Source organism: Hemicordylus capensis, chromosome 10 (assembly GCF_027244095.1).
Source record: "Hemicordylus capensis ecotype Gifberg chromosome 10, rHemCap1.1.pri, whole genome shotgun sequence".
Lineage (NCBI taxonomy): Eukaryota > Metazoa > Chordata > Lepidosauria > Squamata > Cordylidae > Hemicordylus > Hemicordylus capensis.
In genome coordinates this window covers 28,647,050-29,194,022 of record NC_069666.1, presented here as the reverse complement: position 1 = coordinate 29,194,022, position 546,973 = coordinate 28,647,050, and the positions used below count along the sequence as shown (strand labels likewise).

Sequence of the window (546,973 nt, the reverse complement as noted above, 5' to 3'; positions counted from 1 at the left end):
GCTGAAAAATGTTATCACTTTAGAATTACGCCCCACAAGAGGAGTTTTCTGCTGTTACGGAATAAAATGGGCTTTTATGGTTGATGCAAGCCCTTGAAGCTTAATCAGGAAAACTGGCGGAAATGGAGGAGCTTAGCACTCTGCTTGTACGCTTCTCTCCTTGGAAGCAGGTCCCACCAATGGTTGGATATCGGTGGGATTTATTTCCATGTAAACATGTTGAAGGATTGAGGCCTGATTGGCTTCAGCCAGCATTTCCAAAACTTCCGAGAGCTGAGGCGCACTTCCCCCCCTGAAGATGGAAAGACAGACATTCAACATGGACTGTGCTGCGCACTATGTGTAAGAGGAGGAAAGTGTGGGCTTTGGGAGTGCAAGTGCTTTGCATCTCCAGGCCCCGTCCTGTGGTGGCTGGAACCTCTGTCAACAAGCATCTCCTGCTTCTCCAGATGTTGCGGCTGGATCATCAGGCCAAGCTGCATCTTCACCCCGGTTCAGTTGTACCAAATCTGTCCAAGTGCAGCAGCAGCAGCAGCAGCCACCGCCAGGTCCCCAAACCTCCAGCCGTTTCTGGAAAAGTGGCAGCGGCAGCAGCAACCTATCTGTGGTTCTTCCCCAACAACAGTCACAGTAAGCAGAGAGAGGTTCCGTGCAATGGGTTGCAGATGTTCTTGGCCTTTGGCCTTTGTGTTGGGGTTGTAGGCCAGCAACATCTGGGGACCCACGTTTGAGAATCCTTGGGCTAGCCATTCGCGGAGTTGCTTAGTCACCTTTTTTAATAATTCCTCTGCGTGAGTGCCAACTCTGAGCCTCTGGGGACTAGGTAGGTTAAAGATGCAAACCAATCCATCAATCCCTGGGGGACAGTTGCTGAAGTTGTGGCCTTCCCGATTGTCACCCCTGAACACCAGGCTGATGAATGAGGTGCTTCTGAGAGAAGGTGCCATGATTCACACAGGCTCCTCTCAGGGCCTCGCTCCATGGTTAGCTGCATGATGTGACCCGCCTCTGAGGCCTCCTGCTTGACGCCTCCTGTTTCCACCGTCACTCTTCTGCCTTAGCTGCTTCTTAGAACGGGGGTGTTTTGGAAGTAAGGAAGCACTCCTGGAAGTGTTTTCTGTCGAAATCAAAGCAGGCGACGCCTGGTGTTGCCTGCAGTCCCTCTTCAGTTATGACAGATGCGTAATGTCAGCAGATGCACATTATTTTAGGAAACAATATAGCACATGAACAAATCGCAAACAAGTGAAGAGGAGAGGTAATGGGAGGATGGGAGGGGAGAACTCAGTTCCTCCAAAAGGGAAGGGGCCACATCAGAAAGAAATCAGAAGGAAGGAAAGGTCCAGATGAGAGCAAACAGAGGGGGAGACAGATGTGGCCTTCTGAAGAGCAGTCACTGTAGCTTCCTCACCCATGGTGTGAGTCCAGCTTTGCAACCAATGTCACCTGCATGCACAGCCACAACAACAACAACTATGCATATACTGCTTTTCAACAAAAGTTTCCAAAGCGGTTTACATAGAGAAATAATAAATAAATAAGATGGATCCCTGTCTCCAAAGGGCTCACAATCCCAAAAGAAACATAAGACAGACACCAGCAACAGCCACTGGAGGGATGCTGTGCTGGTGGGGTGTGTGTGTGGAGAGGGCCAGTTGCTCTCCCCCTGCTAAATATAAGAGCATCACCACGTTAAAAAGGTGCCTCTTTGCCCAGTTAGCAGGGGTTAAGTCAGTTATCAAGTCAAATGCTGGACTGACGAGTTAGTTCACATATCAAAGTGGTCAATCTGTTGAAAGTTGTTTTTTTTAAAAGAGGCACATATACATTTGTGTGTTCACCTGAAAGTATATTTCACAGATGTTTTAAGAACTGCTCCAGGGACTGGGGGAAGGACGTTTGTTGGTGATGTTCTAAGTGCTAGCCAATAGGCCCCCATTTCAACTGGTTCTACCAGAACCACACTGGAGAGAAGGTCTCCTCCACCCACCCCAGAGCTTGTGCAGGAGATAAAGAGCAAAGAAATCAGGACTAACTGCCAAGAGTGATAGCATTTGCTGAGAAGGCATAGTTCAGTGGATCTTTGCAGGCAGAAGGTCCAAAGTTCAGTTCCTCAATGTCTACAGGTTCCAAGAATAAGGATTAGCAAAGGCCCCTGAAGAGCTCCTGCCCGTCAGAGAAGTCAATCCTGGGTGGCCACACTGACCAGAAGTCTGACACAGCAGAAGGCAACTTCATATGTTCCGCCAGAAGTGCTGGGAGAACAATCCAGAGAAACTGCCAAGAGATTTCCCACTCCTTCCTGCAAGAGTGCTGTCAGGGTCTGGGTTGAAGTCTGCAGGCTTTTGGACGGTGGGGTGGGGTGGCAGGTGGGATTAGCTGGACTTGGTGCTGCTCAGCAAAGCAAATCCTCGGCTCTTAACCAGGAGATTTTCCTTGGAGGTCTTCAGCACAGCCCACATCTACACAGCGAAGCCTCATGGAACTCGATGGTCAGGTGCCTCCTGTATCAACAGTTCTTGTGACGGCTCCCTCCTCTTGCCTGTTTTGCACATCACCAGGGGACAACATTGTTAGAAATACAGGTAGGGCAAAGCCTCCCACCCCCCCACCCCCGTCTGGCAATCTTGACGTGTGAATAGAGACCATTTCTTCCCTAGCTCTCCGAAGTCTTCATAGGAGCTTTTATAGTCACTCACTGGTGGGTTTTTTGTGTTGGTTTTTTGTGTGGTTTTTTAAAAAAGATTTCCAACCTGGCTAAAGATGTTTTTCTAAAGTGCCCTGGTGGGACCACAGTATGCTGACATTCTAGTCTGGGCCAGGTTTTTGAAGGGCTTTCTAGGAAGCGGGATTAATTCAAATTAGCAGGCCTTGTTTCCAGTAAAATGTGTTTAGGATCAAGGGAGTTTTTTTGTGGGTTCAAACTCAGTCCCTGAAGTGCACTTTGAATTCCTATCAAGGGCCTAAGTTAGGAAGCGCAAGTCTAATCCGTCACGAGCAAGTGAATGCCCTCTCCGGTGTGAATTAATTTGGGACTCTTTCATCCCCTATGGCTTGGTGGTTGACTGCAGATGTCTAGCACATCCCTTTCTTTGGTTCAAGCTGATCTTGAACTGATTATCGCAATCCACCGGCACTCTTGTGCCTTAATGCAAGAGGATACGTCTTCTGTTTTCTTTTTCCTGTTTCCCTTCTCCTCTCCCTAGTTCATAGCTAAAATGATGAGCATGTCTCTGACTTTTTCTTGCCTAGTAGAAACTCCTGTTTTTGTTTGTTTTAACAGTAAGACTAAAAGGTTAGCTTGTTTGGCAAAAGGTTTGTAAAACAAAGAAAGTTCTAAGCCAGATTCTTTAAACAAGATATTGGACTCTTTGACACAAACATCTTCTTTCTAAGGTTTGCAGCTTCAACAAGCTGGCACCGAAGATGAAGATGTCAAGGGTGGGGGGGGGCCTGTGTTCGCCCCTTTCCCTGGTGGCCCCTTGGAATGAGGGAGATCATGAAGAAGATAGGGAACTGGAGGCCCTCAGGAGCTTGGAGCCTGGGTTCTTTGAACCCATCTGCTCCATTATAGCTAGACCTCTGTGTACCAACAGGAGCGTAGCTACATTCTAGCACAACAGCCAATCTTTCCCCTGCCCTGGAAACATTCCAAAAAAGGGGAGGTGAGATTGACATGCAGACAGATGGCCCAGCAAGGACATTTTGGTCTAGGCTCCAGGGTGACATCAGAATTCTGGAAGATCAGGACAGGACAAAGGTGGCTCTAGCTGGCAGCCAGGTGGGCTAAGGACCAAGCAAAACCTGACCTGCTGGTGATGCAGCTGCCAGCAGGGATGGAACTGGGGTAGGACCTTCTGCAGGCGCTCTCTGCCCTTTTTCCCTAATAGAGGTGGGCTTGCGTGATAGTGCCTTGCTCAACGCCCCCCCCCCCCATCACTCAGAGGGGCAGCAGCTCCCTCCGAAAAGCCAAGAAACAGCAACCAGCAGACCGAGCACAAGAGTCTGGCTGGCCATCAGGAGACCAGCCCTGAGCTCTGGAACAAGAGGCAGACCCTCTGCATGAGGCGTGCATGTTGGCAACGCCACCCTGGGCCCAAAAGAGGCACAGGCAAAACCTACACACAGAGGAAGTTCTCCATCAGTTTCTTGGCCTTCAGAACCGCAGCCTGTGGCCTCAGTGTGCCATCTGCAAGCTGAGAAAAAAATAAGAAGATGAGAAGTGCCCTGATGGACCTCTGTTCTGTTGGAGATGACCTTCCAGTGCATCAACCTTTTGCACCAACTGTCCTAATGACCACGAGGGGCATCACTGGGAGTAGAGACAGTGAGTCCGGGTCTCCCTCTCGGACCCTGCTCTATGACCCCTGAACGGACTCTGCAGCACTTCCCGGGCTGAGTCACAATCCTTCCTTTCCTCCTAGAGAGCAGATGGAAACCTCTCTCTCTCTCCTTACCTATCCACTATGTAGTCCTTTAGATTAGAGATAGGTCTTTCCTGTCTAAGTGTATTGAACCAATAAATATTTAGTATTTAGTTCTACAAGGATCTCCATGTGTTTTCTCTAAACAGCTGCAATATCCAAACCATCCTCTGCTACCTACTCTGTAACTGGAGTGTGTGCTCATTCCTTAGTGCTCTGCTCTTTTACCTATTGTGGGTAAAAATCAACAACCTCTAACATGTTCTTTCACAGAGAGGAAATGATAAATTTGCAAAGCTGACTGAGATGAAAACAAAATCCCGTTCTTCTTGTCTGGAACCTTTGGAAACCAGGCCAGGTATGACCAAGGGTGATACAGGGATCAGACCCCCCCCCATCTAATTATTGGCCCCCTCCCCAGTGGCACAGCACCAGCTCCTGCATGCCTTGGGCGCTCCAGTCAGAGTCTCCCCGCCAGCCACTTCTTGGCTCTCATCTTTCATTTCTTGCCCTGATTATGTTTTTTGTCGCTACCCGAGCAAGTTCCAAACTCAAATGGATCCAAAGCGCAAGGATGGAGAGGGAGTCCGGAAGAGCTCTTTCGCCTCGCTACTGATGGGCCGGTGATCACGTTGACACCAGCTGATGAGAGGCCTCTCCGCACTGCTCGCTCCTATGATGAAACATAAAAGGAAGGAGGCGCCCTCCCCGTGCCTTTGGCCCCAACCCTAACAGGCAGGCCCTTGGCAGCCCCGGGGTGGACGGAGGCCTCCTTCCCAGGGCCTGAGCGCTTCATGGAGCCGCCAGTCTCCAAAGGCAGGAAGCCGGTTTGGGGAGATGCAATGGCAGAGCGGGCGGGAGGCTGACTATAAATCACGGAAGGCAGGTATGTTGAACGGGGTGGGGGGGACGGAGGAGGCCGACTCCCCAGCTGCTCTCGCGCTCATCCCTCTTGTTATTTAACTCTGTCTCTCCCCCAAGGAATATTTGCAGTGGTGCCGTCAGCAGGCTCCAAACAAAGCAGTGGGCCAGCGCGCAAATGAGGAACCCAGCTGCTGCGATGGTTCGCCTCCCAATGAAGATTTCCTCATCCCGACACCTGCAAGCCATTTCGCCAGGATTTACAATTGAACAAGAAGGATGAGGGGTCCAGAGGGCCCATGTTCTCCGTGTTTTGATTGTAAATGATGGAAGAAGAAAAACTTTGTTATCGGATGTTGTAGTTATTTGAAGTTGGGTGCCCTCTAACCCAGGAGGGACGAGGAATCATTTATCATTTCACAGCAAAAGCTGTGGTGGGGGGGGCAAGGGGGGGTTAGCGATATCCTTGGGCAATCTCCTGTCGCTTTTCCTGTGTCCAGAATAAACAAGCTCTGGATGAACAGGCGAGGAGAAAGGACCCTGGCCGGCAGGGCCAAGAAGGCCCAGCGCGAGAAAGTCTGCGTTCCAGTCCGGCTTCATCCTGACCTCTGGCAATACCAGCACCATAGGAAAGGGGCTGATCTGCAAGACAGGCAGGGTGTGAGGGTGTGTGTGTGTGTGTGAGAGAGAGAGAGAGAGAGAGAGAGATGATCCTACAGGAAGCCAGACTCAGCCTTCAGAGGACGAAAGTGAAGCATACCTCACGCTGAGTGCCTGCAGTTTGGTGGTAGAGACACTGCTTGGCACGCAGAAGGTCTCCCAGGTTTGCTTCCTGGCAGCGTCTTCAGCTGCGGCTGGGCAAGAGCCTGTACTGCCTGAAACCTTGGAGGGATGCTGCCAGTCTGAGTTGGAGGGACCAACGGAAGGCAGATTTCCAAGGGAGCCTTTCTTCACACAATACACCATCCATGAAGAGGCTTTGGCAAATTCACAGAGGATCAGCCTCACAAATGGCTACTGCTCTTGGTGGCTACAGGCAACTTCCTGGTTCTTTTTTTTTAAAAACCACTCAATAAAACATAAAGCCCCACCCCCACCACTGCCGCCCGCCACAAGAAATTGCCTATCATGTCAAGATTGTGTCAATACCCAAATCCTCCCTGTGTGCTGTTCTGAATATATCATTCACAAGACCTAAAAATGAATTTGTAAAATGTCTTAACCCCATAATCCCATTTCAGTTGCATTACCCTCCGTGGTCAAGGGGCTGCCATGAAGCCAGTGCCAATATTGTTTTACATCTTTTGTAAACTGCCTTGAGATTGTTTTAATGAAAGGCAGTATAAAAACCCAACAATCAATCAATCAATCAATCAATCAATCAATCAATCAAATGCCTCCATGGGAACATCTTATGCAATGCGACTCACCCTCTCTGGATCTCATCCCAAGCAATGCATGTGCCAAGCTCATTTCACGCTACGCGGACCCTTCGTTTCCACCAGCGATGCTGCTTTGGGGAGCAAAACTGTTTCCTGGGGCCTTTTCTGTTGCTAATTTAGGGGTGCAAAGCCCCTCACTGTGCGAGACACCCCTGCAGGGCTTTAGCTCCAGAACCGCGGCTGCTCACTGTGCTGCCGAGTTCAACCATGGACCTCGTGTGAGGAGAGAGGCAGGGCCACTGGGATGGTCCAGTGATGGTTTTTAGGGCTGCAAGGTTAAGGCGACCCATCAGTTACAGGACTTCTGCTCAGTTAGAAAAGCTTCCTCAACTAAATGGGCAGCAGGTTTTGAAAAGAGTGCTGGTGATTTTTAACACAAATTCTTGCAGAAAACATGGGCGGTGAGTGGTGCCACAGTGGGAGAGGCCTCTCCTTCCACTCCCCTTCCTACAAGAGGATGGCACCTCTCTTCCGTGTGGAAAATCTACAGACAGAGGAAGGGCGCTTTATCTGCCAGTCCAGAACACTTGTTTTCTTAATCTGTACATGAATGCAGATTTAATCAATCAATTTAAAAAGTCATACTATTATGCAAGCCTGGGTGACAGCCCCATTGATTTTCGATGGGAGACATTTAAATATGTGCTTAAATTAGTGGGAGTTAATCAGTGGGGCTTCAGAGTTCTTAACTTTGGTTGGATTTTTATGCGATATTAAGAGTTGTTTGTGTTTCTTGTCTATCAATTGCCTAATGGTTTGCGCTCAGTGCTGTACAGATTAAAAGGAAAACCAAAACATGGTCTTGACAGTCAGCGCCTCTGTGCTTTCAGCAGAAATACAGCCAATGAGCTGATCTTTAAGGCTGGAGCTAATCCCTCTGATAGGGCTCCAACAGGCATAGGCCAGGTCTCAACCCCAGACCCGGACCACTAAGAACCCTTCCAGACTTCAGGGGGCTGCCAGACAAGAAAACCTCCCCCCCAAATCCCACCTTTGTCCATAACAAAGCCCCAGTGGTGGCATAATGAAGGATGGATTTCTGGTGTCTCTTTTGGCACAGATGGACTAAGATGGTGGGTTTCTTTTGAACTCTGCCTTCGCTTTTGTGGGTAGGCAAGTACATAAGGCTGTGATTCCCCCCCCTCCCTGCAAGACGACCCCCTTCCCCACATTTGCACCTAGTTAAAGAGGGCAAATGGCCTTGACTGTAATCTGCCAGGCCAGCCGCTCTCAGATGATTATGGAGCAAGGTGTGAAGCATCCATCTCAGCAGTGTGAAAGGAAGACATGGCCTCCTTGGGCTCTCTTGAGAATCCCGTTTTGACACAGGAACGCGGAGGAGCGCCTGCCAAACCTGGGTGGGAAAGAAGTGGCAGCCACCGCTGGTGTCCCCGCCAAATTGGGGACCAACAGCTTTTGACAGGCTGGGAGGGCCAGCAAGAAGGTTGCAAGGTGAAGGCAGTGTGGGGCTGCAGAAGATCAAGTCTTGGAGGGTTCCTGGGTTTTTGCATTTCATGTTTCTGTCCCGCTCTTCCTCCAAGGAGCCCAGAGCAGACCATTCAATCTGGTCAATCAGTGTCCCTCATTTGTTCCTGTCTGTGCTCTTTGTGTTCATTTAAAACAAACAAAACCGTAATACAAATCATGCATTGTATAAACTTAGAGCACACAAACAAAATGCATCTCTCTTGAAACAGGAGACGTGGCAGGGATCTGGACTGGGACCACCGTGTGGGGGAAGAGGGGCTCTCCTGGCTTTCCCCTGCCACAGACTCCCAGTCTGGATTCAGGGTGGCTCTTTGGCCTGATAGGAAATCCCACATGGGCACCAACAGGGGCTTCCATTCTGGGGCAATCAGCAGCCACATTTGGGGGTCTGTGGCAAGCAAAGAGATACGGTATCACCCCTGCAGTCCTGATCCGGATCAGAGGCCCCCACAGCTTTTGTTTAAGCAAGAAAACACAAACACACCAGGTCTGACTATCTAGTCAATGTGCCGACCAGTTTGACCAGGGCCCTTTCCAGACTAGCTGCTCAACAGCAGCAAAATGCCTCCATTCAGGCAAGTTGTATTGGAAACGTAAACAGAGGGGGAGCAGCAGTCTCGCGGACACGAGCAACCCGGAAAAACAATAACCTTTTAACGCCGGATATACGACGTCCTAGCTCTGTATTGCAGCAATTAAATTCGAAACAAGGCATTGACAATGTGAACGGCACCCTGCTGTCTGTGTAGGGACTGTGGTGTCACAACACAGGAAGTGTGGAAGCACACTTCTGAGACACAATGTGACCCTGTTGCAGGGCCTAATCTGGAAAGTGCCCTGTGGTGCGAATGGCTAGAACCGTCCCCCTTCAGAATTCAGCTCCCTCCCCAGGATCTCCCCAAGTTACATCTCTGAGTGGAGGATGGAGGCATGCACCTGCCGCTCTCTCTAGTGCACATGCAGATACACCCATGCGCCTGCACGCTAAGGCACCAATAGAGTGCATAGGCTGCCATAACGTGCACTGCAGTTGCTGAATGCTATTTTTTGCTGTTGGAGGACAAGTCTGTGTTTATAACATATATTAAAAAAGTAAAAGAACAAACATAATCTTGGCTTTTAATTCCGTGGAGAATTGCAGGATCAGTGCCAACTGCAGGCAACACAGAATAATGGTGTGGAAGTGGTGAAGCCGAGAGCTCTGTCTGGCAGCTGGCGTGAGTATCTGGGTACTCGATGTGTGACCCCATTTCCACTTGTGAAACGTGGCTGGATATATGCCCCACACCCGGCTGCTCATTTTCTGCATGGAGGTCATTCTCTCTTTGGAGTAATCAGCATCTTGGCCATATCATGCCATGAACATGGATGGCCCTTAGAGAGTAACATAAGCACAGACGGGAACTGCAGGGCAAAGGGGTCTCCCCCCATTTCAGCCCATCACCTGAACTGGCTCGTTGCCTTTGTGAAAGCAGGAGGGGGAGTTCATACGAGGGGACCCTTCGCAGCGACCTCAGGACAGTGACAGGAGGCGCCGTTCATGCGGCCAACAGCATTACTCCGCTTTGCTCCTGAGGATTCTCGGTTCCTGCGCATCACAGGAGTCCTGGAAAAGTAGCACTTGGGCGCAGTGCTCAAAATGGCGGAACTTGAGGCACTTCCTACTGCAGTCAAGCTGCCCGTCTGGGGAAGCTCCACCACAAATGCCCGTTCGAAACTGCATGGGAGGGGGGAAAGAGCTTTTGCCTTCCCAGTGAAAAGAGAAGACGTCAGCTGGCCTTGTGGCCCACTCATCCCCACACAGTTCTGGCAACCGCAGCCGGGTGTCCTAGCCAGGGAACCAAGGAGTGGCCACATCCCTGCGTGCCTCTTGCTCTTTGCCCCTCATGGCAGCAGCGGCAGCAGCAGTGCAGGGTCAGGGTCCGGAGCATCTCCCTTGCCAGGAATGTCTTTCTCGCTTTTGCTGCTGAGAGGTTTTCAAGGGGCAAGGAGGGCTCTGGCTTCCTTTGGCCGTCTCCGTTGCCAGCCAGTCAGCCTTTGGCTCCGGGAAAGAAACCTTTGCGCTCTCTGCATCGAAAGCCACTCGGGAGCCTTTGCTCTGGCTTCAGACCGTGGCCAGCAGCAGCCTCGGGGCCCGCTCAGAAGCAGGCAAGGGACCCAAGGGCTCGGAGGAGGAGGGGTTCTCAAGCTTGGGGAGGCCCGGATGTGGCTGGACTACAACTCCCATCATCCCACCACCACCACTGTGGCCCAAGGCCGGGAGGATGGAAGTTGTAGTGCAAAAACATCTGGTGACCCAAGCTGGAGGCAGGGGCATGGCGAGGAGAGAGGGGGCCCATGTTTGCCCCTCTTCCCGGCGGCCCCTCAGAGTGAGGGAGAGAATGAAGAAGACAGGGAGGGGTGGAGCTGGGCGGCCCGCAGGAGCTGGAGGCCCGGGTTCTTTGAACCCTCCGCTCCGTTATAGCTACCCCCGGGTTGGAGGTCTCCATGAGGAACCTGGGCAAAGGATGCCATTCCGCTCCTCTCCTGAAATGTTCCAGTCCATTAAGAAACCAAAACAAAGCACACAAGGGCCAGATAGGCCTCAGGTAACAGGCAGTTTGGCCCCTCAACTGGCTCCCTTCAGCAGCGGCTCACCCTAATGAGCACATAACGAGGTGAGCTGCCTCTGGTTCTCGGCACCTGTTTCTCCCATCCCACCCTGCCCCCGCGTTCACGAGAGCCATGCTGCCTGCAGGCAGTCCATTCACCAGGTAGGCCCACACAGCTCTACCTGATGAATGGACAGCCTGCAGGCAGCACAGCTCTTGCTAACGGGGGCTCCCTCCATGCTGCCGGCTCCCTTTAGGCCTCTTATCACATTTGCACCTCCTGAAAGGATCTTCTTTTAGTCATGTTATGCAAAAGTCGTTGCACGTTAAGTTGTGTGGTGTGGTGTGGTGTCATGTTTTGTTACAAGCGGGTGTTTATGATTTGGTTGGTTGCTTCCAAGAGACATCGGATTAAGTTTCATCCACATACTGCTTCTGAGCATGGAGGTTCCATTAGCTGCCACGATGGGCCGTGGTCAATAGTTGTTGATACTGCACAAAGGGTGAGTCAGCAAGCCACTTACATACCGCCCACCGGCCACGCATGGTTTGGCCAGGGCCAGCCCGTCATCCCAGTCCTCTGAGTGGTGCCTTCCGTTTGATCTGGAGCCCTCTCCTCTCCGTGAGGCTCTTTTCCTCACGGTGTCAAGCCCCCCCCCACTCAGTCCAAGTCCAACCGAGAGGGAAGGAGGAACAGCTAATCTCAGGCAGCTGGGGAGTTTGCCCCCTGACAGTCTTCCTAAAATATGATGGCTCTCCTTCACTCCCCTCACATCTGCACAGCATCTCGGCTCCCTCCGCCAGCCTCCCCCGCGCACGGCCGACAGCTGCTGCTGCTGCTGCTGCTAACAGGGAATTACTGGGGGCCTGAACCAGCCTTGCTCTGAGGAACTGCACAGCACCCACCACGAAGGCGCCCCGCCCTCTCACCCTGGGCAGGGAAGCCCCTCGGCACAAGCCCCTCCGCACTGCACAGAAGGGCGCACTCACCCGCCTCCTACTCATTCTCAGCAGCTGCCCCAGGAGAACAAACCTCGACCCCCTGCAGGCAGAGATGGTACCCGAGACTGGACAGAGCCCTCGGGAGGGGAGGGGCCCAGCTCTGAGCTCCACACCGGTGGAAGCGGCTGGTTCTTCTCCATCAACAGAGGTAGCCCACGAGGAGGCCAAGAGGGGCTAGTTTGGGGTGCCATGAAGGGTGGCAAAGGGAGGGAGCAGACCGGGCGGGGGGGGGGTTCCCTCCACACACACACTGAAATGAACGGGATGTTGCAGAAGAGGGGACCCGCCTTTCTTTATCTCTCAGAAGCAGCCCCAGTTATTTGCTACCCCACACAGGCCATGGATAAGCCCCACAATGCCCTGCACTGTCCGACAAATGCTGGGGTGAGCTGTGTCTCCTGCAGTCAAATCAGCCCCCGCTTGCCTACCTAGGAAGCTGACTTTCAGCTCTGATGGTGCTGGACTATAGCTCCCATCAACCCCCTGCCTTTGGCCACTGTGGCTGGGGATGATGGGAATTGTAGTCCAACACCACCTGGGAGTTATTTGCACCTGGCTTCGTGCTGCGGGGTAAATGTTGAGCGAAGCCACTTCGAACTGCACTCGTGGCATTGCGGGAAGCAGCCCCTCCCCTCTGGTCTCGGGTTTGCTTTTGGTGCAAGTGCAGATGTTTTCCTTCCTGTTTTCCTTCTGGCCAATGGTGGCGGGGAGAGAGAGTACTGAAGAGCTACATCTGCATTTCTGAAGAGAGCATCCCTCTTATCATGCCAGTGATTCTTCGCCAGTGCTTCTCTCTACTTGTGCTGGCGTTTTCAGAAAAAGTTGCTTAAAACCAGCATTTTAAAAACACAGAAATACACCGAGATAAGCTAGAATTCTGGAGACAAAGCTCGACTTGTGTGTGGAGGGGGTCCAAGGATCTCGAAGGGACTTCGGGGTAAGTCTGGCTGCTGTGTGAACACACACAGGACTCTCTCCTGAAGGAGATTCGGGGTAGAAGCGCTGTCAGTCAAGCCTCCAGGGGATGCCAGATTGGGAGCTTTTCTTCCACCAAGCCAGACTCTCCCTCCCTCTAGCTCAGTGTTGTCCACACAGAACAGCAGCTTCTGGGCAGAGAAGGGCCGTTCCCTGCTTTGACCAAACCAGGGACCTTCTGCATTACCACTACCGATATTTATATACACTGCTTTTCAGCAAAGGTTTGCAAAGCAGTTCAGATAGATAGATAGATAGATAGATAGATAGATAGATAGATAGATAGATAATGAGATAGTCCTCCCCTGTCCCCAAAGGGCTCACAATCTAAAAAGAAACAGAAGGCAGATACCAGCAAGAGCCACGGGAGGGATGCTGTGCTGGGGCTGGAGAGGGCCAGTTGCTCTCCTCCTGCTAAATATAAGAGGACCACCACTTTGAAAGCTGCCTCTTTGCTCAGTTCTCAGGCCTCCTCCCACCGTGATGGATGTGCCTGGCGCTCCTAACCCTTCTGCTTACTACTTCCCCCTGGCACAGGTCTCGCCCCTCAACTGCTGCCCAAGACCCTTCAACCAGAGACACACGGAGCCCGGGGTCTTCGGAGCAGGGGCTGTGCCCAAGGGATGCTCCTCCCCAGCGGACCGTCCAGCTTCTCCTCTCCACGCTGTCTGCTCGCTGCCTGAAGCGCCACGGAGTGCGGGCCCACCACCTTGGCCTCCCTTTTAAACGCTGCTTTCTGGAGTCCCCACCTGATCTCGCCCCACATGCTTACCGCCAGCGCAGGGCTTTCATCACCTGCGTTTCTGTTACAGAGACACATCTGGAAGCCATCAGGAGTGTAAGAGGTGCAGGTTTTATCCCCCACCCAGGCCTGGAATCCAATTTCACAACCGTCTGATGAGAGCGACATGCAAGGAAACAGACCCTGTCCCGTTCACAATCAAGGGCACACTTGACATCAGTAAAACATAACAGGCCGGTACGTCGACCGACGCGTCCTCCTTGGACGGTTCTCCAAGGCAGCTCACCCAGCCAGGCCCGGCGGCGGCATCCTGACGTCCAGATGTCATTCCTCTTGTCTAGGCAAGAAAAAACAGAAAAGAGTCCCTGGTCTCCTTCGCAGTGAGGTGCACACAGGTGCTTCTGTGGCTGCCAACCTGGCCTCCCCCTCCCCTCTTCCTCCTCCCTTTTATACAACTGGGCACTTCAAGGGGTCAGCAGGTGCTTCTCTCATGGCCACCAACAGCTCCAATGTTGCACAGGAGAAAACAGGTCTACTCTTGTGTACTTGACATGCTGCTGCTGCTGCTTCTGAGGATGCAGCCCTGAAGCCTCCCTTTTCTGCCCCACAGGATTTCTCATCAACGCCCGCAATAGCTTAGCCCTCTTCACATATTTTCAGCACAGGTACGTAGGAACCTAATGGCACCGCGGGGAAATGACTTGACTAGCAAGCCAGAGGTTGCCGGTTCGAATCCCTGCTGGTCTCTTCCCCAGACTACGGGAAACACTTATAGTGAGCAGCAGTGATAGAGGAAGGTGCTGGAAGGCCTCATCTCAGACTGCGCGGGAGAAGGCGATGGGAAGCCCCTCCTGGATTCTACCAAAGAAAAACCACAGGGCTCTGTGGAGTGGACGCCAGGAGTCGAGACCGACTTGAAGGCTTGACCTTTACATAGGAACCTAGGAAGCTGCTGGGGCCGCGGCTTGGAGGCATCCATGAAGATGCGGCAGGATTTATGGGCGGAGGGGCAGAAGCAAGCCAGCTTCCTGAGTGGAGCATGGGAGGAAGGGCCTGCAAGGAGCCCCCCGCTCGGCATGTGCTTCCTGTCTCTTCGTGGGGGCACTTTGGAAACGTGAGCTGCTGCTGCTGCTGCTGCTGCTGCTGCGCCTCGGCCAAAGCTAGCAAGGGAGCCCGAGCCGGCCGGCAAGGTGGCCGCCCGCAGGCCCTGGAGCCGGCGTGCAGCGATGTTCACACCATTTTATCAGCCAAGCATGGCGGAGGGAGCAGGTGGCGCCATTTCCTCCTCTCGGCAAGCTGCCGCTCTGCTTTCCCATTCAGGGACCGCCTCGGCTCCCTTTATGCCTTTCCTCCATTATTGGGCTGGGGGCGGGGGGCGGGGGGGGCGCTGACAACAGGAAGCCCTTTGTCACCCAGCAGATCACAAGTTGGCTCACGAGAAGAGGCGCAACTGCAGCCCTTGCCTTGGCTGAGGAGGGGGCAGAGCCCGGGAAGGCAGGCAGGCAGGCAGGCCTGTCCGTGCTTCATGCTGCAGGGGGAGGCAGCCTTGCCCACGCCCCCACCCCCGCTGTTGCTGATCATCCCCAGCCCCAGTGACCAGGGCTGATGTCTTGCAGCAGCAGCAGCAGCAGGAGCTGGGAGTTCTTCGCACTTGGCTTCAGCCTTTGGGGTCAACGTTGAGCGAAGCCACTTCGAAGTACAATCATGGTATTGAGGGAAGCAGCCCCTCCCCTCTGCTCTTGGGTTTTCTTTTGAAACAAGTCCACATGGCACGCTCCGTGTTTTCCTTCTAGCCAATGGGGGGCAGAGAGCGCCTGCAGAGATAGGTCTGCATTTCTCAAGAGAGCATGCCTCTTATCATGCTAATGAGTCCAAGTCAGTGCCTCCTCAGTGCCTCTCCCATTTGCTTCCGCATTTTCAAAAAAATCAGCTTAAAACGAGCATTTAAAAAACCCGGACAAACATCGAGATAAGCTAGAATTCACATCACAAAGTTTTGTTTGTGTGTGGAGTGTGTCCAAGGATCTCAAAGAGACTTCGGGGTAAGTTTGGCTGGTGTGTGAATGCACACACTCTCTCCTGAAGGAGATTCGGGGAGGTAACAGCCCTGTCTGCCAAGCCTCATGCTGGAGCTTACAGGTCGGTCGGTAGGAGGCACAAGACAGCCAGGAGGAGTTCCTGCTGCCTGCAGTGCAGCAGAATGAATGTCTAGAAAATAACTCCCTGCCACAAGACCTGGTACTGGCCCCTGGGGTAGATGGCCAGGCTAGATGACAGTCTTGCCAACTCTGGTTGAAGCTAGTCCTTTCCCACCCCCTTTATTTTATGTTATTTACTTAACATATTTGTATACCACCTAAAATGCAAGTCTCTGGGCAGTTACAACAAAACAACAAAAACAACAAATAAAAAGGTTAAAACTTTACAACATTTAAAATTTAAAACAATGTCAAAATGATTAAAAGTCATGAAACGATTAAAACAATTTAAACAGTATCTAATTAAAAGCCTGGGTGAACAAATGCGTCTTGACTTCCCTTTTAAAAGTTGTAAGGGACGGGGAGGCTCTTATTTCAGCAGGAAGTGTGTTCCAAAGCCTCGGGGCAGCAGTGGAGAAGGCCCGTCCCCGAGTAGCCACCAGACGAGCCGGTGGCAACTGCAGAAGGACCTCTCCAGACGATCTCAATGGGCAGTGCAGTTCATGATGAAGAAGACGTTCTCTTAAATACCCAGGGCCCAAGCTGTTTAGGGCTTTATAGGTTATAACCAAGACCTTGTATTTTGCCCAGAAACCTATCGGCAGCCTGTGTAGATCTTTTAAGATAGGAGTGATATGGTCTATCTGAGATGACCCATAGACCAATCTGGCTGACACATTCTGGACTAACTGCAGTTTCCGGACTACGTACAAAGGCAGCACCACATAGAGCGCATTGCAGTAGTCCAGTTTGGAGGTGAACAACAGATGTACTATTGTTCTGAGGTCATTTATCTCAAGAAATGGATGCAGCTGGCATATCAGCCAAAGCTGATAAAAGGCACCTCTGGCCATTGCCTCAACCTGGGACACCAGGGAGAGGTTTGTGTCCAGAAGCACCCCCAGACTGGGGAAGTGTGACCCCATCCAGAACTGGCAGATCAAAGTCATCTCCCACGTTCTGACCTTGCACAATAAGTACCTCCAACTTATCTGGATTCAATCTCAGTTTATTATCCCTTATCCAGCCCGTCACCACCTCCGGGCAGGCATTTAGGGAGGTTATGCCTTCTCCTGATGATGTTGACATGGAGAAAAAGATTTGGGTGTCATCCACATCCTGATAAAACCCTGCAACAAATCTCCTGATGATCTTTCCTAGCAGTTTCATGTAGATGTTAAACAGCATCAGAGGCAATATGGAGCCCTGAGGGACACCATCTCGAAGTTCAGATTTTGAAGAACAACAGTCTCCAAGGGACACCATCTGGAATCTGCCCAAGAGGTAAGAGTGGAACAACTGCAAAGCAATGCCTCCTGCTCCCACCTCCAGCCACCAGAAGGATATTATAGTCAATAGTATTGAAAGCCGACAAGAGGTCCAAAAGGACCAACAGTGTCACACTTCCTCTGTCAATTCCCATCGACAGGTTTTCTCACAGTTTCAAGCCATTTGACTCTATGTTGAATTGCAATCCATAGATAGTACTTTAATTTTAAGTGGAGGCAGGGTGTGAGGCCAGAAGGTCATGTGCTCTGAGGAAGACAGATCAGACAGGCCTCCCTCTTCTCAGCTAGAGCTGCAAGGGTACTCAAGACTGGTCCTGGCTACCAAACCAGCCAGCACTTGGGCCAAGGTGGCCCTTCTCATGGGGTGAAGCCGGAGAGGAACCTGCCACAGCCTCTGCTGAGCAAATGTCCCACTTCCATCAGGCGTTTGATTTAGTGCAAAACCAACCCCCCCTTCCAAATTCATTCCATTGCAGTGGGCTCATGCTACAGAGCAGGGAGAGGTCTCAACTTTGGGTCCCTGGATGTTATTGGACTACAGCTCCCATCATCCCCATCTACATAGGCCAATGGGAATTGTAGACCAACATCTGGGGACCCATGGTGGAGAACCCCTGCTAGAAAGCAACCTAGACGTTTGGGCTTGGTGTCAATTAGTCGGTATGTGTAAGTGTGGGTTTTTAAAAAACAAAACCCTGTCCCTCCCGCAGATTTTCCAGTGTGGACACCCCCAGCCAAGCGTGTCCTCCCCAAATCATCTCCACCTCTATTGGCAAGAGGGTGATGAAGTGGCGTTTGAATCATTCCCTTTTGGGGAATTGTGTTTAATTTAAAGCTTGGGAGGATGTTTGGAGATGGTGTCGCTGTCCAAGATGGCGTGTTGCCTGTATCTGTGTGAGGTTTTTCAGCAAGGTCTTAACACTTCCGAACAGATGCCTTTCGGCGGGGGAAAACCCTGACTTTTTATTATTATCATTATTATTAAGGCTGTAGAGAGACCCTTGGTTCAGTTTTTATTGCAAATGTCAAACATGTCACCATAGGGGAGACCATCTTGGAACCCACCACTCCCAAGCCAGCCTCTTAGTTGGGAGGCTTGTCAACCCCTTTCTCTCAGGGTTGCCTCCTCGGATGACAAAGCAAAGGCCCCCAAACGGACAAGCCAGGAAAAATGCCAGTGAAATGCACCCGTGGTTGTGATAATGGATTTAATTTTGTTTTAAGCTGTAATTATTTCACCAGCCTCCACTGCTCTGCCCTGTGAAGGGTCTCTTCCCCTTGCCCCTCTGGTGATTGTCCTGAAAGCAAAGGAAAAGATCAAACAGCCAGACCAGTGGCTGTTCCTTTCCTTTCCTTTTTTTGCAGGAGGAGGGGAAGAACTGGTTGCTGAGCACTGAGGCTGGAGATGCCAGGTCGTGCCAGCCCAGGAGGAGAACCCCCACAGACCACCCACCCGCATTGGCACCCTGCCAGAGCTCCGCCCTCGGGAATCCTATGCCAACCAGTCAATTGGGAAACTGCCGGGAGGGAGGACCTTTTCTCTCCCTACGTAGACAATAAGCTGCTGGGTGCACACGCGCAATGTTCTCCGGTCAGGCCCCTAGAGGGCTGCATCATGACACGCAGGCCCAATGGCTCCGGGCACCACACCTGGCACTCCTGGACTCTCCTGCTGCGCAGCCTCAAGGCCAAAACGTGGGATCTGTCTGCGGCTTTTCAAGAGGGAAATCACTGCTAGGTAGTTTGGCTTCTTAATTTGCCAGTGAATGAGACACAAGGTCCTTTCCATCTGCACACTTGCCAGTGGATTTTCGCTCTTTCTGAGGATGAGAGTCAGCTTGGATAGTCCCTATTTTCTGGCATGTGTGTGCCCCCTTGGTAAATCCCCATCCCACTCTTCCACCCCCCCTTATTTTTTGCCTTCTGGGAATGGCTTATAACAATGTCTAGTGTGAGTTCCTGGACTTGTCATCTTCCAAGGTCTAGGCCTCTTCCGAGGATCGCTAAATGTTCAGTCTTGCAGTGGAGGGTGGATTGGCCAGTGTCAATGCCTCACAGAAACACGAAGGCAGCATCTGGTGAACTGCCTCCCAGTTCACACACTGCAATTGTCAAGATCTGTTTTGCACAGTGTATAACTTATGGGGGACAATTACCCATATTTACCCGAATAGACGATGACCCTGAACTTAAGACAACCCCCTTTAAAAATATGGGTTAAATATAGGTTATACTATTTATCCAAAAGGAAGAGGACTGGATTTAAAATGTATCCTCCCCACCATTTCTAAAATCAAATAACTTGGAAAAGCACCTAGTTTTGGATTCAGGTAAATACAGCGAGGCTACTCTCATGCACACCCTCACCCAGGCTAGGGAAGCCCAGCCTGGGTTAGGCTGCATGTGAGAAGAACCACGGAGATCGGGCCTGATCCTGGAGAGGCAGCACTGCCTAGCCCCACTTTGAAGCCCAGCTCTTAGCTAGGGTGAAGGGCTTGAGCGAGCCCTTCACCTGGGCTCTGGGGTCGTGTGTTCGCTGGGGCTATGTTTAGTCCCAGCAGACACAGAGATGGGTGCCTAGAGAACCCGTCTCCTGGGGGAATTCCCCAATGCATTACGTGTGTTGTGCAGTGCATTGTGGGATCTCCAGTAGCTGGGACACGTCATCCTGGCCACTGGAACTCCGTGCTGCAGCACGCAGTATGCATGGTCTGGGAGATGGTCTGTGCTTCTAGTAGCAAAACAGGAGTTGTCTGGGGGGGACGGTGAGTTTAGCCAGCCTTCTCCCACAACACACACACACACTGCCCGCTTGGTCATGTGAACAACCTCATTATGTTTTTCTTGAACTGACCAATCAACTGATCAAACACCTTCCTGCCTTTTAAAGTAGGGAAGATGGACAATGGTTGAGTGACCGAATGTTGCTGGTGGAGTACGGAGTGGAGTCTTTGCCAGGGTGGGTGGGGTGTGGGCTTGGGCAGTGAGTCTTTGGCACGAGCCCAGGTGTGTTCCAAGGCCATCCCTCTTTTTGTCCTGCAAATGTGGGGGGGGGGGAGAAATGGAATGTTTATCCCAAGTCAACATCGATGGAGTTGCCCACATTGCTGCTGCTGCTGTGTGTTTGCGTGGTGTTCATGCACACTTCTGACCTCATGATCCCCGTTGTTCCCCCTCTTTCTTCCAGCCTTCCAGCTGTGGCTTTGCTAGGATTAATCTGCCTCGGTGGGGTTTCAACACTATCCTCCCATGTGGGTTCCAAGAGCCTGCAGTGTCATGTAATTGTGGCCCATATTATTTTTGTCTAAATCTCTGGCAGTGATGTAAGAGGAAAAAGGAAACTAGGGCCATTTGACCAAAGGTTAGATTCATCTTGGCCTGCTCCCAGCTGGACCTGAGGCTTTTCAGTCACACGTTTGCTTTCTTTTCTTCGTTTCCACCCCTCTTTTAAGGTTTGTGCTGTTGAAAGCTGATTTACCAATATAAATTAAATGGTGAGCTTTAATGAGGAATACATGGCTGGAAAATGGATGCTTATTTCCTATCGGTTCTGTCTAATTGTTCTTAATCTGGAGAGCAAACACATTAGATGGCGAAATGGCTCTTTCTTCTGTTGCACAATTTAATTTCCTTTTCAACATCTACATCCTGCCAAGTGGCAAGGGGAATTCTACCACACTCCCACACCTGATCCTCAAAGTTTATTGCTGATACGAAGCTCCAAGGTGGAGATTACACCACCGACTACAGAATGCTTAGTTAGTTGTCTACAAACTTTCGCCAGAGTTCATTGTCAACAAACTACCGGCTTTTCAGAATGAAAATTGTGCTTGTGACAATTCCTGGATCTGCGGCCATCATGTCGCTAGAACAATTCTCTCTCATCACAGCTCCTGCCCTTGATCGGGAGTGGGGGGGGGACCTGCAATAGGCAAGGGGTGTTTCTCCAACAGAGAGAGTCCAAATATGTTTAAAATAAAGAGCATGTATTGTTTCACAATATCTGGTACCTGGTACCTCTTGGCCTGCTTAACTCCCTAAACCCCTGAACATATAAACACAGCAATGATTTTTACCTAGTCAGTGCTTCAGGGCTGGGAAGACGTTTCTTCATACGCCCGAAAGGTAAAGGGCTGAAAAGAATGAAAGCTGGTAAATGGTAAAGGCAACCACAACCCACACAATAACTATGACAATCATTACATGATGTGCTCAAAGTCCTTCACATACATTATCTCAACAATCCTTACAACAGCCATATAAAGTATAATTGTCTCCATATTATAGATGGGAAGACTGAGGATGACAGAGAGTTACTTACAGCCAGCTAGTGAGTCCATGGTAGAGGCAAGATTTGGACGCGCAACCAAACGTTGCAGCCTCTCCCCGATGTGCATGTTACCCGGCTGGGGGCTGAGAATGGTGGAAAAACATAAGCTAGCAATAAAAAGAGGAGTTCCTGTAACTTGGCTTCATGTAAATTTTATTTTCTTTTATCTCTCCCCCCCCCCCGGATATTAGTGGGGGGAGCAGGGAGGGCACTGCAGTTCCAGTCCGTGTTGTGACTGTCTCGAAAGAATATTCTTTAAGTTGATAAACGTCCTGCTCTTTTTTGTCAAGCCCTCCTTGCCACTGAGTTCCATTAGCTCCTCCCACCTGGTTGTCTGTTAAGTGCCCTCTAAATCCATAAACATTCTGCTCCACAAAGTTACACTGGGGCAATTTGGGCTCTCACGTATCCCCCCCCCAGGGCGCTTTCCAGACTAGCTGCTCAACAGTAGCAAAATGCCTCTGTTCAGACAAATCACATTTGAAACGTAAACAGTAGGGGGAGCAGTCTCACAGCAACTAACAACCCCTCAAAACAACAACTTTTCCACGCCGGATATATGACGCCCTTGCTCTATATACAGTGATTAAATTCGAAACAAGTCACTGGAAATGTGAATGTCACCCTGCTGTCCGTGTAGGGACTGCGGTGTCACAACACAGGAAGCATGGAAGCACACTTCCGAGATACGGTGTGACCCCGTTGCAGGGTCTCATCTGGAAAGCGCCCAGATTTCCGTGACACCAGTGGATCTGCAGCAGTTACTCCGAGTCTGCCCGTAGCTCCCTCTCACCTGCTTAGCAGGTGCTCAGTGATATGTCCCTAAGGATCATGACATTGCTGACCTTTTGGGAAGTAGAGATCAGATGGTCTCAGGCTCAGTCTTTGGCCTCTTGCTTCATCAGGCTCAGGCTTGGTGTGCTCAGCCAAGCTAGGGAGCAACTCTGCAGGCCCAGCAGCCTTTAAAGAGGCAGGTTTGCTGAGCCATTAGGAGGAGCTACAGTGGGAGGCTGTGACGAAAGCGGGGTGACTCTGTGCTTTCCGGGGATCTACCCTCAGTAGAGAGATTGCTCTGACCCCAAATCTAGGAGCACGCTGCTCCTTCGAGGTAGGCTGCCACCAGTTGCAGACTGAACAGGTTCCGACACGGCTTCAATCAACCTAGGACTCTCTGGCTTGGGACTTAACTGGCACTGTACAGCCAGAGTCCACACAACCCAGCTCTAGACAAGGATCTTTTATTCTGAAAACAACTCTTGAAGCCTGGTCAGCGGCTTTAGATGGGCTTCAACTGGTGGCAGTCTACCCCGAAGGAACAGCATGCTCCTAGATTTGGGATCAGAGCAATCACTCTACTGAGGGTAGATTCCAGGAAAGAATAGAGTAACCTCCATTTCTTCACAGAGGCAGACCGATCTAAGCAATGGACACCCTCTAACGGGAAGTGGTCCTGCACAAGCCCCATTGAAATGAATGGGACACAGACATTTCTCATTCATGTCAACAGGTAAAGGTAAAGTTGTGCCGTTGAGTCGGTGTAGACTCCTGGCGACCACAGAGCCCTGTGATTTGGTAGAATACAGGCGGGGTTGACCATTGCCATCTCCCGCGTAGTCTGAGATGATGCCTTTCAGCATCTTCCTAGATCGCTGCTGCCTGATATAGGTACTTCTCATAGTCTGGGAAACCCACCAGCAGGGATTCGAACCAGCAGCCTCTGGCTCCCTAGGCAAGTTACTTCCCCACTGCGTCATTAGGAATTTGCATGTCAACAGACACAAACCCTTTTGCTCTGAAACACACCTGCACAGGGGTTCTCTGGCCATTGTGGCTGGGGCTGATGGGAGTTGTAGTCCAAGAACATCTGGGGAGCCAGGAATGAGAACCCTGCCCCAGCACAGGAGGAGAGAAGGGGAGGGCGGTTCGCATCCCGTGCAAATGTTATTCATGCCGGCCCCAGCTGGAATCCCCCTCCCCAAGATACTCTTTTAACTTCTTCTTCTCCCATGCCAAGCTAGTCAAGAAGATTTATTACACTGTCTTCCTTGAGCAATATTTTATGCCTTTAAAAAAAGACAAGACAAGACATCCCCCGGAAAGAAGAACATCCCTCTTCTGGCCCTAACTGGCCATCTCTGTAGCGGCTCTTCATCCGTAAAGAGTGTCCAGTGATCGGAAGATGCTGCCCACTGAACCAGACCAACAGTTCCATGCAGAATGCCGCATAACTGAGCCAGCAGAGGAGCTGCTGGGACTGCCCCCTTTAGCAGGAGAACCCCTCAGGATGAGGCCAAAGGCCCCCTTCTTCCCGCACCTCCAGCCTCGGAGGCAGGATGCCTCTCAAGCCCAGCTGCAGGGGAGCAACAGCCCGAGAGAGGAGGGCCTGCCCCTCTCACCTCTTGCTTGGGGGCTCCCCAGAGGCATCTGGTGGGCCACTGGGCTAGTCAGGCTGTTGGGTTAGATGGGCCTCCTCGGGCCTGATCCGGCAGGGCTGTTCTTATGCGCTTCCTTCCCACTGGGGTCCAGGAGAGGCCTCTGGATGGGAAGCTCACAAGCCAGATCGGAAGAGGCTCCTCCCACAGTCCCCCCCCACCATCAACTGGTATTCAGGGCAGGGGCGTAGCTAGGGGAGAGCCCCCCCCCGTGTTCATCCCTCTCTCTGGCGCCCCCCCCAGAGTGAGGGAGATCATGAAGAAAACAGGGAGGGCTGGAGCTGGAGGGCCCTCAGGAGCTGGAGGGAGCCCCCCCCCGTGCTCTTTGAACCCTTTCGCTCAATTGTAGCTACGCCCCTGATTCAGGGGTAGGCGGCCTCTGAATATGGGAGCTCTGTTGAGGGAAACTACAAGCTCTCATCCCATGGTGCCGAGGCAGGACTCTCTGCTGGAGCTTCTCTAGTGCACAGCTATTCTGCATTGATTCATTCCCTGATCAATTCGCAGGCAAATGATTACTCAGCTAATGTCCTTGAATCAGCCTTAATAGACGGGGGGGGGGAGGGGAGAGTCCCTCCCTCCCTCCCTCTGCCATAAGAGCTGAGCAGCATTTGGGAGAACCTCAGAGCCAGCCAGCCAGCCTGTGGATTGGCCCTCGCTAATGGGCAGGTCCCGATGCTGCTGCCTTGTTGGGAAGCCAGCCTGGGCGGCTGCAGCCACACACCCTTTCGGAGGAGGGGAGCTGCATCAGTCCAGGGCGCCTCGGCCAAGCACTGCGGCCAGCACAGCCCCCAGCGGAGCCAGGCACAGCGTGTGTGTGTGTGTGTGTGTGTTGCAGCCCAGCCCTGCCTGCGCTGCCAAGTCAGATCACACACCAGCGATTAGCACATCAAATGCAACAGGGCTGGTGGGAGAGCCTGGGAAAGGCGGCCCTGAGCGGCATGGGGCCAGCTCCCGAAGCCAGGAGGCTCTTTTTACAGCCTGCGCTTGGCCACAGGACAAAGGGAAAGGCGCGCTCCCCCAGTTGGGCAGGGGCCCTTTGAAGTGGATAATGTCGGGATAGTGTTCCCTTTGGACATTTGTCTACGTAGCAGTGCAGGGACCCAGCACCTTTGTGGAAGGGCCGGAACCTGGAGAAGGCCTTGTGGCGGCAGGGCTCGGGGGAGACCTTGGGAGCAGCACCCACCGACGTGCCTCTGACCCGGGGCCCACTCCCGTGCACCGCACGCGAGCGGGAGTGGAGGCTGCTGCCTGGCTCCTCTGCCTGATGGGTTACGCCTGATGAGATCCACTCCGGATTGCTGCAGGCTTTGGGATTGTGAGCCTTTCGGGGGCAGGGAACCCTCTTACGTCTCCATCACTTTTCTGGGTAAACTACTTGGGGAAATTTTGTTGAAAATCGGTATCGAAATATTCACCCTGGCAGTACGTGGACCAACGCCCACCCCCCACCCCCACAGTCGGGTAGCCACGGCAGCTTGAAAAGCACCAGGAAGCGCTCTTGGGTGTGGATTAGAGCCCCGCCCTGCTGCCCATTCTGCAGTCCATGCGCAGGCGGAGGTGGGCCTGCAGCAGCATGCAGCAAGACTCCACAAGGGAGCATGAAGATGCCATACCTGACTGCTGACTTCTGGCCCCACCTGCCACCGCATTGAGAACTGGATGGGAAGGGCCGGAAGGGCCAGCGACCAGCAGGCCAACACAGTAGCCACTGGGCAAAGGCAGGGCCAGGGAGACCAATGGGCATGTTGGGCCTTGACACTACCTGCATGAGCCCAGCATTCCCGGGGGCCTCTCTCCACCCACCCCCACTCTGGATTGTCTTCTTCAGCTGCCTTGGGCTACCCTGCTTGCTGCACCAAAAGAGCAACACAGCTTAGCAGGTGTGTTAACACCTTAGGAGGAGAGCTGGTCTGGTGGCAGCAAGCATGACTTGTCCCCTTAGCTAAGCAGGGTCTGTCCTGGTTTGTACTTGAATGGGAGACGATGTGTGAGCCCTGCAAGAGATTCCCCTCAGGGGATGAAGCCGCTCTGGGAAGAGCAGAAGGTTCCCAGTTCCCTCCCTGGCAGCATCTCCAAAGAGAGAGGGCTGGGAGAGAGACTCCTGCCTGCAACCTTGGAGAAGCCGCTGCCAGTCTGTGAAGGCAATGCTGAGCCAGATAGACCAATGGTCTGACTCAGTATATGGCAACTTCCCATGGCTGTATGACAGGGGCGGCCACAAGGAAAGTCTTAGTTCTCGGACTTGCATGGCCTCCCCTGTTCACATGCAACGCTGCACTCCGTACTCAGCCCAGGCATGGTTCTCAAACTCATGTCCCCAGATGCTTCTGGACTACAATTCTCATCCCTGAATAATGGCTAGGGATGATGGGAGTTGTAGTCCAGCAACATTTGGGGAGCCCAAGGTTGAAAACACCTGGCTTTGTCTCTAAAGGGTTGTGAGGTCCTCTCTGGTCAGGAGCCAGGCAAGGCAAGGGAGCCGTCCTGGCCATCGTGGAGGAGAACACGCTCTCTGCCACCTGGTTGGGGACCACCAGGGACGTCAGCAGCCCAATGGCACCTGTTCCTCCCATCCTGCCCCTGTTAATGAGAGCCATGCGCCCTGCAAGCTTGCCAAGCCTGCACAGCTCTACCTGATGAATGGACAGCCTGCAGGCAGTGCGACTCTCGGTAATGCAGGGTGCGTGGGCGCAGGGTGGGATAAACAGGCGCGGTTAGGCTACCAGGAACCAGGGGCAGCTGTGCCTCGTTTGCTGCCCCCTGGCCTGCTAGGACAAGCCAGGGCTGCTCCTGGGTCCTCATTCTGACCTCCTTGCTGCTGCTGCTGCTGCTGCTGGGTCTAACTCTGGCTTCCTCCAAGGGCCGGGCAGGGCCGGCAGCGGCAGCAGCTGCTCTTTTGAAGCTGGCTGACTGGTGACTAGCTATGAAAAAATGTGGGTGGGTTTGGTTTGAAAAACACAGGGAACATCTCGAATCGTTTCTCATGGTTTTTTTGGCCCTTTCAGTTGTGCTTCGAGGTGGGCGCAACACACGGCCCAGAGCTTTGTTTTCGAAATGTCCGCTTTGGGAAGACTAATCCCCCCTCCAGGTCCACAGCCTCCACTTCCAAGTGCTCGGGGCCCTCCCTAGACCACCAGCATCTCCGAAGCAGCCCTCGGCTTCCATTTCGCCCTGCTCCCAGGAAAATATAAACGGAAGCAGGCAGCACTGGCTCTCTCACACCGTGTGGCTTCTTGGGCCTCGGAGGCGTGCAGTAGTGAATCCGGCAGCAGCGGGCACTTCAGAAGGACCATGCCCCATAGAAAACTTGGTCAGCCAAACAATGCAACAGGTGTCTAACCGCCCTAGTGGCACACAAGCCCTTTGGATGCTGAGCTCCACCACCTGGCAGAGAGATGCCGCTTAGCTCCGTTGTCCTCCGCTCCTAGGGAAAGAAAGCCCAAGTGCATCTAGCGGCAGGTCGTGTGCCTCATTTCCCTGGCATTGCCTTCTCTCTGCAGCCTTCTTCCCATCCCCCCAGCCCCCCCTCCATTTAGACTGTATGTTCCTTGAGGGCAAAAAAGGCTCTTTGAATTATTTTACTACGTACACTGATGGGGCAAGTGAAAGAAAGAAAAGGGAAGGGAAAGAGGGCAGGAAGAAATCATCCCACTGCAGGTGTTCACACACAGGACGGACATGTTTTGCTGTGTTTTAATGTTATGTGGCCTCAGTTGTGTACAGTCCACAATCTAAGAAAGAATAAAGCTTTGGAATCAATGGGTTTCAGCACACTTCATTCTGTATTGCGTTGTGGCCTCAGGAATATATGCTTTTTGGCTTTGGCTAGGCTGCTGCAACCACTTTTCAACCACTCTCCACCAAACTAGTCAATAGGCAGGTAAAACAGAAGAACATAGGAACATCGGATCTGGCCCAAGGCCATCCAGCATCCTGTTTCACACAGTGGCCCACCAGTTGCCCCTGAGAAGCCCACAGGCAAGAGGGGAGAGCATCTCGCCTCTGAGGCTGGAGGTGGCCTATAGCCACCAGGCTAGTAGCCATTGAGAGACTTGTCCTCCATCAATGTGTCTAAGCCCCGTTTAAAGCCATTCAAGCTAGTAGCCATCAGAACATGGTGTGGCAGAGAATTCCATAGATTAATTATGTACTGTGTGAAAAAGTACCTCCTTTTTTCGGTCCTAAATTTCCCAACCTTCAGCTTCATGGGATGACCCCTGGTTCTTGTGTTGTGAGAGAGGGGGAAAAATTCTCTCTATCCACTCTCTGTACTCCATGTATAATCTTATACACTTCTATCATGCCTCCCTGTAGTCACTTCTTTTCCAAAGTAAAGCGCCCCAGATGCTGTAGCCTTGCCTCATGAGGAAGGTGCTCCAGGCCCCTGATCATCTTGGGTACCCTCTTCTGCACCTTTTCCAGTTCTACAATGTCCTCCTTAAGATATGGTGACCAGAACTGTGCACAGTACTCCAGATGTGGATGCACCATAGCTTTGCATGAGGGCATTAGAATATTAGCATTTTTATTTTAAATCCCCTTCCTAATAATTATTTTCAAGGTATTATTTTAACCTTATTTTCAATGTGTCTTTAATAAGAATTATAATAGCTCATTTCTGGTTTTTTTGTTTGATTTTTCTTTTCTCTTCTATACATACTTTGTGTTGTGGGGAGTGTCTAACATGCATGTTTATTGCAAGAAATAAACGCCTGCCACTTCACAGTGAACTGGAAAGGTCAGTCAGAGGAGCACTTCACTTCACATACAGCACAGGGCAAGAGCACGGTTTGTGTGTGGGCAGCACAGGTCAGGCTGTGTGTGCAAGACCAACTGCAGCAACCAGCAACAACACAGGCAAAGTGAAGTCCTGGTATGTTGGTTTAGCAGAGCCCCGAGTCTGAGAGTGAATGCTGCAAGGAAGCCACTCTTCAAACATCCAACTGCTCACAGGCAGTAGTGCAGGCGTCTGCTCTCCACGACAGCCCCCATAGCCACACCCACTTGACAGCTGTGTCCCATGGCCACGCCCATCCCAGTGGCCACGCCCCTTACTTCGAGAGATGCAACAGTCTGGGGGGAGAGGTGGGAGTTCTGTTACCAGAAGTCAAGGATGGTTTCCTAACCCTGCAGAGCCTCACCTGGTTATCCACCCAGAAACAAGGCAGTCTGGATTGTCAACTCCAAAGCTGGGGAGGATCCTTCTTGTAACAGAAGACAGCAAGAGCGATAAGAAAAGCAACCGTAGCCTGACAGTTCTGTCAACAAGCTGTTGGAATAGCAGGAGGGGCCCTATTATTTCCATTTAGGAAGGACCATTTAGCAGGGACGCCAAGCATGATGGGCTTTGTGGCCCTGCTGAGAGACCTTGGAGGGGGAAATACTGGAGCATGAGCATCCCTGCCAGCACCGCTGCACCACTATTCTCACACGGAGTGGATGGAGGAGGACAAACGTGGCTGCGGGCAGTGGGAAAGGGGGGCTGCAACACGGCTCCCTTTTTAAGCGGGGGGGGGGGGGTATCGTGATTGACAGGCACTCCTTCACTGGAGTCTCCAAAGAATTGTCTGTACAAGGCAGCGGAAAGGAGTAAGCAGGTTTAGGTCAGGTACTTCTGCTTTCAGTGGAAGGCCCAAGGAAGAGCTTCAGCCTGTGTTGAAGAATCAGTGCCCCACTTGCTGGGAGTGGGCATCCTGCCCCCCATTTCCAAAGTGCTCAGCAATGAAGAAGATCTATTTACACAGCCCCATCAATATGTGATGCACTGGAGAAGAGCTTCCGTCCTCGAGTGGGATGCCTGGAGAGGGTGCAGCCCCGAAGGCATTGAAATGAACAAAGTTGCAAAATGGTACAAGCATGGGGGTGGCCCCCACAGAATTCACACTACAGGCCATATTCAGTCTGCGCTGGTGGTGACCTTGGCATAACACCACTTGGCACAGCAACCACAAAGAATTGCATCCCCCCAGGAACAAAGGCGTGCCAGGAAAATGCAATGGCCACACAAGTGAAGGTGTGGGGGTGGTGTGCACCAGATGGGAAACAGCCATCCAGTGATGGCCCTGGGAGCAGATCAGCTTGAAAAGGGACCCAGGAAGTCACGCCTCCACCCTGATTCTAGAGCTGCTTCTAGAGACTCCCTGATTCTAGAGACGCCAATGACCCTCTCCGTGGCGTAAAAGGGCCTTGGGTATCTCTTCTGCAAGTGATCTGGGTGTTAACTTCATCAGATCTGTGACTCATCTGGAGAGGAAATAAAAATCATCACTTCTTCAAACTTTATCCAAGACTCCCGCAGAGAAGCAAGAGTTTGCCGGGCACCCTGCTGAGGCTGATGATTTCAGACTTTCGTTGATAGCTAAACTTTATGGCCACAGTGGGTGAGGAGGGTGAACTCTGCCTTTGACCTGGATTCACAATTCAGAGTTTTCTTTTTAAAAAAGAGAGGAGGAAAGAAAATACAGCTGCAATAATATTCAAAAACCCAAAACCCAGCCTGCTTCCCTCTATTCGTTTTGCAAATGAAAATACAGCTACTGAGCAGTCCTGCCTCTGTTCAGAGATGTGCTCTTGGGTCCCACCAATAACAGAGAACAGTCAGGTTTGGTCTCGGAAGCCTTTTAATGGAAAACTTCATACAAAATACGTCCTATCCTTTTTGTCCGCTCCTTATTCTCATAACTATATACACGGTTTAAAATGGCAACAAGAAACACAGTCTGTGGCATGCACTGGCACCTTCAACAACACAACCCCAAAGGATGCATTTCACCAACTCATGCGTGTCAAAGGCGGGCGGGGACAGCAATATTTCATCATCACCTCAAAATTTATTTGGAATAACACACCCACATAGACAACACGCACATAATACAGAGGAGTACAACACACGATAAATGCTTATTGCTAGCACAGGATTCTTTAAAGTACTTAAGAGAAAAAGAAATAAATGTCTCCTTTCGCAATGGATACTGGAGATAATAAGGAAACTAATTTCTTAATGCATTTTTTTTTTAAAGAAACCTCTGACTTAATGCTACAGTCGGAGTACATGACATCCACGCTGCACAGTTCAGGAATCGTTGGGCTTGCAAATGCATCACCACTTGCTGCTAAGAACGACTTGTACGCAGATCAGAGAACAAATATCAGAAAGAAGCAGGGGTGACATAAGTACAAAACTCGGGTCGAGGCAGGAAGCAATAGGGGCTAAACCATGAGGCAAAACATCAGGACAGGTTGCAAGAAGCAACCCTGAAGGCGGATGAGCAGGAGACCTAGGGGAGATCTGGCCCATGGTGGGTGGGGGGACCCAGCTGGGAAGTTCTCTTGTGCAGCCCCACTGAAGTGAACTTCATTTCTGTAGGCTTGCGCAAGATAATTTCCCCATGGATTGTTCTCCATATGAAGTAGCAGGGAAAGGGAGGAAGGTACCATCTGGATTTCTGGCCTCCTCAAGTACCACAATGTCTTGGGCTGATCATGGCGCAATGTGGATCATGTCCATTGCTGATCCTCAAGCCCTCTCCCCTCCTCATCACTGATTCTGCAACCCCACCTCACCCCGGTTCACCCCAACTCGCAGCCTTTCAGCCTAGCAGCAGAATGAGCAGGACTAGCAGCCTAGTCCCATTGTCTGAGCTTCTGACACAAAGAAATTCGCTTGGGAAGATGCATTTTTAAAAAGCCTCAAAGCACACTGACAGCTGAGTACACACAGCTGTCCTTCAAAACTCCAAACAAGCCCCACAACCAGCCACTCAAAAATGAAACCTCTGCATTCAGATTCTAGACCTCTCTGGACCCAACCCTTGGGAGGGGGGGGGATGTTCTGTGCTTTGGCACAGCTTCTGGTGAATTGTGTCCAAGCATCGCTGAGAGAAGACAGCTCTCTGTTGTAACGGGCTGTTCCGCTTCCCACAGGAGGCTCCCAGGGAAGTCCAGGCAAGATTCTGCCAGGCCGGCGGGGGGCGGGGGTTGGAGGGAGGTGGCACGAGCTGTGGGACTCTTGGTTGGTACCATTTTGAGCTGCATGAAGCCCTTCAAACTTTGCTCGAAGAGTGCAAACAGGAGCCATGTGCCTGAAGCAACTGAGGACTGTTTCAGCTGTGACACATTTTGTACATGGAAAATACTGTTTCTGGATAAGTTACCTGCCACCAGGTGCAATTATTCAACACATGTCTGTCTCACCATGTTTACTGTATTTGCCTGAATCCAAGATTAGTTTTTTCCACGTTCTTTGATGCTGGAAATCAGGGGGTCATCTTAAATCCAGAGTCCTCTTCCTTTGGGGTAAATAAGGGTATAACTTGGATACCTTCCATTTCTTAAGGGGCTCGTCTTACATTCAGAGTCGTCTTGCATTCGGGTAAATACAGGACATGCAACAAGACAGTGTCTATCATCAGGGACAAACTGCGTGTGGGATCTGCAGCCTTTCCTACATGGCAGTGATTCTTCTGGGCCAAAATTCCATCTTGTGTGAACCAGCTCCAAGAACTCACTCGCCTCTGTGCCTAATCCAGCTGCTCATCTCAAGGTCCCAGGATCCCCCCTTGCTCCTAGGGACTACTCTCTTCCATGGGGCACATGGACCTCAGGCTCCTCCTTCTCCCAAGGTGGACAGCAGCAACGAGAGACCGCGTCCAGACCAGCGGGCAGAAGTTGCAGAGAGAGAGAGAGAGAGAGAGAGAGAGAGAGAGAGAGAGAGAGAGAGAGAGAGAGAGAGCGCCTGCTTGTGGCGTCCTGGAATGACCAGCTGGACTGTGCAGGAAGTGGGAGGCTCTGCCCAAGCCTGGGTTGCTTTGGACCCCAGGGAGGGGCGTGGGGGTTCAGAAAGCCCTTTGCCCATGTAAGTGGGCACGAGTCAGGGGGCAGCACAGCCCTTGCCCAGTTTAGTAAAGCAGTCCTGGGTAAAATGCAGTGGGTGGCCAGGGCTGTAAGGGAGAAGGAGGCACATTGTGGGCCTGCCCCTGTGGGTCCAAACGTTGCCAGAGCAGCAGGGGAAGAAAAAACCACTCAGCGGCAGGCCACACACCACTCTGGGGGCCCGTCTAGCAGTTGGCTTGCCAAGGAGTCACCTGGAAGCGCCCCAGAATTCCGGAGGTGGGTGGCGGCTGGTGGTTCTTTCCACTCCTCACAGACACAGGCAAGGGACCCCACTGGGAATGAAACGGGCACATTTTATGTTGGAGATGACCTTCCAGTGCATCGACCTTTTGCACCAACTGTCCCAATGACCACGAGGGGCATCACTGGGAGTAGAGACAGTGAGTCAGGGTGTCCCTCTCGGTCCCTGCTCTATGACCCCTGAACTGACTCTGCAACACTTCCATCCTGGGCTGAGTCACAATCCTTCCTTTCCTCCTAGAGAGCAGATGGAAACATCTCTCTCTCTCCTTACCTATCCACTATGTAGTCCTTTAGATTAGAGATAGGTCTTTCCTGTCTAAGTGTATTGAACCAATAAATGTTTAGTATTTAGTCCTACAAGGATCTCCATGCGTTTTCTCTGAACAGCTGCAATATCCAAACCATCCTCTGCTACCTACTCTGTCACTGGAGTGTGTGCTCATTCCTTAGTGCTCTGCTCTTTTACCTATTGTGGGTAAAAATCAACAACCTCTAACATTTTAATTTAAAGAGCAACTAGCAGATTCCACAGTGAAGACTGTAGCTGGGAGGAGAAACCACACCTCAGCCAGCTTGTTGGAGCCCAGGAGGACTTTGCTGGAACCAGCTCGGAGAGGAAGCCTCAGAGCCACATTCCCTGCACTCTCTGCACTCTCTCCATCGGCACCCTCAATTCAGATGGACGGGGAAAGGCCCAGGGCAGAAATGGCCAGCGGTGCCAGCTCCTGCTCTCAGCCTGCCTGGCATCAGCTTGTGCCAGGATGGTCTCCTAACTCTGACTGAAGCCACGCTGCAGTTCTCAGGCCACCTGGCCATGCTGCTGCTGCTGCGGAGAAGGAGCTTTTAGAGGGCAGGTAGGTGACCTATTTTTGAAGTCCACGATAATAAGGAAGGCGGCAGACTCAGCTAGCCTGGGGGTTCCCAGCCTTTCCAAACAAGCGTACCACCTCTGTCGTAAACCTTGAGCTCAGGTACCGCACAGAGATGGTGTGTTCACACACACACGGCAGGCTACTCCAGTCATGGGCTTACATCCAGACCATCGCTCATGAGGACTCCCACTGAAATAAGCTTTTTTGAAGTCACTCCAGCTGAAGAAAACGTGCCCCCTTAATTCCAATAAGACTGCTCATGAGCAGCGCGGCTCAGTGTGGGGAGGCAGGGCAGGGGGGCTCTGAGTGCTCCCTCGGAGACTTTCAAGTCCCCCTAGGGGTACTGGGACCCCCTGCTGGGAACCCCAGTGCTCAGCCCCGCAGGCCCCCTTGCCAACCGGCTTCCGCGCTGCTGCATGAAACCGGGACGTGCCCGTCCAAAGACGACCCAACAGACGCTGCAGGCCGCAGAGCCAGGATTGCCGGGCTGGGCCCCCAAGCGGCAGCTGTGAGGTGGAAGAGGGGGCTGCTTCCACTCGCGGCCTTCTCGCAGCTGCTGTAACGCGGCCTCTCCTTGCCTCTGCCACTGGGAGCCAGTGAGGTGGGGCAGGGCTGGGGCAGGGCTGGCCATGCAGAGCGGCATCCCGTCCAGTGTCACATGCCGCTGGGCATGGCGAGGAAGGGGGGGAGGGGGCCGGCCTGGCAGCAGGAACTCCAGCAGGCCGCTCCGGTAGAAGCCCCACCATGCCTCGCTCCTCCTGGCAGTCACTGGCGGCGGAGCTGCTCCCTGGTCCCCCCCCCAGGCCATTGGCTTCCTCGTGAACGGCACCTGCTGCTGCCGCCGCCGCCGCCACAGAACGCAGCCCGAGCCACACCGCAGGACGTCCACCCAGGCTCCCCTGCAAGGAGGTCTGCTTGCTCTGCCACCGGCACATCCGAGCACTGCGGAGGAGGAGGAGCATGAAGGGGGAGGCTGGCCCAGCAGTGCCCAGAGCCTCTCTTCACGCTTACTCACCCGGAAGTCCCATTCAGCAAAGATGGCCTGGGAGTTCTTCACACGGGGCTTCATGCTGCGGGGTACATGTTGAGCGAAGCCACTTCGAATTCCACTCGCGGCACTGGAGGGAAGCAACCCCTCCCCTCTGCTCTTGGGTTTTCTGCATGCTTCTGTGTTTTCCTTCTAGCCAATGGGGAGGGAGGGAGAGAGCTCCTTGGACAGGAACACAATGCTGCTATGTCAGGGCCGCTCCCTATTTGCTCCAGCGTTTTCAGAAAAAACTCTCTTCAAACCATCATTTTAAAAACCCAGAAAAACATTGAGATAAGCTAGAATTTGGAAGACAAGGCCCAATTTGTGTGTGGAGTGTTTCCAAGGAGCTCAAATGGACTTTGGGGTAAGTGGCTGGTGTGTGAACACACACACACACACACACACACTCTCTTCCAGAGTAGATTCGGGGTGACAGCCCAGTCTGTAAAAGCTCCTGCGATATGAGTTCAGATGTTCCTTCTTGCAGTGACAGCTGGTTCATCTGTGGAGTGTGGATGGGGGAACAGAGATGAATTGCTCCTTTATTTAGTCCATTTTCATTTTCCCAGGAGGAGGGGAGTTTCAATTATTGGTTTCCTTGCAGTATCCCCCTCCCTCCTTTCTTCTTTCTTTTTATGAGGAAATAGCATTGCCTTCAGTGGACAGGTTGTTGCTGGCATTGTGTTTTATTGCAAAGAAATAATAAAAAATAATTCTTTAAAAAATTGCCACCCATCAGATCTGGAAAAACACAGGATTTAACATTTAGGACTGAAGACTTAACACAGAAAGCACTAGGATGCAAAGGTTGGGCAACAACACTGTCTGGATTCTCTGTCCAAAAAATGCATGAACCAAGGATGGCGATTCCTGGAAAAGGGGCTAGTATGGCAGCAACCCGGGAGGACCAGAAACAGACTTCAGAAGAAAAGCAAGCAGAAAGAGTTTCAGGATCCTACGATGTCTCTAAGATTCCTGCTACAACCCCCAGGAAGGTTGCCTATCTTGGGTTAGTGGCCACCCCAGCCCCAGGCTTATATTTCAGTCTTCAGGAGAGCAGCAGCAGCAGCAACAACTGTGTTGTGGCCTCTGGCAGAGATGCTGGACCTCCCATGGATCCACAGGCTAAACCCACATACAAGAAGAAGTGAACCCAAGTAGCCCTGGTGGAGAAGGTCATTTAGAAACTGCTTTCAGGAAAAGGATATTGTCTCGGGGGGGGGGGGGGAGGTGTGCGCTGATGGGTGCAAACACATGGGACATTTCTGGGAACGTTTCCAACTGCAATATAGAAAAAAGCTACTTGTGGCCAGCAGTGGGAGTGAGTGGGTGTTGGCGGGGTGGGGTGGGGTGGGGGGTGGATTATGAGCCTGGTTATGATGCTGTTTTTTTAAAAAAAAAATTATTGGTATGATTTGTGTGTGTGTTCAAAATTCCTGAGCGCTAGTCCCCATGAAGGAATACAGAGGGCGTTTGATCCGCTGCTGCAAGGCACAGCGGACATCTCCTCCTCCTCCGCCACCTCCTCCTCTCCTTACGAGTTCTTCTGAGGAATCTTTATGGTCACGGTCTTCACTTCAGAATACTCTCGCAGCCCACACTCTCCCCTGGAAAAGAAACGGAAGAGGGAAGGCCAGGAGCTTAGCACTCGTTCCTTGACTCACCAGCACCAGGGATTTGCAGAACTTGGTCCCCAAGCGTTGCTGGCCAAAGGCCATGGCAGCTGGGAATGATGGGGTTGTAGGCCAACAACGTCGGAAGACCCAAGCCTGGGACCCTCGATTGACAAAACACAGAAGCACAAGAGCTTTCAGATGACACGGCCCCTCGAGCTGGGTGGCCAAGAAGGGAGGTCAGGTGGTGGAATCTGGCTGCCATGATTTGTGGGAGAGATCAGCAGGAGATTGGGCCCTCAGTCCAGGACTGTGCTATCCATATGCTGGGGACACCCAGACCTATTTCTCCAAATCCACTTTGTCAGGAGATGGCTTAACCCCTCTAAGTGCTTGCCTGGAATTGGTAACAGGCTGGACGAGGGAGAACAAACAGAAGTGGAATCCAAACAAGATGGGGAGACTCATTGTGGGAGGCCACAAATTAGGAAGTGGTTTAGAGCTGCCTTTTAAACTCCCCCTGAAAGGTCAAGTACGTAGTTTGGGAGTTCTTCCGGACCCGAACCTCTGCCTGATAGCTCAAGGTGAGGCAGCAGCCAGGAGTGCTTTTTATCAGCTTTGGCTGACATGGCAGCTGCATCCTTTCTTGAGATAAACAAGCTCAGAACAGTAGTAGATATGCTAGTAACATCTAGGCTTGGCTATTGCAGTGCGCTCTGTGCCTTTGTATGTAATTTGGAAACTGCAGTTGGTGGAGAATGCAGCAGCCAGGTTGGTCTCCAGGGCCACCCATAGAGACCACATTACTCCTGTTTTAAAAGAACTACACTGGCTGCTAATTACTTTCTGGGAAAAACACAAAGTGCTGGTTATTACCCACAAAGCCCTGAACGGCTTGGGCCCAGGGTATTTAAGACAGTGCCTTCTTCTTCATGAACCCCACCACCTATTAAGATCATCGGGGGAGGTCCGGTTGAGGGTGCCACCGGCTAGCTTGGCGGTGCCCAAAACTAAGCCTTCTTTAGAGCTGCCCTGAGGCTCTGGAAGACACTCCCAAATGAATCCAGAATCTGCCCATCTCTGGATGTTTTTAAACAATTTTTGAAAACACACTGGTTTGATCAGGCTTTGGGTTTATGATGTTTTGAAGTTCGAAAAGTTTTATTTATGGTAATTTCATTTTTCGGTTTTAGGTGCTATTTGTTCAAATTGTAAACCATCCTGAGCTTTTATATAGGGCAGTATAGAAATCTGTGGAAGGAAGGAAGGAGCCAGACTGGTCTAGGGGGACAGTTCTCCAGCTGAATGACTGCTTCCCACTTCTTCCACCCCAGGCCCTCCAATGTCAGGGGTCAGTCCTAGATGCAGGCAAATGAGCGAGGGCCTCTTCCCCCCAGCTGCCTGGCTGCTGCCCGTCTGGCGGGGAGGCCACAAGAGCTGCTGGAGGAGGCGCTTTGCGGCACCTCCTCCAAAAGTCAAACTCCAGCCAGGGTGCCACCCAACACCCCCGGGCCAGCCCTCCTTTGGAGTGCTCTTTTCGATCTTTGCAAGACCCTCCGAAGGCCCCTGCACTGGCACCCACGCTTAGGATGCCCGGCCAAAGCCATCCTCTCGGTCCAGGATTTGCACCCCATTGACACTCTTGCTGCTTTTATTGCTCAGCGTCTTTGAGCGGCAGCTGGATTGCCCTTCTCTGCTGCTCTCAGTCTTGTTGCCTCTGCTGTGGTTGCGTTATTGTTTTAATTATGTATTCTTTGCTTTTATTGTTGAGAAGCCACCTTGATTTTTTTTTTTAATGAGATGGATGTAGGAAAATAAAGAAATACGAATACACACATAAAGGGGTAGAGACACATGCAGAAATGGTGCCCTGCTTACATTTCTCTCCCGTTGCCGGACATTTTGAATCCCCCAAAAGGACTCTGGGCATTTAAGGCGTTGTAACAATTGATCCTGTCCAAGAAAGGAAGAGAAAGCATCCATTACCAAAGCTGCCATGTCACTCCACCCAAAAGCAGACGGATGCTCATCTGCTCTAGTGGGTCCCGTCTGTGCTCGGATCTAGCCTCACCAAACTGTCCCAGCTTGCATTGCTGCAGAGACGGTCAGGGCCTTGTTGATGTCGCTGGTGAAGACGGCAGCTACCAGCCCAAAGTCTGAATTATTGGCTCTTTCAATGACTTCATCCATGGTTTTAAAGCGCAGGATTCCTTGTACAGGCCCGAAGATCTGCAACAAAAATGACAACAAATGGCAATCTGGCAACGCAGGACTGCCAAAGATGTTGGATGCCCCCTTTTTAATGCTTGGCTGTTCAGTGCTCCAGCAGCATTCAGAGCTCATGCAGAGTGGAACCGAGGCCTCCGAAATCCGAGCCCCGAATCTGCTCATCAGTGCTTTGGCTCAACCCTGGAAAATGTGGAACAGAAGAACATGTAATGCTCCACTGTCTGGCAAGAGATGGATGCAAATCAATGCTGATTTCTTGTGCATCTGGTGGAATTGGGCATCTGGAAGGATTGAGGGGGCAGGGCAAGATTACACATACAGTAGGCAGAGGCACCATAAGGCCCAGACCTCGGGGCGCAAGTCCGAGGCTGCGGCCTCCCCGCTACACTAGAAGGCCCAGCAGCGTGCCTGCCAGCACTGGGAATCTTCCCTGTGTGTCACTGTGGGGGCCAGCCATAAGGTGTGTGGGTGGGATTATATGGGACTTGAATGGGGTTATTTTCCCCACCAGGTATTTCTGAGATGGCTTGGCCTAGGGCTTTGATATTCAGCACAGATGTGGGGCAGGATGGGAGGGTTCTGCATATTTAATTTGAAGCAGATTGGCCAATCCATTTATTTTTAATGACATTTTGAAAAAGAATTAAACTTTTTAAAAAAGTCCTATAAGTGGCTTGTTTCATGTCAGAAAATTACAAAAACTTCTGGAACTGAAGTCCCCCACCCTTGGACCAGCATTCCACCCCCATGTGGAGGAATCTGCCTATGGTGTTCATAAAAAAGAATCACTCTACTTTTATGCCCAACACTTTAGCTCTACTGGAATGGCTTGTCCTAGGATAACAGAAGTGGGGCAGAATGGGAGGGCTCTGTATATTTAATCTGAAGCAGATTGGTCTATCCATTGATTTTAATTAATCTTTGGGATGTTTTAAAAATGTTTAAATGGGAATTGTGCACTCAAGAATGCTGTGTGAAACCATGGTGTTTGTGTGTGGGGGGGAGGAGGACAGGAAACTTATTTTGCAAGCCCCCCCAGCCCCCGTTAGCCCGTTTGGCTGATCTGCATCTCTGACAGTAGGACTCTTGACAGATTATCCTCTCATTTTGTGTCCAGTGTGGACATTACATGGTATAGTTTCCTTAAAGGCAAATAACATCTTTGGGGTGATGCTTTTCATCATGTGACTTAGAACACCACCACCACCCCTCCCCGGCTATTTGCTATCTTCCGAAGTGGCAGGAGATCCATTGTGCTGATCTCTGTGGTCTCCTCTAGTTGGGCTCGAAACTGTTGCCTCTGGTAAGACATAAATGCATCACCTGGAAATTTTTTCAAAACTATGGCTTTAATTCTATGCAATTTGATGCAAATTTAATTTTTTTAAATTAAGTGTGTACAATGAATTGACTGAGAGAGTGTGCCCAACCTGAGTCTCTCTAGCTGTTTGGACCACAAATTCCATCATCCTCAGCTGCAGCTGCGGTTGGGGATGATAGGAGTTGTAGCCCAACAGCTGCTGGAGATCTTCAGGGTGGCCACCCCTGGACAATGGTCTCTTTCATTAGGTGGTAGCCCCCAAACCCTTCATTGGAAAAACCCTAGGGGGGCGAGTGAGTTTCTCAAAGAGTCAAAGCCATTGCTCTGCTCCCAGATGGGGGTGAGGGTGGGGGGAGCTGGCTTTTCCCCTTTAGGCAATTCTCTTACTTAATCATCCAACCTTTAGAACTCAAGGGGAATGGAAAGGTGGTTGTTGGGGCTTGGGATTCTTGGATGCTCCCAAATGGAAGTTTGTTGGTGGGGGTGGGGACACCCAGCAGTACACATGTGGGCAGGCTTTTGGCAGTCAACAACTGGCCGTCACTCCAGAGAGCAAAACCAGGAGGCCGGGTACCTCTTCCTTGGCAATGCGCATGTCGTCGGTGACGCTGGAGAAGACGGTCGGCTCAATGAAGAAGCCCTTCCTGCCCAACCCTTTGCCCCCACACTCCAGCCGGGCCCCTTCGGAGATGCCGCTCTGAATAAGCTCCAAGATCTTGTTATATTGCTTCTTATCAATCTAGAGAGAGCAGGGAGGAAAGAGGCTCCGTCAGATTTCCGGGCAGCCCCGGCATCCGTGACTGTGGGCCTCCCTGGAGCTGCGGTCATGCCATGCCTGGATCAGCTGTTTGTCTCTGGCCACGGATCCCCTTCTTCTTGGCTCTCCCCTCTGGCTGCCCAAGCAACACTAGAAAATCCATGCATATTAGAAAACAGTCCCTGACTGACACATTTTGCAATGGCGTTCTTCTCACTCAGATCAGAATGAAATCCTATCCACCTGCTGCCAGAATTGTAGCCTCAGCCTCATGCTCCGGGATCTTGGCAGATCCCGGATGGAAGACCCTCAGCCTGTGCAAGCCCCTCTGGAATCCTGGGAGGGACTCTGGCTTCTTGGCAGGAACTGAGCTGCCTGCAGGGGTCTCACCACTCAAACTCCCCTGGGAAAGCATGCACGGAGCTGCTTGTTGGAAGAATGACCACCGACAGAGACAGTTCATACGGTTGGAAACTGGCAGGACACGTGCCCTTCCCCTCTCCTGGAGCTCCCCATCTTGATGGTGTGTGAGAAGAGGACTAGTTAATAGGCGGAGGGGGAGTGGTCGTGTGACAGAGAGGAGCTGGGCAGGACGGCTTCTCCTCCTACCTTGTTCAAGTGCTGGGTGCAAAGGCTGGGGAGGACGGTGCTATCCCTCCCAGCTCCTCGCACGCACACGATCATCACTCCCCCCTCCTCCTACCGAGCGGTTTGCTGACACATGATCAAAAATCAGGAGTGTGCTGAGCTTCCAACGCCGGGCCCGATGCATGTCCTACCCAGTTCCCAGTCGTGTGAGCTGCCTTTGGGATGGGGACCGAGGCCAGGAGCTGACCCAAGAGTTAAGAGGCAGCACCACCAGCCAGTGGAGGGAGGGCCCAGTGCAAGCAGCGGGTCAGTGATGGGGCCCCATCCACCCCAGTCCACGGAGCAGTGCATGAGCTTGGGGTGCAGCAGGGCTCAGGAATGGGGCGCATATCGGTAGGTGGGGGGCACAGCCAGCCCACCGTTCCTTTACCTGTGGTCCTTGCTCTGTGGTCGGGTCGAAAGGGCTCCCCACCACCCGCCTCTTGGCACGCTCGACGCTTCTCCGGACAAACTCCTCGTAGACGGGCTCCTCCACATAGATCCGCGAACCGGCTGTGCAGCACTGGCCCTGGTTGAAGAAGACCCCCTGGTGGGCCTGCTCCACCGCGTAGTCCACTGCGAAACCAAGGGGGCCACATGCTGAGAGGCCATTTCCCCCACATCTGCTGCTGGGGCGCCAGCGTCACACACACACACACACACACACGACTCCGAGCTGCAATTGATGCGGCAGGACTTCAAAGCAAAACGTGTGGCGGGGGGGTGGGGGGGGAGGCGCAACACATCAAAACGCCCAAACACATGTTACTCAGGGACGTTGCTGCTCTTGGAGATGATTCATTTGTTTTTATGTAGGGATGCTTGTAAGAACAGGGCAGAGATCAAAAAGGCTTGAAAGGCCTGGGGAGAGGGTCTACGTAAGCCCAAAGGCCCACTGGGGGAGATTATTAAGATTAGTTGCGACAACAATGGATTAATTGCTATTGTGCCTGCATAATACAGACTGCGTGGAAGAAGAAAGCCGCAGGCACGGCGGCTGCTCAGGGCTCTGCCTACTGGACGAGGCCCGGCCTGCAGCTGGGAGCGAGCCGGGCTTGTCCAGAGGCCAGAGAGCAAGAAGGACCGACGGGAAGTGCCCGTGCTGAGCCCCCAGAAGCCGCCCAGGGCCCCCTCCGGCCCTGAGCAAAGCTGGGGATTTTGAAAATGCACCCTGGTTTCACAGGACGCCTTGTCAGTCTGCTCCTCACCTGCCTCCTGGGAGCACCTGCATGCCCGACAGGTGAACCCAGGAGCCCTGTGGTTCTTAGGTGGGCACCGTAACGTGTCTGAAGCAGTTGCGGCCCATCCTAAGGTGCCAGGGCGACGCCCAAGGAGGCACAGCTCTCTCTGGCGCCTGGCAGCAGCTGGGGTGGCTCCTTCCTCTCTCCCTGCCCTGCCCGAGAGCCACGCTGCCTGCAGGTTGGCCATTCATCAGGTAGAGTGGAACCAGCTCCTTGGAAGGTGTCCATTGTGAGTACAACCACAGTGGTCAATAGCCAGGGAGTATGGAAATTGTAAGCCAACATCTACAACACCCTTGCCCAAAACCTTAGGATGGGGTGGTCTACAAATGTAATAGATAGATAGATAGATAGATAGATAGATAGATAGATAGATAGATAGATAGATGATAATAACATCATCTGCAGGAGGGCCAAAGTTGAGCCGCCCTGGCTCAAACGGACCGTGTTCACAAGGATGACTTGGCTTCTTTAAAACACACACACACACACACACAACAGGGTATGAAACAAAACCTGACTTACAATCTGCATCTGCGAAAATAATGTTGGGGCTCTTCCCGCCAAGTTCCAGAGTCACTCTCTTCAAGTTGCTCCTTCCAGCTGCTTCTTGGACCAGCTTCCCCACCTGCAGGGACGGAGGAGAAAGGGCTGGAACTCTCAGCTAGGAGCAGCCGCAGCCGCAGCCAACTCCCTGCCCCGGCCGAGGGCTGCTAACTGCCCCACAGACGGGAGCGGCTCTGAGAGGCTTTATCCTGGCTGGCTGCTGAAGCTGCAAGGACAAAGAGGCGTCTTGTAGCCCGGGGAGGGGTGGGTGGGGGGGTGTGGCCCTCCCCTTGGAAGCCCAGGCTCCCAGCCCAGGTGTGCCTCAGGACTGGCCTTGAGCCCGGGTGCCCAGGTGACAGAGAGAGGACGGCACCCCCTCCTGGGATGAGCTGCATCTGCCACAGCAGCACCAGGCACTGGGGGGGGGGGTGCTTCATGCCTCCCCAAATCCATCTCCTGATGCTTAAAAGCAACCTGCCTGTGATGTCCTAAAAGCAACAGAATAAATGAGCAATCCAAGAAAAGGTCAAAAAAGAAAACAACCCCCCCCCTCCAAAGACAGCATAAAAGCGGATGCCTAACAAAATGGCAGACGAAAACCTTTCTGCCTCAAGCCAACTGGTCACAGTTCAATTAAAAGCATTCACTGAAACATTTGGGCCAAGAAGACAGACAAAAACTGCCAGGCGGGTCTCCCCGGGGAGGGCAACCCACGCAGGATTGTCACAAGTAACAGCCAGGATTTGAAAAATCAAAGCGGGGGGGGGGGGCAGGGCGCCAGAGCTCCTCGGCCTGAGCTGTGGGTCCTCCCGTCCCTTGTCTGGCTCACCCCTTTATAGGGAAACTGAAGATAGGAGAGCCCCGGTCAGGCAGTCAGGAGACAGGGCTGGGGCCCTATTCCCCAGTGAGCCCGGAGACCTTCCCTCTGCTTTGGCTTCCTCTCCTCCTCCTCCTCCTCCTCCTCCTCCCATCTCCTGGCTTGCAGCTTGTTTTTCCAGATAAGAGAAGTTGTCTAGAGGAAGGAGGGCCACAGACAAGCCGCCAGCTGCCTCACTTGCTCTCTCGGTGGTGAAAGATCAGCCAGCACTTCATCTTGCCTCTCCACAAGGGGCTCCACACCGTCACACACCGGCACCAGTCTCTCCGACATATGCTAACCACTTGCTCATCATCTGCGGCAAGCAACCTGGGTATCAGACATGGCAAGGGTCTTGCCTTCAAGGGACTGCGGTGATCACACCACACATGTGTGATTACTGCATGACGGTCACAATGGAGGAACTCACCCCAAGAGACCTGTGTAACTGAACAGGTGAGCGCCATTAGAAAATGCACCTTGGTTGAGGTAGACTAGAACCACAAAATGAATTAACTGGCTTCAGTCAGAAGGAGCAATTTCCTGCTGAAGTCCATTTCTCGTGCCTGGGGGTGATGGGGAGGCAGTCCGACAGCAGCTCCAGAGCTTTAGGTTGGTTACAAAGCAGTCAGACGTTCCATGGGTACAGCTTCTCCTAACCACTACGGCTTCATCTAGAGCTGATGCATTTCTGCATTGGAGGAAAGGTGGCCAGTCTCCGTTCAACCTTTGGAATTCACTGCCATAAGATCTTGCAGCAGGCCACTCACACAACCGGCCTTGATACCCCTCTCTAGTCTGCTGATCATAGGTTATAGCCAGTGTTGCCTGCAACAAATGTAGGGACCCCCCCAATGTTCTTGACCACAACTACATAGTCTGGGGTGTGCAGTCTGGGGGTGCTTCTGGATCCAAAACTCTCCCTGGTCTCCCAGGTTCAGGCAGTAGCCAGAAGTGCCTTCTATCAACTTTGGCTGACACACCAGCTGCGCCCGTTTCTCAAGATCAGTGACCTCAAAACAGTGGTACATCCGCTGGTAGCCTCCAGACTGGATTACTGCAATGTGCTCTATGTGGGGCTGCCCTTGTATGTAGTCCGGAAACTACAATTGGTCCAGAATGCGGCAGCCAGGTTGGTCTCTGGGTTGTCTCGGAGAGACCATATAACTCCTGTATTGAAGGAGCTACACTGGCTGCCGATATGTTTCTGGACAAAATACAAAGTGCTAGTTATAACCTATAAAGCCCTAAATGGCTTGAGCCCTGGGTATTTAGGAGAACGTCTTCTTCGTCATGAACCCCACCACCCATTGAGATCATCAGGAGAGGTCTGTCTGCAATTGCCACCAGCTCATCTGGTGGCCAACGGGCCTTCTCTGTTGCTGCCCCGAGGCTTTGGAACACGCTCCCTGCTGAAATAAGAGCCTCCCCATCTCTGACAGCCTTTAAAAAGTCTTTAAAGATGCATCTGTTCACCCAGACTTTTAATTAAATATTGTTTTAACAGTTTTAACATTGTTTTAAAATATTGTTTTAAAATTTTAAATTGCTGTAATGTTTTAACTTTTTCTGTCATTTACTTTAGGAACATAGGAAGCTGCCATCTACTGAGTCAGACCATTGGTCTATCTATTATTATCTATATATTGGAGCCAGCATGGTGTAGTGGTTAGAGTGCTGGACTAGGACTGGGGAGACCCGAGTTCAAATCCCCATTCAGCCATGAAACTAGCTGGGTGACTCTGGGCCAGTCACTTCTCTCTCAGCCCAACCTCTCACAGGGTTGTTGTGAAAGAGAAACTTAAGTATGTAGTACACCGCTCTGGGCTCCTTGGAGGAAGAGCGGGATATAAATGTAATAATAATAATAATAATAATAATGGTCTTTTGGAACTGTAATTGGTGCCCTGGATGCAGTCCCAAAAGACCTTGAAGAGCACCTCAACACCATAGGGGCCACAGAAATCACCATCAGCCAATTACAAAAAGCAGCTTTACTGGGAACAGCCTATATTTTGCGACGATATCTATAATAACCAACAGTATTGATGATAAAATTCAGCCATCCCAGGTCCTTGGGAAGGACTCAATGTCTGGATAAAACAAACCAGTCAATAACACCTGTCTGACTCTGTAAACAAGAAATAATCATAATAATATCTAGCTCAGTATTGTCTCCACAGACTGGCAGAGGCTTCTCCAAGGTTGCAGGCTGGAATCTCTCTCCGCCCTGTCTTGGAGATGCTGCCAGGGAGGGAGCTGGGAACCTTCTGCTCCTCCCAGAGCGGCTCTATCCCCTGAGGGGAATCTCTTCCAGTGCTCACACATCAAGTCTCCCCTTCAGCATCAGCCATTCCATATAGAGGGTCTTGACCAGAAATGTGATGCTGGTTGGCTTCCACCTGACTCTTCACACTGGAGAAAGAGAGGCCTTTCCAGAGCATCTCTTCACATGCTCTCCTTTAGAGTGGGAGGCTCAGAGAGTGGGAAATCCAGACGGCGCCCCCTTCCACACCCACCACTTGCAAAAACAGACCTGCAGAGTGGGGGTGGGGGGTGGGTACTGCCGCCCCTACACCTGCCCACCGTCTTTAGCTTGTATTTATCAAATCACTCCCCGTTGCCTTCCCAGCTGCAAAGTGCTCAAGGTGACAGAAAATGAAGCAGAAAGCCATCACCACTTCGGACCATAGCTAAAAACTCAGCAAAATGGAAGCCCGTCACCAACGCCATCAAAACGCAGCAGCAGGCCCCAGCGAGCGGCTTGATAAACTGGAAGAGTTCCACCTCTCTAATGGGGAAGCCAATTGGATCTCCTCGAGGAAGGAGCTCCTCCAAAGCGGAGGTGCCAGGGACCTGATTCTGCACCCTCCCAGGCACAGCAAAGGGAGGGAGGCAGATCCAGGCACCCCAGCTGGTCTTAATGAGCCAGGAGGGACATCCCGGAGAAGGCACCTTTGGGTTAGGGTTGGCCCTGAATTACCATCCATGAACTAAGATGTCTTCTCAGGCCTATCCAGTGCACCTAGGGAGCAGCTCTGCAGAGACGAGAAAAGGCAGCGGAAATTATTTATGGCCACAAGCCACTGACAAAGGGGAGCGGGCGATCAGGGGCGTATCTAGGGTGGCGCAGGCAGGGCACATGCCCCAGGCGCCACTTGAAGGGGGGGCGCCATTTTCTAAAATTAAAAATTTTTTAGAAATGGCCACCGAAAACAAAATGGCCACTGCACATGCTCAAATGGCCTCTGTGAGGCCCTAGGCCAGGCCAGGCCTCGCAGAGGCCATTTGAGCATGCGCGGCAGCCATTTTGTTTTTAGCGGCCATTTTAAAAATATATTTTTTTTGAAAAATGGCCAGGATGCATGCTCAAATGGTCCCTGTGAGGCCCTAGAGGCCAGCACGGAGAGGGGGAACATTTGTAGACCCCCCACAGCCTTTAGGAAGCCCTCCGAAGGGGCTACAAGTAAAAAAATAAAAATAATAATATAATATAAGTCACTGTACACATATTTAGTTTGGAACTATGTACAGAGAATCAGGGCTTGTGAATACTGAGCTTTAGCTTATGAGCTAGGATTGTCTTCATTTGCTTCTTGTGATAAGTGATGGAGATTTAATGGAGAGTTTGTCTTTGAATCTGTGTGAAATCCTTAGTATTAAGGCCATTGGGAGTTTCTTGCTCTCTTTCTCTCATTTTAACTGTCTTTCTGAAATACTAGAATATATTCCAAGCAGTGACACAGTTTACTCTTCATATCCTTTAATTATTTTCAGAGTATCTGGGAAAAGCCAAATTCTCCATTTATTTTTAAAACTTACGTAATAGTGATGCTACAATGCATAGTAGAGAATTAGATAGGCACTTCTGTTTAGTTTTCCAAGAACAACTCCACATAGTGTTTGGGTATTTCATGAGCCCCAGCATACTGAAATTTGTAGTTTTCCAGCATTTTTTGGTCTGGCTACGTCCACTGCTAAATAGTTTTTGAAATATTAAAAGATTAACGAGCTTGACTTGTATTTTTCAGCTGATATTATGGTAACGTTATCTGAAAGATGGGTGTCAGATGTTTGGACAGGGGGCGCCATTTCAGTGCTTGCCCTAGGCGCTATTTTCCCTAGAGACGCCTCTGCGGGCGATGCCTTCTCTCTCTCTCTCTGCGCTCCCACCTCCTCGCCCCTCCTCGCTGAGCCTCTTGACTCCCCACAGACAGGCAGCAGCACAGCCTGGCTAGGGGAGGCCGGAGAAGAGGCCTCTCGCCCCGAGAGAGGGAGGGGAGCTGCTTGGCCTTGGCAGCAGCAGGAATGCTGGCACCCGCCACGGCCTCCTCCTCCGTCTGGACAGGCTGGGAGTCTCCCTGTCTAACTGGTGAGGGACCCGAACCCTGCGAGCCTCAGGGTGGGAGGGCCAATCAAGGCACTTCGGCCCATCCTGACGAAAACCATTTGTTATCCACAGTCACGAGAAGAAAGAAGCTGTGCAAAGCGGCCCTGTTTGGGGCAGCTCTTGAAAAGGCTGGATTGACGCTTGCTCTGTACTCATCAGATGAGCTGGGGTCATGCTGCACACCCACGCCTTGCCTGCCTATGACGATGTTGCACATGATTTGTGTAGCATATGGCAGGGTGGAGAAAGGACACCTGGTGTGTGTCTCGGGGTGTGTGTGTGTGTGTGTGCGCGCGTGTATGCGTATGTGGACCAGAGCTTGTTCAGATGACATGGACACACATGTAGCTACACTCCGCCAAATGTGTTTTCTTAACCATCAGAAGGGAAAGTGCCTTGCCACACCAAGGGCCTGGGTCTCCTTATGAGGAGCCTTCCATGCAGGAAGAGACATGTGTTGCCTTCAGCAAAAATCTGTACCATGTCGTGTATGAATGAGGCCCAGATCTGCACTCTACCATCATCAGAACCTAGAGAGAGAAGCAGCACGGACGGGTCACAATTCTCTCCTGCTGGAGCATCTCACCAGACACTACCAGCTTGCTGACATAAGAACAGCTCTGCTGGATCAGGCCCAAGGAGCTCATCTAGTCCAGCACCCTGTTTCCCACAGTGGCCCACCAGATGCCTCTGGGGAGCCCACAGGCAAGAGGGGAGGGCAGGCCCTCTCTCCTGCTGTTGTTTCCCTGCAACTGGTATTGAGAGGCATCTTGCCTCTGAGGTTGGAGGTGGCCTATAGCCACCAGACTAGTAGTCATTGGTAGACTTGTCCTCCATGAATATATCTAAAACCTTCTTAAAGCCATCCAGGCTGGTGGTTGTAACCAAATCTTGTGGCAGAGAATTCCATAGGTTAATTATGAATTCTGTGAGAAAGTACGTCCTTTTGTAGGTCCTAAATTTCTTAGCAATAAGTTTCACTGGATGACCCCTGATTCTAGTGTTATGCGAGGGGGAGAGACATTTCTCTCTAGCTGTGGATGCCTTTATCCACATGCCTGCTGGCACTTTCAAAGAACTTCAAAAGGTTGATGAGGCAAAATTTACCTCTGCAAAAACCGTGCTGGTGCTCCTTCAGCTTGGCCTATTCTTCTAAACGCTTAACAATTTTGTCTTTGAGACTGTTTCCCATCAATTTGCCTGGCACAGTCATTTCCCAGATCTCCCCGAATCCCTTTTTGAAAACTGGTGCTATATTAGCTACTTTCTAGTCTAGCTTCTTATCCCCTACGATCAAAGCCTGATCGTAAGGATAAGTTACATATTTTTGCAAGGAGGTCAGCAATTTCATGTTTGAGTTCTTTAAGGACTCTGGATGTCATCTGGCCCTGGAGATTTGTTAATTTATAATTTTTCCAGACAGTTTAGGATGTCGTCTCTCATCACCTCTATCTGACTCAGTTCTTTAGCCTCTGTCCCCGAGAAGCTCGGTTCAGGCACAGGTATACGCTCGGTACCCTCTGACGTGAAGACAGATGCAAAGAACTCATTTTGCTTCTCTACAGTCTCCATATTCTCCTTAATCCCTTTTACTCCCTCATTGTCTAATGGGCCAACCACCTCCCTGACAAGTTTCCTGCTTCTGATGGATTTAAAGAAGTTTTTGTTATTCCCCTTGATGCTTTTAGCTAAACAAACTCTCTTTTCACATCCCTTATATTGTCTCTTTGAGCCACCTAATGGTGCAGCGGGGAAATAACTTGACTAGCAAGCCGGAGGTTGCCAGTTCGAATCCTTGCTGGTATGTTTCCCAGACTGTGGGAAACACCTATATTGGGCAGCAGTGATATAGGAAGATGTTGAAATCCATAATATCATACTGCGTGGGAGGAGGCAATGATAAACTCCTCCTGGATTCTACCAAAGACAACCACAGAGCTCTGTGGGCTCCAGGAGTCAACACCGACCTGATGGCACACTTGACCATTTTACCTATTGTCTCCTTGCATTTCTGACCTTTCTGGCCTTTCCCCAGTTCCATAAATTGGCTGAATCATTGTGGTGGGTGGAGGATGGGAATCTTGCTTGCTTCTTTGTCTTCTCAACCCTAGTATATTTGGAGCGGGGCCATAAAGTTCTGACTTGTTCTCTACAATTATTATTATTCATTTAATCTGGCTTATTTTTAGTTTGCTCTCTTGTGCGATTTTTAAAAACTCTTTTAAAATGGGTGAGCTGCTTGCAACACTGACACTTACACTGACTTCAGAGCCGCTGCCAGTCTGTGAAGACAATACTGAGCTAGATAGACCAATAGTCTGACTCAGTATATGGCAGCTTCCTATGTTCCTATGTTCCTATGACTTGATGGCACTCAATCAATCAATCAATCAATCAATCAATTTTCCCCAAAAGTTTTATATCTCACCTCTCAATTCCCCACAAAACACTCAAGGCAGCTAACAAGAACAACAACAAAAATTAACTTAGGAAAACAGAAACAGTAGCAGCAACTGAGCTCAGTTTCTAGCCAGGCATTATAAATTCAAATAGAGGCCAAAATGCTCTCAGGAAGAGGGCCAGCTAGATGACTCTCTTGGAGCAGGGAGTTCCACAGCCTGGGGGCAGCCACTGAAAAGGCCCTTCTGTGCACTGCTGCCAACTGCACCTCAGACTGAGGCAGAACATGCAAAGGGGATTCTCTGCCCTGAGGGGATGGAAAGACTCCTGTTGGAGGAGACAGTCCTTGAAGGGTCCCAGGTCCTTTAGAGTTTAGGTCAGTCCTGATCAACCTGAGATTCTCAGCCACAATTGCAGCCAGGGATGATGGGAGTTGTAGTGCAGCAACAGCTGGATAGCCTCAGGTGGCCACCCCTGATCTAGGGAACCAGAACTTTGGACTGAGCTCAGAAATGGACCCGCAGCCAGCGAAGCTGATGCCAGAGGGGAGTCCCATTGGCAGCGCTCCAAGAAACCAACTCCAGCTGGAACCGGAGTTGCTGGGCTTTGCACCACAGTGTGTCTACCGCCTCTCAAAGGTGGCCCCCGGTCAAGTGTGCGGCAGGCATCAAACCTTGGCGTTGCTAAGACATCCTGTGTGCCCATTAATATGGGGCACCGCCCACTAGGAAGTGCTCTGGCACCAACCCCACTCTTGCAGAGCTCCCGTTCATTTGTGCAGGAGAACCTCTTGCTGTGGGTCTCCCACCCGGGTGCCTTTCATGGCCCCCACTGGCCCTCCAGTGGAGCGGCCACCTCTGCTTCCCCCGGCCTGCTCTCTGTGCGGGGTGCCGCTGAAATGCCACCTCCAGAGGAGAGGGGGCCCCTTGGGGGGATTTCAAGTCCAAAGGGGGTCGGGAAGAGGAGCCCACTGTCTCGGGAGGTGAGCCTGCTGCTTGGCCCTGGAGGACAGAAGAAGGGGGAGGATGCTAGCCTCGCTGCTGCCCGGATCGGACCAGAGGGCATCCATCTCACTTAAGAGGGGCCTGCTGAGAAGGCCGGATCAGGGGTAATGCAGCTGCTGGCTCCAAACATGTGCTTGGTGTGAATCAATCTCAGACTCTCCCATCGCTCGCTTTGATGCTCACACCCGGGGTCTTGTTGACTGATGGTGAGCTCATGCTTTGTTCATCTCACAGCATCAAGAAAACACCCTCGCCAGCAAAGCACACAGAGAGGAGTTGCTGAAGGCCCTGGCAGAGGGCCTTCTCCTCACAGCATCCCCGGCCGTCTCAAAAGGAGGCCCTTATCTGGGCTGCTTAGGTGTGTCTCTGCATCCGGATGGAACCATTCCTCTCCCTCTCTCTTTCCCTTTCCCTATCTTGGTCTCTCATCTCACTCCTCCAGCCTGCCTTTTAAGGGAGTGTAAGCTTGGCTCAAACTTCAAATGTTTCTGGAGGACATGGAGAAACCAGAGGGAGCTGCAAATCACCTTGTTAAGATGGAAAACAACCGGGTGGTTGTGGAACAGAAATGGTCACCACATACTGAATGCTTGCATGGCTGTTTAGAACAAACCCAAATGCAATTTGGGATGAAACAGCTGCTCCACTTTATGCTTCTTTGTGTTCCCGCTTCCCAAAACATCACTCAGCGGCACACACCTTTCCATTTCCCACAATGGCCAGCCACATGCCATTGGGACACCTGCAAGCAGGACTCAAGAGGTAAGGCAAGAGGTAGACTGCCTCTGAATGTGGAAAGCCCACAACTACATCAAGCCTCAGTGCCATGTACAGATCTCTCTTCCCCCAGCATTCTGCTTCCAGCAATGACCAAGGAAACTTGTCCGGGGAAGCTCATAGCAAGGCGTGCAAAGGCAGGTCCTTCTACATGCATGGGAGTTCTGACCTTTTTATTTATCTATTTTTCAATTGTATTTACAAACATTGCAACACAGCAAATATTTATCTGGAGCATACAGATTATTCTGCACATGCACACATACACATTCTTTAAAATAAGCTGAGTTAGCTTCAATTACATGAAAATCTGTATAGCCTAGGGGTTCTCAAACTTGGGTCCCCAGATTTTGTTGGACTACAACTCCCATCATCCCCAGTCACAATGGCTGAAGGCCACGGGGAAGATGGGAGTTGTAGCCTATCAATATCTGGGAACTCAAGTTTGAGAATCCCTGGCATAGTCTGTCATCATGTTTATATTTGTTAGCCATCCTGCAAAAGGTGAGATATAAATTCCTAAAATAAATTAACCAAGCACATCATTATTCAGGTCAAAGTTAGTATATTCCCTCTTATTTTCTATTCTGTATTACCCCAATTTTTAGTATTATGGGAGAGGAACAATCCTATCCGCTTCCTAGGATGATCATGCAAGAGTCCCCCAGGCTTTGAGCTCTCTGCTGACATTTGTAGGCCGGTTACAAGATCTCTCTCAATTTGCTAACAATTCACTTGCTGATCCCAGTACTTGGAGGTGGTGGAATATTCTAGCTAGAGTAAAAGTCAGTGACAGCAGGAAATCTGGTCACCAGAATGTAGAAGGGATGTGCAATTGATACAAGCAGAAGAAGACAAATAATTTCCACATTTGTTTTATTACAGTCTGCAAGCTTATCTCTGAGACGCCCAACACTCTATGGCACAGCTGAGCTCACAGTCCTGTTCTGAAAGTGTGACTACACAGACTTGCTCTTACCAGAATTCCACAGCACCGGAAATCAAAAACAATATGGAACAGTTTACACTCCTGTTGAATTAAAATGTCCCAGCTGTTCCCACTTTAGGATCTTAGAGAACTGCATTTTTTCATCTTTGCAATGCTTTTCACTTCCTATTAGGAAGGCTTTTAAAGGCAGGTATTGAGTCAGGACAAAATCCACAGCGTTTGAGTTAAACGCCTATTAAAACTAAAGCCCTCTGGAATGATGCTAAAAATTTATTTTGGCTACAAGAGACAACTCTGAAACGAAATCCATCTGTATTTTTCCTGCCACAACCAGGACAGTATTCTGTGCGCGAGTGTGTTTATCCAGGAAACAGACCACGTGCGTTAAAACCTATTTAAGTAGGGGAATCGGCTCCTTCTGGCTTCTCGGAAATTCTGCAATGCTGCTCAAAGAGGTGAAAGTCAGAGGTGGCAGTGGAAGGAAGCACAATCAAGGGGCATTCTTGAGTGGTTTGTTTTGGGTCCCAGAGTGGAAGATGGACAGAGCTGGCCCTGGGGCTGGGGCAGAAGTCCCTGAGAAGTTCTTGTGCACAAGTCCCACTGAAATAAAGGAGAGGTGTGCAGCAACATCCTCACCGAACTCCATAGGGCTTGTGCACAAGAACCTCCCAGATTTTGCCTCCTCTGGACGAGTGAAGTGTCTTTTGGGGTTTCCATGTCAGGCACCAAAATGCCTTGGGCCAAGCCTTAGCTGCTGAGAAAAGGCTATCCAAAGTTCTCTGCTCCCTCTTGTGGACCAACGTTCCCGCCCCTCTGGAATCCACTTACCTTGGTGGATCCGGTGAACGCAATCTTATCTACGCCCCGGTGAGATGTGATGGCTGCACCTGCAGCTGATCCAAAGCCTGGCAGGATATTGACCACTCCCGGGGGGAACCCTGCCTGCCGCAGCAAAGAGAGAAGCCCTCTTCAGTGTTGTGATGTGCAACAGCATTCACACAAGGAGTGATCAGCTGCAGTTTTCCACCCGACTACACCCACCCGAAGTACTGCCGCGCCCCCCCACCCCCGGTCATGCCTACAAAAACAAGTCCTACGACATCATGTAAATGATTGGGCTGGGAGGATGGAGTGCTGCCCCCCAGGAAGGACCCAAGGAGCCCCCCCAACGCCACCACCCCCCTTACCTCCTTGATGAGGGCTCCCATGTGGAGGGCAGTGAGTGGGGTCTGCTCAGCCGGCTTGATGACAACGGTGTTGCCACAGCAAAGAGCGGGCGCGATCTTCCACGCAAACATCAGCAGGGGGAAGTTCCACTGCAGGACAAATGATTCATTTGGGGGGGTTCGCTTCTGAACAGGAACTCAGAACAGCGAACAGCATTAAAAAGACACCCCAGGTAATAAAGAAATGATCAAAACCACAGACTGAAAACACAGCAATAATACAAGCAGTGGTCAAAAAGCAAGCATCAGGAACTCATAGGAACCTAGGAAGCTGCCTTACATTGAGAGTCAGACCCTTGGTCCATCTAGCTCAGTATTGTCTTCACAGACTGGCAGCGGCTTCTCCAAGGTTGCAGGCAGGAGCCTCTCCCAGCCCCCTAACTTGGGAGAGGCCAGGGAGGGGACGCGGAACACGGAGGCTCCATTTGGGCAATCACAGCTAACAGTCATGGTTAGGCCAGCCATGGATTTGATCCATCCCACCAGTGGCCATCACCATAGCTTGTGGCAGTGAGTTCCACAAGTTCACTGTATGTTGTGGGAAGAAGGACTTTCCTGCCTCTCTCCCAGGCTGCTGGAGACACACGGCGTACGATCCCATCTGCCAGGGCGCACTCCATGGGCAGTTTTTACTGACTGCTTACATTGTAGAACACTTTCAAAGACCCTTACAGAGCAGGGGGCAGCCCGGGGCCCCTACTGTTGGTCTGAGCGGTGCAAACACAGTCACAGACGAGAAGGCTTAGCCGGGCTGACTTTAATCGGAGCTGGCACCAGGCTTCAGATCTCTCGGCTGACCTTGGCAGTTCCCGAGCTGCCTTGTAACATTCGTTCTAGAGGCTGGCTGGAGTGCGGGTTTTTTAGTAGCGGAGGAAATGCTTTTTAATTGCCGCTCTTTAATTGCCAGCAGCTCTCTGGCTTTAGCCGTGAATGACGCCTCCACATAAATGGCCAGGGTTCCAAAGGGCCCCCGGGAGAGGGCTGTGCTGGTTAGAGGAGGCACGCTGGTGAAGGGGGCTGGCCCAGAGGGGCCACTCTGGCACGGAGCCCGTGGGCTGGAGGGACACCACCATCCCCCAGCCCACCCGCTGAAGTCAGAGCACTGAGGCTTGCTTGGGAGGGCCCTGAGGCTCGGTGGCTCAGACCAAAGTCCGGGCCAAAGTCCAGGGCCTCCACAGCCCCAGGGTCCCCCCCCCCCAAAAAAATCTTCTTTATGCTGTCCTGGATTGTGTGGCCGCCCGTCTGAGCACGATGATGCTTGATTTGCAGGGGAAGGGGGCCTCCACAGGCCTCGAGGTCCAGGCGCCAAAATTGCCTAGGTGCACCTCTGGGCTTAGAGCATGTCTGTGTATGTGGGTGGGTGGGGGGCGGTGCATGATGGGACACTCCCAGGAACATAGGAAGCCGTCTCGTGCGGAGTCAGACCATTGGCCCGTTGAGCTCACTATTGTCTCAGTGACAGCCCAGCCTGGAGATGCTGCCAAGGAGGCAACCTGGGGTTAGGGTTAGGGTTGGGGCCTTCTGCAGGCAAAACAGAGGCTCTGCCATGGAGGTGCAGCCTCGTCCTAAAGGACAGGACAGGCCTCCTGAAACGCACTGGCTCTTTCCCAATGGCCAGAGGGATGCCTGGGACGGTCACGGTCCATTCGGAAATTAAATGCCTTCCGTGGCCTTGTGGTCCTCCGCGCTCAGTATTGTCTGCACCGACTGGCAGCAGCTCTCCAAAGAGTCTCTCCCAGCCCCACCTGGAGATGGGACCGTCAGCAGGCAAAGCCTATGAGCTACAGACCCCTGCACGTATCCACATGAATGTACGCACACATACCCCAGTGAAACAATCCTGAAGTGTATCTAGTGTCCTTCTTCCAGGAGAGCTGGTCTTGTGGTAGCGAGCATGACTTGTCCCCTTAGCTAAGCAGGGTCTGCCCTGGTTGCATATGAAAGGGAGACTAGAAGTGTGAGCACTGGAAGAGATTCCCCTTCTTAGGGGATGGAGCCGCTCTGGGAAGAGCTGAAGGTTCCCAGTTCCCTCCCTGGCAGCATCTCCAACGAGAGGGCTGAGAGAGACTCATGCCTGGAACCTTGGAGAAGCCGCTGCCAGTCTGTGAAGACAATGCTGAGCTAGGTGGATCTATGGTCTGACTCGGTATATATGGCAGCTTCCTATGTTCCAGATGGCCAAAGCATATCACAGATCTCCTCTCAGGCATCCTTAGAATAATTCTATAAGCCAGACTTATGCAGAGCCCATTGGTTTAGAGTTGGTATCTATGCTTCATGCTCAGGTGGTCCTCCAAGGGTTAGTTCCCAGCATGCAGGAGAGGAGCCTTAGCAACAGAGAGCTGCCTGGGATGGGGAGAGAAGACAGGGCAGGCACAAGTGGGGCCACCCCAAAGAGGACCCTGCTGAGCAAATTCAATGGGCCCTGTATGCCTAATGGAAGGACCAGCTCCTCTGGAGTTTTTAGCTCTAGCCTTGGCTGTGTTCTCACGACCACAGTGAGCCTGACCAAAGCACTAACTGTGATCTCCGAGCTCTGTGCGCTCCTGTGACATGAGAACCTGGGATTCCCTGTTACCCCCAGTGGCTAAACCTAGCCATCTACCCTGGCTAAATGAGGTTTTTACTCCAGAAGTCTGTCTGGGATTGCCTAGAAGTTCTTTGGGACATCACATCACATCCACAGGCAGACTTGGTGCTTGGTGGTCACTCTTAAGCTGTGTCCACTGTGGTTGTGAGAATGCAGCCCTCGTTAAGCAAAGGGCAGAGAGGAGGTTTCAGTCCCACAACCATCTCCCTGGACCTCAGAACGTTCCTTTTGCAGGTCGGGACACGAGAAATAAATGCTGCCCCCAAGAAAAGCCTCAGTTTTCTATTCATTGTGCAAACATCCCGATTCACTGACCTCCTACAAAGGCCCCCATGGCAGGCATAGGAATTCTATGGCTCAGAGCTCGCCTCCTAATAATGCCGCTAAAATTCTATTAGGATGTGCGAATAAACTTGTAGAGGGAGGCTGTTAAAGATATGTCAACAATATGGGCTCCTTTCGGCTATCAACCCCCCCCACCTTCTCCCATAATGAAAAGCACACATCCCCCACCCCCGCCCGCCCCAGGGTTTGGTGCACCTTTCAAGGGAGCTGCTTCCAATGAAAATAAATATGAGGTGTGAGCGAAGATACTCACAGGGATGATCTGTCCACACACACCGATGGGCTCATGCCTTGTAAAGGTGAAATAATCTCCATCTGAAAGAGAGGAGCCTGGTTACTCTCAAAGGCACTTGGCTTGGGGGGGAAATCCCCTCCCCCCAAAAAAACTGAGCAGGAAGGAGGTGGGGAAAATTTGGAAGGATGAAAAAGAGAAAGGAAAAGCCACCAAAACACTGTTGCAGAGTATCAAATCTGGGGAATCAGAAAGCCAGATCAGACCAACTTCTTGCTGGGCATTCAGCCAATGGTTTGAAAACTTAGGAAAATAGGAAGCTGCCATACACTGAGTGAGACCATTGGTCCATCTAGCTCAGGATTGTCTTCACAGACTGGCAGCGGCTTCTCCAAGGTTGCAGGCAGGAGTCTCTCTCAGCCCTCTCTTGGAGATGCTGCCAGGGAGGGAACTTGGAACCTAGATGCTCTTCCCAGAACGGCTCTATCCCCTGAGGGCAATTATCTTGCAGTGCTCACACTTCTAGTCTCCCATTCATATGCAACCAGGGCAGAGCCTGCTTAGCTAAGGGGACAAGTTGTGCTTCCTATGTAGGGACCCTTTCCACATCCACTTCCCAACCAAGGAAGCCTCGGGATTCCCCCCAATATCCCTGAGCATTGCAGAAGAGTTTGGAGCATGTTCTGGAGTGTGCAATCAGTTCCCACGAACCGAGAGCAGGTCCATGAACAGACCCAACACTTCCCTGTGGATGTGGGTTTCAGGCAGGCTCTAGAGTGGGCAGCAAGCTCTCTCTGAGCTGTTAACAAGGACAACAGATTCTGCATGGGACTGCCTGTGCACCCAGGGAAAGTTGTGCACCAGCACCCACTTGGAGACCTACAAACAGACCATGGTTTGATTTGTTCCTCAAGTGCCATCACTGTACATGGAGATTAAACAGACAGTGCAAAGGGCAACCCGTCCAGGCCCCTGCCCCAAAGTGGGAGAGTGGGGACAAAGTGGACAGGTGCCAGTGTCCTTAGGCATGCCTCCACAAAGCCCCAACCCCTGCTGACTCCACTCGCTTTTCGCCAGATCATTGCCCCAGGAGCCTTCTCAATCAGTAGCCAGCTAAGGGGGTTGGAGAGGTCCACTTTGGCAGCCCAGCAGCAATCTGACTACTGCTAGCTGTTCTCACAGTGCCTTGTGAGAGTCCTGACAAGAGAGACTTGCCCGAGTCCAGACACAAGGCTGGCAAGGATCACAGGCAGCAGGGTTGTCTTTGGGGAGGCATTCCGGCCTGCGCGCATGCGCACACACGCACACACACACCCCGTGGCTGTTCTGCAGGGAGCAATCCAGAACACATCCTGGTTTCTGAGCAGAGTTTTCAACTTGACTTTGGCTAGAAACAAGCCCTCCTCTGCCTTGCCGGCCACTGCTGGGCCATGCTGGAGGCGAAGGGGAGAGAGAGAGGAGAGCCAGACTGACCAGACGGACGGATTGGCTTTTGCCTTTGCCCTGGCGCTTTCAAGACCCCAGAAGGAGACTAATAAAGATAACCGGCAGTTATCAGAGGAGGAGGGAAGCCAAGGCCAGGATAAGAAGCAGCAGTTACCTGAAAAGAGCTGGGGGCTTAATTAGGGGAAGGCAAGACAAAAAGAAAACAGGACGCGTATGCCGAGATGAAGGGGCTCGCCTTTTTGTCGTACCATAAAAACCCAAGCCTCTCCAACGAGGAAGTCCCAGTTTTGCAAAAACCAGGAGGATTAACACGTCTGATTAATTGCACAAAGTGATCAGAATTAGAATGGCGGGCACACTGAGCCTCTTCTGGGATAATGTCCTCTGGGGAATTGGTAAACCCAAGTCTGTTGCCAGAACACAAAAAGGACTTTGAAATCACAAGATCCCGGGATTATTTTAGCTTCTTTCTCTATTTCTAGGGCGACAGGACAGATGATCAAAACGTTGGCTTGACTTTCCATTTTGCAACTGTGAGAGCTGAGAGCGTCCTCCCACCCCACAAAAATAAATAATGGAAGCTGAGTATTTAAGAAGCCAGCAGGCAGGCATGGCCCTCTGAAAAGACAACCCTCCCCCCCGCCCGCAAAAAACGGTGCAAGAGCTCCTGCTGAAATCTGACTTTCAAAAATACAGGCACAACCCAGCAGAACAAGTCTTTGACACAACCCCCCCCTGAAATGACCGGCCAAGACTCAGACCCTTGGCTGGCCCAGAATGGCCTCCTCTGAGTGACAGACAGGGAAGGCTCTTCCCCAACCCTTGGGCCAGAGATCATTTTCACGAGAAAAGCCAGAGCCTGAACCTGGGACACGCAGGGCGCCAAGCAAGTGCTCCTGGGTGCGCCAAAGTCGGACGCCATCGCCCAGAAGAGGAGACGACAAAAGGGCAGGACACTCTACAGAGGCTCTCCTTGCTCCACTGCCCTTTCCGCTTTCCCTCTTCCGCTCCCTTCTCTTCACGACTGGCCTGGCATGAGGGAGGGAGGAGGGTGCGTGTGCCAGGGAAGGAAGGAGGAGGGCCATCTCAGCGCAGAGCAGGGGCTGATCCACTCCTCAGCAGAGGCAGGTACGGTGGCCAGATCTTGCCACCCCACTGGCATCCCCCCACAACCGCCACTGAGGCTGGCCACCTCTCCGCGCCTTTTGGACAGCCCTCTCGACCACTGAGCAACGGTCCCTCCTGCCGGTTGCGGTGCACAGATCTCCTTCATCTCTACGAAGGCTGCATCAGAAAAGTCCTCGGCGGACTGTGCCAAGAACTCAGCACCACCCACCTTCCCATGCTTCAAAACAGGCTCAGGGGCTTGGGCTGAAGACCAAGGCTGAGTCCATTGCAGCCCTTTCTCTGGAACGGCCATCCTTAAGAACATAAGAACAGCCCTGCTGGATCAGGCCCAAGTTTCACACAGTGGCCCACCAGCTGCCACTGGAAGCCACAGGCCCAAGTTGAAAGGGGCATGCCCTCTCTCCTGCTGTTACTCCCCTGCAACTGGAATTGAGAGGCATCCTGCCTTTGAGACTGGAGGTGGCCTGTAGCCCTCTAATTAGTAGCCGCTGACAGACCTCTCCTCCGTGAAGTTATCCAAACCCCTCTTAAAGCCATCCAGTTTGTTGGCTGTCACCACATCTTGTGGCAGAGAATTCCACAAGTTCATTATACAGTACGTTGTGTGAAAAAGTACTTGCGTTTGTGGGTCCTAGATTTCCTGGCAATCAATTTCATGGGATGACTCCTGGTTCTAGTGGTTCTATCACTATCATGCACTCACGTGGCACAGAGCACCCAGCTGACACCATGGCTAGTATGTGGCATTTTAGGCTGTTTTTGGTTGTCCTCCAAGATCCACCCCTGTGATTTAACCGGGGGGGGGGGGGCAGTTGCAATGAAGTGCAATGGCAGCACCAGCCCTTCTACTGTGGACCAGCAAAGCACTTCCTCAGCTTTTCAGAGCTCCTGGGCTTTCAGTTAAATCTCAGAGGATCTCAAACTTGGGTGCCCAGATGTTGCTGGACTACAATTCCCATCAGCCCCAGCCGCATGGCCCGATGTCACTGGACTACAACTTCCATGATCATCCCCAGTCGCAAGGGCCTTCTTCAGCCATTGTGACGGGGGTTGATGGAAGCTGTAGTCCCACTCCCTCTGGGGACCCATTACAGTTTTAATGACTTCATTATTACGATCTTTGATCAGATTCAAGCGATCCAAGTCTGAGAACCCCCAAGCGAATATGTTTCCTGTTTGCAGGCCCGGCTCATTTTATGGTTTCCTGTTGATTGTGGCTGGGGGATTAGTGAGGCATAGCTGGTTAATTGTGCCATGTGCCGTGCTGTGTGGAGCTGGCCTTTTAATTCCACTCCTCGTAATTTATGGGAAAGCCGCCTCAGCACAGCAGCGCTCCAAGGCTGCAGCGTGGAAGTTGCAACACACTTCCAGCCCGACAGATCCCGGGAAGGAAGGAAGGAAGGAAGGGCGGGCTCCTGTGCTGGGCAGAGAGAGAGACCCCCTGGGGAAGATGCTGGCTGGGGGCGATGGGGCCAGCAGAGCCATCTCTGCATTCGCAGGAGGGCGCTCCTGTGTTTCCTGGGGCTTTTCTCACCACATGACAACCTCCAGGAAGCGCTGGCTACTGGGCATATATTTCTGCACAGAGATGGCGCACGTCTCCACCCTGGGCACGTGGCTGGCTCCCCACAAGGTGGGCTGGGGTCACACAACAACAACAACAACAACAAAATATTTATATCCCGCTTTTCAACAAATGTTTCCAGAGTAGTTCACACAGAGAAACAACAAACAAACAAACAAATAAGATAGCTCCCTGACCCCAAAGGACTCACAATCGAAAAAGAAACACAAGCTAGACACCAGCAACAGCCACTGGAGGGATGCTGTGCTGGGGGTGGAGAGGGCCAGTTACTCTCCCCCTGCTCAAGAAAGAGGTCAAAGGTGCCTCTTGGCCCAGTGAGCAGGGGTTCTTCTCATCATGACACACAGCTTCTCATCATTACTGCTCGGCTTCAGGCTGGGGCGGGGGGGCAGACTGTGAGGCCAAACACACTTCCTGGGTCAAGGGCAAACCCATGCATGGGCTGCAGCACAGCCAGCAGGCTTCCCTCCCGGCCCACTTCCGCACCCAGACCTCCGAGCCAAGGCTGCTGCCGGACTCCTCAAGAGCTGCCCTTCTTGACACCTTCTCCCAGCGTTCAGCAATTGCAATTCAGCTGGAATTTTATAGGCACATTTATGAGGGCTCCCCTTTGGCAAAGGTTTTACACAGAGGATGGAGATTGAAGTCGGAATGCTGAGAGTCCCATCCATGCTTTGCCAGCCTGCTCAACACTGGCTAGAAACCAGCGTTTGTGACCCCAGAATAACTGAGCTGGACCAAAAAAAGGGGCCACTTTGCCTAAACATGGATCCTTCCGGAGCTGGGAGTCTCCCTGTGCTCAGAAACTGAGCAGAAACAATAATGAAAGTTCTACTGTTTCGATATAAACCTCAGAAACCCCCAACACTGAAAATGATCCTACTTTAACACAGTGCACAAAGACTTCTTCAAGTTCTCCTTGGCATTTTCAGAGAGTACTCAGGACAGAAAAGACTGTTATAGTCGGGATGGATTAACTGCGATGTTAAGTCAGTCACAGAGAAGGTAGTGCAATCCAAACCAGATTGTGGATCTTTCTACAGGGTAAGCAAGCAACAAAATGGCAAATGCAGTTCAATATTAGCAAGTGTAAAGTGATGCAAACTGGGGCATCAAAACAAAAACACCCCAACATCACATATACACTGATGGGGTCTGAGCTGTCGGTGACGGACCAGGAGAGGGATCTTGGGGTCGTGCTGGACAGCTCGTTGAAAGTGTCACTTCAGTGTGCGGCAGCTGTGAAAAAGGCCAATTCCATGCTAGGGATCATTAGGAAGGGGGCTGAAAATAAAACTGCTAATATTATAATGCCCTTATACAAATCTATAGTGCAGCCACATTTGGAGTTCCATTCTGGTCACTGTATCTTCAGAGGGACATTGTAGAACTGGAAAAGGTGCAGAAGAGGGTAAACAAGATGGTCAGGGGCCTGGAGCACCTTCCTTTTGAGGCAAGGCTACAGCATCTGGGGCGCTTTACTTTGGAAAAGACTATAGGGAGGCATGATAGAAGAGTATAAAATTATGCATGGAGCAGAGGGAGTAGACAGAGAGAAATCTTTCTCCCTCTCTCACAACTCTAGAACCAGGGGTCATCCCATAAAACTGAAGATCAGGAAATGTAGGACCACCAAAAGGAAGCACTTTTTCACACAATGCATAATTAATCTATGGAATTCTCTGCCACAGGATGTGGTGATGGCCACTATCTTGGACAGTTTAGAAGGGGCATAGACAAATTCATGGAGGACAGGTCAATCCATGGCTATGAGTCTTGATGGCTACAGGCCACCTCCAGCCTCAGAGGCAAGATGCCTCTCAATGCTAGTTGCAGGGGAGCAACAGCAGCAGGAGGGAGGGCGTGCGCTCAGCTCTTGGCTGTGGGCTCCCCGGAGGCATCTGGTGGGCCACGGTGGGAAACAGGGTGTTGGACTACATGGACTTGCTGGGGAGGCCTGATCCAGCAGGGCTGCTCTCCCGTTCTCCTACACTCGCATCAGGAGGGACAGAGTTGCCGCTGCCTCTGTGGCTGCTCCTTCCCTCTGGGACCCTCTACGAACACCCCCCAGCAAATGAAGCCTCGGCCCCCTGGGAAGTCCTGCACCTGCCTGTTGTCCAACATAAGAAAGCCACATAAGGTAGGAGGAAAGTGATGCATTCCCGGGCATGCTATGGGGCATGCCAAGGGGGCTGGTGTGTGTTTACTTCCGTGGCAAAGCACTCGTTTGGCTTGCAGCAGCTGCGACCTTGGCAAGACCACTTCCAGGATCCTGAGTTGGGAGGTCGTCTGGGTAGAGTGAAGAGCACAGCGCTATCTGGATCAGCGCTTCCCAACTGTCGGCCTCTAGATGTTATGGACTACAGCTCCCATCATCCCCAGCCACAATGAACTGCCTTCCCGGGCCAACTGCTCTTCCCCAGCATAGGTATTCAGGGGTCTACTGTCTCTGAAGGTGGAGATTCCAAAGCACCATCCTGCTCAGCAGACACAAATGTGCCCTTCGCCTAATGCCACGGGAGACCCATGTGCCTATGGGCCGGAGCTGCCGCTTGCAAAGGTTCGACTTACCCACAGGGATGGTCATCCCGTGAATCTTGTCCGCCCAGCCTGCATAATAGCGCAACGTCTTAATGACGCCCTGCAGGTCGACATAGAACGCCTGCAAGAAGGGCTTCCCGCTGTTCAGTGATTCCATGGTCTGTAGGACAAAGCAGAGGGAGGAAATGAGCAGCGAATCTGTCATGGATCAATGCAATCTGGCCTTCCTGCTTCGCCAGAGAGGAGCCATTTTTTGTGCCAGAGCTGCTTGGAAGTTGGAAAGAATCCCCTTTGGGCATCCCTGCCTGTCACGCAGGAGACCATCTCAAGACGAGACCTGGACGCAGAAGAGTCTTGTCTTGAGCAATCCATGGTCATATTGGCTTCCTCTTGAAAGTGGGAAGAGGCTGGCAGTGGCTAGGAAGATTGGCAAAGAGGCAAGCAACTCCTCTCAGCCTGTGACCCAAGGGGATATGGATATGGAAATGGATTGTAATTGTTAACTGGTTTGAATTGTTTTTATTTTGCAGTAAACTGCCCTGAGCCATTTTTGGAAGGGTGGTATAGAAATCGAATGAATGAAAGAATGAACATAATAATAAATATGGGATGTGTGACTGACAAAACTTTGAACAAGGTGTGCAGCTGATTGCCTCTTGCACCTCCAGTCTGTCACAACCACTGAAAGACTGTACCACGTGCCTAGTCCACATGCAAGGGAAAGGCACAGAGCCCCTCTGGATGGCTGCGCCCCACAACTTTGTCTGCCCCCCCCCCCCGGAGACTCATCAAAGCCTCCGCCTGAGCCATGGCTGGCTGGGCTGCACTGAGCTTTCTTGGGGGTGCTGTTGAAGTAGCTCATGACTTGAGTGGTCCGGCCCCAACCTCTTTCTGCAGCTCCCTGGCATCTGCTTGGGGGGTCCTGGCGATTTGACTGGGTGCTAGAAGACCTGCACAGGGCATGACAAGGTCTGTGCGTCTCCTGCGAAGGATGTGCATTGTGCAGAGAGCAGTTTCCAACGTTCAAGATCAGGTGGGGGGCAGGGCGCCCCCCCCGCAAAAGAACCCTTTTCCATGGATGCTCCTAGGCTCAGTGCAGGAAGCTGGACATGCAAAGTGTGTGTTGCCCTCTCAGGGGCACACACTAAGCACCATCCGGAGGGAAGTTCTCTTGCACACGTTTCATCGAACCGATTGCCCTGGTTGTTTCAACGCAGCTCGGACAGGAGATTGCCCAGCCCCATGGCTCAAGCCCAGAGGTTGAGCTCCTACAGCTCCTGTGGCCTTTGGCCATTGTGGCAGGGGATGGTGAGAGCTGTTTTTACTAGGTTGCCAGAACCTAAGGGGTATACTCGTGGGGCAAATGGGCCGTAACCCAAAGTTTGGCTTTTAAAAAGCCAAAGGTGGGAGCCCCCGGCTCAAGCCACAGGTTCCCTTTTCTTCCGTCTCTCTTGTGGTTAATGGTACAAACACCCATAACTGCCTCTCAGTCTCCTTGGAGAAGACCACCCCGGCCTCTCCCTGCAGTCCATCCCGATACACCAGAGGTTTCTCTGCTCAGCGGCCAAGATGGAAACCGAACTCCTCCTGACTGCGGCCCTGCTACATTGATGACTGCCACGCCCACGGCCTAATCGCCAGCATCCACCGCGCAAGAACTCGTCTCCCTCGAAGGAGCTGGAGCTCAGCGGAGATTCCAGGAGCCTCACCGTGGCTGCCAAGACCCCTGCTGAGGGCTGCCATATCTCCAGCATCCAGCCCGCTCCCTTTTCTTCCCTGCCACCGCCAACCTAACACCCTCTTCTTCCGAGAGGCTGCCAGCCCCAACAAAGCAAGCCATGTGCCTCTCTTTAAGGGGATATTCCCACCCACCCAACCCCCTGCCAGAATCTTAAAGATCCTCTTAAGGAGCTCCATAAAATTTCCAGCAATTCCTTAAATCACTTTTAAGAGGCCCCATTATCTACCCACGAGGGTTGGGAGCAGGAGGAAAATGCATCCCGGCAAGCAGGCACAACACGCGCGTGGATGGGAGCCATAAATCCCATTGATATACCGCGGGGGTGGCGGGGGCGGGAGCCATCTCTCCCCACTGCCTCCCCTCCCGCCATTGAAGTCAGCGGCATTGTCTGCGGCCGGCCGGCTGGGTGCAAATGAGGCGTTTGGCTCCCAAATGGCAAATCCCACGACAGGCCAGGAGCCGCCTTGATTTGCGGAGTCCTTCCCTTCTCCCCGGGGCGATTTTACAGCATACGCTGGTGGTAAGATGATTTACGTGTTGACAAAGCTGGAATTAAGATGTTTGCCGGCTTAGTTCAAAGCACTTGACATGTGGAAAATAACATTCGCTGTGCCACCATGTCGCTGCCGAGCACATGTGCTCCAGCCGCACCTCGCCCCAAACGCTGCAGCCCGGAGCTCGGTTTGGGGTGGGAGCTGCTCAGCCCCAGCCCAGGGCTGGCCAATGCCAGGGTGTTGCCAGGCCTCCCGGCCGGCCCTGGGGCTTTGGGGGCCCTAGGTTAAGTCTGAGACGTGCCGAAGTGATGCAGCGCTTGAGCCACGGAAGGCTTGAGCCACACAAGCTGTTCATGGGCGGGGTCACATTACAGGCCTACCCTGGTTTGAGGATCCAGTGGGAGAGAGTTCCCAGGCCAAAACTCTAACATTTCAGGGGTGAGAAGATGCTGCTGTTAATCTGGAAATCCAAGCGGAGATCATTTCTTTTTTGAAATAAGTCCTGAGGCAGGCAATTTATCCTCAAGAGGGCAAACTCATGAGATTTGCTGTTTATTGGGGGCTGAGGTCCAATTAGCAAAGAAGACTATGTGTTTTGGTGTGCAGATTGTGCAGGCCCTTTGGGGAGTGGTGGGCAGGAGGACATCTTGCGTTCTTACACCACTGTGCAGTCGTGCAGAGGAGCCATGCAAGGGGGAGAGAAAGGAGAAGAACGGGCAGCAGTGCTCTCTTCCGGCACTGTTCAGGCTCCCCCATCCCATCCCCAAGAACTGGTGCCGATGGCGACTGCCTAGACCTGCCTAGTGGACAGGCCGGGGCTGCTAGGGACTGAAAAGGTCTGAGCCTTGAGCTCACAACCCCACTTTTCATAATTAAACTCAACCCCACCCCCAAGAGCAATTACGTCTGTTTTTTTAAAGTCCTCAATGTTATAATACAGCAGTTATGACGCTGGCAGCAGCGGTGTGCCAGGTGAGGCCAGGAGCTCCCTCCCTTGCTCCGTGCAGATGCCTCCATGCCGAATTTCCTTTCTGGAAGAGGTCACAGACGAGGGAGGGACATGGCTGATGAGATTCGGGGCTCCAAGCAATTCACTAGGGGACCGAGACCCACGGGCTGCCCTATAGTGACACCCTTCCAGCTTCCAACCTGCACAATGCCCGCCACTCCTTTTGAACTGAAGGTGAACCCCAGAAGCGCCCCCGCCAATGCACCTGTGCGCTGAGGGGGGGGGAAGAGTGGGCCAGGGGTGAGCCCTTGTTCAGGGACACTCCCCTGCTGGCCAGGACAAGCCCTCCCTCTCCTGAAACACCACCTGAAGACCAATGAGGAACCTTCCCAGAGACATGGACATTCCAGAAATTTTTTTAAATTGGAATTTTTTTTGGAGGGGGGGGGAGAATCTGGAAATATTTCAGGAAATCGCCCCTCCCCATGTGTTGTCCTCTTATTTGCATAAAATCTGCATAAAATATTCTATCAATTTTATTATGGGGATTTTCCTGACGTGTTAGGACGTGATAGATTATGACGTGTTCTGGCATGTTATTTGACTCATATATTTAGTAAAAACAACGGTTTACTAATCAATAAAAGATATATGTACTTCCTCGCAGTCTTAAAGGCATCATCATCTCCGACTGCGCAGGAGGAGGCCATGGGAAACCCCTCCTGGATTCTACCCAAGCCAGCCACAGGGAGGCTCTGTGGGTGCCAGGAGTCGACACGGCACCCTTGACCTTTCCCACCACAAGACCAGCTCTCCTCCAAAGGTGAGCCTCCTGAAAAACCTGAACCACAACTTGGAAATGGTCAGGCTTGCTTAATATTCCATTGGCATCCATTCCCTGTTACTAATGTATTTTATGAAACCATGAATGTTGAGAAATAGAAACCTTTCCATGGAAACATAAAGTATGGGGGAAACTTCCAGAAAAAGCTCCACCCCACTGGTCTGCACATCCCCTCATTTGGGTCACCTAACAGCAAAGTGTGGTGGGATTTCTCAGGTTGGAAATCCTCCCCAGAAGAACAGACTCCCCCCCCGCCGCCCTCCCCGTGGCCGCCTCATGCGACTTACCGCCAGGAGGGCCCTGTCCCTCTCCACCAGGTCCGCCAGCTTGTCCAAGAGGCGCCCCCTTTCTGAGGCGTCCATCCGTCTCCACACCGAGCCCAGCGAGAAGGCCAGGCGAGCAGCTCTCACGGCTTTGTCTGTGTCCAGCTGTCAAGCAGGGAAGAACCCAAGAACAATGCAGAGGAGCCCAGGTAGGCAGCAACACACAGCAGCAGAAACGCTCTTTGGTGGGGGAAACAGGCCAATAAGGGAGAAAGGTGAAAGAAAAAGTCGAGGGGACAGAGGGAGCTGCTTTATCCCGAGTCTGACCTTTGGTCCATCTAGCTCTGTCCTGTCTACCCAGACGGGCAGACAGTGGCTGCTTCTCCAGGGCTGCAGGCAGGAGTCTCTCCCAGCCCAATCTTGGAGATGCTGCCGGGGAGGGAACCGGGAACCCTCTGCATGCAAGCAGGCAGGTGTCCTTCCCAGAGCGGCCCCATTACCCCCCGAGGGGAATATCTGACGGTGCTCACACACGGAGTCTCCCGTCTAAATGCAATCCAAGGCAGCCCCTGCTAAGCAAACGGGACCATGCGTCTTTGCTATGACAAGAGCCGCAGAGTGGTCCAATGTCTTGAGGTGGAAGTGAAGCCAGGTGGGGCAGGTGTTCCAAGGGCAGAGGGGAGAGCCAAGGCTCAGACCTAGGCAGCACAACCCCTGGGCATTCCTCCTCCTCCTCCGCTCTCTTGTATGCTCTTGCGCAGCGCCCGTCCCCATCAATGAGGACTGAGCAGGAGAAATCCCCATCAGGTTATGCCTAAAGCTGGAAAGCTGGACATCTGTCAGAGCCAAGTGCAGAAGCCGTGCGGGAGACGTTCCTCTAGCTACATGGGCCGCTCGGGGGTGCCCCATCCAGGTCCAGATGCTGCTAGGAGGAGTCTGTATGGCACACCCAGCTGTCCTCACGGGGCCGCAAGTCTGCCTTACCCAACCTGCTGATCGGGCTGTGGCTGCTACTTCTGAAGGGGCAGATGGCTTGTATGAGGCCACACCACACGGAGGTGAAAGCAGGCTGGGGGCAAAGGCAGAAGCCGCTCCTCCTCACGAGCAGGAGCGGGGGCACCAGAGGAGGCACAGCTGCCTCTCCTTCCCGTTCTCCCCATTGCTGCTTTCTCTCCTGTCCCCTGCTGCCTGCAGGCTGGCCATTCCACCAAAGGGCCAAAGGAAGCGCAGCCCCCGTTAATGTGGAGGTGGGGCAGGGAGAAAGAGGGGGGGCCAACAGAGCTCCGGGAGGGAGAGGCAGCTGGGCCTCCTCCTTGGGCTGATCCCCCCAGCGCCTTCGGATGAGCTGCCCCTGGTCCCAAGGACAAAGCAGGCCACGGACCCCTCGAACCTGGTGTTACCTTGTCTGCCTCTTGCACTTCACAGATCTGCTCTCCTGTTGCAGGGTTGTACACCGGGAATATTTTCCCACTCTCAGAATTTTGCCACTCATTGTTGATGAAAATCTGGAAAAGGAGAGAACAAAGATGTTTGCTTTTAAAGCAGACACACACACACACACACACACGACCTTGTGCATCCTCATTCCATTGGATCAGAGGGAGAGGTCTGGCTCTGTTGTATCCCCTCACCTGGCGTGATCTCCCAGCGTGTGTGGAGGAGACCCTTGGCTGGGGTGGTGCCCACCCTGGAGGTCTGCTGGCCAACCTGGCCGATTCCTTTCCAGGCCCAACTGCAGATGCTGCTGGGATCCCAGGACAGGGTTTCTGCCTGCCTGCTTAATTTGCAGCTGCCAAGATCGTGGTGGGCCCTCTTGGGGTCTAGGCTGTCTTGGCAAATGGAGAGCAACCCTTCCCTGCCTCCTTTCTGCTTGTTGCTTTTTTAATGTTCACAATTTTATATTCTATTTAAATTGCCACCTTCGGTGCTTCATTGCTAAAGCGGAAAGGTGGCTATCCAAATCTAATAAACAAAACCCAACAAGTATCACTTAACAATGTTAATGTACAAAAACACTGACAAAATATTTATTACACGTATACATTGTTTTGGGTGCTATTGCTGCAGGGAATGTGACTAGAAAGCTTAGGAATATATTTTCTAATATATTCTTAGGAATATATAGGGCTTCTCCGAGTTGGGTCCCCAGATATTGATGGACTATGGCCATTGTGGCCAAGGATGATGAGAGTTGTAGTCCAACCACACCCAGGGACCCAACTTGGAGGAACCCAGCTTTGAAGAGAATGTTAAGTATCTGCATATGTTTATAGAGAAAGGTTAAGAATCAGGGATCGATCTGTGGATTTCAGTGGCAGAGGCCAACAGAAGGAGGCCATGGTGTGCCACGGTGGGGTCCACTCCAGGGTGAGGCTCTGCCACAGCAGGATGGATCCCACCCGTGCCAGGCCCAGCACAGCCCTCCCAAAGCAACATGAAAGTCTCCTCTCTGCATCTGCCACCTCCACATCAACAGCCCCTTTGCAACCGAAATAGGGTTTAAACCTTTAAGTGGATTGCCTGAAATTGAAATTGGGATTCTTGCCGCACAAAGAGAAATGGCAAAACCCAAATTGTTAAAATCGCACAACTATCCGGAACGGAGGGAAAGCCATGGAGCTCAGGCAGCCAAATACCCACCGCACGATATAAACCGCTCCGTCATGGGAATCACCCAGATAATGTGAAATAATCTCCCATTTTGCTCTTCTTCAAGGAGAGAGGCAGTTGATTAAGATGGAAATGCCTCGTGTGGAATTCAGTGTGGCATTGATCCGAAAGGCAGGGCTGGCGCGCAATGTTTCGGTGCCTGAAGCGGAAAATCCAAGTGGCACATGCATGCACACACCCACCCCTCTCGCACACACTAATTAACATGGGACACAATCTAGCAGGACGTTTTCTGGCGCAGGCACATGGGAAGGAGGCGGGCGTGGAGCAATCCTGCAAAGAATGCTCTCCTGCTGCTCCCAGGGGTTTCCATGAGCTATGCGCAAGAGAGGTGTCCCAGGATGGGGCCCAGGACGGCTCCACTCTGCCTGGCTCCCAGTTGGCTGCTCTTAGCAGCCCCTGCCCCTCCCCGCAAACCCTCCACCTGAGCTGGGGCCCCTCCATTCAAAGGGAACACCTCACCATCTTCCGTGTCTACAAGACGCCTTTCCCAGGATCCCAGCAACGAAAAGGTCTTTGTGGCAGAAAGGCCCTGCACAAAGAAGCCAGGGCTGGAGCTTCTGAATGTTCAGTCCAGCCCTTCAGTCAAACACAACACTGTCCACGTTCTCACAGGAACTAGAGAGCAGAGACCCAACAGGGACAGAGGGCAGCAACTCGGGTGTCCACAAAGGCAGGCCTGACATTTTTTTTGTTATTTATTTCATTTTAGATTCTATCTATCTATCTATCTATCTATCTATCTATCTATCTATCTATCTATCTATCTATCTATCTATCCATCTATCTATCTATCTATCTATTGTTACATTTATAAACTGCCTTTCATTAAAAACAATCCCAAGGCGGTTTACAAAAGTTAAAACACATATAAAAATGACAATTAAAAGTATTAAGCTAAAAATATAAACACAAACCTGATTTAAAATATATAATACACAAAGACAAAAAAACTATACATGAATAAAAACACACAGAAGCAGCAATAAAACAATCGTGTAAAGGTCTGGATAAAAAGCCAAGATTTAGACAGCTTTCTTATATCTTTTGAATGTCCGTGCTATTTTTGATATCATGTGTGTTTTATAGGAAATATGGAATTTATTTGAACCTTTTAGTGGATGAAGAGATTGTTCATGAAGGCATTCCACAGTTAGGGTCCACTACAAGCCTGAAGGAGATTAACTGGCCGTCTCCATCCCCAGCACAGCCTCCCTCCAGAGGCTGTGACCGCTATCTTGTTTCTTTTTTAGATTGTGAGCCCTTTGGGGACAGGGGGCCATTTTATTTATTTATTTACTTATTTATATCTATGTAAACTGCTTTGGGAACTTTTGTTGAAAAGCGGTATATAAATATTCATCATATTCGTTTTCATAATACATTGCTCATAAAGGAAAAAATCATTTTTGAGACCAGTGGACGTATGATTAGAAACATATCATCCATTTGAGAAAGAAACGTCAGAACACTGGACCTCCTCTCTGGTGGTTTTTATGGACTCTATTCAATGGTTGAGGTTTATGATTCCATGTTAAACAGCTACACATTTGGTGGTTTTAGTGATTTAAATTACTTGTTAAAATTAAATTGTTTTAGTGATTTAAATTACATTGTGACCTATACATATTATATACCATTGTGTCCATCTTCATGAGATTATTTCTATTGTTGGATGTTGGATCCAACAATAGAAATCATCTATTTTCTATTATTTCTAACAATAGAAATAATCTATTTTTAGTGGTGAATTGGGATGCTGTAAAGAGACACGATCTTGCAGGAATGACTCCTGCACAAGCTGCATAGAAATGACGAGGAACTGCTCCCCGCTTCTGGCTGTCCCATGCAGTAGCCAGCTACCAAGGGCTTTAGCCCTGGGTCAGAGCTTGAGCCGAGGCCTGAACTGGTGGCATGAATGAGGCCTGTGTTCACCCCTCTCCCCAGTGGCCACTCAGAGTAAGGGAGATAATGACAAAAACAGGGAGGGGTGGAGCTGGGGGGCCCCTCAGGAGCTGGGGGCCCCCCCGGGGTTCTTTGGACCCATCTGCTCAGTTATCACTACACCATGTCAAGGCAGGGATTCAGCCTGCGCACTCCCGCCCAGCCCTGGCCATCACAGCACCCTGTGTCCATGAGTCCCAACGATGCCACTTGAGGAGTGCTGTTTAAAGTGCCTCCACTCACGGCAGTGCTTGTCAGGCCCCCTGCTGTTGCTGTCTGGGGTCCCTCCCAGCCTGGTTCCTGGCACGCCAAGCATTCACAGCCGTTTTATTCCCCGGCGTGAAACCAGTTATGGTGACCGCATTCCAAAACAGCTGCCCCGCAGCCTGGCACAGAACGGAGGGAGAAGGCGAAAGGAACGGCTACTGTTCATGGTCTGCCTCCATCTTTTCCTGTTCCACTTGCGATAAACAAAGCACAACCCAAGCCGGCTCCTTAGTGTACTCCGAGGGCCTCCCAACTCCCAGCAAAAGTGGCGCATTTACACTCCTGCCCTATCAGGCACCACGTCCAAATCTTGGAAGGGTTTCAAGTCTTGAAATCCAGCAGCTGGAGCTTTACAACCTGGTGTTTGAATAACTCCCTTTTTGAACGTTTTAGGCATTTGGTGTCAGGTAGTACCCTTCCACAGACATTCATCTGACCTGCACTCAAATTTGTGGGCAATAAATTTGCGTTTGCCGGAGCTTTTTAAGAACTTGTCCCATTCCAGCGGTTGTTGATTAAATGTTTAGAGCCCGAACATTTGATCTGACTTTCATTACGGCCAGTTCGTAAAAACGCCAGGACTCCAACAAGCGAGGACACATGCGCGGACAAGGAATCCCTGTGAAGGCTCACGTTGGGTTTTCGTTCTGCTCCTTTCTTCCTCTCTTATTTATAGCGACCGTTGTAGTGGGTGACTTTAAATCAAGGGAAATATTTGACAGCAAATGTTGCTATCAGCGGATTATATATAACTCATCCCAAAGACCAGATGAAAAAAGGGATAACCCCTAGAAAAGGAGGACTCTGCTTCCATGTAAATCAAGCTACAAATTGGACAACACCCAGAGAGGGCTTTGTTCACCCTCCATTGTGAGGCCTATTCAACATTTACTATCCCCCTGGAATCAATGTTAATTAAGGCTGACTGCGGCCATAAATCAGTCATTGGTTTTTACAACTTAATTCGGCTTTAAGCGTGTGTGTGTGTGTGTGTGTGTGTGTGTGTGTGTGTGTGTGTGTTTAAGGGTAACTGATTAACCACTCCAGTTTCCCAAGAGCTGCTGAGGTCATTTGTTTTGGTATGAACCCCGGAGTTACATTTTGTGGTTTGCAAAAGGGAAAAAGAAATGAGGGGAGGCTGTGTTACACCCCACGTCATGTCTTAGCTATGTGGCATTGTGAACAGTTAAGTCATTTAGCTCAGGGGGGCACAGTCAATGAAACAGAGCCAGATTTGGGAGGGGGGTGGCTTGACACCGGATAGATTTTGGAAGGCACACGGAAAGCACTGCTCTTCCTTCCCAGCCTAGAGGTGAACTCTGGCCTCTCTCCTGGCATCTGGATTCCGGGATCCAAACCGGGTCTCAGAGGGGGTGAGGTGCTATGGGGTCTCCCTGTGAATACTGTTTTCACTGCTACTATTGCATAGACCTGCAGTTAAAAAGTTGAAATGCTGCAACCCACTTGAATTTTCATTAAACGTTATGATAAATATAGCATAATGATAACTTATGATAAATAAGTTGCTGGAACGATTCCAAGAGGCACATCACGGGAAACTTGTCATTGCTGTAGACAACGCTACCAGGCAATGTTTGGATCATAAGCAACCACAGACACTGGACATCTCCCACTCTGTCCCGTTCATGGCCCCCAGATCTCCTCTGGCCTCATGGTCCAGAAGGTGAATTAACCTGGAACCATAATCTTGTGGAAGCCCACCAAGCTGGTCTTCACAGAAAAAAATGGAAATGGGCTTACAATCCATTTCTTAGTTACAAGTGAACTAAAGTCCACCCAGGCTTAAGAAGGAATGAGTTGTTCAGCACGCTCGGTGGTCATTTCAGATACAAGGTATTCTCCAAACTGTTTTTCTTCTCTGTTTAGTATTTATGATGGTGAAAACGTTGCAACGCCAAAGCTAACATTTCATGTAACTTCTTAACAGAAAGCAATTGCTTTGAAAGAGCTGGGTATAGATTCCTTTTGAGCTGCATCATGGGAGGAGAGCTGGTCTTGTGGTAGTGAGCATGACTTGTCCTCTTTGCTAAGCAGGGTCTGCCTTGGTTTGCATTTGGATGGGAGATTACATGTGAGTACAGTGAGATATTCCCCTTTGGCCCAGCTCAGTGGAAAAGCACCCATCTGACTGCATGCAGAAGGTCCCAGCTTCAAACTCCAGCCAGTCTGTTGCCAGTCAGTAGACAAGACTAAGTTAAACAGACGAATGGTCTGACCAATGCTCATTCCTATCCCATTCTTATGTGCCTATGTTTCTGTGTAGTTCACTAGCCAGCCGTCATTTGTGGTCCCCACCAATCCCCTCTTTCCCCTGAGATCCTTTCCTGGCACACATGAGAGAAGCAGGTCTTCCGTCATTTGCACTGGGATACGGAGATGATCAGAAACAGTGGGAGCCCTGATCTCTGGCTGCTTGGAAAGGATCCCCACTGTTCCTGACCTTCTCAAAAATGACCATGGAAAGAAGAGCTCTGGGGAGGAGATCTGGGCAGTGCTGGGTATCCGGCTTGCCAGAGGGCTGGGGGGCACTTGCCACTGGCAAATTGGCAAGTGGATTTATAGATGCCTGAGCAGCGGTGAGTTTTTAAAAAGCCACCTCAGATTGCAGCGCAGTCCTGGAGCCTCTAGGTTCTGCTCTAAACTCAAGGCATGTAACTTCAGAGGAATGAGAAGGCACGGCCACTGAAATGCATGGTTTCCTTCCGAATAGCCATTGGAATGTACTGAATCTCCAAATGATGCATTTCAGTGGCCCGTCCCTCTCATTCCTTTGCAGTGGCCTTGTCTGCTTGAGCTCTGCAATTTAAACAACCATGCTTGACATTGGCAGACTAATCCACATGGCTGGCAAACCATGTAATGCTTCATTTCCTTTCTGAAAATATGGCCCAGAATGGCGTGCGAGTGAGTGGTTTTCATTCCAGAGTGACTTGGTGATGACGCGGTCAGGCGTCTTCTGCAACCTCCCAGCAAGAACCAGCCAGTGGAGAGAAACAAGGGCTGAGTCCAGAGGTCCTCCGAGAAGCAATTCTTTTCCCATGGATTTAATAAACGATATTCTCGGGCTCTTGCAGTTCCAGGGCTTTTTCTGTTTCCCAGTACAGGAAGAGGATTTTAACATCCACTTCATAACAGGTTCCCACAGGAGAGAGGCATGTTTTTGGATGAATTGGAATTTCCTAGCTCTACTGATTTAGTAGCTGATTATAGTTCCAATTCCCTCAAAGTGATCCCTTTTTCGTATGAGGGCTGTTCCTCAGAGAGTCTTTAAGGCCAGAGTTGGGGTGGGGGGCATCAGATGCCAAAGACGCGCATGGAGGAGGAATCCCAGCTGTTTGGCCCTCAGCTTCTGTATCCTGGCTGGAGCAGGAACCCAGCACGGGACGGCACTTTTCCAGGACAATTGCGGAGGCATGCAAAAAATCCAGCAGCCCATTTCCCTTGGTAAATATTTCATAACACTGCAGATACTGGGCACCTGAGCCTCAGGAAATCTCATATCCTTCATTTCCTCTCCTTTGGAAACATGTCAAGAGCTCCAGTGCTAAGGACACAGAGGGGCAGGGCTGCTGCTTTTCTCAGGCCTCCTTTGCCTTCAGCCCCAGGGCGGGTGGTCTGGATCCAACATGAATCCAGAGACCTTCCCACCAGGGAATGTGCTGCATTTCTGGGATTGGCTTGGAATCCGCAGCAGGCTGCAGCATCCTTCCCAATGGATACTTTGCATCCCAGAGTTGCACTCGCGGCGCTGGAAAGCTCCTCTTTTGGGAGACCTTTTTGGGCTCTGCCTCTCCCACCGACGTCCATCCCCCCCAAAACCTAAATTTCCAAACCTGTTCGCTCTTGATTGAGGCAGCTCACAACTGAACTAGCAATATATAAAACTGCAAAGGAAAGGCACAAATCCAACAGCAAAACAAAATGCAAGAACCACAGCAGTGGACGAGGGACAGTTTTAAAGCATCAGCAGAAAATTAAAGAGAAACCCCAAACTCCATTCAGAGCCTCAGCAAAGTGTGTGTGTGGGGGGTAGGGGGAAGAGTCCTAAGTGAAAGGATGGGAGAGGAATTCCTCAAGCAAGGTGCCACCGTTGAGAAGGCCCTGCCCCTTATCACCCTTGAGCAGGACTTCTGAAGAAGCCTGAGCAGCTCAACCTGATGAACAGCCAGCCTGCAGGCAGCACAGCTCTAGCGCACGCTGGGGCAGGGTGAGAGTGAGGGGAGCAGCCATTGGCCGCTACACCTCATTTGGCAGCGCCTCCTGGCTCATTAGGACAAGCCGCCATTGGGAGGATTTTTTTAAAAAAACCCAGAACCAAAAGCCACCAATCAGTTAAACTGCCATTGCACTTCCAGATCAGCACATCAGCTGAGCACCAGAACCGCTCTTCACAATAGTGCTTCTGCACAGCAGCCCTTCACTTGTGTAAGGAAACTTCCTGGCGGATCGTGCCCATTTTCAGTTACACTGAGCTGAATTACAAGTCTCTCCGTGACTGTCGGTGAAGACAGTGGCCACCAACCTCCTGCCTAGATTACTGGATGGAAATCCCACTGAAATTAACCGATTGATTTCAAGAAGGCTTCGATCTAATTCAGTCAGATGTCAGCCAGTGAATCTAATCTTCCTGCGAACAATTGGCTTTTTGAAACGTCTGTATTTTACGAAGGCAGACTTGTGTTCGTGGGACGAGCTGTCGGTCGATATTTACTCCTTCAAAAAACAAAATGAAACAAAATGCCAAAGGCCGTGGGGAAAAGGGGGGGGGACCATTTCGTTTTAACCTGGGGGTCCTCTTCAGAGGGCTTATGAGAAATGGCTGGAATGTCCGCTGGGTCCACAGTGGCCCCCTTTGGCCTGATCCGTCTCCCTGGCATGATAAATCACTGGCCAAATCCGTTACCTTTGCCTGTTTGATCTCAGCTCAGCAAGACTTGGTTTTGATGTGAAGCACTCCAGATCTGTTAGGTCAGAGACAAATAGCAGAGCCGCCCTGACCCGCCGAGAGGAGGCGGCCTCGAGATTAGGCCCAAGTGAACCGTCAGGAAGGTTCTGGAAGGTTCACGCCAGCGAGCGCCCCGCTCGCCTCCTCCGTGGTCTCTGATCCTTCTGTTTGAACCTTTCAAACTCAGTGCTATGGAGAGGCAGTGGTGTATCCCGGCCTCTTTACAAGGCGGCACACACACCACAGGCAGATCTCAGGAAAGACGAACGCGCTTAAATGACTTCTGGCATTTCAGCGCCAATGAGCGGAACGCCTATCAACACTTATGGTGCTATAATGGAGCATTTCGAATGTTAAGTTTGCACATGTGGTTTCCATTAGGTCCCCCTTTACGCGCGCGCGCACACACACACACACACACACACACACACTTTCCATTGCCAAAAGCATCTTCCTGGAGCTTTCCAATTCATCTGTTAAGAAGGAGGTGGGCGATTACCGCCTATAATTAGAGATGAGTCAAAGGGGCCAAAGCGATCTGAAGGGGATCTGAATGGGGGCAGTGGGGGGGGGCCCTCCCTCACCGCTAGGCCTCCCTTGTAAAATAGCTGAAATGAAATGGGAGAGCATTCATGGGGGTTCAGAAAGAGGACAGCTTTGGATCCATCAGGATTGGATTACATCGTACTGAGTATCGATTGCAGACTGGCTTTTGCCACCTATGACATCTTTGGTGAAAGGCATTAAGCAAACTCTGGGTGGTGACGGTGGAGGAGGAAGGCGCAAAAATGTGCTTCCCAAGAGGAGCTCTCCTCCTGAGCTGCTCTCTAGGAAGGGAGAGGGCTCTTCATCCTGAAGTCTCAGGTGACCTGCAGCAGGCCGGCCATTCATCAGGGAGAGCTGCATGGTTAACCTGATGGATGCCAGCCTGCAGGCAGCGCAGCTGTCATGAACGCCAGGGCAAGTGGGATGGGATGGGGGAGAGAGGAACAACTGGAGCTCCGGGAATCAAAGGCAGCTGTGCCTCTGGTGCCCCCTGGCTCATTAGGACAAGCCACACCTGCAGAGCGGCACACCAATAAAGAACCCCTTCAATGCTCTCTTGCCCTGGATCAACCCAGCACCCTTGTGCTCTACAGCCATCTGCAATACCTCCAGGCAACCCTCAAGCCAGGCAGGAAATCAACAGCCTTCCGCAGCAGCTTGCTTCTCAACAACTGGCACTTAAAGGCAGACTGCAGCTGCACAGGGAGGCTCCCTTTGGCAAGGCGAATGGCCATTCTGTCACTGTGTCTAATCTCGTTGTGAAGTCTTCTAAGCTACTGCCCACCAGCTCAAGGATGAGCACCACTTTACACTCCACAGCACTGAACCCCACTTCCCACTTGGTTTTCCAGTCATCCAGTTTGGAGAAAGCCTTTCTGATTCCAGACCACTTATGAAGAATTTAGCAAACTGAACCCCAGTCCAGATCTTGGGGGGACCCTGCTTCCCTCTCTTGTGAGCACTGTCCATGTGTGAACAATGTATGAACAGACATTGCTCCTCTGCTTCCTGTTTGTTACCCAGTTCTTGACCCACCAAAGGGCCCATCCTCTTCTCCTGGGACCCCTACGTTTACTCAGGGGCTTTGGGTGAGGGACTTTCAGAAGCTGCCGGGTCTGAGAGCCATCCACTGGTTCTCTGGTGGCTGACCTGTAAAACCTGCAGCAGCCTAACCTGAGCTCAGAGTAGACTGGTCCTGCTGCCACTGGATCCTCCCCGAACTGGAAGGATATCAAGGCTTCCTGTCAGGCAAAGGCTTTGCTGCTCAGTTCCAAGGTCACACATCGCATAACCCACTTGTGGAATTCTCTGCCACGAGATGTGGTGACAGCCAACAACCAGGATGGCGTGAAGAGGGGTTTGGATCACTTCATGGAGGAGAGGTCTGTCAACGGCTACTAGTCGGAGGGCTACGGGCCACCTCCAGCCTCCAAAGCAGGATGCCTCTGAGTACCAGTTGCAGGGGAGCAACAGCAGGAGAGAGGGCCTGCCCCTTTCAACTCCCGCCTGTGGCTTCCAGTGGTAGTTGGTGGGCCACTCTGTGAAACAGGATGCTGGACTAGATGGGCCTCCTTGGGTCTGATCCAGCAGGGCTGCTCTGATGTCTCCTAGGTGTCCGCCATTCCTGGTGGGTCTGCTTGGCTTGGACCCCTGGCACTGGCTGTGCCTCTGTTTCCCGATCCTGGTTAGTCTGCTGGGTGGTCCTGGTCCCACCTCCCGACTCTGATCTACCAGCAGTGACTGCCTGCAGCCGAGCTCTGCAGAGCAGACGGTGTCAAATGCTCTTTGGGTGTCCAAGAATACAAGGAGGCTGTTCTCACGCACAGCCTAACCCAGGCTCGGGACGCCCAGCCTGGGTTAGGCTGAATGTGAGAACCGCTCAGATGGGGCCCAATTTTGTAGCCCAGCTCTTAGCCAGGGTGAAGCGCTTGAGCAAACCCGGGCTCTGGGATCGTGTGTTTCTGGGGCTAAGTATGTTAAGCCCCAGTGGACACAGAGACAGGTGCCTAGAGGGGAAACCCCCCAATGCACTGGGCATGTTGCGTGCGTGGTGCATTGTGGGCTCTCAGAGGCCGGGTTGCGTCATCCTGGCCTCCGGAGCTCCAGATTGTCTGGGAGCGCGGTCTGTGCTGCCAGCAACATTGCAGGTGAGCTTGACCAGCCCCCCCCCCGCCCCGTCCCACCCACTTGCCCAGTTGTGTGAACTACCTCAGTATCTGCCGGGTCACACCTGTCCACAAGCTTGTTGACATTCTCATAGAACTCTAGAAGCTCTGCTGATTTTAATTCAGCAAAGCTTATTTTCCATATGCTTGATCATTTTATCTTCAATAATCAACCAATCAATATTTCATTACAGTCACAGACCAGTACAAGAATAATACTTGCATACAGAAGCCCAGCAAAATAAACAAGGTTGTAATACAATAGTTAAACATCAACACAGACCATCTAGCCTGGATTCTTGATGAGCTCCTGGAGAATTTTATTGGCTATTAAACAGTATTTAGCCACATTATAAGATATAAAGTCATTCTTATCGGTTAAAGGATAATTGAGCTAAAAAGAATCTGTACAACCTGGATGACAACTAATAAGAGGAGTTATATATTTATGCCTTATATCGCGATAGCATTGACGAGAAATCATTTCAATTTCTCCCGAGTTGCGGTGACAAGTATGTTCTTTATAGGGGGATTTTAAATATATCTTTAATAATGTTTTCCATCAATTTACCTGGAACAGATGTTAAGCTAATTGGTCTGTAATTCTTTGGATCCCTTCTAAAAAGTTAAATACTTTTGTTAGATTACCGATTTCACATCTTTCAGAACTGTCAGGTGGATGCCAATCAGATCCAGTGATCTGTTACTTTTTAATCTGTTATTAAGCCCATCTCTTGCCACCTGTAGTTGACTTTATTCTTCAGACTCCCTCCTTGAAAAAGTGAGTTCAGGGCAGGCGGAGATATATATCCTACATCTTCTGCACTGAAGACAGATGCAAAAAGTTCTTTCTGATTCTCTGCAGTCTCCCAATTTAAAAACAAGGCCAAATGGCCTAATATACTCTGTGTGTGTGTGTGTGTGTGTGTGTGTGCGCGCGCGCGCGCGCGCGCATGCGGGGTGTGTGTGTATGTGTGGTTAAAAAATAGTTACAAGCTTTCCCTAATAAAGGCCTTCATGCAAAACAAATTCCTATTTACCACTAAATTCAAAGAAAGCAACAGTACTCAAGGTGTAAATTGCCAGGCCTGCAGTATTAATAGGGAACCCACCTCCCCCAATAATTTCTGCTAGAATAAATACCCATAATGAGTTTGTAAATTCTATCCACGAAATACCTTCCATTTGCAAACGCAAGCATCTCAGCAGAGGAGTTTTGCTTTCCCTTACCAGGAGTGGCTTCCCATCCCCTTCTGCCCAACCACAGGCAGCCATACCATGAGGCCAAGGGAGTCTGTTGCCTCAGGTGGCAGATGCGCCATGAAGGGGGACAGAGCAGAAGACCAGCAGGCAAGTCTGAGAGAGAAGGCACCAGGGCTGCACAGGGATGCTCTCCACCCAAATGACTGGGAGCTGGGCAAGAGCAGGGCACCATTTGTGTAAGGGAGGCTTGCTCAGGATAACTTCCTAGTAAACTGTCTTTGTATTTTAATTAGTGAGACCGCAGCATGACATTTCTAAGGCAGCTCCAAGAGAAGCCATGGGACCCACGGGTGAGTGAATGTCACCGTCATATACAACCAGAGGTCTTGACACTCTCAGAAGACATACATAGTAGTCAGATGGCACCCACCTGCATCTCCCCAAAGCACAGATTGTGTGCCAAATTCCCGTTCCTAAAATGATGAAATTCCACAGCAAATAGCAGCATTTCTAATCACCACGTCCTGTCCTCACTCGCAGCGGGGGACCTAAGTTGGTATGTTGCAGCAAAATAGCCTGTGGGTCCTGGGGCTGAGAGAGCCAGGAATGCCCCCGTTCCCAGGCGGAGGCAAAATGCAAACCAGGCCCAGTCCAAAGAGCAAAAGACCCAGCCAGCATGGATGTGGAAACCTGGCCCAGTCTGGCAAGCCCAGAGAGACCTGGACAAGGGGCAGGCCCCACAGCTGGGGAATGGACCCCCTCACAGCCAGCAGCAGGCCAGCCTGTGACAGCGTTGAAACAGCTCTCGGGCAAGAGCGTCGCAAGCCTCCAGCGTCCGTGCAGAGCAAAGCACCCAACCTGGAAAGCTCTTCAGCTGGAGGGCCGACTGTGCTTCCTCAGAGCGGAGGGAAAAGCACTCTGCACATGCTCAGAGCTGCTTCAGTGCTCCCAGCTGAGCCGGAAGCCCCCGTCCCGAGTGAGCCTCGCACCTGGACCCCTGTGTGTTCCCTGAGGGCAGGGAGAGGAGGGCCTCCGTGGCGCTGCAGCAAGCCCTCTCTGAGAAAGAATGCGACGCACGTCCAGCTGGGGTCAGGAATCCGAGGGGGGCTCCAAGGCGGACGCTCCTCGCGGCTTCCGGTCCCACCACCTTGCAGCTGCCTGCCCTAGTTTTCCTTGTGAACCTTTGGAGCTGGCCGCTCTGCCTCTCAAGGCTCTGCCGGAGCGTCCCCAGGGGGGCTCACAGCTGCACAGCAGGAGCAGAGCCGAGACGCAGCAGCGGCCTCTCCTCGGCGGCTTCCTCCTCAGGCCAGACCGCCTTTGCTCTTCTCCAGACGGAGGGGGCAGCCACGGGGCGGGGGGGCAGATTGTCACACATGGGGGGGCACCTCGCTCCCCGGGGGAAGGCCAGCCACTCCACTGTGGGCTGCAGCAAAGAGTGTGGAGCCGGGACGCCCTGCAAGCAGCAGGAGAGGACGCAGGACCCATAGCTGGTGGGTCCGGCCCTGGGCCATCGAGCTCAGCGCTGACTGCATGGGGCAGCTGGCGAGGGTCCCCAAGAGGGGCCTTGCCGGGAGATGCTGCCAGGGATGGGCCCTGGGAGGTCCTGCAGGCAAAGAGACCCCAATGAATCCGCTGCGCAATGGATCCCGGGTATCTTTTCCGTGGCACACTTGATCGATCTAGCCAGTTAACGGATTAAATGCGGCATCCCTAATTAAGAGCCTTGACTTGCAGATCTGGTTGGTAGCTGGCAGGCGATTCTGTGGGGGGCTCAGGGAAAGGTGAGGTGCCAGAGACCCTCGGCAGGTTGAGCTCCTTGAGGCAAAACTCCAAGCCCCGCCCCCCCACCCCCCAGAAAGCACAGTGCTGGGACTGGAATCCAGTCTAGAGTGGCAGCGGCTTCTCCAAGGTTGCAGGCAAGAGTCTCTCCCAGCCCCCTAACTTGGAGAGGCTGCCAGGGAGGGGCCGTGGAACCTTCTGCAGGCAGGCAGGCAGGCAGGGGCTCCTCTCAGAGCGGCCCCATCCCCTAAGGGGAGGATCTTGCAGTGCTGACGTGTAGTCTCCCGTTCTAATGCAAACCAGAGGGGGGCCTGCTTAGCACATTCATGCCGGCTACCACCCGGCCAGCTCTCCTCCCCTAGCCCCGTGAGCCTGGTGGGGGCCGTCTCCCTTTCCAAATGGGCCCTGGCAAGCTTGGTGTGGGAGGCAGGGAAGTGGCCAGCAGCCTCCTGCGCTCTCCCTGCGAGCTTTGCAAGGCGGGCAAGAACAAGAGGGGCTCCGTGCAATTCTTCCAGGGGTCAGATCGGTCCCGAAGAGCTGCTTCACTGTGGGGGGCCTCTCTCTGCCCCGCCTGAGCCCCCCAAACCCGACACCCGACTCGACCGCACAACCTTTCCTTTCCTTCTCAGCCTTGGGTCCCCAGACGTCGCTGGACTACAGCTCTCATCCCTTCGGCCACTGTGGCTGCGGATTATGGGAGTTGTAGTCCAACAACATCTGGGACCCCGACTGAGCCTTTCCTTGGAGGGAAGGGGCTGCACCCTCTGCTCCGTTGGGTAGCTCTTTTCTGCACATTTCCCTACCTCTACAAATCTTTCCATGGGCACCTGAACCACACACAGTTTTCTGAATGCAGCCTGGAATTGTAGAAGGGCATCCTGGTGCTGGCAGTGCTGCTCTCCGTCCCCTCCTGACTTGTGCGGCAATCTTTCATTGTTAGGATTTCAGCCTTAATTACAAGAAGGAATGGAAGAAGTGCAAGTGCCCATAAACCAACAAGGGAAGCATAAAACCGAGAGGTCTGGATTCTCTCAGAGCAAGAAAAAAAGAGAGACGGGGGATGGAGAAGATTCGGTGGAGCTCCTCTGTGCCTGCCAGCTATAAACCATGGAGGGAGGACAGCAGGAAAGGCTGGGGGGGGGGAGGCATTTCCCTGGGGCTCCCCTTCTGCACACTGCCTGCCTCCGGAGCCCTCGGCAAAGCAGACCCGTCTCCGATCGTAAAACATGAAGGCCCCCCCCCCAGCATGCTGCTTCTGGGCCCCACCTCAGCAATCCAGGGGTGGCATTTGGGCGGTGGAGAGAGGCAGCGAGGCGAGAGAGCCGACTGGGACAGGCTGCCCTGTGAGGAAGGGCCGCCATGAAGGAGGGAAGGGAGCTGCTGGCCTTGAAGGCGCTCTTGCTTTGGGAGCATTTGAGGATGCAAGGAGATGTGTCAGAGGATGTGCCAGGGGTGGGGTGAGCCTCTCCTTCCCACCATGTTTCCAGTTCAGTCCCCCTCCCCACAGTTGCTATTCACCCCACAAAACACGCAGGCACCCCAGGCGACCCAGAAAGACTTGAGAAAGCGAGATCAGGAGAGTCCTGACAAAAACGGTCACCCAGTCCAGCCTCCAACTGGCTGCTTGATCAGCAGCAAAATGCCTCCATTCGGGCAAGTCTCATTCGAAACGTAAACAGCAGGGGGAGCCGTCTCGCAGCCGCTTACAGCCTGGAAAAACAGCAACTTTTCCACGCCGGGGATACGACGTCCTCGCTCTATACTGCAGCGATTCAATTCGAGACAAGGCACTGGCAATGTGAACGGCCCCCGGCTGTCCACGTAGGGACTGCGGTGTCACGACGCAGGGAGTGCAAAAGCACACTTCCGAGATACGACGTGACCCCGTTGCAGGGGGTAATCTGCAAAGCGCCCAGAAGGGACAGCTGGAACATGTTTCCCTAATGGAGAGAGGGAAAGGTTTACACTTAGGACAGGAAGGCCATAAGCATGAAGGCAACAGCCTCTCCTTGCGATTGCTCCCCAGGTAAACTGCCTCTGGATGTGGATCATGGCTCAGAGAGAGGAAGGAAGGAAGGAAGGAAGCAGAGGAGAAAACCAGAGAAAGAGCGACTAAATGCAGAAGACAGAACTCTCATGCCTTCAGGAGCAGTGCAGAAGGGAGAATTTCCACGGATGCACCTTTTCTCACTTGGGCTTGCTCTCTGCTACAGAACCGTTAGGGGCCCAGAAAGCTTTATGGTCCCCGGGAGGGACGAAGGCAGGACTGAGGTCTGAATGTTGCACAGGCCAAATGTTCCAGGGATTAGAGCTTCCGATCCTCTCGGTCCGGCTGCCTCGGTTTAAGGGGGAGAGGCGGTAGTGGGAGGGGACGCCTTGGTGCTCGTCCCCTGCCCTTTCACATGGCCGGAGAGGACGATTGCACAACCCCCTGGCAGCCCAAGCAAAAGGCACAGCTGGCTTCCTGCACAGCAGACAGAGGCGAGGAGGAGGGTCTCGAGGGGCAGAGAGGGGAAGGAAGTTGGAGCTGGCATTCGCCTGCCTACACAGCCTCACTCCCAGACCCACGCCCAGCATCTGGGCAGGCAAGCACTGCGTACAAAACAAAAGACAAGAAGACACTTTATCTGCAAACTCTAGAGGTGCAGGGATGTCATTTATAGACCAAGATTGTGTCCCTGATATTTACAGGAAATGCTGCTTTCCTGCTTTATTTGCAAGCTGTAAAGGAGATGATACTGCCTCGAGACCAGACGCGGAACAGCTTTGTCAAAGGCGGAGGATTCAGGCCTTCCCTCCCTGAGTATGTCGGCGTTAACCACCCACATGTTAACATTTCAACATTGTTGCAGCAGGGTTGAGAATCTGCCTGACTTACGCTCAGCCAGCTGTTGTGCGGCAGGAGGGTGCATTTAATTTTAAAAGGAAGTATGTTTGAAATTCCCTGCGTGAAGTTAGGAAATTGGAGTCCATCGAAGCAGCATGAAAGCTGAAGGAAAAGCAGGAGACTCCCCCCCACAACCCCAAATATGGGAAACTTGGAAAGGAAGCCGTGGAGCTACTATCCAGAGAATACAAGCCCGTGACTGGCCCTTGGCACAAAAGAGGAATATCCTCCCCTCCACACCCCCACACAGGACGGAACAAACAAAGCTTAGCAAGGGCTCTTCAAACTGGGTCCCCAGATGTTGTTGGACCACAACTCCCATCATGGGGGTGGGAGCAACAGCAGCAGCAGCAGCAGCAACAACAACAACATCATATTCTGGGGACCCAAGCTGGAGAACCCTTGGCTGAGAAGACTAGGCCCGGCTTGAAACTGGGGTACTTAAAGAACTTCAGTATATGCTTCAGACTGAATTGGGCGGCGGGGGGGGGGGAGCTTGCAAAGCTGGGTTGCAAAGCAGAGATTCTGGCCAGGCTAAAGGAAGGATTCCTTCTTCCCAAGAGCCCTTCTCTCTCGACAGAACTGGCCGCTCGGCCACGACAAGACGTGGAGATTGCCGTGAGTCGAGTTGGCTTGAAAAGGGCGTTCTGTGGGCAGCGCCAGGCTCCAATGACTGCTTCTCCCTGAAATGTGCTTGCCAGTCCTGCATCCTGCAACATGCACCTGGCCGTCTCACACCCCTCTTGCCTGTGGGCTGCTCCCCCGCAGGGGCATCTGGTGGGCCACTGTGTGAAACAGGAGGCTGGACGAGAGGGGCTTTCTTGAGGGGCCTGATCCCGCAGCAGGGCTGCTCTGATGTTCCTAGGACTCTTTCTTTCTGCTCAGCCATTATACGATAGATACAAATACGACGAATATTTATATACTGCTTTCCAACAAAAGCTCCCAATGGGGTTTACGTGGATATCATTCAATAAATGAGATGGTCCCCTGTCCCCAAGGGGCTCGCGATCTTAAAAAGAAGCATAAGCTAGACACCAGCCACCGCCACTGGAGGGATGCAGTGCTGGGGATGGAGAGGGCCAGTTGCTTTCCTCCCTCTGCTAAATCAAGAGAATCACTGCCACTTTTAAAAGGTGCCTCTTTGCTCTGTTGTAGCAGAGGAGGCGTCCGGCAGGTGGGCTTCCCAGAGGCACCTGGTCGGCCATGCGGGAGGCAGGAGGCTGGAGCAGATGCCCTCTTCTCTGATCCTGCAGGGCTGCCCTGAGGTGCCTGGATGTTCTGGAAGAGTCTCTCAGCAGCTACCAGCCAGGATTGCTAAAGGAAACCTCCAGTTTCAGCAGCAGTCTATCTCAGAGCACCAGCGGCTGGGGACACAGAGCTGCTCTTGTCTTAAGCCCGGCTTATGAGCTTCTGGGAAGCTCTGCCAGAAGCAGCCATTGGCTGGTCCAGGTGCCACTCTGGGTGAACTTCACAGCTTTCTTCTTGTGCTCTTAAACCTTTCAATGAGGCTGGGCTCTGAAGGAAATCCAGGGATGGTTTGTGTCAGAAGTCACCACGGCTTAGCCCAGTACTTCAGGGGTAGCCAGCCAGAGGCTTTCCAGCTGTTGATGCACTACAACTCCCATCACCCCTTCTGCATTGTCGCGGGGGATTGTGGGAGTTGAAGTCAGCTGCTGGAGAGCTTGAGGTTGGCCAGCCTGCACGACTTGTTTTCAACAGCAGGAATCAGCCCCTGTGAGAGAAGTGCCTCTGCTTAGGTGCAGAGTGAATCTGACACACCCTGACTAACCAAAGAGGGTCCTTGGACATCAGGGGTTAGGGGGACGCCCTCCACAGCAGAGGGTGGCCACCCAGGAGCTGATTCGGCTTTCGTTTTCACCATTCCACATGGCGGGCGTCAGTGTTTTCCTTCCTAGCCAATGGCGGGGGGGGGAGTTCCCTGCAGAGATAGATCTGCATTTCTGAAGAGACCATGCCTCTTACCATGCTAATGATTCTAAGACAGTGCCTCTCTCTATTTGCTCCGGCGTTTTCAGAAAAAGTAGCTTAAAACCAGCATTTTAAAAATCCAGAAATACCTTGAGATAAGCTAGGATTTGCAAGACAAAGCCTGACGTGTGTGTGGAGTGGGTCCAAGGATCTCGTCGGAAGTTCGGGGTAAGTTTGGTTGGTGTGTGAATGCACACACTCTCTCCCGAAGGAGATTCGGGGCAGAAGCCCCCGTGTGTCAAGCCTCCAGGCATATTTGAGTGCTGGAATTCCTTTTTTAGACATTAAACACAGGGAACCATCCAGTACCATATACCATGCCTTTTTAAATGCTTTCCCCCAGAGTTGGGGAGAGACTCAAGATCATCTAGGGCACCCCCTAGGTATCCTTCTTCCCTACTAGCCCCTGCCCAGATCATCACCAACACGCTCCAGATCAGAACATGGCACGCAAGCAGAAGGCAGAGGCTGGGGTCTGTCCTCAAAGCAAACCTGGGAGGGGGCAGGGTCAGCCCTGGCCCGCATTCCGCGTCTGCCTCAAACCAAATTCGAACCCACCACCTCAGGGCTGAAGGAAGCTGGGACCAAATTACAAGGGCTATCTTCTCCTCTCCCTGATCAGATCAAACACTTCTCTCAGTTATCAAGTAGATAACTGAAAAACAAACTTTGAGATTACTACTGGTATTTTTATTGGCATCTGGTATTTTGTTGTTCACCGCCTAGAGTCTTTTGAGGAGGCGGTATATCAGGAAATTTTAATAAATAAATATTAAGCCATCCAGCCAAAATCACAACACAAAGACAATGGTACATTCAAACAATGGATAAAGGAAAACAGTGATGGAGGATGTGCATCGTTTGTCACTCAACTTATCATTCCAAAAAATACAAAAAGTGACCACTTCTTAATGAAATTAGAGCCACATTTCTGGGGGTCTCAACCTCCAGTTAAGTTCTCTCCAGATAAGTTTCATCATCACAGCTATAGCCCATGTCCTAAAAAACCTATCAGACAAAGGAGGATTTATATTCTTTTTCTAATATGCTGTTATAGAGATCTTTGCAACAGTTAATAAGCTTTGTTCATGATACCTTTCGAATAATTCCACAGAATCCTTCGATGATCCTCAGGTAACTGGCAACCTGTTGTTTGCTTAATGCAGAACAATATCAGCTGCCAAGCGTGGAGGGTATCCTGACATGATTCATGCATTTCAGCGTGTTTTTACTCCACCTTCCTGCTTCAAACAAGAACACGCTGAGCTGAAGGTAGCTTAGGAGATTTAAAAACATCTACACGAAGGTAGGAGGCTGGTGGCCCCCGGGGGAGCTGCATGGGCTTGAAAAGAGCGGCGTGATGGACGGCAGCTTCTTACGCGGTTTCTCTCCGAGGGGCTCCATGCCCTGCCCGGCCTCCTCCTCTTTGGCTGCCCTCCTGCACGGCCAGCACCGGCCTCCAGTTGCTCCTGCTCCTGCGTCTGCATTCCAGGTGGTGACTCTACCACAGCGGTCACCACGTGGAAGCCAAACGCAGACGCAGAAAGAAAGCAAAGCAACACTGCCGGGGAAACAAAAGGCGAGTTTTCCAGGCAGGTGCGAAGGGGAGCTTTGCAGAGGCACACTTGGCTGCGCGCACGGTGTCCAAGCACAAGCAGGCAGCGGCGCAGTCCGTGGGGCGCCCGACTCCCCACTCGACCAGCAGGCCATCCCAGACCCCAACTGTGCACCGAGGTCCAGCGGCCTCTGGGCGAAAAGGGAGAGCCAGCCTCTTGCTGGGCGGCAGCAATGAGCCATGGCTGAAGATTGCGGGGGGTGGTGTGGGGTCCAGCAGCAGTTGAGCACCCCCCACCCCACCCCCAGAGACCACCTCCATTCCACTGGCAGCAGGGGAAGCCTCCCCGGGGGGGGGAACAGCCGATTCGGGGCTGTGTTTTTGGGTTGGGGCCACCTGGAGTCGCTGGGAAGGCGACAAGAAGCCCACCCTGAACACAGGAGCCCCGGTTGGGACAGCCTCCCCCCCCCGCCCCACCACACCGCTGCTGCTGGACTTCAAAGGGACTGGGCGGCAGCAGGGCCCAGCGATGCCTGGTGGGGGCCTGCAGATGCCACAGGAGCTGCCAGCGGGGGGGGGGCATCTCCTCCGCTGCTGCTGGAGTGGAGAGGGGGTCGGGCAGCCCCCCCCCCGTTCCCTCCCAGCCAGGCAATCCTTGGAGCTGAGACTTCTGCTTCCAACTGCCAAGCGACTCCCCGGAAAGTGTTTACATGGAGCTGATGCCGCAGCTGGGAGAGAGAGGAGGAGGGGGGGGGGAGAGGCTCTTGCCCTGGCAGGGCTGCCTTTCCCTCCAGTCATCCATCTGCCCCCCCCCCCCCCCATCATCCTGGCATCCCGCCTCTCTTCCTGCGCAAAGGCGGCTGGGGTAGCCACAGCTCGTCCTCCACTCCTGACACGACCACTCCGTCTTCCTCCCGGGCTGCTTACCCGGCCACGTCACAGAGATCCCAGCAGGCGCGCACACAGCAGCAGCAGGAGGCAACTCAGCCAGGGAGGCCCGGCCTGGCACCACCTCCCTCTCCCGCTGCGAGCACCCCACCCAGCAGGCCCTCCGGCCTCCCCTGGGGGCCCTTCTCCAACTGGCCTCCCGATATTCTTCTGACCCTGACATAGTCACACTGGACGTGCGAAGCCTTTCGGCCGGAGCTGGCGTTTCACAAGCCACCCAAGCGCCTTCCCAAGCCCCTGCAAAGCTGCTCCGGCCCAGGCAGACGTTCTCTTCAGCAAATCTTGCCCGTCCTGTTCGTGTGTGGATGGCAGCAGTGAGTGAGCCGCCGGCTGATCCCCCGATCGAAGTCGAGCACCCGAACCACGACACCGTGCGGGCTCCCAAAGAGGGACCAAGCGTCTGCCTCAACCCCAGATGGGCAGGGCCTCGATGGGGCCTGCTAGTGGTTAGAGTGTTGGACGAGGCCCGGGGGACCTGAGTTCAAATCCCCATTCAGGTGACTCTGGGCCAACCCCATCGCTCTCAGCCTGCCACACAGCTCAACGTGGGGTTGCTACAGAACCATCTACACAGCTCTGGGCTCCTGGGAACAAACCATCCAGCCAGCAGCACCTCTGTTTCCTCTGGACTGCGCTTCAGCGACTTCCCCTCACCCAGGTCAGGGGTGTCACTCAGAGGGGACTCCCCCCCCCCCAAGCGTGGGCTGGCTCAGTCTCTGCACAGGGCGAAGGCTCTGCAGCGGAAGAAGGGACCCGAGCAGCGTCCGCCCGCAGGGAGCGTGAAGCTCCCCGGTCTCTCCGGCTCGGGCGATCTGCTCTGAACAGAGCCCTCCTCCTGCTGAGGCTTGGAAGATTTATGAGTCACCAAGTATCGCTTTCTTTTATGTGCCTTTTAACATGCTGGATTTATTTAATGCAGGCCTCTCTGTAATGTAAACAGCTTGTAGATCTAGCAAAATATTTCCTGAACTCCCCGCCTCACCCCCCCCCCCGCCCCGCCTGCCCCAGTCTTGGAATACTGAGCGGCTTCGGATGTCATGGGGATGTCCTGCCAGCCAAAGGCACAAGCACTTCCACATCCAGCTGGTGGGGCTGGGCCGGCCCTTCGCACCCAAAAGCGACCCAATGCATCTCTTGTGGCAGCCAGCCTGACTGGTCCCCTTTGCTAAGCAGGGTCCGCCCTGGTTGCATACGAAAGGGAGACCACATGTGAGCACTGTCAGATATTCCCCTCAGGGGATAATGGGGCCGCTCTGGGAAGAGCAGAAGGTTCCCAGTTCCCTCCCTGGCAGCAGCATCTCCAAGAGAGGGCTGAGAGAGGCTCCTGCCTGCAACCTTGGAGAAGCCGCTGCCAGTCTGTGAAGGCAATCCTGAGCTCGACAGCCCAATGGTCTGACTCAGTATTTGGCAGCTTCCTATGTCACAGACCAAAGGAAGTCCCTCTCCACACACTACACACAATGAATGTGTGGACCTCGCTGCCGCAAGAGACTAACTGGAGCTCTCTCACTAGGGAGGGTCAGCTTCCTTCCTTTGGGGTGCTCTTCCACATGGGGGCGCTTTTCAGATTGAGCCCCACCACAGGGTCACTACTACGGGTCTCCTAAGTGTGCCTCCATACTTCCTGTGTGGTGACACCGCAGTCCCTGCACTGACAGCCAGGTGCCGTCCACATTTCCGATGCCTTCTTTGGGGTTTTATCTTTGCATTATAGTGCCACAACGTTGCAAGTCCGTTGCAGAAAAATAGCTGCATTTCCCCGTTGCAGGAGTTTGAGATTCTGGGGGTTGTTTTCAATACGATCCTGCCAAGCGGAAGCATTTCAACCCTACTGTCGTGTGTAATCTGGAAAGTGCTCAGGGCGCTTTCCTGATGAGCTGCTTAAAAGCATCTACATGCCTCGTTCAGGCAAATTGCAGCCAAAACGTAAAATCTGCAGGGGGAGCAGTCTCGCAAAAACTAACAACCCAGAAAAACAGCAACTTTTTCATGCCAGATATATGATGTTATCGCACTAGATTGCAGTGATTAAATTCGAAACAAGGCATCCAGCATATGACCCTGCCTGCAGTCAGCGTCGGGACTGCAGTGTCACAACACAGGAAGTATGGACGCACACTTCAGGGATATGCCCTGACCCCGCATTAGGGTCCAATCTGGAAAGCGCCCAGGTGAAGCATCCAGGTGTAATCTGCAAAGTGCCCAGTTTGCCCTGCTAACTGGGCCAAGAGGCACCTTTTAACCGGGATGATTCTCTTTCTTGAGCAGGGGGAGAGCAACTGGCCCTCTCCACCCCCAGCACAGCATCCCTCCAGTGGCGGTTGCTGGTGTCTAGCTTGTGTTTCTTTTTAGATTGTCAGCCCTTTGGGGTCAGGGGGAGCCATCTGATTTATGTATTTGTTTGTTGTTTCCCTATGTAAACCGCTCGGGAAACATTTGTTGAAAAGCGGGATATAAATATTTGTTCTTGTGCTTGTTCTTGAAGATGTCTTTCAGGCCTGTCTCCAGGGTGGGGCCAGTGGGTGTCCCGCCCCGCCTAGAGCCCTGAGTTGCCCCTTCCAGCACTCTTTTTAAAACTGGCTTTTCATTGGTGTCGCGGCAATGACCCATTCAGATCATTTACATTTAAAACAGCTCATTTGAAAAACAGGAACAGTCCACCTGGGGCATGGCTAGGTGTCTAAAAAATCTGGGGCCAGGGCCCACAGTCTCCCCGGCCCATTCGGATAAGGAAGACTTTTCAACTAGCTCTCTAAAGGAGTTTTTCAAGCCATTAGTCATCAGAACATCCTCAGATTCTGTGGAAGAGGGTTCCTGTGCCTTCACATCTCTCCCCCAACCTTTTTGTGGCAGCTTTGCTGTTGCTCAATTATTTTAAACAGAGCTTGGGGAGGGGGGTTAACCATCTATTGTTTGGGAGTGATGACCCACCTGGGCCATCCCCCTGGCCGCTGAGGGGCTGGGCAGGAGGCCGAGGGCACCCATGCCCCCAAAGAGCGAGCCCCCCCCGACAGAGCAACCCCCTTCCCTTCCCCTCTGTACACAAATGGGAAGGGAGGGGACAGAGGATGGGGAGGCCAGTGGGAAGAAGGGGCTCGCCTCCAGCCCTCCCTTGAATTGAAATCGCCAGTTGCCATTGAATTCAATGGGGCATGCTCCCAGGGAGGGGGGTATAGGATTCCTACACACACACCCTACCCTGGAAAAGGTTCTGCAGATGCCCAGTGCACTCTCTCTCTCTCTCTCTCTCTCTGCTAAAGATAAGAGCATCACCACTTTAAGAGGTGCCTCTTTGCTCTGTTAGCAGGGGTAACCCTAACGTTGACAGAGTGTGGAGTAATTAAAAGTAGGTTCAGTCATTTGGTCAGGTGGCTTTAAACAAAGGATTAGACAAGTTCCTAGAGGATAGGTCTAAGTGGACTATTAGCCAAAACAGCTGAATAGAACTTCCATGTTCAGTGGTAGTCTACCTCAGAATGCCAGGAACATTTTCAGACAGCATTCTTTGCCCAAAAACCCCAATGCAAAAAGTGGTGTGTTTTTTTAACCTGGGACATAAATCAGGCTTTGCTCTAATGGGCAATGAAGAACCTGGATGGTGTGTGAAGTGCTCCCCCGATCGCTTGCAGGGACTTTGGGGTCAAGCTGGCAACACACCCTCTCCCCCCACCCCCATCTCAGAGGAGAGGCGAGCTAAAAGCCCTGTCTGGAAATGCTCCTGCTGCTGTAGACCAAGACTCAGGGAGGGCCATCTTGGGAGTTTCCCAGAATTATCTGGCTGGCTACTGCAGGGAACAAAAGGACCAAGGCGGCCCCTGCGTGGTCTGACTCAACAGGGCTCTCCACACATGCTTCACAGGGATTGGATGTGCAGAATCCCCTTCATGCATTACCGGCGGGTTCCCAACCCTGCACGCTGTTCAACTACAGCTCCTATCAGCCTTTGGCCAATGCAGCTGGTCTATGGGAGGAGAGCTGGTCTGGTGGTGGCAAGCATGACTTGTCCCCCCTTAGCTCAGCAGGGTCCACCTTGGTTGCATATGAAAGGGAGACTCGATGTGTGAGCACGGCAAGGTATTCCCCTCCGGGGATGGGGCTGCTCTGGGAAGAGCATCTAGGGTCCAAGTTTGGCAGCATCTCCAGATAGGGCTGAGAGAGATTCCTGCCTGCAATCCTGGAGAAGCCGCTGCCAGTCTGTGTAGGCAATACTGAGCTAGATGGACCAATGGTCTGACTCAGTCTGTGGCAGCTTCATTGTTGCATTATGGGGAAGCGCTGTCAAGAGAATGCAAATGGGCCGGAGCTCTAGAGGGCTGGTGTTCCACCATCATGCCCCCCCACACACACACACAAGGTGTGATTCTCAGGCATTTAGCTTCTGAGACTCTAAATGAACTGGCAGTTCTGAATAGCTTCAGCCAGGCAGCAGCTGTGATAACGGGGAGATCTGATCAAGAGAGTCGTCCCAAGATTCAGATGCTCTGGGCTGGGAGAGGCCCAGCAGGAACCCTCCAAGGGCTGAATCTGGAGTGCCAGCTACCAGGAGGTTCTCCTGCACAAGCCTCTTTGAAATGACCCCAGCATTGCTCTTGTACAGCTCTCAATGGTTCCAATGGAGCCGGGACGGGAGAAATCCCCAGCAGGGAGTCGGATCTTTTGGGCGGGCATCACTCCAGGAGGGGGCAGCTCATTTCAGGCCCACTTCTGCACCACATCTCTCCGTCCGCCCCCCACCCCACCCGGCCAAGTGCAGGAGCCAAGACCCTGCGCTGAGGCAAGGCAATGCCAGCCACATGCAGGATCCTTGTGCCAGACCCCTGCCCCGCTGTCCCTGCCATCAAACTAGCCGCAAAGGACACTCCTTTGTGCATCCAGCAACAAAGAAGCAGGGCCTGCAAAGGGAGGCCGTGGGGGGGGGAAGCCTGCCCGGCGATGCCCCCGCTGGGGTCCCAAGGGCTTCTTCCTCCAAGTGCTCCCCGTCTGAGCAGGGCTTCTTCTTCTTCTTCCCTTTGTTTATGGAAGTTGTCACTGCAGACAGAAAAGTGACCCCAGCAACTGAAAGACTCCAGTGCCAGTCCGTGGTTTTCGATCGCAATGTTTTTCTTTGCAAGGAGTGGGAAATGGGAGCTGGGTAAAAGTCTGGCCACAGCCAGGCACCCAATTAAAGGCTCCAATTAGCCATAAATCACTTGTCATTGCCGCCAAGAGAAAGGGAAGGATCAAGAGCAAAAGAGACAGACAGACAAACAGAGACGAGGCCGTCCGAAGCCACCCCTGAGATCTCCCCCCACCGATCTCCCCCGCTGCCTTTGCCACAGTTCCCTTTTCTCTTCTGGGGGCAACTTTTTCTCTCTGGACCAAGAAGAGGCACTAAAATGCTTGCGGGGGGTGGGGTGGGGGCTGGAAAATGATGATGATGATGATGATGATGATGATGATGATGATGATGGTGATGATTCTCTTGTGCCAACATGGCACATGGGAGTTTACAGAGTCACACGAGGAAAAATGAGACATCCCTGCCTTGGGGAGTTTGCTGCATTTGGATGGCCCACACTATCTAGATAACAGGAATATTGGAAGCCTCCTATTCCCCAGTCAGACCATGGGCTCATCTAGGTCATGCTGCCTAGAAGTAGCTCTCCAGCATTTCAAACCCAGGAACCCAGGAACCTGGAGGCCTACATCTGAAGAAGATCCTGCCAGATACGCCATCAGCCACCTAATGGCGCGGCAGGGAAATGACTTGCCTAGCAATCCAGAGGTTGCTGGTTCGACTCCCTGCTGGCAACTCTATCAGGCAGCAGTGATATTGGAAGATGTTGAAAGGCATCATCTCCTACTGCGCAGGAGGAGATGGCTATGGTCAACCCCTCCTGTATCCTACCCAAGACAACCACAGGGCTCTGTGGGCACCAGGAGTCGACACCAACTCAACGGCACACTTTACCTTTACTGTACTGAACCTGAGACCTTCTGTGTGCAAAGCAGATGCTCTTGCCCTGAGCTATGGCCTCTTTCCAAAGACATGTCAGGTCAACTCTTGCTTCTGCCTCAAGTGACTCACTCCCTGCCCCATCCGGTCCTCCAGCTTCCCTTTGTCCTGCCGCAGCATTTGGTGCAAGCTGGATCGGGTCCCTCCTACATTCTGTGCAGCCTTTAACATGCTGGTGGCATCTGGCAAACATGTGGAGACTAATTACAGTATCATGGATGTCAAGCTGCCAGGAGGCTAAGCATTTGGCTTTATCCAACATACCCATATCCCAGGTCAGCCACTTTCCTTTTCCCTGGCCACAAGAAAGATGCAAGAGGTGAAGCCCAAGAACTGAATCACAGTCCGATGCCAACTTGCTGGAGATAAAGTCTAACTGAGCCCAGAGTGACTTACTTCCAAGTAATCATGCACAGGATTGGGTTGCAAGTACATGACAGTGCATTTGATCACACTCAACGTGCTACTCTCTCTCTCTCTCTCTCCTTCCTCTGTCTCCACACACACATCCTATTTAGATTTCACATATAATCTCCTTGAGACAGGGAACTTTTTCTTTTTCTTTTTTGCTTTTATATATCAACGGAATTAGAATACTGTGCAGCTAACGCAGTAAGCTGGAGGATGCTTTGAAAGATTCTGAAGTCCCGCCAAGTAATGTAAACTTGAAGAAATTTATTAATAATTGCAGCACTTTGGCCACAATCCAGCCAAAGCTCAGCACATTTAAGTCTCATTTATTTCAATGGGAGAGAACCAAGGAGATGCCTAATGTTGCTGATAAAATAAAGACAATTTTGGCTTATTAGTCTGTCGTACCAAAATTACTGTGGCCACGCAAGTTCCAGGCAAAACTTAATTGTCTCTCACTGAAATCAGTGAGACTGGAAAGCCGGATTGTGCCCACAGGAATCTTGGTGTTATGTCCTAATAATCCATAATATTTGTCAGGGGTGTGAAATCTTTGATACTAAGCAAGCTAACTTCACACAAGCCATCCTGTGTCCATATATTTGAATTTCCCCATTCTCATTTGAAAACATCGAAATGGTTCTAATTTCTAGCAGGCCATATGTGGGTATTTTATCTGGCTACTTATTCATTCATTCATTCATTCATTTATTCTCAAACTGTTATTAGAAAACACGAAACAGCAATAACAAATGAAAGCAGGGATGGAATTTGGAATGTGCATGAATTAAAAAATAGGAAGTGATCATGCCTCTCTTGGTAACAATGGCATTTCTTTTGCATCAGCTCCACATTACCTTAAATTCTGCTTTTAAGAGAGTGGCCATCTTTTTACAAGCCTGAAGTATTTAATTTCTCTTTCAAAGCACACTATAATTAAACCTCTGTTTATCTCAATGGGGCGTGTGCAGGAGATCTTCCCACTGGATCGTGCCCAAAGTGTTTTAAGAATATGCACAGGAAAATCAGTTCCTGGAGATGTACCAAAGGCATAGAATTTCACACTGTTTACAAGCTTCAATTGCATTTTTTGGGTAACTGATACACATCTTATGAAAATTTACAGATTTGTATCAACTATACAGATAGAAATACCGTGTATACCTTTGTCCTTAGGATGACCCATCAGCCCTGGGCTGTGATGAAGCTATTATGCATCCCCGATTAATGCTTAAAAATAAGAGAAGAATAATTTCCTGACAATATGACCTCGAGGTTTTATTCACCTAAGTAGGAAACCAACAAAAGAATCCATCTTCCAAAACTGCAACAACTTGGCTGGATTGCCTGTCCTAGAGGAATTGTAAAGGAAAAGTCCTAGGAGCTGTATGGACTACTTAAAAAAACCCAAAACATTTTAAACTTTCAACAGCATGTAACAAGATTTGGACAATAACTCCCTCCGACACTCATCAGAAACAACGAAAAGATATTAAAGTCCTTTTTCTGGAAAGAAAAATAGATCAAGTTTGAGTTGAATGATGACAGACAGACAGAAATGGCAAATCATTCCTAAGAAATATGATTTGCAGAGTGGGGAGCCTGTGTGTTTTCCTCTGTTTAAACAAAACAAATCAGGTATTTTTGCACTGAAGGTCTAAAAGGACTTTTAAAGAAAGTTCGCTCTGCAGAGCTCAATGGGAATAGCTGCAGTTCCTGCCAGAAAAGAAAAGTCAGGGACGCAACTCACCTTGGTGTGCTTGATTTCCAGGTTCAGCGTGGGAGAAGGCAGCAGATGCAGGGATGCCATCAATGCCGCCGGGTCAGCCTTGACTCCACCTGGCATCTCGATTTTGCTAGAAGTCATGGTCTCGGGCGCCTCCTTCTTTGCCCAAGTGATGGTGTCCCCAGCCCTCTCACCCGAGGAGAAAGGGAGGCTTCCAGACTTTTTTCTCTCCCCCAGAGCAGTGCTGAAGATGTTGCTGCGCCCCGTATATAGGCAGGTGCCAAGGCAGGTCTCTTCTTATTGGACATGAAGGCAGGGCCAGAGAGGCAGGGCCATCCTACCTTGGAGGAGGACAGACTCAGAGCTGGCTGCCTTCACAGAGGTCCCTCAGCCCAAGGCTGGTGGAGGAGGAGGAGGAGGAGGAGGAGAAGGCTCACGAAGAGGCCACCCCGGGGTCCTCCTCACTGCTCTTCCAGACCAGCCAGCCTCCCTCACCTCTTGGGCTCCATCCAGCCCACTGGGCACCAGCAGCTGAGTGGGCTTTGCCAGCAAAGGAAGAGATGAGGAGCAGGCAACCTTCTTCCCTTTGGGCTGATAAGCAGGGATGGGGGGGGGGGGAAGGGGGCCAGGAGATAGGGCTGGTGTGGGGAGGGGGGAGGGAGGGAGAGACAGGACCAATTACGGAGGATTTCCCCGTGATAATTAAAGGAGAATTAGCACCTTGGTCTTAGAGGCCGCCCAGCGGAAATCTGAAGGCTGGGTTTCTAAGCAGAGGCTCAAGGGGGACTTTGCTCCAGCCGCCCAGGAGGAATTTGGGAATCTAATTAGAAACTCACTGCCAAGGGAGGGAGGAAAGAAGCCATAAACATGTCAGATACACACACACACACACACACACACACACACACACACACACACGCTCTCTCTCTCCCCTTCTCTCTCTCTCTCTCTCTGGTGCACAACTGCTCTACACAGGTGTAGATGGCAAACGCCCTGGCACAACTCTAGGATCTCACTGGCAGTCAGCTGGACGCAGATCAGGGCGGCCGGGGCTCAAATCCTCTCTCAGCCAGGGGGAAGAGCTTCTGCCTCAGCCTCCCCATCTGTAAAATGGGAGGAAAAGCCATGCAGAACATACAAGAGGGAAGACCCCGGGAAGACTGCAAAGGGCTACACAAGTTGAATGGGGATGGGGCCATAACTCAGTGGTACAGCCACTGAGTACCTTCAGACTCCAGGTAGGGGTGGGAAAGATCCTTCTCTGTCTAAAGCCTGAGAAAGTTGCTACCAGTCAGAGTAGGCAATACTGAGCTAGATGGACCAAGGATCAGACTCAGATGGCAGCAAAGGGATACCTGGAATTTATTTATTGAAACTTCTTATATATCGCCCCTCCTGCAAGGACTCTAGGTGGTGAACCACAAATGGACAAAGGAGGAAATGCTGGATAAAGGAGAGGGGGGGTGTCCTACAGTTTTTGCCATCACAGAATGTGGCAGGGTCCAATTCACCCGCATCCATCCTGTCCCTGCAGCGAACTCGTACCTCTCCGATTGTCATGTGCTGGTGATGGCAGTTTTCTATGCTCTCTGGGGGCAGGGTGGGGGGAGCACACCCCTGTGTTCTGCTGGACAGGGTGAGGTCTCCCAAACTGGAGACATCGAGGACGCCTGGCAATTTGGGGGAAGTAAGCATCATCTCATCCTGCGCGGGGGGAGGCAATGGCCAACCCCTCCTGTATTCTGCCAAAAAAAGAGCACAGGGCTCTGTGGGCGCCAGGAGTCGAAATCGACTAGACGGCACACTTGACCTTTACCCAAGTATGTGTCCCTGGGGGAACCGCGTGGAAGGCGTCTTTGAAAGTGAGGTGGCTTGTCCCGATGCAGAAGTTCCCCTGTACCATTCAAAGGTGACCCCAGCAGGCAAGGTTGACCCCCCCTCCCTTTACTCTCCTTCTCTGCTTCTGAGCTGCCCAGAAGGGAGCGAACTGCTCCTGTCCTGACAGACGTCAATGCTGCAGTTCACAAAGGAAAACAGCCAGCGTGGTGTAGTGGTTAGAGTGCTGGACTAGGACTGGGGAGCGGGAGACCCGGGTTCAAATCCCCATTCAGCCATGAAACTTGCTGGGTGACTCTGGGCCTGTCACTTCTCTCTCAGCCTCACCTACTTCACAGGGTTGTTGTGAGGAGAAACTCAAGTATGTAGTACACCGCTCTGGGCTCCTTGGAGGAAGAGCCGGATATAAAATGTATTAATAATAATAATAAAAACAGGAAGGGGAAACAAATGGGTTGCTGTGGCTGAAACCTGACACATGCTTCCTTGGTAGACTCTATACTTGCTTTGCAGACTTATTTCTGAGTAAACATAGGTTTGGGCTGCCCAAGCTCCCACACCCCCCACACCCCCTAAGGCCTTGTGCTGTTCTGTGCACATGCACACTGTGTGTGTGTGTGTGTGTGTGTGTGTGTGTAAGTCACCTGGCTGCCCCCACACAGGGCGCCATTGGTGGCCCAGACACACCCCTCTCAGAGCAGACCCAGCCAGCAGCCAACGTGTAGGGCTACCCCTCTCCCCTAGCTACACCCCTGCTCAGTAGCCTCCTGCACGCCAAGCTTGGGCTCATGGCAAGCCCAGGCAGGCAGCCCCTCAGGAGGAGACCGGCCAGCCCGGGCCAGGCAGCAGCAGCAGCAGGTCTGCAGCAGAGCCACACGCCTGGCACTGCCCCCTGGAGGAGACCCGCTGCTGCTCCCCACCGGCTCCAGAGTCCCCCCTCACCCCCGCTGGCAAGCCTGCTGCTCCCAGGTGGGCGCCTCGTTGTTTCACAGCCTCCCTCCCGCCACAAATGGGCTGTGCGGAAAAGACACCACGGCTGCGTGCCGCCGCCCCCCCACCACACCAGCTGCATTTCTGCAAGGTGGGGAGCGGGGAAGCGGCGGCCCGGCGGCAAACAAGCCCCCAGCCCAGCCGGGCCTGGTTCTCTGCTGCTGCTGCTGCCTGCCTGCCTGCCTGCCCCAGCGTGGCGAGAGAGGCCGCCTTCTCCGGCCTCTTGCTGCTGCTGCTGCTGCTGCTGCCACCAGGCTGAGCATCCCCGGCGGCCGGCCGGGCGGAGAGCTGCTTCTCTCCCGTGCGCCTGCTGCCATCTGCTGGCCACGCCGCGCATCGCCGCAAGCCGCTGCCCCGGCGACCGCCCCGCCGAACCAGCAGCCTTCGGAGTCCCTGCGCTGCCCGCGCGGGTGTGGGGAGGGGGGGGGTCTCGGGTCTCCCCCTCCCTCCCTCCCAGTCATTTCAGGGGCTGCGATCCGGAAAAGTCAGGCTGCGGGGCGAAGACGAGCAAGCCCAGCCTGTGCCGCGGAGGGGCCGTGCGCTTGCCATGCCTGGGTGGGTCGGGCTTGCCCGGCCTGGGGGTGGCCCCGGGCAAGGCGTGGCAGCAGCTCGGCAGCCTCTGGGGACCACCCCGCCGCGGGGCCTGCTCCAGGGCTTCGCAGACGGGGGTGCTGCTGCCCAGATGTTGTTGGACTACCACTCCCATCACCCCCAGCCACACTGCCTGGGGCTGATGGGACTGGTAGTCCAGCGACACCTGGGGACCCCCGTTGACGAAGCGCGAGCTGCTCCTAAGCCGGCAGCCGTTGGGGAGAGCCTGCTCTGTGTCCATCCCTCGGGGGCAGCGGCGGCAGCAGCAGCAGCAGCCGCCTCACAGGAGCAGGCGATGCCCCCCCCCCCGCCCGCCGCCGCCGCCGCCCAGCGCCTGGATGGGGGCAGGAAGAAGAAGAAGCAGAAGACGACGCGCTGCTGAAGGCGAAGAGGAGACTCCGTTCGGCCTCCGGCGCCAAGAGCGTCACTCGCTGCTCCAGCAACGGGGCCCACGAACTGAACGCCACCTCAGCCCCCTCCTGCTGCTACGAGGCGAGCCGCTGCTGCTGGGCCTCCTCGGGGCGGGGCACCACGACCCTAACCCCAACCCTAACCCTGAGCGCCTCCAGCGGCCGGCCCTGGTGGCCTCCCGTTCTCGCAGAGGAGGGCTGAGTGCGGACTCCGTGCCAGGCGGCCTTGCCACCCGAGCCCGCAAGCAAGCCGCTGCCAGCGAAGGAATCCCGCCGGGCTGCTTGGCGTCTTCCAGGTTAATCTCCTGCTCGGCAGGAGGCAGAAGAGAGGCCTTCCGGAGGAAAGGGGTGTCCCGCCTGGAGAGCAGCCTAAGCTGGCCCTTCTTTACCTTCATCGGGCAGGGGCGGAGGGCTGGAGGAGGCTCTGGAGTCTTCTGCACCACACGGGTCACTTAGGGAACTCATTGCCACAAGACGTGAAGACGGGCACTGGCTTAGATCACGGTTCTAAGGGGGCAGTTAGACAGATTGGAGGAGGCGGAGGAGGAGGGGATGGTGGCGACCAAGAGCTATTCTCCAAATACCCGCCTCAATGGACCCGCCAGGTGCCAAGGAAGGGCAGGGGGTGGAGACCGCAGGCACTGGCACGGGGCGGGCGGGGAGGGCCCTCTGTCTCTGGCCAGCAAGCAGAATCCTCTGAGCGCTTTGGGCGGCTGCTGACAGGCCCGGCTCACGGGGGTCCTGCCTTGGGCGCCCCCGCTAATTACTTGGCCCTCTCCTGCTTCTTCCTCACAATGGCAGCAAATGTTCTTCCCCAGATCCTTCTGCTTTGGTTTGAGTGGGGGCATAAATCAGCCCTCCGAGCCTCTCTCCCGCCCCGGCCTCCCACCTGGGCTAATGGAATCCATTCCCTCAATGCCTCCCAGCCGGATGACTTGAGGGCAGGTCAGCGTGTGGAAGTGCCTGCCAATGGATGGCTGGGGGGCCGCCTGCCAGGGGGTCCCGCTGCAAAGTGGGCCTCCCAGAGGCTCTGCTGTCAAAATATGGCTCCTCGCGACCTTCCGCCGCCGGGAATGGTGGCGCTTGCTTGGCTGCCGGGCCTGAATCACATGATCCTCCGGCTGTGCCTGGCAGACATCGGCAGCTGCCTTCTGCCCCCCCTGAGCCAGACCCTTGGTGGTCCAGCTAGCTCCGGAATGTTGACTCTGGCTGGCAGCAGCAGCCGGGGCCTCGTCAGGGAGCTGCCGGCAGCCCCAGGACAGGCCCCCAAGGCTGCCACGGCTGAGTCCGCCCGGGTGGGCCCTCCCAGAGGCAGAGAGAGGCGTGTGTGCAGGGCTGGGCCTCGTGGCCCTCCACCCTCCCTGTCCCCTGGCTGGCTGCTTTCTTTTCCTCCACCGCTTGCCAAGGAGAAGGGGAGTGGCTGGCACAGGGTAGGGAGACTGGCCGGGGGGGGGAGCACAGTGGAGGGGGGCATCTTGGGGGCCCCACAGCCCCGGGACATTTGTCCAACCCCCCCCCTCCATGATGCCTCTGAGCCTGGGCAGCAGCTCTCCAGGGTGCTCGAGGGGTCTTTCCCTGCCCGTTACCTGGAGCTGCTGCCAGGGACTGAAAGGGGGGTCTTCTGGGTGCAGAGCGGGGGCTCTGCCGTCCCCAAAGGAGTCTGCCCTCTGCAGAGTCAGACCCTTGCTCCCACCAGCTCAGGACTGCCTACACTGACTGGCAGCGGCTCCACCAGCGTTCCAGGCAGGAGTCTCCGTTCCCGGCCCTACCCGGAGGTGCTGCCATCAGGGAGTGCCAGGGAGCTGCGGCCCCTCCCGCACACGGGGGTGTGTGTGTGTCTTTGTCTGTCTGTTTGTTCATTATTCAGCATATTTGTATACTGCCTTCTACCGAAGTCGCTAGGCGGTTTTCAGCATTAGGACAAAACAAAAATGGTTAAAAACAATTGAAAACACATACAAGTTCAAATTAAAATAGCTACAAAGCAGGGCTGAAGCGATGTGTCGTCAGCTGTTCCAAAGCCGCATTTGGGGTTGCCACCAAAAGGTCCCCCCGGTCCGCTGATGTCCTCCACTGGCTGACATCCTGGCCCGGCCCGTGTGGCGCTCGCTCCAGGCTCTTGTGCCAAGGCCAAGGCGGCACAAACATGCAGGGCTGGCCCAGAGAATGGGCTAGGAAGGTGCCTCCTGGCCGGCATCTTGGGGACAAAGCCATCGAGCTCAGACTGGCAGCAGCTCCTCCGTCCCAGGTGGCAGCAGCAGCAGCAGCAGCAGGCGGCGGCAGGAGTCTCTCCCAGCCCTCTCTGGAGATGCTGCCGCCAGGGAGGGAACGTGCGTGCCAGCAGGCAGCTGCTCCTCCATGGAGAGCGGTGGCCCCATCATCCCCGGAGGGGAGTCTCCCATTCAAGGGCAAGCCCTGCTTTGCAAGGGGGCAGTCATGCTTGCCACCACCAGAGCCGCTCTCCTCCTCCCCCCCCCACGGCAAGCTGTGGCAGGCCTCCTGTCTCTCCGAAGGGAGGCTTGCACAACAGCACACCCTTTCCCCAAGCCGCCTTCTGGCAGTGGCACTGCAGCGTGAGTCCGGGTGGCCGCCAAGCGAACCCCTCTCCTGTGGGCCTCCTGGAGGTCTCCCGGCAGCCTCGGGCCAGGAGGGCCGTCTTCCCCACTGCTGGAGGCTATGGTGGATTAACATAGTAGCAAATGAAGCATTTGCTACGGGCCCCATGTTTTCAAGGGCCCCACATGCCCGGCTTCCAAATGGGAATTAAAGTTAAAACTTGACCTTTTCTGCTAAATGTGCCTTTTAAGAGAAGGCCCAGCACAGCTTTTGTCCAGTGGCTGTTGCTCCCACATTTTTCTTTTTAGAGTGTGAGCCCTTTGGAGACAGAGAATCCTCTCTCCACTCTTTATTTTTCTATGTAAACCACTTTGAGAATTTTGATTGAAAAACGGTATATAAATGTTCACTGATGTTGTAGTAAGTGTGAGTTTGTGGCTTGGTCTCCCATACTCCAAAATATAGCAAATGAAAAAATTGAATTACTTTACGATGAAAGTAAATGTTTTAATATTTATGTGCATTTTTTAAAAAACAAGGGCTTCTTTATAACATATGCTACAGGCCCCACACTAGGTTAATGCGGCCCTGGCTGGAGGCCCTTCCTTGGCAGAGGTGCAGGAGGCGGGGCTGGGACTTTGGGCGTGCCAAGCGTGCCCTTTGCTGCTGAGCTTTCGGGCATGCGGGGGGGGGGGCTGAGGGGCGGCACCCGAGCCCCCCACCCCCACCCATGCAGAACCCCGCCGGATGCTGGCCCGTCCACCGGCTGCTGCGCTCCACCCACCCGGGGATTGCAGAGGCCCCGTGAGGGAGAAGGCAGGCCGCCCCCTGCTCAGCCTGGCCTCCCCAATGATGGGGCACAGAGCTGAGCGGGCCTTTCCCTGCAGGTCTCCTCGAAGAGCAAGAGGGGAGGCTTGTGTGGAGCGTGGCCCATTGCTGCTGGTGGGAGCCCAGATGGGGCCTGGCCGGGACCCGTGCCCCCCTCCCTCCCGCCCGGCAGCTCCAGCTCCTCCTCCTCCGCGTTGGTCTCCAAAGGCTCCCCCTTTTACATTTACTGCTGGGGAAACATATCAAGCCCTACAATTGACTGACCTTTCTGCTAATGGACCTCGCCTAATGAACGGATGCCATTAACCAATTCATATTGGAATTTTGCACTTTCCCCACGGCCATCCATCATCACTAAATGCTCCATCTTCTTCACTTGCTTAAATTTTTTATTTTTACCCTTTAAACTGGAGAAATAAGTCTTGCGTCTAATTAGGCAAACTTACATATTCAATTAATAGAGTCATTATGGCTTAATGAATATGGAGCCTGGGTTAAGGGGAATGAAGGTTTTTTGCTTGCGTTGCAAAGGCTCCAACCCCCCCCCAATTCATCGTGAAGCCATTCCGCCCCCCACCCTCCAGAAAGGAGGAAGAGATGAGGTGAAGGGAAGTGGGCAGGAGTTGGATTTTTTGTGGGGGGGGGTCAGCTGACCAGGCAGGGTGGCCAGCCCCTCGGGATGGGCCTGGGGTCATCCATCCCAGGTGACCCTTGGAAGCAGACCTGCCAATTGGAAAGGGCCCTCCTGCGTGGTCCTTGGAGCTCAGTACTGACTCTCAGCCGAGGGGTTGATGTCTCTCCTAGTCAATGCTACAGAGTGAACCGGAGGCCTTGAGTCCCACATGCCAAGCGAAAGCCCCCCAGGACTGGCAGATCTCGCTTTCAGGGCTCTCTGCAAAGCAGCCGCCTGGTCCAGAATCTCACAGTCTTTGCAATGACCATAAATTGCCTTTCCTTTCTTTAACTCCGCTCTGCGCAGAAAAGTAGCCATAAAAGGGTGTGGGAGTTACATAAAAGAGTAATTAAGGACTTAAAGTGTGACTCTCCTTGCTTCTCTTTGTGTGCTTTTCGTGAATCTTCTCCCTGTCCTGACACATCAGGAGACTTGTTGGAGCTCGTAAAACGTTTCCCCAGCCAGAGAGAGGCCTTTTTCCTGGAGAGATCCCTTCCGCTGCGCCCCCCCCCCCACACACACCCCTTCTGCCTTGGCTTCCTGACCGTGCCCCACAGACAGACACATGCCCTTTCGAGATGGAATGTCCAGTCCAGTCTTATTTTGGTCTCTGGCCAGCAATACAAAATGGACAGATAAAATCACTTGAAGCATTCAGAACAATCCATTGGATTAAGTATTAGAGTCGTTCTGATTCTATTAGGCACCACACGGAATTTGGCTACATTATATGTAACGTCAGAATCCACAAGGAGAAATCAAACCAAGAACTCATCTGAACGGCCTGGAAAATTTCTTCATGGAGGAGCGATAAGAGAAGTACCAGAATCTGATAAAAAGGGCCGTATAATCCCACATGAGCTCTATCTAGAGATGGGATCTCCGTGGAGGGGGCCACACAAAGACCAGCATTACAGACTGTGGCTACTAGAAGCCAGGTTTTACCCAGCCCGTGTGGCACCCCCTTTTGCAAGAGAGACGAGATTGCTTGTAGCCTCCAGGCCATTCCCGATTTGGTTGTGTTTTTTAAAAAGTGGAGTCTTCTGCCCACTGCCAGTGGCATGGCAAACATTAGCAACACTCACCCTTGACTGGCAGCGTGGCAGGGACTGGAGAGAGCAGACTCACCCCTGCTTAGCAAAGCCAAAAGAAGCCAAAGGGAAAAGCCGCAGGAGGAGAACCCACCACCTTCAAAGCTCTCCTTTTAGACGACTGAGGAACCAAAAGGCCACCAACGGAAGAAGCAAGTGCAGACTGCACATACATTAGACACTCTATGAAGAAAAATACACTAAATGACAACATAAATGACACCGTTTCAGATCCGGCACTGGGGTGTGTGTGTGTGTGTGTTTGCCATCCTGCTTTGTGGCCCTGCCTGAGAACAAGGGCAAATGTGTGGTCTTAACGGCTGCTCTGAAGACTGGAAGACATTTCTCTTAGAGGATGGAGCTGCTCTGGGAAGAGCCCCTGCCTACTTGCATGCAGGAGGTTCCAGGTTCCCTCCCTGGCAGCATTTCCCAGATCGGGCTGGGAGAGACTCCTGCCTGCAGCCTTGGAGAAGCCGCTGCCAGTCTGTGCAGACAATCCTGAGCTAGATGGACCAAGGGTCTGACTCGGTATATGGCAGCTTCCTGTTTCCCTCTCTCAGGCTGGATCTCTGAGTGGCCAGGCTACTTCTAAACTTGGGCAGTGTGCAAAACGGGCTTCCGAGACGGATGCAAAGAAATGGCTCTGCGAAGGTGTTTTTCTCTGTATTTCACTCCTGTTTCCATACTCTTGGATTATGCACAGATGGGGCCTGAGGTGGCAGTAAAGAAGCCAGGAAAGATCCGGGGGTCGTGGCGGAGAGCTCAGCAAAAAAGCCGACTCTGCTGCTCACTAGGGGGGTGAAGGAGCAACCCCCCTCCACACTGGGGATGGTGTGGGGTGCTGAGCAGGGACTCCGCCCGCCTGGGGCTCCCGGGGCCCTCCCTCGGCTCCCTCCCGCCTGCCTGCTGGCCGGTCTCCTGAGCTGCCCCCCCCGCCCCCACCACACACTTGTGGTGAGAAGGGTAAGGCAGGAGGAGTGTTGCTTGGCCATCAGCCCAGGTGCCCTGAGAGGCCCGTGTGGAGCGGTGGGCAAGAAGCAAGCAAGGCATGGAGCCCGGAAGCCTGTGAGCCACTTGCTGTGCAATGCCATGCCCTGACTTTTAAATAAGGTTTTCCATGTTGGATGGTCTGGAGGTGTTTGGGTGGGAGTCTCTTGCTGCTGCTGCTGCTGCTGCTGCTGCTGCTGCTGCTGCTGCTGCTAAATTGTTTTTGTCGAGGTGGATGTGTCTGGTCCACCGCTAACCTCTGCTAACTGAGCAAAGAGGCACCTTTTTAACCTGGTGATTCTCTTTATTGAGCAGGGGGGGGAGTAACTGGCCCTCTCCACCCCCATCACAGTACTTCCAGTGACTGTTGCTGGTGTCTTATGTTTCTTTTTAGATTGTGAGCCCTTTGGGGACAGGGAGCCAACTTATTTATTATTTATCTATGTAAACCACCTTGGAAACTTTTGTTGAAAAGCGGTATATAAATATTTATTGTTTGTGTATTTCTCATAATGGTTTTGTAAGCTGCTTTGGGTTTGTTTAGAAAAAGGCAGAGTAGATTTTTTAAAATGAAAATAAGAGCTGCAGAGAATGTCGGGGGCAATCGTCATGCAATAATCCCGAAGGGGTGGTACATTGATCCCAAAATCATGGTCACAGGGGCCACACCAAGAACTTTCTAAGTGCATGGCTATTCATCATGATAGCTAAATAAAACCTCCGTGTTAAGGGGCAGTCTACCTCTGAATACCAGATGCTGGGGACGAGCAACAGAGGTGGGCTGCCTGGGGTGCGCTGCCCTCAAGCCCCACTTGTGGGTTTCCTAGAGACATCTGGTTGCCCACTGTTGGAACACAGTGCTGGGTGGATGGGCCACTTTGGTCCAACTCCGGAAGGCTCTTCTGGGTCCTCTTCTGGGTCCTCTTCTGAGGACCCAGAAATGTGATTCTCCCGTGGGACAGAGCAGCTGATCAGGAGCCAGATGGCATTAACCCAGGAGCTCTCAAACTCGGATCCCCAGAACTTGTTGGACTAGAGCTCCCATCGTCCCCTGCCGCAGTGGCCGAAGGTGATGGGAGCTGTATTGCAACATCATCTGGAGGCCCCATGCGGAGAATTCCAGGCTGAACCCTCTCTAATCCCTGCTTTGCCCTGGAGCTCACCTGGGCATGTGGGGACAGCAAGCGCCCCGTTGCCAGGGACTCGGATCTCTCCCAGGTGCATTCTCTTCACAGCCCGGCCACACCTCTTGCCAAACACCCTCCGCTGGGGAGATCTGTCCCGAGGGCTGCTTGAAGCTGGCCCAGCAACTGCCAGTTTGGTTTCGCATCTGCCAAATTATTATATAAGATAATCCTCCTGTCCTTTTAAAAAAAACTTCTCTTTAATAGCATGGCTGTTTATTTAGGGGTGGGGTGGGGTGGGGTGGGGTGGTAATGATTAATCCAGTCAGCAAGAAATGGGGAGGGAAAAAGTGCAGCCGCTTCCGAACACGAGGTGACGAGCATTATCTAGGCTGCCGCTTATAAATAGTGCCAGTGAGCGAGGGCCAAAAAGGGAAGGCACATGATGGAAACTCACATTGAACGGGCCGAGAACGTGAACTGGGCTCCCTCGATCCTTGCCTGATCTCAAGGGCTGCCTTGGCGCTCTCTCTCCGATTCCCACATATTAGGGGACGTGTCCAAGTTCAAGAAGAGCCGGGCCCCACACCAGAAGCTCTGAGCAAGAAGTCAAAATGACTAACAAAGCGGGGAGGCGTTGGAAAGAGAAGTTGGTCCTGCACAGCCACCCGGCGAAGGAGGGTCTCTCGGAATTCCTGGGCACCTTCATACTCATAGTAAGTCTCCTTCCTTCCTCCCTTCCTCCCTTGCAGAGCTAACCTGAGCCAGCTGCAGCTCAGGCGGTGGTGAGCCTCGCTTGCTCCTGTTTCTGTGGCTGCGCATCAGCAAGCGATGACTTGCGCTGCTCCGCTGGAACCCTGACGAGGATGGCTGCCCCAGCATGATGCGCAGTTGGGTCAGGGCGCCTGGACTGCTCTCGGGTGGGATGTGCAAAGGGGTCTGTGCTGCTGTTCACCTCAAACTCCAGCACATTGTTGCAAACTCTGAAAGCAGTCCTGCATCGGACCCAGAGGCCTCAAGGAAGTAGCAGGGGGCAGAAAGAAGGCCCTCACCTAGTGTTTGTCCTCAGCAGCTAGTGTCCCAAGGTTGACTGCCCCTGGACATGGAAGTTCTACTTAGCCATCACAGCAAAGAGCTGCTAATAGTTCTGCCCATGCATGAATTTGGCCTCGGTGGCTTTAAGAGGGGAGGCTGCCATCACATCCTGTGACAGCAAATTCTGCCAACAATTCTCTGTGAAGGACAGTTCTCTGAATCCCCTGCTGCCAGTCAGTTACACTGGGTGACATAGGGACAAAGGAAGCTGCCATATACCGAGTCAGACCCTTGGTTTACCTAGCTCAGTATTGTCTTCACAGACTGGCAGCAGCTTCTCTAAGGTTGCAGGCAGGAATCTCTCTCAGCCCGATCTTGGAGATGCTGCCAGGGAGGGAACTTGGAACCTAGATGCTCTTCCCAGAGTGGCCCCATTATCCCCTGAGGGGGAATCTCTTCCAGTGCTCACACATGTAGTCTCCCTTTCATAAGCAACCAGTGCAGACCCTGCTTAGCTAAGGGGACAAGTCAGGCTGCTCCCACCAGACCAGCTCTCCTCTCCTCTCCTCCCCCCACCCGCATGATTCTAGTGCTGGGGGAAATGCCTCTGCAGCCCCTTCCTCCAGACCAACCCGAATTTGATCAGCCTCAACCCTAGCCGCCCTCCCTTGCCTTTTTGTACACCCCCCCCGCACCCCCAATGCTGCAGTCCTTCCTCAGGAAGCAGGAGCTCCGGCCCTCCAGCCCTTTGGCTGGCCCGGCCCTCCCTGCCCCTTTCCCAGCCCTCCCATCTCCGTTTGGAGAGGCAGATTCCAGAGCTCCCGGCAGCTCTCGAAAGGGGCACCACCTCGCTTAGACACACAGCCCCCCACTCGCAGCCTCCTTTCCTCTCTTCGCTGGGGCCAGCCTCGTCCGAATGACGGTCCGGGTTCAACCCCTTCTATCGCAATGCGCGGCAGCAGTGCCCTTCGCCCAAAGGCCCGAGGCCGTGCCAGTGGCAACCCCCCCCCCGACTAGTTGTTCTTTCCTGGACCCGAAGCTTCAACCCAAGCGCAGACCCCCCAAGCGGAGACCCCCCAAGCGGAGACCCCCATTCCCATCGTGCAGTGCTGTGCCCAGGGCCGGAAAGGGGGCCCTCTTGGGAGGCAAGCAGAGAGCTGCGAAGCCGCCTGCAGCTCTGGAGAGAGGGCTCCGTGGCCCTTAAGGGGCCCCCCAGCACTGAGGAGCGCAGCACCGTCCGGGGAGGAGGTCAGCCCCGCGGGGAAGGGCTGGCTCTCCCCTGGAAGGGCCGTTGGCCAAAGAGCGGCCCCCCCCCCCCGCTCGAGAGGCCCTGAAGAAGGTCCCTGTGCCACAGAGATGCCGCCGCCCCCTTGCCCAGTGCCTCAGTCAGCTCCCCTGCCCTCCCCTCCTCAGGAGCAGCACATCATGGCCGCAGCCGTTCCACAGGAGGGGGCACTGAGGCGGAGGCATCCGGCTGGGGCCCTCCTTGAGGGCATGGAGGACGCTGGGCGGCTCAGAGCTGCAGGGCAAGAGCTTCTCCCCATGGGAAAGTCTCCTCCTCAGGCTGAGGGGTGGGCGGAGTTCCTTCCGGGGATGGGACCCATTCCCAGCAACGGCAGGACAGCCGCAGAAGGTGCCGTCCAGCTGGTTACCCCCCACCCACTGACGATTTGCACCATCCGGTCCGCCGCCCTGACGATTTGCAGTTGCTGTGCATTATGTGTGTCTTGGAAAAGAAGCGCTTTGGTGCAGTGCTCAAAACAGCTGGACTGGAGGCCTTTCCTTCCTGCCGCAGTCAAGCCGCCTGCCCGTGGCGTGGCCGCTGCTGCACAGCCCGCGGGGAAGTCATCCCTGGCCATGTCCCATCAACATGAACGGGACAGGAGAGAGCAGCACCAGCGCACCTTGGCGCTTGTGCCACTCTGGTTCCCAGGGGGGTTGTGCCGGAGACCTGCCCGGGGAATGGTGACCCAGCAGGAATCCTCACCGTCTGTCTCTGACGCGGCCAACCTGAGGCTCTCCGGCGGCGGCTGGGCTACAGCTCCCCCCCATATTCCATCTGGGGATGATGGGAGTTGTAGTCCCATCATCTGGAGATGGGACAGCTGGCGAGCCGCAGGGAGGCCACCCGGGTCTGTCTCCCCATTTGCTGCCCTTCGTGGCGCCCAGTGCCTGCCTCGCCTTCCTGCGCTCTGGAGTCCAGCCCAGGCCTGTCACAGGCTTCCCTCCAAGGCGGGCACACATGCCTGCGCCCACAAGTTTGTGGATGTCTGCTCAATTTCAGATCCCGCTCAGGTGGAATCAGGAAGGCCCCACCCTGAATGCACATGGTGCGCACACACTGCCTTGACACTGCTGCCCAGAACAAAACTCAGTCCGCACACAGATCCAAAAAATTAGAGAGAACACTGGGTGTTGCTATAATGGGATGGATGGGTTCAAAGAACCCACCCACCCCCAGTTCCTGAGGCCCCCCCCAGGTCCACCCCTCCCTATTTGCTTCATTATCTCCTTCACTCCAAGGGGGGGCGCCAGGGAAAGGGGCAAACACCAAACACGGCCCCCTCCCCCCTGGCGCAACACCCGCCCCTGGAGCCCAGCCCTCTGTCCGTGCCAGGAACCCATGAGAAATAAAGCCCAGGGGCCAAACCCTACTGGAGGCATTGAACTGTGCAGTGTACACTCTGTCTTTTGATTATCTGGTATACTTAAGAAGGTGCGTCAAATCACATTCCTTTCCCAGCTTCGAAAAAAAGTGCCAAGAATACACATGTATGCTAAATTACGGCTTTCCTCATTATCTGTCCCCTTCCCTTTGTTCAGAGGAATGTCTGGGTTTTATGTTATTTAGAGATAAATCAGTAAAAATAAATCGCAGATAAGGGAGAGTGCAAAGAGATCAAACACCTGGTCATTTTCATGGATGGCTTGATATAACAATTAAGTGACTGAGAATCGGAAAGCGTATCGCTGGACTTTTTAAAAGCCTGCCGTAGGAGCCCACACTTCAGGGAATCGGGAGGAAACGCGCCCCTTTGAAGCTGGGTCAAACACACCCTGCGCTCGGCCCAAAGCCTCAGCACAGAACTCGGTCCTCATCCCCAGCCACTGGCTGGGGGCACAGCCCGGACCCCCCTTGGCTCTGCCCTGAAGCAACTGGGTGGGGCCCAGGATGGAGGGGACCCCACTCCTCCGCCCCGGCACCCCATTGCAGAAAGGATCCCCCACTCCGCTGCAGGCACAAAGGGGGCGAAGGGGGACCCGGCTCCCCTCAGGGGACTCAGCAGCGCAGAGTCTCCTCCCGAAAGAATCCTGCCCCCGCTGGAACCCGGCAGGCTCCTGGCCTGAAGGCGGACCGGGCGGGGAACCGCATCCCCGCCCGGCTCCGAGGCCCGGTAGAGGACGAGGCCTGCTGCAGGGCAGCAAGGGCCGCAGGGGCAGCAGGGGCAGACCCCTCCTCCCTCCAGGCTGGCTGGGCTCCCCCCTCCCCGCCTCCCCCAGTGCCAGGAATCGGCTTTCACCTCTTGCCCAGCTGTTTCCCCAGAACTGATGGTCCGCCAGGACACACAACATCAAACAGACCCCAGAAGACAACAAACTGCACAATCTGAGTCAAAGGTTAGAAAAGCAGGAGAAGGCAAAGGCGGGGCGGGGGGGGCTGGTGGAGGCCAGGAATTGCCCCAGGCGGAGGTCAGAGGAGGGGAGGCTGCAGAGAGGCGGGCAGGGGGGGGGAGCTCTGCAGGCAGCGGCTGGCAAGAGCCCAACTGATTTTAAAAATTGATTTTTAAAAAACCCACCAGTTTTTCGATGGCTTTGTATTCTGTGTGTGCGCGCGTGCTGTGATTCAATGTGTTTTTATTGGATGTTTTAATGCTGTGTTGTGAGCTTCCCAGAGAACAATTAGTTATGGGGCGGCTAACAAATAAAGTTTTGCTTATTATTTATTGTTGTTGTTGTTGTTACCTGGCCCCACTTTGCCACTGTGCCCCCCACCCCCCTGCTTCCTCCCATGGTGCGAGGCCCAGCTCAACAGCCAGCGAAGGCCATGGCCTCAGGCAGCCCAGAGCCACAAAAGCCAAGCAGATCCTCCGGGTTCTTCCTCTCCCACCCCCACATTTTGGGACAACAGGGACCGAGAGGAGAGTGCATCTGCCCCCCCACCCCCCGTGTGATCAGGAGAACCCCAAGGAGGAAGCACAACTCCCCCCAGGCTCCACTCGGAGCCTGCCTGAGAACTGGAACCTGCCCCAGAGGCCCTTCCCCAGAGGCTGGGGCCTTTTCAGTAGTGGCACCCCCTTTCTGGGAAGCCCTCCCTCTCCTGCAAGGCTGGCCTGCTGCTGAATCTCCTCCTGCCTTTGGGGAAGGCTTCTTACTGGGCCTGGCAGGCATCGATCCTGGGCAGCTTTCGCTGCTGGTTTATTCCGTGTGTGCTTCATTGTAAGAATGGATACGCTGCCGTCAATTGAGAAATAATGTTCAAGGGCGCTGAACAAAACAAGACAATCTAAACAAGCAAGAACCAGCAAAACCAAGGACGTCTTTAGCCATTTAGACGGGCTGCTTTTAGAATTTTGTCGTTTTATGTGCTTTACTTTCCATCAGGCGTTGGCCAACCGGAGGAGGCTCTCCGTCACTGGCCCATCATTCCCATCATCCCCAGATGCAAAATTGCCCCTGGAGGTGATGGTTTATATTATGGAAGGTCAAGGGGGCCGTCAAGTCGGTGTCAACTCCTGGCCCCCACAGAGCCCTGCGGTTTCCTTTGGTAGAATGGAGAGCAGAGCTGGTCTTGTGGCAGCAAGCAGGACTTGTCCCCATAGCTAAGCAGGTTGCATTTGAATGGGAGACTAGAAGTGTGAGCACCGGAAGATCATCCCCTCAGGGGATGGAGCCGCTCTGGGAAGAGCAGAAGGTTTCAAGTTCCCTCCCTGGCAGCATCTCCAAGAGAGGGCGGAGAGAGATTCCTGCCTGCAACCTTGGAGAAGCCGCTGCCAGTCTGTGAAGACAATACTGAGCTAGATAGACCAATGGTCTGACTCAGTATATGGCAGTTTCCTATGTTCCTAGAATACAGGCGGGGTTGACCATTGCCTCCTCCCGTGAAGTATGAGATGATGCTTTTCAGCATCTTCCTATATTGCTGCTACCCAATATAGGTGTTGCCCACAGTCTGGGAAACACACTAGCGGGGATTCGAACCGGCAACCTCTTTCTCCCTAGGCAAGTTGTTACCCTGCTGCACTATTACCAACCACTATAATGGGAGGAGAGCTGGTCTTGTGGTAGCAAGCATGAACTGTCCCCTTAGCTAAGCAGGGCCCACCCTGGTTTGCATTTGGATGAGAGACACCATGTGTGAGCACTGTAAGAGGTTCCCCTTTGGGGAGGGGGCTCTTCTGGGAAGAGCCCCTGCCTGCTTGCATGCAGAAGGTTCCAAGTTCCCTCTTGGCATCTCCAGATAGGGCTGAGAAGGACTCCTGCGTCCAACCTTGGAGAAGCAACTCCCAGTGGCTGCCTTTGGACACAGGGTGGAACCTCAGGTTGACGAATCCGAGGTTAATTTTTGAAGTTTGGAATCGTCCTGCAGAAGATGGACCAACTGTAGTCCAGCAACCTCCGGCTTTTGGGCAGAGGAGCCCCTTCCTCTTGCTGGTCTGCCGCGGCCAATCTCAGCAAGCTCCGTGCCACTCGCATCGCCAGACTGGGCAGGGGGTCAGTCTGTCAGTAAAGCAGCGAGCATTGGGCGTGAGTGTTGCGGGGCTATGCTCAGCGCAATGGTGGCTTTTCAGTCCAGAGCAGCAGTGCCAAGACCTTCTGTCCTCTTCCTCACATCCCTGGCACGGCTGCCTTAGCAGGGCACTTCCAGGCTACATAGCCTATGCAGAAGCGCAATTAGGGAGACCCCAGAATGGCCGGGGGCACTTGGAGATGGCAATGGGGTCTTGGGGGATGCATGCAGAATGGCAGCCGTGAACCTGGGGCTAGGGGTGGGTGGCTTCTAGGCTGGGGGGCGGGTGGTCGAAGGTCTAGTGCACCGAGAAATTTATCCTGTGACACAAACGTGCAGCTGCTCCCGGAGCCCAGGGCGTAGCTCGTGCAAATTAGTTGCCGGTGGGTTTCCTGGGAGATGTAGCGTCCCTGATGCCCAGCAGCAGTGGGAGGAGAAAGGCGGCAGGCGGCAGCTCTGAGCGGCGGCCAGCAAGAAACGCGGCCACCCGAGAACTGATGCATTGGGGGGCTGCTCTGAGCCGGCCTCTCGATGGTAGCAGGAGCAGATTGGGCCTGGAACCCAGGTTACAGCAGCGGCAGAATTCAGACAGCACGATGCCGCTTTCAGACCTCAGGTTTCAGCAGCGAAACCCAGATTACAGTCCAGATTACAGTTTGGGGTCAAAAACCAACCGGAGGTTGGGCAACGAAACCACAGTTTCACACATCCAGACAAAGTCGAACCTCTGGCACGGTCACCTCCGGTTTGGTGTTGCGTCTGAAGGTGGCCAGTCTGTATCGACAGTCCAGAGCTAGACAGACCCAGGGTCTGACTCGGGAGAAAGCAGCTGCCTATGCTCCCCTTTGGGGGCTGTTTTAAATGGAGAGGTGGGCTCCGGATGTGCCCAGTCAAAAACTAAGAGGAGGGAGGCCGAGTAGGGGAAGGTGGACTGGGGCCATTTCCACCCAGTGCCGCTCAGCGGCTGGAGCCAGCCCTGAGCATGACCTGTCAGGGCAGCAGGGAAAGGCCAAGCGGAGCGGGCCAAGGCAAGCCTAGCAGCTGGCTGGTGCTGAGCTGGCCCTCAGCGCTCTTCCCGTGTCAGTTTCCCAGGCAGGGGCGTAGCTCCAACTGAGCGGAAGGGTTCAAAGAACAGGGGGGCCCGGCTCCTGAGGGCCCTCCAGCTCCAGCCCTCCCTATTTTCTTCATGATCTCCCTCACTCTGGGGGGCGGCCAGAGAGAGGGTTGAGCACGGGCTCCCCCCCCCCGCCCCAGCTACGCCCCAGCTACGCCCCTGTTCCCATGCATTCCAGCTCAGGGCTGCGTCTCCGGCCTGGCCCTTGCTTTGTGCTTGTTTTCTGCTGCATCGCCTGGGCCGGCCATTCTCCAGCAGCCTCTGCCCCAGCACTATGGCCCCGTTTCAGTGCCCCCCCCCACCCCGGCCCCACTGAGTCAGCAGTCCTGACCCACAAGGTCAGAAATCAAAGCAGCAAGCTGGTATTGTAGCTGTGTTGTCTTAGTGTGGCGGGGGTGGCACAGTCAGAGGTGATAGGAGGAGATAAACCCTGCAGAGCACGTTCTGCATGAGGGCCGGCCAGACCCCTAGAATCAACAAGAAGGTGTGGGGCAAGAGCCCTCCTCTGATGGGGCGTATTTCCCCATGGCAAACAGCAGCGCTTATGCCATGGAGGGAGATCGGATTGGAGCTGTGGGGGAGGGATGGAAGTCCCCCCCCCGGCACTGCCACAGCTGCTGCTTACTGTCTTGACCGGGATCCAAGACTTTTGATATTAGAAATCAGGGTCCTGATCCTTTCGAGCAGATGCAGGAATCATCACCTGGATTCAACCTCCACGTGTTGAGGGGGTCGTCTTCAATCCAGAGTCGTCTTTGGTTCGGGTAAATGTGGGAAGTTGGTTTCTCTTAGACACCTCCGGGCGTTGAATGCAGCGTCTTGCTGGGCCCACTGACCTGCCTGCAGGTTAATGCGAAGGGGCAGCCCCAGAGCCAGACCTGCTGCTGGAATCTGGCTGGTCGGCCTCGGCAAGGGTTACTTTGGCCCCACCCGCCAAGAGCTGGGAAAGCTCCGAGTGCCAGTCGAGCCTCTTGAGTGGGCAGCCAAAGCTGGGTGGAGTCGCATTACCACCACCACCACCCCAACCCCCCCCCCAAGCACTACCCATGGCCAAGTTGGCAACTCCCTTTTTACACAATGGGTGAGGATAAGCCTTAAAGACAGATTACTGCTTTCTTCAGAACTGATTGTGGTCTGATTCAGCAGCCATTTCCTGCTTCTGGTGTGTGCCCTCATTTCTCTCTCCTCTCAACTCTCCAGTTGTGCACGCACACGCACACCCCTCACTTCCCCAAATGCGGAGAGATTCAAAAGGCAACAGAGGAAGCTGCCTTCTACGGAGTGCGACTCTTGGTCACTCCTCCAAATGCAAGCTAAGGTGGACCTTGCTTAGCAAAAGGGACCATTCCTGCTCGCCACCACAAAGCTAGCTCTCTTCCCTGACCAGCAATTCTCCCTACATAGGCTGGTAGCACAGAGGAGCACTTACCCCATGTCCCTGGGTCATCATGTCACCTGGCTCCCCACCAGCAGGTCCCATGTGGCGGAGCAGGGAGCAGGAGAAGAGAAGACAAGCCAGTCTGCCACCCAAGGCAGCTTCTTCGGTGCCTGGCCTCATTGTCGGGTTATTTATTATTTATTTATCCCATTTATATATCACCCTTCCAAAAGTGGCTCAGGGAGATAGATTGGGGGGGGGATCAATAGTGCCCCCCATCTATTGCCTCTGGATACTATCAAGTCAAGCCACATCAAAGTGTCCTTGCTACTTGACTCGACTTGGGGATGTCTTGTGGGGTTTGTAGCCAACAGGATGGCCAGGCATGCGATTCATTTTCCAGCTTGTCTTCAGCAATGCCCATCCAGACTTCTGGTCTTGCTTGCCTGCTTTAAAAAAAGGGGTGGGGGGTGGGGAGAGGGCATGCTAGCCCCCAAGTGCTTCAGCCAGAAGAAGGCCTCAGTTCTCTGTCTGAGAAGGTGCAGAAGCAGCACCGAGGAGGCCACGCTTTAACACTTCTGAGCCTGCCCCTCTTTTGTGTGTGCAAAACCAGTCATAAGTGTTTTAATGCCTTCATTGTAAAAGTCCAATAATGATGTTCCAAGTATCCAAGTTTCATTTTACATGCACTATTAGAAGCAGATCTTTATGGGTTTTAAGAGCTTTAAATGTATACGTTTTCGATATTGCCGTATGAAACAGGCATTAATGTAACCCAGCCATAATCTCATGAGCTGCCAGTCAAGAGGAAGTGGATTTGAAAAGCCCGTCGCAGTCAGGCTCCCACCCCCGGTTTTCAATTACTTAAACAATGGCCTCCAATGCCAAGCCCTCGCCCCCACCCTGCCTTTTTTATGAGACTTTGGGCCTGAAACCAAATGAAGGGAAATCCATTTCAACCTGAAAGGATATTGATTGTGCTCCCCGGAGAATAGCCAAGCTGGCTGCAAATTTGATTCCCTTGGAAGACGCAGCAGGGAAATGATAAATATGTGACTAATGATCAAGAAAGAGCCACTTGGCTGTCCAGCCCGCTCCGCGTTTCCCTGGAGAGCGATGCCACATGTCCCCCGGGGCACCACACCTGCCACCTCTCTGCCCACCGCCATCCACATGTGCCCTGAGCCAGAAGGGAGTCTTTTGCCCCAGGGGCCCTGAGACCCCTCTGGGAAGAGCCCTCCTGCTCAGGCTGGAGACGGACCATGGGTTTATCATGGGGGTGACGGGGCTGCGATCATGTTCACGTTGCCTCTGGGGCATGAGCCCACTCTCGTCTGTGGCGGAGCAAACCTGCAGCTCCTTCTAATAATTAGAAAACCCAGCAAGTCTTGTGCCCAGAGTGTCAATCACGGGATAACAGCACGGTGCAGCTCCGAGGCTGAGTGTCTCCAGGTAGGGCTGAGAAAAATGTTGCCTACCTGAAGCCTTCAAGAGCTGTTGCCAGTCATAGGGACATAGGAAGCTGCCATATACTGAGTCAGACCCTTGGTCCATCTAGCTCAGGATTGTCTACCCAGACTGGCAGCGGCTTCTCCCAGGTTGCAGGCAGGCGTCTCTCTCAGCCCTATCTTGGAGATGCTGCCAGGGAGGGGACTTGGAACCTAGATGCTCTTCCCAGAGCGGCTCCATCCCATAAGGGGGGAATCTCTTGCAGTGCTGCTCACACTTCTAGTCTCCCTTTCATATGCAACCAGGGTGGACCCTGCTTAGCTACAGGCACAAGTCATGCTTGCTCCCACAAGACCAGCGCTCCTCAGAGTGGTGGGTGCCACAGGAAACAAGGCACCCTTCTGGACGCTGACAGAAACCTCTCAGCACCACTGCCCTCACCCTACCACCATTAAGCAGGAAGAAGTAGGGCAGCTAGTCGAAAAGTTCCCATCAACGTCAGGAAGACCCACTGAGGACTATGGAGTTGACCATTTTTTAAATTTAAGGATCATTCATGGCGGGGGTGGGGGCGCGGGCAAGAGGTGACCTGCCCATCACTTCTCTTTGTCTCTCTCACTGGCCTCCATTCCCAACATGCCTGTGGTGACCCTGGAGGAGAGCTGGCCTGGTGGTAGCAAGCATGAATGGCCCCCTTTGCTAAGCAGGCTCCACCCTGGTTTGCATTTGAATGGGAGACTCCATGGGAGCACTGTAAGGTATCCCCCTTGGGGGATGGAGCCGCTCTGGGAAGAGCATCTAGGTTCCAAGTTTGGCAGCATCTCCAGATAGGGCTGAGAGAGATTCCTGCCTGCAACCTTGGAGAAGATGCTGGGTAGACAGTCTGGGTAGCCAATACTGAGCTAGATGGACCAAGGGTCTGACTCAGTATATGGCTGCTTCCTATTTTCATAGTCCACTAGGCTGACATCATGTATCTGATCATGTAGACTTTATTTTATTTATTTATTTATTCATTCATTCACTTACTTACTTACTTAGTACATTTATAAACTGCCCAATCCAAAGTCTCTGGGCAGTGTATAATAAATTTGAAAACACACACCATTTAAGTCACAGTGCTAAAAACAATATAAAAGCAATTCAAATACAATTTAAAGTAATTTAAAACAAACTAACATACTTTAAGAACAATTTTAAAACCTTGGAGGGCCAGGCCAAACAAGTAAGTTTTTAGGGCTCTCTTTTGTACAAAAAGGGATGCCCAGGAATCCCCCTTGGAATGCAATGGTTCCTTCCAAATGGCCTTAGGAAGGCATGGCATTGCCCTACCTTCCATGGCCATTTGGAAGGGACCACTGCATCATGGAGTGCATCATGCCTCCCTCCCCTTCTGTGGCTGGGGCAGGTGTTTGCCCCCCCCCCCGGCAATGCGCCTGAGGAGGAGGAGGAAGAAGAAGAAGGAGACATCCACCCCACAGGGCCCCCAGCGGTCCAGGGAGGAGCCCCAGGCATGGCTCACAGTACTCACACGACCTTTGCAGAGGAGACCTCCGGGCTTCCCACTCACTCTGCGACATGGGAACGGAGGCGAGGAAGCGTGCCCGCCTGTCCAAGGCCACCCAGCGAGCGGCTGTGGTTGCGAAAGCCGAGGGCCTGGACCTTCCAGAAAGCCCTATTTATCCTGGAAAGTCATATTTATGTATCTTGGAAGGACTAACACATACATCCTGAAAACAGCAGAAGGAAAGAGACACTGATCTTGACTCTCCCCTCCGAGTGGGATGCTGATAAAACGCTGGCGCTTTCCAGGGAATACGAGCGGAGGACGCGCCAAAGAGGGCCAATTGTTTTCCTTCTTGTGATGTTCGCCTCCTTCCAGACAAAAACAAGGATCCGATGTCTGCGAGGCCAGGCTTGGCCCCACTGAGCTTTCGGGCAATGATCACCATCTTAGGCATTGCTGGGCTGAGAGACTGCCTGGAGAGGAGAGGCTAAGCTGCCGCCACCACAGATGGTGAGAACTGGGAGGCAGGGAAGGCCTGCAGAACAGCCGGCCGGCCGTGGGCCAACTCACACATCCCGGGTCCCAGGCACTGGGTGACCTCGCCAGCGATTCCCCTTCCAGGGCAAATGCTTCACTTAGGCGTGCAAACCTTCCTGGCACCATGGCAGGCCAAAACCTGAACGGCTTCAAGTCTTCAGTGACCAGAGAGGCAGAAGGCTCATGGGGCAGCCCCCTTGCTGAAGCCAAGCACATGCAGGCCTGGATGGGAGGCCACTTGGCCACCCCAGGGATGCCACATTGAGCTCCGTGATGGAAGAAAAGCAAGATGGCAAAGGTGAGATCAGTACAGGTGTGTTGTTGTCCCCACATCTGCCCAGAATCTCTTGCAAGGGTCACCTGCTGGCGTTTCATCAGCACATCTGTGTATGGGACCAGTCAGGTAGAGAGGTCCACCTCAGGTCCGGGGTGGATGCATGTACACATTCCTGCTCTCAGATGCACTCGCTCCCATCCACTCTCTCCCAGAAGCAGAGAGAGAGAGGTGTCCCTCTCGTGGTCTGCGTCCAAGCTCACTGGCTGCTGCAGAAGCCGGAGCAGCCTTATGCAGCCATGCAGAGCATGTGGCTTGGGTGGTTTTTCCTTGGGCTGGTTGTGATACTAAAGGTTTCTGGAATGCCACCATGAGCAAGTGTCAGCCCCAAGAGTGAAAGTGGCCCTGCCACAGCCACCAGTCTGCTTCCACCGTCCCGAGGACACGACAGAAGCCGTTCCGAGGCAAGACAGGTTGGCACACTTGGCACTAGGCACAGCTTTGCTGACTAAAACGTTGGGATGGGCCCTTGAGGCGCCCAAGGGCATCCCTGTTCCCATCGGTCCGACATGGCAGAGTATTTGTGCTGCATCAGAGTATTTTGTGCTGCACCTGCGGCTGCTCCCAGTCAGTCTGCAGGGTGCTTTCCAGATTAGCTGCTCAACAGCAGCAAAAATGCTTCCATTCAGGTGAATCGCTTTCAAAACGTAAGCAGCAGGGGGAGCAGTCTCGCGGAAACTAGCAACCCCCCCCCAACAGCAACTTCATTACTCTGGATATGCAACATTATAGCACTAGATAATTCGAAACGAGGCATTGGAAATCTGAACGGCACCCTGCTGTCAGCGTAGGGACTGCGGTGTCACAACACAGGAAGTGTGGAAGCACCCTTGCAAGATCCGCCGTGACCCCGTTGCAGGGTCTACTCTGGAAAGCGCCCAGGAGATTATGGTGAAGACACCTCCGTGGCGTGGTGGCATGGAATGGAGGCTGTGGGTCTCCTGCGGCTGTTTCCTGCTCTCCTCCTCCAAGCGGCAGGGGGTGCTGGACAGAACAGCAGTTCCTCGGGAGGTGCAGGCTAGAGGCAGGCAGGCTGGCTGGGACGGAGCTAGAACCCCTGCTGAGTTTGGTGTCGGTGTCAGATGTGGGTTCTGAAGGGCCCCAACAGCAATGGACTTTGAAGAGAGCGGCAAAGGTAACACAAGTGATAAGTATATTTAATTATGCACATATATGCATTACCAGAAACGTTTAACTTCACAGCTCTCACACAGGTCTTCCCTCCCCTCGCCCCCCCCCCCCACTTTGTCTTTAAAACGTCCAATGTTCAGCTGAACCAACCCACTTCGGGAAGAAGGGAAGTCAATCCCCTGCCCAACTTGAACTGCTGGCTGGATCCAGCCTTTGGTTTTCAAGCACTTGGCCTGCAGCTTTCCCTGAAGGCCCACAAGACCGACTCCAGAATGGCAGCCCCAAGCAAGGCGTGAGGGCTGGTTCCATTGTCATCTCATGCATCAGACCGATGTCCTCTCCCTCGGAGTCTTCTCACAGCAGACCCACCAGCCTGAACCAAATACTACACCCTATGCGGGGTGGGGCGGGGCGGGGGGGGGAGGTGCCTCTCCTGGGGTTCTGGCCTTGAGGGTGGCGGTGAGTCTCTTTGAGGGGAGTCTGTGGCTGGACTCCCACTCTCCATTTGGCTGGTCTCCTTGACCGAGGCCTCGGGAGCAGAGCTCCATCCTGAGGAGGCTTGACGGACTGAGGGTCTGTAGGGCCCGTTTGGGCCTCCTCTCCCCTCTCCTGCCTGCCTGGGATGCCCCTCGAGGCTCTGCCCACGTGGCTCAGTGGCAAGGGTCTCGGAGGCTCCCTCGGTGGCCTCCCCGGTCCACTCTCATCTGAGGAGGAGGCATCGTCGAAGGTTGTGCTGGGGAAGCTCTGTGCCTGGCCACGTTTGGCAGAATCAAGGGAGACCAAACTCCCTTTTCAAATCTGGCCCTCCGGGCACCTCAAGTGGCAGCCCATCCCTCCCTCACCAACACAGGCCCCGACCGACCTGCCAGCCAGTTCTCTGGCAGCACGAGCCCCTTGAGCTGAACAGGAGCATTGCCAGTCACCAGGGAGACCCCATGCAGTTCTGGGGCCTGCAGCATCGGTGGGGGTCCTGGGGGGCAGCTCTGGACCGTGTGCTGGCTCACTGATCCCCCTCCCCACCACAAGCAACCTCTGGGGCTTGGGCTGTTTGAGGAGCCAGGCCAGACCCTCCCTGGGGTGGGGGGGGGTGCATTTGCCACAGACAGAAGCGAGGGTCTTTGCTTTTGTTGAAGGAGAGAGAGAAACCTCTGGCTCACCAGGAAGGAAGAAGGAAGGAAGGAAGGAAGGAGTCGAGTCACCGCTCTCTTGGGGGTGCGGGGGGGGGGGAGAAGAAGGAACTCCCTCAGGAACCGAAATGGCAACCCAACGTCTGAGGAAGTGAAATAGAGCCTGGCAGGCAGGCAGAGTTGGATTTCACGGAGTGACTCCGGAGCGGGTAGAGCTTGAGCTGGAGAAATGATGGGCAGGATTATAGTGGCGTCCAGGCAGAAAAAATGCCCTCCACGTGGGCTGTAAGGAGTTGGGAGGACGGGGGCTCGGGTTTCACAGACCTCTCATAAAACAAACTATATTCTCATGACATGTTTAGGGTTGGCGGGGCGGGAGGTGGGGAGAAGAGACATGATCAGAGGGGCCAAATTGTTTCTGGAGGAACTCTTCCACTCAAAGTCCCATTTGCCACCAGGGACCATCCCTCGCGAGGTTCCTCGAGACACTTGGCGGCCCACTTCTGTCCCAGGGAAGCCCGTTAAGCTAGCCTCCAAGGGGTGCTTTCCGCCGTATGGGCTCAGGCAGTGGGTGTCACCCCCTCACTCAGGCAGGAATGCTCCGCCTTGGTGGGTGTCGCAGTCCAGCAACCTCTGGGGAGCTGCTACGGCTGGGAACCACGGATGCCCAAAGTGTGTGTGTCCCTGTCTTTCCCTTGCTGCTTCCCACCTGATCGGCCCTCTGCCCTGGTAGAAGCGCTTTGGGGAGCAGGAGCTGCCTGGCATGACCATGCGGGGGGAGGCCAGGGGCGTAGCTATAACTGAGCGAAAGGGTTCAAAGAGCTCCTGAGGGCCCTCCAGCTACACCCCTCCCTTTTTTCTTCATTATTTCCCTCACTCTGGGGGGGGGGGCGCCAGAGAGAGGGATGAACACGGGCCCCCTCTCCCCTAGCTATGCCCCTGGGGGAGGTGTTGTCTCCGGCTGGGTCCCAATCCTCCAGTTTCAGGCTTGAGGCTGGGTCCTGTTCCTCTGCGAGTGGCCTGGGTGAGGTGGACTCAAGCCATTCCTCCGAGTCCAAGTCCTGCCTGCTTCTGTCCTTTCCTGGTCCCTGGCCAAGGGAATGAAATTCTGGCCAAGCCGCCAGGTCGAAAATAGGGGCCGGCTGTTTAATAGTAGCCGCTTGTCCTAACCACGCAGGAGGCGGCAGGTCAGACCCAGCTCTGGGGGCTCCTCTCTCCCCCATCCCATCAAGAGCCCGCCACGCTGCGCAGGCTGAACGCAGCCCGGAGGCAACGCAGGAGGGAGGGAGGATGAGGAGGCACCCGAGCTCCCGGGAACCAGAGGCAGCTGTGCCTCCGTTGCCACCCCTGGCTAGCCTTCCCAAAGCGGAGGGCTGTGCTGCTAGCCACCTGTTCTTTCCTCTCTCCTCTAAACTGCAGGCCATGGGGTGTGGGTGTGTCGCACAATCGGTCCTAAGCAAAGGGGTCTTTGGAGGACCACCAGTGATATCCGTGGGGTTCGCCATGGCCGTCACCATCGCCATCTACGTCTCCGGAGGCGTCTCTGGTAAGTTGAATTTCCAACACAGGGCTAGACGAGCTCAGAAGACGGCCCCGTTTAAGGGCAGCCCCATCAGTGAGGGATTCAGGCAGGCGGCCCTTTTTCATTGACCGCTTAGAATGACTGAGTCCTTTTTTTTGACTGATTAAAAAGGTGGCCCCACAGAAGAGTAGTCTTCTCTCTTGCGGGGGGCGGGGGGGGGACCACAGCCCCTTCCGGGAAAATGACCCCTTGCAGCGACACATGACAGCAGGCCTTTTCGTGGGTTTGTAGGTGGAGGCCGTATATGCAGAGTTGATCAAACTGATTGAGTCAGGTTGCTGTGATGAACTGACTGAGATTTCTTTAACTGGGTAACAGTTAAGCCACATAGGGCAGTTAAGACACATTTGTCCACCCAGGCTTTTAATTAGATACTGTTTTAATTGTTTGATTTTTAATAGTTTTAACCTTTTAAATTTTAAATTGTTGCAATGTTTTAACCTTTTTATTTGTTATTTTTACTGTTTTGTTGTAAATGGCCCAGAGACTTGCATTCTGGGTGGTATACAAATATGATAAATAAAATAAAATAAAATAAAATAAAATAAAATAAAAACAGCCCTAGTATTTAGAAATATCATTGGGGCTATTATTGGAGGCGCTATTAGGCCTGAAGCCGTGTTCAGAGCTGCAGTGAAGACTCCTAGCCCCGTCCCTCTCTCCTCCTGGGCGTTGTCAGGAGTCAGTGTGTGGCCTGGATCAGATTCTCCCCTAAGCACTGACCACACGGAAAGGTGAGGATGCTTCAAGAACGAGAACATGAAATGGAGAGATGAGGCAAACTGGAGTGGACGGTAAAGAAACTGGATCTGGGTTCCGAATGGGCTTGATAAACTGGACTCCGAACACAAATGTGAAGTGTGGCACCTGGGAACAGACAGCAAATGCACAGGTACAGAACTGGGACAGTTGGATAAGCAGTAATAATATCGAGAAAGAAGAGACCTTGGAATTATACTGGGTGACTCACTGAGAAAAAAATCTGCAATATGATGCTATAGAACACAGCCATAAAAAGCTATTGAAGGAAGCATTCACCAAAAGAAAAGAAAAGAACGCTTCAAAAGCAAGAACGTACGAAAATTGTTTTATTTGGCCCTGATTAAACTACAACCGAGATCAGTTTCGGTAACTTCACAACTTGGAAGAAATTCAGAAGAGCGCTGATGGTAAAGTATGTGGCAAGAGCATAAGGACGGCTGAACAACCCAGAAACATGTCATCAAAAGCCTTGATTGAAAAATTAAGAGCAGCCTGGACTTGCAAGAAATCCCCTTTCTGAAATTCCACAGCAAATTGGCCAGAGCATATGCACTTCTTAAGGAATTCACCCCTTGCTCCTGCTTGTTCACTTTTGTTTAAAATATGTATATCAAGTTGTTCAGCGACAGACATGCACATTCTGAAAGCAAAAACAAAACAAAACAGTTCCCTCTGGCAAAAGGATTTGTGGTCTAAAAGGAATCACAAGGGAGGCATCAGCAACAGCCACTGGGAGAGACGGATAGAGGCAGTTGCTCCCCCCTGCTAACAGCGAGAGTGCCCCCCCCACTGCTGTTTACATCCCGAATGCGAGATTTCGCTGCTGCTGCTGAGCAGCTCGACTGGCAAGCGCCCTGGCCGGCCTGGGCCCCTTTCTCAACACCAGTCTTGCCTCCTGCAGTATCAGACCTATTCTTCTTCTTGGGAGCCTTTTTGGAGAGGGCAGCCCAGAAGTTGATTGTTCTTGGGAGCCAGCAGGACTTGGGGGTTGTTTCTGGAAGGAACCTGCCTCTCTTTCTAGTACAAGAAGATGCAGCTGGAGGGGGGGCAGCTGGGAGGGCAGCTTGTATGTGTTTAAGAGGACCGAGGGATGGCCTAGTCTGGGGGTCCCAACCTTGCCCCACCCCCCGCTGTGGTTAGACTACAAATCCCCTTCATCGTGGCCTCTCCAGGGGATGATGGCAGTTGTAGTCCAACCACATCTGGAGATGTTGCTGTCCAGCAGGTCTGAGGAGCCCAGAAGGGAACGCCTAGACTGGGCAGATGCTGATCTGGACACAGACGAGGAGGCTGCAGCCTTCTGGGCAGTGAGGCCTCCATGGGTCTGTCCAGCCTCGGAACGGCAGCGGCTCTCTGAATCTCAGCAGGAGGAGAGGGGCCTTTCCCAGCCCTGCAGCCCAAGAGCTTTCGGAGTCCCAGAGAGACCAGGGATGGGGGGCCTGCGTGCTGCCTGGGAGCTCTACCCCGCGGTCTGGAAACAGCAGCCTTGACGCTGATGCGGACCCTTGCTCTGACCCAAGGAGGGGAGTATACTCCGGAGACCTGGCAGCAGCCCCCTCTGACACCAGAGAGAGAGAAGGAAGGAAGGAAGGAAGGAAGGAAGGAAGGAAGGGAAAGTCCTCCCTCTGCCTGTGAAACGGGAATCACAGTCTCTGAACAGCTCACAGGCTTCTTTGGAGGGAGAAAGAGAGAAGGAGCATAAGCCAAAATTCATCACACCGCAGATCAGAAGGGCTGCAACACGCCACTGGCCAACGCGTGGCTCGAGAGGTGAGGAAGGGCCTCGCCTGTCTTGTCTTTTGCAACGCTGCGACACTGAGAACAGGCCAAGGTGAGCTCCCGGACCAAGAGCGTGAGGGACTCCCTAGACGGCAAGAGAGCCCCATCCCAGGCAGAGATCAGCGGACCTCAGCAGTGCCTGGCAAGGATGTGGCGGCCAGCCTGGATGCGGCTCTCTTCAGTGGGTGCCTGCCAGGTACAAGGAGCCTGTGGCAGGGACCGCTGTGGAAATGGCTTGCTCTGTCATGCCGAGCCTCTGCATTGCACCAGTTCTTCCCATAGACGTGGGGCCTTCTTAAGACTGGGGTCAGAACATCCTTTTGCGCCCCCACTGCTCTCTGGCTGACACACGGCCCAATGCGATGCGCCCAGCAGAATGTCCCATTTTGCACTTGCCGTTGTGCAAGTGCAGAAATACTGCGCAGAGTTGCATGACCGTGCAGCTCTTACATGACTGCCTGCTCTGCCACACATCTCCAGCTGTGCACTTTTGCTCTGCACAATGGTGCCAATGTCATGCTTCACAACATGCATCAGTCATGGCATCCTGTGACAATGTCATAACCCCCGATACTGAAATAACTCTGGATCCTCAGGTTATATGTTATTTCACTGCCTTGAATGAAAAGGCATTTCAGATACGGAGCTACGCTTGGGGGTGGGGGAGAAAATGGCCTCCCTTGCCCCCACCCCAAGGCCCCCCTGAGTAGACATCTCCATGGAATTCTTTGGCAGCCCCAAATCACTGTCCTGTCTCCCCAGCCACCCGCCCCCCACGCCAGATTTGCAATTGCTGAAAGAGGAGAAAATTGTCCATGTGATTAAGAGATGCCCAAAGACGAGGAGAGTTGAAGAGCAGCATCCCGGGCTGAGTAATGAGCAGCAGCCGTCCTCCTGCGCTGAGGAATCTGAAAGAAGACGCCTGGAAGAGCCCAGGATTCATGCCCGGCTGCTCATGGCGGGTCACACCGCGTTGGAGTAGATACAATGTGGGCCTTCATCCAGCTCCGCTTATCTGTGTTTGCCTCTCTGGATACATCAGAGGCGCTCTGGGCGCCAGAGATAACACCTTGACCCCAGCGCAAGCCAACGGAGGCCCTGCACGGAGGGGGCCCTTTCTTTGTGCCCCCCCACCCCAGACCAAGGTCGCCAGGATCAGGAGCATCTTACTGAAGTCAGAGGCTGGCCGCCGTTCCCCTCCCTCCAAAGGGGCCCTCCTCGGCTGAAGCTCTGCTGGCCCGGAAAGCAACGCTGCTCTGCTAGCCGATGCACCGCAGGTCCTCGCAGGCATCGGAGCATTTGAGTATGGCCCAGTTCAGGTTGATTTATTTGTATTCAAAAGATTTCTGTACCACCCAAAACTTGCATCTCTGGGAGGTTTGCGATTAAAAGCGCCCAGAGGAGATTCAAGTGGCAACGCTTTTCCTGGACAGCACCGACCCAGGCTGCAGGTGGGGGGTTGCAGGTCTGAACAGTTCATTGCCAGCAAACCCCCCACACTTATCAACTAACACATTGGGGGGGGGAAGGGGTCGGTCCCAGCCTGTTCCCGAAGGTGCTCTTTTTCAGACACACACAGCTGCAGACTGAAGCCCAACACCAGCTTGGCCAGCTAGTTTTACGGACTGTGTGAATAAATTGCAACAGAATTAATCAGGTGATGCTTTGAAATGGATTACTTTGGCTGTTAGTGTAGAAATATGCACATCTGCCTGATGAGTTCTGTCTAACACAAAAGCCTGCATCTTCCTACACCAATAGAAATAGGTGCATTTAAAAAGAGATAACTGGGTTTATTTTATCTCACCTAGGAAATAAAATTAATAAAGTGGTGCCCCTTCAACCCAAAGCGGTTGGGCAGCACTTTTGATTTCTCGGCTGCTACATCCTCCTCTTTTTCTGGAGTAGCACACGGGTCCCCAAGCTTGGGCCCCCAGCTGTTGAACTACAACTCCCATCATCCCCAGCCACAAGGGATGATGGGAGTTGTAGTCCAACAACCGTTGGGGGCCCCGTGATAGCAAAAAGGCAGACTTCACTGGGCTAAATGAGGATCAGGCCGGTGCCCAGGACAGATGCCCGTGTGCCTGTGGAACTGCTCTGCACATGACCCTGCCTTCCTAAGCGACTTCTAAGCACTGCTCCTGGTCTTGCTGCCCATTACCTTTCAGGTGGACACATCAACCCCGCCATTACGTTTGCCATGTGCCTGACTGGGAAAATGAAATGGATCAAATTCCCCATTTATGTGGCTGCACAATTTCTTGGCGCATTTGTGGGAGCAGCTGTTGTCTTTGGGATCAACTATGGTGAGTAGAAGGCGGCACGCCGGTTCCCCTCGGGACGCTTCCCAACAAGGTCAAAATGCAGGTTTCCGTTTCTGGGTGAAACGCTGCATTTTCAGGCATGCCAAGGGTCCCGTTTCACTTCCAGGGGCCTCGGGGCAGATGAAAGTTCCGGGGCCCAATTTGAGGTGCCCGGCCATTGCAAGGACCGGGCAGTGGCCAAGATTCACAAGGAAGGGTTTCTTCATGCGGAGGTCCGGCCCAGTTGCAGGGCCTCTTGAGGGGTTAGGGCCCATTTCTGGAACGCAGCGTCAATGTGATTCCTTGAGGACTGAAGACTGTAGGCAGGCAGGCAGGAAGGCTGGTGATGGGAATCAGTTAATCCCCAGGTAGGCACTATCAGAACAAAGAGCAGCGACACCTTTGGAACCCAAGACCCTTTTATCAGGAATGCTCACCATGGCGGGGTGGGGGTGGGGTGGTTATGTAGCACTCTGTTAAGCGCTGAGCAGAGCCAACCTCTTTATTTCAGTTCTGGCAGATTCCAGAAAAGCAGCTGCACCCAAGAGAGCTCAGGTGTTAGGAACACTGGAACAGAGGAAGCTGCCACATACTGAGTCAGACCCTTGGTCCATCTAGCGCAGGATTGTCTTCACAGACTGGCAGCAGCTTCTCCAAGGTTGCAGGCAGGAATCTCTCTCAGCCCTATCTTGGAGATGCCAGAGAGGGAACTTGAAACCTTCTGCTCTTCCCAGAGCGGCTCCATCCCCTATAAGGGGAATCTCTTCCAGTGCTCACATTTCTAGTCTCCCATTCAAATACAGACCAGGGCAGACCCTGCTTAGCTAAGGGGACAAGTCATGCTTGCTACCACCAGACCAGCTCTCCTCTGGTAGCAGGAGGGTCCCCTGGCTTCTTCCATCTTGCCCACCAACATCCTTTTCGCCCTCTGTTTAACATCCAGCCTGCTGAACTCAAAAGCGGGCTCATGTCTTGGTGACTCCTCAGCTGCTCCTAACCCAGATATCATGGGCCCACCATCATATCCGCCATCACAGGGATCCCCAAGTGCTGTCAACTAGAACTCTCATCTCCAGCCTTTGTCAGGGGATGATGGAAGTTGTAGTCAACCACACCTGGGAATCCCTCTGACAGGGAGCACTGGCCTACCGTTTCGGGAGGGGAGATGGAGATTTCCAAAGCCTTGATGATGGGATGCTGTACAGCACGAAGAGAAAAGCCAGTGGGAGAGAGACCAGCACCCCTGAACAAGTCCAAACGGATGGTCAGCTTCCTGCTGCAAAGGGTGATCCTGTGATCTCCATAAAGATTGCTGAGTGAACATGTACAAAGTGCTTTGAACACTTGAAGTGCTGAATAGGTGCTCAGTCATTATTAATACATCCACTCAGGGGTTCCTGAGTTTGGGTGCTTTTTGTTGGTGGACTACAACTCCCATCATCCCATGGGAGCTCAAGAACGCCTGGGTTAGAAAATGGCTGGCTTCCCACTATGGACTAAATGAAGATCAGGGGGCCCTTAGAAGGCTGGTGCCCAGGTCAGATGCCCCTTTGTTCAGGGAACTGCTCCACATGGCTGTTCCATGGCAGAGGGCCTGTGGAACTGCTCTGCACATGACTCTGCCTGCTGAACTGACTCCTTTCTAAGCACAACTCCTGGTCTTGCCCACCCACTTCCTTCTCATAATTTCCCAAGCGGTCACATCAACCCCACCATGGGAATTGTAGTCCAGCAACATCTGGGGACCTACGTTTGAGAACCCCTGGGTTAACCACTTTTAATTAATTCCGTATTGACAATGATGAATATGTTGTCATTCCCTAGATGCATTGATGTTTCACACTGGGGGAGTGCTCACCGTCGAAGGACCAAATGCAACAGCACATATTTTTGCAACCTACCCATCACCATTTCTGTCCCTGGCAAATGGATTTGCAGATCAGGTGAGAAACACCACCACCTCGAGAGACACACACACACTCCCCCTTAAACTCTCCTGTGGGGCCAGGCTGGGGTTCTACAGCCAAAATGAAGCAGGCGTCATTTCTGGGGGATTCGGCTTTGTGGGGAGGGTATGTGCATCTGCTGCTGTTTCCTTCCACTTTGATTTTGACTGCTCTTACTGGCCCTGAGCCTTTGGGAAGGCTGAGCTAGCAGAGCTTGCAGAGCTTGGTTCCTTCAGGCTGTGTTTAGGGGCAAGTCAGAGATCGGGACTGGAAAAACACTCCCACTTCCCAGGAGCCAACGGTGCCAGATTCCTGGGCCATATTTCCCACCCCCACCCCACCCAACCCTGCAAGAGAGATTTGGGGAGTTTTCAGCACAAAATAGTCCAACGGAGAGATGACTGAAGGTCTGTCCACAAAGGAGCTTCCCTCTAGGGCAGGGATTCTCAACGCTGGGTCCCCAGATGTTATTGGACTTCAACTGCCATAATCCCCAACCAAAGGCCACTGGGGCTGGGGATTATGGGAGTTGAAGTCCAGTAACATCTGGGGACCCAGCCTTGAGAATCCCTGCTCTGGAGGGCCGTCACTGTGCTCAGAGATTGGGTTGTCTCCAGGCCAGATGGACCCTGACACTTGGGCAGGTCCATACGACTTCCCCACGAGCATCCGGGGGGGGGCTACCCTTTCCTGGCCTCTCGTGGCCTTTTCCTGGCCTCTCCCACCACCTAGGCACATGGGCCCCCTTGTCCGTGGTGCTGGTGGGGGCCTGGCCTAGCCGCATGGCTCCTCGCCCCACCACCCACAGACAGCAGCCATCACGTTTAGACCCGTGGCCAGTGCCAGCAGGGCAGAGCAGCTGCTGAGCCATAATTGGGAAAGTACCAGGAGGGGCAGGTCTCAATGGATGATGCCACATTTCGACCAGCTGGGGCATCCCTCTTGAGCCCGGCATGCAATGACCCGGTTTGCTTGTCACGGGGCAGGTGATGTCAACAGCCATCCTCCTGCTGGGCATCTTTGCCATCTTCGACAAGGATAACCTGGGCATCCCGAAAGGGCTGGAGCCCATCGGCATCGGCCTCCTCATCATTTTACTGGCGTCTTCCATGGGCTTGAACTGCGGCTGCGCCATGAACCCGGCGAGAGATCTGAGCCCTCGCCTCTTCACCTACATGGCTGGATGGGGGCCAGAAGTCTTCACGTAAGTGGCGCGGCCTCATCCGAGGCCCGACTGGATTCGTGTATCCATTTGTTGGATGGATGGATGGATGGATGGATGGATATATACACTGCCTAATATAGAAATCTCTAGGCGGTGTACAGAATTAAAACATAATATAACATATAAAACATTTTAAATACATAAAAAGATAAAAATCATAATAGATAAAAAAACATTAAATTTTTTAAAAATTGTTTTCAGTTAAAAGCCTGGGAAAACAGGTACGTCTTCAGGGTCCTCCTAAAAGCAAACAGAGAAGGAGATGCTCTTATTCAAGCAGGGAGCACGTTCCAAGGCCCGCCCCTGGGGCAGCCACCGAGAAGGCCCGGTCCCGAGTTGCCACCAAACGGGTCGGTGGTGACCGTAACTGGACCTCCCCAGGTGATCTTAATCCATTTAAGCAGAACATGCCATCCCATGCTAAAGAGCTGACGCTGACAGTACTCATCAAAGGAGGGATGGCCATCGCTTCTTGGTCCTGCCCCAAGGGAGGGATGTGCACAGAACCAGGCGGGGGACGTTCAGAGGTGGTGGTGGGGTTGTCTTTAAGGGTGGGGCAGGGTGCACTGACCCCTCCCTCCACTTCCCCCGCCGGTGCTCGGTTTTTTGAAAGTCCATCGGGGCGGCAGCATTCCTCCCGGCTGCCCCGTTACCCCCTTGACTGGAAGTAGCCAGCACGCCTGTGCACGTTGGATGCGTGTGCGCACACAGCGTGCTCACAAGTGTGCACGTCAGACTCATGCACGCGACGGGCCCGACATGCACGTGCCTGACGCACACAGGCACATCAGGTACTTCCGGGTACTTCCAGTCAAGGGGGCAGCAGGGAGATCTGCTGCCGCCCTGACGGACTTTCAAAAAACCGAGCACCAATGGGGGGAAAGCGGAGGGAGGGGTAAGTGCACACCCTCCCCCGTCCTTAAAGACACCCCCCCCCACCTCTGAACCAGCAGAACCGCCTATCACCCATAACAGGCCTCCAAACCAGTTCCGTGCACATCCCTGCCCCACACTGAGTTCTACTCCCACTTAGGAGCCCCGGAACAAGTTGCCTTCTACCGAGGGAATGCCCCCTGAAATGAACAGGCGCCTTCCAAAGGGCCCTAGGGATGCTCCACTGGATGAATGCCCAGCCTGCGGGCAGTTAATGGTGGGGTGGGAGACGGAGGGCCCTTGGAGCTGCCGGGAGCCAGAGGCAGCTGCGCCTCCTTGGGTGCCCTCCCCAACCTCGGCTCCTTAGGACCAGCTGCTAATGGTCCGTATCCCTACATGGATGGCAACCCCACGCACAGCATCCAATGTGCTTTGTCATAACGACATAATAACAGAGAAATGTAACAAAACCATAGTCAGTTAAGGGTGACTAGAGCACTTATTTAAGATTGCTTCAAGAAGATTGGCGCAATATACCTGGGGTCACAACAACCTACAGGTAATCCTGGAAAAACCCCACCACGTTTCCACGGATCTTCTTTCCAGCGTGCTGCAAGGTCGCCATCTGGTGGGCAAGTGCAGGTGGCGCTTTCCAGCAGGGATGGAGGCCACGGCAACTTTTCTGGAGAGTCTTCTGTAGTCAAAGAAGACGATTCCTGCTCTTGTGTCTGCTTAGAGCAGCGAGATAACGACATTTTAACAGAGCTAAATAAATACAGGCAATATGGGGAGTGCCTTTAGTTAAAGCCCAGCCCGCTTTGCCGGGCTGCTGTAAAGAGTGACTGAGCAAAGGACGGTGAAGCCTTGCCACATGCTGTGCTCTCTAAAGGGGGGAACCTCGAAAAGTGACGCGGATTTCTCTCTCGCAGGGCCTACAACCACTTCTGGTGGATCCCAGTTCTTGGCCCCATGGTGGGTGCCGCTCTTGGGGCTGCTGTCTACATGCTGTTCATTGAGCTTCACCACAGCCACCCGCAGCCACAGCAGAACAACGCCAAAGGCGAGAAATACATCCTGACCAACCTTGAGGAAGAGCGAAGCCACCCACACCTTTAAGAGCAGGCGGAAATGCATCCGGAGCAGCCACGACATGGGTCACACCAAAGTCAAGCATTTGGGAGATGGGTTGTGGCAGACGGAAATTGGGAAACTGACACACACTCTTGGGAAGGCAGAGTACAATCCTTTCGTGCATCTGGGGTCAAATGGTCTTCTTGGGTGGAAAGGGAGAGTCACCAGGTCTGCTAATGCACCCCATGCCATTTAAATCAGGTCTCCTAATTAAGCACCCGTGGGTGAGGTTGGTCTCAACACGCCCCAGACACAGGGTGCAAATCGTCCCCCGGTGTCACAGGGCTGCCAGTCTCCCCCACCCCACCTCCCTGTTGAAAAGGTGATCTTTTAGAGCGGCCTCTTTAGAAGTGTGCCCCTGAATGAGAAAGCCCTAATTGGAGTCCAGCTCTTTGTACTTGAAACCTGGGCATTAGCCAAACCTCTACCAAATGGCCACCAATTCAGAAGGGTTGAAAGGGGGACGAGGCACAAGGGTGGGGCATACGCCAGTGCCATTCAGCATGACATCTAGATGGAACAGCTGTGGTCAGGAGCAGTCTACCTCTGAATAAATGGGTGCTAGGGAGCAGGATTCTGCGACCATTGGCAATTGCCCTCTCAGGGTCCCCTCTTACCTGAGTGAGCCTCACGAGAGTCACCACCAAAGAGGAGCATAGGAAGTTGCCGTATAGACCCTTGGTCCATCTAGCTCAGTGCTGTCTACCCAGACTGGCAGCAGCTTCTCCAAGGTTGCAGGCAGGAGTCTCTCTCAGCCCTATCTGGGATATGCTGCCAGGGAGGGAACTGGGAACCTTCTGATGCTCTTCCCAGTGTGGCTCCATCATCCCCTGCTACCACCAGACCAGCTGTCTTCTCTACACATAGGCTATGGGCAAAGAAGTGGTCTCAGGCATCAGAAGTGGGTCCTTTTAAGGACCCTGAGCTCCTGACCTGCTGCCCCAAAATGCTGATCCAGTGAGGCAATTACATCATAACACCTGCCTCAGTGTTAACAAGAGCTTTGCTGCCTGCAGGCTGGTCATTCATCAGGTGGAGCTGTATGGGCTCAGCCTCCGCAGCTCTACCTGATGAATGGCTAACTTGCAGGCAGCATGGCTCTTGTTAACGCTGGGACAGCCCGGATGAGAGAGAGAGGACCAACCGGAGCTTCCGGGAACCAGCAGCCCCTGCACCTCCCCAGCATGTTCGGACAGGCCACTCCTGGTTCTCTTCCCACGGCCTCTCAGTACAACGGATGGATGAGGCAATGATGTGGCTTTGGGGTCAGATTTGGGGCACAAAAGAGGAACATATTTCCCCTCAGGAACCTCACTCGGAGGACTCAGCTCAGGTGTACTTTCACCCTGGTTGCCTAAGCTTTATGCAATGTAAAAAAAACACCAACACCAACACACACACACACACACACACAAGTTAAAGTAGACTATCCATCCCCTGCTGTGCCATCTTGGGGTACATCAGCATCAGAGAATGCCATTTGCTCAAATACATGCTGCTACGGTAGTAGCAAGTGCTGTCTGAACATAACATGTTTGACTCCGTCTACTCAGTGATGAAATACATCTCAGTCCCACCGAAGCAGGCTGAATTTTGCCAGGTTCTCTTCCTCCAATGTGTGCACCCCTTCTAGATTTTTCAGTCTATATCAAGGTCTGTATCATCCCCCCGCCTCCCAGCTTGTTGGGGTGAAACACTTTCTTTCAGCCTAGCCTACCTCACAGGGTTGTTATGAGGATAAATATGTGGGTGGAGAAGAGATGCACCCAAAAGTGGTTCGCCCCAACAAGCCACCCAGTGAACTTCATGGCGGAATGGGGACTCGAACCCAGTCTTCCCCGGTCTAAGTCCTGCACTCTGACCACTACACCCCGTGGGCTTCCCCATCACACCGGCTGGACTGTGGTCTCCCTTCATGCTAGCATTAGTTTCTCAGGGGGGAACTGTCCTGCTGTTGCTTTGCATCTGTCCGTGGCCTGACCCTGACCCTTTTAGGCAGCCTTTCCACCTGCTCTCACACACAGCCACTTATTCGCCAGCCCACTATGAACATGTCTCTGATTTTGCACTTGCCCATTTGCAATTCCTTTGATGGGAAAATAAACCTTTTATAAAGTATTGCTTACCTTGTGGAGTGTTTCCTCCTGCCGCCCTCGGCACCCACTATTTTGCCGTGTAGAAATGGGGCAGACATTTGGCTGTGTGCAAATTGGGTGTTGTGCAAGAAGAACACTTGAAGTCCACCATAACTGTCAAAGCTGCAGTCCGGGTCCTTGACAGAGGCATCAGAAGAGAGCTGGGTCTTGAGGACTTCATAGATGCAGGATCCGTTGGGGTCTCCTCTCTCGTCTCCTGCCTGTGGGCTTTATCAGGGGACTCCTGGGCAGTGTTCCCTGTAAGAGGGAACCCCAGATGTTGCTGATTACAGCTCCCAGAATCCCTAGCTTCAGTGGGCTTTGGCTGAGGATGCTGGGAGTTGTAGTCAACAACATCTGGGATTGTACGTTAGAGAGAACACTGCTCCTGGGAGTGCGGGTCTCTGGGATGCCCCTCCAGGCTCTGGGCAAGGGTCTTGGGGTCTCCCTCTGAGGTCTTAATCCTCTGGGCCGCTGTCTTGGGAAGCTCCTCATCCTCATCCAAGGAGGCATCAAAGGTAATCCCGGCACCCTCTGCTCAATGTAGCCAGTTTTCAAACTTGCATCTGGCATAGTTACGAACAGACACAGCAGTCCAGCATCAGTGGGAGGCGGGAGGCCTGGGAAGGAGTGTGAGAACTGGACCCAGTGCGGGAGGCAGTCCAGTGCGGAGGCCAAGGCTCCCACCCACCACCAGGCAAAGGCAATGAAAGGCATCGGAGGCACGCGAGGAGGAGGCCGGGGCCAGGAGAGCCAAAGCGGAGAGCAAGGTGGCCTTCAGGACCCCGGAGAGCTCCCTGGCCTGGTGCTGGGCCTTGGCCCTGAGAGCGCCCCAGGGTCAGGCTCAGCACTGGCACTGAGCACCACAGCTCTGCAGCTGGCACTTGGGAGCTGGATCTGGCCGGCTCCTCCCCCTCGGAGCTCCATGGGTGGGGGGGGCAGGAAACGAAAGCCCACTCCCCAAACTGACAGAGAAAGGAACGAATTCAACAGCAGACTAAAAAAAAGGAATCTGCGGTTTCCCAGCTGGATGCAAGATGGAGGAGGGTCTGCTCTCCTCCCTCCCCACAATGTGGTCAGAGGGGCAGGCTTGAAAGGCAGAAATAGAACTGGTGTAGCTTTCCCAGCCTTGGCCATCTGCACCAGTGGAACTTCTGCACAAGCCTGGAAGGCTCAGCCCCTTTGCCAGGAAAGGTGCCCCTTCCCCCTGTCGTGAGGCCTCTGTTTGGTTCAGCAGGAAACCAGCTGCCCCCCCCCCCCACCGGAGCTCCTGCTTGGTTCCGTCTGTCTGTTGATGACGACCTGCCCTGGGAGAGGCAAAGAGGCTCCTGGTTGCTAAGACGGTCCCTGCCTGGCAGAGCGTTGGGGAGACAAGGGCTGGGCTGCAAGAGCCGCTCCTGGCTGGGAAGGGGCCTGCGTGTGATCCCCAAGGCCTTGCCGCGCTGGTGGTGAGTGATGGGGAGTGCCCGCCACTTTCCTGGAGAGGGGGAGCCTTTCCCCCCAAGCCCAGCCTGACCACAGACCTCCAACTGCTGCCCCCCAATGCTCCTTGCTTTCCTTCGAGGCATCCACACTCAACCACCTGCGTGCTGCCGGTCCCCGTATGAAGGGCCAGTTTCCAGACTCGGTGCAGCTGCAGTGCTGGCCTGCTATTTAGGTGGGGGAGGGAGACCTTAGCTCCAGGGACCTGGTCAACGCATGTGCAGGCTGTGTACACACGTACAAATCTGCACACACGTAGAGATGCAAAGTTCACACATGCGCAGTGGTACACCTCCTATCGGTACCATGCATTTGAGGGACCCCCAGTTTCAAGGGACTTCCAATTTTAAGCCTGTCTTTTTTATGATGGGCAGCTTAATGTCATATATACACAGCAGCAGCAGCAGCCGCCGCCAATGGAACACAGCCATCCACGGCCCTGGCCAAAGCTCTGCTGGAAAGTCTAGCATGCAGCGGAGTCAGAAGAGGGCCCTGGGCCAGGGATTTCCACAGCCAGAAAGGAGGTCCTTTCCTGCAAAGGACACTGGGGTGATCTAAAAGGGCCTCACCCCGCTGACCAGCAGGTGGGCAGGTTGTCTTCAGACTGAAATACACTAAAATCTCTCTCTCTCTCTCTCTCTCTCTCTCTCTCTCTCTCACACACACACACACACACACACACACACACACACACACACACACACACACTCCACCAGTCACATTTAATCAGCAGAAGATCATCTGCAGTACGGCTGGAAGTCTGATGAGATTCCCACTGCAGAGCCCTCCTTTGCTTTTATTGGTGTATTTCTCTACCAATTAACCATTTTTAATCAAAGCCATATTTGCACAAGAATCACACAAGCTTGCAAACCGTGTGATGGGAAGTGAGACTGAGTCTCCCTTTCGTTATGTAATTGCAATATCAAAATGTATGTTTACAGCAACCATTTAATGAAGAACTAATGAGCTCCCAGGACAACTGCAGTTAAGATCACACCCCAATCTGCATCTCCGTCTCTCTTTCTCCATGAAAGTGTTTCCTTTTTGGTCCACATCTTTCCCCAGCAATGTTCTTCAGAGAGAGAGGGCTGGCGGTGTGGGGGGTGGAGACGAGAGACCCCATGAGTTCCTAACCATTCTTCTTCTTCTTCTTCTTCTTCTTCTTCTCCCATTTGCCTCAGTTTAAAAGAAATCATTTTAACAGAAATGGGAGGGTGGACATCAGAGCAGCCCTGCTGGATCAGGCCCAAGAAGGCCCACCTAGTCCAGCCCCCCATTTCCCGCAGTCCCTCTGGGAAGCCCCCAGGCAAGAGCTGAAGGTACCCCCCCCGTCTCCTGCCGTTGCTCCCCCTGCATGTGTAGGAACAAGTAAAAGGAGGCAAGCAGAGAATGGGGGTGGGGTGGAGGAACAGAATTGTCCCTCCGACTTCTGCAACTTCCACAGTGTATATATCTATATCACAAAGGGAGAAAAAACTGAGAAACATCAATAATCAGTCTAGTGGACAATTAGTTCAGTAGGGGAAATTCTCCTCTCGGGGAGCTGAGCCGGTCTTGGGGTAGCAAACGTGAATTGTCCCCTTTGCTAAGCAGGGTCTGCCCTGGTTTGGATTTGAATGGGAGACTACATGTGTGAGCAGCACTGCAAGATCTTCCCCTTTGGGAGAGGGAAGAGCACCTGCCTACAGAAGGTTCCAAGTCCCTTCCCTGACGGCATCTCCAGGTAGGGCTGAGAAGGCCTCCTGCCTGCAACCTTGCCAGCCTGGGTAGCCCATACTGAGCTAGATGGACCGAGGGTCTGGCTCAGTAGAAGGCAGCTGGATCTATTCCTATGTGTGGTCTTCCGTTCACAGCTCTCACTCAGTGCCCACTTCTGAAAAGATGGCCTCAGCTCCACTCTCTAGCTCTGCGGGAGACCAGCCTGGGAACCCACCAGAGTCCCCTGAAACGAGCATCCCAAGCCTGCTGAAGGCTGGGAGGAGGTTCTTCCACAGCCAGGAAGAAGGCCGAGCTTTGGCCATGTTCAAAAAGGCCTACCTGCTCTCCAGGGGCATCCCAGAGCCTGCCACGCAAGCCAGGTGCCTCTTCAACCTCGGAGCGGCCTACATCGCCACGGGCAAACCCAGGAAGGGGCTGAAGTGCCTGTGGAAGGCCAAAGCAGCAGGCCCCGGGGGGGAGAGAGACGGCGACCTCGACTTCAATCTCGCAGCCGCTTACGAGGGCCTGAGGGAGTACGCAAAAGCGGCAGAGTTCTACGGAAAGGCCGTCAGCCAATACGAAGCGAGTCGGCCCCACGATGCGGCAGACGCCCTGATCAAGCTCGCCTATTGTCTGGTGAGCACCGGTGACCTGGCCTCGGCCACACGATCCTTCCGTCTCGCCGGGCAGGCCTACCAAAAGGCAGAGCAGCCGGAAGATGCAGCCATGGCCATGAGGGAGGCGGCCAATTACGCCCTGCAAAGCCAGGAGGGCTCCCATGCAGACGTCCTGGAGAGCCTGAGGGCCTGTGAGCAGCTGTGCGCTGAGATCGCCAACCAGGCATTGCTAGGTAGGCCAAGGGCTTCCCTGGCCACTGTTGTCTCCCGTCACTGCTGGGGGAGGGAGGGCCGGCCCACTCACTAGACAGACCTGGGCAGTCGCCCAGGGCGCCCCTCCTTGTGGAAGGCATGAAGCGTGGCAGACAGCAGCACGGCCCATTCTTCTCCCTCTCCCTCTCGTACTGCATCCCTGAAGTTCTGCACAGCAGTGTAGATGTCACCCTGCCCCCCACTCCCCAAACGGCCTATTCTGCACCCCCAAATACAGCTGTCTTTGCTCACTGCACCTCAGCCCCACAAGACAGCTAGTCTCCCAAGCAGCACTCCCGCTCTTGAAGATGAATGACCTGCCTCAGCCTTCATTTCCAAAAAGAAATTATCTCAACCCGGATCTCCCAATGACCAGCAGCATCTTTTCATCTCGGAAGTGTTCGAGTTTTGTCCCCACCATAAGCTGGGAACTCTTTCCCGCTGGATCCGCAAACCAGCACAGGCGAGGCATTCACTGGTCAGCTGCATGAGCGGGTCATTTGACCTCGTGAATGAACAGCCTGCACAGCTGAAGTTACGGCCGGGCTCTGTACTTCTTACCTGCAGGGCCCCACCCACTCCCGACTTTGCCCAGGGCACCCAAAGCCCCCGAGTTGGCCCAGGCTGGGGGAGCCCTGACTAGCCCCAGGGGAGGGGCTGAGTGGGTGGTCCCTCCCACCCGATGGCTGCCCCTGGCTGGGAGGGTTCCCAAGAGCAGCCTTCCTGAGAGGCAAGGGGAACTCACAGGCCAGGGTGGCGGGGAGATTTCGGACCTGGGAGGCTACACCGACCAGCTGGGTCAGGGGGCCGCCGTGTGCACCCTGCCTGGGCTGTTTTGCCTTTCTGTGGCCAGCCAGATCCAGGAACGAGCACCTAGGGCCAAAGGAGAGACGGCTACTGAAAAAGAAAGCCCAATTCCTTGAACAAACAAACATATCCTCATACGGATATCGGACACCTTTGATTTGCCAAGGGCCAGGACATCCCGGCTTCTCCAAGTTCCCTATGTTAGGGAAGCCCACCTCCCGCCCATGCCCAGGTCCCCCCCACAAGTGCTTCTGGAAGGTGTGAGGGGACTGCCCCATTGCAGAGGGAGAGGCGGTGGGAGGGGGTCCCAGCCGGGCACGCCTGGCTTCCTCAGGGCCCTTCTTGCCCAAGGGGGGACTCCCGGCTCTGTCTGACTCCTCTGCCCGCTGCCGCCGTCTTCTGACACGTTCTTTGCCCGCGTGCTCACCCCTAGGCAAACTCTACAATCATGTGGGGCTGCACTATGCCGAAATCCGGCACTTTGGTCAGGCCGAGAAATGTTTTGTCGAAGCCATGAAACTCTGCAGCGGGGAACACCTTTCCGTGCGGAAGAGGGCCGTCCTGCTGCAAAACCTGGGAGCCGTCTACAACGCGTTGGAGCAGTTCGAAAGGTCCCTGAGGTACCACAGCGAGGCAGCTGACCTGTACGGTGAGATGTCAAGCAAGCCTCACGCAGATGGGTGGCCCTCCGTTCTACCCAGTGGTCCCTGCTGCCTCTAAACGTGGGGGGCTGCTCTGTGAAGCCACTCCCACCACACCTTGCCTCACCCAAAGGCCCCCCAGCCCACTCTGCCTCCACTCAGTCCATGGAATCCCCTCCGATAAGCCCTGATAATGAAATGGAACCTCCATGATCAGAGGCAGTACACCTCAGAATAACAGGTGCTGGGGACAAACAACTAGGGAGCCCGCGTAAGCGTCTCGGAGGCACTGGCCTTTGAGATTCCCCATTGGAAACAGAATGTTGGACAAGATGGAGATAAGAGACTGACCCCCATGCAACAAACTGAAGACAAGAGAGAGGTGGGGTGGGGGTGAGCCCCAAAGAGTGGGCCCCTCCTTTGCCCCCACATTTCTGCCGCAACATCCTCTTTACAAAGAGCCAACTAGTAAGAGCCAAGGAACGGGCCAAAGGTCATAAACTGAGGAGGAGGCAGAGATGGGCATCAGACCCCTCCTCCTATATCAATGCACCTTCCAGCCACTGACTCCTCCAGACATCCCAGAAGCCCCAAAGCGGCCATTTACGTTCCCAGGGGTCAGGGAGCGAGTCCTCCGCAGGAGTCGCAAAAACCATAAAGCCACCATCACGGCAGAATAAACCATGCAGGGAAAGAGATGCCAACTTTGGTAAAGTTATTCAGTGGGGAAGTGGATGGCCGGTGGGGGGGGGGGAGGTCCACGGGCAGAGGAGATGCCGCACCCCATGCAGGTCAGCAACTCCCTCGCCAAGCCTCCCCTTCCACTTGCCCATGTCCTGTGCTGGGGATGCTTGGGGGGCCATTTCATTTCGGCAGCCTCTTGCTAGAGTGCCCAGGAAGGGGTGAATAAGCCCGTCCCAACGAGCCGGGGTGTGTGTTGTGTGTTGCCAAATGGGTCGCAGCGGCCTCTGGGGCCCAGCGGCTCCTCTCTCTCCCATCCCGTCCCACTCCAGCATTCACGAGAGCCGTGCTGCTTGCAGGCTGGCCATCCGTCAGGTAGAGTTGCGTGGTGGCCTGGCAAATGGCCGGCCTGCAGGCTGCGTGGCACTCCCAGGCGGGTCAGGAGAGCGAGGGGCATCCAGCGTGGCCGGGAGCCAGAGGCAGCTGTGGTCTCTGGGACGCCCCACTGGCTGCTGGTTCGGAAGAGGCCACCAGCCCTGGGGAGGCTGAGCGTGCGCAACTTGCCCTCAGGTGCACTGGGAGAGACGGGAGCCCAGGCCCAGAGCCTCTACAACCTGGCCAGCGCCCACAGCCAGCTGCAGCACGACCACCTGGCCGGATTCTACCACCAGCAGGCGCTGGCCGCCTTTGCCCGGGTCGGTAAGGAAAGATGCTCGCTCTTCTGCGGGGGGGCTGGGGGAGGGATGTGGGGCTCGCCGGGGGAGGGGGGGCGGCTCCTCTTGGCCTGGGCCATGCACGGAAGGCGGCCGCCTGCTTTTCCTGGGGCTTGCCCAGAGACGGGGCTTGCCTCCGCTGGTGAGCAGAGGAAGCCGCCTTCTCCCGAGGGAGGCAGACCCTTGGCCCGTCGAGCTCGGGGCTGGCCACTGCCTGGCAGCAGGAGTTCTCCGGGGTTCCAGGCGGCAGAGAGGGGTCTTTCCCAGCCCCACCTGGAGAAGCTGCCTGGGACCGCTGAGCTCTGGCCCTGCCCCCATCATGCCCCCCAACCCCCCCCCCGGTGTGTGATACAGCCCGTGATGCTTGTGCCCTTTGTACGCGTGAGCAGGACCTGGGGGCACGCCCTCTGCCCCTCTGGCCTCTGCCGGGCAGGCAGGTGACGATGATGCAAGGCGGGGGCCGGGGGGGGCATCATTCAAGGCCCACAGGCGCCTGCTGGCAGCCACTCCCCATAGAATGTCTCCAGCTAATGCGTCCCAGGAGGTTTGGGGGCAGAGGCCTTGAGCTCAAAGGACCCGGGGCCCAGGCCTACAGCCCCCCTTTGGCCATACTCACCCCTCCGGCAATGATTCCACCGGTTTCTTAATGTCTCTGACACCCTGAAACAGCCCCTATGAAGGTGGGAGCCGCGGCAGAGAGGCAGGGGAGGCCGGCCAGCAGCTCTCTCCCGGCTGCCCCGCCTCTGTGCAGGTGCCTCCACTGCCGGGGGCTTCCTTCCTGGAGGAGGTCAGAGGAGGGAGGAGAGGGCTGAGGTGGAGATCCGGGGCTCTGAGCAATTCACTGGGGCCTGTCCCATGGGCCGTCCCTTACTGGCGCCCCAATCTGGAGGGGAAAGATGGCAAAGACCTTGTATCGCATTTCTGACACGGGAGAAACTGCAGTCCCAGGCTTTCTGGAAGTCAAGTGACCCTTCTGTTCCAGCCGCCAGAAGCAGCACACACAACAGGCACCACTTCATAATGCCAAGCCCCACAAGGATAGCCACAGGCGCGCTCTGTCTCTGGACCAGTTTTCCATCCAGGAAGTTCTGCTTCTGGCTGGCTGAGCATCCTCCGCAGGGAAAGGCTCTCTGCACATGCCCAGAAAGGGCCTCACTCACAGGCCAAGACCATGAAATGGTGGAGTTTGGCTAAGGGGGCCCAAGTTAAGCACTGTGGGGAGAAAAGAAAGGAGGCGCCAGCTCCGCGACCACCAGGAGGACGGGAGGCTTGGCAGAGGGACGCCAAAGTCCCTGTGAATATGGGCAGGAAGAGGGCAGCCCTCACTGTTGCTTAAAGGTCAGCGGCCTTATTCTGTGGGCAAAATGCAAAGAGCGCGATTAAAGCCGCTTTCTCAAGGGAGTCAAATGGTAACCGGAAGTGTTTTTCGAGGTAGGCCTTTGGGCATCCAGCCATGGCAAAGGTTGCTTTGTCAGGTATGCCTCCCAAACATTCCATGTGGCATTTCTGTGGCAAGCAGGAAATACCAGGAGGCTTTGCAGACAAGGTTTCTACCCCAAATCTCCTCTGGGAGAGAGTGTGCGCGTTCACACACCAGCCAAACTTACCCCAAAGTCCCTTCGAGATCCTAGGACCCACCCACTCCACTCATCAATCGGGCTTTGTGATGAGAATGCTAGCTTATCTCGAGGTATTTCCAGGTTTTTTAAGTGCTGGTTTTAAGCTACTTTTTCTGCTGTAGAATCATTAGCATGATAAGAGGCATGCTCTCTTTAGCAATGCAGATATCAGTCGTGAGGAAGCTCTCCCCACCCCCCACCCCGCCCATTGGCTAAAAGGAAAACATGGACACATGCCATGTGGACTTGTTTCAAAACAAAACCCGAGAGCAGAGGGGAGGGGCTGCTTCCCTCAATGCCACAAGTGTAGTTCGAAGTGGCTTCGCTTAACGTTTACCTCGAAGCATGAAGCCAAGTGCGAATAACTCCCTGGGGAAATATATGAGACAGTGTTGCATATCCCGGCTTCCAATGCAACTAGTCCTCAAGAGTGCTTTTCCTGCTGCCACACATGGCAAGCCAAGGAGCTGAGCTATGTTGCAAAGGGCCAAGTGGAAAGAAGCCAGATTGCCTGGAGGCCAGCCAAGGAGCAGCTAAGCCCCCTCCGGCCACCCCCCACCCCGGCCCCGCTCTGCACGATCCATCTTGAGCTCCCCAGTCACTGGTGGGCAAAGCCCTGACTCTGTTCTGCTGCTCCCCCTTCCCTGCAGGTGACCGGAATGGCCAAGCACAGGCCTGCGAAGGGCTGGGAGGAGCCCAACTTGCCCAGGGCCAGGTCGATCACGCCATCCACTACTACAAACAAGCCCTGGGTCTGTTTGAACAGTCCAAGGTACCTTCTGTGTTTGTCTGCCTTGTTTGCTTTGCATTGCACACCAAAGATCGGCTTCTCTTCTGCACCACGTAGAGGAGGAGGAGGAGGGGGGCGCCCCCTCAGTTCTCCCCTCTGCTCTCATGCACCAAGTGGGGAGGGGCAGGCCTTCAGCAGCCCAGAGGAAGAGAGTCCTGCTGGCAGGGCCCAGGATGGTCCAGGGTGGATGGAGGGATGAAGTGCCCTGCCAAGTCGGTGCCAACACTGAAGATGAAAGAACAGCAAGTGCAAGGGTGGGCCGTGAGTGGGGGTGGGGAGCAGAGGCCAAACTTGGTTCCCGGCACTGGGAATCGGGCACTGGGAATCTGGCTCTTTCTTGCCTCCTAATGTGGAGAGGCAGCCGAAACAAGTAGCTGGGATCTGAATAATTCTGCATCGCAAAAGAGGCATCTCTCGCCCACACATCCCTGCCCACAGGAGCCTGACCTAAAAATTAAGCAAGTCTAGTTAAGTACGAGGACAAGGGTGCTGGGCGGCTGTGGTTAGACTACAACTCCCATCATCCCCAGGCACAATTGCAGGCACTGCCCAAGGGGATTGCCTCACCACCCCTTCCTGACTGGAGCTGCAGTTCAAGAACCGCTGGAGAACTCCGGATTGGCTACCCCTGTTCTAGGACCTAAAAAGAAGAATCAAAGGCTGCTAGCCTTGAGAGCGGTCATCAGGATGGGTGCAGCAGAGGAGCACGGGTCCTCAACACCAGGTGCCAGGGGACACCGATGAGAGGGCGCAACGTTGGCCTCTCCCCTCCGCTTGTGGGCTGCGCAGATGCCCCTGGCTGGGCATGGCAGGAAGGAAGATGCTGGACTGGACGGGCCTTGGGCCTGATCCAGCAAGGCTCTTCTTGTGTTTTTGTTGCTATAGAAGAGATTTAAGATAAAGGATCGATAAGTACAAAAAAATTAAAAAAAATAGAACCACAACATCAACAAACCAGCCTGCCATTATAACTGATAATGCAGAGAAAAGGAGTGAGTTATACACAGGTAGTTACAGCTGTCTAAATGCCCAGGAGAACAACAAACTTGACAGTCATTCAATGGAAAAGAAATCTGTGACTTCATGAGCAGAGACTGAAGCAGCCGAAGCAACGGAGCCCTTGGCCAGGGACTGGGTTCCTATGATCCCCAGACGCCCCCCTGCCTGCCAGAAGGTGGGGCAAGTGAGAGGCAGTCCTTGCATGGTCCAGGAGGGACGCTGCTCCCATGGGGGGGGGCGGGCGGGGAGAGGAGGGATGCTGGGCAAGCTGGAGACGTGGACAGCAGAACTGCCTCCCCGGAACAGAGTGAGGCCCACCTAGCCCACAAGCAGAGCTTGAAACCAAAAGCACAGACACCATTCAGAGGCATCTTGCCTCTGAGCATGTGATAACCATTTAGCTATCCTGGCTCAGGGAGGCAGATGACACTTCCTCCTCCTCTTCCATACATTTGTTCCATCCTTTTATTTTATTTTATTTCATTTCATTTATTGTTTAATGTATATACCACTTTTCATGAAAATAATCTCAAAGCGGTTTACAATATAATTAAAACAATACACAATTAAAATACAAAAAGTGAAGCTATTATTATAAATATAAAAACAATCTCTATTTAAAATTTTTAAAACCTATATAAAAGCAATAATACATAAAACACAGAGCAGCAGCAGTAAAAACAAATCTCATTTAAACTGATGCTTTTGAACTTTGGTGCTGGAGAAGACTTTTGAGGATACCATGGACAGCCAGGAAAACAAACAAATGGATCATAGAACAAATCAATCCAGAATTCTCACTCAAGGTACAAATGACCAGGCTCAAACTATCATACTTCAGACACATTATGTGAAGACCCAGCTCCCATGAGAAGCCCATAATGCTGAAGTTGAAGGAAAGAGAAGAAGAGGACGGCCAGCAGGAAAGTGAATGGACTTGATGATGACAGCAATTAATGCACCACTGAGAGACCTGAAAGGCCAAGTGGAAGACAGATCATCCTGGAGAGAATCTATCTATGTGGTCACTAAGAGTCAACACCGACTTGATGGCACTTAATCAATCAATCAACCCATCCAACCTTTGGGTGAAGCCAACTCAAGCTGACCTGGCTGGTCCCAAGTGGCCCCCAGATCACCAGGTGAACTTGCCAGGAGAAGAAAACGAAAGCGAATGGACCTTGAACTAGCCGAAAGCCAAGCCAACCTACTCCCCACAAGAAGAGCCAAGGAAGCGCTTCGGCATGACTCAGGAGAGTAGAAGTCTTTAAAAGGCAGAGGCCAGTGGCTGGCTGGAAGGTGGCCAGCCTCCTTCCTGGTCCAGGCAGGGTTCTGGGAGGGACACAGACCTCAGCAGCTCCAAGGAGATCAGGACCTTGGAGAGCTCCAAGGAGGCCCAGCCAGAGAGCCAAGTTCCATCTACAGGCAAGAGAAGACGCTGCCACCAATCTGAATTCCTGCCCCCTTAGCCCTCCCACCACTCCAGCCCCACACCTCCCACATGAAGGTTTGGCAGGGCTCTGTGGCCCTTGGCTACAAATGGCAGCTCTGAGCTCAGACTGGGGAGAGGACCCGCTGGTCGAACCTGAAGCACCGCTCACAAAGACCCCAGTAGGGCAAGAGGGCTTTTAGCAGAGGGTTGATGTTCGCCCTCAGTCGGGTATTCTCAGGGCTGCAGCTGCTTTTTGTCTCCCTGTTAAAATCAATGAAGACATTTGCCTGTTCACACATCCAGTCTGTGTACATTTGCACAAACAGATCTGCGCACATACACACACAGTTGTACACTTCTGATCTGTGGCCTGCATTTAAGGCTTCCTGTACCGGGTTCACTTTTAAACTGAATGCACACACAGCCACTACCACCAAAACATGTACATGGGTATGGACACCTGTACAGCGGGGAAATGACTTGACTAGCAAGCAAGAGCTTGCCGGTTTGAATCCCTGCTGATATGTTTCCCAGACTATGGGAAACACCTCTATTGGGCAGCAGCGATAGAGGAAGATGCTGAGAGGCATCATCTCATAGTGCGCGGGAGATGGCAATGGGAAACCCCTCCTGCATGCTACCAAAGACAGCCACAGGGCTCTGGGGGCACCGGGAGTCGACACCAACTCGATGGCACACTGTACTTTACAGATGTTCATCATAATGTCGGAAGAGGGCAACCGATGCCTCCTTTGACTTCAATGGGGAGATTTAATCCAAGCTGAAGGAGAATTCAGGGGCTCCTAGTACTCGCCTCTCCTTTGCAGCGAAGATTGCTGAGCCTCTGAAGCTGGTTTCTGGCCCCAGCTCTGGTGAGCCGCACTAGCCGCTCTGGAAGGCATCCTGTGATGTCAAACGGAGGAGGCGAGAGACTGAACGGAGACCTTCTGCAAACAAACGCTTTGCTCTGCCATGCTGTGCTGCCACCCTCCTTCCCCTTCTAACGGCCATTTTTGTCTGCCACATAGAGGTGTATTTATTTTTATTTATTATATTTGTACACCACCCCAACTTCCATCGCTGGGCAGTTCACAGCAACATTTAAAAAAAACCCAACCAATTAAAAACCACAAGTCTGGTTAAAAGGCTTGGATGAATAAATACTCTGAATACTCTTAATCTCCTCACATTTTATTTCCTTCTGTAAACAGGAAACATCTGAAATCTCCCAAGCAAGAATTTGGGAGAAACTGGCTGATGTTGCTCACTATGACCGTATTGGAAGGGAGATACCTCCGAATACCCCATGCAGAACAGATCTGGCCTTGCCAGTCGGGAGCGGCTGAAACCATGGGTCATGTATTATACTGACAGTTCTAGAGAGGCATCCGTCGCTTTCTTACAACTTCAATTTTTATCAAATTTCCAGGAAGATCAGGCCAATTTTACACCTCCCTTCTTCTCTCAGATTCTAATACCAACATCACTTTTAATGTTGCAAAATTTTGCTCTGGGGCTCGTTTTATTAGGAAGCAGATGGTCAAATCTGCAACATAAATGCCTAAGAAGGGTGCTGATTTTTGAACACAATGTGTAATGAGTGGATAGCTAAGGCAGTTCTATAGTAAGAAGCAACAGCCCTTACAAGTCTGTATTTTGTTCACTGTTGTATTTGTTGCTGTTTTCTGGTCTTGGGCCGTAATAATAAAGATCGGAACATGACTGACGACTGAGCAAATGTCAACTGGCACATTTCCCACACCAATGGCTTTGTGGACTCGAGAGCAGATGCACAGGCTGGTATGTGGACCAGGAACCAAGAGAACGTGAACGGTGGGATAAGAGGTGCACCGGCATGCCAAAGGGCTGCCTAGCTGAGGAACCTGACTTGCGGGCAGTCACCAAAAGCTGGAGACGCCCTCGCTGCAGAGAGAAATTCTTCCCCCTCTCTCACAACACTAGAACCAGGGGTCACCCCATGAAACTGAAGGCCAGGAAATTTAGGGCCGACAAAAGGAAGGACTGTTTCACACCACGCATAGTTCATCTATGGACTTGCCATGGGATGTGGTGATGGCCACTAGCTTGGAGGGCTTTAAGTGGGGCTCTTGCTAGCAAAGCTTTTCTGTTGGCTTCCAGGAGCCCCCTCATTCGTGTCTCAGTCTCCAGGCTTAGAGATCTCACTCTGTGCATGCTCAGGAGTCTCACAGCATTGTGAGTTCTCTGTTTATACACAGGGGGACAGGTCCCTTCATGACAGTGGGCCAGCAGTCGCCCCTAGATTTGGCTCCGAAGAAGCAAGTTGTAAAGGGGAGCAGATGCACACCCTCCCCAGACCTCAGTAGACCCCAGAAGTTAACTAAAAGCAGGTTAACTCTCTGCCAAGGCCACTCTGCACTCAGGGCGAACCGCCTTGTCTTCCCCCTCCTTTCACAGCTGATAGCAGTCAGCAAAGGGAAGAGAGCTGGTCTTCTGGTCGCAAGCATGACTTGTCCCCCTAGCTAAGCAGGGTCTGCCCTGGTTGCATATGAAAGGGAGACTAGAAGTGTGAGCATGGGAAGAGATTCAGTGCTCAGGGGATGGAGCCGCTCTGGGAAGAGCTGAAGGTTCCAAGTTCCCTCCCTGGCAGCATCTCCAAGATAGGACAAGATTTTTTATTTTTATTTTTTATAGGATAAGATTTTTTTAATTGAACCAACAAACTACCAAAGCATACAGTACTTTGCGGGGGGGGGGGGCGCAATTTCAGTGTTTGCCCTGGGCGCCGTTTTCCGTAGTTACGCCTCTGCCAGGGTGGACCCTGCTTAGCTAAGGGGACAAGTCATGCTTGCTACCACCAGACCAGCTCTCTTCCCTCTGACAACTACAGTTAAATGGAATTTACCCCCAGGATATGTTTTGGGATATAAGCACCCCCAATTACATGCTCCAGGTTGCTCCCTGGGATTCACATGCTCCTTTGTACGCTTCACTTGGGACTCCATCACCTACTCCATCAGCCTTCTGTCTACCGGCCACCACGCAAGGCGGTGTTCAGCATTTCATGCCACTCTCCAGGTCGGCCTTCTTGCCCAGCCTGCTCTGCCCAGTCTTCCTCGCTAACCCGGGAGCTGGGTCCAAGGAGGAATCACCTCCAACCTTCTTGCACCCACCTTGGCCCAACCTGTTCCTGAGCAGTGAAGTTCATCGGTGGTCCCCGGAGCCTTCTGTCCAGACCAGGTGATATGAGCCTTCACCCCTCCCTGGACCCAAAACCTTTCTCTGTTTCCCTTTTTAAAATCCAACCCCCCTCCTTCTCTAGCATCATCTTTCTCTTGCCCACCTGGGGACTTACACAGTTAGGACTCTAAACTTAAATGCCTCATTGCAGCTAAAAGTATTTTTGATAGTACTATTGCTCTAACCACATCTTTCTCTCCTTTGTACCCCCCTCCTACAATAAATATCTTCCTTTCATTTTGAAACTTAAGTATTGTCATTTAAGTCCAGTCATGTCTTGAGTCCAAATGTTTGCACAATTTAAAAGTGACGTGGAGCTGCCCCATTAAGAACTAATTCCCCCCAAAGCCCGAACTTTGGGGTGCTGACCAATCACCCCAGGCAGTTTCATTAACAAGGCTTAGGCAAATTCATGGAGGACAGGTCTGGTGGCTGTGGGCCACCTCCAGCCTCAGAGGCAAGATGCCTCTCAAGACCTGCTGCAGGGGAGCAACAGCAGGAGAGAGGAGGGCGCGCCCCTCTCCCCTCTTGCCTGTGGGCTTCTCAGGAGGCACCTGATGGGCCACTGCGTGAGGCAGGATGCTGGACTAGACAGGCCTTAAGCCTCATCCAGCAGGGCTCTTCTTAGGTTCTTAACCTTAGGATTCTAACGGTTCCACTTGAGCCGCCAGAAAAAAGCTTCCTTTCGCTGGAAGGGACCCCACTGGAAGCACAGCCGTGGGGCCTTTTACTATCTACCAACTGCAGTAAAAAGAGGAGATGGCGACCCGACTGGCGGGGGGGGGCCCTCCTCTGGCTCTGCGCTTTGCATGGGGCACAAGAAGGAGGGCCACGGCAAAGCCAGGAGGGCTGGCCCAGCAGCAGCACGGCCTCCTCTGTCAAGCACCAGGCCAGGCAGGCACTGCACACTACACAGGCGGCACCCAACGAGGCTGGCAAGTCAAAGGCGTCAGGGGCGGCTCATGGCGCCTTTCGAGACAAGGGATGGCCTCCGGTTTGCAAAGCCTCCAAAGCTGCACTGCCGCTGCCACCCGGGCCCACTCACTCTCCAGAGGGCTTGTTTGCACCGTGAACACGGCTGATGAAATGCGTCTCACTGGCAGCGGCTATTTTTAATTCAAAGGATTGTCCCTAAAAAGGAAGGCAATTAAATTCAATTGATTTTGTGGGCCTCTCTCTCTCTCTCTCTCCACACACACACAGCTTGCTTTCCTTGGCACAGGAGTGGCCCCTTAGCTCAGTTTTCCAGCGCCCTCCTCAGCACATCCCACTCCTTCGCCAGGTGCAACCCCAGCTTAGGAAACTCCGGCTTTACACTGAGTCAGCTGCTTGGTCCATCGAGGCTCAGCATTGCTTGCTTACACACAGGTTGGCAGCAGCAGCTCTCCAGGATTTCAAGCAAGTGTCTCTCCCAGCCCTACCTGGAGATGCTGCCAGGGACTGAACCTGCCACCTGCTGTGTGCAAAGCAGGGGCTCTCCCACTAAGCTACAATATTCTTCTGCGGAGAATCCCCTGATATCCCCCGAGAGGCATCTCTTGCAGCAGACTGCGCTCATCTCATGTGGCCACCCATCCAAATACAAACCAGGGTGGACCTTGCTTAGCAAAGGGGACCATTCGTGCTTGCTAGCACCACAAGATCAGCTCTCCAAAGCAGTGCCTGGAATCGAGCCCCCAGTGAAACCAAGCAGTGGGGCCTTCTTGTACAGCTGCTCTCCCTTTCCACAGGGCCTGGTGCAGCAGAGCTGGCCAGAGGATTCTGCCCCATGTCAATTAGCAGAGGGGCGGGCAATATGAGTTTTCTGCCTCAGGCACCAAAATATGTTTTTAGAGATTCTTTAATGGGGTCATAGAACTCTCACAGCTCTTGGCATGTGTGTGTTTTTGAATTTTATTGGGTGGGGGGGTGTTACAAAAAGTTTATCGGGGCAGGGCAGACTTCATTTTCTCTGTTATTTATTTCCACCCTTGAAGCGGAATGCTCGTTCCCTTCCCCCCAAATGGGGGAAAAAAGGTAATTTAATTGCCTGCCTGATTCAGTTCAGCCGACTATCCTACTTTCTAAGTAATTAAGATTGCATTTCATGATTCTGGGCCATCTTAAATTAATGTTTACAGTTCTGTATGATACAGAAAAAAATAATATGTTGTCATTTTAATTAAATTATTAATAAATGGCACTGGTTCCACTTCAGATGTCCATGTAATGAGAAGGGGATCAAGCTGTCCTCATTGCTCATCTGAATTTCTGATATGTTTTTTTGTCTCTAATTGGGGATACATGGAAATGGCCAGATTAAAATGCAAATCCCCGCCAAGTTCCATCTGTCTTCTTGCTCCTGAAATGAACTTCCCTCCAGACGTCAAAAGTCATCCATTATTGCCCAACAACCTTCCCTTTTGCCACTGGAACACAGAGAGAGCCGGCCAGCCGGCCTGACTCCTGCTTGCATCTGGGGAGGGAGGCGAAGCCTCCGGCAACCTGGCCCAGCTGGTGAGAGGCGGGAAGGAGCCGGCCAGACACATGGACGCTGAGGAGGGGATGCTCCAGGCCACTTTGCCCCATCCCTGCTGTGGTCCTGAGGGTTGCAGTGACCCCGTTTCCTTTTCCCAAAAGAAACCTTCTCAGAGCATCAGCACGCAGACAGCTGCAACTTCACGTTGCCCCCAGTGAAAAATGCACGCCGAACGATGGCCCCCCTCTTCTGCCCTGGGCAGCAGGCTCTGGTGTTTTCACCGCTCAGAGCTGAAAAGGGTAGGTTGCTTCTCCCCACACTCTCCTCACCTTGCTTTGAAACATCCCGTCAATACACAGCCCCTTAGAAAACAGGGTCTGTAGCTAACGTTTTCTATGTGGGGCCACCACCCAATTAAGGAAATATTCGTGAATTAGTCAAATCAGCTTTAACTGGTGAATCAGTCAGGCAGTCAGTCAGTCATATCTGCATATACTTACATATTGCTAAACAATCATTTTGAAGGAAAAATCAACCTCTGTTTTGAGATCGTGCATGAATATCTGGCAACAGCTGCTGTCTTCTGGAAGAAGCCTTCCCTCAGGTGGAAGCAGGAAGGGGGAAGGCCTCTCCTAAGCTTCTGCCTGCCATCTGCAGTTTTTATACATACTTACATTAAAATAAACTTCTTCTTCTTTTAAGCCTTTTAATCTATTTTCAGGGCTTTTAAAATCAGTTCATCTATCTCAGGATTCCCAAAGGCCCTTGAGAGTTCTAGTCCGACACCAACTAGTGACCCAAGGTGGGGAAGCCTAACGAGTCAATTAAAAGCCGGAGCCCTATTTTAGGCTGCAAAGTTAAGGAGCCAGTTGACACATCTATTTCAAACCTTTAGGTCAGGAGGGTGGCCCACTTGAGGCTCCCCAGCTGGACTACAACTCCCATCATCCCCAGCTGCATGTTACTGGTGGAAACTGTGGTCCAGCAGCAGCTGGAGAGCCTCACCCCCCCCCACCTCGGCCCCCCCACCCAGCCCTAGGGCAATGTTGGTCTGCTGTGGTGTGTGATTCTCAAGAAAGAGCAGTGCTCTGTTCTTCTCGGCACACCTGAATGGCAGCCATTATTCACTCACAAGTGTGAAAGACACAACAGCTGGCAAAGCTAGGCAGGCCCCTGGTGACCCCCGGCTTCAGGCGAGGCTCACATTGTGCCCTCTAGGAACTGTGGCTCAGATTGCCCCCCTTTTAATCTGCCCCATAGAACTGAACAGAAACCACTGAGAATGCCCCTTTTCAGCAGCCCTGTTTCACTCCATTGCTGGCTTCCGGACCCAAGAAGACACCTCTTCTCCTCCTCGGCCTGCCTCTTGCTTGAGCCGTTGTCCTCAAGATGCTTCCATTCGTTCTCTCTCACACCTGCTTTGGCAGCCAAACTGTAGCCTTGACGAAATGCACCCAAATCCAGGTTGATTGCCTCTGGGAAAATTAAGCCTTTCTGCAAGGTATTTGCTCCCAGAACCCCACAAAGTCAGCAAACTCTTGGAGTCCATTTTTGCAGCTAGCTTTCATCACCACCAAGGAAGGCAATGGAGGAAGGAACACAGGAACATAGGAAGCTGCCATAGACTGAGTTAGACCCTGGGTCTAGCAAGCTCAGTATTGTCTTCACAGACTGGCAGCGGCTTCTCCAAGCTTGCAGGCAGGAGTCTTTCCCGGCCCTATCTTGGAGATATTGGACAGATTGGGAAGAAAAAGTAATGCTTAAAATCACTATGTGGGAAAAATGGAGCCTTGCCATGTACCAGAAAGCGGTTTACATCCAGACTTACCTGATACCCCCGGTGCATAACCTGGCGGTAGTCTATCCTCCCCCGCTCGATCTCCTTCGGAGAGTTGAAAGCCAGATCTTCCATCTAGTATGGCACACAGCATCCTTCCCTTTGGCCCGTGCGGTAGCATTTAAGGAGGTTGAGCGGGGAGGCCTAGCCCTACCTGCCCTGCAACCCTATTTTGTAACTGAATTCATGTCCTACAATTTTGGAAACTGGATTTTCGTTAATGTCCATGATATGTCCAACCTCCTGCAAAAAACCTGGGTCTCGCTTTTCGCTCTGTGTTGGCGCAAGTCAGCATGGGGCATAGCATGGTGGGGGAAAGGATCTTTCAATGGCAATATTACACAAGTATTAAAAAGAGAACACCCGGACTACTTGAGAGATTTGTTATTCACACTTAAAAAATGGAAGGTTGAACCGGATCTATTTAAAGGATCCTCCTCAGTTAAGCAGCTAAGGAAAACAATTTATGGAGAGATTCTAGAAGTGGGTTTCTTAAAACCTGATTTAGAACGTAAACGCTACAAACACCGCACTTCACAGTACTTGTTGCAACCCGATCACACTATCGCTCTCTTTAAAGAGAAAAAAGTCCCTTTCCATTTATGGGAAACAAGGTGGCGCTTATACCATCAAGTACTACCACTTAATGCGGCTAAGCCATGGCTCCCAGAGGACCAGCAAGAGTGGCCTAAAATCACCTGCAAACAGAAAGCTAGTGAGCTAGGCAAAACATTCAGGGAAACCCATTCACATTTCTTAAAAGAGTGTGTGGTAGCCAAAAGAGTGTGGCAGGGAGTAAGCAAGCTATTAGAGTGGCCTGATTTGGAAAAACAGACTTGGGAAGAACTAACCTCGGGTTTGAGCGATAGAACCTCCTTTCAAGGTCCCAGAAAGAAACCTTCAAGGAAACAAGATGGAACGGGTGCCCTCATACTAGGGAATTGGAACGTTCCCCTTCTCGTAATCAGGTTAGTAAACCTGTATGTCATTTATGCAATGCTCCTGCATAGGAATAGGGAGGGAAGACGCGACCAAGAGGTTCACGCTGATGAGACAGTAAATCTCTTCTGGAAAAGTTTGTATGGTTATGTGCAAAAAGACAAGAGTATCTCTTCTAAACAGCAATGGGACAAATTGTGGAAATGGACGTTGGACGTAACCCCCCCGATTACCTGATGTGCCTTGTAATCCCCCACCCCCGAGTTACAGTACTACCCGCATATACTTCATAATCTTGTGTGTTTCCAAATCCTTGTGTGTAAATCTTTATAGATATATCATGTACAAACAACCACTTTGTATATAATTGTGCTTTGGCATCGTACTGTATGCTTTGGTAGTTTGTTGGTTCAATTTAAAAAAAAAAAATCTTGTCCTATCTTGGAGATGCTGCCAGGGAGGGAACTTGGGACCTTCTGCTCTTCCCAGAGCGGCTCCATCCCCTGAGGGGAAGATCTTACAGTGCTGCTCACAGTTCTAGTCTCCCATTCATCTGCACCCTGGGCAGACCCTGCTTAGCTCGGGGGACAAGTCAGGCTTGCTACCAGAAGACCAGCTCTCCTTGCCTGGAGCACCACACATACAAAACACAGTCCCACGTCCACTTTCAGCACACCCCTGCAAGAAGCCTGAATTGCATGGCTGGACAGATGCCTGAAATAAATTGAACTTGCTGCTCCTGGAGCAACAGAGTGTATAGGGGAGAGATGCTGTAATGTTCAATATTTAATATGACTGTGTTCTAACAGAGAGGTCCTTCCATCACAGACAAAAGGAGACGCTTGAACAAGGCAGTGTGCAAAGAGTGACTCTCAGCAGACCAGAAGGGTCTGAAATGACTCACCCAGAAGAGGGATGCATGCAGCTGATCTAAAAAATGCTGCAGGTGCCAATTAACTGGCACTTGATAGAGGCAATTAGGATTTGGAGAAAAATGAATCCCATTTGTCTCCCAAGAGTGCAAGCTGGATCACACCAATTGTCTATTTGGCTCAAAAGCCAGTTTCCCGCCATGAGGCCGTCAGGGCAGGGCGCCCCTTGTCATCTTTGTCGTCAGCGGCAGACGAGCTCTGCAAAAGACAGTCGTCCTTTCAACCACTGTGCTTGATGGCAGCCCTTGAAAGCCCAGCCCTCTGAAGTCATCAAAGCCCTTCAAAAGCCACGGATGCTAGCAGAAGTCATCGTAACATCCTGCGGCAAGGAGTGTGTTTATTTATTAACTTTGCAAACAATTGGCCAGTTGACCTCAAGATGTTGCATAGTATATTCAACACATCGCAAAACATCTAATTCTAATTCAAAACAAACTAATTCTAAAAACAAGACAGCAAAATGAACACAGCAGCAGGAATAAGACTAATACCACTGACTGCAGGTAAAAGATGCAGAAAAGCCCACGTGTGGACAGATGGCCCAAAGCAGAAATCAAAGATCCAAAGAAAAAGGAGAGTCTTCAGCTGCCTATGGAAAGCCAGGAGCAAGTGGGGGGTGGACTTCCTCCGAGAGAGAGTTGCACCCTTTGGGGGCAACCACCAGGAAAGGCCCTGTCCCTTTTGCACAAAAAGCCAACCTCAGCAGGTGTCGGATAGCAAAGCACGACCCCCCAGCAGATCACACGCGGTGGGCAGATTCCCATGGGAACAGGCCGTCCTTCTGCTATCTAGGGCCCAAGGGCCATTTAGGACTTTCAAGGGAATGAGCGAACGGAATGGAACCTGGAAACAGACGGGCAGCCAGTGGAACGAGAGGATCACTCCAGGTAGCACCCCCCCATCACCCCCCCCCCAATAACCAGGCTTCTGCCTTCTGGGCTAGCTGCATCTTCCGATCATTCATCCCCATGTGGGTGCAAAGGGACCAAGGCGGGGCGGGGGGGGGGGGAAGCTGGTTATGCCTAGAGAGAGTGTGTGGAGGGCGTTCCTTGGGCTCGGGGAAGCCCTGACAAAGGGGAGAGCGAAGGGCAAGCCAGCGACAAAATGCTGCCGCCGCTCCTGACCTGGGCATTCACGGTTCCTGATGGGCTTCCCCCCAAGAGGTCCCTCTCTCTCAAGCTGCTCATCTCAGCCTGCTTCTTAAATGGCCTCAACGCCCTTCCTCCAACAGGCAGAACCATTGCGTGCAAAACGCCAAGTCTTTTGATCAGCCCTCTCAGGAAGAAAGATCCATCACTGCCCTGCTAGCTAGACATTTGCCGAGCATCCGACAGACCCTGTGGCGGCCAATTCATCATCTCTGCCCTCCCCGGGGTCCTTGCCAAGTTCTCTGCGTGAGGTGTGTGGCAGCCCCTTCAGTCGCAGCCCCAGCCTCCTGGGACCAGGGGCACAGATGCCGCCCTCCCCCCCGCCCCCCGGCCTCCCTCCGAGGCCTTTGCTGCCTGCCCCGTGCGCCACACCTGGCCAGTGCTGAATGCCACACCTGTGCCCGTCTCCACTCCTCCCAAGGCTAGAATGATGCTCAGAGCAACTGATGCCTCTCTCCCAAGCGTGCACGCTCCTCACCTGGTAATGGCACCATCGAGGGATGACGTGCATGTGTGGATGGGCCACCCTAGCTTTGACTCCGCAGCCCAAATGCTCAGACACCCCCAGACAATGCCGCTCAGAGAAGCCAGGCCACACACACACACACGTTTCCCTGGCAGGCAGGCACCAAGCGTGCCGTAATCAGATGCAGAGATCCCGGGTTGGTGGACAAGGCATGTGTGAAGCAGCCCTAAGTGTCGATTCACAAAACAGCCACGGGTTAAGCAAGCTGGGGGCGTAGCAAGGTTGGAGTGGCCCAGAGACAAGATTTTAAAATGGGGCCCCCCCTCACTGAAGCTCAGCTCATGAAGTAAAGAAATCTTAAATGAGGCTGAATAGTGGTAACAAAAAGCACAGTAAAATTTATATAAATTTTTATATATAAACCTATGTGCCACAATAGATCATCATCCTAAATTATTTTTTTTAAGGTTTTGTAAATTGTGGATGATGCAAATCATTTAATGGTACTAGAGAAAGACATGCTGTTCTGGTAGCTCCAGGTCTTAACACTCACCTCAATTTCGGAGGAGGAATACAACTGAAAGAAGCCCGAGTGGGTGCGTAGCAGGGAGAGTCAGTCATGTGACTTGCCTCGGGGGGGCCCCCCAAGGCAGTGGGCCCCCAGACAATTGTCTCCCCTTGCCCTGTTATAGTTACGCCCTTGCTGGCCGCAGAGCAAAGCAGCCGTGCATCGGGTCTGGATGGGGACCCTGAGCAGAGAAGCGTTTGCTATCCCAGCCACCATGGGGGAGAGAGACCACCAGTTGTGGCTGGAGACCCCCTGGCAACAGCTGGCCCTGCCCCAAATAAAAGGGGCGCTCTGGTGACAGTCCCAGACACAGAGGCACGCTGGTTGTGTGTGCGTAGCTTTGGTCTTGGACGGGATGGAATGACTGCCAAGTTCAAGCGGGGTGTAAAGGAGGCCATCTGAACAGCACTGAGACTGTATAGTGAAGGGGATGCTGTTTCTAAGGCAAGATCATCATAAGCACAGTCAGAAAACTGCTTCTCGGCTCAGGCCGTACAGAGGGAAAGCTCACAAGCCTGAAGGGCAAAGGCGACCCCCAGGCAAAGGAGCAAGGAGGGAGCCCACTGACAAGCTGGGTGAGAGGAAGGACTAAGAGACGCCGGGCAGGGAGGGGAGACCCAGCCATGACGATGGGGGGCACCAGTTAGCAGAGCCAAAGGGACGAGAACATCCTTCCCTGCCCCCAAAGGGCTCACAATTTAAAAAGGAATGTAAGGGAGACACCAGAATCAGCCACTGGAGGGATGTTGGGCTGGGGCTGGACAAGGCCAGTTGCTCTCCCCCTGCTCAAGAGAAGAAGGGAGCCACCACTTGAAAAGGGGCCTCTCAGCCCAGTTAGCAGGGATATGCAATCAGACCATCGTGCACCCAGACTGATCTGGAATAATCATGTACAGAAAAGCAGTAGGCTTGATTCATGAGGGAACCATCCCGTAGTTTAAGAAGGGAACAAATAGACAAAATAAAAACAAACATATTTAGTACCTATACGAAATAAATTTTTAAAAAAATCCGTGCGGGATCAGGAGGTGGTGCAGCGTGTGCCAGGGAGACACTTTGAAATGACGGGGGGGGGAGGTACCCCTTTTAAATTCCCCAAATTGGCAGAGATGCTGTTCCCGTGGCTTGCTATCCCAATTAGCAGCACTCTGTTGTGAATCGAAGCAGGCACAGCGCTTCAAAATTTACAGCGGGCCTGTAATTAGGCAGAGAATGTGGTCTCCGTCTCAGAATAAATGTTTGCCATGGGGCCTGGAACGCACGTCCTCCTCCAGCAAAGACTCCCGCACCTCGCAGCGCCACCCCTGAAGAGAAATTCCAAGCACACCAGACCTTCCCCACTGCGATGATGTATGCGTGTCGGAAAATTCCATGCGCCCTACGGAGCCGGCTCTGGGAACATCTGGGGCCAGGCAAGAAGTCCTTCCTCGCCAAAGACACGCCACATGCGCAGAGATATATCAAGGCTGTTTCTTTCATCAGACATAATGAAGCTGGAAACAAACAGTGTGAAAGCCTTTGCAGCGCTGAGACGTCCCACCTCAGGAGGCCAGCCCTAAGCAGGGGGGCCCTTTTCAAGTGAGTTCGCCCGGATGGCTGAGTGATTGATATCCGTGCCAAAAACACACACTCAGGGAATGGAAGGCTACAAAATATTAAAGCCACCACCAGCCCAATTAGCATACCTTTGATCTGCGAGCGCAGACCAAGTAATAAACTTTTCACTTTATACCGGCTAATCTATATTGTATCGCAGTCCTGGCAGCAAACTCCAAGGAGCGGAGCTGGCGTGTGGTGATGTGCCTGTCTGCGGAGGGAACAAAGCTGTCAAGATGCCTGCAATCCAGCTTCTGTGAGGAAAGGGGAAGTTGTCTGTTTGGCTGGGATTAAAGCTTCACCCTGAAGACAGGAGTAGTGGTGAGGAAAGCCCCACTAGCTAGAGCTTGAAAAGGGAGCTCAGAGAAAAGGAAATATTTCCCAAGACCTGAAGATTGTCCTTGAGTGTGCGGCAGGGTGTGATTCTTGTCCCATCCTCTCCAGCATGCCACCACCCACCTACACATGTCTCTCCCACCCTCTCATCTACCTTACTCACTTTTCTCATTGCTCCAGCAGAGGAAGGAGCGAGGTCTCTGTTCCCCTCCCCCGCTGACTCCTAGCCCATGGCTGTAGCTGCCTGCCAGGTGCAGGAGTGATAGGGAATGTGGTTTACCCACTACTACTGATACCTGACATTTCCTGGGCTAGCTAGAAACTGTGCCTTCCCGTGGAAAAAACTCTGCATTTGAAACTGACCCTGCTGGCTGTGAATTCCTGATGGAAATGTCCCCAACTGTTCCATTCCAGTGATGGTTTTCTGCATGGAGTATCAGTAGTGGGAAAGATGGTTTTGACAATTCTGTGCATGGGAGTCTTCCATGAAGGAAAGAAAGGAACTGAACTCGGGGGAAGCGCAGTGGCCAAAGCCGGACACATCTGTTAAGCCAGGGTTCTGAAACTCGGCTCCCCAGATGTCGTGGGGCTCGCAACCACAGTGCCCAAAGGCCACTGTGACTGGGGGTGATGGGAATTGTAGTCCAACAAGCACATCTGGGGCCGCAAGGTTGGGAACCCCAATGCCAGGCCCACAACAGGCTTCTTGCTGGATGCAAATGCGCTTCGAAATGGGCGCCTGTGCCTTCGATGTTCCTTCCCCACAGCAGGGCAAGTACAGGGAGGCAGAGCGTTGCATTCATTCGGTATTCAGTGTGTGGAGAAGAAAGCTTCACATTTTCCAAGCGAGCCTCAAATGCCTAGTCATTTTTATCTAAATGGTAAGTAACCGGCTGAATCAGATTGTGATTAAAGCTGCAGCCCTCCACAGAGCCTGCTAAAAAAGAAAAATGAGTGGAGGAGGAGGAGGAGGAGAGGGAGCCGAAGGTAGGGAATGTGGCTCTGTTCATGGCCACATGTGAGGTCTGGGGGAGCTGTGTCCTTAAGCGAATTCACGGGCAGGGAGGTCATCAACTGGAGCGGATTAATTGTGCAATGAAGAGCAGCAAAGGTGGAGCAGGGGCTGAAGCCATGCTTGCACCCAGGCCTGAGAAAAATGCAGGGCAGTTCTTCACCGCACAACAAGCAGACTGTGCTCTGTCCTGGGGGCAGTGAAGAGACAGGAGAGCTGGTCTCGTGGAAGCAAGCATGGATTTGTCCCCTTTGCTAAGCAGGGCCCACCCGGGTTTGTATTAGAACGGGAGACCATATGTGCGCGCACTGTAAGCTCTTCCGCTCAGGGGACAATGGGCCCCTCTGGGAAGAGCACCTGCATGTTTGCATGCAGAAGACTGCCAGTTCCCCCTCTCTCTCTGGGAGGGCTGGGAGAGACTCCTGCCTGCCACCTTGGAGAAGCGGCTGCCATGTGGAGATCATACAAAGGGTCTGACTCCGATGAAGGCAACTTCCTATGTCCCTATAGCAGTCACTCGCCATAGAAAAGAGGTAGCATAGCAACAGCTCAGCCTGTGCAGCTCCACCTGGTGAATGGCCAGCCTGCAGGCTGCACATCTCTCAGTAGTTAGGCCAGAGCAGGGTGGGATGGAAGAGAGAGAGCAGGAACCAGAGCTGCTGGGAAGCCGCTGCGTCTCATTTGGCAGCCCCCAGACTCATCGGGACGGCTGCTCCTGCTCCCGAGAGTCACCCTGATGAGGCTGCAAACCCTGGATCGGTTTGGCGCACACACACACGCACACACGCACCCATATCCTCTCCCACCCCCAGAGCAGCAGGGCCTTCTCCCATTGTTTTCCAGCCAGGCTCTTGCTCTCCTTTGGGGGTGGGGTAAGAACAAAAACAGATGCCGGGGCCCATATCGGTAGCCCAAAGGCCACGAGGAATGACACCCCCCCCACCCCGCCTCCACACAGCTCTCCAGGCCCGGACTGGGGGAATGTATGTGGGGAGGGCGCCAGGTTTTGAGCAGAATAGGTCATGGAGGGTGGGAGCTGGGCCGCAGGGGCGCCGCACGGGCAGGGCGCCCCGGGAAGATGCCCCGTTGCCCTGTGGGCCAGCCCGAGCCTGCAGCTCTCCGCCACTGAGCAGATGCTCTAGCCCTGCAGGCTGCACTCAGGGCTGCCCTTGCAGCAGGTTTACAAGCCACGATACGCCTGATCTTTTCCGCTCCGCAGACCGAGTGGGGCTGTTGCTTCCCCCTTTTTAAAGCAAGATGGTTATTTGGGAAATGTGTTCTGTGGACGGGCCTCAGGTTCCTCATGCACAAAACTGCTTCAGCTCCTCGCTTTCAGGAGGGAGGGAGGGTTGGGAGTGGATAAAGAGATGCCCAGGAGGACCAGGTACCAGGCAGAAGCTACAAGCCCAGGGAAGAAGGGGCAGCGAGGCAGGCAGGAGAGGGGAAGCAAGAGGAGGGGGGGGGAACAAGCAGCACACACACACCCCGGAATTGCTATTAGTGCCAGGAGGGAAGATGCATCTGGGTCCAGAGCAGTCTCAGGGTGGGGTGGGGAGATTGCCGTTGAAAGCAGAAGGGGGCAAAAAGTGAAACCTCTCCCCCCACCATTCTATGGCCTCGATCTGGCAGAGAGGGGGGACATGAGCTAGCGGCCTCTTGCTCTGGAGCTCTGGGTCTCTTCCTCGTGATGCTGCCTCAGCTCTTAGGCAGTGACATTTTCCTCCAAAGCAAACACCATCACCAGGGAATCCTGGCCAAGGCTGCTTCTTGTCAGCTGGCTGCAAAACCCAGATGTCTCTCTCCTTTGGCACTTTCCAGATGAAACCCTACCACGGTGTCACTACGGATCTGCTAAGGGTGCATCTGCATTTCCTGTGTTGTGACTCCACAATCCCTGCGCTGGCAGCCAGGTGCCGTTCACATTTCCAGTGCCTTCCTTCGGATTTTATCTTTGCATTCTAGTGCTACAATGCTGTAAGTCCGTTGTAGAAAAATGGCTGCATTTTCCCGTCGTTGGAGTTTGAGATTCTGGGGGTTGTTTTCAATAAGAACCTGCCAAGTTGGAGCATTTTACCCCGGTTGCAGCGTGTAATCTGGAGAGCGAGATGAAAACATTCCGGCTGCCTAGCCCCTCAGCCAAGCAAGGGGGTGCTCAGGAGCTTGGAGACAGCAGGGCGCTTCCAGACTAGCTGCTCAACAGCAGCAAAATGCCTCCGTTCAGGCAAGTCGTATTTGAAACGTAAACGGCAGGGGGAGCAGCAGTCTCGCGGGAACTGACAACCCGAAAAAGCAGCAACTTCTTTGCACCGGATAGACAAGGCCCGTCCCTGAGTAGCCACCAGACGAGCCAGCAGCAACTGCAGACAAACCTCTCCAGATGATCTCAATGGGCAGTGTGGCTCATAGCAAAGAAGACGTTCTTTGAGCCACGGAGGTCCCTTGCTGTGCTAATACTGCACTGAACGGTCCTGTTTTCTATCCCATCGGAAGCTCAAGAAGGCCCATAGCAAATCTGCACGTCTTGTCCTTTGACCGTGGCCACCAGGGACAGACTCTGGGCTCAGTGTTTGCCTCAGTTCTGAGTGACTGGAGGGAGAACACACCAGTTAGCGAGAGAAATGCCAGATCCAGCTCCCTTTTAAAAGTGGGGCGGGGCGGGGGGGAGAAGCAGGTTTTTAGCCTGTATGCTTTCAGGTCTATAGGTGTGTAGGGGGTGTGTGTATGTGTGTGTGTGTGCGCGGGGGGGGCACAAAATGACTGGCAGAAGCTGGAGAAGTGCCTGAGAAAGATTTCTCGCAACAGGGAAGAAATGGGCTTCTCAGCCACTACTGAGATCCCAGCTCTTCCTCGGATGGACAGAAGCCAAATAAATTATGCGCAATTGTAAAAATAAAGACAGCATGAAAGAGACACGATGCCTGATACAAATGTGCTTAAGTGGCATAATTTATACAGGTCTCCTTTGCGTGTCACCAAGTTTGGGTTCTTTTGGCCCAGAAGTTGCCTTTTCTGCTTCCACACAAGGCTGCCCCGGGTGCAGCAGAGGTTTGCAGAGCTTTCTCCTCATCCCAGCCATTGGAGGGTTCGTTCTGAGGCCTTGGGACAGGCAGCTGCAGTAGGGTGCATTTCCCCCCACCTGGTGCAGAATAAAAGAAATAAAGGAATCTTGTTTTTCATAGACTGAGTGAGGACTGGGGTGGGAGGGAGCTGACTTTTACTGATTCATTAGCAAGATGCCCGTCCTTACGACAGGCAAAGCATGCCGCTCGAGTGCAAGGGGTCCCTCCAGGCTGCTGGGTGGCGAAATGCTTCTTTCAATGGGCAGTGAAACCTGCTTGCTAAATTGGCTCTTGATGGCTGGTGGCAAGCAGCTAGCGACTGCACACAAGACCCTTGGTGGCTTAGCCGGAGGCTCTGAGCAAGAGGTGGGCAGTTGGAAGGAAGCCAGAAATGGAGGCAGAGCTGAGTTTGGGAGCCGCGCAGCAGCAAGTGGGGTGGATCATGCCATTTGCTTTAGAGGAATGGATGCTGCTTGCTCTGGTTTTCTGATGTGAGGACTCTTTCCTCCTCCCTAGGGAACTGAGGGCAGTGTGGCTTGCAAAACAGCCTGCAGCAGACACACGACTCAGAACGTCACATGACTTTGAATGTAAAAGAATAACCCTATCACATGGCCCTACTTGTGAGGAGAGCCTAAGAGAAAAGGAGGCTCTTTTAAAGGAGAAGGAAGAAACGTTACACTGTCAGTCAGGGGCGTGTGAAGCCAAGTGTTGATGATTCTTATTTGGAAGGCATTTTGCTGCCCAGAGCACCCACTGATCATATGGCAGTTTATCATATTAGATGCTGGTTCACTGGTGCCCCTAAAAGATGTATTTAAAAACCAGGAGAGATGGATGCCCTCAAAAGAAAAGAAAAATCACCAAAAGAAGAACCTACACAGCTACACACATTGAACGAGTGTGAAAAGGAAAGGTTCTCCGTGTCTCACTTACATCCCCAAAGGACTGTTCAGCAAGCCAAGCCAAAAGAAAACGTTCTCCAAGCCTCACACTAGATAACCTGGGTGCCTGTGCATCCGAAGGACAACACACCCCAAACAACAGCATGGGCTACTAGCAGAGTTGGGCTTCCTGGTCCTGCCAGGAAGAGGCTTTGCAGTCTTCTTTAGGAACAACACAAACACATTTTGGCTCCGTGTGGGAAATATTAGCCACCAAATATAACATAGCAGCAGGGATTCGAACCAGCAACCTCTTACTGGCTAGGCAAGTTACTTCCCTGCTGCGCCATTAGGTGGCTATTTATTAATTTGCTGCTCTTTATATCCGGCTCTTCCTCCAAGGAGCCCAGAACTGTGTACATGGTGGTTGTTTATCCTCACAACAACCTTGTGTGAGGTAGGTTGGGCTGAGAGAGAAGTCATGGCCCTGAGTCACCTACTGTAGTGTGTTTCATGGCTCAAGGGGGATTTGAACTCAGGTCCCCCTGGTCCTAGTCCAACACTCCACTACACCACTCTGGCTCCTAGCAAAGTTCGCCAGGTTTCCTGGTTGGGCTTCCCCTAGATGAGAATGCCCTCTGAGAGCTTTCCCCATTGCTGCTGATTCTGCCACCAGCTCAGTTTCATACAGGGACTCATCCCAGCGTGAGACTTAACCATGGAAATGGAGGGGAGGTTAGAATTAATTTCTAATATGGGAGGGGCTGCCCAGAGACACCCACCCACCCCCCAATGCCTGGAAGCCTGGCCTCCTCATCCCAGAGTCTGGGGATGCGGCCAAGTGTCATTCCGAATCCTCAACAGAAAAGAGAGATGCACTCTGCATATGCTCTGTAGTCCTCTCTCACCTCTTGCTTAACATATTCCAGACCTGGAGCCAGGCACTGGAAATGGTTCCAAGACTCCTTACTAGTTAATCAACTCTTTGGAGAGCAGGGAGAGATGGAGAAGCCCATCCGGCTGAGACACATTTTGCCACAAGCCTGCCATTCTTCACTTGACGGCTGCACATTAAAAATAATTGGAATTACTCATGCACATCTAATGGAGAAGAGGGCCATTTTTTGTTTCCAAAGAAGCACACACGGGTGTCACACACACACACACACACACACACACACACACTGTGACAAGCCAACAGCCGGAGTGGATAGGACTAGAGAAGACAGACATTTGAAAACAAGACAAGGGAAGCGAATGTGTCGTCGTCCCTGACACACAGCAGAGTTCGCAGACACACACTGCACACTTCCAAATATTGCCAGAGACCACAGACATTTGGGGATTTTAGCATATTGGGCTAACACACTACATAAACCTTGTCCCCACATCGTTCCAAGAACATTGAGATTGGGTTCAGCACGGAAGTTAGGGTGGTAGAACCTGAGAAGAGCCCTGCTGGATCAGACCCAAGAGATATCCAGTCCAGCATCCTGTTTCCCACAGTGGCCACCAGATGCCTCTGGGGAGCCCACAGGCAAGAGGGGTGTGCATGCCCTTTCTCCTGCTGCTGTTGCTCCCCTGCAACTGGAATTGAGAGGCATCCTGCCTCTGAGGCTAGAGATGGCCTCTAGCCCTCCGACTAGTAGCCCTTGATAGACCTCTCCTCCACGAAGTGATCCAAACCCCTCTTAAATCCATCCAAGCTGGTGGCCATCACCACAATTAATTATGCGCTGTGTGAAAGATTCCTTCCTCTTGTCGGTCCTAAACATCCCAGCCTTCCGTTTCATGGGATGACCCCTGGTTCTAGTGTTGTGTGTAAGAGAGAGAAATTTCTCTCTGCCCACCCTCTCCACTCCAAGCATAATTTTATATACCCTGATCATGTCTCCCTTTAGTCACCTCTTTTCCAAGATAAAGTGCCCCAGATGCTGTAACCTAGCCTCATAAGGAAGGTGCTCCAGGCCCCTGATCATCTTGGGTACCCTCTTCTGCACTTTTCCCAGTTCTACAATGTCCTCCTTAAGATACCGTGACCAGAACTGTACACACTACTCCTAATGTGGCTGCACCATAGATTTGCACAAGGGCATGATAATATTAGCATTTTTAATTGTGATCCCCTTCTTAATGATGCCTAGCATGAAACTGGCCTTTTTCACAGCTGCCACGCATGGAGTCGACCCTTTCACTGAGTTTTCCACTATGACCCCAAGGAAATGAGAACTCAGAGCACTCGAGTCAGGATCGATGAGGACTGTCTCCTTTGGAAGCCCAACTGAAACCCTCAGGCAGGCACTATGTGGTCCATTGCTGCTCCCATGTAGGTCCTGAGGTGTGCAGAGGAATGGATGGTGAGGCCCCCTCCTCCAGAGGGATGGACTTGGGGGCAGAATGCCCAGCGTCCTGCTTTGTGCTGCATCATGAAAGAGAGACGGGCTATGAAGGGCAGCAATAAAAATACACAAACAGCGAAACTATGGAAGATAAAAGATGTGATGGAGTTTTGCTCACTTTCTCAGTTCTTCTACTACTTCTAGTTCTTATGCTATGTTGGATGATGTCTACATGCAAGATTCTAACTGAAGTGAGAGAACACAGCACAAGGATCTTCCACCATCATGTCATATTTCTAAATGCTGGTCATCTAGCATGTGGTCCAAAAGCCAGTAGCAGCTGGTTCTAGTGTGCCAGGTGGGGAGGGGGGCACCCAAGGGGGCAGCTGGGGTGGCTCCTGCCTCTCTCTTCCTGCCCCATAAGGAAGGTGCAGAGCCAGCGTGCTGCATGCAAGCTGGCCTGCAGGCTGGCCATCTGGTTAACTGTGCAGCTCTACCTGATGAATAGCCAGCCTGCAGACAGCACAACGCTCAGGCGGGGCAGGAAGAGGGAGAGAGAGGAGGTCCCCCAGCTGCCTCCCTGAGCAGCCCCACCCCTCGCTCGTTAGGACCAGCCACTAGTGCCAAAAGGCCGTTTCCTGATGGCCTGGCTCTACATTTTCTTCGCCTTTGGTTGTGCAACCGTCTTATCTGGAGTCGTCCTTGGAGTATCAGCCTCTTGCTGCCCGGCTCTGCAGCTTCACTTCCGCTTCGTAAGCTCCCCAAAGCCACTTTTCCCCACTCAGAGCCTCAGCCTTATCGCCACATGAACTCTGGCACATGGGAGGCCTGTGCGGGGTCTCCGTCTGCTCTCCAGAATGATGCCTTCCCAGCCTTGGCTGAAGCAGCTTGCTCCATTGCTAGTCGATCTGAGAATGTGGAAGATCTGACCTTCTGGCTTCACCCAATCGACCTTCCTTCTTTCCGCCAGTGCAACAGGTGTGCTTAACCCTAGTAAGGTGTTTACAGGACAGGCGCAGAGCCTCTAAGACTCTGAGAGGCCTTGGAGTGCGGGGGGCGAATGTTCATCTGATCCTCCCCCCCCCCTTCTTCTTTCTGGCCAGCATACTGTGCAACATTACACCTTCAGTGGAACGGAATGTTTGTGCAGTTGTGCAGAAGTGCCGTGTCTCAGTGCAAGATACATCCAGGTGCCTTTTGGAGCAAGAGGCCCTCCCTGTATTGCTGGCAACTTTTTAAAAAGTGTGTTACTCCTGTGGCAAAGTCTATGGGAGACTTTCCCTGATGGTCGTCTGCATTAAAATCTCTGTTCACCACTAGCGAACTGGCATCCTTCACTGTGGAACCCCAACCTCAGCAAAACTCTGAAATATGTACTTCAGGGGTTCTCAACCTTCGGTCCCCAGGTGTTATGTACTACAATTCCCATCATCCTCAGCCACAATGACCTTTGGCCTTTGTAGTCCAACATCATCTTGGGACCCAAGGTTGAAGACACATGAGATGCCTTCAAGAATCCACTCCATACAATCTCTCTCTCAGCATCATCTCGGTATGAGAAATAAGGGAGTCTTCATTTCTTTTAGCCATTTTGCAATACGTTCCAGCTGAGGGCAGCCAAAATCAAGCAAACTCCTTACGACCTTCAGCAGTATTTCCTAAAATAAAGGGCGCCGCCTAATTTGGGTGTGTGCAAAACTGAACAGGGGAAACATCTAGCTCCATTTAGGTCTGGGGGTTCTGCTCAGACTTTTAAAAAAAAAACTGGCAAAGTCAGACTGAGCTGACATTTCTTTGGGGGCACAAAGTGAAAGACACTGGACTCTATTTTAACGGTTAATCATTAACGGGCTGCTAGTCCTCACTGTGTATTGATTATCAGAAGGGTCTTTCTTGCCTTTTGCTGCCTTCGCCAGCTGGGACTGCCCTCTGTTTTGTGTGTGGAAAGGCCAAAGATGAGGAGATTCCCAACCCTCTTGCTTCTGCTGCTTCTCTGTGTTGTTGCTCATGGGAGCCCGAATGGAAAGAAGAAGAAAGGTGAGCAGTCACTCTGAGTTGTATCTTGCCTTTGGGGGATGAGGCAGCGGTGTGGTGCTCTGGTGGTTGGCTGGCAGCCGTTTCTGAAGAACCCAACAGGCTTTGAAAACACAGGCAGATGGTCCTCTCAGTCATGGATTCAGCCCACAACCATGGCCATCACCTCTGGAGCCAAATTGTGGCAGGGAGTGGAAATTTAAAAGGCTGAGAGAGCAGCCCTCGGGCACGCTGACTTCTTGGGCAGCACTTTTGCCGATGGTTAAATTGCACGTCCCTGAAAACGAATTTTGGACTCAAAGGAGTTTGTGATCTGCTGTGAGAAAGAGAGATATTTAAGGAACCCGGGACAGCTTTCTACTAACAAAGGTCTCTTTGGTATTTAAGTAAGTCACATCTAAGGTCTCGTATTCTCTCTTTTGAGTTGCCTGAGGTAATGCTGCACATTGCCTCCGGGGTGGAGAAGAATGCCCTTTGAACCAAAGACACTTTCAAAATATTGTGGTGTGCAAACCGCTCATAAAAGAGGGAGGCTGCAGGCTGGACTGATTGCATCAGATCTAGAAAATAAAATAAAACTTTCATTGATCTGTCTCAGGAGGCTGTTTTTCCAAGCATGCAGCATTGAATGCCTTTCAGCACAAAAGCTTCTGAGGCGGCTTACCAAAAAACAACAACCAAAAAAAGTAAAACCCTTAGATTTATTTTAAATTTTTTGGCAATAAAAAAGCCATAAAAGCAGAACATCTGGGATACAAAGAATGAAGCAGAAACACCAGTAAAAACAAATGCATTAAGAAAATCTAGTCTAGCCATGGCAGCAAAATTCTGTCTAGTTCAAAGCTTGGGGAAAGACGATTCTTTCCCCCTGGAACCCTGACGTAAACAGAATAGGTGCTCCCAGGTGGGAGTCCCAGGAGAGAGCCTGCCACAGCCAGATGGTGGGATCTCTCTCTCTCTCTCTCTCTCTCTCTCTCTCTCTCTCTCTCTCTCTCTCTGCCTCACCTGCAAAGAGTTTCCAATTCTTTAATGTCAGCAGCAATGGCTGGCTAACGGGGTGGGGGGGCACCCAGTGAGGAGCAGGTGCCGCTGGTTCCCAGGAATCCAGTTATGCCTATTTCTCCCATCCCGCTCTATCCCTGCATTAATGAGAGCTGCGCTGCCTGCAGGCTGGCCATTCATCAGGAAGAGCTGCCTGGGTTTAGCCTCAGCCAGTGCTCCTCACCCCCCAGTTTGTTAGGACAAGCCGCTGTTGGTTGTTAGTAGGATGATGTTTATATCCTGCGTTTTAAAAAAGTTCTCAAAGCAAAGAAGATGAAAAGATGGTTCCCTGTCCCAAAGGGGTTCACAATCTAAAGAGAAAGCTAAGCACCTAGCCCTCATGAACCACCTCTTCCTCAGGCATGCCTTCTCCCTTCCACACACTGTTCTGTCTAAGGCGTACACACGTGTGTGTGCTCAAAGTTTTCTGATGTCCACTCAAGTTAATTTTAGATCCCGCTCAGGTTGAATCAGGAAGGCCCCACTCCGAATGCAGGTGTGCACACACTGCCTTCATACTCCAGCCCAGAACAAAACTCATTCTGCACACAGATTAAAAAAAATTAGAGGGACCACTGTTTTCCACAGCAAAAGTTTTGATGATATTTTCTATCATTGCATTAAGCCCAGAGAGTACCTGTTCATAACGGCCAATGGCTGCAACGTAAGCAGCACAACATTATTGTTGTTGTTGTTATTGTTATTAATAATAACAATATGTATACCCCACCCCTCCAGTACTCTCTTGCTTGGGACAGCTCCCAACATCAACACCACATATACAATGTAAAATAAAACAATAAAGTTAAACAAGTTAAAAGACCAAACTAAAACCACATTTTAAAAGTTTCAAATTAAAAGTTATTAACAGAAACAACAGAGCACCTACCCCATATAAGCAGCAGATTAAAAAGATGCAGTTTTGTTTTTTAAGAACACTGAGGGAGGGCATAGTGTGAAGCCCACACCCCGGAAGAAAGGAAGCACGACATGAACTGGCCCGAGCTGAGAGCCATTTGCATGGCCCTACTAGCCTTCACACCTCTAGTCCGGGGAAAGGACATCTTAATACGTACAGACACTGTGATGGCCAAAGCACATGTCAACAGAGCGGGGAACCAGGTCCTGTTCGCTACACCAGGAGGTGACTCTCTTACTCTCTTAGTGGGCGGAGAACCATCTGGCATCGATGGCATCCCTCCTTGCCGGATTCCCTTTTACAAGTATAGCTGTTCAGCCCCTCAAGCCAGGGTGGCAAATATTTGGTTGCCTATGGGCTGCAAAAAGCGTAATCCACCTCGGGCGCTTTCCAGATGAGAGCCTGCAACAGGGTCACGTCGGATCTCGGAAGTGTGCTTCCACACTTCCTGCATTGTGCCACTGCAGTCCCTACGCAGACAGCAGGGTGTCGAAAGCATTTGCTGCTGTTGAGCAGCTAGTCTGGAAAGCGCCCAGGCAGCTTCTTGAAAGCCAGTTGCAAAATGCCACATTCCTCTTACTAGCCAGCTTCGTTCGGGCTGCACCTTCCCCTCCCTTGCTAGCAATACACCCAGGCAGCAGGACGCTTGCGGGATCGCTCAGCCCCCGCAGGTCAGTGGGCCTCCTGCTGCTGCTGCAAGGTCCGGCTGCATGAATGAGCCCCCATCAGTCACCATGACGCAAGCAGCCAGAGATGGCACGCCTCTCTCATCCCCCAGCACACGCCAAGAGCATTTAATGAGGAGGACGTTGGATGCAAACCTTCAAGCCAGCTTTTCTCTCCAACAGGCATTGCTCTGCTCAACGGTGTTTGCTTAGCAACGGGCCGGGCCGCCTTCTGTCAGGTTCTGCACTCACTTTCGCAATGGTTAATTGGAATGAAGTCGCTCGACACAATTATTAAAAATGCAATGTTTGTTTTCGGAGCGGGGAGGGGGGATGCAAAGAAAAACAACAGAAGGGAGAGTTTGGGGCCTGGAAGAGTATTTTAGTTTGATTCAAGATCTTCAGTTGATGGTTCACACGGAGCTTGACCTTCGCTCAGGTAAAAGCACCAAACTTTCAGAAGATAAATCTGAGTCAGGCTAGACTTCTTGTTGTAGTCACAGGGTAGTGAGGAGGTTTGACTGGCAAGCTACTCCCAGAACTCCCAAGAAATGATGAGACATTTCTTACTTGTTCTGCAAGGCTTCATTTCAGAACCCAACACAATCCGGAGCAGTCAGTAGCAAAACAGGGATATTCAGCCAGCCGAATGTGCCCAGACTTTAGTGAAGTCTGAGGAGCCTGAACAATCCAATACACTTATTTTTATATCCTCAATGACCCTAGTTGTTTACTGCTTACTGGTTGGATTTCCCCTGCTTACGCATTTCACTTTTCTCCCCAGTTTTGTTATGCATATTACGTCAATGAGCAGGATGTCTGTGTTTATCTCTTTTTCTGCCTCCATGTTGAAATCTGACTATTGACCACTACCTGTTTACCACTTATCACCACTTAACAGCAGCAAAACATTTCCGGGCAGAAGCAGAAAAACATTGGCCTACCACCTCCTAGTCACTAATCAAGCTACAACTCTACATATCAATAGCAATCGCCAATATGCTCTAATAATCAGAAATCACGCAACTAAACCTCCAGCAGGCCTGCATGGCAACCTTTGAGGAACTCATTTCAGGGTGGAACAAAGACTGGGCTGAAGCATGTACAGGGGGAATCCCCACCACCACAACACACACACACACACACACACACAAACAACTGTTGTACATAGTAATGTGGAGAGAGAGAGGGAGAAAGAGGAATCAGAGGAGCTCCTGGAAGGAGGGGCAGCCAGACCTCCTCTGCAAATGCTACCCGGCTCATTAGAACAAGTCGCTTCTGAGCGCTTTCCACACTAGACCCTACAACGGGGTCAGGACGTATCTTGGAGGTCTGCTTCTTTCTACACTACCTGCATCATGACACTGCAGTCCCTATGCGGACAGCAGGGTACAGTTCACATTTCCTATGCCTTGTTTCAAATTTAATCACTGCAATATAGAGCTAGGACGTCGTAAATCCGGAGTGAAAAAGTTTCTTTTTCCCGGGTTGTTAGTTGCCGTGAGACTGCCTCCCCTGATGTTTATGTTTTGAATGCTACTTGCCCGAACAGAAGCATTTTGCTGCTGATGAGCAGCTAGTCTGGAAAGCACCCTGGTGTGTATGGTAGATATTCTGTGTGCGGCAGCTGTGAAAAAGGCACGCTTCCTGCTTGGGATCAGTAGGAAAGGGATCAAAACGAAAACGGCCAAGATGATGATGATCATGTCCTTGTACGAATCAAGCATGTTTGGAATACTGTGTGCAGTTCTGGTCAGTGCATCTCAGAAAGGATCTTGCAGACAGAGGAAAGGCTTCCTCCTCTTCCCACAACACCCAAACCAGGAATCACCGGAGGAGGTTTTCAAACAGAGGCTGGAAGGGGCAGCTGTCAGGGATACGGGGTCAGTTACCAGCACTAAGCTGAGAGTTGGACTAGGAGAACTCCAAGCTCCCTCGTTCTTTGGTTCCAACTTATTCTTCACACAGCCCATAATCACTCCCTTGATTTCTCTGCCATGGGATGTGGTGCTGGCCACCAGCTTGGATGGCTTTAAGTGAGGCTTAGACAGATCCATGGAGGACAGGGCTATCCGTGGTTACTGGTCTTGATGGCTATAGGCCACCTCCAGTCTCAGAGGCAAGGTGCCTCCAAACACCAGGTACAGGGGAGCAACAACAGGAGAGGGGGCATACCCTTGCCTCTTGCCTGTGGGGTCCCAGAGGCATCAGGTGGGCCATGGTGGGAAACAAGGTCAGGTGCTGGACTAGATGGGCTTCCTTGGGCCTTATCTAGCAGGGCTCTTCTGATGTTAATCCGTAATTTGAATTCATTATTGGCCTTCAGGGGAGCCCTCAAAACCTGTCTGTTTGGCCTGGCCTTCCAGGGTTTTTAATTTGTTGTAAATGTTTTTAATTTGCTGTAACCTGGTTTTCCAGGGTTTTTAAACTGTTTTGAAAGTTTTAACTCTTAATTGTTTTATAATCTGTTTTTAATTGCTAATTGATTTTAATTGTTCTGCTTTGATGTAAACCACCCTGAGCCATTTTTTGAAGGGCGGTATGGAAATCGAATGAATGAATGAATGAATATCACATCACCCTCAAGAGGAGGAGGTCCCCTATCTTTGTCTGCAGCATTTCTGAGGGGGCCGAGTGAGTCCTCTCTTGCTTCCAGAATGACACTCCAGAACCGGAATTCATCTTCCACAATACAGAGAAGAGAGACCAGGTCCATCTGGAGTCTTGCTCTTGGGCAGCTTCTGTTCATTTCAGAGGGGCTTGTGCAGGAGAACCTCCTGCTGGGAACACCCCATACGCCGGATCCGCTTATCTGCTGCTCTGTTGCCCTTAGGGCCACATCAGGCGTGGCTCTAAGCACATCATCATTCAGCCCCATCATGTATATGGGTTTTTGTTTTGGGGCCTGATCTGGATTGGGACCAGTGTTCCGTGCAACAGATGTTGCTTCCCAGATGTTGTTGACTACAACTCCCATAATCCCCAGTGGCAACGGCACTCTCCCTCTCCAGACTGCATCCAGAAAAGAAGCCACCTCGGCTCCCCTCCAGGGCATCTCCTTGCATTTATTTCAACGTGGCTGGCTCAGGGGACATGTTGGGTGCAAATATTTTGCATCAGTTGTAGATTTCTTTTAATGTTAATGTATTCATTTCTTAAAAGGGGTTTTGTGCGTGTGTGCGTGTTGGGGTGTGTGTGTGGGCAGAGTACTTTTCCAAACATCATCTGCCCAGGGCAATTTACCATGTACCACCAATAAAAACACACCCAGCCAACAAATGGAAAACGCTGCTCAAATTTAGGGGATGTGCAGTGGTGCTAGGGAATGTCTACGGGGGAGGGGTTGTCCTCCCCCTCCCCCCGCTGCTGCCCACCACCCCGCTTTGGGCTTCCCCGATGCCCCTGGCTGGCCGCTGCGTAAGGCAGGATGTGGGGCTGGATGGGCCTCCTTGGGCCTGATCCAGCAGGGCTGTTATGTTCTTATGTCAAGGGGAACTACAAGAGGCTGGTTTCAGTTCTTGCCTGTGGCCACACGGGAGTGTTTCACACCCGGCTTTTAGCTCACATCTCCTCCAGAACGGAGAAAGTGTGTTCATATATCTGCCAAATTTACTCCGAAGTCCCTGCAAGCTCTCGGGGAGCACTTCACGCATGTAGCCCGATTTATATGCAGGGTAAAAAAAAAATTTAAAAATCCACTTTTTGCATCAGTTTTTTTTAGCAACTTCAAACTTGAAGTAAAGCCTTGCCGAAATCTGGCAGGAAAGCTTGCTCTCTGGGAAGGCTCCAACTCCCCACAAGGCAGGCTTCTGCTGGATTTGCTCCAAAGAGCCAGGAACTGGCTTAAGAAGGCTAAGAAGGCGGCCTTTCCGAGGGGGGCTGTCCCTTGTTCCTCAGCCTTTCTGACAGAGCAGGAGCCCGTCCTTGGCAGCAGGCAAGCTGCTCCCCCAGCCCTTTCTGAGCAGCATAGTCAGGATTTCCTGGCATTCACTGGCCGGAGGAACAGAAGGGCCCAGCTCTCCACGAGGCCTGCCAAGGCCGGCTGAGCAAGTCCAGCCTCTTGGCAAGGGCTGCAGAGAGATTATTTTCTGCTGGTGCAAGATGAAAAGAGGTAGGCTGAGCAAATGAGCCAATCCCCCCCCCCTGCAGCCAGAGGAGATCCCTCGCCCTCCCCAGTCACATGCAATGACCCAGCAGCTGCAATGGGACATTGCTCAGTGCAGGGCAATGCTGAGGGCCAGAGGGAGCAGCAGACACATGGGGGAGGGAGGGAGGGGCATGCATGAGGTGGGGTGGGGTGGGGGGGAGGCCATCATCTCACTCAGAGCGGCCTGTGCTGGCAGCTATGGAATGTGCCTTTGCTCTCTCCCCCGTGCCAAAAGGGTTGGTCCTCTGCTCTGCCAGAGAATAGCCCAGAGGCAGCTGGGAACCACCAGGTCCCCCGTTCAAATCCCGCCCTGCTGTGAGCTCAAAGCAGTGGCTCTCTCTCAACCTCATCTCCCACTCATCTGCAAAGTGGGAAATATGTAGGCTGGACATTCATCAGGTAGAGCTGCACGGTTACCCATGCAAGAATCCTTGACCATGGCCAGCCGGCAGGCAGCACAGCTCTCGTTCATGCCAGGGCGGAAGGGGAAAGAACGACCGACCGGGAGCCAGAAACAGCTGCTCCTCGTTTGCCCCCAACCCCCCAGCTGCCGGCTCATCAGGAGGAGCTACTCTTGTTATCCAACAGGTTAGCTTTTTAACCCTGAAGTGGGGCACCTGCCTGGATTCCTGGGGTGAGCCACACAAAGTGCCTGATTGTGTCACTCGGCCATTCCAGCCGGGCCAAAGCCATTGTGCACCAGCAGCTGCTCACCCCCGTCTTCTGCTAGCCTTGCATCCCATTGAAATGCCCACGACTGGAAATGTGGCCAGCCAAATTCAGCCGACGGGTGTTTCACCGAGAGGAGACCCAACTGAGCACGAAGAAGCCGCCGCCGCCGAGGGCTGAGATGCCGGAGGAAGGAGGGGCTGCATTTCTGTGTTGGGAATGTGGCCGTAGCTTAGTGGGAAAAGCCCCACTCGGCCTGCACGAGGTCTCAGGTTCTTCAATCCCTGGCAGTGTCTCCAGGTGGGGCTCGAAAAGACCCCTTGGAAACCCCCGCGAGCAGCTGCCATTCAGAGGAGAGGACCCTGAGCAAGATGCAAGAGCTGTCTGGCTTCATATACCGCAACTCTGGATGGATCCACCCTCCCTGGGGCACTCCTCTCACGGGACAGGCCAAATGGAGGAGATTTCCTGTAGACCCAGAGCCCAGCCATTGTCATTTCTGTACTTTGAATAATGCTTCAGCAGACACAATCAACTATCCAAAGCACATCACAGTTAATTGAACAACATCAAAGTGCAATGCAATGCAATGCAAGTCCTTTCTTAAGCCGCAGTAGAAGGAGCTAGCTCTTTACTTCACTGGAGGACTGATAAAAACTGAAAACAAACAGTCATGCTAAAGAGCAGTCTGATAATGTAACCTTGGACCACAGCCCAAGCTGGTATCCTGATTAATGTAATTTGTTTGAAGATGTACTCAGCCTCGTGTGATTAAAACCAAAGAGCTTTTGAATATGAACTTCTACCCACAGCCTGGGGGGCTCAGGTTATATGCAGATGATGACTTGGTTTGCTTCCATAACATCTTTGTAGCAGAGGGTTCTGCTGAGATTTGAAGAGTGGAAGGTCTCCAAACCCAGACAGTGGTGAAGCCATCACATCCTCCTGCTCTTGTGCAAGCAAGATGGGCTGCCGAATTAAATTATCGCGGCTGAATTTGCCATTCGGTACTTTCCTGCCTGGCCTTCAACCTCCACATTCAATTATTCCAAACTCTGCAAATAAGAAATACCAGCTAGAGTGTCTGAAATATTCACCCTAGTTAATTATGAATCGAGGGAGTTAATTTCTCCCCTGCTCTTCAGACTCTAAATTCAATTATTCCAGAACTTGCAAAGGAGAAACACTAACTGAACATGGGTGAAGTAGACACCCTGGTTAATTGTGAATCGCGGGATTTCATGGCAACCACTTAGCAGTAAAGAAGAGCTGGCCCCTTCCTGAATTAAGGCCTCCCAAAGCATCTCCCTCTTGCCTTCCACTTCTGCAGTGCTCTCGGGGGTAAGAGGGCCCCCAATCTGGGGCACCATTACAGCCTGCTGCCAAGTGGGAGGTGGGCCTGATGGTGGCGCATGGCTTGGACAGGCACCGGGCCCCATGTGCCAAGCACCTCTCCTGTGGAAGTCCCCACGCAGAGCACAGGAGCGATGCATCATTGCTTCATCATTACATCACATGAGCACAGGTCCTCTACACCGCAACCCGTTTCCGGTCTTTACACATCTGAGGTGCGTTACTCTTTGGCTGCTTCCACAGTTGAGCTCTAGAGTGCTGCTAATGTACGACGCGTCGTTCCGCAATCAGTCAGAAGTGGGATGTAAACGGAGACTCCACAACACTTCATACACTGCTCTGTTAGTCGTTAGGATGGTCCAAAGAGAGTGCCGTAGTGGCTCTTTTTAAAGCATTGTGAGATCTTTTTGCATTGTCAGAAATGATAAGAGTCCTGTTGGAGAAGGCTCCCTCTGTGTTTAGACAGGGAGGGGCCCCATAAGGGCGTGCTTAGAGGAAAGGGTGAGTCAGCTAGGAGGAGCCAATGAGGAAAGGGTGTGGTTAGTGGAAGAGGGGGCGGTGCCAAAGACAGCCAATCGTGAGCTGGAGCTGGCCCTGTTGAAAGGTCTCTCTCTCTCTCCTGTTGTAATTCTTGCAACAGCCCTGTAAGGCAGGTGGGTGTTGGCATCCCCGCATAGCAGAGAGGGAGGGCTGTGTCCCATGGACACAGGCATGTGTGTGGAAGGGAGCAGTGGCAGGGTTCATAAGAGCCAGGGATTCTTGGTGCCTTCAGCAATGTGTGTTCCCTGCAGGGGGGTAGCTGAAACTGAGCAGATGATGGGTTCAAAGAACCCCGAGCTCCTGAGGGCCCCCACTCCACCCCTCCCTATCTTCTTCATGATCTCTCTCACTCCCAGGGGCTGCTGGAGAGAGAGGTCGGTGAACAAGGGCGCCCTCTCCCCTAGCTGCGCCCCTGGTTCCCCGAGAATCGTGGCGGATACTAAGCACTGAGTTTTATAGTGACAATCCCTTAAATAACGACAAAGAGAGATATTTGTCAGACACAGAGATATGTTTGTAGAGAACAGTTCAATTTGCTACCGTGTCCAGAAATGTGCTTTGCATCTATGCTCGTTCCTGGTAAATCACGGCCCCTGTTTTCGCTCTGGGAAACGCTTTGTTAGTGTGAGCTGTCATTCTTCAGGGTTCAGGTCCCCCTGCGGGGTGGCTAGAACTTAAATCTCCTCCAAGTGGGAGGGTGGTGTGTGGCTGCCCCTTGCCTTCAGGGTCCATCCACGCAAGGGCTGCGTGTGTGCATGGCTGCTAAGGTGCCTTGCAGTGCACAGGCCTGCCGTTTTTATCATGACAGCTGCTGAGGCGTATTCGAAATGGTTGAGAATATACTGTAGTGGAATTGTGGTTCTTTGCTGTGTCTTTACCCAGAAGAAAAATGCTCGTGTTGCTTTCAAATTAGCAGAGGAGAGCTTACTGCCAGTCAATATGGTAGGCAGAGCCAAGCCTTCAGCCAGAACATGTAAGGGTTTGCAGGGCGGGAAGCACACAGGCAGCGCTCCTTGTTATGCAGCGAGGGGTGTCCCAAGCGTGTCCCTGTCTCCATCAGAGATCTCTGGATGGGGGGTGAACCCCCTCGGTGTGCTTATAGTTCCTGTTGCAAGCACAGTGTGATCACAAGCAGCTCTGCCTAGCTGTGCGTTTCCACTGCTGCTTCTAATCACAGGCCTTGGCCCACGTTCCCCTTTTACACAACAACCAGTCTGCCATATTTGGTGCCCCAAAGGCGAGGGAGCCCCTAACTGTGCACCTGCCAGAAATGTGCCTTTTCGGAGCACACATTGCTAGCTTTTCGAGGCATGAAGCCGAAGGAAGCCCCTGAGCCCCAAGAGCACATTGCTAAGGAGGAAGGTCAGAGGCACGACATACTCTGCAGCTGGGGCCTGCACCACCGAGTTGTCGTGTATCCCCAGCCCCCAGGAGGAGAGCTCCTCTGAACAGCCCCCTGAACTGCACATGAAAAGAGGGACGAGGAAAAGTTGCTTGCAAAAAAAAAAAAAAAAAAAAGGGTCTCCCAACCGTTTCTCTTTGCTCAGAACACATCATTCAATGTCAGCCAAAATCAGCAACACCATCTTTTGAGTCAAGGAGTCCCAGCATTCAGACTCAATGGCATTTCCACACTGGGGCATTTATTAACCAGAATAATCAGCCACTGGTGCTGCTCTGGAGTTGCTTGATCGCCAGCCATTGGTGTTTGCAATCCTGCTTGCTCAAATACCTCCCAAACAGTACTTTTTAAAAAAAAAGCCTTTGCTTGACTCACCGCTGAAAAGCTATATAAAGGGGGCTTGAAAGTTTGCAAATAAAAAGAAATGTGATCTATAGACGATATCATCACAGCCAAGGTGGTAAAAACAGCTGAACGTGCTATCACTTAAACAGTTATAAAGCCCTTGAGCTGATAGCACTGGAAAAGATGTGGGTTAACCCCCATTCAGATCACACACACATACACACTTAATTAACTTGTATTAATCAGCAAGTGAGAGCTAACAAGGTGACACATATTGCAAGTGCCCAAATAATTCAATTAATATGCAAGAAAACCCATTGGTGGAGTGGCATTCCAAGTCCAGGCCTGAAGGCACAATCACCATGCTGGGGAGCCAAAGCATGAGAACCCCCATCAGTCTCACACCTTGAGAGCTCAACTTCCCATTCATGCTAGATGTCCAGGCATTGGGGGTCGGCATTCCCGGCACTGGCCACTGTACAGAGTTGCTGAATTTCAGCAAGGGGGCTCTCGCATGTGCCTGTAGCAGTGCCAGAACCTGAGGGGTATACTCATGAGTCAAATGGGCCGTAACTCAAAATTTGGCTTTAAAAAAGCCAATCTGGCAAAGGCCGGCCCCAATTGATAATCTTGAGGAGCAACGCCATGACCCCCCAGTCCTTGGCTGCTCTGTGGGCTGAGGGAAGCCCTCCACTTCCTGGGCAAATCTCATCTCAGACTTCGAACACCTCCGCCAACCCCTGCCCCACCTGCAGCAGCCCCAGAGGGGAAGTACAGTGACTAGCCTCAGCCACACAATTGCAAGAATGGCGGAGATAATGTTGGATAATGTTGCCTGACCCCTCCAAAGTGCTATATAGACACTGCTTATTATTAATTATTAACAACCCCAGGGTCAATTAGAGCAAAATGTTCACATCTGTGTTTTTCAACTCATCCATTTGCAGCTTTCCTTGACACTAAAAACATCCAGTGACGCATTCTTTAAAAAGTGGGGTGGGGGGAGCATTATTCTCTGAAATGTTTTAAGATGGTTTTTAGGATGAATCCTTTCAAGATGGAGCTAATCACATTTCAGTTGCCAGCGTTTGGGGAAAATATGCCTACTTTCAAAAAAATGCCACACACACACCCCTTTCACAACGTTCTACATTCTGTGTACTCTGAACAACATATACCTGTGTTGCTCTTGGGACACTTCCTGAAATTAAAGCCTATCTTGCTCCAGACAGGAGTTTGCTGGGTTCCAGGAGTCTGAGGTCAGCAGTGGAAGGGGACCAGATTGGCTCAGGAAACTGGCAGAGGAACAGGACCAAGGCCAGCTCCCTGGGCAGGATCAGTACTTTGGAGAGTTCCTTAGGGCTGTGTGCCGCTAGGAGATGTGAGGCTGTTGTATCAGCAGATGCCTGCCTCCCCCCAGGCAGGCTAGTCCTCAGATGGGTCCTTTGGAGTGAGGAGAAAGGCAAGGGCACCTCCTGTTGTCCAGTGGAGGGGGTGGATCCCATTCTCGTACTGACTCACCCTCCTGAACTGTCCATGCCCTCCTCGACCTGAGGGGCTTCTGCAGCCAGGGCCACATCAAGCCTAAGTTGCCTAGTCTAGGTGATATACTTGTCCTGATGTATCTTCAACTGATTTATCCTCTTCTCCACCTTTATAAGTGCCCTCGAGGCAGAGTACATCAATGAAGCAGCCAAACAGAAATGCAATTAAACAATATTTATGTGAACTAATTGGTGGAGGGGGGGGGAACCTCACACTAAATAGTCCAAGCCGTAAACAGAAGCGCTTTAGCCAAGAAAGATTTGTGTTCCAACAATTAAAGCTGACAAGGCAAAATAGCACTGCAGACCCAAACATCAAACGTTTGTCTTTAGCAGATTATTATTAAAGGCCTTTTTGGCAGATCCCTCCCTACACTCCAGACAAGCCCCTTCTTTTACCATTAATTCCTACCATCCCTGGGACCATCCCTTCAGACTGGCACATCCTGCAAGCAGCCAGCAATTTCCTGCAGGCTTTTGAGGCCGTGGCAGGTCACAGAAACTATTATTAGCTCCAATTATCACGCCCAAAAGCTGTGGAATGTGGTACCCGCAGCAAAGCAGCACTGAAGGCGAGACATCAGAAATTTACTCAGACCTTTGAAAGTACCTTGGAAATGCCGCCCCCACCCTCCCACCCCCACAGCCCCGAGCCCCAGCTCCTGCCCTGCACCTGCAATGTCTGTGGGGAAACTGGGACAGGCTTTCACCAAAAGATTAAGCGGATGCATTTAGCCAAAAGGACTCAGCAGCAAAAATAGAACCGTAAAGGGTGAGACAGATCAGACACAGGTGATTAAGAGCCTGCATTCATCCTTGGTCTAACTTGAGGCAGCCCTTCCATGAGTGGTTTTCCTGGAAAGAGAGCAGATTGGAGGTTTGTTGGTATTTTAGCCCAGCAAAAATTAAGAACCAGAAAATGCACACAAGCCTGGCCATTTCCCTGGGATGCTAAGAGAAATCCGGTGGGGGCCTCCTTCAGCCAAGGGCTTGGACGTCCCTCTGGCAAATGAAGCCAGGGCTACAGGCCTCCCTTTGCCTCATTTAAGCTCCAGGTTTCCAGCCAGACTGACTAGTACAAAAACACACAATGAATCATGGAGTCTAAAGCAAACATGTCCAGTGGAAGCAAAGGAAAGAGGCAAAAGGAACTCAGAAAACTGGGAGCTGAGAACAAGTGGGCTCCCTGCAAATCGCCCAGAGTTAGTTGATTAATTGCATTGATTAATTGCAGTCATTGTTGAGCCCTTTCATAGCAATGTGTTCCCTTCCACAGCCTCCTGCTGTAAATTAAAAGCTTTCATTTATTAATTGCACCAATAAATCAATGAAGGTTGCTGTAGTGCATTAAAGCCTTTGTCTCAGAGCAAGCCCACGTGAGGGGAAAGAAATGCTGAATTATCCCTGCTGAGCTTTCTGGTGAGGCTTCTCCTAAAACCCTTCTGTATTATTGGTAGGTTCAAGGCCGCCCCTTGGTCTACAGAAACTCTCTGGGCTTCGGGTGGAACAACTCAGGGGAAAAAAACTCTTGGACAAATCTTCCACGTGCAAGCCAACACGTGGTGAGAAAACTGATAGCTGCTGAATGTCTGCGGACATGCTTGCACCAGAGAAGTCCCCCTTCACCCCCACCTTTCCTGAGTTAAAAACCAACTCAGAGAGGCTTGTAAAAAGAAAGAAAAAATTTAAAAACAGTTTTATTCAATTACTACAGACTGCTTCTGTCTGAGGCTTCTAGTTTTCTTAGATATACCAAACTCTGGTTGCGAATTCAAGCTTTCTGCCCTCCTATCTTTCAAGGATCCGCAGAGTCATTTTCCTGCAGCCATCCTTCATGGCCGCATATCCTCCTCTCCTCTAAGAAAGACCTGCCCTTCTTGTTCCCAGAATTCTCCACAACCGTTCTTTAGGCCCCACCCACCTGGTGTACTGATAGGCTGTCCTGGAGTTCACTAGTGTGTCAGTCAAGACAAGGGTTCACTCCCTGTTAACTCTTTAGGGGGAGGGGTGGCTGATCACTACACCCCCCTTCTCTTTAAATTGAGACAGGTGGCTGGAAACAGGAGTTGACAGCTCCTGTTTCAAAAGGGTTGGGAACTCAAAGCTTAATTTCCTAATGTAACTATCTATACATACGAAACAGTAATAAACAATGCCATGTCCAAATAACATTTGAATCTCTTGTCCTGTTGCCTCCACCCACCCCAAGAGTCCTTTAGGGTCCAGTGGAGTCTTCAAAGGGTCCCTATGAAAAAGCACCTGTCATGATGTTCTTCTTCTTCTTCTTGTGATGAGCTCCCTGTAGCCAGTGGTTCTCCCCCACCCGACCGCTTTTGGTTAAGGACCACACCCATATGAGGGGCCTGGTCTGGACCCCATAGCATCATCTCTGCCCCAATGCCCCTCTCAGAAGCATCTGTGTTCAGTGACAGTTCTTTTAAAGTCTGGGACTTGGAGGGTGGGGTTTTTAACTGAGGGCTGCTTTTAACACCTATAAAGCCATTTGACACTCCCTCCCCCACATCTCCATGTTGTGTTTATTGGTCCCAACTGGCCTGAGGTCTCCTGGATCAAATACATGCTCCCTGGTGTGTAGGCCATGCCAAGCCTTCTGCTCCGTTGGGCTTCCCACTGCTTGTACTGCAGAAGGGACAGGGTCTCTTTCAGTATGTTTTGGGGCTTGACCCAGAGTTCAAGACATTTTCTCCCTGGGGGGCTTCCTTCCCCTCCCACTGAAGTCTCATCTGTCCTGAAGTCCCTCTGGCATCTCTCCCATGGACTAGCTCAAAGGGAGAGCATCCTAGGCTCGGGTGCGGCACATCTCTGAAGGCATGCAACCGCTGTGGCCAGCTCAAGTCCCAGTCCCGGGAACATTGCTTAATGAACTTCTGGATCGTGGCCCCCAAAGTCCTTTGGGCCTCTCCCACTGATCCACTTGGCCGGACACAGGGGTGAGGTGCCCCAATGCTTCTTCATTACCCCATGTATGAACTTGGCCCCTGCATCAGCCAGGACTTCCTCCGGCCAACCAAGCCTGGCAAAAATGTCCAGCAGAGCCTGACTAGCAGTCTTTGCATCCTTCTGGCTCAGGGCAACCCCTCCGGCCACCACCTAGCGGCACCATCCACTCGAGTCAGTATAGACTGTTTCCCACCGCCAGGAGTCTTGGGCTGGATAGGCCCCAGGAGATCTCTTGCCACCCTCTGAAGTGTGGTGCCCTGGCCAGACAAAGGTGGCACAGGTGTCTGCCCTTTGCCCCGGCTCTCCCCCACCTTCTGGCAAACCTCACATGACTTCACATAGGCCAGTCGAGTCCAGGTTTTCCCTTACTCTGTTCTTGGTTTCCCCCACCCCTGTGTGTCCATTTGGGTGGGCATGTGCCACTTCTAAGATGCACAAGTGGAGTCTCTTAGGCACTCTAAGTTGCCTCTGGGGTTTGCAGCCCTCCTGGTGAGTTTTAGGGATATACTCATGGGACAGCAACCCATTCTGGTCGACGATCGGGGAGCTCAGCGCTATTGCTGAGAAGTGGTGCGTTGGGGCTCACCTCCTCCCACAGTTGCGCCAAACTTGGGTCTGCCTCCTGCTCTTTCCGGAAGTTACTCCTCGGCCTTGCTGCTGATGGCTGCTCTAACCCTAACTCCCATTCCCCTTGCCAGCCTGCCCACCGGACAGGAAGCTTCACCTGGAGCATTTCTGCCTCACTTGGGGCGGCTGGGCCAGCGGCTGGGCCTTGACAAGCAAGGGGCAAGTGGCTGACATTGTAGCGCCAGAGTCCCTCCATGCCGCGACTTGCTGGCCATTGACCCAAACACTCTCTCGCCTCTTGGGTGGAATAACCTCCACATCAAAACCAGGAGGGGGCCCCTTTGGGTTTGCCGCCCGCTTTGGGCTCCTAGTGCTCACTAGGTTCACCTGTGCCTTCGCCTTGGGGCAGCCCCTCTTCCCCACACTTAAAGCATTTGGGGCTGACCTGCTCAGTCCATCTGCCCCCTTGTGGTGCAGGTGTGGAGTTTCAACTTGGGGCCCCTGGGCTCACCTTGGGCAGATGCTGAGGCTCCTCCTGCCTTGGGACAAACTTGGGACGGTCCCCTTGAGACTCTGCAACTTTCTTCCTCAGACTTCTGCGGTTATGCCTGGCAGTTCCCTCTTTCCCCCCTGCTTGGGACATCTTTGTTGCTGTGACCCTTCCCTGCAGCCCTGGCCTGATCTCAGCAGCAGGGCTGGAAACAAGGCCCCCGTGCATCTGGCATGCTTTCTGAGATAGCATCACCCATGTGGCAGGATGCTGGAGCCTCCTCCCAGGTCCTGCGGGCAGCCTCCTCTCTTTTGCATTGTCCCAAATCACCACCCCGCAAAAAACCCTCCAGCTTCTGCCCAAGGAGAAGCCCCCTCCCCACCTTTTGCCGCAACCTTCTGGCTGCATTGCAACGGAGCCCAATGAAATATGTATGCCGTGGTGTGCTTATTCCAAAGACCTAATAAAAATACTTCGGCTTTATTACATGAAGGACAGGCTGTCAGAGTCGTTCACAATATTGCAGCAAAATGAAAAAGAAAGATGTGAAAAGGGGTTGCTGGCTGCAAAGGGATTCTGACCACGGTGCCAGAAAGGAAAAGGCAGCCTTGCCCCTTCTTGTCTTTAGGCAGTGGCTGCTGCTGCTGAGCCTTCAGTGACAGACATTAAAAAGGCCGTTGAGCAGGAAAGGGGCCAACTTCCCACCGGTGGAAATGACACAGTCTGCGTCGCTTTCTTCTGCCCTGGACACCCACATTTCAATGCATTTAGCAGTCACTGAGGGCTTAATAATAGGTTAACAAAACTGAAATATAAGGAAGTTCCGATTGGAACAGGGTTTCTATTATTCAAGGAGGTCTAAAGCCCTACTCTAGCAGGAGAGCTCCAGACCTCCAGATTTAATCAGCTGTGTGGGTGGGACTCTGCTAGAGCTTGACATTACGAGGGCGGCTTCAGCCCTGCAAGCCGTGGTTTGGCACCGCAAGGATGGATTTCAGTCACCCCACTTAATTCAGTGCCTGTAATATCAATACTCACCTGATGAAAAGCTTCTCAAGGGTTTCCTAGATTCCTGCTGGGACATGTAATGCTGTGCAGATTTTTTTTAAGTCTCTCTTTCGGGACAACTTGGGACCTAGGTGTCTGAAGGACTACCGACTCCCCTCTGAACCTGGCCAGGTGTTCAGGTCTGCACCTGAGACCTCCCTCCAGGTGCCGCTCACCTTCAGAGAGGCCTGCCTGGTGCCTTCGTGGCTAAGTTTTAGGGAGTAAAGGTTGAGACCTTTTCATTTGCCAATGTTTTTAATGAACAGTAATTTTGTTTTTAATTTTTAAACATTAATTTTCAGTGGTTGATTTGATAGTACTTTTCATTTCCTCCCACCATGCATTGACTTGATCTTTTTTGTTGCTGTTTTAAAAATATGATTGCTCTTAATTACTTTAGATGTATGCCATTTTGGATTTTTTTCTAAAGCAAGACAGAAATCTTAGAAATAATTTTAGGGGTTGTAGAATTGTTCGAGTTGTGAAAAACTCTGTTTGATTTGATCTTTGGAATAAATGAAGAAATCCTTTTTGCAAATGCTATCCTGCCAAAAGGCAGGTCAAAGCAGCCCTCCTCTGGCTTCCAGTTTGCCCCAGAAAAATGTCATCCACTCTCAAGCATATACATTTAAGCAGATGGTGGACTAGATGGCCCTTTGAGCTGATCCTGGCCCTTTGGGCTGATCCTGCACAGCGGATCCTTTGTTGTTCTTCTGAAAACAGAGGGGTTACCAAGAGCCGTGCTTTGCATATTGTGTATACCTGAAAGGGCCTGAGCCCATCCTAAGAGGCAAATGATTTGGGTCAAACATATGATTTAGGGAGAACTTGTTGGGAATTCTCCCATCCACCCAGCAACATAGTGGAGAAATCCCTTAAGAGCTGTTCTGGTGGTAGCAAGCATGACTTGTCCCCTTAGCTAAGCAGGGTCCGCTCTGGTTGCATACAAAAGAGAGCCAGCATGGTGTAGTGGTCAGAGTGCTGGACTAGGATCAGGAGAACCGAGTTCAAATCCCCATTCAGCCATGATACTAGCTGGGTGACTCTGGGCCAGTCACTTCTCTCTCAGCCTAACCTACTTCACAGGGTTGTTGTGAAAGAGAAACTCAAGTATGTAGTACACCACTCTGGGCTCCTTGGAGAAAGAGCGGGATATAAATGTAAAAAATAATAAATAAATAAAAATAAAAGGGAGACTTGATGTGTGAGCACTGGAAGAGATTCCCCTCAGGGGATGGAGCCGTTCTGGGAAGAGCATCTAGGTTCCAAGTTCCCTCCCTGGCAGCATCTCCAGGAGAGGGCTGAGAGAGACTCCTGCCTGCAACCTTGGAGAAGCCGCTGCCAGTCTGTGAAGACAATACTGAGCTAGATGGACCAGTATATGGTGGCTTTCTATGTTCCTATTCCAGAGCACTGGGTGTCTTTATGTGGCGTCTTCTTTTATGGATTAATGTAGTGAATCTAATCTAGAGTAGGCCCTGCTCCCAGATGCCCTCATGATGGCTTTGGAAACAATAAATAAAATAAATATAATAATTACAAACAACTATATTTGTTAGACACCCCACAACAAATTGTTCTCTGGGCAGCTCACAACAGAGGATTAAAACATACATTAAAAACACATAACACATTAAACCATAACAGACAAAAATACAATACAAAACAGCTTAAAAACTCATTTTAGAATTAGTAAAAACCAGATCAAATCTGAAAAACAAAATTTAAAAGGCTTGGGTGAACAAAAAGGTCTTTACCTGCCATCTCTAAACGAACAAACAGGACAATTTACAGGAGATGATCCAGATGAGATACCCCAGAGCAAACCCTAAATGCAATCCCTATTTCCAGCAGTAGTAAGAGAAACTGGCATACAGGGGCATAACTACTATTAGGCAAGGGGAGGCAGCTGCCAGGGGCCCCCCACGCCTCGAGGGGCCCCCCAGAGGCAATTCACATGAGGCAAGTCACATGACTATATATTGTGGTGTGTGTGTGTGTATCAGCGAGCGGCCCATTTTAAAATTTTGTCTCTGGGCCCACTCCAGCCTTGTTACGCCCCTGCTGGCATACCAAACACTTGTGGAGCATCATTGGAGTTGCTGCTGCACTGGGAAAGAAACAAAGAGCTTCTCACTTTTAGCAGAGAGAAGATGTCAGTCAACTCAATAGGCAAGCATGTGCCAAGAAAGGAGGACACACATGAGCAGCATGGGCATGCCCCTCTCTGTTGTCACAAGCAATGTTCATAGGGCCATAGGAAGCTGCCATAGACTGAGTGAGACCCTTGGTCCATCTAGCTCAGTCTTGTCTACCCAGACTAGCAGCGGCTTCTCCAAGGTTGCAGGCAGGAATCTCTCTCAGCCCGATCTTGGAGATGCTGCCAGGGAGGGTACTGGGAACCTTCTGATGCTCTTCCCAGAGCGGCTCCATCCCCTAAGAAAGGGAATTTCTTACAGTGCTCACACATCAAGTCTCCCATTCAAATGCAACCAGGGTGGACCCTGCTTAGCTAAGGGGACAAGTCATGCTTGCTACCACCAGACCAGCTCTCCTAGGACTAGTTCAGACTAGTCATGGGCATGGCTGCAGGGCATGGCTGTCAGGGCGAGTGTGGCTATGGGGGCCGCCTGCTGTCCTTGGAACAGAGGGGTGTGTGGGGGGGTATGCGTCAAAAATTTAGAAAATAAACCCCATGCCTCATACCAGGGCAGATCTTTTCTCCCCATCCATCCCTGTTTTATAGAATCTCACTTTGCTCAAAGCAGCTCACAAAAAAGAAGAATCCATCCAACAAACAAAACCGCCGTCCAGGAGGACAATCATTCCAGTTCCCCCCAAGGACCTTGAGCCTCTCATTTGGCGCCACAAGCCCACACAGGAGGAGGGCCAGCCCAGGGGCCCAGCACACGGCATAAAGCCAGCCGCCTCTCGCCAGAAGAGCTCCTCCACCTCTTTGCATGGCAAAAGAATCTCAAAGACGCTCTCCTGCGTCGAACTCGACCATGCAGATATTCCACTGAAGTGGTGGCTTTTCAGGCATTTCCACAGGAACCTGGCAGCACACAAGCAAGGCGGCCATGCAGTGGGGCATGCAGCAAGGAGAATGCAGGACCACGTGGAGAAGAGATTTCCCGGCATCACCTTTTTGCCCCAAAGTGCCCCTCTCTCTGTCCCCGTTGGCCAGCCACCATTCACTCTTTCGTAAAGTTCACTTTACAGTATAATGATGATGAAGATTGATTATTTATTCAGTTTCTATACTGCCCTTCCAAAAATGGCTCAGGGCGGTTTACAACATTGTGGCAGGCAGAAATCCAGCAGATGAAGTTTTTATCCCTGCTTCATCTCAGTGCTTCCAGGGGAAAAACACACCGGCTAAGTGCCCATTTGCACCTTCTAAAAGGCAGAGGAGCCCTTCCAGAAGCAAGCTGGTGACTATCCCCCCCCCAGCACTTGGACACCTAATGAGAAGATCCCATTAGTCAATGAACCCCAGAGGCGTAACTAGGGAAAATAGTGCCTAGGGCAAGCACTGAAATTGCGCCCCTGTCCAAACAGGAATGATGGACTTGTAGTCAACAATATCTGGAAATCCCTGTTAAAAGGAACACTGTACCATCTAGACATGGTTGTTGATCAAAACCTGAAAACATGAGCCATCTCTGTAAAAGACCTAGAACAACAGTCAGGAGTTATGCGAGGATTCCAAGTGTCATTTTCTCTGTCTCCTCTCATTCTTTTTAAAAAACATGACTTTGTCCTAAAGGATCACCTGCCCAAATAGCCACTAGCAAAATAGGGGAAGAAGAAGGTGGTGGTGGTGGTGAGGTCTATAAACCAGTGAATGATTCCTGCCAGCCTTTGTCTTATGATGACTGTTGGCTCATGATGGGGTATATGTGCATTCACCACACTAGTGCTTACTTTGACACCAAGAGGGAGGAGGATACATTAGTTTGCTACACTAGACAGAGGAATTTGCAACAGGAGCAGACAGCCAAGTTCTGCCAGGGCCAAAACCAGCCCCTGCCAGACTAGGAAATCATTGTAATTTGCCCCTTCCTGTCACAAGCAGTGGGCTGTTCTTTTATTCTTGACTCTAACTCTCAAATATCCCAGTCATGGATGGAAAATTCACGGTCAATTTACAAGAGACACATTTTCTACATGGAAGTTTCTTCTGTGCAGGTGTTGTGCAGAAACCCATGTGTAGTGACCGCCAGGGGCAGAGCAAGGTTGGAATGGGCCAAGATGAGATTTTAAAATGGGCCCCCAGCCCCTCCAAGTCCAGGGCCTCCACACACCCCAGGCCCCCAAGGATTTAATTCTGATATTTCAAAATACGTATGCTGCCTGGAAATACATTTCACTGAATACACACATGCACACTTCACAGCATATAGTGATATACATTGAGTACTATATATTTGTGCTACTTTTAATGCCTAGAACACACTAGCAATGCTAATTATTAAAATGGCCCCCTCGCTGCAGATTAGCAAAGGAGACTTTCAACCATGCTGGGTGAGCCTATGTCTGTTTTCTCAGAATTGTGAACAAATTCAGTCAAGTTCGATTCCTGGAGGTTTTTCACAGGAGGCTTTTAAAGCCCTTTAACACACATCTCCTCTGGAATTATGGAGGTGCTGCATTCACATGTTGAACAGATTGACCCTGAAGTCCCTGCGAGTTATTGGGGAGCAGTTCACACACAAGAAAAATGAAATAAAAGCACCATACCTGCTTCACAGTTCTCACTCAGACCTTCTGGGTTGCAAAACAACTTGAACATAAGTGCATTTATAAATGAATGAATGAATGAATAAATATTTGTTCCAGAAGTTTTTGTAATTTTCTGACATGAAACAAGCCACTTACAGGCCTTTTTAGATAGTTTTTGTTTTTAAAGCCAGCACATTTTCCAGTCTGTTTTAAATTAAATATTCAGAGACTTCTCAGTCTCGCCCCACCCCCCATAGCAAAGCCCCATGGCAAGCAGATCCCTATATAGGGGGGTAACAACCACAAAGAGGAATCCACAGCCTACCTTGCAAAGGCTGTGCTGGCTGGTCCGGTCTGCTGCAGGGAGCTCTGCCAGCCTCCTCCTTCCTGCCTCCCTTGGGGCCTACTCGAGTTCAGGCTTCAGGGAGGCCTACTCGGAGGAGGCCTCTCTGGAAGCCCCACTGCCCACCCGCCGATCAGCTGAGAGGCGCCAGGGAGAGAAGGAGAGCTCTGCGGTTGGCAGGCTGCTCCGATCTAGGCCGCGCGGATCCTGGGCTGGAGCTGGAGGCAAGTGGCTGAGGGGCCCCCCTGGGGCTGGGCAGGTGGGCAATGGGGTGGGGGTGGCAGGGACTGGCGTGGCGCCCCCCCCCCCCCGTGGCACCTAGGGCACGTGACCTGCCTGCCCCCCCCCAGCTCCACCTATGATGAACCCCTTAATTGAAAAACTGGCCAGCTGCAGGGGGCTTCCTACTTTCTTCGTAAGAAGAGCCCATTGTTGGAGGGCACCGAAGTTGCTTCTGGCCCAGTATCCGGCGGCTTCCCAAAGTGACCAAGCAGATGACTCTGGGGAACCCACAAGCAGGAGATGCAGCCACTACTAGCCTTCTCCCCTTTTGCTCTCTCCAGCAACTGGTATTGAAAGGTATACTGCCTCTGAACAGGGAGCTCCCATCTAGCCGTCACCTCTCTTCCAAGAACAGGCGAGACAGATTCCCAGGACTTCAGCAGCAACCCACTAAATCAGGGGTTCCCAACTCCTTTGGCCATTTTGGCTGATGGGAGTTGTAGTCCCACAACATGGGGGGACCCCAGTATTGGGAAGCTCCGCGCTCTATAGAAAGAGAGGTAGAGGGGTGTGAGTGAGTGTGAGTGAGTGAGAGAGAGACTATGCATCCTCCTAGTAGCTGTATTTGGAACGTCTCTTTTCAGGGCCGCTGGAGTCACAGGTGCAGCCGATGCGAAGGAAGACCGAGCGCCATCGCTCCACAATCAAGTTCCTGCTGTACTCCGACACGGCGGAGGGCAGCTGCCTGATAGAGTTCAACCAGCTGACTTCGCTCGAGCAGTGCCAGTTCAATGCCTCTTTCCCTTTGGTGATGATTGTCCATGGATGGTCGGTGAGGAGCTCCACCTGGCTTCTTGAGGGATGCTGGACTCGGCAGCTGGTGGGGGGCAGTCGTGGGGGTCGCCTCCCCAAGGCCCCTGCCCTCTGCTGCACATGAGTCAGCCTAGCTTGGCCTTCTGGCCTTCCAGCCACAGCCTGAGAGGTTTTTCTCCTTTGCCTGCAGGTGGATGGGAGATTGGAAGGCTGGATCTGGAAACTAGCCGAAGCCCTCAAATCCCAGCTCAGCCAGACCAACGTGATCATTGCCGACTGGCTCGCCCTGGCGCATGCGCATTACCCCATCGCAGTGCAGAACACGCGCGACGTCGGCCAAGGCATCGCTCTCTTCCTGGAGTGGCTGGAGGTGAGCTCACTCAGGACGGGAGGAGCAGAGATTCACTGTGATGTATTTGGCACCTGGACCATTGAGATTGTTTTAGGAATTAGCACTGCCTGTGGGGTGGGGCAGAGTTGGGGTTCCCCCCTCTTAACAGCAAGGCTAGAGTGGGCTCCGTGGGTCTGAGGCAAGGGGACTGAAGCCTCGGGTATCTTCGTTCCTGCATCCAGGGGGGGATGGCCAGAGGGGGTCCCGCTGCTCACCAGCCCAGCCAGACCTGGGAAACGAAGAGGGGCCTTGCTGCTGGCTTAGGAACAAAGGAAGCTCCCTGATACTGAGCCAGATCCTTAGTCCACCTAGCTCAGGATTGTCTACTCTGACAGGAAGAAGCTCTCCAGGGTTGCAGGTAAGGGTCCCTCCAAGCCCCACCTGGAGATGCTGCTGCCAGGGAGGGAACCTCGGACGTCCTGCATGCAAGCAGGCAGATGCTCTCCCACGGAACTACGGCCCCATCCTCTAATCTTACAGAGCTCACATGTAGTCACCCATTCAAATACAAACCAAGGCATAGGAACATCGGAAGCTGCCGTATACCGAGTCAGACCACTGGTCTATCTAGCTCAGTATTGTCTACCCAGACTGGCAGCGGCTTCTCCAAGGTTGCAGGCAGGAGTCTCTCTCAGTCCTCTCTTGGAGATGCTGCCAGGGAGGGAACTTGGAACCTTCTTCTGCTCTTCCCAGAGCGGCTCCATCCCCTAAGTGGAATATCTTATAGTGCTGCTCACACTTCTAGTCTCCCATTCCTCTGCAACCAGGGTGGACCCTGCTTAGCAAAGGGGACAAGTCATGCTTGCTACCACAAGACCAGCTCTCCTCTGATGAGACACAGACTCTCCTTAGCAGAGGGGGCAATTCATGCTCTCTACCACAAGACCAGCTCTCCTGCATCCTCCTCTAGTTTGAGCAACTTGTCTCGATGACGAAGCCCCACATACTCCCCTGCCCTGACCCTCACCCCAGACTGCTCCCTTTGCAACCCAAGATTTGCTTGACCAAGGCTCCCTGCCTCTGCCCCACTCTTGAATCTCTGTTGCTTGAGCTGGACTTTGGCTTCTGCCTCACTTCCTCCCCACCCCCCACATCAGAGCCCTTTCTGTCGGCAAAGCCAGCTGACCGATACTATCCTGTTGCTGGCCTCACAGCTGGTCCTCTCCTGATGCCTCACCTTCAGGCTGGTGCTCATAGGAAGGCAGCAGGACTGCTGCAGCCCAGTTCTTTGCAAAAGCCACCTTGAGCCTGTCCTCTTCCGAGGTTGCCCCTGGAACCTCCCGCTGCTTGAGGAAGCACAAAACATGGAACAATACAAAGTTAGGGACACCCCCCAGATTGTTTTCGTGTCCCTAAAACTTGCTCTTGCTCCCTTCCAGGAATCAGTTCAGTTTTCCAGAAGCAACGCTCACTTGATTGGTTACAGCCTGGGGGCCCACGTGTCAGGCTTTGCTGGAAGTTATATTAGCGGTGCAAAAAAGATCGGCAGAATTACCGGTAAGAAATAACACACACGTTGTGTATAATTTTTAAAATAAATCCTCAAGAACTGCAACCCAAGAACGTTTCCAGCTAGAGCAGAGATTGTCAAGTCTGTCTCATATTTCTGCATGCAGGATCAGTGCTCTGTTAACAACGGTCATGCTTTTAGATGTTTAAGTACATTATGATTTGCAATGTCGGTTCAAAAGTACTACACAGGCTCTTTTTTAACACACTGTCTGGGATTCTCATCCCCAGTGTGAATGGCTTAAATGCAGGTTGTATTCTGAATTCTTGGTGATCATTGGCTCTCACAGATGTCAGTCAACGGTGGTCCTTACTGTGCAGCCACACCCCCAAACAGATTGGGACACTTCCAGGGAACTAAGTTAAAGAGATCTGAGGTGTTCTACAGAGGCCAGTTGGCACAATGCTGGGTGGGCATTCTGTCAGCGTCTGGCTTGCTGGGTGTAGATGGGGGGGGCATGCACAGTGGGGCAGCCATGGGACTGTCCTGGCTGCACAGGGCCAGGGGTCCCCAAACGTTGGACTACAATATCCATCAGCCACTGTGGCTGGGGATGATGGGAGCTATAGTCCAACACTGGGGACTGGTGTTCCCTCTAAGAGGGACTCCCAGATGTTGCTGACTACAATTCCCATAATCCCAAAGCAAAGGCCATTGCAGCTGGGGGTGCTGGGAGTTGTAGTCCACAAGATCTGGGAGTCCCTGTTGGAAGGAACACTGCTGGGGACCCAGAGCTGGCCGTCCCTTGCTTTAGGAAGCACTGAGGCTTCTGAAGCCACCCAGAGGGGGCCCACAGTGACTTCCGTCTGGAACAAACAGCTGAGAGCCAGGACACCTCTCGGGTGATCCTGCAGATGGGACACGGGGCCTGCAGAGAAGCCTTGCTCGTTCTTAACCTTTGGAGCAGGCTTGCTGGTCGAGAACAACCTCATGACCCAAAGGGCTGCCTCCTCATCCGCTCGATGGCTCCTTCAAGAGCCATCATGGGTGTGGTCTTCTTGGGTTGCTGGACGGTGAGCTGCCTGCTTCTAGGAGTCCACCAAATCCATGGAGCCTTTCCCCATCCTTGCACCTGAATGGAGGCTCTGCCTCACCCCAGGGCACATCAGGTGAAGATTATTGTCCCGGGGGGTGTTCCGAACACTTGTTCTTTAAAGGTGCAGAATGCTGACATTTTCTCCCACAGCACCTGCTGTGCTGGACAATCTCCCTGGAATTATTCTCCTGGGAACATGATTGCTGTCTTCTTTGGAAGCTGTTCAGTGCCGTCAAACTAATTGCACCCTGAACGGTGACTGTCTGGCCCGCTGAAGTGTGCTTGGTTGAAATGGCTCCTATCATGCGATGTCATGTTAATTGAGGCCCTTGTGATTCCCAGTGAAAGGTCTGGCAGAACTCCCACTGATTCCAGGGGGCCGAGGAAGTGGGGCCTGTGCTGAGCCCCAGCACAGCCCCAGTTTGCAACAGAGGAGATGAGAAAGGCTGCCCCCAGCTCCAATTAGGCCCAGTGAGGAAAGGGGGCAGGGGCGGGGGGACACAACAGGATGGCGTCTGATTTGCCCCAGAGAAAGGTCTGCTTGTGATGAGCCTGTTCCGGCTGGAAGCTCGAAAGCCCCTCCCTTTGGGATGGCACCTCCAAGGGAAAGCCCAGCCTCTGAGCAGGAAGCCTGAGATGACCCAGGGGCCGCTTTGAAATATGATGAAAAGGCACCATGGCACAAGGCCTACGCCTCCTGGCCAGGGAGCCCTTTTGCAGAGAGACAGGCTGCAGGAGCCTCAACCAGCTCAGCTGCACACGGGGCACCCTGGACCCAGAGGAGAATCCAGGGCCAACAATGCTCCACTGTAGATGTTTTTCTGAGAAGTTAGCAGCAGCTCCTCCCTGTAGCCGTGAAGGTGGCCTCTGTCACCATCCCTGGCTTGCATTTCTTACAGGCCTCGATCCTGCTGGCCCTCTCTTCGAAGGCATGTCCCCAACGGACCGCCTGTCGCCAGACGACGCAGACTTTGTGGACGCCATCCACACCTTTACCCAGCAGCAGATGGGCCTCAGTGTTGGGATCAAGCAGCCCGTGGCCCACTTTGACTTCTACCCCAACGGCGGAACTTTCCAACCAGGCTGCCATATCATGCACTTCTACAGTCACATTGTCCAGTATGGAATCACCGGTAAGAAGGGGCCTAGATGGGGGAACATAGGAAGCTGCCATATACTGAGTCAGACCACTGGTCTATGTAGCTCAGTATTGTCTTCACAGACTGGCAGTGGCTTCTCCAAGGTTGCAGGCAGGAGTCTCTCTCAGCCCTATTTTGGAGATGCTGCCAGGGAGGGAACTCGGGACCTTCTGCTCTTCCCAGAGCGGCTCCATCCCCTGAGGGGAATCTCTTGCAGTGTTCACACTTCTAGTCTCCCATTCAGATGCAGCCAGGGCTGACGCTGCTTAGCTAAGGGGACCAGTCATGCTTGCGACCACCAGACCAGTTCTCCTCTGGCTGGGGAAGGAAGTTCTAGGGACGCTTGCCTGCAGAACTTTATTGCCTTGTGAGGAGAGAGCACTGGAGTGATATTGGTTTATTTACAATTATACACTGAACGTACGCGAACAGGCAAACTGGCAGCTAGGGTTTAATTGGGATTTCTGTCCGTTACTTACAACAGTCATAAAATGTGTGATTTTGATGCTCACTCTGAGCAGACAAGTGGAGGATCAATGTTGTTCAAGGAATAATCAGGCTCAGTTCCCCCGAAGCAAACAGCACCCACCCCCCGTCCTGAGGCTGGCTCCTTTCTGCCGGCTCTCCAGCTGCGTCTCCCAGACTTCTGCCTCCTGCATCAGCCCCATTCCGGGCACTTCTCTTCAGACTCCCCTGTGTCTGTGGGGTGTGCCTAGCTCAGTAGCCACCAGCCCGGCAATGCTAATGGCAGGAATCCCTTCCGGCCCTCCAAAGCCGCACAGAGGCAGCTGCCACCAGCTCTAGCAACGGGGCTCCTCAGTCAAGCTCAGGCGTCGCCCGGCTGCAATGCCTCTCCTAAGGGCCCAGCTGGAGAAAGCCGCTCCTGGTCCTCAACGTCTGTCCTTCTGCAGGGCTCACCCAGACCGTGAAATGCTCCCACGAAAGGTCGGTGCATCTCTTCATCGACTCGCTGCCACGCAAGCAGCAGCAGATCATGGGCTACTGGTGCAAGGACATGCAGACCTTTGACAGGGGCCAGTGCCTCCACTGCAAGGCCAGCCGCTGCAACGCCCTGGGCTACCACATCCGGAAGACGAGGGTGCCCAGCAGCCGCAGCCTCTTCCTGAAGACCCGGCCCCAGGTGCCGTTCAAAGGTGGGTGCCGCCAGCAGCAGCAGCAGCAGCAGCAGCAGCAGGGCACGCCTCTGCCCACATTGGCACGTGCCCCCTTTCCATCCTTGCCTCCAGTTCTCTTGCCCAGGAGCAGCTCGTCCTCAGGAGCCAGGCAGGCCCCCCCCCCACCCCCCGAGGCAGCTGGGGCTGCTCTCCACCCCCCCCCCTGCCCCAGGCTGGCCGTCCAGACAAATGGCCAACCTGCAGGCAGTGCCAGAGAAGAGGTGTGAGAGGCCCGGATGGAAGCCGGGAAAGCTTGGGGGGCGAGGAGAATGGGAAACATTTTCCCCGGGGGGCGGGGCGGGATTTTTAAAAAGACACTGAAGACACATTTATTCACCCAGGCTTTTAATTAGATTTAGATTTAAATAATTTTAATACTGGCTTTTACATGTGGTTTTAAAAAAATCTTTTAGATGATTTTGATTGAAAACCACCCAGAGAGGCAGGTTTGGGGGGCGGTATAGAAATATTTTAATTAAAAATTTTTTTAAAAAAAAATTAAAAATGCCCCGCCACCAAGGCCTTCACATCTCTACATGGGGGGGAGAGAAGCAACCTCAGCAGCCTCCTTCAAACTGCTGCCCCCCCCCCACGCTCCTTAGGACAAGCCACAACTGCTTTTACCCCATAGTTCTACACCTCCCCACCGCAAAGTGGCTTGCAAATATCCAAGAGCAGAAATGAGACCCAGCCGAACTGATGCAAGTGAGGTTTCCCGACCAGCTCCTCATCAGTCCTGGACTGCAATCCAGACCCCTCGCCTTAGACGCTGCTTTCATGAGTGGGAGGAGGCACTGAGCAGTTCCGGCACCTTCTCTCTGCCACTGGTTTGCATTGCAGTTTGCATCCCGCTTCCTGCGCAGTGGGCCCCCTGCCCCCTATAGCCCAGGACACCTTTTGCTGCTCTGACGGTCTCCCACCACCAGCCGCCTCCTCTTCCCGAGCAGCTTCGCTTTTCTGACCACCTCCCTGGGCACCTGGTCTGTCACCCTCCTTGGCGATCTGCCCTTCCTTCCTTCCCCTTCCTATACTGTCCTTAAGCAAGTCACAAGCAAGTTTCACCTAAAGCACTGTGAGGCAGGTCAGTACAGAGGAAGCGGCCATCTACTGAGTCAGACCTTTGGTCCATCTAGCTCAGTATTGTCTACCCAGACTTGGCAGCAGCTTCTCCAAGGGTGCAGGCAGGAGTCTCTCCCAGCCCTATCTTGGAGATGCCGCCAGGGAGGGAACTGGGAACCTTCAGCTCTTCCCAGAGTGGCTCCATCCCTCACTAAGGGGAATCTCTTGCAGGGCTCACACTTCTAGTCTCCCATTCATATGCAACCAGGGCAGACCCTGCTTAGCTCAGGGGACCAGTCAGGCTGGCTCCCACCAGACCAGCCCTCCTCTTCGTAATATCCCCCTATGGTGGACAGGAGGGTTGAGGCCGAGAGAGGGGTGCAAGATCTGCAGGGGTGCTCGCCTCAGCCTCCTGGGGGGGCTCCTCGCCCCCACAAGGCCCAACTCTCCAGTGGACTTACAGTTCAAGCTCACATTGCTAGAACTGGTCCCACTGTTGAAAGAAAAGACATTCCAAGGATGTTAAGACACCCAAAAGGTCAACACACAGAACAAGAGTTGCCTTTCATAATGGTGGAAAAAACAGTGCCGCTATTATTTCGGACTCTCTCAGATTTTATGGAATGACTTTCCCAGAAAGGTTCCAAGGATCATGTGAGAAACCCAGACAGGGAGAAAGAACCCACAGCATTTCAACACAGATGCCCTTTTCCATTGAAAGGAAGCGGGAGAGTAGGGCACCACCCACCAGCAGCAAGCTTTCCTGCACAAAAAGGTACGAACAGGACCTGAGCAAAATCAAGTTCATAATTAAGAAGGTTGTCTGAGCACCTTTTCCCAGTTGAGGCTGGTCTACCAGCAGTAGCCTCCTCCTGGACAGAAATAGCTTATCCAGTTATCCATGCTCTGGTAACCTCAGACTACTACACTGTGCTGTCCAAGGGGCTGCCTTTGAAGACTGTTTAGGAAGTGCACTTAGTGCAACTGCTAATGTGGACCAGGTAATGAGATCCCCTCTGGCCAGGACTGAAAGAGCTCTGTTACCTCCCACCCACCCTGCTTCCGCAGATAGTGCAAAGTGCTTACCTTTAAAGTCCGAGGTACTGGGATGAACACCCTCTTCAGTATCAGCTCACACTGCATGCATGATCACAGGCCCCTTCCCCAGGTACCCCTGCTGTCCGAGGCGAGACAGGTGATGAAGGGAGAAAGGGCCTTTGCTGCTGGTAAAACTCTCGCCTGTGAAGGTTCACCGGGCGGCTTAGCTCACATCTTTTTCAGCCCCAGGCAAAGACCTTTTGATCTTCCCAGGCATGTGACATCTGATGAGTTAAATATTGGCTGACCTTTTTGCATTTATGTTCTGCGTGTTTTAGGGTCTGTTATTGCACCTCAAAATAATTGTGTTGTAAGCTGCCCTGAAATCTCTCATTGAAGGGCGGTATTCCATCAGTATAGAAATGTTACGCACGTCGAAGCCAATGCTAGCCCCCACCACCCCCCAAACCACGCCATTTGAAGCTGAACGAAGCCGCCCGCTGCAGCACAAGCTGGCTCTGGGGTTGGCAGCACCATTTCGAAGAAGCACACAGCCCCAAACCCTGCTTGCAGGGGCACAGAGGCCTGCCAACCTCACGCAAGACACCTCCCACGCTTCAGCCACCTGGGCGCAGCCAATGTGTAGGGTCGGCCCTGCTATAGAAGCACATAAGACAACTGCTGAGGGAAGCACATACCAACCCCTAAAGTCCCACCCCTTGGCTAGGTCAAGCAAATCCATGGAGTTACTCTGGAGCAACGAGCTGGTTTCGCCATCCCACTGAGTTGTATTTTGAGCAGGAAATCCCAGCTCTCTTGCATGTGGAAATTAGAACTGGGAGAGAGCAGAGTATGAATTGCCCTCTGTAAGCCAACCTCTGCTTTCCATTTCTTCTTCCTCTCCACAGTTTATCACTATCAGTTCAAGATCCACTTCATCAATGAGTTCCAAAAGAAGCAAATCGACCCAACATTCACCCTCTCTCTGACAGGCAGCAACGACTTCATTGAGAACCTCTCCATTACCTTGTGAGTACCAGGCACCGCAAGAGCAAGTCCTCTCCCAGCTCCCCCAACAATTCCCCATAGGACGTGCTTTTCTATGAGGAACCCTTGACCATCTGAGATGCCCTCCTCTGAACCCATTCCAGATCATTCATGTCCTTTTAGAAATGCACAGCCCAGAAGTGGAGGCAGTGGTTCAGGTGAGGTCGGACGAGTGCAGAGCAGAGTGGATTTAACATGCCTCTGTTAAATGCAGCCCAGGATTGCATTCGCTTTTTGGGCAGCTGCATCACACTCCTGGCTCATGTTCGACTTCTGGCCCATTAAGAGAGCTAGATCCTTTTTACACCTACTGCTGCTAAGCCAGGTCTCCCCATCCAGAATCTGGTAGGTTCTATAGTTTTTATAATTCTTAGTTTTTAGCTTTAAGATTTTAATCTGGAATTTTAAAAGCTAATTTTGATTGTAGTTTTTAGCTTGGATTTTTAACTTATTTAATTTGGTTAATTTTATTAGTCTGATTTTATATTGTAACCGTATTATAAGTATTGTGAACTGCTCCGAGCAGTAATGTACTGGAGGAGCAGAGTAGAAATGTTTTAAATCAGTCAGTCAGTCAGTCAGTCTGATACTCAGGAGGTGCTCCTGAATGAGTCTCCTCCAGCCTTCCCTTCCTTCGCATGGGACAAAATTGCTCAGCAGTTTGTGTGTCTGGTGCTGTGTTTTTTACAGCTTCCCATCTTTCTCAGGCATTTAAGGATTTGTTGCTCGTGCTCTTATGTCTTCCAAACTCATTGTTTTTCTCCCAGGTTACAGCTCTTCCTGTCCAGGTTCCCTTGAACATTCTAGCTTAAAAAATGAAACCATAAACGGAATACTTGTGTGAATTTGGATTCCATCAGACATTTCAATAATTGCTTTTTTCTGCCTCCCCAGAGTTGAAGGCATTACTGGAAACAAAACCTATACTTTCCTCCTCCCTCTGGACACAGATATTGGTGAGCTGATGATGATCAAACTGAAATGGGAAGGAATTGCCATTTGGGAAAACATCTGGAACACCTTCCAAACCATCATCAAAAGGGAGACCAAACGCCAGCCAGGACTTGTAGTGAAGGCTCTACGAGTCAAGGCAGGAGAAACACAACAGAAGTAAGTGTGAGGTCAGGAACAGCCTGCAAGGAGCCTGCTGGGGCGTTAGTGGGTGGCCACAACTAGTTCCTTCCCACTTGCATGCTGCAGCCAGGGGACAGGCAGCATTCCACATAGCTGATAGGATGCAGCCATTGCTTGCAGTGGCTGCTGTTTGTACTGCGTTTATTCGTACTGCCGTTGTTAGCACAGTAATGGCTTAAGCAACTCCATTGTGATGGAGCAAGTGCTGCTTGTGCTCTGGCCAGAAGTTGCCATTTTGTTTTGACATGGAAGAATCTATATCTATATATTTAAGACATATCCGTGGCTAATCCCATGTGTGGCAGCTCTCGTGAGAGTCCAGAGAGCTGCCAGACAGCCGCGACTGGGTGACAGGCTGGTGGGCAGCACAAAAGAAGAAGGTGGTGGTGGTGAACTAGGGGCACAGATGCTCTGCACTGGATCAGCCAGTGTTTTTAAAAAATACACTGCACGTCACCTTGAGTGCCTCCAGGCAGAAAGATGGATGACTTTTACAAAGCAGGGTTCTCTTTGGCCCTTGTGGCTGGGCATGATGGGCGTTGCAGTCCAACATCGAGGGAGCCGTGTTTGAGAAGTTATAAGTAGTAAGAGCTCTCTTTTTCTTGTTTTTCTCTCTCTGCTCTTCCTAGAATGACTTTCTGTTCTCAAATGGTTGACGACTTGCACCTCTACCCAGGCCAGGAAAAAATGTTTGTGAGATGTGAAGTCACCTCCCAAAAACTGAGATCCTACAGATAAGCCCACATCTCAAAAGACTGGAGCTGTGCGTCCCCCACCACAAGGATCGCGTCAAGCCTTTTACTTAGCTTTGTATTTTTATTTATACACAACAGAAGGAAACAGACATGAAACCCACAATGATCAAAACCATCGAGCGGGGCGATTTTGCGGGGAGGGGAGATTGTTCTGAGTTATACAACTGGCTCTAAGACTAACTTTCCGGTCTCCCTTCATTTCCACTTCTATGGAACTGTTCACACACAGACCCCGCCCTGCTCACTGTTTTTAAGGGGCAACGGTGAGTGGTGGGGGTAAATTAAAAATATAAATAAAAATACAATATTGGAGGATAAGCAGCATTTTATAATTTGTTTGTTCTAGCGTTGATGATCTGGACACACAAATCCCCTTTTTTCTTCTCACTGCATCTATTAAAGCTTTCCATCACTAACTTCTCTTTAGGTACACACACAAATATTTTTTCTCGTGTGCTTTTTGTTGTGCTCTTGTGCAGTGGTACTGTACACCACTTGTACCACGTGGATTTTTCAAAAGCACGGTTGTTGGGGGTCAGATTATTGCAGGGAACCTCACACGCTCCTTACTCGGAATGGCCAGGCCTCCAAGAAAAAAGAGCAGCAATGCTGCCTCTGTTTTGGGAGACACGCCAATTAGGAAGCTCCTGCCTTGGTTTCAGATGCAGATGAGCAGGTTTCAGCATACAAACCAGCCAGGTGAACTCTGTGTGTGTGTGTGTGCGCGTGCGTGCGTGCAGGAGGGACATCCCCATTTTGCATTTAAGTTCCAAGACATAAAATCAGGGTCAGAAGGGCTGTAATCCCAGACACACTTACTAGCATTCTTACCTTTCTTCCAGGTAAATGTGTGCTTTTTTAGGCTAAGATTTCCCCCCACAGTGAATATAGGAGGCAGCACCAAGAGGCCCTGAGATGTAACAAGCTTGGTGGGGGTGAAGTAGTTATTTCTGCAAAAATAAATATATTTTTCTGACATATGGCTCAGACACATGACAGAGTATTTTGCCATTTACATCTGTCATCTGGATGCTGTCCAGAATCCCAAGATTTTTTTTTTTAAGCATGTTTGACAATTTGTAAATGAACAACATAGTTGTATTAATTCAGTTTCAAGGCATCTGAAACACAAGGCATATTGTAATGCTTAGACAAAGACCCAGATAGCATGACAATTATTTCTGCACATACAACCCAGATACAGATATTATAGTTGAGCCATTGACTAAAAAGCAGGGGGAAATTAGTAATTAGCTCACTGCCAAGGTGCTTCCAGCATAAGAATATAGGAAGTTGCCTTCTTCAGAGTCAGACCCTTGGTCCACCTAGCTCAGTATTGTCTAAAACACTGACTGGCAGCAGCTTCTCTAAGGTGTCAGGCAGGAATCTTTCCCAGCCCTGGTTGCAGATGCCAGGGATGGAAGCTGGGACCTTCTGCAAGCAAGGCAGATACTCTTGTCACTCAGCTACAGCTCCATCCCCTGCGCCATCATGATCAGCCTGAGGAGGTCAGCCTGCAAAGCTGTTGCAATGTTCATGTCCTATGCTTGGAGATTTGAGGTAAGAAGCGCTATCATGTCTGCAGAGTCTGAGAAACCGATCTTGCACATTCGCTTCAGAGATTCAAAGATGCACCCACCACTTCCACACCTGACCAAATACGATGGGAGTTCTAGTTCAACACCATCTGGGGACCCAAGACTGAGAACCCCTGGTTTAGAGAACCAACCTAATGACTGAGTGTTTTGCTAGAAAGGAAGGTGAAGGACAGCTGGAGGACATGAGCCACCTGCAGGAAACCCATGCCACGCCAGACCCTTCTGCCGGGCAGCTGCTAGGCAAAGAGTGAGTCCAAGCCGTGCCCAGCTGCCCACTGAGGTCAACTGCAGTAGCAGGATTGTGCCCACACCTGACTCCCTCCCTCTATCTTCCTGGGCTGCTCCTCCCAGAGCGACAGCAAAAAGGTTCTAAGGCCAATTATGCAGCCATTTCCAGCTGGCAAGGTGTCAAAATTCAAAACTGCCTTTTGCCATATCCTTGCCCCCAAATGAGCCAGCTAGTTTGCAGCTCCACTACCAATGTGACCTGCATTATGACATGCTGGTTTTTTTCTTCTTCTCTCACAGGGAAACTAGCTGACTGGGAAGCCAAAACCAGGGAGAAAATGGAGTGAGGGTTGAAGGACTCCAGCCAGCAGAGTGTGGAAGCTTTCCTGCAGCTGAAGTCATAAGGGAGGGGGATGTAGGAAGCCCATCAAAGAGACCAGCTGGGTAGGCCAAAGCAGGAAAAAGAGGTGAGGCGGGTTCCATCATCCCACTGAAAAGATTCACCAAGGACCTGAACACCAGTTCCCGGTTAGTCTTACTTCATGCTTTTAAATTACATGCTTGCTTGGAACTGTTAGCACAGAGCACTGTGAATTTCAGATGGGGGTGTGTGTGCATGTTAAAACCACTCCCCCGGATGCTCCTTCAGAAAATGCATCATCACGCAATAGAGGGGCCGTGCATCCCCAAAAGCCTCAAACTGGAGGAATCTCTCCTCTTTAGCACTGTGTGTTCCACATAAGCACCAACCCTGCATTTGTTGTGGATCCTCTCAGTAAGAAAAGCAACCGTAGCACTAGCAGAACTTCCCACCATTTAGACAAAAAACATGCAGACGCTACTGAAGGCGACTCTAGGGTTCTCTCCCTTTAGCATGACGGCTACATTTAGACCATGGCAATGCAGCATTTATCCAATTGCCTTGTTAAGCCACCACCCGCTCTGGGCTCCTTGGAGGAAGAGCGGGATATAAGATGTAAACAATCAATCAATCAGTCAATCAATCAAAAGAGTACTCCCATTGCTCCCAACAGCTTGATCTATCTTCTCCTGTGCCTCTTGAACAAACTGTACACTATAGAAGATACATTTCACCAGGCTAATGAGAACCGGGAACGCAAGGTTCTTCCATTTTTGAAAACCAGTGGCTCAGATCCAAGGAGCCAGGAGCAGAAGGAGAAAGTGTATTCGTGCTGGCAGTGCAGAGCCTTGCTGTCGGGGCTGCATTGTGAAACAAGGAAGGTGGTGAATAAGGAATTTGTAGCACAGAAGACTTACAGGCACAAACAGTTGCGAGTTACTGAACTTTTCTGGCACACTGCTCTTCTGCCAAGTCAGAAACGGGCTTCCTGTGAGCAAAGGAGGTTTTCTGTATCCAAAACAAGATCTTTTAAACACCCTCTCCTTTCTGTGTAAGAGTGTTTGGATTGTATTTACCCATTTTAAATAAGCTGGTACAGGGTAGTGGCTCAGAGCGGCCAGCCAGGACTCCCCTGGTCTACCATGAACCCACTTGAGCAAGCCCCTCCCTCTCGGCCTCAGCCCCTCCCATCCGCAATACAGGGACAATATAGGGGTGGGGGGCTAGAAAGGATAGCCAGGTAATTCCTGTGAGGCACTCTGAGCACTCAAAAGCCAGATGCCAGGAGTTGTTATTTGTGCCATAATGGAGCAAGACAGCATCCAGGGGTGCGGGCTCTCCCAGCCACCCACCCACCCACTGATCAGACCTGGGCCTGCATAACTCCAGCCGAGTGGCTGTGCCATGTGTCTCTGCCCGGGGACCTTGTGGCAGCCTTCCAGGAAGTTGGGCCGTCACACAGATCTTTGCAGAGCACCCACCCTGCTGTGCATGTACATTTCAGAGCATTTTAGAGAACATTTTAGACCACATTTATGGCACTGCGACTTCCTGTTCTTCACAATGACCCTGATGCTAAAAATAAAACAATGAAAATGTACTGTTTAAAAACGAGAACAGAATAATCCATTAGGGAAGTTCTGCCTTAGTCAAAACTATTACAGAGATGATGATGTGTCAGGCGATTTTTTAATAAGATCCGTGGACTCTGAAGAGGTCCGTTCTCCTTGTCCAAAGCAATACAAAACAGGAGGGGAGGGCAAAGGGCCCCCCACCCCCACCCGTTTGGGTCTGCAACAGTGGGATCCAAGGTGCCACTGTCGATGCATTGGACTCCCCCCACCCGTCTCTGTGTAGCAATGGCGGCAGCAGACGCCCAGGCCACCTCCCACATGGCTTGCAAAAGACCACTCCCGTGCAGAAACCTATTTATTAATTTATTAAAAGGTTTAATATACCGCCCAATCCACAGACTCAGGGAGGTGTACAAAATAAGAACAGCATCTGAGATTTTTTTTAAAAAAAGTTTTAAAGGGCAAATGCCTGGCAGAAAAGAAATGTCTTCAAAACTGAAAGGGAAGAGGCAGACCAAATCAGCGGTGTGGGATTCCAAAGGGAACAGGCAGCAACAGAGAAAGCCCCTCCACAGGCCCTAGTACTATAGACCTCTCTGAGACCAGGGATCGAAAGAAGGGCCACCTGAGAGGATCTGGCAGGATGGGACAGGATTGGCCAGGAGAGGCGGTCCTGCAGGTAAGCAGGTGCTAAGCCCTGAAGGGTTTGAAAGGTGAGAACCAGCACTTTGAACTGGACCTGGAAGCAAGTAGGTAACCAGGGCAGCGACCACAAGAGTCACACTATCCTATCTCCTAGCTCCCATAAGCAGGCGGACTGCTGCATTCTGGACCAACTGAAGCTTCCAGGTCATCTTCAAAGGCAACCCCAGGCAGAGAGCATTGCAGTAATCCAGAGGAGAGATGACGAGGGCATGAGTCACGGTTGCCAAGGCCTGCCGGTCCAGAGAGGGCCGCAACTGGCAGAGCAGCCGAAGCTGGGCAAAGGCACCTCTGACCACGGAAGTGAGAGGGCTGCAATTTCAGACAAGTCCAAAGCCCCCTCATGGTCACAAGCCAGGTCACCCAGGTCTTTGGACTGTGGTGAATGATTCCAGCTCCAAGAGACTCATGTGAACGTGCACTCACAGCAATGGGCATGGGTGAGCTCTGTGCAAAGCAGGCTTGGGAAACATGCCCTGGCCTCTCTGCAGAGCATCACGTGCCCACTGGAGTCCCTGCAGAGAGAGCGCTGGATCAGGGACTGGGCAGCAGTCAGTCCGTAATTATCAGGTGAGTTCTCTAAGCCAGCGAGTTGTAGGCCAGCAGCATCAGGGGGCCCCACCTCTCCCTTTCTAGGGCTGACATCTCAAACATGCATCTTGAGACAAGGGCATAACAGCAGCCCTGCTGGATCAGGCCCAAGGCCTGATCCAGTCCAGCACCCTGTTCCACACAGTGGCCCACCAGGTGCCTCTGAAGAGCCCAGAGGCAAGAGCTGAGGGCATGCCCTCTCTCCTGCTGTTGCTCCCCTGAAACTGGGATTGAGAATCATCGTGCCTCTGAGGCTGGAGGTGGCCCACAGCCACCAGACTAGTAGCCATGGAGAGATCTGTCCTGGGGCCTGCTTTTTGCTTTCAATGCAACTCTGCAAGTGCATTGCAGTCCTGTAGACTGACTATAGCAGGGTTCTCAAAACCTGGGCCCCAAACACAGCTGGATTACAATACCCATCACCCCCGCTGCAATGAAGGTCAGGGTAGCAAGGGATGATGGGTGTTGCTGCCCAACATCATCTGGGGGCCTGAGTTTGAGAATCCCTGATTATAGACCTATTTCTTCCATTAACACATATATATCCCACCTTTCTGGAAAACCAACAATATCATAATCAACGCCACAAAATACAATCATGAACACACACATGCGCACGCGCCCAGAGTAGTCAGTCAGCCGGCTCCCAATGTTTTAATAAAGAGTCATGTCTCTGCTGCTTGTGGAAATACAAGCAATGGAGGTGACCAAGAGAATATTCCACAACTTCAGTTGAGGAAGCTCCGTTTTGCATTCCCGGCTGTCATGCTTCAGACAGGAGGGGTGAGTGGGGAACAGTAGAGGAACCGTCAGCAGGGCTTCAGATGTGGAGCATTCATAAAAATAGGAACACAAAAGCAACATATTTCACGCTCCAGCCATAAAAAGGAAACTGTATGCAACGCACAGACAAGGCAAACAATCTGAGAATCTCTTACCCAAGCCCTGTCTCTTCCGCTACCATCCCACCATTCGATTCTGGTGGCAGCATTTCCAGGCCTGAACAGCAACCTGTTCTCAGGGACTTGGCGGGCTCACTTCACCTGCCCAGCTGCAAGAAGACAAGAACTGCTCATAAGCAGCACAGCCATCAGGATGAGGCAAAGAGAGGCGGTCACAAGAATGGGATTTTGCTTACAATCTGTGAATCAAGCTGACCTTCAGGGTGATTTCATCAGGTCTATTTATTAATGCATTTCAAGTTTCAAAAAACCTTACATTTGTTTGCACAATACTTTAATTTTATTTTTTTGCAACTTTTTAGTAAAAATTTCCAAAGTGAACAAAAAAAAGATACTGTATAAAACACAGTGGACATTAGACTGACAGTAGTATTAGATCGCAATTTGCCTTGATATTTTCATTTTAATTTACCACATCTTGACTTGTAGTGGAGAGTTCAGTGCACTTTTCTCTTTGCAGAAAACCTTTAACTTAGACCCAAAATAAGAACAGGGCAGCCAGCTTCTCTGCCAAACACCCTAGCCACAGGATAACATTACAAGCAAAGAATTTACATGTTCCAAGATCTACCACACTCAAGAAGTTACTAAGAACTCTTGCAGAATAAAAGTCACCATTTTAGAAATGCAAACATAGCTTCCAGTCTTTGCACAGCCTGAAGGAAAAAATAGTCAACCCCAAAATGTATTTTAAAATGGTTTAAAAGCAACTACAGAGATTTCTAACTACTTAAGATCCTTCAGGATTATTTATAATCTATTGGTCTGGGGGTTTCATGTACAAAATTTGTCTCTAAACCATGTACAAAAAAGCCGTATTTTGAAAAAAGTCACCACATACTGTACAAGTTTTACAAGGAAGAGCTCCCATTATATTCTTTAACATTTTTGGCCTTGCTGGCTTGCGTCACATTATGAGAATGCGTGTGTAAACCTCATACTCTTGGAAAACAAAACAAAGAAAACCTGTCCAAACCCTTATGAAATCCGATTCCTAAGCAAAGCCAGAAATATTTTTACAGCCATTTGTTTCCTAATTAGCTTGGTGCTTTTGGAAAAACAGAAGCAGTGTATCACAAGCTTGAATAATGCCCTCTTCCATTTCCTGCATAGCAGTAAGCATATTATGACATCGCTTGGAGTCTCTAGCCTTCTTCAGACGTTGCACTCCACAAGCAGAGCGTCTAAGACGGGGACAGGAGCCCTGCTCTGCCCGTCACCCAGCCCATCAGCACGCTCCTCATGGCTAGAGCGGCGCTCGTCTGAAGAAGTGGACGCTGCATCCATGACGACGGGCAACTCCCGTGATTGGGAGGCTTGGGCCAGCACCTCCTGATCACGGATGCAGCGTCCCCGTCTTCAGGCACCATGCATGGGGCTCTGACAGAAAAGACTGGAGAGATTAGGGCATGACTTCCAGCCCCATTTCAGATGCTCTGCTCATGTAAAGTGTTTTTGCTATAATGTCTGATTAGGGCTACTCTCACTCTTTTTAAAAATGCCAATTATTTACACAATAAAAACTTTTGGGCCATTGTGCCATTTTGAGCTTCCCTCCTCCTCCCAGCACCTTTCGGGGACATTCTGCAGCCTACACTATTTCAACATGACCACAGCATCAGCAGCAGCAGCAGCCGCACCTATTACTTTTGTTCTAGTGGTTATCCTTAAAAACAGTATTATGCTGTGGCAGGGGGTGGGGGGCAAAATACTCAATGAATTAAAAAAAAATTAAACACTTTTTCATGTCTCCCAAATTGGTCAGAATTGGGAACCTAATGGCCATGTATTAAGACTATCAGAGCATATCAAAGAAAGCCAGCTGCAATCTTTAGAGAGAAAAAATATAGCAGACTTATCTTTCTACCGAAGCATGGGGAAAAAGCTGATCATTGACAGGATAATAGGCAAAGAGTTTTCTTCTTCGTTCTTTTTTGAAAATACTTATGCTGAGCTCTTGGAAGTCAAACATTTCCCATAAAAATCCAGAGTGGGAACCTTCTGTTGAATGCTACCCGCAGCAGTGGCATGACAAGAGACAGAAGAGCAGCACCCAGAAGGAAACCCCCCCCCGCATCAGAGCACAGCTTCATTCATTGGAGAGGGACTAGTCCAGGAAGAGTGGCCTGGTGACTGTGCCCACATGATGAGCGTTTGCAGTAATTCTGACCATAATATAGATACATAGAAAAAAGGATTTGATTCACAATTCCTGCATAAAGCATTACAGAATCCTGGACCTTTATACACCATCAACTTCTGTTATCCTGAGTATGTCAATTAAACAGTAATTTCTTCATTAAGAGCGTAAAAGGTTTATAATACAAAGAAACATCCATATTGCAATTCTCTTGTTTTACAATTGCACACAGAAGTACAGGTGTACATTAGAAATACAATGTCTGCATATAACAATTTATGTACATTGGCAAAGTAATGTCTCCAATGTTGAGGTGGTCTAGCTTCCTAGCCTTGACAGTTGAAAAATAGATACTTTGATTTTTGTGAAGAGAAGTTTTATGAGAGCCATGTCTGCCTACAAGTGAAGGAAAGGCAACGACGAAGAGCAGAGGGGAGAGAGACACCCCCACCACCACGGTGCTTAAGACTCCGTTTAAGATCTGCTTTCAAGGGCAGCAGTTTCTCTTCTGGGCAGGGAAATGCAAGCAGTGGACTTTGACTTGTCCTGCGAGTCTCATATCTTGCTTTCTTGCCTGCTTTTTAATTGAAAGTTAGACCAGGGACAATGACTTAATATAGGTTTTCTTTGGAGTGAAGTTTTCCCACTGTAGGCACTAGGAAGAACCAAGGCAAAAATCAGCACTTAACGTCTCATGTGTCCCATCTGATAGCTCTCTCGGGGCCTCTGGCGCGGAGGGGGCTGAGTCGTCTGGGGGGGTCTCCTTCGCTTCAAAGTGCCTGCCAGAAACAAAGACCACACTTCAGGATTACAACATTGGAAAACTACCGTACCTGCTTAGGAGTCAAAGTCGAAGGCTTCATATACTACCAAATGCACAAGAGTCCAATTTACGAATATGAGGCAGAGATTCTGAAGGAGTGAGTATCCAAGGCCTCTTTTTGCCAGAAACAAAGGTGCTGTCTTTGGATTTCAAGTCCACAGTGCTGTTCTACGCCATGTCCAATTCTCATCACTGAACATGTCCCATAGATCTCTCTAAACACTGTACTAGACAAGTGTAATATTGTGTGTGTGTGTGTGTGTGTGAGTTTAATCTCCTGCCAGGCAACACAGCTCAAGGTGTTCACAGCAGCCCAATTCAGATATAACAAACCATGCTTCTTTATTACAAGCTCAGTGAGCCTTAGGCTTGAATACTTGATTACAAGCGGTGGCCTTTTAAAAAAAAGCCACCACCAGAATAAAAGAGCTTGTGTACCGCCAGAAGATGCTGCTGTGCTGTACAGGGATGTTGAGTAACAAGACAAAATGCCATCTCCAAAGGAGCAGACAACCAATTACAGGTCCGGGGGGGGGGGGGGGAACACAGGTGAGGCAGGGAGAAGAGAAGAGAGACTGGTGTGCTGCAAGCCCATTACTTTTGGCTTATACTTTTGGCTCATGATGCTCATTATCACTACAGACTGATTACATGCAATCTTCTTCCTTGCCCTGCTCCCCACCACCTCCCTACATGAAGGACAACTCTTACAGAGATCAGCCTCACCGTTGATTGATGCCATTCAGCCCCAGGTGACTTGGCCAGGATTCATCTCAAAGAAGGTGCAAAGGAGCAAGTACTATAGAATGCCAGCTGCCTTCATCTCACATCGAGGCTCAGAAAGGGACCAGTGATCGGTCACGAGACAGGTGTTCTTACCTGGGAGTGGTTTAGGAGGTGGCAGCTTTGGATTGCTGCTTGGCGTGTGAACGCTGCAGATCTTAATGAAGCCAGCCATCAACATGATCAGTGCAATCCCCATCAGCAGCACGGCCCACCAGTGTGCCTGAAACACAACACACCTCTCAACACTGGCTTTGGGCAGGCTCAGCTTTACCATGCCCAAAGAGCAGAATGCAAAATTCCCCTGGGCTGCTACAGCAAGGAAGGAGCCCCTCAGCCCCCATTCCGTGCAAGGAAAGGAACACACCCACTGTGGCACTGTCTCCTTGGGCAGGGGCAGGCTAGAGTTGAAGATGGGTCCCGGGTCCGGAAAGGCTAGCGACAGAATCGAAAGGCAGCTCCCCGGTAAATCTGTCAAACTTTGATGGTCCAAGGTAGCAGGAGAAGCTGCACTCAGGGCAAGGAAACATGGAGGGGGCCATTTAAGCATGAGACAATGCCAGCAGCATCATTCAGGAGGCGCTGAGTAATTCTACAGCTAGCCACTGACTGCAGACAAGCCCAAGAAATGCTAAGGACGGGACGACTGCGTGACCGGTATCCCACGAGGCCTCATTAGAAGGAGCACAGACACAGACGTCAACCGGCCACACAGGAAGCAAGAGCCGGCCGAAGAGTCACAATTCCACAGGAATGGAAAGAACCAAGAGTGAGAGCCAGACTTGAACACACTACTCATTGTAGGGACTGGAGGGTTAGAGCTGGTTTGGTTCAACACATGGGATAGAAAAGCACATTTCTCCAGGATGCAGAACGGGTAAGGCCAGAATACATGACTGAACACCTTCTCTGCATCTAAGGAAAGCACTGAGTGTGCCTCTGAGGCATCTGTCACAACGTTCACGTTTGTCTTCCTGCAGCTCTTTGGTGTTTATTAACAAATCTCACTTGGTTTTTTGTATGACCTCAGATAGGAAGTTTTAAAGCCTGGAAGCTAGGATGTGAGCTGTTTTAACAACTACATGCAATAATGAAATACACCTGTATGCGCCACAGTCCAGTGGGTCTTTTTCAAGTTTCAACACAATCATGTTTTGATACATAGTTGAGGGCAAGTGGCCTGTTTTTCCTATATCTGCCGAGGTATTATGCAAGATTGGTATGAACTGAGGAGCCAGACATTTGCACCATTCGGCAGCATCGTTTCTCTTACGGGTTCCTTCATGTAGTTTATTACGGATGACAATCGCCACTATGCTTAATTGCTGTGTTTTTTAAACTGGTTGTTTTACTGTTATGGTTTGATGGACTGTATTACTTATTTTTTTTACCAGTTTTTGATTTGCTATGGTCCAATCTCACTCACTGAGTAACAGATTCATCTGGGCCTGGAGCTCTCCCTGTTGGCAAACTGAACGGCATTCTCTATTTCTGGCTACAGGCCACACTCCAGCATCTGACAAAGATGGGCAGAAAGTTCAGCAAGATGGGCCTTCTTAAGAAACCGCTATTTGTGTGAATTTGGCTCATCAGAAGCAAACAATTCCACATAAAAGCCCCCAAACTACTCTGCAACTTCTTTTGTTGTGCAATAAAGCTTTCCATTTTCAGCTCAAATGCCAGAGATGTGGTTTTGATGTTTCATGTGATTAAGTTTATGAGTAACCAGTTTGCCTGCTTCCCAGTAGTTTTGTTTAATACAAGCAAGGGCAAACCCATTTCTTTTGGAATGCAATTTCATACTTACCACAATCCATTCTGCAATGTTTTCATACAGTTCCGGATTAAAAATGGCCTTCTTCAGCCTGGCAAGGGGGCCATCCGCATCTACCAGTCGGCACCGCATGAATACATCACAGTAGCCTCTGAAGTCGTTGCAGGGCGATCCAGGCTGCAGGGTGATGGTCTTGGAGTTGAAGTGGTTCTTCCATTTAGCAGAGCCTGTACTTGAACATGAATCCTGATTCACTGCAAGAAGCACAACACACTCAAGGCTGGATGGCATCTTTAGGAAGAGACACGTCACAAAAATGCACAGCAAACAACATGTGTACGGAGAGAGCAAGAGGGATCACACACCTGCTATTTGTTAACAGGCAATTTTCACAAGACTGAAGCATCACAAGTAGTCCTGACCCAAGACATGCTACTGCTCGGGACAGGAAACTTGTTTTATTATCTCAATAAATTTAAAATTTCAAAGATGGGGGTGGGGGGGAATGAAATGTACAGGAGTTTTGTAAGAGCACAGAACTATGTATGTGGGGTGGGGCCCCCAGTTCATTTTAAATCAAGATTATGAATCCAAATTTGATAGCAGATGGCGCTCCACAGACCAGAGAACAAGCTAGAAAACCTAGGTGGACTGGAGTCCTCCACAGAAACCCTGTGGGTGACTATACAAGGCCGGAAAAGGGAACGTGCTGCTGGGGACGTGCTATCGCCCTCTGGATCAAAACACTGACAGTGACTGGGAGTTCCAGGAGGAAATCAGGGAGGCATCAAGGAAAGGCAGGGCTGTAATTATGGGTGATTTCAATTACCCACACATAGACTGGGTAAATTCACATTCAAGTCAGGACAAAGAGGTCAAATTTCTAGATACGCTAAATGACTGTGCCCTAGAACAGTTGGACATGGAACCAACCAGAGAGAAGGCGACCTTGGATCTAATTCTGAGTGACATCCAGGACCTGGTGCGTGACGTCAGTGTCATCGACCCTTTAGGGAACAGTGACCACAGTGCCATCAAATTCAGCATACATGCGGGGAGAGAATCACCAAGGATGTCTAACACAGACATTTTGAATTTCAGAAGAGGAAACTTCTCCAAAATGAGGAGTATGGTGAAAAGAAAGCTGAGGGGGGAAATCAGGAGAGTCACTTCGCTCCAGAGTGCATGGAGTTTACTCAAAACCACAATACTAGAAGCCCAGTTAGACTGTATACCCAAAAGGAGGAAAGGTACACTAAGTCCAGGAGGATGCCAGCATGGCTAACGGGTACCGTCAAGGAAGCCATAAAAGGGAAGAAGACTTCCTTCCGAAATTGGAAGGCCTGTCCAAACGAAGAGAACAGAAAGGAACACAAACTCTGGCAAAAGAAATGCAAGGTGACAATAAGGGAGGCAAAAAGAGAGTTTGAGGAACATTTAGCCAAAAGTATCAAGGGGAATAACAAAAACCTCTTTAAGTACATCAGAAGCAGGAAACCTGCCAGGGAGGCAGTTGGACCATTAGACAATGAGGGAGTGAAAGGGATTATTAAAGAGGATATGGAGGTTGCAGAGAAGCTGAATGAGTTCCCTGCATCTGTCTTCACAGCAGAGGATACTGAGCATATACCTGTTCCTGAACCAGGCTTTTTAGGGATGGAGGCTAGAGAGCTGAGTCAGATAGAAGTGACAAGGGATGATGTTCTAAACTGTCTGGAAAAACTGAAAGCTAACAAATCACCAGGGCCGGATGGCATCCATCCAAGAGTCCTCAAAGAACTCAAATGTGAAATTGCCGACCTCCTTGCTAAAATATTTAACTTATCCCTGAAATCGGGCTCTGTACCAGAGGACTGGAGAGTAGCAAATGTAACACCGATTTTCAAAAAGGGATCCAGGGGCGATCCAGGAAATTACAGGCCGATTAGCCTAACGTCTGTTCTAGGCAAATTGATGGAAAGCATCCTCAAGGATAAAATTGTAAAGCACCTAGAAGAACAGGCCCTGCTGGGAGTGAGCCAGCAGGGCTTCCGCAAAGGTAAATCTTGCCTCACCAACCTTTTGGACTTCTTTGAGAGTGTCAACGAGTGTGTGGATCAAGGTGATCCAGTTGACATAGTCTACCTGGACTTCCAAAAAGCTTTTGACAAAGTTCCTCATCAAAGACTCCGGAGGAAACTTAGCGGTCATGGGATAAGGGGACAACTACATGTGTGGATTGCTAACTGGTTGAAAGATAGGAAACAGAGGGTAGGTATAAATGGAGAGTTTTCACAATGGAGGGAAATAAGAAGTGGGGTCACCCAGGGATCTGTACTGGGAGCGGTGCTCTTTAATTTATTCATAAATTATCTAGAAGCAGGGGTAAGCAGCAATGTGGCCAAATTTGCAGATGATACCAAACTCTTCCGGGTAGTGAAATCCAAAACGGATTGTGAGCAGCTCCAAAAGGATCTCTCCAAACTGGGGGAGTGGGCGACAAAATGGCAAATGCAGTTCAATGTTAGCAAGTGTAAAGTGATGCACATTGGGACGAAAAACCCCAACTTCAAGTATATGCTGATGGGATCTGAGCTGTTGGTGACGGACCAGGAGAGGGATCTTGGGGTTGTGGTGGACAGCTCGTTGAAAGTGTCTATTCAATGTGCGGCAGCTGTGAAAAAGGCAAATTCCATGCTAGGGATCATTAGAAAGGGGATTGAAAATAAAACAGCTAACATTATAATGCCTTTATACAAAACTATGGTGCGACCACACTTGGAGTACTGCGTACAGTTCTGGTCACCACATCTTAAAAAGGACATTGTTGAACTGGAGAAGGTACAGAAGAGGGCAACCAAGATGATCAGGGGCCTAGAGCACCTTTCTTATGAGGCAAGACTACAACACCTGGGGCTTTTTAGTTTAGAAAAAAGACGACTGCGGGGAGACATGATAGAGGTCTATAAAATCATGCATGGTGTGGAGAAAGTGGAGAGAGAGAGATTCTTTTCCCTCTCACACAACACTAGAACCAGGGGTCACTCCATGAAATTGATTGCCAGGAGGTCTAGGACCAACAAACGGAAGTACTTTTTCACACAACGCGTGATCCACTTGTGGAACTCTCTGCCACAGGATGTGGTGACAGCCAACAACCTAGATGGCTTTAAGAGGGGTTTGGATGACTTCATGGAGGAGAGGACGATCAATGGCTACTAGTCGCAGGGCTGTGGGTCACCTCCAGCCTAAAAGGCAGGATGCCTCTGAGTACCAGTTGCAGGGGAGTAATGGCAGGTGAGAGGGCACGCCCTCAACTCCTGTCTGTGGCTTCCAGCGGCATCTGGTGGGACACTGTGCGAAACAGGATGCTGGACTAGATGGGCCTTGGGCCTGATCCAGCAGGGCCGTTCTTATGTTCTTAGAACACAACACAACATACCTCACCTTTCTTCATGGTGAGGCTACCTATGAATAGGACTGAAAGGTTATCCAAACTAGAGCAAGACTAATCTCGGAAAAGGGTTCCTATCACATTAATACAATGAAATGACGTATTTCAGCTAGAAAAGCATATTGATGACCTCCAAGCACCTAAAGGTCAAGGCAGGGCAGCTTTTCAAAGGGCAAAAAAATCCTCCAGCAACTGAACCCACATCTAGAATGTTACACAGCAAACAACAGTTTGGAGCAATGAAGACTCTGCCCTCTCACCTTCCCACCAATCTAGTTTTTTCTCGAGTTAGTTATTAAGTGTCCAAAAGAGTCCATCAGAAAATCTGGAAATGGAGCATCTGAAATCCAGCTGTACCACCCAGTAGATTAGGTTTTAATTTGAACGCAGCTTACTTTTCTCCATGCAGCACACATGGCACAATTCTTTTTCATCATTTGTTTCCCCAACAGCGCACGTACATTCTTCTAAGCCATACTTCTCACAGATCGAACCAGCACATTGCTGGGAAAGAAACAAACAACTTTTATTGAAATATATTTGACATTCTTGAAGATTCAAGACTCCTAATTAAACCACCATTACATGACTTGTAAAGTTTATCTTCAGAGAACTGAAGACAATACGAAGGGGAGATTGCTGCGATGGTACACCCCCTTATCCCATTTTTGTCTCTGTTACCTTTGTACAGATTTTTTAATTGTTTCCAAAACATTCAAAACTGATTTGGCCAGAAGCAAATGTTTGCCGTAACAATGTTGCAAAGCTTGGGCTTGTATGAGGTACAGTGACCACACAGAAGAACCCGGCACACAGTTGCACAATTTCAGCCCTCTTGCAGATGCTGGACTACAACTCCCATAATCCTCAACTACTGACCATTGTGACAGTGGATGATGGGAGTTATAGTCCAAAAACAGCTGGAGGTCTGAAGCTGTGCAGCCCTCCATTAAGATGACTAAGGCAGTTTCAGTCCAAAACCCAGGCTGGAAGGGAGCCAAATCACTTTAAAAAAAACACCCTCTAGCTTCAGGAGTTGTTTTTTCCCCAATGTTTCAAAATTCTTTAAAAAGAAAAAAATAACATATATAAAATTAACCAATACAAAACAAGAAAAAACACCTCACTGTTTGCTTTTACATCCACTAGATTACATCTCACACAAAATTTAAATCACAACATCCCATCAAATAATAAACAATTTAAGTAATCTTAGTAACCAATATAAGAAGTTTAAGACCTTATTAAAGAAAAAAATCAAATTCAGGATGTGGTAACAAACCATGTACAGTATTGTAATGCATAAATGGTTGCCAAGTTAAAATAAAACTGTCATTGGACTTATTTTTTATATATGAAGTTATCTTGGACATAGATGCATAATCCCATAATTTAACTTGCCATTCCTCAAGAGAAGGAATTAAATGTCTTTTCCAATAAGAAGCATAAAGTATCCTGACTGCAGTTATCATATACAATGTCAATTCAGTATATTTTACAGGTATATAAGGTTTAGTAATACTTAACATAAAAATGATTGGTTAAAAAAAAATGGACATTATAATTCAGGATTTGTTGCATCCTGAGGTGAATGAATCCCTTTCCAGAAAAGTTGGGCTTTACAACATTGCCACCAGATGTGATAAAAAGTTCCAATTTGATTTTTACATTTCCAGCAAAATCCTGAATACGCCTTATCCATCTTTGCAATCATCACTGCAGTAACATACCTGCAAATACTGAAACCACAAAGGGGATTCTAGCTACTCTGAAGAAAGCATTTGAAATGATTTCATTTTTGTTTTAAATAATCACTTTCATCCAGAAGAACTTGGAGCCGAAACACTGCTAGCATTCCAGCATCTTGCTCAAGAACAGTTTGCTGGTAAATCATTCATTCATTCATTCATTCATTCAATTTATATACCACCCTTCCAAAAATGGCTCAGGGTGGTTTACATTAAAACAAAACAATTAAAAACAGAGACTATAACACACCATAAAACAATTAACAGTTAAAGCATTCAAAACAATTTTAAAAAACCTGGAAGGCCAGGCCAAACAGAAAGGTTTTGAGGGCTCTCCTGAAAGCCAATAACAATGAATTCAAATTACGAATTTCTGCCGGGAGTTGCATTCCACAGCCCCCAGAAGCAGCCACAAAGAAGGCCCACCTCTGAGTTGATACCAGACGTACCGGTGGTAACAGGAGACAGACCTCCTCAGATGACCTTAACGTGCGGTGGGGATCGTGCAGAACAAGGCACTCTCTAAGATAACTCAAACCTAAGCTGTTCAGGGCTTTAAAGGTAACAACCAGGACTTTGTATTTGGCCTGGAAAAATATCGGCAGCCAGTGCAACTGTTTCAAAACAGGTATAATATGGTCTCTCCAGGTTGCCCCAGAGACCAGTCTGGCTCCTGCATTTTGAACTAACTGAAGTTTCCAAACTACGTACAAAGGCAGCCCCACGTAGAACACATTGCAATAGTCAAGCCTGGAAGTTACCAGCTGATGCACCACTGTTTTGAGGTTGTCCTCTTCAAGGAATGGTGGATGCAGCTGTCGAATCAACTGAAGCTGATAGAAAGCACTCCTGGTCATAGCCTCCACCTGAGATACTAGGGTGAGGCCTGGGTCCAGGAGTACTCCCAAGCTGTGTACCTGCTCCTTCTGGGGGAGTGTAACCCCATCCAGCACAGAAAGATCTAACTCATCCCTCCGATTCTGAACCCCTACAATGAGCACCTCCATCTTGCTTGGATTCAACTTCAATTTGTTATTCCTCATCCAGCCCATTACTGCCTGTAGGCAAGCATTTAGGGAATGAATGCCATTTCCTGATGATACAGGTGAAAAGGAGAAGTAGATTTGGGTGCCCATCAGCATACTGATAACATCCAGCATAAAATCTCCTGATGACCTCACCCAGCAGTTTCATGTAGATATTAAAAAGCATTGGTGACAGAATGGAGCCCTGAGGGATTCCATATAACAGCTCCTGTTTTGAGGAGCAACTGTCACCAAGCTCCAACATCTGGAATCTGCCCAAGAGATAGGAGTGGAACCACTGCAAAGCAGTGCCTCCTATCTCCAACTCCCGCAAGCGATCCAGAAGGATACCATGGTAAATTGTATTGAATGCCACCGAGAGATCCAAAAGAACCAACAGAGTCATACTCCCTCTGTCGATTACCTGGTAGAGGTCATCCATCAGGCTGACCAAGGCTGTTTCAATCCCATAGCCAGCTCTAAAGCCAGTTTGAAACAGAGCTAGATATCAGTTTCCCCCAAAACTGCCTGGAGCTGGTCGGCTACCACCCTCTCAATCACCTTGCCCAACCAAGGGAGATTGGAGATCGGCCTATAATTATGCACCGCAAAGGGGTCCAAGGAAGACTTCTTGAGAAGAGGTCTGACAATTGCCTCCTTCAAACATGGATAAACCATCCCCTCCCCTCAACGATGCATTTATGATATTGACTAGGCTACCTCCAACAATCTCTCTGCTAAATAGAAGCAGCCAAGTTGAACAAGGATCCAGAGAACAAGTGGTAGGCCACACTGCCCCAAGCAGCTTGTCCACATCCTCAGGAGTTACAGAATGAAACTGGTCCAATCTAATACTGCAAGAGGGATTGCTGGACACCTCCTTCATAGACCCTGCAGAAATAGTGGAGTCCAAGTCGGCCCAAATACAGGAGATTTTGTCCACAAATATCCCATTAAAAGCATCACAACAGAACACTTCTGGGGACTGATTTGAAGAAGGGGCAGAAATTAAACTCCTTACAACCCAGGATAGCTCTGCTAAACGCAAACCTGCAGACACAATGCGCGCAGACCAAAATCCCATTTTTGCTTCATGCACCGCTACTGCATAAGCCTTCAAATGGGTCCTATGCTGCATCCTGTCAAATTTGAGCCGAGTTCTCCTCCACTTGCGTTCCAGTTGCCTACCCAGCCCATTCAGACCTCGCAGCTCCTCGGTATACCAAGGGGCCATTTTTGAAGCAGGTCAGGAGGGATGCTTAGGAGCAATCATGCTTAGGAGAGGAGAGCTGGTCTTGTGGTAGCAAGCATGGCTTGTCCCCTTAGCTAAGCAGGGTCTGCCCTGGTTGCATATGAAGGGGAAACTAGAAGTGTGAGCACTGCAAGATATTCCCTTTAGGGGATGGAGCCGCTCTGGGAAGAGCATCAGAAGGTTCCCAGTTCCCTCCCTGGCAGCATCTCCAAGATAGGGCTGAGAGAAATTCCTGCCTGCAACCTTGGAGAAGCCGCTGCCAGTCTGTGAAGACAGTACTGAGCTAGATAGACCAAGGGTCTGACTCAGTATATGGCAGCTTCCTCTGTTCCTAATCATCAGGCAGTTGTTGTCAAGATCCCCCGAGTCCTGGAGATGCTTCCCCCTCAGTTTCCCAGGCAGTGGCTGTTCATCTTCTACTTCCTTTAGCACCATGCAGGGGAAAATAGGGTCTATGCATAACGACCCTACAGACATGAAAGAAAAGCATGTAGGCAAGTGTCTACCTAATGCTCTAACCCTTCAAAAACCTAATTGCATCAATAAAAAACCCCGAAAACCATCAAAAGTGGCAAGCAACACAGGTGAACCTATGACTGCTGCCAAAGCGGGGGGCTTAGATCAAATCCTGATGAGGGCAAGCTCTTCCTCCTGCTGGAAATGGAGGTTGACAGGCCAGAACTACATTTCGGATTATGCAGAGTCTCCAAGAGAGGCAAAGCGGCACCTCCTGTTCTTTGGGAGGGGGGAAATGCTCCCGCCCTGGAGAAACAGCCAAGCAACTGATGCTCCTCCATGCCTTTGCTCTGATGCAACTCATCTCTGGAAAGGAGACTTACACCATTGATGCAAACTTGTGTATTTCTGTTGCAATCCGTCAAGTTGGGCTTGGGCGCGGAGGTCGGACAGAAAGAGGTGTTTCCATTGCACTTCCCTTCTTCTGCACACTCGGAATCATTCCGGCACTTTTCTCCTTGTCTCCGGAACACACATCCTGGCGTGCAACAGGGGCCTTGACTGGGGCTGGAGAGGAAAGGAGAGAGGGAAATGCAGCACTGCACTCACAGGCTCATTTTTGCTTTCTGAAAGCTTACTCTGTGCGCACACCTCCCCTCTCATTTCCTGATGTAGCCAGAATATCCCTACCCGCAATTCCTCACACTTCCAGCAGGACAGATTGGAATCTTGCCTTGCTCATAAGCATAAATTGAACATGCATGTGTGCAGGTAGAGAATCCTCTTTATCACTTTTTAATATTTCTATATTGCCTGGCATGTGCCTCCCTAGGTGGTGTACATAAGTGGCTGATGCCTTTTATGTATAGTACCTTGGGTGCTTTTAGTTAGGTGGCCCACATTTTATTTAAGAAATATTGAGCCCTTCATTCAGGCGACGTGGTCTTGAGTCCATTGGTGCCTGGCCCCGCATAGAGCCTGTGCGGCCAAACTCTGTATTCTTTTCCTTCTTGTCACCAGAAGGCTCCTCAACAAAACTCACACTCTCAATTCAAGCACTGCACAGAAGTGGAGCAACTTCAAGTAAAAGTTGCTCCAAGCGTCCTCTGCAGTGTATGCATTCATCTCACTGGCCCCCCCATCTCCAGGGGCAGCAACAGTCAAGCGCTCAGAGGTGTGACTCCAAAACAGAGGCAGTACCTGCACTCTTTGCCCGGCTTGAGCTTGCACTTCTTGTCTTCTGGCTGGTTGGCATCGTAACAACAATCGTCTTTACACTGGTCACTGTAGCCACAGTCACACTGCTCTCCTGGTTCGACCAATCCATTCCCACAGATGGGCTGGCCAGACTCTGAAAAGCGCCAAGACCTTTAGATGGATACTAGACTCTTCAGCAGTAGTTACACGTCTGGATAAGCACACACTTGGGGCTGTTTCAGTGAGCCCATCCGTGCCAAGTGAACAAGTTCTACAAAGTGGCCAGTGGCCACACACAGAGATAATGCAGTGATAATGCACATGTTATGTCCATATTTACAGAGCCAATTGGAACATTAATTCCCTCAGTACTAACCCCTGTGTTGGAAGAAGCAATGTACAAATATCAACATGAAAGCACACCTATTCCCACATCTGAATGGCAACATAGCATTTTTCAATGTGGGTCTGCAAAAAGGGATGGGGATGTCAAAGAGAACTGGGATTAAATCATGGTTCAGGATGATGTCTGAGCTGGGCCACTGACCTTGCAGCAAGTTTTGTACTTTCTGGCTATCTAATGGGTCAGTTGGAGGGTCAGTCAAACTTCTAGAGCAAAAGGTTTGAGGTCTCAAGCCTGTCTAGATCTCACACCAAACCCTATTCCCCCCAAAAACCAGAAGAGCTGGTCTTGTGGTAGCAAGCATGAATTGCCCCCTTTGCTAAGCAGAATCCACTCTGATTTGAATTTGAATGGGAGACTACATGTCAGCACTGTAAGATATTCCCCTTAGGGGATGGGGCAGCTTTGGGAAGAGCACCTGCCTGCTTGCATCAGAAGGTTCCCAGTTCCCTCCCTGGCAGCATCTCCAAGATAGGGCTGAGAGAGAGTCCTGCCTGCACCCTGGAGAAGGCACTGCCAGTCTGTGTAGACAATACTGAACTAGATGGACCAATGGTGTAACTCGGTATATGGCAGCTGCCTATGTTCCTAAACTCACCCTGGGAGATAGGCTTCCTGACTGCAGTTACTCACCATGCCTGGGGGTTATTTCTTCACATTCCCAGGACTAAGCTAGGTGGCAGTGAAAATCTCTAATGCGAAGCTCTGGCTGCATATTAAACCTTTAGTTTTTGTGTATGTGGCTAGAATAATTTGCTCTTTATAGGGAAAAAACTGGCTTGACTTAGGAGAGTATTTTTCTTTTTCAAAACCAACCTCATGCAATCTGAAACAAAAAGTCCCTGACTTGAGATAAGCTGATGTATTTGGTCTGTTGTTGTTTTAAACACAAGTGGAGGGTCCATAGGTGTTCCCCTAGGACTGCATCAGCTCAAGGACTTCTGCCACATGCCATGGCTTGCTTTGCTCAGGCTCCTGCCCCACCCCCCACAGAAGCCCTCTCTCCCAGCCATGGGTGTGTGGAGAGAGTGCTGAACTCTCTCAGTGAGGAAACTGTGGCACTTCCCACCTGCTTAAAGGGACTCTTCCCTTGAGGATGGCTGTCTCAATCTTGGGGTGGCATGTTAAACCCTGCAGCCCCACCAACTCAAAATGTCACCAGCTGCCATTAACTTCCATCCTGCTAGAAGCATGCTCTGTTTGATGCTTGCCCAACATTCTCCTACTTGTGAAGTTACAAGAATGAAATGTGCTGATCATGGGACAGAAGCCTTTCTCTGAGAAGAGGAAGACTGCTTTGGGGTTTCCAGGCACTGGAGAAATTCAGACCAATCCTGCCCTAACAGCAAAGGGCATTAAGGAAGGTATCCCACTGGCAAAGATGACAATAAGGACATCATTTTAGGGAACATCAAACTAAGTTTCTAAACCCACAATGGACAAGAATTAACTAGAAGAAACACATACCAACAAAGCAATTATTTCTCTTTTTTTCCAGAACTTGACTGATATTCCGAATGCTACAGATGGAGAATTTGTTGTTGTTGTGTTTGTCCCCAGACGTTGCTCGGGCATACATGATGTAGTTGCCATTCTCTTTTTGTCCCAAGTTTTTAGACTCTCCAGGAGTGCATTCTGTCCCAGAATCATGCTGCAAGGGAGAAAAATCTCAGCTCTCTCCAATGCCTACCCGTGATTTTCTGCTAGCTTAAAGACAAGCTTACAGTAGCAGTGGTAGGGTGAGGAAACAATATTTGCAGTCAACTTTCCTGTAGCCAATTCAAAAACAAAGAACATTAACCAAGTACCACCACTAAGCAACTCTACAGGTGGACCTCATTATCCACGGATTCACGTATCTGCAGTTGGGAAAAAGACACCCGACCTCAGCATACGTGAAAAAACAAAACAAAACAAGGAACACGCCGACCTTGCATATCCATGGGTCGGATGTGGCCAGAAATGACCGTGGAGGTCACATCCGTCCGCCATTCTCTTCAATGGAACCACAAAATGGCTCCTGTCTTTGTGAAAAAATAGAAAAAAGGAAAAGGAAAAAGCCAATTTGGGGCCATAGCACGACTCAGGGGGAGCAACAGAGCAAGGTAAGAAGCTTCCACCCTGCAAAGTTTGGCCGATTTTCAGCCGACTGGGAAGCTAACCCTCACGATCTCATCAGTTCCCTTAACTCAATATTCACAGTTTCCATATGCGTGGCTGCAGCCTGGAATGGATCCCCCGTGAATATTGAGGTCCACCGGTATTATTTTTGTTTAATTCATTGCACCAAAATTACTATTCTTATCCCGGTTTATCCATTAATAGCTAATATTAGGTTTATATTTCAATTGTAGGTGTCCAATACCAATACAATCTAATCAAATAAGCCATCACAATCATCAAATGAGCTTGTGCTAAGTTTTCTAAAGCACTGGTACCAGTGTCCATAAGCTGCAACTCAGAAACTAGGTTTTTTTTAAAAACTGCTTCAAGAAATAATATTCAAGGATCATGCACAAAGCAAAGCCTTCACAGTGTTATGTCCAAGAGGAGACATGGGCTCTATTGCAAGGGGTCATCTCAACTTGGTCTGTGAAGTAAATGGTATGGAACATTGGTACTTACCATAAGGGTTCTCTCTTACTAGTGAAATGGAGGGCACTCAGTGTGGGTTATCTCCTCCCACTTGCTCCAGAGGTAGGGCCCATTATAATTAGGAAAGGCTTTAAGAGCCAGTGGAAGGAGAAACTGCACAGTAAAAAACAGCATTCCCCGCCCTCATCTTAGGAATCAGGAAAAGAGGGACATGAGACAAGGTAGCAAGGATGAGAAGAGGCAAAGGCTAGGATGTCCAGCAGGGAACCATCCCCTCCAATTCCAACTCATTAAGAAGGGCAGGCCTCCAACACTGGGGTAGGTTTGGGTGGCTTCCGTTTCACCAACAAGGAGGAACTCTCACAGTAAATACCAATGTTCCATTCTCTGTTGGTTGAAGGGGGACATCCACTGTGGGATATAACACAGCTAGGAACCAGAGGTGGAGAAGGAAGTATGTACAGCAGGACTCTACGGAAAGCTGTTCTTGCTAAGGCAAACTGGTCTAAGTTGTGCTTTGTGAAGGCAGACAAGGTTGGCCTGATGGCCACATTACAAAGCGGTGCCATGGAGGTGTTTGTAGCAAAGGCTGCAGAAGGAGCTGTGGATCTGGCAGAATGGGCCATGACACCCTGAGGCCTAGGAAGATGTTGTGTGTCATAAGCAACAAAAACAAAAGCTTTAATGCATGCAGCGATAGTAAAGGTGGACATTTGGGATCCCAAACATGACAGAAAAAAGAAGACAAACAAGAGGATGGTGTGCATCTTCTTGACGCAAGGACAAATCACTCCAAGCACACCTAGCTTCTGCCGGTCTCATTCCTTGGGGGAGAAGGGCATGGACAAATGGAGGGAAGGACGACAGCCAGAGAGGAATGGAACACCAAATTTCCTTTTGGAATAAAGGGTCTGAGGCGAACAATGTCTGATGAGACAACACATAGATCCTTTCTAAGTGAAAGAGCCTAGATCCCAGAGACATGCCTGGCAGAGGAGATGGCGCGCAGAAATGCGAGCTTGTAGGCTAACAGTCTTGAGAAGATGCATTTGATGGGCTCAAGAAGAGGAGCATGAAGGATTCTGAGCACCTTGTGCAAGTCCGAGGTAGGAAAGTAATGACATGCAGGTGGTCAGAGGAGAGTTGCCCCCTCTCTAAGGAAGAGTAGTAGGTGTGGATGGCCATTTAAGGGCCTCTCATCAGGCTTGAGCAGCAAGGGGGCGAGGGAAGATGCCTGGTGCTTCAGCCTGTTTGGTGCCGAGCCTGGAGTAAGACATGCTTGGAGGAAAGCAGGGAGCTCTTTCAAACCAATGGAAGATGGCGGCGGGGGGGGCGGGGTAGGGCTTTGTTAGATGTCCTCATCTGAGGAAGACCCTCCACATCACATCATAAATCCAATTTGTGGAAGGTCTAGATGATGCTAGGATGGTGCTGAGGACCGACTTATGGCCAAAAGGTTCTAGAGGCCAGCGTTCAGCTTCCAAGCAGTCAACTGGAGCCAGTCCAGATTTTGATGACAAAGGGATCTTGAGAGAGAAGGCATGGAGTGCATGGAAGACGCCACAGCTGTATTTGGGTGAGCTGGAAGACCAATCTGGTGGCATTTCCTTCCCAGGCAACTCCTGGACAGACCCCGAGGGTGTTTTGGTGCTCAAAGTGTCCTGAGTGTCTTAGTGTCCTGAGTTAGTGAGGTGTCTGATGAGACCTCACTAAAAGGGCAGATAAACTAGGCGGGTTCTTCTCCCATTGGCTCCTAAAGCCTTTCCTGGAAAGAGCATCTGCTTGCTTGCATACAGAAAGTTCCAAGTCCCCTCCCCGGCAGCATCTCCAAGATAGGGCTGAGAGAAACTCCTGCCTTCCACCTTGGAGAAGCTGCTGCCAATCTGTGTAGGTAGTAGTGAGCTAGGCTGACCAAAGGTCCGACTCAGTGTACAGCAGTTTCCTATTTCTGGGCCACCTTTTTTCTACTTTGGACTTGGAAGCAAATTTCTTAGCTTTTTAATTATAGTTTTTCTCACCACTGTAGCCTGGTGAGACATGATGGAGGGAAGGAAAAGAGGGGAAACAAACTAAACACCATTTCTTCTTCTTCTTTTTTTTAAAGGGAAGTAATGCAATCAGAAGAACAAGGAATAATCTGAGGAAGAAGGAATAGAGAACAAAGAAACAATGAAGAAATGGGCCTCAAGCGGTTAGGAAAAACTAGGAGAGGCTGTCCCTGGAGCAGGCAGGGCAGACAAACTAGGTGTGCTCTTCTTCCGCTGGCTCTGAAAAGCCTTTCCTAATCACCGCAGACCCTTCCTCTGGAGCAAGGGGGAGGAGATGATCCACACTTGGCGCCCTCCTCCCACCAACAGTGAACGGGGATAAATTAGGGCAATTCTGCTTCAAGTTCAGAAGTTGGGGCTGGTTTTGCAACATGCTGGTGCATAAAGCAATGGAGTTTCACGGTGCTACTCAGAGCAAACAAGGCAATCCTGAAGTGGCTTCCACATAACTCCAGACTGCTTTAGAATCTGTTGCAGACCGAATTTTGGATTGTGCGCTCCTTTGAGAGAGGAAACCACTGTCTTATTCCCTTTGCTACATAAACTGCTTTGAGAACTTTTTTGCTGAAAAACTGAGTAATACTGAGAAATAGAAGCAAGACCTGCCAGGTATGCAGCTACAATATACATACTTACAGGTGAACCAAAGTTATGCCCAACTTCATGCGCAAAGGTAATGTGAGACACCTTCGGAGGGACATGAGAGCCATAGTTCTGTACTGTGATGATGCCAGTGTTTAAGGACTTCTTTTTGCCATCAGAATAAAGTTTGCTCTTTTCACAGATTCCACCAGAGCTCCCTGTAACCAAATCAAACAGCAACCTTTCAGAAGGGGATTATTCCTGAATCACTAGAAAGTTCTGACGGAATGATATGAGCACTCCAACTAAGCAAATGCCACAATACCATTTTTTAATTTAAACCACTAGTTTGTCAAACATTTCATCCTCCAATTTGGCTTAATTAGCAGAGAGCAACTTTTAAACAAAGTTCTCACTGCACCATACAGAAATGATAAAAATACACATTCTGCCTTGCCAAACTCCCCTTCCATTGAAAATGCAAAGCTCTGTCATCTTCTACAACCAGGCTAGGAGTTTAGTTGGGCAGACATTTAAATTGCCAGGGATATGTATGGTGCTGTATTTATCAAATATTTTAAATACGTCTTAGCTGCTCAATAACATTGAGAATGGGAACTACATGCAAAACAGTTATCTTTGAGCTGTGTTATAGATTTATAGATCATTGGGATACTTGCTTTTTTATTTAATACCTTACATAACAACCCTTAACGATGAATTATTTCTTCTGGGCGTTATTTTAATATCATTTTTATAGATTGTATTATTGCATATTATTGTATTTTCTCTTATGTTATGAAAGACAGTATAGAAATCTAACTATAAAAAAAATAAAATTTACTTCTTTGCCATTGAACACACTGAGCTTGCGTTCAGTAAGCTTTCCTACAAAGCGAATCTCTTACCTAGATAATTCTAATCCAATTAGGCTCCATTCCTATATATGTGAAATTTTGATCCTTTTGTCCCAATGTGCATCACTTTTGCATTGAAGTTGAATCCCAGCTGTTATTGCCTAGTCACCCAGTTTGGTTTCAGAGGCCCTGCTTGATATTTCCCCAGGCTAACTAATCTGATGTCATCCACAAGCTTGCTTTAATCTGTTATTTAGTTTCGCATTGCAAAAAGCTTTCATCTACTGGCTCGCAAGCATCTCTGGGAACTTCTGCTTTCTCTGCTTGCATCAGGATTTATTTATTTAAAATATTTATGCCCCACCCTTCCAGTGCACTACTGTTCAGGGCAACTCACAAAATTAAGATAAAATATTTAAAAACTAAAACAAGATTCAGATTAAAACCAAATTTCAAAAGCTACAAATTAGCAACATAAAACATACCAGATACAAGCTGCAGATTTAAAAGCCTCTTTTTAAAAAGTTGGGTTTTTAGGTGGGTTGTTTTTTTTTAACACTGAGGGTAAGGCAAGAACCTGCAAGGCGGTCAGCACACGGTTAGAAGAATGAAAGATCCTGCAGAAGATTGACTATAAGTTTCCAAGGGTCTCAGATCTGCAATTCTTAGATGTTAATACTTCCAAGTGCTACAGTTCAAGTGATTAACTAGCACACTTTGCTTTTGCAGAGTACTTAGGCTAAGAATATCTGCTTATCTCAGCAAGCAGAGCAACTCATTCTTCAGATTACCTTTGCTTTGGGAAGTTTAAGGTTGAAACCACAGAGGCTAAAATACCAGACAAGTCACACCCACTATTGAGATACACTGCGGTTACTTAAAATTGACTTGCTTAAAGTGAAATTACTGGTCAGTAAGAATTCCTCTGTGCAAGTGTGTGTGTGTGTGTGTGTGTGTGTGTGTGTGTGTGTGTATTTCCCCAACATAATAATAGACATATAGCCATATGAAGAGGTAGTGGTATTTTGGAACCTTTTTTAAAAGGTTCCAATGTTATGCCTGCAACTTTACAGGTGGTATCAAAAGGGCTGAACTGTTCTTAGGCTTTTGGAAGAATATGCTTGATGGTCACATTGCACATTTTGCACCCCTGTTCTGTACCTGTACATGTCACTCAACTTTCTAGAAATGAAATATCCTACAACAATAAGAAAAAAGTTGTATGGTGGCAGATTCAGACAAGTCTGACTCCATCGAGAAAGGACTATTTTCCAGTTTGCCTCAAACATTTCTAAGGAGACTTGGGCACATGTTCCAGGAGGCTGAATCAGGTCTGCTCTGCCACACCACCACACCTGCTTCCAAGCAGGAAGCAAGATGTCAATAGCAAACTAAGTAGTCAATAGCAATATGTCAATAGCAAGATGTCAATAGCAAACTAAGAGCCCCTGGTGGCGCAGTGGTAAAACTGCCGCCCTGTAACCAGAAGGTTACAAGTTCGATCCTGACCAGGGGCTCAAGGTTGACTCAGCCTTCCATCCTTCCGAGGTCGGTAAAATGAGTACCCAGAATGTTGGGGGCAATATGCTAAAATCATTGTAAACCGCTTAGAGAGCTTCGGCTATAGAGCGGTATATAAATGTAAGTGCTATTGCTATTGCTATTGCTAAGTTTCCTGTACCAAAATAGCCCAATACTAGATGAGCCTTGCAGTTGGTTGACCTTGCCTTCTAACCGCAAGCAGGCCTGGCTCTGCGTTAATGCTCGTGAACAAACTGATACTCACCTGCTGCGGAAGGACAAACCGGTTGCTTAACTGTAACTTATAATCTCTGTGAGGATCCATGGCCATTCACAACTGGGTCTTCTGCGCCTGTGCAGTAAGCCACGGAAGAAGCTTTAGCTCCACTTAGGCGCTCACTGTCCCTTTATGGCACAGTGATATTGGAGCCTTGAAAGGGAGCCTATAGTACCAGCAGTAGAGCGCCTCCCTCTGGTTGCTGAAACAGCCGCTGCGAAGAGACTGACTGCGAAGAGACACTGACATGCGCATGCCTCAGAGGGAACAGTGGGTTACACAACTTTCTTTAAGACTGCCCGGCCAAAATTGGCCTCTGAAGCAAATTGCAAGTCCACAGCATATTGTCGGACAAAGGGCAGGTCTGAGGACCAGGTAGGAGCCCTGAAGATGTCCTTCATGCTGATGCCCGACATGTGGGCAGTTGAGGTAGCCATAGACCTAGTGGAATGCGCCCTGATCTTGGAGGGCAGCTGAATGCCTTGCTTCTTGTAACAGAAGAAGGTCAGCTGAACTAGCCAGTTGGACAATCTTTGTCTTGAAATGGTGAGGCCTTTACTTGTCGTTTGACCGCCTGAATATCTTAGCGCGGTTCAAAAGGTAAAGGAGAGGCCCTCTGATGTCCAGGGCATGTATAGAATGTTCAAGGGGTATAGAGGGGTCACAGAGGAAGGCTGGTAACACAATGTCCTGGTTGACATGAAAGTCTGATACAACTTTAGGGTGGAAATTAGGATCTGGGCAAAGGATAACTTTGTCCAGATAGAATTTGGTATAAGGGGAATCTGCCCTTAGTGCAGCAAGTTCACTGACTTGCCACGCCAACATGATGGCCACGAGGAATGCGGTTTTCAGACATAACAGTCTCATGGAAGACATTCGTAACAGTTCAAAGGGGGCCTCTGTAAGAGTGGACAGCACAAGCGAGAGTCTCCAAGGTTCAATGGGTGCCCTCGCCGGAGGGTACAGGTAGTTAACACCTTTTAGAAAGTGCTTAGAATCAGGATGGACAAAGACTGATTTGCCATCCCATCCCCGGTGGTGTGCTGAAATGGCAGCTAGATGAACCTTAAGGGAGGTTTAGAAAGTTCCAGTCCTTTGAGATAGGTGAGGTAGAGGAGTATCTGTCGTATCGAGGCCTTGAGATGGTCAAAGCCTTTCGAGGAAGCATAGGATGTGAAATGCTAACATTTGCCTTCACGTAGAGGCCTTTCTTTCGTTTAGCAGGATGTTGTCTAGAAGTTCAGCCTCCATGCCGTCAGCGAGAAGGACTTCAGAGCGTGGTGGGAGACTTGATCTCCGCTCGTGAGGAGATCTCGCCAAGGCAGAAGGTGACAGTAAGAGCCTTTGCACATCTGGAGAAGAGCCAGGAACCATGGTTGCCAGGGCTACCAGGGGCACACCAGAATGCATTGAGTGTGCTCTTGGAGAATCTGGACAACAATGGGAAAGGTGGAAAAAGATAATAAAGCCTGGCCTGCCAATGCAGTTGGAAATCTTCTCCTATTGATCCCTTGCCAAGGCCCGCCCTAGAGCAGAACAAAGAGCACTTAGTATTATCCACTTATTATGGCAAATAAGTCCACAATGGGTGTAGCCCATGAGTCAAAGACTGACAAAGCAGTGTCGTTAAGCTCCCACTCATAGAGGGTAGAGAAGGAGATGTCTCAGCTACCATAACACAAGCACCAGTCTCAGAGTTGTAGGGCAAGGTTGTTCAGGGACCTAGATATGGTGTCCTCTTGGTGGATGAAGTAGGCAATAGCCGTAAGTGTTATCAATATACACCTGAAAAACTTGGCCCTGACGGATAAAAATGCCTTAAAGGCTAGGAAAACAGCCAGGAGCTCTAGAAAATTAGTGTGGTAGGCCTTGAGAATTTAGAGTCCCACAATGGGCACCCCAACCCTGCATGGCTGCATTGGTAGTGACCAATACCGCAGGGTTCAACATCGGAAAGGGAGTTCCTTCTGTCAGGGAGTCCGGCCAAGACCACCACAGTATGTCTTGTAGGATATTATCTGGGACAACTAACCACTTGTTCTGGCTGTCCAGAGTCAACAGGAAGACAGACAGCAGTCAGAGCTGGAGCCTCCTCATCCTGAGGCATGCATTTTCCACTGCTGTTGTACAAGAAGCCATCAGGCCCAACAAGCGCTGAATGGAATGAACTTCTTGTCTGGGGACAGACTGGAAGGCGACCACCATGGAGGAAATGGCCTGTATGCATTCTGCAGGTAAGTACGCATGTTTCTTGGCTGCATCCAGGACCGCTCCGATGTACTGGAGGGTATGCTGGGGGGTCAGAACCTATTTTTTTTCAGAATGAGTGAGCACCAGATCTGTCAGAAGAGAGATAGTAAGTTGCAAGCTGAACTGTAAAGTCGATTTATTATCTTTTGCTGTAAAAAGCCAGTCATTTAGACAGAGGAAGACCAACACACCTTGGACAAGGAGATAGGCAATGACAGCCGCCATGAAAACTTCGTGAAAACCCTTGGGGCGGTACAGAGTCTGAATGGGAACACTTTGTATTGGTAGGCTTGGATGCCTAAACAGAAGTGCAAGAACTGGCAGTGACGTGGACGTAAAGATAGGTGAAAATAAGCGTCCTTTAGGTCTAAAGACGCAAATCATTCCTCCTCCCACAGTAGTGGCAAGATTGACTGTAGAGAAATCATACGAAATTTAGTGTTCCGGACAAATTTGTTCAGTTCTCTCAATTCCAGGATGGCGCGGAGCCCACCATCATGCTTGGGGACCTGGAAGTATCTAGAATAGAACCCAGTGTGCATGGAGAGAGGTGGAACTGGTTCTATGGCATCCTTTTGGAGCAGCAAAACTACCTCTTCTTCAAGGATAGGAGTTGCATGGGTGTATTTTATGCCCACGTGGGCAGGGAGAGAATCAAATTCGATAGCATAACTGTCATGAACTATGCATGACACCCAGGTGTCTGTTGTTATGCGACACCAAGAAGGTAGGTAAGGGGCGAGACAGATGTCAGCTGAAGGGACGGGCAGAGACATTTTCAGGTCCAAAGCATTAAAAGGACTGCTTTGGTTGCTCTTGAGATTTTGCTTTTTGGTGACCCTTTTGAAGCTGGTAGAAGGGGTGTATGGAATATTGCCTAGATCCACCACAGTAAGCACCTCTACCTTGGGAGGGTTGAGGTTGGTATCTCTGTTTAAAGGAAGGTCAATACCTTTGATGATATGAAGATGATGACAGATTGAGCAAAGGTCTTGGCAGTAAAACATTCCCCCCACCCCCCATGGCATCATCTATATCTTTTGAGAACAACCCTTCCCACATCAAAGGGAAGATTCTCTATTTTTTTCTTTCATTCCTGGCTCTAGTGGTGTAGAATGGAGCCAAGCATGACGGAAAAATGCAATAGACTCAGCCAACACTTTTGATTCAGTCTCACTAAGATGTTTAGTGGTACTCAGGTGTTGTTTTGTGAGGTCTGCCGACTTTGAGAGGGTTGCTAGGAACCTGCCCTTGAAGGGCTCAGGTAGAGAGTCCACCTCTTCCCTCATGTTGTCCCATAAGGATTGCTGATACTTGGCCATAAAGGCCAGGTAGTTCCCTACTTTGAGCGAAAGGCAGCCTGAAGAGTAAAACCTCTGAGCTACTGAATCCATTTTACGACCCTCCTTATCCACTGGAGCAGAGTGCTTTCACGTGGATTTTGAATGGAGCGCACAAGCAACTACCAGTGAGTTTGGCACCAGGTGCTTAAATAGGAAGGGGTAGGAGGCTTCCTGAACTCGATATAGATTTTCTAATTTCTTGCACGACAATGCAGCAGTCAAAGGCGCCGACTAGGTGGTCTTAGCAGCTGCCACCAAAGATGGCAACATTGGAAGAGCTGTTGGGTGTGCTACAGAGGAGGTTGACAAATAACTATACACCAGATCCATGACTAACTTCCAGTGGAGGAATTTCAAGGCCTGAGGCTCTAGCCATCTCCTGGACCTGGGCTCAATAGGACTTGGTTTCTTCCAACGGCGAGTCCAAAGGCCTATTGCCAACGTTTTCAATGGGTGAAGTTCCCAGATGAACTTCCAACACATTTGATTCAGGATCAGAGGCATACGATGATTCCCCATCTGAGTCAGGATCGTGTTTGCGCTCTTCATGGGCTTCTTAAAAGAGTCATAGTCCGTGGTCAGCCAAAGATCAGAGAGAAAATGCCAAAACAGAGGGGAATAGCAAGCCAAGTCCAGTCACAGTATGAGTCAGAATACTGAGTTAGAAACAATCCAGATCAGTAAGAGAAGAGTAGTGAGCACATAGTCCAAATCAAAGCCAAATATCAAGTGAAAACACAATCTCTAAATCTCTCACAGGAAACCAAGGGAAAACAGGAGCAGATCCTTCCTGAGGCAGCGCAAGCAGCGGACAAGAAGGAACTGAAGAGGGAGGGGTTCCACTGCTGGTACTAAAGGCTCCCTTTCAAGGCTCTGATATCACTACACCTTAAAGGGACAGTGAGTGCCTAAACGGAGCTAAAGATTCTTCCGTGGCTTACTGCACAGGCGCAGAAGATCCAGTTGTGAGTGACCATATGGATCCCTACAGAGATCTGTCTGTTTGAGCAGGCAACAGAGGTCTTTAAAAGAGATTGAGCTTCTCAGTAGGGCACACTTGACCAGGCATGCATGACTAACTGTGCTTTCTACAGCTACTCATTATGCAGTTATGCTTTATATGGGGGAGGGGTGCGCGTGCTTGCTGCCACTAACTCCTGCAAAACCTCTAATTGCACTTTCAGCTCTTAACAGGGGGGGTGCGGGTGGGGAAGCACAGAATGCTTAGACTTGGGACTTTAAGAATAGCCTGGAATGGTTTTAGTAGAAGGAATTGATAATCATATATAAGACCAGTTATATAAGCAGTGATGTATCCAGGAAGACAGCAGTTTGATACAAGGAGTCAAAAGCAGGACACTCATTGATGCTCAAGAGTTTAAGCAGCTATGATCTGACTGGATGGAACGGCGTGCCTGTTCCAGCAGGATCTTCCACCCAATGAAGGTGCCAGGTCTGTAGGTGCTCCTTACCTACAGCATGGCAGCGGCAGCAGCTCACTGCAAGCTTGTTTCCAGTGCAGCAATTGGGGCCGCACCTTGACTACACCCTGCGCAAATGGAAGACGTTCCACTCCTGCAAAGGGAGGGGAGACTTTTGCCAATCCCCACTTCCTTCTGTAGACCACTGACACCCCAAAAATCTATTCCTGGGGACACGGGCTGGGGTGTGTGTGTCAACAAGTCACCTCTCCCTCCCTTGCATGAGCAGAGCATCTTCTGTGTGTGGAAACGAAGAATGAGCTACAGCCACTTATTCACATCTTGCTGCATGATTGCTACTTTTTGTTTGTGAAACTGTTTTGTTGCATCCCCCTGATTAATAAAAATTATTCTTTGAAAAGAGAAAAAGGAATAGCCCTTCAGAAGGGCCAAGGCAGTCTGATGCAAGGGCAGTTAACCTTTGTTATAAGTTAAAATTTAAACAGCACTGAGGTTTGACTCTGGTCAACATTCAGCCAGATGCAAGGAGGTGCCGAATACAGAGCCCTGCCAGTGGCCCGGCAGCAGCTCTCCAAGGATACAGGAAACCACCTGTCTCAGACCAGCTAACAGAGATCCTTTTGACTGGAGATGTCATATTGATCCTTGGACCTTTCACACACACACACACACACACACACACACACACACACACACACACACCCTACCACCAAGTACAGAATATTAATGCACACTCCCACAAAGCCAAGTGTTCAAGTTCACTCACCTGAAGGTGCTCCAACCCAAGCCAAACCAAGGACACCATCATCAAAGTCACGGTCAGTAAACACATAGGCCAAGCAATAATCATCATGATTCTGCTCAGAATTGAGTTCCAGAAACTTCTCCACACCAATGTTGGGAAACCTGAAGGGATTGGAGGAGTCTTTCTCATCTTGAGTAGTGTTGATCTAAAAAAGGTTGGGCGCTGTTAGACAACAGTTACCAGTCAAGTAAAAGCCTTCACCTGCTTCTCATTCTATGAACACAGGCCTCAAGAGATGGCCTCATAGTAGGCTTCATGTTCTCTACCCACTCACAGATGAATTGTGTGAATGGTATCAAGAGGTGGTACCAACAAATGTACTGAGGCAGTTGATCTGCAATGGATATTTTAACACAAGCAAGTCATCATTTGATGTGACAATCAGTAAGACACAAATAGGCACATGTGAAATGACCCATAGCCTGGGTATTATGAAGCAACATATGAAACAGTGGCCTTACTGTCACATTCAAGCATGGCTTAACTGTGAAGCGTGTAGATCTTGGGCGTGTAGAATCCCTCCTCCCTTTCAGGCCCAAATGAAGAAGCCTTCAATTTCTATTTGTTATTTTAGAACAAGCTGGAATTTGTGATCAAATCAAAACCTGGCAAATCCCAACTGTTCTAAACCACAGACGGATGTTGTTCAGGGTGCTTCCTGTGGAGGAGGAGGAGATCGCTGTGCAAACTCTGAGTCTGCTCAGCCAGCTCTCTGCATACGAGCCAATACAAACACATACACATAAGTGGTCCTAAGCCAGTGCACACCCATGTCTGAGGGCTGGCAAACTACAATACAGGAGGACAAAGCAAGACCACAGGGGTAATCAGTGTTCTATGGAAGAAATGACTGAAGCAGTGTTCCATTGGTTCTTCAGTGCCACTGCCCAATACGACAACAGGTACAGCAGAAAATAGATGTGCCTACTGAAACAGAAGGGGGAGAAAACCCCCACACAAACCAAGGTTACGGATGGATTGAGAGGGGTCTTCCCACACAGGCAAACTGGCTTGCTTCCACCCAAGGGCCTCACACTAAGAAACAGTGGGGAGAGAATATGGCAGCATGTTTTCCCCAAACTTGCTTTTGATGTGGTCCAATTCAAGGAGCTCAGGCTGGTATATGCAAGTAATGTTCCACTTAATTCTCATAAACCACCCCCTCTGAAAGGCCCCAAGCCCACCCAGCCAGGTCCACAGCTGAGTAACAATTCAAACCCAGATCACCCCGCTCCCAGTCCAAAACTCTTCCTACAGCACACAACTGGGCTTTCTCCATTAAGAATCCAGTTTTACTAATTGATATTTTCTCAAGGTCAGTAACTAAGCGAGACTTAACTTGAAATTGGGGGCCGTCTCTAGGGGTTGCAGAGCCTGGGCAAGAACCAGCCATGCAGAGGTGAGGGCCCCCGGTGTCAATGGCTGCTGGCCAACAGGCCACAGCTGAGGACAACAGCGGTGGTGGCAGCTGGTGGGGTGGCGGCAAACAGTCACAGCTGCATCTCCCTCTCTCTTCCTGCCCCGCCACAGATGTAGGCAAAGCGGGGTGGGGGTGTATGTGTGTGCACGCGCACACACACACACACACACACTCTTTTTGCCCCACCATGGGAGTAATGGCTCCAGTTACAGCTGCAGTGGGACAAAGATACATGTGCACAGTCGTGGCAGGGCGGGAAGAGAGAAGGAGACGTAGCCGCGGCTGTTGGTACCTGCCAGCCACACCCTCCACCTGCCACTGTCCACCACCACCACCACCACAACCTCTGTTGTGGCCCATTTGCAACCACCAGCCACTGCCCTCTTCCTCCTCCTTTGGCTGGCTTGTCACGGGAAACTGGTGCTTGCCTCAATCTGCCACCTTCTAAGGTCAGCGTTGCTTGAAATAGTTGATTCCACCCATCTAAACAGGGACATCATAAACACTGCACCATCTGAATGAGCCATACACAACTGAAACAGCTTTATTCAGCAGCAATCGCTAAATTACCAGCACATACAAGGAACATATTTACAGGCCCCAAAATAAAGTTGCAAGATACTCACTCTTATTCGTTTCACCATAAAACTGATGTTCCGGATTCCTGAGAAATCTGTTGACTGGTAAATTGTGTCAATTGCTTTAACATGGCTGGATATCTAAGAGAGAAAAGGGTTAACACTCTAGCTATACATTCACAAAGAGGACTTTATCCATCTCAGTGGGATTCCAAGTCCTTCCCCAAGGCATGGGTCACTAGTTCTAGAGGCATGCAAGTTGGCATGTTGACGTCCACAACAAATGCCAGAATTGGTTTTGTTACTGAGAAGACAACGTTGTACATAGGAGAAAGAGTGCAAATTCATGTATTCCTTGTAGAAACGATAATTTGCCAGAAAACGAACAATAATGCCTGTAGTTATATACTAAAAGTCGCCTTTAAATGGGCTGGGATATCTGTTTCTTTAATCCTTCATGTGGCACCAAATAGGCAAATGGGGCTGTAAATCATGTGTGGAGGACCTGCTTACAAGCACAAGGTCCCAGGTTCAATCCCAGATGATGCCAGGTAAGGCTGGGACTCCACCTTCCACTAACAAACCCTGGAGAACTACTACCAGCCAGCATAGGCAATACTGAACTTGGCGCACCATGGCCCGACTCGGTAGAAGGCCGCTTCATATTCGAGTAGGACAGCAGAAAAACCATCCTCCTCCATCCCTTTTAAAGAAAACCAACATATGAAATCATGTCCAAAAGCTTACTTGGGCAATCACAGCTTCTCGTGTTCCATAATATCTGAAGAATAGATGGTCCGTCTGAATGTAGAGTTGACAAGTGTTCTTCTCGGCTTGTGCAGCTCGCTTTCTTCTTAAAAGCTCTGGTCCACGATCGGTGTGGTCTTCTGAAGGTTTCTACAGCATGCAAAGTCAAGAGATTTACTTTTGAAAATAAAAGTTTCTATATTCTTTTGAGTCAAAGAATACAGAGAGCAACAGATTTATGAAAGCATCTCTACATAAACAAAAAGAACAATCTGTATTTTTAAAAAAACAGAGAAAAAGGGCAACACACAAAGCTGGTTAGAGTCCTCAAATAATAAAACTGGCATTAAAAAGAAAGGAGTTTCCTAAATGCCCAAGAACACAAAGAGGAGACACCAAGAATGGATGAGCCAAGCCAGGGGACTACAATAGATACTGCCTTGTACCATGTGGCCACAGGGCAAATCCGATCGGGTGCAAAACTCTCAACTAGGTCTCCTGTTAGATTTAAATCCAGTAGATTCAATTCATAGCACATACTCCATATGTACGGCTATGTACGGCTTTCTAAAACATTATAATCAGTACCTCAAGGTGAGCCAAGAAGCTTAACAGAAGCTAGGCCAATGTGAGTCCTGTGCTCTGCACCCATTAATAATCAGGCCGCTGCATCTGAACTAACCAACGTTTCAAAACCGTTTTAAAGGGTTAAAAAAGAACCCACTATAGAGAACATTATAGTAGCCAATCTGCAAGACTGCAACATTTTGTGTACACACATACATCACACCTGAAGCATGTGACTGCTGCAACCAGAGTATCTAGGAGTGGTGCTAGATCCAGAAGCATGCCTGTACGGCAAGCCTGCTTTTGTTGTTGCTTATCTTCTCTGCAGGAACCCTAACCAAGACTGGCAAAGCCACTCCTCCCAGATTACAGGGACCAACAATTGTGTTGATACTGCTTCTATTTGTCAGCCATCTTCTAGCCCATTACTACATCCGAGCCCAAATTCAGGACAAAGACAACAGTTTCTAGGGTGGCTGTAAAAGGAAACGTCTTCATCAACATACTGACATACTGGTAACACTGCACGCTGTGGGGTGGTGGTGGTGTTCTAACAGAGGTATGTGTGTGCATATCTGGACTACTCATAATTTGTTCCAATAGTCTAAAATGTCATGTTCTAGTCTGTCAGGAATGCTACAACAGGTCCCTGAACTAAGCAGGAGGTTGGACCAGGAGACCTCCAAGACCCCTATCTACACTAAAACCCCAGGATTCTAATTTTTGCAGAATGATTTGCAAAGATGAACTAAAACCCAGACTTCTGTGTTCTCCATCAGATCCGACTTGACTGTCATCTCTAATGGGAGATTGCATTTGATGAGTTCCTGCACTGTCCACAATTACAGCTGCTTGAAGCAAGCCAAAATCTCCTATTACCATATGTGCTGGTACAGTGACTTGGCACTTAAGAATGTTTGTCTCCAATTAATTTGGCACATACAAAGTTTATCCAAGGACTAAGAGGAAATAAAACAGCTCATGAGCCAGCTGAATGCATGAGTGAAATTTCTATGAATAAAGACACATTTCTGCAGCCAGAAGAAATTCTCAGCCACTTCTTCAGGCCTACTGCTGACAGGTATTTAAAACACTCTTAAAACCTACAATTAACTTTTAACAGAAATCAGAAAACCTAATAAATCAGCTCAGTTAATGGTATCCATGTTCTTGACTATACATAAAGCTTCAGAACTTGACCATTTCAATTAACTTTAGTGGTGACTGCCTTTTCAGATTGGCCAGTTTGGACAACACTGCCCCGGCACACACAACCAGAAAGGGGGCATGCATGTCTTCCTGGCACATGCCTCTCCCACCGGGGGTGGGGGCCCCTGTTCATCCAAATGGCCCCACGCATGTGCTCCTTGTTTAAACAAGTTCTTGGAGCGCCAGTATAGGGACTATGCAGACGAACTGCCCCCACCCCCGCCCCACACACACAATAAAGGGAAGTGCTGGGAGGAGATGGGGATGTCTGTGGAGAACATACTGATGGGCATACTCTCTGTGCGGCCCCGTCCTGGCCGGGCCAGAATCTTCCAAACTGCTCAAATGTGTCCAAGGTCCAGAGAACAAAGCAACGAGTTCTGTATGCTCAAGGGCACGTTGGACTCGTGTTCTTCACACAGCAGCACCCCATGCGGTACATCAACCCCTCTGGAAAAAGAGTGGACTTTTACAAGCACTTTGTGATCATGGCACAGGGGTCTGCTATTCAAAGCAAAAGGGTCAGAAAGGCACTGGGCACGGCCAAGTTCTTGGTCATGCCCACATAAGGTCTTTGCACCCTGGCCAAGATTGGCAAGAAGAGCAGTGGGATCTTACCCAGGAGTCTAGTCATCACCCAACAGAGCATACCTGGTTTGTTGGCTCTTCTACACCACTCATCTGGTACGTCTTCATTCTTTCAAATACAGAATGATCTGCACAGCCACCTTGTGGACCATATTTATGTAGATACCCTAAAATGCAAACCAAGTGACTTGATCTTAATTCTGAAACAGAAGGTAAGACTGCCTAATGTTTTAAGTAAAAATGTTCAATCTTTTTGCTACAGAAGTTCATGTTTCTCCAATCAACCCTTTTCAAATCAAGATGTTCAATTCTTTTTTCATTTTCAAGTGAAATGCGCTTCTGTTTTAAGGGGACACTGATATTTCAAAAAAGCTTTCAAAAAATGCTATATAGGTTTTAACATTGCAGAGTTCAGTCAGCTGCATGTATCCCTCTAGAATTCGTGCTTTAAGAATCTGGGGGTGGGGGAGGAATTAATATGTACAAATGAGACCTGTAACACAGATCCTAAGGGTGTTTAACATGCTTCGTTTTTGTTGAGGCACATGGAAAAACTACCATTAAGATTAGTTTAGTACAGTGTTTTGTTCTGAATATATGCATGAACTAACAACAACAACAGGCTTAGATATCCTTTGGTTTGGACTTGGCAATTCTACAAAAAACCTGAGAAAATCTTAATGAAGTCTGCCCATCCCCTGTGTGTACTTTGGTATTGCCTATAATTCACATGAACAGAACCAAGGTAAAATTAGATTTTCTAAATGTAAATAATGCCTTCAGCTGCAGCTTACTCTATTCCTCTATACAAGTAATTAGGCCCAAACTGTTTGCACAGCAAATGCTGCTGGTAGCAAAGACTGCACAAGCACAGTCCATTCAGCAAACAGCAACTGGCCATATCTAACTCCCACACAGCGTCCCTCCAGTGGTGGTTGCTGATGTCTAACCTTGCATTTCTTTGGGGACATTTTCTTATTATTCTTTTTCTATGTAAACAACTTTGGAAACTTTTTTGTTGAAAAGCGGTATATAAATAATGCAATAGTAACTGTATCCCAAACAATAACTGCCACTATACTCTGTGGCCAAAGGCTGCTCCTGTGGCAGAAACATACTACTCAGGATGCCTTGGCATCCTAGCCTACAAGTAGCTTTCAAGGATTTGCCGTTAAGTGAGCAGTCCAAAAGACTGCTGAGAGGGGCAAATATCCCGTCCCATGTGTGGAGTTCGCGAGTGAGTTGCCAGGGGGAAAGCGAACGGGCACAAATGGACAGATGGGCGAGAGAGCGGCACTGGGGAAAGCAGCAGGGAGAGGCGAGAAGAGGACTAGCGGTGTAGATACCCTGCGCCCAGCCCAGCTATTTCTCCAAAGGAAATGAAAAGCAAAGTGGAAATGGGGGGTTGCTTTATAGGCACCAGGTTGTGCATGCAACGTAGACCGCACAGACGGGTCTTTAGGGAGAGGGGCTGGCATGGGCACGCAGCATTGTTCCACGTGTTCCCAAGCAGCAACTTGTTTTGCCAGAGGGCCGCCTTGACTTAGGGGAGACCCACCAGTGCTGTAGCAGGCCAAGGAGGTGGGGGTTGGGGCAATAGCTCTGTGGTAGAGCTGGCATGCAGAAGGGACCAGATTCACTCCCTGGCAGCAGCATCTCCAGGTAGGGCTGGGAAAGACTCCTGTCTGAAACCTTGGAGAGCTGTTGCCAGTCAGTGTAGACAACATGGAGCTAAGTGGACTGGTGGAAGGGCAGCTTCCTATTTTCCCTGTTCTATTGCCAGCACCTTTCCCCCATTTTTTATTCTAGGCTGGCAACAAGGGAGCCAAGTAGCCCTCAGATTTGGCCTGGAGGTTAGCAGGTGCTGCCGCCACTTTTTCAACTCACCTTGTTGTTCTGGGGTTACAATCTGCTAGCAGACCACCGGCGTTTTAACGTAGGTGAGAAATGTCTAGCCAGTGAATCCAGGAACTGGGAAAGAACTAAAGCCCCCCTCTCCCTTTGGGAAGGCTCTGGCAGGCAGAAAGTATCTCCCCTCTTCCCTAATTCACACTCTGCTGTAAGAGCATGGACAGGGATTCACTCAAAGAAGAATGGAGTAGCAGCTATGCTTAACTTGGGGATCAAAATCAGATCTCATCCAGATACAAGTACTTTCCCACCTTGAAATAAGTAACTTTGGGGTGGGTTGCCCACTCTACCCTCAGACCTGGGAGCCCAGGGTAAAGGTCAGCATTATACACAACTGAGGGTCCATATACTTCAGTGGGAAATTTTCTGTGGGAACTATATTTTGAGAAGACCACATAACGTCCACTGAAAGGTAAGATCTTGGTTTGGTTAATGCTTATGCCTAATATTTGATCAAGGAGAACTGAACTAACAGGGCAACTTTAAATAGGCTGTGTCTTCAATCCAATTACAGTCCTAATCAGCCTTATGAAATGAAGGTCACATGTCTGTTTTTGATGCAGATCAGTATTAGTGAAGGCCAGAGTAAAGCCTATTTCTAAAATGACATACTGAAGGAAACCAAGTCAGTGACTTAGAACTTTTAAATGGAAAGGGGTGGAGTAAAAGGACAAAATCAGAGGCAGCACTTCAAGCATGATTCATTCACCAGCATATGGGGGGGGGGATTATGTGGGTCAAGCAAATTCTTCCTAGTGTCAAAACAAGCAGAAGGTTAAAGAACTGAAAGCAGGATTTAAAAAGCTCTATTTTAGACTTCTCTCTGAAAAACTAGCATTTCTAAGATGTCATCCATCCTACTCCAACTACAATACAGCTACCATTTATTTTTGCATTAGATAAATAAATATAAATATATATAATAGAACAGAAATAAGCCTATTAAAAAGCACTCCTGTTTACAGCAAAACCAGTTTCAGCTATTTTTAGGAAGTCTTAGAACTGAAACTACTTCATTTCAAATGCGATAAAAATGCTAGCTTTTGCATTTGCAGTTTCTTCGTAACTCTATTTGAAAAGCGATTATGACTCAATTTATTCTTTCAACATATCTTTGTGAAACCATGTGTTCTGATCTAGAGGCTTCCTTTCCTCCATCAGCTTCCAACTCATATTAAAAAGCCCTCTTCCCTCCATTTCCTACTATTCAACATCCTACGTGCTAAACCATGATTTCTTTCATGCAGGCACTACACCAGGCACAACTAAGGAGTAGAAGTCATGTCTGCAGTGCCCAAGTACTTACTAATCAAGACAATGCCTTTCAAGCCAATGGAAAGAAACCTAAATACAGCTGCAATTACTAATTAGCAGCATTTCCACAAACACATCTGAATACAAATCAAGAGTGAGAACCTAAAATAAATTCAGCATACCGAGGGGTTGCCTTTCAGTGGCCACCAATTTCCCTGCAACAAGGACAAAGGGCTTTGTAAGAAGCGGACATGATGATCCTCACTTGCAGAATAAGCTTTTGTTTAAGCTCTGAATAAGACTTCATTGTGATGCTAAACATATGTTGCATTGTTGTGCCTGAAAAGCTGCTAAAAGGCCATTCTTTCCAAAAACTGAAATATGGGCAACTAACTTGCTCAGTCATTAGAAGCACCAATTCCTTCTTTATTCCAAGCATTTGTTTGAACAGATGATAGTCTTGTTACCTACCCAGAAGGCAAAACCTACATGCACACAGGAGACAGAGGCCTTTATTTTTAATATAGTAAAACATCCACTGACTTTATCCTAGTGTCAGCAGAGACAAAATACATTTGATTTTTTACCAGATAGATAGACATGATGAAGTGAGAAAAGGGGGCAGTTTGTGTAAATGTTAGTGAAATCTTTTGTTTGAAGTGTTTGAAGATTTACTTGGTGTTCTGCAACACAAAAATCCTAACCACTAATATCATGCTACTGAGCCTCTGCTGGCACCCCCATGGAAGGATCCAAGGTAGGGCTGCCAACACTGCGTTGGCTGAAATCAGGATGGGGACTCCAAGAGGGGGCCGGGGGCATGGCCACCTAGGGCGGGGCAGAAGCCCTACCTCATTTGGGAAGAAGGCAGGGCCAAGTAAGGGACTCTTTCACCACCCTCCGTCCCTCCTGCAGTGCCTGAAGTCTGAGCCAGTTAGTGGTAGGGTTGCCATATTCAAGCTTCCTAAATCCGGGTGACCTAATTTGCATATTATGCAAATTATGCTCAACTAGTTTGCATTATTTATTTATTTGACAGATTTGTATATTTGCCCCTCCTTCTCTGCCCCCCCCCCCGGGTGATCGGCTCCAGACTAAAATCCGGACAATCCAGGCAGCGCATTTGAAATCCATGTAAATCCAGGTGGAATTTAGCAGCCAGGTGGAAGAGCCAAAATCTGGGGGCTACGCTAAATTCCCGGGGACATGGTAACCCTAGTCAGTGGTGAGTCACGCTTCCAGTTCAGCGGCCACAGTGCACCCGCCCCAGCAAGCCCCCCTGCCCCATCCAGAGAGAGCAGCCATTCATATAGTTTGGGAGAGCTCTTTCTGCTCAGCAGTGGCTTTAAAAGTTAAAAGGAAAAATTTAAAAGGTTAACAAAAATTAAGCGGTCAAAAAGTGGGAGAAATAGAGTCCCGAACGGGATACTTCCCCACAGGAAGCAGGGACAGTTGGCAACCCTAATCCGAGGGCACCCCTGAGTCCTGAAGCAGTGGAGGGCAAAAGGTAGGGGGACTAATGCCTTCCGCTCCTGCTTCACTTCAGCAGTCTTGCCAATACCACTCTTCCATCCAGCTGCCAAACCAATGGCAGAGCGGCAGAGTGCTGGTGAAACCTCTATCAGCAAAGGGCAAAGCTGCTGTGATGGCACTGTGTGTTCATGAACAGTCCAGCCCCCAAAGTAGATGGAATATTGTGGCCAGATTTGTGAGGAAGTGAGAACTGTTAGTTTGTCTGGCTTGACAGAATTTAAAAACAGTCCCTAAGGACAGTAACTTTGCATGGAAGGCTGCAGATCAGGAACAGATCTCGGGGAGTAATGATTCTAAGAGGTTGGGAGCCCAGAGGAAAAGCGGATAAAGGAAAGGTACAGAACAGGCCACAGAATGAGAAACAGGAACCTAAGGCAAGGACAGGTAAAGAAAGAGGCCTTAAGGAAAGGGCAGAGGAAACTAGCAATCAAGGCAAGAAAGGGCTAACTGGGGGCGGGCGGGGCTGGATTTCAACATATTGATTTGAACTGGCCAGCCTTTGGCTTCAGGCTTCTTTTGCTACTAGAAGGCTTCTCCTTATCCTGATCAGCTTCAGTCCTGCTGACCCATAAAGCCAGCCAGGATCCCAGGTCTCGTGCTAGCTAGTCCTTTCATCTCTGCCCAGAGGCTCCCAACACACTGCCTGGAACAGATGGCTCTCTAAGCAAGAGGAGAAGCAGCCAGCGTGGTGTGCCCCCAACATAAGCTGCCACCAATATTCCTCTGAATGGAGAGGATCAGGTGGCTCTTTCTAAAAAGGAGGAAGCGGTCAGGGACAGGTGTATAGCCTAGGGGCAGGAAGCAGAGCAAAGGGCGGGGGGGGGCACCTCTATGGCCTGTGGGAGCTCTGCTGTTTTCTAGGTTTCCCCAATACTGCCCTCACTAGCAAGCACTACCAAATTATTTCTGTATCAGAGAGGCTTTCAGGGGACTGCCAAGAGAAGGAGGAGGTGAGGGAGCCCTGCTTGGTAAGTAACTCATGGAAATTAACTCATTGAAATAACTCATGGAAATTACAATACAAGCCACACAAAAATACCAATTTGAAGCATCTCCAAGGTCAGACTCTCAATCGGCATCTAACAAGGCAATCTGACTGAAAGACACACTCAGCAGCCAGAAGCAGCCTGAAAGGTAGGGTGTGAGTGAGTGAGTGAGAGGGGCTTTTAAAAATGAAACCGTTTTCTTCATGATTTTTTTCTTCTTTTCCATGACAGGTTATTCTACTCTTTAGATAAATTCTTTCCTAGCAGGTGCAAAGATTCCCTTTTCCACATACCTTTTCTCTCATGCTTTATTAGGTGCAGGTTAATCATTTTAATTCAGACACAATCTAGTGTAGCTGCTTTTTATACTGTAAGTATCACTGAAATGCTCATGAGAGACTTGACATGAAACACTCTCAAAGGAGACCGATGAGCTTGTGTAAAGACTTACAGGGACATTTCCAGCCCAAGAACCGACAGCATCATAAAACCTTTGAAATGAAGACACCTCACCCCCAACACAGCTAAATGGTTAATATGCACCTCAATGCACAACAGCACAATTGTAAAGTAAATACCTGCATGAGTATCCAAGAACCCAGGACTACCTTTGCTTTCATAAAAGTCAATAAACCTCTCACACGGTTTTGAGACATTTCCACTGCCCTGAATATTCACTGTATACCACCAAACAGAAATACTTACTAATATCATCTTCATGATACATGACTGAATGAAAAGGCAGAGCTCTGTCCTTAATATATCTTTCTGCTGGCTCAATATAGAAGGTCCCAGTGTGAGTCTTGATGAATCCTTCAAATCTTCCATCCACAACAGATCCATGGCTGAAGCTGCCCTGTTCACCTATTGCACATACAAAGGGGACAAATGTACCTGGGAAATTCTCAGCTCACCACCCTCCCCTTTAACTCCTATTAAAGCTTCTGTCTGCAGCAGGAAAGAGCTGTGGAGAGACCCCGGTTGCTCCAGAACTGTGCTAAATAGCACATAATGCTTGTTTATGCTCAGCAACCAACTTGTTATAAACCTCTTGCATAGACCCTGTAAAATCTAGAGATTATCACAAATTTAGCATATGAAAACAATGTTTCAGGTAACTAACCATGCTGAAGTTGCTTACAACTATTGACAGATGGCAAATGAGCAGGCAAGCAAAGTACACAACCATGCACTCAACTGTGTATAATTTCAGTTATCACCAGTATCAAGGGTCTGAAGAAGCTAACATGCCATTAGCAGCATGTCAGAGTTCAGTCATCTTAACATCTAAGCCCCATCACACAAAAAACCTTTGTGTTTAACAATTTTCTAAACATTTCCTGAAAAGAGCTTACATGCACACAGACAGAGATTTTCTTAACCACAATGGCGACAGAAAAGTCAAAGGATCATTTCTGGATATATTATGACCCAAATCAACCCCCAAGCAAATGCACATTAGCACACCAGTGCTAAGAGCCTTCCAGGAATTGACAGAGCACATATCCCTCCCTCCCCCCCCCCCAGGCAGAGCCTCAGGGCCCCTCATCCTTGGGACGGAGCTCTTGCCCCACCCAGCATCTTGACAGCTGGTGCTGGTGGGGCTCCACCATTCTGCCCCCTTTCATTTGCTTTAGGTCCTTTTATCTAGGTTATTTCAGCTCCACTAGAGCTTGAATGTGCCCTGTAGACTGGATTGCTGCCTCTTCTCACTTTGTAGCAGTTTATTCAATGTTGTTGTTTGTTCCTTTCTATTAAGACTCACTTCACATATCCTTTTCTAGCATCATATTTCAAAAACCATAGGTTTCCTTTCTTCCATTTTACCTACAATTGTTGCTTCACATCTATAGAGCTGAACTCCATAATTTTACACATTTCTTCCAAATGCAAACTTATGCTCCCTAACAAAAAACACCCTTCTAAAAGGTCTATTTCACCATATCAATCATTTTAAAACTTCTGCTCTAGATTTTCTATCCTCTTAACCTTGCTTCCTAGATAAATTACTGCATTTGCTTAGTTTGATTCCCATTTATGAACACATATGCAGCAGCCTTATACTGATTCAGTCCATACAGGTCAGTATTTACACTGACTAGCAGCAGCTCTTCAGGGCTACAGACAGGCCTTTCCCAGCCCTACCTGGAGCTCTCAAGGACTAACCCTGGCACCTTCTGCATGCAAAGTCTGTGCTTAACCACTGAGCTATTCCTCCTCACCTAGGAGAGATACATATCTTCACTACAACAAGGGGTCGCTTGTCACCAATATCTTGTTTTATTTTTAAGCCACTGTTCTGAAAAACTGAAGTAGAATGTCTCCCTTTTGCATTGGCCAGTACCAGAAGTACAACTTTAGTGCTCAAGTTAGCACAAACCAGGAAAAAGCATAGGGCTTATACCTTCCCAGGCTAGAATACTGGCAGGTCCAAGAACCCTTCTTTGAATTTTTCCTCACATTTCCCTTGCATTTGAAAAAAATGTTGCAGCATACAGAGTCCTTTCCCCCAACATGCTAGTTATTCAGACACAGAGGGAGTGTTTGAGGGCACTTAAGAAGTGGGTGGGAAGCAAATGCATTATGCTGAAGCTGTACAGCCCCAAGAGGGAAGCACCTCATGGCACTCCTGAGCATGGGATCTAGAGAGCTGGTATGAAGATGGCCAGAGATCAGAGCGAGTTTTGTTTTGGTTGACAAAGAGTAACAAATTAAATTTATTATTTATTTCTATACTGCCCTTCATCCTAAGACCCCAGGGCGGTTAACAAGATAAAAGCAAAAACATAAAAACAGAACAAATACAGCTAAAAATGTAAAAAGAGCAAGGAACAGATTTAGATCAACATTCCTGGATAACACTGAAGATAAACCTTTTGTAGGTGGACTTCCCAAAACAAGTTTGAGTTACTGAAAAAGATTATCTTACACCATAAGATTATCTTACACCATAAGATTAACAAAAGGAACTCAGGAGCCATCATTATTTCAAGAAAATGCCATTTAAACATTAAATTCAAAGTTATTGAACTTACCATAAATGTGCCCAGTATAAATGTGAGAGGTATCATAATCAAGTACTTTATTTGATATCTCTAGTTTGAAATCATCACTAAAGAGGGACATATCTCTCTTCATTCTAAGGTTGAAATGTCTGTGAAGGCAAGAAGACAGCATGGAAATATAGCTTTTAAGTCACAAACATATCTCAGGATGTAGGCTGCATGCAAGTGAAAAGGAATACTGTGAATTTTGTTGAGTACTTTGCAATCTAGTGAATATCAGAGCAGTGTGATGTAATGTAGTCCAAAGCTCTCAAAATTCCATATTACTGCTGCTATGTATTCAGGGTTTCCTTCATTATAATCTATATGCTTTCTATTTTAATTATTTATAGGAAAACACCTGTCTAGTAACTATACCTGCATGTGAAATGAGTAGAGTCGTCACACATTAAAGAGACTACTGAAGAAACAACTCCTTCAAACCAGAGCAAGAAAACAATATCAATGCATTTACAGTATGCATTTCCTAACGGGAAATTTTCTGGAGAGTTAAAAAATGGTTTTCTACTATCCAACTCCAAAACCCATATACATTGGAGAAAATCAGAAAAATTTATGAGTCAACTCAGGAAGGGGCATTTCCCCCTTGTTCTCTCATTTCCGGCAGGAAGCCAAGCACGGGATAATGCTCTTTAGCAGTAATCCATTCTATTACCCAGCTGGGCCTGCATCTACTTCTGCTTGTTAGCCATTCCAACTAAAACAAAACAAGCTAACAAGAAGTGAATTCAGACCAAGACAGAGCACCAGAAAACAGCTTAGAAGACTTTCTAAGAATGAAAACAGTTTACAGAATGGTCTTCTTTATTCCCAGCAACAGTAGAAAAGCTAACCAGATTCAGCACCTATCAGTGATCAAAATGCAGTTTACCAATGAGTCAACTTCAGCCATAAAGTATTTTGTATAATTTGGTGCTGTTTTTAATTTGGATTGCTCTGTTTGCTGAATATATGCATTTGTTAATTATACTGATTTTTTTTTTAAGGTATGCTGGGTTATTGTCGTGCTTTATTTTGCTGGATTTAGCTTTGGTGGCTGTTTTGTTAGCAGCCCTGAGTTTGTTTTTAAACGAAGATAAGGTGGAATATAAGTTTTAAAAATAAAAGTAGAGATCCTCCATCAACAGAGTTTCAGTGTCATGTTCGTTGCATAACAAGAGTGGAAATGCAACAGAAAACAGCTGGCCCAAGAGGTGCAGCATCTCGCTCAAGCCTAGCCTCCTGTAACCCAACACTGCACTACACCTCTTTGTCTGTAAAACATTCTTCCGCCGAGTTTAAAGGAAAATATTGCTACAGTTTCCTCAATTAGTTCAAATTTTGTTCACAGCACTGTGGAGTAAGAGCTGGGTGACTGATAGCCTGATCCTTTGCATGTTTGCTCTGATATGAGCCCCTCTGCAATTCAGTGCAACTTACAACCAGGTGTGCATAGGACTAAAGACTGCATGTACTTAGGTTAAAAGCACGTGAACAAGATTTCAGGACTGGAGTCAATCACACATGTTGATAATGAGTCAGCAGTACAGTGCAGCTGCAGAAACACTAATGAAATTGGAAGCTGCATTAACAGCATTCGAAGTCACAAGAAGAAACAGTCCCACATTATTCCACACCACAGACCTCATCTGAAATACTGTGCTCAGCTGTGGATGCCACTTTTTAAAAAGGCAAATTGGAAGGGGTTCAAAAGGGGAGCAACAAAAATGGAAAACAAGCCCTATAAGGAACAAATGAAGAAACTAAGTCTGTTTCACCTGCAGAAGATTGAGGGGAGGCCATGATAGCAGTCTTCCAATACCTGAAGGTCTGTAATACTGAAACAGGTGAAGACTTGTCTTCTCTCCCATTATTAGTACTAGATCTTAAGTGACAAGAGGGTAGATTTTGGCTGAACATTAGGAGAAATCTTTTAACAATAAAAGCAGTTCTACAATGGAATCAATTACTTGTGGCAGGGGGGACTCTCCCTCATCAAGAGCATTCAAGCAGAGGCTGGACAGCTACCTACTGGGGATACTTCAGCTCTGGATTTCCTGTCAACAAGCAAGGGATTGGATTAGATGGTCTCCAAGACATCCTCCAACTGATTCTGTGTTCAAAAAGCACTGTAACGGTTAGTGTAGCAGTATAATTTCCTTAAGATGTAGATCATGCAGCTCTGTGTGTTGAGTTATGCATCCCTGTTTTAGCATAACTCAGGGCTAACCCTGAATGCAATGTGAAAGCACGCAATTGTTCAATACCTCTGTGTCCCGAACAGGAATATGAATTTTATTTATTTATTTAGACAGCAAATAGGTTTGTCCCAAAATGCAAAATGGCCTAGCTCCAGAAAACTGGACTTTTGAGAACAGGTTTCACAATAGGAAAAAAGTTGCAAGATGCTGTTTTTCTGTTTTCTGAAGAGACCAGAAGCAAAACACATTATGGAATTTAAAATAATTTACGTAAGAACCGCTCTGTCAATTATTAACTAGATATCTCTATATATATTTCTCCTGGGAAAATGCGTCCCGGCAGCCCAGCTGATTGGCTGGGCTGCAGAGGCGCCTGATTGGCTGGCACACCCAGGAGGAGGAGAATTGGCTGGCTGCGAGCCAGGGCTGCTGGTAGGCCCAGCCAGTCGAGGTGGTGAGGCGGTGGGCTCCAATACCGGGGCAGCAGATGGGGGTGGGGGTGGGGTGGGGGGAGAGGTGGCTGGCCTGTGGCCGGCCGCAAAGACGGGGGAGGGCAGGAGAGAGGAGCAGGGGGAGGGCAGGAGGATGAGAGGGAGGGGAGGGTGAGAGAGAGGGGGGAGGGTGAGAGAGAGGGGGGAGGGTGAGAGAGAGGGAGGGAAGGGTGAGAGAGTGGGGCAGAAGGGAGGGGGAGGGAGGGCAAGAGTGTGGGGTGGGATGGAAGGGAAGAGAGGCAAGAGTGTGGGGCAGAAGGGAGGGAAGGAGAGTGGGGCAGGAGGGAGAAGGGAACAGCCAGCCCCAAAGAGCGCACAGATGCTCTGTGCGGGTTGGCTAGTCCACCATATTTTGCCATTCATTTACATTTAATTGATGCCAACAGATCTGAGTTAAGTTCTTACCTTCCATGAGCATGGAAATCTAAGCGTAAAAATTGGTCTTCGTAAGATACTGCTCTTTTGGCACGCTGGTGTTTTTGGTGTAACAAATCTACATCATATGACAGTCCTTCATAATGTCTTATGTGTTTGTTTAAAGGGTTTCCATATTGACCTATGAACAAAACAGTGGATTGATACATTAGCACCATTCAGAAACAGTATTTTACAAAAGGGTGAAAGCTTCCAATCTGTATGTCCTCATATGTGTACAACTCAATGGTGCAAATATCACTTGTATAATTTGTGTCACTTCCAAAGCAGAGTAAAATACAGAACATTTGGAATCTAATGTTTTGCTTCAAGCTTAGTCTCTTGCTCAATACTATAATCCCGTTCTAGACTATATCCCTTCCCCTCACTTTTTTGTTTTTGTTTCCAATCACATTTACCTTTAAATTTAAGAATATCAAAGGTTTTCGATAGACTATCAGGTTAATTTGCACTCGCCAGAATTAACTAAGGCAAATCTAGGACTTTCCAAGCAAATCTGAACATCCATTAGTATAACCACATGTAGTAATTAAAGTGGCAATTCTAATCACACTTACCAGCAAGTAAGTACCCACTGGAACATTGTGGGACTTACCTGAAAGTAAGCAGGCAAATACAAATCCCCTAGGTAGTCCATGGGGATGGGTGGCTATAGACAGACTGCTTTCCATCCATCTAACCAGCTCACAACTAGGTAGGGGTGTGCACGGAACCGCCAAGCTGCGGTCCGGCACTGGGGTGGGGGGTAGCTTTAAGGGCGGGGGGAGGGTTTACTTACCCCTCCCGCCACTTTCCCGCTCTGGCGCCGTAATTGTAGGAGTATTTGGGGCAGCAGGATACCTCCCTGCTGCCCCTTCCCCGCTGTAAAAAAACTCCCAGGAGTCCTTTGTGCGCGCGCTTCACGTCTCTGTGATGTGTGTGCGCACAAAGGACTCCTGGGAGTTTTTTACAGCGACAGCGGGGAAGGGGTGGCAGGGAAGTGTCCTGCCACCCCAATTACTCCTACAATTACAGCGCCAGAGTGGGAAAGCGGCGGGAGGGGTAAGTAAACCCCCCACCCGCTCTTAAAGCTACCCCCCCACCCGAACCGGACCGCCCAGGTCCAGACCGGTCCGGAGGCCTTTACAATGGCCTCTGGACCGGTCCGGGCCCATCCCTACAACTAGGCTAATCCCACCACTCTTGGACAGTGTTAACATTTCAGAATGAATTTCCGAGGCTAACTTTTCTTGAAAATAAATAATGCACACACTTCTCAGTTTGCATATAATACTGTTTGCATATCCATAAGAGCTAACCTGTAATCAGTTAAAGGAAAGAAAGAATGAAATAATTTGAAAAGGATAAAGTCTAACCAGAAACATGTGGGATGGCAGAGGAGAAAAGGGGAGCCAGTTCAGTGAAAGGGAGTATGTCAAAAGACAGAAACCATTAACAACTGAAAAGAACTGAGAGAGCATTTTTCTTTAGATATTTTGAACTCATGGAGAATACCAGCCGGGTAATGATTAAGTAGCATCTATGTAGCTGTGCAGCAAGTTCTTTGCTAGATCCTGTCAGTAACAGGAAGCAAGGGAGGGAAGGTCTGCAAAGTTGTTAGCAGTCATTGCTTCAGGCGTAGTGGCAGCTGTGTGTATCCCTGCTCAGAATCAGCCAGCCCTTCTCTCCTAACTGCTCTCACAGCATATGGCCCCAGACATATGCAAATGCTACAAGGAACCTCAGGCACTTTGTTTCCCATCCCTGGAGTTTGGCTCCAGGTTAAAAGGTGGAGAAACGACAGAACAGCAGCAGAACACAGAGAAGAAAGAAAGGCAGAGCAAAAGATGTCTCCAGGCAAATGCTATCTGCAACATTTAGCAAACTTACAAAGCATGGTTATTAACCTAGCACGAAGCATTATGATAAACAAGGAATTTCAGGCCCCATTCCCTTACCAATATGTCATAGCCATGTGGGTCTATTAGGAAAAATACAAAAGCCATTGTTGGGCAATGCCTTCATTGGGACCAAAATTACACAAAGCTGCAGCAGCAAGCTTTCAAGTTCTCCAAGACTCTTCCCCAGGCTGAATGGAAAGTAGCAAGGGGAGAGAGAAGAGAAGTGGAACTTGATGGCAAAAGTGCAAAGCACACAAAAATCATAGGTAGAAGCCATGTTGGTTCATTAACAAAAAATCCAGAAGCCACAGCCGGGTATGACCTTTCTTTGGAGCAACTGCAGAGTCTCTCGACATGCACAGATCAAGGGACTGCCACTACAAGTACACAGTAGCATGGAAGCAACTGAAACAAGTGGCAAGGAGGGGGCCATTAAGCCTTTTAAAGAAGTTTACCAATCCTTCCCCCAAAGACAACCACTTTTGAAAACTCCAGGCTCCTTAAACTCATTAAGCCTTTTAAAGAAGTTTACCAATCCTTCCCCCAAAGATGACCACTTTTGAAACTCCAGGCTCTTAAGCAAGGCTGCACAACTTCAGCCCTTCTTGTTGAGCTACAACTGCCATACTTCAGGAATTATTGGAATTATAGTCCAACACCAGTAAGAGGGCCAAAGTTGTGCAACCCTACTCTTAAGGCAAACAGAGACTTGCAAGATGACTCAAGCACTCTTTTTCAGATCAAGCTAAAGTCAGAGGAGTTGGAGATTCAAAGCTCCTTCCAGTGGCTGTTGCTGGTATCCAACTGGGAGGCCTTTTTAGACTGTTAGCACTTTATGGGCAGAGAAGCATCATCATCATTTTGCTCTTTTTATGTAAATCACTTTAAGAACTTTTGTTGTTGTTGAAAAGCAGTACCCAAGCAATAGTAATAATAAAAAGGACACCCACCCACTCACCCTTCAAAAGCAAAACAAACATTCTCCCAAGATGTGCAAAAATGGAAAATTTGGGAGAAATCTTATCAAATTAGTTTCATAAAAAAGATGTGCTTTTACACTTCATAAATATATCACAGTACAATTGTGTGTTCTATGTTAAACATTTGGAATGTATTATGTATAAATAAGGCTCAGGTTCTGCAAAACAGAATGGCAGGTATTTCAAGTTTTGCTCAAGTTTGATTTTGGCACATACTGTACTTTATTCTATTCATTTTTAAATGGGTATTTAATATTAAACAGACAACTCCCCGGTGCCAGCAAGATGCAGGGAGGGGCCTGGCCTGGCCGTAGACAAAGCAGCAGCAGCAGCAGCAGCAGCAGCAGCAGCTCTTGTGCACACAGCCGATCTGCCAGGTTTCTTCTGGCTCACAGCTCTACTCCCTCACTGGTCCAGCTGAGCTGTGTGTGTGCACACAAGGCCTCCTCCTTCCTTTTTGCCGCTGATGCTGTCAGACCCAGATAATCAGTGGCGGGCATGGGCTTGGTCAAGGGCGGCAGCAGCAGCAAAGGTGAACTACTAGGCAGTGACACTCAGGCATGCACTCGCCTGAGCCTCTTTGGGCTCAGAAGGGAGAGCCTGTTGATCATCTTTTGGAAGGCCCATGACCTAACAGGCCAATCTGTTACATGGAACTTTTCCAGCCTTATTTTCCACCTCACACCCTCCTGAACAGATGTCGCTAAAATAACATCGTACAAAACCAAAAAAATTGCCTTGAACAATTCTAAAAGTACACAATGACCTTCTTGGCTAATATCTGGAGAAACCAAATGCAAAGCAAGCAAGCGCACACGCGCACACACACACACCCACCAATATCATGATCTTTACTACCACCTCTCAGCCATAGCACAGCAGGTATAATGCGAAAGCAGCACTCAGGCATTCCCTGAGAAACCATCTCGAATGCCCACTTACCTAGCATGAGGTACATTGCAAGCAGGCACGTGGCCATAATGGAGTATGGGGGGCGAGTGGGAGAGGGGAGCTGGGTGCTTCTCTCTCTGCTTGAGCAGAAAAAGAATACACCTGCAGCGCAGCCCTTCTTGCCAAGAGTGTCTACGCCCCCTGTGTATGACAACATACGCAGGGATGTGGCTGCCATGTGTGCACACACTCACACAACACAGGGGAGGGGGCCAGCGGCAAGAGCTTGCCCCTTGAGCTCCCTATGCCCCCCCCCCTTACTGCCAGAGCCAGGAAAGTGACAGTCATCCCCAACAGAGAGCAGGACAGACCAGTCACGCAGGTGTGGGTTTCTTGCAGAGATGGTACAAACTGGCATTAAATTGCCCCTGACCACTTGGGGCAGATTCTGGAACAGGGGAAAAAGGATGGATGACAAAGAAGGATGGGTGGACCCTGAGGACTTCTTGATTTCTGAGTCAGGACGACTGCCTTCAAACGTTTCCAGGGAATGCATTCTCCAAACACAAGGGTCAATCTCCTTGGTCACATCTCCATTCCTTCACTTCTATTTAGATCATCACTGCCAGTGTCATTCACCTATTGCCACTCAGACCACGCAATCGCCCTCCTCTAAGCCCTAAGCAAGTTTTTCAGTCCCCTCTGGATCCAGCAAACACCCCTTGTCCTTATCGATGAACCTCTCCACAGCCCTGGCATGTCTTAGCTTTGAGTCCTTATTTCCCACTATCCCTCTGCTTTGCTTCTCAACTCGTCTGCTCACCAGTTGTTCTGCCCACACTCTCGCCTACACTTCCCTCCAAGAACACCTGCACAATACTCTCCTCTTCTCCCTTCCTCAAATCCCAACTTCTTCATAAATCTTTTGGTTTAACCACTAAATCTTCATCCACAACTGAATCAAGCTGCACTTATGTGCATGTATTCAGCATCCAAAGGGGTCAAGATACGTTGGCTCTGTTCACCAGCCAGACAAAAAAATTTTTATTCATCAAGCTATTTTGGTACATTGCTTGTCATGAATCATTTTTCACTCATCACAGACAGATTTCCTGAGCCCTGATCATCCCTCCCTCCTTGCCTCTCCTGTTCCTCCTCTGCCTTGGCCATCTCCCTCATTGGAGAAAGTTAGAAATTCTAAGTCCCTCAAGGCAGGAGTCCGCCTTTTTGCTTATGTTACTCCCTACAATGCTCTACTATATCGATGGCATTATAATAAACTGTAAACAAGCAATATCACCAATTAAATGGAACCATTATATAAAAGAAACAAATAAGGCTGTCCAGCAGGAAACTAAATTTGCTGGCTTACATCCAAACTAAGAGTTGAGTATGGGAGAATGGTTCTATGCATGCACAGACAGAAGAGGTGATTTTACATGATTCCCCCTGTTCCTACTTGTGCCCCCCCATAAAAAAATGTCCCTGCAGGTTTTAGGGTCCACATGGACATATCTACAGGAAGCACAGTGGCTCCAGAGGCAAGGGGGGCATAGCTGAAAATAAGCCCTCATTTCTGTGCACACATGGAGGTGTCCCCCACACACAATTCTTATATTAAATGAAAGCTGCTATTTGTATTTCATTTCTTGGAACTGCCACAGCAATATCCTAAACAGTTAAATATCAGTTTGAAAACCAGGCAGGAAAGCTACTGTTCACATTCAGATGCCGTGAGGAAGCTCCGTTAAATTTCAGTATTCCCCATTTTGTTTTTTCAACCCAATGTGCCTCTGAATTCAACTGAGGTTCAATTTGCCCCAACAAACCAAGCCTGTAACCAAAGTTTGTTGTTGGCTTGTTTTAACTGCGCTTCAATTTGCCATCACGTTGCATCCGAACAGACCCTGGTGGTTTATTCTCAGCTTGCTGCAAGAGCTCAGCCTCTGCCCAGAGACGCCAGCACAGAGCAGCTAAGCAGCAGCCTCTCGGTGGTTTTGAAAAACACTCGGGTGAAACCTGCCTAGTGACTACTGATGTCACTACAACCATAAGCAGTATGCAACAGCAACTCTCCTATAATGGTGTGTGCTGGACACTGACCAGGGGTTTCAATACGGGGAGGGCAGGAGCTGGAAGAAAGCCAGGAGTGTTGGGGGGCTGTAGGCCAGTGTCTTCCTTTCCCTCTATCCCGACTCTTATAAGGTGACCAGAAAGCTGCAGGCTGCCCATATTTGTTGAGCCACCCCATGGCTAGGCTCCGACCAACAGAGAGAAGCCGAGAAGAGCTGATGCCACTCATGCAGCTTTTCCATGCCATGCCAAGTGGGCAGTCAATGGTAAGGGAGGGCGTGATGGGGCGAAGCACTGCCAGAAGCAGGGCAGACTTGGAATTCTGGGTCTGTGTTCAGGAGGACTGGGGGAAAGAGAGAGGCTAAACCAACCACCAGCAGACAAGCATGGTTGCTATCGTCTGTGGAGGGAATCTCTGCTCATTTTCAGAAGCTCACCTAAAATTAAATTGGTCTCTGTGCTGCGTATGAAACGGCCCATTGTGAGCACACGAACAATGAAACAAAGGCTTCAGAAAAAACCTTAACACTAAGATAAGGACACACCCAAGGCAAAAACTAGACTGGGACTGGAGGGGAGGGGCTGAGAAGAACTGAACTGGAAGTGCAGCACCGGAAGCAGGTGCTTACCAAGCAGCACCACTGCCAATCCAAAAAACAAAATGGCAAACCTTACAAAGCACTCAAGGAAAGGGTTGTGTTCAGAAGCAATAGTCCCTTCTTTGTCTTCAGGGGATATATTTGGTTGTTTGTCTCTCTGAAGTTAACATTCCCCCTGTGTTGTTTTTCCAATGAAAAGCCCTCTCTGAGCTATTTGTCCTATTTGGGAAACTTTAAAGGTAAAGTGTGCTGTCAAGTCGGTGTTGACTCCTGGCGACCACAGAGCCCTGTGGTTGTCTTTGGTAGAATGGTTTTACCATTGCCATCTTCTGAACTTTGGGAGTATACATATACTTGTATATCTCACTCTTCCTCTAAGGAGCTCAGTACAGTGTACATGGTTATGTTTTTCCTCACAACCACGCTGTGAAGTAGGTTAGGCTGAGAGAGAAGTGGCAGGCCCAAAGTCACCTAGTAAGTTTCAAGACAGAAGAGGGATTTGAACTTTAGTCTCCCCATTCCTAGCCGAACACTACAGGGCCTTTTTGGCTGTGGCCCCCTCAGCTTTGGAATGCCCTCCCTGAAGAGCTTCACCATGCTCCCTCCCTCAATGTTTTTTTAAAAAAACAACTTAAAACACACCTTTTTAAGGAGGCTTTTTAATGCTCCAAAACAACTTTTTAATTTGAACCTAATAATAATAACAATAATAATAATAATAATAATGAGTGTGGTTTTACCTGACTTAACTTGCTTGCTAATTTTATTACTTTTATTGTGTCTTGTATATATTTTATTGTTGTGAGCTGCCCCAAGCAGTAGTGCACTGAAGGGGCATGATATAAATATTTTAAACAAACAAACAAAATAGTGGGTCTAGCAGTCAAAGCAGTAGCAAGAGCAGCATATAAAATCAAGATGTGCAAGTCTAAAGAAATACTGGGAACTTTTGTGCAAACACAGGCAGTGCAAAATGTCAACTTTGTCAACTGGTGATCTTTTTCCTTCCCTCCCACACCCGCATGAATGGTGACTGAATGTACAAGAGGATTGTTTTTTTAAAAATCTGAAGTTTTTAATTGGAAGGAACTTTTATGGAGGATTTGCAACTACAGTACAATTATTGCACTGATGGAAAGTGGAGGAAATTAAATGGGGAAACGTACAAATTGCTCAATGCTGCAAGTTGCTGAACACTGTTCACTTTGCAAGGTGGTGCTATGGTAATGTTTTAAAAGTACTCAAAATGAGATGCTTACTTCCCAACAGATCCACGAACTTCCTAAGTTAACTTATGAGGCTGATAAACCCTCTTCCAGTCATGCAGACGAAATAACACCAGGAATTGCTTACTATGAACAGACAGACATGCTATCCTCCAGATATAAGCATCAATCAAGCTCCAATACAATCTACTCCTCTATGAATGAGTGGCATGGGTGAAGGGACAGGGGAGTGAAAGCTAGTAGAGAAAAACACAGACTGCCCTTAGCAGTTACCCCTCCCATCTCCTAAGTCGTGAAGCATGTGACTGTCAGCTGAACTGCATGGGCTGGGAGACAATGTGGGCAACTGAAGGCAATGGCCTTCCTTTGCAATGGCTCCTATCCTTGCAATGCCAGCCTCTCAAAGAACAGAAAGGGGTGGGTGAGCGAAACACTCCAGTGTTCAAGTCTGGCCTGCAAGGAAAGGAAGTCTCTTACTTGAAAGCAGCAACATGCTTATAAGGGGTGGCATCCATGGCAGAATGAAGATGCATTATAGAACCACTCTGTCAATACAGCAACCCCTTATTTTCCCAAGTCTGGAAAATTTTAACAACTCTAGTTGGGAATTACCCTTTCCTTCTCACTCCATACCATGGACACTTAATTCCTTGAAAATACATAAACTGGGACACAAAGTGCAAGCTTGTGTCAGTTTTAAGCTGATATAGAGACAGTAGAATAGTACATTGCAAATGCTTCATAGACCGTTTGTAGGAACTTGCTTCCCAAATCTCAAAGTATTTTGGCAGTGTGTGTGGTGTAGTGGTTAGAGTGCTGGACTAGGACCGGGGAGACCCGAGTTCAAATCCCCATTCAGCCATGAAACTAGCTGGGTGACTTTGGGCCAGTCACACATCTCTCAGCCTAACCTACTTCACAGGGTTGTTGTGAGGAGAAACTCAAGTATGTAGTACACCACTCTGGGCTCCTTGGAGGAAGAGCGGGATATAAATGTAATAATAATAATAATAATAATAATAATAATAATAATAATAATAATATTTAGCTGGAAGTCAAAGCAACCTGCATCTTGGCCCTTCATGACAGAGGAGGACACAGGATGCTGTCTTATACTGAGTCAGACCATTTGTCCATCTAGCTCAGTATTCTCTACACAGACAGGCAATATCTCCAAGGCTGCAGGAAGGAGTCTCTCTCAGCCCTATCTTGGAGATGCCAGGTAGGGAACTTGGGACCTGCAGATGCTCTTTCCAGAGTGGCCCCTTCCTGTAAGGGGAATATCTTACAGTGCTCACATGTAGTCTCCCATTCATATGCAAAGCAAGGCAGATCTTGCTTAGCAAAGGGGACAAGTCATGCTTGCTATCACAAGACCAGCTTGTCTTGCCAGTATGGGAATGATTGCTTTGCCTTTCCAAGGCCACAACTGTAACTACAAAGATTAACACAAGCCAATCAGAAGCTCAGTTAGTGACTTGCCTGTAGAGATACAAATTATCAGAACTGTGGGGTGGGAAGGAGAAAGATATCCTATCAGCACCAGAAATACTCAAACTTTTATTTCTTAAGTCCTGAGTTGAAAATCTATTACAGTTTCCAAATGTTATTTTTCAGCATTAGTTCCCATGAAATGAAGCCTTCAGACTTAAAGAGCAACTGTTTAATTCACAAGAGAATGTGTGGTCTTTTGTACTCACCAGTTTTGTTTACTTTTAAACTTCCCAAGTGTCAGTACACTGATTACACTGGTTACTCAATCTCACTTCACAAACAAAGCTTTCCTTTTGATTTCCTAACTGTTTCAACTTAAAGATCTTATAACACCACACTTTATGTTTATAACACAAGTTATAGTTTATAACACCACAAACCCCGAGAAATAAACGCAATAATCTGTATACTCTTCAGGAAGTGAATGTATCTGTATTAGTTTGTTTCACTTTCTTTTATCAGGGACCACACCCCTTTGCACTTCATGATATTAGTTGCATGCATGCAACCTAGGTCTACTTCATTTCAAAACTAACACCAACAAGGCCACACCTTGCTGACTTAAAAAATGAAGAAGTCTTTCACTGTTTATAAAAAAACAAAAAAGAAGTCCTGTGATATCCTAAAAAATAATAGATTTCTGGTGACCAATGTTCCCTCTAAGACATGCGTATGTGCACACACAAGTTTTTTGATGTCCGCTCAGTTAATTTTAGATCCCGCTCAGGTTGAATCAGGAAGGCCCCATTCTGAATGCATGTGTGCACACACTGCCTTGACACTGCCGCCCAGAACAAAACTCATTCCGCACAAAGATTTAAAAAAATCAGACCCACAAAAGCTTATACTATATGATTTATTTTTTTATTTAAGTACTATAAGACTTGCTTTTGCCGTGAAAGACACACACACAAAACTACATCTCTGGAATTGTTGTCATTTAACAAGCAACCACACAAAATTATTCTGTTTCCAATTTGTGCCAAAAAAGCAGTATAAGACCAGGACACTACCAAGTAGAGGAGAAAAAAAAAATACTTGAGAGCCTCACATGTATGAAGCAGTTCAAATGTTGCACCTTCAATAACAAGCTCCATAGGAGCAGATGTGTTCATCTGTTATGGCAAAGATATTGCAGGATATAAGTATGTAAGTAAGTAAGTAAATAATAAAAAAAGATTCATTCTGACACAGCTTTCCTGACTCACCGCGGTCCACAAAAGCTTGTGCAACAAAAAAATCCTTTACCAGAAGACCCCTTCACATCAAAATGGGGTCCCAAATGCTCAGTGGTAGAGCATCTGCTTGCCTGCGAGGCCCCGGGTTCAAACCCTGCCTGGCATCTCCAGGGTGGGCCGGGAAAAAGACTCTGGCCTGAAACTTTGTAGACAAAGGCGAGCTGGAGGGAGCGACCACCCGGCTGAGTCCCGGGAAGCCGGTCCTGGGTCCCCAACAGGCACAGAGCTCTCCCCTGTGCGCTGCATCCCTTTGGAGCCACATTAGCGGTCCTCCTCCTCCTCCTCAGGGCCAGCTTACAATTACAGGCATTCAACGGCGCAAAAGTTGGCGGTGGCTGTTCCAAGAGACCACCAACTCGGCTCCTCCCACACAGGACGAAAGCCGGCCGGCCGGCCGCCCCCCCGAGCAGCCAGGCGGCAGCGCAGGACGTCCCCAGCCAGGGCCGCAGCAGGCAACCGGGGAGCTGGCGCGGCGCGGCTCCTGCCTCCATTCCCTGCTCCCCTCGGGAAGGGATGACCTCACTCCGCCGAGGAGGAATCCCAGCGCAGGCAGGGGCCACTCCTCCAGGCAGGGCGGAGGAGGAGCGCGCTTTTCCGGGCAACGCTCCGCCGGCGCGCCGCTTCCTGGAGAAGAACTTCGGCGGCGGCGGCGGCGGAGACCCCCAGCCCGGGCCCCGCCGCCGCCGGGAGCCAGCCCGCCAGCCCCCGCTCCCGGCCCGCCACGCGGCTCGGGCTCCCCTTCGCTCCTGGGCGGCGGGCGAGGAGCGGCCAGAGCGGGAGGCGACCCAGCAAGAGGGCTCAGGGAGGGGGCCGGCGGCGGGGCGGGGGAGGAAGGGCGCCCGCTGCGGGGCGGCCCTCGGCTCGGAGGCCAGCCCGCCCCCCCCGCCACCCTCGGAGGCGGGCGGAAAATCCAACAAGGCCGCCAAATTGGAGGAGGAGAAGTCAGGAGAGGAGGGAGCTCGTCGGCGGGGCTGCGGGGGGACCCCGGGAGGGGGAGCCCCTCCGGGCGGAGAGAGACCCCTTGGCTGCCTCCCAGGCTGCGACAGCGGGAAGGGAGACGGGGAAGGAGAGAGAGGAGGGGAGGGAGAAAGAGAAGAGGGGCGGAGACCCCCACCTGCCCCCCCCCCCGGCCCCGGCGCCAGGCCTCGCTCACCTCCAGTTCCGGCCGCCCAGGAGCAGAGCAGGACGAGGACCCTCACCAGCACCATCTTCGCCCGGCCCAGGCCCGCCGCCACCTGCCAGCCAGGCGGCCGCCTCTCCTTCTTCGCCGCCGCCGCCTCCTACCCACAAAGCATCCGCCCCGGCCGGGCTGAGAGGGAGGAGCGGAGCGGCGGCACCTCCTCTGCCTCGCCGCCGCCGCCGCCGCCTCCTCTTCCTCTCTTCTCGCGGGCCGGGCCGGGCCTCGCCTCGGGCGCCCCCGAACAAGTCGCTCGCCCGCCTCACTCCCTCGGCGCCCGGCCCGCCCGCGCTCCCGCCTGCCTGCCGGCCTACCCACCCGCGCGCGCGCCCGCCCGAGCCCCCCACCCTTTCTTCCCACGGTGCGCGCGCGTGCGCCTCCCCACCACCTCAGGGCGACGCCAGCACCGGACGGGGAGGCGGGGCGACGATCGAGACCGCCCGCTGCATTGGCCACGCCCTCGCGCTCCCCGACGAGGTCCCGTCTCCCCATCACGTGACATAAGGTTGTGGCGGCAGCTCTTGTTCCTTTTTGTCGAAGCCGGTCTGCGCCTGCGCAGGCGGTCCCCCGGGTGGGGCTTCCTTCCTTCTTTCCTTCCAGAGACAGGCGGGATGCGGGCGGGTCATCGGCGGGGCACTGGTGTGAAGCTTAATTCGGCGCTCGCCACATCCCCGCCCGCTAGCAAAATAGGATGTGGCCGAGCACTTCCCTGCTCAGTTTCATCATGTGACCCCAACCTGAACATGTTTACTTACTGGGTGTGTTATGAAGTCAGGAGAGAGCTGGTTGCGTTCTGAATGTTTTTTGCATAAGAAAAACAGCAAGATCTTCAAAGGGAGGGGAGCAATTCTAATGTATCTATTTATGTACTGTATTTATTCATTGAATTTATATCCTGTTCACTTAATCTCTAGTGGCAAAAAACAATTTGCAATTTAACATGGTCATAAAAATAAGTAGACATGTTAAGCACTTTCATCAGTTATATATTAGTAAGCTTCATGAGCGAGGGATTTGAAGCCAGGTCTCCCTGCTCCTAATCCAACATCATTAAGAACAGCCCTGCTGGATCAGGCCTAAGAAAGCCCATCTAGTCCAGCATCCTGATTCACACAGTGGCCCACCAGATGCCGCTGGGAACCTACAGGCGGGAGTTGAAGGGGGCAGGCCCTCTCTCCTGCTGTTGCTCCCCTGCAACTGGTACTCGGAGGCATCCTGCCTTGGAGGCTGCAGGTGGCCCACAGCCCTCCAACCAGTAGCCCTTGATAGACCTCTCCTCCATGAAGTTATCCAAACCACTCTTAAAGGCAAATGCCGTGCATGCGCAGACGGGTGCATCCGAGCAGCATGCCACAATCTGCTTCGGACAGATAATAGACCAGGCCAATGAACAATTAGGAGTATGCTGGGCTTCTCTCAAAAGCGGTGGTTTTTATAAAAGTATGAAATAATTGGGGGGGGGGGTGAGCAACTGGCATGTTCTAGGCCGCACATCACAAGGCACTTCCACGTGTTGTTCAGAGACAGAGCAGCAGAGTGCCTGCCCAGCAGTCCCGGGGCGTTGTTGACAGAGAAGGGCGGCGGCGGCGGCGGCTCCACCACCATCACAGCAGCCGCCGCCTCCATATAACCGCACGCAGGAAACAGCTGCTTCCGGAGGACACAGATGATGAAGCCGAAAACAAAAGAGGGCGCCTGCCTGGGCTGCCCCTGGCAACAAGTGGGGGCTGTTGTCAACTCCCAGTTCCATCTGATCTGCATCTTCCGTGCGTGTCCCTTCTTGGGATCTCCTTAGGATTGCGGGCGGGATTCCGGGCGGCAGCAGTGCTTGATTGCCGAATAGAAATAAATAAGCGGGACGGACAAGAACAACCCTCCCTCAAGGGTCTGGCACTGGATTCTTCAAGGGGAGGGGAGAGGCGCTCCTGGGCGTGGGGCTGGAACCTGTTGGGCTCGCGGCTGGACTACAACTCTCATCATTGCGGCAGCGGGTGACGGGAGTTGTAGTCCAACCGCAGCTGGCGCCGCCTCAGGCGGGCCAGACGAGCCCTTACTCGCCAGCAAGCACGCCTGGGGCAGACTCTGCAAGCGGCATGGAAGGCGCTGGGGGGCGGGGGTGGGCCTGCTCAGGCCCGCCGCGCCCGCCTCTCCCCTCCTCGCCGGGCTTGCTGCCTGAGTGAGTGGCCTGCCTCCGCGCACGCGCCCCCCAGCCCCCACCTCTGCGCATGCGCGCGCCCGGCCCGACCCGACCCGCCCCTCCCGGGCCGGGGCGGCGCCTCTGCCTGTCATGGCGTCCGAGGCCCTCCCAGGCGAGAAGCGGCTGCCACCGCCGACCCTGTAGCGGAGCCGCCGCCGCTGCCCGCGGGCATGGAGAGCCTGCCTCAGCCTGTCTCCCCGCCGCCGCCGGGCGATGGGGCTGCCGCCGCCGCTGCCGTCGTCCCTGCCTTGGTGGCGGCCGCCGCCGCTGCTGCTGAGGCGCGCCGCATCTCCCCTCAGGAAGAGGCGGGAAGCTGCAGTCCGCGGCTGGCGGAGAAGGAGGAGGAGGAGGAGCGGGACCGGCAGGGCGGCGGAGGCGGCGGCGGCTCCCCTGAAGCGGCTCGGGTTCCTGTTGCCGGCGCGGAGGAGGAGAAGCAGCAGCAGCCGCCCAAGAGCTCGCCCGGAGAGGTGGCGGCGGCGGCGGCGGCGGCTCCCGCGGCCTGGGAGGAGTCGGAGTCCCCGGAGTCGCGTAGCCTGGAGGGCTCGCTGGGCTCCTTCTCCAACCTGCTCTCCTGCAGCTCCGACCTCAATAGCGACTCGGAAGGCGCCGCCCCCGCCAGAGTCCCGGCGGCGGGAGGAGGAGACGGCGAGGAGGGCGCCGGGCCCGCCGCCACCACCGCCGCCTCCTCCTCCTCCTCTTCCTCTGCAGCGGCAGCAGCGGCGGTCGCTGTGCCTCCGCCGGGCGGCAGCCGGGAGCGCTTCCCGGGCCAGTCGGTCTACCACCTCAAGTGGGTGCGCTGGAAGGAGGAGAGCACGCCGGTCATCACGCAGAACGAGAACGGGCCCTGCCCGCTGCTGGCCATCATGAACGTGCTGCTGCTGGCCTGGAAGGTGCGCGGCGGCTGGGCCCGGGCGGGAGGGAGGAGGCGCTCTGCCCAGCTGCGGCGGGGGGGCGGGGGACGACAAGGGTGCCTTTCCCTGGTCCCCCCTCCGTGGCCTCCGCCCGGTGGCGACGGCTGCTGCTGCTCGGGGCAGATGGTGCTGAAGCGGGGCGCTGCTGGCTCGAGGCGGGCGGCAGACCTCCGCTCTGGGCAGGAGGAGGAATGTGGGGGGCCGGCTGGCCGCTCCTCCTGCCTCTGCTCCTCGCTTAAGAGGAGGGGCCCCCGCGCATGCTGTGCCTCCAGCCGGCCCCAGGGGAAGCTGCCTCCGGCTGGGAGCCCGAGCACCGGCCCCCTCCTCTCTGGCTTTCCGGTGGGACTCTTCCCGTCCCGTCCGCCGCCCCCCCGGGGTGGGATGTCGGGAATTGGACCTCGGCGCCTCTGCATACAAGTCCTGTGGTGGCCCAGCAAGTCCGGTGTCCCCCGCCCCATGCCAGGTTATCGCCCCTGACATCGCCAGTTAAAACTTAACATAGGGAAGCATTTCTGCTTGAGGCCCTGGAGAGAGTTGCTTCTGCTCCGACTGGATAACACTCCAGCTCAAGGGGTCCCTGGTCTGATTCAGTGTGCAAGACTGCTAATTTCACCTCCATTTTTGGTAATCTTTGGCAGTCAGATGGGAAGGGTGGTTGCTGAGGAGAATTGTGAAGGGGCTGTGGGAGCTAGATGGGTTTACAGGTGGTGCTGGTTGGGAGCTGACTTTCCCCCTTCACATTATGATATGAGAAAGAGCATCAGGCCAGCTGCTATGCCTTCTGTTCAGTTTGTTCAACTGGGACTAGATGGATTTGAGAACGGGGTGCTAAGGGTTTCTTAAGGATAAAAATCCCACTCTCAGATTGGGTTTTGGCAGCCCTACCCCTGGTGATAGCCCTAATGGGCAGGGGAATCTGTTTTGTGAAAGTTGACAGGGTTGTGGAGACTTGAGCAGGACGTGATCTCTTTAATCCACCTTGTAACTGTTGTGTGTACAAGGAGAATGCTCTCCAAGGAACACTCTACAAGCAACAAGCACACCTTGGTTTAACATACTTCTATGGCCCCTTGGAATTGCAATGCAATCTTCTGGCCATTTGGAGAGAGCCAGTGCATTCCAATGCCTGTTCAATACCATTGTGTTTAGTGTGTTTCCGTGAAAGGGGGAACTGTGCATGTGTGTTTACAGATTTTTGTGACATGAGATTCTTGTAGCTAGTAGGGAAAGAGCTCACTGGTGTGCTGTTATAAGTTTATATACAATAACTTTTCCTAACCTATCACTAGTAAGTAAAACAAGCGAAATGTTGAAATGCTGGCCTTTTGTTGTGGTGTTTGATAGAACCACATAACTGTGCCACTACACACTCTGTTCTGAGATGTTCTCAAAATATGTGTTTAAAACATAAACACCATGTAACAAAGGTATAGAAGTAAAGATGTTGGGAAGTTGGGATTGGCTGCAGCTCAAGTTGGCAAACCCAGACTTGTCCTGCCTAGTATGTGAAATTACCTTGTATATAGATCACATCTGATTCTAAGGGACAATAAAATCAATCCAGGTAGCATCTTGAACAGCACTGTTCAAAAGTACATAGATACATGAGATTGTTGAACAACGCTGCTGCAAATGGTATGATGTGTTCAATCCTGAAAGTCCAGTGATTTGCAAAACTGGTCGTATTCTAGGAATGCATGTAGCATTTTCCAAAAGTGCAAGTGACGGTGGTCTGCAGAGAAATGAATGCCAGAAGCATGCATCCCACTGCATAGAACACCATTATGATTAACAGCTGGTTTAGTCTGAAAGCTTCTACCAAAGCCAGCATTCCTTGGGCATTTTCTTCAACTTTAGCAGTGATGCCCCAGACATTTACTGTTTAAATTTCCCTTTGTCTTCTATGTGCTAGCTGTGTTCCTCAGTGCTGCCAATGTAGCTTTGAACTACTGCAGTTCAGCAGCATAAGATATCTGCTGCAGGCCTCCCCTTGAGAATCTTTTCATCTCACTAAGCCCCAAAGACACTCTTGACAAAGGTACCCACTGAAACTCAGCCCACCTGGAGCAGGCTCTTCTGTGCGTGCGTGCGTGCATGCTTTGGCAGTAGCACTTGTGTGGTGACCTAGCTAAGGAAGCAGTTTGTATGGCCCAGTTTCTGCTCCATCCTGGGCAAGCTTCCCTGTCTCACTGTGTACCTGGTCTTGACACAGATGTCTGGGCTTTGTGAGCAGTTCTATAGCAACCACTGTGAGTGATGGTTGGGTTCTGCTTGCCAGTTAGTCAAATGTTACTTCATATGCATCTTCTGAATGCGAGGAGGCCTAGTGATGTGTTTAGCAAGCCAGTGCATTCTCTAGAAGGCACACCTGCTGTACTGTTGAGCATTTTGCAGTATGCTTCTACAGTATGCTTTTCTGCTTCAGTCCTCAGAAGTATTTAGAAATTCTGTTTGGGAGGCTGAGGTACTTCAGCATCAAGTACAACCATAAACATTAATGATGCTTTTCTGCAGAATATAGGACTGCCTCAAGTGGTGGCAGTAAAACGCAGTCCAAGCAACGAAAGGAGAAATAATCAAAGCAGAGTATCTGTTACTCCCAAATATTTCTTAAGTGGAGGCATTTGGAAGTAATGGATAAACACATGCCTCTCACTTGGAGTGAGTGGAATGTCATAACCTTGTGCATCTTGCAGGGGGGATTTTTAATACAGTTGCCAAGAATCACTCTCCCTGGCTGATATGCAGAATTATTTCTGTATGTGCGGTAAATATTTGTGGCTTTCCTTTTCTCATACACCTGTGGTACAAATTCAGAGATGTAACTTTTGCAAGTGTTTGCAGTCTTAAAATACATAAAATCTCAAAAGTATACATTCTTTTCCCAGGTGAAACTGCCACCAATGATGGAAATCATAACTGCTGAACAGTTGATGGAATACTTAGGTTAGTAGTGACAGCACAGCCTGTACAATTTGTTTTTGAGATAAATAGTTCATCGCATGGTTTGCTATGTGAGTATTTTGGTCAAGTTTGGGCATGGTATGGATTTTATAGAATCAGAAATAGAATAGCTGTTCAATGGTTACTGAAAAAAATTTTTTTTAAACATCTGACCACTCCTATGGTTAACGTTAAACTATTATTGGAGTCAGCTTGTGGTCTGGAAGAGTCTGGCCATGTTCATGAGAAGAAATTGGGCTCCAAAGAAAGATGAGGATTATGGACCCTTGGACTTCCATGTCCTCTTGGCTTTTACCTACTACCTTCCTGGTCCTTGAACCCTACTAGCTCAACCTTTGCCTAGTGAAGGTTCTGCAGAGGGGAGATGAAGCCCTGTGCTATAAATTGGAAGCAGTGACTATTCTCTAGTTTCTCCTTCCTCACTCAGGAGACTAACACACAGAGCCTGGTCCTAGGAATCCTCACCTCACCCCCACACAAGATTTAGTTCTGTTCGTTCTTGCGACTTGGAAGGTCTGCAGATGCTATTTATATTCGCTGAATGTTATGCGTCTCTAGATTTGAAAACCAGAAAAGCTCTCCAGGATTAGTCATGATTGGCATCACCACTAAGGAAAGTCAGAAGCTTTGAAATTATAGCGGAACCTGATAGACTGGAAGCAGCTCTCAGCTTGGATCCAGTCTTTAACATCTGGCAATCCTGCAAGTTATGGATGCTATCATACAAATAGGCTCTTGGTTGCTCTCTTCCTATCATGGGGCAACTGTTTACAAATGAATCATTCTGGGCACTTAAATAGGCTTCCTCTGTCACTCCAGAAAACAATAGGCTTGTCCCCTTGTCTTTCCAGGAATAATTTAGTTGAAGCTATGAGATGGTTACTAACACTTGTGCTATCTATAGGAATATTGAAAGAGGCATCCATTGGTGGCCATGAAGGCAGGATTCATTTTACATGGCTGCTGACAGCTGGGTGAGAAATGATTGGTGGGGAGGAAGAGAAAACTTGGATGTGCAATGTAAATGCTTGTGTTGCTTCACTGGAGCAAAGGAAAGAATAATCAAGAGTGTAAATGTTCAAATCTAAGCTAACGCTGATAGACATTATGAGATGTCAAGTCAAAGTTGACTTAGGAACATTAGGGATGTGGCTAGCATAACCCTTGCCAGGCTTAAGCCTGAATGCCTTTTCTATGTAGTTTCCTTGAAAGCATTGTTCCCTCTAACAGGGATTCCCAGATGATGTTGTCTACAACTCTGAATCTACAAGCAAAAGCCATTGCAGCTGGGGATTCTGGAAGTTGTAGACAGCAACATCTGGGAATTCCTGTTAGAAGGAACACTACTTGAAAGCCTTATGTGTATGAGATACAGAAGTAGTTAAGCATGTGGGTAAGCCATAGTTCGACCAGAACTGGAGAACTTCTTGTAACTGCATTGGGCTATTAACCATGTTATACGAATATGACAGATATTTATATACCACTTTTCAACAAAAAGTTCCCAAAGCGGTTTACATAGATACAAATAGATAGCTAAAGTGGCTCCCTGACCCCAAAGGGCTCACAATCTAAAAAAAGAAACAGAAGATAGACATCAGTAACAGCCACGGGAGTGAAGTGTTGGTGGTGCCTCTATTACCTCGCACCAGAATAGCCAGCCCAAACTCCCTCTCTGGAGACGGAAGACAAGGCTGAGACTGCTTCTGACACTTGGCAGGAGAGGTGCTTGGGGTACCACAGCCGCCTAGTGCCAGGAGAGCCAGCCCCAAACTCCCCTGCGAACTAGCTGGAGAAGCGGATGGGGATTTTCCCTGAAGTTTTGCTGTGGCCCATTACAGCTAAGTGTAACTGTGGGGAACAGTCCTGCCCACTCCCCTGCTCCAAGTTGGGTAGAGAGGTTGGGATCCACCAGTCACTCTCACCAGAAGGCAATGACACCCTTGTGGCAAGTAGAAATGTGGAACCTCTCTCTGTTGTCAATACTGTTGAATACTTGGCACCTCTTGGTGCTTCAGGGCATACACAAAAACAGCTAATTCACATCCGTGAGCAGCAGCTGCTGAATTTTTGGGCTTTGGATCAGATCTTTGGACTTAAGTTACAGCAATTCTGTTGAGAATTCTTCTTCTAATTTGTAGAGTTCTGCAGAAGAACTAATAAAGGTTTAGTAACATTCAACCTCTTGGAACTGTGATATTAACTTTAACATAAATATATTTTATTCCACCCCCACCCCCCTTTTAGGAGACTATATCCTTGATGCAAAACCAAAAGAAATTTCTGAAATTCAGCGCCTAAACTATGAACAGGTAATAAGCACTTTTCAAGAGTAAATATTTCCTAGTAGTAAATTCAAAGGTTCAACTTTTTGTTTATATTGTAAAGTTGCTAACATTGGCCTCTAGTCTATGCCTGTTCAACGTTGCCCCCCCAGATGTTTTTGGACTACAACTCCCATAATCCCCAGCCACAGTGACCAATAGCCAGAAGTTATGGGAGTTGTAGGACAACATCTGCAGGAGGGCCAAAGTTGAGCAGGCCTGCTGTAGTTGAATAATATTCAAACAGAGTCTAAATATTACAAATATTTATATAGCGCTTTTCAACAAAAGTTTCCAAAGTGGTTTACATAAAGAAATAATAAATAAATAAATAAGATGGGTCCATGTTTCCAAAGGGCTCACAATCTAAAAAGAAATATAAGATAGACACCAGCAACAGCTACTGGAGTGGTACTATGCTGGGGGTGGATAGGGCTAGTTGCTCTCCCCTTGCTCAATAAAGAGAATCACCACTTTTAACAAGTGCCTCTTTGCCCAGTTAGCAGGGGTCAAGGACACCTGTAGTGCTATGACACCTGTAGTTATTTTATTTTTTTACGTTTATATTCCGCTCTTTCTCCAAGGTTTCTCATCACAATAACCCTGTGAAGTAGGTTAGGCAGAGTGTGATGAGAAGGATTTGAGCAAGGACTAGGCCTCACTTGGAGCAACTGCTGAGAAGGTAGGCCTTTCCTAATAAGGGGCAAACAGGAGGACCAGTCCAAAGGACTGGATGAGAACAACACTCACAGCCACCTACAGAAGAAGAGAGAGCTTTTTCTTTAGAAGGTTCTGTCTCGGGAGTGCCCTGAGGAAACAGCTGGCTGAGAAGCTGCTGGGAGAATGGGAGGCCACAGCCAGGGAGGCTGGAAGAAGCAGGAAGATCCCTGCCTGTGAATAAGATAGAGACCAGTTCAGTTAGATGTGTGAGGGAAGTTATTTTCCTTTATTTTATTGCTTGAAATCAGGGTTGCCAGGTTAATGAAACTAATGCTTTATGAAGAGACTCGTTTTCCTTTTAATCTAATAATAAACCCTTGCTGAAGTGTGCTAATTTTGGTTCTGCCTTAGTAGCTCATCTCTAGAGGCCTAGGGCTGCTCAGCCAGGATTTTCTCTGCCAGGATTTTGCCACTTCTCCCCGCCCCGGGAACCTTATGTGGAAAGAGTGGTTTGTCCCACATTAAGCTAAAGTGGTGGGTGGCAGCCTGCTAGGACTCCCTTTCCATAGAGCAGGGGTGGGGAACCTTGGCTCTCCAGCTGTTGTTGAACTTCAACTCCCATCATCCCCAGCCACAATTATGTGGCTGGGGATGGTGGGAGTTGTAGTTCAAAAACAGCTGGAGGGCCAAGGTTCCTCACCCTGGCCATAGAGGATTCGCCCCCGTGAACTCGCCCCTCTGGCTCTGGAGCTATAACACCCTTTCTGAATTTAAAAATAAAATTATTCTGTGCATGAAGCATGTTGTGGTGTAGTATTGGACTCAGTGGTGGAGGCCCTAGCCCCGCCCCCTGTGTCAGACATCAGCGTCTGGTTTCAGATGTAGGGGGAGTAGTTTAGCTTGCAAACAGGACCGCGCATTTAAATCCTCGACTGCCTTTAAAAGGTAGGGAGAGCCGCTCCCAGCCATGCTGTGAATGCGGCACTGGCTGGATTTGGCTTGTAAATGGGGCCACACTGCCCCGTTTGCAAGCAAGATCGGCCAGCACCGTGTTCGCAGTGTGGCCGGGAACAGCTCTCCCTGCCTTTTAAAGGCAAGGAGAGCCACTCTGGATGTGCTGCAAGCATGGCGCTGGCCAGTTCCCCCCCGCCCCATCACAAATGGGCCTGCAAGCAAATGGGGTTTGCAAGCTAAACCACAGCCCCTGCAGCTGGCGTCAGCAAGGCGCGGCCCCTGAGGGGCAGCGGCCCGGGTTCTTTGAACCCATTTGCACAATGGTGGCTCGGCCCCTGGGACTCCTAAATGTCCCTGAGCTGGGGTTATTAAGTGAGTTAAGATACATTCTCATCGCATTAATCTTTGCACTTGTCTGTAATAAAATTTATTTTAGCAGAGGAAGTGCCTGCCATCAAAGACTGGCTCATAAAGGACGTGCTGGTTTATTTTGTTCAGTGTAATAAATTGGTTCCATTCCTCTTTAATGAAAAACTTGTGTAGGTTACACAAGTAAAGCTAAATCTGCTGTGAGGGGAATAGTTCAATAAAATATCTGCTGTGAGGTGTTTTTCGTAAATCCTGTGACTTCCCAGAAATGTCTCAAACTCACTTAATTTATTAATTCTGAATATTTGACAACACTTAGCAGTAAATGATGACATGAATGCATTAAAACCCTTGGACATTCTTCAGGTTCACTAATAAGTATTAAACCATGACAATTGGAATTGGGTTTGGACACTGACACATGTATTTTCTGAAACCTGTTCGCTGATTAGCCAGAGAGTCATAGTAATTGTCCGCTTGATCAATGTCTGAATTACCTGGCACTTCTCGTTGGCTTCCTACCATGTTGAGAAAGCATCAGAAAACACTTCTTATGCTCTCTGTAAAATCTATTCTGCTTTTAAAACCCTAATTTGGGAACCGGTACTCTGTGTGTTTTCTGATGAGAGCACTGAAGCTTGTATTTTCTATTGGCAGAATATGAGTGATGCGATGGCAATCCTGCATAAGCTTCAGACGGGTCTGGATGTGAATGTGAAGTTCACAGGTGTACGAGTGTTTGAATACACACCGGAATGCATCGTGTTTGACCTCCTTGATATTCCATTATACCATGGATGGCTAGTCGACCCTCAGGTAAACAAGCATGGTGAATCTGCTTTTAATACTTTATGTAGAATGTAAGCCTGGCTTTTGCTCTCAAGTGTTCTCAAGGTAGCCTGTAAAACAAATCCATATTAGTTTTATTTGATAAAACAGCAAATTAGCAGCAAGATAAAAATAGCGGCTATAACCAGTAAAAAGCTAAAACTACTAAAAGCCTATGAGAACAGAATAGACTCTTTTTGTGTACCAGGCAATGAAGGTGCTGAGGATCATGTATTGCGTTAAGAGTTCCAGAGTTCTGGTGCCACCACAGAAAAGGCCTCCTCTCTACTTGCCACTGCTTGACTTGCAGAGTCAGGGGCACACAGAAGAGGGCCTCCAAGGAGGATTTCAGTTGAGAAACAGGTTCACAGTGGTTTTGGTCTATCCTGCATATTGGGAAAGCCACACAGTACGTTTCCGCTTGTATTGTGGTTTTTGAGCTTAAGTTGAGTGTAGTTTTCAGCAGTAGCAGCACAACAATAATAGCTGTACACAAAGTCAGTCCAGCTTGGGCCTCTTTTCCAGATCGCTGACATTGTAAAAGCCGTCGGTAATTGCAGCTACAATCAGTTGGTGGAGAAGATAATTTGTTGCAAACAGTCAGACAACAGCCAGCTAGTTGGTGAAGGTGGGTGAACTGCTGCCAGTCTTACAGCCTATACCGATGTTACGAGTCTTAGAATACGTCACTGATGACAGCTGAGAGCGGTAGGTTTTTGCAGAGCAATTGGATCCAGAACTGTTGGGGGTGTGTGTGTGGCAAGTACACAGGAGTCATTTTCACTCTGTTGAGGGGACTTCCTTTATAACCCGTTCGTTTATTTCTCAGTTTAGTCTGGCAGGCTGGAGCGCAGGCACTTCCAGCACACTTACTGCAATGGATTCTATTTGTTTCATCACAAGGCAGCCTGTCCTGTCTTTTATTTCAGCCTTGTCTTGCCAAGCTTGCCCTAGCTGATTATTTGCCCCCCCAAAGTGGAGGCTCCCTTCTCTTGCAGACCAGCATAGGCACTCTAGTGTAGCAGGCTTTTTGTGGCATGAACTGGGCATCCATGTGTTTTGGTAGTAAAATCTAACCTGGCAGAAGGTTTGCATGTTGGTGACTACAGTGCGTTGACATTGCATTTGCAGGTTCCATAGCAGAGCAGTTTCTAAACACCACTGCCACTCAGTTGACCTACCATGGGTTATGTGAGTTAACGTCCACCGTTCAAGAAGGAGAACTCTGTGTGTTCTTTAGGAATAACCACTTCAGCACCATGACCAAATATAAGGTATTTGGCTATGAACAGCATCTTTATGTTTATTCCTGTGTCTGAGATTGCCGATTGACAAAGTTCAAGTCTGCTCCAATCTTGTGGCATGCAGATATGAGGGAGGGAAGTTTACAGCCCCTCCAGTACCACGTGGCATCTTTGAACTTGCCTCGTAAGCGGTAGCTCTTTGATAGGAAGGCCTGCTATAAATATTTCTTTCCAAATAATCCAGACCTTCTCTCTCTGCTTTTTCAGAAATACCCCTTAGTGTGAGTGTGTAAAACCCTCCTGAACTACTTGAGCTTGCATTCATCTTTTCTATCAGCTTTACAACTGCAGCTTCTTGCTGATCAGCTTTCTTATGTAGAATCTTAGCTATCAAAATCTATAGCCAGTGACTGACTGATTTGAATCCATTTCTAATGATAATAGGCAGTGCTCTGTCTGTTAAACTTCTGCCAGCCCAGTTCAGAAGCATGACATAAAACCATGCATGACATCTGATTGAAATGTACCAGCTAATTGGCTAGTTTTAAAAAGTTTCAGTATTTGGTTCTTGTGCTGTAAAAGGTTGCCATGTAGTGCACAGCAACTACATGATGATTAACTCTGAAAAGTGGTGCTTTTGGACAGTTACACAAAGAAGTTAAACGACCCAAGTGTGAGTTCTAGAAGCTCCAATATCCAGACGACTGTCACTAACTTCATAGAAAAGCAATGGTCATGGTATTGTCAAGAACTGATCCTTTTTCTCCAAAACTAATTCCCAGTGGTTCTAATAAACACCTTCCTTTCATGTAGGGTCAACTTTACCTTCTGGTGACAGACCAGGGTTTCCTTACGGAAGAGAAGGTTGTTTGGGAAAGCTTACACAATGTGGATGGAGATGGAAACTTCTGTGACTCTGAATTCCACCTGCGACCTCCATCCGATCCAGAAACGGTATACAGAGGACAGCAAGATCAGATAGACCAGGTAGACCTGGGAATTTGTCCCAGTTGCTCTGCTTGCCCCTTTAGTACTTAGCTTAGAATGGAATGTGACCCGCCCCAACCACTGCACTCCTTGTGCCAATCAATATCTGCCTCTCTGTTCTTGAAAAGAGAATTTTGAAAACAGAATGACCTAGACCGAATGCAGTATTTCCACATTCAGAGAAGCACATTACTAATAAATGCTCTGTGGTGGAGGCTCTTGTTAATAAATATAGAAGTATTTGAAAGTTCTCTATCTTTGATAATGTATTAAGGGAAGGTTTAAAACACAAATAATGGGAAAAGGGATTGTAAACATCTAATTGACCAGTCAGACGTTGCTGGCTGATTATGGGCTGATGAGACATTTCTTGGCCAATACTGTTGGAGAGGTAAGGAAGATGCTGAGAGTGGTAAGATGGCCATTGGAGTGGGTGGTGGGTCATTGATAAGGATTAGAGAGCACAAGTGACCGAAGAGAAACCGGCAATTTCCCTGGAAGGTGCAGTTGTAGGTTAAGAGAGGGTAGAAATATTCAGCTCTAATAGGGGAAGTGGTTTAGGTTAGATCTAGGACCAGCTAGGGGATTTTGCTTTTGTTGGGAGTTCTAAAAATACTAGCCTCAGTTGCTTAGTACTTCTTAGTATAATAGTAGTTTTAAAAAAAACTATACCTGTTTATGCAGTTATCAAAAGGGAATTGTTTATATCACTGATAGTAAAAACCTAGTTATTTGTTTCTGATCCCGATTTACGAACCCCTGAACCTGAAGACACACCACTCTACTGAAAAGTTAAGTTGTAGCAGAGAAATGTTTCCTTTCAGACAGGGAGTCAGAATTGTGGCAATAAGCATATGATCAACCAAACTTAGCAGTCTTTAAAAGAAAAATGTTGGTGAACCAGAGAAGGGATCCTGCAGATCCCCATGGCTGGAATCTTCTCCTTCCTTGAAGACCTTCAAGACAGAGCAGGAATTGAGCTTAGACTTGTAGGCCCACTTGAACTCTTCTTCCCACGTTAGCATGATAAAAACAGTAATTCCTAGCAGGGGAGGAGAGCTTTGGGAACACCACTGTCAAATATTCATTGGGTTGTTGGAAGGAAAGGAAGCTTCACGTGGCTGCTGCAAACCGCTGTTTCTTTGGGGAGGGGTTGAGAATGGAGATCTCATTTGGAAGCTGGCTGGATCTTCTGAGACGGGAGAGTTCCTGACAATGGGCTTCCATTGCAGGACTATCTGATGGCCTTGTCCCTGCAGCAAGAACAGCAAAGCCAAGACATCAATTGGGAGCAGATACCAGAAGGAATCAGTGACCTTGAACTTGCCAAGAAACTTCAGGAAGAGGAGGATAGGCGGGCCTCTCAGTACTATCAGGAGCAAGAGCAAGCTGCTGCTGCTGCCGCTGCCGCCGCCATTCAAGCTCAGGTAAGGACCTGGGGAGGAGAGCTGGTCTTCTGGTAGCCAGCTTGAATTGTCCCCTCTGCTAAGCAGGGTCTGCACTAGTTTGCATTTGAATGGGAGACTACATGTGAGCATTGTCAGATATTTCTCTTAGGGAAAGGGGCTGCTCCAGGAAACGGATCTGCAGGTTCCCTCCCTGGCAGCATCGCCACACAGGGCTGGGAGAGATTCCTGCCTCTAACCTTGGAAAAGACACTGCCAGTCTGTAGAGACCAGGAATTATAAATGTTGGGTCCCCAGAAGTTATTGGACTTCAACTCCCATAATCCCCAGCCGCAGTGGCCTTTGGTTGGGGATTATGGGGCTTGAAGTCCAATAACATCTGGGGACCCAATGTTGAGAATCCCTGGTATAGACAATACTGAGCTAGGTGGAGCAATGGTCAGACTCTGTATAAGCACCAAACAAATAGCGTAAAAGATCTGAAAGAAAGAATCCAAAAAGCAAGCTGACAGATCCAATATTATGAAAAAGAAAAACACAAAATACAAACTATATTGAAAATTGAGTAATCATCCAAACCTGTTAATATTTATAATTAAATCATGTAGGGCAAATTTGCTGACAAAACAAAGTGCATCCAACAACAAAGAATTGTACAGTATAGTCCACCAAATGAAGGAACTATATGTGAAAACACCCATTTGGAAGAGTATATGAACTTTTTTGAATACTTGAAAAAGGTATTCGAAACAGCATTTTTATTGGGGTGTTTCTGTTTGCACATTTAGTGATTTCACTTGATGGACTATACTGTAGTGTTCTTCTATTCTTTGTTGTTGGGTGCATTTTATGTTTTGTCAGCAAATTTGCCCTACAGGATATTTGTTTGTTAAATTTATATACTGCCTTTCAACCAACCCCACCCAGCTCATCCAACCAGGTCTCCGTCACACATACCAGGTCAGCATACTTATCCACAATCAAATCGTGGATGAGAGAAGTTTTTGCATTAACTGACCTGGCATTCAGCAGCAGCATCCTAATCCTTGAGGGAGTGTTCTCAGAGCCTCTGCCCGCTACCTGTGCTATTGCTGTCCCAGACCATCCCGACTTCTCTGCTCTCCCAGACACATCTCCTTAGCCCAACCCAGCACAGCTCCTCTGTGTGATAAAAACCAGGTCCAGGACTCATTCTGTCAAACTCTCCTGCTGGCTTCTTGATGGAAAAAAGGAAGGTCTTCTGAGGCCCAAGGCTGAGAGCCACAAGGCTGAGAGACTCGCGCCCCTGGCCCAGCCTGCTTTTTATAGCAGCAATATATATTACCATGTTTAGATGATTACTCAATATTCACTATAGTTTATATTTATATATTTGGTGGTTTTGCTTGGGTCTTGTCAGTTTGATTTTTGGATTTTGACTCCAAAGCAGCTTCCTATGTTCCCAATGACCTTTTGGCTCCTGGAAGCCCTTGGATTCTGCTGGAAACTTGACTTGCCCTTCTGCCGTGTGTGTGTGGATTCAGAAGCAAGTCCTGCAGAGTTCAAGGAGGCCAGTGTGTGTGCATGTGTGATGCAGCGGAGAGCTCTTATAGAGCAGTTACACTGTGCTCATGGAGGGAATGGCTCATGTGCATTCAGTCTAAGTGGCACATCAGGGAGGTTTCTTGGGGGACAGTAATGGAGGCTCCACAGTCCCGATGCAAAAAGAAGCGGTACGTCTAGCTTGTTGCCTTGGTTCAGCTCAAGACCAGACTCTCTCGGCTGTTCTTTGTGTGATGTTCTCATGGATTTTACAGGATTTGACAGTCTAAATTCATCACGTCTTGTGTGTAACTGGAGGAGCCAAAGCTCAGGTGTGGGCCTGGGGTCTTGCAGCTCAGCTTTTATGCTGAGCGGAATATACGGTGTAGCTGGGCCGCTGAAAATAGGTGGCGTGGAGGCTGCTGAATGACGGCCAATTCCATGCTAGGGGTCATTTGGAAGGGGATTGAAAATAAAAAAAAGCTCATGTGATCATGCCCTCATACAAAACTATGGGGTGGCCACATTTGGAACACAGCATACTGTTCTGGTCACTATATTTTGAGGACATTTCTGAACTAGAAAAGGGCAATCAAGATGATCAGGGGTCTGGAGCACCTTTCTTATGCAGCACGGCTAAAGAATCTGAGGTTTTTTAGTTTGGAAAAGAGGCAGTTACAGGGAGGCATGATAAGAAGTGTATAAAATTATGCATGGAGTAGATGGAGAAAAATTTCTCTCTCTCACAACACTAGAACCCAGGGTCATCCCATGAAACTGAAAGTTGGGAAATTTAGGACCGACAAAAGGAAGGACTTTTTCACACAGTGTATAATTAATCTATGGAATTCTTTGCCATGGGATGTGGTGATGTCCACCAGCTTGGATAGCTTTAAAAGGGGCTTAGACAAATTCATGGAGGACAGTTCTATCAATGGCTACTAGTCTGCTGGCTATAGGTGACCTCCAGCCTCAGAGGCAAGATGTCTCTCAATACCAGTTGCAGGGGAGCAACAGCCGGAGAGGGGGCATGACCTCAGCCCTTGCCTTTGGGCTTCTCAGAGGCATCTGTTGAGCCATTGTGGGAAACAGGATGCTGGACCAGAGAGGCCTTCTTGGGCCTGGTCCAACAGGGCTGTTCTGGGGTGGGGCCGGGGGCAGGCAAGCCAAGAGAACCAATGGTCATCAGGAGGTACATGATGGTCCGCCTAAGAGTGGTTTTTGCGGGCAGTCCCCTCTTGTCAACCTGTCTTGAGCCTTTAGGAGCCAGGTTTGCCCCACTGTTCCAGGCTGCCTCCATTGTTAGGCCATAGTTACCCCACACTAAGGCCCCTCTTCATAGTCCCTACTCCCATTTGCAGTCATTGGCATTTCCCCCCTTTGGTTCTGCAAAGGAATTGCAAGAAGTCATGCTGAATGCCCGAAATGCTGCTCTCCTTCTCTGAACTCGGGTATGGTGGGGAGGGACCCTTCCCCCTCGCCAGCCACCTTTGCACAGCTCAGACTTGTGATCTGCAGTGTAAAGCCAGTCGCTTTCACTGGCCCTGTGGATGCGTGGTCCTAAGCAGCAATCAGCGGTGTGTCTTCCTCTTGCTAGCAGGTGCCAGGAGCTGCTTCTCCTTCGACGGGGAGACAATCTGGGGGCAGTGAACGGAAACGAAAAGAACCTCGGGAGAAGGAAAAAGAGCGAGAGAAAGAGAAGAACAGCTGTGCGATCCTATAACAGGAGTGGGATTTGGCCTGGACCCATGTGCATATCCTTGGAAATGCAAACCAGGAATCCCAAGGACTCAAAGCCCCACAGAGGATGGTGCCTCCAGGACCTTCAGAGTTGTGCCCATGCTGTCGGAAGAATTTTGAGGTTTGCAGTTGGCACTTCTAAAGCCTGGTGAGAAAATAACGGCCCCTTCATAGAGGAGCCCACCGTCCCAGCAGGTTTTGCACTGCAGGAATAGGAGTACCTTGGAATATCCGTCAAGCTAGTTCTTGTCTCCGTGCTGAAAGGAGGGGATTGGTTTTCAGACTGGGCTCCTCTCAGAGGCCTCTGTGTTGGCACAAGAGAACCTTTTATGATGCTGGAGTACTTGAGCCCTTCAAGCAGCTGAGAATCTTGCTGCTCTGTCACCCATCAGCTCTTCCTGCTTGTGGGCTGGTGTTCCCTGGGTGATCTTCAGCCACAGTTGGTCCTGGATCAGTGCAAATTATTGGTTAACACGACTGAGCATGGTGTGTCCGTGAAAGGAGTAAAGCATGAGGCCCTGAGACCTGGTCAGGCTTAACTCTGCACTGTACCTGGTCACTGCCTCCTGTGTAAGGGCACATCACACTGATGCGCAAGACCAGAACAATTCTCCTATTTATTGATCTCTCTACACAAGAGTAGTGACTAGAAAGGAAAGCAGATGTGCTATGATTTGTGGCATTAAAATGCTCAATACTGGCCTTTCCCCCCAGAAGTACCTTGGATGAGGAGCAGGAGGGTGTGCTTGTATGCCTTATCAAGTGTACTGTAGTCAAGACAATCTGTTCTATGTCCATGCAGCTCTAAAGCACATTTCTACAGTGTGAAAATGGCTCCACTGCACTCTGTGGCGCTGATCCTCACTGCCTTCTGTGAGGGAATCCCATGGATTTTGCTGGGACTGACTTCACTTGTCTAAGATGGTGTGGTGAGGATACGACAGTGCCCTGGATCAGAGCTTTGGTTGTAACCCTTGATCCCCAAACTTTAGGGGAGCAGGTTTTATAATAGATGAGGTGCAAATGAGCGTGTGGTCTCTCATCTTGTTCTGTTAGGCTTTAGCTACACAGCCCTTGGTGCATTTGAGTATGGTGGGCGGGAGGGGCCCAAACCCCAAGTCCATCTCTCAGCAGAGACAATGGCCTTGTCCATCCTTTTGATAACTTTATATCTCAATTTGTAGATGTTTCTGACAACATTGCTGTCATTCACGTAAAGCCTGGAGCTGCGCATTTCTGGACAAAAGCCTTGACCCCTTGCAACGCAAGCAGGGTCGGTGTGTGACAGTCTTGCTAATGGGGAGGGTGAGGCCTGCACTGTCACAATTTAAAGTGTTTGAGGTGTGAACCTATTTTTGCTGGGGTTCATACAGCCCATGGGAGCAGAGTCTCATTTTAAACAGCCACTTTAATTCCCCTACTTTTGCCAATCAGTCAAGAGAGTATTATGTAGTTGTGAGAGGAAGACTATTTGTAGAAGTTGATTCTTGGCAACTGGGCTTGAACTGCCATGGGAGATGTTGGTACTTGCTGGGGTGGGGTTGCCTGCCGCCTTACATTGACTGAGAAATACTTGCCTTCAACAAATAGGGAACAGTGTAACAGCTTCACTCGGAACTGAAATTTACTGTGTATCATATTCAATGTAAATGTAAAGAGTATCTCTTACACTTCTCCAAAATATCTTGTTTCACATAAAGCATATTACCCAGACCTGTATTAGAGAATCGTGCCATCTTACATTATTGTTAACCCCTTACACATAAGCTAGCACTAAAGCGATAAAAGCTTTTTGCAAAAAACCCACAAATATTTGTTTACATGTAATGTATGTAGTATTTGGTTTTTTCCATGCAAAATAATTTGACTGCAACAGTCACATGGATGGATTCTTAAAAAAAAAAAGTGAGGGTACAGTTCTGACTTGCATCTTCCACTTGCAAAGGTTCAATTGCTTTGCAGGAAGAATTGTGAGTCAGTTGTAGGCAGATGCTGTCAGACTGTGTTGTACATTTGATGAAGCTGCATGTCATGAGAATTGTTGTTGATCAGTGCAGGAGTGACTTCCTTGGGGTTACACTGAAAGTGGCTTCTAGGAGGCTGAGCTCTAGGGTAGGGATGTTGCTTCTCTTCCCAATTCTTTGTTGATGATGCAACACTTAAGCTTGCTGTTGAAGATCTGGACATGACCCAACAGCATGGCCGTTCTCTGGAACAACGGCTCACCCCTTTCCAGCTTGATGTCGAAGTGGGCTCCTGGCAGCCCTTTTGGCTGCTTCACGCTGAGGGTGAGGCGAGGCCCTGTATCCTGAGTCCTCCAGGGAGCATGGCTGGCTCCCATTTGCCTTGGCCACCTGGAAGGCAGAGTGATGCGAGGGAGTGGAGGCCCAAGAGCTCTAACTCAAGGCACATCCAGGGGTTTGTGGTACTCCTTCCTGGCTGAGAGCAAGCTGGTGTAGCTTTTGTGTAAGTTGTCTGTGACAATGACACAAGTACAGGCCTGTCCCTTTTCCTTCACCAGATGAGAAGTCCAGTCACCTACCTTTCTCTGATGCAAGGAAGCCCTGATCTCCCCCCCCCCCCACGCACACACACACTTTAAACATCACTTCTGAATGACTAAATTATGTATGGGGTGAGGGGCAAGGGATACCCAGAAAGAGGCCCCCGTTTTCTAAACCACTTGACAATGCTTAAGAGCTTGGACTAGGGTGGGGGGAAGCAGAGTTGGGTCTCTTGCTGTGGCAATTGAACTGATGCATACAAGATTTGAGACTCATGGTCACTAACCTCACCACTTGAGCACTGCCAAATACTTTTATAATTTTCTAAAGAGGCACTTGTAAGATGTTCCTTTTTTTAAAAAGAAAAAAAACACTTGATAGTTGTGCTGGCTTGCATCCTGTAGCAGTCAAAACTTTGGGTTAGTGCTTGTCGCCTTCCCACAGCAGCTGCTTCTCCCTTGCTGGACAGGCTGCTAGAAAGAAGGGAGGCTTCCAGCTGGATAGGAAATGCCTGCCTGCTCAGCCCTGGGCTTCTGGAGTGGGCACAGGGGCTACTGCCACAGGCATGCAGAGGTGGTGAAACCGTTAGGCTGTGCAAGGGAGCTGATACTGCAACAACATTTTGTCCTATCTCTGTGCAGATTCCAGATCAGTCACAAGTTAACTTGTTAGTAGAGCAGATACTTTTGCATGGATTTCCACTGTGATCAGCAAGCAACCAGCTTTGTTCTCTTTCAGATCCTGCCAGTTGACTTTCAGTGTCTTGCTATGACAACTGTTGCCAGTCTGTTCTTTTTTTAAAAAAAAAATATTTATAACCGTCAAGGTGACTTCCTCATGTAATAAAAAATGATTTCAACTTCTGAAGATGACTCATGAAATATTCAGCTCAAAATTAAAGGTTATTTTTGCCTTGCCTCTGTTACTAATAAGATATCTCACTGGCTCATGTCAGATCAGTTGAAAAAATGCAGGTGTCGGAGCAGTTCCACCAAGTGGGTGACCAACAGCTGATGAGATTAATATCCACCCTGTCAGCCCCAAGACAACTTCAGGCTGTGAGGGGGTGGTGTAGCCAAGGGAACCACTGAGCAATCCTTGCAGGCACTATAAGGGGGAGAGGCCTCCCAAAGGCTAAAGGGGGAACCATCTCTTAAGTAGCATGCCACTAAAAAGCATCTGTGCTCTCCTTGGAGGCTTTAGCTGACCACTATGGGAAATGGGATGCTGATGCAGCAGGGCATCCCAACCTTGGCTCCCTGTCTAAGGCTTTTTACTGGTAGTAGACAATTTTTGTAGCTACTAGATGCAACTTGGATGCTTGTGGAGTTAGAGACCAGAGATGTGCAAATCAATTTGTACCAAAATGTAGCTGATTTGGGGGCAGAACAAATCACCCTTGTGGTCCATTGGCAAGATTCAGGTACCAATGGAATCATGCCCGATTTGATTTTCCTTCTATTAAAAAAAAAAAAAAAAAGCTAAGCACAAGCCCTTGAGCAAAATGGGTGGCCCCTATTTTTCTAGGAATTTTAAAGTATTTAGACTGGTGTCTAATTACCCTTCCTCATAGTGAATCCCTATGAGGATTCATTACACACTAGTCTAAACACCACAAAAATTCCTAAAATATAAACTGAATAGCTTGTGGGGTATGTGATACGGGATGTCACTAATTCCCCACCTCCATAGCAGTGGGGTCAAAATGAAGGTGTGCAATGAAGATACCAAAGAATCTGAACACTTCAAAAACTCCTGAAAAGTTTGTGTAGCTGACTCCTGAAAAGTTTGTGTAGTAGTTGTGCAGTTAACAGTCGGCACTGTCCAATGGGGATGTGCATGGAGCTGGGTGGGGGAGGCTGCTCACAGAGTGCCCTCCAGCACTCTGTGATCTAGAAGTCCACCAGGGCAGCAGCATCCCCTCCAGCCGCCCCCTTTACTGGAAGTAGGCGGGAAGTATCTGATGCACACAGGAGTGTTGGATGCTTCAATCTACCTCGGGTAAAGGGGGTGGCAGGGAAGTGCACTGCCGCCCCAGTGGCAGTCTCAGAACAGAGAGGCTGCCCAGCTTTGGGGAGAGAGGCAGGGCTGGGACGGGGAACCATGAGGAATGCTCCTCCCCTAAGTAGGGCACAAGGCCAAGCCTGATTGGTCCTGTCTCAGGAGCAGGTAAGAGGAGCAAACCCATCCTAGGAGGAGGCTGCTTTCACTGTTAGGAAATCAGAAAATTGACCGTGTGGTTATTTTTGAGCATTTATTCTCTCAACTTGTACCTTGGAAGCCTTTTTGCTCGACATTTTCTACAGACTTTTTATATGTGCACTTTTGTGATCTTTGATACTACTCAAGACAAGCAGAGAAAGGAAGGAATGGTTAGCAGGCAGGAATGGGTTTCTTCTGCTCGCCAGGCACACACACCAGGCAGGTACTGGCAGCTTTACAGATTATGAAGGTTTATTTCAAAAGAATACATTGGCCAGGATACAGATTCACTCAGTGTAACAACCTTTGCAAAAAATAGGTTACATAATACCTAGAAATGGAAAAAACCCAACCTTGTTCTATGTTGTAAAGCAGAGGGGTTGGTGTTCAGCTTTGTTATCAGTGTGTGTTTTGTGAGAAGTACCTAATTTTCAAGCCTGACATCACAGAGCTACTGCTGGGAAATAAACTACTGGGAGTAAAATGTGTCCTTTGTACAGCATTCACATGTTGGGTTCCAGGTTGTTTCAGAGCTCCTAGGGTTACAGGGGGCGGGGGGATGCTCATCAAAAATTTACAATGAACTATTCAAAACCCAACAGCCTAACTTATTTAAAATGTCTCCAAAAGAGTAGCAAGTAATTATGTTAAAATTAAAAGGGAGGAGGGGGAGAACCACAGGGGTGTTTCAGCCAAGGCTTCTTGTTCACAGAGGATTTCCAATAAGTTATCCTGAAACCGAGTGAGCAGATGCTAAGGCTCAGAATCTTCGTGGTGGTCCACTCTTGAATTGCTTAAATCCTGAACCACTTCCTCTCTGCATGGAATTGCCCGTGATCTGTACAACTCTGTTAATGGGTGAAGAATTACTGAAATGAATTTAAGAGAAACCATCATTAGTTTTGGAAGGAGTTCTAGCAACTTGAGCACACTCCAAGTAGAAGTCCTGCACTGGGGCCAGAGGGGTGGTGGTGGAGAGCAGAGCCAAAGATGTTGTGCCCGTTGCTGGATACCTGACATGACCATGCGGTGAGAATGGCAGCTCTGAGTGTTGGGCATGAGGCAAGACAGCCCCCGAGTGTATCAGATGCACACCAGTGCTGGATCGTGGGAGGAGAATCCAGCGATTCAAAAGCCAGGTGGGGTGTCTAGCCTTTCTAGAATTCAGGGCTGTTTGCATGTCCTTTAAGACATTCGGAATTGTGGCACTGGCCATAGGCAGTGGATCTCCAGGGATTCAGGCAGGAGTCTTTCCCAGCCCTACTTGGAGGCGTGGCCAGGGATTGAACCCGAGACCTTCTGCATGCAAGTATTTTATTATTATTATTTTTATCCTGCCGCCACTGAGCAATGGTCACATCCAGGTGGGACTCCAGGATCTCATGCCATCCTGACGCCTGTTCAGGTCTCTCCCGAGAACGCCAAGGGACAAATGGGCTCACATTCCACCTGGGGAAGAGGAGCCCATACTGGAGGCCCTCATTCCTTAAGCACGCCACCTCTGGCTGCACCACACTTTGGCAAGCAGGCCCAGCATTGCCAGTCTACTGGCCCAGCCAAGACTAGGTGATCTCAGGAGTGAGCGGGGAGGGCAGCTTGTGCTCTCGGGTACCTGGAGCGGGGAGACATCATGCCGCCTCCTGCTCGGCTGTCTCCCATCCTCCGTGTTTCATGATAGCTGCTCCCTTGTGAACTGGGGCCGTGCCACTCTTTCCTTGGTCCAGTGTCGCGACTGTGCCGTTCAACCACATGGCGATCTTCATTGTAATGCTAGGAAAGAACCAGGGAGGGCATTTGACCAACGCCAGCCAGCCTGCTGCAAGCTCCCCAAGAGGAGGGCAGCCACGCAAAGCCAAAGCCCTGCTGGCAGTGACCCCCCCCCCAACTTCCCTAGTTTGGGGCTCTTTCCAAACTGCCTCAGCGGCAGCCTTTCTGTGACCAACTGTGCCTGCAGCGGCACCAAGTACACATCATGAGAACTTGGCCTCCCCTCTGCAGGTCAGATGCCTGAAGTCCACCCTATCTGCACCAATGGGCCTCCTCCTGCAGCTTGCTTGCCTGCTCTCTTCTCCACATCTGCTCAGATTTGAGGTGGAGTTCTGCACCTAGGAGCCTCCAGATTAGATGGCCCTGCTTACAAGTCATGTGCCTAGGCGATTCTGGGAGCACAGAGTGGCCTCCTAGTGTGCTCTCTGAAGGAACATTTCAACTAAGGTGGAGGCTGACAGTGTGACAGAGATCGAGGAATTCAGATGCAAGCCACTGCTTCAGGCCAAGCATCCGGGAGTTTCAGTTACCCACCTCTCAGGAAATGCCACCAGCCAGTGTGAGGCCCGCTACATTCCCAGAGGAGGGGGTTCCCATGTGGCCACCCAAGCGTCCTGCTCCTCCGCCCAGAGGTTTCCCAGAGCAACCGCTTGGAGCCCCTGCTGCCACGCGCCCAGAGGCTGCTTTCACTCACCTGCCCCCCGCTCCCCCGCTCCAGCACACCTCGCTCCGTCTCCCGGCTCCCATAGCCAGATGTGCTGCTCCGGCTCCCGGCAGGGGCGCCTCTCCCTGTATGCCCAGAGACCTCTCGGCCGGACCTTTCTGGCCTCTCTCTGTGGAAGCAACCAGAGCAAGCGGGGCGCTGTCAGGGACCATCCTCCAGCAGGGAAATGCACCCAAGCTGCCAGGTGCAGACAGGTGTCAAGACCAAGCCTCCCGCTGATTTGCCTGCATATACCAACTGGACGCGACACCCCCCCCCCGGGCCGCTCGTCAGCTCGCCTTCAATGCCTCCTATGTGAGACAGGCCAATTCCCAAGCCTAAAGAGGACCAAGTGGCAGACTCCTGTCTTGTCTGCTGTACCCACAAGACAACAGATTCCAAGCTGATCAAGGCACTGACTTAGTTGGATACTTTGGCCCAATGCAGCAAGAGTGCAAAAACCTCTTCTAATAAGCAGGCATTCGGGGTGTTCTTGTACTCCCAACACCCCTGCAAGCCAGCACACAAAAAAAGTTCTGGCCCTCAAAACCAGGCTCAAGAGTCTTGCCTTTGTTACATAACACACAGTTGAACCACTCAAGAACTAGATTACTATGGCATTACTACAGAGGATCAAAGATCAGGCATTAGAGGGCGGACAGGCAATCCAAGGGCCTGTACTGCTGGAGTTCACCCCAGACCTGGTCCCCAGCACCACATTCCTAGGAGTGACCTCCGGTCACCAGAGACAGCCCCTCCTGCAGCTCCAGCACCTATCCAGCTTGGGACAACTCCACGAGGGTCGTCTCCAGCAGCCAAGCCAGTACCAACCACCTCTAGACAGAAGGAGGGGAAGCTCCCTCTGGAAACCAGCCTGCCCTCTTGGCCCCACAGAAGTAATTTCTCTGGGACCGTGGGACTCGGGCCCAAACCCAGCTCAGCACTGTGGAGCAACAAGCCTCCAGGGAAGCAGGCAGGCACAGGCTGCCTCTCACGGCAGCACCCGGATCAACCACGCCCGGCTGAACTTGGGTGACCAGAGTCAACGCTGGCTTGGCGAGGCAATCACCAAGGCTTGGGACAGGCACCCACCTTCCTGCAAGGAAATGCCTTCCCTGAAGGCCTAAGACGGTCACAGTGCCATGCCCTTGACAGCTTCTCTGGCACGCAAAAGAGGAGCATGAAGACCAGCCATCTGCGATGCACTGGACTCCACAGAAGCAATTATGAGCCATGTTCTCTGCCACACAATGGGACCAGAGCAGGGCACAGACCACTTCCCAAACCTGTACTCAAGGTGGCAAACCAATTCACTGCTGAACGTTCATGAAAAGCAGGCAGAGGAAATGAGCCCCTCCTGCTGGGCACCTGCACCATGGTGTTAACAGGATTAGAGCGGTGACCAGAGCCAAACCCAGCACCTCCTGGCTCAGCTCTCCTTTACGAAGGAATCCTCCTCTCTATAAGGAGCAAGGGGACCACCCCTGTTTTCTGGTTTGGAATCTGGGCCCAGGTTTTGAGCAGCAACAAGCTTGCCCTCCCCAGCAGCCCCATACATCTAGTCACCTGGTGTCCCGCTTGTCTGGGTTGATGCCTCCTTCGTTCTTCCACGAAGCCTGCCGGGGTGGGGTGGGCCCAGGCTCTCGTGGGTGCCGGCCATGGGAGATCTCGGGCCTGTCGTGGATGATCACTGTCCTCCTCTCATCTCGGTCTCCTCTCACTTCACGCCTATCGCTGTCACGAAGCTCGTTGCGGGGCTGGGGGGGTTCATTTCTCCGGGATTCAGTGAAATTTTTGGGATACCTCTCAAACCCAGGCTCTTCTCTTCTGGCCGTGGGTCGAGCCTTCTTGCCATCACCCTGGTTTACAAAGCGCTCCCGCCTATCAAGGAAGAGAGGAATGCGTCTCAGTCTGGCATGCCAGCTGCTTCTCTGCTCAAGGAGCGCCCGCCGACTCCTAGGCAGACTGCCCCAACGCGACTTTTCTGAGACTCGGGCTCCATTCTTCACACACACTTACAGGGCAGGAAGCCTCACTGCCTTCCAAGCAGATGTGCTTCAAAGCACACTCGACTAACACTGGGAATCAAAGCTTAATGCATCTGACCTACAGATTCCCTTTGAATAGCAAAGCATGAGAGTGCAAGTGAAGGACTGCGAAGTTCATGTGGCAGTCAGCTCGGAATTCACGAGTAGCCTCACCTCTCCGGCCTGCCTCTGCTATGCAAACACTTGGAAAGTGCTACAGAAAGACTCAGTGCCATTAAGATGGGCCTCTTTCTAATCAGGTCACACACCCTGTTTGGATTGTGTGCACGTTCTTCCCAAGATGAATCCTTACAGGGTGTGTCGGCTGCTCTTCATTCGGGCCACAGAAACCTTCAAGCTGCCCAGTTCCCTCCATGACCACGACAGACATGCCCACCTGTCAAAGGAAGAGGACTGCACAGCTGATCCCTCTGGGTAGCGCCCCCGGTCTCGGTGGTCAAAGTCACTAAACCGGTTCTGCTGGCGACTGTATTCGGACCCATGGCTAAAGCGTGCGTCTGTGTCCAAGGACATCTTCTTGCGTTCGCTCCAGTAAGGCTCATCTCTCCTTTAAGGAAAAAGAGGCGAGTGTCATTGGGTTGAGAGTGAGAGCACGCAACTGTGCTCCCGGGCTCATGGAGAAACAGCTCCCCAAACTGTCCACTTCCTTCCTTTTAAGAGTTGCCTAGGCTCACATCTTCTGACCACGTCACACTGTGCTCTAGAAGACTCCAGCAGAACCAGCTCCAGCTCAACCCAAGCCAGTCACCATCCATCACTTTGGAAAACGCGGCAAATGGTAGCACCAGGTTAGTCCAAGGCCACAAGCAGCCCTACCTGTGATCAACATCGCGAGGCCGTTTCAGGGAGTTCCTTTTCTCTTGCTCATAGCGGAGCTGCTGCTGCTGCCGTCGGAGCTCTTCTCGTTCACGAGCAATCCGCTCGGCTTCCTTGCGGCGCTCCTAACCAGGAGGAAGCAGACAAGCCATTGGTGGAGAACCGGCCCCCTGTGCCAAGCGAGCTTTCTCGCCTCACCACACAGGAACAGCACTAGCTTCAGCCCAATGGCAGGCAGCCAAGGTCAACAACATCCGAGGCCATGAGGAGATGGTGCCTGAATGGCTACATCCGGCTCTCATCGAGGTCCCCATGCAGAAGAAGAGAGCACAGGCCAGCTGCCAGCCCACACCGGGACTCCTCTCCTGGGAGCTTCACCACCACACTGGCGTTGGGAGAGCCTTCTCACGGCCAGAATGAGACCTGCTCCCTAGTGCCCGGACTTTTCCAATGTAACTATACAAGCACTGCACAATCTGTGGAATTTATTTCAATGGCGCAAACTGGAATTTAGCACCTGCACATCTCCTAGAAGCTCAACTGCTGAAAGGAACATCAGCAGGCAAGCCCCTGTAAGGGGCAAACATCTGGTTGAGGTTACCGCTAGAAAAGATGCCTGCCCTGAGAAGACGCTGCCTGCTGATCGGAGAGGTCAGGTCCAGGAGTCTACCTGCTCAATGCGAATGCGCTCCCTTTCCAAGCGCTCCCGCTCCATCCGCTCTCTCTCCAGCTTCTGTCTTTCTATTTCCAGCCGCTCTCTCTCCCTCTGCAAACGCTCCCGTTCTTCACGCTCCCGAATAAGCCGGATGCGTTCCCTCTCACGCCTCTCGCGCTCCGCAATTTCTCTCCGCCTGCAAAAACAGACGTTTCAGGGAGGGGGCAGTTTCAGGCTGCCTTTCTGCAGCCAATGCCAACAAGAGGACAAGTGTGGCCCAAAGTCAGAGCTGGTTTAGGTCCTAGAGGCCAGTTATTAGGGCAGAGCTACAAAAGGCATTTAGACCCGCCTGGCCGGATTCTTGCATTCTGAAGAGCAAGATGGAGAACATCTCGGTTGCTTTCCGCAGGCAGTGATCGTACAGCCACTTGCTTTCTGTCATGCATGGAGGATTATTCTAGCAGGGCACGAGATTTCCCCAGGGAGTACACACCAGAGGAGAGGGGTTGCCTCTTGCCAGGCCACTGTTGCCCAAAAGGAGTGCATGTGTGGCTGGCAGGTGGCCAGAGAGGTTGGCCCACTGGTGGTCTCTCTCTTCTGCCCGTTTGATGTGCAAAATGGTTTTGGCAACACTTCTCTATCTACATCTTGCTCATCAAAGAGTCGCCTCTGATTTAGCAACCAACATTTTTGTAGCAGTATGAAAACCTGCACATCCGCTCTTCCCAGCCACTGTAGTCACCAACAGCATTGTTGCTATCCTGTTGGGAAGCTTTTTAACAGAGAGACCAGAGTGACATGTTACCAATGCAAACCCATCTAAAATTCCAGTGTGAGGAGAGAAGGGGAGGAGAAAGGGTCCAGCTCTCCTCCCCACTAGCACTGGCCAGATATTTGGAAAGGTCAATGGACTGACAAGGTCCCACTCTGGCCTTCGGGTACTGCTCCTTTCCAGACATCTGATAGGCTTGGAAAAAGGAAGGAAGGCGCTTCAAGGACAAGCATTTGCAGATCGGGAGGCTCCAGAGGAACAGACTTCTTCTCGCGCCTACCTGCGGAGCTCGACAGCCCGCCGAATGCGCTCCAGCCGAACGATGTGCTCCCTCACTCGCTGCTCCTTCATTTTCTCAAAGGGCACAATGTCCTTTCTGCCTCGATAGTCTCGGAATTTTGCCTTGTCTTGAAGAAAACGCTCTTTGTTCCTGAACATTGGTGGCTAAAGCAGTTTTTACAGATTATCAGTTAGGGACACCTTCTCCACTGACTTATGCAATACATCTGCACGTGCTCTTCAATATCACACAGTCAGGGCAGGGGAAGATATTAACACAGAGGCACACAGTACAATAAAACCCGCATCAAAAGTGCAAAAAGCAACAACTGGTTCGCATGACACCCCCACCCACCAGACAATGCGATTGAAAGGGGGGCTGCACCCATTACAACCTCCCAATGCCCTCTTGGCACATACGCTGGCCACGCATGTGTGTTGGGCCCAACAGCCTCTAGCTCCAACTAGTATTTGGTGTGCACAGAGCAGCCATTTGGATGAACAGCCCCACCCAATGGGAGAGACACATATGCCAGGAGGAAGTGGGCACACTGTACGCCTGCCGATGTATTCCATGCCAGGCATGTCCCCCTTTTAACTGTGTGGGCCAGGGAGGGATTGTCCAAAGGAGCCCACTCCAGGTGAAAACCTGGTGGCTGCCTGGGCAAGTCTTCACCTGGCATCCAAAGGATGCTGATGCTGGTACCAGGCAAGGGCATCCCAAAGATGGGGCTACCACATCACCAGCTCTCTGAACTCTGCCCATCCCCCACGGGCTGCTAACCAGTCCAGCTGGTCAAGGCATCAGCAAGATGTTCTCTATATCCAGCCCCAGTTCATAACTTTTTAGTACAGAACAGGAGCCGATAAAGGTTTCAAAAATATAGTCAAGGGTAGCCCCACATACAACACACTGCAGTAGTCCATTCTGAAAGTTACCATGGCAGGGATAACTGACCGACCAGGAGGGAGAGGGAGGAAGGGAGAGGGAGGGAGGGAGAGAAGCCACTGCACCTGCCTCAGCTGGGCAGACACTGCCTGCCATTGAAGGCCCAGAACCTCCAGTGACACCACTGGCGTTCTCAGCACCCGCAGACTGCTCCTTTAAAGGGGAGTGCACCCCTTAATCCAAAGCAGAGGAAAGACCACCTCCCCAGTCAGGCAAGCCACCTACCAAGAGACCTTCGTCTCGTCTGATTTCAAGCAGCACTTTATGAGCCCTTAGCCAGTCCACTGCTGATCTCCGACACTAATTCACCAACTCCCCCTTGCCTGGGCAAGGAAGAGGAGCAAGCAAGCTGGGAGTCATCAGCACACTGAAGGCACCTCAACTCCAAGTGACCCCTCTCAACAGCATCAAGCAGCCTCTGCACAGGAGGGGCCCAGCAGTGAGCCCCACCTTTGGCATGGCGCCTCCTGGCCTGAAGCCAGAGAACAGTAGACTCAAGCCAGAGGTCTTGCCCAGGAGGGTCTGGAGTAGGAGCAGCCCCACAACCCCCGGCTCCAAGGCCAAGCGTCCATTTCCTCCTGGACCTGGCTGGTCCATCCCCTTGTGCTCCAGGCTATAAGTCCTGAAGAGCAAGGACTGTGCAGGCAGGTGCCTTTCGACCTGCAGTAGCCCAGGGAAGAGGTCCTCAACCCTTGGGTCCCCGGACGTTGCTGGGCTACAACTCCCATCATGCCTGGCCACCAAGGCAGAAGGGAGGTGATGGAAGTGGCAGTCAACCACAGAGGGCAACTCAAGCCCCTGCCCCAAGGTACTTGTAGCCACAGCGGCAGAGTCAGTGAACTGTGGCCACCTGGCATGTGTGACCCAGGCCCGCTCACCCTCTGCTACAACTAGGACTTGTCCTCTTGCAAGGAGCCAAAGCCTGTGTTTCAAGCCAAACTTACTTTTTCAAACCTCCCCCTTCTCACGGTTCTGGGGTGAACTTGGTCTCCTTTTGTTTGGTCTAGAACTACCATATGACTTGGACTTTTCACACCTTGAAAAAAGGAGAACAAGCCAACATGCATAGTTACTCTTGGAGAAACAGAAATCTTCTACTAGGTCTTTATATACGTTCATGAAAATGTGCTTAGACTTGAGATAGCCATTTGCCTTTACAACAGAAAAAACTAACTGGACCACACAGAAATCCTAGAAGTTCTTCTAGAACAAAAGTATGATAGTTTCACTGTTTGCTTTCAAAATATCCAAGGCTGGCCAAGGCTCAGCGTCATCTTGAGACAGCACAGGACATTTCAGACCATCCGTGCTACAAAGACAGCCCCTGCCACCAGTGTTCCCTGCAAGAGGGAGGCCCAGATGCTGTTGCCTACAACTCCCATAATCCCCAGTTACAATGGCCGGCCACTGCAGCTGGGGATTATGGGAGCTGTAGGCAACAGCATCAGGGATTCCTCTTACAGGGAACCACTGCCTGCCACCCCACAAACAATCCAGCAGTATGGCTCTCTTGACAAAGTACTGTCTATCAGTATTCCCAATGGCTGCTCCTGAGCTCCAAGGAGGTTCCACTTCCATGCCCACCTTTCAGAGGGCCTTTAGCACATCCTTTTAGCCAAGCATTTGGTTACATATAACTGCTCTGCTTGGTTGTTTAAATGTATTTTTCAATTTTATTCTTGTTTAAACACTCTGTGCACAGCCTAGAGATGGCTGTTTGAGGCAGTATCAAAATATGATAAATATGACTCAATTATTTAGACGCTAAATTATGTACACATCTTACAAAGAGAATTCTAGTTCTAGTATCCCAGCTTGCCTATAGGGTAAAGTTGACCATTGGTCTGTAAAGAACATAAAGCCGTTCAAATGCATACTTAGGCGCTTTTCTTCAGGCGTTTTAGCAGGCTCTTGAGCAGGGCAAGTTGATCCATTATCGCTCTTCTCATCTTTACCTTCAGTTTTCTTCGCATCCTTGCTGTCTTTCTTCTCAAATTTGTCAGTTTTCTTATCCTCTTTTTTGGATGGGGTCCTTTAAAAAAGCAAGAGGAAAGAAAAAGCAACCACACACAATCACGTGACAAGTTTCTATCCCAGTTTGCACAATTGACATAGGCTACAGAATCCAGCTTCTCATGGCACAGAACTTCAGATTTTTGTGCCTTTAAAAAACCCACTTCCAGCCCAGCTAGTAAGGAGTGCGTTGGCTTGTGTTGTTCTCAAGCAATCCCAGCTTGGAGCTCCTCAGACACAAGATGCAAAAGAGGCTTACTTGTTGGCTTTGTCACTTGAGGAGGTCTTTTTCTCTCCAGGATTCCTGCCGGAGCCAGACTTCTCATCACTGTCTTTCTTCAGCTCTTTCTTGGAAGGATCCCCTTTCACCTGCAAGGTTGAAAGTAGCATGTTAGCTGTCGACTGCCAGCCAGAATAGCAGGATGGGGAGCCATATGGCCCCCAGAGACTGGACAGAGCCATTTCTTGTTGGACCATCACCATTTAAAACCACTCTGACTTGAAGTTCATCTCTCTCGTCAGAAGACAAGTGTGTCCTGTCATCAGTCTAGGCCAACTACTACTTTCAGACCAAGGTAGCATAGGAGTAAACAAGGCATCAGAGCCCTGGACAAATGGTAGCCAGCAATTCCCAACTTCTCCATGAAGAAGTTCATTTGGAAGTTCATTCCACACACCAAGAGGGTGCAGGTCATTGCGTATCACCCAATGGGGCAGTAACAAGCGAGAGGCCCAGATGCAATCGGCCCAAAGGCTTCCCTTTCCAAATTAACTCCCAAATGCCCCCATATCATTTAAAGGCAGTGGGCAGCGAGCCTGGCTGGTTTCAGAAAGGGGCTCTTAGATCCATGCTGCCACCTGGAGAAACCCAGGGATCCCCAAGCTCATTAGCTGGCAGCTAATTCAGGCAAACAAGTGGGGCAGTTCAGCACAACTTTTTAAAAATGGACATGAAGTCAGCAGCTAGCACCCACCCTGCCCCTCCCAACTGCTGGCAGGGGACACACATTTCCCCTCTACCTGCCCCGCTGCGGCACCTGTCTAGTACAGCGCACACATCACACCTACTTTCTCAACAGAAATCTGTTGCCCATGCAGCTCTGTGCGATGGAGATGGGCTATGCATCTGGCTACTTCTGTGCTTGATGACATGGTCACAATGCCATAGCACTTCGCACCAGGGCTACGGGCACTGGTGACCACTTTTGCACCAAGAACCTGTAAGAAGAAGCAGAAGATCATCAAGGTTTTAAACCGACATCTCCATCACTCCACTACTCTCCACCTAGGACAGTTACGCTCAGCTGAAAACCTGCCTGAATCTTATGCCCCAAGGCATTTATGCCCCAAGAACATTTAGAGAGGTTGACAGACCATACATGGCTGCCCAATAACAGGCCACTGTTTAGAAAGCACCTCACATTGCTAGGCACTGTACAAACTGAGACAACAGAGGCCTGATCCTCAGCTGAAAATCTAAAAAGGTAAGAGACAAGCAAGAAGAGAATAAGGGTGTGCACGAAACCAGTTCCATGCACACCCAGGAGGCGTGTGTGTGTGTGTCTTTAAGAAGGACAAGGGTGCTCTTCCCCGCCCATCACATTTTCCCCTCTGGCACTGCTTTAAAAAAATGCTGATATGGGGCGACTGTATACCTTCTTGCCGCCCCTGTCAGCATAAAACCGGAAGTGGCAGGTGCACGTGCACCCGCCATGCACATGCAGGGGTGCTGAACCTGTTCGGTGTTCCTTGAATGCAACACTGAACAGGTTCGTGCACATCCCTAGAAGAGAAGCCTCCACTGGGAAAGCCAAGCTGAAGAGTTGTCATGGAAGAGCCTCTTTCTCCCTCCTCCTCTGCCCAGTGCTGACTGACTGGCTGCAGCAGGGAGGAAGTAACCGTTCTTCAGCCCCAGGAGTGCGTTCCACCCATGGCTGTAACTGGTGTCTACCTTGTGTTTCTTTATAGACTGTGAGCCTCTTGAGGGACAGTGACTCATTTCCATCTCTTCTCGGGTAAACAGCTTTGAGAAATCTTGTTCAAAAGTGGCATGTGTATGCAAAATGAAGACGTGCTGCTTTGTGGGCTTTCTGGAGGCATCTGGTTGGGCCCTGGGGGAAGCCACATCAGAAGACCAAGGGTCCATCTACTCTCATAAGGTTGCCCTTTGGTCTTTACTCCCCTTGCACTCCCATAGATTAGATTAGGCAAGCCAGCCATAACAAGGCTGAATACTGCCATTCTACTGTCCATTACAGCCACCATCGTGTGGAACTGGCTTGAATTCCATACCACGATAGAAGGCAGAACAAGCAGCCCTGCCTTTGCTACCAGGATCTCACCACGCACACACACACACCCCGCCCACCACAGCCACCCTCTAGTGCAGCCTTGTTCCCCAGATGTTGTTGGGCTACAATTCCCATGGTCTCCAGCCACTGGCTGGGGGTGATGGGAGTTCTAGTCAACAACCTCTGGAGACTCCAGCTGCAGAAGCTTTAAGCTGAAAAGTACTCTGTGGGGCAACTCGAGCCTTAGATAGTCAACCCAGACCAAAGTCAGTCTTTACATAGGGAAGACCTACTGATGACAGTATATGGAAGGACAGGAAGCTGTCCAATAAAGGGACAGAATTGAAGGTTTCCTGGTTTAGAACATTCGAGGAAGTATTCAAGGCTGAGCACCCATGTAGTGCAGCAGCTGGAGTGCTGTACTTGGACAGAGAAGACCCAGGACATATCAGTCCTTAACACAACATGAAACAAGGTGGCCGCACAACCTAGATCTACCTCCTGGGGATGCTATGAAGCTGGTGCCACTTAAGCTGGTCTTGTGGTAGTAAGCATGACTCTCCCCCCGCCCCAGTTGTGCATTTAGATGGGCAACTACATGTGAATGCTTCCTGTGCTGTAAAATATGCCCCTTCAGAGTCAGGGCCATAGGTCAGTAGTAGAGCATCTCCTTGCATGTAAAAGGTCCCAGATTCATTCCCCAGTGCCTCCAGGTAGGGCTGAGACACTCTCCTGCCTGACACTTTGGAAAGCTGCTGCCAGCCAGGGCAGACAGTATGAATCCAGCCGGACCAATGGTCTGACTCTGCATAAGGCAGCTTCCTATGTTCCTGCTTGAAGGGTGGCAGTATGAGCAGAAAGGAAGAGTTCATTCATCCTGCCACCCTCTCATGGCTTTCTCTATGGAATGTCACACATCCCAAGAAGCCCTTGAGTTGCATGCTGCACCCTTGATGTGTGCCAACACGAGCCTCTATGGATGGTGTGTAGTCATGCAATTCATAATGAAGTTAAGCCTCTTGCAGCCATTCAGGAAAGGTTCTTGCACAGAAACAGGAAGTTACCTGCCTTATTTGCATTCCAACCAAAATGAATCCCACCAAGTTAAATAGGACTTGGGCCCAAGCCAGACATACTCAATCACCAAACAGGGACAATTTAAATACCAACTTTAACTAGTTTTTCAATTAACCGACAACTTTATTTCATATATTTCCTGAACACACATGCATGTGTAAGTGATTGCTGTAACAAATTAAACAACTGTTTGCAACAAAAGAGACTTCATCCTACCCAGCAGCACAAGCCAAAACCTTTGGTCATGAAGCCCACTTGCCTTTGGCACTGTGGAATTTGAGCAATTCTGCTATTAAGTGGTTTTTGTCTGGCTCTCTGTAAATATGCAAGGACACTAAACACGATCACTTACTTGAAGCCCAAGTGCTCATAACTTCTCAGAAGCAATGAGTGGTTGTTACTGGGCTTCTCCGTGAGCTGGAAAACGGCATCCATGCTCTGGCTGACAGAGCCTAAAGCATTTATAGTACATAAAATACATACAGGACCTCTCAGGTCACTTATGCTTGCTCTCATATCACATTTTTTGCCCACGATTTGTCCTTACTCACAGAAAAACAGGTTTCAACTAAATGAATTTAACTGAAGTCCATGGATTCAGTTTTAGGATACTGGGCACAGACTGTTTATTACATTCAAAAAACATTCACTCTACTGTTTCCAAGTGAACACTCACTGGAACAATCACCACCTCTACTGCAAGCTAAGTCACTAAATGCAACTGAAGTCACTAGAGAGCCAGCGAGTGGGTCTCACACAAACCCCTTGTAGCTGACATTCCTAAGTGAAGCCATACCTTTCCATATTTGCCAAAGAGATTTTTCAGATCTGCAGCTTTGGTGTTGGAGGACAAGCCGCTAACCCACAAATTCCTAGTTGAGCTGCTGCTGCTCCCACTGCTTGCGCTTCCTAAAACAAATGCCACAGGAGAATATTACAGCATCAACAGGGACACAGAACGTCATGAAGAGTCAGTCTGCAGGCAGACACTGGCCAATGGCTCGTCTCCTTCCATTTTAGCATTGTAACAATAGGAAGTACAGAGTATGAAAAATTAGTTTCTCAGTCAGCTTCATGGAATTAAACCACTTATTTTAATAGGCCTTGTTTCCAACAGACACATCCAGCAGACAACATTCTTACAGCAAGTTATAGCTTCTTCCCAGGTGGGCTAAAGATATTTTAAAGTCAAACTTTGCCATTACATTTGAGATGCCACAATGCAAGGGTGACTCATCCCAAATGAAGCAGTTTTCTACTCTGCCTGCATTTGTAATTCGTTATCTTCTCTTTACAACTGGGACGAGTATTCCAAAATCCAGTATGACAAAACTACTCAGCAGCATATTTGCCAACTGTGATCTTTATGAATATTTCTAGCTACAAGTGGCATTTTGATTAGTCACGTTCAACAACAGGGAGAGTCAGCAGGATGACCCTGATCTCTATGGGATCAAAGGTTTGAACGAAGAACCACCAAGAGGTACTAGTTACTACAACTGGAGGGAAAGCTGGTTTGTACATTGTCCATCCACTCACTGGCCAAAAAGCAGCAGTGGACTGAAGCACTGGCTGCTCCTGACTGCCAACACAAACTCCCTCAAACCAATCTTTTGAGATGGGAGTCAGCTACTCAACAGACATCACTCAAGCAAAGTGATGAAAAGCCCCAAACAAGCTTCATAGAAGAAAGCAAACATTAAGGAGATGGGAGCAAAGGCCTCTGAAAGGGTAAGAATAATCCAAGGAATTCTTTCTTCCATGGACTGCTACCCTCTACACATTACCTTTGTCATCCTTGGATGTAGTCTTGCTTTCTTTAGATTCCTTAGCAGAGCTAAAAGGAGGGGGAAAGTGAAGAAAATTGAACACACGCAGAATTTGCTCATCAAGACTCTTATACTATTAAACAAGTCATTTCCAAAACATAGGCAAACACAGAGGGCAGGACTGTCAAGTGATTTCCCCTCATCATGGATTCTTGCACTGATTTTCCCCAAGATGCCTGAAGATCTAGATTTTCTGACAATTTTATTCAGTGAATATATGGCAATCTTCTCCACATTTCAGGACTGGGACTTGACTTCATTTTGGAGTTCTTAGAACTGAGAGTTGTTCATTACCATCATCACAAGGGTACTTAAAACTTGACTACTTGGAAAAAATAAAATAAAATGCTGTCATTTGCCAAAGCAACCAGGACGACAAAGCATATACAAAGATCCCGATTTTTTTTTCCTAACACAGGTAACACTTTTGGCCGTCAAAACATTTTATAAGCAGGAACATAAGATACTAATTATGAGTTTCTTGCTGCTACCCCCTTAATGTAGAGTGATCTTATTGAATGCTGGAAGTACCTTAAAGAACTGACATAGAAAGACAAACCTCTTTGCTTGACCTGAGGCCCCAGTAGACGAGGGACCTTTCTTCAAAGTATCCTTGTCTTTGTCTCCAGATTCTGCTTTCTTCGAGCTTTCTCGGGCTTCCTTCTTGACAGGATCCCCCTTCACGCTGTCTTCCTTCTTACCATCTTTATGGTTCTCGGTCATCTCATAATCTTTGCCTTCCTTCTCCAGGTTTGGCTCAATGGCATCCTGCCCGTCTTTTGGCTTGCTTGCTTCTGAATCTGTAATTTTCAGATTTTTACCTGTTTCTAGAAGGTCATCGCCATCAAAATCCAGAGTGATGGCATCTTCGGCCTGGATTGTAACCGATATGTTATCATCCTCAACTTCTTTCACAGATGTGTTCACTTCCATCTCTTCATGAGCTGTGTGATCAGCCTCAGCTAGGCTCTCTTCTGAAGGAAGAAGCTTAGATACTTCTTGTGAACCATCACCAGAACCTGCTTTATCTAAGAGGATTTAACAGGAATAAATATGGCAAAACAAGAAGTTTAAACATTTTCATAGGCATACGCTAGAAGCGAGGACCTGGAAAATACAAAGCCAGTTATTAGAACCGATGGAAGGTTAGGAAAAAAGCACAAGGGGCATTAACACACAAATCAATCCTCTACCCAGGATCATTCATTCTTCATGGTAAATAAATTTTCTAGACAAGAATACCAAAACAGAACAGCAGGAATTGGACAATGGTTCCATCAGAGAGATACCTGCTCTTCAGTGCAAGTATCTAGCTTCCAACTTTGGAGCTGATGTGCAAAGCTGGTTTCCTTCATGGCCTGAGAGCAAGTGTGTCCGCTCAAGTCAATATTCCCACACTTCCACTGATAAGTCGCTCATCTTCCAATAGCCTTCTCTGATGGCCCACAGTTCAACTGTCGGATCCTTCACAACGGCCACTCTCATTTCCAACTCTTGCTCACCAGCCACCATGGCATTGCAGAGCTCAGCTGTTCCTGTTCAAGTTCCAGCTGTAGGTCAGAGGCCTTGCAGTCTTCATCCAACATGCACAGAGTCAGCACTCTCAGTCCTGTCATTGTCACCGTGAGCATTCAAATGTTCACGAAGAGGCTTCTGCTGTGGAGTTGCTCTCCACAAATACCCACTCTGTTGTTCACACCTAAGCACAGCCTTTCCAGATTTCCATCATGTGGGAAGTCACAATGATGCCATGTCCTTTAGTCCACAGCCTTGGTGCTCTCTTGAGGTCTTCCTTCCTAGCCAGAAGGCTGACCAGGCGTGGGTTTCTGTTGTTCCAATCCACCATGTCATTTTTAAAGGCATCGTTAATCTGATGACTCCTTTGCACTTGTCTGAAAGTCTTGCTTAAGGTTGTAAAGCATGATGTGGCATTTGTCAAAATGTGGAAGTAGAGTGTGGTCCATCATTTGGATGGCTTGCAAATCCCATTCTGTAGAATACTGAGTTTTCATCAGGCACCTATCAGTTACTGCAGTGCAAGGCAATATGTAGGTGAAGACTTACCGTATGTGAACGAGTCAGATCAGAGGGGATGGGCATTTTTGATAGGCCATATGCATGTATCCAACATCCATTGAAGGAGCTGTTATGTACCATCCACCATTTAAAGGAGAAAAGCCAACTGATCAACTTGATCCAGCCACCATCCTTGAAGAGGTGCTTACAGTTGGCAAGTCTGATACTACAGAAACCAATGCACCTGCCACTTACAAAAGGCAACCTTGGGGTATTAGAACACCAAGCTCTACTGAACTGTACACATACCTCTCTCATTCTCTTCTTCTCCATCCTGTAAATTAGAAGAAAATCAAATCAGCATTATTGCTTTACAATTTAAGTTAAACACAGCAATTAAACTACCAAATATTCTAACAATGCAAAGGCTCGAGGTCTGGTTCCCCCCCTGCTTAGTAGATGTAACCTTCAAATTCAGTTTGTTTATTTCCTGATTCTTGTACGAAGGAATGCCTGCTTCAAAGAATCTCAACTAAACTAACATTCCACTATTTCAGAGACCTGCGAAGCAGCTAATTACTTCCACACAGCTAGTTTGAGATACCAATTCATTTAGTTATATTTACCAATTACCACTATCAGGCTGTGATCCTAGGTATATCTGCTTGGAGTAAGCACTATTGGATTCAATGGGACCTACTTCTGAGTCAACATACATAGGATCGGGCTGCTAAGACTACAGAGTGAGGCATTCCCATTCCAACTATTATTCTCAAAGTCTAGACACTGCCTGGCATCAGGGTGCAATCCAATATCACCCAGCCCTTGTTCATTTCAATAGGACTTCATGCAAGAGAACTTCCCAGTGAATTGTGACAAGTGGCTCAGTTCTCCCCTCGATTCTGCTCTTTAGTGGCACCCCAAACTATTGCTTCTGAGCATGAGTTGTCACTGCATATTTCATTAAGAAGTGCATTAAGCAGAGCAGCCAACTCTGCTGAAGGCACCTCTCTTATTTACACACAGGTTCGGACTATAGTAGTAGACAGTGCTGAAGCACAGCCAAAGTTGGGCACAGAAATCAGTGTGTGTGCTGCATCACATCTGACATGGGGAGATCACAGCTTATGGTGGAAGAACTATGAATGAAGTCAGGCTTGAAACAAAGCAATAAGCTCTAGCCATGCCATTTATTTGCCACACCTGGCATTTAGTTCCATGGTATTGTATGACAAAGCTAGAAACACAGCTCTACAAAGTGGTTCTACACTCAAACACCTAACACTTCAGGGGAATCCCAGTTCTCTTCAAGTGTGAGCTTTCTAATCAGTTTTCACAAGATAAGTTAGAAACTTACATGAGCAGTGACAAAGCTTTCATCTTCTAGATCTCGAACATCATTGTCCTAAGTTGGAAAAAAAAAATAGAACTAGCTGGGCCACAAATGCATTCAGAAGAGAGAGGATGCATTCACTTTTAATGACCAACAAATGATTGACAAGCTGCCATGGGGTTGTGTCTTACTGAGGACAACATGTGCAGTAAACCAGTACAATGCCTTTCCAAAGAAGACCTGCGACCCTCTGTTTACAACAAGAATCACTGCCAACTCATGTTTCCTTGCAGTGAAAGATTTGCATAACAGAAAGCAGCTCATTTGATTCTTCTCATGTCACTTTCTGCACAACAGGGCCTCTGCAGCTCCCGTCTCCAGACTCCATTAAAGCCAGTCTTTTCTGAGGTGGCCAACAAGTCTATTATCCGTGCACACCCAACAGCATTGTTTGTGTCACTAGCTCTGTAGGATGAGCTGCTGCTCAAGACTCCTATCAAAACCAGTCCTCCCATACAAGGGCCGTCCTTTAACCTGAGTGCGCTGCAGGACAAAATAGCATCTTCCCACCCCTCACAACACTGGAGAGTCACAGGGGAGCCAGGAGTTCAGCTCCCCCACCAATAACCAGTGCTTTTTGGCTGCTGGTGCACTCTGTAATGCTAGACTGCTGCAGCAGAGGACAAGCCATCCTCAACGGGAAATGCAGCAAAAACCATTCATGTCAATACCAACAGCACCAAACTACTACTTTCCACAGACAGCTTCCCCCCCCCCTTTTTTGTGTGTGGAAAGGATTAAGAACTGTCAATACCATAGCAACAGCCTGCTTTCAAGGAGGTTTTCAGTGTACCTGGTTTTCCACGTCCTTTTCGGATGGCTTTGAATGAGCTTTCTTCTTTTCTAGAGACAACGTTTTAGAATTCAAAGGTTCTTCTTCATTTTCTGCAAATTCTTCAGAGTCTTTCAGTTCATCATTTCCATCCTGGTCGCTTGCATCCTGAGCTTCCAATTCACTCTCCTTTCAATATGAACAATACTTGATTTGACAGAGGCAAATAACCCCTGCCTCGCATTTAGCAACATTTAAAGAAAAGGTCTCTAAGGAGCTGATCTTTTCACCTTCTTGGAATGCAGTGAATGCTTCCAAGACTCAAAGCTGTAACTCATGTGTAAGTTTCTGTTTCACATAATGAATATGGATAAACTGCTTGATCAGCATGAACAGGGACTTATGCTCTCTAAAAGCTCTGATTTAGAAAGGAAGTTTAGTTGTCATTATCCAGTATACTGTACAAACACATGTTTACTCAGAAGTCCCCGTGTTTAAGATTGGGTCCCTGGATTCATTTCTCATAACACTCTTACCTTGACTAAGGAATCCTCTTCCACTGAAGCATCTCCACTTAGCTCATCAGTTTCCTGCTTCTTACCTAAGAGACAGGACACGCTAATGACAATCTTGTATGAATTATTTTCCAAATTTATATCCTATCACACAGCCCAGAAAGTCCTTAGAGCCATTTACAACATGAAGAACACTTCTTGAAAACATCTTAATACACATAACACAGCAGTAGCACTACATTCCATCCTGAATACAACGAGGTGGGCAGAGAGGTGGGTTGGAACATTTCCCCATAGAACCATTTCTAGAATGTCAAAGGCTGACATCCAGACTAGCACTTCACATGTGCAGCAGAGCAAGCCGCAAAAACTGCTCCGTTGTCACTCGAAGGGGGAGGGGCAATATTTGTCAATCTTCCGTTCCCACAAGCCCGCTAGGCTTGATTAAGTCCGAGCATCATGTGACCCTCAGGGACCTATTCTGGTGAGACACAGTGGGGTTCAGAGGGAAAGGGAAGATTGGCAAATGCTGCCTCTTCCCCCTCTCAACAGCACAGCTGTACTCTGGAACTTGCACTACTCTATGTGCTCCATTTTAATCCAGGTATCCAGCATTGCTTCATAAAAGTCATTATTAATTAATGGATGCCAGTGCAATATTAGGCAAATGCAGCCATTTCAAAGTTGTAATTAATGTTTTTCAGGTGATTATCCCTAGGAACATGTGTTTTATTGATATATTGGGCATTCCAATAATGAAATTCTTTTCACATCAAGCTCTGAATTGGTTTCATTTAGAGCACATGAAGTGTCTCTATTGATCCCACCCCCAAAATATTTCAGTTCACCTACTTGGCTACTTGAGAATCACTTGATATGGTAGGGTTTTTAAATACATTTTAAAAGGTGAGAAATATCAAGAATGTATTCACTAGAAATATGTTTCAGATATGGAAAGAGAAACTTCCAACACTGATAGGAAATACCTCTCCTTTAACACCTTTATTAACATACTTAGATGCTGGGATAGATAATTATGGATTATGTTATTTGAGGTTATTGAAGCAGAGTAGTTTCAATAGAATAAGATTTTTATAGTAATAAGTCATATAAAAGAAGAAGAATTTGAACAACGAATTGGACATCAATTACCTTGGTTATTCTGGATTCAAATTAGATCTATATTGATGGATAGCAGGGTTAAGAATTCCGCTATTTGTCCACTTACAAGTAGAGATTGGTGATCCTCCAATAGGTTTGAGGAATGCGTGGGAGACTGATTTATGCATGGGAGCCCAATTTAGGTAAAAATATAGAAGAGACAAAGTGGCAGTCATTGTAAAAGCCGGGGGTGGGGTGGGGGTTTCCTCTCAGCCTCCATACAAGAGCTTCAATGGAAAATATTACATTGCTAGTATCTAACACCTTCAGTACTAGTGTGCATTTCTCATCAATATTCTATACAATGTTGGAGGGGATGTAAACAGAAAGGTACTTATATGTGGTGAGAAAGTTGTACCTTTTTGGAAGAAGATTTTTGATGAAATTAACAAAATAATGAATCAAAGAGTAGAATGCTCCTCAGGTCTAGGTCTATTACATATATTTACAGGTAATAAATTCCAGACTTAAAAATAAGGAACTTATTTTTTAATTCTAGCTGTGAAAGCAATTATAGCACAGCAATGGAAATTATTGGATATACTAAACATGGAGAAATTGAGTAATAAAGTATAGTCAATTGCAATATTAGAAAATATTTCTGATAAAGGATAATGAGAAATTAGAGAAAAGAACCACAATTCTGTCGTATATGGGGAAAATATATTAAATATAACTTAATAGAGATAACTCGGGGCTTTTACACGAGGTATGGAAATTATAAATAATTCTGATATTTTGTTAATACAATGTATTTTGTTATATTTTGTATTAATTTCTATTATATGTAACTGAATAATGTAAGACTGTTCCAATTTAAAAAATTGTAAATTTTAAATTATAGTAATATTTTTGAGGTGGGGGAGGAATGAAAATGAGGGGGAAATTTATACAAAGAATTTTTCAAGATTAGCAATAGCTAGATATTTGAAAACAGAGGCTTTTGCCTCTGATATGCAGTGAGACATATTTTGGCGATGGAAGGCGAACTCATGCACAGAGAATCACAGCACAGAATGCTCAATTTGAGTTGATAATAGGCTATTTCTCTGTGTGGCTGTGCTGCTGTATCTTTGTGCAACAGCTTGTTCTGTCTTTTTTCAAAGCAAACTTGAATTCTACCTTAACCACACATAAACCACTTGTATGTCAGCCCCTTGTGCTACTCCACTTAGGAAGCTGGATCTAGGAGAACATTAAGGAACATATGTATCAAATTGGCTAAATGGCATTTGGTTCGACATTTATGAAAGCAAGCTGAGTTTAGCAGAACAATTCAACCACTGAACTACTTGGGTGCCAGTTTTCTGCTTATGTGAATTTAGGAAAGGGGGCATAAATATTTTAAATAAGGGAATGAGCCACCATGGAATGCTTACCACCACACCACAGGATGTGATGACAGCCACCAGCTTGGATGGCTTTAAATGGGGTTTAGACAAATTAATGAAGGACAGGTCTATCAATAGTGCTATAGGTTGCCTCTATGTTCAGAGGCAGGATGCTTCTTAATCAGTGTTCCCTCAAATTTTCCTCATCTGTGCACAGAATGAGTTTTATTCTGGGCAGCAGTATCAAGGCAGTGCACGCGGACATGCAATCAAAACGGGGCCTTCCTGATTCAACCTGAGTGTGATCTAAAATTAACTGAGCAGACAACAAAAAACTTGTGTGCATGCACACACCTTCGAGAACACTGCTCCTAATACCAGCTAAAGGTATTAGCTGAAGGGGAGCAGCTGGCGAGGGGGGGCATGCCTTTGTCTCCTGGTGATGTGGCTTCCCAAGGCAAGGGTTTTTCTTCTTTGGGGGCCTTCAGGAGAGCCTCAAAGACCCAACCTTTTAGCCTGTCTGAGAATGATATCTAGTTTTAATTTTAATCTCGTTTAAGTGTTTATTTTAATTGTTTTAGTATGTGTTTTTAATTTTAATGTAAACTGCCAGAGCCACTTTAGGAAGGGGGGGGCATATCAATTGAATAAATAAATACATGTGGTGGGCTGCTGTGGGAAACAGGGTGCTGGACTAGATAGGCCTTGGGCCTGATCCAGCAAGGTGGTTCTTATAGGTTCCATCACAAGGCTTAGTACAGAGCAGGGTTCGTATAACCTTGACTGAGCACAGCAGTTACTTAGGACCAGCAAATTTCAGCAGTAACGCTATTTGCAAAAAATTGGTTTACGGGAATGTAACTATGATCCTTCAAGCAACATTAAGAATTAAAAGTTTGCTTTAATAATAGTTCTCTCCCTTATTTTTTAGCTATCACACTTTTACCCTTTAGTATATCTTATGGCTTATTTTATACTTCTTAGACATTTTTATATTGTATTTACCTATGCTGGTCTTTGACCATAATAAAGTTGATTGATTAAATAAAAATTCATACCTTTTCCTTTCGTTGGTTTCTTGTTTGGAGTATCAACTGAAACAGTTATTTCAATATTATCTGGATCGCCTCCTTCTTCTTCAATAGCCTAAAAACAAAGAGGGGACGCCGATGTATTCAAACCAACATTTTACTACTGATTCTAGTGCAATTTAGCTCTAGCATAGAGATACCAATCACATTAATTGTGCTTTCCAAATTATGCTTAGTGAACCATTCTCATTACTCAGAACCCTTCCGATGAGGTGCTGGAGGGGTTAGGGCAGAACAGCAGCATCCTAAGGAGCATATGGATGCAGGATTTCAAACAAGCGAGTCAAACAGCGTTCCCTCTAAGGCGTGCACGTGTGCACACGCTCAGAAGTTCTTTGATGTAATTTTAGACCCCGCTCAGGTTGACTCAGGAAGGCCCCATTCTGATTGCATGTGCGCACACACTGCTGCCCAGAACAGAACTCATTCTGTGCACAGATGAGAAAAATTAGTGGGAACACTGTCATCAACTGCCCTGAATCATATTACAAACAGCTGCTTACCCAGGCATAGCAACAGACAGGACCACTGAGCTTCTCAGTGGAGTTTGCAAGCAAGTAACTAGTTTCTTATTTTACACTTGAAAGTTTAACACAATGCATGTCCTAATTAGACATGTCAGCAATGCTACCAGGGTACAAGTCTGTTTGCAGGTCTAGCCATGAAAAATATCCAACTTGCAACCCGGCAGAACTAAATAAAAAACCTAAGTCTCTTGCCATTGTCCCACTTTTGGCCACGGAGAAACTGCTATCGCTTCTAGGCATAAGGGGCTCCCTATCTAGGAATACAGGCATTGGAAGATGAGTCAGGCACAAGCAGTGCAACAAGCTGGTGCAGGGCAGCTTGACACAGGTAACAAGTACAGGTATCTGTGATGCACCAGGGGTTACTCTATGCTTCCCTGGGATTTACCCTCAGTAAAAAGACTGCTCTGATCACAAATGTAGGCGCACGCTGCTCCTTCGAGGTAGGCTGCCACAAGCTGAAGACTGAACAGGCTCACAGTTTCAACAACCTAGAACTGTCTGGCTTGGGACTTAACTGGCACTGTACAGCCAGAGTCCACACAACCCAGCTCTAGATAAACAGCATATTATTCTGAGAATTCACCAAGAGCACATGATTTTACAAGGCACATGGGGAAGAGTTTTGCAAGTAACCCTCCAGAACCTTTTAAACAGACTGAAGCCACTTCTAAGTATATGCCATTATCTCTCCACCCTCACCTGAGCTGCACTCCTGCTTGTCCCCCTCCATCCGGTTGCTTCCATCCTCCTCATCCCTCTTGGTCACGGCTGAAGTGTTGCTGGTGCCTACTGGCCAAGTTGCAGCCTCCTATCCCCAGAGACCTCCCCACCCTCACCTGAGCCCAGCTCCTGCTCCCCACAGGAGCAGCAGTGGTTGACCGGGCCCTTCCTCACTGCTGCCACCGCAATGGCCACTCGCTCCCCTCAGGCCGCTGACAGGCCCGGGCCCGTTCCTTGCCTGCCTGTGCCTGCCTCCACCAATGGCCTCGGTAGCCATGGCTCCTTGTTCCCCTCAGGTCACTGACAGGCTTGGGCCTGCCCCTCACCCTTCCTTCCTGCTCTCTTCCCCATTGTCTTTCTTCCCTTCCCATCTCCCTTCCTGAGTTAACCGATCTTCTTCATCTTGCTTCCTCATCTAATTCACACAATGGCAGCCGCCTTCTCCTGAAGGGGCTCTTTCCTCTCTCATGGCCCCTCTCTTTGCAGACCCTATCTCTTGCACTATCTATACACACACGGCTTGGGGCCAGAGTACCTGTTGGACCGCATTTGCCCATATGAATCTGCCAGGGCCCTCTGAGCATCATCTCAGGCCCTGCTCATTACCCCGCCACTAACAGAGATCCGGTTGGCGGGGACTAGAGACAGGGCCTTTTTGGTTGAGGCCGCTCACCTATGAAACACCCTAACCCTGAAGAGCATCACCATGCTCCCTCCCTCAGTGTTTTTTAAAAAACATCTTAAAACGCACCTTTTTAAGGAGGCTTTTAAATGCTCCATTATTATTTTTTTGTTATATCTGGTAGGTTCTTTAGCTTTTTATAATTTTCAGTTTTAATTTCAATCTAATTATTGTGGGTTTTAATCTGACAAATTTTTTCTTTTCTTGTTTAATTTAGTTAATTTTATTACTTTTATTGTATTTTGTGTCTAGCTTATTGTTGTGAGCCGCCCTAAGCAGTAGTGCACTGGAGGAGCAGGGTATAAATATATCTTAAATAAAATAATAAATATATATTCCTCTCCTCTACAATCAAGAACATCTTCTGACCAGTAACACTGGCATTCCAACTGACCTTAACCATCACAGGCTCCTCCTCCCTATCTGCATATGGAATCCCCACTGCCCAATCAGGTGCTTCTGCTTGCAAACACAAGAGAGCTGCCACACACAAGATTAGCCATGGGTATGCCTTAGAGAATTAAATATATAGAAGATAGACAGACAGACAGAAGATAAGCTTTAAACACAGAATAAGGAATTGGGGGAAATGGGAGTTTAAAAAGGCACACAGAAACACAAAAGATAATACAAGTTGTTCTAGTAAAAACTAATCTGCCTACTTTCCTTTCACTATCCCTACAACTGTACCAAATTTGGTCTACACTTGCACCACAAACATTCACATGTCCACCACCTTGAATCAGGGTGGACGACATCAATACAAACCATGAACTTCATCCGTCTGTGTCCCTGCACCTGTACTACATTTGGTTCAAATCAGTTAGGCAGTCCACGTTAGCCCACTTGCACCTCAAAAGTTTAAACAGCTGCCATCATCACAAATTACACCGCTGAGGCTTTCCTACAACTGTACTGTTTGGTTCATACTGGTCCAGGCACTGAGAAATTGATGGGGGACATGCCCATGCGCACACGGAATGCCGGGTGATCTCTTAAGCCTACTGGAAAGTAGGCTAGAAACATTAAACAACTAACTAAAATAGTTTCACCCAAGTTCAACAAATAGGTGGGTCCTTGGCTGAGAGTGTTAACCCCTACAGCATCTCCCTTTCAGGACACTAGCAGATGGTGAATGGTTAACTCATGACTGGTGACAAAATGCTTGGGGGTCTTTGCCCTCATTTTATAGTGATTAGAGAGAAGAAAGGCTTTCCTACTCCTTGAGACAGACAGCTCTGGGATCCAATGAGACGATTTGGTGTTTCTCTGATATAATGTTGATCTTAGGCCAATCCAGGCTTGAGGTTTTCCCTCCTAACTGGAGGTTCCTCCTTAATGGGTCTGAACATACATGTCTAAAAACAGTTCTGGTTTGAGCTGGTTACCTATTGTGAAAAAGGGATTAAGACTATACCTTGATGGCTCTGTCTCTTCCATGACGCGAGGCAAGAGACTAAACTCATTCAACAACATCAGGGAGGAATGTCTTCCATGCAGAGCACTCGGAGTGGAAGCACAAGACATTCTTGCGCCAAGCTAGAGATCTGCATTTTGTCACAAAATCCATTACATAAATAACCAGGTACTATGTACCTGGATTTTTATTTATTATGTACCTGGCTATTTTAAATTAGTAAAAATCAAATTATCTAAAAAGCTACATGAAATATACCCTCTTGTATATTTGTTGTAAATGTTTAGTGATCAGATTTGCATAATTTTTAAAGAAATACGTGAAGTTGTGTTGATAGGAAACTTGATTTAAATGATTTAAACTGAGGTTTTCTCATGATTATTTAAATCAACCGTGCAACACAGTCACCCAAGTACAGAAATACAGGAGAACCTCATGAATTGTGGACTTGCCATCCACAGTTTCGCATATCCGTGGTTGGATAATAGAGAACCGATTCTCTATTAAGGGGGGAAGGGGGGAAACAAAAGAAAAGAGGGTTAGATCTGCATATCCACGGGTGGCCAGAAACAACCTCAAGTCATTTCTGGCCTATCTTGACATTGGGAGCTATTTTATGGCTCACTTTCACACAAAAATGGCCCTAAAATGGTGATTTGGGGCCGATTTAATACACCTGGGAGGCATTTCTGGACTGCTGGGGATTTTCCCCATGATTTGCTAGTTACACAGAAAAGCAGTCTAATTCAGAAGACCAATTCAATATTAAGCGTAGATTTCAGATTACATTCAGATTTAGTGTTTTTTTAAAAATTTTTATAGGAAAACATGTTTTAAAGATTCTTTTAAAATATTGTTTAAAATGTTAGTATACTGCTTTTCAACAAAAAAATGTTTGTAAGCTGCTTAAATTTCATGAAAGGCAGGGCATTAAAAATTTTAAATGTTAGTTACATATTCAGATTGAAGCTATTGTGTACACTTATAGGAAGGTCTTTAAAATGCAAAATATGAATGCCTTAGACGGACTTTTTCCCAGGGCAGTAAAGCAGGTTATTGTGTGGTGAAAAACCCAACCTAGATTGGGGCAATTGCAATGAAGGGTGCATCTTATTTTGAAATTTTACAAAATACACTGACCACATTTCACCTGTTACCTTGATTTAACTGGGAAAGATGGGTGTAGTATTTCAGCAAGATCTGGAGTACCACAGGTTGGGAACCCCTGATTTAATTAACACATCTGCTCTTCCCATAATCTGGCATATCCTGCCCTCACTTCCTCATTCCACATTCTCACTTGAACCAGTTCTAAATCATAATGGGGGGGGGGGGGATCCACAGCAGATCATGGGGAGCCAGAGAAAGACCAAAAAGTGCAACACAGAGAACTTTATTTCAGGCAATTCTCTGAAACAGGATTAACTACTATCTACTATGTAGTTAAATAGGGTTAGCTACAGTTCAGCTACGCAGTTCAGTGTGACTATTTGACTTCAGTGGAACACATCTTATTCCGCCACAGTTATGAACCACAATCCTAGATACAGAGTTACTTCTGTGTAACATATATAACCAATGTGCAACTTCAACACATGAGTCACATGCACTGTTCACACACAGACAACTGCGATCTTCTGCACACAAAGCACCTGTTGAGCTATCTCCCTAAACCAAGCCTGCACAACATCCTCCCGTGAGGCCTTTTTTTCTTGGCCTGCCAGGCCATTTCTGCTACTAGCCTCCCAAGCCCTCCATGGGGCTTGCTTTCTCCCTGCTTGCTTCTCATCACCAGCTCCTGAGCCCCTCAGCTGATGTTGGGAACTTCCTGAAAATGAGGGTGCACCTGCGCTCTCTGAAGGAGATAGAGCATGTGCATGCTCTGGATGAGGACATGTATGTGCCCTGTATCTCCTTCAGGACACCTGTTCACCCTCATTTCCAGGAAGCTCCCGGGCCCAACAGCAGCTGAGGTGCTCAGGAGCTGACAGAGGAAAAGCAAACAGGGAGAAAGAAAGCCCCATGGAGAAGGTACTTGCTGCTCAGCCAGCATCTTGACTCCACTGGCCACTCAGAAGCAGCAGAGCAAGCCCATGGAGGCCAGGCAGGAGGGCGGGCATGCAAGGGAGCCAGTGCTCTTCCTCGCTGCGGGTGTGCTGCTTGCCTCCCCCACTCCTCTGCACTTCTGATGGGGCCAGGAGCTTCCTGGGAATGGCAGGCATGCACCCCGAGTCTTCATCAGAGCACATGTGTTCCCTCATTCCCAGGAGGCTCCCAACTTCAATGGAAGTGAGGGGCTTGGGAGCCCAGGCGGCTGAAGTGGTGGCAAGGCAGCACTCTGCTTGCCCATGCCCCGCTGCTCGCCCTCATTTGCAGGAAGCTACCAACCCCGAAGGGCAGAGGTGCTTGGGAGCTGGTGTGAGGTGAGCGGGGACCCCGCAACAGCACGCCACCTCTCTGCCACCTGCCCACCTGACTGAAAGCAGGTCACCAGGCACTCAGGAGCCGGGGGTGGGGGGAGGCGAGCAGCACACTGCCTTGCCATCACTCCTGTGAAGCGGTGCCTCCACCTCTGCAGCAGTGGAGCAGCCCTCGGCAGAAGCAAAGGGCTTGAGAGCTAGGGCGAGGGGCAAGAATCTCTTGAGCACTGGAGCAAAAGCAGGTACTTGTGCAGCCTTGTTGCACTATCTTTCTCGGTGCTAAAATAATCTGCATTTGCCACTGGCTCATCTGGTGGCTACTCAGGGACGGGCCTTCTCTGTTGCTACCCCGAGGCTGTGGAATGCGCTCCCTAGTGAAATAAGGGCCTCCCCATCTCTGACCTTTTTTTAAAAGTCTTTAAAGACTCATCTGTTCACCCAGGCTTTTAACTGATACTGTTTTGATTGTTTTAAATGTTTTAGAATACTGTTTTAAAAATTTTAAATTGTGTTTTAAATTTCTTGTTTTTGTTTTTAACTAATATTTTATTTTGTTTTTATTTTGTAAACCACCCAGAGATGTAAGTTTTGGGCGGTATAACAATATGTTAAATAAATAAATAAATAAAATTACTGAATTTAAAATAGAGTTAAATGTTTATTAGTGTTCTTGTATACGCGATTTTAAATTCATTCCTCAATTCCAACTGGATTGAGGAATGTTCCACACCATCACCCACCCACCCATCTAAAATACCTACCCCCCCAAAAAAAATCACATTTGAGGTTATGCAAATATAGGTTTTGTTTCCATAATGGTTATGAATTTTAATCCAATTTAATTCAATTCATCTTGGCCTGCCAGAGCTTCAATTTTTTAATGACTTGCATTTTAATTTGATGTAATTCAATCAATTAATTAGCTAATATTGAATTTTAATTTAATAAGTGCCCTAAATTTAGGGTCTAAAAATTGACCTCAGCCTCCACACACAAGGTCATTGTTGGTTTCAGCCCACCGGGGGCATTTGAGTTGTGCACCCCTGCCCTAAACTACTGTTCAGTTGATTCTGAGAACAAATGGGTGCCCCCCTTCTTCAAGATGTCCTTGTCCACCAAAGGCCTACACACCTTTTTTGGATCCTTGTCCACAGACTTTCAATTACTTTCAGTTTCCTGAAATAAGCAATAAGTTTATTTTTATTTATTTATTTAATGTATTTTTATACCGCCCAAAACCTATGCCTCTAGCCTCAGGACAGCAATGGAGAAGGCCCGTCCCTGAGTGGCCACCAGATGAGCTGGTGGCAAATGCAGACATATTTGCAAAGTTATTTGCACCCATGTCCTTAAAACATTCTTGAACAATATAGCATGACTGCCTTCTCTGTTGCATAATCCATAAAAGGTTTTGAAAATGCACAACTGGTCACATACCTAGAGATGTGGAGTGGAAAATTACCCCATAATTTTTCTGCAGATTTTGTTTCTAAAATTTCATGGGCCATCATCCAGACAAGCATTGCACACATGCAGCAGTGGGAGTTGTTGACTGCCCCTGCACTGACACTTCAGCAGGGAAGAGGATATTTTTGCCAATCTCTGTGTCACCAAAATATGTCCCTGAGGGTCACACAACATTCAGGCACAAGTTTTGGTGACACAGTGGGCTTTAGAGGGAAGGGAAGCTTGGCAAAAATCATCCCTTCTCCTGCCCAGACAAAAGGGCAGAGGTAGTCTGGACCTCACACTGTTGCACATGTGCAATGCTAGTTTGGACATCCAGCATGGTCTCATAAAACTGATTAGTAACAAAGAATGGATCACAACACTATATTAAGTTCAGCCATTTCAAAGTTGTAACTATAAGTTGTAACTATACCCAGGAAGTGTTTGAGGGGTAAGTATGTTTTCCTGATTCACCAAGTCCTCCAATAAAAAAAATTTACACTTAAAGCTTTTAATTTGTTTCAGTAAAACAATTGAAGTCCATCAAGTGTCTTTATTGATACCCCCCATCGAATATTTCAGCTTGGCTACTTGAATAACCTTTGAGATACAGGATAGGAAAGTAATATGGTGGAGGTGAGGGGTTTTTTATTGTATAAAAATAGGCCAAAAAATCTATATTAGGCCACAATCTATTTACAGCATAAGGAAAATGAGTATAGGTTTTTTAAAAAGAAAAAAATGAAAAAATTATGTAAGCGATGCAATTTGTATGGGAAATTTTCAAATTCAAAATTTTCCAAAAAAAACATCCCTGCACAAATTCAAGTGAGTACAGCCACAGCTTAGAACAGAACAGAATTGACACAAGCCATCATACAGCCACATAACTGCACCTGAAGTTCTCCTCACTAGTCTAATACACAGAGCATTACCAATGCCCCCTCTGCCCCCATTTATCACACCTGATGTGTGATTTAAAATGTTTCATGATACAGGCAACCAAGTTTCATCCTGGGATAGTCTGGTCATTGGTCTGGGCTCTGTCAATTGGCTTACTGAGTGTTTGTAGCAAGTTGTCACAAGCCTAAATTCATCTGTAAAAATGAAGGCGGGGGATAGAGGAAGGTACAGCAGTCACAAGAAGGGGAATAAAAGCCCATCACTGAGTGCAATGCATTCTGCAAATTAAAAACACTACAGGGACAACAGACCACTGCCACTCAACAGCAGTTCAGACCCATCAACCTCAAACTACTGAAAGTGTCTAAAGCAGATGACTATCTCGCACATCTCAGCCCAAACTGGTATTTGGCCCGAGCACATCAGGGATTGCAACCTTAAGTCAAACTGTGATTTATCCAGCCCTTTAAAACTTAAACATGTTACACTTCTTAAGTCACTGATCCAGCCTAAGACAAGTGCTTCCAAGTGCACTGTGTCTCTTTGTACCCATCCTGAATGTTTTTGCTGTTCCAATACTAAATAAGTATAGTAATATACTTGTATGTAAGAGAGAGAATGGATTGTTCCTTGTTAGAAGTGAGAATTCTAAAAAGCATTATTCTTAGCACCGCAGTAACCTCTTATGGCCAGTAGAGGCATGAGGAGTTATGTTAATTGGTGTCTCTTGGTTAGTTAAGAGTCAGTCAGAATTCTTCAGTTATTGTTGAAGGCTACTGCCTGTTTGTGTATGTTTTCCAATGGCTCTCTTTTAGCATGTGATGTTTTACTTTAATAAATCTTTGGTTTTCCAACTCAAGCCAATGTCTCCAGATAATCTCTTGGGCTAAGCACCTTTACCAGCAGAGCATGCTCAGCTGTGTCAGAACTTCTCACACCCCTCAACATTTCTAACGTTTGCTTTCAAATTTGCAAGCTGTTTTGGAAATTGCTTTTCCATAAGAAGTACAATATATGCCCAAATAAAGATTACAGACATTTCAGTAGGAGAAACAGTGCACAAGTTTTATTCTTCTCCCCAAGGAATGGCTGATGCTCAACCCTTCCACTGAGATCAGAGGGCCACAAAAAGGCTTTATCTTGGGCTGGGCCACAGCCATGGGGCTGAATGCACCTTCCTTGCTTTGTATAGGAACATCGGAAGCTGCTGTAGTCAGTCAGATCCTTGGTCCATCTAACTGAGTATTACTGACACACTGACTGGCAGTAGCTTCTCCCAGGTTTCAGGTAGGAGCCTTTCCCAGCCCCACCTGGAGATGCTGCCAGGTAGTGAATCTCAGCATGCAAGTCTTACAGTGGACATGCCAAAATTAATGTCAGGGAATGCCCACTGAAATGAACTAGTTCTTTCCAAATGGCCACAGAAATGTATGGAATTTCAGAAAATCCTATGGCTTTGGTTCCTTCTCAATGGCCATTAGTTTTCATACATTCCCTGGAGTCGACATGATCAGACCACATGGTGTCAGCCTAGACGGCTAGGAACACACAAAGATGCCTTATACGAAGTCAGCCTCTTGGTCCAGCCAAGTCGGTATGGTCTGCGCTGTTCGGCGGCAGCAGCTCTCCAGGGGCCCAGGCTGCAGGAGGAGCCTCTCCCAGCCCGAACTGCTGCCAGGGAGTGCAGCTGGGACCCGCTGCAATGCATTCAAGCACGGAGCCATGACCCCACCCAGAGCCGCTCTTTCCCCTGGACTTCGGGGCCGGGGTCCAGGGCCTCCACACCCCTCGGGGCCCCCCCAATCCTCAGTCGGTTCGGGGTGGTGTGGTGGCCACGCCGCGGGCCTGGGCTGTGCCGGGTGCTGCAGAGGCGGAAGGAAGAGGAGAGAAATCTGCGGGGTGGGGAGATGGTCAGCTGCGCCTTGAAAGGCAGCTTTGCAGAGAGGGGCCTGCTTTACGGTCGTCCATTCCTGCGAGCCCCGTTGCTGTTCGGGCCCTCGAGAACCCACGTGTTGAAAATACTGCGCGTGCTTCAAGGGGTGTGGGGGGGCGGGGGGATGATGCTTAACTCGCAGTGGGGTGGAGGAATCCCTCCAAAGGCCTTTAGCCTCCAGGACGCCCTGGGCGCACATCCGGCCCCACCCCCGGGGGAGGCCCCGGAGGCCCCCGCCACCCGCAGGCAAGCCAAGGCGCCCTCACTCCCCTCGCTCCGGCTGTTTCTTCACCAAGGGCGCCATTCACGCCGGCCAGGCCAAGGGCGAGCAGCACCTTCTTCGCAGAAAGGCGGCTCAAAAGCGAGCGAGCGAGCGAGCTGGGGAGAGGAGGCGGCGCGGCCTCGCCGAGGAGCAGCAGAGCGGGAGGCGCGCGCCGTTCTCGGGCAGGAAAGGAGCCCAAGGCGGGGACGGGGCCTTCTGCTGGCAGGAGCACGAGGAGGAATCGGGGAAAGGAGGAGGAGGAGGAGGAGGAGGAGAGCGGAGGGCCACCCAAGCGAGAGGCCACCCGGCCGGCCTGCCCTCCCTCCGCAGCCGGCCTCGCGTAGCGCCCGCGCCTGCCACCCCCGCCCCCCGCCGGCTGCCGACCTGCTTGAGGCGGGCGATGAGGACGGTCTTGACGCCGGCGACGTCCAAGTTGCGCCGCTTCAGCTCCGACTTGAGGTCGATGACGCGCAGCTCCGTGATCTTCTTGCTCTCCGTCAGGGCGGCGGCCGAGGCCGGAGAGGGGGAGGCGGCAGCGGTGGCCATGGACGGCGCGGCGGCAGCGGCGGCCATTTTAGAGCAACAGCCGCTTCAGCCGCTCATCTCGCGCAGGAGGAGGAGGAACGGCACCCATCCCCCACCGCTCCCAGCAAGCGCTGCTGATTGGCTGCCTCGCTTGTCAGCCTTCTCGGCGCGCGGCGTTTGCCAGAGAACCCGGATGGAGCAGCAAGATTGGCGCGGCGAGGTGCAGCGGACAGCGCATGTGCCTCCACTGGTGGCTCCGCCCCAGGGCTTGGCTCCTCCTCTTTATTTCCTCCCGGCCGGCTCCGGTGGACTTCCCTCTTTCTTAGGAATGGCGATTCCTCTTTTTATGGATCGGGGGAGAGCAACTGGCCCTCTCCATCCCCAGCAGCACAGCATCCCTCCAGGGGCGGCTGCTTCTGCCTGTCCTCGGTTTCTTTTTTGGACTGTGAGCCCTTTGGGGACAGGAAGCCATTTTATTTATTTATTTATTTATATCTCTGTAAACTGCTTTGGGAGCTTCATTCAATCAGTCCGTCAATCTCATTGAAGGGGTGATTACATAAAAGAGCAAATATTAAAAGTCTGTGGATAAATGACTAAGTACAAGATAGTAAAATTCAAAATAAAACTATGGTTATAAAGGAGTAAATATTAAAAGCCTGTGGGTGAATAACAACACAAGTGATGTGTTTTAGAAAACCAAAGTAACTCCATTTTACTTAGAAAACTTCAGTCTGACTTAAAGTAACCCCAGCCCAGCTCAGGGCCATCACAGCCTCTCATGATCAACGTCATTATCTCTCTCCACTAAATTGTATCTAAGAAAACTTGGTTCTCACAGGATTCTCACTGTTCTTTGCTGACAATTAAGAAAACAGGATGTAACCAAATAAGGAGTAATCACCAGATGAACAATGAATCATTCGCATGCGTACTAGATACTTAGTCCACCATTTTGTTGCCACGTATACTATGTCTAGGGTGTCAGCATCATTCAGATTGTCTGTATAAATGTAAGATGCACCTATAACCAATTTGCATTCAGTGCAGAGCCGAAGCCCACTGATTACCTGTTGCAACTGCAGTGCAATAAAAGCCTCTAAAGTATTCCCACTGAGTCTGTTTGATTGGCTAAAAGGCGGACCCAGGGACGAACCGAATTCACATCACAAGCATATACTAAAAAGCTATTAAAAATCAGGAGATAAAATTAAGAGCATCATAGAAAGAGGCAAAAATGCATTATAAAGTCCTCAAAGATGCATTTAAAAAAGTTATTAAAAGACATGGTCATGATAGACGTTTTAGGGCAGGGTAACAAGCCAGAACGCTGTAGAGCAGTTAGGAGTGCAGGGCTGCTCGGAATGTCTCTGAGGCGGCCCAGGCACAGGGCAGGCTGAAATAAGTCCATAAAGTCAGTTGCTGGACAGGAGAACACGATCAACCGCTGGATTTTAATCGCTGCCACAGAGAACCTGGCAGCTCGGTAGGTGATGTCGGAGCTGAGTCGGAAAGCAGTAGGGAGGTGTCAAATGGGTCCGTATGATCTGGGCTTATCTGGAGATGGCCTATAAAGAAGCCCTGCAGCAGAGGGAGAGACCACCTGCTTCCCAGATAGCCCCAGGGTAAGAGACTGGTGTGAGCTGTCTGTTGCGGCTGCTGCTGTTGAATGCCCCTTCCTGACCTGTGGGACTGTGGCCTCTGGCAGTGGCTGCTTTGCCCAGGAGTGACTCAGCAGGCCCTGCTTTCCATCTGATCAGGGTGGTCATCATCTCTGGGCCTATAAAGAGACACTGCTTGTGGCGGTGTGCCTGCCACCGGCAAGGTCGCCACTGTGTAGCAGAAATCCCCCGGGGTTCTGAGTGAGAGACTGACACCAGCAGTTGAGAGAAAGCAGAATTTATTGCCAGCAATTGATCTCAGTGGAATAGATTCCAAAGCCTGAGATCCAGATTACATCGTGACTTCAGCTTTTATACTCACATTAATTTACAAATAGTGGATACAATCCTCATTGGTCAGCATCACTAAATCGTCATTTTACAATTATTACCAATCAGACAATATTCCATACTAACTATAATTAAGCATTCCTCCCCTTCCTTCATCTTGTTCCAACTATTCCACTCCTTGCCAGATGTGTCCTTGAAGGCCTGCTGACCAGCGCTTTGCTATCTACAGATATCAAACCGGGGCCCCTTTCCACATACCAGCGGGAGACAGATTTATTGTGCAGTTAGCAAGTTGCAATTAGTGCAGTTTGGTAATACAGACCCTTTTAACCATTTCTTGACCACCACAAACCTGAGTCTGCCTCATTCCCCCCTTTGCCGCCCTTGGGCGGCACTCACAACTCATTGTCCTTTCTGGACAGTGCTTGGTACAAAGGCAGGAGATGAACAGCTGTCTTTCGTTCTACCATTGACTCAAGGGCCTGTCGCCCTGAAGAGAGAAGCAAGGGTAATGTACAAGATACCAACATACAGCCCAGCAACAATATCAGAATTCCCCCCACCATTGTTTTCAAACCTCCCAAGCACTCAAACCAGTCAGAGGTGTCTAGGCCCTGCCAGGTCTGGGCAGGAACATGTGCTAGTTTGCGCATGCGATCAGTGATCTCCTCTATGGCTTTCCCTTGGTCATTGATCTGGATACAACAATTGGAGAGACTGAATTTGCCACATACCCCGCCCTCCATTGCTAGCAGATAGTCAAGTGCTAGGCGGTTCTGGTACACTGCCGTGCGGAGCTGGGTGTTAGTTTTGGCTAGGAGGCTGAGAGCCAGGGAAGTCTCATTTGTGATAATCTCTAACACTGCTTGTAGCCTGATAATGCGGTTGAGCATGTATATGGGAGTTCAGTACCCGTAGGTCCCGTCTTGAGCCCAAGTGGCGGGCCCATAATACTGTATTATCCGCTCTGGGGGCCATTCATTGTCCTTCCAGTTTCCTATCCTCAGAGGTGACCCAAGACTCCGCTTGGTCCGCCCTTGGCTCTCATAGACTGGGACCCCTAGACGTTTACCTGCCCTGATGGGTAGGAGGAAAAAGCTGGGTTTGATTGTGCCCAGCACGCAGGTTCCTGCCCAAGTTGGAGGCAAACTGACATAGGCAGCTGTCCCACAGATCCAATATAGGTGGTCCGGAGCCTCCCAAGAGCTGGAGGTCCCGCAAGGGTCCTCCCAGAGATCATACAGGCTCTTCTGGGTAGACTGATTATAAGGGTTGGGGGGGTCTTAGAGCCTGCATGATTGAAGTCCATCCACTTCCTAGTGGTGTTGCAGACCATCCCTGCCTCACAGGCCAGGGCCCCCATGGAGATGTTATATTTCTGCCCAGCCGGGCAAATAAAACATCTGGACCCTATGATGGAGTTCTGGAGGACCCACCGGGTGGGACACTGATGATCTGTCCATGTTAGATTTGGGCTTCTGCTTATGTTGACATAATCCACCTCCCGCGCCTCCCAGGGCCACTGTTCGCCCATCTTGGTGCCTGCACAGACATAGCAGTTGGTCACACTCAAGCTTAGGGCTACTCGCCCTGCTAAGTCCACAAACAGGTTCTTGGTAACAGCTGGCACCTCCATGACTGTGCCCATTTCCTTCCAGAACGTAGTGTGGACAAGGTGTTCAGTGGGTTTCTCCCAGTCCCCTTTCATCAGAAACCGGACTCGGCTGATTGGATCTCTGGCCCCAGAGACATGGATTCCCATGCTAACCTCAGCCTCATAATTTCCTTCTCCTACTGGCACCCAGGAACTCTTGGCCTGTTTGGGAGTGATCCTGAGGCAGAAGGGGGTGCAGCAGTGGTGTCTGCAGTCTGGTTTTGTCTGGCCGTGGGTAATCTTGCCTCCCAAGGCATTCACCCACCCCTGGCGATTCGTGTCCCACCTTCCAGACCATGCTGGGGCCCTGTTCAGAGTAGTCCTAAGGAAGCCTACATAGAACCTGGCTGTGCGGTAGGTCCTTTCCCATTCTACCCCCCCACACACACACACAATATACCCCAGCGGGGTCCTGGTCTGTGGCATGACAGGTGTCGAAGCAAAGGGTCAAAGGCTTGTCCTGGCCATGGGAGGGCACGGTGGTATACCTCAGGAGTTGGCTATAGGCGGTAGCTCCCAGCCCCAAATTTGGCCCGTACAACTGGAGCTGCCACTTGGCCCGCCTGCCTGGGGTGTGGCAGACTACGGAGCTGGCCTCTGTACACACCCGGTAAGTGGTGTTAGCGTGGCGGCAGGTTGAGCTAGTGCCATTGCAGCTGTATGAGCTATGATAGACCAACGTCTGAGTGGTCTTCCAGCCATCAGTAGTAATCCGCAAGCAAGGGTTGCACCCCCCTTTGGGCCCTGACTCCTGCTCCGGGATGGACAAGCGAGGGCCCAGGACTCAGTTGTGAGGGGGAGGCCAAATCTTGGTATGACCTCTTCTAGCAGGACCCTAGTGACCTCTCTCTCCTTTCCTGTGCATGTTGGGAACGCTTCAACACCCCATGTAAGTGTAAGCAAATACAAGGACTTGGCGAACAGTCCCTGCCTGGGGAGATCAGTGAAGTCAATTTGGATATTCTCAAATGGGGCTGCCCCTACTGCCTGAGCCCCGAGGGGCACAACGGGCCCCTATCCTGGCACATGTCACGCAACGTGCACAAGCTTTTTCCACTAAGCAAACACGTTGTGGATATGTAGGGACTACTGCAGTAGCCTTGCAAGGACCATTTTTTCCATATGGGTGGACTGATGGTAGTGTTCTACCAAAGTGTGTCCCAACCTTCTGGGCACTACCGGCCTGTTGTCTGGCAGATGGAACCATCCCCTGGTCCCTGGCTCGTGACTCAGCCATCTGAGTTCATCCTCTGAGTATTGTGGGTCCCAGAGGTCTAGGGGTTTGGACAGCAGGGTCCCCTGTCGGGCTGGATCTGCTTCAAGTAGATCCTCAGCCACTCCTTGGGCTGCCTAGTCAGCCCTCTGGTTGCCTTGTGCAATCCTGCCACCACCACCCCTTTTGGTGGCCTCGGCAGTGCATAACAGCCACTTGCCGGGGACACCAAACACCCTTGGGGAGGCGGAGGATCTCCTCACCGTGTATTATCTTCTGGCCCCCTGCGTTGATTGTGACCATGGGCTCCCGTGGGCCTAAGTTGAGGGTGCCCGGTCTGTCCTAGTCTTCCTCCTAGGAGGCCAGGCCGACAAAATCTCCTGGCTCCTGCCACTGTGATGGTTGGTGGTCATCCAACACCTGTCCCTGTGGCATCCCTCTGCCACAGCTTGTGTTGTGACCACTGGGCCTCCCATCTCGGAGTTCCCGGTTTCTCTCGGGGCATTCATTCTTCCAGTGACCCTCCTCTACGTTCTGACCTGCTCCTTCTCTTGCTCATCTTTCTCATGCCATCTGAAATGGTGGCCGCCAAAAGGTTAGCCTTTTGCCTCTGGCCCTGAGCCTTTCCGCGCTCCTCTTCTCTGTTCTCCTCTTCTGTGTCTCTCCTCTCCTTCTCTTGCAGTCATCCAACACTACCTTCCTGGCTTCATAACAAGCAACTCAAGACAACATGCCAAACCTTCATTACATCACACTTCCCTTCCCTTCCCTTTAACCAGCCTCCTTCCATCTACCTTCCAACAACACATGCACCAAGTAAATCTCCTGAAGCATCTCTATCTCTCTGCAACTTCCAAATGAACCTACGCCAGCCTTCTGCAACTTACACCTCCCATTTTAAGATTTAACCTTCATCACTGCTGAATGAAAAAACAAAAGGGAAAAGGGCAAATGGTCCTAGCCTGCTTGTATGGGCCTCTGCCCTCATGGCCACAGAAAGGGTCCCAGTCTATGAGAGCCGAGGGCGGACCAAGCGGAGTCTTGGGTCACCTCTGAGGATAGGAAACTGGAAGGACAATGAATGGCCCCCAGAGCGGATAATACAGTATTATGGGCCCGCCACTTGGGCTCAAGACGGGACCTACGGGTACTGAACTCCCATATACATGCTCAACCGCATTATCAGGCTACAAGCAGTGTTAGAGATTATCACAAATGAGACTTCCCTGGCTCTCAGCCTCCTAGCCAAAACTAACACTCAGCTCCGCACGGCAGTGTACCAGAACCGCCTAGCACTTGACTATCTGCTAGCAATGGAGGGCGGGGTATGTGGCAAATTCAGTCTCTCCAATTGTTGTATCCAGATCAATGACCAAGGGAAAGCCACAGAGGAGATCACTGATCGCATGCGCAAACTAGCACATGTTCCTGCCCAGACCTGGCAGGGCCTAGACACCTCTGACTGGTTTGAGTGCTTGGGAGGTTTGAAAACAATGGTGGGGGGAATTCTGATATTGTTGCTGGGCTGTATGTTGGTACCTTGTACATTACCCTTGCTTCTCTCCTCGGGGCGACAGGCCCTTGAGTCAATGGTAGAACGAAAGACAGCTGTTCACCTCCTGCCTTTGTACCAAGCACTGTCCAAGGTTGGTTGGCACTGCTCCCCAAGTTCAAAGAGCTAGCAGGACAGCTGGAACGGGAAATAGCGATTAAGTTCCAAGTCCCCTTCCACTGTAATGACCTCCCAACGTTACTTCTTCTGTTCCCCACCACCACCGAAATTGCTGCCCCATGATTAGTGGATATGCTCCCTGTCTCCCCATCTCCAGATAAGCCCAGACACATTTATAAAAAGAATTAAAACAAAATCACCCAGGACTAATTAAAACAGAAGCCACATTAAATACCCACCCACATGTGAATTCTTGGCCAGGAAGCCTGGCCCTGGCCCTGGCCCTGGCCCTGGCCCTGGCCCTGGCCCTCACTCTCCCCCAAAGTTGCTCCTGAAGAGGGCAACCCCCTTTGGTACCACCTCCAGCTCTTGGGAGGCTCCGGACCACCTATATTCGATCTGTGGGACAGCTGCCTATGTCAGTTTGCCTCCAACTTGGGCAGGAACCTGCATGCTGGGCACAATCAAACCCAGCTTTTTCCTCCTACCCATCAGGGCAGGCGAACGTCTAGGGGTCCCAGTGGTACATCTGCTGGTAACCTCCAGACTGGATTACTGCAATGTGCTCTATATTGGGCTGCGCTTGTATGTAGTCCGGAAACTACAATTGGTCCAGAATGCGGCTGCCAGGTTGGTCTCTGGGTCATCTTGGAGAGACCATATTACTCCCATATTGAAGGAGCTACACTGGCTCATATGTTTCCGGGCAAAATACAAGGTGTTGGTTATAACCTATAAAGCCCTAAATGGCTTGAGCCCTGGGTATTTAGGAGAACGTCTTCTTCGTCATGAACTCCACCACCCATTGAGATCATCAGGAGAGGTCAGTCTGCAGTTCCCACCAGCTCGTCTGGTAGCTACTCAGGGATGGGCCTTCTCTGCTGCTGCCCCGAGGCTTTGGAATGCACTCCCTAGTGAAAGAAGAGCCTCCCCATCTCTGACAGCTTTTTAAAAGTCTTTGTAAACACATCTCTTCACCCAGGCTTTTAATTAATGTTGTTTTAATGGTTTAAATGCTGTTTTAAAATATTGTTTTAAAAATTGTAAATTGTTGTAATGTTTTGAACTTTTTGTTTTTGTTTTAACTAATGTTTTACTTTTTCTGTTTTTATTTTGTTGTAAACCGCCCAGAGATGTAAGTTTGGGGCGGCATAAAAATATGTTAAATAAATAAACAAATAATGTAATAGTGGTAGAATGAGGCTGGAGGGGATATCCTTGTAAAACGAGCACCGAAGGAGGACGTGCTCGGTTGTTTCTACTTGCCCAGAATCTCAAGGGCAATGTCGTTCCGGAAATGGGATCTTCCTGTAACGTCCCTCAAGCACTGCTGAGGGGAGGGCATGGCAGTGTGCCAGTGTGAAGGCCCTCCTGTGCTTTGGAACTTGCAGCTGAGTTAGGTAAGCCACAGGAAAGGCAGAATATCTGAGTCCCTCACTGGTGGGGAAATTCAGAGCCCTGCCTATATCAGTTTGACGCTCTGTGTCCGCAATGCACTGTTTGATGAGAGCCTTGGCCGGATCGTCACCCATGCTACCTAAGAGGTGAGGGGATAGGCCCAGGGACAGTAATTTAGTCCTTATTGACCGTTTCCAGCTGGATTGGAAGTCATCGCTCAGGGTTAGGGGGGCAAGACCAAAGGGGCAGCAAGTTAAACCTGAGCCAGTAGTGGAGTATGGTAATCCAGACCCTTGCCTCCACTTTCATCGGGCCAGTCTCCAATCGCAGGCAGGGTAATATTAGAGACATGTCTTAGGACTTGAAGGGCTGCTCTTAAGACCTTTGATTGCATGCACTCCAATGGAGGGAAGTTGGAGAAGGGACCCTGGTGGGCACTGTAGAGAAGCTGTGCTAGTGGCTTGGCTTCGTACAGTTTACGTGCTGCAGGGATGTAATGGTAAAGATGACAGAATAACTCCTCTGCCTGTTTAAAGCAACATAGTCCCCATGTGCCCTTCTGGTGCCAGTGGTGTGAAGGACTGCTCCCAAATACTTAAAGCAAGGAACCTGTTCAATCTTGTGCCCATCTATATGCCAAGAGCAAGTCTTGGGCCTTTTGGCAAAGGCCATGATTTTGGTTTTATGGTAGTTCCGTTCCAGTAGATCTTCCTTGCAATGTTGTGCCAAGGCCCTCAGTGCTCGTTTAAGACCAGTGAGAGTATTGCTGCATCATCTGCATATAGTAGGGTGGAAAGCTTTGGGAGCTTTTGTTGGAAAGCGTGATATAAATATTCATAGTCATGATTGGTTGGCTGTCATGCCACTGCCACCCTCTCAGATTCGCAGTCAGTATTCCCAGTGTCACACCTGTAGCCTGATCCTGTGTGGCTTTCTTGGAAGTTCAGCAGTGGAGGCGGGTTCCTCCAGGAGAGCACCAACGTGTTCATAGGAACATAGGAAGCCAACATATACCGAATCAGACCCTTGTTCCATCTGGCTAGGGAGAGGAGAACTGGTCTTGTGGTCGCAAGCATGACTTGTCCCCTTACCTAAGCAGGGTCTGTCCTGGTTGCAGATGAATGGGAGACTAGAAATGTGAGAACTGGAAGAAATTCCCCTCGGGATGGAGCCACTCTGGGAAGAGCAGAGGGTTTCAAGTTCCCTCCCTGGCTTCTCCAAGATAGGGCTGAGAGAGATTCCTGCTTGCAACCTAAGGGGACAAGTCATGCTTGCTCTCACGAGACCAGCTCTCCTCCAAATTTCTATCCACATTTGTGCCATGTGCCACTTTTATTATGTGTTTGTGCAGTTGATATGGAGTAGGGTTTTGGTAGTTGCTTAAAAAGAAATTGAAAATGAAAATCATTTCCTTTCAATCTTCATAACCTTCCATTATTAGTATATTATGAGATCATTGTTTGAGTAGTCAGAGGCATTGATTGACTCAGACTGAAGCCTGCTTAAACAGTATATGGAGGTATCAGTATATGGAGGTCCAGGATTGAGGCCCTAGAGAGACTATGCCAAGCTTAAAACTATGTACTATTCTAACCAAAAGGACAATGAAAATAGAATTATTCTTTTTAATTTGGCAAAGATGCAATGAAAAGCTATTAATCTTAACAAAAACTGTTATCTTGCAATAAGCCTACACTATTTGCATCAGAGGTTTCTTTAAATCAAAATATATTATGCAAAACTTGGAGTTTAGACACTCTCTCTCTCTTTCCATATCTGGAAGCCCCTCATGATGCAAGGCCTAAATCCAGCTCTGCATCTGGCTGTTACAAAGCCGTGCAAAACCAACACAGCAAAGAAGAAATACTCGTTTTCCCTCCCCTCTTGATTTTGACTAAACAAAAGTGCACGGGCTGGGGGTTCGGGTGGTGTGCGATAGAAAAACAGAGTTTGAATAAGCCCCGGAGTACATTGGATTGCAGCCATGACCTGGCCCAATCCAGAACCATCTTTACTCAGAAATAAATCCTGCAGTTTGAGGGAAAGCAGCAGAGTCTTGCAACCGTTTAAAGGTGAACAGATGCACTGATACAATAAGTGGTTTGTCTTTAAGGTGCCACAAGACACTCTGTCATTGTATGCTCCCACGGCTCCTACTCTCTGGATGTTTTGACTCTACTCCAGGGATGGCCAGCCTGAAGCTCTCCTGCTTCTGTTGGGACATGACTCCCATTTGTCACGGCTGGAGAGCCTCCAGCCGTTCAGTGGGGTTTATTCTCAGGTGAGAATGCATAGGATCACAGCCTTACAGCACAAACCTGACCATGTTTACTCAGAAGTAAATCCCACTGGGATTAATGGTATCTATTCCCTAGTGAATGTAACTAAATGGTCCTTGCATTTCCCAAGGCCTTAATTCTTTAGGGTGCTTAGAAAAAGTCTAAATCCAAGCTGAATTCAGGGGGACTTTCCTGAATGAAATGTAGCAATCCCACAGAAATCTTGATATGTGACTATTTCTGAGCAAACATGGGTGGGTTTGGGCCACCACATTCTTCTTTACAGCATGCGCCTATGTTCCTTTACTCCCAAGGGGGCTTTTTCCTTTGCGTTTAGTGTTGCAGTTAAGCTGTCATCCTAAAAACTTTCTAGAAAGTAAGCCTGTTAGGCTCAGAGGGATGTATTAAGTAGCATAAGGGCTGCTCTCCTGCCCCACATTTTACCTAGGAAAAACAAAATGGGATTCATGACATTTTCAATACGGGGAAGAGGCAGTGTCAATTATTAGTTACAGAAGTTCTGGATTGTACAGTAATTGTTCTATTTTTATTTCCATACCAATTTTCGGTGGAAAAAGTCCTCAAAGTGGTTCATATAAAAATTCTTTATTAATAATAAAACAACAGTGATATATTTAAAGCTACCATTTTCAAAGTTAGCATTTCTTTCTTTTTACATTCTCACTAATAATTTTCTTTCCTCGTTTTGAACCTGAGGATATTTTCGCTCTATCCTCCCAGAAGTCTAATAGGTCCTTTGAGGGCTCCCCATTCGAGGCACCCTTAGCTGGGGTGTAAGTCCCCTTGAACACTAGGGCAGGGATTTTCAGACTGGGGTTCCCAAATGTTGTTGGGCTACAACTCATGATGGGAGTTTTATTTATTTATTTATTGTTAAATTTATATACCGCCTTTCATTAAAGCAATCCCAAGGCAGTTTACAGCAAAAAATTTAAACACAAGATGGTAAAGAAGACACAATATGAGTAAACCGGCAGCAGCTGCAAGAACACCTCTCCTTCTGCATTTTAATTAAATGTGAGTTTCCAAAGCGTGTTAACGTCTTCCCTGGGCTCCCCCCTCCCTACAACAACCCTGTGAGGTAGGTCGACACTGATTTTTAAAAAAAATTAATCGAATGTTGCTCAGGGCCACCTGGCGGGATTCGAACTCAGGTTCCCCAAAGGCCAACCCCCCCCCCCCCGCCGCTGACGATCGCCGGCGCCCGTCAGGCCGCCGACCCGAGTGAACCGCCCAGCGGCCCGAGCGACGTGACAATACCCCCCCCCCGCCGCAAGCCGCCGCGTGGCCCCCTTCCTCCCCGCCCCGCATCAAGCGCCCGCAGAAGGACCCCCGGGCTGCTCTCTGCAGCACACAGGCGGCCGCGCTCTCCTCCAGCCGGTAGGTGGCGCGCCGCAGCGGCCAGGAGGAGCGGCGAAAGGCGCAGGGCGTCGCTTCTCTCCCTCGGGGGCGGGCCAAACCGTTGCAGTCTTGGTGGTTTTTCCACTACACTTCCGATTTCGCCCTTCTCTGCGTGGTGGTAAATACTCCTCTGTCTTCAGCTAGGGCTGGCTCGCAAAGCGGTTTCCATTCAGTGAGACTTAACGCGCCCTCTGCTACAGCATGGGAGACACGGGAGGGAGGGAGGGGGGCGCTACCCGTACTAGGGCTTTAATGCGCGCGCACACACAAACACAAGCGACCAACCACCTCAGAGGCCCCTTGAGCCTGCCAGGAGGGCGGCGATGGCGGCGGCTCCCTTCCCTTTCTGGATCCCTCGGGCAATGTTTATTTTTAACGACTGAGGGGAGACGCAGTCTCCCTCTCGGCAGCTTGGCCGGGCTTCCACCCAGTACCGGAGGTGTGTGCTGCGCGCTAACGACCTACCCTCTTTGGGCCCACCGGGTGGGGTTGGGTTGAGGGAGCGCGGCTGCGCTTTGCGGTCTTGCCGGAAAGCGCTCCGGAGTGTCGTGTGTTTGCGCCCGCGGAGGGAGCGAGAGAGGGCGGAGGGAGCGGCTGGCTGAGGCGGCGGCGGGCGAGGAAGAGCGAGCGGGAGGGGAGGCAGGCAGGCGGAGGAGGGGGGCCGCGCAGCAAGCGACCCCGCCCGCCCGCCCGCCCGCCCCACTCCTCCTCGCGGGCCCCGACGGAGGAGGCCTGGCGGGGCGAGGAGCAGCAGCAGCAGGAAAAGGACGCCGCTGCGCCGAGCGGGGAAGAGGAGGAGGAGGAGGAGGAGGAGCGGGGTCCGGCGGCGCCTGCTGGGCCTGGCCAGGCCGCTGCGCCCCGGTCTCTGCCCGGGCGGCCCTGGCGCCCCCGCCTCCGCGCCTCAGGTAGGTCGGCCGGCCGGCGGGAGGAAGGGGCGGCGGCGGCGGCAGCGCAGAGGCAGCTTCGGCGCCGGGCTGGGGGCTGGGCTGGCCTCTCCCGGCCTCTCCCCTCCCTCGGAGCTCAGCGCTGGGGGAGTTGGGCGGGGGGGGGGCGAGTAACACTAATTGGTTGGTTGATGAAGTGCCGTCAAGTCGGTGTCGACTCTGAGCGGCCACATCGAGAGATTCTCTCCAGGATAACACTAGTCGCCTCTTGGGATTAAAAAGGTGCTGCTAACGTGGCCGCCTCGCCGTGTGTGGAGCTTCAGAGAGAGGGAGTCTGAAGCCGCGGTCAGGAGAGCCCGCCCCGAGGAGCCTGCAGCGAGTCGGGAGCTGGATCCTGCGGGGGCGGGGGGGCACTGACAGTGCCGCACTCGGCTCATTGCCTCCATATCCTGCCTTCGCTTGAAGGTGCCCACAGTGGCCCACATGGGTGCTTTGCTGGGGGACAGCCGTGAGAATAAAGGGGGGCGGTTGTTCTCCCCATAGCCTTGCAAGGTAGGCTCGACCAGGGGTTCCCAGCATGGGGCCCCCAGTTGATGTTGGGCCAGAGCCCCCATCATGCCAGCCACGATAGGCTTGGTAGCTGGGGCCGATGGGATTTGTACAGGGGCGTAACAAGGCTGGAGTGGGCCCAGAGACAAAATTTTAAACTGGGTCCCTCGCTGATACACACACACACTTCACAATATATAGTCATGTGACTTGCCTCTGGGGGGCCCCTCTAGGCATGGGGGTCCCCAGGCAGCTGCCTCCCCTTGCCTAATAGTAGTTACGCCCCTGGATTTGTAGTCCACCAACATCTGGGGACCCAACCTTGGGAACAACTGAGTTCGGCTGAGAGGAAAGTGATCAGAGTCCCGGAGTGAGCTTCACGCGTACGTGCAGCCTGATCCAATACATGTCTACTTGGAGCGAAGCCTCACTGAGCTCTGTGGGGTGACGGCGGCCTTCAGTTGGGATCATAGATGCTGCCATTCATAAGGAAGTAAGCCCGGTTGAACATGTTATGACCTACTACTGAGTAGACACACGTAGGATTGTACTGTTAAGCTTCCTTTCAGCTTGAGCAAATCAGTATCTCATTATAAGATTAATATAACTTTTCATCATCTATTTTCCTCTGAAAGGAGAGTGTTCAAAAATACAGTTTCTGAAGCTTGCAATATTCTCAATACTAGTTGGTCCAATAAAACAAAGCATTTTAATTGCACTCAGTTTACAAGTCCAATATGGCTACTGACATTCTGATCCTGACTTCCTTTATTCATCATCCTTTCAAACCTGGGAGGTGTAGTTGTGGTTATTTCCACTGTAGGGATGGCAACTGAGGCCTAGATTTCCCATAGCGCATTCCGTGAGAAAATATACTTATGCCGCATAAGTTACTCCCATATGTTGATTAGTTACATTTTAACAAACTTTTACTCCATCCTTTTGTTCTTTCTGTCAGTGGCTGGAGTGGGTAACCACACTCACTCACTCCTTCAGTTTTGGCTTACGGGTGGCATATAGATTTTAATGCTGGGTGATTATGTAGAGTGAGACTTGCAAGAATTCTTGTTTGTGTGTGTCAGTGGTGAGAAAATAGTTGGAGAGGAGAAGCCAGGATCTAAGGTTTAGGGGGAAACTGTGTAGGCTTCCAGTGGAAGCATTCGTAGCCTGAGTCCAATAACTGGCTCATTTAGCCCAGCATTGTCTGATTTGCAGCAGGTCTCCAAGGCTGTAAGCAGAGGTCATTTCTCATCCCCCTCCTGCCTGGTCCTTTTGGCTGGAGATGCCAGGGATTGGATCTTAGCTGGAGCTAAAGTGGAAGAGCATCCTTGGGAGAGGATTGGAGTTGGGCAAGTGTGTCTGTGTTTTGGGGATCTCAAGTGTGGCAACATGCCGGCAGGCTCTGCACTGTGTTTAGTCTGAAGCTATGGATAGTATGCTGTATTAGCGTTGAGTCGTCTTTCCCCACATAAATCCCCACAACAGAGCTTTGGTACTACTTGACAAGGAAATGTCAAAGACCATGTAGCGAGTTCAAAATATGAACTGTGGTCTTTTGGGTCTGTATCTTAGTATGTTACTCACTAGGCCATCCTGGTCCTTAGCAAACTGCTTTGTCCGAGAACATAAGAACCACTCTGCCAGATGAGACAGAAGGTCCTTCTGGTCCAGCATCCTGCTTCCCACAGTGGCCAGCCAGTGGGAAGCTCAGCAAGCAGGGCTTGAAGGCAATGGCTCTGCCCTGCTCTTGCTCCCCAGCAACTGGTGTCCAGAGACAGACTGACTCCAAATGTGGAAATCCATGATTTCCATTGCAACTAACAGCCAGCAATAGCCTTGTTCTCCATGAATGTGGAGGACAAGTGGCTTAATCCAGGGGTCAATGTGGCTAATCCGGGGGTTCTCAAATGTGGGTCCCCAGATGTTGTGGACTAACTCAAATCTTTCCCAGCCACTGGGTGCCCACGTTCGAGTACCCCTGGTCTAACTCATTTTCATGAGAAAGTGGCAGTATGAGGTAGAAGGGATCATAGGACATGTTTTGCTTGTGAATTCTGAATATTAAACAAGTCAAAATCATTTGTAAACCTTGTTGTGAAATATTTGTTTACCAAAGAGTTTGGAAATGTTTTCATTGTAATTTACATTCATCTTCTGCATTAGATTGGAGGAGTGAAGGAGATAAGAAAGGTTATGATTGCAAAAGTGCTGGAGTTATATTATGTGAGTGTGTGAGAGAGTGGGGGGAGAGAGAGAGAGAAACAGAATGGCTTTGGTGTTTCTTCTATTTTAATAAACTTTGGCTATATGCCAACTGGTCTATTCTAAAATGGTGGATTGCAGCGATGAAAAATTTGTGTGTAAGCCACTACTTAATTTGCTTTATCGCTTTTCTTTTGTGGGAAAAAGGGAATGCGATTTCAGTCATGTGACTAAAAGTCTCCAGTGGTAGTGCTACCACTTTATAGTGGTGAGATGTAACATTCTCCCCAGTCGTTAAGTACTGATCATGATTTTGGTTAACAAACCCACGAATGCCACATCTGTTATGGTGGCAGTAACACAAATTGACTGGGACTGGCTGTGAGCTGAAAAAACCCTGTGGAAGCCTACTGGGGCTCTCCTTTGAAAACAAAATGCTCACCTTGACTTTACCTTGTGTCTAAAGCAAAACTGCTGCCTCTGACGTGCTAAAGAACAAGCACGATCAGTCACACAGTCCTAGGTGAGAGCCAAACCAACCCAGAGTCTGGGTTTTCGACTGGAGGGAAGGGCTGGGTCGTCGTGTGGAAGACAGGGTTTGATCATGTCGTGTTTGTTTATTCGATTTGTTTGTTTGTTCGATTTCTATACCGCCCTTCCAAAAATGGCTCAGGGAGGTTTACACAGAGAAATAATCCTCTATAATAAAGAGCTAAGTGAGTGTCTGTGCCTTTCGTATGTTGGGGATCTGCGTCCGTGTCTCCCTGGGCTGTTCTGGGCCTGCGCAAAGCCCAGAATAGTCCAAGGGAGACACGACCGCCGACACCAGTCTTGATTCCCGCCGCGGCCGCTGCCCGCCCGCCCTCCCAGCTGCCCGAGTCCTCCTCTCCCGGCCCCACGGGCAGCCATTTTGCCCTAATCGTTGTCGTTGTTTAAAAAATTGCTGCTGCCGCCAACCGCCCTCCCAACTGCCGAGTCCTCCTTATCCCAGCCCGCGTCCGTCGGGCGATGAAAGTCCTTAATTTGAGAGGGAGAGAGGAGCTCGCAAACAGAGCTCCTCTCTGTGCAAAGGCTCTGCCCGAACTGGCGCTATGGACGCAAAGGACGCAATAGGTGTCCTTTGCGCCCAAAGTGCCAGTTCGGGAAGAGGCTTTGCAGAGAGAGGAGCTCTGCTTGCGAGCTCCTCTCTCCCTCTCAAATTAAGGACTTCCATCGCCCGACTGATGCGGGCCAGGGTAAGGAGGACTCGGCAGTTGGGAGGGCGGGCGGGCCGCGGCATTTACATGGGCCAATTTGGCCCTTAATCATGGGGGGGAGCGCAGAGGAGAAATCAGGCAGCTGGGAGGGAGGGTGGGCGTTTTGGCCCTTAATCCGGTTGGGGGGTAAAAAAACCTAGCGCCCGTTATTACAACGGGCTGAAAAATACTAGCAAATACATAAGATGGATCCCTGTCCCCAAAGGGCTCACAGTTTAAAAAGAAACATAAGACAGACCCCTGCAACAGTCACTGGAAGTACTGTGCTGGGTGTGGAGAGGGCCAGTTACTCTCCCCCTGCTCAATAAAGAGAATCACCACGTTAAAAGGTGCCTCTTTGCCAAGTTAGCAGGGGTTAGCAGTGGACAAATGGGACCCCCTTCCAGGGGGCATAATCCAGTAGACTCTCTCCGCCATCCTGTTACCATTCCAGAGGCTCCAGTTGGAGAAGATATTGGGGAATATTTTATTCATGGGCCTACCCAGATACCTATAGTTGAGCCAGGATTTGAATCTAGGATTGCCACATCGAAATCCAGTACTCTAGCCACCATGCTGCATTGCCTCTTGCTGTTCGCTTCCTGTTGGGATATGTCATTTTCTTTTTTGTCTTCTGCTTTAGCCTTCCTGTCTCATTGTACCATCTTGGATTGTGTTCCAGAGTTTACAGAGTTAGTAACAGATGGGTGTGTGTGCGTATGTGTGCATGCGCGCTCTGGTCAATTTCTCTCCCTTTTTGTTAGAGGATTGATTGGATTAGGGTACTGGAGTGACCCACTTGTGTGTATGTGAGTTCCATGGTGGGGTTTTTGAAACAGAAGTTTTTACAGCGATCCAGTTAGCTGGATGTCATCCGTGCATAGGTGGCTGAGGTCAGTCCTGTTTTCTCCAGGAGCACAAGCTGAAGCTGGCGAAAGCCATTCTGGGCTACCAGCATCACCTGGTTATCCAGGTATAGTGCCAGCTGCCAGAGTGCTCTGAAACTGTGAACTTAAGGCAAGCACAGCCCCCTCAAGGTCGAGCTGTGCACATCTCCATCCAGGCTGGCATGTTTCCCAACCCAGAACACCTGCATTTTCTCAGGGCAGGCCGGAGTGTTGTAAGACAGATGGTAGAAATTGGAGTTCAAATGAGAGCCGGCATTTCATCCCTTTCGGCTCCGTCAGTGGTTGACTTGTTCCAAGTTGAAAGTTTTGTGTATACAGGTACTGTAGTAAGATTAGAACCCAAGTCTCATGCTCAGCGGTGTGAATCTGTGGTGCCTGTTATACGTGACATCTCCACTGTAAGAACGGCATATTTTCCATGGGTTGGTAATTCAGCACCGTTATAATTTTTAAAGGCCTGCAGTCGTGTTGTCAGGGCTGATTGCTTGGGTCTTTCCCACAGAATCAGCCCCTCACATGCAGCTGCAGACCTTACTCAGTGGAAGAGCATCTGCTTTGCATGCAGAAGGTCCAGATTCAGTCCTGGGCAGCACCTCCAGATAGGGCTGGGAAAGGCCCCTGCCTGAAACCCTGGAGAAGCCGCAGCCAGTCAGTGTAGGCACCCCTGAGCTAGATGGACCAAAGATCTGACTCAGAATAAGGCAGCTTCCGGTGGCTCCTATGTTCAGCAGTTGCCATGAGCAAGGCTGTCGCAGCTGACTTCCAGGTGCAGCAGCAGCTGCTCAAGCAATGCCCTTTGTAGTCGCCCTTATGACTACTGAAATATTTTGATCACACCTGTCTCTCATAGCACTCCTGGCAACTTATACAATACTGTCCATCTGTGTGATGATCTGCAGGGCACCCTCGTGGACCTCCACCTTCTTGGTTGGGTCCCTGGCACTCTGATCATGCTCTCTGGTTTGGGTAGGGTCGCAGCTTCGTGGGCTTTGCATGCTGAAAGTCTCTGCGTCGGTTTCCAGCATTTGGTTGGGAGAGGCAAGGGTGCTTCAGAGAGTGCAATGCTGCAGTTCTGTCAGTAGAGGAACCAACCGTGGGCTAAATGGGCCCACGTTACCTACTGGTCTTGTGTTTCCTTCTTTCCTTGCATCCTGCTGTGCAACTCTCAGTACACAGGGGCTGTTTCCAGAGGCTGCTTGAACTGCCTTGCCAAGCAGTTCATGTTGCAATGGCAGAGGTTCCGTGTTTTCTCCCCTGGTCCAATGGAAATGGACCTTCCCACCATGGACTGGGAGAGGGAAAGGACGAGCTTCCAGCTGCAGAGTGTAACTTCTCCTGTGCTGTTTTTCTGTGCTTAGTTACCCTCACCACAAATAGAGTTCGTTGGTGGTTTGCTTCCTTCTTGCCGGATGCCTTGGTTCAGTCCAGGATATGGAATTGGCTAGAAGCTTTCCAAGGGTCTATATTTTATTATATGTATATCCTACTTTTCAGTCAAGATTGGTCTCTGCCTTGTCTCTGCCTGGCTTCTGGTGAGTTCAGGTTATGCAGTTTATATAAATGCTTGAGTAAACCGCTTATGAAGGCTTGTCTAAAGAAGCAATCCTCTTGGGCATTCTTGGCAGTGGGCTCCTGCCTCTTGGGAGTCAGTGTTGTGGAACGAGCACTGCAAAGGGTCTTGTGGCAACCTAAAGATGAACCAGTTTATGGTAACGTCAGTGCCCATGTATGTCAGTCTACTTTATCAGTTGCATGAGGTGCTACTTTGCTCAGTTGGCTTGTCACACACACACACTCACTCACACGATAAGCTGTGGGGTCCAAATGGACAGACTCGCTTGCATTTCATAGCCACTCGACTTCCTGTTTGCTTTTTGTTGCTCTGTACCCATATACATGATTTCCTGCCAAATGAGGATAATAGAAAGCTTCTGCTACATACTTTTGTTAGCCTTTAAGACACTCCCAGGCAGGGTTGATAAAACTCAGTAATTTTTTTAAAAATCAGATTTTTAAAATTTAAATTGGTTTTTTATTTAAATCAAATTTTATTTAAATTTATTTTTAAAGCAATTTATAAAGAACCTGGGTTAAAGATACCATCATGAATATTAATCACAGCTTATTATATTGGATACCTGCCTTCTAAACATGAAACCTACATCTATCCCAGAATATGTATTAAGGTTATATCAGACAACAAGAATGTACTTTCATAGAAAATGATGGTTAAAGAGAATCTTTCTGACTAGTAATTTAAATTGTGATTTAAATCATTAAAATTGTCCTTCTGTGAAGCTATTTAAATCAACTTGATTTAAAGCATATCAACACAGCATTCCCTCTGGAGCTTCTGAAACAGGTTCGCTGGTCCCCTCTGTGCTTCCAGGCTCCATTCAAAGTGCTGGTCTTTGTTTCTGAAGCTCTTTGTGGCTTGGGGTCAGGCTTACTGGAGGATGGTTTGCTCCTCAATGAACTTGCCTGTTCTTTGTGGCCATCTAGGCAGGTTCTTGGGTTACCCCACCTGCTGAGGTTGAGCGTGTTATGGACAAGGAATGGGCATCTTTTGAAGGACCGTCTCCCCAAGACTGTGGCCCTGGTGTTCCCTCTTAAGAATTCTAGGTGTCAGGTGGTAACTGGGTTTTGTTTGTTTTTAAACCTGGGTCTTTTAACCCAGGATTACTATGTTTTGTTAATCTGCCTGTTGCCCTTTGCCTTTTTACCTCCTGCTTTTAAAACATCTTATTATTTTACATTTTAACATGTTGTAATCTGGTGAGCCACCATAGAAATAACTGTATTGGTAAGGTAGGAATTTGTGAACCACTGCTAAACTGGGCAAGAAGATTCTCTACTGCAGTATTTTCTCTGTTCCTACCTTATCAACACAGTTATTTTCAAGGCGGCTCACCAGATTACAAGAAAGCCATCAATAAATATTAAAATGTAAATCCACAAGATGTTGTAAAAGCAGAAGGGAAAACAAAAATCAAAAGCAACACTGAGGGTATCAGGCAGATGAAAACCATCTACAGTCCTGGGTGAAATGTCTTCGCTCGCCAGACCCTTGAAGAGGAGAGTTCAATGCAGTCTCTTGAATTCTGTTCCAGATCTCACCTAACCAGACACTGTCCTACATCAGCTTCAAACAAGCTGATGTCACAAAAGTGAGGTTCTGTTGTACCTTTCTGTTGCCTGAATATGAATTGGATGTGTCTCCTGACCCCTGCCAGCAGGAGTGTCGACTGACAGTAGCCGTTGAGTGGAGAAGAGCTGGCCTCCCCAGTATTCCAAGCATCCCTAATTTCTTTAGCTCTGTGGTTTTCCTAAATATGGTATCTCTCTCCCCACTTAATAATGAACAAGCAACATGCTGCCTTCCTGGTTTTGTCATGTAGCACAGTAGCCATGATAATCCCCACTGGCTTTTCTCCTTATTAGAGAAATGCTGAGTATAGAGTTGAGCATTATCTCTTCGTTTAGCATTTTTCAGAACATGGGCCTCTGAGAACTGGAGAAGAGTTCACTTGGAGGGCAGTTTCATTGGTATCATTAGTTAATATGCAATTCCCCAGAATCCCGCTTAGTTTTTATTTGTGAAAATGCATAACCATAAAAATGCTATTTGTATAGCTTTAATGAGCTGCTAATGTGAAATGGTGGTGAGAAAAAATATATGCAAGGCTTAGTCTTGATGCTTTTTCTGTAGCCAAGAGAAATGTATCGGCTACCCCTTCTCTGGTAAGTTTGGCCAAGGGAGAACCTGTCATGAAAGCATCTAGAGACTGTTGCTCAGAACTTATGAAATGGAAGTCCCTGTTTGGCCGTGGGCAAAAATTTGTTAAAGTTGACAAATCCCTTTGAGGGCATAAAAAGTGGAGGTAAGCTGTTAACGTTTTCAAAACTTAATTGCTCATTAAACTAGAGTTGCTAGCCCTTGGGGCTTTCTCAGCAGCCACACCAGATGTGCATTGTAGCAAATGGTGAATTTGGCAACCCACTCCTTCTCTGCTCCTAGGACTCCGGGCTCTCTGGTGTCATCCAGGGTCTGAGAGACAATAAACCCACCAGTTTCTAATTGGGAGAACAACCACCAGCAGTAGATACATTAGTTATTGTGGGAGCAAAAGGTTGCTGGAAGCAGGGCATCCCAGACAGGAATCGCATTTCACCTGCAGTGGGTTCTCTCCCTGGGACTCTGTCGACAGAGGTCTGCCTCTCCACACAGAATTCTGAGATGCTGAATGTTCTGCTCCATTTATGAGCAAGCTTCAAGCCCTTGTGGCTGTGGATGAAACAAGAAAATGTGTGCCCAGTTTGGATGAAGAAATGGGGTGAGGTGTGTGTGTGTTCAGGTGGGTTTCTTGCTAGTTGAAGGTGGGTGAGAGGAGAGCAGCTCGTCACTAACCCAGCCCTTCTCCATGCAAGCCTCCTGTGGAGCCTTTCTGCCTGTCACCATATCTCTTGCTTTCAGACAAAGTCTTAAGTTATCTAGTAAATGCCTGTAGCATAGGTATATTATAATATGTCATATTCCAAGGTTATTGGATCCAGTAGGGTTCCAAGAAGCCTTGGAGTGATTTAGTGTTGGCTCTGCAGCACTGTTCGCTCTAAGGCATGGGCACATGCTCACATGTTTTCTGATGTCCACTCAGTTAATTTTAGATCCCGCTCAGGTTGAATCAGGAAGGCCCCACTCTGAATGCAGGTGCGCGCACACTGCCTTCATACTCCAGCAAACTCACCAGGGCAGTAGACATGATTGCACCTAAGCATCCTCTCCAACCCGCTTCAGAATTGGCCCCTTGGTATATGGAAGAACTACAGGGGCTGAAGCGGTGAGGTAGATGACTGGAGTGCAAGTGGAGGAAGACTCTACTCTAATCCAACAGATTACACCATAGAGTACATTTGAAGATCTATGCTCTGGCAATATGGTCGGCAAAGAATCGATTCTTTTCAGCCCGTATTGCATCTGCAAGTTCACATCCAGCAGAGTTGTTCAGGGTTGTGAGGGCTAGTAAGTTCCCTTCCTCCCTTGAATCAGAACTTGGATCGATCTATTACCCACTGTGACATGTTTAGTGATTTTTGTGTGGATAAAATCTCTTGTATTCAGGCCAATTTGAATTTAGACCCCACAATTACTGCAGTGTCTGAATTGGAGGTGTCCAGCAACGACTCCTATTTGGTCAGGCTGGATCAGTTCCAGTTTGTGACTTGTGAGGATGTGGACAAGCTGCTTGGAGCAGTGTGGCCTACCATCTGTTCTCTTGACCCTTGCCCAACATGGCTTATACTATCTGGCAGGGAGGTTGTTGTGGAAGGCCTAGTAGAGATCACAAATGCTTCTCTGAGGGAGGGCAGGATGCCTCCTTGCCTTAAGGAAGCAATTTTTAGACCTCTTTTGAAGAAGCTTGTATTGGATCCCTCAGAGTTAAGCAACTATAGGCCTGTCTCCAACCTTGCGTCGTTGGGCAAGGTGATTGAGAGGGTGGTGGCCTCCCAACTCGAGGCAGTGTTGGATGAAACTGATTATCTAGATCAGGCTTCACTCTCAGGTGCATGCACGCACCAACCTCCAGGCCCCCACACAACCATTTCTGGCGGGTGTACAGTCTCTGCTGCACCTGCCACCACCACCCAATTGCCTGCACCCCATTTCCCCAGAAGGGAAAGGAAGCATTGCCCCATTTCCCCCTCTCACCAGTCGCCACCTCCCTCGCCCACCTGGCCGGGCCTGAGCTGCCACCTGCTCCAGCCAGAGGACAACGGAGGAAGGAGGAAGCCAGAAGAGGGTGGAGGGAGGAGGACTGGTGGTGGCTCCCCCACCCCGCCATCTTCCCCATCCTCCACTGGACGTTGCTTGCAGAGGCGTGGTGCAAACTGTAAAATGCAAGAAAAGTGACAACTCTAACCTTCTCAATTTCTCGCCTACCTCCAGAATTGCCCTGCTTGATTTCCCCCAAAACTGCATCTGAATGGTTCAGCCAGTAGTAGTCCGAGGCCCTCTGGCTGCTGCTCAGCCCCTCTGCGACAAGAGGGCAGCTCAGCAGACAATTGCCAAAGGCTTTCCCGCCCCACAAAAAAAGACTGTCGCCTATACCAGTATAGAAAGATTGTGCTCCTTGTTTATAAACACACAGTATGAATTCACATCATATGCTCAACAGGTGTACTGTGTACATTTGTACATCCTGATATAGATTTGAAGCACCAAATCTGGTGCAACTGCGCTCTGATTTTCAGATCCATGCAGGGCACTTTGAGGTGGCGGCTCCCGGATCAGTGACTGGCTCAGGGCAGTGGTAGGAAGAAGGAAGAGAAGAGCAGACCTTTCCTTTTTGTAGCTCACAGCAGGCACAAACCAAGCCTTGTCCACAATCCCAGGGCCAAATTGCCTAGCCTAGCCTGAGGGCGAATAGCCCTTTCTCCCAGCACAAATAATGGAGAACCTGAACTCCTTGATCCAGAAAAAGGGAAGAACCATTCCCACGTTAAAAGAACCGGTTAACTTTCATCCCCACTCCACAGAAAGCTTATTCTCTGATTGGCGTGAATGAGGGCTGCGTGGGGGCAAGGGCCAGCCCCCTCCACTGAGCAGGAGGGGCCACAGAGAGTGAAGGTGCTGGACTGAGAACCTGGACCTTCTGTGTGCAAAGCAGCTACACAGACCTAATAACTCAGAGTCTACCACTGAGTTAGCTGCCCTGAAAGACAAGAAAAGAACCCCCCCCCCGCCTGCAAAATCTCTCTCACAGGATCATTTTAAAAAGAGAGAGCAAACTCCATGTGAGTCATCCTGTTTAAAGGAAGGATGGGATACAAACTACTTTGGTTGAACTACTTGAAGGGGGATCTTCTCCCCCTACAGATTCCTGAGTCAAGTTATTTATTTATTTATTTATTTACACTTCTATCCCGCTCTTCCTCCAAGGAGCTCAGAGGTTACATGGTTATTTTTCTCCTCACAATGATCCTGTGAGGTAGGTTAGGCTGAGTCATGTATGACGGGCCCAGAGTCACCCAGTGTGTTTCATGGCTGAATGGGGATTTGAACTCGGGTGGTCTTGGTCCTAGTCCAACACTCTAACCACTATGCTATGGACTTGGCCCATCTTTTCTATTTTGAGAAGTCTTAATTCCTAGATCTCTACCAAACCAATCCCAAAGACTTGAAGCAAATAGCAATAGGTTAAAATCACAATAGCCCCTTGGTGAATTTCCAGAGGAAGGACATAATCACAGGCAGAGACCAGCCACAGGAAGCTGTGCTTACACAGTCTAAAGTTGGTAGGCTTAATGGGTATCAACCTTTTTGCCCTGTGGGCAAAAGCAGCATGTGGTCCTCAGGTCACCTGATCCCTGCTGAGCTGAAAGGTGCAGGACACCTGCTGGATAAGGAAGTGAGAACCTCAAACTGGCTCAGAGCTGGTTCGGGGTTCTAACTGTGTGGGTTTTTTTGTTTTTTAATAATAATAATAATAATAATAATAATAATAATAATAATAATAATAATAATACCGCCGAATCTACTGGCCTCCAGAGGAGGAGGGAGGGAGGAGGATGGGTGGTGCCCCCCCCCCAGCAGCCCAGAAAGACCGGAGGTGGTGTAAAAAGAAGTTTAAAATGTTTGCATTAGTTATATCGGGGGCTGGGAGAAATTTTTAAAAAATTATTCCCCGGGGATGGGGTGCACGCACTGCCTTGATAGTGCCACCAAGAACAAAACTCTTTCTGCTCACTGGAGATTAGAAATTAGAGGGAACACTGATCTAGACCCACTGCAGACTGGCTTTCAGGTGGGCTTGGTCGGCCTGATGGATGATCTCCATTGGGAATTGACAGAGGAATTGTGACTCTTTTCGTCCTTTTTGGACCTCTTGGTGGCTTTTGATACTATTGACCATAGTATCCTTCTGGAGCATCTGAGGGGGTTGGGGGTGGGAGGCACTGCTTTGCAGAGATGGTAATGGGCTGGATGAGAGATAACACACTGAGACTGAATCCAGATAAGACAGAGGTACTTATTGTGTGGAGTCGGAACTCGGGAGATGATTTTGATCTGCCAGTTCTGAATGGGGTCACACTTCCCCAGAAGGAACAGGTGCACAGTCTGGGGGTGCTTCTGGACACAAAGCTTTCCCTGGTGTCCCAGGTTGAGGCAGTGGCCAGAGGTGCCTTTTATCAGCTTTGGCTGATACGCCAGCTGCACCCGTTTCTTGAGATAAATGACCTCAGAACAGTAGTACATCTGCTGGTAACCTCCAGACTTGACTACTGCAATGTGCTGTATGTGGGGCTGCCTTTTTACGTAGTCCGGAAACTTCAGTTAGTCCAGAATGCGGCATCCAGTCTCTGAGTCATCTTGGAGTGACCATATCACTCCTATCTTTAAAGATATACACTGCCTGCCGATATGTTTCTGGACAAAATACAAGTTTTTGGTTATAACCTATAAAGCCTTAAAAGCTTAGGCCCTGGGTATTTAAGAGAACATATTTACTATGAGCCACACTGCCCATTGAAATCATCAGGAGAGGTCCATCTGCTGTTGCCACCAGCTCTTCTGGTGGCTACTAGGTAACAGGCCTTATCTGTTGCTGTCCCCAGGCTTTGGAATGTGTTCCCTGCTGAAATAAGAGCCTCCCAATCTCTTACAACTTTTAAAAAGGCAGTCAAGACACATTTGTTCACCCAGGCTTTTAATTAGATACTGTTTCAATAGTTTGGTTTTTAATAGTTTTAACGTTGTTTAAAATTTAAAATTGTAATGTTTTAACCTTTTTACTTTTATTGTTTTGTGGTAAACTGCCCAGAGACTTGTGTTTTGGGAAGTATACATATGTTTTTTAATCATCATCATCATCATCATCATCATCATCATCATCATCATCATCATCATCTCCTCTCTGGCTCTAGAAGTGCCAAAGATCAACAATACTCTTGAGAATATTTTGCATTTTCATTAAAGCTCATTGTGTGCTAGTTTTGTTGTTTGGCCTCAAATTTTAGAATCACATAAGAAGGTAAATGTCTTTGTTCAGGGCATTGTCACTTTTTTTTTTTTTTTAAACATAGGCTTGGGTGTTTTCTTAGCTGAAGGGCAGTTAAGTATTAATGTCACTCCAGTCGTGTATCCTAGTTAGTGACCTCTGTTCCCATCTTCCAGTTCTGTTACATGCTATTTTAAACATGGAAACTTGCAGGGAGGAGAAAGTTGACAAGCACTGGGTGGAGTGTGTGAGTTCTTCCCCAGACTTGGGCAACTTATTAAAAGAAAGTAAACTGTATTCTTCTAAGGAAGTTCTGAGTAGCTATCTGACAGCTATTTGCATGGTTCAGTATTCAAAGACTAATGCCTGTCTCTCATTTTCCTTCCTGTCCAGGCCTTCCCTGCCGCTTCCCATGTCTCAATGGACTCCTAAATGTAATATAGTCTGTACTCTAGAAGCGGATATGAAGAGTGACGTTTCTTCTGGTGCACCAAACAGCCAGGAGAGTCTGAAGGGGATCCTCTTGAACCCTCAGTCCATTGAGGCAGCCAAAAGCTTCCCTGAAGAAGTCAAGATGATTGCCAGCAAAGTAGGGGATGAATTCTCTCACCTGTGTGGCGATGCTCAAAAGCAGAAGGATGTCAGTGGAAACCGTCCAGAGCAAGAAACCCTGGTCATGCGGAAGAAGCGGAAGAGCCAGCAGGCTGGCCCGTCGTATGCCCAGAACTGCGGCAGCAAAGAGAACCCGCGGATTCTAGGGCTGCGGCAGCGCCTGGACACACAGAGTGAAGACAACGACTCCTCTTTCAGTGACTGTGTCTCTTCCCCTTCATCTAGCTTGCATTTTGGAGATTCGGACACAATGACGTCCGAGGAGGACAAGGAGGCGGCTCCCGTCAGGCACACACGGGCAGTGTTGAATGCCTCGAACAGAACTCATGGCTCTCGGCCACAGAAGTGGCCCCGGACGGAAACTGAATCTGTATCGGGCTTATTAATGAAAAGACCCTGTTTCCACAGCAGTAGCTCCTTGAGGAGGGTCCCCTATAGGAAACGGTTTGTGAAAACGAGCTCCTCGCAGCGGACACAAAACCAAAAGGAGCGGATTTTAATGCAGCGGAAAAAGAGAGAGGTATTAGCCAGACGCAAGTATGCACTGCTGCCCAGCTCTAGTAGCTCCAGTGAGAACGACCTCAGTAGTGAGTCCTCTTCCAGCTCGACCACTGAAGGAGAGGAAGACATCTTTGTATCAACTGGCGAAAACCACCAGAACAGTGCCGCTGTTCCCTCAGGTAACCCTGTGCCTCTTGCAGAATGGCGGAGTTTTCATGCCCCTGTGCCTTGTGCATCGAGTTGGCCTTGCCATTTGTTTAGAGTCCTAGACAGCAACTGTTTTCACCAGGGAGCTTCCCTTCTGTGAAGGGGAACCAAAGTTCCTGTCTCGAGTATGGCCTGCCAGCCAGCCCCTTGACTGCCACGCCCTCCAGAGCCTAGGTTCCACCTGAGGGCTTGCCGTTGTCATCCTTAATCTACAGGCTCCCAAAAGAGAGTGCATCTTCCAGGTGGGAAAGCACAAGGGAGGAGGCATGCCCCTTTGGGTCAAGTTTCGGGCGGCGTTAGGAACGTGATGTGGTGACAGCAAACCCGAAATCTCTTTGGACTAGAAATGGCCAAGGGATCCCAAAGTCCAGCATCTGCCCCACCAGACAGTCAAAACCACCTTCCTGCCACAAACAGAGCAGGCATGTAAGCAGAATGTCCTGCCCCAGGTCAGGGGTAGGGCATTTAGCCTGGCCTTGAGTGAGTTTTAAATGGATTAAGCTGCTTTAACTTTGATTGTTTTGATGGTGGTTGTTTTTGGTGTTTTTTTTGGTGTTTTTTTATCTGTTTTTATTTATGTGGATTGCCTAGAGCCATCTGGGTCAGGCAGTATAAACATTTAATAAATTAAAACTATGCAAAGCAGCATCCTCCAGCAAGTGAGCCAGACTGCATTAGGAAGTTGCCTTGTCCAGAGACACCCTTGGTCCATCTCACTCAGTCTTGCCTACACTGCCTGGCAGCAGCTCTCCAAGGCAGAAGTCTTTCCCAGCCCTACCTGGAGGTGTTTCCAGGGACTGAACCTGGGACCTTCTGCCTGCAGATAAATGTTCCACCCCTGAGCTACGGCCCCGCTCCAAATATCTTACAGCAATCAGCATTTGCATGTAGTCACCCATCCAAATGCAAACCAGGGTAGACCCTGCTTACCCCAAGGGAACACTACATGCTTGCTTCTGTAAGACCAGACATCCCAAGCTCCGTAATCAACCTGCTCTAGGGCACAGCTTCTTATTTCTCCTCAACCCCAAATCATATGAATGGTCAGGATCTGCTTACAAAACAGAATGTCTGAATGGCCTTTGGATCTGCCCACTTGCTACTGGCTGCTCTTGAAGAAATGCTCCATGCATGAGAGCAAAAGAAGCCCTTGTATATTCCAAGCAGTCTTTTAAAAAGGAAAAGCACCCTTCCTAGAGCCCTTGGTGAAACTGGCTGGCCACATACGCAAGTATGCACCATGCTTATGTTTGCAGTATTTTGCCCCCAACCCATCAGGTGTTCAACGGCCCCCTTTGTAACTTCTTTTGCAGTTCTGTGAGGACACGATATGCCATTTGCATTCACAATATCAGTTGTCATTCATGACAAATACTTATATACCATTTTTCAACAAAAGTTCCCAAAGTGGTTTACATAGATATAAATCAATAAATAAAATGGCTCCTCTCCCCAAAGTGCTCACAATATAAAAAAGAAACGTACGATCGACACCAGCAACAGCCACTGGAGGGATGCTATGCTGGGGATGGATAGGGCCGGTTGCTCTCCCCCTGCTCAATAAAGAGAATCGCCACTTAGCATTTAAACAAAGTAAATAAGTTTATGGCTTTGCAGGTCTGAAAACAAGAAGTGACTGCAGAAGATTCCTGTATTGATGGATTCAAGGTTCCTCCCCCTGCCTGGCTACCTGCCCCATGGCTGCCTGTTCTCCTTCCCACCTGCCCCGCTACCTTCCATTGCCTCTTTTGCTTCTCTCATCACCATGCTGCTCATTTCCTCAGACCCTTGTGGCTTCTTGGGCATCAGGCCCCCGTTCCCTGTTCCTAGTACAAAAGCAAATGCACAAATATAGTCAGCCTGTTAAACCCACCCACCCACCCCATATTTCTAATGATACTAATTCTAAGTGTGTTCTCGTGCCTCGAGAAGGATCCCTGTGCTCTGTTCCAGCTAGACAGCAGGGTGGTGGTTTTGTAGAACTTGAATAATGACACATACAATCAACTCAGAGGGCATTAAGAGCAGTTGAGTGGAGATACATGTTAACTATCCTGTTGATGGCTAGGAAGCCCCTTTCAGAACCTCTTGATGACAACCCATTCCCAAAGGGCCACTTCACACATGATCAGGCTTTTATGTGGGCGTTGTTTCTGTATGATGTGCAGTCAGTTACACAGCTGTTGGGACTGACACTTCCAACAGTTTATATGCAAGGGATCTTGTCACTGCAAGAACTCCATAAAGCTGGAATGTTCTGTCCTGGAAAAGCTGGGAAAATCCCAGATGCTGGGATGTGTGTAGGAATTTGAAAAGGTTTTCCAGCCTTGCTCAGTCACTGCTTTGGAGGTAAAAGGTGCTGTGAAACATAAATTCAGCCCGAGTTGTCAGAATTTCTGTGGTCCCAATGCATGTGACGCAGTCCTGGCTGGAGCTAAGCGGACCTGGATGTGGTTGTTTCCTCAATGGATGGGAACCATTTCATGGGTTTGGGAACCCATGGAGACAGCTTTGCGTTCTCTTGGGGAAAATCAGGCTACAAATTTAAATTGTGTAGAGTTGCTCTGATTCCATGGTGTTTGAAGGACTTGCTTCACACACAGGGATGTTAGTGACTACTTGGTAGCTCTCAGCCTTCCTGGCCCATCAAATTGCTGCCCCTTTGATGGAGGCAAAATGCTCTGAAGCATCATTGAAATGGCCATTGTCTCATACAACTAAATGTAGTTGCCATAGGAGAGCTTCCTTTCCCCCTTCGTGTTTTCTGAAATGTGTATTGATTGCCTCCATTTCACATCACATTTTATGCATTCATTCATTCATTTATTCATGCATACATGCATACTCACTCTGTGAAATGCAGTCCTAATTCAGTTGCCTCTACTTTCCATTCTGCCTTTCAGGGAGTATCGATGAAGATGTTGTGGTGATTGAAGCATCCTCTACTCCCCAAGTCACTGCCAATGAAGAAATCAATGTTACCTCAACAGACAGTGAAGTAGAGATTGTAACTGTTGGGGAAAGTTACCGGTAAGACTTCTGTGGAATCTACTTCCATTCTAGCAGTTTATGGCTGTCATTTTAGTGGTTTGTTAAATCTTTATCCAGCGTGTTTTGCTTCAACCTCTGTGTGAAGCCTTTTGTATCAAGTGTATAACCTACTTGTTGTAGATCATCTATGACCCCTTCTGAAAACTCGTTCTGAGACACCTGTTATCTTTAAACTAGAAAGCTGTTTCCTGTTAGAAGAGTGGAGGAGGTGTTGTCCCTTCGGTTAGACCTCAACATTTTGTTCATTTGGGCTGCTGAGTCTCCCAGTTTTAAATATTTTATCAGAAGTTGGAGCAGACAGCAGAAATCAAGAAAATCTAACGCATAAGATAAGCAAAAACCCCAAACCACTTTGATTCAAATCCCCCAAAGTCCTCTTTAAAAAGCTTGGCCTTGGCCTGGCTCTTGAAGACATATAGTGATGGAGCCATACAGGTCTTCCTGGAGAGGACAATCTGGAGGCTTGGTGACACACCCCAAAAGGCCCTGATCCTTGTGTTCACACAACAAATCACATCTAGTTAACAATAAACATTGGGTAGTACATACTTGGGGCTGAAGCACAACGTGCTTGCTCTATGGTTATACTCAGATATATTTTATAGTACCTAATATACTGTACTTGTCTCACACACAGTTAACATACAATCCATTTTATGGTGTTGCGTCACAGATTTCCAGACTTGTGCCTCAGGCACATGAAAGATTAGCCCTGTCATGAAATGGGAACATAAAATGAGGAAACAATGGAGGGTTTATTTTTAATATGTACTTCCTTTTTCCTGTGCATTCCATTTTTACAGTGAACCTTGCAGCTTAGCTGTCATCTTTATTGCTCCTGCCTCATCAAACCATGCACATATTTTATTTTCTTTGTGTAGCACATGAAAGCCAGCTCTCTACAACGGCAGGGACGTTCTGTGGCTATGCTGGGGTGGGGTGGAGGGGCAGATATTCACATACCTCCCGCGTTACCAGCAATTTCACTCTCTTTGCTCTGAGGTAGCCTGGATGCAACTGTGGCCGTGGAACATCTGGGGATGTCTGGATCAAAGATATTCTGAATTTAGTTGCCCCAGCAAATTGGAAGAGCTGAATGAAGGCTGTTCTCTTTTCTAAGTTCTTGGGTTGGATGACTCCTTCTCCTGTTACAGTGGACAGTGAAATGATCAGCAAGTCTAATACATGTTCAGATTTTGTATTAGGACCCAGCCCCTGCTAACATTGTTCTGCATTCATCAGCTCCTTCCCGCAATGCAGCACCAGTCATCTCTTTGGTGGCTGAGTTATTTAAATATTTTAAATATATTAATAATACATTAAAAATATATAACTTTTAATGTATTAAAAATTAGGCCCCTGCTAATTTGGCAAAGAGGCACTTTTAACGTGGTGATTCACTTTCTTTAGCAGGGGGAGAGTAACTGGCCCTATCCACCCCCAGCACAGCATCCTTCCAGTGACTGTTGCTGGTGTCTATCTTATGTTTCTTTTAGATTGTGAGCCCTTTGGGGACAGGGAGCCATCTTATTTATCTGTTGTTTCTCTGTGTAAACCACCCTGAGCCATTTTTGGAAGGGCGGTATTGAAATCAATTAATAATAATCATAATAATATTTATACCCTACTTTTTGATCAAAATGGTTTCCAAGGTGACTTACAAAGCATCACAGCAATGCTGAAAATGAGATAGCCACTTGGTTCCTCCAGCTGGGAACAGAGCGCAGAGTGTTCTCTTCTTCCTCCTGCAGTCCCAGGACAATACAGGGATTCTTGAACACAGCTGAGAACACAGCGCCAGAGCAGCAAACTTGGCCCTCCAGATGCTATTGACCTACAACTCCCATCATCACAATTTATTGTGGCTGGAGAGGATGAGAGTTGTAGTTCAACAACATCGGGAGGGCCAAATTTGCCCTGCCCTGGAGAATCTGTTGATCAGGGCAAAAGCATATTTTAGGCTTATTTTACCACAAGATTTTCCCTCTTCCTCTCCTCCTCTGGCCCTGGCTCCAGTCTTGTGTTTTTCATTCACTGAGCCCAGCAGAGCATTGCATAGAGTGCCCGGTCCCTCCCTGGTTCCGATCATTGTAATCCAACTTAAAGTGGGGGGAAGAGTTGGACACAAGCACTTTTTCAGCCTGGAACAAGGCTAGGCTGACTTGGGTCTCACTGAATGAATTGCCAATTTAGAGGTTCTGAAACTGTAGCATCAACATGTAGGTGGCTAGTTTCTTCAGAGCCTGATGTGTGCTGGGACTTCTGAAATTCTGGAGACATCAGGGTCTGGTCATGGGGAGAAGATGAGTGTTCCCCACTGGAGGGGTTCAATATTCCCCCGGGGGTGAGGGGTCAGGGCCTCTCGGGGGAGGAGGAGAATCTGGATCTGCACTGGGTTGGGTACTCAGTTAGACCATCTGGCTGAAAAGGCATTTGTCAAGGGACAGGGTGAAATGTAGACTGTAGAGGCAAGCTGAAGTCTCTTCCTGAAAGATGGTCCAGGCCAAGGAGGCAGATGCTGAGAGTGGGGGGCAAAGAGAGAAGCAGTTATTGGGGCTGGCAAGGACAAGGAAATGGAGAAGGCTCCCAGGGCTGGGGCCCAGCCCAAGAACAGGCAGGGCGAAGGCATGGAGGCTGGAACATTCACAAGCACTCCCCAGAGGTCAGGGATCACAGCTGGATCAAAGAGTTAGTCGTGACAAGCATCCTGGGTAGAAAGCCAAGCTTCCCCTCTGTCTTCCAAACGCCTGTCTCTCCTCTGCCAGGTCTCGTTCGTCAGTGGGGCATTCGAGATCTCACTGGGGCCACAGTTCGGGCTCCCATGCTTCACGACCCCAGGAGCAGCGGAACCGCAGTCGGATTTCCACCGTCATCCAGCCGCTGAGGCAGAACGCAGCAGAAGTGGTGGACCTCACCGTGGATGAGGACGGTGGGTGGCAGCAGCAGCGACTGGCCCTGGAGCCCCTGTCAGCGAGAAGCCGGGGCTTGGGGCAGGAAAGGGAGGTGCCTGCCTCTCTCAGTGATGTGTTTCAGGCATGGGGAGTGCTCTCTAGGGTCACTGCCCTCTCTGTATGCACCCCACCCCACCCCAGCACCATTGCCAGTGTTTGGAACTTCAGTGGTTCCCTCCCGTGCAGCAATATTCTCTGATTGGCAAAAAATGTGCATGTTGGAGAGGCTTCCTGCACATGCTCTCGGCTTTCCACTTCCCCTCAAAGAATCTGAAGTTGCACTGGGAGGTTTTGCTGTAGGCCATCTAGTGTGGGCCTTGGCGACCTGGGCCCCTTCTGAGCTCATCCACAGGCTTCTTTGCTCCCATGAACCTGGCAGCTATTTCTTGCCACCTCTGTCTGGCTTCCGGTGTGCTTGGGTAGTCGGGGAATGTGAGCTGCCCCATGCCCAGAAGTTGGTCTCAGCCCCACTTCCGGAGATGCCGAGGCAGGTGTGTCCTGCCTCTGAGCAGCGGCTGCCAGAGCTTCAGCCTTGAGTGCCTGGTGTGTTTAATTGGCAGCAGCTTTCATGCAGAACAACACCCACACCATCTTCCTCCCTGAATCGGAGTGCAGCAGGCCTTCTAGAATGCCTGAGGGATCCGCATTGGATGGGGAAAGGCTGCTTCTACTTTCCGTTTCTACCGCAAACGAGGACACAGATTGCCTTCCAGAATGAAAGTATGGTGGCTTCCTTCTAACTGAGGGCCATGGATGGATAGTTGGAAACAGTGTCAAAATCTCTTAAAATTGAATCCGGCACGGGGCTGATAGGCTCTGGGTCTGTTTGTTTTTAAGCTGTTTTGATTCTGGCCTGGTCTTGTTGTTCATGCTGCCTCTCTGATGGCAAGAAGGTGAGGGATCGGCTTGATTGGAACTCGTGACCTCTGCCGCTTGCCTTTAGTTGGCAAGCACAGAAGTGCCCTTTTATTTGGCATCGAGTCCCATGTGCTTCCCAGGGCTCAAAGGTGTGCTTGGAATCGCTCACCAGCAGCTGTGTATCTGTAAGCCATGTTCCGTTCTAGTTGCTGCTCAGAAGAACTCTGCAGAACCATGGAAGGTGAGAATATGAGTGTCTGTGAGAGCGGTCCCAGGCACACCACTGAAGGAATGCTGAACAGCCCAAGCTAGCATAACGGTTGCAGTCCTGTCCCAGCCACCATATCTGCCTTTATAACATCTATTGTAGAAACAAGATCTGGGCTGTGAGCGGACTGCAGTTGTTGAAGGTCTGTCTTTCCCCTCTCTTAAACCATAGAGCCCACTGTTGTGCCAACAACCTCCTCTCGAGCGGAATCCCAGGCTGCAAATCCTGCTCCCAGTGATGGCTCCAACGCCGCCCCCTCAGAGCAGGCCTCTGATGTAGTTCCTAGCATCTCTACTGGCCAGCCTCCAGCAGCATCGGAGCCTCTGGTTGTCCTTGCCAATAGCGGCACTGCTGGGAGTTCAGCAGGAGGTACGGGGTGATGTTTGAATTGCCATCTTGTTGCAGTCGATTGAAATGTTGGCTTTCCATGGCTAGGAGGATTGTGACTGCTGCACATGGTTTAGAAAATGGCAGGCCCTCTCTTGCTGGAGAAGCATGAGGTTTCTAGGGCCCGCACTAAACGGAGGGAATGCGAGAAGAAGCAGGATGGAGTGGCTGGCCCCTCTGTGGGCTGCCCCCCCTGGATTGCAGTGGCCAGTGCAGATGCGGCTGGCTTTGAGGCCAGCTGGGCTGGGCGGGGCGATCCTGCTGGCCCCTGCCTGGCCTGGGCAGGCCGAGCACTGTCTTGGCCACCCCTTGTGACGTGGTGCCCTTTAAATGGGCGCCTGAGGCCTGGGACCTCCGCCCTGCTGGGAGAAGTGGGACCTAGCCTCAGGCATCTATGCATGGGCACCTCCAGACTAGAGGACTGTAATGCACTCGGTGGGTGGGTTTCTGTCGCCGGCTCTTCCTGACAGGTTCAGGGTGGGGAAGTGCAGTGTCGTGCGATGTGAAGACAGGGCTGGGCTGCTTTTAAAGGTGGGGAGGGAACAACATTTGGGTTAAGAGGACACCACCAAATGCTGATGGGGGCCTGGCAGTTTGCTCACTTCACACCTGCTCTACTCATTAGTTTCTCGGCCCAATGTAGAGTGTGGATATTCCCTTAAAGCCCTACACAGCCTGGGACCAAGGTGACCAAAGGCCCCTCTTTGCCCAGGTGAGCCTTCCAGAGCCTTACGGGCTGCTTTTCAGGCCCTGCTGTCTAGCCTGGCAGGTGTCAGAGACGGGGCCTTTCTCGTGGTAGCACACACCCCCTGGAATCCTGGTCCCCATGCTTGGTATTTTTAAAAAGAGGGTTAGGGTCTGTTCAGTGTTCCCTGTGACAAGGATTTCCAGATGTTGTTGACTACAACTCCCACCATCCCCATCTACAATGGCCTTTAACTGAGGATTGTGGGAGTTCTAGTCAACAACATCTGGGAATCCCTGTTACAGGGAATGCTGATGGGCTTTTTGCCTTTTAAATGATGGTTGCTGTCAGAGTGAACTTCTTATCTTGCTGCTCTTAGGTTTTTTGTGTGTGTTTCTTTTATACTGGACTTCTTATTTTAGTGTCCTATCATGTTATTGCTTACTGCTTTGAGAAAAGATTTTAACTTTAAAAGCAGTCTGTAAATACTCTAAGCAGCAAACCGGCAATGCATCACTTTTTATTTACTGGTTAATCCTTCTGTGGTGTGTGAATTGAATTGATGAAGCCATTTCAGTGGAGGGAGCCTGTGGTTCTGATCCAGCGGTGCAGCGGGCTGAGCTTCCTGCTTCAGCGCTGGCTTTCCCTGCGGCTCCCTCACCATCGGCTGTGCTCACGTGTGTTTCTTTCCTCCCCCACCGAAGATGACGCGAGAGGCAATCCCTCAAGTACGACACTGGAGCCCGGCCCTCCTGCTCTGCCAAGGCTGCCCTCCTGCTGCCCCCAGCATTCTCCGTGTGGGGGCTCTTCGCAGAACCACCACGTCCTGGGCCACCCGCACGCCAGCTGTTTCCAGCAGCACAGCCACCACTTCCAGCACCACCACCACCATCACCACAACCCCCACGCAAGCGTCCCTCTCTCGCCTCCCTTCAGCGATGCCGGCTGCCCCGTCGAAAGGCCTCCCCCCGTGCTAGCACCTGGGGGGCCCAGCAGCAGTTCCAGCACCACTTACCACGACCAGGCAGGTTCTGTTGATCGTGCTGAAGGCGTGTTCTCGTGCCCCAAGGAGGCCTTCTCTGCCGTGGCCCCTTGGGTGCTCTGCACGTGGCCTTCTCCAGCACAACGTTGCTGTCCAAGAGGCTGCGCTCTCTGGCTCAGGTGGCCTTGGCCAGGAGCTCATTGGGTGAATTTAGTGGGTGGCCCACTGTAGGGTAGGGGCGATCACACTGGCCTGCCCTACAGGGAAGCTGTTGAAGCACTGCTGAGATCAAATATCCAGAGAGCTTTGAACTAGGGCTGTCATTCTCTTAGATGGCTTACCCTATGAATCCTCAGCTTTGCACAGGAGTAAAAACCGTTGTTCTGAAAGGAGAAGCCGCCTTGGCTTTTACTTGCTGCATCCGTCTGTCATAGCAGGCATTATCCTCTTGGAAAGATGCCTCCTCTCTCCCGTGAGGGAAGGCAAGGGGCATGTCACATGAACTGATGGGGACTATCTTTGGGGTTGATTAAACACTTTTCCTAATGAGATGGCTGTTGCACCATCTGTATGTGTGGGGCCAAGCCTCCGTCCTGAAAGGCGTGTAGACTGAAAATAGACACCATGGAGGGAGGGGAGGGAAATGGAAGTAGGGAAGGTTTGTGTGTTTCTTTCATGCACACACATTAGTTACAGCCTCTGTTATGAATATTGATGGATATTACAGCCTTACTTTGAACATTTCGAATGCACTGCAGACATCCCCCCTGTGGTGTTCCATGAGCAGACTGAGCCTGTACATGTTTACTAGAGGTAAAGTCTACTGAGTATAGTGGGATTTTCTCCCAGGGAAGTCTGTGTAGAATTGCAGCCTTGGTCTTCCAAAAGTCCTTTATAGTACAATGAAATTTTTTAAAAAATCTGTCCCTTCTCCCTCTAACAAGAACTGAGAGTAACTGAGTAATGTGAATGCTGTTGAACTTCTAGTCAGTGCTCTGGGTTCTGTGCAAGAAATGATGAACGCATTCTGTTGCCACGAGGTTTTTGTGCAGTATCTGCCTCTCATGTCTGCATAATTGCATAATACGTTGCATAATTTATCCTGCTTTCAATACAAATTCAGTAATTCTGCAGGGTCTCAATCATGACAGCGAAGAGGGAAAAGGAATTGGGAAAGAGCTTAATGTTGAGGGCTAGCTGGACCAATGTGGGTGATCTGGGATGTGTGGGAATGTCAGTCTGCCCCACACCTTTCTGCCAGACTGGTCTCCATCCTGGCCTGGATGGACCTTGGCTGTGCCCAGGAAAGTGCCTTCATATCTCCTGAAGAAGTTCTTTGCATCTGACTTTCTGTAGAGATCAGAGATTTCTCTATATTCTCACTTACAAATGGAATGTTGTTAATTTTGTGGAGAAAAGCTTGCTGCGATTCTCTTAAATTGACATTTGTTTCATTTTACTGTTATCCTCTTTTTCTGCATAAAACATGCTCCAAGCTGCATATAAGATATAGTCATAATAGTAAAAGAAAAATATATAAAACAAGAAGACAGCAGCAGAACTAAAAGTGGTACCACACTTACCCAAATGGAAGATGACTCTAAATTTAAGACGACCCCCTTAAAAAGTAGGGGTTAAATACAGGTTATTCCCACATTTACTCAAAAGGAACAGGACTCTGAATTGAAGCCGACCTCCCGGTTTCTAATTACAAAAATCTTGGGGGGGGGAACCAACCTTGGATTCAGGCCAAATAAATGCTCTAATGGTAGTGCTCTGTATCAGCTGCTTTATGATGGGCAATTCTGTATTTTGAGTGGCTAATGTGTGGCTGCCTTTTGATCTTCCACAAATTCCACCACAGCAGGCCCTGCCGGTAGACTTAAGCAGCAATGGCATCAGGAATCACGGAAGTGGCTCTTTCCACGGAGCGTCGGCCTTCGACCCTTGCTGTCCCGGATCTTCCTCCCGAACGGCCATTTACGGGCACCAGGCTGGGGCTGCCCCCAGCCAGCCCATTGCCATCGACGGATACAGCGCAGCAAACATGGTTGCCCAGCCTCAGCCCCCGCCCCAGGCCTCGCTCTCCTCCTGCCGGCATTACATGCACTCGCCTTGTAAGTATGGCCCTTGAGCGGGTTGGCAGGGCCGGGGCTGCCCCTGTGTGGTCTAGCAGCTGCCTGCAGAGCCTCAGCCAAGAAGCACGGCCAGCAGGAAGCGGCTCCCCTTCTTGGGAGGCCGTGGCCTTGTGCTGCTGAGTGGGGGGCAGCTTCCTGCTAGAGGGGAGGGGGCTGGTTTGGGGTGCTGCTGAGAGCAGCAGGGGGAATGTTTAGGTGACCTTCGTTAAGCTGACTCTTGAAGAAGACTAACGGGGGGGGGCGCTGGTTTTTCTCCCCTTCAGATGCCTCTCTGACTCGGCCTCTTCATCATCAAGCTTCGGCATGCCCCCATTCCCATGGAAACCCCCCTCCCCCTGCGCCACCTCAGCCACAGCCACCGCCTCCGGTTGACTACGTCATCCCGCACCCGGTGCACCCCTTCCACCCCTCCATCTCTTCCCACACCTCTTCCCACCCCGTCCCTCCGCCCCCGCCCCCCCACCCTCTCGCCAACACTGCTGCCCCAATGCCACAGCACCTCCCAGCTGCCCACCAGCCCATTTCCCACCACATCCCTGCCACGGCCCCCTCTGCACAAAGGCTGCACCCCCACGAAGTGATCCAGAGGATGGAGGTCCAGAGGCGGCGGATGATGCAGCATCCCACGTATGTCCATGGGCCCCTGCAAGTGGTCTGACTTAACGGGGGTCATCAGCCCCGCCCCCCCCCGCGGGTGGGTGTGTGGAATGAGGGCTTCCTCCTTCACCTCTTCACAAGTGGGTCTGTGCTGTACTAAGCAGAAGGCTTGCCAGCACTTTTTTTTAACCCCTGGCTGGAGTACCAAGAGGTCATGAGGTAGTAGCCAGACATCTGCCCGTGATCAGCAGTTGCTGAAGGCCAATTGCGATTTCTTTCTTTCTTTCTTGCACGTCTGTCCTGTCCTCCCTCCAAAAAGCTGTGGGCAGTTTACATGACTCCCCGCCCTTTGCCCCACCCTCCCAACAACCTGGTGAGGTTGGTGTCTGGCCCAGGGTCACCCAGGCGCTTGGAACTGGAGTCTCCCCAGCTCTAGCTCGACACTCTTTCGCCCACCCCTGCCATGCTGCGTTCTCTCTCCAGAGGTTCAGAAGAAATGAGTGAAACCAGCTTCTGTCATGTTGAAGCCAGAGAACAGCTGGGCCCAAAGGCAGCAGAGACCTCCTGCTCTCCAGGTTGTAGGTTACTTTCAGCAGCAAAACTAGACTCCAGCTGATGTCAACAGTGGTTGGATAGAACCACCTTCTCCACTACAGGGGAAATAGAGCTTAGCCACTCCGAGCTGCAGTGGTCTGCTATCAATTAAGTGCCAGCCTCTGCCCTGTTGAATGACTGCCTTACATTAACTTGGTCTAGCTTCCAGATTTTACGAGGAAAGAATACAATGGAAGACAAAGCTTGCCACTCGATAGTTTTACACCTTTGTAGGAGCAGAAACTGTTGACAACCAACTTAGTTATTAGGAAGTTGCCAAAGTCGAAATTGGATCTAGGAAACATTTAATGCAACTCCCAAGTGTTCAGAAATACACACTGTCTGTCTATTCTTGAGCTGTTAAAGGAGAATTGTGCACCATGCATGTGGGGTACGCATGCCCTCTTCGTCTTTCCCACCAGCATCTCTTTCCCCAAGCCGTAACCCCCTCCCCATTCCTTCATGTGTGTACCCACCACCTCTAGCACTGGTTAAGGCATGGAGGGCATTGTGCATGTGAGAGAAACAATGTGGGCCATTGGGAGAGAAGCAAAGAGGCCCTTGGCTCATAGGTTCCCAGACTCGAGTGTGAAGGCCGCATGCCAAGGAAGGGTTGCCGGAGGGATTCTTGTGCCTTGGCAGTGATCCGGCTGCAGCAGTGTTGTCTCTCTTCCTGTTCCCAGGCGAGCGCATGAACGCCCCCCGCCACATCCTCACAGGATGCATCCCAACTACGGTCATGGGCATCACATTCATGTACCTCAGACTATGTCTTCACACCCTCGACAAGCATCGGAGAGGTCTGCCTGGTCAGTAAACCCTGCTTTCTTGGCTGGTGCCTGTTCAGTTCAGTCGGGTCCTAGCTTGTGGGTCACAGGAACAGAAATGGTCTAAAGGCCTGTTTCTCTAAGGAAAAGTTACTGCATAGTATCCCCTTTTGGCCATTCCTTAACATTCTAGATTAGGGGTGGGCCCGGACCGGTCCAGACCTGGGTGGTTCGGATTGGGGGTGGGGGGTCGTTTTAAGAGTGGCGGGAGGGTTTACTTACCCCTCCCGCCGCTTTCCCGCTCGGGCGCCGTAAGTAGTAGAGTACTTGGGGTGGCAGGATCCCTCCCTGCCGCCCCTTCCCCGCTGCGGCTCGGCAAAGCTCTCAGTAATGCTTTGCACGCCTGGGAGCTTTGCAGAGCCGCAGCGGGGAAGGGGCGGCAGGGAGGGATCCTGCCACCCCAAGTACTCTACTACTTACGGCGCCCGAGCGGGAAAGCGGCGGGAGGGGTAAGTAAACCCTCCCGCCGCTCTTAAAGCGACCCCCCACCCCAGTGCCGGACCGCAGTGTGGCGGTTCCGTGCACACTCCTATTCTAGATCAGTTGTTCTTGCAAATAAGCGAATATTATTTGCTTGCTGTTTCAAGTTAGTTTTAGTGTTTGTCTTAAAAAATAAACACACACATACACGTACATTCAGATTATCTACTGCAGAGATCCCCAGACTGCTGCTGCTTCTTCTACGCCAGAGTGAGGCTGTGTAGGACTCTAGAGGCAGAGCAGATGCATTGCATGCTGAACATTCTGCATTTGATTCCCTATATTTCCACTTTTTAAAAACTCCAAGTAGCAAGGCTAAAAAGAGCTCCATCTCAGTCCTTGGAGAGCTGCTGCTAGTCAGAGAAAGGCAGTCCTGAGCTAGACAGACCCATGGTCTGACTCAGTAGACAGCTGCATATATCTGAGTTGGGCCTGAAAACAGACAGGTTTCTGCAAGATTGAGCTTTTAGGATGGGTGTTGCAGGGGGTGCAAGCAACAGCCTCTTAAGGCCAAAGTCTCACCGCTGTGTGGGCACCAAGCGCGATGCTGACTCGGCAGGCCGGAAGACGGGGACTAGCCTGACTAAACACGAACCTTCTCTTCCTCCTCCTCCACTGACAGGGAACTGGGGATTGAAGCTGGAGTGGCTGCAGCTGCCGCCTACCCGCCAGGCCCGTTGCACCCCCACCTGGCTCACTACCACCCACCCCCTCGGCTTCACCACTTACAGATTGGTGCTCTTCCTTTAATGGTAAGGAGAACCACTGCAAAAGCACTGCCAAGATTGCCCGGGGGAAGGGCTCCTCCTTCAGAAGCCCCTTTCGAAAAGAGTGGGGATCGTGCTCGAGTCCCGGGTGGGTCATTCCCCCTTTCCTCTAGAGCTACTCCTGAACTCCCACTATGTAAGAAGCGGGCGGGGGGCGGAGTCGTCTGTTTTTAACAGAAAAGCTGGATGAGTCTTTTATTGAGTTTAGGACAGGAAAATTTCCAACTTGAATATTGGAAGGTAGCCAGATTAAATTCTCCCGTAGTACATTGACCCTCTGCATCTGATTGTTGCTCAGTTCAGGGACTGGTTTCAAGACTTGCGACCACACTCCTTGATTCAGTGCGAGCAAAGGAATTGTGATTATCCTCAGTTACATTTGCAATGGAGCCATTTCAGATTTGACTTGGTAGAAGCGATTTGGGCCATCGAGGGGAATTTGTCAGTTTTAGCACAGAGTCAAAGACGCACCTCGTGGCAACAGGCAGGAGAAGCATTGAGATTAAAGCGGGGATCCATCACAAGCCAGACTGGTGCATTGCTGCATATCCATGCACATACAGCTTTGTGGGGGTTCAGTAGACTCTAGGAACTGTTGCCAAATACACAAAATCTCTGACTTTTGGTGTTGGAAACAAGCTTTCCCCGCTCGTGATTGCAGAGATCCATTTAGAGAGTTGGAGGCAACTTCTGCAAGAAAAGACCCCTGCCAGCCTGTAGTAGCAGCTCTTGCTGAATCTTGTAGCTGCCTTCTGACTTCTGAAAAGTGGGTGTGTAAGTAGAGGCATATAGGTTATGGCTGGCTATTGTGTGTGACACTCTCAGTCATGTTTGGATGAGGGAAGGTTCAGGCTTGAGTTGCTGGAAAAGTTCTCCCAAGAGCATATCAGAAAATGCTGTAGCTAGTCACTGATGTGAAAAGTTGTCACTTTAGCCACTGGCTAACATCTAGCTTAATTGGATGTCCTTGTTGGACCTAACGTCTTCCTCACTTGGGCATTTTTATTTAAAAGACGTATTCCCTGCCTTCCTATTGGTCGTTTCCAAGGTGGTTTACAACAGAGTACAACAGTTCAGGAATAAAGTAACTCTTGGTTACTGAGCAAATTACTTGACCTTATGGGGGATATAAACACAGAATATGGAATCTTTCCATTTTATCTATCGTAGATTGCTTTGGCCATGGTGAAAACTGCCTGGAGTTCTTTTGAGGCATGACTGGGATAGCGACAACTCTGTGTGATTTTTCTCTCAGTAGGACCACTTTAGCTTGATAGTGCTGTTGCCTTTGATGGTTTTGGCCTTGAAGTTCAGAGGACATAATATTCTGGAGATGATGCCAGCAGCAGTGCCGAGTATTAGACCTGCTAACCAGAAGTAGTGTTGTTTCTGGTGCTTTGGTTGACTTTAAAAGAGTTTTGTGTGTGATCATGATGTGTGTGGGATCTGTTCCTTTTGAGTTCTTTTTTTCTTTTCATGAAAACATTTTTGAATTTGTCATAGTTTGTGTGGAAGTTCTGAAATCCACAAGGAGGACCGATATGGTGAACCATACACAGAGTTGCTTGGAAATCCTAGTTTATTTTGGGAACCGAATCAATATTGGAACAGTTCCTGCCGTACTTTAAGAGAGCTTAAACTTCAGTGCTAAGCATAGCCTCCTGCATTGCAATTTGTGTGCTTGAATTACATTGAAATATGTAAAGCCGATTAGTTAAGAGAAAGGCATTTGCCTTCCATCACTAGGGAGGAAACTACCTTGACTCATTCCTTAGATGATTTGAAAAGCTCTGTGATACGTCATTAGACACATATAGTGTATCTTCAAGGCACAGAGTTTTGCTAAAACCTCCTGATATTTAAGAAATACCCATACACCTAAAATCTTGTTGGGCAGTTCTTAAATGTCTTTTGGACCAAATTCCAATGGAATAATGCCTCCTCTTCTTCCATAGAGAAATGTGTTTCTGGTTAGGAGCTGTTGCAGTCAGGGATATTGGAGAGGAAATGAAAGGGCTCCGTTGACCAGAACTCTGTCTCCTGGTGATGAGCCTCTAAGCAACAGGGTTCTGTATTTTGCCACATGAACAGTAAAATACTCAAAACTGTTCTGCAATTAGGTTTAACTCCATTCTGCTATTTGAATAGGTTCCTGACATGGCGGGCTACCCTCACATCCGTTACATTTCATCGGGATTGGATGGAACTTCATTCAGAGGCCCTTTCAGGGGCAATTTTGAGGTTTGTAATAGAATAAACCTAGCTACATGGCAGACCTTTTTGCTTGAGGGAATATGGGGGTGGGCTCCATGGCAAAAGATGTAAAATATACTGCTCAGACTTCCTTTGGTAGAGCTCTCTGGCCCTTACTGTGCCATGCGAACAGGATAGGTTCTAAAAATTAGAGGTGGCGTTTTCTGGATTATTCAAGAGGAGGTGACAGATAATGGATTGCATGCTGTCAGATATATGTGGGTCCACAAGATGCAGTACTGCTTCATATGGCTTAGTGAAAGGGACAGTTGCTACTAAATGGTTGAGATCCTCTTACTAAAGGGAAACTGGGCCACTTTGACAGCTGCCGTTGGTTATATGGAGGTGAGAAATTTAGGTATCGGATGCAGAGAGTTAATGAACTAGTTCATTTGGAAAGAAGTATTCAGTGAGAACAGTTCTAATAAACACATAATGGGGAAGAAAAAAATGGTCACTGTTTCAACCTGAAGCCATCCTCTGCTTTGGTGTCTGTCCTGTAGTTGTGTCAGAAAGTATGTTTCCTTAAACACACAACAAACTATCAACATGCATGAATACAGAGTTTGACTGCTCAACAGACCTGCACCAACGAGGGGTCCTTCCCAAGCTCTGGAGTCCTGGCATGGAAGTGTGAGGGAGATCAGTTTTGTGAAGGTGCTCAGAAACCTCGGAGTTCAGAGTCTGTCTCGAGGATTGTTAAACCACTCCCATGCCAGGCCTCTTTAGGACATCCAGGGGCGTATCTAGGGTAGGGCAGGCAGGGCACGTGCCCTGGGCGCCACTTGAAGGGGGGCGCAAATTCTTAAAATTAATTATTATTATTTTTAAATGGCCACCAAAAACAAAATGGCCGCAGCACATGCTCAAATGGTCTCTGCGAGGCCCTAGAGGCCAGCGGTGGGAGGGGTAACCTTTGCAGATGCCCCCCTCCCACGGCCTATAGGAAGCTCCCCGAAGGGGCTACAGGTTAAAAAATAATAATTTAATATAATATAAGTCACTGTACACATTCAGTTTGACACTATGTACAGAGAATCAGGGCTTGTGAATACAGAGCTGAAGCTTATGAGCTAGGATTGTATTCATTTGCTCTTACTTTGCTTCTTATGATAAGTGAGTTAAATGTGGTGTCTTAACAATATGGCTATTAATGGTGAGTTTGTCTTTGAATTAGTGTGAAATCCTTAGTATTAAGGCCCACTGGGAGTTTCTTGCTCTCTTTCTCTCATTTTAACTGTGTTTCTGAAATACTAGAATATATTCCAAGCAGTGACACAGTTTACTCTGCATATCCTGGGAAAAGTCAAATTCTCCATTGATTTTTAAAACTTATGTAATAGTGATGCTACAATGCATAGTAGAGAATTAGATAGGCACTTCTGTTTAGTTTTCCAAGTACACCTCCAAATAGTATTTGGGTATTTCATGAGCCCCAGCATACTGAAATTTGTAGTTTTCCAGCATTGTTTGGTCTGGCTACGTCCACTGCTAAATAGTTTTTGAAATATTAGAAGATTAACGAGCTTGACTTATATTTTTCAGCTGATATTACAGTAAAGTTATCTAAAAGATGGGTGTCAGATGTTTGGACAGGGGGCGCCATTTCAGTGCTTGCCCTAGGCGCTATTTTCCCTAGATGCGCCTCTGAGGACATCAGAGCAGATAAGCCAATGGCAGTCCGAGGAACCATTATAAATTTGCATGGGCTGAGCCATCGAGAGGGAGATTGAGGTCAGAAATAGAGAAATATTAATGAATATCATTGTTGTGTTGCACTTTTCAAATGAATTGCATGTGAATTATGTAGAAGAGACTACAGTGTTGCTATTTATAGAGTGAGCTGATGGGATAAAATGAGAGCAGCCATATATTAAATTCTGCTCATTCCTCCTTGTTTCCAGGAATTAATTCATCTGGAAGAACGTCTAGGAAATGTGAATCGTGGAGCTTCCCAAGGGACAATTGAAAGGTGCACATATCCGCACAAGTACAAAAAGGTGAGAGTCTTTCAGAACTTCTTCAACAATTTATTTAACCTTGCATGTATTTTTCAGGACGGGGGGTACAAATTAAACATTACGTCTAATATTTTAGACTAGCAGGTTTTACTAATGCAGATCTGAAAATTCCTCCTTCCTTGTGTGTACATACAAAACAAAAACCTATAGCTTTTACTCCTCAGAGCCTGGGGAGGGGGGAGGTGTCTGTTGAAAGCAATATTTCAAGTGGGGTCTGACCAGTGTAGAACAGAGTGACACTATCACAACTCGTGATCTGGAGACTATGCCTCTGTTAAGGCAGACTGAGACTGTATTGAGGTTTTTCGCTGCTGTTCTGGGCTAGTCTCCCCTTTAATGTCTTCCTTCAAGCTTTTTTAAACCCTGGTTGTTAAACATTAAGACTTCAGGGCCCTGAAAACGTCAGTATTGTCAGAGTTGAATCGGTTGTGGAGAGGCATGGGAGTTGGGGGATGAGCATCCAGGTTTGTTTTGTTTAGCCTCATTGTTGCCTGTTAAACATTTCATCTGTCATGTCTGTGTGTTTGCAATGCTGATGTTGTTGTGATACAAGCAATACTTGTGCATAAACAGATCTTATTCAGTTTGCCAATAATGTCATCTCTGCTAACAAGGTAACAACTGATTGGTTCTCACAGAGGAAACTGCACTGCAAACAAGATGGGGAGGAAGGAACTGAGGAAGACACCGAGGAAAAGTGCACCATTTGCTTGTCCATATTGGAGGAAGGCGAAGATGTCAGGTAACTCCCAATCCACTGCTTGGCAAGATACACGGAGGGCAACAACCATGCTTAAAAGATTGTACTGCATAAAACGGAAAGTGACTAGAGGCACCTTTGGCAAGTCCGGCAGCTGCAGCCTCTGTTGGCTGCTGTCAGTATGTGTTGAGGCTGCTGGGAACAGCCCTTGGGGAAAAAGTGAAGCACTGTGAGGTTGATCTTTAGAAAGACCATCCTATCCCCCCATGAACTAGTTTCAGTCGTGTCAATCAGCAGCAGAAGCCTAGTTGTGTCAGGGCTGCTTGGGAGACTGCCATGAGAGTGTTGTGGGGAATCGCTTCCCCACATGGAATTTTTAAATGCTGCTGCTTCGGTTGCGTGGAGCTCTAGCATGCCAGCACCTCTCCTGCCAGGAATGTGCCAGTTCTGGAGTGTGCATGCTGCAGATGACTGGAACTATGCATGGGTGGGGAGGAGGGTTTTAAATATTTCCACTGATCTGGGGGGTGCTAATATCTCGGCCACTCCTTTGACCACCACCTATTTTATTTATTTTATTGTTAAATTTATATACCGCCTTTCAATAAAACAACCCCAAGGCGGTTAGTCTTGACTGCTTCTGCTATGGACAGAAATCTACAACTGTTCCTCTGATGGGGACATTCTGCCCTAGTGGTGACGCTTTGAGCACCAGTTGGTCCTGGGATGAGTTCTGTTGGGAGCTTTTTCAGTTCACCTTTGAGGGCCATCTGATTCAGTCTGTGGGTGTGGTATGACCATGACTGGGTTGAATAAATCTATGGGATCATCATATAGAGCCCTGAGAATGTCAGCATTGAGATAAGCCGCTGCTCATGTTCAGCTTCATGGGCCAGGTCTAGTGAAGCCTGAGGAACCAGAGGGGGACTGGAAAGGGCAAACATTTCCATGGGTGTGACTCCCTGTTGCACACCTGGGCTACAAATCCCTGGCCATGTAAGTTCAGCCCAGAGATCAAATACTGATTCTCTGGTCATCAGTATTTCACCTTAAAACAGAGGTTCTCAGACTTGGGTCCCCAGAAGTTGTTGGACTGCAACTCCCATCATCCCATGGGGGATGGGCCATTGTGGCTGCTGAGGATGATGGGAGTTGAAGTCCAACAACTTCTGGGGACCCAAGTCTGAGTGAGAACCCCTGGCTTGGAATACACAGAGGGGCACACACTGAATTTCTTACCAACAGTACATATGTGTGTGGGCCACATTTGTCTGTGAACTACTAATCTGTTGTCCTCTTCTTTCTTTCTGTCTTGTGAACAGGCGCCTTCCCTGTATGCATCTTTTCCACCAAGTATGCGTCGATCAGTGGTTGATTACAAACAAGAAGTGCCCCATTTGCAGAGTGGACATTGAGGCTCAGCTGCCCAGTGAGAGTTGACACCCTTTTGCCTAAACCTCTCGCTCTTCTCTCCTTCACGCTCATCCTTCCTGGTACTGCAGTCAACCAAAGATGGCCATGACTTACCTGTGCAGATGTTGGAAGCATTTGAACCTTGCTAGAGTGCCGTGTGTCTGCTCTATGGTATACCTAATGCTAAACCTACAGTTCAGTGTATTTATAAAGCTTTTTCTTTCTTTTTTTTAGACTTTACAATTTCCCCCACTCTTAACACATTTTTCCCGTATTTTTGCATGGTTCCTTGTATTGCATTTCTTTGCACATGTTAATGGGCTTAGCGACCCCCCCAAACTTGCAGGCAAGATTATCTGCTTTAGAAAGTAGAAGAATTGTGTGGTCTTTTTTTGTTATTTTTTACAGAGTCGAGCTTTTCCAGAGTATGATTTCACTCATTACTAACCTCAGAGTCCTTAATTTAATCATGTATTTTAGTTTTAAATGTATAAAGTTCAACTTTTTAAAAAGGATGATATTGTGTGTTAAGACATTCCTTAATTAGGAAAAAAAAGGCTGCTGTATACTTGGCGTTTGACAGAAACGCCAAGTGCTTCTCCTGCGCAAGCCCCTTGGAGATGAGCGGGAGCTGTGCAAGAGTGCCGCAAGCACACGGTGGGTTCCCGTCGCACCATCCGTAATAACTGGGGACACGGAACATTCGGCCCTTTCCATTTCAAATGGCATTCTCAAGGCTGGAGTGTCCTTTCTGATCACAGGCTTCTGTTTCTTACATCTTCAGCACAATGCAGATATATTTGAATGTCAATATTAAACAAAACATTTAGGCTGCTGTCAGATTGTATGTACCATTTTCTTATGTCTAGCAATTTGAATCTCTCTAACGTAATATTTTGCTGTTGAGAAACGGCTCTAATGAACACTAAATATTTGATTTCAACTAGCTGGGTTGTAGATACATGACTTGAATAAATAAGTTTGTAGGAAAACAGGAAAATACAACTTTTTTTTTTTTTTTTTTTTGCTCCTCAGTCTTATGCTAAATCCATTTAAAGATCTGCACAAACCGGTTTTGTATAAAAGAAAAACACAAACATTAATTCAAGGTTTCAGATTTCATTTCTCAAGGCAGATATCCACGACTTCTATGAACTTTCAAAAGTCCTTGCTCTGTTGTGGGATCTGCGGGGTGCTTTTTTTTTTTTTTTAAAGTTTTACGGTCAATAAAGTTAGCTGAATCCATTAGTCTCTTGTGGTGTTTCTCAAGATCAGCTTGAAAACTGTCTGGAAACTAGGAGATCAATAGCCGGAGATTGCCCTCCTGGGAGGCAGGCACCTCAGGTAGAGGGTGTGAGGAGCTACTCGAGAAGGCAGAGTGACAGACGGCTGACCCCGAGTCAGGATGGTCCGTAGCTGACCTGTATGGCTGGTTTAGTGGTAAGCTTACATTTCCTGCCAGCTAAAATTTAGGCAGTTGAAAGGAATTTTTTTTTTTTAATCGCTAGATTTTCAGTCAGCTTCGAGGTACGTATCCAAAACCTCTTGCCCAATACACCACACAACTTCACATCTTTCAGGTCTGCAGACTACTTACAATGTTAACTATCATGACTGGGAAGCAGCCAAGCTTTTCTATTAAGCCACTTGCTCCTGTTGACTGAATGCTGAATATCTTATTTATTTAACTTATCTGTCTACCACCCAAAACGCAAGTCTCTGGGCAGTTTATGACAAAACAATAAAAACAAATAAAAAGATTAAAACATTACAACCATTTAAAATTTAAAAGGTTAAAATTATTTTAAAATCAAACAATTAAAACAGTATCTAATATAAAAATGTTTTAATAAAAAATAATAATAAATCTAATTAAAAGCCTGGGTAAACAAATGTGTCTTGACTGCCTCTTTAAAAGTTGTAAGAGATGGGGAGGCTCTTATTTTGGCAGGAAGTGTGTTCCAAAGCCTCGGGGCAGCAGTGGAGTCTTGTAGCCACCAGATGAGCCAGTGGCAACTGCAGACAAAATTCTCCAGGTGAACTCAATGGGCAATGGGGCTCATAGCAAAGAAAACGTTCTCTTAAATACCCAGGGCCCAAGCCGTTTAGGGCTGTATAGGTTATAACCAAGATGCAATCTTCAGTTCCATCTGAATGTTATTGGTCAAAGGTCAAACAAACCCAGCAGGAATTCTCGAACCTGGTTCCCTAGATAATGTTGGTGTGATGGTGACTGGCAGGAGCTGCCGTCTGGCTTGTTTTGGAAACTTATGGGCAGGCAGTGCAGAGAATCAAGTAAAAAGGCTTTGGGGGAAATGTTATCTCCAATATATGTGCTTTCATTCCATGCCATGTGGCTGCTTTACACCCAAAGCCTCTTCTGGCATTCTGTACAGCAGGAAGGATGGGCCTATGAGTGGCTGGATCTTTTCTTGTCTAAACAGGTGTGGTGTTTTAAAGCGTGTGCCTTAAACAACTGAAAACTGAGTCTGGGTTAGTGTTCTCAAGAGAAATTCTGATCAGGATGCATTGCATCAAGTTTCTGCAACATCTCTCTTTGTGACCATAATACAATAAGCATCACATACCTTTAAACAATAATAATAAAATGGTCAAAATGAATTTTTATTGGTCAAAATGATGTTTTATACAATAAGCAGAATAGTAGACAGAATTGAAAGTGCTTGCATCTTCATCTTTTTAGCTATCCAATGTTTTGGTCAGATACTTGCTGGAGAGCCTCAGGGTGGCTATCCCTCCTTTATAAGCCAAAGCAAGCATTTTGTGATGGCCCACAGGGAGGAGTGATGTGGGATAAAAGGATATGCAATTGCTGCGTTAAGATAAAAAGCCGTCGTAGTTCCTATTTAGTGGAACCTCCATGCTTCGAGGCAGTGTACCGCCAAATACCCGTTGCTGGAGGGATGCAGTGGGAAAGAGGTTTCCTCTTGCATCTGCTCGCTCCTCCTCCGCTTTGCTTGCCGGCCGGGGGTGGCCAACCGAGGCGTTCCCTTCCAGCTGGTGTTCCGCTAGACACTCCCTCGCAGCAACCCGGTTTAGACGTTCATGCTGTTCCCTCGCAGAACTACAACTTCCACGTGGCTTTGCGTGGAATCACGGTAGTCTCGCGATATCGCAAGAATGGACTCCGCCCGCAGAAAACCTGAAACTGGGTCGCTATGGCAACGCTTGGGGGCGGGGACAAGAGAGCGGCACCCAATCCAGTGGGCCAATGGTGGCGTGACTGGCGTCTCCTTGAAGGATGTGGCCGCGGCAAAGGCTGATCGCTGGTGGGAGCGGTGCGTGCTGTGGCTATGGCGCATGCGCGAGGTGGGCTGGTGAGTCGCGGGCGGAGGCGGGTGCTGCCCATGGAACTCCCCTGTACTTGAAGAGAGCCTGTGCTGCTTGTCAGCTAAGCGACGCGGTTTGGGGTTGAGAGCCTACCTTAGGTGCCTTGAGGCTTGACGCATGCGCTGCTCATCGCCGCCCGCGTCTGACTCGCCGGTGAATGTGTGGATGGCTTCCCTGACAAGAGCTGGGACTTGAGGCAAAGGGAGGCGAGTGGACTGCCTGGGCTTGTGGAAGTCTCTCTAAGCCCACGGAGCGGTGGTGGTGGTGCTGCTGCTGTGCAAATGCCCCAGTCAGTGCCAGGCACGTGTGGAGCGAAGGCCTTAACATGGGGGTGGGTAGATCTGGGCAGCCTTCCGTTCCCTGCGCGCTAAGCTGCTGTCTTCCAAAGGGATGCCTGCCGCGCCCCCCCCCCCCCCCGCCCGCCCGCCCCAGCCCTTATGGCTGCAGGGAGGAAACTTGGAAGCTGGGGGCGGATAAGAATACCTGGAGGGATCCTGGAGGGGTGTGGACAGGAGCTTCCTTCCTCGGCCTGGTTATTGCTGCCCATGCTTAACTTTGCAAGGGGGTTACAGCAGCAGCAGCAGCAGATGCAGCAGCTGAAACTCATAAAAAGCAGCAGAACGTGAACTCTCAGGCTGAAGCCAGCCTGCCGCTTAGCCCCCTGGGTCTCTGCCGAGCCTTTCTGCTGCTGAACTGGGTCTGGCACAGTGCTGCAGCTTCTTTGCTCTGTTGTGCAAACCAGATACCCTTATCCAAAGTCTGGTTAGCCATGCATAAATTGTGGCTGATCTGCAAATGCTGGCCTATTTGGTGCAGAATGGGCTGGCCTTGCAGGACTGTGAGCTGTTTTTATTGCCAAACTGGCTGGGGGGTGGGGCGGGGCGGCTGCTGTAAGTAATACCCTCCATGGCAGAAGCGCACTGCTTTGAGAAAAGTCGCCTGAGAGGTTCTCTCTTACAGGTTACGAATCCTGTGAAGAATGGCGTGGCGGTGGATCCTAGCAAGGCCTGCAGCCAGCCCAGTAGCACGAGGGACCCCTTGGGAGAAATCGGCAACTGGGTAGCAATCAGAAGACCCAAAGGAGACAAGGTGAACACTCAGCTTGACACTGAACTGCAGGGCAGCCTGTTTTTGAGTGGCACAAGCCAGTCTGTCTTCCCTTAGAAAGTGGAGAATCCCCGAGGAATTCTAGAAGGTGCCTAGGCCAGGCAGACACCCATGGTGGGGAAATCAGTGCAAGCTCCCCAGTCCTGGAGTAGAAGAAGCTATTCTTCCAAAGTGGGTAGTTGGCTTGCAGGTCTGGCAATGCAGGAGACCTCGAGGAAGAGCGGGGCTCACAGGCAAAGCATGCTCGCACACGCTCTCTCACTCTCTTTCTCACACACACACACACCATCCCGTTTCAAAGGTATTTTGAATGTGGGGGTGGAGAGTGGAATTCCCTCTAACAGGGATTTCCAGATGTTGACGACTACGACTCCCAGCATCCCTGGCTGCAATAGCTTTTGCTTGGGGATTATGGGAGTCGTAGTCAACTACATCTGGGAATCCCTGTTAACTGGTGGGGAAGCTACCGTTTGGGAGAGACAGTCGCATCCTTCCTGGGGGCGTGGAGCTTCTTGAGTGTGCTGTTTCTCTGGGTTGTGTTCCAGCTTCTCTTCTGCCCGGCCTCCGTTCCTTGCTCAGTGAGAACAGAACAGGGAGACTGAAGGCATTGTCTAATGCTGAAGACAAGCTGCTGTGCTGTGAACTCTAGCAAGGCAAGCGGGTTCCCATCCCTTGGCATAAGACTGCAACCAGAAGGTTGGGAGCCCTGGCTTAGATTAAGAGCAGCAGTAGGTACCCTGGTTGCAAAATCCTCCAGCATCAAGAGTTGCATTTGGTGCATTCAGGCAATTGATGCTTATTTGCAAAGACAACCACAGGACTCTGTGGTCGCCAGGAGTCAACACCGGCTCGCCGGCACACTTTACTTTATAACCAGGTTCTGTTACTAATTGCAGACTATATCATTTAGAATTCATTTAAAATATTATTTTTAAAAGAACGCTGTGCTTCTTTGGGGAGGGGTGGAGAGAAATATTTAGACCAGGTTTGGGATGCATGTTGGAACCAGAGAAAGAAGTCAGAAAAAAGCCTGGGAGAAACAGGAAGCCTGAACCACATCCATGCACCTCTTGGGAGGGCTGTGTGGGCAGGCGAGCAGGCAGTAAGCAAGCAGCTGCCTGTCAGTGTAGGAGATGCTGAGCTAGCTGGACCAAGGGTCTGACTCAGGGTTCCCTCTAACAGGGATTCCAAGATGATGTTGACTACAGCTCCCAGAATTACCAGCTGCAGTGGTTTTTGCTTGGGGGAGTTGTAGTCAGCAACATCTGGGAATCCCTGTTAGAGGGAGCACTGGTCCGACACTATATAAAGAAGCTTCCTGCGTAAACTGGCTGGGACAGCAGCAAGTGGCGAGAAGTCCTCGCACACCGAACATAGTTTCCGAAGAGCCCTCGCTGGCCTCTGAAATCTGAGGCTGAGGTCAGGCTGTCACTGCTGCAGGTGTCTCTCCCGGGCCCCGTTTCCACCTCTATGGATGTGCCCACGGAAGTGGACCTGTGCCAGGCCTTCTCGGAGATGCTGAGAAGCAGCGTGGAAGATATTGACGCCGATGACTGGGGAGATCCTCAGCTGTGCAGCGACTACGTGAAGGATATCTACTGGTACCTGAGACAGCTGGAGGTACGTCTCTGGCAGGGACCCTGCTGGGCACCCAGCATCTGGGGGGCTGCCATCAGGAGCGGGATGCTGGTCTAGGAGGACCAGGGGAGGCAGCTTGTGGCACTCCCGATGTGGCTGAACCACAACATATGGTGGCTGCGGATGTTGGGGGTTGTTGTCCCAGAGCAGCTGGAGTGCCAAAGGTTGCCTCCCGCTGGTCCCCTAGCCCAGGGGCTCCCAAATGTTGCTGGGCTACAGTTCTCCTCCTCCCCAACCCCAAAGGCCACCTAGGAGGGCTAGCTAGTCCAGGAGTTCCCAACCTGTGGTCCTCAGATGTTGCGAAAGATAAAAGTGTGCCGTCAAGTCGATTTCGACTCCTGGTGCCCACAGAGCCCTGTGGCTTTCAATATTTACCCGAATAGAAGGCAACTCTGAATGCCTTAAAAAAGAGGCTAAACACAAGTTGTACATGTATTCACCCAAAAGAAGGATGACTCCAAATTAAAGACAGCCGTCTCATATTGAAGAGGAAAGCGTGGAGAACCTTGTATTGGATTTGGATAAACACGGTATAACATGATGGTTATGGGCCACCTCCAGCCTTGGAGGCAGGATGCCTCTCAATGCCAGTTGCAGGGGAGCAGCAGCAGGAGAGAGGAGGGCATGCTGCTCTCACCTCTTGCCTGTGGGCTCCCCAGAGGCATCTGGTGGGCCACTGTGTGAAACAGGATGCTGGGCCGGATAGGCTTTGTGCATAAGAACAGCCCTGCAGGGCCCTTTTCTGATTGCTCTGGTCCTGCTGGCCCCATTCTCTGTCTGCCTGTGCTCAGCGTTTTGAATAAGCAGGCTCTCTCCCTCTCCCCGATAGGTCCAGCAGAATGTGTCCCCTTTCTACCTGGATGGGGTGGAGCTCAATGGGCGAATGCGTGCTGTTCTGGTGGACTGGCTGGTCCAGGTCCATGCCAGGTTCCATCTCTTGCAGGAAACGCTTTACATGTGTGTGGCCATCATGGATCGCTACTTACAAGTAAGCTACAGCACGGTTTATGCAGAGGATATTGCAGAACTCTGCAGGAAGCACCGTGCTTCCCCTTCATGTCTCCGTGTGGGGGATGACACTGACAAGTGTCCCTTTTGTGTGAACTAGTCTCAGCCTGTCTCCCGCAAAGAGCTGCAGTTGGTTGGTGTCACTGCGATGCTTCTGGCTGCAAAATACGAAGAGATCTACGTGCCCAGCATCGTGGACTTTGTCTACATCACTGACCAAGCGTACACTCCGGCTCAGATTCGGGCGATGGAACGGAAGATCCTTAAAGAGCTGGACTTTGGCCTGGGCCGGCCTCTGCCCCTTCACTTCCTCAGGAGAGCAGCCAAAGTGTGTGAGGTGGGTCTGTGCTCAGGCGCCGTTTGGGTCGGCATGCTTCAGGTGCATCGAGCGGAAGTGGGTGTTGGGCCCTTGGAAGCTGTTCTCGAAACGAAATGTTTTGAGGAGTGCTTGTGGAAGACCTAGGCTTCTGGAAGCTGTGTGTGTGTCCTGCTCTCAGTAATGTTATCTCCTGGTTTGGGCACTGCCTTCTGCGGGAATAGGCGCATGTGCCAAACCCAAGACCTGCTGCCTTGGTTGAACAAGCTCTCCATTGCTGCTGCTTTTTAAGCACCAAAAATGTGCCAGGTGCTGCACACTTGTTGTAGGATGCTGTTTGGAAGGCCTGCAAGCAGGGGCTGAAGTAACAGGATGACTGATGTCATCAGAAGAGGGTAGTTTATGGTCATGGGGAGACCGGGGTGTGTGAAGGCCAGCTGGTAGCAGAAGGTGCTACACAAGCACATCTGTGTGCTTCCCAAAATGAGACAGGTGAGCTCTTGGGAATGGCCAACATGTGTCTGAGAGAATGAAATTGACTCCCAGGCATCGGAAGGAGAGCTAGTTCTGGTCACCATGTTTCAAAAAGGACATTGTAGAACTGGGGGAGGTGCAGAAGAGGTCAACCAAGATGATCTGTGGCCTGGAGCACCTTCCTTATGAGGCCAGGCTGCAGTATCTGGGGCTCTTTACCTTGGAAAAGAGGCAACTACGGGGAGACATGGTAGAGGTGTATAGAACTGTGCACGGAGTAGAGACCGTGGAGGGAGAACACTTTCTCCCTCACTCACAATACTGGAACCAGGGGTCACCCCATGAAACTGGGTGCCGGGAAATTGGGATCAATGATTTTCTCTGGATAGGGACGTGACCAGTTCTTCTGTATGTCATGGACGGATGACCGGCTGCTTGGGCATTATTTTGTCTTGTGTTGCCAGGCAACCGCCGAGCTGTACATGTTAGCCAAATACCTGATGGAGCTGACCCTTGTGGACTACGCGATGGTGCACTATAATCCTTCGGCGATAGCTGCAGCTGCTCTGTGCCTGTCTCAGAAGGTCTTTGCACAAGGCCGCTGGGTGAGACTCTACTGAAGGCCGGAAAGTATACAAAGCCTCTCCTGGGCAGCAGGGATTCCCAAAGGCCACCGTGGCTGCGGATGATGGGGCTTGTAGTCCAGCAATGTCAGGAGGCCTGAGGTTGGGAACCCCTATCCTCGCTCATGTATCCCAAGGGATTGTTGCCAGTCCGTTGGGAAGAAGCGTTTCCAGCTCTTGGGACTCAAGTAGGCATTGGCCTCCAGCAGGTAGGTGGCTGGAGGTCTCTTTGGCTGGCAAGACCAGCTAGCAGGAGAGAATCTGAATCCAAACAGTTAAATGGTGGGGAGGGGTCACTTGCCCCTTGCCCCTTTCCCCCTCCTGCTTCAGTCCTGATCTGTGTTGGGGGAGGCTGCTGCTGTGTAATGCACAACAAAGAGCCCCGGGACCTCACCAAACAAAGATGGGGTTTAAAAGAAGTCCTCTCTCAGTGGCTTCCTCTCCAGGTGCTCCTCGGCCTGCTGTGAGGCCAAAACTCACCACAGTGGGTGCTCTCAGATTGTGTGAGGGCTGTGGGAGGAGAGCTGCTCTTGCAGCCGTGAGCCTGAACGGTCCTCTTTGCTAAGCAGGGCCCACCCTGGTTTGCATTTGGATGGGTGACTCCACGGGAGCGCTGTCTGCTGCAAGACATTCCCCTTGCCTCCCCCCGCCGCAGAGTGAGGGTCTGCCTTGCCCCTCCAGCTGTCTAAGCCAGCCTGCCTGCCAGGGCCCGCTGGACGCTCAGGGCCCCCTTCCGGCTTGCAGGGGCATCCTTGGCGGCCACCCTTGCTTGCGAGTCCACCAGCCCGCTCCGCAGGGTCTGAGACGCACCTCCTCCCTGTTGCAGAACCTCCAGCTGTGCTACCACACGGGCTACGAAGAGGAGGGCCTGGCCCCTGTGATGCAGCACATGGCCAAGAACGTGGTGCGCGTCGACAGGAACCTCACCAGACACGTCGTGAGTCTCTTGGCAGCCCGGAGCCCCCTCTGCCCCCGGTGTGGCTGTGCTGGCTGGCACCAGGGAAGACGCAGGCCCTGGGGGAGCAGTTCTGCCTCTGCTGGGGAGAGAGCACAAGGCCTCGCAGGGAGGGGACGCGGAGGGCCCGGAGAGACTGGTCCCAAGGCGACCCTCTGCCTGTGGCGGACCCGGCTTCACTTGGCCTCTGGCTGGCTCTGCCTGCCTGCCTGCCAGCCCCCTTTCCTGCTCTCTCCCCAAACTGGCAGAGGGAGCAGCTGGGACTCTCCCTCCTCTCCTTCCAGGCTTTGAGCGCCAGCAGAAATCCCAGGTGCAGGAAGCATCAGGGACGACCCCGGGTCCCACTGACTGCCATTGTGGGGAGGGCTGGTGGTTTCTGCTGCCCTCCTCCTCCTCACCCCTCTGCCAGGCAACTGTGGGCAGATCCTGGGGCTCGCCTCGCCCGCTGGCTCTCTGCAAGCACCCAGATCGCCGAGAAGGGGGCTTCAAGGGGTTGCAGAAAGGGAGGCAAGCCGAATGAGCTCCACACAGGATTAGTCTCTCTGCTTTGGGCCGCGGAATGGCTGGGAGCACTTGGCTCATGAAGCATTTGGCACAGGGCCTGCTCCGTGCACTGCTGGCTACCCTGCTGCTCAGCCTCTTGGTACCAACCTGCATCGGCCGTGGGCACGTCTGCAGGACCCAGCTGTTCGACAAGGCTGGAAGAGCGGAGGGGGTCCGGTCAAGGGGAGGGGGCCTTGCAGGGTTCTGCCCAGCCATGCCTCACCTGGGAGAAAGGTCCGGCCTGTTAGTCTGCAGGTAGGTGAGGGGGCTTCTGCTGGCACAATACTCAAAGCCAGGCATAGCCGGAGCCACTGCAGCAGCCCCACGCTGCCCCTTCCCTCCCCGCAGGCAGTCAAGACCAAGTATGCCAGCAGCCAGTTCATGAGGATCAGCACCGCCCCGCAGCTGAACTCCAGCACCCTGAAGGACCTGGCCGCGCAGCTGCTGGCGGGGGAGTCCAGGCTGCTCTCGTGAGCCCCAGCTCCTGGTTGCCGGCGAGAGAGCCTGGGGGGCAGCGGGGCCTCTGGAGGCCCGTTGATGGCAGCTGGCTGAGTGGCTGCTCTTAAACGGGTAGTCTGTGTGTGTGTGTGTGTGTATCCTAATAAAGACCTTTGTAGAAATCCTCCTTTACCTTAAGGCCCTGGTCCCAGAAGCCGGCCAGAGGGCCGCCATAAAGGCAGGAGCCTCCACGTTTGCTCTTAGAGTAATGCTGGGGGAGTTGGCTCAAACTCTGGTGCTTCGATGTCTGGAGAAGGAAACGAGGGCTGAGGCCTTAGCGAGGACGCTGCCTGTAGGGTTTAAGAGACGGATTGGAGTTAAAAATCATCTTTGTCAACACATTGGGTGGCTGCCTTTTAAAAAGACTCTTGAGTGAACTGCTTAAGATGGCGTTTGCCATTGGCAGAGAGGCATTCCCTTTGTGGAGGATGGAATGCCTCTCCCTTGATGCCTGCTTTGTTTCATCATCCTTTTTATAAGTAGTTTCAGCACATTGTGATCAACGTGCAAATTCAACTGATTGGCTGAAAGCGGTACCACTTTCCATATAAGGGCCACACTGGATTAGGGGACTGGCCCTTGAGTATTTATTTTGAAAACTGTAAATATCAGGGAGGGGGTCCTAAAAGAGTGCCCCCCACAAATACTATTTGAGGTTCCTCCCCTCAAGGAAATCACAGCTGCCACAGTCTGGCCACCAGCGCCTTGTCTCGAGGCAAAACATGGGCTGGCCAGTCGCAGGATTCACACTGCATCTAGCCTGGCCCTGGTGCTTTGGAGGGGCAGCTGGAGATGGCAGAGCTGCTGGGGGTTGCCTGCCTACCCGCCCAGTGTGCAGGGTGGGGGGCAAGCCGAGGTCGGGGACTGTTGTATGTTTCTGCTGTGGAGTTGGGGGGCTAAGGATGTTTTCCGGGAGAGTAGGCAGCTTCCTAAGGCAAGAAAACAAATGGCACAGTGGGGAGAGGGCTGCTGCGGCTGCTGCTCCCCCCCACCCATGCGGGCAGAAGAGTCCCCATTCACTCATTATGGGATGGCAGTAGATGCCAGCATCTTGTGCTCCATCAACCCCCCTGCAGTTCAGCACGACTCCTGTCAACCCACAGACGAGCAGCTTATTTGTAACTCAGATTGTCACTGCTATAAAGGCAGAACGTCGTCTGGGGGGAGGCCTGAGGTCTCCTTGGCTCTCCCTTTGCAAAGAGGCAAGCTCCTAGTCCCTGTGGCTGCAAGGAGGCTGGGAAGTGCAGCAGGGGCCTTCATTCCCACACGAGCGGGGCTCAGGCCCCCTGCGTGGACTTCGCCCCTCACAAGGGCTGACAAAAGCAGAAGAGGCAAGCTTAGGCGATGCGGGTCCAAGATCTCCAGCTGGTGCCCCCTCTTGTCTTGGAAGCACAGAGCACAGGAGCGCTCTGGCCGCCGCGTGTCAGGCAGTTTCTCAGAGTAGGGATGCTTAATCTAGCTGCCTTCCACATGGTCGGACTGGATAAACCAAAATGCTTGTGCACAATACTGACACGCAAGGCAGCACTCTTGACACCGGAGTGGAGAGATGCCGCCGCCGCCGCCACCCTCGTACTACTCAGTGGATGTTGGTGGCCAAAAACGACTCTCTCTTCCAGTGGTTCCCAACCAGGATTCCTCCAGATGTTGCTGAACTATAGCACCCATCACCCCCAGTTACAATTTGTGGCTGGGGATGCTGGGAGTTGTAGTTCAGCAGCACTTGAATACTTGGCCCCCTCGTTTCCCTGCTGTAGCAAATGTGGAAGCCTCAATCCAGGGCTCTCTGCTTGATGTCCATTCAGCCATGGCACCAAACCCGGCAGTTGTAGGAGGCTGCTGGGTGGCTAAAGCACTCTCGGTCTTCTCCCCACGGGACCCCTGGCTTGAGGTGAGCTGCATTGCCTCTATGAAATTCAGTTAATTCAGTTTTCATTGAAAACAACACATTTCAAGACAGACACTTAACTGATTGGTTTTAATCTAAGCTGGGTTTTGTTGTGTGTGTTTTTAAGTTGATGTTATTGGTTGGTAGTGCCACTTGCCAGCAGAAATGGCTGCCAGCGAGAGGCGGTTTGTAGCATCGTTATGCCTGCAGCGAGGGAGCAGCTTCTGCCGGTGCTCTCCTTTGCTCTGTGCCTCTCCTGAAGTGCTGGGCGGCTCCACACCCACCCACATTGCCTCCCCTTCCAGGGCAGTGGTGCTGGGGGAAGCAGGCCAGGCCCATCAGCACTGCTTTCCTCGCCCAGAAGGAGAGGCTTCCTACCCTGAGTACCAACCACGACGCAGCTGTCATCTGCTGGGGAGCGGGCAGAATCAGCCCACCAAAGAAAGCCCCTGGACGCTCGTGTTCCTTCCTATGTTTTATTGATGGCGCATGGGAAGAGAGTGGATAAAATGGGGAAGCATCAGCGCTCGGGCCTGGGGCGGGAGGCGGCTGGGCTGACAGGCGCTTGCACCCCTGGCTTGATGGCTCCCCAGCAGCACGGCTGGCAGCGTCCCTGGCCCCTGCAGGCTCCTCAAGCTCCCTGGCTGGAGAAGCACAGGGCAGCGCTCGGGGGTCCATTCCGGCTGGGTTGCCTCGCTCTGCTATCTTGGTGCCCAGCTCCTGATGGGGGGAGGAGAGTGAACAGCCCCCAAGTCTCCAACCAGATGCAGCAATAATTAAAAACCAACATGGGCCAGCCACATTATCTCTGCAAACCATCTACAGCATTCAGGAGCGTCTCTTTGGGGAGCTGAGCCTTTTCGGGCATCTTCACTGCTCACACGCAAACAAGGACTACCAGCTCGGGCGACCTTGACCATACATGCTCTTTGGAGGGCGGCGGGGGGGGAGAAGCCATGCCCCTCTGCTTCTAAGGCAGGTAGCAGCATCACTCTGCTCCTCTGCAAAGTCACCCACAGAGGAAATGTGCACAATGTGCCATTATGGTGTGAGATCATGTTGAAGAGAGTCCGGCACAACGAAAGGCACTTGTAAGAAGTCTGACTCTGCCGGAGTCCTGGCTGGCAGAGCATCTTCCCGAAACTTCAAGGAATGGAATTCAAGATGCTCTTCCTCTTCCGTGAGAAAAACAATGGATTAAATTAAATAAATAAGCCCTTGTTTGGTAATTTGGGCATCTGAGGGATGCACTTTGGCTTTCTGGAGAGTAAACAGAGCAGCTTTTTCCTCCATCTTCCTCCTCTGAAGACTCAACTGCCGTGGAGTAGAGATTCCATGAAGAATGGGAGTTTTGCAAGGAGACCGCCACAGCTGGAAAGCGTCTCCATCTGTCTCTGGGCCTGCAGGGCTACACCTTGGCCACATAATTATTTGGGAACAGTCCTTGCTTCCCTCTTAGCCTGCCCATCCACCAGCCTGAGGGATCTGCAAAAGGGAACACAGTGAGAAAAGACGTGGGCAGACCCTGTTGACCCCAATCGAAGACAGCGCTGGATTTAAGACGACCCCTCTTAACAGAATAAAGGTTAAATACAGGTTTTATCTGCATTTACTTGAAAGGACCAGGAATCTGAATTTAAGACGAGCTCCTGATTTCTAATATCAAAAAGCATCGGGGGGGGGGGGCTAGTCTTGAATTCAGGTAAATACAGTCTGTGGGCAAGAGAGACACATTTTAGGGTGCTGAAGAACTTGACCTGCCCTGATGCTGTGATGCCTCTAAAGTACAGGACGTGGACTTTACAGGGTGAGGGAACTATGCCCGGGAGCTTCCGTGAACTGCCTCACGCTGTGATGGCAATTGTTGAGGCCTGGGGTTCACGCTGCTCTGTGCTGGGTGACAACAGCAGCAGGACGAGGATTCTTTGCTCTGACCGTGCTGCACTGTTTTGTACTTCATGCAGTCCTGGAGGGGAGTAGCTAGAGAGCGGCAGAGCATAACATACGAGGCGGCCAAGGCACGCACTGGAGCACTAGCCTTTTTTTCAGGGCCCCCCTCCTGGTGTTTTGGGGATGTTTCGGGCCATTTTCTGAGACTCCCGAACCTAACCCCCCAATTCCCATTGACATCATAATGCTTCATTATTTGTGGCTGTCGGTGCAGAACTTGAGCCCCACGAATAATGAGGTGCCCCCTGTACTACTACTGGCCATTTCCTTCTAAAGAGGAACAATATAAGATTATCTCTCATTGGGACTGCAAGTTCAAAATAAACTTCTTTTTTAAAGTCACATGATGAGCAAAAGTTTGGTATTATTCTGCATGAAATGGGTCTAAATTGGTTCAAAACCAGTTCAAAATGTCGGAACCAATTAATACTTGTTAAAGTTAGTATCTGAACCCAAACTGACCCAGCAAGTTAAAAATGTACTTGGGTTAAATAAGTAAATAAGCTAAAGGGAGAGAAAGTGCAAGTGATTGTATGGTATGATATATGACAAATATTTATATACCGCCCCTCAACAAAAAGTTCCCAAAGTGGTCTACATGGACATAAATAAATTTAACAAATGGCTCCCTGTCCCCAAAGGGCTCACAATATAAAAAAGAACATGACCAATACCAGCAACAGCCACTGGAGGGATGCTGTGCTGGGGATGGATAGGGCCAGTTGCTCTCCCCCTGCCATATAAAGAGAATCAGCACTTTTAAAAGGTGCCTCTTTGCTCAGTCAGCAGAAGACCTGTAGAAGGACTTGGGTCAGAGCCCCAGCACTGTCTAGGGTGGGATCCCAGATGCTCTTAGTCTACAATTCTCATAATCCCTTTGGCCACTCTGGCTGATGATGATGGGAGTTGTAGTCCAACAACATCTGGGGACCCAAGGATGGGAACCCTGGCTTAGGTGGACAGAAGCAAGCGTCCCTGTGCAAGGGTGAAACCATTGTGTCTGCTCAGGAAGAGAGCTGGTCTTGTGGCAGCAAGCATGAATTGCCTCCTTTGCTTAGCAGCCTCCACCCTGGTTTGCATTTGAATGGGAGACTGCATGTGAGCCCTGTCAGATATCCCTATGTTCTTATATGCCCTCCCCTCTTGCCTGTAGGCTTCCAGCGGCATCTGGTGGGCCACTGTGTGAAACAGGATGCTGAACTAGATGGGCCTCCTTGGGCCTGATCCAGCAGGGCTGTTCTTAGGTTCTTATTCCCCTGAGGGGAAGGGGCCACTCTGGAAAGAGCACCTCCATGCTTGCCTGCAGAAGGTCCCAAGTTCCCTCCCTGGCAGCATCTCCAAGACAGGGCTGGGAGAGACTCCTGCCCACAACCTTGGAGAAGCCGCTGCCAGCTGGGCAGGAGAGGAGAGCTGGTTTTGTGGTCGCAAGCATGACTTGTCCCCATAGCTAAGCAGGGTCTGCCCTGGTTGCGTCTGAATGGGAGACTTGATATGTGAGCAAAGCAAGAGATTCCCCTCAGGGGATGAAGCCGTTCTGGGAAGAGCAGAAGGTTCCACATTCCCTCCCTGGCAGCATCTCCAACGAGATAGGGCTGGGAGAGAGATTCCTGCCGGCAACCTTGGAGAAGCTGCTGCCAGTCTGTGAAGACAATACTGAGCTAGATAGACTAATGGTCTGACTCAGTATATGGCAGTTTCCTATGTTCCTATGGGTAGACAGTACTGAGGTAGATGGACCAAGGGTCTGCTTTGGTAAAAGGCAGCTTCCTATGTTCCTCCTTCCAAAGGGCCATGGAATGCATTGAATTTCCAAATGGCCAATGGCCACTCCAACATTCCACACATCCCTTTGGCCCTTTGGAAGGAACCAGAGCTTTCAGCCGGCATTCGCTGACATTCCGTCCCCAGCACAGCACCATCCCTCCAGCAGCCTTTGCTGGCGTCTCTCATGTTTCTTCTTTAGATTGTGAGCCCTTTGGGGACGGGGCTTTATTTGTTTGTTTATATATCTCTGTAAGCTGCTTTGGGAACTGTTGTTGAAAAGCAGTATATAAATATTAGTCGTACTTGTATGCGTATTAATTTTAGTTCATTCCCTAGAGATCTGCTTGCATGCAGAAGGTCCCAAGTTCCCTCCCTGGCAGCAGCATCTCCAAGACAGGGGTGGAGAGAGACTCCTGCCTGCAACCCGGAAGAAGCCGCTGCCAGTCTGTGCAGATAATACTGAGCTTGATGGACCGATGGTCTGACTCATGTTCCTATCGCAGGAAGAGGATGGGGAGGAAACCCACCTTTGGAACTATGAATCTGCCTTCTAGTGGATCAGCCCAGGGGTCCACATCGCTCAGGCCTTTCCAGAAGTTCCCCCCACCCCAGCTCCTATAGATCCTGGGACCTGCAGCATGCAAAGCTGTGCCCCCACTGAGCGATGGGCCGAGGGGCATGAACTGGATGCTCGTCAGCTGAAGAAACGAAGCCTTTCGTCACCTGGCAAAGGAGGCCCGCAGGACGGCAGTGGAGAGCCCTTACCTTCTCTGATGATCTCAATGACATCGTTGGCGTTGAAGCTGAGTTCATCTGTGTCCTGAGCATCGTAGGCATACAGCGCCCTGCACTGAGGGACCTGAGGCTTGGGTTTCGGCTGGGGCTTGGGCCTCCCTCCTGCAGGCGCAGGGCGGCTCGTCGTCTGCCTGCGTGCACTAGGAGGACACACGGGGGAGCTGTGAGGCTCTGGGAACCCCTGGGCTCTTGGGCAAAGGAGCCTCCAACAACCAACAAATCCCCACCCCCAACCCTGATTCACAAAAGAAAAGGCTTTCAGAGAGAGGCGCTGCGGCGGCGCTGGGGAATCTGCCACCCCAATCTTAGCTTTGCAACACACCCACTAGGCGGCCTTCAACCAGGGGTGGGCAAACCTGGCCCTCCAACTGTTGCTGAACTACAACTCCCATCATCCCCAGCTGCAATAAATTGCACGCACACACAGGTACCATGGTCTGGTGCACACTCCTCTCTGGATGGTGACCAGCCGGTATAAAAGTTCCAGTCTCTTAAAAAGGAGCAATTCTCAAGAGCTCTACAGAACATGGCCATAATCACGGCAGCTCACAAGCCCCACTGGTGCTCCGATACATTCCATTCGAACCGGAGTGGTCAAAGCACAGGATGGCTGCACGCTGATGCAGACGGAAGTGGGAGATATTCAAAACATGGCCCACTGCCAATGAATGACCTTTCAGCCCACTGAATGCCTGCTTTCAGACCAAAGGGCTTCTAACCCAGAGTTTCTCAAATCTGGGTCCCCAGAGGTTGCTGGACCACAACTTCCATCATCCACAATGGCTGTCCAACAACATCTGGACCCAAGTTTGAGAAACCCTAAGCTCACCAACTAGATGTACATGATGCATATGAAACTAGCATGCGTCAGCCCTTACCCGGCAGCGCCCTGGTCTGGCACCTTGAGGAAGTCCAGGCTGTCTGGTTGCTGAGAAATTCTGCCTGCTCCGCCGGAGACCTGTGGCAATGGCGGGCGCACCATGCTTGTGTACAGGCTTCTCTGACTGGCCCGCTGGCTGGCCAGGCCTTGAGGATACAGTGCCAGCTGTGGGGCTTTGATCACCCCGTTTTGGTGATGACCTGGAAGGAATTCAAGGCATGAGCCAAAGAGTGAAACGTGGCCCCCTCCCTTCAGGGAGAGCACTCACTTCTCCAGCTTGCTCTTTGCATGGCCAACCTCCCGGGGAAGTTGCGCCACCCCAAATCAGATCATAAAAATGCCTCCAAAAATAAATGCTTCAACAGCAGCTTGGAAGCCTTCAAGCGTGGCTTAGACAAATCCATGGAGGACAGGTCTACCAATGGCTAATAGTCTTGATGGCGTCAGGCTGCCTCCAGACTCAAATCCCAGTTGCAGGGGAGCAACCGTGGGGGAGAGGGCATGCCTTTATCCCACCCCCACCCAGGCCCACACCAGGGGCTTGGCTTAGACGCCATCCCTCCCCCCCCCCCGCGGCTGCCGTTTGTGAGAGCCATAGCAAGCGAACTAGCTTGCCACGGGCGGGGAGGCAGGAAGAATGGTCTCCCTTGATGCAGGAGGCAGAACTCTACACAGAGTTCCGACATGGGGCCGAGCCCCACCCCTAGCTCCCCCACAACTACTTGTGTCCCGAATCCGGCCAACATAATGTTGGCAACCCTCTGCCTAACCCGCAACATTCATCTGTGCCTCAAGTCCTACGGGTTGCTCTGCAAATGTTCTAGAGCAGCTGTAGTGACAGTCAGGCTTGAGGGAGGACCAGGCCTGAACTAGAGGAACTGTTTGGAGGGTGGGCTTCTCCAGATGAGGAAGAAAGCCCAGGAGAATCAAAGCCCTGTGGCCCCATCCAGAGTGAAGGGCAAGGTTTATTGGACAACTGCCTAGAGAGGAGTAGGGGAGAGGTGTGTTAGAGTTCAGTTCTTCCCCAGAGGCCTCGGAGTGAGGTCTGATCAGCAGCTACTGTAGGGAAAGGGGAGACTAACAGCCTTGGGCTGGAAATCAACTGAGAGTTCATTACTTGGAAGTAAGTAAGAAGGATAGGAAGCAGTTTAGTTAGATGTGTCAAGGGATTTATTTTTGTGTGAGTGCTTGGATGTGACTGCATGGTTCTTGCTAACTGTGCAAAGAGGCACCTTTTTAACATAGTGATTCACTTTCTTTAGCAGGGGGAGAGTAACTGGCCCTGTCTACCCCCAGCACAGTACTTCCAGTGACTGCCACTGGTGTCTATCTTATGTTTCTGTTTACATTGTGAGCCCTTTGGGGACAGGTAGCCATCTTATTTATTTATTATTTCTCTATGTAAACCGCTTTGGAAACTTTTGTTGAAAAGCGGTATATAAATATTTGTTTCATTCATTCATTCGATTTCTATACCGCCCTTCCAAAAATGGCTCAGGTTGTTCCTGGGGAAAGGGTTTTACTTGAATGGAAGCAGCGATGGTTGATGCCTCTATTGTTTTCCTTTTCATCCAATTATTAGTGGATTATTGTTAAAGGTTGTCACTCCTTCTTGGGTCCTGCCCTCGTCACATGCTCTTGAAGGCCTAAGACTGCACAAGCCTTTCTTGTCGTGGGGTGTGTGTGTGTGTGTGTGTGTGTGTGTGTCCCACTTTATTCCCCCAGAATATCCCCTTGGAAGGGTGAATCTGCTCCTATTAAAAGGTGGATGGTGGCCGCCTACCCGGGACTCCTCACAGCTAGAGGAGGGATTTTGTATTACCCACCAACACCCCATTTGATAGTTTCAAGAGCCTTCCTAGCATGGGACGCCTGGGATCCAATTAAGTCACTGGGCTTTTAATAACCGGCACAAGACTTGGGCCACTAACTGGGCCAACATTTGCCTGGGGAGCCGTTCTACAAAGCTGACCTGGGGGAGGTGGAGCAGCCCTCATCGGGTAGGTCTGGACTTGGGTCCTGCCGGAAGAAGGTCCTCTGGACTGGGTTACATTCCGTCTGGTGGGACCTGAAAGGCAAGCAGGAAACACACTTGGGCCTCTGTGGTGTTCTGCACAGCAGTAGCCACCAGGTGGCAGCAGCTGATCCTCATAGGAACATCGGCAGCTGCCATGTACTGAGTCAGACCTTTGGTCTATCTAGCTCAGTATTGTCTTCACAGACTGGCAACAACTTCTCCAAGGGTGCAGGCAGGAATCTCTCTCAGCCCTCTCTTGGAGATGCTGCCAGGAAGGGAACTTGGAACCTTCTGCTCTTCCCAGAGTGGCTCCATCCCCTGAGGGGAATATCTTGCAGTACTCACACTTCTGGTCTCCCTTTCAAATGCAAATCAGGGCAGACCCTGCTTAGCTAAGGGGACAAGTCATGCTTGCTGCCACCAGACCAGCTCTCCTCTCCTCCTTCCAGCAACCTGGGCCAGCAGCCTACTTACGGGAGTTCTTTGGGAGTCCTGGTCCGATGCTGACCTGCAGCACTTTGTTGCTTGGCTTGAGGACGGCCACGTCTCCCTGGCCTTGGCTGAACTGCACCTGGCGAGACCCCCCGGCGCTCCAGGGCCCCCAATTCTCCTTTTTCAGCTTCACTTCAAGTCTAGCACAGAGGTGCAGGAGGTGAGGTTAGTTACAGGCACAAGAAAGCACGGACACCACTTTCTAACATCAGGGGGAGCTGGAGAGGACCTCTCTCCCCCCAGGGAACTGGATGGGAAGGTGTGGGTCACACGTCCTAAAGGGCAGTGCAGAGTCTGAAGGGAGGCTGGGAAGGAAACCACCAAAGACAGGTCAGAGAGGCAGAAGCCGCTGGGAAACTCTCCCGTGCAAGCCCCACTGAAAGTGGGTGGGTGCTGCACAGGAACTCCGCTCTTGAAAAGGAGTGAGGGTTGGCCCCAAATCACGATTCCCACTGCACGGCCCCCAGGGGTTTAGAAACGCATTTTCAGCCCTGCATGCCTTTTGGACAGCATCCAGATGAGCCAGTCAGGACGAAGCACCACTGAAGGCCAGGAGACGGTCATGACGGCCTGAAGCCCCATTGCTCTTCTGGGGGCTGAGCCATGACTCACTTGGTCTCGACACGGTCCATCAGTGTGGTGCTGACAAGCAGATCTGCTCTGGAAATGTCTTAAAGTCAAGGAGAAAAACGGCAGCTCCTGTGTGCCTCCTCCCCTCCTCTCCTCTCCCAGCTGGTTAATTAAGGCTTCCTCCGCTTTGTTCTGTGCATTTAAGAACACCCAGGAAATGACAGCAGGGAAATGCTTTCGTTCTTTGAGACTCCTACACAAGCCGGGAAGCAGCTCCCTTCAGCACAAAAATTCCAGGACAGCAGGTTTGGCATCGAGTTAATTTTGGTTCCGTGCAGAACCCCACAGGCAGGATGATGGGCAGCTTCTATCAACCCACAAGGAAATAATCCTAGTCCTGCTGCAGCCTTCATGATGGAAAAAGCCGTCCCTTAAAGCAGGGGTTCTCAAAGGTTGGACTACAACTCCCATCACCCCCAGCCACAATGACCCTTGTGGCTGGGGATGATGGAAGCTGTAGTCCAACATCTGCAGATCCAGATTTGAGAACCCCTGTCTTAAAGTGCTTCTGGAAACTGACCATGTGGTTTCAAGCCCTAAAAACACATTGCAATTTTTAAAAGTCAATTTCATTATCCTCCCGTTAACAGCTAATATTTATTTTTTGTCATTAGCAAAAGGAGCAAACGGGCTGACAATTGAGAGTACCTTCTTTGTCGTCCTAATCAAGTTGGTGTCTGAACAATGCCCGGCCATGGCTTGAGCAGACCAATGTCCAGCTCTGGCCAGGGGAGGTGAGGAAGAGGAGCCCAAAGCCCGGCCTCTCGGCTGAAGTCTGAGGACCATCCGTATTTGGCTTCTCCTGCCACGCGCGGCCAGACTCTGTATGCGCCCCCCCCCACCCTCCCTCCACAATCTGCTCAGCGTAAGGAGGAGGGTGGGAAGGCTGCAGGACTGGACCCCAGGAAGGCCATTCTGGGCCCCCTTCCCTTCTCAAGGGTCCAGCCTCTCCCTAGCAAGGGGAACCCTTCACAGCGACAACCACCTTCCTTGTGAGACACGCTTCGCTTACAAGGCTCACGCATGAAGTTACCTCAGGCATCCTCTGCAATATTGCACGGGGGCTGGGGGGGGGATGACCAGGGCACTCCCCGGGGTCAGAGCACAGGCAGCCTCGCGGACCCCCCCCCCCCGCCCGCAAGGCAAGTGTCCCCTGGGCCACCCTCCTTGGACCCTGAGCCACACAGAAAGAGGCAAGCTGCTGCTGCTGCTGCTCTGAGCTCCTTACTCACGTGTTGCCAAATTTCAGGAAGAGCCTCCGTTGTGTTCGCTCTTCGAACCGCTTTGACAACAGGGTCAAAAACTCGGTTTTGAAGACTGACTCTAGGAGACTGTCGTATTCTTGCTCGTGTAAGACAAAGAGGTCGTCCTGCATGGTGCTGTGAAAACCAGAGCCCCCCCCCCCGGAAAGTCAGAACATGCCTCCCCTTCGCTCCAAAGTGGCCGAGGAATGGAAACCAGGCTGGGGCCCAGCAGGAGCAAGCAGGCTTGAGGGTCCAGGGTGGGGGTCGCTGGAATCAACCTGCTCCCCGTGGAGGGGCCCCCGCTGGCTCCCCGCTTTTGGCATCTTCCCCTATCAGGGAAGAGTTGCCCTCTCACTCCTGCCGGCCAAAGGAAAGCACAGCAGCTGATGAGGCCATGGGGGGGGGGCACAAGGAAAACCCCAGCCTGGCCCTTGCTGACCACGGTGCCTTCACGCCCCCCACCCCCCCCAGGCAGGGATCCTCCTCTGACACTTAGGAGCCCCTCTGGATTTTGATAGCGCCATCCTAATTAGCTTCATTATCCCACCACACTGAGATTTCTTTTTCTTTCTTTTGGAAGCTCCATTTGCAAAACACCCCAAAATAATTCTCCCAGGTGAGTTTTGCGTGCACACAAAAAGAGGAGGAAGAATGCAAGACAATGGCTGTCATAATCAGAAGGAATGAGCTATAATTAAAACACACACCTCTGTTAAGAATTGCGGAATGAAAGAAATCGATTAAGGCTGACTGGGGGGAAATGAGAGAAGCCTTTATGAGGATGAAGCAAAACCACAGAAGAGGGGGGAGGAGAAGGATCCCGTTCCAGACCCAGGGTCCCAGAGACACAACGGACCGGGTTTCACGATCAGTGAGACCCGGTTGAGGGCGCTGAGTGGGAAGAGCGGGCTCCCTGCTCACGAGCGGGCAGGGAGCCCTGGGTGGCCAGATCGGCCGCCCACACGATGGCCAGTTCCGAGCCGGAGCTGGCGGGGGCTGGGGAGCTCGGGGGCCACGTGGCCCCCAGAAGCCCCGGTATGCCCTGCGCAAGCACGCAGGGCATACTGGGGAGAGAGGCTGCTTTTAAGCCTCCCGGCCAGGGGTCTACTCGCGAGTAGCCACGGCGTGGAGCTGCGCCGCGGCTACTCACGAGCAGATAGCCCAGGTTTGCAGAGTGCTCGCTCCGCAAACCCGGGCTAAGGGGCGGGCTACAGGAGCGGGTTAGCCACTCCAGAACCATCGGGCTCGGTTCTGACAATCACAAAAATAGGGCTAGGATTTTCCAAGCCCGATTTTTGTGATCGTGAGAATAACCCCAACGTCTTTCGGTTTTGACAAACACGCTGACCTTCCTACACTTTGGGGGTGCTCCATGTCCACAGGCTGGGCTGAAAATTTCCAAAGGTCCCCCTAGCCTCAGTTCAGCTTATTGCAATCTTTGATCAAATCTACAGATTTCAACCCAGACACAGCTATGTAAAGAGAATATTGGTACAGATATAACCACAGATAAAAATATTATCAGGCTTTTCGTTTATAATGTTCTAGAGTTTTATTAATGGTTATTTATTTATTTATTTATTTATCTATTTTTTTATCTATTTTTTTATCTATTTATTTATTTATTTTTATTTTTTATTTATTATCTAACATATTTTTATACCACTCAAAACTTTCATCTCTGGGTAGTTTATAAATTTTAATTTGTTTTATATTATTTAAGATTTTAATTGTTGTGTTTTAATTTGTAAACTGCCCAGAGATTTCAAATAGGTTGGTACAGAAATGTGATGAATGAATAAATAAATAAAATAACCTCCCTGACATGCACAGACACACTTATACTGAAGAGTTTCACTAAAGTACCACAGGGGTCAGGGAGACCCCAGTGCCACAGAAACTGCATCCCCAAGGCACGGATATTGGGTCTAAAGGACTCTTAAGCAAGAGTGCAGGCTCAGCATCACTTCATGCAGAGTAGTTCTGAGACCCTGCTGGATTGGACCCAAATGGTCCATTGAGTCCAGCATCTTCTTTCCAAGAGTGGGCAACCTGATGGCTCCAGGAAAGCCACAAACAGAGCAAGAAGACAGCAGCCCACCCCTGTTGGCCATCCCCAACAGCTGATATTCAGAGGTAGACTGCCCCTAAACATGGAGGCTCCATTCTCAACACATAGTGGCCCATAAAAACAACAGGAGTTGCCTGGCTGGACCCAACCAAAGTGGGGCCATCCAGTCCAGTTTCCGCCAACCAGGCACCTCAGAGCTTAATTTAAATGGCGAAGAGACCCCCAAATCGGCACTCTCTCATTGCTTTTTTAAGTTTCCGTGTTTTTAGAGCAGAGGGGATTTTATTTTACGCCAGGGCAGGTCATGCAAGACCCCGGCGGCTCACCCAGGGAGCAGACACAGCCCTGTCCAGGCGGGCCAGAGCCAGGCCCACAGACCTCCTGCCCCCCATCACCCAGCAGGCCCTCCCTATAGCAAGCCAAGTGGCTGACCTCAGGGAGATGGACAGGATCTTCTCCAGCTCAATCCGGCGCTTCAGCACCTCCTTCACCAGGCCTCTCTCGGGGCCCTGCCTCACCTTCTCGCGCCCGATCAGGTAAATGCACTTGGGAGAGAGGATCAGGTCTCGCTTGACACCCTGGTGGGGCAGAAAGGGAAGAGGCGCTCGGGGTCAGGAGCCGCAGCGCTTGTGCTCCCAACAGCAGGCTTCGCGACACATCCTCCGGCCAATGGGGCTGGCCCCCTTTACGAAAACCCCAAGGAGCCTCCTCGGCCCGCCCCACGCGTGGGACTCAAGCCAGCTGGACGTTCCCCAGCACAAGCTCCATTGGCATGAACAGGGGGCTCGCGAGAGAGCGAGAGCTCTGCCATGCCCTTGGGCATCTCCTGTTTATCCCAGTGGGGCTCGTGCAGGAGAACTTCCGGCTGAGTGGCGCCCCACAGAGACCAGACCTTGGTGCCTTGGAGCAGAAGACCCTGCTGGCGCTGGTACCTTGAACCTCCGGTCATATTTGGTGACCGTGTCTGCAAAGTCGACCTTTTCCCGCTTGGCCAGGAACTGCCGCAGCTCGGGCCGGTCCTCCATGCCCAGGTAATCGCCCATGAAGTTGCGGTTGATGCTGTTCCGCCTCCTCTCCTTCCGGTTCAGCAGCAGGTCGGAGGCTTCGCCAGGAGGAGGGAGAAGGCAAAGTCATTCCGGGGTCCCAGTGCTGGGACAAGGTCCATGCTTTGCCTTGGGCGCTTGGCCCGGCCCGGGCAGGAAAGGCACCTACCTTCGGCTCTCATCTGCACGTATTTCTTCCGGGCCACGTACTTCCGCCACGCCTTCTGGATCGCCCGGGCGTAGCCGTCGTATTTCCGCTCTCGCATCTCTTCCAGCAAAAATAACTGCAACACACCAAACATCTCGACTGGCTTAAAAGAGAGGAAGCGAGTCCAGCGGGCATCCACAAAGCCGAGCCAAGAGTCACACTTAATATTGCAAAAGCTAATTTCAGTTTAAAAACTGAAAAACAGGCAGCAGTATCTTGAGTTTCATTTCCACTGGGATGCCACTTGCTCGATCAAACAGAGAGAGCACCTCTTTCAATCCTCCAGAGAATCACAGAATCTTAGAGTGAGAAGGCATCCGGGAGTTCTTCTAGTCCAACCCCGGAATCTGCTATGGCATCCATGACAGGGGCCCATCCAGCCTCTGTGCAGAAACCTCCCTTGGAGGACAAGAGCCTGCCACTGCATGAGGCAGGCTGTTCCACTGTCGAACAAACCCAACAGTTAGGAAATCTTTATGGCCCGGTTTTTTAAAATATAAAAGGCACAATTCAGAGCAAAGTGATACGTCAACTTCCCAGTGAAATTCACAGAACCTGGGGATGGAACAGTGTACTCCGCTCTCGCTGACTGACTGACACTCCGTTTTCGTCTAGTGCAGGGCGGGCACTGCGGCACCTTCCTAATACAAGCTGCAAAATCACAACTTGTGCAGATGCTGAAGCTGCACAAAGGGGCACATGCATTTCGCATTTGCAGCATCTGCGCAGGCTGCACATTTGCAGCTTGCATTAGGAAAACGTAGCAGGGCCTGCCCTGCATGAGACACACACACAGAGCGCTGCATGGCATGTCAGCCACTGATGCCAAGGTTCTCTGGGCTGCACGTGCCGAAAAGCATGCTGGGAAGGTTGCTCCCCTCTTTGGAGCTCCCTAATCCTGGAGGGCTGCCCATGTCCAAGAGGACGGATGTTTTCCAGAGGAGATGCAAGACTGCAGAAGTGGGAGACAGGCAAGCTAAGCCATGGGTCACCACCCCACAGGAGGTTCCCCTGCACAAGGGCACGGCTCCCGTTCATTGCAAAGAGACTTGTGCAGGAGAACTACTGGGGTGCCATTTTGGATGCTCTGCCTCAGACTCTGGGAGTTCTCGCAGCACAGAGGAAGGCAAGGATACCGGCGGTGGGGACCCTCAGGAAGCCCCACAGGCAACCCTGGAGAAGAAATCAATCAAAGAAAAGAAGGAGGGGGTCTCGGAGCAACGAGCAACAGATCAAAAGGAGGGGATTTCTGGAAACGAAAGCAGTCTGTCTTCAAGTCAGGAGGGTCCTGGCCTGCCTCATACGCTCCACATCTGCTCCCAAGCAGGATTCGAGCCCGCACAACTCTTGCTGATGGGAACCAGCAGCAGCATCCGGCTGACATGCTGACTGCTGGAGTTCTGGTTAGCGCTTCCACCGCTGCTCTCTGCACACAGCAGAATTCTGGCGGAGATCAACGGGAGACGGGTTGGGAGGGCAGCCTGGTGAGCGCCCGCCTCGAGATCCCTCCGTTCCTGCAGCTCAACCAGCCCGCAGTCCCAGCTCCTCGGCCTCTTCCTGTGTCAGCGCTGATGGCTTGCAGTGGGCAGAGAGGAGTTGCACGCTCCAGGCCGGTCACGGGGGAAGGGGGGAGATGGAAGGGGCAGGGTGTTTCCGACCAAGAGAGGCCACTGGCGTGGACTGTCTGCTTCCACTGGCAGGGGCTCTCCGGGGTCTCTGGGAGAGGAGAGCTGGTCTTGTGGTAGCAAGCATGACTTGTCCCCATAGCTAAGCAGGGTCCACCCTGGTTGCAGATGAATGGGAGGCTTGATGTGTGAGCCCTAAAAGATATTCCCCTCAGGGGATGGAGCCGCCGCTCTGGGAAGAGCAGAAGGTTTCAAGTTCCCTCCCTGGCAGCATCTCCAAGATCGGGCTGAGAGAGACTCCTGCCTGCAACCTTGGAGAAGCCGCTGCCTGTCTGTGAAGACAATACTGAGCTAGATGGACCAAAGGTACTGTATATGGCAGCTCCCTATGTTCCCAGAGCGGCCCCATTATCCCCTCAGGGGAATATCTTGCAGTGCGTACACATCAAATCTCCCATTCATATGCAACCTGGGCAGACACTGCTTAGCTAGGGGGACAAGTCATGCTTGCTGCCACCAGACCAGCTCTCCTCTCAGCATCCTCAGCCACAGTTAAGAACCACTGTCTTAGGAGCTTCTGCATTTGCTGTTGCAGAGATGTAACAGAGGCCATCCACCCCATGCCCCCCCCCCCCATATTTCCACTGGAAGTGGGAGATGGCAGAACAAGATGACTCCCAGCAGTTGTCCTCATTGCAGTATATTTATCAAAGCAAAAGCAACCCATCTCCTCCCATTCAATTCACGCCAGATGCACTTCCTGTGCCCAGAAAACTCCAACCTTCCTTCAAAAAAAGAAAGAAAGCCCTTCTGGACTGCAAGAAAAACTGGAAACGTAGAAAAAGACGTTGTGCAGAAGCCGATATTCCATCCCCTGTGCCGTTCACACGGTCTCAGCCTAGCCAATCGAGAGGCACAATCAGGGTTACAAAACACAGGAGGCCCTTCCCGCTCCTACGCACCGACTCTGGAGCCTTGATGAAGATCTTGGTTCTCCCCAGCTGGTACTGGTCAGCATCCATGTTAACCGAATGGAGGAGGTGGAGAACACCCTGCTTTTCGTCCCCTTTCCAGGAGGGCCAGGTTGCTTTGGTCAGGATGGCAAACCTTGGAGGAGAGGGAACAAAAAGAAGAAGAAGAAAGAGGAGGAGGCTATACTCCTTGCTTGCTACCCGGGGAGACCAGGACGAAGCCCTGCCATTCTGCCCAGTGATGGAGCCCATGACCCATCGGCCTTCTGGTCCTAGGCAAAGATCCCTCACTGGGCCTCTCAAGCATCATCCCTAATGAACAGCCAAGGCGGGTGCCCAGAATTCCCCAGGCAAAGATGCTTCGTATCAAAAGATATCCTGTGAGCCAGAACCACAAGACCCCCCCCCACACCAGCGACCCCTTCTCCCCATTCCCAAATCAATGGATCTACCACTCCCACTGCCCAGCCCTGCAAGAATTTAGCAGAGGATGTGGAGAAAGGGGTTTTTCTCCTAATATGAGAACTCGGAATCACCTAATGAGATCAACTGCCAGGAAATTCAGGCCAGACAAAAGGCAGTCCCTGACACACAACACAAGATTAATTTGCATGACTGAGCTGTGTAATCATGTGTTTACACACCACACAAGCTTAAGCATGCTTAGAGATGTCAGTTAAGGGCAGTATATACATATGCTAAAATCAATAAAGTAAAATAAATTTAGAGAATGTGTTGCTGCAAGTTGTGATGACTAGCCTAGGCAGTTTTGAAGGGGGGTTCAGCAAATGCATGGAGGAAGAGCACTCTATCAACAGCCAAGTGGAACCTCCATGATCAGAGGCAGTATATCTCTCAGTACCAATTGCGGCGGTGGAGGAAAGGCAGCAGCAGCCACAGACTCTTGCCCTCCTGCCCTGATTGGCCTCTGTGGGAAACAGGAGGCTGGACTTGAGTTCTTTGTAGGTTAGGGTGGCTGCTCCCTCCCGCCGTCCTTTATCAGACCAGACTGTGCTGCAGATCTGAACGCCACACTCGGGTCATTTGGCTTGTTCCTTCCCTCCCTTCGATCCTTCCCTCCTTTCCTTTCCTTGGCACTGATTCCTCGTCTGCTCACTTCCCTCCTTCATATGCCAAGACAGGATATGGACACAGGAAGCAGCCTAGCTCAGTCTTGCCTACACAGTTTACTGAGGCTGGGGATGATGGTGGTGGTGGTTCTTCAACAGCAGCTGGAGAGCCAAGGTGCCCCACCCCATGTCTGCACTGTCTGGCAGAAGTTGTCCCGGGTTCCCAAATCCTGGAGATTTATGCGGCTAGGAATCAGATCCAGGACCTTTGGCAGGCAGAGCAGCGGCTTGACCACTGTGAACACAGGGAGCTGCCATATACTGAGTCAGACCCTTGATCCATCTAGCTCAGTATTGTCTGCACTGACTGGCAGCATCTTCTCCCAGGCTGCAGGCAGGAGTCTCTCTCAGCCCTATCTGGAGATGCTGCCAGGGACTGAACCTGCTGGGGCCATCAGCTACCAAGATGTGCCTTTTCCTCTGCAGACCAGTCAAGCACTACTGTTGAAATCCTGGCTTGTAGCCCTGGGCTCATCACTCAGTAGTCGAGAGAGTGCTTTTCAGGTAGGATGTCCCAGGTTTGGTGCTCAGCACCCCCTGTTACAGTCTCCCAGAACAAGGCTGGGGGAGACCCTGGACCCCAAAGCCTACGATGCTGCTGCCGGTCAGACAAACAACTACTGGAGAGACAGATATCTTTTATTACAGCCATCGACCAGATAAACAAGCCTCATACAGTTTGCGGCAGACAATAAGAGCCTACATCAAGGTAAGCACTTCTTTGCATATTTTGCAAACTATAAAGAAAAATTTAGCCACATTTAGAGAAACAAAATCATCATAATCAAACAAAAGATAAAACATATCAGTATGGCCAGGATAATTTACTAAAAAAAAAAAGGGGGGGGGAGATAAAACTATTCCTGATATCCTTATGAAATGAGCCATAAAGCAAAACGTGTAGTTTCAATGGGCCACAGGGCGCAGCCGAGTGCTCTATACGGTATTTCCTTAAACTCCCCATCTAGTACCGCTGCAGGGAGTGCATTCAAGCGGCCAAGGGCCATTGCTCTTCTGAATGTCGATGTCGTTAAATGGTTTAAATAGCTTTAAATAGCTCAGGGGGAAGAGCTGATTGGCCAGGAAAATGCCTTCTGGAAGACTGGCTAGATCTGATTGCCCACCAACATTCAGTACTCTCTGCTTAAGTGTTCTTTGGGCCTGATCAGGGCCCATCTTAATAAGTTCTCCCGGCAAAAAACCACAAGAGTATAATTTATGCTCTAAAGACCTTTTCTACTTTGAATCGAAGTGATCAAGTAAGGTCAGGGAAACTAACCCTACTGGACAGAAGAACAGTCATAGCCAAGATGTGAAGGCAGACGGGCAAAACTCCGTCTCGACTCTAATTAGCCCAGCTTCTCAGCAGAGCACCACACTGGGGACACAACGCGGAACCTGAAATAAGGATCTTAGGAATTTAGACGGAACCGATTCCAGTGGGGTGCAGTTGTTATAAAGGCCAAGCTGAGCTCCATATAGAAGTTGTACCTAAGATTTTGCCAGAAATAGCTTTACTGCAGCTGAGACAAATAAAGCCCAGTGTTCTCCTTTGGAACACTGGCAGACCTCGATATTTGCGAGGGTTCCATTCTCAGCTGCAGCTGCGGATACCAAAATCGCGAATATCGAGCATTGGAGGCTTTGGAATCGTGGGGGTTAGGTTCCTGGTCAGCTTGAAAACAGCTAAAAATGCAGAAAATTGAGCAAATTTCAGTGGGAAACGCGGAGGGGGGGGAGAGCTCCTTACCATGCTTTGCTGCTCCTCCCAAGTCATGCTATGCCATGGAATGCCCCCCAATTGTCCAAAAATCAGCAGAAAATCACTACTCTCCCTTGTTCTTAAAACAGAGCAATTTTGAGGCTCCTAGGGGGAAAAACGGCAGCCAGAAATGACCTCCGCGATACGCAAAGATACACAGATAATGAATCCGTGGATAACGAGGATTCCCTGTAACGAGATGTTATATGCTGATTTCTGGGCATTTTGAGATATGTAGTCCAAATGGGCAGAGAGATACCAATGGTCTGAGACCCAGGCATCACATGATCAGTCGAAAACATAGCCTCAAAGGACCTACAGAAGCAGACTGACAGGTGCATCAGGGCCAGCTCGAAAACAAGGAAATAGATGGACAACATCCTTAGGCCAAGCCCAGAAATTGCAACCGCATGCGCCAAGGTATTTTATTGGTTTATCATGAAGGCTTGCACCCCGCCCTTCTTCCAAGAAGCTCAAGGTAACCCACATGGGAATTGTCCCATTTTATCTTAATAGTAGCCTTGTGATGTAAGCCAGGCAGAGAGCAAGCGCGAGAAAACCAACGTGCATCCTTGAGCAGGACTGGCCCAAGGGATCTGGACCCAGTCCACGTGTGATGCATCATCCACTATGCCATGCCACGCCTGTTTGTCTCCTTTGAGCAGGGAAACGACCCTGGAAAACCAGTCAGCTCATAAAAAGAAATATGGGAGCAAAGATGGGGCAGGCACATGATAAACAGCCCAAAACAACAGGGGCCAACTGGACAGTTTTGAGAGAAACATGCCTGAAACATGCCCAGCAGTTTGCATCCCGGGGGCTGATGCTGCATTTCTTCCCTGGGCTCGGGTTCCTGCTGCCTCCCTCCCCAACAGCTGTGCCTGAAGCTTCTTTATTAGAGCTTCACAACCCCTCCTCCCCGAGGCACTAGGAGTGTCTCCAGCTGGAACCACACAGTGGAAGAAATTACATGTGTGCAGGACAGAGAAAAGCAAAAGCAAGCAACACACACACACACACACACACACACACACACACACACACAGCCTGTGGTTTGTGCTCTTATCATAAGAACAGAAGTGACATTTTGGGAGCAGGACTGATTTGAGAAGGCCCGCTGTCCTAAGGTGAGCTCCGGAGCACAGTTTTGCAAGTTTCCAGAGACTGTCAGTCTGAACTGGGGAAGGAGATGGTGGCAGAGGGCACCTATTGAACAGTGTCACTTGCTAATCCCCAGAGCAGCTTTGCAATGGATATTTGTTTGGGGGTTTTCTTTTGTCAGGTGGAAGGTGGACATATAAAGAAAGACGAAAAGGTGGGCAGCCTGTCTGGTGGTTGCTCCAGGGTTTGGCTGGCTGGGATGCGCTTTGGCAGTGCAAATTGCAAAGCTATTAGAGCTACGATGCTCTTCAAATCTCATGCCTGCCTTCACTCTCACACACACTCTTTTTACAGGAGTTACCAAAAAAACCTCTCCAATAGCAAGCCTGAGCTTCTTTAGACTTCTGATAGCAATATCCTACTCTACACAAGAAAATCTGGAGATGCAATCAAGGCTCATGACCTACCCGCCCCATCTCAAGCCCTTTTAAGAAGCTGTGCAAGGAATACTGTACCTCTGGAGGAATTTCTTGAACACTCGCCTGTAGGCGTAACCTGCCCGCCGCACTCGGATATTCTCTTTGAGGCCAAGGTATTCCACTTGGTGCTTCACCCTACGGGAAAAGAGATGGAAAAGAAGCATGCTTAGCTACGGGATGCCAGGTGGAGGAACAAGCACAACGCCAATGTTTGTCAAGAGGCTGCAAAGGAGAAAAACGAGTCCTTGTGGATCACAGATGGAAGAGCAAGGAGGCACAGCAGGGCAGGGCGAGGGTGGGGAACGGCACAGCGTCTCACCCAAGTGGCTGTTGCTGGTGTCTCACTTGCAGGAGCGGCCTGGTCTAAAGACTAGGTGGGCGGGGGGGCACCAAAGGAGGCACAGCTGCCTCTGCTTCCCAGAGCTCTGTTTGCTCCTCTCTCTCTCCTGCCCCACCCCAGCGTGACTGACAGCTGCGCTGCCTGCAGGCTGACAAATGGCCAGCTGCAGGAGGCACAAGGGATGGGGAAGAGAGAAGCCAATGGAGCTCCTGAATGGCCAGCCTGCAGGCAGCACACGACGGGGGAGGAGAGGGAGGAGCAAATGGAGCTCCAGGAAGGAGAGGCAGCTGGGCCTCCTTTGGCGCCCCCCTCGGCCCGTTACGCCCAGCCACTCCTGCTCACTTGTAATTCCTTCAAGAAGAGTGTGAGCCCTTTGGGGACAGAGAACTATTTGCTCATTCTTTTTGCGATGTGAACCACTTGGAGAACTTCTGTGTTGAAAAGCGGCATATAAATCTGTCCAGACAACAACAGAGACTCCCCAGTGGTTGTGGTGGGCGGGGCAATGGAACCCTTGGTCTTTCAGGCTGACATCTGATGCAGGGGCTGATGTCTTCGGCTGGGGGGCCTCGCTTGCAAAGACCAAGGAAGACCTTGCAACTCTCCTGCCCAAGATCTTTCTTGGATGTTGCAAGTGAGAGCCACCAGCCAGCTGGAGAGGAGACTGCTGGTCATGTTTGTTAGGAATGTCCAGAGCCACTCAAAAAAGTATCCCAAAGGAGTATCTATGGGGACACCTTCAAATCTAGCGAACCCGGTGACTCTAGAAGTGTGCCTGTCCGTAAAGTATGCCTGTCTGTGTCTGTAGCACATTGAATCCTTTATCTCAGAGCAAGCTCACGTGAGGGAAAGAAATACTAAATCATCCCTGCTGAGCTGCCTGGCTAGGCTTCTCCTAAAACTATTCCAGGGCCCAAAGGGGAACAGGAAAACTCAGCAGAGGTCTACCCTAAATAACACGCTAGACGGCAATGAAGGGAGGCTGACTGAAGGGAATGTTTCGATGCTACATCTTCTAAGGCTACGCACAAGAAATGCAGAAGTCAACCAGGCTGGAGTAACATGGGTGCATTTTTCTGAATAATACTGAATCAATAAGGAATCTCCACTAAAATAACCGAGTCCAGATTTCTGAATAATACTGAATCAATAAGGAATCTCCGCTAAAATAACCGAGTCCAGATAGCAGCAAAAATGCTTGTTCTTTATTTAAATTCTGCTCTTCAAGAATTCTGACATACAGAATTCTGCTGTGTTTATATAGCTCTAAAAGGTCTGGCTTAAATAATCAGGAAACACACTTGTCTTCAACACTATCTTGAGAAAATAATTAGGGTTTTTTTTCTTTTGTTACATTATGCTTGGCTAGAATCAGACTAGACCTATAAACTAGACCAAACTAGTTTGTCAAACAAGAAAATTGGTCAATTTCAAAAAACAAACCCCTTTTGGGATCAGAATTGCAATAGGTCTTTCCATGGGTTCAGTTCCCAGACTTTGATTGCAAAGAGCTGGTACCCACACACAAACACACATTTTCAAAATTGCCTTTTCCCAGGCAAGGAAAAAAACTTGTTTCAGTTCTGAGCAGTTCGCCACTGAGTGGTATTGGAAAAGCAGCAAGAGGAGAGGAGTAATAGCATTCCCCCACTGCATTATTCCAGATGTGAACAGGAGGAAACCTATAAACAGGAAAATAAAATTTGGATGATCAGCTCTTTTCACTGCTACTCCACCAAAAGGCTTTGGAATGGGAACAAACCCACTCTCGCTCTCTGAACATATAGTCATGTTAACAATTTGCTTTTCCAAAAAAAAGCTGGCAGAGGAAAGGAGAAGTTGTATCATAGAAGAAAACAACTCCAACTGACTGCAGTTTTTCAATTTTGAAATAACTGGAGGTCTGGAGGGCACTGCCAGGTAAGTGTGAAGCCACATAATGGTGCAGCGGGGAAGTAACTTGCCAAGCGAGCAAGAGGTTGTTGGTTCGAATCCCTGCTGGTATGTTTCCCAGACTATGGGAAACACCTCTATCGGGCAGCAGCGATCTAGGAAGATGCTGAAAGGCATCATCTCATACTGCGTGGGAGATGGCAATGGTCAACCCCTCCTGACTCGACGGCACAACTTTACTTTACTGCCAGGAGTAGCAAGGAATTTGGGAGCGGGAACCCAGTCTGGTCTTCCCACCAGCTTTTGGACAGTGAGTAATGCAGAAGGAATGCCTTGATTGTGCGACAAAGCCACACACACACAAATGGATCATGTATCCTGCCCTGAGAAGCCTTCCAAAAGAAGAAGTTCATCTTGCAAAAGCAGTCAGGACAAATAGCAAAATGCTTTGGGACACCTAGCGGGATGGAGGAGAACTCAGAAAGGGTCTTTTAAGATGTCGTTTAGAAGAAAGAGAGCTTGACAGCTAGTCAAAACAACATTTTCAAAAATGCTCAATATTAGCAGCAGTCAAGTGTACATGCCTGAAGTGTACTGGGAGGAACAGTCATGAAAGTTGCTCCCACCCTAGTCTCCGACACAGATTCTCCCAACAGTTAATTCAAATCAATACTTTAAAAAATATATATATTTTAAAGGTATATTCAGTGCAAATACAGTTAAATGCTTCCAATATGGGTTTATTAATTTATGACACAGACAGCGAAAGAGAATGAAGGCAGAAAGCCCAGCCGGCCAGGAAGTTCTCCGGTCCAAAGGGGTTGCCTTGTGCCCTCTGAAGGGTTAATGTGCCATGACTCAAGACGCAAACCTCAGCAAACTGCTTGCATACGATCCCCTCCTCCCCTCCTCACTTCTATTACAGAAACTGCAGGGGTTGGCAGGCATACGGTCCCAGGACATGGTTGTGTCCGCCTGTCCATGGGTGGCCCCGGCTGCCGCTCTGAGGCTGCCCACAGCTGCATACGATTCCACTCCTGTTCACCAGCCAAAGTCAGGCACCGCAGGCTGTGGGAACAATGCTCTCTTTCCCCTTTGGCTCTGTCTGTCACGTGATCCGGCCAGGAAACTGACCTGCATCGGAGCTGGGGCCTGGGGGAGGCTGTTTCCTTCAGACAGGCCCACCTGACCCTTCCTTTCCCCATCCTTGGCACATTGGGTACCTGCTCTCCTCCCAGTCCCGAGGTTTCTTCGTTTCATTCGGCTTGATGCAGCGGATGTAGTGAGGCGTGCATTTCATCAGCGTTCCCACAAGGTCATTGGCTTGTTTCTGTTAAAAGCAGATGTTAGAGACCAGCTACCATTAGCAAGGCTGGAGATTGCCATTGCTTTAAAGCCAAAAATAAAAAAATGAACTCCGCAAAAAAACTGGACAGCAATTTTGCTCCATTAGAGACAGTGCAGCCCATGAGAACAGCTGAAGCTGTCCTTCTAATGCACAACAAACAGTAAGATTGCTGATTCTGTCCCTGAGGAAAGGAAGGCTCTCAGATTTGTAGCCATCCCCCAAAAGCTTCTCCTGAAAGCTGTGGCTGCTCTCCAGTGTGGCTGCTACAGGTGAAATCTTCCCCTGGGGATCAACAGGTAATCAAACTGGAAACTTCCAGGAGGGGGCTCAGGGATATCCCCAACAAGGGCCCCAGATCCCCACAGGGTCCTTCTCATGCCTACAGCTTTGGAAGGATCTCTCCAGAGAACTGCACGTACCTTGATTTTGCTTCCTGCAGTGGTAGGTCGGCCTTTCTTGTCGACTTGGAGGCTTTCAGGAAATAGAGCCTTTATAAAAGGCCTAGAAGAAGAACCAGAAACACCTCAGCAAGCAACTATTCAAGAAAGGGCATTGCTGGCACCAAGAGAAGGATGGAGAAAGAGGCGGTTTCGTGGCAGACACATCCACGGGACGGTGCTTTCTGGGGCGGGCCCCTGGCTCACCCTCTCCATCGGCCAACATAAGAAATGCAGAGAGGCCACATTTTAGAAACTAAGAACGAGGACTGGACGCTTCAGTAAAGTTGGATTTCTGGCTCTGTAAATCCAACCTTATCAAAGCACACAGAACTACTAAGCACTGGTGTGGGAGAATGTGCGTGTGGGGAGAGGGGTTGTACCCAGTGCTTGAACGGTCACTGCCAAATGGCTGCCAAGTGTTCTTGTTCCAAGGCGCACAATGTTGCTGCAACCTTTTAAAGCATAGGGGTGGCATTGGACGTGCCCTCGATGTGGTGGCTGCATCCCTCTTTGGCAATGCCGATGGAAATGCAAGACGAGGAAATCCTGTTTTGCTGGCATTCGTTATGCAGGAACAAGAGCAGCCCCAGGTGTGTGACCTTCCCCCACCCTCTTGGGCACACGTGGGGAGCAGCAGAGGAAAACAACAATTCCCCAGACCCAATCCAAGGCTCACGTACAATTCGCTGCTTTGCATGAGTTCAATCAAGTCCATGAAAAGAACATCTCGGTTCCTCTCGCAAAAGCCGTCCATGTCGTACGACACCTGGGGGAGGAGAAAATCACCCATGTCACCCCCTCCCTCGCTAAGGCAATAGGAAACAAGGCAGAGGTGCTCAAACTTGGGTCCCCAGAGGTTGCTGGACTACAACTCCCATTATCCTCTGCCACAGATGGGAGATGTAGTCTGGCAACATCTGGGGAGCCAAGTGTGAGAATCTCCAGGATCTCTTGCAGAAAGGGCAGCCCTTCAACTGCACCATTTCAGAAGATTCTGCAGTGGGTTAAATCACAGTCTGCAGAAGGGAAGGGGGTACCTACAGGCTTGTAATTAGACTTCTAATTATAAAATCTATCACTGTTTTAACGTTGTCTTTAATCTGTGCTGTTTTGTTGTAAACCACCCAGAGATGTGAGTTTTGGGTGGGATACAAATATGCTACACACATACATACATATTGCATCCCTATTAGCATCCCCAACACTGCTGCTAATCCTGGAAGAGCAGCTTTGGAAGGAGAAACTGAGCAAGTGGAAGAGCCCTTTTTTGAGCATATGCCATTTCTCTCCCCCCCACCCCCATGCAGGGCTTATTACAGACGTTTCGCCCTAGTGGGAATGCAAACAATCCCTTAACATGACAAGCAGGAGATCGGTCACCCCCATGCTTGACAGAGGCACGCAACGCAGATTTTTGTCAACTTTGCCTTTTATCTGCACCCCTCACCCCCCCATGGCTTGGACTTGGAGGAGGAGGAGACATAAAGCCACCGGGCATCCATCTGCAACCTCTGGCCATCCTGCTCTTCTGGTCACCTGCCCTGGAAGAAACTCTGCTAACCCAGCATTCTTCACTGCCACCTTGTGAGCTGTAGGTGTGCCCCACACAGCCGCTTTTAAAAATCCATCTGTCACCGATGAAGAAGGTGGAAGCCGGAAGAGCCAACTCCAAATTGGTTCCATCTGTCTCTGTTGCCAGTCATCTTTGTGCACTATATACTGTATACATTGAGTGACAGAGCATCTCTTTCCAGGACCCAGAGCCCCCAGACAAGAGGAGCGTTGCCAAAAGGCTTTTCAACTCTATCCCTTCTCTCTCTCAGGCCTCAATACACTTGCTTTGGCTCTAGGACCCAGCCTGATAATTTAGGAGTCAGACTGGCCCCTGCTCTAGGGGGAAGGGGGGCACACCTGCCACCTGGCTTGCCCGCATCTTGCTCGCCCACTTGCTCCTGGTCACGCCTGCCCAGCGACTGGTTCAGCTGCTCTCCCTCCCTCCCTCCCTCCCTCACCCCCCCCCACACAGTCCGACCAAGACCAGCCAGAAAGCAAGGCTGGGCTTTCCCCTCCGGAGGAGGCGGCACCTTTCCAGCGTAGTGGTGTATGATGAAGCCCTGGTTCCAGCTGTTGAAGTGCTCGTGCGTCCCGATCTGCATCTGGAGCTTCTGCAGCAGGGTCTGGTCCGCTCCTTCGCCCACGGCATGCATCGTGGCACAGACGTCGTCCAGGATACTCATGATGCCAGGGGGATTCTGGCGTCACAGAAAGTGGGGGCGGGGGGGACACGGACCCAAGATGGAAAAAGAGCCACAGGTTTACCACTGAGAGACAGAAAAGGAGATGGGCCCATCCCTCCAGACCCCTCTCTCAAGGCTCACTGGCCCCATTTCTCTCTGGGTTCAGTTGCATCTTGGTGAAGGGCAACCAGCCCCTCGCTCCTCCTAGCCCAGGACTGCCTTCTCTGACTGGCAGAGGAGGGTCCCCCGGCTCTCTCCCCACCTCCCACCAGCTGCTTTCCTGGCAAGAGAGGAAGCCAAGCGGCGGGGTGCTGGGCCCTCCCGCACTTACCACTTTATTCTCTATGAGGTCACACACAATTTTATTGTTGAAGTAGTCAATGGGGGTCCAGCAGATTCCTTCTTGCACATATTCTTCCTGCAGTGGGGAAGGAGCAGCTCAGAAACAGACGTGCGGAGACGTGGGGATGGGTTTGCCCCCCCCCCCGCCCCCAGGCACGCCTGAAAATTAGGCCTCACGCAATCAGCCCGAGAGGAGACCAGGGACCCACCCATATCCTGGCCTGGTTGCTGGAGATTTCCGTGCCTAAACATGCACCAGCCTAAGCATCTGAACGCAGGAAAAATGAGGCTGTCCATGCTATGAGGCGAGGGTGTCTGAAGCACTGAATTTCTAAAAGATGAGAGGGTCAGGATTTAAGCTTGCCTGGAAGTCTGGCCTTGTGACCGGGAAGCCCCTCCCTAAATCCCAGATTTGCTGCTTGGAGTCACTCAGAGAATGGAAAAGACACTCTGCACATGCTCTAGTGTAGTCTTCTTAAACAACTTGACTATTGCATGCTCCAGGAGTCAGCACTGGCACTGGGAATAGGCTACACATCTAAGCCTTAATAGGATATGACTGATATTAAGCCCCAGGTGTATTTGGAGGCAAGTTTTCAGGTTGCACAGAGCTCTTCTTCAGGGTTCCTTTAATCAACGTTACTACCTGATAAAAAGTCCCAAGTAACTAAGACTTACTTTGTGAAATATCACTATACAAATATGCTCTGGGAATAAAGTTCAACAAAGCATTGAGAAATGAACAGAGTCCCTCCCTCTGGCAAAATATGCCCGCAAGCTCCTCAAAATGGCAGGTAGCAGCAGCACCACAGGCTAGAGAGCCTTTTCCTTCTCTCTCAAAAAGAAGGGGCAAGGAGGAAATGGAGAAAACAGAAGTGTTCCCTTAAGCCGGAGTGCTTCATCCAACACAAACGCAAGCCAGCCACAGTTTTCCATCTCTGACGGCGAGTCAGAGTGCTTGGGAAAGTCATATGCCAGGAGTCTGGCTCTCCTGCCTGACACTCACTCACTCTTGGGTCATGGGATCAGGAGGAGGAAAAAGTGCCTGCAGCTGCTGACACTGCCGGGCCCAGCTCACCACAAGAGCGCTCCCTCCTCGACCTTGCTTTGCAAGGCAAATTTTAATTGTCATCCGCTGAAAAACCATTCCACCCACAAAAAGGAAGGAAGCCAACCAAGCACCAGCCAGGCGGTTCTGCCGATTCCTGCACAGAAAGCCAGGATCTGTTTCCCCATTACCTGTTCTGCCTTCAGCGTCAGCTCAATGAAGATCTGTTGCAACTTCTCGTTGACAAAGTTGATGCAGAACTGCTCAAACCCATTTTTCTGGAAGAAGAAAGAACCCATCACAACCTCGCCTTTTTAGAAGACTCCTTTCCCAAGGAGGTCAATCCCAACTCCAGTGCTGGTTTTGCAAGAAGTTTCCAGCGACCTCAACAGCTGATTTTTACATTCGCTCTGTGAGCCCCACCAGAGAGGTCAGTAACCTAGATTCTGCAAAGCCTTTTCCAAGCCTTGAGTTTTCATTAAAGGAGTTCCTGCCACAGAACAGCCGTGTTTGGTCCAGCGCCCAGAAAGCTCCAGATCTTTTCATCTCTAAATGCCACAGATTTCCCTTCCATGCAGATCTATTCAAATCCTGAACTTTGCACTGTCTTATGCAAAATGTTAGGAAGAACTAAAAATTATATCCATGCCCAACTACAGGAAGTAATACAGCAGCTAGATTACTAAAATGGAGCACATGGGACGTATTTTGCCAGCTTTAGCACAACTGCACAGTCCCTCAGTTCACCGCCGAGCTGTCTTAACCTTTAAAGCACTGAACAGCCATCTAAACCCGGCTAAGCGCTAAGATTCTCCCCAGCAGAGAATCCCCTTCTCCAGGGGCAATGCCTAAAGCAGGGCCTTTCTGGTGGTAGCACTCTGGCTCTGGGCCAGTCTGCGTAAGGAGGCCCACCTCGTGCTGAGCTGAAGACCACCTCGTTTGCCCTTAAGAACTTCTGACCTGCCGGTTCTGAATCTCCATTTTCGTCATGACTGTGTGGCAACTCGGATGTTTTTATTCTCATTTCACGTGCTTCTATTTCTTTACCATGTCTTCAGAACTCCATTACAAGCCACTCTGGGCACCCCTTTGACAAGTAGAGAGCAGGGTACCAAAGACTCTGCACGTGTGGCCAGACACGATCCCGAAGCTCGCCCTCCTGCGACATGCACAAGCCCGCTCCAACATTCCAGCCCGCTGTTGGGCATTGAAGAAAAAGGAGGCAGGATGGGGCCATGGCAAGAAGTGGTGGGCTGGGGGGAGATTTATCACCACCACCACCGATATCCCATTCCTCTCTCTGGGTAACCCAACAGCTGCCATTACTGCCTATGCATGCAACGCTTGGAGACCCCCTTGCAGTGAAGGCAAAACTGCCCCCGAAAGCCGGCGTGGCCCAGCAGAGAAGCCGCAGTGGACTGCACTACTCCTCCGGGTCTTTGCAAGAAGCCAAGCCCCCCATGCAACTCATTTATTTAAAATATTCATATCCCCGCCTCTTAATTTGCAGAGACTCTCTTAACGGCCGACAGCGAGCCTCAACTGCAGATATCTGCCGGGAGTGCATTCCATAGACCAGGAGCAGCTACAGAAAAGGCCCGGTTCCGAGTCGCCACCAGACGTACCGGTGGTAACTGGAGACGGAACTCTCCAGATGACCTCAACGGGCGAAGGGGATCATACCGAAGAAGGCGCTCTACCTATAAAGCCCTACATGGCTTGGGTCCAAGGTATTTAAGAAAGTGCCTTCTTCTTCATCAGCCTTGCTGTCTGTTAAGATCATCTGGGGAGGTCGGGTTAGGGTTGCCACCAGCTCGGTTGGTGGCGACTCGAAACCGGGCCTTTTCTAGAGTTGCCCCGGAACTCTGGAATGTGCTTCCTAACAAAATCAGAGCTTCCCCTTCTCTGAATGTTTTTAAGAAGGACCTGAAAACATACCTGTTTAGCCGGCCTTTTAGTCCATAGTTTTAAAGCTTCGGGTTTTAGAGTTTTTATTTGTATTTTAAAATTGTTTTAATTGTGTCAATGTTTTAATGGTTTTGAGATTGTGAACCACTCAAGGACTTTTTTGAATGGGGCGGTATAGAAAGGTAATAAATAAATAAAAAGAGCTTTTCTTTGAGCGTACGAGAGCCATAGCCTCTCCCCAACAAATCAACAGACATTTTAGCTAACATTGTAAGATTATTAATCAGCTCTTATTTCCTTACCTGGAATATTTCAAAGCCATAGATGTCCAAGACACCAATATTATATTCTTCGTGATCCTTCTCCATAGCCTTATTAATGGACTGTCGAAACAGAGAAACATACTTGCATAAGTACGCATCGATCGCTTCAGTGCTGAGAGGGCTGGCAGGATTTCGTAGGCGAGGAGAAGGTCAAAAGCATCTACTTCTACTTTTGAACAAACTATAATTCCTGATGACATCCAGAATGGGGAACTGTGGCTTGTTCCAACTGTGGGCTAATCAAAACAACCAGGGAACATACCATGGATTGATATCCTAGTATTATCCAACTAACTCCAGTTCCCACTGTTCAGACCCAACAGAGAACTGTGGTTTGTTCCAAAGTGGCATCAGAGGCTTTCAACCTTCTCCTCTTGCATGTGGAAAAAGAAGAGGAGAGCACACAACCCGGTGAAAAAACAAGCTTCACTCTCACAGTGAAGCTTCTGTCCCCTGCTAACTGAGCAAAGAGGCTTTTTAAAGCGGTGGTTCTCTTTCTTGAGCAGGGGGAGAGCAACTGGCCCTATCCGTCCCCAGCTACAGCATCCCTCCAGTGGCTGTTGCTGGTGTCTGTCTTATTTTTCTTTTTTAGATTGTGAGTCCTTTAAGGACAGAGAGCCATTTTATGTATTTATTTATATCTACGAAAAACGCTTTCAGAATTGTTGTTGAAAAGCAGTATATAAATATTTGTTGTATTTGTATTCGTATTCATAGCACTAAAGCACAATTTAGCATTCATCTTCAACATCCAAAACATACATTTGTAGAAAAGCCAACCCTCATAAATTAAATAACTTTGGCTTTTAAATTCCCAACTTTTTAATACAAGGATGCAAGGCGACTCTACTGGAGATCAGGGCTGGTCTAACCACACCAACATCCCAAGCTTAGGGTGGAAATATTGTTAGAAGTATCAGATTGCTCCAGACGACCAATTAATTGGGAGGGGGTGGGGCAAACCCCAAGGGCTTTGCCCATCTCTAACTTGGGCTCCCCCCATAACAGTGTATGGCTGTGGAATAGGCCAGGGGGTCCCAACAGGTTGCCAGATTTGGCTTTTTTAAAGCAAGGGCCCGCCTGCCTCCCCACTGCTCATAAGCAGTCTTACTGAAATTAATGAGACAAGTTTACTTCCAGTGGGAGTAACTTCAGAGTGTTGGTTTAAGTGGAAGGACTCCTGAGCAGCTTTGCCTGGAGCTCAGCCAGTGACTGGAATAGCCTCCCTCACCACTGTCACCTTTCAACTTGAACCTGTGTAGAGAGCGATACACAGGCACACACACTAAACTCTCTGGCAGGGAGTTGCCGTTTGGCCAAACTGCCAGTCTCTCTGGCAATTCATTGCGGCTGGGGATGATGGGAGTTGTAGTCCGGCAGCATCTAGAGGGCCACAAGTTGGGAACCCCTGCCCTGTGTGGAACCTGAGCTGAAGGTTTGCAACAGAAGGGGTAAGCTTGTTTTAGAAGGTTGGGGACCCCTGGAACAGGCCGTGCGCAAAAGAGCAGTGCTTTCAGATCTGGGGGAACCGCGGTCAAGCAAGGACCACCCACCTCCACCAAGTAGTCGAAGACTCTGGCATGCAGGGCTTTGGCCAAGGCGTCCCGGGTGTAGCAGGCCTGCTCCACGTTGAGGGTCACGTGGATGGATTCCGACTTGCCTCCCCACTTGCTGTCCATCTGCCTGCTGGTCAGCTTCTCTTTGAGCCGGCTCTGGTCAATGCCCAGCAGGAAAGCCGGGAAGGCCAAGACTGCAAATAAACACAGCAAGGTTAGCGGTTTGGAGCAAAAAATTAAGACAGCAGGTGCTTGAAATCTGAATGAAAGCAGCAGCAAAGTAAGTTCGGCACCTAAAGACACCAAGCCAACAAGACTGTGATCATGCATGCTTCCCAAAATGCATCTCTCGGGTTTCACAGATCCTTCCATGCAGGAGAGAGAGGTCTCCTCCCTTCCTGCTGGATCTCCAGGCCTCAACCACTCTGACACAGATCTGCCCCAGTCCCTGTCAAGTTCCCTTGAACGCTCCCGACTGAAATAAATGACATGTATTTCGACAGGGCTCACGCAGGAGAAGTCTGCACCCCGTAGGGCAAATCCATTTCCCACTCTGGACACTCCTTTGTTTAGAAACTAAACTATGGTAACTTCTCGGGGTGTGCATACAACCCTTGCATGGATGCATGCAGGTCTGTCTTCTAGACTGCAGCCTACACAGCCTGGTAGGGGAAAGGAGAATGTCCTTACCCAACTGGGCTGGCCAACCCACTGGCCCCAGCAGCTTTCCTCCGCCTCCCAACACAGCCCGCGTTCCAGCCCTCTTGCAGGTGGGTGGGGCGACTTACATTCCTCACTCTCCACCGCCGCATAATTGCCGACTTCCCTGAAGCTGATGTTGCCCAGGTGAAGCACTCCGGCCACGATCTGCAGCACCAAGGTCTGCTCCTCAGCAAAGATCCCGATCACATTCATGGCATGCTGCAAACATTTAAAATACATCAGAAAAGGAAGTTTGCAGATGACTCAAAACCCAGAAGAACCAAATGCCCTTGGTGCAAAGGACAATCATTGTTTTGCATTTCTGTAGTACTTTATGGCATTCGAAGCAGTTCACAAACATTATCTTTTTATGAGCATCACTATAGCCTTGTAGGGGAGGCCAATATTATTAGTGTCATGTGGCATGCAGGGAGTAAGACTGAATGAAGGAATAACTTGCTTAGGTCTACCTAGTGAGTTCATGGCATCTGAACGTTGCTCCAATTCCTAGCTCCACCGTAGCTCTCTCCCGATAGTCCCGGATCTGCCATAAACCCTGTAAAAAATGGCTGTGCAAAGAATCTTGAGGTTTGGACATGTTTCAGGTGCACACAGGAACACATTTTGCTTGACTAGAGATGCTGATTCTGCTGCATGAATTCTGTAGCTGCCATTTTCCAAGACAGCTGACATGTGAATGGGGTTATGTGATAATTCCTGAACAAATGCATGTAGAAAGCTCCTTTTGGTGGCAAAACATAGGCTAAGAGATGGTGGGCTATATTTGAACCAGTGTCTTTTGCTCCCAGTCCAGCATTCTCCTCACTGGACCATGCTTGTGGTGGTTGCAGCTAGTAATAAATCTTCTACCCATCTTGACTTTAAAAAAAGTCTATGTTTTGCCACCAAAATGAGCTCTCTACATGCATTTGTTCAGGAGTTATCACATAACCCCTTTCGTATGTCAGCCATCTTCGAAAATGGCAGCTTCAGAATTCATGCAGCAGAATTGGCATCTCTACTCAAGTTAAACGTGTTCCCGCATGTGCCTGAAACACATCCAGACTTCAAGTTTCTCTGCACATCTTTCTTTCTTTTTAAATGGGGCTCTATGGCAGATTTTGGACTATAATTTCTAGCTCCATCTTTCTTCCTTGCATTCCTCCTCAAAACCAGCGTTTCTCAAAGCCTTTTGAGATTTTGTTGGGTGGGGTGAGAAAGAGCTTGCAAGTCAACTGGAAACAGCTGAAAACTAAAGTACAAGAAGTTTAGTATTTTGAGACTTGCATTTATACATGTTTTAATTCTTCTTCTTTTAATGAATTTTTTTTAAGTGCTCATCCAGGGTTAGGGTTAGGGTTAGGGTTAGGGTACTCGTTGGACAGAACATCAGCCAGGAAAAGAAGGCCACTTCTTTGTGACAGAGAAATGGGAGCCATTTTGGCACATGTCAGCCATTTTCCAAGATGGCTGACATGTGAAAGGGGTTATGTGATACCTCCTGCACTTCCTTCCTGTAGGGTTAGACACACTCTCTCCCCTACTCTGTCTGCTAAAGAAACTTGCAAATTCAAGGCAGGGGCCTGGAATATTCCTCTGGCAGCCAGACCCCCAGAGAGCCCCCCTATCACTATGGGCCTGCCCCCTTACCACCAATGCGTATTCAAATAAAAAGGCCTTACAAAGTGGAAAGCAAATTTCCAGATGTCTTTAAAAACATGTGTGCACAAACATACACACACACACACACACAGAGCACGAGAATATCTACATCTCGGGTCGGGAACCCTGGAGCACGAAACTCTCGCAGGCTCCCGCCCGGCATCTTCTCTCGGCCATGCAGCAAGGCGAGGCAGAGGTGTTTAGGCCACAGGGAAGGGAAGCGTGCTCGAGCCGAAAAAACCGTCTCCCTGTTACAACTGCGTTTCCAGTTTTACAAGCATGAAAGCAATTTGCTACGCCATAAAGAGCAGCCACGACTTGTCTGGTTTTACACTTGTGTGCACCTTCGTCATGGCCGAATGAGACGCGCCTGTGCCTCTCCCCTCCCTCAGCTTGGGGAGGGGATAAGCTCTCCCCGTTCTCATCAGGAGGACAGCACGGAGGAAGGGGCCATTCCCCTCCAACTGCCACGGTCCCCACGGACTTCGCACCCCCAGCGACTGCCACTGAACCTGAGCAAACCTCCCCCCACCCCGGGCAATGTTGCATCGAGCCAGGCTCCCAACTGGACATTACAGCTGTGGCTGCTGGAAACTCCCTCTCATCCCCCCCTCCCGCAACGCATTGGTTTTTTAGGAGCAGGAAGAAGACCGCCGAGGAGGAAACGAGTTCCACAGCCTGTTCTTGGCTTTAAGTGGGGCACAGCAAGCCCGGCTCCTTTCCTTCTCGGAGGCTCTGGGAAGACAGGAGGCAGCCTAAGGCAGGGGTTCTCAAACCTGGGTCTCTGGATGTTGTTGAACTACAACTCCCATCATCCCCTGCTGCACTGGCCACCCCCCAGTTGCTGACAGGCCGGCTGCTCTTTTACAGCCAGCCCTTTGTCCTAGCAGCCAGAATAAAGCTGCTGCCTCCTCCCACGCTTGCATGCACGTCGCAGGCCCATTGTTTTTATTATCCCGACGAAAGCTTGTCAGTTGCGTTACATTTTAACAGGCTTCTATTGCAAATTTCTTGCAGCCTGCAGATTTCTTTTTGTGCCATATGCCTGCTGTTTCCAAACTGTGGCCCAGGGAATCCTGGGAGTTCCTCAGTGAGAAGATCGTGGCCGAGAGACCAGCTTCCCTGAAAAGCTGCTTGTCTGCGTTTATGGATTATTTCCTAAAATGTGCATTCGTGGGAGAGATTTGGGCATTCTCTCACTTTGTGTGGAGAGCTCCTGGCTGGTGCCCCACATAAGTGGAGAATGAGCTAAGGACCCCATTCTCTGGATTCCTCAGCGACATGCATGCAAGGACCCCAGGGCAGATGCCCAGAGACCTGGGACTGAGCCTCTCGACATGGAGTTGGGCAGCAGCAGAGGGCACATCGTCTTAATCACATTTATATCCCACTTATCAACAAAAATGTTCTTACAGCACTTTTGTATAGCAACACAGGGATAAGAAGATCCCAAAGGGACTCACAGTCACGAACTATGAGGCTTTCTATGAAATCCTGCCCACAACATGGCTTTCATGCTCAGATGTGCAGCCATTGCTGTAGACATATGAAGGGTTACTCCATTCCACTAAAACTAGAAGTTATTTGGTGGGGCGAGTGGGTGGGAGAATTACCAGAGTTTCCTGGAAATCAGACTTGTCATTAATATCCTCCACCTTGTAGGATCCAGAGAGACTCAAGTAGTGATAATAGTCCATACTGGTGATGCCAAAGCTGGTCTTTTGCTCACTGGGGGCACCTTCAATCAGCTGCAGGAGGAAAAAGCAGATGCAGGATGGGTCAGCTGGCTTTGGTCAGTAAGGAACTGAGTGCCTTGGGCATGGGGGGCAGTGGCGGGGGGTGGGGGGTGGGGAGAACGGGACGTGGCGATGCAGCACGTGGCTTAAGTTAAATCCCTCAGCTCCACCAAAAAGCTCACTAGGCGGCCCTGAACAGTCACCACCTCCGTTGAACATTCAAAAGAAAAGTTGCTACTAAAGTGGTTCTATTTGCATACAGAGACAGGCTTCAGAAATTCTACTGGAACAAGCAGAGAGCATCTTGCCAGACTGTAAGGAAGGCTGGAAATACACCTTCCTCCAGCAGGCTTTGCCTACAGTGGTGGTGGGCAGCCCGAGCGCGTTGGTGGAGCCCCTGCTTTCTGTGCAGAAGGTCCCAGGTTCCATCCCTGGTGGCAGCATCTCCAGGTAGGGCTGGGAAAGACCCCTGCCTGCAACCTGGGAGAGCTGCTGCCAGCCCGTGTAGACCCTACTGAGCTAGAGGGACCAAAGGTCTGACTCGGTATCAGGCAGCAACAAGTGGCCGCCTAGGGCTGTCAAATGCGCTAGCCAAGTTGAGCTTTTTTTATAGCCAATCAAGATGAGTATCGGATGTTCTCCTACAGAAATGAAGAAGAGCAGGTCATGTTCTTCTAACTGGACGCACACAACAGAAGATCCTTGAGAACTGTTATCAGTCCTAACTGTGCACATCCCTGAGAAGTCCTGAGCCAGTTTTGGAAGGGCGGTATAGAACTCGAATCAATCAAACAAACAAACAAACAAATATAAGTCCATGCCAAGCAAAACTGGCGTTCAACAAAACACAGCAACACACTTTTTTAAAAACAACACCCCAAAAAAGTCAGAGGGCCTCCAACCTGGTAAAAAATGTGGAAGCTCCTCTCCCCGGGATTCCTCATGACCACTCGGGACTTCTCCAGCAGGAAGTTGGAAATCTTGCCTCCATCTGGTTCCCCACCTGGGCTAAACTGGATTTCAAAATATTTCCCCTGCAAGAAATAAGGAAGTGGAGATTTGAAAATGGATTGAAAGTGTCCTAACTTGGAAAGAGAATACCTTCCTGCACCGGAGGAAAGATGCAGAAAACCTGCGCCCAAGTCCTCCCCTCTGCCTTGCCAGTGCTTTGTTAAATGCCAGGAGATCAACACTGAGTTGTTCTTCACACACTGGCCACCACCCTCAACACAAAATCTGTTACTTCTTGGTAGATGCAAAAACAGCTGAGTCAGTGGCTTAAAAGAAATGAAGCTTGCCCACTCACAGAGAAGTTGGGGACAGTCCCTCCCGCCTCCCCTTCTGGCCCGAAGAACCCAAACAGGGAAGCCTCTTCCTACACAGAAAGGTCCCAAGCACCACCACCACCACCACCACCACCACCAATGCTGAGACGCATTTGCAAGTTCTTGAAAAGGAGAACTTACAAATCTGCTGGAATTGTTGTTCCGGACAGTCTTGGCGTTCCCAAAGGCCTCCAAGAGAGGATTCGACTGTAAGATGATGTCCTTCACATGCTGAAAGAAAAAGACGAAGGTAGAAGGACCTACTCCAAAAAGGGCTCCCTCTCCCTCTCTCATATTTAGACTCGTAGGGATAAATGGTGCTTTGGCTAAATGAACCTTTTGGCTTGTTCCTGGAAGGCAGGTCTTAATAAGCTCGAAAAGAGCCCCAGTTGCCCAGGGGAGAACTGAAGGAACTTATCTCCCGGAAGCTTTCATGAAGGGCTGAGAAGCTCGTCTGCCCCAATGATGAGTAAATCCTGCTCTGCCTTTTGATGGACTGCATAACCCAGGGGTCTCTCAGCCTTTGGTCCCCGGAGGTTGTTGGACTACAGCTCCCATCATCCAAAGCCACAAGGGTCAAAGGCTGATAGGGGTTGATAGGAAACCAGAAACGCGGCTAAACAGTCTGGCACTCTCACGGGTTTACATGGGTGAGGTTGTGGGTTCGAATGTGACCAAGAGAAAGAAGGTCTGCGATTCAGAAATCAAGGAACATGCCCCAAGTGTCATCCTTCAGAGGGTTTCAGGACTGGGCAGGGGGGAGCCTCAGACCAGAGCAGACCAGAGCTGCTGCCTGTCAGAGCAGGCAGAACTGGGGAAGACAGACCAGAGGCCGGATTCTGTAGGCGGCTGCATCATCCCGTCTTCAGCAGTTACAAGAGGAGAGCTGGGGAGGAGAGCTGGCCCTGTGGCAGCAAGCATGGTTTGTCCCCTTTGCTAAGCAAGGTCCGCCTTGGCTTGCATTTGGATGGATGGGAAGCTCTGTAAGATATGGGGCCACAGCTCCTTAGAGGAGCATCTGCATGCTTGCCGGCAGAAGGGCCCGGGTTCACTCCCTGGCATCTCCACTCGTGATTCAGAAAGACCACGGCCTGAAATGCTGGACAGCCACTGCCGGTCAGTGCAGAGACAATAATGAACTAGATGGGCCACGGGTCTGACTCCTATGGTCCTGGTCTGCCAGGCTGACCCCATGCATTTGATCATCATAGAGACTCTAGGCAAAAATGAATGGCAGGGAAAGGCCACTGAAATGCCCAAGTTCCTTCCAAATGGCCCCAGGAAGGCCATCTGGCCACTGAATGGGCCACTGGCCATTTGGAAATCCCATGCCTTTCAATGGCCATTTGGAAGGAACCTGGGCATTCCAGGGGGCATCCCATGGCATGCATTTGGGGATGTCCTGATACTAATCCACCGTAGGACTTGCATGCTGACGATTCCGGGTCCAGCCTCTGGCAGCATCTCATAGGAACATAGTCAGACCCTTGGTCCATCTAGCTCAGAATTGTCTTCACAGACTGGCAGCAGCTTCTCCAAGGCTGCAGGCAGGAGTCTCTCTCTGCCCTATCTTGGAGATGCTGCTGCCAGGGAGGGAACTTGGAACCTGGATGCTTTTCCCAGAGCGGCTCCATCCCCTCTCCAGGAATAGCTGGGAAGGCCTCTCACCTCAAATGGGCCACCTGCCTTGAACGGGCTTGTAAGGCTCCTTTCAAGAAGCTGGGGAGGATTCCTCAACACACACACACACACACCAGTAACCAAGGCACGATCCACTCCATCACCTGGCTTGCGGGGTGACCCCTCCGTGTGGATCTGGCTTTTCCAGTATAAATACTGTAACTGAGCCAGTTATTTATGGTCTGTGGGTAAAGCCATCCCAGAAACAACCCAGTGCCACGCTTCCGCTGGGTCACTGGCTACTGACGGAGACCAAACCACACCAAGTGTTATCGTCGGCCCGCAGGGTGAAAACAGGAAGGACGGAATCAGCGCGAGGAGAGTCAAGCACAGAAACGTGCAGGGGGCTGAGGGGGCAGCAGAAGCGGCCGCCTGGCAGAAGGAGGCTGCGACCAGCTCCCCAGAAGGGCCTCCCCTCCTCGGCTGATTCGGCCACAAGCACAGCCCTCCGCAGGACTTCCCAGCCAGGCTGCTGAATTAGCCAGAGTGCCTCTAGCCAGCAACTGGTCTGCCCCACAGCCACAGAGGCTGGAAGGCAAGGCCCCAATCCGCTTACCCTCCAGGTCCCAATCCGCTTACACGGGTGCACAAGAAGGAGTCACGCAGCACTTGCTCCCTGCCTGCCCCTCCAGATAGCAATAGCAATAGCACTTACATTTATATACCGCTCTATAGCCGGAGCTCTCTAAGCAGTTTACAATGATTTAGCATATTGCCCCCAACATTCTGGGTACTCATTTTGCCGACCTCGGAAGGATGGAAGGCTGAGTCAACCTTGAGTCCCTGGTCAGGATCGAACTTGCAACCTTCTGGTTACAGGGCGGCAGTTTTACCCTGCGCCACCAGGGGCTCAGATGAGAGTTCAGTGCCCCACAGGTGCCTGCAGTCTGTGGACTGTGGAGTGAGTCTTTGCAGAGGACTCCTCCTAGGATGTATGGTCCCCAGTATCTAGTATTTAGAGGCAGACTGCTTCTGAACATGGAGGCTCCATATACCTTGCATAGTTGCCAGGAAGGGCTTCCATGAGCAGAAAGCTGAGGTGGAAGAAGCAGGAGGAGTTGCGGGTGGGTGGGAACAGGCGCCCCAGAGCCGTTTCAGAACAGGCCCCGCCCTGGCCAAAGACACCAGCAACCTCTGTTTAAATATGTCTCTGTGGAAAGAGCAGCAAGAGGCAGTGAAGAGGCTCCACCAGTGACAACCTCCTCAGTCCTGGTTAGTGAGGAGAATGATCTCTTCTAGAGTGATGGCGCCGTGGTGGGGCCCCCAGCAACCAGGAGCTCTTTTCCTTCCCATGCGGCTCTCTTCAGCCACAGGTTAGCTCACTGAGCAGGTGAGCAACAGGGGATACCATCTGCGAATGCTCAGGAGTGCCACACACAACCCCACATGCCGCCCATGGTGTGCTGCAGGCAGCCCTCATTTTTGCCCAGCTGCTCCCCCCACCGCCCAAGACGTGCTCACCTGCACTTTGGGGCCCCCTCCTGATATTCTGGAGATGTAGCTCATGATGTATTTGGCTGCCACAGTCTTCCCAGCACCGCTTTCACCACTGGGGGAGAAAAGGCAACAGAGTTGAAGACAGCCAAGTCACAGACCCCCAAACTATGGTTTCGCTCAGAGGTGGCTGGTTGATGGCCACCATGATGGGAGTTATAGACCAACAAGGATGGGAGTTATAGTCTAACACCAGCGGGATGGCCTTGGGCTGGCCCCCTTGGTCTAGCATCCCAAGTATGAGCAGTCTTGGGCCTATGGGCTCCCTTCTCCCCTCAGACACAGAGATCGGAAAATGCAATGTTCAGGGTGGAGGCAACCTAAGATTCGCACCATTCCATCTGAACCCAGCAAAGTACGGCTTGCACACAGCTTGTCCACAAACCAGGACTGCAAACCCCAGTTCCAGCAGCGTTCCCAAGCCATTGTTTCCCCCCATCTGAATGAAACGGCAAACAATGGCTTATTGCAAAACCAAGGATGGAGGCTTCTAATCGCCAGGCACAGGAGAGGGAGAAGCACCTGAGCTCAGCACCGCATCTAAACAGCCTCAGTGGGTCACCATTTCCCTCCTAGCTCTTTACAGTTTTATTGATCAGTGCCCTGGTCATTGGCTCAGGATAAAAGCGATAAACCAAGCAGGACAACCGCATGGCATTTATGAGCTGTATCCGCAACCCGTCCTTGTGGCTTCGCTTCTTCTGGGCCCTCCCTAAAGGTCAGTGGACTCCCTCCAGGGAACTGTGGCCATTGCAGCAAAAGGATTCTTCCAGAGCCCTTGTCCTCTGCTTCCGCCCTCTTCGATTGCTTTTCCAATAAACACAAAATGTACTCTGCTAATTTTGTCCCTTTGGGGATGCCCCACCAAAAATATTCCGCAACATTGTAAATTTGGAAAGCAAAGCAGGTCTAATGACTTAAGGCCACTAAGAAAAAGCAACACATTATGTATTCCGTATCCATTTCAGGGATTTCTATTTTTATGCCTATTAAGTATTTCCATATACACTTTCAAATACTGCAGTGTGCAAACTTAAAAACAGAGACAGGGGACGGGGTAGGCAGTGAAGGAGTCTTTTGCAACTACCCTAACTACATTTTAAAAATAAAATTCATTTCCAGCCCTGCAGTTTTTTAATTTGGAAAATCAAAGTGAACAAGACTGAAAGATGAGATAGCAGAGGTTCTCCAACTTGGGTCCCCAGATGGAGGGAAACGCAGAGGGCAGACGAGTTGCTCTCCATCCAAGAGAGGAAGGGAGCAGAGTGGGGATATTCTTGCCCCTCAGAAACAGGGAGCTGGGCAAAAAGACACACCCTTCTGTGATCCCCTGCTCCCTGAGCAAAGAGGCACCTTTTCAAAAGTGCTGATTTCTCTTTATTGAGCAGGGGGAGAGCAACTGGCCCTCTCCATCCCCAGCACAGCATCCCTCCAGTGGCTGTTGCTGGTGTCTGTCTTGAGTTTCTTTTTTAGACTGTGAGCCCTTTGGGGACAGGGAGCTACTTTATGTATTTATTTATTTATATATAGCTAGGTAAACCGCTTTGGAAACTTTTGTTGAAAGCGGTATATACATATTTTTTGTATTCTTATTCATATATAAAGAGATGAACAACACAGAATGCTGGGGACTCCTGCAGCATGAATGCTCAGTTGTGTTTTGCAGAGCAAGTCTCCCTAGTCTCATGGACTTGTCTCATGGCAACACGGGGCCACTTGTTGACAAAGCTTCCAGGAAACCTTCACCTTCTGTTGCTGCTTGACAAGCAGGTTGCTTCAGAGCTGGCTCAGCCGAGGAGCAGGGAGAGCAAGCGACGGATCAGGGCTTCTCCAGGCTGCCTCTCACCCCCACTATGAGCTCGCAGGCCAGCTGTTTCTCTCCCCTCCCCACCCTGCCCAGCATTACCCATCTGCAGACCGCCCTGCCTTCACAGGGCCGTGCTCAGAATCACGAGATCAAGGATGCTTGAGAGGTGGCTTCCAACGTGCTTCTGTATTGCTACACATTATTTGGTTGGGGGCCGGCCGATGATCGTAATAAATCCCATCTAATCTAATCTACACAAGCTGCTATTGCGGACACACCACAAGTCACCAGGGCGCTGTCAGCCCAAGGAAAGAGGCCCTGTGAAAGGGCCCCCTTTGGAGCGTCCCACCCTTCAGGAGAGAGGAGTGGGCTCTTTTATAACAAGATATTACCAAATGGGTTTGCCCAGGGACATTCCAGCCACTGCAAAGACTGTGGCTGACACCTTCAACCCATCGGCTCAAGGGGAGAAGTTAACTTCAAGCAGAGGCACTTGGGCATTTAAGTTGTAAACGTTACAAAATTCATATGGAAAACACATTAGCCATAACACTGCAGTAACGATCCATTTTCTAGGAAGTTTTTTCGTTGAGCTTATGACTGCAACTCTTTAAGTGTATGCCATGCGACACACACACAAACAAGAAGCTGAATTTCTAAGCACGCCACTATTTCTCTCCTTCGGTCCCTAGCCACACACAGGGAGGATTCCTGTAAGCACTGGAGAGGGCAGTTATTTTTAAGCTGCAGGGACCAGAAATAGAACTCAAAAAAGCCACAATGATGATGATAATATGCTGGAAAAACCAAGCTGGCTGATGCCGCCATGCCGAGAATGTGGTCCGTGAACGAGCACGGCAGGGAAAGAGCCCTCACTCCTGCATTTTCCTGATGGATTTTGCAAGGTGTTTGTCCCCATATAGGCAGTCTCAGACAATTCTGCCCCTTAGGACAGGGGCTTTCAAACTTGGCTCCCAGGATGCTGCTGAACTACAACTCCCATCATCCTCAGCCACAGCAGCCAAAGGCCATGATGGGAGTTGTAGTCCAACATTATCCGAGAACCCAAGATTGGGGAGCCCTGCCTTAGGATGTGGAGATATAGTCTAAAATTATTATCTGTATATATATTTATTATTCATTAGAAAATATCACATTAATACACACAGTACAAAAATTATAGAAGTTATGAGAGAGAGAAAACCCAGACACTATCAGCTACAAATTATTAGAATATTTAAACAAACTTCCAATGTTAATAACGTTCTAAAATTATTTTTAAAAATCCAATTTTATTTATTTATATCAACTTTGGGAACATTTGTTGAAAAGCAGTACATAAATATTTGCTGTCTTTACAACAGAGTATACTACTGTTAGATTAACCTACATACCTACACGTATGTATCCTAAACACACATATACACACAAACCCTCTCCATCCCCAGCACAGCATCCCTCCAAGTGGTGGCTATTGCTGGGGTCTACCTTGTGTGTCTATTTCAGATTGTGAGCTCTTTGGGGACAGGGAGCCATTTCAGTTGTTTATTTACATGTATGTAAACTGCTTTGGGAAACTTTTGTTGAAAAGTAGTGCATAAATATTTATCGCATTCCTATCAATGCAGCCAGGAAGACAGAAGAAGCCACTCTCTACCTGATGATGACGCACTGGTTCTCTCGGTCAATGATCATGTTCCGGTACACGTTATCTGCTAGAGCGTAGATGTGTGGTGGATTTTCATACTGAGCCTACAGGAGTGCAAAGACACTTGAGGCAAGGTGTAATCATCATCTCAACCATGAGTGAAAAGGGTCACAGACAAGAGGCAAACAGCTCCTCAGTCACCAGTGTTTTCGGCAAGGTTTCAGCCTCTTTCCCAAAGGACAGGAAAGGAACCAGATACTTGGGGTTTCCCCCCCCCTTTCCCTTTTCTTTTTAAAAGTAAATAGCTGAATCCCTGTCAGCCCAGAAATCGATGATGACACTGGTGCAATCCAGTGTCAGCTTCATGTTTTGGGAAGTGCAGGGCATCCTTCTCAGGGGGTCCCAAGGGGGTTTCTTCTCCAGCAGTGCCCCCGCCCTATGGCACTCGACAGGTGACCCCTGGTGCAACCTGCTACTGAGGCTAGAATGGTTAAACTCAGGGGAGGAGGAGAACAAGCTTTGCCGAATGAGACTCAGCATGGCTTCTGCACAGCAGATGAACAGCCTCATCTTGCATTTTGTGGACGCTTCTTATATTTGTTAAAGATGCTGTTCTCCAGTAAAATGCAATTTGGACACAAGCCATCAGGAAGTTATCTGGTGCAGCCCCACAGAAAATGAAGGGGAGCTGCACCAGAACTCTGCCATCGAGGAGGACGGGGGTGCAAAGATGGACAAGAAACCAACCAAACACAAAGCCAGGAGAAGACTCTTCCTTACCGCTCCTTGGTACATTTCAATCTCTTTCTCTCCAAAGTAGGGCATCTGCTTAAAAGGGTTCACAGAGATTAACACCGACCCAATATATGTCTGCGTCCAGAACAGTCAAGGCCCACCGCATTTCAAAGCACAGTGAGGGGGGCACACACACCCTCCCCCCCCGCCTTTGTTTCTCTGGCTCATTTATAACGTTGGACTAATTTGCTTAAAGTCAGCAGAAGCAGGCTGCTGAAACCATGCAGGGGTTACAGCAAGGATTCTCAGCGCTGGGTCCCCAGGGGCTGCTAGACTACAACTGATGATGGCCTTCGGGGATTATGGGAGCTGTAGTCCGGCCACATCGGGGGACCCAAAGCTGAGAATCCCTGGATTACACTCTTTCCATCACTGCAAGCAACAGCACTGAAGACCAGAAGAGAGAAGGCTCTGCTTGCTCCAGAGCTGAGATGCAGAGGCAGCGCTTCCCAAGAGGGGGTCCCTCCCTGCACGGGGCTCAGTGTCGGAGCTGCTTCAGTGATGAAAGGTTGAGAAAAAGGACATTTGCCATGTGTTTGTGTTTTGTGTGTGTGTGTCCTGCTCCTCCATGGGGCTCCCAGCCAACAAGCTGATTAGGGCCACACACAGGAATATAGGAGCCTAGGAAGCTGCCTTATGCTGAGTCTGGCCCTTGGTCCATCTAGCTCAGGATTGTCTACACTGACTGGCAGCGGCTTCTTCAAGCTTGCAGGCAGGAGCCTCTCCCAGCCCTACCTGGAGACGCTGCCAGAGAGGGAACATGGGGCCTTCTGCAGGCAAACATGGAAATGCTCTTCCCAGAGTAGCCCCATCCCCTAAGCCCTAAGGGGAATACCTTGCAGTGCACACACATGTAGTCTCCCATCTGAGTGCAAACCAAGGTGGACCCTGCTTAGCAAAGGGGACAATTCATGCTCACTACTGCAGGACCGGCTCCCTCTTCTGGGCTGAAAACAAGAGGAGACATCAGGGAATTGTTGCAGGGGCAACGGATGACATTCCCCTCCCCGCACAGCCCCAATCCAAAACCACCCCACCTGGGGCACCTTTTTGGACAGGAGATGAACATCCTTGTGGCACACCTAAGGCGAGTCGAGGCGACTGGAAATAGGGAAGGACAAATGCTCTACTCCAGTCCGGGCGCTGCGTGTGCTCCTGTGTCCCAGTCCTGTGAGCAGGATCGCGGGGAAGGAAGCGATGGTCGGTTTTATTTATTTAGCATATTTATATACTGCCCCAAACTCACATCTCTGGGCAGTTTACAAAAAGACAAAGATTTTTTTTAAAAAAATCAAAACATTAAAATAATTTAAAACCATAAGAATCCTAACGAAAAGCCTGGAGGAATAAATGTTTTGCAGCAGCTGAGGCTGAAGGCCTCTCTGTCCGACTCCTGAAAGACCAGGGAAGAGCTCTGGGGGCCCAGCCGCTGCCACCGCTGCTTAAGAGGAGACCACTTCCTGCCCCTCGGACCTTGGGTTTTCTCTTACACACCATCAGCAAACAGAAGCGGGCTCCACTCCAGAACTAGAGGAGGGCATCCACCCTTCCTGATTTAGGAACATAGGCAGCTGCCATATGCTGAGTCAGACTCATGGTCCATCTCGCTCAGTATTGTCTTCCCAGACTGGCAGCGGCTTCTCCAAGGTTGCAGCAGGAATCCCTCTCAGCCCTGTCTTGGAGATGCTGCCAGGGAGGAAACCTGGAAACTTCTTGCTCTTCCCAGAGTGCCGGCTCCATCCCCTGAGGGGGAAATCTCTTGCAGTGCTCACACACTTCTAGTCTCCCATTCAAATGCAACCAGGGTGGGCCCTGCTTAGCTAGGGGGACAAGTCCTGCTTGCTCCCACCAGACCAGTTCCGGCCGTGTGAACTAGCCACTGCTTAACGTAAATGCATTTCGGCAGGCAGCACCAGGACATGCTTCTTGCACTTGGCCCACGGGTGCCGTGTGAGTGACAACAACATCTAGGGCTCCACTCTCAGCACACACAGAGCTGCACAACCAGGGCTCAGTGTCGTACACAAGAGCCCATTGTTGTGGGGCAATAACTGCAATGTGATGTCACCCTAGCCAGCCAAGGAAAGCAAGTGGGTATACATTCCCACAGTATGCAGAAGCCCAATCTGGACGGGCTCCCAGGACGGCAGCACCCCCCAGGGCACCTGCGTGGTAAATCAAGAACGTCCTGTGTGGCCGTAAAACACGGAAGCAGGTGCCTGATCCGCAGTGTCCACATTTCAGGAGAGGATCGAATTGCCTGCGGAAGGGCCCCTTTGCAGAATGCCACCCAGGAATGAGGAAGGGGCCTGCACAACAGCACAGCAGCCTGGCCACGATGGAGAGCGAGGCCTGCCCAGCCATTGAGAACCGGGCAAGGAGGGAGCTGGGGCCGCAGCCTGCTTGCCCGCTCCGGAGAGCTCTTGGGAGACTTGGCAAGCCAGGGTGAGGTTATGGGACCTCACTGGGAGGGAGAGGGGAAGGAGGGGCCAAGGCAGAGGATGCCGGCGGGGGGGGGGGGGGCGGGGAGAGGGCACCCCAGGACCAGGGAGACCTTGCGTCCCACAAGACCAGTGTGGTGCCACGGCTAGAGTATCGGACGAGGACCAGAGGAGAGCCGAGTTCAAATCCCTGTTCAGCCGTGAAGCTCCCTGATGACTGAGCCAGTCATCACAGAGCCCAGAGCCCAACTTCTGCTGCATTCTCCTCTAACCGAAGATTAAATTCTGCTGAGTAGCTCGAAACTGGATTTTGCAACGGCTGACGATGCCAGAGTGCGAAAGCTCGGAGCAAAATAGCGAGGCATTGTGTTCCCCTTCAATGGAATCCTTTCATGAGGGAAGGTTTTGCTAGAAGGGAAGCAGGTTGGGCAGCCGCCACGGGAGCGGTTTTCCTGGGCGTTCACACTCCCCGGTACTTTTCACTTTCAAGCTCGGAGGAAGAGGCCTTGCCCAGCCGCAGAACCATTATTACCAACACACACTTAATGTTTGTAGGCCAAAGGAGAACAAGCATGTCATGGAACAACAGAAGGGACCCCACCCTTCTCTCCCCCCCCCCGCCAACAGGGTGCAGCAGACAGAAAGACAACAGGTGCAGATTTTCCTGGCAGAGAATGGCAGAGATTGGAGAAAAGGCTCCACCTGTTTGCTCTGTGGGGGGTTTTGTTTGTTTGTTTTGCTAGGCGAATTGCTGTTAAGAAGTGGCCTTGGTCCTGCTGTGTAGGATTGTTGCCAGTTTTTTTACCCAGCTACATGGCAGGCAAAAGAACAACAGGTGCAGCTTCCCCGTGCCTCACCTCTGCAACTCTGTACCTGGAAAGTATTATTATTATTATTATTATTATTATTATTATTTAAAAAAAAATATCCTGCTCTTCCTCCAAGGAGCCCAGACTCAGAGTGGTGTACTACGTACTTAAGTTTCGCCTCACAACAACCCTGTGAAGTAGGCTAGGCTGAGAGAGAAGTGCTTGGCCCAGAGTCACCCAGCTAGTATCATGGCTGAATGGGGATTTGAACTCAGGTCCCTCGGTCCTAGTCCAGCTAGGACTACAGTCCCCATCATCCCCAGCCACAAGGGCTTCGGGACTTGTGGCTGGGGATGATGGGAGTTGTAGTCCAACAGCATCTGGGGACCCAAGGCTAAGAACCCTGGTCTAACCTTCTTTAAAGGCATCTAAGCTGGTGGCCATCACCACATCCAGAACACAACTACAGGTTGTGTGGAGAAGCAGTTTCTGTTGTCTGCTCTGAACCTGCTTCTGATGAATTTCAATGGATAGCCCCAAGTCCTAGATGAGAGGGGGAAACACTTTTGGAAAATGCTGAAATGATAAGAACCATAACTCATAATATACACTTAGTGTTCCAGATTTGAATGGAAGACTCCATGTGTGAGCCCTGGAAGATGGGGCCGCTCTGGGAAGTGCATCAGCCGGCTTGCATGCAAAAGGTTCCAAGTCCCCTCCCTGGCAGCATCTCCAAGAGAGGGCTGAGAGATTCCTGCCTGCAACCTTGGAGAAGCCGCTGCCAGTCTGCGTGGACAATACTGAGCTAGCTGGACCATGGGTCTGACTCAATATGTGGCAATTTCCTAGGTCCCTATGAATCTGAAATGTGTGGTTACCCCCAGGACTCCTTCTAGTGAATGCACAGAAGGGGGATGCTAGGGTGAAGATTTCCTTCATGACTTCCCCGCTCCCCGCCTCCTTCAGAAGCTGGGGAAAGATAACTGTCCCCCTACACAGGAAAATATGCACAGAAAACAAAACAAAACAACAACAACAACAACAACATAAGTCTTAGGGATTCTTTGCGGAGATGGTGGGCTCTCACAACTCCATCCAATATCCGTCCAGAAAAGGATACAAATATATAGTCGTCCATGTATCGCTTTTTGAGGTTATCCACAATGGAGTCTTCCGAAATCTTGGAAAGCAGCACCATGTCGTCCATGCCGCTGTGCTTGACATTGTGGCTTTGCCAGTGGTACCGATAATGGCCTTTGCTCCCCTGGGGAAAAATACCATAGGGGCCAAGTTAACATCAAGCCGGAATAGGGATAAGACTAAAGGTAGCATGGCTGACCCACTTCTCGTTCCTGGACCGGCCAGCCAATTGTGTGCATTAGCAAAGGTGAACTGAACTTGGTTCTGTCGTCCCAAACAGGTCGAAACTCAAGCCCCAACATCCGGAGCTGATGGGTACAGGAAAAACCATGATGCATACTGGGCAGCAGCCTCAGCTAGCAGAAGAGGAATGAGCAGACCGCCCGTAAAATGGCAATTCAAACCCCAAGGCCCCACAAGTCTGAGGAATGGAGGTTACCCAGAAGCTCTGGACCAGATCAGCTGGGCATTGCTTCGTGGCTTCCTCCACATTGGGACCAGGGTCTGTGTGTGCCAGGCTCTGTTCAAACATGAACCAACCATCTATACCAGGGGTCCTCCAGGTTGGGTCCCCAGATGTCAGACTACAACACGCAAGGCCCTTGTGGCTAGAGAGGATGGGAGTCGTAGATGGACATCTGGAGGCCCAAGCTGGAGAACTCCTGATCGATACGACTCGGGTGCATCTATTTCTGTTTCCTTCAAACGCTTACAAGATGAGCTGCTAAAGTCATACACAGAAGTAGCTCAGGCAGGAGAAAACTTACAAACTGAGCAAACAAACAAAAAGCCGCAAGGGCAATAAACAGTGGATTTTTCTTCAAACCTAAAAGCAGAGAAGGAAGAAACACACTTTAAATTTTTAAAACATAGGAATTAAAAATGGCAGCAGTAAGATAACGAAAGATACTGAGAAACTTTAGAAACATTACAAGTCTCTGTGAACAGAAAGGTCTCAGCATGTCTCCAGCACCTAGTCTTTGGGGGAGGCGATAGATAGATAGATAGATAGATAGATAGATAGATAGATAGATAGATAGATAGATAGACGGACGTGTCCGTGTTGCAGATATGTGCCAAGGGAGGCCACCCCTCAAATGAGGCACCACCAGCACTGAGAAGGCCTTCCGTAGGCCCTCCAACTAATCTCACCCTCCCCAGGGCACCATGAAGTTATTCGGATGCAGATCTTAAACTCAGGGCAAGTTCACATGCGCAGAGGAGGCAGTCATTTCAGTCAAGGGTTCTTCTCAACTTGGGTCTCCAAATAGAGTTAGACTCCCACCACCCCCAGTCACAATGGCTTTCAGTCATCTGGAAGCCAACTCAGATCTTTCAAGACTGCTGGTGTTGCATCTGTAGGGATATGCAGGTGCAACTGGAGTTTTTGAGAAGCACAAGAGCAGAGCCAGTTTATAAGATACACAATTGTTGGGTCTTTTGATATATTTGTAAGTGGGTGGGGGGGACACACCCTGAAACCATTACACAGCCTAGAACAGAAAGGCTAACAGGACAAAGGACTGTTAGAACTTCCTTCCCAGAATAAAAGCAAATTAACCCGAAGAGGAAATCACCCCAGAGAGATGATTTCCGATTAAGCCTTATCAAGAGACAAAAACCAAAGGAGTGTGACTTGCCCCCAGAGGATGTGTCCGGGACAGAGGCGAGGAGGGGAAGCATCTCTTTTGCAGGGGCGCGAGACTAAACAAGAGAGAGAATCGGATGCAGCCGGAAGCATTCCCAGCAGCCTGCTGCTAAGAAGCCTTCTGAAATCTATTGTGCAAAGGTCTATAAATAGATCACAGGCATCTGGCAAGCACTTTAGGGTAATAAAAGAGATGAAGCACCCAGCAAAGAGGGCTGATGGCACCATATTTTATCCCACCGTCTGCGGCATCTGGTGCAGAGTCAAGCTCACGTGTATTTTGTTCCGATTCTTATGCAAGCTGCTTATTTTTCTAGGACAACCTGCTGCCTAAGCGATAAACTTTGTAGTCCAGCAGGAGTTTACTTGGAACAAAGTGGATGCTGTCTGTGCCCCTTCTCCAAGGAGGAGGAAGCAACCTTTGAAAAGCATTCAGAAGCTTCCAGAGAGGGCTAGAAATTGCAGCAAAAGCCCCATAGGATCTTGTCTGTTCTTTACAACCAGCCAGAGAGGCCTTTGTGTATGTCCCCTTATACATGCAGTAGGCAGAACTCCTTGCCATAGCTGCCTTGTACTGAGTCCGACCCTTGGTCCATCTAGCTCAGTACTGTCTACTCTGACTGGCAGTGGCTCTCCAAGGTTGCAGGCAGGAGTCATTCCCAGCCCTATTGAGCCTGGGGCCTTCTGCATGCAAGCAGATGCTCTTCCACTGAGCTACGGCCTCATCCCCTAAAGGAAAGATCTTAGCACAGACAATCCTCACATGTTATCTCCCTTTCAAATGCAAACCGGGGCAGAGCCTGTTTAGCAAAGGCGACCATTCATGCTCACTGCCACAAGACCAGCTCTCCATCCGCCAGGAGTTTTGTATGGATCCCCTCCCGGATGCCATTTGCTGGCACCTGAAGACCTTTTCATCCTAGCAGGCATTTCACCTGACCGGAAGCCAAGGGGCCCCAACTTCCATCCGGGATACGCTCACCTTTGATCTGCTGCCCCTGTTTATTTTTAAACCGTTTGTTGTCTCATTGTTCTAAAAGTCTAGGTTGCTTTTAACTTGAACTGTTAACCATGCTGGGTGTTCTTTTGAAAAACGGACAGGCAGGAGGTTAACATTCCTAATAAATAAAATAAAGACAGAGAGACTCTAACACCCAGCAGCTGGACGAGCAGCTTCAAGCTGCAGAGCTTCAACGGGTCAAGACCTGGTGCTGGAGAAGGCGGTGCTCAACCACTGTTTCAAGGGCAAGTGACAGGACTGGCTGTAACGGACCGGAGATACAGCCAGAGAGATTCAGGTTAACACACGACCTAGAAGAGACGCCCAGAGAGAGAGTCTCCATCCGGGATAGACTGGATGTTTCTCAAGTCGGGCACACATCTTTGAAAAGTCATGATCATGCCAGAGAACATTAGAGCCGGGGTTCCCAACCTGCGGTGCTCCAGAGCTTGCGGAACAACAGCTCCCATCATTCGCAAGTACGATTCATTGTGGCTGGGGATGATGGGAGTTGTAGTCCAGCAGCCTCTGCAGCCCCACAGGTTGGGATCACTTGCTTTAGAGTGTGCAAAGCATTCCACACACATGATCTTTTTGTCATCCTCCCAACAACCCTGTGCAGCTGGTCAGGATTATTAACCCGTATTGCAGATGGGAGAAGTGAGGCCATGGGGGGCGGGGGGCGGGGGATGGCCAAGCCCACAAAGTGAGTCCATAGCAGGAGAGAGATTCAAATTATGGCCTTCCTGATCCACAGTTCAGTGTCTGCCCCACCTTTCACAGCTGAAGAGAGCTGAAAGAGGAGAGAGTAGCCAGCACCAGCGAGGGTTTTTTATATCCAGGTTTCTTTGTTTCTTTACAGTTTAAAATTTTCCCTCTCGCCTGCCATGACTCAAGACCAGAAGGATATAATTACAGCCGCTTTGAGATGCAAATAGTTCTGCCAGGACCTTGCCTCACAGGAAACTGTCTGTGACCCACAAATGTTATTTTGGTCAGAGGGTAAAGTGGGTCAGATAGATTGTGAGTCCATAAAGAGACCCAACAACAAATGAAACAAAATCAAAAGCTGCCATCTGCAGCACACACCTCGGCCGGCCCCCAATGCTGCCTCCACCCCACTTCGGCTCCACATGCTACTCTGAACTTTGGGTCTGCGGGACCAAGAGGGACTCCTCCAGCCCTCTAGTCAGCCCCTGGTTTTCAAGAATCTCAGCTACCCAAATCCGATTCGCATCCACAGAAGTTGCTGCCAGTTCTGAGGCAAAAGGTTTTGGGCCAGCCGCTAATCCAGGAATGCCTCCATCTCCTTCTTCGACTCACAGCGGTCCATGCAAAGCCGCGTTTCAACGGGGGCGGCCAAGGCCCAAGAGCCTTCTACAGCACATTGGGAACACACACGCCAAGAGGCACCCTTCGTCCCTCCCTCGAGTCCCACAAGTGGGTCCTCCCAGGCCCTTTTGCACCAGAAACCGGGCACCCTATTTGCAAAGCCAGGAAAAGGCCATTCGTAGGATTGGACGGAGGGGAAAAACCAAGCGAAAACACCAGTTCCCAGAAAAGGCTGCCCGGCTGGATAAAGCAAATCCCTGGTGAGGTTTGTGTTCCAAAGAATTCCCTCAAGAGGCCAAAATAAGCAGACACTCCTCAACGTGCATCAGCTGCACAAGATAATCAGCACTGAAGATCACCCTTATAAGAGCTATCCGCATTTTTATCGTGGAAAAAATGCTAATTTTCAGTAGGAAACATTCCATAAATATTTTGCCTCTGCTTTTGAATATGGGCAGCTTTCTTGGTGCAAACGCAGGGCAGGGGTGTTACCCCCTGCTAGGTGACCCTTTACTGCGAGCATATCACAGCCCGATCCTGCGCATGCTCATTCCAAGCCGTCCCTGTTCAAGGGGACTTGGGCCACGTATCCAGAGACTGTGGCCACATTAGAATGCTCTCAGACATGGCAACCGCTCAAACGCATGCGCAGGCCTGTAAGCTGCATTGATAAGAGACGTACCAGGCAATGTTCCCCTTGGGAAGGAGAGCCTTCTCTGGGCTTATTATCATTTCATATGAACCTGCCCAAGGCCCAAAAGCCTCCTTTTCGGGAGTGTTATGGCAGGCGGGCACAGGGGCAGGGTCTTTTGGGTGGCGGCACCGAGACTGTACAATTCCCTCCCAAGGGTGGTCTGCCTGGGTCCCCTCCCCATCTCAGGCACTAAAAACATGTTTGCCTCCGTTTGTTTCCAGGATGCCTGATGTGGTAAGACAGGGTGGCTCCTTTATTCTCATTTTTGCCAGTTTTACACTCGATGTTGTGCAGCACTCTGACACTTTGGGCATTTACTCTTAAATGGAAAAGAGAAGACAAACTCTGGGAAGAAGAGAGAGAGAGAGAGAATTTAGAGGCAGAGCGTCTCAGTTGCCTTCTTGTGCATGGGGCCGCTCAAGGCCATTTCGATCTCAGCCGAGGCGAGGAAGAGGCCAAGCAGGACCTCCTGGTCACACTGGCTCAGCAGGTGGAAATTTTGTGCACTCCCTGCACCGTCATGGCTGGATTTGCCCCCTCTCTGTTTCTGTCTCCTTTGCAATGGGGTGTGGGAAAAGGGACATCCCAAGACGTTCCTGTACTTGAGGCAAAGCTGCCTGGCCCAGGGACCCAAATGGCGGCCAGCCCCTTCCAGAAGCATCCCTTGCCAAGGGCCAGCCGCCACCACCTCCTCCTCCTCCTCCGGCTTCTGGAGGGTGAAGAGAGGTGCTCCTCTGGGCATTGTGGCTGGGGGTGCTGAGATGACTGGCAGTCCAGCAGCATCTGGGGAGCCAAGGTGGAGAGCCCCCGTCTCAAAGAACGGGGCTGTCTGACAAAGCCTTCGTAGCCCACCTTTCCCTGCTCACACAAAAACTCAGAGCAACTAACAGGAGCCATCTATAAGACACCCCGAATGTGACAGGCCAGTGGAAGAGCTTCTCCCCTCCCCACGATGCCGAGCACTTGCCGTTGCTGGAGTCCAAGGTGGAAGGGGCCAAGTCACAATGGACCCAGAGAAAGGTACTTCCCTCCTCTGCTAAGCCTCACAGTTGATGGCTGGCCCCATCTGGAAAACATGCTTGCCTATGCTACAGGGTTGTTTTAAGGGTGGCCTCAAGAGGATGAGGCTGTTCACACAAGCAGCCCTACTGCTCGTAGGGCTGCTTGTATGAAGCAGGGGGGCTGATCCTGGCACCGCCCTCCCAAGTAGCCTGGGATTTCTACCCATTCACCTGGGTGAGCGCACCCTTTTACACAGGCACAGAGTCGAGGGTATGCTTGGCCTCCATGCAGCCCAAGCAGACAGAGCCAGGCACCTCGAGTGCCCGACTCACAGAGGAAGCCCTCAGGGCACCGTGCGATACATTGTGGGAAATCTGGAGACTGGGATGCCACGCAGCTGCCAAAGCACCAGTCATGTGGGTGCATGAGATGCGCAGCCCAGAACCATGCCTTAGCGCCCAGGGGAGGGGGGAGGAAGGTGCTATCCTCGCTCCCGCCCTCCCCAGAGCTCTCAAAGTACTGTGTGAACAACCTCATAGTAGTTGAACTCTGTGTCTATGCTGTATTGTCATTTTTAATATGTACCAATGCCTTGTCCTTCAGTGATTCTCTGGCCAAGAAGCCGTTGCTTCTTCCAGAGCAGAAAACCAAAGTTAAATCTTAAAGTTAAACCTCCTGTTGCAGAGAGATTGTCATGGGTGAAGTGTGTGTGGCAACTGCTGTGCATCTCCACGTTTTCTTTTGGCGTCCTGATCTTCAGCCACTCAACCTATTACCTGCCTTGAGTGGAAACAGGCTTTGAAGTCTGTTGTGAAGATGATAAATTTGAAGCCCTAACAAATGCTAGATGCTGGTATTTTGCCATAGTTCTTTAAGCACTGAGGATAAAAGCACTTTATTCGATGGTGAGCCTGCCTGTACTTTTTAAAGAATAAATTGCTTCGGATTGTGCGTTGAAAATACTTTCATCATGCCGTACAGAATTCTCTCTGTGTGCTTAATAAAATATCAAATGCACATGGACTCCCTGGCCGGCACTCCACCAATCCCCGCTCAGGAAACAGGAAGTGTTTGCTGTCCCAAGATGTTTTCAACTAACAGCTGTGACACAAAAGCTGGTTCAAAACTTAGAAGCCGGTAGAAAGGTCTTTTGGCTGGGAAGAGAGCTAAACCCGACACCTGCCTCTTCTTTTGTTCTTGCTCCAGAAATGCTAAAACTGAACAATGTGGCTCTAAATCCTGTCCTGTAAACAGAGGAGAGAGCCTTCCCAACTCGCTTGTGGATTGCCTTCCTTGGGCTGCCTCTCCATTCAGTTTACACACACACACACACACACACACACACACACACACACGGGATGAAAAGAGAGGAGACACACCTCTTCCGAGGAAGGACATGTTGCGTCAGCCGCTGATCTCTCAGCCTAGCCTACCTCACAAGGTTGTTGTGGGGATAAACGTTACCATGTATACTACCCTGGGCTCCTTGGAGGAAGAGCAGGATATAAATGCAAAAATAAATAAGCAAAGGACTGTGAGTACTATGTTTTCAAACGGCACACTGGCATGCCTGCATGCACACACACACACACGCACACTTTCCATAACCTGAAATTTGGATTCGAGTCTGAGGAGGAGGAGTCCAAGAGTGGAAGAGGCAGATCAGAAGGATTGCGTGGAACTGAAAAACCAGAACCAAGCCCAGTTTTACGCAGCACTATTAAATCTTTACGGCTGCATTTCCCAGGCTCTGCAGCCTACCTTGTTGCAGGCAGGCAGGCAGCTCTCCCTGTGCAGCCAAAGAGAGGCGGGAGAGTGCTGGGGAGTTCCCTCCCCAGGCGCTGCCCCTCCAGCCACCAAGCAGGTGCCCTTGATCGCTGGCATCTGGCTCTTATTTGGGGCAGCCATAAATTGCCCAGTCCTGTTGCTCACCTGCTCGGGTCTGTGTGGTATACACTTTGGTTAATACAAGAGTTATGCCCCATGCAGAGAGAGGCGGAGGCTTGAAGGAAGACTGGGAAAGCACAGCATTTCTTCCCCCTCCCGCTTTTTTTTGGGGGGGGTGTAAAGTGGTTTTTAAAAGGGGGGAAACCCCATGCCTTCACATCTCTACCCGTGCCACCTGGTTTCACAGAGCTGCGTCTCCCTCACCCCTGCACATGACCCGTTATTAGGGCTGCCGTATTCTGGATCTCCAAATCTGGGTACTTCATTTGCATACCATGCAAATTGGCTTGGAAATCATTTCTGAGCAGAAGCGTGACTGCACGCTGTGCTCCATAACTCTGCTTCTACAAGAAGACTTCTACTAAGCTAGAGCTTAGCTCTTTTTAAAAAAAGAAAAGAAAAAGAAAGCTGAGATCTGGGTGCATCTGGGTGGGCTAAGCAATCTGGGTGAGATGCTGAGAATCCAGGTGAAACCCAGAATTCTGGGTGTGTGTGTGGTTGCATGGCAACTCTACCCGTGGTGTATGAGAGTCGCTGCTGAACGTCCACACACACCGCTACAGAATGGTCTGCAAGCTCAGGCCAGGGAGCCATCCCAGCCGGCAGCCGGTTTCCAAAGAGCAGCCAGCCAGCCGTCCCGGGAAGCTTACAAGGAGGGCATGAAGGCAGCGTCCCACTGCTGCGTGCCCTCGGCCTCTGGAAACAAAAGCGGCAGGCACGAAAAGAGTGGCACTTCCCAGCAGAAAGCCTGAGCAGGAGAAGAGGCAAAGCATTCACTGCGGGTGTTCCTGAACAGCCTCAAAACAACGTGTGGACGTGTCGGGTGCATTAGCTCATGCAATGGCCTCTTGAATATGCTATTCTGGATCAAGCTGGTCACTGGCCGCAATACAGCGACTGGATCTGGACATGGGGGCAAAGGCAGAAGGCTCAGACCCAGGCTCCTCCTTGGCTGGTGAATGTCCTGCTCCTAACGCTGGCAGTAGGAGATGGGAGCTGCAGGTTGCATAGTGGACGTGCCTCTGCTTTGCTTGCAGAAGGACCCCAGCTCACTCCCTGCAGGACACCTGCCAGATCTGCCTGCTGAGTCCCCACATCTCATTTTCGTTCTGCTAGCCAAAAGCTCTTTTCCAAGCACTTCTCTGGTTTCTGAGGTTTCAGCCACAGGCCCACAACCTACATAACCTTGAGGACTAGCAACTTGGTCCCCAATCAAGCCTCAGAGTCTCAGGAAGCTGTGCATATTCAAACAGCGTGTTCTGCCTTTCTTCTGGTGAGCTGTGGCATACACACCCACCTTACGCTGGTCTATGCCCATAAAAGCTCAGCCTCCAAAGATAAACAGAGCCTAACTTCCTTTTTCCTCTCTGAGCACTACAGTTGACTCAGAGGGACCCTTAAAAGGGCACACTGGAGGACGCGGCATCACACGCGGAGGGCAAGGCGGCCATATCCTGCTGCAGCTGCCCGGCTTGCTTAGGGAAACCCAAAGGGGGCAAGGAGGAGCCTGGCCTGGGCTTCCTTGTTTGCACACCTGCCCTGCAGAGCCGATAACAACAGAGCCCTGGGAACACGGCTTGGACAGCCGTGACTTCACCTGCTAAAGGAAGCCCAACAAAGGCGCTTTAAAAAGAGGAGGATATTTGAAGCACTTGGAACCCACACGGAGTGCGGGAGAGCAAAGTGGGGCCCCTTCAGTTATCTGAAAGCATCCTGCAGGTCTTGATGCCAACAGACATTATTTCCGTGCAGGTGGCCTCAATCCTGGCTCCCCCAGATGTTGTTGGACTACAACTCCCATCATCCAAAGGCCATGGTGGCTTGGGATGATGGGAGTTGTAGTTCAACATCTGGAGATCCAAGGCTGAGGCGGACACCTGCACTAGTGGCGTGTGTGAATCGTGCGCTCAGGATTGGTCTGTCTTTCCAAACAGCAGCTTCAAGAGCACTCCAAGGAGATCAGAGCCATGGAACAGGGAGAGAGGCCATTGCTCACTGAAGGGTCCCACCACAGCTGCAAATGCAGCGGGGATGGGGGGTGGGTGTCAATGGGAAAACGGCAGCCCCCTCCCCCAGAGTCCCAATCCAGCAGCTGGTTTTTGTGAAGAAGTCAGAGGGAATCCCAAGCACCAGATTCAAACATGCCACTGAAGGGATCCTTGGTGAAATGCGACCGATATCCACAGTGCCATCCGTGTGCACGGAACTTTGGCAGAGTCCCATAAGCAGAAGAGGTGGGCCCCTGCCCCAAGGAACTTACTTTAGAGCAGAGGTGCACAACTTAAATGTCCCAGTGGGCCAGGACCAACCATGACTTGATGTGTCAATTGACCTTGGGGGCCCAGGGCCATTTTCAGCACATTAATCATTACATTAAAATCATCATTAAAAATATTAATGAAAGCAGTTTTAGTTACTGGTCGATCCCTTCCCCCATTAAGGGACCCATAATTTTTAACCAAGGACAATGGCCAGAAAATAGTCAGTGGGGTGCCTGGAGTGCGTGCCAGACCAAAATCAATGCTCAGTCCTCTTCCCTCCCCTCCCTAAATTGCTGTCACTTTCAGGCCTGCAATCAGAGGCAGGCTGGCTGGCTGGCTACACGCACAGCTGCTTTGATGTAACCTACCAGCACCGCAGGGAGATGCTTGACTAACCAGCAGAAGGTTGCCAGACAGTTCCACCTCTATTGGGCAGCAGCGATACAGGAAGATGCTGAAAGACATCTTCCCATTCTGTGCGGAAGATGGCCGTGGTCAACCCCTCCTGTATTCTACCCAAGACCACCGCAGGACTCTGTGGGCTCCAGGAGTCGACACCGACTCGAGGGCACACTTTAAGCATACACACAACCGCACTGTAAGGCTGCATAACACTTCACCTTAAAACTTACATCTCCAGACTTTGGGGCTTTTCTAACTTGTGCAGTTCTCCCTCCGCCCCCCCCCGCAACCTTTTTGTTTTGCTTAATATTGATTGTATGTACTTAACATATTTTTATACCACCCAAAACTTCCAGCTCTGAAGAAGGCATATCCAACCGGAAGAAGAGTTTTGAAGAACTCAGAAGCTTGCTCACTACTCTATGGCATTGTGGTTCATCCTAAGGAAGATATGGCCTTACTGTGGCTTTTGGATTCTGTCTACATGTGCTTGGTTGGTTTACACACACACACACACACACACACGATACAGGTTTGTATAACAGTATACAGTTTTATAAATATAACTATGAGGGGGTGTTCCTAAAAAGGGGGGTTCTCAAAGGACATTGTGGTTGGGGATGATGGGAGTTGTAGTCCAACAACACCCGAGGACCCAAGTTTGAGAGCTGCTGAAACAGAACATTTCCGCTGCTGCAAAAGAAGCAACTTTATGGAGGGAAAAACCTCAAGCAGCCGCCACCAAGGCAGCAATCTCCAAAATCCAACGGAAACATTTCTCACGCCATAATACACATTCGAAAGACAAGGTGAGGCAGGATCCGTCTCCAGCTCCTTGCCAGACTCCCTTTTTGAATGTTCAGTGTTCTTGCCGGGGCTAACTCTGCAAGCCCATCTCCACCGATCTCCTCTAGAGAAACAGAAAGAGTCAGCGGCTGCCTCTTGGCCCAGCCTGGCTTTCTGCACGGCCACCTTCCCAGTGACTTAACTGTTCCTGCATCACCGGCAACCAGCAGCACACACAAGAGCTGGGTCCCACCCAGAGCTGGTCCGAGCAGAGGCTTGGCACCTAACTATTTGGGGGCACAGAGGGGGCCAGGCACAGTCCAAGAGGCAGCAGCAACTAGGCATCCCTCGCTCCTCCGTCAGGGACACGGCACTCTCTCTCGGCCTGCAGCAGGGCGGCATGATGGGGAGAACGCCAAGCTACCTTACAGGATTGCTGGGAGCCAGGGATCCCAGCCTTAGGAACCTAGGCAGCTGCCATATACTGAGTCAGACTACAGGTCCATCTAGCTCAGTATTGTCTACACAGACTGGCAGCTGCTTCTCCTGAGTTCCCCAGATGTTGCTGAACTACAACTCCCATCATCCCCAGCCACAAAGGCTGATGAGAGCGGTAGTCCAACATCTGGATACCCCACGGTTTAGACCTCTGCTGTAAGGATTTTGGAGATAGAGTGTTTAGAACAGTTGAAATGCACTATTTAGTAGTAGTAGTAGTAGTAGAAGTCTGAATATTTGTATACTGCTTTTCAACAACAACTCTCAAAGTGGTTTATGTGGCAAAATACATACAATGGTCCCCTGACCCCAAAGGGCTCACAATCTAAAAAGAAACCTAAAGGTAGACACCAGCAACAGCCACTGGAGGGATGCTGTGCTGGGGCTGGATAGGGCCAGCTGCTCTCCCCCCTGCTAAATACAAGAGGATCGCCACTTTCAAAAGGTGCCTCTTTGCTCAATTGGCAGGGAGCAAACAACATTTGGCCAGACGTAGCCACAGCCTGCCTGACAAGCACAATGCAACTTGATTTATCCTTTACAGTCAGGACAGGCAACTCCAGCTCCCGCAAGCTAGAAATTCCCGTGTCCAGCTTCATCGGCCACAGGATGAAGACTTTTTGGGAGGACCCTTTTTGCTTCTTCCCCAAATGGGCGTCAATAAATCCGTCGCCTCCTTCTAGAGCCAGGCCTGCCTTGTTTGTGAAGGGCACGGACCCCGCACGGGAGGGAGGGTTACCCGGAGCCCTCCCGGCCAGCAAACATTCCAATTAAGATGAGCGCACACAGCATGGAGGTGCGACGGCCATGGAAACCCACATTCATTTCTGAAAAAATGCAAAGGCGTGGGGGGGGGGAGGCAGGGTGAGAGGATGAGTGATACAACCCAAAAGAATTAAGATTCCTATAAGAAACAGATGCAAGACATGAGTGAGCTCGAGTAAAGGCGGACTACTCATGATTATGGCAACATGCACCCTACAAGCACACCTCCCACCCAGAGCTCGCTTCCGCCTTGTTTTCATCTGCACAGAATGCAACACACTGAGGCTGCATTAGCCCAAGTCACAACTACAAGCCGGCTCAACAGCATTTAAGCCACCGGGGTCTCCTCCCTCACCAGGAATTTAAGTATCCACTTGTAATTGCGACAATTTGCCAAGCAAAAGCTCCTCTGTGTGACACGTGGATGAATGTCCTGTTTGTCCTCTTTCTTCAGTTACAGTGAAGCATTTGCTGAATACGATGCTGGCAAGGTCTGCGGCCGGCCACTGTGGCTTCCCAGCTGGCCCTGCACACAGACGCCTCCGCTTTTTAAAGGAGGCTCTGCCTCCCAAAATCTGTTCAGATATAAGCCCCAATGCAGGACCCACAAGCTAATACAGGGTGTCTCAAACTTGGGTCCCCAGACGTTCTCAGACTACAACTCCCATCATCCCAGCTGCAATGACTTTGGCCACTGTGGCTAGGGATGATGGGAGTTGTAGTCCAAAAACATTTGGGGACCCAAGCATGAGATGCCCTGGGTTAACAGGAAGGCTTCTGGGTATACCAGGTCCAGGTTTATCAGTAAATCTTAACCAAGAACAGCAAGCACAGACCTGTGCAGGTGTCACAAATCTACAGGAACACAGAAGGGCTGAGGAGAGAGCTGGTCTTGTGGCAACAAGCAGGACTTGTCCCCTGAGCTAAGCAGGGTCTGCCCTGGTTGCATATGAATGGGAGACTTGATATGTGAGCACTGGAAGAGATTCCCCCTCAGGGGATGGAGCCGCTCTGGGAAGAGCTGAAGGTTCCCAGTTCCCTCTCTGGCAGCATCTCCAACGAGATAGGGCTGGGAGAGAGACTCCTGCCTTCAATCTTGGAGAAACCGCTGCCAGTCTGTGAAGACAAGACTCAGCTAGGTGGACCAAGGGTCTGACTCAGGATATGGCAGCTTCCTATATTCCCTAAGATCATTCCTGGCTCTGTACTTGAGATCTTTTTAGGAGAGAAAAGCTGGTCTTGTGGTCGCATGCATGCCTTGTCCCCTTAGCTAAGCAGGGTCCACCCCAGTTGCATATGAAAGGGAGACTAGAAGTGTGAGCACGGGAAGAGATTCCCCCTCAGGGGATGGAGCCACTCTGGGAAGAGCAGAAAAAGGTCCCAAGTTCCCTCCCTGGCAGCATCTTCAAGATAGGACAAGATTATTATTTTTTTAATAGGACAAGATTTTTTAATTGAACCAACAAACTACCAAAGCATACAGTACGTTGCCAAAGCACAATTATATACAAAGTGGTTGTTTGTACATCATATATCTACAAAGATCTACACACAAGGATTTGGAGACCCACAGGGTTATAAAGTATATGCAGGCAGTACTGTAACTCGGGGATGGGTACTGCCTGCAACCTTGGAGAAGTCGCTGCCAGTCTGTGTAGGCAATACTGAGTGAGATGGACCAAGGGTCTGACTCAGTATATGGCAGCTTCCTCTGTCCCTATGATGGGGCTGAGGGGCCGCCCAGTGAGTTTGTGACTCAAGTCAGCGCTGGAGCAAGAAGTGCCCAGTCCCCTCTCTTTGACACAACGACATGACACCATCTACCGAGACCAGTGGGGTGCTCAGCCTTGGGCCCCCAGCTCCTATCACCCCCAGCCACAATGGTCTGTGGTCGGGGACAATGGATGCTGCAACCCAACAATATCTGGGGACCCAAGGCTGAGAGCCCTCCTGGCCTAGGCACCACCTCCCCATGCCCTATATCACCCACTGCTTTCCAAGACGCCTTACTGGAGCTTGCTGTGTGCGTGCAGCGTAAGTGGCTGCCATTGGCGAAATGCAAGCCTGAGATCACTTTGGGTTCACACAGCCACTTAATGTAGCATACTGAATTCTTACACGGATCTCTAGAAATTCATCCGAGTATAATCACAGCACAGGCACCTTCTGAGAAAGCTCCCTCCTCTGCCTCAGCGCGGCTCTACTTCCGACTGAAGAGGAGAAGTGCAGAGGAATCACAATGGAGATGGAACGGAAGGATGTCTCAGTGCTTTGCACTATGAAATTGCGAGCAAACCCTGGTGGTGGCCTTCGCCAGCATGGAGCCATTTTCTCCATGCTGACTGCAGAATCCGGCCATTATACAGCACATGGTAAGGTAGTACATGTCACAGTCTGTTCCCAAAGCATCGGCTCATTTGCAAACACAGGAATTCCAAACTCATCTTCAATACAAAAGGATACCCAGTGGCAGGCTATTTTTCCATGCAACATTAGCTCCCGCCACCCAACCACAGTTTTTCAAGATGAATTTAAGTCCTTTAAACTGAATCTCAGATTTATTTTATTTAAAGCCCAGCCAGATGCAAAGAGGGTTAGTAAGCAGCAGAGCATTGATCCAAGGCAAAACTGAGTCACAAAACATTCTTCTGAGAAATAAAACCACAAGGAACATACAAGTCATGTTTGAATCGTATCATAATACGGACCTCCAGTGGATTCTACACAGTAGAGAAAGAGAAGAAGGAAGGAAAGAGAATAATAGCCTTTGTTTAAAAGAAACAACAGGCTTCTGCAATTCTGACTTTGCTTTTTCTCAAAGGACAAAAGAAAATGTGAAGCAAAAGACATTTCACGCCTTGTTTGGCATCCCTTTATCCCACCCTTTCTCCAAGAAATTCAAGGTGGCATCCATGGCCCATGAGAAGAGACCTCCTGGATCAGACCCAAAATTCATCTAGGCCAGGATCCTGCTTCTCCCCACAGAATGCAATGAGATGCCTCCAGAACCTCCACAAAGCCGGGTATATAAGTGCTGGTTTTCTCCTCCAGCAACAGTTATTTAGTGGTATACTGCCTACAACGACAACGACCATTTATATACTGCTTTTCAACCAGAGTTTCCAGAGTGGTTTACATAGAAAAATAAAAATTAAATAAATAAGATGGTTCCCTGTCTCTGAAGGGCTCACAGTCTAAAACGAAATACAAGACAGACACCAGCAACAGCCACTGGAGAGATGCTGTTCTGGGGCTGGAGAGGGCCAGTTGCTCTCTCCCTGCTAAAGATAAGAGAATCACCAATTTGAAAGATGCCTCTTTGCTCAGCTAGCAGGGCCCAACTCCATCCCCCTGAACATGGAGGTTCCATACTGCCATAGGAACACAGAACATAGGAAGCTGCCATATACTGAGTCAGACCACTGGTCCATCAAGCTCAGTATTGTCTTCACAGACGGGCAGCGGCTTCTCCAAGGTTGCAGGCAGGCGTCTCTCTCAGCCCTAGCTTGGAGATGCTGCCAGGGAGGGAACTTGGAACCTTCTTCTGCTCTTCCCAGAGTGGCTCCATCCCCTGAGGGGAATCTCTTCCAGTACTGCTCACACTTCTAGTTTCCCCTTCATATGCAACCAGGGCAGACCCTGCTTAGCTAAGGGGACAAGTCCTGCTTGCTACCACAAGACAGGTGGTGGTGGTGGTGGTGGAGGAGGAGGAGGAGACCACCTATGCAGTCCCCCTTTGAAGTCACCTAAGCCTCACTGGGCATCACCGTGTCTTCCAGCAGGGAGTCCTAGACAAATACCAGCCATACGAAGGACTTACACCCCATGCTCCCCACACACACTTCACCCCTAGGGGCAGGTTAGCCTGAGAAATAGTGACTGGCCCAAGACCACCCAGGGAGCATCATAGCCAAGTTAGTACACGTCTGAAAGTGCAGCCTTCAAAGAAGCCCACCACCCCATTCCAGCATTTTCCAGTTGGGCACAGTGTCTCAGGTTCAGGGAGAACGGAAGCGGGCCGGCGGGCCAGACATCCTGGCAATTGCAGCCGGGCGTGATGGGAACTGTAGTTGGAGAGACTCAGCCTAGTTTCAGCATGTTTCAAGAAACCTGTAGGCCAAGGGTTCTCCAGATGGGGTCCCCAGATGCAGACTATTCTCATCAGCTCACCATCTTACACCCCACCATGTTATCCAGCAGATAATTAAAAAGGCAACTGGGGCGGAATCCTCACAGGAACCCTGGAGTTGCTAAACCGGCATCCCGACCTCCCAGGCATGGAATGCAAACCCAGCAAAGACACTCTGGGGCGGCAGCAGAGGGTAAACACACTCAGAGGTCAAATTCGGCCTCTGGAATGCCCAGAGAGAAAGAATGCAGCTGTGCCTCATACAAATGCAGCTGTTAAGTCTGGTGCTCACCAGTATGTACCTTGTAAAACGAACAAGTCAGGAAACCTCAAGAATAAATACAATTAGTTTTGTCCACAACACTAGCCACCTTTGAAGCACACAATTTTTCCCCAACAAGAGGCATGCTGTTTTATTTCAGAGAATCCTATCCAAGGAATTCTCAATAGCAGTAATTGATGGTGGGCCAATGGAAACAACTGAGGGAATAGCCAGACGCGGGTTCAAATGCAAAGCCTAACACTGCCCAGGCTAGGTAGCAAGCATGACTTGTCCCTTTAGCTAAGCAGGGCCCAGCCTGGTTGCATATGAATGGATGACTAGAAGTGTGAGCACTGGAAGATCTTCCCCTCAGGGGATGGAGCCGCTCTGGGATGAGCAGAAGGTTAGGAACATAGGAAACTGCCATATACTGAGTCAGACCATTGGTCTATCTAGTTCAGTATTGTCTTCACAGACTGGCAGCGGCTTCTCCAAGGTTGCAGGCAGGAGTCTCTCTTAGCCCTATCTTGGAGATGCTGCCAGGGAAGGAACTGGGAACCTTCTGCTCTTCCCAGAGTGGCTTCATCCCCTGAGGGGAATCTCTTGCAGTGCTCACACATCTAGTCTCCCCTTCATATGCAACCAGGGCGGACCCTGCTTAGCTAAGGGGACAAGTCATGCTTGCTACCACAAGACCAGCTCTCCTCCAAGTTCCAGGGTTCCAAGTTCCCTCCCTGGCAGCATGTCCAAGATAGGGCTGACTGAGAGATTCCTGCCTGCCACCTCGGAGAAGCTGCTGCCAGTCTGTGTGCAGACAATCCTGAGCTAGCTGGACCAAGGGTCTGACTCATAGGCAGCTTCCTATGTTCCAAGGCTCCACTATACTTCTTGAATTCTCCTCCCACCCTTCCTCCAGTTGCTGGAGGCAGAAGTGCCCAACCTCGAGTCTCCAGATGTTGTCAGACTACAACTCCCACCATCCCCAGCCACAATCCCCTTCAGGACTCCGAAGAGCCAAGGCTCAGAACCGCCCCCCCCCCCCCGCCGTGGGCTAGCAGCTTCCTCCGCTGAGCAGCAGGCCCGACTAGAAGAGCTCCCCCCCACTCTGAAAACCCTACAACAGCAGCACGTGCCGTTCATTTGGTACCGAGCTCCCCGCTCCTGGCCTTCCACCCCGCCGGGGTCTCCCACTCCGCCCAAGCCCCACAAAGCGGACGCCAAAGCCCTGCCTCGCAAGAGCCACCAAGCGAGGCAGCCGCCTCCGGACGGCCTCAGACACCCCAGATGAGCCACGAGGGTGACAGCAGGGAGCCATTTATAGAGCTGGGCTCAGCTGGCCCAGGTGAGTCAGCCATGCCGGCCAGCAGCAGCCGGCTCCCAAGGCCGCCTCGGGCTTCCTGTGCCGGGATGTGCACAGCCAGCCGTGGCGAAGCCTCTGGGGCGGGCGCGTGGAGTGCCAAGACGTCTCACTCGAGCCGAGCAAGAAGGCGGCGGCGGCGGCGGCGGCTGAGCTCCCTTCCAAAACAACTTTCTGGAGGAACAAGTTCCTTGCTCAGCTCCGGCCAGTTTTGTGAGCGAGAAACTAGGTTAAGGAAACACATTCATGTGGCCCGACAGGAAGTTCTCTGCTGCAAGCCAAGAAGGCGGCAAGAGCATCTGCTAGGAATTACGGCCCCCAGGACCCTCACTGGGCAGGGAAGCAATGTCTTCATCGAGGGGGAGAGAAGGGGAGCAAGGCCGCCCCTCACTTGCCCAGCCTCAGCGGCCACCGGCCAAGGTTTCAGGCCAAAAGGACTCGGAATACAGGCTTGTCACTCCGTGAGGTGCAGATGGGCGGGAGAAGCAGAAGCATTCAGTATTTACCTGAATCCAAGACTAGGTTATTTGGTGTTAGATACCCGGGTGAGGGGTGTTGTCTTAAATTCAGAGCCCTGTTCTTTTTGGGTACACACACACACGTATATCCAGTATTTAACCTCGGTTTCTTAAGGGGGTTGCCTTAAATTCAGAGTCGTCATCTATTTGGATAAAGCACAAAGCTGCCTCCTGCAGAGTCAACGGCTACTAGACAGAAGACAAACAGCTGCCTTGCTGCTTCTCCAGGGCTTCAGATGGGATCTTTCCCGGAGCTGCCTGGCAGTGCTTGAATGTGGGGCCCCCGTGGGGAGCTTGGGGTCCTCCTCTGCCAGCTATGGGGCACTTCCTCCTACTCTGCCCAGCATCCGGAAACCTCCACTTGCACCAGGAGGGCTGGGCGGCTTCCAGGCCAACGATGTGAACTGGAAGTTGCCCTGTGCAAATGCCAGGCAGCCTCAAGGCAAACTGCAGAGCAGACGTAAATGCAGACCACCCAGCCAGAGGGTTGCTGCCTGCTGGGCCTCTCTCCCAGGCCAGCACTGGAGGAGCCCATCGCAGAAGCAGCAGGGGTGAGGGAGCAGTGCCTAGCCCTCTCTCTAGGCCAGCCATTCCCCCCCCCCCGCTGCTCCCAGCCCCACCCCACAGGGGTCCAAGCACAACGCGCCTGCATTCGAACCTGCCTTGAAGCGAAAAGTGGAAGCAACCTGCTGGCGTGTGGCTTGGAAAAGAAAAATGGCAGGAGTGGAAGGGGTGAAGCACCCTCTCCCCATCGGCCATCATCCAAATGGGCCCCTCCCAAAGCCCTTTATCTCAGGAGTTCTCAAACTTGGGTGCCCTGGATGTCACTGGACTACATTTCCCATCATGGCCTTCGGCCACTGTGGCTGGGGTTGATGGGAGTTGTAGTCCAGCAGCATCTGGGGAGCCAAGGATGGGAACCCCTCCTCTGCCTCTGACTGCGGGAGGGCTCAGTGGCAACATGAAACAGAGCCATTTTCCTGCTGCACCCTTCCTTGCATTCTGCAGGCCAAAGGCGACAGCGGGGGTTGCCAATCAGATTGTGCTAGAGTCACGCCTCTCCAAAATTAACTTCACAATGAATATGCCCGAGAGAATGGCCATGACCCAGGGGGAGGCCACAGAAGCAGCGCAGCTCGACACCCACCAGGACTTTTCGGGCCACACCCTCTTCACGCGGCCCCTTTGCCAAGACGGCGAGCCATGTCTACAAAGGGAGCTAGACAGCTGCAAGGCTGGCATCAGCTGTTTTGATGCCAGAGACAGAAAAACCCAGAAGCGCACCTCTCCACACGCCCCACGGTGGGGTGCACTCCACTGGAAAGTTCTCCTGCACAAGCCCCCGTAGAAAAAGCAGGAGCCGTGCCAGTCCTGTTGTTCTGATCGGGGCTTCAGCGGACTGCTGCTGCAGCCGAGGGCCAGATCCTTCCCCCTCACATCATGCCTCCTCGAACAGTGCCAGCATCCACCGCTTGAGCTGACGGCCTCCTGGCAAGGGTGCCCCTGAAGAGCTCTGCCAGGTGGGCAGTTGCCCCTCACCCCCCCCCGGGACGCTCTCTGCCAGGAAACTGCCAGGCTGAAGAGATGCTCTGGAAAGCAACACGGGGCTTCTGCTTTCCACTGCATGGCCCCTGCCCCCTTGCCATTGTCACACGCCGCCGTTCTGCAGCAGAAAGATTCTCCATCATTTTATTGCAAGATAAAGTGAGTGGCAGCCAACCAGTTAATGACTGATCCCTGGAAGGGAGAGGAACAAAAAAACCTCACTCCCAAGCAGTGACCTTCCCCCCAGTTGGGCCTTCGTCCGTCCAGGGAGTGCACCCATCTCCGCCTTCAGGGTTGTGGCCACTGTGGCTGCAGCCGCAAAGCCACTCACCTGCCTGCATTCACAGTTCCGCGGTTCCAGGACTGTGGCCCGGAATACACCTGTTTCCAGCAGCTCTGGAACTGCGGCATTTTATAGCGCGTCAACCTGTCGGTTTCAGTGATGGGCTTCAGAGGAAGTCGCAAGATCAGGGCGAGGTCCCGGTCTCTGGGGGAGAGAACATCTGCCGGCTGTTGCTCCCACAGGCGGGTGTGCATCAAGGGTCAAACGGACCCTTGCCAGATGTGTGCCCAGCATAGACCATGGGTTCTCAAACTTGGGTCCCCAGATGTTGGGAGGCGCAGTTCAGCAACAGCTACAGAGACAAGGTTGCCCCCCCCCATGCCCTCAACTGTGTCTGAGCACAGAGTTATAGGTCAGAAGTCACAGAGGCCAGCCCCAACCAATGGCCCATTTGCCACAACTTCAGGCTGAAGAAGCCGCCTGAGAGACCTACCCTCCAATACCGCATTCCCCAATACGGTGCTCACACTGGCTGGAGCCACAAAGACAAGATTAACCCACCGCCACCCTTCCCAACGGAATTTAGGGAGGTCACGGAATTTTTAAAAATTGTGTTATATGCACCCCAAAGAGGCCAGCGGTTTCTCTCGTCCCCCTGCAGAAATCCACTCAGAGCTTTCGTTGCATCAGAAACCCAGGAGCCCAATCCACTTCATCATCGCAAGCCCAGCTCTACAGGACGGAGCACGGCCAAGATGTTTGCCAAAATATTCCGCAGTTCACAGATGAAACTCAGTTGCATTTCTGGAGAGAGGCTGTAACCTTCACGTTCCGCCAGGTGGACAGAGAAATGTCAAGGCTTTCATCAAAGCCAATAAAGCACGAGCGCAGCAGCATTGGGAAAGGTGACCCTGACAAAGAGAGCATTAACAGCTCATCAGATGGACAGCAGGGCACGAAAAAGGAGCGTGCACGCACAGAGTGTGAAGCTCTCTGCATTCTGAAGGGCTTTCACACATTCTTATGAAAACGCCACCCTTCATCACGGTAACAAGCGGAGCTCCTTCTCATGCTCTCTCCGGACACAAGAATTCCCCCAAAGGCCAGCATCACACAACTGCAGGCAGCTGGCAGAACCTCGGTGGCTCCGTTTCAGAGTGGAGTTTGCCTCCCACTGCAACACACGCTTGCCTTGGTCACCCAAACACTTCTGCACACTCAGTGTCACAAAGCACATGTTTCCAGCCCTTCAACTCAGGGTAGGCTACAGCAGCCTTGGCACGCCAGCTGTTGTGGAATTGCAACTCCCATCATCCTAGCCACACTTTATCGGGGCTGGGGATGTTGGGAGTTGTAGTTCAAGCACAGCTGGGGAGCTGCGGTGGCCTGCTCCTGCTTCACTCCATCTGCTGAGGAGCCCATCTGGAGAGGAGAGCTGATCTTGTGGGGAGAGGAGCGCTGGTCTGGAGGCAGCAAGCAGGACTTGTCCCCTTAGCTAAGCAGGGTCTGCCTATATTGGGCAGCAGCGATCTAGGAAGATGCTGAAAGGCATCATCTCAGACTGCGCAGGAGGAGATGGCCATAGTCAACCCCTCCTGGATTCTACCAAGGACAACCACAGGGCCCTGTGGGCGCCAGGAGTTGAAATCGACTTGACGGCACAACTTTACAGTCATTGGAGGTTTTGTGCCACAGCTCCAGAGCTCCACAGCCACAGCTCCAGAGGACTCTGCTCCCAGGAGGCACCTTGGCAGAAGCCGGATCCCGCTGCTAACTGCTCAAGGGAAGGAGCCCAGGCAGGAGGAGGCGAAGCCTGGTAGGGCCAGCCAAGCCAAACCCCAGCAGCAGCGAGTCAGATGTGCAAGTGGGTTGGGGGCAGCAGGGGGGGCCTCCTTCCTCGGGGAGAGCTGGGCGGATGAAAGTGTGGGAGAGACGGCTGGTGGCCCACACAGTAACCCGGCAGCAGCCTTCCAAGATGGAGCTGTAAAGCTAGCTCAACACCCTCGACTGATCTGATTGTGAATGAGGGAGGAGAAGGAAATCCCAATTGACTGCCAGTTTCGCAATCATCCGATCAGCTGAGCAGCCCCCCCCCCCGGGGCTGTCTTCCTCTTGGTTTCCACCACAAAGGGGGTGCAGCTCTTGGCCTCTCTGCCATGTTGCTGCACCCCTCAGAAGACCGGGCGGGCGGGCGGGGGGGGGACTGCTCCAGCTGCTTCTGTGCCATCCAGCCCACTGGGGCGCCTGCTGGTGCCACACAGGAGGAGGAGACGGGAGCGGGCCCGGCAGCCGCGACTTGCTTCTGGCTGGCCTGATTCTTCGGCAATCAAGGCGGCGTTGACTTTCCTCCTCCACCCCACCCGCCTCCCCAGCAGCAACAACTCCCCTGGCCCTCAAGGGAAGCATTCATCGCAGCCAAAGGACACCCAGCCCAGGCGCCTCCCTGCCAGCCCCGCCTGCCGCGAGCCAGACTCTTCCCTCCCGCTTTCATGTGGGGAACCGAGCGGGTGCTGCCCACCAGGTGAGCAAACCAGAGCCTCCCTCAGGACAGAGGGAGCAACGTCAGAGGCGGCCTCCCCAGAAGCTGGGCCAGCAGCAGCAGCCGCCGCCGGAGGCCGGCCAGGGCCAACCAGCAGAGCATCAATCAGTGGCTCACACCTGGTCTCCCAGTCTTTGGGCGAAGGCCCTGGCAGGGAGGGAGAGAGAGAGAGAGAGAGAGAGAGAGAGAGAGAGAGAGAGAGAAGGGACCTGTTCTTCCAAGCTGGAAGTGGCGGGGGGGGGGGAGCAACCTCACCATCTTCTGTGGGCAAAGGATCCATCCATCCATCCCTCCAGTGGGTGGTCCAGAGAAGCAGAGAGGCCCTTCCCCAGATTGCAGTCTGGGAACACCAGCAGATTGCAAGAGATTGACTCAGCTTTGCGAGGCCCTTTAGAGCAGGGGGGGGCCCAGCCCAGGGTCTTCAGCTGCTGAAGGGCAGCCACTCCCATCGCCCCCCGGCTACAAGAGAGTTCGACTGGGGATCATGGGATCTGTAGCCCAATAGCCAGAGAGCCCTGCTCTAGGGTCTCCCGCCTTACACGCGTGTGCGGCGGCCCCAAGGAGAAGATCTGGGACTCCTTGGAGGAACACGGAGAGGAGGCTGGAAGGGAGGGAGGAGGAGAAGAGCCACAGTAGCTTGACCCGTGAGAAAACCAGCCCCGACATCCGCGCACAGAGTATGCTGGGGGTCTGGGGGCCGCAGAGGAAGCCCGGCGGGGAAGCTTGCCTCTGCTTCTCTCATCCCCGGCTGTGTGCCCAGCAGGCCCGGGAAACTCACACAGCACAGCACCCTCCCCGCCCCGGGGCCCGGGAGGTCAGCAACAGCATCAGCATCTGCCCTGGCTGGCCTCGCTCAAGAGCCGCCGCATCAGCCCTGGCCGAGGCCCTCAGGCCGGAGAGCAAGTGGGGAGGCGCTCCTCGCCGGCGCGCGGGAACGGAAAGGCCACCTAAGCTGGGGAGGGGGCGACTTGCCCTAAAGGAGGGGTCCGGTAGGGCAGGCCCTCCTCGCACCCGCCCGGGAGCAGCGCGGCCTGCAGGCTGGCCACCATGGGTCAGGCAGCTCTACCGGGCGCATGGCCACCCAGCAGCAGGCAGCGCGGCAGAGAGCGGACGGAGCCACCCGAGAGAAGAGCTGCCTCCTTGGGCGCCCCCCCCCCCCGCTCCAAGGGCCACGGGAGGCACACGTACCCTCCGGCCCCGCGCCAGTTTAGGACTCTTTGCCAGGAGACGGTCCCATGCTGGAGGCACCGGCGGCGGCCCCAGGAACAGCGAGCCCGGGACCCAGAGGCACGCTTGGATCCGGCAGCCCCGTCCCGTCGATGAGGCCCGGCCGGACAGCAGCACCGGAGGCGGCCCCAGCTCGCTCGCCGAGCACACGCAGAGCGCCTCCTTCGGCTTCTCCGCCGCCGCCCCATCCCGGGCTGGCAGCAGCAGGCTGCGACGCGGCCGGCACCGCCATCTGAACAGCACAGCAAGGCGCCAGGCAGCATCCCGGCGCCGGGACGGGCAGCGCAGCCCTTCCGCGGAAGGAAGCCCCGCCGCCGGGCCCCCTCGGAGGGACTCGCAGCCGGGGAAGGGCGCACCGGGCGCAGGCGGCAACCTGGCCGGTCCCTCGGTCTGTCCCTGGAGGCTGGAGCCGGCGGCGGCGGCAGCAGCAAAACTCACCATCTCTGCTCGTCCGGCCAGCTGGCGACCTGCCCCCCTCGGCCCGCCTCGCCTCGCCGCCGGGCTTCAGGGCGCTGGAGTCCCCGGGCGCAGCTCCGGAGCGCACTGCGAGGGCGCCATGCAGCCAGCCAGCCAGCCAGCAAGCGTCGTCGTCGCCGCCGGGCTGCGTCCTCCTCCTCGGTCGGGGAACTTGCTGGGAGCCGCCGGGGGGAGGGCGGAGGGCGGGGGCCAGCTGGGCGCCGCCTCCGCCTCCGCCTCCGCCTCCTCCGCCTCCTCCCGGGCGCTGCTCGCTCCGCCCGCGCCAAGCGCCAGAGGCCGGTCCTGCCCTGCAGCCTGCCCTGCGCCGCCCGCGTCACTCCGGCAGCTGCTGGCGGGGAATCCCAGCCTGGCCGCCCCGGGAGAGGGCGCCAGCGGGCCGGCCGCCTCCCCACTCCGAGGGGACAGCAAGCCCCCTCCTCCCCCAGCCCCCGCGGGGCGAGGCGCCCAAGGCCTCCGTGCCCCCCCCCCCCGCCGTCCCCTCCTCTGCTTCGGGGCAGCAGCAGCAGCAGCAGCCCTGACGGGGGAGGAGGCGGCCGGCCCGGCCCGCGGTCCGCTTCGCTCTGCCCTGGCGGCGGTCCTCGCGAGACCCCCGAGGCGTCGGCTAGGCGCTCCCTTGCAAGGAGCTCGCCCCGGTCGGCCCTGGTGGGCGCCGCTGGAGAGGAGCAGCACCCCCCCCCCCGGTCGGGTGCCAAGGCGGCCGCCTCGGTCCTGAGTGCGCCTCCGGTCAGACGAGACGGGCCGCCGAGGCCTTTCTGCCCCTCGCGGTGCCGCCCACCGGCCGGTCGCTCCTTCGGCCCCGTCCTCTGGTTGCCTGGCTGGGCCCTTCGCCCGCTTCCCTGCAGAGCAGCCCTCGGGGCTCCTCGGGTCCCCCCCCTCTCCCTTCTGGGGGTCCTTCCCTCCCCGTGGTGGGTTAGACCAGGACTTTGGGAAGGGGTGTTGGGACATTTTCCACTTTCCTGGTGCATCTTAATGCGGTTTGTGGATTCCGTTGAAATGGGCAATGATAGAATCCGACTTCTTAGCAGCCAGTCATTTGCTGGCTTGGACTCTTCTTTGGCGCCGGATCTATTATGAGGTGTAAAAACGGGCTCCCAAAATGTGCTTCTCCCCCACCCCCAAAGAGCCTGGCTACTGGGACACTCCAGAGGGCCATTAGCCCAGCATGCTGTTTTGTACCGTGGGTAGCCAGGAAATGCCTTCAGGAAGCCCAAAAGCAGAGAGTGGAGCAGAGGCAATAGCTCTTTCCCACAGTGGCCCCCGGAAACAGGTAGACTGCCTCTGAACAGGGAGGTTCCATATACCCAACACAACAGAGAGCCAGCGTGGTGTAGTGGACAGAGTGCTGGTGGACTAGTACAGGGAGACCTGTGTTCAAATCCCCATGATTCAGCCATGAAACTAGTTGGGGGACTCTGGGCCAGTCACTTCTCTCGCAGCCTAACCTACTTCACAGGGTTGTTGTGAAAGAGAAACTCAAGTATGTAGTACACCGCTCTGGGCTCCTGGGAGGAAGAGCGGGATATAAATGTAATAATAAAATAATAATAATAATAATAATATGGGACTTCCGACTACAAACAGACAAACATCTGCCACACAATACACCAGATATAACTGTAGTCGAGAAGAAAGAAAAACAAGTCAAAATAACCGACATAGCAATACCAGGGGATAGCAGAATAGAAGAAAAAGAAATAGAAAAAATCACCAAATACCAAGATCTACCAATTGAAATTGAAAGGCTGTGGCAGAAAAAGACCAAAATAATCCCAGTGGTAATTGGCGCCCTGGGTGCAGTTCCAAAAGACCTTGAAGAGCACCTCAACACCATCAGGGTCACGGAAATCACCATCAGCCAATTACAAAAAGCAGCTTTACTGGGAACAGCTTATATTCTGCGACGATATCTATAACAACAGCAACAACATTGACAATAAAATTCAGCCATCCCAGGTCCTTGGGAAGGACTCGATGTCTGGATAAAACAAACCAGTCAATAACACCTGTCTGACCGTGTAAACAAGAAATAATAATAATAATAATAATAATAATAATAATAATAATAATAATAATAATAATATGAAAGGCTGTGGCAGAAAAAGACCAAAATAATCCCAGTGGTAATTGGCGCCCTGGGTGCAGTTGACCCGGGCGACGACCGATCCGGTATAGATTGATTAAAGTTACGTCTCACCATATTGTTGATGGGAGAGGCACTCTTTGTCTGGCTCCTCTGGTGAGACCTGTCCAGTATGGTTGGACCTCTGGCATAGCTCTCACCTTCCTCAGAGCACACAAGCCCCACAACCACACCAAGGTAGTGCCTCACTGGGGGATATGAAAGGCTGTGGCAGAAAAAGACCCAAATAATCCCCGTGGTCATTGGCGCCCTGGGTGCAGTTCCAAAAGACCTTGAAGAGCACCTCAACACCAGAGGGGCCACGGAAATCACCATCAGCCAGTTACAAAAAGCAGCTTTACTGGGAACAGCCTATATGCTGCGACGATATCTATAACAACTGACAATAAAATTCTGGCATCCCAGGTCCTTGGGAAGGACTCTATGTCTGGATAAAACAAACCAGTCAATCACACCTCTCTGACTGTGTAAATAAATAATAATAATAACAACTAGCGTCAGTGGGTCAGCACTCCATGACGCTCACTGGGCACCTCTGGGCAGCTGCCAAGGGCCTCATGCCCGGGAGTGGGGCAGGGCTCCTGAAGCCTGTCCGGGGCCCCTGAGGAGGATTGGGCCCAGTCAGCTCGTGGCAGCTGCCAACTCGGTGGGTCCCCTTCCCCGTTCTGTAGCAGGAGCCTTTCATTATCAGTGGCCCCACAGACGCAAGACGCAAGGAGCTGCTGCCTGCCATGGGCCCAGCCCCCCGTGCAACACCATGTGAGGCATGGTAGGGGCCGCTGCTGGCTAGAGTGGCTGCTGCCCAACAGGGATGGAAACCCCCCCCCCCTTCGTGTCTGGCCCCAGCGAGGGCCTGGCCAGGGGCCAGCTTGCTGAGGGCTCCCCTGAAAGGGACCCAGATGCTGACCGTGGACCTCCCCAAGAGCAGAGGCTCCCAAACCTCCAGCCTGGGTCGAATCCTGGGAAGGTGCCCTGGGCTCTGCGTCTCTCGCTTGTGCTCGCTGTGGGTCCTCCTCGGCGCTGCCAAGCCTCTGTGATGCAAAAGGAGAGCTGGGGAAGTCCCTGCCCCAAAGAGCTTGCCATCAAAAGAGGCAACGTGGAAGGCGACTGAGACTGAGGGGAGGGGACAGGGGGAGGGGTGCATGGGAATAAATTGCATTGCACAGACCTTAATTTGGAAACCAGGGCTGAGGAGTTGCCCCCCCACCCCACGTCATAACGCCTTGAGAGTGGGAGGGGCAAGCTGTGTCCCACCTGTTAGCTTTCTGGAACGGAAATGGGGGCAGGGGGCAAACTAGTTGTCTGAGGGGCTACTCCCCCCCCCGCCCCCACGGCCACCTGCATTTGCTCCTAAATGCAACAGCGGGTAGAATAGACCATGAGGCCAGGTAGCCGGCCTCTGGCGGCCTCTGGTGGTCACTCACCACAACAGCAGGGAAGTCCAAGCGTCTCCCGCCGGCTCTATCAAAACCCCCGCTGAGTTCTTCGTGCTGGGTTCGGAGCTCCCTACACCCCTACGCCAACCCCATGTTGTTGGACTACAACTGACATCTTCCTCACATCATGTCCAGTCACAGTCACCTTCAGCCATTGTGGCTGTGGATGATGGGGGTTGTAGTTCTACAATACCTGGGGTGAGACCCCCCGGGTTACTCAGTGGCAGCAACAGCAGGAGGGTTGGGGCTTCGCTCATGTGACTGTGGCATTCTGACTGTGGCATTCTGCTCCTGGGTGTGCCTCTTTGGAAGGAAGCTGCACGGAGTGCACTGGGGAGGAGAGCTGGTCTTGAGGTTGTGAACGTGAATGGTCCCCTTTGCTAAGCAGGGTCTGCCTTGGCTTGCTTTTGGATGGGAGACTATGGGTGAGCACGGTAAGATACTCACCGGAGGGGATGGGGCCACAGCTCAAAGGATCTGCTTATATGCAGAAGGCCCCAGGTTCAATTCCTGGCAGCATATCCAGGTAGGGCTGAGAAGAAGAAAAAACCCTGCCTGTAACCTTGGAGAGCCGCTGCCAGTCAGTGTAGACAATACTGAGTGAGATAGAGCAATGGTCAGACTCAGTAGAAGGCAGCTTCCTGTGTGCCTAATGGCACTCATTTCTAAAATTATTGGCAATCAGTTTCATGGGATGACCCATGGTTCTAGGGTTAATATGCGAGAGGGAGGCAAATTTGAGAACATAAGGACAGCCCTGCTGGATCATGCCCAAGGCAGCCCACCTAGTCCCGCATCCCGCTTCACACAATGGCCCACCAGATGCCTCTGTGGAGCCCACAGGCAAGAGGGGAGGGCACGCCCTGGCCTCTCTCCTGCTGTTGCTCCCCTGCAACTGGGATTCAGAAGCATCTTGCCTTGGAGGCTGGAGGTGGCCTCTCGCCTCCTCTTGCCGCCGTGCGTGCAGCAGACCCTTGGTTCTCTGTGGGCGGCTTCACACATGCATGCACACACGGCTCCATTTCTCTTCCCGTGGGTCCTCGCCACTTGGCGAGATGAGCTGTGGGAACTGACCCCACGGCAAAGCATTTGGCTGGGAAAGGCATTGGCAAGTTCTCTCTGGGGTCTTAGGGACGTAGGAAGCTGCCTTCTACCGAGTCAGACCGTTGATCCCTCTCTTGCAGTATTGTCTACACTGACTGGCAGCAGCTCTCCAAGGGTTCAGGCTGCAAGAATCTCTCTCACCTGGAGATGCCACCAGGGAGTGAACCTGGGGCTGTCGGCATGCAAGTCCTACAGTGGACTAGTGTCAGGACATCCTAAAAGGAATGACAGGGAATGCCCACCGGAATGCACCAGTTCCTTCCAAACTGGCCATTCGGGAATTCCATGCATGCCTGTGGCCAGTTGGAAGGATCCGGAGCATTTCCCTGCCGTTCATTTTAATACATTTCCTAGAGTCTGCTGCATGCCCAGAGATGCATGATGTCAGCCGACCAGACTCGGAACATGGGAAGAGGCCTTTTACCGAGTCAGAAGACCCCTTGGTCTATCGAACTCCGTATTGTCTGCACTGACTGGCAGCGTCTCTCCGAGGGGCCGGGCAGGAATCTCCCCCAGCCCTATCTGGAGGTGCTGCCAGCCAGGGCGTGGGTCCGGACCTTCTGCGTGCCCGCCAAGCAGACGCTCTTCTACCCCTGCGTCGCAGCCCCCCTGTCCCCCACGGAGAAGCTCCGACCGGCGGCTTCACCCCTGGTGAGCCCCCCCTTGACTCCTCCAGCGATGGGCCTGTGCCGGGGTCAAGCCAGCAGCTGCGCGCGCCACCGCCTTTCTCTGGATAGCAAGCCTCTCTGGCCCGGCACGGGCTCAGGTTCTGGGCGTGCTCCTCCACAAGCCCGGTCGGAATGAAAGGGCGCTGCTTGGGCAAAGGCACTTCCTGGCGCTTGGCGGGCCTGCCCCGGCCCCGGCAGTGGTACCCAGCGGCGAGCATCCTTCCTGCTTCGCCGGAGGCAGCTGGCCCTGTTAGCCTCACGGCCTTTGGAGCCTCCCAGGAGGGGAGTCCTCTGCTCTGGGGGGGGGGGGGGCGGGGAGACTGATGCCAGCACGGAGCTCCATGTTTGGCAGCGCCGGGCCTTTGCCTTCGGGGGGGCCTTGGGCGGGGGGGGCGGATTAATGAATGCAGTCATTCATTCGCCTTGTGGCGTGCCACGGCGACCTTTGCAAAGGAGCCGCCGGGTTGCCTGCAGGAGCAGAGAGGGTGGGGGGCGAAGCAGTGGGGAGGCAAAGCTCGGGCCTGGTGCTGCGGTGGGGCCTGGCTTGGTCTCCCTCGCAGCTGGCCACTGGCTTCGGAGCGAGGCGTCCTGACGCTGCTGATCTCCAGAGAGAAGCTGACCCCACGAAGAAATGACTGCGGGGTGGGTGGGTGGAGGCTTTGTCTGCTTTGCTGGAGTCGGGGTGGCAGATTCGGCTCCCTAGAAATAAGTCCCTCTCCTCCCTCCGGCTCTCGAGGAGGGCCTTGCTTCGCTGAGGCTGAGCCACCCGTTGCTATGGCGACAGCGTCCTGGCAACAACTCCCCGCATCTGTGCTGGGCTCTTCGGCTCCCAGGCCAGCAGCCCCAGGCAGTGGCGACAGGCCCGGCCGCGGAGAGGCGAGGGGGCTGCTCCGTGGCTGCCGCAGCGGCCGGGAAGGAGGGATCCAGCCAGGGCCGCCTGGGGGCCCTGCGCGCAGCTGGGCGAGGCCTTCGGTGCCGCTGGCAACCGCGGAACCCCCCCGCCCGCCCGCCTCCCTCCCACACACGCCAGGCGGGAGTGGAGGAACCCAGGGCAAGATGCTGCGATGATGCGCTAGAGGGGAGGTGGGCAGCCCTGCCCTGCCCTGCCCGCAGCGGAGCCAGGTAAGGAGCACACCTGGCGCTTGACCAGCTGCCCCGTCGGTGCTGCCTGCAGGCGAGGGAGGCGCTGCTGCTGCTGCTGCTGCTGCTGCTGGCGGCAGGGGACTGGGTCGGTCTCTTGCAGCCGCCCTGCCTTCCGACCACCCCCTCCCCCCTCCCCATCATGTTAGCAGGTGTGTTGGCACGGAGACCGCACCGCACACGACGGCGCGGCGGCGGGGGCGGGGGATGGGGGAGCCCTCGGCCGTCGAGCCTGGCGGAGCTGCTCCTGCTCCTGCTCCTGCTCCTGCCGCCGCCGCGTGGCTTCTCCTCTCGCCGCCGCGCCATGTTTCCGACCGCGCGGGCTTGCCGGGAGCGCCGAGCCCAAGTTCGAGGGGTCGGAAGCCAAACCATGTTGACTGCTGCAGCCGCCGGCGCTGCTCGGGATGCAGCTGTGAAATGCTGTGCTGTGAGTTGCTTCCGCTGCAGATGGGGGGCGCGGGGAGGTGTGGATGGACGGCCCTTGGAAATGTGGGTCTGCCCCCACAAATGGCGGGGCGGGGGCGGGGAGAAGGAATGCCCCTTCCAGGGTCTCTGAAATGCTTGGCACCGGAGGGGACGTTTCAAGGTGCGACAAAACAGCAACAGCCAAGCTGCAGGCAGGAGGTGTGCCTGTTTATGGGGGGGGGCTATTTAGGGGGGCCCACTTGGACTTGGGAGTTCTGCATGGCTGACGGGCAGTTTCTGTTCTTCCTATGTTTTCGCCCCTTGATTATGTGTGATGGACAGATGATGAGCAGACCCACACGCTTGCCTTTGCAGGTTTGTCTCCCAGAATTGTCAAGGCCAAGACCTAATTTGGTGCTTGAGAGATAAGACCCAAATCATGCTCCCCCAGCCCCACCTCGTTCAAAAGGGGCACAATCCAGTGTCGGCCTCTTTGGAATAGCAATAGCAATAACATTTATATACTGCTCTATAGCCGGAGCTCTCTAAGCGGTTTAAAATGATTTAGCATATTGCCCCCCAACATTCTGGGTACTCATTTTACCGACCTCGGAAGGATGGAAGGCTGAGTCAACCTTGAGCCCCTGGTCAGGATCGAACTTGCAACCTTCTGGTTACAGGGTGGCAGTTTTACCACTGCGCCACCAGGGGCTCAGATGATGCCCAGGAACGATGCCCAGGAGCGAGCACTCGTGCGCTCTTGCAGGATCCCCACTCGCTCCATGGTGGGGTGCACCGGGCAGTTTGCCGCTGGGTGGTGTCCACGGCTTCGAGCGTCTTCCCCAGCCATTGTGGGGTGCCTGTTGCCCTTGTTTCAGGGGTTCTCAAGCTCGAGTCCCCAGATGCTGTCGGACTACAACTCCCACATGGCAGCATCTGGGTCTCAGCTGAGATGGGCACACTACACTCCCTCTTTGGCCATCCATTTCAGAGCTCCATTAGAAGTCACTGCCCAGCCCAGCCAACTGTGTGTGAAACTATTCATAAAGTAGGTTGTGCATTGGGGTGTGTGTCAGGGGGACCATGCCCAGTGTGTGTGTGTGTGGGGGGGGTGCGTGTGCGCAGAGCTTTGCATTGTTCTGGCTTTGAGACCCTGCTGATCTGGAGCTGCCACCTCGCCAGTGATAACGTTCATGTCTTCATGCTGATTTCTGCACTTCCAGCCAGTCTTAAAGCCACAAGAACAGGCAAATCCATTTTTCCTGGACCATTGGCAACCTTAGTGATGAGGCTGCCAACTTTGAAATCATCCCCTGTAGCTGTGGCTACGGATGGATTGTTTATTATTTATTTATTTATTTATTTTACATTTTTATCCCACTTTTTCTCCAAGGAGCTCAGTACATGGTTATTTTTATCCTCACAACAGCCCTGTGAGGTAGGTTAGGCTGAGAGATACATGGCTGGCCCGGAGTCACCCAGCGAGTTTCATGGCTGAATGGGGATTCGAACTCGGGTCTTCTCGGTCCTAGTCCAACACTCTAACCACTATGCTATGCTGGCTCTGTGATGTGCAGGCATAGCTTAGGCCCCTTTCTCCATCTGAGAAAAGCTCCATCGGGTTATTTCTACAAATACCAGCTGCTGCCAAAGCACAAGGACATGCCAGTGAGTTTTCTTTCTGGTCCCTTGGTAACCTTTCTGGTGTGTGTCTGTGGGAAGTGGGGTCAGGACTGATCAGCAGCCAGCAGGGGGCCAGGAACTGGGCTGGGGGGCAGGCAGGGTTCCCAACCTGGAGTGCCCCATCCTTCGGCTAATGTGGCTGGGAATGATGGGAGTTGTAGTGCATCAGCATCTGGGGACCCAGTTTGAGGACAACCCCTGCCAGAAGTGAATTGAATGTTGGGTCAAGAAATACTCTCTTGCTTCTTTTACTTCTCCTGAATCTAATCGCCCAGTTTCACTGGGTGGCCCTGAGTCCTCATGAGACATGGACATAATGAGCAGCATCTAGTCTGGTGCTAGTCATGACTAAGCACCACTGAAATCAATGAGACATGATAGTCATCAGCAGGCTAGCCTGGATGCTGCCCGGTCCATTTCAGCCTTTCCCCATCCATGAAGCATTTTAGCCACTTGCTGCAAGGAAGGTGGTCAACTCTCAGGATCATTGGGGGTGCCTTCCTCCCGACTCGGTGCATGATAGTCTGCTACGCAGGGGCCATGTGAGATTTGTCTCCTATCTGAACCAACCGCTCATCCATCTCACACAAGCTGCACTGTTTATGGATATTCCGTGGTATCCCAGCACAGCCCACAGCTCAGGCTGGACTTGGAGGCAGCACAGAACGGCCAGTGTGTCTTCTATTGTGGAGTGAATTTGAGCGTATAGCTATTACTGCGCGCCCTCCTGCTGGCCAACTCTTTTTCTTAGGCAGATGGCTGGCTAATAGTCCAGGAGGCCAGAGGCTGTGTCAACGGCCCTGCGGGGGAAACCATCAAGAGGCTTATAAGAGCCTGATGGGAGGAGTAGATGTAAAAGTGGAAGGCGGCTGCACCTCCTCTGCATTCCTCACTCCAGCTAGGGGTGTCCAAGAGGTCAGTGCAAAGAAACAGCCATTTCTGGCAAGATCAGCTAGGTGGGCAGAAGTGTGGAGAGGCTGGTGCCAATGGTGAGGAGCATTTATATACCACTTTTCAACAAAAGTTCTCAAAGCGGTTTCTTGTTGTGCCGTTAAGTTGGTGTCGACTCCTGGCGCCCACAGAGCCCTGTGGTTTTCTTTGGTAGAATACAAGAGGAGTTTACCATTGCCTCCTCCTGCACAGTATGAACTGATGCTTTTCAGCACCTTCCTATATCGCTGCTGCCCGATAGAGGTGTTTCCCATAGTCTGGGAAACATACCAATGGGGATTCAAACCAGCAACCTCTTGCTCCCTAGGCTTACATATATTTAAATAAAATGGCTCCCTGTCCCCAGAAGGCTCACAACCTTCAAAAGAAGCATAAGATAGACACCAGCCAGCAGCCGCCACTGGAGGGATGCTGTGCTGGGGATGGATAGGGCCAGTTGCTCTCCTCCTGCTATATAAAGAGAATCCACCACTTTAAAAAGGTGCCTCTTTGAGGTGCAGAGCAGAGCTCCCTATAACAGGGATTCCCAGATGTTGTTGACTGGCTACAGCTCCCATAACCCCCAGCCTTTGGCCACTGCAGCTGGGGATTATGGGAGTTGTAGCCAGTCAACAACATCTGGGAATCCCTGGGGGGCAGAGCCACCCTCTGTGCTTGTAGGACTGCTGCAGCCACAAGCCTGTGGTTTGCTTGTAGGAATGCACAGCGGTTCTAACGCCATCTCAGCCTCTCCTTGTATACTTGTGTATCTATGACAAAGCAAGCAGGGGCGTAACTATCATAGGGCAAGGGGAGACAGTTGTCTGCCCCCCCCAGAGGCAAGTCACATGACTGACTCCCCCAGCCACACACCCGCCCGGGCTTCCTTCAGTTGTATTCATCCTCCGAAATTGATGTGGGTGTTAAGACCTGGAGCTACCAGAACAGCATGTCTTTCTCTAGTACCATTCAATGACTTGCATCGTCCACAATTTACAAAATAATTCAGGGTGATGCTTTTTGTTACCACAATTCAGCCTCATTTAAGATTTCTTCAGGAGCTGAGCTTCAGTGATGGGGGGCATTTTATAATCTTGTCTCTGGGTCCACTCCAACCTTGCTACACCCCAGAAAGCAACCACAAGCCCCCCCCGCCCCCACGCGATCTCTCCTCCCAAGCAAGGCAGAATCCGAGGAGGTCTTCTGCACCCCGAACATCCCACTGCTCAGGGAAGGGGAACGCAGCAGACACATAATCACAGATAAGTGGCTCCGACAGGCATGGGATCGTTTTAGTCTGAAAAGCTCTCAGCAAGCAGACGGCAACTTGTGAGTGGCACACACAGACCATCAAGGCTGGAGTGCCCGCTCCCTTTTCTGAGCGGTGCTGTGGAAACATGTCCCCGGTGCATGAGTGTGGATTCTCTCCGGGTGTATTTTGCAGGAATCCCTCCCAGCCGTGCCTTGCCTTGCCTTGGCTTCCTCCTCACCCTCCAGAGCTGACGCTTCCTTCCATCCATCGAAACAAACCCCCGCCCGGTTCCCTGCCCATCTGCACACCATCTTGGATCATGTTTAGTCAGCAATCCCAGTGCGATCTCGGGAGGGCTTCTTGCCAGCTTTCAGTGGGAGTTTGGCGCTTGCAGGGAATGTGACAGCGGCTAGGAGGACGGAAAAGCGGGTGGCACACTGCGGCCTGGTCTCCTCTGCCGGGCTTCTCTTTGGCACTGGGTGGCTCAGCTTATCCCCTTTGGGGAGCAGAGCCGGGCAGCCCGATTCTGGTCCAGGGATGCCTCTTGTGTGGCGCGTGAGGGTATTAAAACTGGCAGTTGCTTCTGGGCAGACAAAAGGGAGTCCTCCTTCAGACAACAGCCTGCCGTTCATTCCAAGAATGTGCTGCTACAAGGAACAGAGATGGCCACTAGGTGGCTTTAAGAAATCTGTGGAGGACAAATCTACCAGGGGCTCCTGGATGGTTGAATGCTGCCTCCAGCTTCAGAGAGGCAGGAGGCCACCCAATGCCTTTTGCTAGGCAGAGCTTGTGCCTTTGGGTCCAGCTTGTGGAAGCACCGAGATGTCGTGTTAAATCGTTGCTTTATCCAGAGTTTCTCAAATTTGGGTCCCCAGCTCTTGTTGGACCACAACTCCCATCATTCCCTGCCACAATGTGGTGGGGGGTGATGGGGTGCGTAGTCCAACAACAGCTGGAAGACTGGAGCTGGAAGAGCGCAGGATCAGAGCAGACTCCTTGTGACCCTCTCCTGTTAGGCGAGTTTCCGATTTGGATTCGCCACAATGGCGATTCATCCCCAGCCCTCTTGCCTGGGCATCTGGTGGGCCACTGTGTGAAACAGGATGCTGGACAAGAGGGGCCTTCTTGGGCCTGATCCAGCTGGGCTGCTCTGATGCTCTTACGGAGAACACGCTTATGTGGTTGCAACCTTTAAAGCCCTGAACGGTTTGGGCCCCGAATATCTGAGGACTGCCTGCTCCCAGGGGTTTCTGCTCACCTGACACGATCGCCGGAGGGGGCTCTGCTCCTTGTGCCCACGATGAGGGAGGCTTGGCTGTCATGCATGTGGGGCAGGGCCTTCGTGGTCACTGCTCCCCGGCGTTGGAATCCAGGTAACTGGCAATTGCTCCTTGTCATCTTCCTTGTCAGCTGGGGTTTTTTACCCAGGCTTTCAGGTGAGTGTTATGTTTGGTGCTGCTGCTGCTCTGGATATTATTGTGTTGTGTTGTTTTAGTGTGTATATGTTCTTAATAGATTTGTGCTATTGTACATATTGAAATTTAATATTTGTATTGTGTTTAATATATTTGTATTTTAAAGGTACTGTACCCTGGGTTTTTTTTTTTTTTAATGAAAAGGCGGTGTACAAATCTGACAATAAACAAATAAGTAATGTGTCCCCAAGAGCACAAGGCCAAGGTGCAGAAGCACATGATGCACCTTGTGGAGATGGTTTTGCTTCGGCCAAACGCACTTGGTGGATGCCCCGAGTTGGTCTCGATCCATCTGGCAGCCGACGCAGGCGCTGCCTTCTCCCCAGGAGAGCTTTCTTCTTTGGATGAGTGTTGAGAGTGTCGCCACTTGCGAAGTGCTCTCCAAGGCAGCCCTGGCGACATGAAATCATCATTTGCTTCAATGAGATGCAGGAAAGCATTTCCGTGCAGCGCATCAACGGATGAATAATTCAGCGCTGAAATAGCATCATGCATTTTTGTTTCCCAACAGGCATAAATTCTTGGAAAGGGGAAATGGCCCAGAGGAGCCCCATCTACCCAACGCTTGGCCCAACTGAAAGGTACTGAGCGATGTGGGAAGGAACTGGCTTGCGGGGGTGAGGGGGCATGTTGGGGAACATGGCCAGTGCTTGTCTGACTGTCTCCTGAGGCCGGGTCCACTCAGATTAACTTCAACAATGCTGCAGGATCAAGCAAAGGAAGGCAGGCGAATCATCTCACACTTGTGGGCTTCCCACAGGCATCTCCTCGGCCTCGATGGGAAGCCGGATGGAGGCTGGACAAGGTGGGGGTCACAGTCCCGTGCCGTGGTAGGGATGTGCACGGAACTTGATGGGCCTCTGAACCGGTTAGGACGACGAGCGGCTCAACTGGTTCGAAGGCGGGGGGTGAATTTAAGGGCAGGGGCGGCTGCACTTTACCCCTCTTGCCACTCCCCCCACCACCGGCACTCCATTGCAAACTGGTCCGGCAGGGCAACAGCAGACCTCCCTGCTGCCCCGTCCCCTCGTCGGACCAGAAGTGAGCGGGAGTCCCTGCTGCACATCACGCACATGCGCGCCAGGTACTTCCACTTACGTCTGGTCTGATGATGAGGGGACGGGGCGGCAGGGAGGTACGCTGCTTCCCCCGCTGGGCCAGTTTACAATGGAGGACCAGCAGGGGGAAAGCGGTGGGAGAGGTAAGTGCACCCTCCCCTCCTGCCCTTAAAGCCATCCCCTCCGCCTTCAAACTCCCCCCCCCCCGCCGCCAGTTCCGTGCACATCCCTATTCAGTGGCAGAGCACCTGCTTTGCACGGAGAAGACCCCCAGGCTCCCTCCCCGGCAGCACCTCCAGGTAAGGCTGGGAGAGACTCCTGCCTGAAACCGTGGAGAGATGCTGCCAGTCAGTGTAGAGACCGTGCTGAGCTAGATGGACCAATGCTCTGACTCGGTCCAAGTCAGCTTCCTCTGTTCCTCCTTCCAAACGGCCATGGAAGGCATGGAATGTCTGAATGGCCAGTGGCCCTTTGGAGGGACGGGGGCTTTCCTGTGGGCATTTCCTGCCATTTGTTGTAGTACATCCCCTAGAGGAGCATCTGCTTTGCATGCTGCAGAAGGTCCCAGGTTCCCTCCTCCAGAGAGGGATGGGGGAGACTCCTGCCTGCAGCCTTGGAGAAGCCGCTGCCAGTCTGGGTAGGCACTCCTGAGCTAGAGGGACCAAGGCTCTGGCTCGGCAGAAGGCAGCCCCCCATGTCCCTGTGACCTTGGGTCCGATCGGATGTCCTTCTGGTGCTGCTGCCGCCGCCACCAGGGAGCTGCTGGGGCAGGACTGCAGGAGGGCCTCTGGCAGTCGAGTCCGAGCAGAGGGCAGGGGGGCGGCTGGAAGGAGGCGGCAGCAGGCAGACGGGCCGGCAAGCAGACAGGGCAACTGGCCAGCGGGGGGGGGGGGGGGAAGTGGCAGGCTGGGAGAGGAAGAGGCCGGGAGATGGGAGCAGAGCAGGCAGCCCGGCAGACGGAGAGATCTGGAGCCAGACTCGAGAGCCACACAGCAGGCGGCCTGGCTGCTACGAAGACAGGCTCCAGCGGCTCCAGAAGCAATTCCAGCCAGCCCAAGTCGAGAGGAACTCCTGGCCAGCCGAGGAAGGAGGGCCTGTGGGGACTTGGCCCCCTAAACAGCCAGGGGGCACCAGGGGCGTAACGATAGGGGGGCAGGGGGACATGTGCCCTGGGCGCCACCCCGGGGATCACATGGGGGTGCCAAAAAGTGGCTTCCCCCCGCCCCCCCGGATCGCCCGCCGAGTGTGGCGGCGGGCGGGCGGCGGCGACTTGGCGCTGGCGGGCAGCGGGGGCGGGTCGCCCGCGGCCCACCGAATGCGGCGGTGGCTGGTGGCTGGCGTGGCGGCGATGCTGTAGCGCGGCCCGAGCGGTGGCGGTGGATCGCCCGCCGAGGACGGAGTGCAGGCCTCAGAGTGACGCCGAGCCTGGCTCCTGGCCCGGCGTTGCTTCCCAACTGCGCAGGCGCGCCAGGCTGCCTCTGGGGGTTCCCTGCAGCTCTGTGTTGCCCCCCTCACTCCTGTCTCATCCACTGAGCGAAGGGGGGGGCGTTCAAAGAACCTAGGCCCCCCCAGCTCCAGACCTCCTTGCTTTCCTTTCCTCTTCGTTCTCTCCCTCACTCCAAGGGGCTGCTGGAGAGAGGAGCAAACATGGGCCCCCTCTCCCCTAGCAACACCCCTGTATCCACCCACCCGCCCCGGCATTAACAAGAGCCACGCTACCTGCAGGCTGGCCATTTGTCAGGTAGAGCTCAGCGGGCTGAACCTGCAGGCAGGGTGGGATGGGGAGGTGCTGCGGAGCTGCCAGGAACCCAAGGCAGCTGCCCCTCATTTGGCCCCCCAGCGGCGGCTCATGAGGACCAGCCGCTGCTGCTTGGGAGACCTCCCGGCAGCTCTCTCTGAGGACCCCAGAAGGCTGCCCGAGATGTCCTCGCTGGCAGTCTTGGCTGCTGCTCCCAGTGCAGAAATGGAGCAGCTGCGGAGCGCCCCTTGCTGCGCTCAGAGTGTGTCCTCCTCCTCCTCCTCCTCCTCCTCCTCCTCCTCCTCCTCCTTCTCTGCCGGTGGCTTGCTTTCTCCAGGCGCGTCCGGAACATCCCCCTCCACAGCCAGGCTCTGACAGCCGTCCCTCTGGGCTCAGCCAGGCTCGTGGACCAGCTGGAGGACCGGATCCTCAGCCATGAGAAGACGACGGCGGCCCTGGTGGAGCACGCCTTCCTCATCAAGGAGGACATCGTCACCACCTTGCACCGCATGCAGAACAAAGGCGGAGGGGACCGGCTGGCCAGGCAGCTCTTGGAGGAGCATATCCGCAACATCACCGCCATCGTGAGGCAGCTCAACAGGGACATCGAGGTCAGCGGGGCTTCTCAGGGCTGTCCTTAGGGCAGGGCAAGCAGGGCGACTGCCCCGGGCCCCGGTCTTTGAACCCCCATTAGAATTAACTGGAAGGGGGCCCCGCACTGGCTGATTTGCGCCCCACCAGGTCTCTCGAAAGGCAGCCCTGGTGATTCTGTAGGACGTGCATGCAGGAGATCCCAGGTTCAGGCTGAGAAAGCCCCTGCTCTGTCGGAAACGCTGGAGAGCAGCTGCCAGTCAGTGTTGACAAGCTCGGTCTAGCCGGACCAATGGTCTGACTCGGTCAAAGGCGTCTTCCAATGTTCCTCCTTATTCATACTGCAAATAAGACAAGAACGACACATGCTAGGATCAATGAAAGGCAAGATAAGCTACTAAAAAGATCTATGCAAGATCTATAAATGGTAATTTAATATGACAATAACAAAAGGCGCCTGTATCAGATATCCAGTCAACCAGACAGAGGAATTCTAGATCTTGTCTTGAATCTTGTGCTGCGAACGTGTGTTGACGGCCCTGATCTAGCGGCACTAATGGTCGGACTCAGTCAAAGGCAGATTCCTGAGTCCCCCCCATGTTCATATTGTAAAGAAAACACCCCTGCAGGTAGCCAGAAACATGGTGGCGAGGGAGTCTAAAGGAGAGAGAAGTTTTCGAGGGCAGCACGGAATATATTTCAGTGGCTGCTGGATACAGTGGTGGCTCATCTTAATTAGCCGGGGGGGTCAAATGAGGCACAGCTGCCTCTGTTCCCAGCCACTCTGGTGGCTCCTCTCTGTCCCATCCTGCCCCAGAGTTAATGAGAGCTGTGCTGTCTGCAGGCTGACCATTCATTAGATAGAGCTGTACAGGCTCACCATACACAGCTCTACCTGACGAATGGCCAGCCTGCAGGCAGCTCAGCTCTCGTTAATGCCGTTGTGAGTGGGATGGGAGAGAGAGCTGCTGCTGGGAACTAGAGGCAGCTGCGTCTTGATTGGCACACACACACACCCCGGCTTGTTAGCCTGAGCTGCTACTGGCTGGATATGTCAGAGTTGTGTACTTGTATTGCTTTTCAGTGAGCCATAGAGTCAGACCCCTCCTGCACATGTTTGTTGATCTCTCCACAAGCAAAAAGGCCAGAGGATGATCCCTCATGAGGTCAGGGCCCTGCCCTACAGATACATCTCTGAAATTCTTGAGCTGAAACTTGAACTTGATTAGCAGGTATCCTTTAAAAAAAAAAGATGCTGTGCTGGAAATGAATTGGGACGAGTTCTTTACAGTTCTATTTGGGTGCTCGCTAGCAGCACACACATCAGATCACACGTTTACACGCTGTTAATTCATCTGGAATAGTTGCCATCTCCACCGAGGTACGTTAAGTTGTGATTTCATTTTTAAAAATTGGAAAACTCACTTCCCACCTCCTAGTTTTATAAGCGCACACACTCTGAACCACTTCCCTGCGGTGGCTGCAGTGCACATGTGAATACCACAACCACAATAGCCCTGTTCAGATAATATGCTGAGCATGCGTACCCATGTCTGGTGCACAGGTGCATGTTCTTGTGGGAATAACTGTGCCTGTGTTCACTTTAAAAGGGACCTGGGCGCACACACACACACCCCTCCAAAAAAGCAGGGGACAGATAGGACGTGTGCTACTGGATTTATCTGAATCCAAGACTAGTCCCCCCGCCGCCGCCAATTCTTTGATATTGGATATCAGGGGGTCATCTTAAATGCAGAATCCTCTTTGTTGCAGGCAAATACAGGAATAACCTGCATTTAACCTCTATTTTTAAAGCAGGTCATCTTAAATTTAGAGTTTATTTATTTATTATTTATTTAGTACATTGATATACTGCCCCATACAAAAGAGTCCCTGGGCGGTTCTATAAAACCATTAAAACATTAACAGAAAACAATTTAAAATACAATTTAAAAAACCCCTCTAAAACTGATGTCTTAAAGCTATGGACTAAAAGCCTGACTAAACAGGTTTGTTTTTAGGTCCTTCTTAGGAACATAGGAAGTTGCCATACACTGAGTCAGACCATTAGTCTATCTGTCAGACCCTTGGTCTATCTAGCTCAGTATTGTCTTCACAGACTGGCAGCGGCTTCTCCAAGGTTGCAGGCAGGAATCTCTCTCCACCCTATCTTGGAGATGCTGCCAGGGAGGGAACTTGGAATCTAGATGCTCTTCCCAGAGTGGCTCCATTATCCCCTGAGGGGAATCTCTTCTGGTGCTCACACTTCTAGTTTCCCATTCATATGCAACCAGGGCAGACCCTGCTTAGCTAAGGGGACAAGTCATGCTTGCTACCAGAAGACCAGCTCTCCTCTCCATGTTCTTAAAACATTCTTTAAAATGTTCTTAAGAATTCTTAAGAAAACATCCTTAAGAATGTTCTTAAAAACATTCAGAGAAGGGGAAACTCTAATTTCGTTAGGAAGCGCGTTCCAGAGTTGTCCTCGATTCGGGTAAATATGGGTCTTGTGTGTGCATTGAACAGAACATGTGAATAGCTATACGTCCATGCCTATCCGTACGTGGGCCCCCCGTACAACACAGGTTGTACACATGCATGGAACCTAACATGTCAAGAGGGTTATTGGCAGAGTGAATTCTGTACCATCCGTCTGGCCCCACGCGGTTGCAGTATGTATGTTAGCAGAGTTGGGTTCTGAAGAAACCACTCAGAGTCATAATGCAGAACTGTAAGAAACTTCACTTAAAATAAGGAAAACCTTAGCTGGGTTACACGTCCCTTTGGATGGAGAGAGAGAAGTTTGCCTCTGCCTACCTGACGAAAAGCTGGTACATTAGCATATGAATCCCGCTAGCAACAGCTTATCCTAATGGGGGGGGCAGTGTGGGTTGCTCCTCCCTCTCTGGCCCCACCCAAGAGCCATGCTGCCTGCAGGCTGGACATTCATCAGGTAGAGCTGTGTGATTCATGCAGTTCTACCTGACGCGTGGCCAGCCTGCAGGCAGAGAAGCAGAGGCAGTTGCTTGGTGCCCCTGCTGAATCTCGCCTCCACCACCGTTCAGGTCTAAAGGTAAGATGAACCCTTGGCTTTCTGGCTCGGAATAATCCCGTTGCGACTGCAGTTCCTACACCCCGCTAGGGTGGAGTTTGGGGTGAGTGGGTGAGAAGCGGGGTGGGATACTGAGCCCTGCCCTCCCCGCCCTCTTCCCTGCTTCACTCAGAAGGGTGCATGGAGAGGAAAGGAAAGATTCACCCATTGGTTCCTTCTTTAAATGCAGACTCTGCAGGAACAGATCCGGGTCAGGGATAACCTCAGTTATGGAACAAACTCAACCCTCAAGAGCTTGGAGATGCGCCAGTTGTCTGGGCTGGGCGACCTCCGAGGCCGAGTGGCCAGGTAGGTGCCTGTTGGCCGCAGTCGTGGTTTATTGTGTGTGTGGGGGGGCTTTGCTCTGCTGTGCATGCAGGGAGCCCCTCGACAGAGCCGTGTGTGCTGGCTCTCGGCAGCCTCTCTCCTGGCCTGGAGCAGGCAGTCCCTCCCTGAGCAGCAGAGACGAGCGCTTTGCAAGCAGCCTGCAGGAGCCTTGTTCTTCTTTTTCCGCCTCCCCCCCTCCCGCCCCCACATTTCCCTTTCATCTACGCAATACAAAGGGAAGAAGTGGGGCTGCTGCTGCCCTGAGGTCAGGATGCCACCCCGTTGTGGGTCAGCGTCCACTGGAAGAAGGCCAGCCACCCCAAAGGGAGACCTCGGCAAACCTGTCTGCATGTGGCCGTCTGCTGCGGGTTTGTCCTCTCACGCCCCACAGCCCCCAAAGCAAGAACAGCATCCCTGAGCAAAAGGCTGAGCGGCTTCCACCCATTGCACCAAGTCTGTGTGCCAGCGAGAAGCTTTGCTTTCCTCGCCTGTGGGTGGTTTACTCCTCGGGGGCCTGTAGCGTAGTTGTTACCCTAATCAAAGCCTCATGCCCTGAATCACAAAAAGAACACACACACACACGCACACATGCACACGCTCCCTTTGGGAGGCAGGACTACATTTCCCCCCCACCTGGACCCCCCACTCCATTCTCCTCTTTGGGATCAAACGCAAGCAGAGGCTTGCAGCTGGAGCAGGTTCCCTTCTTGGCCCCTGCCTTGCTCCTGCTCTCAGAGCCGCTTCGCACCCGTGTTTCAAAAGCAGAGTGCCACCTGCTTTAATTGCCAATTAAATTACTCACTGCTTTCTGTACATTCACACACACACACACACAGGGTGGAATTTTATTTTCTGTGGGCTGCTTCAGTTAAGCACCTGGTATACATGGAGGCCTGCCAGATGTCCTGGATCTTGCAGAGTGGTCCGTTTGGGCATGGCCTTTCTTACCAGTCCAGTTAAGTTTTTGCTTAACCAGCGTGGTGCAGTGGTTACAGTGCTGGACTAGGACCGGAGAGACCCGAGTTCAAATCCCCATTCAGCCATGATACTTGCTGGGTGACTCTGGGCCAGTCATTTCTCTCTCAGCCTAACCTACTTCACAGGGGTGTTGTGAGAAAGAAACCTAAGTATGTAGCACACCGCTCTGGGCTTCTTGGAGGAAGAGCGGGATATAAAACATAAATAATAATGATACTACTTATAAAGGCAGCCTGCTGAGAAGAGGGAGTAATCCAGTGCGAGCAACCAAGCAGAGAGACACACCTCTCTGTCTGGGGGATGTTCTGTGCTGTGCCTGCAGGTCTGTGTGTTGTTTGCCTGCATGGATCTGTGAGAGACCGGAAAGGAAGGCATGACTCCCCTGCAGGTTGCAGGCAGGACTCTCTCTCAGCCCTATCTTGGAGATGCTGCCAGGGAGGGAACTTGGAGCCTCACAGATGCTCTCCCCAGAGTGGCTCCATCCCTTAAGGGGAATATCTGAATGGAATGTCTGAAATTCTGAAGAGCTGCTGCCAGCCAGTGTAGGCAGTACTGAGCTAGAGGGACCCGTGGCCTGAGCTGGGAGAACATGGCAGCTTCATGTGTGCACACACACCTTCCCTGCTGCCCTTGGGCTCAGCTGTTTCACCTGCTCAATTTTTAACTTGAATTAAGTCAGTGAAGAAACACCAGTCCTAGTGCTCTGACGACACCAGTGAATGTGGGGGGCGCTTCTCCTTCTGGTCTGGACCCTGAAGAGCAGAGCTGATGAGATGAGGAGACTTTGGAGTGAGGATTCTTTGTGCGTTTATTCCTACATTTGGATATATGTGAGAGAGCGCAAGAGACTGAGCCCGTGTGCCGTGCGTGTGCTGATCTTCTCACACTCGGCATCAGGGCAGGAGAAGCCTCCGATCCTGGCACGGGAGCCACGCACACTCCTGACTAGCCATCATGGGACTTCTGCTAGCAAGGGAGGGAGGGGGCGGGGAAAATGCTCGCCGGCAAGCTGGGCACGAAGGCGCCTCCGGGAGGCGTGGGGAGTGCTCTCCCTCCCCCCTCCCACTGGAGCTGCTGGGTACCAGTCCTGGGCTCCCTGCCTCTCCCGCCTCCATCCCCAGCTGGCTGATGGGCATTTCCTCTCCCATCTCCTGCCTTGCTTGGAGGATGCTCATGATGCCTGGCTGAGATCACCCATGGCTCCAGATCAGGGCCAGAGGCAGGGGTGTAGCTATAATTGAGCAGATGGGCTCAAAGAACCAGAGGTGTTCTTAGGACCGGGCCACGGGGATCTGGCCTGGTCCTCACCAAACACCCCCTCCCTCATGCTGGGTGTGTGTGTGTGTGTGTGTGTGTGTGTGTGCCTTGTTTTTTTGGGGGGGGGCTCTTTCCAGGAGTGGTCCAGGTGCCAAAATGACCTAGATGTGCCCCTGCAAAGAACCTGGCCCCCCAGTTCCACCCCTCCCTATTTTCTTCCTTATCACCCTCACTCTGAGTGAGGGGTCTCCGGGGAGAGGGGTGAACACGGGCCCCCTCTCCTCTAGCTACGCCCTTGGTTGGAGGCTTCTCCTTCCTTAATGCCGTTGGCGAGAACAGCTTTCCTGTGTCTCAGCCTTAGTTTCCCAGCCGCAAGAGAGAGATTATGCCACTTACGTGCCTTTAGGCAGGGGTTCTCAAGCTTGGGTTCCCGGATGGGGTTGGACTACAACTCCCATCATCCCCTGCCACGGTGGCTGAAGGCATTAAGCCATCAAGACCAGCGATCATCTTGGATTTGCTTGTACAAGTGCTGCCTCTGGAGCCCAGCTGAAGCTCCCGAACTACCTTCAAGGCCAGGTAGTCCTGCACAGAGCGCATTACAGTAGTCTAGCCTCAGGCTGACCTGGCCACAAATGTCCATGGCCACTTCCTTGGTAAAGGTGCAGAGAAAGGCTTTCTGCAAGGGGTGCTCTTGACCAGGAAGCCAGCCGCTCCAGAAGATCACAGTGTCCATCTTCTCCAGCATGCCGGAACAGGCTGTCCGAGACAGCCCTGCTGCTTCGGGGCGCCTGAGGGCTCACTGTCCTTCCAGCATGTGTTCCATTTGCTGTGCTGTTGCACTGCAGAGCAGGGCGTGTTGTGTTGCTTCTGTGGGCACGCACGCACACTGCTTTGGCAACTGTTTGAAGGAGAACAGCGGGCTTTTTCACATGTGGCAGCAGCAAGTTCTCCGCACTGTCAGTGGCAAAGAAGGCTTTTCCGCTGCAGCCCTCGCTTTGCCCTCTGGGATCTGAAAGGCAGAGCGGCTGCGCCAGCATTGTGCAGTTTTATTTTTGATGCCAGCGCTGGTTGCTCAAGACCGTTCCATGTTCTAGCAACCAGAACTCTTTGGCTTTTCTATTTACATGTGCTCGTGCTGCTGCACAGAAGCAGATCATGGCGAAGATCTGCAGTTCCATGATTTGTCTCCTAGCTGAAGACAGGCAATGTCTTCAACGCTCCAAACCCAGTAGACATTAAAGTGTGTTGACATAAAAGCAGGCTGTGAATGAATAGATTAGTAATACCAAGACAAAATTAGATTTGTGTTTTAAAATAAGTCTGCAGGAGATTGGTTTGTGCATGTTGAACATTTTGACTCGTGATAACTAATGAGAGGTGGTAATTATCTACTTCTGAGAGAGGTAATCACCACCACCACCACCCCGCCATTTGTGCCTTCAAATGCTGCACTATATTTTGAAAATATGACCTCATTTCAAGGGAGCCTTTGCCAAACATTATTTGGCCTCCTGAAAACCCTGGAAGGTGGGTAGGAAGAAAGTTATTTTCTTTAGCAGAAACCTGAACACCCCACGTGTCGATAGCATACAGCTGTGTGTGGAGGGTCAGCCATGTCATACCAAGCCCAGGGTCTGTGTTGTGGGGAGGGGGCTCTGGCTTTCAGGGGGCTGCGAGCTCAACCGTTTCTTAAGCATCTCTGGCGCTGCAAGTGGAAGGAGAATTAATCAGCAACGTTGACCAGTGCAAGACCTGGATGAGGGAGAGGAAACAAGCGACAGAGGATGAAACGTTATTATTTCTCTGTGTAAACCGCGCTGAGTCATTTTTGGAAGGGCGGTATAGAAATCGAATAAATAATAATAATAATAATAATAATAAAACAGCTGAATGCACCACATTTTACACCAGAATATGCTCAGAGCTTTTGAGCCACTCTCCCTGCTTCTCAGCTGATGCACGTGGAGGAGGTTTAAAGTTTAAATAGCCACTCTCTCCACACGGGCTGCTCCATCCACTCTTGCCACAAAAGTAGTTTGTTTAGATAAGAACATAAGAACAGTCCTGCTGGATCAAGCCCAAGGAGGCCCATCTAGTCCAGCAACCTGTTTCACACTGTGGATATATTTTGAATATATTTTTGATTGGTTTGTGCAAAACAAAGTCATATTTCCAGATAACCCACGGATACCAAATTTTGCATACATAATCCTAGCACTGAAATTAGCGGAATGCACCACTTTTTACAATGGAATATGCAACACTATACTTCCCATTTACCTACAGATATCAAATTTTGCATGAACAATCTTGCCTCTTAAATTAGCTGAATGCACCCTGTTTTACACTGGAATATGCTCTCTGAATTGTTTAAATAATTTTGGGGTTTTTTGGTGGGGGGAGAAATTCTTTTATATCATGTTTTCTGATGACCTATAGATACCAACTTTTTCATGAACAATCTGCCATGTGAATTACTTAGTGTAATTCAGAGCTGTCCGGAGCAACACCCCAAACTGTTTCAAAAAGCAATGTCATGAACAATATTGGGTAACTTAGTCTGGGCTGGTGTGGAGGAAGCATGTGAAGTGAAAGCCGGATAACTATGTTTGTGGTAAAGGGCAGTGGGGGAAATACGGTTATGACAATTCCCCACCATTGACAGTAATCCCTGCTGTATTTGACAGGTGTGACGCAGGATTAGCCAGGCTGTCTGCTGAGCACAAAGTTACCTATGAAAGGCTGCAGAACCTCAGCAAAGACCAGCAAGCAACTAAGTTGATCTTGGAATCTAAAATCAAAGAAGCAGAAATACAGGTAAGGTATGAAAGAGAATGGATCTCACATCATTCTTTGCGGCTGTAGTGAATATATTTTGAATGGTGAAACTAGGGAAATCGGGAATGTTTATAACCCATTCCAAAACAGTTCCACACATTGAGTGGCATCTATCCAAAAAGTGCCATTGAGGGTCACCTCAAAGTACATGCATCTAGTATACAGGCACAGATATGTACAAAATTCTGAACTCAGCATGTCACAGGGGAGCTTTCTGCCTTTCCTGACCCTTCTGGATATTGAAAAGGGCTTGTGTTTCTTTCGCTGCCTTTCCTGGGCCGATTCACCATCTGGAAATAGATATGTGAGGAAAATAATTCTGCCAAATGTGTTAAGTTCAGCGAGCACCCTCAGCATTACTCAGCAGTCCTTTGTGTCTGTTACTCACAGCGGAAAATGGATCCCATGACATTCCAAACATCTGCATTTCGATATCTGTGGCTTCCTTGAAGAATTCCAGACGGTCATGTTGGTAGATTTTAAACAGAGGATTGTGTGTCCTCTGTAACGGATTTCAGTACTTATCTTTTGGATTTCACACAACTTAAGATTCAGCAACAATGATAGAGGGCTCTGTTGTGCCCTGGAATTCCCAGCAATACTTCTCCTCCTCCACCTTACCTTTTGATTCTGAACATTTTGGCCACAATTCAGAGAAGCTCAGCCATGCTTAGGTTACATTGGAGGCAGTGGGAGAGGCTACGTGTGACTAAGTTTAAGTCCTGTTGATTTCAAAGGCACCCAGTCTGGGAAATGTCTTTTGAATCCTGCTTTCCTCTCTTGTTGGGAATGTGTGGGTGTGGGTATGGGCACTTCCCTGCTTTGGGCTGATGCTCTACAGCTGTTGGAGATGACCTTCCAGTGCATCGACCTTTTGCACCAACTGTCCTAATGACCACGAGGGGCATTGGGAGTAGAGACGGTGAGTCCGGGTCTCCCTCTCGGTCCCTGCCCTATGACGCCTGAACTGACTCTGCAGCACTTCCTGGGCTGAGTCACAATCCTTCCTTTCCTCCTAGAGAGCAGATGGAAACCTCTCTCTCTCTCTCCTTACCTATCCACTATGTAGTCCTTTAGATTAGAGATAGGTCTTTCCTATCCAAGTGTATTTAACCAATAAATGTTTAGTGTTTAGTCCTACAAGGATCTCCATGCGTTTTCTCTAAACAGCTGCAATATCCAAACCATCCTCTGCTACCTGCTCTGTAACTGGAGTGTGTGCTCATTCCTTAGTGCTCTGCTCTTTTACCTATTGTGGGTAAAAATCAACAACCTCTAACAAGCACGGCTGGAGCAACTCTCCCTGCCTTTTAAAGACAGGGAGAGCCACTCCTGGCCGTGGGGCAAACACAGCGCTGGCCAATCTAGCTCCCAAACACTTGGAGTTAGATTGGCCAGCCCTGCATTTGCAGCATGGCCGGAGCGGCTCTCCCCGCCTCCCCCCCACCGCCCATGTCTGACATCAGGTGGGGCTAAGGGGCTGCCACTGGCCTCCCTCCGCCCCTGGTCCGGACACTAGTCCACCGTAGGACTTGCATGCTGATGGTCCCTGGCAGCATCTCCAGGAACGGCTGGGGAAGACTCCTGCCTGCAACCTTGGAGATCACAAAACGATAGAGAGGGGAGTGGCACTCTGCATACACAATACAAAAACAAATGCCACGAAATGAACAAGATGTAAACTATTTATGTAAGCATCAAATACATCAACTTGCTACAATGTAAACAATGTGTAACCCATACCAACAATGAGTATACCAAGATTTCGTGGTATATCTTTGTTTCGCTGCTGCTGCTGCTTCAGAAATACATTATTTCCAACCATGAATTTCTACACAGTTTCACAAAGTCAGCGTCTTCAGCCAGTTTGCTGTGAAGATCCTTTATACTTCCTCCAATCCCCATTGCTAGAATTCTTCCAGGGGAGTGTGAGTTGCTCCGCAAAAACTTTTCAAAAGCTAATGTAACAAGGAATAAACCTTAGGCAGCTTCCTCTGTTCCTACGATGGGAAGCATGGTAATAAATGGTTTGGGATAGTAAGAGCAGGACATCATTTACATGTACTGTAGGAAGAAAGCCAAGGGTTTGGGGAGCACCAAGCCCGTGTCTGTCCCTGCCCATCCCTGCACCCCCTAGAAAGGAGGCAGCCATCCAAGTGGGCTCCCACCAGCATGTTCTGCCTCTAATTCGTAAGAGTGCTTCTAACTCGCACAAACTCCGTCATACTTTAAAATACGGTTTGCGGCAGCAGTGGGCTGAAACCCAAATGAAAGGGAGTCGTTGCTCTGTTTCCACTCTTCTAGAGAGGGTTGTCTTTTGAAACCAGGATTATACACAGATGGTGTTCTCTCGGTTCTGTTTCAGATTTCTCACCTTTTAAGCAGAATTGAGCAGTCAATCATGCAGCAAGAGGCCAAGCTGAAACTCACATATAAAGAGAATAACCAACAACTCCACCTTCTAGACACAAAGTGAGTACCGCCGAAAATGGTAAAGTAAAGTTGTGCCGTCGAGTCAGTGTCAACTTCTGGTGCCCACAGAGCCCTGCAGTTTTCTTTGGTAGCATACAGGACGGGTTTGCCATTGCCATCTCCCACGCAGTATGAGATGATGCCTTTTAGCTCCTTCCTATACTTCTGCTGCCCAATAGAGGTGTTTCCCATAGTCTGGGAAACATACCAGCAGGAATTCGAACCGGCAACCTCTTGCTCCCTAGGCAAGTTACACTTCCCCGCTGCGCCATTACCAGCTGAAACCCTGCATTGGAGAAGTGAGGCCTGACCTCAGTTACTCATCCAAAATTCTGATTTTAAAATTCAGTTTTGAGGAACAGCTTAAAATTAGATCTAAACTCATGGTAAGGCAGTATCTTATGAACGTGTGGAAAATCAGTATTTTACACTCTGTACTTATGAAATGCTTGACTAACAAGAAGGTTGGCAGTTTGAATCCCCGCTGGTATTTTCCCAGACTATGGGGAAACACCTATATCGGGCAGCAGCGATATAGGAAGATGCTGAAAGGCCTCATCTCATACTATGCAGGAGGAGGCAATGGTAAACCTCTCCTGTATTCTAACAAAGAAAACCACAGGGCTCTGTGGGCACCAGGAGTTGACACCGACTTGACGGCACAACTTTACTTTACTTTACTTATGACAACCAGAATTGGAAATGTTACAGAAATCACACTAGCACAAGATAAAGTTGAATGTTTGCATGCAAATTCAGGCTGAGTTGCTGAAGTTCGTTATTATTATTTATTTTTAACTCAAAATTCATTTTGGTGTAAAAAAAATTGTCATTCAAATACTTTCCAAGGTTAAGTTAAAAATATATCCAGATGTGCATAACTGTTTTTGTTTATGTAGACTACAGGATGCCACTGATTACCTCAGTAACCAGATCTCGACCGCACAAAGCTGGATGGAACAGGAGCATCAACGGTTTGAGAAGGAGTTTCAGGAGAAGATTGATCAACTATCTCTGGCCATCAAAGAAAAAAGTGTATGTTTCATAAGTTTCTATAGCCCCTGAAAAGTCTTCGGACACCCTTGAATCTTCCCGGACCCCCTTCCAGATCTTGCTTTGGCCCTAGGAATACCTTGCTCTTCTCACTGCTTTATCTTACTCTGGGTCCCAGAAAGATCCTGTGATACCTCCCTGAAATGGCTTCCTAGGCTCTCCTGCCATATCTTGCTAGACCCCCTAAAATATCTGCCTTTCTAGACCCCAAAAGAGCTTGCTGCACCATCCTGGGCATATTGGCTCTGGACACCGTCCATCAAACATGGCTCTCAGCTACTGCGTCCCTGGCTGCAAAAGGAATGAAATTTGTGGAGGAAAAGTGCTCCTTGGATTTCCTCCAGGGATTACAGATTATTGACCATCGTTCTTTAAGTGTAGACACGTTAGCTCTGAAGTTAATGAAGTAACTTCAGGTGAATGTTTGAGGGTTGCAGGGTGGATTGAGGTCTAGTCTAGGCAGTTTATTGCAGAGGCGTAACTAGGGAAAATGGTGCCCGGGGCAAGCACTGAAATGGCGCCCCCCTGCCGCCCCCCCAACATACTACATTATACTTAGGTTTTTCCTCACAAGCACCCACCGCCGCTGCCAAGCCAGGCCACTGACTGGCCGCCAGGCGCCAGCAAAGCAATAGGGGAGGGGGCGCAGGCGGCGCGGAAGGGACCGCTCGTGGGGAAGGGGGCACCGACGCGCTCCCTTGACTGCTGCAGCGCTGCTGCACTGAGCAGGAAACATTTGTATTAACAAAATTTTTTAAAAAAATTAAAAAAAATTTGGTCATGGCGGCGCCCCCCACGTGACCAGAAAAGATGGCGCCCGGGGCACGTGCCCCCCTGCCCCCCCTATAGTTACGCCTCTGGTTTATTGGAAGAGGAAGTACATCTGGAAGAGTTTTTCCCATGCAGTGAGCCATTTGTATAAGAACATAAGAAAAGCCCTGCTGGATCAGGCCAAAGGCCCATCCAGTCTAGCATCCTGCATCATGCAGAGGCCAACCAGGTGCATCTGGGAAGCCCACAAGTGGGGGGAAGAGGGAAACGGCTCTCTCCTGTTGGTGTCCCCGTCTAATACCTGGTGGTGTTCAGGGGCATGCCTCCTCTGATCCTGACGGAAGTATACAGCTAGCAAGGCTAGTAGCCATTGATAGTCCTATCCTCTGTGACTTTGTCTAGCAGAACAAAAGGCTAAGTCCAATGGATCATGTGTCCCCTCTCACAAGTCATGTTTGAAGAATAACCTCTGCCCTGTGTTGGCCATGCCAAGCAGATTGCTGAGAACCCTTGACCAAATTCCATGCATGCATGATCTGCACAATCATCTCAAACTGCATGATCATCTCGACAACAATTATTAAATTGCCATGTGAATTAATGATTCACATGAGCAGTTAGCCTGGGACAAGAGCTCTTCTGGAAGATGCAACAGCAATTTCAGTGCATTGGGCTATCATGCTGTTTTGTAGTCCCCACTGATTTCAGGTTATTTTTTCCTCCCACACTTAATGCGTTATAGTTTTAGCAAGGAACTTAGAAAAACCCCACACAACCAACATGAGACAACATCTCAGTTCAAAATACAAGATAAAGAGCCCTTTCTCATGATCAGAGAAAGGGCTCCAAAGGGGCATGGGGAGAAAGCCTTGAAACGCTTACCCTCTCTCACAGACGATCCACTCTCTCTTGCGATCCCTAGGCGGATCACTCTCCCTGGGCAGATCGCTTGCCCCAATGAAGGCTGGCTCCTGCTGGCAGCAGGGGGTTTCTGGGACCGGGAGGCCACCCAAACTTCCATAATGCACCGTATGAGTGCTCAGTGCATTAGGGGAAGTCTCCCAACGCCAGTCAGGAGGCTACCGGTGTGTGGGTGCCTCGCAGCGGTATGACACACGATCTAGTAGCCTGAGTTTCGGGCATGCTTGCGCCCTAAACCCGGCTCACAGCAGGGTCACCTAACAGGCTTTGCTGCCACGCTGCCGCCAGAAGCCAAACAGCTCCCAGCATTTTACACGCGGCGGCAAAACCCGGCTGGGCTTTCCTAGCTCGGTTTTGCCTGTGTGTGTGAATAGCCTCAGAAGGTTGTCAAATACAACAACAATAATCAAAAAAGAGAAACATAAAAACAACCAAGCTATTTATTTAAAGGTTTATTTCCTGAACATAACAATGAATTCCTGTTGTTTAGATTTAAAAAGATGTAATCACCTTAACAATCAAAAGTATTCTACAATGGTTAGTCCTCAATAAACACAGAACAAACGAAAAGAACAAACAGGACGTGCACAGCTTTTGTGCAAGTTCCAAGTGCGGTCCACACACACACACGAGGCAGCAAACTTCTGTGCTGTTTCCATGCTCTTGAACTGTCTTTGTAGCACCACCTGCTGGCTCGCTCTGGCATGCTGAGAAGGACCCACCCTTCTCCATCACTACTGTACTTTAGTGGCAGTTGCAGGGAATGGTGCGTCCTTCTTAGCAAGCCAGAGCCGGCCAGCAGGTGGAGCTGTGAAAATTACAGAATGTCGCTGCCCAGCGTGCGTACAGAGGGTAAGATTGTGCTTGGAAGAAGCTTGGAAGCTTGCTACAGCATGCGGACAGGGAGTAAGATTGCGCTTGGAATTTGTGCAAGAGCTTTGTGTGTCCCGCCGTTTATTGCCACCTGGAAAGACCCTGTATTTGGATGGCTTCACAACGTGTGGATTTGGCTTATCTACATGAGTAGAAAACCAGAACTGAACTGCCTTGCTACTCATTTGATAAATTTATGGTTTGATAAATTTCCCCATAAGTGAAAATGCCTTTCACTTTCTGAAACTTGGTAATCTTTAATGGGTCAAGTCCTCTTTAAGGGACTCAGTTTGCGCATGGCTTATTGGCTACCAGAGCCTCTGTTGCCATTAACATATAAATAGCACTGTCTCTTATACCTACAGGCACGTGAACATTTGCTCCTGTTGATCTCACTGGGTCTTGGGTTGGGCAGGAGAACTTCCCCGTAGGTTATGCCCTCTGAATCAGGTCTGCTGCCCTTAATGGTGCCCAGCAGCATCTGCTTACTCTGGAAAGCGGCCTCACAGCTTCAGGGCTGAGCTAACTCTGTTTCTCTCTGGGAAATCCTGCAGCAAGTTGGTGCAAATCACTCCTCAACTCATGTCTTGTCCCAACTATTAAGAATGCTGGTATAACACTTTCAACAAAAATGATTCTCAATCTGGTTTGTTTAGCAGAAGGAATGAGAAGATAGTTCCCTGCCCCAGGGGGCTCACAATCTCAACAGAAACACAAGGCCAAGGGAGGTGGCAGCAACAGCAGCCAGGAGGGGTGCTATGATGATGGATTGGATTGGGACCATGAGGCTCTACTTCCTCAGTGACTTAGCATGGAAATTAACCATAGCGCTTTCCAGATTACACCCTGCAACAGGGTCATGGCGAATATCTGAAGTGTACTTCCACACTTCCTGCGTCGTGACACCGCAGTCCCTACGCGGACAGCAGGGTGCCGTTCAGATTTACAATGCCTTGTTTCAAATTTAATCTCTGCAATATAATGCTGTGACATCGCATATCCAGCGTAAAGAAGTTGCTGTTTTTTCGAGTTGTTATTTTTGGTTAGACTACTCCCCCTGCTGTTTACGTTTTGAAAGCGATTTGCCCGAACAGAAGCATTTTGCTGCTGTTGAGCGGCTAATCTGGAAAGCGCCCATATGACTCTTTTTCCAACTGCAAATCTAAAATGTGTCGGTCTGATCTCAGGAAATCGATAGCAGGGCCTTGGAGATGCGGTTCAGCGAAATCCATGGGAAACTGGATAAAATAGAAGATGCGCAAAAGATTGCTGTGGAAGAACATGGAGCGGAGCAGGCTGGAGACAGGCTCAGCGTTCAGCTAAGCAAGCTTCAGATGGACATTAATGATGATATTAAAGAAGTGAAAGCAGAGGTCAATGCTGGTAAGGAGGACACAGGAGCAGGGCAGTGTTAGTGCCTGGCTTTGCTATGGGGCTGTTTTGAAGCGGGTGGTGATGGTGGAAGGAAATGGGCCCCCATCTCCTCCTCAGGTGGGATGGCTGGCCACAACCTCTTCTCCCTGGACACCTCTTGTTTCTGGGTTGGCCAGGGAGCCAGGTGTGGCCAGGGGCCACCAGTCGCTGCTTCCTCCCCTCATTCATTGTGAGTTTGCCCCATTACAGATGCTGGGTGAGATTTTGCCGGTTTCTGTAAAGAGCAAACAGCTGAGGTCAGGGCTGGTGAGTTTGTGCCACACCCCTTTCCCCTCTTCTCTAAATAGCTCTTTCTGATGCCATAACTGGCTGAAACAACCCTTGTCCTTGAAAAAATAAAGTGAAGTTATGCCCTCGAGTTGGTGTCGACTCCTGGCAACCACAGAGCCATGTGGTTTTTCTTTGGTAGAATACAGGCGGGGTTTCCCATGGCCATCTCCTCCCGCGCAGTATGAGATGATGCCTTTCAGCATCTTCCTCTATCGCTGCTGGTATTTCCCATAGTAATATAGGTGTTTCCCATAGTGTGGGGAACATACTAGCGGGGATTCAAACCAGCAACCTCTTGCTCCCTAGGCAAGTCATTTCCCCATTAAGTGGTTTGTCCTTGAAAACCAAGAACTTAATAGCCCGGTTCACACAATCATTGGAATCAAGCTTCAGTGTGTGTTACCGACTTAAGCGTGATTGTGTGAACCACGCCAGGGTGGGACTCTCAGGTTCAGCTTGGGCCATAAACCACCTTGGCCTGGGTTCACACAATCACACTAATGTCAGTAACCCACATTGAACCAAGATCTAAATGATTGTGTGAATAAGGTCAGTGCTTATTCACCAGCACCGTAGAATGGCTTTGAGTGTTTGCCAAAACATTCCACTCTAACAATGAAAAATAAAGTGAAAGAAAGCCTTGCCTTCAGTAGAATCCTATCTTGTTGCTATCCTTAAAATAACAACAACAACAACAACAAAACCCCTTTAATTCCCCTTGGGTTTAGGATTTGCCACCATCTACGAGAACATTGCTTCATTGCGGCAGGTTCTAGAAGCGAAAATGAAGTTGGATAAGGAAGAGCTACAGAAGCAGATCCAGCAGATGAAGTGAGACGCCGGAATCCCTGCTCCTGCTGTCAAGGGCGAGATTGCTCCAGATGGGAGGAGGAGGAGGAGGAAGAGGAGGAAGAGGAAGATGCATTGGAAGGTTGCCTCTGACTTCATTCCAGGTTGTGACATACATTGAATGCATGGGCCTACCTCCTTTCCATGGAGCCATTTCATTCCTGTAAATAGTCAATCAAGGCTTTGCTAGCAAAATGAATACTGCTTGCAGAGAGAACGATCCCTGCCCTATGATTCCATTCTAAGCACTGCTGACTTCAGAAGAGTTCCCTCAGAGTCCCCTAAGCCACCAGCTTGTAGGAAGGCTTATGAAGACAGTGGGCTGAGCCGTCGATTCCAACGTGCTGGAAGACGCAGGGTCCAGTCTATGAAGCTGGAAAACGAAGGGAGAGAGCACACCAATGGATTCAGCCCCATCCATTCTAATGGGACGGAGGTTGTCCTAGTCTGTTTACTTCAGCTGTAACTGGTTTCTGGAGCGGGAGAAAAGAGGACTCATGTAAACCCCATTAAGCCAAACTCTGGTCTGCTTGAGAGTAGATAAAGTGAGATGTGTTCAGGTGTGCCCACTAGACCAGGCCTTTGCAGGGTGCTCTGCTGCTGCCGCCGAGGGTCCTTTGCTTTGATCTCTGGGTTTTCCCACCAGCAGATTCCAAATCCGTCCGTAAAGAAGCCCCCCAGCCTGCCTGTGGAGTCATTGCCCTGCTCACCAGCAGATCCTCCCATCTGCTGGCAACTCAGCCCCGCAGCCTGGCCCCTGACATGCGTTGTCGGCACCAGCAGCTCTGCCTTCTGCCCGCAGTCAGCGATCCAGCCTGCCACGTCCTCAGAAACCATTCCCCTCCTCCGTGTGCATTCGCCTGTGCGCATGTCTTCGCAATCCAGGAGCCTGGAGGACCAGGTGGGATCGCTGCGAGCCACTTTATTATTTGTTTCTCTCTGTAAGCCACTTTGACTTTTGTTGAAAAGCGGCATATAAGTGGTTGCAGGTTGCCCACCCTTGCCCAGAAGAAACCTGCAGGTGTGGACACAGCCCAAGTGAGGGAGGGTGGAGGCAGGGTTGCTCCTCACCTCTCTAAAGATGAAGCTGAGCTGGAAACACAGCCTGGTTCATCCTGAAGTAGAAGAAGAAGAGGCGGGGAGGGCTCCCTTCAGTTCTCTGTTACGGTCTGTGACCAGCAACAAACAGATTTATACCGTAAACAGAAATGTGCAACAGGCAGAAATATACAATAAGCCACCATCAGGGTGAATAATAGACCAGATAGTCAGAGGTGGTGAGGGGTGGGTGGGGTGTGGAGCTCTTGCCCCCGGGCTGCGTATCCCATCTGCAAAGGGACCGTCTCGCCTGGGCCACAGAGAACAGAGCCAGACGCTGCTGCCGTGCCAAGGGCAAGAGGGTGCCCTGTGGCTCGTGGCCTCCTGCATTTAAAAAGAGGCGTGGCGATTGGCTGAGAGCAGTACTGTGCACCAGGGCTGTTCTCACGATCCTCAGTAGGACAGGAGACTGAAGGTTTTTAATTTCTTGTAAATGTTTTTAATTTGCTGTAACCTGGTTTTCCAGGGTTCTTAAACTGTTTCGAATGTTTTACTGTTAATTGTTTGATGGTGTTTTATAGTCTCTGTTTTTTTAATTGTTAATTGATTTTAACTGTTTTATTTTAACGTAAACCGCCCTGAGCCATTTTTTGGAAGGGTGGGATATAAATCGAACGAACGAACGAATGAATGAATAAAAAGCAAGGTAGGAGCAGGAGGAAGAGGTGGTCATGTGCGAGGCTCCCGCTGAGGAAGAAGTGATCGTGTGTGATCACTTCAACTGCAGCTCCACCCAGCTGTTGAATGAGGGAGGAGGAAACTCCCTCCGACCCAGCGTGGTCCTCACACACGATCGCTTCTTCCTCCCCTTCCTACCTTGCTTTTTACTCCCGGGCCAGGGGTAGGATGCATCTCCTGCTCTACTGAGGATCAAGAGAGCAGCCCTACTATTTTAAAGAGGAATCGTTTTGACTGGGAAGCTGAAAGATGGGCTACGCAGAAAGGGATTCACCCTTGATTTGGAAACCAGCTACAAATGCCAAAAAAGGACCAAGAATGCCACTTAGCTGGTGGTTCTTTCCAGCTCACGTGTGAGCCTCGGCTTGGCTGCTGCTTCGCAGCTCATTCTCCCAGTTTCCCTTCTCTGGGCTCTTCCAGCCCCCCAGCCCCCCTGGCTTTTGTGTCCCCTGTTTCTTCCCCTCCTTGCCTTGGTGCCCTTTGCCTGTTTTGCCTCTCGACTCCGCCAGCGCCTCTGGCTGCCACACACGGAGCTGCACAGATCTTAGCAGCTCTTTGGCTGGCCGGCCAGTGCCATGCCCTCCGTGACCAAAGGGCCTCTTGGCCAGTCTTGCCAGGGGCTTCCCTACCACCACCACCACATGCCCAAGGGCATCACAGGGTGCAGATGCAAACACTTCCCTCTCTCCACAATCTCACAGTCTCAGGTACTCACAAGCCCTCATCCAAACTCAGGGTGCTTCCCAAGAGAGCTCCTTGCCCTAAAGTCTGGACTCTCTGGGACTAACCCAGCACCAGTTCCGTGTGCCAGGCAAGCGAAACAATGTGTTAAAAGCCATGTCAATTGCTACCGAGGAAACTGGAGCCTGGCTTTCGTTTCAAAATACCCAGGCCACGATCCAGTCAATTATGCACGTTTCAGTCCCATTGATTTCCCTGGGGAAGTTCAGTGTGCCTCTCTCCCTCCCTCCCTCCCTCCCTCCCCTATTGACCTCAGTGGGGCTTCAAAATGTTTTCCTTGGGCTGGATTGTACTCCAATTTTCACTTGTATAAGAGCCTTTTTACAGGATTCTCTTCACGCTGCCTTTGACTGGAGCAGCAAATGATTATGTACAGGTATTTTAGCAAACAAGTATCTTCATGGAACTTCACCCTTCATTTCACAAGTGTGTGTGTGTGCGCACACACACCCACACACCCAAACACTCAAAATAGGATTCCATTGTGTAACATTGGTGTCACTGGATATTTTTCAACGTGTCCTCCTGACTGCTAGCCTGATAATAAGATGGAGCAAATGAAGAAAATGGAAGTATTTTGGCAGGCCCTGGCATATTAGTTGTGCCAGGGCCAAAGTAGCCCTGGGAAGGGGGGCATCTATGGAGGCCTGTTCCCCTTGCGGGTAGCTTCTCCCCTTCCTTTGTTTTCAGTTTGTATCCACAATATCTGCTTTATAAAAATATGTTGCCCAATATGTTGGGGATGCCTTTTCATTCCATTTAAGAATATTGTAATCAATGAATGCTAACCAATGATTAATTCAGGGCCACAGCTCGAATTGAAGTGTCACCATTAAAAATCTGCACCCAATGACTTGAGGCACATTAGGCTGCTGGTACTTGGTTTCTACAGTTTTGTCAAACTTAACGGTGCCCTCTCCCCTTCCGGTAATGGGCCTGAGCGCAGCCTTGTGTGCCTTCCACAGGGGAAGTCGTTGCACCATGAATGGGGAGAGACTGCTGTGATGCCAGATAGATTTGCTCACTGCCAGGGTGAACTTTGACCCTTTGGCTGCCAGTTGGGTGCAGCCAGGTGGGACAGCCATCCTGGAGAATGGTGCATTCTATCAAGCGTCATCTCTTTTTTATAAGCATGGAAGTGCTCTGATCTGCGTAGTGATTTATTGCTCAGATGTGCTTTGATTACTTCCGTTTTTATCCAGATCAGTATCTCCAACTGCGTCTTGCACTGAACAGTGATGTTAGAAGATCAGATCAAGCCTTTGCATTGCCCTGGCATTTCTCTCAGTGACTGTAAATCCGTACAAACACTGTGTAATACAGGAGGCGGCAAGTGCTGTATTTCTCTGAATCCAAGGCTAGGTTTTTCCAAGTTCTTTGACGTTAGAAACTGAGGGGTTGTCTTAAATTCGGAGTGCTGTTCCTTTTGGCTAAATATAGTTATAACCTGTATTAACCCCTGTTGGTTTTTTTGTTTTTTTAATGAGGTCCTCTTACATTCAGGGTTGTCTTCTGTTTGGGTAAAGACAGTAATGTGCAGATATACATTGTCATTCGGCTTGAATCTTTCCCTTTTTTTGACGCAGTCCCAGATAATGGATGGTTGTGGTAGATGCAAGAGGCCCAGCTCTCTCCTGAGGGGTGCAAAGTCAGTCATGGTCAAGGGGCAGCCCTGCACCACCCTGGTTTCTGTGCCGGCTTTGCAGCCCCACGCCTTACTCAGAGCCCGCAGCTTTGCTGTGCCCACTGTGATCTCCTGCAACCTGGCCTCTCACCAGGCAGCAGATGGACACGGGGGCCCTTGCAGCACCCCACTACCTGGCCCCACAGACCCTGCTTGCATGGTGTATGTTCATGTGTGTTGTAACTGTGGCGCCTTTGGGAAGTCTGTCTGCAGTTCCTCACCTCCTCAAGGCTGCACGGGGCAGCCACGGGACTGCTTTGGGTGGGCAGTGGGGCCGGCTGGCTCTGCTTGGTCCTGGCACTGGAGCGGGGCAGGGTGTGTGTATGTGAATGCAGGTCACTCCTGTCTTGAGAGAAGACTCGGGAGAGCAGCAAGCATTCCCTGCTGCAGGCTGCTGTGGATGGAGCTCCACTCTGCACATCTTTGGTCCCTTTGAAGGAAATGGCAAGTGTCCACTAGCAATAGCCATGCTATGGGCTCCTAGGATCCAGACTTGGCCTACAGAAATAAACGTTGTCTAGGATTCCCACGACTCTTTTCTTGAACAAGCCCCACTGGCTTGTGTGCATGAGCTCTTCATGTGGTGTGTTCTTCATACTGAGACTTTTTGGTCTCACTTCTTTTGGCTACAATGAGGACAAGTCGGAAAGGCAAGTACCCTGCTCAAGTGCGTTAGGACTGCCTTGTTCTATGACTGGTGCAACCAAATCCCAGAGAAGACTCGGAAAGCACACAGATGGCTGACTCACAGCCCAGTTCTGAGGAACGACTGCGCAATGTCACCTCCGCCTGTCCTTCAAGACAAGAGGTCTTGCACAAGTCCCTGTACTGAGGGACTGAAGTCTCCTCCTTATCACCTTGCTGCTCATGTTGCAGGCCTCTGAGTGACCAAAGATGGCACAACCACCACACACAGTCCCTCTCTCTGCCTCCCTGCTCCTCTCCCAGCCCCTGGGGAGATCTGGCATGCCAGGGAGGAGCCCTCTAAGCATCATTGCAAGCCCTTGGAAGGGACCACCTACCCTTTCTAGACCAGCCAGAGCAGGACTTGCTCTCAGTGCCTGGGTGTGACCCCACTGAAGCCTCCTGGGAAGCCATCAGATCTGACCCCTGCAGGCCTTCTTGAATTTTCATCAAGGTGTGCTAAAGGATATGCTGTGTGCCTGGGGGAAAAGAGAATGTTTTCAGCTGGTGAAGGCAATGTGTTTACACTTTGATGTGGAATTTGGCTGCTTGGATATTGTGTCTGCAATGCCTCGGCTGTGCCTCGGATGCATGCTGTGGATGGTGCCAGTTTCATTCTAGGACCTGGAAAAGTTCAGTTTGTGCAGAGAAGGCAGCAGGAATACAGAAGTTGTGGTTGGAAGGAACCCTGCTGCCTCTCCTGGGGAAGCCACTTTGCAAAGGCTGAAGAAACATGTCTAGTGATGGCTCTGTTTACCCACCAACTGTGCCATCTTGATTTCCAGTGTTTTGTTAATAGCCTCTCAAAGTCCTACTTTATAAATTCAGTGCATTAGCTGTAAAATAGAAAGAAAATGGCAGCTAAGTGAGTCCTGTTTACACACAGAAAAAGCATTTACAAGTATTGCTTAAATGTGATTTTCAAGGGATTTTTTCCTTTATGTATGCATTCTTAGTTATTTAGCAAATATGCAGCCATATTCAACAGGAAGAAGCCCAACAGCAATTTATAAATAATAAAATACTATTTTGGGTATTGCAAAATGTATAGCAGTGAGAGGACAAACAATAGATCAAAAGTATTTATACCTATATGAATAATGTTTTCTTGTAAAATGTTGTGCAATTCAGTATGTACAACACATGTACTTGGCTTTTGCCTTTTTGAACTGTAAAAAGCCCCTTTAAATCTGAATAAAGTTGACATTTTCATGATACATATTGCACCCAGTATTATTATTATTTTTCTGTTAATAAGTAAAAATTTGAATCAAAATAGTGCTAATCAGGAAAGGTGATGGAAGGAGGGGAAAAGGAAAACTCCGGCAGAGAAGACAACCAGAAACCTGAGATCACTCCTCTGTTCTGGAAATACAGAAAAAAAGATGGCATGTTTTTGAATACAGGTACGATCCCATTAGTTATTTTCTTATAATTTTTGATGAATCTTATACCTAGCAGCCTTGGCCTGTAATTACTGTGTAATTATTGGATATTTGCTACACCAGCCAGCGTGGTGTAGTGGTTAGAGCGCTGGACTAGGACCGGGGAGACCTGAGTTCCAATCCCCATTCAGCCATGAAACTAGCTGGGTGACTCTGGGCCAGTCCCTTCTCTCTCAGCCTAACCTACTTCACAGGGTTGTTGTGAGGAGAAACTCAAGTATGTAGTACACCGCTCTGGGCTCCTTGGAGGAAGAGCAGGACATAAAATGTAAAAAATAAATAATTAAACAATAGGGTATATTGAATATTAACAGAGAAGAACAGAAGATCATGTCAAACATCCCTTGGAGAGATTCCTCATATCGATACCTGGAGCAGCTTGTCCTAATGAGCAGGGGGGGGGGGGTGCCTGGAAGGAGGCACGGCTGCCTCTGCTTCCTGGAGCTCCGTTTGCTCCTCTCTTCCCCATAATCCCACCCCACTACTAATGAGAACTGCACAGCCCTACCTGAAAAAAGACCAGCTTGCAGGCAGCATTGGCTGGGAGGCAGCGGGGAACACACACACACACACACACACACACACACACACACACACACACACACGGCTCCTTAGAATGAGCTGCTCCTGATCTATTCGTATTGTATTTACCTGAATCCAAGACTACGTTATTTCCAAGTTTCTTGATATTAGAAACCAGGAGGTCGTCTTAAATTCAGAGTCCTGTTTCTTTTGAGTAAATTGTTTCTCTTTACATTTTTCTTTACTCTTGTCTTAAATTCAGAGTTGTCTTCAATATGGGTAGATATGGTATCAAAAAAGGGAAGAATTTCTCCAAGAAATTACCAGGATTTGACATTTTTTATTGTGGAAGATTTAACTTTTTAAAAAGGCCCTTAGGCTATGAACCTGGAATGGCAGGGCTTGCAAGTGTGCATCAAATACTAGGCAGAGGTCCAGTGGCCAGAGCAGGGCAGGTTCCAGGAACAGGCAGGCTTCCGTGATGTAGGATCAAATCCTATACAAATATGACAAATATTTATATACTGCAGTTCCCAGAGCAGTTTACATAAACAAACAAACAAACAAACAAAACGGTTCCCTGTCCCCAAAGGGCTCACAGTCTAAAAAAGAAACATAAGAGAGACACCAGCAACAGCCACTGGAGGGATGCTGTGCTGGGGATGGAGAGGGCCAGTGGCTCTCCCCCTGGCAGGGGGACCACTCTGCTTGATTTTGTGGTTTTGTGCTAATGCATTTGGTTTTGTGCTAATGCATCTTGCCTCACCCCAAAGTACACCTCTGAATCAGAATAATTTTCTCAAATGGGATCGGCCAACCTGCCACCTGCCTTTGATGCTATTCATGGCATTCCATTATTTTCTTCCAGCCCAAATAGCTGGCTTTTGTTCTTCGTCAAGTCTTTCTTTGTGCAATTTGAGAGAGGAGAGGGGCCTACTCAAGAAGGCGTTGAGCCACTGAGCTCTTGAGATATTGCAAACATAATTTCTGGAAGCGAATCAAAACAAATTAATTTGAGCCTGATAAGCTTTCCCATGTAGAACATCTTTTGTAAGCAGATGGTGCCCGTTTACCCCCAGTTGAGCTGGAAACGAAGGTGTTCTGCTTTTAATTATTGGTTGACTCCCTCGCAACACGCACATGTGACAAGCCTCCGTTGTTTGCTTTGCTCCTGCAAAAGAACATGTTGAATGGTTCATGGTGGGGCATGCTATACAACATGAGCTATTAATTAGGTTTCTCAGAAACCTACTTCAGCCAATTGACTAAGCTGCAGCTAGATAGCCGATTTAAAACGCAGGTCTGTAATGCAGTTGCACAGCTGGACGTGGCTGAGTTACAGTGTAGTTGGGTGGTTGTGCTTCCTTAATTCTGCCCCCGTTAATATGGACTCTGTTGGTGGTTAATTAAACTAAATGCTCTTTTCTGACATTTCTTTATGCACCAAATATATTTGTCTATTGGCTTTTTCGTGTGGGGTGTAAATTCAATTATGTTCTTATGGCCTTCACAGTTTCTGTGACAGATGACTGATGTTGACTAAATGCATGCAGCACGCTTTGCAAGAAAAAGATACAAGCCCATCAAGAAACATTTTGGTGTCTATGTAAGGGAACTGTGCAGCCTGAAGTTTCTCCTGATAGTGCTGAAAGCAAGCAAGCAAGTTGTAAAGGAGAGAAGCCTGTGGTGACCCTTTAGAGGAGGCCAGAATACAGGGCACCTTTTTCAGAAGGTGTCCCTTGGGGCTTCCTGATTGATATTCACATTCACTTGGGCACAAAATCCTAAGGCCTGGGGGAAGAAGGAGACTCCTCCTCTCACTCCCACAAGGAAACCCTGGGGCCATTGTGGCTGGAGCTGATGGGAGTTGTCATCCAACAACACCTGGGGACCCAAGATTGGGAATCCATGTCCTAGAGCAAGTTAATCATTGACAACCTTGGTTTCAAGTCTAGCTTTAGAAATGTGCTTCTAAAACGCGGCAGCTTCATATCTCTTTGCCCTGGCATTTGTTGGCATAGGCTTTCATGAAAGACACGGTCTCCATATGACCTTAACAGTGCAGCCATCAGTCCTGAGCAGGATATACAGTTGAGATGTGTAAGGTAAACACAGTCATCAACCATTGCCCAGGTCATGGAAATTTCAGACTTTCTGCCTTCTGAAATGAGCCTGAGTTGCTTTTCTAAGGCTGTGGTCCCAACCTGGGGGCCGAAGCACTCTTACGTGGGATTAAGTCCTATTGAACTGATTGGGACTTGCTCTCCTGAGTGAATTTGTGTAAGTTGGTGCTGTAAGTGTACATTTCGCTGGTGTAATAGTTACTCAATAGATTGATTCTCAGTCTAATCATCATAATAAGTAGAGGAGGTTTTCTGAAGATTTATTTTATTTTATTTTATTTATTTGTCAGATTTGTACACTGCCCCAGACTTTCATCTCTGGATCATTAATAACATACAAGTTAACACATACACAAATACCTTAAAACAATTTAGACAATCTAAAAGTCAAAACAGATTAAATTCAAATAGCTGAAAAAGCTTGGGTGAAGAGGTGGGTTTTCCAATGCTTTTTTAAAATTGTCAGAGATGGGGAGGATCGTATTTCAGTAGGGAGCGCATCCCACAGTCTTGGAGCAGCAACCGAGAAGTCCTGTCTCTGTGCAGCCACCAGCCAATCTGGTGGCAACTGGAGACAGACCTCTCCAGATGACCTCAGTGGATGGCGGGGCTCATAATGAAGTAGACATTCTCTCTCTTCAGTGCCCAGGGCCTAAGCCATTTAGGGCTTTACAGGTTATAACCAGTACTTTGTATTTTGCCTGGAAACCTATTGGCAGCCAGTGTAGTTATATCAGCAAAGGAGGCTACGAGCATATGTACCACTGTTTTGAGCTTGTTCATCTCAAGAAACAGGTGCAGCTGGCGTATCAGCCAATGCTGATAGAAAGCCCCTCCGGCCACCGCCTCAACCTGAGATTCCAGGGAGAGGTGTGAATCCAGAAGCACTTATATTATATTGGGTAAACGTACAATTTTTTGAACAATGATATACTTAACAATTGCATAGTAACATTTCAGCCACAGAGATGACATAGATAGTTGAAAAGGCATTTAAATGTGCTAAAGTGTGCTGCTCCTAAAGATAGCCAATTCTGGAGATGTTAATGTAGTCACCAGGAATCGACACCAACTCGATGGCACAACTTTAATGTAAACTGGAGGGAAAACAGTTTACAGTAAAACAGAAAAATTAATTTGGGGGAGTAAAGGCTATTATTAGAAGAGTGATGCTAAACAAACTTAAAAACACGATTGAAAGCTGGAAGAGTGAATGGACTAGCTTAAAAAGATTAAGGACAGCTACAGTAACAAGAGGTATTTGTTCTAAATATGCAGTGAAGGGCAAACCTTTGCGACCTCTTTCTACCTGTTATTGTCTGCACCCCATTTTCTTGGTAAAAGGAAGGGAAATCAAAAGACAGGGCTAAGACGGGGGACTGAACTTGGAGCTGAAGTCCCATGTAAAGTCAGAAGCAAAAACCCAACAACGGATAGCTGAGAGTAGGAGCAGGGACAGGAAGAGAAGGGCAGGGGCAAGGAGCAGGCTAGATGAAGAAGTGTCTGTGGTGCAACGTTGCACCAGCAAAGGTCAGGCAGACATTGCTGGGTGCTTACAGCAGCTGGAAGGACCACCCCTTCCTGGATCTTTAGCTGGGTCTTGGTCCAGGGTATGTATTTGTCCTTGTTCCGCGCACAAGTAGACCTAACAAGGGGAGGAAGGCCCCCGATGGCCAGTTCTGACTCTTAGCCCCCATCTGTCATCAGCCCTGCCCTTGGGGTCCAGAAAGATGGGAGTCTGAACTGGGATTCTGATCTGGATGGGGGACAGGAGATTGTCCCCATATCTCTGCCTCTATTGTAGGAAGACCACAGGAGACATGGGCTCCAGTTGATTGCCAGGGTTGTAGCCAGCGGGGGCATGCAGTGACGGAGCACCAGGACTTATCGGCTTCTCTGGCTGTTGGGGTGGGCATGGCCATGGGGGCTGTCATGGAAAATACCTTCTGCACTTCAGAATTGGCAACTACATCACTAGCGGTTGCTGCCGGTGTTGAGTCCCCATTAGCTGGATGGCACAGCAGGGTCCAGCTCTTCCTCCTTCCCCAAGGAGATTTTCTTGGGACCAGAGTCCAGGCATAGCAGGGCCCTGGCAGTTAGATGAGGGTATATATTTATTCATCACCTCAAGTGGCGCAGCGGGGAAACGTTTGAATAAGCAGCAGAAAGTCGCTGGTTTGCATCCCTGCTGGTACTATATCGCTGGGCAGCAGCGATATAGGAAGATGCTGAAAGGCATCATCTCATACTGCGCGGGAGGAGGCAATGGTAAACCCCTCCTGTATTCTACCAGAGAAAACCACAGGGCTCTGTGGGCGCCATGAGTCGAAATCGTCTTGACGGCACACTTTACCTTTATATGTTTGTTCAGATACTGCCAGTTGTAAGATCTTTTCAATGCAAGCATGTATCAACTTTATTTCTTCCCTCTTCTGAGGGATTGGGAGACCAGGAAGATTATACAGGAGGGTTACATGGCCAAAAGGCGAGCATCAAATCTTTAAAGTGTGTCCCAGCAGAAACACTTGGAGCAACTGGGTGGAATTCTGGATGGCATAAGGGCCTCACGAGGATCCAGCACGCATCCTGTTTTGACAACAAGCAATCCAGTGATAAATGTTGTGCTTTCCCATTACAGCCACTGGCGGAAGCATCAGCAAGTTAAAAAGGAGAAGCTTGATGGGGCAGAACAGGAGGCCACTGGTGTTTACTCAGAAGTTAGTCTCACTGAGTTCAATGGGGCCTCCCCCACCTCCCAGAAAAGCGGGTCTGACTGCAGTCAAGTTATTAGGGGGAAAGGAGGCCTGGGAGGAAGCAGGCCAGGAAGTGATTAATTAAGAAGTTACGATGTCAAGAGAAGCAGAAACACGGAAGACACCAGAGTGGGGGCTCTTCAGTGCCGCTGCCGCCGCTTTTGGGAACTGGGTGGCTGTCGTGACCCTGGCCCGCTCAGTTCAAAGGGATGGCCTGGCTTGAGGGGTGTGGGGTCTGTGTGGGTCACAGCTGAGGGCAGGGCCACAGCTGGGGAGAGGGGCCCTGTGTCCGCCCCCCGCTCTGGCGTCGGACCCTTGGAGCGAGGGATATAATGAAGGAGGGCTGGAAGGGGGACCCTCAGCAGCTGGGGGTTGTTTGAACCCATCTGCTCAGTTCTAGCTGCACCCCTCTGGGGCTGCGGGGAAAGTGGCCACTCTTTAAAAAGGAAAGGAACCAGAAAGGCTTAGGAGGCCACGGGAAGCAGTGGCCTCGGGCGGCAAATGCCCTGCGGCTCTGCCGCCCCACCCCGCCCCCTGCCAGGCCTCTGAGCAGCAGCAGCAGCAGCAGCAGCGGGAGGCGGAGGCTGCTGCTGGCCACCGCCCCCCACCCCGCCCGCCCGCCTGCCTGCCTCGCCGCTGCCCCGGCGGCGGCTGTTCAGACAGAGGGCTCGGGAGGGCGACGAGGGAGCGCGCGCGCCGTCGGCACAGACACGCATCGCGCGCCACGTGCGGACGGGGGGCGGGGCAGAGATTAATCCCGGGCCGGCCGGCTGCGGCCTGGCCCGAGCGCCGCCCCTCCTCCTCCCCCCACGGAGGGAAAGGCCTCCCTCCCTCCCCCCTCCCTGGGAGGAGCCCAGCGCGAGCTGCGGCTGCTGTGGCGGTGGTGGGCCGGGCCCGGCCGCCTCCCGCTCCTGCTCCGCCCGCGCGCTGAGGAGGGAGGAGGAGTAGACGGAGAGGCCTGGCCTGGCCGCGGCCCTGGCGCGCTGGACGGGGAAGCCGCCGCCGCCGCCCAGCAGCCATGCCGTCCTCGGCGGGCTCGTGCTGTGAGGAGGACGAGGCGGCGGGCGGCGGGCTCAGCAGCGGCAGCGGCAGCCCAGCGCCGGGGCCCCTGCCTCCTCCGCCGCCGCCGCCTCCTCCGCCCGGCCCGAAGCTGTGCGGCTACCTGCAGAAGCTGTCCGGGAAGGGCCCGCTGAGGGGCTTCCGCAGCCGCTGGTTCGTCTTCGACGCGCGCCGCTGCGCCCTCTTCTACTTCAAGGGCCCGCAGGAGGCGCTGCCCCTCGGCCGCCTCGACATCGCCGCCGCCGCCTTCTGCTACCACCAGCCCCCCGAGGCCGCCGCCGACCCCGAGGCCGCCGCCCACGCCGCCCTCGGCACCGCCTTCGAGATCCACAGCCCCGGCGGCGGCAGCGGCGGCAGCGATGGCTGCTCCTCGGTGGCTGTCCTCAAGGTACTCCTCCTCCTCCTCCTCTGCGGGAAGCGAGTCGCCCCCTTCCGCCCTCGAGGATCCTCTCTTGGGGGGCCGGGAGGAGAGGCAGGGGGCCCTCCCCGCTCTCCCCCGGCCCCTCCGCTTAGCCGGGGTTGGGGGTCCCTCGCTCCGAAAGGGGGGCGGGGGGGCGGGGATCCTTCCTAGCTGGGACCGCCCGCTCTTCATCCCGCCGCCGCCGCCTCCTCCTTCTCCTCCGCCAGCCTCTCCTTGCTTGGGCGATCTTCCCGAAGGATGACGGGGGAGGCGGCGGCAGCGGCGGCTGCCCTTAGCCAGCGGCCCCTCCGGCCCCTGCTGCTGGCTCCCTGGCTGGGGTGGGGCTGGCTTCCAGGGGGCCCAGCCGCGCCGATGAGGCTGCCGGTTGTTGGGAGCTCACCTGGGGGGCCACAGGACCCTCAGCGGCAGGTGAGAGGATGGCCCTGCTGGGATGCTGCGGAGGATGCAGGTGGCCTTGGCCTCTGCCTGGTGGACGCTTCCTTGGAAACCTCTTGGCCCTTCCTGGGGAAAGCAGGCACCATCTGTATCCACCCTGGGCAGGGCAGGAGACGCAGTGGTTGGGGGGCGCGGTCGTACCCCCGGGCTGCATTAACGGCGTCTGCTGCGGGGACGGGGTGGTGTGCCCACGCCCGTGTCCGGTTTAAGTCCTCCCCGTTGGATTAATTGGAAATAAGATAAGCTTTCCCTCCTTCTCTCTGTGTCACGATCACTGGTTTTGCTCAGCAAAATCATAGGTAGCTAGCTGGTTTGATGCATTAGGAAAAACCCAGAGAACCCAGGGAGGAGTGCCTTTCTTCGAGCCAGCCAAAATGGCCCAGAACTCTGAGCAGGAAGTTTCAGAGTTCTTGGGAACGCTTCGCTGGAGTTCCAGAGAACTCTGCATGCATAAATGAATGATTTCTTTAAAAGCCAAGGGCGGGGGGTGGGGGGGACGGGGGGCCTGGATGTGATGTAAAAGCTCTGAAGTCTGCCGTTTATAAAGCTCTGAAGGCAATTCTGTGTAGACTCATGACTCAGGTTCTGAAGATTGATATCTGGAGATTGATATCTGGAGGGAGGTTGGGACAGAGTAACGAACTAGGGTTAGGCTTTGGTCTTTAGTGGTGGAAAAACTGCACTCCACCCATGTCGGTTTCTGTGGGGAAACAGCTTCCTATGCACCTTTCGAGATCCTCACTGAGGAGGAAACAGTAGTCTCTGGCATCCCTGCCTGAAATGTCTGCAGGATCAGTCGCCCAATTGCATTCAGATTCATTGGCATGAAGCAAATGGAAACTGCCGTCCCTGCTTGGCTGCCTCTGGCCTTGCTATCGTGGACAAGCAGTTAATGAGAGATGAGGCAACACTTGGAACATAAATGCTCCTCTTGTAAACTCATTCTGAGAGCACCCTATTTTTCCCATGTTAAGCGCCTGTCAGTTTCAGCTATAATCATTAGGGTATATTCAGCCCTTTCCTCGTCCAGCCAATTGCCTTTGTGTTGTGAAGGATGAAGGCCCTCACTATGGTTTGTGTGGTGACTTCAATCTTGGGCAGACGTACTTAAGAAGAATAAGTGGTGTTGAATTTGGTGAGGTTTATTTTGGAGTGAACCTGCATACAGTTGGGCTGTAAAGGACTTCTTGTGGGATGAGTTTCTAGTGACATGCTCACAGGCTTCTTACAATGCAGACAAATTACTTATAGATTCCTTTTCAATAGCCATATTTTTTTGAATGAGGGGAAACCTTTTCTTAATCAGATTGGGGATAGCTTACTTAGAAATTGTTTCAGTTTCAAAAGATGGTGGCAGAACACTTTTGTGGGTACAGTGGTGAAAGAATGAGAGATATTTAAGGTCACCACTCGCCATTAATAGTTTTATTGCGCATTCCCTTTTCATCTGGTGTGGCTGACATGCATGAATCACCTTGCTTTTTTCTCTAAACGTATTCTTTGTCTTGCTGTGAGTCTTTCCAGAGTGCTTTATATTACTATTATTATTAAATAAATATTGTATATACTGCTTTTCAATGGGAAAAAAGTTCTTAAGCATTTTATACTGCAAAATGCAAAAAAAAAAGAAAGAAAGAAAAAGTGGGGGAGTAAATGAAGAAGTTCTGCTCTCCTTCATCTTCACAAGAGCCCAGGGATAGTCAAGTGCAGAATACACCCTGGCTCATCCATGTTTCTGATCCACTACATTACAAGGCCTGAATGTCATAAGAAACATTGCAGTGTGGAGGATGCTTCTGAGCTGCAGAGGGGTCCCCAAAGCCCCCATGCACTAAGAAAGAAGCTTGCTGCAAACATCTATGTCTGCTTTGCTTTCTAAAGATTTCTGTGAGTGCACTGGCTGAGCTGAGGTTGTGCTTTGAGCTTCAGACCTCTTGTATTTATTCTGCCAGATTAGAAGATGGCAGTCCAGAGCCACATAGGCTTCATCTTGCTCTGGTTCACATGCCTTGATTTTCCGAAATGCACTGTTTGTTCATTATTTGTGCGTGTGTCATGAGGTGGCCTCTCTTATTCATTATTCCTAAACTTACAGAAGCAGTGAGAAATGGCTCGAACCCGAAATGGTGTGTCATTTTAGGAGTTATCTCTTTCATCAGTGATGTATTTGTGCAAATTGCAGCTTTGCTTTGAAGGTGTTATTGCAACTCTGAGGCTTGCTGCTCCGATGCATCATAGTTTCTCACTGGATCTTGGGCTTGGGATCCTCTTGACTTGCTCAGAGGTTGGATAGGAACTGGCTATGCATGTGTGCAGTGTTCTAGTCTTCCCCCATCCATTGAATTTTAATTCTGCTTCTATTTTATTGCCCAGGGTAGCATTTCCTCTTCCACTCCATATCTTCACACCAGCCCTGTGAGGTGGATTAGGCTGAGAGGATTTCAACCCAGGTTTCCTAGTTCTAGTCCATCAGTCTAACCACTACACCACACTGCCTTCCCTCTCTCTTTTGCCAAGCCTGTGACATAGGCAGTGACCTGCTCATGACTGCAGAGATGCCAGCTGGACTGCATTGGCTTGAAGTTGGGGAGGAGAGCTGGTCTTCTTATAGCTAGCTGAACTGTCTCTTTTTGCTAAGCAGGTTCCACCTTGGTTTGCAGTAGGATGAATGACTACATGTGGGCTCCATAAGATATTTCCCTTATGGGATGGAGCCAGAGGTCAGTGGTAGAACATCTGCTTTGCATTCCGAAGGATTGCTCTCCTAGCATCTCCAGGTAGGGCTGGAAGAGATTCCTGCCTGAAACCTTGGAGAGCCACTGCCAGTCCGTGTGTAGATGGTGCTGAGCTAGATGGATCAGTGGTCTGACTTTGTATAAAGCAGCTTCCTATGGTCCTATGAAGCTGGAGGCTGTGCAAATTATAATACCGTAATTTCTGGGGTACTACTTGGGGGTACTACTGGACCCGGCTCTGCTTTTGGAGGCTCAGGTGGAGGCGGTGGCCAGGGGTGCCTTTGCACGGCTTCGGCTGGTGCGCCAGTTGCGTCCCTTTCTCGAGAAGGCAGATCTGGCCATGGTTACCCACGCCTTAGTCACGTCGCGGCTGGATTACTGTAATGCGCTCTACGTGGGGCTGCCCTTGAAGAATATCCGGAAACTACAGCTAGTGCAAAATGCGGCAGCGAGGGTTTTATCCGGAGCTGCCCGTTGGGAACATATCACCCCCATTTTGAAAGAGCTGCACTGGCTGCCGGTTTGTTTCTGGGTCCAATTCAAGGTGCTGGTTTTGACCTTTAAAGCCCTAAATGGTTTGGGCCCGGGGTATTTGAGGGACCGCCTGCTCCCAAAGGTTGCTGCCTGCTTGACTAGGACATCTGAGGGGGCCCTGCTCCGGGTGCCAACAATGAGGGAGGCCCGGCTGTCGTGCACTCGGGACAGGGCCTTCTCTGTTGCTGCCCCTAGACTCTGGAATGCTCTCCCGGTGGCCATTCGTTCCTTGGACTCCATCACCGTTTTTAGAAAGCTTTTAAAGACTTGGCTTTTTACCCAGGCTTTTACATAATCGTCTTTTACTGCTGTTCTTGTGTGTTTTTATCTGTTGTCTTGTTTTTATGTTTGTTTTTAGCTTGATGTTTTTACTGCTTTTTGCTGTATGTTTTTAATTTTTGTAAACTGGGGTTTTCTTTTAACGAAAGGCGGTATAAAAATGTAAAAATAAAAATAAATAAATAAATAAATGCCGCATTGGCGTAAATGCTGCAGTAAGGAAAAAAGACTGAAAAATTGCAGAAAGCCACCAGAAACGCCGCAGTTAGAGGGGGACATCGTGCTCTTTTTTTTGGTTGTGTTGAACACTTAAAATCTTACCACTGTACAGCTAAGTTTAAATTTTTACTCCAGCTAAGTATTATGACCCATATAATCGTCAGTCTTAACACAATGAAAGGAAACAAATGCAATGAAAGTAAATTAAGACATAAATGCTGAACAATTTTTAAAAAATTTTAACACGTCACATTGCATAAGTAATTTCCCATAAGAAACCTTATTTGTTTTTAAGCACATCACATTATACACTTCAAATTGCACTTCAATGGAAACATTGGTTGCTTCCCCCCCACATCACATTCCAAAAATTATAAACTTCAAATTGCACTTCAGAGGAAACCTTCGAAGTCCGAATTATCACTCTCCAAAATAAAAAGGTTTAACAAGGTCTCGTCTAATTTTTCAGCATAGTCTGCATCCTCGTCATTTTCATCCTCTTGTGAAATGTCAGTTGCATCGCTTTCAGAATTGTTCAGCATAGTTCTAGTGTTATGAGTGAGGGAGAGGGCTCTCGCCACACCATGCATAATTTTATAGACTTCTGTCACTTCCAAGGCACTTCAGGCATCTGACATAGACTTGAACTCCTGCCTGTAGAAGTTCATGCCATAGTATGTGCATTCATCTCTAAGATGCTGGAGACATCTTGACCAAGGCCCTACTGATTTCCATCATCTGCCTCTGCTGCAATAAAGGAAGATGAATAAACTTCCAGCTCATTGCGTTTGGCCGTTTCTTCGAAGTTTCCACTTCCTTGATCATATCACTGCGTCAGGTCCTACTGCCTTAGTCATATTTTCTTCCTTTCAGGGGGAAAATAAAAACCTGAAGACTTTCTTCATGTAAATATGGACATCTGTGCTTCTTAGTATTTGTTGAAAAACATAAACCACAGCATGAAGGATTGGTTGCACCATGAGGGCCACTTTCTTTCTCTCTGTCTGTCTTTAAAAAGATAACATCTATATGAGATTTGCATTTGGGGAATGCCCACATAATACTCTTGCAAGTATTTTTTTCTGTTACTGAAAATGGTCAAATAGTATTTATGTTGTGGACCAAAAGTGGATCCTTTCAAAGCAAGTAGTAGCAGATTGCCAGTGTGGGAAAGCCAGCTTAGCTTATTAAACAAACTAATGCATGGGTGCATCCTGATAATAATGTGATAAAGGAGCACAGGCCAGACACTTGGGGGTACCAGACTTAACTTCATGTGAAACCACAGGATCGGTATAGCCAAAGACCCAATATCGAATGGCTTGCTTACTAAGTCCCCACTGAAATGAGATTTGGGCTTATCTCTCAGAGATATGAGTGCTGAAATCGTATTGTTTAGCCCAGTGTTTCTCAACATTTTTGGAGTCATGGACCAGTACATTATTGTGTGCAGTTTCCCGGACCAGCAGTTAGTAAGGGGGTTACCCCCAAAAAAACAATTTCATTTCCAGGCAGCCCTCGCTGCTGGATAATGCTCATTTTGAGAAAGTGAAATGAATGTTATCCAGCAGCGAGGGCTGCCTGGAAATGAGCTCCGGAGAGCTCCTGCCAGCCCAAAATTGACTTTTGGGGGCATGATTTTTATTAGTGATGTCTCATGGACCAGTACCCAACACCTTGCGGACTGGCACTGATCCGTGGACCTGTGGTTGAGAAACACTGGTTTAGCCTGCTGTTAATGGATATCCCAGACCTCGACTTTAATGGCAGGGAAGTGTTCCTGCAGCCCTGCATGCCTTGTGAATGTCCCAGTCTTCTGTAATGTTTTTCTGCTTCTGTGTATTACAGGCAGCAACGCACCAGGACATGACTTACTGGCTGCAGGAGCTCCAGCAAAAGAGATGGGAATATTGCAATAGTCGGGATGCAGCCAAGAGAGACCGCCAGACTTCGCCAACCCCAAGTGACTTCTCCAAAGGGCTTGTTGCCAAAGACAATGCTGGTAATTTACTTGCCTGGACTTTTGACAACACTAGAGAGGTTAAGGGAGAGGCATTTGGGTGAGAACACCCTCGCCTAGTCAGCACAGGGGGGTGTTGACTGGACAAGTATCTGCTGCACAGGTTCTCAAATCTGGGTCCCCAGATGCTGACCCAAGGAGGCATTTGACCATTGTGGCTGGGGACGATGGGAGTTGTAGTCCAGCAACACCTGGGGACCCGAGGCTGAACACCCCTACCTTAACTCTAGGGGTTGTTCCCCTGTTTTTGCTAAGATTTCAAGTTTGTTAGCTCCCTTAAAGTTGCTGTCTTGTGTAGATCTACTTGGGGGCAGTTGGACTTGCTTTTGAGTAAACAGAATAGGACTGGGCTGTAAGATGCTTTCAACATTGAACTTTTAAGTACTCTTAACCACTAGTTGCTTAGGATAATGGGCCTGTCAGGTTTGCTACTTGCAGGTAATCCTCTAATTTCATTGCCCCTAGAACTTCATATGCCTCAGTAGCAGCAATACATGCCCGCCAGAATTTAACATAGTTTATATATACAAAATATTGATTCAAGATTTAAACTAAAACTGTAATCTGAAGTTTTATGGTGCAATTAAAAAGTGGATGCTTTCTTGCAGTGCTGTTTGTCGTCTAGCTGAGACAAAAAGTCATTCATGGAAAGGTACACACACACACACGCCATTCATGTTTGCAAAGAAGTGGGCAGAGGATACAAAATATGGCAGCGTGTTGTGTCTGGGAACCATTGTCCCATCACCATTTAGCATATGCTTGCAACTGCTTTGAGCTTTCTCCTGTTTGATTTTATAATGGGTTTGTGTGTGTAGTCCTTTTCCTGTTGGCTTAATTCCTGGCTTTGTGCGTGAGTGTGTATATACATTTTTGCAATAATAAAATTTACTCTCTGCAATAGAATGGATGCTGAGGAACTTCCATTCATGGTGTAGCTTTGTCAAATTATCAGCTAGCTTAAAATGGTACCCTTTTGACTACAACATTTAGTAATGTTGACTCTGAGGCCCTCCAAGAGTCCTGCCACTGAATTAAATGTGGCTGTTGGGAGCATATGTGATAGGGAACATCTCAGGGGCTGCTTGCTTGATTTAGAAAAAGCTGTGGTGGGGGTGGCCACAGCTCTAGCTCTTAGCTTTTCCCACTTTAATGGTGAAAAGTTGTGAAAAATGCTTTAAATTTAGCTTGAATCATAGTGTGTGCTATAACATGGGCTATACAGCGAACCACCTGGATGGCTTTAAGAGGGGTTTGCATAACTTCATGGAGGAGAGATCTATCCATGGCTACTAGTCGGAGGGCTATAGGTCACCTCCAGCCTCAAAGGCAGGATGCCTCTGAATACCAGTTGCAGGGGAGTAACAGCAGGAGATGAGAGGGCGTGCCTTCACCTCCCTGGTCCAGCAGGGCTGTTCTTATGGTTTGATTTTGCTGTGCTGGTAGCAGACTTCTGACTTGCATGAAGCCAGCATCCTTGACTGCTGTTGATATAAATGTCCTTCCAACGATCCAGCATTCCTGTGGATTTTGTATTTCTTGCAGCGGAGAATGTGTGCAAACAGGATGTCAGTTTACATTCCTTTTGTCTGCCTTTCATAAAGTAGTGGGGCATGTTTTACTTCTGTGAACTATTTTGTGCAGCAGCCGTGGGCAAGCAGATGTGTTGGTTTGTCCTGCAGGTTTTCACACAGTATCTACTTCCACAGAGACCTTTCCTTTGTCATGGAAAGTTTTGAAGATGTGCTCGCAGTTGGCTCTTTCTCACCTTGGAGCAGGGCCTTCTAGACTCCAGAAGCAGTGTTTATCCCTCGTGGCCAGAGAGGCAAAGCCTGATATGGTAGCTTATAAAGCAGGCTGCTTAATGCACAAAAGTCCTCCCTCAAGGGCTCAGGGCAGCTGTCAGATGTAGGGAGCCTGGTGCAGTTCATGGCATGGACCAGGAGCCTGGTCCATGCCGGCTGGAGAAGCAGCTGGCATGGGGCAGGCCGAGGCAAGAGGAGCAGGATGATCAGCCTGCTGGGGATATTTGGCTGTGTGCTGATGGGAGGAAGGTGAAAGCGGCAAGGCTGCCCATGCTATGGCAGGCGGATGTAGTTGTCCTTTCTCCTGATTAGTTTCTGCTTCGCTTTCCCACCTCAATCTAGTTGAGCCTTAGTTGTATTCTAGAACTCTTACTGAGTTCTATGTGATGGCTGAAAGCCAGTTTGCACAAGCCTCTTTCTTTTTGAAAGCTTTCTATTTTATCTTTGCTTGCTTCTTGTATAAGTAATAGATGCTCTTATCTGTTGACTTTTTACAAAACAAACCCCACACCCTCCCTCCTGCCCAACAGCTGTCTCCAAATTTATGGATATGCAGCACAACCCTCTTTCTGAGCCTTGATGTGCACTGTAGGGCTTGATGCAAGTGTTCAGTCTGCCGCACAATGGTGCTTGGACTGCTTGATGGCAAGCCCAGCTCCAAGTGGGGCACATTCAGGGTGAGTGTGATGGACTCAAAGGACCATTTGGGCAAGGACTCTTCTCTTGTCCAGGACCCCACCTACCCCACCCCTTTGGATATGTTGCAGGTCATGATAGGTAGATGCGTTTATCATAGCTCATTACAAGGCAGACTCCAGAAAAATCATGTGTATCAGTCCCTTGGAAACTTTGGTGTGCAGTCCTGGGTGATGGCTGAATAATCTTTCTTTCTTCCTTTCTTTTTAAAATTCTCCTTAGATGTGAACATCCTGCCTGCAAATGCCTCTGCAGAAAAAGCCAGAAACGTCCTAGCGGTGGAGACGGCGCCCACGGAACTGGTGGGAGAACAAGCTGCTTGCCAGCCCGCCCCAGGGCAGCCCAATGCCATCCACTCTCTGAAGCAGTGGGGGACAGAGATCAAGTGAGTGTGGTGTCTTGGGCGACTCCTTGGGGCTCCGCTGATAGATAGCTGGGTACCCTGGAAATAAAAATTCAAATAAAGCCCGTAGGAGGTGGTAATTGTCACCAAGGCACAGATTGGGAATTGAGCTTGTGAGGGGCTTAGCAAGGGAGGCATCTGGACCTCTGTGCCAATAGCTAAGTCTAACATACTCTCCATTGGCTCCTGTAAGAACCTGTTTATCTTTTGAGGAGAAGCAGGAAGTGGATGGCCAGTGTCTCGGCAGGGCTCAGAAGCAAGAGGAGGGCGGATCACAGCTCCCAGCGATGCAGGCATGGGAGGTGAATGAAAATGTTAAAGCCCATAGGGACCAGTGTTACATGTAATAGGGATTCCCAGAAGTTGACTACAAGTTCTGTCATCCCCAGCTGCAATAGCCTTGGCTGGGGATTCTGGGAGTTGTAGTCAACAACATCTGGGGATCTCTGTTGCAGGGAGCCCTGGTGCGGATCCGTACATATCCACAGATTTCACAGTGAAAACATCCTGGAAAGAGGATATTGACCCCAAGGCAAGGCTCTTGCCCCCCGATGGCATCCCTGTCGCAGGAGATGAGCCCCTGTGGTGCCAGGGAGACTCCCAAATGCGGGGAGGGGAATGTGCATATGTCACCCTTACCTGCTGTGGTTTGGGGAGGCAGCCTGGAATTGTTCAGACCTTTTATTCCCTATAGAAGTAGGGAGTAACTATTAGGGGATAGAACCATCATCTACCACATAACCTCACCCCTGTTTCCTGTATCAGTCTGCATGTTTATTTTCCTTTAGGAAACAGATTGACATTTTAGCAATCCCAATCTAGAACCTTTGGGGAATTTCTCTCCTTGTTTCCCTCCACTGCTGTCTAGTTATCTTACCCTCAGCTTCTATATTATTTAGCCAGCCACCAGTCCATAAGATGACCAGTCCTTATATCTCATGACTGAGTTCTTTGGAGTTTTTGATGCAGACTCTATCAAACGCTTTTGATGAGCCCGGGTGTAAGTCGTCTACTGGATCTCTCATAGTTGTGTGTTGGTTAGCCCACTGAAGGAATTCAAAACATGTGCTGCTTTGGTTTCTGAGCAAGGTTTATTCTCTAAGAGTTCTAGTCCAATAAATGCTGTCCACCAATTTATGTGGGGGCAGAACTCAAACTGCCATGTCTGTAACTTTACTCCTGTCAGTAGATGGGTACTTTGCAATCTTATGATATGGCGGATGATCTAAAAGCTTTGCAGGCTCAGTTTCATTGAAATGCAAAATCACCTTTCATCAAGCATTTCAAACAGTTAATCTAAAAATAAAAATAAAAACAAGAAGCAGCAGATAAAATAAGCTACATTAACAGATTAATAATGCCACACTTAAATTCTTTATTATGATCTAGGTTCTGCTCTTATCCTTTTAGGGAAATCCTGTAAAATGAATGTTTTTTAAAATCCTGGCTTTTGGAAGGGACATACAGACACAGTTGCCGAGACTGCCCCTATTCCATCCATACTGTAACTCTTGGAAGAACAGAGAAGTCTTGTCACACTGTATGAAAAACGAAATTGGAGCTTGGCCTCTGTGTTCCTTTTAAATGAGGGGAAAGGCATGTGCAATATCTGATTGTCCCTGTTCTGACCTTGGCCTGCTTCTGGCAGGCACTCTGGTGGCATCTGACCTGTGACCCAGTCACCCTTTAGTTTCTGAATATCCATCCTGGTAGCCTTTGCTTATTGCCAAAGGTGATCCTGGGGTGCCATCTTCTGGGTGCTGCTTCAGCTCACACTGGGTTCATTTCAAAGCTGTGACGCAGCTTGAAGGGGTTGTGCCCCACTTCATTTTCCAGCTTGTTGTGCTGCTGGGGATGTGCAGCAAGGGTTGCCTTGGTAGCCCTGGAAAAATGGCACTACATCTTTCTGGTGACTTCAATGAGTGTTGATTTGTGTGTGTTTTCTCCCACCCACGCTGCTGAGTTGCACAAAAGGCTTTTAAAAGAGAGATGTTGGGCCTGCAGCTGAGTGTGCTTGGAGATCTTTGCTCTGCTTGTCTCAGACCACAAAAATGTCTGCTATGGCTTGTGAACCATTAAATATTATAAGTTGTTCATAGCAGAATTCAGGCTTCTCTGGTTTGCTGCTTCCCCAGGTCTCCAACTCTGGATATCTAATTCTAACTTTTTACTCTAATCTGCATCTACAAATCATGCAGCCAAGGAATATATATATACATATTTAAGCTGCATAATGTCTTCAAAATCTCAAAATTGCCCAAAGAAGATTGTAATTCTTTGCAGTATCTGTGGCAGCAAAGGACAAGGAGTGAGGAAAGAAATTGGAGACTGGGTATTATGCGGGGAGGCAAGAGAGGGGAGAATTGTGCAGGGCCTGACAGCCATAAACATTTGCCACAGGAACACCCTGCGCAGCTCCGTTTGTGTTCTTTAGCTTTCATCAGACAGCTTCCAACTGCTTTAATGCTTTCTTTAAGTCTGTGTGAACTGGAAATGGCCTTTTAAAAGAAGATGCTAACTGTGGTTCATATTGCAGATGTTTCCTTTCCTCTATCCCACTTGTGCCTTCTTGTCCTTGGATTTCCCTGTTTCCTTTAATAACAGTTGAGTGTCTCATCTGCTCATAGATAACCATGGCTGAGGCTACTCCAAAGAAACCAGGTTTCACACTTTGATTTGGAAATCGGCTTGAAGAGCACCCGTAACCATGGTTAGCCCCGTGGGGCATAATGTGAAACCATTGCTAAGGGATATGTGAACTGTATTTGAGGGCTGGGGGAGGTGTACACGATGAGGTGTACACGAGACCCTGCTCCTGATTGCTACAGGCCCTTGGCCCTAGTCAGTTTGGTGCTCTGTGCCAGGCTGTGTCCCTGTGCAGTGAACGGGTTGTGTGAAGGACAGGAGCCAAGAGGGCTTGCCTAACAGGCTCGGGGGTAGGTTGGGGCACCAAAGGTAGCACAGCTGCCTCTCCCTCCTGGAGCTCTGTTTGCTCCTCTCTCTCCTGCCCAGTATTAATGAGAGCTGCACTGCCTGCAGGCTGACCATTCATCAGCTGTCTCTCCTTGGCGCCCCCCCCCCCCCGCTTTTAGGACGAGCCGCTCCTGCTTGCCAGAGGTGTCTGTGCAGGTCTCAAAATAATTTACAAATAAAACTTTCTGTGTTACTAAACAGAATGGTCAAACAATTTTGTGTTCTCTCTCTCTCTCTTTCCCAGAATGTTGGGGGCAATATGCTAAATCATTGTAAACCGCTTAGAGAGCTCCGGCTATAAAGCGGTATATAAATGTAAGTGCTATTGCTATTGCTATTTCGGCATAGTCTGATCTCTTCTGGGGTCTTAGCAAGGAGCAGGGCTCCCTCTTCACACGACACATTAAGGAAAGCCAGGGGCTTGTTGAGTCAGACATGGGAAAGAAGTCGAACAATGCGGAGTTCCCCTTGTTCAGCTGCTTCGTCCACAACATCATGACTGCCCCCCCCGCCCATTTCAGAAATGCAGCAATTTTGTCTTGTACTTGAAATGTTTCTCTTTGCAGAACTTGCCGATATGGCTGCATTTGTGTGCTGTGTAAGAGCTGTTGTGCAATTCTAGTAAAATGGTAACAGACAAAAAGTGGAGCACATGTTGCATTCGTGCTGCAACACACGAGGGCCTTTGAAGGAACCATTTGCTGTTCTGTTTGGCGCACATGAGTATTCGGAGCTCATTGGTTCTGGAGGACCCCCTGTGGCCCTGCTCAGCTTGAGGACAGCATGCCTAAAAGGTGCTGTAATAATTTTTGGAGTGGTGGCACCACATGGTGAGATGCTCCCAGAATATTTGTTGTAAATATTGCATTTAAACAGTAAAGACTAAATTACATGTGACACGAACCCCTTTTTTACAAGACAGGGTTGACACAGAAGGGAACTTGGGAGTGGTATTTTTCTCTTAAGATTAGCCACGGGGCACCCTGACGCAGCTTGGGAGTGCATGGAACGTATACCATCCCACCCCCCACCCCCCAAAAATTCCACTCCAGAAGTAGTGGTTGGCTGCAGATCTGTTTTGAATACAAATTACCGCTTTGAGGGGAATGAAGATTGTGCAGGTGGAATATGTGAACCTCCCTCTCCTACTCTCTGGAAGGATGTGGGGATCATTTCTAATGATAAATAGACCACATCTCTCCACTTCCATGTGAAAGGCAGTTTGGCCCCCTGTCGTGTTTAGCCTTTTAAGCTTGTAATTGGTAAATTTGTTGTTTCTAGAAGCTTCCTTTCAGTAGCTTGCTTTAGCATGCAAAACTGACATTTCTCACACTGTTGCTTGATGTAATTTTAAAAACAGGACAAATTGGCACGCTGAATTTGAATCTAACACTAAGAAAATACTTCAGCTATCTGTTGCAGTAGCAAATATCCAGGTTTCAGGAGATCACTGGGGTAGAGTTTGGCACTCTGAGGGTCTCAACTTTCAGTTTGACAAAGGATTTTGAGATGTCACATGTGCAGTTCAGACTGGGAGCTTCCACACTCCCATCTCCCCTCTAGTGTAGCTTTGCTTTTGGTTTCCTTTTTAGTACAACTCATGAGCCCTGTTCACATAGTATGTTCAACACTTGTACAACTTGCAACTTGTACAACTATACACAGGTATAGATCCACACACCAGTGTAGTTATTCACATGTCAGTTTGTTTGCAGGTGCAGTAAGCAAGTTTCCTATCCGTACTGTGCATTTGAGGGACCAGTACCCAGGTTCAGTTTTAAAATGAATGCAGGCACAGTCATTCACATGAAAACATGTGCATGTGAACAGGTACAGCAGAATGCCTGAACAGGGCTATATTTTGTCACAGTGTCCGAATGAGCAGACTGTGGCTGTGCTTGTCCTCCGTTGGTTCAGCTGTCATTGCTGATTATGGTGTTTGCTAAACAGGAAACTGAAAGTGAAGCTGCACACGAGCTCACAGCTTGTTTCCAAGGCATCTGAACAAAACCATAGTTGCAGAGAACAAAACGTTTGCCTTGTTCTCTGTGCATCTGATCCATTTCAGTACTGTTGTGCTGTACCTTTTTGTAGCTTTAAGTTAAACCAGTTTGGAGGCTGTTATTGCTGGGAGTGTGTAAGTAAGGGTTTCTTTGATTTGTGTGTGTGAGAGGAATACATAGTTCCTTCTGCAAAACTCTAAGGGAAACTTGTCAGTACCTTGCTGTAAAGAGTCATTGAGTAATCTTTGGAAAATACCCACCAAATCTAAAAAACATTTGTTGCAGATCAAAGCCTTTGTCTCAGAGCAAGCTCACATGAGAGAAAGAAATGCTAAATCATCCCTGCTGAGCTGCCTGGCTAGGCTTCTCCTAAAACTGTCTTGTATTATCGGTAGGTTCAAAATGCTGCCACCACCACCCCTTTTGTCTACAGAAACTCTCTGTGCTTGGGGTGGGATAACCTAGGGAAAAACCTCTCTTGGACAAGTACAGAAATCTTCCACATGCCAAGCCTACATGTGGCGAGAAAACTGATAGCTGCTAAACGTTTGAGGACTTGTTTGCACTAGAGAAATCCCCCTTCTCCCCCCGCCCCACTTCCTGAGTTAAAGACCAACCCTGAGGCTTGTAAAAAGAAAAGAACTAAAAAACCTGTTCTATTCAGTAACTACAGATTGCTTCTGTCTGAGGCTTTCTCAGATTTTAGGTACAGTTAAGAATACTTAGTAGGGTTACAAAAATAGGTTGCTTTAATACACGCTTAGGCGTAGGCTAGTGTTTCTTATTTTAATTAAATTACAGGTAAACAATAATACAACAGTATCAGGAATATGCAAAAGCACACACACCAAAGAAATACAACATCCCTAACGCAAAGTCTGACTAAACAAACTTTTCCCTAGGTTAACTTCCCAAAGTCATAAGCCCTGGCTCCTTGCCTCAAACTCACCAAATGCCTGATGAGAATTCAAGCTTCCTGTCTTTCAGGGATCTGCAGAGTTATTCTCCTGCAGCCAACCTCCATGGCCACATGTCCTTCTGCACACCTCCAGCCTAGCTTCTCTTCTAACAAAGAACTCCCTTCTTCCTGGCAACAGCTCTCAAAGTCCCACTCACTTGGTGTGCTGATTTGCTGAGCCCTGGAGTTCACCACCCTGTCATTCAAGACAGGGTTCACTTCCTGTTAACTCTTTAGAGGGAGAGGAGGCTGGTTACTAGAACCTTTGACCTCGTGGTTGAATCCTTATTTTATGTTCAGTTTTGGGTATTGTTTTGCACAAACCTCACAACTTTTCCACCTATTATTTCTGTCCAGTATTTTGCATTTGACCACAGCAGCAAGCAGTTTGCTATTTCAAGTGCAGAGCATTGAAGTCTACAATGCTTAGTTCTGACAGGGGTTCTTCTCGCCACTATGGTTGGGGATTATGGGAGTTGTATGTCCAACTTCCAGGCCTGCGCTTTGCTTCAAAAGCTATCTCTTATTACCTGAAGGCTCTTGTTAGCACACGGGAAATGGCCTCTATAAAATAGAAAAGGCTTCAGATTATATAGGAAGCTGCCTTCTACTGAGTGAGACCACTGGTCCATCTAGCTCACTATTGTCTACAGAGACTGGCGAAGGCATCTCCAAGGTCACAGGCAAGAGTCTCTCTCAGCCCTTTCTTGGAGATGCTGCCAGGGAGGGAACTCAGAACTTTCTGCATGCAAACAGGCAGGGGCTCTTCCCAGAGCGGCTCCATCCTCAAAGGGGAATATTGTGCAGTGCTGACATGCAGTCTCCCATTCAAATGCAAACCAGGGTGGAGCCTGCTTAGCAAAGGGGGCCATTCATGCTTGCTACTACAAGACCAGCTTTCCTCCTTGTGAGAAGATCTGCTCCTTCCTCAGATTAATTACCTGGCCTTCCTTGTTTACAAGGATATTTAAACATGTGATGGCTGTTATTTCAGATGTGGTCACTTCCATCCTTTGTTATAAACAGATTATTTTTCAACTTTGCTACTGTGAGCTGCCTTGAGTGATTTTTAATAGAAAGGGAAAATAGAAATATTTTAATAAATAAAATAGATGGTTCTCTCTGGAGTGAGAAGGCTTCACTGGGATTCAACTTAGTTGTTTGTTTCCACCAGAAACTATTAGATTGTTCACGGTAGAGTAAGTGTGGAACCAACGTATAATAAAACTTGCAAGTGGGACTCGTCTCAACTGACTACACTTTCTTAAAATTGTGCAAACTTTTTAAAATTAACAACTTCTATTGTAAGGCATGTTGTGGTTAAAAACCTGTGTAAATGTAATTTCTGTACTTCACAGAAATTCTGTGTCTTCATTAAGACCTGGCAAAGGAAGCAGTGACAACCGCAAGAGCGTGTTCTACACTGAGGAATGGGAAATGCTTGATCCAACCCCAAAAGATCTGGAGGAGTCAGTGTTACAAGAAGAGAAGAGGAAGTTCTCAGCAGAGCCCAGCAAAGGTGCCGAATGCCTCCTTCCTGCCCTTGTGGCTTCAACGATTGCACTCTGATGAGCCTCTTCTTTAGGGCTCTGGCATAACTTAAAGCTTTTAATCAGTTGAACTTCTGATAATGGTTTAAAATCTGACCCCCCAATTATCACCCCCCCCAATGCTCAATACTGTGTTTGAATTATGGGGTACATCTGTTTGAATCCTGGTCCTGTTGCACCTGTTGATGTTAGTCTGGATGTCAGCCTTTGTCCTTCTGTGACTTCTTAAGTGTTAGTGAATTCAAAACCTAGAAAGGCAGGGATCAGCTTTAACACATTTTTGTTTTGTTCTGTCTCTCTACATTTGGTGAGCAAGCACAGCCATGTTCTGTAACACATTGAAGACTATGCCTGAGGAAATTTGATTGAAGCTAGGGGAAATCCCCTTTCCTGTCTCTTCCTCCCCCTGTAGGCATCTCTGGTTCAGCCTTTCCATTTGACTTGGGCCGCATTCCATACAAGAGGCGTCCTTTTATGATTGCACCCAGCAAAAACCGGAATAGCGCTGAATCTTCTCCTGTGGAGTGCAATGGAAACAAGTTGGTCTCTGAGATGCAGCTGAAGTTTCAGAGCCAACAGGAAGAGGTGGAACAGCTCAAGAAGGAGCTCTCTAGTCAAAAGGTAGCTGAAATCTGCAGGCGAGAATGCAGTAGTGTGTCTGGTGGGATTGGGGTTGGCCAGCTCTGCTGCCTGCCAGACTGTGGAGGAGAACTTGTCTGGCTGACCACCTTGGTGGCTTGTCCTTCCTATAGGGTAGCTGTAGGCTGCGGCTGCCTTTTTCAAAAGAGGGCCCCAGTCTTTGAGTCACAGATGGTAGAAGAAATGCTGCTGTTCTTCTCCTGCCTGACCTGTCACAGATAGGCTGCTTCTTGTCCACCAGCATAGTTTCTTCCAGGGATTATTTTAAAGGAAAACTTAATTGGTGGCAAGCAGCAGTGGAGTCTGCAGGAAGCAGTTTTGGCAGTGCGGGGGGAGAAATGGGTGTGCTTGATCAGAGCCTGAGTTCTAGAGGAGGCTAGTCGACTTGCTTTATTTTTCTGATTGTTATCAGTCACTTTCTACATTGTCTAACATGATACAACTTTTGCATGACTTGAATGTTTGAACTGCACATATGTTCTTCTGGAACTGCTTGTGGGGGGAGGGAGGGAGAGAACTGCCCATTTTGTGACAGGTTGCACATTTAAAAAGTCCTGCTTTCTTCTCGCAGGAACTGGTGCGGCTTCTGCAGCAGACGGTCAGGTCTTCCCAGTATGACAAATACCTTGCAGGGCACCTCTGTGATGGGGGCCCGAAAGACAAGCTAGAGCTCCTTCACCAAAAAGACAGTCAGATTCTCGGTCTCAACAACCAGCTTGAGAAGCTGAACCTGGGAAAGGACAGCCTGCAGCAGGAGGTGAAGGACCTGAAAAGCAAGGTGGGCGAACTCAACGAGCAGCTGGGCATGCTGATGGAGACCATCCAAGCCAAAGACGAAGTCATCATGAAACTGTCACGGGAGCTGAACGAATGCGAGGACCAGTCCTCTTGCCTCAGTGGGCCGGCCCATTCTTCCATGGCCTCCTCCATGAGCAAAGACCTGCAGGAGCTCGACAGGCTGAAAGTAAGGCTCTTGTTCCTTGGCAGGAAAGGACTCCTCCTCCGCTCCCTGCAGGGTGCCTCCCATGGCTCAACAGCAGCTCATCCTGATGCACTGGGGTGGGGGTGGCGCTTAATGAGGCCCAGCTGCTGCCTCTGGTTCCCGGCAGCTCCCTTGGCGCCTCTCTTTCTGTCTCCCGCCCTGCCCCGCCCCTAGCATTCACGAGAGCTGTGCTGCCTGCAGGCTGGCCATTGGTCTGATAGAGCTGCACGGTTGACCATGCAGCTGTACCTGATGAATAGCCAGCCTGCAGGCAGGATGGAGGAGAGAGGAGCTGCTGGGAACCAGAGGCCGCTGCGCTCATTGGGACAAGCCAGTACTGCTGTCACCTGAACCTTGTTTGGATGGAGAAACTGTCCCTCCAGAAGCAACCCGGGACTTTGGGGCTCCCTTGCGTGGAATGGGGCCGGTCTGTGGAGCTGGCTTCATGCTCTTCCGTGCTGTCGGGTGGCACAAGTGAGGAGAGGGCTGAGAAAGACTGGGGAGCCGAAGGGCCTCGGAGTTTCCCCGGAAGCCTTTCTAAGGAAGAGCGGGGGGCTTGTGCAGAGGGCTCAGCTGCCATTGCCGTGCGCGTCCTAGTTGGTGGTGCCTGGAGTGTGACTAGAGGCTACTGCCCCGATGGTCTCCTTATTGTGTCGTAGCCACAGTACATTGTGGCTGGGGGTGATGGGAGTTGTACTTCAACAGCAGCCGGAGGGTCAAGCTTGCCCACCTCCGAGCTAACGGGGGCCAGCAGCCCCTCGCGCGCGTGTGTGCGTGCCGGAGCTGGCATGCAGAGTGGGGCTCCAGGGTCTGACGCTCAGCTGGGGGGATGCTGCAGTGAGGGGACGTGAGCGGGGGAGCCCCAAGTCTGCAGCCTTCTCCTGCCAGCTTGCCTCTTAGGTGCCCCGGCAATGGGAGGCGAAACCCCCCCGTCCTCAGCCTGTCTAGAAAGCCAGCGGGAAGGAGAAAGGAGAGGTGGGGGGTGAGGGAGCGGGGCTGAAGGTGGCCCTGCCCCCTGACCAAGGTCTGTGCGTTGGAGGCATGGCCAGGGGCCGCCAGCGCTCAAGCGGCCCTGCTTGGCATCCCACCTCTGAAGGGGGGCAGACTCCGCTCAGGAGCCCAGCTCTTGGGAGTCTTTCTGAAATGTCTTTGCACGCTCGCTCCCCTCTCGTGTGGCTTCCTTCCTCCACTTCCTCCCAACTGTAGCTTGCTGTGGTAGCCAGCTACAGTGGCCTCCTGGCCTCCAAGCCGCAGCTTGCAAAACCACTCCAAACATTTAGTTTGGTTAGAAGACCAGGAGCGGACGATGGCTTGCCCGTTCGGCTGTCACGGCAAAGTCTGGTTAGCGAAAAGCAGGAGGTGAAGGGCAGATCCGATAAGCGAGCAGAGAGGGAGAAGGCAGGCATGCGCAAGCTTCATCCAACCGCGATTGGCTGTTCAGTCTCCTAGTGTAGACTTGGCATTGGGATGAGAAACAGGAGCACGTCTGGATTAGTACAGTGTCCTGTAACCAAAAGCTGCAGGAACGACGAGAGCGTCTCATACAGCAAGTGAGGACAGACAACAAGCTGCTGCTTTTGCTGCCAGCTTACAGACCTCATAGCGACATCTGCAAGTGGAGGCGGAGGCTCCATCGATCTAATTATACTGACCAAAAATGTCAAGTGGTTTCTTGTCAACTCGTCTCTTTTCCTATTGCAGGTGTGACTTCCCCCAACAAATGCAAAAGGCGGGTTTTGATTTCGAAGTGTAGCTTTACCCCTGCTAACTGAGCAAAGAGACACCTTTTGAAAGTGGTGATCCTCTTATATTTAGCAGGGGGAGAGCAGCTGGCCCTATCCAGCCCCAGCACAGCATCCCTCCAGTGGCCATTGCTGGTATCTGCCTTATGTTTCTTTTTAGATTGTGAGACCTTTGGGGTCGGGACTGTCTCATTTATGTATTTTTCTGTGTAAACTGCTTTGAGAGATTTGTTTGAAGGGCTTTATATAAATATCCATAGTAGTGTCGCTGACAGGCTCCAGCAATCTGGAGCCCTCTCTTAGATTACCACCATGCCATATGTTCTTCTTGTATTCTCCTTTGACAGGACAGCCTTCAGGGTTACAAAACCCAGAACAAGTTTTTAAATAAGGAGATCCTGGAACTTTCTGCGTTGCGAAGAAATGCTGAAAACCGAGAAAAAGACTGGATGGCCAAGGTGAGCTGAAGGCAGCCAGCAAACTCGAGAGTCCCCCCCGCTTGGCTGCCATCCCTGGAATTCCAACAGGAGAGGCTAAAGTCCTGCTGGTGTCTCCCCACCCCCACCCCCCACTCAAGTGTCAGAAGTGGATCCTCGTCCCGCCCCCCCTCTGCCCCCCAAGCTGAAGTGGGTGTGCCACGTTCATAGTGGCCACCATGAGCAGTGTGTGAGGGGAAAGTCCCAGAATGTTGCTGTCGCGCAGTTCATAAATTACTCAGCATATTCTCAGTACATAGGAAGAGGAACCAAATCCGTCTCGCTGGTATCTCTTTTTGAAGGGATCTTATGCGCGGTTATTAGGGATTGTTACAGTGCTGTTTCTCTTCATGCGAGGTGGATGGGCTGCATGCGCCCCTGTCTTTGTCAGTGACGACTGTACATCACGGAAATCTTTGTGCAGATGGCTTTTTGACACCACATTCTGGTGTGTTCTCCGCAGTATACGAGCCTGGAAGCCAAGCTCTGTCAAGTCGAAAGCAAGTACCTCATTTTGCTGCAAGAGATGAAGACTCCGGTTTGCTCAGAGGAGCAGAGTCCCGGGCATGATGTTGTTGCTCGACTCCTGGAAGATGCCTTAAAAGTGGAGAGCAGTGAGCATCCAGAGCAAACATTCTTCAAGCCCCACCTGGTCAGGTGAGCATAAAGTGATGGCTGACTCCACCCCAAACCCTCAATGATTCTGTGCTCAGCAATAGGCTTTCTCCTTCCTGCCGGGGGTAGTGTGTTACTTTGGGGACCAGTTAGGCTGCATTCCTGCATTTTGCATCTTGCCAGGTGGGTAAAAAGCCCTAGAAGCTTCTGCAGGGCACTTTCCAGATTAGACCCTGCAATGGTGTCACGATGTATCTCCAAAGTGTGCTTCCGTGCTGCCTGTGTTGTGACTCCACAGTCCCTACACTGACAGCAGGGTGCCGTTCACATTTCTGATGCCTTGTTTCGGATTTAATCGCTGTGATTTATTGCTATAATGTTGTACGTCCAGTGTAAAAGGTTGCTGTATTTTCCAGTTGTTAGTTTTCGCAAGACTGCTCCCCCTTCTGGGCGCTTTGCTATTTACATTTTGAATGTGATTTGCCTGAACGGAAACATTTTGCTGCTGTTGAGCAGGTAATCGGGAAAGCACCCAGGCCTTGTCCAGAAGAGGCCAAATTCCTCTGTGGATATTTGGTCAGCAGCTTGTAGATTTGGAGTGCTAAATGGAGTTCATGCAGGATGTTAGCATCCAGGGGGTGCTGAGGAGCACAGATGGGCCGGGGTTGGGAGACTTTGCCTAAAATATTAATTGCTGTTCAACTCTAGGGATGCTTTCTTATTAAGATCTGCACAAAGACGCCTAGGAAGCTTTTAACTTACAGTTATATGTTCAGTTTTCTTTTACTTTACAAAGCAGAATGGCAAGTGGGTGGGGAACTGCTTGGAAAGGCAGGGCCAGAGAGGGTGGGTTGCCAGGGCTCCAAACTCCGAGTACCATCCCTTTGGAGGGGAGGAAGTGTACTTATGGACTTTAGAAAATAATGGTGGAAGGTACACGCTAGTTGCTTCTTAATTGCTCAGCCAGCAGAAGAGTCATGTCATGGCCTGGCCTCTGGGAAGGTGTTCACTTGCATTCCAGCATGGAGCAGAGGGGTTCATTTGGCAAGCAGAGATGTAATTCAGTTGCTTAAGGTTCTCATTGGCAATCATATTGATATAAAACCTATAACAGGTACCTTGCTGCATTAAATCACTTTTTAAAAAAGGTCTGGTTTGATGACATTTTGTGGAACAAATACTGTACATTTCATTGGCTTAATGACAAAAAATAAAGTTGATATGGACACCATACGGGGTTATCGTATTGTAAGACCGTCTTTCCAAAATGTATAATAAGCATTTGTAATATGATAAACATCTTGATTATTATTGGCATAACTGATTAGTGGAAACCAGCAAATAATGAAAGTGTCAGAATGAGAAATTCCAGAAGAGACTGTTCACATTAAACCACTTTTCACAGGGAATTAACCACTATTGTGTGAATGTAATGGAAGTCACTAGTGCATAGACAGAAATGCATGGAAGCTACAGCTGGCTTCAAGGCTCTTGTTCTGTGTATAGTTTGAGAGCTTCTGTGTCTAAAAGAGTTGTCAAAAACTCCCTGTTAATCCCAATTCCACTCTTTTTACAGTGAATATGATATTTATGGATTTCAAACAGTCCCGGAGGATGATGAGGAAGAGAAGCTGGTAGCCAAAGTGCGGGCCTTGGACCTGAGGTCCCTCTCTCTTACTGAAAACCAGGAGATGTCCATGGGAGTGAAATGGGAGAACTATCTGGCCAGCACCATGAACAGGGAGAGGGTGCGCTCCGTGGAGCTGAAGAACCTCATCCGGGCTGGCATTCCACACACCCATCGCTCCCAGATGTGGAAGTGGTGCATCGGCCTCCATGTGAAGAAGTTCAAGGACAGCGCAGATCCAGGCTACTTCCAGGCCCTCCTACACAATGCCCTCAAGAAGCAGAATCCTGCTTCCAAGCAGATTGAGCTGGATCTGCTGCGGACGTTGCCCAACAACAAGCATTACGCCTCTCCCGCCTCGGAAGGGATTCAGAAACTGCGCAATGTCTTGCTAGCCTTTTCCTGGCGGAACCCAGACATTGGATATTGCCAGGGTCTCAACAGGTAGACCTTGCAGGCTCTCCTGAACTTGTTCTATGATACTACAAGAACTGGCGTGTTGCTTGCCGGCAAGCGGGGCGGGGGCGGAATGGGTGTGTTTGCATTCTCTCACAAGCAAGTGGACTTAGCCTACTACTACTACTACTACTACTACTACCGCCACCATCATCATGCCTGTCAGGGCAGGCAGGGAGTTCTGGGGCTAGAGTAGTCTGAAAGGAGGCAGTCCTAAACAAGTGCACATGGGTGGAAGAGAGTGTGAGTAATGTGTGTATGGTGGAGAAGGACAGGCCCAAGAGGGCTTCTTCCCCGCCCTTCTCTGTAATCCACTTCTGTTTACTCATGAGTGCTAGCTCTGGCATCCAGACTTCCGTAGCGCTGCAAGAGGAGAGTGTGTTTCATTTCTAATGATGTTTCTGTTTTTGTTCTTCAGACTGGTGGCAATTGCGCTTCTTTTCCTGGAGCAGGAAGATGCTTTCTGGTGCCTGGTGACGATCGTGGAAGTCTTCATGCCTCGTGACTATTATACTAAAACTCTGCTAGGGTCCCAGGTACGGAGTGTGCCTAGACACAAGTGCAGCTTTAAGGCCTTGTCCTCTCAAACAGCAGGGAAGGTGCCTGGGCAACACCGCTTTGGGCTGCAGGTGGAGGGCTCACTTGAAGGAATGGTCCCCCGTACAGACAATGTCACTGCATGTAGAAATCTAGCACATCAGGGAGATGCTAGTTTTCTCTGTTCAGGGATTTTTGTTTGGAGGAGCATTTAGTCCTGTGAGCCTCCCCACCGGTATCTGAAATGGTTCACCCCAGGCATAGGCTTGCCACCTCACCTGTGGTTGGTGTGAACGAAGCCTCAGGCTATTAATAAGATCCGTTGGTGGCTTTCTCTGAAAGTTGCTTTGTGGACATGAAATCTGAGACATGAGTAAGTAGGTGGTTTGTGGTTTTTGTATAGTACTTAATTTGGCATTGATTTTAAATGTGACATCGTGGGCAGCTGTTAACTCTCTGCCCTCTCAGAGGCTCCCGAAAGGTTAACTGAGAGCACCCAGAATGTGGCCAAACATATGCAGAAGAAGCCAGAATCTGTGTTTTGTCACAGGCATGAGAAAGAACGACATTTTAACACAAAACCCACAGATGCTGGATGTGCGCAAGATGGAGTCAGGCAAGCCAAGACACTAGAGGAGGCAAGACAGAAGGCATCCTCTCACCTCCCTTGCATGCCGCTCCCCTGTTTTGGTCTTGAAAACCGCTTCCAGGCCTTAGACCCAAGGTGGTGCTTCCCTGAAGACTTGGCTGCTTCCCCCACCCCCAGTTAAATTTTTTATTTGGTTTGCAGGCCTTTTAGGGGAGATGTAGGGAAAACAGGCAGGCAGGATTCTGTCCATTTACTCAGCAAGAGGTCCTACCTTCTCATGCTTTGGCAAAGGAATGCAATGGAGATGATTTGAGGAACACCTGGAAGAAATTGTTGTTTGATCTTTTTACATTAAAGCTGCGTATTAAACTTTACTAAACTGCACACTTAAAAATAAACACATTTCGACTACTTGTATTGGTAGTGTGTGTTTGCTGTTTCATATTGACTTATGAAAGAGAGCCACGCCTCTTTCCCCTCCACCTCCCCAGTGAACACTTGGGTCCCCTTACCATAATATTTTTGGCTATGGGCCAGAGACTTGTATAGATGTTGCTTCTACGATTAGAAACTGCCTTTGGGTTTTGTGCCACTGCTCCAAGTGTTGAGAAGTGGCTCACCCACCTGCTTTTTGCAGCCCTTTCTGATGCTGCCCTGAAACCATAGTTGAGAGACAGCGGAGTGAAGCTTCTCTCTCTCTCTCTCTCTCTCTCATATTTAGGTAGACCAGAGAGTCTTCAAAGATCTGATGAGTGAGAAGCTTCCTCGGCTGCATGCTCACTTTGAGCAGTACAGAGTGGACTACTCACTCATCACCTTCAACTGGTTCCTCGTCGTGTTTGTAGACAGTGTGGTCAGCGACATCCTTTTCAAGATATGGGACTCCTTCCTCTACGAGGGGCCAAAGGTACGTGGGGGCAGCCTTGGGAGCTTCCTTGGGTCCATACCTGACCTGTCGGCACCAAGTTGCTATGGATCTTGCTAATCAAGTGGCCCAAACTTGGGCTGCAGTCTAGGTGGAAGTTCTCCTGCACAAGCCCCACCAAAGGAACTACTGTGCACAGCTCCCATTCATTTTGGTGTGGCTTGTGCCGGAGATCTTCCACCTAGACTGAGTCCTTGATCCCTAGCTGTTGTGGCTGAAATGTCTGATTAAAGACATAAATTGCATCTTCCAGTGTTAGTTTGTGACAGTCATCTTCACCTTCTTCAGAGATTGAGAACTTTTGAAAAGGTGGACCTCTGTTCCAAGGTCAGGCAAGGTTCTAATGCTTACAGGTGCAGGGACGGAGTAGGATTTTCAGTGGCTGGGGGATGAGGTGTGGGTGACCTGCACCTTGAAGGAGAGGAGAGCTGGTCTGGTGGTAGCAAGCATGACTTGTCCCCATAGCTAAGCAGGGTCTGCCCTGGTTGCATATGAATGGGAGACTTGATGTGTGAGCACTGCAAGATATTCCCCTCAGGGGATGAAGCTGCTCTGGGAAGAGCAGAAGGTTTCAAGTTCCCTCCTTGGTTTCTCCAAGATAGGGCTGAGAGAGATTCCTGCCTGCAACCTTGGATAAGCCGCTGCCAGTCTGTGAAGACAATACTAAGCTAGATAGACCAATGGTCTGACTCAGTATATGGCAGTTTCCTATGTGTCCTTCCTCGTGGATAACTAAAGCTGCAGGGAACTTCAAATGTTGTTCATACTCTTTGTAATGGTGGGACGGGGCTAGAGCATCCCGCTTTGCAGGCAGAAAGTCCCAGGTTCAATTCGTGGCAGCATCTCCACCCTGAAATCCTGAAGAGCTGCTGCCAATCAGTGGAGACAGTAATGAGCTCAGTAAACTATTGGTTTGACTCGAAGGCAACTTCCTAAATTCCTGTGTAACCTGATGTTTTGTCCCAACCTTTAGGTGATGTTTCGCTTTGCCTTGGCACTCTTTAAATACAAAGAGGAAGAGATCTTAAAACTGCAAGACTCAATGTCTATATTCAAGTACCTCAGATACTTTACCCGCACAGTCCTTGATGCTAGGTAAGGGCCCCGTGGGGCAAAGCTGCTTGCTTTTTGGGAGAGAGCGATTCTGTTTCCCTTGATCTCAAGGGCTCAGAGAACCAACTTTATGTGTTTGAAACTGGGAAGGAGTTTTGAAGTCTGGCGAACTTCAAACAGGCTTAAAAAGATGTACAGATTATAAACCGAGATAATAAATAGCAAAAAATGGGATGTGTTTATGTAAACAATGTGTATCCCACCCTTCAGTTCTACAGCTCCCGGGATGACTTCAAACACAAATTCTAGCAAGCAGCATATAAAACAGGGCAATCAATCAGCCTTTATTATGGTCAAAGACCAGCAGAAGAAAAACAATACGTAAAATACATAATACATAAAATAGTATACGATAATATACCATCCATGCAGATTTAACAGCTACTCCTAGATGCATCACTAAAATATAAAATATTATAAAATTTCTTGGCAGGATCTACAAGCTAGGACAACAGATTTGGCTACCTGTCATGTAATATCTGTTTATCATTTAAAAGAAATGAAATGTAAAATTCCTCTGAATGACTTAGAAAATGTTTTAGCAAAGGTGAAATTAACTTAATATGCAGGTCGCTATAAAGGATACAAGAGAGGAGAATGTGACCGATGAGGTGCCGAAAGGACAGGTATGCTCCGTAAAAGGGATCTTTTTGTACTTGCCCTCCGAAAGTGCCGATGGAAGGGGCTCTAGAAAAGGCCCTCCAGTATTTAAAACAATAGGACATGTTACAGCAATGTAGGACGAATGAAAGGCGCATCAGCATTAAAGCAGATCAAGCACCCCCAATAAATAAAAGGCCTTTGCCCAACTTTGGCAAGTGGTGAGAGTGTTAGCCCTTCTCAGGCACTCAGAAAACAGTGTCCTCCAGAGCAGGCTCTGAAGCCCCCTGCACTGATGTGCTCAGAAACTCCCCCCCCCACCCCACCCTGTCCACGGCTGGGGAAATACACACTGTTCTTGGACAGCTTCTTCCCATGGTCCGAGTGGCAGCTGAATAGTCCTGTCTGCTTTGTAGGGGGATGGGCAGCAGACACATCTTGTACTGTTTGTTCCATATTTGTTATGTTTTAAAAATGCACAAGCCACATCTCCAAATGCTGACAACCAATAATTAAAGCAATGCAGTGGGAACGGAAAAGATCAGTCTAAAAATGCCCAGCAGAATAAAAATTGGAGCCGCTCACTTTTCTGGAATAATTGTGCTGTTATGTTACTTCCTGTAGGCCGGGACAGAGGAGCACAGCCTGACCTCCTCCAATGACACTTGTTGGTGTAGCAAATTTCTTTGGAAGTCTCCCACTCCTGATTAATGCTGACGTGCTTTTGAGGTGCATTTCATAGTACTGGAGGACAGCACCCCCTGGCTAGTTGATTCAGCCAGACTAATGAGTGATGGGCCAGTCTACGAAGAGGTTCTTGAACTTGGGTCCCCAAATGTTGTTGTACTACAACTCCCATCTTTCCCAAAGGCTGTTGTGGCTGGAGATGATGGGAGTTGTAATCCAACAACATTTGGGGACCCAAGATTGAAAACCCCTGTCTTAATAAGCGTTCACTTCATGACTCTCATCTTTCCAGTCTTCCCTGTTTAAACTGAAAGCGTATGTTGTGATGCAGAGTGCAATGCTAAAAGGTGTTGAGCTACTTTACTGTGATAGATAGATATTGTATTACATTACTATCAGATAGACAATCATAATACAGTTTGTGGCAGACAATAAGAACCTACATCAAAGTAAGCATCTCTTTGCGTATTTTGCAAGCTATAAAGCAAAACTTAGCCACATTTAGAGAAATGAAATCATCATGATCAGACAGAAAGTGCTGCAGATAAAACACATCGGTATGGCCGGGATAATTTACTAAAAAGGGGGAGATAAAACTATTCCAGATATCCTTAAAAAGGGGCAATAAAGCAAAACGTGCAGTTTCAATGGTACCTGTGGCACAAGGGCATAGCCGAGTGGTATAAGGTATTTTTTCTTAAAAATAGGGAATGCATTAAAGCAAGCAAGGGTCAGTGCTCTCCTGAATTTTGATGATGTTGTTTTACTGTAATAGGATCATTAGCAGTTTGTTTATTTGAGCAGCTGTGTGATTTTGTGAAGTGTAAACAGTGAAAGAATTACAAGGAATTCCTGCAGGAGTTTATCTTCCTCATTAGCAAAATCAGGGGCAAAGCAAGGTTGGAAACCTCTGTGCCACAATAGAACTTCATCCTAAATTATTTTTAAAAAGGTTTTGTAAATTGTGGACGATGCAAGTCATTTAATGGTACTGGAGAAAGACATGCAGTTCTGGTAGCTCCAGGTCTTAACATTCACATCAATTTCAGAGGATGAATACAACTGAAGGAAGCCCGGGCGGGTGTGCAGCTGAGGGAGTCAGTCATGTGACTTGCCTCTGGGGGGGCCCCCAAGGCAGTGGGCCCCCAGACAACTGTCTCCCCTTGCCCTGTTATAGTTACGCCCCTGAGCGGAATGGAGTTGCACAGAAATATCAAGAAACTAAATGGAAGTCTAATTTTACATGTGAATTGACATATTTTTAAGAGAAAAGGGAGTCTTCCCCAGTTTCTTTTCTGATCGGATGGATGCATTGTTTCATTGTAAGCCAGGAAGACAGAATGACGAGAAACAGCTGGGACACGTGCCGTTGCTTGATCTGACTGAGCACTGCTTGATGAAAGCTTCATGCAGCTTCCTGTCTCCTGTGCTTTGCAGCTTAGAATCTACAGCTGATTCCACAGCCGACGGCTGCTAGAGTGTGTGGATCCTGCAGATCATGTGTTTGCTTAAGTTTAGGGTGGTCTGTGTGTGTGTGTATGAGAGAGAGAGCACATGCTGTGTTTGCCAAATTACCTAGCAGTGTCTGTTGCCTTCTGCTGAACAGCATGTCTGTGCATTGCAACCTCCCCTTTAGTGGAGTTGCACTGCTTGGCCTTATAAAAAAGGTTCCGTACACCTTTTTTGGCTCCATGAAAGCAGCAGTCCTGAAACCTCACAAGTTTGCCACCCAGATGCACTTGCATGGGAAGTCCCTTGTGGCAGGAAAAGAGCGAGTCGCCCTGACTGCTGTTCTCTCTTCCAGGAAACTTATCGGTATTGCTTTCGGTGACCTGAATCCCTTCCCGCTGCGCCAGATAAGGAACCGGAGGGCCTACCATCTGGAGAAAGTGCGCCTGGAGCTGGTGGAACTTGAAGCCATGCGGGAGGACTTCCTGCGGGAACGGGAAACCAACCCAGATAAAAGAGACCTTATTAGTGACGATGAAGAAGACGGTTGAGGGAGCCACCCGTGGGTCCAGCACTTCTTGGGCATGTGACCAAACTTAGGGAGTTGCCTCTCTTCCAGTAGGCGTCTTTCTGAATGAACGAATGGAACTGAATGTTAAATAAAGGCAACTGGAAATTTGCAGGACAGATTTCCAAACCTCAGCAGCACTTCATTGCAGAAATGGTTCTCTTTTTCTTGCCAAGAATCCAAAAAGTCCTTTTTCCACATAACATTTGTGCCACTGTGTAGGGAGCACTTAACGGCATTTTTTCCAGGCTTGCAGCTGTGCTGCCAGTTTTCCCCTTGAAGGGCCTGTGCAAGGAGCAATAGAGTCCCCACTTGTGAGCAATAGAGTCCCCACTGTGGCACACCTTGTTTCGGATGACTTTCTTCCCCCTCTCCTGCCATCGTTATACGGCGAAGAGTCTGTTAACTATTCCACTCGGAAGGAATTTTCCTTGTTGACTTTTGCTGTGCAGAAGCAAAAAATGGACACTTGAAGATTGTTCAGCTCATGTTTGTTTAAAAGCAGCACAAATGTTGCCAACTAATCAGGATATCTGTACACATCCTTCCAACAGGGGGAATGTGGAGAGAGTGCCTGGGACCAATCGGGAACCACTCTGACCTGTCAAGGGGCAAAGTACTCCTTGACATCATTCCAGCATCCAGTTTTTTTTGTGTTTTGGCAAAAGACTTTCACATGGCACTAAATGAGTACCGTGAGGAATCTAACTCGGCTGCCAGAATTTACCCTGGGCAGGCTTCTGAGGCAGGAAGTACTGCTGCTGTGACACCTGGGTGATGGGGAAAGCTGAAACCTCTCCTGGGCACAATGTGATTAAAGGCACAAGAGTTCTTTCTGACAAGCCAGCCCCTGGCTGAACTTGTCCAGTATTGCAAAGCATGGGCCTAGTAGCCCAGGGCCTCTCCAACTTGGGTCCCCAGATGCTGTTGCACTACAACTCCCATCATCCTCAGCCACAATGGCTTTAATGGCCTCCAGTGGGAGTCGCCGTCCAACCATGTCTGGGGGACCCGAGAGCCTCTGCAGTAGTTCCTTGCTCTGTCAGCAGGCACCTGTGCTGGCCAGGTGAGGGCAGCAGCCTCTCCAATCACCTCTGTGGAATCCTCACCCGATAACAGCTTACTGAGCAATTGTTCCTGGGCTGTTGGTGTTGACAGAAGGCCGTCTTTGGAACGGGTGGCAGCTCAAGCACGTTGTGCCAACTTAATTGTCTGCAAAAGTAGGCCCAATTTTGTGACGTCACCAAAGAACATGGAGTTGGTGAATCTTGGAAGTGTCTAACAGTTTGCATTCTATATTCTTCTGCTGCCTGCTTGAAGGAAAACACTTTTATTTTAGAAAACAGAGGAGTTTACAGTCACAGAGAGACTGGATTTCTGGAAGCAGTGGAGTCTCTTGTATTTGGTTTGCCCCTCTGTGAAAGCATTCCATGACGGTGTGCTCTGTTTCAGTGAAGCTTAATACCAGAGGCATTCCAGGAGGATTCCTCCCTATCCCATTATGTGATGTTTGCAAAAATTAGATGCCCTCAGATGCAGTTTGTGAACCTGGAGGAAGTGCAGGCAATCAGTTCATTTAGGGGTGGTGTGTTTACATTGCAGATGCGACCAACGTGCCTATGCCTCCTCCCTTCCCAGAGCAGTTCTCCAGAATTCCTTCCTTGAAGTATCTCCCTCCCCTCCCAAGTCATCTTGCTTTTCCGGGCACTCAAATGTTTGCTTGCTCTCCAAGTGGCTGCTGCCCAGACCCTTGCTCTGGAGAGCTGTTTCCTCCCAAGCGGCACTCTAAGTGGCCGCTGATTCTCAGCAGAGCCTCCCAGGCCGTTTGCGAAAGTGGCTTGCTGTGGGAGGGAGCTTCTCGGCACGTACACGAGCATTTGTAGGCATGTGAAGGGCTGTCTCTGGGATTGTGGCTGTGCTCTTTCTGATGCCTTCCGAAATGCATCCCCAGCACAGAAAGAGCTTGACCATGTGCTAGTGAACTGGCCTCCACATTGCTATTTGCCAGTTCACCTTAGCGGGAGCAGAGGCTGCTCTGAACTCTGGCACAGTTGGCTCCCGAAGACTGCAGTGCTGACAAAATGACCAGAACTATCCTCAGGGCCATACGTGGGGCCCAGCGTAGCTTGGATTAGAAGTTCACCAGGGTGAGCAGGATATGGATCCAGCCTGTACATTTGCATCAGTCTTGGCACTTTCTGCTTTTTAAAGTAAGTTTTCAGCACCTGCTTTCTTTACACCCGTTACCTTGCACTTGAATTGTAGTAAGGTCCCCTCCGCCCACATCTTGTATTCATGTTCTATACTCCTCATACATGTTCTGAGAAGTGTTAACTCACAGACAGAACCTTTTGGATGATCCCATGCTGTCGGTTTTCTGAACGAAGCTGGTCTCAAACCAGGTCTGGGATAGGAGGCTTCCGTCTGGCTCTGGTTTGTGGAAGGGCGTCCCTCTGTTGTCCTCTGAAATCGCTGTCGTTGGGCTGTTCACAACTGAACACTTGTTGCTTGAGGGTCCTGTCAGATGCAGACAACGATGGAGTGTTCTCTGGGGAAGCCGTGGTACTCCTCTTGCCAGAGGCTGTTCTGGGCACTCCCACAAAGCTGCCTCCTGTTGTGAGGCCGTTTCGTGTTTAACTAAGCTGTTAACACAACTGTTTAGTGTTGTGAGTCAAGTTTCCCAAGACAAGATTCGCTGGGAATGTTCAGCCAGTCCAATAATGAAAAGGGATCCGCTGCGTCCTCCTGCAAAGGAAGCGCGCTGGAATGCTCCTGTGAAAGGATCCCACGCATTCCCCACTTGGGAATTCCCCTTGCAGATGAGCAGCCCAGCTGACGTTTGGGCGGCAGCTTAGAAATCCAACCTGTGGGACCCTCCTGCGAGTCCAGAGTTCCATGGGGCAAATCCAAAGCACTGCCTGCCCCCCTGCAGTGGCAGAAAATATACAGGAGGAGGCGAGAAGATCTGAAAACTGAAGGATGACAGATCAGCACAAACGGTTGACCAACCCCACCCCACCCCACCCAAATGTGGAAGATCCTTTCACAGCTTTCCCAGGTCTCATTTATTGCAATGAGTGTTTCTACACTTTCTTTTTTTGTAAAGAATTTCAAAATGTGTTACATATTATATATGCAAATTATCTTATGCATGGTTTCTGTTAAGTATCGTATAACCTGCACCTTTTAGGTCGATAAGCCATTTGTGCGAAGTTCCAAGTTGCCCAGAGCCATTCTTCTGTCCCACGAGGCGATCCTGGGGCTCTGGCATGCACACCTCTCACTGAAATGGTGCAGTAAGTAGACACCTTCAGTTCGGGGGGGGGGGAGTGGAGGTCAGCGCCCCCCCCCCCCGCCCACCTTGTGGGACTACAACTTCCAGCCTCGCCAGCCACGTTGTGGTTGGAATGAAGGGAGGCCTTGGCCTACCACAGCTGGAGACGGCCCTGCTGTAGTGGTTGCAAAGAGCGACGCGCTACACACAAGCAAGGGTCACTGGCCACGATCCGCCTGGAGCTTCTCCTGTACAAGTCTCCCCAAAATGAAGTGTGCTCCGCTCTAGAGGGGCTTACACAGGAGACGGTCCCCACAGAGAGCCCCCCGTCCGACTACGGCGCTCAGGGAGCTCTTCTCTTGGATTCCCTTTTGAATCCTGGTCTCTGCGTTGGGCTCAGGAGTGCTTCATGGTTTGTGACGGCTGCTGGAGCAACAGGAAGCCTAAGTGAATTTGACAAACCAGTTTATAATGGTTTTTCTCTTAGGGAGAGATCAAAACCTGCCTCTTTTTCCTTAGCTTTGTGTGTACACACACATTAAACTCACAGAACTTTGTACAGCTCTTTATTCCTCACCTGGGAAGTGCAGAGGGTTGGAAATAACCAGGGACCTGTAGCACAGTGAAAGGGCCACACTCATGAATGTAACCTGTATTGTGCTGGAAATCCTTGTGAAATTGAAACCAATAAATCATTCCCTTTTTTGCATTTAGTCTGACTTTTTGTTGATGTGAGGTGGAGTGCTTGTGACGGAGGAAGGCCTCTCCCTTTTCCCAGGGCCTCTGGTTGGTGCAGTGGGGAAATGTTTGGCTAACAAGCAGAAGGCTGCCAGTTCGAATCCCCACTGCTACTATATCGGGCAGCAGCAATATAGGAAGATGCTGAAAGGCATCCTCTCATACTCCACGAAAGGAGGCAATGTTAAGCCCCTCCTGTATTCTACCAAAGACAACCCAGGGCTCTGTGGTCACCAGGAGTCGACACCGACTTGACAGCACACTTTACCTTTACCTGGTTTGGAGGCGGCTGGGGGTTTTCTTAGACTCCCATTCCCACAACAAGGTGAGCAAAGTGTGTCTATGGTTGCTGCTAGAAGAAACTGTTCCTGGCAGATGCATCGTGCGGCTGCTGGGAACTTTGGAAGGATTTGTGGAGGTGGTGAATAAGAACGTAAGAACAGCCCTGCTGGATCAGGCCCAAGGAGGCCCATCTAGTCCAGCATCCTGTTTCACACAGTGGCACACCAGATGCCTCTGGGAAGCCCACAGGCGGGAGTTGAGGGCATGCCTTCTCCTGCTGTTACTCCCCTGCAACTGGTACTCGGAGGCATCCTGCCTTGTAGGCTGGAGGTGGCCTATAGCCCTCTGACTAGTAGCCATTGATAGACCTCTCCTCCATGAGAGTTATCCAAACCCATCTTAAAGCCCTCCAGGTTTTTGGCTGTCACCACATCTTGGGGCAGAGAATTCCACAAGTTGATGTGTTGGGTGGAAAAGTACTTCCATTTGTTGGTCCTAAATTTCCTGGCAATCTCATGAGGTGATCCCTGGTTCTAGTATTATGTGAGAGGGAGAAGAATTTATCTCTATCCTTTTGCTGGGCAATGACTGAATAAACTTATATCTATCTATCTTCTCTCTATCCACTTTCTCCACGCCATGCATGATTTTATAGACCTCTATCATGTCTCCCCGCAGTTGTCTTTTTTCTAAACTAAATAGCCTCAGGTGTTGTAGTCTTGCCTCATAAGGAAGGTGAGGAGAGGAGGTTTAGGAGAGGAGAGCTGGTCTTGTGGTAGCAAGCATGACTTGTCCCCATAGCTAAGCAGGGTCCACCCTGGTTGCATATGAAAGGAAGACTAGAAGTGAGAGCACTGCAAGAGATTCCCCCCTTATGGGATGGAGCCACTCTGGGAAGAGCAGAAGGTTCCAAGTTCCCTCCCTGGCTTCTCCAAGATAGGACAAGATTTTTTTATTGAACCAACAAACTACCAACACATACAGTACGTTGCCTGAAAGAGATTCTTGCCTGCAACCTTGGAGAAGCCACTGCCAGTCTGTGAAGACAATACTGAGCAAGATAGACCAATGGTTTGACTCAGTATAGGGCAGTTTCCTATGTTCCTAAAGGTGCTCTAGGCGCCTGATCATCTGGGTTGCCCTCTTCTGCACCTTCTCCAGTTCAACAATGTCCTTTTTTATATGTGGTGACCAGAATTGTACGCAGTACTCCAGGTGTGGCCGCACCATAGTTTTGTATAAGGGCATTATAATATTGGCAGTTTTATTTTCAATTCCTTTCCTAATGATCCCTGGCATGGAAATGAATGCATATTTATTTCGATCACAGACCAAAGAAAGGAAGAAAAACTGCTGGGGGCAGAAAGAGGAGAGAACGGCCATCGTTTTGGTGTAAGGCTGAGATTGCTCACATATGAAGGATCTTTAGGAAGCAGGATCTTTCCTCGCACCAATTTGTAGATTGCTGGCTAGACGCTGCTGCTGCTGCTGCTTGAGGGAGTGGCTGGCTTGGGATGCATTCTGGGCTAGCAGCCTTGGAGAGCTCTGGGCTGGTGTGTCTGCCATTCCAGATCACGTGTGGACTAGGAGAATTGTGGCTTGTTAACTGAGTCGGCGTTCGTGGAGGGCCAAGCTGCAGGGGTGGTGTTTCTCTTCCGCCCGGCCCCTTACAAGCGGAGTAGTGTGAAGTTGCCTTGCGCGAACTCGGAGACCACCTTGGATCCCTCTAGTCCAGAAGGTGCCGCCGCTCCAACATGTCTCGGGCAGAGATCTTTCCCAGCCTTTGCTGCCAGAGAGGCTGCGCGTTGAACTGGAGGTTTTCTGCATACAGAGGCAGCTGCATGCCCTGTTGCTGAGCTGTGGCCTTTCTCCTCCGGATAGGGCCTGCCTCAGCTCATGAGCGGTTCAGGTTCCCGTGGGGGCATTAGAGAGAAGTATGCAGCGGGCAGGGTGGTGCTTCTGCTTGCTGTGAATGGCAAGGAAAGGGCCGAGGCTGAGCTGGGGAAAGGAGCCCCCTCCCTCTGGCATTCATCATGCGGCAAGTGCCCCGGTCAGCAGCAGGGATGCTGCTGGGGTGGGTGACGCATGCCAGAGCCGACTCCCGGGTGCTTTGGCAGCAGGCAGAGGGAATGGTCTGGGCCAGGAAATGGCGGGGCCCGTGGCCCCGGGGACTGCCTATCCTGTTCTGGGGAGCAGTTCATCCGCCAGCTGGAGGAGGGGTGCCCCCCGGCATGTGGGAAGCTCTCGGGGGGCAGAGGGCTGCAGTCACGGCCTGAACAGCTGTGTGAACCAAGAGGCTGCTCTGACCCCACAGCAGACAATCAGTGCTCGTTTCCTCTTCCTTCTCTGCTGTGCGGGACACAAAGTTACCTCCTATTTTAAGCATTTGGCTCGCTGCTTCGGGCCCTCGGCGCAGCTTGCTGTACCCTATGACAGGCTTGCAACAAGACTACGCAAGGATGTTCAACCAAAGCCTTAAGACCAAAATCCAGGATGTAGGACCAGCCGAAGTCTGGCTCATAGGATCACAAGCCCTTAAGGCAGGGGTCCCCAGACCATGTTGGACTACAGTTTCTATCAGTCAGAGGCCATTGTGGCTGCTGGGGATGATGGGAGGGGTAGTCCAACATCATCTGGAGATCAACCCCTGCCCTAGATAATGGCCCAAATAACACCTGACATGACATTAAGTAAAAACCGTTCTTTAAAACTTTTATGATCTGATTGACGGCTAATTGTATTGATTGATTGATTGATTATGTTGTGAACTGGTTAAAGTGGTAGATACAATAACTGATGGGCACTTCATGTAAGAGTGGGCTGTGAACAAAATAATACATTTAAAATGCCACGTGGATTCTGCTTTTTATGGCTATTTTATTGTTACATCAGAGTTCACTGTTCTCTTCTAGGATTTGTGTTCTCTCTCTACACACACACACACACACACACACACACACACACACACACACACACACACACACACACCCACTCTTTTGCAAAGAAAGATTGCAAGATAAATAACATGCAGGATCCAAAGTATGTGTGTCTGCCATCAGGATACCTCCTTTACCTATGAATCTCTTGTAAAACCTTTAAAAAAAAAAATCTTGCAAGATCTCTGTGGAGATGCAGAACATGCAGAGGCAGTGCCTTCCTCAGATGACAGAAGTAAATGAACTCAAGCCGCAATGAATGAGTCTTTAAGGTGCAAGAGGTCTCTTTGTTTTCCAGCGTAGTCTTGGACATCCTGGGCCACTTTGCGTGGTATCCTAAAGTACCTGGGCTGTTACTCACGTGTACGGACTTATGATGGCCACTGTGTTGGCAAGCAAAACTGTGGC

The 546,973-nt window shown here is 50.4% G+C and overlaps 11 protein-coding genes across 34 annotated transcripts; 7 read left to right on the top strand and 4 right to left on the bottom strand.

Moving 5' to 3' along the window:
* Positions 1 to 30,379: 30,379 nt before the first annotated feature.
* ALDH1A2 (aldehyde dehydrogenase 1 family member A2) lies at positions 30,380 to 100,307 on the bottom strand. 2 transcript variants are annotated; one of them, XM_053273107.1, is made up of 13 exons: positions 99,987 to 100,307; positions 70,309 to 70,413; positions 68,933 to 69,073; positions 64,648 to 64,777; positions 57,939 to 58,000; positions 54,712 to 54,840; positions 54,353 to 54,466; positions 43,128 to 43,230; positions 41,753 to 41,937; positions 40,552 to 40,716; positions 38,499 to 38,656; positions 38,306 to 38,380; positions 30,380 to 36,421 (listed from the first exon to the last, which is right to left on the bottom strand). In XM_053273107.1, exons 1-13 carry the CDS (start codon positions 100,101 to 100,103, stop codon positions 36,349 to 36,351), a joined length of 1,557 nt encoding a protein of 518 aa, XP_053129082.1. In that variant the 5' UTR covers positions 100,104 to 100,307; the 3' UTR covers positions 30,380 to 36,348. The 2 variants fall into 2 exon arrangements, with proteins under 2 accessions (XP_053129082.1, XP_053129083.1); XM_053273108.1 differs by lacking the exon at positions 99,987 to 100,307 and adding an exon at positions 78,714 to 78,848.
* An 11,173-nt stretch (positions 100,308 to 111,480) lies between these two features.
* AQP9 (aquaporin 9) lies at positions 111,481 to 140,110 on the top strand. The gene is made up of 6 exons (XM_053273098.1): positions 111,481 to 111,764; positions 127,808 to 127,934; positions 132,683 to 132,820; positions 134,642 to 134,760; positions 135,750 to 135,967; positions 137,791 to 140,110. The coding sequence occupies exons 1-6, from the start codon at positions 111,663 to 111,665 to the stop codon at positions 137,975 to 137,977; spliced, it is 891 nt and encodes a 296-aa protein (XP_053129073.1). The 5' UTR covers positions 111,481 to 111,662; the 3' UTR covers positions 137,978 to 140,110.
* A 34,442-nt stretch (positions 140,111 to 174,552) lies between these two features.
* On the top strand, positions 174,553 to 209,083 carry LIPC (lipase C, hepatic type). 2 transcript variants are annotated; one of them, XM_053273096.1, is made up of 9 exons: positions 174,553 to 174,691; positions 198,313 to 198,500; positions 198,672 to 198,851; positions 200,252 to 200,369; positions 202,318 to 202,551; positions 203,469 to 203,711; positions 206,738 to 206,858; positions 207,771 to 207,986; positions 208,640 to 209,083. In XM_053273096.1, exons 1-9 carry the CDS (start codon positions 174,610 to 174,612, stop codon positions 208,746 to 208,748), a joined length of 1,491 nt encoding a protein of 496 aa, XP_053129071.1. In that variant the 5' UTR covers positions 174,553 to 174,609; the 3' UTR covers positions 208,749 to 209,083. The 2 variants fall into 2 exon arrangements, with proteins under 2 accessions (XP_053129071.1, XP_053129070.1); XM_053273095.1 differs by lacking the exon at positions 174,553 to 174,691 and adding an exon at positions 197,799 to 198,025.
* Positions 209,084 to 214,985: 5,902 nt separating this feature from the next.
* Positions 214,986 to 272,470, bottom strand: ADAM10 (ADAM metallopeptidase domain 10). Of its 2 annotated transcripts, XM_053272585.1 has the most exons (17): positions 272,037 to 272,470; positions 260,473 to 260,623; positions 257,367 to 257,485; positions 255,037 to 255,195; positions 251,995 to 252,027; positions 248,711 to 248,814; positions 246,284 to 246,433; positions 245,585 to 245,677; positions 243,500 to 243,683; positions 235,095 to 235,258; positions 231,283 to 231,466; positions 229,416 to 229,566; positions 228,599 to 228,782; positions 224,130 to 224,238; positions 220,335 to 220,555; positions 218,624 to 218,750; positions 214,986 to 217,700 (listed from the first exon to the last, which is right to left on the bottom strand). In XM_053272585.1, the coding sequence occupies exons 1-17, from the start codon at positions 272,089 to 272,091 to the stop codon at positions 217,606 to 217,608; spliced, it is 2,283 nt and encodes a 760-aa protein (XP_053128560.1). In that variant the 5' UTR covers positions 272,092 to 272,470; the 3' UTR covers positions 214,986 to 217,605. The 2 variants fall into 2 exon arrangements, with proteins under 2 accessions (XP_053128560.1, XP_053128561.1); XM_053272586.1 differs by lacking the exon at positions 251,995 to 252,027 and having other exon boundaries at positions 272,037 to 272,467.
* A 1,636-nt stretch (positions 272,471 to 274,106) lies between these two features.
* Positions 274,107 to 293,536, top strand: MINDY2 (MINDY lysine 48 deubiquitinase 2). Of its 4 annotated transcripts, none has more exons than XM_053272591.1 (9): positions 274,107 to 275,147; positions 278,057 to 278,114; positions 280,380 to 280,444; positions 283,097 to 283,255; positions 283,793 to 283,895; positions 284,399 to 284,541; positions 285,325 to 285,465; positions 286,731 to 286,925; positions 290,023 to 293,536. In XM_053272591.1, the coding sequence occupies exons 1-9, from the start codon at positions 274,428 to 274,430 to the stop codon at positions 290,146 to 290,148; spliced, it is 1,710 nt and encodes a 569-aa protein (XP_053128566.1). In that variant the 5' UTR covers positions 274,107 to 274,427; the 3' UTR covers positions 290,149 to 293,536. The 4 variants fall into 4 exon arrangements, with proteins under 4 accessions (XP_053128566.1, XP_053128565.1, XP_053128564.1 ...); XM_053272590.1 differs by having other exon boundaries at positions 274,111 to 275,147; positions 285,325 to 285,498; positions 286,758 to 286,925; XM_053272589.1 differs by having other exon boundaries at positions 274,127 to 275,147; positions 285,325 to 285,498; positions 290,026 to 293,536.
* On the bottom strand, positions 280,708 to 329,473 carry SLTM (SAFB like transcription modulator). 4 transcript variants are annotated; one of them, XR_008311461.1, is made up of 22 exons: positions 329,050 to 329,473; positions 318,317 to 318,404; positions 314,788 to 314,852; positions 314,273 to 314,440; positions 313,444 to 313,491; positions 312,396 to 312,420; positions 310,630 to 311,098; positions 310,029 to 310,078; positions 309,038 to 309,150; positions 305,942 to 306,091; positions 305,133 to 305,242; positions 304,738 to 304,892; positions 303,805 to 303,896; positions 301,913 to 302,076; positions 300,876 to 301,056; positions 300,206 to 300,330; positions 299,766 to 299,936; positions 298,908 to 299,222; positions 297,333 to 297,471; positions 296,484 to 296,641; positions 281,817 to 283,338; positions 280,708 to 281,701 (listed from the first exon to the last, which is right to left on the bottom strand). XR_008311461.1 is itself a non-coding variant. In XM_053272583.1 (21 exons), exons 1-21 carry the CDS (start codon positions 329,236 to 329,238, stop codon positions 283,329 to 283,331), a joined length of 2,985 nt encoding a protein of 994 aa, XP_053128558.1. In that variant the 5' UTR covers positions 329,239 to 329,473; the 3' UTR covers positions 280,708 to 283,328. The 4 variants fall into 4 exon arrangements, 3 of the variants coding, with proteins under 3 accessions (XP_053128558.1, XP_053128557.1, XP_053128559.1); XM_053272583.1 differs by having other exon boundaries at positions 280,708 to 283,338; XM_053272582.1 differs by lacking the exons at positions 280,708 to 281,701; positions 281,817 to 283,338 and adding an exon at positions 295,106 to 295,740 and having other exon boundaries at positions 329,050 to 329,470.
* An 11,320-nt stretch (positions 329,474 to 340,793) lies between these two features.
* On the top strand, positions 340,794 to 379,091 carry RNF111 (ring finger protein 111). Of its 6 annotated transcripts, none has more exons than XM_053273027.1 (14): positions 340,794 to 340,898; positions 355,948 to 356,846; positions 359,778 to 359,904; positions 362,691 to 362,854; positions 364,174 to 364,371; positions 365,779 to 366,098; positions 367,921 to 368,173; positions 368,458 to 368,821; positions 370,069 to 370,194; positions 371,315 to 371,444; positions 373,608 to 373,700; positions 375,617 to 375,712; positions 376,348 to 376,475; positions 377,756 to 379,091. In XM_053273027.1, exons 2-14 carry the CDS (start codon positions 355,967 to 355,969, stop codon positions 377,871 to 377,873), a joined length of 2,997 nt encoding a protein of 998 aa, XP_053129002.1. In that variant the 5' UTR covers positions 340,794 to 340,898; positions 355,948 to 355,966; the 3' UTR covers positions 377,874 to 379,091. The 6 variants fall into 6 exon arrangements, with proteins under 6 accessions (XP_053129002.1, XP_053129001.1, XP_053129000.1 ...); XM_053273026.1 differs by lacking the exon at positions 340,794 to 340,898 and adding an exon at positions 341,072 to 341,219; XM_053273025.1 differs by lacking the exon at positions 340,794 to 340,898 and adding an exon at positions 341,268 to 341,685.
* Positions 379,092 to 381,041: 1,950 nt separating this feature from the next.
* Positions 381,042 to 388,481, top strand: CCNB2 (cyclin B2). 7 transcript variants are annotated; one of them, XM_053272033.1, is made up of 9 exons: positions 381,042 to 381,145; positions 382,158 to 382,286; positions 382,850 to 382,957; positions 383,745 to 383,924; positions 384,772 to 384,930; positions 385,051 to 385,287; positions 386,205 to 386,345; positions 387,190 to 387,300; positions 388,210 to 388,481. In XM_053272033.1, exons 3-9 carry the CDS (start codon positions 382,919 to 382,921, stop codon positions 388,333 to 388,335), a joined length of 993 nt encoding a protein of 330 aa, XP_053128008.1. In that variant the 5' UTR covers positions 381,042 to 381,145; positions 382,158 to 382,286; positions 382,850 to 382,918; the 3' UTR covers positions 388,336 to 388,481. The 7 variants fall into 7 exon arrangements, with proteins under 7 accessions (XP_053128008.1, XP_053128003.1, XP_053128004.1 ...); XM_053272028.1 differs by lacking the exon at positions 382,850 to 382,957 and having other exon boundaries at positions 381,045 to 381,184; XM_053272029.1 differs by lacking the exon at positions 382,850 to 382,957 and having other exon boundaries at positions 381,051 to 381,176.
* Positions 388,482 to 390,709: 2,228 nt separating this feature from the next.
* Positions 390,710 to 467,045, bottom strand: MYO1E (myosin IE). Of its 2 annotated transcripts, none has more exons than XM_053272022.1 (28): positions 466,836 to 467,045; positions 439,064 to 439,207; positions 434,679 to 434,768; positions 433,908 to 434,002; positions 430,411 to 430,498; positions 427,411 to 427,500; positions 426,847 to 426,978; positions 425,822 to 425,956; positions 422,633 to 422,765; positions 421,842 to 422,038; positions 420,268 to 420,348; positions 418,249 to 418,335; positions 416,999 to 417,085; positions 416,515 to 416,682; positions 415,111 to 415,196; positions 414,410 to 414,491; positions 413,866 to 413,972; positions 410,446 to 410,544; positions 405,929 to 406,073; positions 403,303 to 403,417; positions 403,023 to 403,192; positions 402,523 to 402,668; positions 400,008 to 400,154; positions 398,128 to 398,285; positions 397,609 to 397,704; positions 395,635 to 395,836; positions 394,727 to 394,896; positions 390,710 to 391,732 (listed from the first exon to the last, which is right to left on the bottom strand). In XM_053272022.1, exons 1-28 carry the CDS (start codon positions 467,037 to 467,039, stop codon positions 391,656 to 391,658), a joined length of 3,531 nt encoding a protein of 1,176 aa, XP_053127997.1. In that variant the 5' UTR covers positions 467,040 to 467,045; the 3' UTR covers positions 390,710 to 391,655. The 2 variants fall into 2 exon arrangements, with proteins under 2 accessions (XP_053127997.1, XP_053127998.1); XM_053272023.1 differs by lacking the exon at positions 466,836 to 467,045 and adding an exon at positions 463,717 to 464,068.
* FAM81A (family with sequence similarity 81 member A) lies at positions 461,918 to 502,614 on the top strand. Of its 3 annotated transcripts, none has more exons than XM_053272026.1 (9): positions 461,918 to 462,033; positions 476,500 to 476,569; positions 479,122 to 479,395; positions 482,657 to 482,775; positions 487,719 to 487,848; positions 490,235 to 490,341; positions 491,241 to 491,376; positions 495,147 to 495,342; positions 496,392 to 502,614. In XM_053272026.1, the coding sequence occupies exons 2-9, from the start codon at positions 476,523 to 476,525 to the stop codon at positions 496,496 to 496,498; spliced, it is 1,116 nt and encodes a 371-aa protein (XP_053128001.1). In that variant the 5' UTR covers positions 461,918 to 462,033; positions 476,500 to 476,522; the 3' UTR covers positions 496,499 to 502,614. The 3 variants fall into 3 exon arrangements, with proteins under 3 accessions (XP_053128001.1, XP_053128000.1, XP_053127999.1); XM_053272025.1 differs by lacking the exon at positions 461,918 to 462,033 and adding an exon at positions 469,894 to 470,225; XM_053272024.1 differs by lacking the exon at positions 461,918 to 462,033 and adding an exon at positions 470,414 to 470,670.
* Positions 502,615 to 508,921: 6,307 nt separating this feature from the next.
* Positions 508,922 to 543,318, top strand: TBC1D2B (TBC1 domain family member 2B). The gene is made up of 13 exons (XM_053272562.1): positions 508,922 to 509,687; positions 515,771 to 515,924; positions 518,666 to 518,828; positions 526,139 to 526,299; positions 526,743 to 526,951; positions 527,541 to 527,933; positions 530,041 to 530,151; positions 530,633 to 530,826; positions 532,361 to 532,855; positions 533,286 to 533,403; positions 534,715 to 534,900; positions 535,892 to 536,013; positions 539,123 to 543,318. Exons 1-13 carry the CDS (start codon positions 509,259 to 509,261, stop codon positions 539,316 to 539,318), a joined length of 2,931 nt encoding a protein of 976 aa, XP_053128537.1. The 5' UTR covers positions 508,922 to 509,258; the 3' UTR covers positions 539,319 to 543,318.
* The last annotated feature ends 3,655 nt before the right edge of the window (positions 543,319 to 546,973 follow it).

Bases quoted from the DNA above. Each gene is read 5' to 3' on its own strand.
- ALDH1A2 (XM_053273107.1), bottom strand. From the start codon at position 100,103: ATGACTTCTAGCAAAATCGAGATGCCAGGTGGAGTCAAGGCTGACCCG. The intron at 58,001-64,647 runs GTAAGTCGAACC...CCTCTCTTTCAG, and splicing joins CGGGATGACCATCCCTGTGG to ATGGAGATTATTTCACCTTT. The intron at 36,422-38,305 runs GTAAGCAGGGCA...TTTCTTTTCCAG, and splicing joins TCCGGCAACGGGAGAGAAAT to GGGAGAGTGTGGGCTGCGAG.
- LIPC (XM_053273095.1), top strand. From the start codon at position 197,941: ATGACTCTGGGGAACCCACAAGCAGGAGATGCAGCCACTACTAGCCTT. The intron at 200,370-202,317 runs GTAAGAAATAAC...CATTTCTTACAG, and splicing joins AAAGATCGGCAGAATTACCG to GCCTCGATCCTGCTGGCCCT. The intron at 203,712-206,737 runs GTGGGTGCCGCC...TCCTCTCCACAG, and splicing joins GCCCCAGGTGCCGTTCAAAG to TTTATCACTATCAGTTCAAG.
- MINDY2 (XM_053272587.1), top strand. From the start codon at position 274,428: ATGGAGAGCCTGCCTCAGCCTGTCTCCCCGCCGCCGCCGGGCGATGGG. The intron at 283,256-283,792 runs GTAAACAAGCAT...CCTCTTTTCCAG, and splicing joins GATGGCTAGTCGACCCTCAG to ATCGCTGACATTGTAAAAGC. The intron at 283,896-284,398 runs GTGGGTGAACTG...TTGCATTTGCAG, and splicing joins CAGCCAGCTAGTTGGTGAAG to GTTCCATAGCAGAGCAGTTT.
- TBC1D2B (XM_053272562.1), top strand. From the start codon at position 509,259: ATGCCGTCCTCGGCGGGCTCGTGCTGTGAGGAGGACGAGGCGGCGGGC. The intron at 526,952-527,540 runs GTAGCTGAAATC...TTCTTCTCGCAG, and splicing joins AGGAGCTCTCTAGTCAAAAG to GAACTGGTGCGGCTTCTGCA. The intron at 530,152-530,632 runs GTGAGCTGAAGG...TGTTCTCCGCAG, and splicing joins AAAAAGACTGGATGGCCAAG to TATACGAGCCTGGAAGCCAA.
- CCNB2 (XM_053272027.1), top strand. From the start codon at position 381,315: ATGCGCTGCTCATCGCCGCCCGCGTCTGACTCGCCG. The intron at 385,288-386,204 runs GTGGGTCTGTGC...TTGTGTTGCCAG, and splicing joins GAGCAGCCAAAGTGTGTGAG to GCAACCGCCGAGCTGTACAT. The intron at 386,346-387,189 runs GTGAGACTCTAC...TCCCTGTTGCAG, and splicing joins TCTTTGCACAAGGCCGCTGG to AACCTCCAGCTGTGCTACCA.
- FAM81A (XM_053272024.1), top strand. From the start codon at position 470,451: ATGGGGGAGCCCTCGGCCGTCGAGCCTGGCGGAGCTGCTCCTGCTCCT. The intron at 490,342-491,240 runs GTGAGTACCGCC...TTGTTTATGTAG, and splicing joins CTCCACCTTCTAGACACAAA to ACTACAGGATGCCACTGATT. The intron at 491,377-495,146 runs GTATGTTTCATA...GTCTGATCTCAG, and splicing joins TGGCCATCAAAGAAAAAAGT to GAAATCGATAGCAGGGCCTT.
- MYO1E (XM_053272022.1), bottom strand. From the start codon at position 467,039: ATGCACCCCTCCCCCTGTCCCCTCCCCTCAGTCTCAGTCGCCTTCCAC. The intron at 426,979-427,410 runs GTAAGTTCTCCT...TATTTCTTGCAG, and splicing joins ACAACAATTCCAGCAGATTT to GGGAAATATTTTGAAATCCA. The intron at 414,492-415,110 runs GTACGTGAGCCT...TTCTTCTTCTAG, and splicing joins CTCATGCAAAGCAGCGAATT to GCCTTTTATAAAGGCTCTAT.
- RNF111 (XM_053273027.1), top strand. From the start codon at position 355,967: ATGTCTCAATGGACTCCTAAATGTAATATAGTCTGTACTCTAGAAGCG. The intron at 373,701-375,616 runs GTTTGTAATAGA...CCTTGTTTCCAG, and splicing joins CTTTCAGGGGCAATTTTGAG to GAATTAATTCATCTGGAAGA. The intron at 376,476-377,755 runs GTAACTCCCAAT...TCTTGTGAACAG, and splicing joins GAGGAAGGCGAAGATGTCAG to GCGCCTTCCCTGTATGCATC.
- SLTM (XM_053272582.1), bottom strand. From the start codon at position 329,238: ATGGCCGCCGCTGCCGCCGCGCCGTCCATGGCCACCGCTGCCGCCTCC. The intron at 303,897-304,737 runs GTATGCATTTGA...CCTTTTTTCAAG, and splicing joins GCCTGAAGAAAAGCGCCTAA to GTGTGAAAAGTCCAAGTCAT. The intron at 297,472-298,907 runs GTGACTAGATGT...TTGCTTCCACAG, and splicing joins CCAGACAAGCGGGACACCAG to AGAGAGGCCAGAAAGGTCCG.
- ADAM10 (XM_053272585.1), bottom strand. From the start codon at position 272,091: ATGGTGCTGGTGAGGGTCCTCGTCCTGCTCTGCTCCTGGGCGGCCGGA. The intron at 231,467-235,094 runs GTAAGTATGTAT...TCTCCCTTGCAG, and splicing joins GGCATAACTTTGGTTCACCT to CATGATTCTGGGACAGAATG. The intron at 228,783-229,415 runs GTACTGCCTCTG...TTTCCTCTCCAG, and splicing joins AAGCCGGGCAAAGAGTGCAG to CCCCAGTCAAGGCCCCTGTT.
- AQP9 (XM_053273098.1), top strand. From the start codon at position 111,663: ATGACTAACAAAGCGGGGAGGCGTTGGAAAGAGAAGTTGGTCCTGCAC. The intron at 132,821-134,641 runs GTGAGTAGAAGG...GTCATTCCCTAG, and splicing joins TGTCTTTGGGATCAACTATG to ATGCATTGATGTTTCACACT. The intron at 134,761-135,749 runs GTGAGAAACACC...GTCACGGGGCAG, and splicing joins CAAATGGATTTGCAGATCAG to GTGATGTCAACAGCCATCCT.